The sequence below is a fragment of the Camelus bactrianus genome, chromosome 35 (assembly GCF_048773025.1).
Source record: "Camelus bactrianus isolate YW-2024 breed Bactrian camel chromosome 35, ASM4877302v1, whole genome shotgun sequence".
Lineage (NCBI taxonomy): Eukaryota > Metazoa > Chordata > Mammalia > Artiodactyla > Camelidae > Camelus > Camelus bactrianus.
The window spans coordinates 17,347,713-17,892,404 of record NC_133573.1 but is presented as its reverse complement, the minus strand read 5'-3'; the positions used below and the strand labels follow the sequence as shown (position 1 = coordinate 17,892,404).

At 38.0% G+C, this 544,692-nt stretch overlaps 4 protein-coding genes, 1 long non-coding RNA gene and 7 pseudogenes across 13 annotated transcripts; 5 read left to right on the top strand and 7 right to left on the bottom strand.

Moving 5' to 3' along the window:
* Window positions 1–62,290: 62,290 nt before the first annotated feature.
* Window positions 62,291–62,951, top strand: LOC105076803 (oxaloacetate tautomerase FAHD1, mitochondrial-like; annotated as a pseudogene).
* Window positions 62,952–129,076: 66,125 nt separating this feature from the next.
* LOC105076814 (RNA-binding protein EWS pseudogene) lies at window positions 129,077–131,159 on the bottom strand (annotated as a pseudogene).
* A 27,281-nt stretch (window positions 131,160–158,440) lies between these two features.
* On the bottom strand, window positions 158,441–462,631 carry GPR158 (G protein-coupled receptor 158). The gene is made up of 11 exons (XM_010965075.3): window positions 460,845–462,631; window positions 433,274–433,379; window positions 320,195–320,297; window positions 299,204–299,427; window positions 263,019–263,087; window positions 212,674–212,783; window positions 186,986–187,224; window positions 173,637–173,775; window positions 167,251–167,356; window positions 163,683–163,829; window positions 158,441–162,875 (listed from the first exon to the last, which is right to left on the bottom strand). Exons 1-11 carry the CDS (start codon window positions 461,801–461,803, stop codon window positions 161,406–161,408), a joined length of 3,672 nt encoding a protein of 1,223 aa, XP_010963377.2. The 5' UTR covers window positions 461,804–462,631; the 3' UTR covers window positions 158,441–161,405.
* LOC123619846 (small nuclear ribonucleoprotein Sm D3-like) lies at window positions 230,612–232,428 on the top strand (annotated as a pseudogene).
* Window positions 249,179–249,970, top strand: LOC105076825 (PSME3-interacting protein pseudogene; annotated as a pseudogene).
* On the bottom strand, window positions 268,612–269,432 carry LOC105076846 (calponin-2 pseudogene; annotated as a pseudogene).
* Window positions 290,709–296,356, top strand: LOC141575969 (GAS2-like protein 1 pseudogene; annotated as a pseudogene).
* On the top strand, window positions 330,740–332,354 carry LOC105076855 (coiled-coil domain-containing protein 91-like; annotated as a pseudogene).
* A 24,883-nt stretch (window positions 462,632–487,514) lies between the features above and the next one.
* On the bottom strand, window positions 487,515–514,942 carry LOC105062093 (ankyrin repeat domain-containing protein 26-like). The gene is given in 15 exon segments (XM_074358001.1): window positions 487,515–488,435; window positions 489,581–489,626; window positions 493,752–493,950; window positions 495,528–495,619; window positions 496,297–496,662; window positions 503,054–503,206; window positions 504,670–505,173; window positions 505,819–505,921; window positions 507,073–507,188; window positions 507,191–507,288; window positions 509,442–509,583; window positions 509,860–509,928; window positions 511,596–511,641; window positions 512,958–513,112; window positions 514,922–514,942. Coding segments are annotated over 13 exon segments (2,004 nt in total). The 3' UTR covers window positions 487,515–488,435; window positions 489,581–489,626; window positions 493,752–493,811.
* LOC141576022 (putative coiled-coil domain-containing protein 144B) lies at window positions 512,976–528,339 on the bottom strand. 9 transcript variants are annotated; one of them, XM_074358176.1, is made up of 10 exons: window positions 528,247–528,339; window positions 526,816–526,945; window positions 526,348–526,409; window positions 523,741–523,834; window positions 522,557–522,638; window positions 521,897–521,925; window positions 521,635–521,707; window positions 517,094–517,167; window positions 514,922–515,947; window positions 512,976–513,112 (listed from the first exon to the last, which is right to left on the bottom strand). In XM_074358176.1, the coding sequence occupies exons 5-9, from the start codon at window positions 522,576–522,578 to the stop codon at window positions 514,958–514,960; spliced, it is 1,188 nt and encodes a 395-aa protein (XP_074214277.1). In that variant the 5' UTR covers window positions 522,579–522,638; window positions 523,741–523,834; window positions 526,348–526,409; window positions 526,816–526,945; window positions 528,247–528,339; the 3' UTR covers window positions 512,976–513,112; window positions 514,922–514,957. The 9 variants fall into 9 exon arrangements, with proteins under 9 accessions (XP_074214277.1, XP_074214278.1, XP_074214276.1 ...); XM_074358177.1 differs by having other exon boundaries at window positions 522,532–522,638; window positions 526,819–526,945; XM_074358175.1 differs by having other exon boundaries at window positions 526,819–526,945.
* A 176-nt stretch (window positions 528,340–528,515) lies between these two features.
* Window positions 528,516–532,465, bottom strand: LOC141576024 (uncharacterized). The gene is made up of 3 exons (XR_012504203.1): window positions 532,335–532,465; window positions 531,224–531,293; window positions 528,516–528,581 (listed from the first exon to the last, which is right to left on the bottom strand). It is a non-coding gene; the product is annotated as an uncharacterized LOC141576024 (long non-coding RNA).
* Window positions 532,466–534,572: 2,107 nt separating this feature from the next.
* On the bottom strand, window positions 534,573–542,373 carry LOC141576023 (ankyrin repeat domain-containing protein 7-like). Its single transcript, XM_074358185.1, has 5 exons — window positions 542,060–542,373; window positions 541,269–541,383; window positions 540,933–541,106; window positions 537,549–537,655; window positions 534,573–536,245 (listed from the first exon to the last, which is right to left on the bottom strand). Exons 1-3 carry the CDS (start codon window positions 542,248–542,250, stop codon window positions 541,080–541,082), a joined length of 333 nt encoding a protein of 110 aa, XP_074214286.1. The 5' UTR covers window positions 542,251–542,373; the 3' UTR covers window positions 534,573–536,245; window positions 537,549–537,655; window positions 540,933–541,079.
* Between the last annotated feature and the right edge of the window lie 2,319 nt (window positions 542,374–544,692).

Here is a 544,692-nt window from a genome sequence, read left to right as displayed (position 1 = left end):
GTTTGTCTCAGAATATCATATATCTCGTTTAAAAGTGAAATCTCAGAATATTGAGAATGTAGTATCAATACTAACATATAAACAGATTCAAAAATTCAGGTCCTTTCTTTAAAAACTAAATCATGTCAAACATATAATTTAACGTAAGAATTAATAAAGAGAAACCTAATGGCCGCATACAAAATAAAACAGGCCAACAATGACCAGTTAAAATACAATGGAAAAAAAATACATTGCGAAAAAGGAATTCCATTCACAATAGAAATAAAGAACATAAAATAACTAGGAATGATTTTTAAAAAGATAAAATATGGGAGATCTGGAAAAGAAAAAGGAAGGGCTAGTAAGAAATTATAAAGTATTCTATTTATTGGAGAGACATAGAATACCCTTAAGTGAGAAGACAAAATTTTAAATACATAATTACTACCTCCCAAATTAAGAGACAAAAATATTCTAAAATTCATCCAAGAAAGTACGCAAGCGAGAACAATTAAGACCCATGACTTCTGTCTACAGTCTGGAGGCATCTGGGGTCCCAGAAACATTTTCAGTGGGTTCACAGGAATGAAATTGCTTCTGTAGCAATGCTAATACTTTTTTTCTCTCCTATTCTTTCACAAGTAGACAGTGCAGCTTTCTGGTGGCTGCAGGATATGTGACATCACAACAGAATGAATGCAGAAGCAGATGTCTTCTGTTATGCCAAACATTAAAGGAATTTGCATGAATGTAAAAGAATATCAATTCTCCTACTAAATTTCCTTTGTTTGGGAAAATATAATGATTTTTTCATAAAAAAATGTTGTTTAACATGTAATGAGTTTCCTAGTGTTTTAAAATTAATTTAGAAATAATTGTACTTTTTATTTTCTTAGTTTCAATTTCTGATACGGTATATATCAATGGATATAATACAAACAAAAGCTCTTTGGAATCCTCAGTGATTTTTAGTAGTGTAAAAAAGGGTCTGAAAACCCCCAAATTTGGGGAACCTTTTGACAGCAGTGAAAAAATCCCATATTATTTAACAATAATAATTAAGAGTATGGCACTAACATAAGAATAGAACAGTGTGTCCAATCCAATCAGCAGCCTACGACCATCAAGGATGGAGCCTGCAGTCCCGCGATCAGGTTCATTGACTCTGTAAGAGTGGGCACTGACCACCAGAGAAACCATGAGGCCAAGTTTTGATAGGCTCAGAGCAGAGCAGGGCTGGGAGTAAAGGGATCAACCTGAGGTCTGGACTGCAGAATGAGCCCAGGGTCCCTTTTCCTTGGATAAATGGAGAATGTCAAATTCATAAACACCTTATCTGAAGCCCTGCACCTGAGTTGTAAGTCAAGGCTACTTCTCTGTGTCAAAGTGAGTTAGAACCTCCATGCAAGAATACAATGCTTCATTCATACTAATATAGTTTCAAAAATTTTTGATACTCTGTTTCTTTAGAGAACAAGATTTTCCAATGTTTCTTGAGTTCCACAGATCAAAGTTTCTTTTAATGTTCATTTTCACCAGTTTTCATTCATATACACAATGTTAGTGGTGGAGAGATGTCAAACAGAGGGTGACTTCTCTGATAGCTGACTGGAATGACTCCTAACAGGCTGAAAATTTTAAGAAGTCATTTGGGAATTAGCCCCATAGCTGAAGTTTTTTTCTTTCCAGGGGTAGTTGATTGGGAAGGAAAATAAAACACCAACCAGCCACTGGGTTCTGCTCTGATACAAAAATAACTCTGTGAAAAAAATGTAAACAAACAAACAAACACACATATTTATGTATATGTTTGGTTCTTTTTTCCTTTTTTCCTGCTTACTGAGATATAATTGACATATAACATTGTGCAAGATTAAGATGTATTGATATGATACATTTATACATTACAAAATGATTACTACCCAAGTATTAGCTAGCACCTCCAACACGGCACACAGTTAACATTTCTTTTTTGTGGTAAGAACATTTAAAATCTACTCTCTTAGCAACATTCAAGTATATAATACAACACTATTAGTTATCATCACCATGCTGTACATCAGATACTCAGAATTTGTTAATCTTACAACTGGAATTTGTACTCTTTGACTAATATCTCCACAGTTCCTCCACTACCACCATCCCTCGCCTTCAACCACCATCTATTTTCTGTTCCTATGAGTCTGACATTTTTAGATTCCACATAGAAGTGAGATCATACAGTATTTGTCTTTCTCTATCTGGCTTATTTCCCTTAGCATAATGCCCCCAAGTTTCATCCAAGTTGTCAGAAATGCAAATAGCATGATTGCCTTCTTTCTCATGGTTGAATAGTCATATCTATGTATGGTCACTTCTTCTTTATCCATTCATCACTTGGTGGACATCGAGGTTGAATGGTCTTAGTTTAGCAGCATAATGCAGACTGTCACCACTCAGGAAATCTAATGGTAAATCCAGTCAAGTGGTGATTCAGATGCTCCTGGGTAGATGTACACACAATGTGATAGAGATGGAGGAAGGATGGAAGTAGAATCAATTCTGAAAGAAAATGACTTAGAAACATAAAGTTTTTGTTTTCTACTCGGTTACCAGAAATTTTGTGAACCTCATGCCCGACTTTTCTAATTATGGAGCAAAGCATTCACTCACTTTGTATAATCAGATGTTGGGAATTTTCAGGCCAAAATGCACCTGGATTAGTATCGCCTATTGACAGGATGCTATCATAGGTAACTTTGAGAAGATCGTGAACATTCTCAGGCAAAAGCAGGCAGCCAAACAGCCAGGATGTTTCAAGTGTGGGAAATCCTCAGGAATAGGTGTGTCAGGAAGTCTGGGAAAGAGAGTGATACAGAATGAAAATATCCCAGAGTTTGAGTTTGTGTAAAAGTACTGCAAGTTTATGAGGGGGCTTCCCAACTACCCTCTAGTGTCTCACGGCCAACATCTTTTAGTTACCTAGTCCTTTCTGAATTATTATATTTCAGTGGTATGGCTTTTACTTTGGCTTATGTTTCTCCTGTGAAACTCAACTCTTAGACTGGCAATAAAAAGAAAAATAGGATTCACCATACACATTTAACTTAGTATATTGTCAGTTGCTCTCTTGGCTCCACTACTTCCTAACCATATACAATGTACGATATGTATTTATTATGAGTACATTATTCAGTGTTTCTATGCCTCAAGGCACTCATTGAGAAAATGGTGAATGATAAGAACATTATCCACATCACAGAATTATTATAAGGAGTAAATGAAAGTATTATCATAAGGGGGTCAGCACGTTAGATGGCATATAACACATAATTAACATACATTAGCTATAATTATTACTGTTGTTGTCATTATTATAATTATCATTTTCTCACAGAAGGATTTCCAGGCTTTTTTTTTTTTTTTTTTTTTACAAATTTCTTTCACTCATATTCCAATACACCAACTATTTGAATAGAAAACCTTGGGTAGCCTCATGGAAAGAGAAAGGCTCTTATTCTCAATGAGATTCATTCTATTACTAGCTGTATGAATTTTGTAAAATTCTTTTAATTTCTCTGAACTTTGATTTTTTTCATATTTGTGTAACAAGATATATCATTGGTGCCTTTACGGAGATGCATATACTCAAGTTCAGAGATGTCAAGGACTAAGAAATATAGTATGTCAGGGCTGGTACTTTGTTGACTCAATAAAGGCTAACTACTACTTTAGCTATTATTCCCTTTTATAAAGAGCCTAATACTAAAATTGATGAGTTTCTAAAGAGGCAGCCAAAGTCAAGACTGATAGAGGGTTTTACCCACAGAAATACCACTTAAAAACCAAATGTTTGTTACACATGAAAGTTAAGAGAGTAAATCCTAAGAGTTCTCATCACAAGAAGAAATGTTTTTCTTTTCTTTTGTTTTGTGTCTATGTGACATGAGGGATGTTCCTGAAACTTACTGGGGGAACCGTTTCATGATGTCTGTAAGTCAAATCATTATGCTGTATATTTTAAACTTATACAGTGCTGTTTGTCAATTACATCTCAATAAAACTGGCAGGAAGGAGGGGAGGAAAGAAATAAAGAAAGGAAGAAAAGGTCAAACACAGACCCCTTCACCTGTATAAATCTGGAAGAATATATCAAGAATATTGACTTTTGTAATACAGAAATCTAGAATGGTTTTAAAAAAATCTGTATCTCTAGATAACTTGTACATATGAATTTTAAAATTCACAAATACACTTAGAAACCTGAGACTTTCAAAAAAAAAAAAAAAAGAAAAAAGGAATGTTTCCTGGTTTAATTGTCTGTTATTAAATATTCTATAGAAATCTAAATACTGTGTCTGTGGCTCCAGAGAACTGACTGCTTTATGCTAATGACATTCCTTCATTGAATGAGGGTCCCAAATTTTGTAATGAGTCCTAGCTTCCTCACGTAGATGATCAAATGTTCCAAAATAAAAAGATCAACACAACCATTGCCCGGCTCTTTTTCAGCACAAGCACACCCAGGGGTCTGGTTTTGTCACTGAAGGGAGAGTCTCGGACTCAAGTTCTTGTGGTGCAGGACAGAGGGCTGCCACTCAGCTGCATCACATGCCCTATGCCTGAGCTCATAGACACAGAAAGGCTGCTGGAGCTCGAGATTTCAAACCTGATCCACCTGTTCTAATGAGGAGGCCTATGGGCAGTGACAGGTGCATCATAGAACAAATGAAAGCAATCATTGTTATGAAGCAGTTGCACTTTTTCCTTGTTTCCTGGATTATTGCCAAAACTGCCTTCTTTGACATAGATTTTCATAAAGACTGCCCTTTGGAGCAGTAGGGACAAGTAGGGGAAGAGAAGGAAAGAAAGGGATGAAAGAAATCTACAAAAAAATAATAATTTTTGTAAAAAAAATTTTTTTTTGCATCTCTGCTCCAAAGCAACCCTCCTTGGGGAAAGGGCATATCTCAGAGGTAGAGTGTGTGTTTAGCATCCATGAGGTCTTGGGTTCCATCCCCAGTACACCCATTAAAAAATAAATAAATACATAATACCTCTCTCAAAAAAACCAAACAGACAAAAAACAAAGCAAATCTCCTTCAACCCAAAGGAAGGGCATAGGAGGATTACGTAAGTGTCATTTAACAACCATGAAATAGAGTTTTTAGGCAAACATGGTTCAGGGTGAACTTTCCCTCATTTTTGATACTTCCCCTTCCCTATGATTGCAATGGTTAATCAGTGGCCCAAGAGTTCAGAGCATGCACATCTATGGAAGAATTTTGTCCCCTTTGACTTAAGCAACCTCAATAAAAATCCCAATGTGCAGTCTTTTTTGAGACTTCCTGAAGCTGAAATGTAGACACCTCCTTGTCTCCTGTGTTACAAACTAATTTCTCATTTCACAACATGGCAAAATTCTTTGCCATGTAATTAACTCGAAGCTGAGAAGCATCAAATGGTGAGGTGAAGCTGGTTGTCTTGGTGGTGTTAAATTGCACATTTGGCTAAAGCTGAGGTAAAGTAATCCCACAGAGTTTGCTGAAATATTTACACTGGCAATTAGTGTAATGGGGGCAGGAGATTCTGGACAAGATAGCTTTAAAAAGCAGGAAAACCAGTGAAGTTAATGTCAAACAAACAAACAATAACAACAAAATCCAAAGAACCAAATCCACTTTTGGAAGTAAGTTTAAAAATGTGTTCTGATCCGTCAACATGTTTTTTCTCTTCAAGTCCACCAAACATGATTTTTCACCTCCTTTCATATATCTGCCTTTCTGATCTTTTAAAATTGTGACCCTCAGGGTGTAATGAATTCTCATTTCACTGAGTTCAGCTGTAAGAGGAAACAAACATACTATGCACTGTCCAGGCCATCTGCCTACCAGGCCCTTTCCATTCACCACTGGATTGAATCCTCACAAGAACCCGACAGGAAAGAAATTAGCATTTCCATCTAACAAAAGAGTAAACAAAGACAAAGAGAGGTTAAATAACTAACTCAAGGTTGAACTGTTTGTAAGTGGTGGACGCAGGTAGTGAGAAGCAATCTTATATGTAGTTGACATTGTATAGAGTGTGGGATGTGCAGCTGACTTGCCTTTTTTTAAAGGTTGCCTAAAATAGTCATTTCTTTGTTTTTAGACACTATGTTTATAGACTAGTGTTCAGATAAGAAATGAGGGACTTTGATGTGCTAGATTGGTTGATTGTCTTCTTTTAAAAAAATTGTAGTGAAATACATATAATGTAAAAATTCCCACCTTAACTCTTTTTAAGTGCACTGCTCAGTGGCATTAAGCACATTCACATTATTATGCTACCATCACCACCATCCATTCATAGAACTGGTTTCATCTTGTAAAATTGAAACTCTGTGTTCATTAGACAGTGACTACCATTCCTCTTCCCCCAGCCCCTAGCAACCGACCGTCCTACTTTCTGTCTCCATGAATTGACTACTCTAGGTACCTCAGCTAAGTGGAATCACATGGCATTTATCCTTTTGTGACTGGCTTATTTTACTTCGCATCATGTCCTCAAGGTTCATCCATTGACACAACATTGTAAAATGATTATAAATCAATAAAAAATGTTAAAAAAAAAAGGTTCATCCATGTTGTAGCATGTGTCAGAATTTCCTTCCTTTTTAAAGACTGAATGATCTCCCATTGTACGTGTGTACCACATTTTGTTTATTAATTCATCCATTGATGGACACATGGGTTGCTTCCACCTTTTGGCTATTGTGAATAATGTTGCTATGAGCATGGATGTATAAGCACCTCAAGTCTCTGCTTTCAGTTCTTTTGAGTATATATCCAAGAGAGGAATTGCTGGATCAAATGGTAATTTTATTACTTTTTTTTTTTTAGGAACAACCATACTGTTTTCCACAGAGGCTGTACCATTTTACATTCCCACCAACAGTGCATAAGGGTTCCAGTTTCTTCACATCCTTTCCAACATTGGTTAAGTTCTGTTTTTTTTAAGTAGCCATCCTCATGGATGGGAGATGAGGTTGATTGCCTTTTAATGCATAGGTTTGCTTTTGTGTAGAAAAGTAGGAAGCTCCAAGGACACCCCCAAATATCTCACCACTGACTTACAAGTGAATCAGAAATTCTTTGCAATGTGAGTCATTCAAGGCTCTCAATAGAATGCATATTAGTTTTTAATAATGAATAGCAGTTATCTAATTCTTTTCACATATCCTTACAACCTTTCTGTGAGGTCAGTGTTATTATCCCCATGTTACACATGAAGAAACTGAGATATGGATGATTCAAGAGCCAGAAGATTCAAACTCAGATCCTCCGGCTCCAAATCCTGGGTAGGCCCACACTGCTGGAGGCTGGAGGCTGTTGGGAAGGGTGTTAAAGAGAAAGTTATTATCACTGATTAAAAATTATTGGCTAGTAGCCAAGACACGGAAACAACCTAAATATCGATTAATGATGCACAGATAAAGAAGATGTGATATATATATTACTCAGCCATAAAAAAGAATGAAATAATGCCATTTGCAGCAACATGGATGAGCCTAGAGATAATCATTTATTGCTTATATGTGGAATCTAAAAAAAAGATACAAATGAACTTATTTACAAAAAAGAAACAGACTTACAGACATAGAGAGCAAACTTATGGTTACCAAAGGGGAAAGGGGGTAGAGGAGGGATAAATTAGAAGTTAGGGATTAGCGGACACAAACTGCTACATATAAAATAGATAAACAACAAGGTCCTACAGTACAGCACAGGGAACTATATTCAATATTCTGAAAAAAACCATAATGGAAAAGAATATGAAGAAGAATCTATATACACATATGTACATATATGTGTAACTGAATCACTTTGCTGTATACCAGAAACTAATACAACATTGTAAATCAACTATATTTCAATTAAAAAAAATACTGGATTGATTATCAGGGAACAGAACATGAAAAGGTGTGGAACAAGGCACTGCTTAGATGGTGGGGTCTGGGAGTCAAAAAGGTTTTAAAAAATGTGGATACTTGCAGTAAAACTAAACTCAAATGAAGGATCCTAGGATCTAGTAGTGGGGGAGCTTTCAAAAGAGAAGAAAGTTCAAGTAGAAATTGAGGAAAATTAAATACAATCATAACGTGTTTCACTCTTTTGCGGAGGATAGGACTTGCTGACACACATATATACACTGGGCAAGCCTGTCTCTCCTCAATTTTCCACCTGAAAACTGGAGATCACTATCTTCCTTACAGGAAAACCCAAAATATTTGACTCTGTAACATCTTCTAAGCTTCTCAGAGAAAAGCGTCTACTGTGTTTTATTTACTTGATTTAACTTTGAAAATGACAAAGATAATCAAACATTCTTTCTCTATTCAACACAGAACTTGTATATTTAAAACCATACACTGTATAGGAAAGTGTTAAATTCACTTTCAGAATTTGTTCTGTAATGGCTCTAGAATGACTATGGACCCCATTCACTTAAAAAATAAATGTGTAATAATGTTTGACATTCTGATAATGCAATCTGAAAAATGGCTTCAAGACCAGTGTTTTGAGATAAGTGAGAGTAAAAAATGAAAAGATCCGACAGTACGACCCTGTCCATTTGTTCACGATCTGATCAATTGACACTAAGAGCTTTAAAATGTGGACAACCCTTTAGTAATCCACCAAGTTTTTTCATTAAATAATTTGGAAGAATGCAACAGTAGTATGTTGAATTCAGAAATGAGACAAAATTATAAATATGAATTAAACAGAAAAAAAATGTAGAAAAGCCATGGAAATGAGATGGAGAATGGTCTAATACAACCAGGTGTCCCGAATAAAAAATCATGCCCTCATAGTGCTTTACCCATTTCAAAGTATTTCTTGGTTTACATCGAAGTGTGCCAGTGGTGACTGTAATTCACGCATTCAACACAACTGCCAAGTGTAAGTTTAAAGCTACTAGAGTCATGCTCTACCTGCAGGGATAGCATATCATCAATGAGATTATACACATTTGTTCTAAAAAAGAGTGAGAAGGAGGCAATATAAAATACCAAGAATGGAGCCCAACTTAAATGTCTTTAAATTAAAAAAAAAAAAAAAAAGAGATGGCATATCTTTTGGGGAGTGTGATATGAAAGATTATTTCCATGGTTTGTTGTAACTCACCCAGACAAGTGCCACAGCAAATATTACTTGACTCTCCCACTCCTGGGGAGAGATCCAATTCTAGACCAGTCCTGGAAATTAAGATACAAACTTTGATCATGTCCAAAGGACTGACTCTGGTTAATGGCAACCCTGGAGAGTTTGACATCTCTGAAAGTTATCCCTGATCAAGAAGGTCCCAAAAGAACATGGTTTGAATGAGTACTTTACTTTTGCAAAGCAGATCAGGAAGGGCCCCAGGAATGCTTTACCACTGTCCTCACCAAATATCTCTAAAATTACATGCACATACACACAAGTAGAGGTAGTGCAGAAAGATTCTGTTTATAAATGAATTGCACTGTGTGTGTGCCTAGGTACACATGCACACATATACACATATGCTGGGATGATTCCTATTTCACTCACGGTCACAGGTATTTTTAGAATAAATGGATAGTAAAGAAGAAAAATGAGTCAGTGGAGGTTCTTTTAAGAAGTCAGATAATAAAGGGAAAGAAAGAGGGGCAGCAGTGTAAGAAAGGCTTTTTTTTAGGCTGGTGGAGATTAAAGCAAGAGAAAGAAGCCAACAGAAGAGGAACAACTGAAGGTCACATGCCAATCTATCTTGGAAAAAAATACATGTATAGCAGATACTAAGCACATATGTCATGCCCTGTGCAACTGGCTATCCGTAAGTTTTCTCAAAACAACCCTGAAGCGTGAGACTTATTTCTCCCACAGTACCTTTAAAACAGCTCTGAGCCCATTGCATTAGAAGCTTTGTTTCTATATCTCCTTAAAGGCAAAAATCACTTATTGATTTTTGGGTCCTTAATGCCTTAGCACAGGGTGGGGGTTCTGTTCAGCAATTGACTAAATGGCTGAATGAAATGACAGGGAGAAGAGGAAGAAGAAATGGAGTGAATCCAGAAGGCAAATGAACACACAGGCACCCCGAGCCCTGGAAAGTTAATGTCAGTCTTCAGAAATGTCGGAAAAGGGGACCTAGAGAGGAAATATATAGTAAGACTTTGAAATGGAGAGATGGACATACCGTGGAAGTGGGCAGAGCATTGCAGTGCTGCTCAGTACAGTGAGGGTGTGTGTGTGCCCCCGTGTGTGGTGGAGGCTGGGTCTCCCAGAGAAGAGAGGGATTTCTAGCCCATAGCTGGAAGCTACAAGGGAAGGGTCAAGTCACTGCTGGGTACCCATGAGGAAGTGTGATGGGGGAGTCACTGAAATCAACTCAATCACTGGAATTAAAATCTTTTCTCCCACAATATTTGGAAATTCAAGAATGGGAATTGGCAAAGTGAAAGATGCAGAAAGTCAAGGAGGGAAGCAATTGTAAAGTGGTGACCAGCGTACTGGGGGACATGAGGCTGGGGAGTCCAGTCTAGGGAGATGGGAGGCAAGAAAATCTACCAAAATGGCCTCAGATTTCCTGCCACCATGTCAGATTGGTTCATTTTTTTACTGATAAGCCAACTCTAGAAATGCCCAGTTGTGCCCTTTTCTAGAAGCAGCGAGAGCCTCCTTAAATACTAGGCTGATTGATTTTCGGAGGGATTTCAACCTAAGGAGTCAGTTTGGGTGCAGAGAATGCTATTCTTAGCCCAAAGCACAGGTGCCTCAGAGGCAGAACAAATCTAGCATCAAGGGAGGCTAGCTCACAGAAGGTGTGTGGCCATGCATCAGATTGTTGTCCCCTCACTCTCAGGATTGAGCTGGGATCCCCTGGTCTCCTGTGTGAATTAAGAGAATCCTGCTGTGAGGACATTTCTGGTTTTCCCTTTGGGCAAATTACACAGAAAAACACAGCAAACAAAGTTCACATAAGACTGCTCAGCTAAATCTGTTATTGTTCCCATGAGGGAATGTCAATCACCCATTGACCTCATCGATAAACAAAAGAGGTCACTGTAGGTCATGATAGCCCAAAATGGTCCCTCACATATTTTAACATTAATAGGTTATAATGCTTATCCCAGTGACATTGTTTCTGCCTCTGTGATTATGAGCCATCTTCCTGATTCTTAAACACACTGAGCATTTAGTATCTGATCATCTGAGTCTTTCTGAAAGTAAATATAAGAAACAACTATACTGGACACTTTGACCCAGGTTACTACACCCCACTTTTTTCAGAGTCATTTTTAAGCCAGCAGCTTCCCAGATCCAAGATGACTGATATCATTACTAGTAGTGACCAAGTATCTGAGAAAGGCAGACTAAGTCTGACCAGAGGTCATTTTCCATCAGCAGTCCACCCTGGACAACCCTCAATGTCACATTTGTTTTCTCCTCTTCTTGGCTAATTTGTATCCATTTTTCTTTAAAATGTTTTGTCATCATATTAATACTGTGGTTGTTCTCAATGAGGAATTATTTATTTATCCCCTATTAATATGACGCATAGGGGTTTAACACTGTGTTAGGTTCCCTGATAAACAGAAAAGAAGGAAATGAAATGGCTCCTATCTTCAAGTGGTTAATTTGTTTATTTATTGATGTTGATGTACAACATTATGCAGATTTCAGGTGTACAACATAGTGATTCACAGTCTTTAAAAGTTGTACTCCATTTATAATTACTGTAGACTGTTGGCCATATTCCCTGTGCTGTACAATATATTCCTATAGCTTATTTATTTTATACACAGTGGTTTGTACCTCTTAATCCCTTATCTCTGTCTTGCCCCTCCTCCCTTCCCTTTCCCCACTGGTAACTACTAGTTTGTCCTCCATATCTGTGAGTCCATTTCTTTTTTGCTATGCTCACTAGTTTGTATATTTTAGATTCCACATATAAGTGATATCATACAGTATTTGTCTTTCTCTGACTTTTAACTAAGCATAATACCTCCAAGACCATCAAGTTTTTGCAAATGGCAAAACTTAATTCTTTTTCATGGCTGAGTAATATTCCATTCAACATCTCTCTATCTGTTTGTTGATGGACACTTGGGTCATTTCCATATCTTGGCTATTATAAATAATGCTACTATGAATATTGGGGCACATATATCATTTCTAGTTAGTGGGTTTTTTTCCTGGATATATACTCAGGAGTAGAATTGCTGGGTCATATGTTCTTTCTACTTGTAGTTTTTAAAGAAACCTCCAAATTGTTTTCCACAGTGGCTGCACCAATTTACCTTTCCACGACAGTGTATGAGGGTTCCCTTTCCTCCACAACCTCCCTGACATTTGCTATCTGTGGTCTTTTTGATGATAGCAATTTTGACAGGTGTGCCATGATATCTCATTGTGGTTTTGATTTGCATTTCTCTGATGATTAATGATGTTGAGCATCTTTTCATGCGCCTGTTGGCCAACTATACGTCTTCTTTGGAAAAATGTCTATTTAGGTCTTCTGCCAATTTTTTAATCAGGTTGATTGCTTTTTTTCCTGTTGAGTTGTATGAGCTGTTTATATATCTTGGATACTAACCCCTTATTGCTCATATCACTTGCAAATATTTTCTCCCATTCAGTAGGTTGCTTTTTCATTTTGTTTATGGTTTCCTTTGCTGTGCAAAAGCTTTAAAGTTTAATTAGTTCTCATATATTTAGTTATGCTTTTATTTCCTTTGCTTTAGGAGACAGATCCAAAAGATATTGGGAGTGTGCTTGGGATCAGCACCTACAGAGAAGTAAAGAAAGCGGGATCGGACAGATTATTCTCCCTCCAGTCCAAAGTGTAACATCATCTTGTGCATCATATTCTGATTCAGTTGTTTCCACATCAAATCAGACACGAGGTTTTTAGACTAAAACATTCCAGAATTCACTTTTCATCTGGGCTCTGAACAGGAGGAAACTGTCACTGAAAAAGCTTTCAAAATCCTTGCATGATCAAGGTGCACTGAGGGAATTCAGGGCCAACCAGAACAGAACAGCACTAATTCTTCAAGGAAGACTCAGTGGCCCGGAAATGCAGAAGCACAGGGCACTTAAGTAGCAGAACTAGGAGGTGTCATGGCCCTTCTTGGTACACAAGTAGAAACAATGGAATCATCTGTGATGATAATAACACCCCAGGTGGACATCTTCACCCAAACCAGGCAACAGAGACAAAAGCAACAGAGTATCCAGAGGCAGAAACAGCCAATGTTTGGCTCTCCCTAAAGCAGCAGCTGTATTTTCTTTATTTTGTTTGTTTTTGTCTGAGGTTCACTCTCTAAAAACAATATGTGAGGGAGTCTATGGCTAGAGAGGAGTTGCCTTATTTCTGGAGACAAGAAGCCCTTGGGTGTCCTAAAGCTGGCATCCAGCTCCCTTAGGCATGCTTATCAGAAGTCAGTTTGCACCAGGGACGGAGGAGCGAACTAGGAGACAGATTCCCCAAAGGCAGAAAGGAGTCGTGATGAGGCTGACCCAGAAACAGAAACGGAGCACAAACTGTCACTCAGCTACATCCCTGGACCTTGACTGAGTCCAAGGGCAAGGATGGAAGCTGTAAGTGAGGCAAGTAAATAGCTGTTACACCTGAAGCTGAGAGTGTCTGGGCAGGCAGCGTGTATGTGGTGCTTTTTCAGCATCATTTGTGTGAGGAGCCTGAGGTGTCCGTTGTGCCATAGACCACCAGGGTCCAGGCCCCTTGGGGACTCCGAAGCATCTGTGGTGGTTCAGGTGTGGGATGACAGAAGCAGGATGGTACCGGGAGGGAGGCCGTCATCTGAGATGATGTGATCATCCGAGTGCCTGGGGAAGACTGGATGGAGGCTCTAAACTGTCACATATAAGCCCCCCTGGGACAATGGGAATTGTCACTTATAACTATGTTCTCTTCTGAAATATACATTTGTTAATTTTTTCCTTCCCTTAATGAAATACTTTTGAATACATTATAGTCTTGTTTATCATACAAGGAATCCAAGCCTACAGAGTTTGTCACTTGCTTAAAAGTCCCATTATGTACCTGTCTGGCTCTTATCTACCTATCGGGATTTGAACCCAAGAAGCCAGACTGCAAACCTGACACAATTTTTCTACATCCTGAATTTCAGCCTTTTGAGATGCTGCTTTTTGGACAGTTTTTATGACATATTCAAAGATTTCTCTGCTAAGAAACTTATTTCCTTCATACTGTTGTGCGCCAGTTTCAGCTAATATTTTCTCACCATCTGTCATATATGATCAGTTTTGCATCAGAAGATCCAAGTCTGCAAATATTTTGTATCAACAGAAGCCTCCCAGCTGATTTCAAATTTGCTGAAAGTGAGCCTTAGAATGAAGAGTGTGATGAATTGTCAAATCCATAATGTGTGATGTTTCTCTAGAGGATTTCTGTAGAGAGTTCCTAGTAATGTTAAAAGCAGTTAAATGCATTCATTTTCTCTGATGGTGACCAAGTCCTTTTGATTTGAGAATAGGAATGATTCAGTGTCTGCCAAGAGACTGAACATTTGGATTTTTGGGTTACTAACACTGTCTACTGCCCCTTCCTTATTGTAGGCTAAGCCTTCTGGTCCTTGGAGTGGGTAGGAAAGGCAGTCTCTTGTGTGCATGCATGCGAGTGGTTGGTGACAAGCTTCCAGCAGAGCTGCTCTGAGGGCCTGGGGCTGCCCAGGTCTCCCTGCACCGACAGAGGAGTGTCCCCAGCACAGCATGGGTCAGGAAGTCCTGTGACCAGGTGACAGCCACCGTGCTTTACAGACAGTGTCCCTGACCTCCTTACCAAACAATCAAGAAAGAAATCCAGGCCAACAACCAGTATCTGCCCTGACAGCCTTCATCATTCTTCTGCCACTCACAATTTAGGGCACTCACAAATTAAAGCTGTATTTTAGCAATGCCACAGAGATAGATACTAGTCTCACAACTGAGGTCTCCTCTTCGAGCAAAATGATTAATCTCTGGTTTTTCCTTGATTCTTTCTTCACCACAATAGCTACTATAATATGTCCAGCAGGGTTTCATGCCCACAGATATTTCCTTCTTTATCAAACTGCTTTTTATGTTCCTTCACATCACCTTACATTAATTACTATTATACTTTCAATATTTATTATTAAGAATGAATGGTCATTACATGAAATTGAGACACTATACCAAAATAAAAATAAGCACAAATCACCTGTATTTACGCTACCCAGGTATAACCATGGTTGAAATGTTATAATTCCTTCAAGTCATAAATGTATATGCAGAATCAGATTAATTTTGAATGTACTACTTTAATCTTATTTTAAAACAACAGGATGAGAACTTTCCCATGTATTTTGACCTGTTAAAAAAAAAACATTTAAAAATATTTCTAATGTTCTAGGATATATATATATATATATATATATATATATATATATATATATATATATGTATATATTAGCTATATCCTAATAATTCTCCTAGTGTTTTAGCATTTAAATTCATAGAAGAGAAGATGCTGTAACTGTTACATCAAAAATACATAATGATACTAACATAATGTTTAGATGTATCCAGTTGGCAAAAGGCAAAAAATAATTTGAAAGAGGTATGCTTGCTTTTTTGTTAATGTTGTTATTTCAATCTCAAACTTACAAAAAAGTTGTAAGAATGTTTTTATATTCATGAACCATTTGAGACTACGTTGCTTACATGATAACTCATCATCCCTGAATGTTTTGGTGTACTTCCTACAAGCAGTAATATTTTGCTACCTAATTATCATATCATTACCATCAAATTCAGGGGATTTGCATTGGGACATGACTACCAACTCATCTTCAGGCCCCATTCCAGTTTCAACAATAGTGTTCTTTATGTGAAAGGATCTAATCCAGAATCACATCGCTTTTAGTTGCCAGGCCACTTTCGTCTCCTTAAATGTAGAATGGTGCCTAAGTATTTCCTTAATTTTCAAAACCTTTGTAGTTTTGAAGATTATAGCTCAGCTGTTTTGTAGACTCTCCCTCCTGAGTTTGTCTGTTGGTTTTTAAAAAAAATTTTTTTTCAGTTTTATTGAGATATAATTGACATGTAGCACTGTCATAAGTGTAAGGTGTACAGCAGAATGGTTTGACTTACAGACATGAAATGATGACCACAATAAGTTCAGTGAAGATCCCTCATCTCATATAGATACAAAATTAAAGAAAGAAAGGAAGAAGGAAAGAAAGAAAGAATGATTTTTTTTCCCTTGTCAGAGAATGCTTTGGAATTACTCTCTTAACTTTCACATGTAACGCACAGCAGTTTTCATTATGTTTATCGTGTTGTACACCTCATGAGTTTGCTGAGTTTCCTTGTGATTAGATTCAGGTCATACAGCTTTGTCAGGCATATCACAGAGGAGATGCTGTGTTCTTATTACATCCTGTCAGGTGGAACTCTGCTTGGACTTGTCATAATATTGGTCATGTTCACTTTAAACACTTGATTAATTCTGCCAGAATTCTTCACTGTGAAGTTCCTCCTTCCCACTTTTGTCATTAATAACTAATTTTGAGGGGAAGAATTCTTTACCTCAAATTTTCAATTGATTCATTATTAATTTAAGTCAATATAGACTCATGGATTCCTATATTATACACTGGGTTATAATCTATTACTATCATTTATTTTGATGCTCCAGTCACCCCAGATTTGGCCAGTTGAAGTGTCCATGTCCTTTTGATTTACCCCCTATATTCCTTGGGCATTTCTCACTTTCTGGCATGCTAAGATGTCCTAGGCCCATTTTGTACTTTTTTCCAGTCTTGGAATCAGCCATTTCTTCAAAGAGTTCTAGTTTCTTTTAACAGAGGTTGGAATTTAGAAACCGAGTCTGTTTACTCAGTGTGCTCATTGCTTTTGTGGTATCATTGCTCCCAGGACCTCTCAGTAAACAAAACCACAGGAAGGAAATTATACATACATACATATTCATATCAATATTTATTTCTATACCAATTAATATTGAAGACACCAGAGTTTTATATATTTATGTAGTCTATCATCATTTAAAAATGTATAGTGTTAGCACAGGGAACCATATTCAATATCTTGTGGTAACCTATGGTGAAGAAGAATATGAGAATGAATGTATGTATGTTCCTACATGACTGAAGCATTGTGCTGTACACCAGAAACTGACACAACATTGTAAACTGACTGTACTTCAATAAAAATATATTTAAAAAATAAAATAAAATGTACAGTGTCTTCTATTATTTTTATGTCATAAAGTCCTTGCCCATCAAGCTATTATTAATTGAATCTTCGAGCTTTCTAATGGATTTCTTTTTTGGGTTAGTTACTCAACCAGAATTTATTTGGTGTATGTTATAAGCTGAAACTCTTGCTGGTTTATTGTTTTGATTAATTAGTCAATCTCCAACATACTTTATGGAATAATACATCTCTTCCTCATTTATAATATTCTGTTCTCAAATATGAATTTTCATATATTATATATTGAGGTCTCAGAGAATCTCCATTCTGTTCTGTTGGGATTTTTTGCCCCTGCCATTTTCACTATTGTTTTCACTATTGTACCATTAAATTATATTTTAACGTCTATTACGGTAATTTCTCTATACCAGAAATCTTACAAGCCAATGGACTAGTATTTTGTGGCTTCCAGAACACTTGGAAGCATGGTGAATTGACTGAGGGAACTATCTGGAGTTTGAGGACCTTGTGTCATTTCCCAGATTTTGTTAGCTGTGCAGCTATTTCTTTTGATTGCCGTAGATTCTGGAGAGGAGAGCATCCATGCCATTTGTGACATACTGGCAAGATACAGGCATGCTGGTAGCTCCTTCCTAATGAGACAATTCACCAGAGCATCTGCAGGAATGTGAATAACTAACAGGGAAGGTGGATTTTGACTCTTCTGTACAAAGAGAAAAATGAAGCTCCCTCAGTTGTAGTATTATTCATCAATTTTCTACCTCCCTCTTTTGTTTCCTATTTAATAGGTATCATTTGCAGAGGACCATTTTCACATCAAAGCAAACCTAGGGAACAACCATGGGTAGCATGGAAATTAAAGTCTAAGTTAGTGTAAGAATTAAAACAAAAATGTGAAAACAAAGCGTGGACAACAGGGCTTCATCTTTGTATTATAAAATCCAGGAAGTTTATTTCATCATCTCTGAATCTGACTATTACTGTGTCTCTTTTATTCCTCCTGGTGATTAGGTAATCATGCTTTTTTTGTTTGTTTTTTGGAGGAGGAGTGTTTTAGCTGGCTAAAGCCTCGGCAGCAAGCACCAAGGCAGCTCCATGATCCTGTACCTTTATTGTTATTGGTATTCCACAGGCAGGGCTACCAGTGTGTCCTTCATTTCTTGCTCCACTGATTTACAAATGGTAACTGTATAGCTGGGAATCAACACAGTGATAGACTAAGAGAAAAAAAAAAAAAAACAAAAAAAAACCTGCCCCTAATCTCTTAAATGGCTATCAGGCAAGTGTCCAGAAAGCATTGTTATCTGAAACAGCAGAGTGGCAGTGGAAACATTGATGGCAGAAGATAACACATCACAAAGCTAGATGAGAATAGTAGGTCATTGGTGCTTAAATGTTTCATATTGTTTCAAAGGTGCAACTTTTATTATTCAGTTCTGAAAAGGTGCAACTTTTATTATTCAGTTGCACGGAAAATACTTAGTGGCTTTTAGCTAAAGTTATGGTAAGCATGGCAAATAAGAAGAGGCTTAAAGCGAAACAATGCAGAGAGACGAATTGTCTCTTTTCCATATTTCAGTTCAAAATGGATCTTCGGAGGTGTCTACATAGTCACAATCCACTACTGAGTCCATTTCCTTTCTTCTGCATCTAAAGAGAGTCACAATTATAAAGTGCTTGGGCTTATAAAATAATTTCATATATCTTGCCTCATTTTTACTTTAAAGGCAAACATTTATTGAGGCCTTGTTCAGCATCATACACTGTGCAAAGGGCATATAAAAGTTATCTTATGAAATCCTCTCAAGAGCAACACAGAATACTTTCAAATGAGCTCTATTAAATAGATGAGGGAACAGAGGTTAAAGAGGTCGGGGATTTTCCCATGGTTATGGTGCATTTTTAGCAAGTGCTAAGGAAAAGACACAATTCCTCTTTCTGTGTTTGGTTACCCTGGCTCAACTTTTCACAGACTTCAGATGCCACTTTGGAAGTTTCTTGATAAGCCAATGTTTCCAGTATTAGATATCCTCTGATGCCTCCTTTGGTATCCTCGCCACTTTCCTCCCATCTTCAAAGCTTTTATGGGCACAGCTACAAAGAGGAGGCTAGGATGAACTCATGGGTGGAGCACCTGTTATCTCGATCAGTTGAAAAGATCAGGTATGACAAAATGAGACAAAATTCAGAGAATTCAGAAAATGAGATAAAAGTCAGGGTCTGATGAAATAGATTTAAAATACTTAGGACTCAGGAGATGTAGACACATAGCAGTTCCCCTCGAATGGCACTGGGGTATAAAATCATACATTTTGTCTTTGAAAGAGGAAACAAGCAACTTCACTCCCTTCTCTTTACACCAGGACCTGAAGGAAGAAAAAGCTCTTTTGCTCCTTCTCCCTGGGGATCTGTCATTGTGGCTAAAAGCCCAGCTTGAGTCTGAATCTAGGATACAGCCTTCAGAGCGATGGGGCTCAGGGAAATCAGTTACCCTCCCTGGGCCTCAATTTTCTTGGTGTTTACAGGGGTTTAATTATAATAGTGCCTTCTTCCTGCTGCTGGTAGGAAAACTAAACTAGACAGCAACCAGGCACAGAATAAGCAACAGGTACTGTGAGTTATTATTATTTAAAAGAAGGACTGTGGTATTTTAAAGAGATCCTTACAAAGTTAAGATGCCTGCTGCTACCAGCTTTGTTTGTTACCCCTCTTGCCCTCTCCCTCCCCTTCCCACCCACAAGTGCAGGTCTAGACATGGATGTGGAGTGAAGATCACACTCCAGGGAGCCCTGTGCACCTTCCTTCATTGTGTCCAGCTTGGCTGTGTACCAAGTGTTTCTCTGGGGCTCATGACAGGGTCTCTTTCCCTTGCTTCTGGCACCTGACCCTATCTCCAGTTGTTCAGTGCACAATTCCTGGATGTCTCAAACTCACCCTACACTTGTCATGTTGTAAACCCATCTCAGCATCTTCTCTCAGACTAAACTGCTCTTCTTTCTGGACTTTGCTGTCTCTGTTCCCTCTCACTCTCAGCATCATTTTTCATTCTCTTCTTTTGTTTAAACACGAATTACGAAAGCAGGAGAGTCAGTTTTGTAAATGACAGCCACCACCCAGTACCTTTATTTTCAACCCTTTATAAAATTGATGCTTATTTACAGTTATTTATCACTATTGGTTGAATGTCTTTTCCCTGCTGGGCTGTCGTGTCTAGTTTCTTATGACAGTATCCCTAGATCCTAGCATCATCTCTGATCATGGCTGGCATGCAACAAACAAAGGATGATTACTCATCTGTTCTGCTTTTTTCTTTTTTTGCCCCACCCCACCCCCCAAATGTGTCCTTTTTGCATGAGTATTAATTTAGGTTGATTATTTTTAACAAACAGAAGACTCAAGAAGTCTTTCTTTTTACCTCCCCCTTAGCTGCATAAAGAATTTAAAGACCAGGCAGGGAGCTACACCATAGATAACTACAATGTGAACTAGGTGTGCAGACAGGGAGGGACCTAACAAAGTCTGTTAAAATTTCTCTGTGTGCCCCATTGTCTCTGCACCCCCAGCAAATGTTTATTCACCAACTTTTGCTTCTCCAAATCCATGTCATTTGCCTTCCTCCCCTTTGAAGAACCAAGCCACTACACCTAACATCCTTTTTTGTCTTTAGCTGAAGATGGTAATTAAAGTGAGGGTTTCAGCCATTGTGACAAGTTACTCAGTTTTTCTGGGTCTCTCTTGTGTATACACGTTATGAAAGTTTTACTTGATATTCTCTTGTTAATCTGTCTCATGTTAAATTAATTCTTAGACCAGCTAGAAGAACTTAAAGGGTTAAGAAAAATTTCTTCCTTCTCGATACCTAATTCCCGCCTTCCCTAGTGAAACTATCAAAGCCTCTCACCTGAACTCTTGAAAGACCCTCTTGTAGAATATTTGGTTCACCAGACATAGATGAGTTTAAATTCCAGTTTTGCAATTTACTAGCTATGGGATTGTGGGAGAAAGTCTGAAATGACGGGCATAAAAGATAAATTTCCCACTAATTTGCAATATGTGTAAGATTACCTGCTCTGAAATTCTATTTCCTTCAAATACCCTTTAAATCTAATGTCTGAATTTCATTCCCTCAGGATCTTACTCTCTCTCTTTAAAACTAACAGCTAATCTGAGAAACTAATCTATTCTATTGACTAGTCTCTTAGGGGTTTAAAGTGTTACTTTTCTGGTAGTATTTTTTATTCTAACAGAGCCTCTAAAAGATGTCCATGCAAAAAAAAACAAAACAAAACAAAACAAAACAAAACAAAAAACTGTTTCTAAGGATGAGACATTTAAGCACATGGCAGGCAGGTTGGTGGTTTCTGGTCCTGCCAGTGTCCCCACCCCATGTCTGCTCCCCACAGCTCTGCCTCTTGACTCCCTCCATTGGGCTCAGCTTCATGTAAAAGGTGCAAAGATACCCATACACAAGACCTAATGGTTTGGAGCACTCTTGCCTGAAACTCTGAGACTCTGAGTGTGTCCTTTTGTGGCCAGTCCAACTTAGACCTTAGTTTTCTGCCTTGTCCCTGTCCTACCACCATTGTGCTAGAAATAAGGCCTCCATTCCTATTTCTAGTCTTGCTCCAAGAAACTAGCTTGCCCAAAATCCTCAGCACTCTGCCGGGGTCCCTTTATGCTCTGATAGATGACTCTCCTTGCTAATTCTCTCTGCTTGCCTGATTCCCAGGGCCCTCTGTTTTGGAATTATCCATGTTTCTTTTCTCCTTGCTTGTGTAGAATCTCCCTCCTGGATGCCACATCAACTGCACAGAATGCCTGTTCCCAAAGGCTCTGGGTGGTGAACTCTCTACTTGACTGAGCTCCCTTCTTCTTCTAGAATCTTCCTCTAGAACCTGTTTCTATAGGGCTTGACCAATCTAAGAAATCATGTCTAGAAACAGCATCTTCCAGTCTGCCCTCACCCAGTGGAGTTACATGGATCTTTCTTGGCTTTCTTGGTCATTCCAGGATAAGAGCAGTAAAGGAGAGATGTATACACCAGCCTTTTTGCTATCTCTCAAGTCATTTTACACAGTTATTTCTTCTACATGAGAGCTAACATCTTCAATTCCTTGAGTTAGGCATAACCAGAGAGCTGTTTAAAAGCACTTTGAGTGGTAAACAAGACAAAACACAAATAAAAACAAAAACACAACACAAGGTCCACATTTATTATAATTTACCCCAAATCCCCATAATTATATGTGTTATTGTATTAATACATCAAATCTTTGATATAATTATAAACAGTTCTGCAGTTTATCTGGCATGAAATAGTTTTACTTAAGACAGGATTTGTGAATCCAATCAGATGGCTTCCATCTTACAGGCTACAGTAAAATTATCTGTAAAGCTCTCAAAAATGGTCACCTAAACTTTCCTTAATGTCAGAAACAAATTTGCAAGAGTGCATTTATCATGAGCCATGACAGATTTATGTAATCATAACTTTCAAGTAATAATTATAATTTCTAAGGGACATGGAATGACTGGGGTCTGCTTTTAGAAGCATGGCCTCTGTTATACCAGAGGGCTAATGGCATACAGATCATCTATCACATTTGGGAGCTATTTGGAGTCTTTCAGGTGTTTCCCTACCAACTCACTATTATAAACTGCAATTGGGAGGAGGGTATAGCTCGGTGGTAGAGTGCATGCCTAGCATGCATGAGGTCCTGGGTTCAATCCCCAGCACCTCCACTAAGATTAGAAAAAAAAAAAGAAACCTAATTACATCCCCCTCAAACAAATAAACAAAAACAATAAATAAATATAAACTGCAATTAAAATCTTGGGTCTTAGAACCCACATCTTTGGTAAATTTGAAAATATTTAATGACCTTTCTGTGAGAAATGTATTTTATCTTCCCAGCAACTGATTAAAAAAGGAAGAGGCACATATGAGTCACAGGAGGGAAACTGCCTTTTTTAGTGTCAGAGCATGACCTGCACAAAGGGAAGGACCCTCGGAAGGGACTTTGACCTCCTCCATGATGGAGTAACGAGCCCTCCACTTGCCCTCCCACTGGAACCAACTGGAAAACTGGACCAACTGCTTCTAGACATTGGTTGACAGACAGCAGAGGGCTGTGACAAGTGACAAGGGGAAGAAGTTCTACGAGCCCTCAATGGCCGCAGATTTCTGTCAGGAAGGTCTTCAGAACTGTGATGTAGGGGGGGGGGGGGTCCCCTCAGCTGGGTTGTCAGAGATGGAGTTCACGGAGGCCGAGGGAGCTAAACTTATCCAGAAAGAGCAGAGAGAGGAGGGAGCAACACAGGAAAAAAAGTCTCTTCGGAGTGAAACTCCATGAAGTGGAGAACTGTAAATGGAGCATTTCTGAACAGTTGAGTACCAATAGCCAGCATGAGAAAGCTCACTGAACACCCAAGGCAGAAAGAACAAGGATGTACTGAGCCTTAGTCGTAGGGCTAAACCATCCCTGGAGCAAAGCCTATTCTAGACCTGCCTCAGCAACACCTCTTTACTGTTACAGCCCCAGTTTTGATCGAGGGTGGTGGGGGTGTGCCCAGTCAAAATTTTTTTTTTAGATCAGTTTACCTTGCAGCTGGCTTTGGTCATGTGATAGGTCTAGGTAATTGTAATGTAGTGAAAATGACTGTGAGAGGTTTCTGGAAAAAAGGCCAACTCGTCTGGTTTTGTCTTTTTCTCTCTTGCTCATACCCTTACTCGCTCACTGAGTTCCAAAAGCGATGTGGGATGTGGAGCAGGCCTATTGGAACCACGAAGGACGAGCCTGAGGATGAAGGCATCCCTGGGGCACAGGCTCTATGGGAAGCCTGCTTCCCCTCGAAGGCATTGTGGATCCACCGCGCTAGTCGTCAACTGCCTACCTCTAAGTTTCTCGTTAAAGAAAATTGTTGAGAAAAATAAAACCCATCATTTTTCAAATTACTCTTATAAACTAGTTTTCTGGGTTTTTAAATACTTAAATATCTGTTAAGTTGTTATTTTTCTTTTTGGAGACTTTTTAATAGCTATCTTGCGGTGCTTATTCCTTCAGATGAAATCCACATTTAAAAAAAATTCTGGAGAGATAAACTTATTTAGATTTTAATTGGAATCCCCAAAATTTAGAGAGCTGGGGGCAGTCTAACTTGTGGGACCAGACCACCTGGATTTGCATCCTGATTTATGCCACTTGGTAGCTGTAAACCTTGGGCAAGTTATTACTCTACCTGGGTATTTGTTTCTCATGGGTAAAACAGGGGATGGCATAGCATCAGCTTCTTAGGGTTGGTGTGAAGATGAAATACACTAATACGTCTAAACCACCTCGATCAGAATCAGGCATGTAGGAAGTGCTTGTTAGTAGTAGCAAGGGTTGGCTATTATTACTTTAAATAGATCTACTTGGGAAGTATTGATTCTGCGATATTGAGCCTTATTATCCAGAAACAGCCATGCTCTTTATTATTTCCAAATTTCCATTTACAAGACTCTAAGGATTTTAAACATTTCATTAAAGACTTAGGCTTTTCTTTTTTAGACAATCTCCAATTTAGATGCAAATGATTGTGTTTCAATGAAAACACATCAGATCTTTCCATCCTCAAATCCAATACCTTCTATATATGAAAAGACAACAATAGGCTGACAACTTGAATAATTCTGTTATTCCATTTCAATAAAGATTCAAGATGTATTTGTATTTTGAAGAAGAAGAGATTACAAAATAATCAATAATCAGTTTTTCAGTTTTGTTAGTTTGAGGTTTTTTTTTTTTTTTTTTTTTTTTTTTTTTTTAGCAATCTCAGTGATTTGCATTTTACAATGATTTTCTTACATGGCACTCTTAAGGCACAAAGAATTGTCTTCTGGGAAGAAATGTCATGAAGAAACAAAAGTGAATCTCATTAAAATTGGTTACATTGGCTGCTTTCTTTTCCAATAAACAAACATAATTCCAAATTAAAACATAGAATTACACCAAGGGAAAACCCTATTAATGAAGAGTGTATCCAAATGTCAAAAATATGCAGAATTTGTAGTTTTGGAAACACATTCCAAAATCCAAATGTCATAAACACTCAAGAGACCTTTGCATTCCAAACAGAGACCAAATGACCAAATCTGGCTTAGGTTACCATGGAGACACACTTTGATGGAAGGACCTCTGATGAGGTTGAGCAGCATGAATGATTAGGGGAAGTGTTGTGATAAATGATTATACATGTCAGTGTGGTACCATCTGCAAGAGATTAAGAGTGTATGGGCTGAGCAGATAGCATTGTTTAAGAAAATATCATATCAGCTATGTCTTCAAGTGATGAGCAAATCAAAAATATTTTTAATATTCTCTTTGGGGGTCTTAATATAAAAATGTGTGGTGTGAGAAAAATAGACATTCAATTTTGAGGACAAAAGTTAATCACAAGCATAATTTGTATTATTGTGCCTCTCAAAAAATTTTTGACATTCTAAGAAACTTAATAAAATCAAGTAATAATTTAAAAAAACAGTTATTAAAACTGTCAGCCCAAGCACAGTACAAAGATGAATTCTCTCTTACTGGTGGGAACTGGCCAGAGATTCAAATTAATTCAATTCCCATCACAGATATTTGTCCCTACTAAGGTGGAAGGCACTGTTTGTGTAATGGGAAAACAAAGATGAGAAAGACAGTATGTCTGGTTGTGAAGGAGTGGTACATTCACAGATAATATATTCTGCTTTATGTTATAACTTAGTCATAACAGTGATTCATATTCAAGACCGTAACGATGCACTGGAGGAGCATATTAAATTTGGACACAAGGATCAGGGAAGTGTTCAAGGAACAGAAAGTTATCAAGAAGAGGAGAGAAATGTTTAGCAAGAGACTCACTAAAACAGGCAAGGTTTGAAGGAAGAAAAGCAAAAGAAATGTAGGATTATTAGATGAATATGGCTGGTCCACAGAGCATAAAAGGGAACACAGAAAAGATAGTGTGTCAAAATGGCAGACTGAGAACCTGCGCCATCCCTCCACCCCAACCATCATCCTATGAAATTGTATCTTAGACAAAGTTCCACAGCAGCATAGGAAAACAAGAAGAGTGTATTCAATGCTTGAGAAAATTTGAAGAATTTGATATAAAGCAGTCAGGATCAGGTCTATGGAGAAATGTAACTGGAGGAAATCTTAGCTCATCAAAAATGCAGTCCAGGTACATTAGGCCCAGAGGAGCTCCAACCCTGGCGGCAGAAAGTCACACAACAGTGGAGGGCCTTAGGGTAGTCTTTAGGGTAATTATTGGAGAACTGCACCTTAGGCTGTCAGACACAGAAGCGTTCTTTCCTTCTACAAAACCACAGGCAGCAGAGTGATTGGTCCACAACCTAGAGCATCAGGGTGGGTGCTAAACCCCCCGTTCAGGTAGGACCTCAGAAGGATACTGACACACGTGAGTGATGGGGGATTTCACTCTCAGAGAGCAAGCTACGCTTCCAGAGGCAGGTAAAAGTGTGCCAATGTTCTGGCTTTGCAGAGTACCCCAGATAAGAAGGAAAAATACCCCATATCATCACTTATATGTGGAAACTAAAAAAAAAAAAAAAAAAAAAAAAAAAATCAAATTTATTTACAAAATAGAAACGGACTCACAGACATAGGAAACAAACTTATGGTTACCAGGGGTGGGGGAAGAGTGAGAAGTGATAAATTGGGAGTTTGAGATTTGCAGATACTGACTGATGTATATAAAATAGATAAACAAGTTTATACTGTATAGCGCAGGGAAATATATTCAGTATCTTGCAGTAACTTATGGGGAAAAAGAATATGAAAATGAATATATGTATGTTCCTTTATGACTGAAGTATTTTGCTGCACACCGGAAACGGACACAACATTTTAAACTGACTATACTTCAGTAAAAAAAAAAAAAAGAGAAAGTTGTTATTTCAAAAAAAAAACAAAACAAAAAATAAAAAAAGAGAATATTCTACATTTAGATCTGAGACACACACCCCCTCCCCATCCACCTACAATTCTAGCAGAAGTTCGGTCCAGACCCAGCGCGATTTGGAGCTTTGCGTGTGTTCCAGCGAGGTGCTGAATCAGGGCAGGTTTGCAGATGGATTAACCTACTCACGAAGTTTAAAGTGAAGAACTGGAAAATGGGCTTTCATGACGGAATTAATTCAGCATAAAGCTATACTTAATACTGAAAAGATAACGTGTAAAACCACTCGGTGCACCCTCTTCTCTGTCCGTAGGAACTTCTTCGCGGCAGAATCAGCGGCGTTCTTACTGCAGAGGAGCGGATTGAGATGATGCGGAGTTGGGAGCTGGGCACATGTTTGTGCAGCCTCCTCACAGGAGCTGCTTTGATGTTAACTGTGAATTAGAAAGAGTAAAGGGATTCTCTTCCCCCCAAATTAAATGAATGAAATTCATACTCTGTGAAATAGAGATTATTATAAAAAATAAGTTGTATGCAACCAACTAGAATAGAATCTCCTACCCCAGGTGACCAGATATTTTGCCATTTGAAGAGAGAGAGAGAGAAAAAAAAAAAAAAGAAGCAGAAACTCCTACAGAAGCAGCAAGACCATCCAGGCAGTGATGTTTTACTTGGTATTACTTAACCCTGCAAGTTTTGGCTTCTTTTTTAGAGTCTTCCTTAACTCTGTTCTTGGTTTGCAGTGTATCAACATCAACCAGTACGGTTAAATGTCCACTTGTAAGAAAACAATTTAAAAATCAGTGATTTTAGATACTTAAGTAAAAGAAATTTTTAATTATTTCCTTGACCATGATTTACTGAACTCTCTATTGAATGCTATGAATGATTTAAAAGAATACTCTCCACATGCCTCAGAACTGTACATACATCAAGAGATGTGAGCTGTATTCTTGCATATTAATTCACTGATTCACTTCCTCATGCACATAGCAAGTCATTCAGCAAACACTTAATTGGAAAAATTCTCCTCAGCGTTGAAGAGCTAATGGTCAAAACAATTCAGCTCCCATCCTTGAAGAGTTGACAGTTTAGGGCAGGATGCAAACATCTACACAATTATGTGACAGAGAGTCATGCCCAACGTGTTAATAACAAGCCAAAGCAATAACAAGTGTGATCTTTCTATTTTAACAACATGCGATCTTACTATTCCCAAACAGAAGGGCTTTTGGGGAGCAGAGAGATCCTGTAGACCAAGAATATTCTGAGAAATTGCTGATCAGAATCTCAGCACTTTCAGCTGGATGATCTTGAATTAGACACTTGACTCACTATATCCCAGCTTCCTCGTCTATAATTTGAGGATGATAATTCCTCCCTCACTGGTCTGTTATGAAGATTAAATGAGATAAGACATCTGTGGCCCAGATGTCCCAGGCGTATGACTACAGAATAAGTTCACGTTCATATTAATGTTTCTATCACATGACTCTGATCTACAAAAGGCCTCCCTGAACAGCAAGTCTCATCTCAGGTTAGGTCCTGAGAGACATTTACTGGGTACACTTTATTCAGGAATGCCCAGGAATTCTAGGGTGGCTTCTCAGCCACAAGGATTAGCCCTGGAACTCCCACCTCTACAGTGAGTCAGAAGAAAGTCTGTGGGCAAGGCAGAGACTTGGGGGTTCCTCCACAACGTCTTAGAAAGCAAGCCAGAGCTGGTGCCTCTTCTTTTTCATTCTTGTTAATAGGAAGACAGGTCCAAGCCAGTTGGGTTACATGCTCAAGATCATATACCTAGATTTTGGGGCTTTGGGACTTAAAATCCCAAGCTCAGGATGCTTCCCATCATAATGAAATAAGGCAAAAATGGGTAACAGAAAAGGAAGAGGAGATTTTGAGGGTTTGGGGTAGGTGATGGTAGTGAGTATTTTTGTCTTCCTAAATCAATATGCACTAGAAAAATTTAATGTTCTCTCTAATTCAGTGATATAAAATAAGAATAGACTATGAATTGGCTGAAGCTGTATATTCAAACTCTCACTCAATGCTGCCGTTGCTGGTGGAAAATGAAAAATAAAAATAGCAAATATGCATTCTCTAGAAGTATATATCATTATACCAATATCATATTTAATTTCTTTTTGATATGATTTTGGTAAATATTTATATAGTAGCTTGTTTCTCTATGAACTAAATTATATGGTACCAATATATATTATGTAGGAATGAAACAATTAAAAAAAAACCTGCAACCATTTCATTCAGTCCTAATTTTAACCCCATTTGTCTTTCTTGAAAATATGTCAGTGGTTTTTTTCCTTCTCTCTTTTAAACCTATACTGTCAATCTAGCCCCTGGGGTCTCTCAGCCTAGTTAAATTGCTGGATAGGGAGAGATTTTTTTTTTCTGTCTCCATGGTAATGTGCCATAGGGCAAGTATAAACTAAAGGTATGCTATTTACATTAAAATTTAAAATATTTTTAGATTTTAATTGATGGACAATATTAATAATTATAAGTAATCATTAGTCTGCTCAAGCCCCCTCTTCCCTCTCGCCTTATCTCCCTTATTCCTATAGGTGACCTTGCTTTCTGCTTTATGGGGAAAAAAATATCGATGCCATCAATGGGGATTTTCTTCCCCCCCTGCCCTCTCTGCAAGTTCCTCCTCCCCTTTACTTTAGTGTTTTCGCTTTTGAGGGTCTATGTGCCCATCATTCTAGCCAATCCTCACGTCACATCAATTAGCATATGACACTCAACACTCTCCTTTCTCTCCTTCCACGGATCTCTCCCTCAAAGGCAGAGTAGTAAATGCCTCATTCAGAAAGCCCTGACCCACCTACTAAAATACATCCAAATGAGCTTTGAGAAGACTAAATGGGAGGCAAGATATATCCCTGTCAACCTTACCAGCTTGAGGGATTCCAAGTATTTCAGAATCAATCTCATGAGCACTGCTGATTTTATCCTTGTCTTTCATGACAACAAAAGCAGCTGGTACCCCGAGAATGCCGACCTGGGCAGCAGCTCTTTTGTTTAGTTCATCCCCAATCCTAACCACCCTGGTCCTGTTCTAGATCTGTGCCTGGTGACCGTCTTCAGTCCTAACTGAAGTTTGCTTTTCTTCTATTGCTCCAGTGCACTTACTTCCACTTGGTGATGAGCTGGCCCTGTTTCTGGTCTACACTGCTCTTCTGTCCTCTTTCCCATCTTTACAACATCATCCCCTTTCACCAAGGTTCTCCTGCTTGTTCTTTGTACGGTACAGCTTCTCTATTTCCTTTGCTCAAAATAACTAAGGTTTTCATGCAATTTCTACTAATCTTCTAGGTTAAAAGGACAAAGGCAAAATATTCAGGAGGTGTGGGGGAGATGGGAGAGGGAGGGGAAAGAGAATGCAGTGACAGCTCAGAACAAGGTCTGAGAAGTTTGTTGTTAGAGCAGAGGTAATTCATTCAGTCTTCTGGTTCCCCAGCGAAATTGAAAAAGAATGGCAAACTAGAAAAATAGAATGGATTCCCCTTTGAAGTAGCTTTCTTAAATCTTATTTAATAATATGTGCATGATTCAAAATAATACAAGTTACCAAAAAAAAAAAAAAAAGCTCAGAAAATTTAGCTATAAAAACTACATTTGAAATGCACAAAATTGTATTTTACAGTGAAACCCAAAGGAGTGCACATTAATTGTATTTTAATCAGGTTTGACCACTATGCCTGGTTCAAACAGGATGTTGTAACAGGATGGTCATGGAAATTAACACTTTGACCAGAGTTGCTTGTTCCTCTAAAGAAAGGGTGATGAAACGGATTCTTCTTCCCTCAGAATGATTTTGAGACACAAGACAGAAACTACGGAGAGAATATGTCACCCAAACCAATCAATACAGGCTCCAGAAATCAATGAAAACATGAAAGATCTGTAGCAAAGAGTGTCAAGGACAAAGCCATGATGCAATAGGAATTAGGTGGAGATAATCAGGGGTTTCATGGAATTTTATATTTCCCTTTGTATTCACTCTGCAGATAAGAGTGGCCTAGATTATTTTTAGAACTGCTGACCTTCAGTAATCATTTTCTAGAATAATAATTTCTTCTACAAGGTACATCCTATCACAGGCACTTGTAATAGAAACTTTTCTTCCTATATATTGCCTGTTAATTGATTCTGGAAATATATTCTAATTGATTAAAAAATAACATCTTACACTTAATTAGTTATTTTGAAAATGACAGCTTATAATAATTGAATATCATCAGGTATGTAGGACCAGGATGCCAGGACCTCACATGGTGGACAGATGTCACAAGTGTTGATTATTTGCTAAAACCAGACCCAGGTCTGCTCCACCAGCCTTGAGCATTTCACTGTCAGTACCCTCCATCAGCTGCTTCACTTCACCAATATTAACTGGAAATGCCCTTACAACTCTATATATTAGAAATGCAACTTAAATAGTTTAATTTTGTTCAGGATCCTTACATCTGACAAAAAAATTGATGAAAAAGATAAAGTTAACATTTTCTTAAGATATTTGAGATACTTTTCATATGACATAAAGCTTCCCCCAAATCCTTGAATATCCCCATTTTACGGTTTAGGAATAGAAAACTCAGGGTGATGTGGTAGCCTGAGTCTAAATCTAGATTTATTTGACTCCAAAATCTGTGTTCTCTCATTTATCCTAAACTTTTCCCAAAAGAAAGAAGGTTGAAGTTGTTGACTGAAGAATGAAGATTATCAAATGCATGTCAACCCTTTATCCAATTCCTGCCACTATTACCAAAGATTTAAACAACCACAAAAATAGCATGTAACATGTCAAAACTCCAGGTGCATTATCTTCAAACTGGGGATCTGAATAACAAAAGTCTTCTATAAAATATTTAGTGATATTCAACTTGCTCTATGAGTAGTAATTCCACTGAGAGCAGAACTCTTATCTTAGGTGATGGATGAATTGCTCTAAGCTAAGGCTCATAGATACATATGGGAAGTTGGGTATGGTACTCAAGTTTGGCAGGCCCTCTACCCTAAAGCAACTCCCACACTGACTTCTGTAGACCCCTTTTCTTAAAAAAAATTTGGTGGGGGGAGGTAATTAGATTCATTTATTTATTTATTGCTTTTGATGGAAGTACTGGGGATTGAACCTGGGACCTTGTGCATGCTAGGTAGGCAAGCACTCTACCACTGAGTTATACCTGCCCCAGTAGACCCCTTTTGATTTTAGAATTAGAGCCAGTTAAAACCATAATTCTATCCAGAAAGGTAGGTGGTTAGTAATAAGGTATTGTCAGCCATCAACATTCTATCTCAAATTAAATTGCCAGATTAACAAACCCTCTACTTTCTAGGCCTCTCCCAAGAAATGGGAGATTTGTTGGTTTTGAGGGAAGAGATGAAAAAAAACTGAATAACACTGAGCATGTTCAATGCTGCATTGAAGGAAAATCCCTGTGTCAACAGAGACTCCATAAAACCCCAAGAAAGATGCTCTTCAAGTCTGAATTTTATAGCAAAATAATGTTACAGACTGGCAAGCTTCAGTTTGTTTTATCATTTTGCCTAGAACAGACTCTGCATAAAAGGAAGGTCAATTAATATGGATTTCTGAAATTTAAAAGTGGAAAAATAGACAAATTCTCCCACCCAAATCCTTGGACAACATCCCTTAGGGCACTCATACTGGGCAATGGTGTCATACTGTACTCTAAACTCCACACGCCCTCTAGCGTATCCCTCTGGAAATACAGTTGCTAGTCCCATGCTTATGTAAGTGTTTTCTCTTAGAAGGTGAGAATTTCCAGAGCAGCCTGAGCTTAAATTCTCAGTGCGTCCTGTAAAGCCAACTCCTACTGATGTGTTCCTCATACAAATCCATTATTTTGCTGTATTTTTAAAATTCCCCACCTATTCTCAAAACGGCTTAAAAGGATGCTCAAACTATGATGAGATTGGATACATCAGACTGTGTTGAGTGATAAAAGAGAAACAACGTTTGAGGCAAAACTATCAATAAATTAGACTAAAATTCATAAAACAGCAACCTTCCACCTGTTCATTGAATGGGGTGTCTAGATAACTGTACATATTTATATTAATAAGGATAGACTGGGTTATGCTATGGTAAAAATAATTCTAAAATCTCAGGAGCTTGTAAACACTATTCTCTAATTCCTCTTTCAGGTTATAGGCCACTGCAGGGGACCCCGAGGCCTGCTGCCCACTCTCCTAATTTTTATGCCAGTTGAGCAGCCACTGTCTCTTATGCTGCTGGTCATGGAGCAAAGGGGAAAAGAGCTTTGAAGGATCTTGCACTAGCAATTAAATGCTTTGGGCACATTGCTTCAGGTCACTCTCAGTGGCCAGAACTAGTCTGGTGACTCCACCCATGAGAGAGCTGGAGAGTTTAGTCTTCCCCGTGGGAGGAGAAAAGTTGCATATCGGTGGGCAGCCAAAAACAGGGTGAAAAAAGGAAATCAGGGGAGATCTGATTCATTGTGTCCATGAGATGAAACCAAATACAACAGCTCAGGAAAATTACAACTATTTTTGAGTCTAGGATCAGAGGGGAATTCCTCCAGGATTCCTCTTAAAAAGGACACTGTAGAAGATATTACATCAACTTTACAGTGCATTCCAGGCCTTTTCTTATCAGGGCTTGTGACATTGTGACAATCCATAGTTTGTTTTAAAAAAAAATTCCAGAGAATGTAAACACAGCTGAACATGCTGCGGGCCACGTGTGCCCTGACTGCCACTCGTGGGTCACTGGGACTGCGGGGGACCAGCTATGGTGCCCCAGGGCAGCCATGTTCAGAGATGCCTGTCTTGTACTTTGCTCCAGCCTGCTGACCAAGTCTCGTGATGCTGGCAAAGTAATTATTTTTCTCCCAAATTTATGCATGAGGAAGTAAGAAACTTGTCCAAGGTGACATGGAATCAGAAGAGGCCCAGAATCTTGTCAGTCCAAGAAACTTCATATCATTTATGGCTTTCTCGATTGGAGGGGGTGGGGGTTCCCCCCTTTCTGCAGTCACCTCAAAACACCGTGCTGTTCTGATGTAAAGCTTAGAGAGCGAACAGCATGATGGTAAGAAATAGAAGGTCTTCCAGCAAGCGTTTGTGACCCCAATCGAAGCAAAACTGGTGGCCTCCATGAGTGAATTTGATAGTCAAAATAAACTGAAAAGCAGTCTTGGAGTATTGATGCCCAGCACTGGGCTAACTAGTAAATTACTTGTAAACGAGACAGGGTAATTAGAAACGTTCTTTGGACAATGCTCTTGACTGTGAAGTTGACAGAGTGCAACCTCAGTAAAGGGAAAATTAGAAACAACCTCAAGACTGCTTTGTGTGGAAACAGATAAGTTGAGTTCTGCCATATTACAAGTGTCTGGTCACTGGTCAAGGAGGACTAAAAAGAATATGCATTTACATTTCAGAAGGACCAAGGTTCTGATCCTGGTCTGCTGCAAGTTATTAAATCCCTCTAAGAATGGATTTTGTCTACAAAATATAAAACAAGACACTCTTTTCAAGGGTTGTTTTATAGATTAAATTTTACCAGTTTTTTTTTAAATTGAAGTATAGTTAATTTACAATGTTGTGTTAGTTTCTGGTGTACAGCATAGTGATTCAGTTTATACATTTTTTAAAAATTCTTTTCCATTATAGTTTATTATAAGATATTGAATATAGTTCCCTGTATTATACAGTAGGACCTTGTTGTTTATTTTATATATAGTAATGGGTATCTGTTAGTCCCAAACTCATAATTTATCCCTCCTTCCCTTTCCCCTAAGGTAACCATAAATCTGTTTTCTGTGTGTGAATCAATTTCTGTTTTGTAAAAAAAAAAAAAAAAAAGAAAAAATAATTCCAGAGGGGTCAAATTATTGTGGCTTAGGTAATCTCTGCTAAGCCCTTGATTCAGGGATGTATTTAAGCATTCCACAGTGAAGACTGTATTTAATCAACTGAGGGGCAGTGAGCACTAGATTGGGTTCTCTAGGAAGCTTCTGGAAAAAAGCTACTCTTTGCTGACGGGGGAGAACCAACCAAGATTTCTTAACAACTGTTAACCACAGGTTGGTTAACGTCCAAATAGGGAAACCAAGGAGCCTACGAGGCTCTTCCCAGACTTGAAGTCCAGGCTGCTGTTCTGAGGTGAGCTGAGGGAGAACCTGATATTTGAGTCAACATCCTCCTCAAACAGTTCTGAATTTTCCCCATGGTGCAGACGGATTGTTCGTTAATAAATCTCTGAAAGTTCTATTTCATAGTCAGGGGCAAAATAGTTTGAGCCCAAAATTTGTAAGGCAAATGTAACCAGACCCTCACCTCAGCCCCATTATAACAAACCACCCTCAGAATACCCCAGTTTGAGCAATTCTACTGCTAGAAGAATTCTAATTCTGGAAGGCTCTTTTAAGATAAACCAAAATGAATAAGACATCCTTCAATCCTGAAATTCTATAATAAAATAATGTTATAGACAGGGACACTTGAAATTTTTTAAAAATAATATTGCCTAGGAATTATATTTATAAACAGTTTAAAAGCTAGAAAAGTGTCTTCTAAAATAATAAATAATATTAACTTTAATAAATGCTCGCTATAGGCCAAGCAGTGTCGTAAGTAAGCACTTTCAATGTGTTATCCTATTTAGTTTTCACAATAATCCTATAAGACAAAATCTTTTAATACTCCCTACCTACAGATGAAATACAATGAGGTCAAAGAACGTCCAAGGTGCCAACTAGGAGGTTAGACCAGACCATCTGAATCTTGAACATATCCCCTTAGCAACTATACTTTCACTTTCTATGAATAATATCTTTGTTTTTAGAAAAATATAACTATGGCCTCTGTGTATACAAGTAATTTACTAGCAGGATCAGTAACCTGTTGGGTTTTAGATTCTAAAAGCATAAACTGTACATGTAGGGAAATTCATCTCTCTGTTCCTGGTGCATTAATCATCTCCAAAACTGGCAGGTGACTGATCAGTAGAAAATAAATTTGAAATAAGGAGGGGGGTTCAGCACAACCATGTATCCCTTTGTAGGGAAATTTTAACTTTCAATGGCTGTTGGAAGGCCATTTCCACTTGTCTTTTGTTGAGTTAATATTAACATTGTTTATTTCTCCATGAGCATCAAAACCCAGGAACCGACTTCCATCATGGCATTAAAGGCTAACCAAAAGCCAGTTGATCACAGAGCTAGAACAAATAATCTGAAAATTTATATGGAATCACAAAAGACTCAGAATTGTGAAAGCAATATTGAAGAAAAACAATGAAGCTGGAGGAATAACCCTCCAAGACTTCAGACAATACTACAGAGCTACAGGAATCAAAACAGCATGGTATTGGCATAAAAACAGACATACAGATCAATAGACCAGAATAGAGAGCTCAGAAATAAACCTACAGACCTATGGTCAATTAATCTTCAACAAAGGATACAAGAATATACAATGGAGACAAGGTAGTCTCTTCAGCAAGTGGTGTCGGGAAAACTGGACAGCAGCATGTAAATCAATGAAGTTAGAACACTCCCTCACTCTGTACACAAAAATAAACTCAAAATTGCTTAAAGATTTAAACATAAGACAAGACTTGATAGACTTCCTAGAAGAAATCATAGGCAAAACATTCTCTGACATAAATCTTAGCAATGTTCTCCTAGGGCACTCTACCCAGGGAATAGCAAAATTAATAAATGGGACCTAATTAAACTTAGAAGCTTTTGCACAGCAAAGAAAACCATAAGCAAAACAAAATGACAACATACAGAATGGAAGAAAATATTTGTAAATGATGTGATTGACAAAGGTTTAATTTCCAGAATATATAAACAGCTCATACAACTTAATTACAAAACAAACAACCTAATCAAATAAACAAGCAATTCCCCAAGGAAGACTTACAAATGACCAACAGGTACATGAAAAGTGCTCAATATCATTAATTATCATAGAAATGCAAATCAAAACTACAATGAGGTATCACCTCGCACCAGTCAGAATGGCCATCATCAAAAGTCCACAAACAATAAATGCTGGAGAGGCTGTGGAGAAAAGGGAACCCTTCTACACTGCTGGTGGGAACATAGTTTGGTGCAGCCATTATGAAAAACAGAATGGAGTTTCCTCAAAAAATTAAAAATAGACTTACCATATGATCCAGCAATCCTACTTCTGGGCATATATCCAGAGGGAACTCTAATTCAAAAAGACACATGCACCCCAATGTTCCTAGCAGCACTACATACAATAGCCAAGACATGGAAACAACCTAAATGTCCATCGACAGATGACTGGATAAAGAATTTGAGGTATATTTATACAATGGAATACTACTCAGCCATAAAAAATAATAAAATAATGCCATGTACAGCAACATGGATGTCCCTGGAGAATGTTATTCTAAGTGAAGTAAGCTAGAAAGAGAGAAAAATACCATATGATATCACTCATGTGGACTCCAAAAAAGAAAAAAAAAGAGCACACAAATGAACTCATCTACAAAGCAGAAACAGACTTGCAGACATAATAAACAATCTTATGGCTATGGGGGAAAGGGAATGGAAACAGATAAATTTGGGATTTTGAGATTTGCAAATGTTAGCCATTATATATGAAAATAGATTAAAAAACCCCAAATTTCTTCAGTATAGCACAGGGAACGATACTCAATATCTTATAATAACCTGTAATGAAAAAGAATATGAAAATGAATATATACATGTCTGGGACATTGTACTGTGCACTAGAAATTGGCACATTGTAATGGACTGTACTTCAATTAAAAAAAAAACTTTAAAAAAGAAGTCAATTGAGTGTTATGGACTTTTTGACCCAGAACCTGATTGTTTAAACAGCTTTGCACTTTGTTGAGGCAGATAGCTTAAAGTAGCTCACTTACAAGAAAGTGTTAAATCCTGAGTAAAGAGCACAAGGTCAGGTGTCAGGGCTGCTGGGTTACCATCTTCATCGTCATCATAGGCTGCTCCAAATTCCCTTTGTCTGCAATACTCTGGTCTCTTTAAAGAGGTCGTTTATAATGTTGTGGAGTATAAGCCTTCTTTTGAAAGAGAACACATTTCTGATAATCTTCCTTGTCAGCTGCATTTTGAAAACCATCGATTGAGAAAATATCTAATGACAAAAAATCTACTGCAAATTCAGTCCCAGTTTTAAATGCACTTATATTACTCTTAATCACAGCTGTACCTCTAAGAATTTGATGTATACTGGTACCTACATGTGCAGCTTGCTTTCTTCAATCTATAAACAAAGTGTGGCCTGTATATGACTTCACAGATCCCTTCTAAGACATCTGGAAGTTTACCACAAATGACTGTAATGTAACTATTCTCTACTCCCTTAAACTCTCCAAGGCCATATGCCTTCCTCCTCACACCCCCAATCTCCCCTTAACCCACTGAAACCCTATAAGATTTTCATAACTGGGGCCTAAACAAAATCTGAAGTAGGTAGAATCCATTTTTAAAGCTACATGTACATGCTGAAATGCTTAAGAGTGAAATGTGCTGATATCTGCTCCGAAAAATGAAATGGATAGAAAAACGGAGAGATGAAAATGCAACAAAGCAAGTAAAGCAGCATGTTAACAACTGCAGAGTCTAGGTGGTAGATGTGTGTGTGTTTACAATTGTTTCCATTTTTCTATTTGAACATTCATGTAATAAAATGTTGAGGAAAAACACATGCATGATTCTTACAATTATTTTATAAATATACTATGTATTTTTAAAGTATTTTTGTATATGAATGTTAAATAATATTTGGACAACACTGTTACATAAATTCACAAAATAAAGTTCTGGCTAATTTTTAACACCAAAAGCCATCTTCTTTCAGTCTAGAATATTCTTCTCATGGACCTTGATCTCTTTCCCTCCCCAACCCCTGATCTCTACTGGGAAACAAGCTGCAGAACTTCGGTCACAGGCTAGGACCTCAAGGATGGGAAGGGGGACAGGAGTTGCCAAAAGTGATTCTCTGAGAATTGCTATAGAGCTGGCCCCAAGGAGGTAGCCAGAAATCCAACTTGTAGGGTTCTTTTTTTTTTTTTTGGAAGTATAGTTAATTTACAATGTTAGTTTCATGTGTTCAGCAAAGTGATTCACTTATACATATACATACATATACATTTTTTCCCCAGATTCTTTTCCACTACATGTTATCAAATTGTAGTATTAAAAGGTGAGTGCCATCCAGGTCTGACCCAGGCTATGGCTGACATCGGTACAGACACTGGGCTTCAGACTGTGAAAGCAAGTCCAGATCTCGTAAATTTGAGAGACTGGTTCTTCCAATGTCCTGTGAAATTTGCTTTCCATTGGCTTAAAGCCTGGGAGGGCTGGCCCTGTGCTGAAGGCCCTTAGTCTCTGGAGCTGAGCAGGGATGATGTGGTGAGGGAGTGAGTATTCTGACACCACCTGAGGCCAGAAAGGGAGTTGCTGTGGACATGACCCCTTGGTCCACCACCCTTTCTTAGAATAACCTCTTGGAACTTGTCTTATTTTTTTTTTATTAGAAATGCAGTTAGATTTTTCTTTAAACCTTTTCTTGAACATGTACGAGGCCTTGGGACCTGAAGTTGAGAACAATTTGTTACCTTATGTACCACTTGCTAGGGAAGATTAGCACTTAAATAATTTCATAGCAATGTGCTGATGACAGGGCACTGCACCTTACTGTTCAAGAGTGTCATCTTAGATAATAAAAATGTATCTTCTGTGGAGTGTTGTGTGAAGTAAGATAAAGACCCAAGAATTTCATCACCTTTCTACAAAAGAGTTGGGAGCCGTCAATAAGGACAGATCTGAATAAAAGACACATCTCTTTACATGAGTCACGTGTGTTGAGTCATTTTATTCTCACAACAGTCTTATGATGTGGGTACCATTGTTATTCCCACTTTATAGATGAAGTAATTGAGGCAGATGAAGTAACTGCTAGGAATTGACAGAGAAAGCTTTTAACCCAGGCAGTCTGGCTTCAGATCCTCATTCTTAACTACCTCCTTGTGCATTTCTGGAGAGACAAGGACTCGAATTGTCATCAATTTTACTTTTTAGTCAGGCTGTTCCTGTACATTGACATAGCACAGGGACTCAAGCACACAGGGAGTATCTGAGTTACAAAAGGACAAGGTGATGAGGTTATGAAAACAGAAGGAAATGGACAGAATCCAGAGAGACTTTGCAAAACAATCATATAGGACTAAATAAAATCAGGAGAATGAGTCAATGATGACTCAAAAAATTAAGCCTTAGTGATTGATGCAGGAAATGATGGTGCCACTGACAGAGAGTGGGAAATGAACAAGTGGGTGGGTGGGTGGGAGGAAGTTGGTGGTGAGCTCAGCTTTGATAACCCAAGGAGAAAGTTTCAGTAAGCACTTAGCAACACTGCAACTATCGAGAGGAGAAGAGAAATGGAAAAGAAGATTTCTGAAGCAGTAGCCTAGATGACGTAGAATACCACTGATATTTTACCTCTTTTTTTATCTTTAGTATGTGATGCATTGATTGAATGCTTTATACCTTGTTTCATTCCATGGAGGATTTGAGGCAGTTTACACTAAAATGAACAAGAGATTACTGTTGATATATTAACCTGGAATATAAATCCATTTATTTTTAACTTCACCTTTTCCTTTTCTAAATAAAATTATTTCATTTTTTTCCCCTCGGCCCTTATCCTAGGTCCAAATTTTTATTGATCCAATGATACTCAGTTTTTAAGAAGTTTTTGGTAATCCTCTGAATTGGAGTGGTAACACTTTTTATCAGTTGTGATACTTTACATGTATTATTTTGTCCTGTCTCATTTTGCTTTGTTATGTATCATATAAAATGTTGAAGTCTAAATGGTAAGGATCATGGCAACAACATTTGAAAATCATGATTGAAATTATATGTGTATATGTGTATTTTTTTCCCATAACATGTTTATACCTTTGCTCTGCCTTTGCTCTCCTATTTTCTCAACAATGGCTAATTTTTGCAGATTTTTAATAGAAAGTTTTGAAACTAGTCTCCCTCTTCCAGGATCTAAGAAGCTAAGTACTTAAATGGAGCTTTGACTTACATAATAATAATTATGATAATAGATGTGCCAGGTAAGAGAATTAGTGGGTGGAATTAAGCAGGAATTTTGTGTTCTTTCCAGTTGAAATGTTCATTTTAGCAAAAGTTCATGTTGAAATGGGAATCTTTAGTTTGTTGTTTAGTAAAATGAGTGTTGAGGGGTAATCAGTGCTTACTGGGTTTTGTCCATTTTCATGTGTAATACTGGGGAGAGGCAGAATTTTAGCCATGGCATTCATAAAGGGGTCTAAGGAATTCATGAGGGGCCACTATCTTGGTAAAGGTGGAATCAGAGATGGATGGAAATTGTGATAATGGGGCAGTGAAAAGAGAAATTCTAGGCAGGAACTGGTGAATGAATATATATGATTGGAGTCCTGGAAGGACAAGAACTATCCTAAGAAAAAATGGCCCAACATTTCCCAAAGTTGATAAAAAAATAAATAAAATAAAATAAAATACCAACCCACAGAGTAAAGAAGTTTAGAAAAGCTGAGATAGGATACATTTACAAGTGAAAGAAAATCATAGCTAAATAACATGGTCAAATTGTCAAAAGCGAAAGAAAAGAGAAAATCTTAACAGAATCCAGAAAAAGAAAGTCACATGACTATAATAGTGACGTGCAGGATAAATTAGGGACATAGAGGTTGAAGGCAGTTGACATAATCCAGCTGCGAGAGGACAAGGACGCAGCTCCTTCTCTCACCGTGGGATAAAATGACCTTCTTGACCTCTGAAAGAGTCAGCCAGGTGGGAGTCAGCAATCGGGCTGGGATGGGGCTGGAATAGGGGTGTTGATGGGTGGCACTAAGAGTAAGAGACTCCCTCTAGCATGAGTTTCCTGTCAATACCTATTCCCTGCCTGGGGACAGTGTTAGGGCCAAGACTTGTCCTTGGACAGTCCTCTTTCAGAGACAGAAAAGAGCTGATGGATTTAAATATAAGGGGGACGGGGTGAACACACAGAAAGAAATCACCCATATCATTGCTGTTTGAGCTAGGGGGCAATAAAGGGCAAACCTTCACTACTGCTGTTGTGTTTACTTTTGTCTGTTTTTGGTGTCTGTATTAGGAGACACCATACAAAATGGTTTGTTCTATAGATCTTAGCTGCATAAGTTACCCGTTCATTGTGTCCCCCAGGAATCACAAGCATCAAGGTCAGACTCTCTTGCTTGCTTTTGTTCCGTTATTCAGTGAACACAGGAAATTCAAGCAAACTTGGATGTTTACAGCTGCTCTTCTTGGAGGTATTGGTTCTGTGTTAGACAAGGTCACCTGGACGATGAAGCCTTCTCCCCAAAGATGAAGCCTTCCCAACTGAGCCCTGTGTCCCTACCATCAAAATCCCCCCGCCTCTCTGTAACCTGTGCATCTCTCCCATGGGCTATGTTTCCATTTTCCTTCAGAATTTCCTGCTCCCTGAATAATTTCCTCCTGGCCGAGGCACAGAAGAAAGCAGTGAGGGGTACAAAGATGCTGATTACCCAGTTATGCTGAGTCCTAAATGGTGTCCATCACAGAAAAATATGAGATCATGTCAGTGTAACCATTAATACAAGCTCTCTTATACTTAAGATGTCTGATGTTTCAGAAATAGGTTTTTGTTTGTTTGGTTCATTAATTGGTTGGTTGGTTTTGTTTTTTTTTCAGTTTTTAGACTTCCTGGGCAAGGCTGTCCCTAGGCAAATTCATGAATAGACAATCATTTTCCTCTTCAGTGCCTTGTTCACTAATTTCTACATTAGTTATTTTCTCTGTCCCTTCTGGCCACTAGATTGAATCTTCTGCTATGGAAAGGTCTAGTCTACAGAAAAGATCTTACCTCAGTCAGTTCTAACACATGGAACTATAAGTCACTTCCTTCCAACTTCTCCTTTTCAAAATGGGAGAAATCCTATGCCTGTCTGACCACTGTGTTTTGGAAGTAAATACATGATCTGATTTCACAGGTTCACAGCTGGAGAAGAACTTTGCTTCAGGGTAAATTCTACCTGAAGGCTCACCTCATATCTTGTTTAAAGTATGTTTGGATGAGACTTTAAACTTTAGACTTAAGAGTTGATGTTGGAGCAAGTTAAGACCTGAGCCTGTTGGCTTGGAATGAATGTGTTTTGCCTGTGAGAAGGACATGCATTGGCTGGGGCTGGGGAGGCAGGGGAAGAATGTTATGTGCTGAGTGTTTGTGTTCCCCCAAAACTCAAATGTGGAAGCTCTAATCTCCAGTGTAGTGATATTTGGAGTGAGGCTTTTGGGAGGTTTAGAGGAGGCCCCCATGACAAGAACTGTGTCCTTATAAGAAGAGGAAGAAAGATCAGAGCTCTTTCTGCCAAGTGAGGACACAGTGAGGAGGTGGCTGTAAGCCAGGAAAAGGGCCTTAACCTAGGGGATCAGATGAGCTAGATCCTTTATCTTGGACTCTCCAACCTCCAGAATTGTGAGAAATAAATTCCTGTAGTTTAAGCTCCCCAGTCTATGGCATTTTGTTACGGCAGTCTGAGTTGCCTAAGACAATTTTCCAGTATATACACCACTTACATTATTTTCCTTCTCTATTGCAAAAGCTGGAACCTCTAAGTCAAGGCTGAATAATTCTCGATGACTTTGTCTTTTTTTTTTTTTTTTTTGTATTTTATAATTTTAATAGAATGTTTGAAGTTGGCTTCTAATACATACTTATTGTAATGTCTAGGAACGACTGCTATGCCTTCGATTTCTATTTTTCTTCAGTTATTTCATTAGGATAACTAAATATTACAGAATGACTTTTAGCATATTGATAAAAATCAGTGCTTTTCTATTAATGAAATACAATATATTGATAAGTTTTCTGATACTGAATCATTCTGATATTCCTGGAACAGACCCTACTAGGCATCATGTTTTATTTTGTTTTTTTAAATGCACTGCTATGTTTAATTTGCTTATATTTTGTTTGGCAATTTTGAGTCTACATTTATGGGTAAGCTTGGTCTACATTTTTTCCCCCTGTGCTTTATCTATCAGTGTGAAATATTTGCAAAATAAGTTAACAATCTTTTCATATTTTATATGCTTTAATCTGAATAATATAGAAATTACTATTTTTTGAAAACTCTAAAACTCTCCCCTAAAACTATTTGGATCTGGTGACCTTTTTATTGGTAAATATTAAATGACATTTTAAATATGGATAATGTGTGTTAAAACCATGAAAATGCCAAAAGACTCATGTAAGCTCATTGGAACTATTAGCTTATTAAATCCTCTGCGTCCTCATTTGTAAAATGGGCATAATAGTAGTACTGATTTCATAGGGCTTTTGTGAGGATTACATAAGATGATTCGTGTAAAGTTTAATACAGAATCTGACACACGATAAATATTCAGTAAACGTTGGCTATTGTTAATGGTATTATTATTGTTACCGATTTAAAACCTACCACAGTGGATTGAAGGATGGTCCCCAAAAGATACGCCCATGTTCTAACCCCAGAGCCTGTGAATGTGACCTTATTTGGAAAAAGGGTCTTTGCCAAAGTAGTCAAGGATCTCAAAATGAGATCATCCTGGATAATCTGGACGAGTCCTTAATCCAGTGACAAGTGTCCTTTTAAGCAAAAAAGGACACAGACAAAGAGAAGGTCATGAAGACAAAGGCAAAGTAATGGAGCAGCAAGAAATGCCTGGAACCACCAGAAACTAGGAAGAGACAAGGAAGAATTCTTTCCTAGAGCCTTCAGAGGGAGCTTGCCCCTGCTGACACCTTGATCTTCAGATTTTCTTCAATCCAAGATCTAATCAAAGATCTGGAGTTACATTTAGTTGTCATTTTTCTTTAGTCTCCTTTGATCTAGAACAGTTATACTGGTTTTATATTTCAAATTCAGATACCAGTGCAGCTATAGATAGGATTATGTTTTAGGTTTACCTAAAACTTATATTTTTCTAATATGTAAGAGTAATAAAATGATTTATGTTTGAATCTGCTCTGTTCCAACAAAAAATTAATTATCCCTTTGTAAATCTGCAAAGCATCTCTTAATGGCTAACACTATGTCTTATTTATTCTATTAACATAAGTTGAACAAATTACACTCATTATAAACATTTATAGCTTACAAATTGTTGTTCAAATTAGAAACACTGTAATGCATAAGGCTCATTTCACCCATCACTAAGATGCATAAATATAATGTCTTTTAATCACCAGCCATTCCCTCCTTCTGTCCATATTTGACATTCATTTTATTACTTCTTCTCATTTCCCTCTGATGATACCACCTCTCTCCTTATCCTTTTCAGTTACTGTCCCCTCTTTTTTCTCTATTCTTTATTTCCCCTTCTCATACTATTTTCCATAGCAATCCCTGTTAAGAGTATTTTTGTTGTATAAACATCCAAACACTGGGTTAAAATAACTGGGATTAGTTCTAGTAAACTTTGGGTGATTTTTTAAGGTTAATCTCATTTAGCTTCAGTGTAAAAAAATTACATAATGGGATAAAAGCAATCTAAGAAAGTGAACACCATCTGAAACACAGAGGAGTCAAGTATCTTGCCTAAGGTAACACAGCTGATAAGGGGTGAAACTAGGATGTAAAGCCAAGAGGCTGACTCCAGAGCCCCTGATCTGATGCACTGTACTCTACTGCCTCTCTAAGGCCAGAGACCAAAGGACATTTTTTGGGGGGATTCTCTATCTTTGTCTCTCAGGATGACCACTGAGGCCATTTCTTTCTCATTTGGTGGAGAGTTTCCCAACAGCTTTCCTTGGACCCTCTTTCTGATGCCTTTTTGGTTCCTTGAACTTCCTGGCTGCCTCCTAGGACTTGCCTCCCCTTATCCCCTGTAACATAGGTTGTCCATTTAGTTCCATTCAATCCAGCTTCTATTCGGGACCAGGGGAAGGGAGACTTCCCTCAGATTGAAGATGGCAGAGGAAATCAGTCCTCTGTGCAGAAACACCCATCTGCCTTGCTATGATGAACTTGTGGGTTTATTTTCCTTTAACAGCTTATGCAGTATCTTAAATTATGCTATAGTCACACATACACTTGTAATTCAGTTTAAATGATTAGAGGTGGCAAGACTTGAAGTACGAGTAACCAGTGGTTCCAGCAATTTCTGCTGTTACCTAGTGGGGTGCCTCACTTCAACTTGCCAAGACCTTAAGTCCACGGTGAAGTCAATGCATGTGGAATGGTATGTCACACTTTTTTTTCTAGCTATTCACAATTACACGGTGGATGGATTGCAAACATCGGTCCTTTTGCTCATAGACCTAAAATGTAAACCAATTTTGGCAATTTTTTTATATGGCCATGACTAGGAAGACATTGTCATGTTGGTTTTGTTATTACTTTTTCACATCAGTAGTTCTTTTTTTTAATGAGTGTACAATTGACATATAACATTATGTTAGTTTCAGGTGTACAACACAATGATTTAATATATGTATATATTGCAAAAAGGTCACCACAGTAAGTCTAGTTAACATTCATCACCATGAATAGTCACAAATTTTTTTCTGCCTGTGATGAGAACTTTTAATATTGATCCTCTTTGCAACTTTCAAATATACAATACAGTCTAACTAAATAATATACAGCATGTAATACATACACTATACATAATACATTACTATATAAATGTTATGTAAATATATAATACAGATGAACTATAGTCTGTTTCTCTGCTTTGGATTCCATTACCAAAAGGCCTCCTCAGTTATTTCTGACTCAGTGCCTGTGACCCCCCAAAAGGGATAAGGGTGGGATAGAAAGCAGTATGATACCTGGAATTTACTGTAATTGGGTGAGTTTCTTTATTGCTCAAGGCCTGCGACAACATGCCCCTAAAGTAAGGCTACTAACACTTTCCTTACAGGACTCTCATGAGTATTGGATAGAAAAAATCATGTCAAACACTGAGGAGAGAAAGTAGTGAAAAATAAGCACTCAGAAAATTGTAGTTATTCTTATTTTTCCTGACAAAGCATTTTATGTGAATTGAAGCAATTTTCTCTGAGAGTCTGATGGTATTTCAGTGTCGTTATTAGTGTTCCTGGTCTCCTAAAATATGTTTATCTCTCTGAGACCTGATATGTGTCCAAGAACATTAAAAAAAAATCCTGAATATATGCATATCATCCCTTTGATGTGTTTTGCTGTGTTGTGTTATGCTGCTTTGCAGAGGGAGTGGTATGCAACTATATGGTACATTATCATGATTTTACTTAAGCATAATCATATAGTTTCTCATAAAATTACATGAGAATTTAATTCTCCTGACTCAGGGGAGTGAATATACTCTTCATAGTTTGGTCTTGGGAGTCATTACAGATGTGAGTAACTTGCACAATTTGAAAAACAAAAAGAATGGACCTTAACACCAAGGTCAATTATGGTTTGTCAGTACTATTGTCATTTGGGGCCAGATAATTCTTTGTTGGGAGGACAGTCCTATGGTTTGTGAGATGTTTAGACGCATTGTGGCCTCTACCCCCAGATACTAGTAGCATCTTCTTGATTGTGGCAACCAACCTTGTCCCCAGACATTGCCAGATGTCCCCTGGGGGTGTGGTGGTGGTGGTAGTGGTGGCATAAAACCACCCTGGTTGGGAATCATAGTCTAAACTCACACTGTATTTAATTTACCTGAAGCAGGTCATTAAAGAATTGAGAAAATAGTTCCCAGTAGGAAAAAAGGTAAAGAGAAGAAAGAGGCTTGGAAGGATCCGTTTTGTATTTAGAACATTCACAATTTTCTCCTCACATCTTCAGCTGTTGTTCTCATCTCGGTATCACAGAGCAGCATCTACCCCTCACCACTTCACAGAGACCATCTTCTTCCAGACACTATAAAGTTAAGGACTCAGGATTACACAATTAAATGGTCCATTTTAAGACTTTGCAAAGCTCCACTGATTCATTTAAATAGTGACTCATCACATTATCCTTTTCAGAAGCAAAACCCACTTTCCATTCCCCCATTTATTGCTTTCCCATATAGTGTGCGTGAAGTTCAAAATCTTTGGAGCCTGATTAAAAAAAAACAACTCAACACATTTTTTAACTAGGTTAGCATGAAGTTCAGGGGGCCATGAAGATAGCAGAACGTACATCAGATCTTAGGTCTTTGATGGCGAACGTATTGACTTACTTTGTTTTCCAAAGAAATCTTGCATTTCCTCTTTTCATTCTCCCCCAAAAGCAACCCTTAGCCCTGTGCACTGAATTGCCACCCCTGTCTGGAGTAAGTCTCTGTTAATCTAGTGAGTGGCTAAAACAAAATTTTTCATGTTTTAAGGACCCAAGAGGCTTGATCTCACAAGATACTGGTTGGGATATTGGGATGAATTGGTCTGCCACTCTTCTGTGCTTCCTCCCATCCCAGCCTTTGATATCTGCTCTCAAATATTTTAATGTCTATTCTGTACCTGGTACTTCTTCAGGCACCAGGACTCAGCAGTGGAAGTTGTATTCTTCATTAATCTGACATCCTACTGTAAACCTCAGACTTACCTTGAAGTTCTTAGAAGTGATTTGACCACCTTCCTGACGAGTGGGGAGCAGAGCCAGTCATCATAATCCCTTGGAGTGTCCAGTGCACTGGGTTCCTTCCAACAGTGCACTCGTACCTTCTGCTCAGCCAGTAACCATTGTTCCTCATGAAGTCTGGGGATGGGGGACAAGGGAACCACTTCTCACAGATGCTAGAGCCACCTAGAATGGCTTGCTTTGCTTTACAAAGCAATTTCTTGCATTTCTTCTTTTCATTATTCCAATAGCCCTTAGAATTATGTGTCAAATTGCCACCCTTATTTAGATAAAGCACCTGCCAATCTGCTGAGTGACTAAAACACAGAATTTTCAGGTCATAAGGAAACAATAGACTTGACCTCACAAGATACTGGCCAATTTGTCATCTGATATTCACCTTTACTGGTACTGTGAAAAACATTTCCTTTAAGAAAAGATGTCTGGAAAAGTTCATTATATCCAATATATAAGTGAGGGCTTGTAGGCCCCTGCAGGATGAGTGACATTAAGGTTTTCCAAAAAAGTATTTCCTAATATAAATTTCCCATCTCTCATTAGAAATGTAAATCATTGTAGATGTCACGTCTCATATTGGGGCTTTGCACCAGGAGTGAAATTATTTCTATTTTTGCGAGTTGCAGAAACAATAGACATTTGAAAACTGGCATCTTGGAAACTTGTGGAAGAGAAACTTGGCAAAATAAAGGCAGAATGATTACATGTCATGAGAAAAAATGAAAATGAGTTCTGAAAAGGCACATCTGATTTTCTGTTTGAGGATCAGTTCTCCCCAATAAGAGGGTATTTTTTTGTGTGATATTCAGAAACGTATTTCAACAGGACACATTTTCTCTTCCTGGTGACAGCATGTGCTTTGTAATGATGTGCTATAAGGCTCTGCTGAAGGAATTGGTTTTCTGTGCCCCATTTGAACTTAATTTTATCAGACATCTGTAAGGAATCACGATTATAAATTGAAGTGCTAAACACAGTCACATCACTCATAAAAAAAAAGATTTTTTCATGCTATTGTCCCTCCTTCCTTTCTGAAGAAATTATTTACTTTCTGTTTGTGTATATTTCTTTTTGTTTTAGGTCCCAGAAGAGCATTTCTAAGGTCACCACACTGGGAGAAACTCACACCAATGAACCAAATGAAATCACTTTTCAAACCTGCTGATTTAGTTGTGCTGTCACGTCAGCGTGTTTAACCCTTCAGTTTCCACCAACTTCATCTATTGGATGGTGGGGACAACCCGGGCCCCAGGCATCCCTTCCCTCAGTGTCAGTCTGCTCCCTGGTGAGAAGAGACATCTGGCCACATCCCCAACTGGGGAGACTAAATTAGATGTTTTATATCATTGGAGTCAAGATGACAAGAACTTCTTCCTAATTTAAATAATTGATATGGTGGCTTTTGTCCCCATTTCCAGGTAAATGAAGTCAGAAACATCTCTTAGGCTGGAGTATTTACAAGTGAGAGACAGCCCTTCCAGATAAAGCCATGCCTAGCAGTCCAGGTCACTCCAAATTCTGAAAGGCACATTGCTAATTCTTCTTTCCTCTTATGCCAGAAGTTCTTTGTAGATTATTGTCTCATTTTCTCCTCTAGACAAGCTCATGGCCCTGAGCGGTAGGGCTCTATGTGTGTGTTTTGGGGTTTCAGTGTGTGTATGTGAGCTGTACCCCTGTGTGAAATCAAATGACACGTTCCTTTGGGGAGCCAGCCTTTAATCATCCAGTCTTTTCTACAACAAGAAGACCTCACAGGTGTGGAGCTTTAAGCCTCTGATGGCTGAGAGAGCAGCAGGCAGGCAGCATGGCACTGGGGAACAGGGAACAGGAAGGATGTCAGAGCCAGACAGCCCTGGGTTCAACCTCTGTCCAGCCCTCATCGTCATCACCCAGCGGCTCCATGTCCTCAGTCAAATCATTTAATTTCTTCAACCCATTTTCCTCAAGTGCCAAAAAGGTGCAATACTTTTGGGGTGATGGTGGAGACCAGGGAAGTAATCGGTCACATTCCTGTTGTTTTGCACCTCAGCTCATGATGGTCTATCGACACAGTAACACAGCCTCCTCCAGCTTGAACAGAGTCTTCGTACCTGCTGTTCCATCCTCCTGGAACACCCTTCCTTTCCATCTTTAGAGCATTGGCGGTTTCTTATTCTTCAGATTTCCCCAGTGAGATCTTCCCTGGCCATCCTACCTGTGCCCTTTCAACTTGTTCCCCCACCCACCTAGGTTCGTCTCCCTCTCTCAGAGCATCCTGTTCATTTTGTTTGTAGCATTTACCATGTATGCAATGATGTTACTGTTGTTTTCTTGTTTATTTTTGTTATTACTATACTAGATGGCCAGCTGCCAATCAGGTCTGTTTTGTTTACCTGTGACTACTCTGCATGACGCACCATGTTTAGTACACATAGGTGCTTAATGAGTATTACCGAGTGAGTGAAGGAGTAAATGTTTCTTATGACCACCTCACAAATGAAAATAAATAGGCACATTTATTCTCACTTTAAGGGGAAGAGACAAAGGCTTAGATAGCTGAAAGGACTTGGCCAATTTTACTGTTACACAAAAGGGATCTAGGGCTTGAGCCCAGGTCTGCCTGCCTCCAGGCTTCCTGCACTTTCCTTTCCACCAGCCATTCCTAGTGGGGCAGAAAGATGGCACCCAAACCACAGGGGCCACATTACTCAGTGTGGTTTGAAAAAGCATAGTGGAATATGAAAACAAATATACGTATGTATGTGCATGACACTGTGCTGTACACCAGAAAGTGACACATTGTAACTGACTTACTTCAACTAAAAAAAAAAAGAAAAAGCACAGTGGTGCAATTTTATATCTGGAAAATGGAAGAATATTGTTTTCATGATGTGCAGTGCAGAGTATAAAGCACTACCTTGCCTCGGCTTGTGGGCATTGGGGAACACTATCGTTTACAGAAACCACAATGCACTACTGTTAAGCGTGTCTCAGCCATGCACCCAAGGCTGACAGAAGAACTGGGAAGCTCACCCTTGACTCCTTCCTGTCCTCTGTCAATTACCAGGCCCTGTCCATTTACTTCCTCAATAGGTCTCCATGCCCACTGTCATCATTATCCCACTGTAGGTAACCACCGTCCTTCGCTAAATTTTTCCTTCTCGCCTATTCATGTCCTGCCTGAACTATCCTTACCGGACAGTCAGAACCATCTCCAGCCCCCTAAACAAGCCAGGTTCTCTGTTGATGCCACACTTCCACAACCCACTATGTGAATACATGTAGCCATGTGTCCAAGGTATAGGAGAGGGCAGGCTGGACACTTGCCAACACGCAGTGTTATCATTCTGTATCAAATCAGCCAATTCGATGGCCAAACTGGGGCACTGCCTATGGCCCTTCAGTATTGTGTTTCTCAAACCAGCTGAAGGATCGTTAAAAGAACAAAACTCCCATCCATTGCAAGTTAATAATTTACCAACTAGAGTAAATCATGAATTTTTAGGAAAGGATTTTAAAAATCAAAGGCAGATAAAAGATCAAACAATTGTTTTTGATTATTAGATTCAATAGAGCTAAAATTGCTTTAAGGCTTCTAAATGCTTGCATTCAATTTCTGATCTTGCCTCATGGGGCTCTATACACAGTGTGGCACCATGTCAGCAAGCACCTTACTAGAGGCATGGTCAGATCAACACACATCAATGAGAGGGGGAATGTAGCTCAGCCCTGTTCAATGGGAAGAAACACTACTCATGGAACAGGCTTTGTAGGGCCTGCACTTAGGTAGCGGATAGGGAAGAAAGGTTAACTGTGGAACAGTTCAGGAGCCTAGAAATTGACCACTGAACTGTTGCTTTGTGTCTTTATATTCATATTTTAATTTATTTACTTATTTATACTTTCTTTTAGCACACTAGAATGGATCTGAAATCAAACCATTAGGCTGGTCTGCTGGAGGGATCCCCTGGGTTCCTGGCTAGGAGCCAGAACTGGTAAATTGCATCACTCCTGAAATATCACTCAAGCTCTCATGCCACTAGCACCTCTGACACTACATGTTCCAAAGGTAAAAATACATCCATGCAATAGGCCTTAGTTGTGTGCTACAAACAGCAGGTATTCTCTGACCAAAGCAAATTTTTTTGGTCACACGTTTTATTAGGTCCTGACTACATTCCCAGGAAAGCCAAGCTGAGCAACAGTTGCTAAGCTGAGGTTTGGCCAGTAAAACCATAAGCCGGAACAGGGGTGAAGTGGGGTAAGGATTATTTGTTAGAAAGAGAGCAGAAAGCACATTTAGTGGTAAGCACAAATTCAGCTGGGAAGATGAAGAAGATTTATAGATGGCTGGGAGATGAGTGGCCAATAATTCTTCCTTGAATAAGCCCGTATTACTCAAGGCTATGTGCATTATAAAATACGGGAAGCCAAAAAATAAGAAAAGCCAAAGTCAAGCTGATGTGGATCATTTGTCACTGATGAAGAAAAAAAGATAAGACTTCTCTGAAGGTCCAGAGTAATGACTCTGAGGATTTTTATCACAAAGTCCTGGGTAGATTGTAAATATGAGGCAGAATAAGAGCCTGAGAGTCCCCAGGACCTGTATGAGAAGTTCTGAACACTGTTCCTACTCCTGCTTCTAGGGAGCACAGCAAAGGAAGGGAACATCAAGAGAACATCAAGAGAAACATGGTCTGTGCTTACGCCAAGTTCAGAATGACTTGAATTGATTCAGAAGATCAGACTTCTGAGGTTTAAACCTTAATTATGGGTGCTTAGACTTCAGACTTTTCCAGTGACTTTTTCCTATAGTGGGACAATAGCCTTAATACAGCATAACCTGCAGTAAAACAAACAAACAAATAAACAAAAAAACTGAAATAGCTTGGTGAGTGAAAAGGGCTTGGTTCCAGGAGACCCAGCTGTAGATCCGAGAACTTCAGTAACTGATACCTGCTCTCCAGCAAGTTGCCCAACCTCTTCTTGTCTCAATCTCATTATCTCAAATATGGGAACCAGAGTAACCCCTGCAGTGTGACTCACCAAGTTGCTGCAAGGATGAAATAGGATCATATACAAGAAGAGAGAGAGGATGAAATGACTAAGAAGCAAAATGTGAGAAAAGCAATGATACCCTTAACTATAGCTTAACTTGGTCTTGATTCATTTGAGATGAAGGAGTAAATAAATTTAAAGAATTTGTTTATTTATATCTTTCACTGACTCCAGATAATTTCTGGGGTAACTGCATGGGCTCTATTTATTCAGTTCATGTTAATGACTTATGGGCTAGAATTTTCTTCCTTGTATGGTAAAACTGAAGAACTAAAAACTAAAATATGGTATATTTTCATTTTTATTGTTGTTTCTGCTGTTGAGGCTGTTTTATTATCCTTAGCGTCCTCCTCCTCATCAAATATTTCTTAATGGAAGTGGATTAGAATCAAGCAACCCATCTGGATGTTAATTCTTTCCCTATCATTTACTGCATTATGTTCTCAAATCAGTCCCTTGTGGCTCAGGACAGAAAACCAACCCAGTCCCAGGGTGTCTCTACTGCTTTGGTTGTACCTGGAAGTTTTGATGGGGAAGAAGAGGGCTGGCCTCAGACTATAGGGTCTGAAACTCCAGTTTTATTCCTTGCTGAGTTGTTCCAACTCAGGCTGATCCAGTGGGCTGCAAGAATAAGTCTAGATACTTGGGGTCCATGCCTCTGGATCCAGTTTGCTGGCTACCAGCCAGTCTCATTTCTCCAAGGCCTGCCTGATATGTGAATATCCACAGCCAGCCACACAGGAGCAGCTGCTAACCTCCAAGTGCCTTAATTATTGGAGCCCCATTTCCATTGACATGCTTCCCTTTGTCCCTATGCCTCCATTAACCACATACAAATTAGCACAATTTATTATGTGGCAAATCCTGTATGGTGTCTAGTTCATTTCAGCACCGAGGATCTCCCATGATACTGCTGTCCACTTTCTAGGAAAAAACCCTAGGGAGGGTTTCTCATTTCCCAAAGAAGCATTTAATCAGATTTAAAATGAATTTTTATTGCTTTTCAATAGTTAAAAGGAAGAAGGGGGGGGGGGTCAAATTTAATTATCTGAATTCCAAGCAGCTTCTGGTGAAAAGGTTAAATTCTAAACTTTGATATTAATCTCTGTAAGATTATTGTAGGAGATCAGCTTAATTGATACTTAAAGGTATCAGTTGAGATCAATTTCTGGATTCTGAAGATACCCTGCCAAGGAGGGCTAAAGCCCTTTGGCATTCCATTCTTGAAGCCTATCAGCTTGAAGTGCTGGAGGAGAGGTGTGAGGGTCCTTAAGACATGAAAGGGAATGGAAACTAAATATACTGCACAAAGGGGTTTTCTATTCGTTTCGGTGGTTCTTATGCTTACAGGAGGCATGAATGTCTAGCCATCCATTTAAAGCTTTGAAAAAGCAGGGGTAATACCTATGGCTCATTCTTTTGTTTTTATTATTTGGGTCAGTATTTCCATCATTTGATTGCTTTTCCGGTGAGATATGAGACCCCATACAAGACTAAATGCTTAGCTGGACAGTATATAATAACAGATCATTTTAGAAATATGACCGTTGGAAGAGATTTGCATATAGTACATAAACATTAAAGTTAGTAATTTGATGAGAAGTACCGAAGAGACACAGGCTATCATGGTTAAAGATAAACTGGGTTGTAACATTAATAGTCAGGAGAATATAGAAAACAAACTTTCAAAAATAATTAAGTACCACAATGTTCTTGACAACATTAAGAAACAGCATGACACTTGTCTGCTTCTAAACTATGGGACCCTGTGTAGTGTATGTTACTTAAGCTCTTTGTGCCTCAGGAAAATGGTGGTAATAATGGTACCTACACCACAGGGTTGCTGTGAGGATCCAGGGAGGTAATATATTAATTGTTTTCAACAGCACCTGCCCAGAGTAAGCACTCAGTTTATGCTATTACTAATAATCTCTTTACTAGTTTTCATTTATTTTCCCCCTCCTCAAAATTATACATATAATCCAAACTCCTAGGTCTCCATCCTAAGAAATGTTATTGAGAATCTCTGAAGATAAAAATTCCCATTATAGACCCATGGATTTAGTTGTGGACTGTTCATAAAAACTGTGAAATTTGGAGGCACTTCTGATACTCTTCACACCTCCTGGGCAGTAGATTTTGAAGAAGCACTTAAAATGAAGGGTTAACAGAGGATGTTTTTCATAGAACTAGAACAAATAATCCTAAAATTTATATGGAGTGACAAAAGACCCAAAACTGCCAAAGCAATACTGAAGAAAAAGAATGAAGCTGGAGGAATAACCCTCCAAGACTTCAGACAATACTGCAGAGCTACAGGAATCAAAACAGCATGGTATTGTCATAAAAACAGACATAGAGATCAATGAAACAGAATAGGGAGCTCAGAAATAAACCTACAGACATACAGTCAGTTAATCTTCAACAAAGGAGGCAAGAACATACAATGGAGAAGACAGTCTCTTCAGCAAGTGGTGTTGGGAAAACTGGACAGCAGCATGTAAATCAATGAAGTTAGAATACTCCCTTACACCATACACAAAAATAGACTCAAAATGTCTTAAAGACTTAAATATAAGGCAGGACATGATAAACCTCCTAGAAGAAAACATAGGTAAAACATTCTCAGACATGAATTTTACCAATGTTCCCCTATGGCAGTCTACCCAGGCAATAGAAATAAAAGCAAAAATTAACAAATAGGACCTAATAAAACTTATAAGCTTTTGCACAGCAAAGGAAATCATAAGTACAAAAAAAAAATACAACCTACAGAATAAAAGAAAATATTTGCAAATGATGTGATTGACAAAGGTTTAATTTCCAGAATATAAAATCAGTTCATACAACTTAATAACAAAAAAAAAACAAACAAACAAACAACTTAATCCAAAAATGGGCAGAAGACCTAAACAAGCAATTCTCTAATGAAGCCATACAAATGGCCAATAGGCACATGAAAAAATGCTCAGTATCACTAATTTTCAGAGAAATGCAACTCAAAACTATAACGAGGTATCTATCACCACACACCAGACAGAATGGCCATCATTCAAAAGTACACAAACAATAAATATTGGAGAGGGTGTGGAGAAAAGGGAGCCCTCCTACACTGCTGGTGGGAATGTAGTTTGGTGCAGCCATTATAGAAAACAGTATGGAGATTCCTCAGAAAACCCAAAACAGACTAATGATATGATCCAGCCATCCCAATCCTGGGCATATATCCAGAAGAAACTCTAATTTGAAAAGATACATGCACCCCAATGTTCATAGCAGCACTATATACAATAGCCAAGACCTGGAAGCAACCTAAATGTCCATTGACAGATGACTGGGTAAAGAAGTCGAGGTATATTTATACAACGGAATACTACTCAGCCATAAAAAAGACTAAAATAATGCCATTTGCAGCAACATAGATGGACCTAGAGATTGTCATTCTAAGTGAAGTAAGCCAGAAAGAGAAAGAAAAATACCATATGATATCACTCATATGTGGAGTCTAAAAAAAAAAAAAGAAAAAGAAAATGAAAAAGAAAAAAGAGGACACTAATGAACTCATCTACAAAACAGAAACAGACTTGCAGACATAGTAAACAATTTTATGGTTATCAGGGGAAAGGGGGTGGGAAGGGATAAATTTGAGATTTTGAGATTTACAAAGTTAGCCACTATATATAAAAACAGATAAAAAAACAAATGTCTTCTGCATAGCACAGGGAACGATACTCAATATTTTATAATAACCTTTAATGAAAAAGAATATGAAAACAAATATGTTTATATATATGCTTGACTGGGACATTACGCTGTATACCAGAAATTGATACTTTAAAACTGACTATACTTCAAAAATAAATAAATAAAATTAAGGGGTAACAAAATTCTACCCTCAGTTGGAGTGAGTGGGAGAAATACACAATGGCCAAAAAAAAAAATAAATGGTGGGCAAAACCCACATGATTGTTAATGGACCTCAGGTGTTGCCCCAGCTGATCATAGCAGGAAGAGCTACAAATCAAAATAGCTTTTCCTGCAAAGACAGAATAACGTCTGCCTTTATGATCATGTGATTCCTTGCATTGTGTATAACAAATCAGTAGGATCTGATCATTTGAATCACTTCTTTATTGACTTGCAATCTCACCTTCACCCATTCCCATATTTGCTATATATTCAGTTAAAATAGCTGTTTTCCAAGATGATGCTCAGAAAAAGATGACGATAAGTACAGACCTTCAACCTCAAATTTGCTGGTCAAATATTTAGTGTGATGCACAGTAATGTAATCAGAGACCATATAAATTCATGTTCAAAATTCAGTCCACATGGCTCTCTTCTTGGAGTTAGGTGAATGGGTGCCTCCCCGACTCCTTCACTGTCTGCTCTGGGTGGAGAGGGCTGACGTGTGGGGGAAGCAGCTTCTTTCTTTTTCTCATCTGTTGGGCAATCAAAGAGTTAAAGAATTGCCTTCCTCCCAATCTTTGCTATAATCAGCCATTGTCTAGAAGTCCTCCTTCCCCACCCCCCAATTTTAGATATTTTATTTGAGGTGGGAGGAATTAAACTATTTAAGAGTCAAAGCATGAATATCATGCTTTCTATTGAACTTGGTCCTACTTGGTCCTTGTCCTGTTGATGCTCTATCCCCAGTCACCTGTCACATAATCTATTTATTACACTTCGTTCTTCTGCACTCAGTGAGTCCCTGAGTCCTTCAGACTTGGTCTATAGGATATTACTTGTCTGTTGCCTTCTCCCCATTCCTGCTGGTTTAACCCTAATGCAAGCCTGCACTGCATAGATATTTTCCTTTTCTGGATTGACTGGAATTTGGAAGCACAGCTAATATTTTGTGCCTTTTTATAACTCTTCACATGCATAATAGTATCCACTTGTAGAAGACTTGCAAAATATTTGTTAGAGGGTTTTATATTTTGCATCATCAAACTGCTGCACAAAAATGGCTTGACTCTCCCTCAGATTCAAATGTCCTTATATGTCTTTAAACTATCCACTTAAAAACTCCTGAATTTTTTTTTTTGGCTTGCTAGAAGATAGATATGTGCATATTACAAATAGCTGCTTTATGAATTATTTGGTTATAAATTCATTGGCAACTGATACTGAGATGCAGGTCCTCAAACATGAAGACGATGACATTTTAGAAAAATAGGAGCAGTTATTTTAAGCCAGTGAAAAACAGAGTGGCCCATTTTGGTCTTGGTTAATAATGTCCCCAAATTTATTCCTCAGCTGTTCATATGCCACAAGCTAGCACCAGTCAAGCATAACAGTGCCAGAGGTATGTACTTTTCAATCTGAAATGAGGGCATAAATGAGTCGTGTAAGCCCCGTGGCTGGTTGACATGGCATATCTGTGGGGAAGCTGGCATCCCAGATTCGTGCATGCAAGCTCCTTTTGTGCCTATCTGGGGAAGTCACAGCTGACCAGCTACCACGAAGGACCGCTCTTTCTTTCAGGGTATTCCTATTGTTTCATATAATCTTTGAAACTGCTTCTTGAGAGCATCTGTTTGACTATTTCACTCACTTACCCTGCTTACATACATCAAATCACAGTCTGCCCTGGGATGGACATCTTGGATGTTTATCAGCCAAGAAGAGGTTTGCCAGAAACAGGAAAATAGATTGCATATTATAGAAACGGCTACAATTGAAAATTAGGGGAAATAAAATAAAACCAGGTGATCTTTAATCTCTCTTCTTCTATGAGTCTTGACATTAGTTTACAGACGCTAATGAGATTCATTTTCATATATGTATAAGGTTTTCATTTAAGACAGACATCACACACACACACACACACAGACACACACAGATGCTCCACAAGCCTTCAGGGCCAGCTTTTAATGAGATAACCAGAATCTCTTGAAAGAGGTCCAAAGTTAAATAGCCGTGTAATGATCTCTGCTACATGGTGAATGGTAATACACAGGGGACAGGAGAAAGACTATCGGTAAAGTTCACAAACATGGTAATATCTAAATGTTTTCTAAGGCACTGGCTGATTTTAAGTGTTCAGTATAAAGTAAATCAGGAGAAGAAAATCCCTCTCCCATTTTATTACTCATTTCTCTTCTAGGAAAGAGTAGCTTCAGTTTTCAGTTAACCAAACCTATTATGAAATATTTCCTAATAAAAGTAAAAGCGTTTTATTCACATTAGTTATGAAATTTGGTTTGTAATTCTACTTAGCCATTGATTTCAGCTCATGTTTTATATAAATCTGCTGTTGAACTTTTTTTTTAAATCATTCCAGTACCTTTATCTTTAAAACCGGTGATTCTTGCCTCTGTGGGTGGCTGTGGCTATAATCCGATAACCAGCAATTCAGTAAAAACCCTTTCTGGGTTGTTTATTTCCCCTGTTTTGTAGGCCATCACTTTTCTTGAGGTCATAAGCATGTAGAAACTCCCAGGGCATTTGTGAATGTGTATTTGTTAGGAGAATTATATCCAATAAATGAGATTTTAATACCTTTGGGATCTACCACACTATGAGACGGTCCTGATAAAATTGAAGGGATCAGTTCTAAGAGTGCTGTTTTAGCAGTGGCATGTGATATTTGTGGTTCTTCAAGACTGGAGAATATCAGTTTGAAGCTTAATGCCAGAAGGGTACAGAAAAGTCAAGCTAACTTGCATGGTGTGATTTAATATTCTGTTGTTAACCCGATTATTTGTTTGATGAAAATTTGTTAAGCTATCATGACATGGATCTTACTGAATTTCTCAGAGTAGCCATAATTGTATAGAGCCTGCTGAAGGACTTAAATCTACTGACGTCATGGAATATGTTTCCCTTAATTAAAAAAATAAACCCATGTGACACCTGAAGCACGGGCTGTTTCACCTGGTCCCTCCACCATAGTAACTATAAGATTAGTTAGTTTCCTTCTTAACTTCCTTGAGGAGTGTTCCCCACCCCCCTCCTCCTGCTAATTCATGTCCTTTCTGATGGCCCTGTAGTACCCTAGATGGGTTTTGCGAATTGCATTGGCAGTGGCCCTTACTCTTGTTCCTCTGTGTGGTCACTTAGTTATCATAAGTGAAGTTATGGATCATTAGGTCTAGATATAATATCGCTAATTGTGTTAATCAGTATAGGTCAGCTATGCTGCCGTAACGTATAATTCTTAAATCTCAGTAGCTTAAAGCTGAACTTTATTTCTCACTCATAGTATGTACTAACAGTACAGGCTGGGAACTCAGCTCCATGCTAGGGATGTGGGGAATGCAGAGTCCACCCTCTGCTGCAACTGTGGTGTGTTTCAGAGCAAAGGAATCATGGTGAATCAGCCCTGCTCCGTAGAGGCTTTTGTCTTGACATGATACTCTTTGCTTCGGCTCAGATTTCATTAGCCAGAGAAAGTCCCAGATCTACACCTATCCTCAAAGGGGAGGGAAAATGTAGTTCTACCATGTGTCAGAAAGAGGAAAATTAAAACATCATCAAACAGCACTAATGACTACCATATTTACATTAACTTATTAAACAATTCTAGGTGTATGTATGGCATGTCCGTTTGGCCATTCTATGTGTGGGTTTGGAGCTCAGAAGAAATGTGGAAGTCTACAGTAACAGATGAAATCACCTAGAAAGGAAGGGGTTACAGGACTGCAATGTCCATTACAGTTGCTGTGAGCCCCATGTGGCTATCGGGTACTCGCAGAGGACTGGTCTAAAATGAGAGGTGCTGTCAGTGTAAAATATATACTGGAGTTAAGACTTAGCATGAAAAAAGTATGTAAAATGTCTTGATAATTTTCACGTTGATTAAACGTTGAAATGATAACATTTTCAATATATGGATTCCAAAATATATTATTAAAATTAATTTCACTTGATTCTTTCTGCTTCTTCCTAACATGACTACTAGGAAATTTACAATATCTAGCTTGCAATGTAGTTTTACTGCCCAGTACTGTTAAGAATGATTAGAGAGGAGGTCTAAGATGAGGCATAGGAACAAAAGAGCAAGCTTTCAGGAACAACTGAAGAGCTCAAAGAAAATAAAAGTGCCTTAATACTGAAGGCAGAGAAGTGATGCCTCAGAGAAAAGTGATCAGTATTGCAAACTGCGAGTGTAGTGGTTTTGATATTATTATTTCCTGTCAGAGCTGCAGGAACTGTCTCACTGTGGTATCACCTAAAACTACTCTAGAGTGTCAGGAGTATTCCCCTGGCAACATTTTTCATGCACAGAAAGTAGAGAAATGCTATGAGTTATTAAAAGATTGAAAAATTGCTTTATTTTACTTCCTATGGATTGTAATACTGATTATTCCTTGTCATTAACATGTTGGTGTGGAAACCAAATTAAATTTAAACAAATCAAGAAACACTTGGACAACGGGCAGGAGCCATGGGACAGCGGGCAGGAGCCATGGTTGCCACCAGGCCGCTGTCCCGGTTCTGGGAGTGGGGGAAGAACATCGTGTGGGTGGGCAGGAACTATGCGGATCGAGTCAGGGAGATGCAGAGCGCGGTGCCTAACGAGCAGTTGCTCTTCCTGAAGCCGTCCCGGCTTACGCCCCCGAGGGCTCGCCGGTCCTGATGCCCGCCTGCAGCTGCAACCTGCACCATGAGCTCGAGCTGGGCGTACTGATGAGCAGGCGCGGCCGCGCCGTCCTGGAGGCCACGGCCATGGCCTACGTGGCCGGCTATGCCCTGTGCCTGGACATGACCGCCAGGGATGTGCAGGACGAGTGCAAGAAGAAGGGGCTGCCTTGGACTCTGGCCAAGAGCTTCACGGCCTCCTGCCCCGTCAGCGCACTGGTGCCCAAAGAGAAGTTCCCTGACCCTCACAACCTGAAGCTCTGGCTCAAGGTCAATGACGAACTCAGGCAGGACGGTGAGGCATCCTCCATGATTTTTTCCATCCCCTACCTCATCAGCTACGTTTCTAAGATAATGACCTTGGAAGAAGGAGATATTAGCTTGACCGGTACGCGAAAGGGAGTGGGATCTGTTAAAACGATGAGATCCAGGCTGGCATACACGGGGTCATCGGTATGAAATTTAAGGTGGAAAGGCCAGAATATTGAGTCTATACAAAGCACCCTAGCTTATTAACACAAGTTTCAGGGCAGAAGGGAGCAAGACAAAAGCAAGCAAGCAAAGGTTATTTAATTAAATATGACAATTTTTAATAAGAAGCCAATTTTTTTAAATGATTAGATTAACTGAATCACAGTGCTGTACACCAGAAGTTAATACAACATTGTAAATCAACTATACTTAAATTAAAAAGGGGATGTAAATTAATAAGTGTTTGTATTGCTATACCTCAACCCAAGGAAGATGGACCCTCCAAGAAAAACCTGATCTAGAAGAGTTGGACTAGAAACAGAAATGAGAAACAGTGCTTTCTAGGAAACAACAAATCACACGTTCAGAAGACTTCCTTTCCTGAAACTCGACTGGATAAGACTTTTTTCATTGGGTCATTTCTGGGATCAGGTGTTCAAGACTTAAAATCTGCAAAGGAAGCAGAAAAGCACGTTCCCCAAATTTTCTTGATTGTGAAAATCATCTGGAGGTATTTGTAAAAATAAAAATTCCCAAATTATTGCCCCCCCAAAAAAAACTTTAAGTAGCCTTCATCTTTGTGATGGTACTCATGATACTGAGACATAAGAGGATAATGTGGTTTTTATGGACATTAGAATTAGTACTATTTTCTATGACCTTCAACAACTCTTAGTGAAGTACGTTAGCCAACTTTTAATGACTTTTTTCATTTGCATTAATTAATTAATCCATGTATTTATGGATTTGCAATTGTTATGGCTGTAAATATTTTATATGAACTAATTAGCAATATTTTATTCAAATCATGATAAAACACTGGGTTTTCTGCAGGCAGGGCTCTGTTACATGGACTAAAGATAGTCTGTTCTCCTCAAGCCGTGTCCCCTGCTGAAGAACTGGTGGAGATGGAAGAAATTGTTCTTAGTGGTCCAGTAGCACGCGTGCTCTTACTGGGGAATATGATAGTCCTGGTGTTCCAAGTCCCTAAGGTTCTTGACAAAAGTCTCAGATGAAATGCATTCATTACCTTTTCTTTTCAGATTTTCCCCACTGTTCTTCCCAGCTGGAGAAAAGGTGAAGAAGCCACACTCACTTCTTCTTGTTCTTTTCTAGGAGGAGGTTGAACATTATCCTTCCCTACCCTCTAGTAATCAAAGGTGACAGAGGATGCTTCTTTCTGATAAAACAGCCAAATGGAAGGGCAGTGTGGCAGACTGATGCACAGGATGCCTGAGAGAATTCACAGAGGTGAAGGAATCAGCCAGAGATAACAATCAGAAAACCAGGAATGGCTTCCGTTAGCACCCCCGATGCACATGAAGATGGCAGGTGCCATTCTGCCCTGGAGAGAGCAGTATTACCGGGCACAGCAGCACAACCCAGGTCTGTCACAGATAATCACAGACCTGAAATCCTGAGGGGTACTTTTTGCTTGAGGAAATGAAGCTCTTAATGCCTTCTGCCAAAAGAATGAACTGTTCTGATGTGAGGAAATGGGGAGAGTCAACAGGAGCCATGCTTGGAAAGACTGAAAAATGCCAAAGTGGGGATTCTGGCATCCAAAGGCCACAGGAGGTGCAAGGCGGTGACAAAGTGGAGGAAAGTACAAAGAAGGCCTGACACAGCCTGTGTCCCTGCAGATTCTGATGTAGCCAGACTAGCCTCCTGGTGTCCTTGAACCCTCCAGGCATGCATCTGCATTAGGGCCTCCACACTTCTTTCTTCTGGTGCAAGATCTATAAGGCCACCTTCAATGCCACAATGCCATTCTGAGGCTAACCATTCAAAGTTAGTGCACGGTCCACAGGTTTAAAGGTGCAGTCCCCAACAAGACTGCCCTCCCTTTAGATGCCAGCTGCAAGTTCAGGGGTCTACAGGCTACCCACACTCTGAGCAACTGAGTATAAATTTAGGAAGGTTTCTGTGACCTGTTCTGGTCTGATAATTTGCTAGAATGACTCACAGCAATCACAAAAGTGCTATACTCATAATTACAGTTTTATTATGAAGGATACAAATCAGGACCAGCCAAATAAAGAGACGAGGCAAGGATGAAGAAGGTCCCAAACACAGAGCTTTCCTAAATTCTCTCTGAGGGATCAGGCTGCATCACTCTCCTGGCACACTGATGTGTTCATCAACTAGACAGCTTACCTGAGCCTCAGTGTCTTGAGTTTTTCTTGGGGTTTCATTACGTAGTCATAACTGAATCATCTGGCTGCATGACTGAGTTCAGTTTCCAGCCCCCATCCTTCCTAGAGGTCAAGAGGTTGTGTGGACATCACGTATCAACCCTTTAATCACATGATTGTTTTCTTCAGCATGGCCAAGTCCATCAGAGCCATCTCATTAGCATAAACTCAGATAGGCTAAGATGTTCACATAGAGCAAGGATACTCCTATAACTCAGGAGATGTCAAAGATATAGATGTTACCTCCTAGGAACCAAGGACAAAGACTGGACAAATGATTATACAACAGATTATCCCCTCGTTTTTGTCCATGGCTCCCTTAAATGATCATATTTGTCTGAACTTCTACATTTGGTGTAGCCTTTATATAACAAGAATATTAATATGAATATGCCTAACATTTGGAGGAGCTGGGATTGGGTGGGGATTTTCCCTGTTAAAATAGAAGTCAAAAGATCCTAGCTCATTACTGGAACCCCATCTGGTCATTAATAATTAATCCCATCCATCATTATATTGTATGACCCAAATGTCTCCCAGGATAGGTCCTCTCAGGTGTGCAGGCTTCTATTCAACCTTGTCACCTTCCAAAAGTAGGAGTGGTCTCAGTAATACATGGCTTCACCCTTTCAGGTATCTGGTATAATTGAATGAAAAGACAATATCCTCTCTGAGCCTTTTTTGAAGCATTAATATAGTAACGGGTTTTTCCTAACTACCCAATCCATTTATTCATTTCTTTATGCTCAGTTACTATTCCTTCTTTTCTCCATTTAGACCCAAAGTTTTCCACCATTGGAAGGGAGTTTATGTTCAGCCACTGTGCTGGTTTAGATTGTAGACTACAATACTAGATGAGCAAGTGTCTCTCCCTTGGTCCACTGTTACTCATGGAAGGCAGGGTTACATAGGTGCACATACTCAGTCCATCACATCAACCCATCTCTGCATTGCTCCAGCCCTTCAGTGTCCACTCACTTCGTGGAACCAGGTGGCCACCTAAAGTGAGCACCCTGGGATACCCACTGACCAGCTCAAATTACTTACACTCCTGGTAGGGGGTTTTTCTGATGGTCATTGATTGACATGTCTTACTTTAATGCACCCTTCAAATTTCCATGGTGATTTCTACAGGATTCTCCCCAACCCAAGCATCCTTTAATAGGCCAGTTGTCCATTGCCTGTCTGCTAACCTCATAGACAGGCCATTGGCCACTGCCCACAAGTTGGTAAAAATCCAAACACAGGAGAAAACATCATGCCTTTCTGTTAGTCTCTGGGCTGACTTATTTTGACTTTCATTGATCAGAGTGTCAGCCTTCCAAACAGGATGCTGTCTGATCACTTTGGAACTGCCATCCATAAAACAAGTAGCTCTTCGTTTAGTCAGTCAAGGGCTGTTTATGGGGAACTGTCCAAGTGGTAATAAAATCCAGCAGAGTCAGTCCCAGGGGAAAAGATTCAACCTACTTGTAGTGTCAAATAAGAATAGTATTCTCCCGCACAAATCATTTCTCTTGTATTTACAGCATTGTTCTTGGCACTGCCCTCACCACAAGAGCATTCTCTGGTATCATCCAAAGCATGAGTATTTCATGTTTTCAGATTATTTTATGTCTTAGGGTCAGAGAGTTGCCTCCAAATACTGAATGATAACAACCTAGTAATCACCATCTTCCTCCACACACACACTTCCTATCGGTTCTCTTTGCTTTAGTGTTTTACTTCACAGCTCTCATGACTGTCTAATATGACACATATTTTACTTAGTCATTCTGTATTCATTAATCTCCTCCCAACCTGTGCTGGAATGTAAATTTCATAAGGGGAGGGATGAGTGTGTGTGTATTACTGTTTTATCCTCATTGCCTAAAATGATGCCTGGCACATCACAGGCCCTCAGAAACATCTGTTACGTGAATGAATTTACAAGGGGACAGATCAACACAACATAACATAATACTTAGCCTAGATAGAAATCTCAGGATATAAATATAACAGGATATGATAAAGATGGTATAAATCAGTGAAGAGAGGAATAGTCAAAAAATGTTGTTGAGACAATTAATAAGTCAATAAGTTAGATAAGATACTCTCTTTTAATCTTATAGTTAAAAAGTCCAGATGCATGCAGGAGAAAACTATAAAATGAAATAATAGGACTGAAACTCTGTTAGATATTAGTGTGTGAAAGAACTTTCTAAGCATAAAAGCGATTAGAGGAGTCACAAAGTCTTAATTATTTATTTATTTATTTATTTTATTAAAGTATAGTTGATTTACATTTCAGGTGTACAGCAAAGTGATTCATATATATATATCTATATATCTCGACTCTTTTTCAGATTCTTTTCCATTATAGGTTATTATGAGATGCTGATGGACAAAATTTTTAAAACAAATGATTTAAAATGTATAATTATCAATAGTCTTAAAACTAAAAGGCTAATGTCAAATAAGAATAAGTAGTTGTAACACCTATGACAGACTAAAGATTATCCTTATAGTTCACTGTGTGTGTGTGTATGTGTATATATATATATATATATATATATAAATAGTCATATATATAGTTCATTGTATTTGTGTGTATATTTGGATATATGTATGTGTGTGACTGCATAAAATTTTAAAGAAAATGTACCATATATTAACAGTAGTAATAAGTGTATGGTGTGATTGTAGGTAACTTTTAATGCTCATTTTAAAATTTTTCTATATTTTCTAAATATTTTGTAACAACTAGGTATTGTTTTTATAAGCAGACAAGAAAGTAGGTCTCAATGAGAATAGTCTCCAAGATATTGCAGAAGTGTCCCAAGCAGAAGTGTGAATGATATTTAAAAAAAAAGCATGTAGTTTCCAAGGTCTATGGTGCATGCTGTGGTTCTCACCAAAAGTGCTAAAAAGCATGCAGACCACAATGTGAACAGATCACATGTTCTATAAAAGAACTCTGCACACTTGCAGGGAATCTCAATAGGCAGAGGTACGTGACTATAGTGCTCAGAGGAAGTCAGCCATTGTGGACAGAAACTCATTTCTGTAAATCCTGATGGGTTCTCAGCCTGCCTGATGAGCCAAGAGGGGGAAAACCCCATTTCCTCATAAAAATCAGGGAAACAAAGCATAGTGCCAACCCCAAAAATAACAGTGATGGAGGCTTATGGATGTGACAGTAACAACTAAAGCCAAGGGCGGCCTCTAATCTTCACAGATTAATGGACTTCCCTGAAGTAATAAAATTTCCCACTATCTGTATTGTATTTTTATTTTCCAATAAGAGAAACTAAGGGAAAAGTAATATTCACACTACATCAACACTGTCTTTGAAACTCTGAAGTCCATTGTTTCTCTTGTGTATCTGATGGTGCATGTGAAGGCTCTGAATTTCTTTTCACATCATTAAGGAACACAGCCCTTTTGTAGAGAGCTGTGTCTGTCTAAAAATAGGCCTGTTTTCAAATATGAACTAAAACTCCTACAGCTTGAATTAAACATATCCTTTCAAATCAGAATGGTTGGGAGTGGTGTGATTTGTTTACATGAGACCACAGAATTCTGGCTTTGACTGCTTGTTACAAAATCTAAATAGGAAATTGGCTGAACTTTACATTTACAATGAGAAAATTTTTCTAAATTGTTCATAGACTTGTATTTTCTATATGCAAATGCAAAGTTTCTCAAAACATGAGTCTTGCCTTCTTCTTGGTAAATCCCACCACCCATCCTCCTTGACGATGTGACCCAGAAGTCTCGAACTACTTCCGAGAAGACCTCTGTTCCCTGTGACTTTCACACGCTGTCTCCACTGTCTGGGGTGAATGGACTCTGTATGAAGATGGCCAGAGTTTGTATCTTGTTGGTCCTCTTGCTAACATCTGCCCCCAAATTCAAATTTAGTAAACACACCGGCATTGAATGTCTGTGACACACTTAGATTATACCCAATCCACTCTTAGGACTAGAAAGGAAAAGTTGGTGCCAGTTCTTGAATATTCAGCTTTCTGAATAATCTCCTAAGCCTCTTTTGTGGTTTTACTTGTGATGATTCTATTTCTCTGCTTCTTTTAATAGGATTCTTTCCCATATTTTATTTGTGTTTGACATTATATGAAGTAGTGGCTTTTTCTTTTAATAATATCCTGTAAACAAACTGTAAAAACCCAAAGCATGATTGACTTCAGGTAAAACAATAAGCCCAAACCATGGCTTCTCAGCACCCACACACCTTGCAGAGGTAGTAAGAAAATCTCAAGATTCTTCATGGGTATGGATTATTTCCTCCTCACATCCTCCTAGATGAACATCCTAACAAAAAACTATTCTAGGAAGATCATTTGGGAGAATAGCTTTTCTGGTGCTTCTCAAAAGTCCAGGCTGAATTTTCCCCCAGCTTTCCTTTCCTGCTCTTCATTTAGAATAAGAACATGTCTTTCTTTTGTAGCAAAACAAATAAACAGAAAACAACAGCAAACTGTCAGCAATGACATTGTGCAACAGACTCCAGGCTTTTTCTTTTTCCTTATGTTCTCTGAAGAGAAAATGATTACACTGTGGCTTGCCATTGATTGACTAAAATCATCCAACTCTAGAGAGAAAGTGCAGCACAGAAACCATAGCAACCTCCATGAAAATGATTCCCATAATGACACGCTTTCAGAGTATCCAGGCTTCCAGGTGGCAATTGCTCACCATTTTTGCCTGCGTGGCTGGGTCATCCACCGTGAAATCGGTTGGGATTCACTTGTGAAGGCCATTCTGATTATGAAAGGGGAGCTCATATTGGCTGCTTAGATGTGGCAACAGAAAGATTCATTTTTGATGTACTGAACTTGATGTATTGATCAAGGAGGAATCATCTACACTCACATTACTACATTAGGAATCCATATGCATCTTGTCTTTGCCTGGGCTACTATAACAAAAAAAAATCCCAGAATGGGTGACTCAAGTAATGGATATTTACTATTTATTTCTCACAGTTCTGGAAGCTGGGAAGTCCAAGACCAAGGAACTGAAAGATTTGGTGCCTGGTGAGGACTACTTGCTGTGTCCTCATGTGGCAGAAAGGGTGAGGGAGCTCTTTGAAGGTCTCTTTTTATAAAGGCACTAATCCCATTCATGAGGACTCCACCCTCATGACTTAACCACCTCTCAAAGTTACCACCTCCAAATACCATCACACTGGGGGTTAAGTTTCAACATATGAATCTGGGAGTAAATAAACATTCAATGAACAGCATATTTGCAACCATTAATTGAGCTTTAATTTCACTTAATCAACTAGATGTTAGTCTCATTTCAGACTCTGAAGAGTTGCCTGCATTCTGTGGACCACAGATAGCTCTCTCATTGGGGATGGTTCTTCAAGCAGAATAATCGAGAGCAGGAATATTGAAATTTGCCAGTGGCATTCCAACAGTTTATTTTATGAAGACATCTATTTCACTGCCAACCATAAACTCAAAAGATGAAAGACTGCAACTCTAAAATGAAAACTTCAATAGCAGTGAAATCACCTTTCCCCACAAGGGAAAAGCTTAGAAATAATAATCTTTCTTTACTTAAATCAGGGGATTTTTTTTTCACCATTTGGAATAATCTTTCTTACCACATTTGCAAAAAAACAAAACAAAACAAAACAAAACCCATATTTAATACATACAGAGCCAAAAGAATACACAGTCTTTCAACATTGTCTCCCTGGTATTTAAGAATTTGTTGATGTATGATGCAGCCAACTATTAGAGGCAAACGTTGGAAATACCTTACAGATTGTTTTAAATGCAGGCTTTTGTTTACTGAGAAGAATCAAAAGGTATCTTATCCAAACTTTACTGTGCTACTTAACTTTGCATTTTAACATTGTTCTAAAGAAGACATTTATTCATTCTTTCTTTTTCTTTAATCCAGCAAATAATATTGAATGTCTAGCATGTGGCAAATACTTTGGTGGGCTTGGGGACAATCAAGATAAAAATTACCTTTCTTCAGGAAGCCTACAATCTAGAAACCTTCAAGTTACTGCCAGTAAAGAAATCAATGGATATCTAAAGGTTTTTAGGATATTTGAAGAAGGAAGATGGCTTCCAGACACCTTACTTGTTTTCTCTGAAGCTTTTCTTTTTTTATAGGCTGCTTAAGTTTTATGCACTAATCTTTTGTTAAAGCTACTCTTGAACAAAGGGATAGTAATAACCTCCTGTTTGATAATGAAAAGCGTGCCTCAGTCTAAGATTTCTGTAGGCTGTGGTTAGATTGGAAAGAGCTAGGCTTTGGACCATGATTAAATGAGGATACAGAGGCAAGAAAGTAACAGAGATTGTAAACGCATATCACAACATTTGGAAACTGAATTTTGAGTCATTTCCATATAATTTTTATTTATCTATGACTGTTTCCATGTCTCTAAGTCTTCTGCCTCAGCAAGACTTTACCTTCTGGGTGGACAAACTACATCTTAAACCACTTTTCTAAATCCATAGTACATAATGGAGCTTAATACATACTTATGACATGACTCCCATCATATAAACTATGATTTAAATGAATGGAACAATCAGAAACATATTGAGTCCAATGTATGACTTCAGAAGATTGTCACAACTTATTATTTTGAGAGTTTGTATCAGTTTCAAACTTGAAGTTGGGTGTTAGTCATCATTTACATCCACTTTGGGGTTATGTAAGGCTATTTCTTGAAACCAGATATAATGGTGAATACGTAAGTTTGCATTTCACATTCTCCTTTTAAAGAACTAATTTAGCTTATCTCTCAGAAACAGGTTTGATTAATTTAAAACATGCCCTTGGACAGCGACTTTTCAGAATGAAAGCCTGCTGTGGCTTGTAAGCTGTGAGCCAATGAGGCAAAATCAAAAACAAGCCATGGAGTCAGCAGAATCCCTGCCACTTTCCAAGGGCTTGACCTCTCATGTTGTCTAGTTAATGTCTAATTCTTTATCATCATTAATTATTGGTTTTTAACATGATTGGTAAAATGTGCGGGATTGTGAAAAAGGGATATACTTTTAAGTTTTTATGTGAAGGGTTTTTCAGAAAACCAAGTATATCGCTAGGCAAGAATTCATGTAGGGAGCCTCACCGCTCATCTCTCCCTCTGAGGTGAGCAGTATATGTGGGGGATGGAGGAATGAATTGTTTAGTTAATGCTCACTGGCTGGCAGATTATTACAGCTGAAGTCATAATAGAGATGGTTTTGCTTATATAAGAAAGGTTATATTATCTGTACTATTGAAGACAAAAAGGCATGGAAAATGAAAAAATTACTGTCAACTTACATTGAAATGCAACTAGATAGAATTTTGATGAGTCAGAATTTTTTAAAAGGCCTTGTGTGTGCATCCATCATGATGATGATGAAAAAAATTATTTTTGTACCTACCCTGTCTGTAATGTGCAAAGAACTGATTTGGTAGTTGCTCTTTCTTGGACCCTGTGGGTGTTACAGAAGTCTGAATAGCAATTCCACATTATTTAGTTCCTGTACCTACCACTTATGTTTACATGACTAGATATTTACTGGACGCTGCTCTCCGGAGGGCAAGCACTGGAGTCTGAATCCATCCAAATCCATTTAAAACATGGATGAGAGTCAAGCCAATCTGGTTTTTAATCCTGGCTCTGCCACCTACTTGCTTTGTGTCACTGTACAAGTTACCTACCTTCTGCAAAGACAAGAATAAGCACCTAGGAAATGGTAGTCATTGTACGATTTTGTTAACATGGTGGAATGGTTTTAGGATGGTGTGGGGGCGTTGAGAAATGGAGTCATGGAGGTGGGGAAAGGACAGCATTTAATCTGCTCTAGGTGAGGTATTATGATTTTGTGTAATGGTTTTAACTACCAGTCCCTGGTTCCACTACATCAAAGACACTTGGAGATTATTTTTAGTGTAGACTTCTAATCCTATGCCTTGACCCTCTCTGCAGAACTATTTTCTTTACTCACCAGCTCATAAATGAAATTGAACAAACAAACTAGAAAACAACAACAGCAACAACAACAAAACCAAATTACCCCAGTAGTTTGGGGTTAACTTTATGTCACTTCTCAGTAATAGTTTTCACTATAATTTAACCACTTGGGATAAAACCAAACAAAACGCTTGCTTACAGCACAGGTACATAATCACTAAAGTCAGAGGATAAAAAAGATGTCTGGTAGCACTACCACTACTTGAGATTGCTCTATAAATATTAGCATTGGCTAGTAAAGAATGAGAATAGTGTATAAGCTGGAATTCAGACACCAAATTTTCATTATTTGAAGTTGATATGATTATCTAGAAAGCTCAAGAAAATAAAGGGGGAAATATGCTAGAATTAAGAAAAGAATTAAGAGAAGAGAATTCTATATTTAAAATATAAATATATAACATTGATTAAACTTCCCTATATGTGGACAACAGCCAGTTAAAATATACAAGGGGGAAAGTCCTAATTCCTTATAATGAAAAAACAAATGAAAAAAATCAATTTAACAATAAAGATAGAAGAGTCAATATAAGAAAATTTAAAACACACTGAGATAATTCATAAAATACTTTGAGCAGCTGGAAAGTACACCAATTTCCTGGAATACAATGAAGATATTAAATATCATTAAAGTAATTTTAAGCCTAAAAAAATTCTACTAATACCCAATAGGTATTTGCTATTATTTTATTTAAACTGCTTGCTCTGATATGTATAAGTGAAACTGGTTTGTAGTTTCTCTTTTTGAACCATCGGGAAAGATAATGAGGGCAAATGACCACAACAATTTAGAACAAATAAGGTGGTAGCAAAGAAAAAATTATACAAATTATTAAAAACTTGTTTTAAAAATATAAACAATATGCTACTGGATCAAAAATAGACTTCCAAGTAAACATAACAGGATGGAACATCTTGGAATAGATCCTGATACTTAGAATCTGGCAAAGCCCATTATTTCGAATAGGTCAGAAAATAAACTAGTATTTAATAAATTATGCTGGAATAAATGGTCATTTTATTTGGGAAAAACAGTTTGACCCCTGCCTCAGCCCTTGTATACCTGGAAAAACAGTGACAAAAATACAAGCTGACTTGCTGTGTGCTGGGCCCAATTCTAAGCACTTTGTGTATAGTAACTAATTTAACCCACACAACAACCCATGAGGTAGTTACTATAATTATCCCCATTCCTCCAATAAGAAGATGGAGACACAGAAAGGTTGAGTAACTTGCCCGAGATCCTACAGCTATTAAACAGGCAGAGGAGCCTTCACACTCAGATAATCTGGCTCAAGTCAGAACTCAGCCTCTACACCGAACTCTCTGTCCTACTGTGCCATTCTTTTAGTTTACCACCAGAGTCTACTACGTACTATTGTATTTAACTTTGCCCATTGGTATTTATTCAGAGGCGAACATTGTTTTTAGTTTTCCTTTTTGCACTGCTTTTGTCTGATTTTGATATGACTGCTATTTTGGCTTCATGAAAAAGAACTCGGAAGCTTTCCATCATTCTGTTCTAGAGCACTTTCAATGTCAGAGAAGCATCTTTTAGTTGAATAAATGGGAAGTCTCACAGAGTCATTCCTTGTGTTAAGATCTTAAGAGGTGTTTCCATGAACATGATTCATGCCCAAGGGGAAGGGCGGGGCACTGGGATGGTCACATGGCCTCCCCTTTCTGGTGGTTGTGCTGTTGGAACATGAAACTGAACGGACCCTCTGACAGGAGGGCAGAGGACTGAAAATCAGAGAACTGTGTTCACTGTGCTGTCCCCTGAGTCTGGGTGCAGCCTCATGATCAACGGCAACACTCCCTGGTGCACATCTCCTGCTGAAGTCACTCCTCTGGAGTTAAGGGGAGGGGATCCTGCCAGGGCGCAGGCACGATCAGACCCATATTTAGAAGGAGGTGCGGCTGAGTCAACCGGCCTTCATGACTCCTGCGGTCTGCTAATCAGAGGTCTATTATGAGGGATTGTGGCTGAGCCATCACTCTGGCAACTCTGAACTATGTGCAAAACAATGCCCATCCCAGAAAGGTTCTTCCTGAGAAATAATCAGTGGATTGTGCAAAAAAACTTCTCCAGTGGACTAAAGCGTTGCCCCCAAAACTGGTTCTTTGGACACATTTCTCACTGATCAATGGCAAAATGCATAGAAGGGTACAACCAATCATATCATTTTAACCCCAGAGAACTTATTCCTCATCCATCCATTTTACAGATGAGGAAACTGAGGTCCAGAAAGTTGAAATAACTTTCTTAAGGTTTCTCAGTTTTCAGTGACTAAATGAAGTTTCAAAACTAGATTTCCTGGCTTTGAGCCTTCCCTCTTCACTACTCTGTCTCTTATTCCACCAGTGAATGGAATTGAATATTCTAGACAAGAACCCTTGTGTTCGGCTGTACAATTCCAGGGGGTGGCATTCACTAAGATACAGAGGATGGGTACCACTGCCTCGTACTCATGGCCCTTGACTTGGACCAGGTCAGTGACAGCCCTGGTGAAGGTGGGGTGATATCTGTCTTCTAATTTTTGCTCTTATGGGAGTTCTTTTGAGAATACAGTTCCCTCCCTACAGTAACTCAAGATGAACTAAGCTGAAAAAGCTTCACTGGCTGCCGGAAAAATCATCCTTTTCCTTAGAATATAATACATTCTTTTAAGAAAATTATTATTGAAGAATAGTGGATTTATGATATTATATTAGCTGCAGGCATACAGCATAGTAATTTAGTTATTTTTTTTCTGATTATATTCTATTATAGGTCATTACAAGACATTGAAGAGAATTCCCTGTGCTGAGCAGCAAATAGAACATAATTCATTCTTACCAGTGCTATCATGGGGCCTAATTCAGGCCTCCTGAGGGTGAATTATTTTGCAAAATCCTTGGTTCTTTGTGCAAAGAAATTTTTGGCTGTTTCATACTACAGGCCATCAGACAGTCGGGTACGTCTGCATCTCTGCAGTGACAGGCTCAAGCTGACAGCACCCTCAGTATAATAATTAAGTTGATTCTCTACAAGGATAGTACCCAGTAAAAGAGGGTTCTTATGAGTCAGTGTGGAAAAAATAGAACAAAGTGTTCAGGGAATCTGACTTCTTATCTGACTCCAGGACATACCAGCTGGGTGGTTGGGAAAGTTATTTCATCTCTCCAGACCTCATTTTCTCAACTCTAGATCAATAAAATCAGACCCACTATGCATTGATTCCTTCCTACAGTAAATATATGACTTACGTGGCACTTTTCCTGTGGTATCTCATTCTCCAGAGACATCCACGTCAGCCAGGGGTGTGAGCACCTAGACATCTAATTTCCTATCACTCCGAATGAACAATTTTCTCAATGGTTGTATCAGCTCTTGTCCTCTGAATTTGTGGAGGGTCAGCCCCCAGGATCCATGTGATCAGACCAGATAAGTCACAGGTACAGCTTGGAAGGATGATGAGAACACACCTGGAGGTCTGTTTATGCCTCCAGGTATAGGACATGGGAATGATGGCCACCTGCAGGGACCAGAGTGGCACTGTAAAACCTCTTCACCTGGAACGTGCCTCACTCTACCCTGTAGTGATACCAGGAGGGATGGGACCTTGAGCACGGATTCAGTCATCGAGAATGCCCTGAGGTGGGTGGGGTGAGGTGGCATGTGAAACCTTGAGGACCAGTACCAAGGCCATCAGGGTCCCACCCTGGCACAAGCAGAGCAGTCACTGAAGGGACTGGGGGTTCCTGAAGTGAGAAAGCTCCAAAAATCCACATTTCAGAATCCCCCCGGAACTGGGAAGAATTTCAGATGCCCCTGACTGAACAGGCAGAACTGGCCCCAATTACCTCCTCTCATAGAAAAAGCTTCCCTGCCATCTGCACATATTAATTTACAAATTTCAGGTTGACTGGGCAATCTGAATAGTGGTTTCCCTCCTCCCCTTCACACACCCGAGGTAACAGCTGAAGGCACTTCCTGCTCAACTGTGTGCCAGAGTTTGAGAGATGCAAGTGGTGTGACTTCTGTTTCTGTATGATTTCTGCCCGCTCGGCTGCCCTGAGCTCATCAGGAACCAGAACCTTCCAGGGGTATTGAACAGATAATGCCAACTCATCCTCATTTTTCAGTTTCCATTTTCATTGATTCAAGACTAAGAGTTTCTTCCTCTTCACCTCCATGCCTTGAGTGGCTACTCTCAACAAATTAGGTGAAGGATAAAAGGTAAGATACAGGCAAACACAGCTATATGAAAGGAGGGGGAAAAAATCCATGGACTAAAAAGTAAATACGGCTTCACATAATTTTCTTCTCTCATCAGCCATCCACAAAGAAGTAAGAGAAGGCAATACGAAAGCTTTATGATTTAACTGAAAGGTTACTCTGTAATGTGTCAAACCTGGGAGAGCAAACAGCATATGTGTACTCAAAAGCCATTTCCCTTTGACTGCAGTTTCCCCCTCTATTACTCGTATTGCTAAAGATGAGTTTTTATGACAGCTTTTCTCTCCTAAACCACATACTGCAATTGGAAAACCCTGGTAAGATCCAATTAAGAGTTTCCGACAATGTTGTATTCCCTTAGGATGAGCCCACATGTGAATGACGGAAAAAGGATAAAATAAATGCAACAAACCTTTCAACTCAGACTTTGTTTCTGTGTTCCTAGGGGGACAGAGTGTGTTGCTTTGAACCAAGGGTTTCTGTGGAGTAAATTCTTGAGTTGCACGTGAGCGAGAAGCAGGAGGTAAGGTAGTAGCTATTAATTCAAAGTGATGGGAAATGAGGGCTCATGCTGACAGTTAGCTATCTCCATGACATTTTCACTAGTGTTAAAATCAGGCTAAGTTATGAATCTCTTGATGGGAATTTTACCCACTGAATAATGCTGAATTAAGAGCTGTAAAGGGTACGCACAGGCAAAACTCAGTCATTAGTTCTGCTCCCCCTACTAAGAGTTAAAAGATTTCTGCTTGAGGAAAGTTTCTCTCTCCTTCATAGAGCAAGATCCGAGATATAAAACAGACTATAATCAAGGCACTGGGATATCAAGGAATATCTTCAAAAATTACAGAATGAATATTTTTCTTCTTCTGGGATAGCTGGATTTAGCTTTCTTTACCTCCCCACTGGCGGTGGACTACTGGGAACAGGATTAGAGTGGCTGTGGGCTGGGATCTGTCCTACGTCACTTTGGTAGTAGCAGGTACTGGGCTGGAAGGCACAAGTCTGGAGCCCTGAAATATTACAGGGCTGGCCACGGGTCCTTTCCAGGGAACTGGAGAGGTGTTTCATTCATTTGAAAAATGATGTACTGAGGGGTTGCTATGTATCAGGCACCTTTCCAGACGGCTGGGATACATCAGTGGACTAAGCATCACTGTCTTTGTGGAGCATACGTTCTAGTGGGAGGAGGGGTTTGGGATCTCCAAAAATACACTTCTCTTTGATGGTGAGAGCTAGGGACCAAATTGTATCCCCCACTAAATTCATATGTAGAAGCCCCAACCCCCATTGTGACGGTATTTGGAGATATATGGGGTCTTTAGGAGGTAATTAAGGTTGAATGAGGTCCTAAAGGTTGGCCCTAATCCAATCAGACTGATGATCCTGTAGGAAGAGGAAGAGAGAGAGGTCTTTCCACACCTGTGCACCAAGGAAAGGCCGTGTGAGGACCTCGTGAGAAGGTGGTCATCTACCCACCAGGAGGGGAGCTCTCACCAGAAACTGAATTAGCTAGAACCATGGACTTCTAGTCTCCAGAACTGTAAGCAAATAAATTTCTGTTGTTTACCCACTCCAGTCTGTGGTGTTTTGTGATGGCGGCCCTAGCAGACTAACCCAGGGATCGAGCCTGCAGAGGGGTCTGCCCCTCATCCCCTCCCCTCAGCAGCAGGCCCACTGCCCAGTCTTCAGGAGTGAGGCAGCCACTCATCTTAGCAAGCATTTCAATTAATTAGCCACATTAAAATAAAAACAAAACACCCATGTGCCAGGACAAAGCCAAACATAAAAGAGGCGATAAAGAGCATGGGAGCTAATCAGTGGAAGTTCTGTGCAGCTCTTTGCCTCCCTGTCTATTAGGACAGGAAAGCAGCAGGGGGCCTGCCTGTTATCCCCCAAACACAGCATCACAGTAAGTAAAAGCACCTTTGGTTATTCCAAGGTGGGTTTGGCATTTTAAAAACCATCAGCAGCATCATCATCATTATCATCATAGCTATATATTCATTATCTTGTTTTCATAAAAGTCCTAAAAATGAGATGTGAGGGGGGAGGGTGTAGCTCAGTGATAGAGCATGTGCTTAGTATGCACGAGGTCCTGGGTTCCATCCCCAGTACCTCCATTAAAATAAATCAACAAAGCTAATTACCTCACCCACCCCCACCAAAAATAAATGAATAAGGCAACAGACACACTACATTAGGCAGTGAAAAGATTATAAGAAAAAAAATGAGATGCTGTTTTCACCCCTTTTTACGTACAAGGAAAACAAATTTTAGAAAATCTGAGAAGCCTGCCCATTGGCACAGCTAGTGCCTGGCAGTATGTGACTCTGAGCCCCACAGTCAGCTTCCCCATCCTGTTCCACTTCACCCCACTACAAATAAAAGCTGGATCCCACACGCATTACAGTTCCTGTAAATGCTTAACAAATAGAACAAATGCTGTGGCCATTTTTGCTCAGCATTTTCGTAAGGTAAAATAGTCTCAGAATTCACACGTCTGTTACTCACTTTGAAAAGACTAGGCACTCCTGTTTTCCTCTCAGCCCTGAATGACCTGGATGCCACCAGAGACTGCCCTGTGACATCAAAGAAAAAATGAAATATTTTGCCAACAACACCAGGTAAATTTCATCTTCTCCCTTCGGCCTACTCATTTTGCATTGATTTGATCAGTGCCCTCAAAACACAGCAGCCAAAATCCTACAGTGTTTGGGTGGGGAAAAGTCCATTCTGGAGAAGCCGGATTACCCAGATGGAGCAGAGAAATCTGTTACCGGCCTGCAAATATCAACAGCGCATAATTAGCAGCTGCTAAAATAATAGAAGTCAATTGAACAAAAATATGGTATGCTCAGCACTGATTTATTAAATACCTTATGTTTCCAAACATAGCTTTCCACGGGGGCTGAAAAGCCTTTGCAGGGCATTACAGCATGTAACCCTGGGTACAAGACACAGAGAATGGACAGAGGTGGGGTCTTTTTGGTTTGTTTTTGGGGTTTTTTGGGGACAAATTTCTAAAAGGAACTATTACTATGTCCCACAGACAGGCCCAGACATGACTGTATTGCATCTGCCTGATGAAAAAATACATTTGTTAAAAGCAACCTTAAAGTGGGCTGCCACTCTCAAAGGTGTCAGTCACCGTCTCCCTGGGAGACAGCAAAACCCTGCATTTATCTAAATTATCTCAGTAATATGACAGAGTGATTGCTCACTAATGGTCAGTAACAGTTTTCTTTGTCATTTTCCTAGCTATTACCTCCTCCGAATGAACTCCAGAATAAACGGCTCGCCGTCGTGACTAGAATGCTAATTTCCCCCTTATATTTGTGGCTGGTTCTGTAAAACATCTGTGCTTCGTTCTGACATTTCTGACATTTCCATTTTGGGAAAAAGAATACCTGCCCTTGAAAGCCTGATGAACGCAGAGGTACTTCACCTGCAAAGAAAACAATTCCATTTGCGTGTTCCCCGGGTTTTGAATTCTGTAGTTCATCTGATAAAGCATCTAGGGGCTGCTGGAGGTATTTGCAGGGGTGGGTTTCACCTCCCACAGTTTTATACAGCTATGGCTCGGATTTCCAGATTTCAGGTCATCCTCCTTTGGAGAGACCTGTGATGCAGTAAAACCTATTTTTTTTTTTTTTTTTTTTTTTTTTTTTTTTTTGCCATTTTGTTTGTTTTATTGACGCCCAGATGCTCAGGTCTTGACCGCGTACCTCGGCAGTGGGTACAGCCTTTCCTTTCGCTGCTGCTTCTTGGTCTTCAGTTTCTCTTCGTGCTTGTTGAGCCGGCGGCGCAGATACAGGGGTTTGTACTTCTTGCCCTTATAGAATTTCCTGATTTAGCGACGCACAGCTGGGAAAGCTCCACCTTCGGGTCCTCCAGTTGTTACAGCAGCCCCTCCTTCTTCTTGCCCCAAAGGTCTCGAGCCTTCATCTTGGCCTGTGCGCAATAAAGGGTCTGGGTCCAACAGCTGGCGAGGCCACCTCCCCCTCCGCCGCTCACCAAGGCCTCCACCGGTGTCACGAGCACGCTGGAGGCCCAGCCCTGAAGTGCCCGTGACGGGACAACCCAGGCCACGCAGGCGCGCCCTCGCACAGGCCTGCTGCGAGCGAGGCCGCCAGCCCCATTCAGCAGACGGGAAAACGAAAGCCCTGGCAGCGCGCGAGCACCTCTCCCAGCCCAGCCCGGCGAGGGGAGAAGGCGGGAGGGCGGCTGGGATGGCCGCACGGCGTCCCATAGGCCGGGATGGCAGATGGGACCTCAGGGCTCGCCCCTCGCCGCCCACCCCAGCCCCGGAGGCCCACAGAGCGCGGATGGGGCCCGATTCCCCGGCCCTCACCATCAAAACCTAATGCTCTTGAGAGTAGATTCAGTGGATATTCTGCTGCAGCCCTGTCCTGTCTGAGTTGTAGGGGTGACTACTGTTTGTTGTATAGGTTTTTCTATCCAATAAAAGCTAGATCAGACTTCAAAAAATTAAAAATCCAAGCCAAAGGGAGAATGGTAAGAAAGCAGAACTTTTTTCTTCCAGTAAATAGCACGGAGGGCTTTTTTTTTTTTTTCTTCTAATAAAGATTTTTAAAGGTCAAAGAACTGACCGTACTAGGGAAAGTAGGTCATTGTGGTTCAAATGGCCACATCACTGGACAATTCAGTAATAGCAACCAAAGCAGCCTGGACTCAGAAGGGTGCAGCAGCCTCTACAGGCAGGACAAGATGGGTCTGCTGTCCCCCACTTCTGTGCAGAACTGTCAGCTCATGAAAGATGCAGTGAAGTGAAGGAAGACACTGTGGAAATAAATATCTGGGGATTTTACCACCCATGCATTTAGATGCAAAGAAAGTGATTCAGCAGAATCCTTTGCAACCCAGCCCCATGGCTTCCCTGGTTGTTTTGACCACCTGTTTACTCACTTAAAAAGCAACCTTGTAACCAATATTTTCTGGGACAGTCTTGACTTGGAAAGATTTGTCCCATAATCCTTGGACATATGCTTGAGAAACTATGGTTACTACACGTGCACTAGCCTAGTATGTGTTCAAACCCAGACTCACTCCCTGTCCTACCTGGTCCAGGTGGCCAGTCACCCTCACTCCCCCGAGGACACAGATTTCCAGCCACCCATTAAAACTGGCAGGCTCCATGCCCCATGGGCATCCCAAGGATATTTTATCCAGAATGACAAACTCAGCTTGTGTTATGGCCTATTAAGTCTCACAAATCAGCAAACTAGTGTTCTTAACTATATGCACCTTTAGGTTAATCTGAGCACACTGTCTTATCTTCTCAGAACAATATGAATCCAACTCTAAGATCATTAATGGATAATGTAGACCTTTAATGAAGTCACAGGAAGGGGCTCACACTGTGATTTACACAGCAATACTTCCTACACTGACCCCTCTTGATTACCTCTCTTCTTTCCTCAAGTTTCCCCATAATGGCAGCTGCTGCCACATCTCCCCGACTCCCTCTCCGTTCCTACCATCCTGCAGCTGCCCTCCAGCCAGATTAGCTCTCAGTCTCCTGCCCTACTCCTACCTCCCACCCCCTCAATTGCCTCTTCGCATTCCAATGTTAACTCCTTAAAACTCTTCAATGGCTAGAGACCAAACTCCATTGTATGGCCTGCTAGGCCATGCAAGCTCCAGACCTGGCTCCTTCGTCCTCCTTTTTCCTCCTTGAACTCTTTGCCCCTGCCACTCTGTAGGGTGGTAGGGACTGCCCCTGGTCAGCCACACTCTCTTCCATCTGGGCAATGGCTCGCACTGTCCTTTTCATCTGAAAAGCCCTCCCCTTCTTCCCTGTGGTTAATTCCTGCTGGTTCCTCAGGGTGCAGCCTAAACATCTCCTCCTGGAAGCCTTCCTTATAAGCGCCAAGACCACATTAGGTGGCCTCATGGTAGTTTGTCCTTATCACAACTGCCCTCTAAGTGGGTGTGTGAAGAGCAACTTGAATATACAGCTTGAGGACGGAGTTGTATCACTGCGTGCATATACACAGGGCCTAAATTGTAGCATGCACTTGGTGATGCTGAATTACTGCAAGAGTGAAAGCTCAAAAGGGCACCCTATGTCCCTGCCTAGCATCTGCCACCTTGGTGGAGAATGGAGCCCATGGGCTTTGGTAGCAGCAGTTGCCATAGAATCCATTCTCTCCTTCCCTTCCAGTCCAAACCCAGCCAATTCTACTTTACTCCCTGGAATGCATCCTCATCTCGGCAGACCTGACACCACTGCAAATCAGGCCTCTACATCCCCTGTGTCAGCTATTCCAACAAGCTCCTAACTGGTCTCTCCATTTCCAATTTCTTCAATTCCTGACCATTTTCAACCCTGCTTTCAGTTTTCCAAAAAGTTAAAACATCAACAATTACTTTGTCATTCTAATTTGGAATACATAAAACCCTCTCCCCAGACTCTCCAAATGACCTACCATCGTATTTGAGTTAAGCCAACTCAGTCTCTGCCATTCAGTCTCTAAACGTCACTCCAAAACCCTTATGTCCCCATCACATTTGTGGTGTGGCTGTCACTTGTTTTGCTTCTGTTGTTGCTTTTGTGAAAACTGCCCTTCTCTCTGCCTCCAATTTTGTGCATCTTTTAAAAATAACCGTAAATCCCACCTTCCTTGTTTAAATTCCATCCCACCCCTTAAGTAAGTTAACCTTACTTAACACTTACTCCATTTGATTTTTTCTCTTCTCCATGCTTTCCTAGCTCAATTTCCATGACAGTTTAGAGCACTTAACATACTGGGTTGTAGTTGCTCCTGTCCATGCAAAACCAACTGAGGTCTTTATCATATCAATACACTAGTTCAAAGCAACATACCTGAAAGTCACTTTTAGGTTAAATGGTTTTGAAGATTTTTCACCCTTGTGAAAGATAAATGGGAGACACCGACCATCACATATGTGCAAAAACAAACTCTGAAAAAACCCACAGAACATTTATACTAATTGCACAGGTCAGCTTTCAATTTTGCCTTATTATAAATATGGACTTTGTTTAGTTCTTTACATGCCTCTTGGACTGGGTAGTAAGTTATTTGACTTACTGTGTGTAACTCATCTGGTGTCTTGGGCAGCACCTGAAGGAAATGACTAATGCTATTAACATTCTCGGCCTTCATAGGGATTAGGGACCACTAGCAGGAGACGCTAGCCTGACCATCACATACAGTTCCAACGTTTAAGAACAAGAAGGTCTACCTTTATCTGGAACACCCAGTGCCACAAATAGATGAGTCCTTGATGCTTCATGAAAGACAGGAGGATGAAGTGAACTACTGTTAACACCTGACCAAATACCTGCAGAGTCTAAGCTTGTAAGAGAATATTCATAACTGATAGCCACTTTTGGTACCAATATAAATTTTACTCTAAGCCTCTAAATATCTTGAAATAATATCAGCTAAAGATGTTTTCCTTCTCACCCTAAGGTATATCCAGAGGGGAGTGACTGTCGTGAAGGCACGCAACCAAGCTCTAGAGTAATGTTCATTTAGCTAGAAGAAAGTAAATCCCAGTGCCATGGTATCTGAAGAAATATCATGCAGAAGAAAGAGAGAGAAAAAATGTTCCTCTTTGTTATTTAAGAAGGGGAAAGTAGAATCAATATGTGAACAACATTACACAGTAGCAGAGAAATCCATGTGAGACAGAGTGTGTGTGTGTGCGCAAGCAAGTGAGAGATCTGGTGGGGGGAGATGGGGAAAAAGAGACAAAGAAAGAAATTGAGGAGATAGGAAAATAGAAAGAGATGAGAAAAATAGTCCTATTTTCAGACTTTCTGCACAGGAATTTAAAAAAGTGATTCCTCCAGTTAGTAAGAGATCACACTAGATGACATTTAATGACCTTTCCAACCCCCAGTTCCATGATTCCATGTCTAGATGCTCATTCTATTCAGAAGGAAATGAAATGATCGGCAGAAATAATGACTCAGCTCTAAATGTAATCTTAACAGCTATTTTTTGTCATAGCTATTCAACCTCTAGCTTCTCAAAAAAATACCAAAAACAAAACACATACACAAAAAAACCCAATGGAAGCACCCAGACAATAAGTCTCCTTGAGTGTCCTTCCATCAAACAGCAGCAATGTTCTGTGCTGCACCACAGACCCGAGTCTGAGATTTTTCTTCAGCAGTCACTGCAGAATACGTCGGCCGACTGCTCTACACACTTAAACTCATTTAAACACACGTGTCACAATCTGAGTCCCGCAAACAGGCCGGATTCGCATCATCTTCTGTGTTGCCTGCCTATATTTTCAGATCCCATTGCACCGCTGTCTGCATCTGGTATTAGGCAAACAGCTTGATTTAAGTATCTGTTTATGGTGCAGAGAAACATTCTCTAGAATGTGAATTGAGGGTGACTTCACCAGCCTGGAGAAGGAGAGTTTCAGTGCAGTACAAGTGATGGATTACTCCTGGAAAATAAATCATGGCGTGGAGATTAGTAACCTAATCGGTTTGGCATGAGCTGGGAGTTTCCTTGTGGGATAATCCTACAACCCCAGGAGCATCCACAGAAAATGACAACGCATTTCCATACGGAGGCACTGGGCATGTCATGGGACTGTATCTGAATATCATATGGTAGATCCATAGTCCTCCCACAACCTTCTTGTTCCTAGCCCATTGGCTTCTATGAAATATTGACATTATTTTCCTCTTTGTTAAAAAGTGTGGAGGTCAGAAACCATTAGCTCATAAAATAAACCCCATGAATCTAGATCTATCTATCTATTTACTGCTATTTAGAGCAGAAGAACAGGCGGTTTGTAAGAAGACAGTAATTCTGATATTATAGGTCTATGTTTGACGTGGGGCATAGGAATCCACAACATGTTAGCATCCCAGATCTATCAGAGCCAACAGGCCTGACTGCCATTCCCCAGTGAGCCAAGGCTTAATCTTTCTAAAGTAGGCCTGAGTCACTACTTTCATCTTCCATCAGCCACACTGGATTGTCTCCCAGGGTCATTTTTCTGTAGCAGTAAATGTACTAATGGGTGAGGCAAGACTCTTCCTGAGCTGAGGGCCCATTGGACCACCAGGTGCATGTAACAGACACGGACTGTGCATGAGTACAGTTAGGGAACAAGAGCTGGATGCTTTTATCACACAGCCAGGACTGTTTGATCCATATAACTCATGTCAGCGTGTAACAGTGATACTTTCCTTATGAACGGTTCCTCTGGATTACTGTTCAACTTTGAATGAAGTTCTTCCTGAATGAAGTTCTTCTTGAATGAGTTCTTCCTGAACAAGGTCCTTCCTGGAGAAGGGTCAAGGCCATTTTCTAGGCAGAGATTCTCTCTGATTTACAGTGCAGTTTTTTTTTTTTCTTTATAATATAGAGTTGTGCATACAAGTGGGTGTTTCAGCCTTCCCTTCTCCCAGGTTAACCAAAATCAGCCCTTCTTTCTCTCAGGTTAACCAAAATGGCTGTCCAGAGTCTCTTTTCTCCCAGTTGCTTCATTAAATATAATCACAGCAGACACTTACACAGCACTTACTTTGTGCTAGGCATTGTTCTAGGCATTCCACCCACATGCATTCATTTAATATTCATGAGTCCCTATGGAGCAGGTACTATGTTAATCCTCATTTTACAGATAATGAAATAGAGAGACTGAGATTTAGTGATTTGCCCCCAAAAGCAGACAGCTGGTGAGTGGCAGAGCCAGGCATCAAACTAGAAAAGCAGGCTCTAGAATCTACTTCCTTTGTGACTGTACCACATTCTCCACCACCGATTTATTGGTGACAAAGATTCTCTCCTTGATCAAATCCTGTCCAGGCTCCTCTGAGCTCTCTCCTCAATGAGGCCTCAGCTTTGGCCTATGAAAATGAACAACATTAACCTCTGATGCAGTTTCCAACAGCTGAAGGCTGCCCCCCTAGGATGACCTAGTGCCCTGAAAGTGCCCACCTGAGAAAACTTCTCAATAAGTTGACTGTTCCAGAAACTTCTGAGGACAAGGCCCCATCTCCCAGTCTCTGGGATGGCACGACCCTACCTTCAGTGGCACCAGGGAGCAAACCCAGAAGGCTTTTCTTTGGACCAGCCCCACTCCCTTCTGCTTTCTGTGATTTTTCACTTCTCTGACTCTCCTGAGCCCCTGCTCCCCCAGCTGCCTACTCCCTCATTCTCCCCAAATGATGTCCAGTCCCCTCTGTACAAGTCAAGGTTGAGTTCAGTTCATGGTAGGCTCTTGCCCTTTTTACAATTATTATTGCTCATCAAAATCTGTCCTATGACTTTAACTAGTGTCCAGCTTTCTGTATCTTTGACAGTGGTCTGTGTGAGTCTTCATTCAATTTCAATTCCCTTGCTTCTCCTTGGGGGCCAAACCCAATCCAGTTAAGCCCCCAGCACCTGAACCCTGTCCCCGTTGTTTTAAACACTAGGCTGGGGTCTTATCTCGCCAGATGGGTGGTATGTCTGAACTCTTGCTCCCCTGGCCTGAGACACACAGACGCAGGTGTTTTCTTTCTGTTTCCCCAGACTGAAATTTGGCTTCATCTCATAAACACCATCTTTCTTTATACTTTATGGTTTGGGGTCCCAACTGCCTCCTAGATGAAATTTACATTTTATATTCAATCTCTGTGATTTTTAGAATGATTTAGAAGAGGGAAAAGAGGCAACACCATTTTTCGTCTGCCATTTTTAAAGTGAAAATAAGAATTAACTTTAAAGATAAATTCACTAATGATATAGATCAAATCTGAAAACTCAGTAGCCTTGGGTTTATTGAAATCACAATGTTGGCCAGTAATACCAAATCTTATATGCATCAAACAGGACTTAATCATCTTCCTCAGTGACCACATGCAGATCAAGTGGTACAATGTATAAGAGCCTGAATATTTAAAATGTGTTCCATGGACAATATCATTAATGTTTGCAACGAGAGAATCTTTTTCAGCTGGAACTGCTTGCAGGCCATCACTCTTCCCACAGTGAGGGGTTTAAAATGACCCATCACAGAAAATGGACTGAACTGGAGAAAAAGCAGCTATCAGCTCCACACAACTCTCCTCAGTATCAACTCTTAAAGGAAGGAAGACAAAAGTTTTCAAAACATCCTGGAGTTAAAGAAAGCTACTTTACTAATTAATTCTCTGGGATTTGTCCGGGGGTAAGACCTGTGATCCCAATTAAATATACTGTATTATAAAGACTGCATGGTATAAACAACAAGGTGCCACTGTACAGCACAGGGAACTATATTCAATATCTTGTAATAGCCTATAATGGAAAAGAATCTGAAAAGGAATATATATATATATACACACACACATACACACACATAGACACACACACACATATAAAACACTGAATCACTATGCTGTACTTGAGAAAATAACACAACATTGCAAACCAACTATACTTCAATTAAAAAACAAGGCTGTACGGGGCACATAGATAAGTATTGAGACTAAGAAAAACCAAGTAGAATCAAAATTTTGGTTCTCTAAGCACCAGAAACATAGGGGAAAAAACTTATTAATTTAGTGACAAGAAAGCAAGCTGCTGCTCTGAGTGTGCCAGATTTCACATGTGGAATTTTTATACTTATAAACTTACCAGTTCATTTTTTCACCCATTCACTCATGTATTCATCAGATAGGTTTTTTTGTGCTAAGCCTAGTAGGTTACTATCAATGAATAGAGCAGAGGAAAATTTTCACCCAAATCAACTTCTAACAGAATATGGACTTCTAGACTTAAAATCAACCTTAATTCTCCAAACTAGTCTCTGAAGAATAAGACAATATGCCTATGTTTTAGTAAAACATTTTATAAAATCAGTAATCAATTTGTTTTTTAGATGTAACATTAAGAGGAGGGATGGTGTCCTGTGTCCTTTTCCCCCAACTGTCACCTAGTATCATCATGTACACAGTAGACCCTAATGAATATTTGTTAAAAGAAAAAAGGATGTGTGTATGTATATACACATATCTTATATGGAATATCCCATAGGAAAACAATAGTTTATCACACTGCATATCAATTATATTCATTTGAAGGAGGAATTTCTATGTAGGAGATATTGCTATGATAAATCATAGCTGTATTAGCAAAAAAGCAAATAGTTTATCTAGAAGGCTGGGGAGGTAATTCATCTATATAGGTGTCAGGGTGACAAAAATCCATTTTTTAGCAAATTGGTTATTTGTCATTTTCAAGGAAACCAAATATTTTCTTATTTTCCCAGAGACTGGACACTAAACTTCCTTCCATAAATGCTTTGGATCTATGAAAGTACTCATTAGTTCAAAGGGCCAGAATTCTCTGAAAATTAGTTCAAAGAGTCTTGCCTTTGGGAAAGGTGGCAGAACACAGTTACTTGCTCAAATGCCCTTCGTATCACGTGTCGGCTAGCAACAGCACTGCGTGAGCTTCGTCTTGCTTTAGCTGGGGGAGTTGTTGTAGCTTGTTACGGTGACCTGTAATTTCTAACGATAGCTTCTGGTCTCTGAGTTCAAATTTTTCTTAATCAGAGATAATCAGTTGGTCACTGGCCATCCAAACAAATGACTCAGCTTTTTTGAGGTCAGTCACTCATCCATGTCCTGACTGGTTAAAACATATTATAAAATATTGACCCTTTGCCTGGGCTGGGGCTTTGGCTGGGGTGTGGGGACAGACAAGTTGGCATGAGGTGGTGTCTTTCAGCTTTGCTGACCACACCAGCAATGACTGGAACTCTTAGAAGTCAAACTCCCTTTGCTACAAGTCCATGTGTCTCAAAAAGTAAAACCTGAGTATTGAATCCATACTGGAAATGAGGCCCCTCCTGCTCCTGTAATTTGCCATTTTAATAGTCAACAGTTACTGCTTCACAGAGGAGGGAGGAACTGGGTTGCATAACTTGGCATCCCTCTGGACCAAACGATTTTGTTTGACTAAAACAGACCTGCAGATATTCTCCGGGAAGAGCTCAGAAATCAGTGCAGCCAAAGGAGGTAATGCCTCTTTAAGAAGACCAGCCTGATGGAGAGGGTGTAGAACCTGGCCCAGTCAGGTCATTCAAGGCCACAAAGTTGGTCCTCCCCTAACAGTGCACCACGGACAGTCTCCTTTCACTGAGGAAAAACCCTGTTGTCTCAGGACCTGGTCTTGCTCTCTGCAAGCACCGAGAAGCAGCAGAAACCATGAGAGGGGTCAGGATCCACTGCCACCCATTCCCTAGCAGAGACCCAAGGAGGAAAGGAACCAGGCTGGTCTTTAAAAAAAAATGAAAAAAGGCGTTTCTTGACCTGCCAACCACATGTGAATTCATGTGATTCAGATTTACAGGATTTTAGAATTTAATCCACAGACTGGAGAATAAAGTTCATTCACAATGGCTCACTGACAATGAGCATAAGAACTGGGAAGAAGAATTCGTGCTCTGCTGTGGGTCACATGCGGCCACCTCCAGAGGCTGGAATGGCAGGCACCTTGGGAACTCCACTGGCCACGAAAGTGGCACAGAGTCCTAGGCCAATTGTAAGCACAAGGACCACATTTTAAATGTTCCAATTTGGAGCTCTGAGTAGGCGCTTACTGAATACTTGCAAATGTGACTGGTGTAGCCACTGGTGATGAGACAGCACTCCCTTCCCAACCAGGCAGCGGCTGTCTGTTTTTCATGGACTGGTTGTCAGGATCTGTTCTGTGATAGACACAGCCTCACAATATCTGGTGCTAAGACTTGATTTGAAACCAAATGGGAAAGAACCGAACAGGTGGGAAACATCCAGGTGTTTCTGGAGTTACACTGGTATTGCCTTTGTGGTCATTAGCGAGAAGGAAATTTGAGATTAAACAGTAAGTTGTTCACAAAAAGGTCAGACACTGCAAACAGAAACAGGAGGAGCAGCTTGCTAAAATTAATCCAACCCAAGGAATATAAATAGACTTTACAAATCACACACAGGAGCTCTACAGAGTGTGTGGGGATATAGTAGTGTAACTTTTATGGGTAGTTTAAATTGTTTAATTAGTATAAATCTTCCTTTAAGATGAAATGCATCAAAGGATAAACAGATGGCTGTCAAGTAAGCATGTTCAATAAACTGGCTTACTACTCTTTAATGTTAGCCATGAAGCAGAATGCCTGCTTGATTAATTAACCCAGTTGTTTTTATCCATTGTGTAATAAATGACAGTGATTCTGAAAACATCCAGTTCATGCACTGCAGCTGGCCTTTCATGGCATTGGTGTTCATTGTTAATCTACAGTCTCTTACAGGCAAATGTAATCATCCTTTATTACACAGACATTAAGTGTACAGACCCACCAGATCAGAAATGGCTTCCTTCAAAATGCAATATTAGGAATACACACACATAAGCTCAAGTTGAAAATTAAAAACAACAATTCTTTCATGAGACAAAGCATCTACATGGGCAATTAACTGAAATAAAACTGCAAAAACATAAGCTCTGAAGTCTCTGGCTCCTCCTTCATCAGGCCAGTCACCTGATCTCCAGTTCATGCCTCCCTTTCCTGCCTAAGAGTCACCAATGAAGGCAGCAGGTCTTGGGAGCATAAGAAAGAAGGAAGCACACTGAGAGAGCAGAGGGAGCGGGTGACCTGAACAGAGAATGGGATGCCCAAGATAGGAAAGGAAGAGACTTCTCATCACAATAATAGTCAAGATGGACCACGGAACTTGGAAATAATGTCATACAGCACAGCAAAAAATATATGGGTTACAGAGTAGGAAGATATTTTCTGATGAAGTTAGTTTTCCAGAATATAAATTACTCCTTTAAGGAAAATTAGGGAAGACGAGATCCAGAGTTAGAGGGTATTCCAATCTTATAAGGAAGGGCACAGACCAGTGGCTAAAGATATTCTTCCTCATTTTGATTGTAGCATGGTCTAAATAAGTAATAAAAAATTAAGACATATGGGGAAGGGTATAGCTCAGAGATAGAGCGCATGCCTAGCATGCACAAGGTCCTGGGTTCAATCCCCAGAACCTCCATTAAATGAATAAAACCTAACTAAACCCCCCAAATTAAGGCATAAAAGTGAATGAAATAAAACATCTTGATAAGCATAATAAATAATTAAAAAGAAAGAAAGTAGAACATGATTTAGTAGAAATGGCAACACTAATTTCATATAAATGGGAATTACGTTTAGGGGGATTAACAATGTTTAGGTAGGTGATTCTCTTCAGGGGTAACAGAGAAATGACCCAGGAGCACCTTCACCCGAGCTCACAGAATATAGTTCTCTACATTATGTGAGCGAGAACAGCCAATACTTTGGCAACTTGTGTTGTATTGGTTGATAAACTTGCTTTTGGGGTCCTTGAAACTTTATCAAATGCCAGTGCCATTTAGAGATGTAAATAAATAAAAAAAACACTGGATGGATGAATGTTTATCTAGGAATGATAATGCTCCATCATGTCCGAGAAACTGAAGCCTGTGGCACCAGCAAACTAGCATCCTCTCTTCTGTATGATCTACTTGGTGCAGAATCAGGAAATGGGCTTTAAAATAATCCATTTGAACTACAAAATGCAAAAAAAAAAAAAAAGTTCACTCATCTTATACTTGTTTATTCTAATTCATCAGACCTTGAATTCACGAAGCTGTCCATAGACGGTACCACAAAGCATTTCCCCCTTACATCAGCTATGCCAACTACAGAAAGGAGAGAGAAATAAACCACAAGCATATCATCAAATAATCAAAGAGCGAGTTGTCCTGCTTTCCCAATTTCATTAAATCTAGAGATCTCTAAGGCTGATGATGCTGAACAGGTATAAACTATAGACTTATAGGACTAGAAAGACTTTACAAACTGTGTTACAAAATGATCACCTTTCACAGATAAAGACACAGATTCCCCCCAAAGGTGAAGGGCCTTGTACAACATCACACAATAATTTAACAGCAATCAACACAAGATTTCTAGTCTTCTGACTGCCAGGTCACCCTATTACCACTACAAAACATCGTTTTTTCAGTGAGAAATGTCTAATTTAATGTTTCCTTTATGTATCTGGTCACAGAATGTCCCCACTGACCATAGCAAAGGAATCTGGTGGCGGTTAAAATAAATAGCACATTCTCTAAAGATGTTATCTTTCTGTGCAATGCATTTTTATCTAATCTGACAGGTCATTTTTCACCTTGTGCATAAAACATATCTTAGGATTAATTCTTAAAAAAACCTTGAAAGTCATCATTTTCCAGCATGACCTGTGCCACCAAAATCCTGATATGTATATTTTAAGTAATATTTTACAGAATGGTAGTGACTTTTTCCAGCTAAAAGCCACAGGCTTTTCACAGATAACAATGTTGGTTAAATGGGACTTTTATAGTCTGGCATAAGAGACTCCGACACATCCAGGTTGTAACAGCTAAAACACAGCCAGGTAGTAAATCAAACCACATCTCAAAAAAATCTAGATACATTTTTTAAGACAGAAGTATATATAAGAATAGCTAATGTTTATTAAGCTTACATCCTGCACAAAATGAATCATAGACCTAAATGTAAAATGCAAGATACACAATTCATAAAAGATAACATAGGAGAAAACCTAGATGACCTTGGGTATGACAATGACCTTTTAGATATAACACCAAAGGTACAACCTATGAAAGAAATAATTGACAAGCTGGGCTTTATTAACATTAAAATCTTCTGTTACAAAAGGTAATGCCAAGAGAATGAGAAGACAAGCCACAGACTGAGAAAAAATATTTGCAAAAGATACATTTGATAAAGTACTGTTATTCAAAATATACAAAGAACCTATAAAGCTCAACAATAAGAAAACAAACAACCCAATTTAAAAAATTTTTAGAATGGCCAAAATCCAAAACACTGACAACACCAAATGCTGGTGAGGATGTGGAGCAACAGGAACTCTGGTTCATTGCTGGTGGGAATGCAAAATGGTATAGATACTCTGGAAGACAGTTTTGTGTTTTCTTACAAAAGTAAACATTCTCTTATAGAATACAGACATAGTGGTTTTTGGTGTTTACCCACAGGAGTTGAAAACTTATGACCATACAAAACCCTGCAAATGGATGTTTATAGCAATCTTACTCTTAATTGCCAAAACTTGGAAGCAATCAAGATGCCCTTCAGTAGGTGAATGGATAAAAAAACTATAGACAATAGAATATGATTCAGTACTAAAAAGAAATGGGCTATCAAGCCATGAAAAGACATGGAGGAATCCTATGTACATTTTACTAAATGAAAAAAGCCAATCTGAAAAAGCTACATACTGCATGATTCCAACACTATGACATTCTGGAAAAGGCAAAACTATGAAAACAGTAAAAATATCAGTGATTTCAGGGGTGACATGGGGGTGATGGATGAATAGGTGGAGAACAGAGGGTTTTAGGGCAATGAAAATACTCTGTATGACACCATAATGATGGATACATGCTATTATACATTCATCCAAAGTCACAGGAAAATACACCACTAAGAGTGAACCTTATATAAACTGGAGACTTTGAATAATTATGATAAGTCAGTGTAGGTTCATCAATTGTAACAAATGTACCGCTCTGGCAGTGAATGTTGATAATGGGGATTATGCATGTGGCGGGGCAGATGGTAAACAGGAAATCTCTATCTTCTCTTAATTTTTCTGTGAACGTAAAATTTCTCTAAAAAATTGTCTTTTTAGAAAAACAGATAATGATGATACTTTGCAGTGTTTTGAGGATTAGATGTAGTAGATGTAGGTCAAGTGCTGAAATGCATTCAGTAAGTGCTCAATAAGTGGTGGCCATTATTTTACCATTATTTTTATTTATGCAGCTGTTTTTATTCCAACTGGTACAATTTAAGTTCCTTGAGGAAAAGCACTATATTTTATTTCCAGGATGTGCTGGAAGTTGACATGTGATAAACGATAAAAGTTTGCTGTAATAATTCATTCTTAATCAAACTAAATTGCCCCTAAATGTCTATTTGCAGAAAAAAACGGGTTATTTCAACTCAGATGTAGAATGTACACTGCTTTGCTGTGCCAAGATCAAAGATACATTTGTTTTAAAACTAAGATAAAGCCTAACATATAAAGACTGTATTTAATTCTCTAATTAAGTAAAGGTAGCCCTAATCTCTTCTGCATCATAATTACTGAGACTGTTGATGCTTCCTTGCTGTGACCCTGGTAATAATGATCTGTTATTTCATTGGAGAAATTTCCAAAGGAAGAGGTTGTGCTGGGTAACGTAGCGTGTAACTCTCTTATGGCTTCCTTTTTTCCCATGACCCTTATTTCCTTATTCCAGATATTCTGTCTAAGTCATTTCTAAATATTGTAGGGAACGGATTTACAGAGTCATACAGTTTAAGAGCTGCATGGGATCTGAGCAATCACACTTCATTTTGCAGGTAACTGAGATAAAAAACAATGAAGGACTGAAGGTCACACAGTGAGGAACCATTTCTGCAATGGAATCAAAACTAATATTTTGGTTGTTAAAACCAAGACAACAGGATCCAAATGAAGTCACTGGTGCTAAGCCCCATGTCACCAAACTGAGACTTAATACCTAACTTAGTTTCAGTCTCTCTCAGGATGGAATCTTAAACCTAGAATGCCTTGGTAAGAGAATATGTCTGAAAGATCCCTACTGTCCCCTAATAGGAAAGATGATCTGGACACAAACAAAGTGCTCTTTGCTGTATAATTCCTTGTCCCCTGGTCCCCCGCCCTTTCTGCCTATAAAAGTCTTCCATTTTGTCCAGCACCTTGGACTGTCTTTTTATCCGCTAGCTAGATGGGATGCTGCCAAATTCATGAATGAAACCTTTGGATAAAGCCAATAAGATCTTTAAAATTTTCTCAGTTGAATTTTAACATCATTTGTTTAAAAAAAAACAAACACACAACTCTTTAGGGAAATAAAGAAATATGAGTTATAAAGATAGTCCCATAAAACCATCACAGGGAAAAAAAAAACACCCAAAACCTCTCTCTGCTGATCTGGAAATCGTAGTGGCAGCAAAATATGAAACAATGAAAAATAAGGACAATGAATCAGCCCACAGATTAAATGTAAATTTCCACTAATATAAAAATACAAGAAAAAAGGATTTTTGCCCCCCCCCACCCCCCGCCTCAGAAAGCATGTGAATGTCCCAATGTGAAGCAGTGGGCATTCTGCTGTCTTTTAAGTGGCCTTTCTTCTTCCCACACATTTCCGTTCTAATCCTGCATCTTTCTTCTATTTGAAAACCAAAGCTAACTCAGAACAAGCCACACACTTGGATGTGCTGACGTCAATCAGGATCCCTCGCAGAGCCTGGCATCCTCTTTGCCTTGCTTACCCTTTTCTTTCTTAATCCTTTCCAATCTGAGTCCACTGATTTTTTTTTTTTTTCTAAGCAGTTAATTTCTTGGCCAGGGCGCGGGGTCCACAGGTTGGATGACTGGCAGCGAGCGGATTGGCTCCACCTGTCGGTGGCTGATAACGGCCTCCCTGGGGCCCCGGGTGCTGTCCCCATGCACAGAAAAGCCGGCAGCCTCATCCATCTGCAGGCAGGCCGGCAAAAAAGGCCTGGCAGCTCACGTTGTTATTCAACAGGAACAACGGGCTACAGACAGCACATTCAGAGGCACAGCAGGGAAGCTTTGGGAGGGGTGCAGTGGTCCCACAGTGAGTGACGGTTCCTCCAAAGCCCATGGTATTTTTTCCCTCTTTGGGAAAAAGTAAGAAAAAAAAAAAAAAAAAAAAAAAAAAAGAAATGACTGGATGGGGAAACGGGAATTTTGTGACAGTTCTAGGGAGAGGACTGGTAATTCCTGACTGTCCTTGGCTTCACACTTTAGAAAAGAAAGATGAGGGAAGGGGGCAGTTATAATAATTATAATTTAGTTGCAATGTAAATAAATAAACACAGAAATGGCAGGGCTGATGTCAGAGCCTCTGGAAAGATGTGGTTGAACTCGTGGGTTTTTCTTGGAAAGTAAATAACAGCATTTGTTGTTCTATTAAGGGCACCAAAATGCCGATGACACTTCAACAGAAGGGGGAGCTAGACATGCGTTTGGGGTAGGTGGGGCGGAGATAAAGTGAAAATCACTTTAACTATAAAACAGACATTCCACAGGCTATGGACAGTCAGGACAAAGATTTTCAAATCAGAAAGATTTTTTTAATGTTTTATTAAATTACTTATAATTAGCAAATATTTCAGATTTAAGTAAATGGTTGAAGCATAATATTTGGAGGGAGTATCCGAAGCCTTAAAAAGCAAAAGTTTTGTGACTTTCTTGTCTCATTATTTTGTTCCCTCAGACACCATTTAGGGACAAGTTAGCCTCATCCGAACGTACCATCCCACCCTTGCCAAAAGCAGTATCTTCTACTTTGATGCATGAAGTTGATGCTTTTAGGAAGAAGCAGACTTCAATGTATTAAGTTAGATTCCCCCACTTTCCTCCTTATATATCTTTTTTCTTTCTGTCCCCCACTCCTCTCCCCTCTCCCCAGAACTCAGCAAATATAAGTCCTCTTCTAAGAGACAAGCACATCCCAGGCCTTTTTGAATCCAAGCTTCTGGTAACAGCCTGTCCTCAATGATGCCCCAGACCCTCTAGCATTGCTGGGACCATTGACATGTATCCAAATTCCTCCCTTGATATTTTTATCTACTTCAGAAGACCATCTATATGGAGATTTGAGAATCCCTAATGGGCAAGGAATTTAAATGCATATTTGCTAATAATCATATAAAATGACTTCTTCATCCCTTTCACAGCTGATGGTTAGAAGATGACTGTATTTCAATAGCCTTTCTTTTCTACTTATGCTTAGGACTAACACCATCTACTGGAAAGAGTCTGAGGTGAAACAATCAGAACGGACAATTAAATTTGTCTAAACAGCACCAACATTTCTGGACTTTAAGTGTAAAAACAGACTGAAGATGCAATCAGTCACATTCATACTATGGCGTAGGGTGGTGAGGGACAGGTATTTTGGGCGATACAGCAATAAATAACTAATTGACATATACAATGGATTATTTGCATAGTAGACATACCTTTTCACAGTCACAGTAATTGACAAGACTCGGGTGTCTGTAAATACAGCTTTATTTTTAAAATCTGTGATTCAATTTGATTTTTCCTTCTCAGTGTCCAATTCTGTTCTTGACAGAAAATATAATCTGGTCACTTCCAAGTTGTTCTTCTACCCAATTTCTCTGTCAGTCCATCTCTACACCTTATTTTGTTTTTGATTTTTGCATTCCAATCTAAGGTCTGATTTCCACAATTCTCAAACAGTCAGGCGAAAGTTCTGCCCTTTCCCCACCTTTTCCTGGAGGGCGGAGAGAGGGAGGCATCAGGGTTCGGGGAAATGAATGTATCAGTGCACAGGGGTAGCCCATAGGCACAAGTCTTTCACTGTAGATGGTAATCGCTTTGGCTGAGATTCTGCCCTCACCTGCAGCGCTGTAGGAAAGATCAGGCCTGATGTGGTCCCCAAGTAGATGACACTGTAAAACAACAACAACAACAAACAAACAAACAAACAAACAAATTCCCCAAAGCAGGTAGGAGCATGGGAGGAGTCAGGAAAGAAAATAAATGAAGTTTGTTTTTTCTGGTCACGAATAAACAGGTTAAGACCAAGCTTGATGTCTGAGAACTTCTGGGGCCTGTGGCTTCCCAGCTGATTCAGGCTGGACTGATGGTGGCAATAAAGTTGTCACTAAAGGATTTCTGCAAAGAAAAGGCAGCAGCTGCTTCTCCTGGGCAGAAATTAGGCTGTGGACCTATGGAGAAACTAGGCTCCTAGCTTACTGCACTTCTCCACTTAGTGTTCATGGAGTCCTTACTGATATAAAAAAATGTATGCTGTTGCCTCAGATTCTGGGTCTTCAGATTCTGGGGGAAGTTATTTTTCTGTGAGCTTTCTTTGTACCTTTTTTCCAAATCTTAAAAAAAAAAAAAATTCTGAAATGCCTGTTTACTTTGCTTTTTCCAAACAATCAGCACATTAGTTTTGACCTTGTAATACCCAGGCAAATGTTCTGAGAATGAATAGAGCATCTAAGCCGAACAGAGCTGCGGGAGATGGGCAGAATCAGCACGGGCGTAGAGTATCTTAGCGAGTTCCTTGGCCAAACAAACCTCTGCTATTAACTTGACCACAGCCCTTATCTGTCTTCTCTTTAGCATGGCAGGGCCGAGATCTGGCTAATAGAGCATTTTATTTCAGTGTTTCACTGAGCTGATTTAATTGATTCTAATTACAAAGGTCATATTCAATCATAGCAGTCACTGTGCCTTTTCACATCATAAATGGATGCAGAATTTGTCTTCCTTTGTGACACGGCTTGCACATATGCTCCATTTTGCTGGGTGAGTAAACAGTTAAATGTCTTGCAGTTTGCTTTGCCACCCAGGGTTAGAAAGAAAACAGGTCATTTATCCTCAAAAGCTCCCAGGAGACTTGAAGGAGGGTGTGCTGCTTTTAAACAGAATTCTGTAGCAAAGCACACAGTCATTTTAAAGCTTGTGACGTATTTTTAAGATTATTCATTTCCTATCTGTCAGTCCCTACCTTCTGACTTTATCTTTTTCTGGTTTCCAACAGCGAAGTCCAGGTTGACTCAACACTGCCCCCAAGTGTCATTTCAGAACATAGGCCCAGAGAGAAAGTGGGAAGACAAAGAGCCGCTCAGCAGAAAAAAAGAAACACATTATCAAAGTTCATCTATTTCTTGAATTGTTCCCCCTGTTGCTATTTAAAGAGAATATCTCATGTAATAAAATAAACTGGACAAATACTGTTGGAGAGGCTTCTTTCTGCAAAGTCCTGTGCTATGGGTAGTGGCTACAAAGAAAAGACCATACAAGCCTTTCAAGGCTTTTTTTTTTTTTTTTTAATAAATTTTTATTTATTTATGTATTTATTTTACAATATCATATTTTTAATTGAAGTATAGTTGATGTACAATATTGTATATTACAGGCATACAATACAGCAATTCACAATTTTTAAAGGTTATACTCCATTTATAGTTATTATAAAATATTGGTATATTCCCCATGTTGTGCAAAACATCCTTGTAGATTATTTTATACCGATAGTTTGTACCTCTTAATCCTCCACCTCCATCTTGCCTCTCTCCTTCCCCTCTCCCCACTGGTAGCTACTAGCTCCTTCTCTACACCTGTGAGTCTGTTTCTTTTCTGTTATATCCGCTAGTTTGTTGCATATTTTTAGACTCCACATGTAAGTGATCTCTTACAGTATCTGTCTCTTTCTGTATGACTTATTTCACTTAGCATTATGCCTTCCAAGTCCATCCATGCTGTACATCAGAAACTAATAAAACATTTTAAATCAACTGTACTTCAATTAAAAAGCAAACAGCAACCAACCAACCCATTTAAAATATGGGCAGAAAAACTGAATAGACATTTTTTCCAAAAGAGGAAATGCAGATGGCCAGGAACAGGAAAAGGTGCTCAACATCACTAATAACAGGGAAATGCAAATCAAAACCACAGTGAGATACCATCTCACATCTGTCAGAATGGCCATCATCAATAAGAACAAGGCTTTAAAAAAAAATTAGAGAAACAAGAATAGATTAAAGGTTAAATGAAAATGACTAACAGATGTCACCAGAATGTACTGATGAACTGTTTAAATAATGGCAAAACAATCTAATCAGTGTAGCTGATTTTTTTAATGCAATATACTATAAACTGTACCACCCCCAATGATGTGCTAAATTTCCCTGAGCACTTCCCTCTGACACCTGAAAAGAGCATCTCCTTATCCTGGCCTCCTCTTTTTTCCTTCTCCAGATTCAGGTTCAAGAATGACAGAGGTGGGTTCTTGTGATTTGAGTCATTCTGTCATCTCTAATCACAAAATGCCAGCTCAGAAAGTGGCAGGAATGTGGAAGAACTGACCTGCTTGGGCTCTGTCAATTAGTAAAGAGAAAAATCCACACAAAAGCAGGAGAAACAATGATACGTAAAGGAGTTCCCTTTGGAGAGACATATTTGGAGAACCCAACCTTACCCATGAAATGTGTGCCCTGAGTCACATATAAATTGATTGCTTGGAATCCAAACAATTTTCTGCCCCCAAAGTACTGTTATTTATGGTCCCAGGTGAGGAAACAACCATTTATTTCATCCATAACAATATTGGTGGAGTTGATGTCAAAGAACAAAGATAAAAAAAGAGGAGGGGGAGGGAGAAGTTCATATTGCCTTGAGTACAAGACCAGCCTTAAAAAAAAAAAATACTTGGCCCTTGGCGTTGGTTTTCCCTACCTCCTCCTTGAACCTTTCTCCATGCTGTCCTGAGCACCTCCCTGTTGCTCTTACCCTTTCTTCCAAAGGGACTCAGACTCCAAAATTATTTCCTACACTCCTCCTAATCAAAATAATCATTCCCTGGGCACATTTGGTCTCCGTTAGGCATTAGGATCTGTGGAAATTGCTTCAACTAATTAACTTTACAGTGATAGTTCTTCAGCATCCCAGAAATAGCCCCATTTTTTCCCCCCTAAATGCATTTCTAAATGGGTGGAACATTTGAAACATCAGAGTTTCTCAAAGCAAAATGAGAAAGGAAGCTTTGTAGATCTGTCTTGCCTGTGCTACTTCTGCCTGTTTTGGTCACATTCTTGGTCCTTTACTTCTGAAACATGTAAAAATGTGGGCCATCTTCATGACTAGGCAGCAGTAGTAGGTGGTGAAGTGGTGGCCCTGAAGACACAACTTGGCCTTGGTCACTGGCCTTGAAAACACACACTAGACCTGGGTCATTGGCAGAGATGGCAACACTGGGCCTGTGTCACTGGACCTGAAAACACACACTTGGCATTGGTCACTGGCCCTGAAGACACACACTTGGCCTGTGTCACCTGGGGTGGGGGTGCCATGGCAGCATCTTCTCTGAAGGAATGAGTTGCTTCTTAGTTAGATGCTGCTTCAATCTCCTAGACTCCAAAAGCCTCACTGGATTGATACAACTTTTCAACCTGAAATGCTAAATATTTAGGTTTCTCTTCAAATCCTTTCTATAGCTTCATTGGATGACTACCATCAGAATGAGTGAAGGGAACACACGGAAAAGCAAGCTTCCTTAGTGATTCATTGGGACCAGTCTGTATTTAATCACAGCTCTTAGCTCAGACTATATAATTTAAACTTCACTAATCGTCTTTGTGATTTGTCAGCCACATCTACAGGCTGTCTTTGAACTAAGAACCTCGCTTATCTTTGGAATTAAGCAGGCAGCCTTAGCCTCAGGCCTTCAATTTGGTGTGAGTCATTTAATGGCTAAATCAAACCATGTGTCAGGGAGCAAACTGGCTTCCCTGGACCTCAGTCTCTGATAATAATGATAATCCAGACAATTCTGCTCTAACTTCTTTGGGCTATTTCCCCAGTACCTTGACATGTTAATTTCCATAAACATATTTGAGGTCTAATGTACACAAATCACTTTTGGTAGTGGTGTAGAAGAATATGTTTTGACAGTTAATACACTTTTTGGAAAGAAATATGTAATCAAAAGGTAATAGTTGGCCTTCCTCAAATCACATATTTTGGGTGATTCTGCTAATGACTGTTCACTAGAAGAACACATCATACTCATTCATGGTCTTCAGCAGAGTTAGAATGGTGATTTTATATGAAAATTACAATTTCCCCAACTACATTTTCATCTTGAAGATCTGCCTTCAACTCTGACTGTGAATAGGGTTACTCAACTAAAAAGAAGTTGTATTTGCTTAAATATTAATAGGAAGGCAAGTCATCAAATTCTGATGGATTTCTTAGGGAAATATAAATAACATTTACATACTCAGATGGCTCAAATCAAGTTTAGATGGAAAGAATGTACTTGTAGTTCTGAAAGAAGGTTTTAGCACCATAATTTATCTTTTTGGAAAAACCTAATGCTAATGCTAATAAAATATAAGTCCAATTTGATCTGAAGCAGCAGGAATGATTTGAAATTAAGTCACTTCTCATAATTCAATATCATGTTCATCCATATAAATGAGAATTTTTGAATTTTCATTACTTCTTTGTCAATCTGACTTAACATCATCTCAATTCTGTGTCAGAGTTAACTGAAAAGCTGAAAAACTCTAGGCTGAATGCTATTCTATAAAATACTAAAATATCAATTCACTGTGCATGTGTGGTGGGAGAGGAAGAAAATTAGACATTTGTGCCTCATATGATACTTTGCATAATGGATAAACTTTGGATAATTATTTATCATGATGATGAAAATAATTAAATCAACCATCACATAATTTTCAGCCATGTGGAAGTTATTAAACTTTCAAAAGAAGACTTAAGGTTGTCCTTAAGGAGAAATGTTGGGAAGAAAGGATCACCTGGGATTTGACTTGGAAATTAAACACTGGCAAATAACTTATGTGACATTTGTGGAATTCACAAGACACTCAAACGAAACAAACCAGTGACTTTGTGTAGACATAGTTGCTCAACAAGTCTCACTTTTGAAAATTTTCCTCTTGCTTTTGATGTTCTCCTAGTGGAACAATGAAATGCCTACTGTGTGTACTTACAAGCTATACTGAATAGCAAAGTTTTCACTCTAGAAATTTATGGAAATCACTGTAGAGGCAAGTAGACAGAACACTGCTTATGATTTTATTTTTGCAGATTTGGTCTTCCTGAAAATGAGGTTCATGTTCCATCACCAATTGTCCAAGTATTTTTCTAGAGTGAAACTTTTGGGATGATTCCCTCTCATCATTCTGAAACCTGCAATTTTTATATGTTACATTCATTTTCACCTTGTGATAACAATTGCATCTCAATTGCTGTGAAGAGTTAGCAACGTATTGTATATCTGCCTTTTGTGAATTCTGCAAAGCCAGGAAATCATCAGTGGCGTTTCCCCACAATTTCATGTTTCAGTCAAATCAATTGTGTGGGAAATCAACCAGTCTGGCAACATTGCTAAAGGGTATAGTCCAAACTCCATATGCTTTAAAAAATAAATAAATAAACTTATTATTTTAGAATCATTTTAGATTTATAAAAAAACTTTGGAGATGGTACAGAGTTCCCATGTGCCCCACACTCAGTCTCCCTTATTATTAACATCTTATATTACTACAGTATGTTTGTCAGAGTTAATGAACCAATACTGAAACATTATTATTATTATGTAAATTCCATATTTAGATTTCCATAGTGCGTACCTAATGTCCTTCTCTGCTATACGGTCCTGTCCAGGATAGCACGTTATATTTAGTTCTCTTGTTTCCCTAGACTCTTCTGAACTGGGACAGTCTTTTTTAGACTTTCCCAATTTTTGATGACTTTGACAGTTTTGAGGAATACTTCATGGCTGGGTGTTTGTAGACTGTCCTTCAATCTGAGTTTTTCTGCAGTTACTCTTGTGATGAAATGTGTTATGGGTTTTTGGGAGGAAGGCATCAGCGATACAGGGCCATTCTATCAACATGACTTATCCTTGCTCTTCACCATGATCAGGTGCCTAATGTAGAATTTGTCAGGTTTCTCCACTAAAAAGATGCTCTGTTCCCCTTTGACCATTTATAAGGAAGTCGCTGTGTGCAGCCCACACATAGAGGATAGAAAGCTATCCTCCACCTCCCTGAGAATGGACTTTCTACATAAATTAGTTGTACTTCTGCATGGGAAATTTGTGTATTCTCCCCCATCTATTTATTTATTCAGTCATTTATTTATATCAGTACAGGTATTTACTTTCTACTTTGGGTTCTAACTCAATACTATGCTATGTATTTTGTTCAGATTCTCCAGGCTTTGTCCATTGGGGGGCTCCTTCAGTTGACTCCTGTGTGCCTTCAACACAACCCCATCAATGTGTTTTATTTTTTCTTTTCTTGTATTAGTGTTGTGTTTACTTTCTCATATTTACGGATTTTCCAAAGTCCCTTCTGTCATTGATTTCTATTTATATTCCATTTTGTTCTGAGATATACTTTGCATAATTTCATTTCATTTAAAGGTGCAGAGGTTTGTTTTATGGTCTAACATACGGTCTTTCCTGGAGAATGTTCCACACACACTTTAGGAAGAATTTGTATTCTGCTGTCCTGTCCAGTGGTCTATAGATGCCTTTTGGTCTAGATGATTTGTAGTGTCATCCGGTCTTCTGTTTCCTTGCTGATCTTCCATCCATTATTGAAAAGTCCTCAACTCTTCTTCTTATTCTTATTTTACACACAAAATATATATGTTTATTGAGATACAGTTGATGCAAAATATTATATAAGTTACAGGTGTACGACACAGTGATTCACGATGGTTAATTGTTTGTGGATTGCTCTTTTGGTCGTGTTTCTAAAAATTCATTACCAAACCCAAGTCACCTAGCTTCTTCTCCTATGTCCTCTTCTAGAAGTTTCATAGTTTTCTATTTTACATATAGAGCTGTGATCCACTTTTTGTTCATTTTTTTGTAAGTTCTGTGTCTAGGTTATTTTTTTTTTTTGCACACAGGTATCCATTGCAAAAAAAAAAATCATTCTCTTGTGGAAAAGACTATTATTTTTCCTTAAATTACATATGGAAGTGTAATTCTTCTAGGATCATATTTTGAAAATACTGTCTCTTTTTGCATTGAATTGCCTTTGCATCATTGTCAAAACTCAGTTGACTGTTTTTTCGTAATTGCTACTTGGAAAACTGAATATGCACATGCAAAAGAATGAAATTGGATCTTTATCTTTATCATATACAAAAATGAATTCAAAAGGGATCAAAGACCTAAACGTAGGCATTGAAACTATAAAACTCTTAGAAAAAAAAATGAGAGAAAATCTTCATGACATTAAATTCAGCAGTGAGTTCTTAAAGATGACATCAAAAGCATAGGCAACAATGGAAAAGAAGATAAATTGGATGTCATCAAAATTAAAAATTTTGTGCATCAAAGGACACTATTAAGAGAGTGAAAAGACAACTGGTAGAATGCGAGAGGATATTTGCAAATCATATATTTGATAAGGGATTAATATTCACTGTATATGAAGAAGTCTAACAAGTCAACAACAACAACAACCAAACAGCCAATTCAAAATAGGCAAAGGACTTGAATAGACATGCCTTCAAAAAAAAATACACACCTGTCCAATATGCATAAAAAAAATGCTCAGTGTCACTAATCATTAGGAAAATACAAGCGCAAATTGAAACCACAGTGATATGTCGCTTCACTATTAGCATGCATATTATATATAATCACAGGAGAAACTGGAGCCCTTGTGTATTGCTGGTGGGAGTGTAAAATGGCGTCGCCACCATGGAAACCAATTAGTTCCTCAAAAAGTCAAATGCATAATTAATGTACAATCAAGCAATTTTACTCCTCGGTAAATGACCAAAATAATTAAAGCTGGACTCAAACAGATACTGTACACTAGTGTTCATAGCAGCACACTTTACAAAAGCCCAATGGCAGAAATGCCCCAAATATCCACCAACTGGTGAATGGATAAACAAAATGTGGTATATCCATACAATGGAATATTATTCAATCTCAAAAGGGAATGAAATTCTGGTACAGGCTACAACAGATGAGCCTTGAAAACATTGTTTCAAGTGAAATAAGCCAGACACAAAATGACATATATTGTATAAGTCCACTTGTGTGAGGTACCTAGAAAAGGCAAATTCACAGAGACAGAACATAGCATAGAGGGTACCAAGGCCTGGGAAGAGGGGAATTATTGTTTAATGGATATAGACTTTCTGCTTGGGATGCTGAAAAAATTCTGGAAATGGACAGAGGTGATTTTTGGAACAACAAAGTGAATGTAGTTAATGTCACTGAATTTGATGCTTAAACACAATGAAAATGGTAAAATTTCTACTCTGTATATTTTGCCACAATAAAAAATAATCTGTGGACTATGTGTGGGTTTATTTTTGGAATCTCTATGCTGTTCCACTGATCTTTCTGTCTATTCTTTCATAAATATCACACTGTCTTGATTACTGGAGCTTAAAAGTAAGGCTTGCAGGGGGGAGGGTATAGCTTTGTGGTAGAGCACATGCTTAGCATGCATGAGGTCCTGGGTTCAATCCCCAGTGCCTCCATAAAAATAAGTAAATAAACATACAGGAACCACACCACAATAAAGGTGTTAAAAATAAATAAGCAAAAACCTAATTACCTCCCCCCCAAAGAGAATAAAATTAAAAAAAAAAGTCATGCAATCAGGATACATGAATGCTGCAGTGCTGCTCTTTTTCAATATTGTGCCCCAAGTTCTTTTCAGTCACTAATTTCATTTTGCTTTGATTAGATGGTAGGAACAGGGCATTCTCTTCCCTGCAGGCCACCAACTACCCGGAGAATGAAAAGCACATACTCTATGATTCTGTTTGCATAAAGTTCTACAATACCAATGTAGAAAAAGATCAGAGCAGCAATGGGGCGGTGGGGTGAGGATTGACTGGAGGTTGTGGGGTGTAAGTGAACAGTCCATAATGGAATCCTTCCTCACCCCAAATTCTACAATTGGACTGAGACAGGGAAGTCACACGGAAAACAGAAGGAGTACCAGACAAGTAGCATGAGAACTAGGAGAATGTGGCTTCATAAAAGTCAAAACAGGAAATTGTTTTGAAAGGAAGGTGGCCCATCATATCAAAAGCTTCAGACACGTTTTGTGAGGTCAGGACTGAGTGCTGGCCACGAGGTTTAACAATAGGAGGGTTGCTGCAAACTTCGTGAACCCAGTTAAAGCCCTCAGGGTTCAGGAACAAAGCAGGGTGCCTTATGCAAATGTAAACCTGTGATTTCTGAAAATCTGACCGGAAAGCCTGAAGCAACAAAAGCAATTATCAGAAATAATACAGTGTGACTGCCTAGAATATTAGTTTTGATTTCTGAACATGGTTTTGTATGTTGAAAACAACCCACACTCGTCCCCTGTTCTATGCGGTGGCAAGAGAATAAAGAAACAAAGTAGGAAGTGCTGGAAGGAAGGAAGGAAGAAAAAGAAAGAAAGAGAGAGAGAGAGAAAAGAAAGATATAGAAGAAGAGGGAGAGAGACAGGGAGAAAGAGAGATGGACAGAAATACAGACAGAGAGACAGAATAAAGTAGGAGAGAAGGAAGGAAGGATGCACCTTTCACTGAACTCAAGGCTGGTAAGTACTACACGTTTCCAGCCAGATCCACTGGAATATTCCTGTTGTAACAAATGTCCCCTTTGTTTAAAATAATAAATGTTCTTTTCAAGTATTTAGGTACACAGGATTACTACTTTTACTCTTCCTAAACCCGTAAGAGGAAAACTCAACACATGTATGTTGTAAGGGAGAGACCAGGTCAAATACTAAAAGGTGCAAAGCTAGTGTTTTAAGTGGAGAGCCCCCTTGTGGCCAAGAATAGCTGCACTTCTATATTAAAAGCAATCACCTAGGAATGAAGAGTAAAAACTGGCCAGACCAGAAGCAGAGAACAGAAGCGCCTTGGCAATTTCCATTTCATTTCCCCCTTGGCCCATTTCCTGGGATGTATTTTGACAACCGTAGGAGAGCAATTTATCATTCAAAATGCAAAAATATTTTTTTCAAAAGTGCCAAATTTAGAAACTATTATTAAAGGCAATTCAATGACATTCTCTTCTGTCTCAGGTCGTGTATATAACAGTAAAGGCAGTAACAAATAATTTTTTTAAAATATATTGACTCTCACAGATGGTGGAACTGGGAAAGGAATCATCAGTCACTCAGAGATTTCCACCAATTTCTGCAACATGGCAAACAAATGAAGATAGGGCGACTCCCCCTTCCATGGCACATGCCCACACAAAGCCCACTGCCTTTTTTTGTTGTTGTTTTAATTTGTTTTCTTTTATTCCCATTTCCCACTCCCTGTCTTCTTTCCCCACATGAGCATAAGAGCATCACTCTCAAAACAATCAGATAACCAATCACATCTGAGGGAATCATTCAACCCTGTGGCCAAGACTGTTCCTTGCATCTTAATACTATATATATGTTCTTGCAAAATATGTTTTGTTGTTTTGAGTGCATGTGTTTTGTTCTTTTTTTCTTCATTGTAAATTGAAGTAAATTTTACGTATAGTAAATGCAGATTGTAAATGTAATTTTTACAAATTTCTTGTAAGCAGCATATATGTTTGTTGCTTAAATTATTTTAGCAGCTCTGTATTCCCTGCATAAAGCATAATTACTAAAACCATTCACTATATTTGAGTCAAAATAGCTCATTAAAAAAAAAAAAATCCTTAATAAAATTGGCCACAAGATGTCCCCACTGCTTTTGAAGATATATTCTACATGTCCCTTGACTGACTTTTTTCATTTCAATTGATTTACTTTGAGGATGTTAGCCAGGCACTGTTTAATGAGATTTTTGTTCTAAATCTGGTTTCAAAATGTTATGCCCTTAAGCAATCAGGTACCAAATGTTCAGAATGGTAGACATTTTCAAAGCAGGGTTAAAGGAATATTCCCAAATGGAAATCGTGCATTTATCTTTAAAAGGTCCATATTAAAGGATGATTTTTCTTAAATTGTGGGAGCCTTTTGTGGCCACTTTGAATTAGTAAGTTATCAGAAAATGTTACTACTTTAATATGGAATTTACAGCAATAATTACTCTCTGCAAAAGCTAATTAGAAGTGAAGAATTAAAACATGTTCTAATTCTATAATGAAAAAAAATATGAAAAGGAATATATATATATGTATGTAACTGAATCACGATGCTGTACACTAGAAATTAACACAATACTGTAAACCGACTATACATCAATTGAGAGAGAGAAAAAAAGAAAAAAAAGAAAGAAAGAAAGAAAGAAAAAGAAAGAAAGAAAGAAAGAAAAAAAGAAAGAAAGAAAGAAAGGAAGAAAGAAAGAAAGGAAAGAGTCCTATTAATGTCTCCTTGCAAGATACGAGAGCGATACAAATGTTGCATTTGTTTTATTTATAAACACCTGCTCCATGGAATGCTGAGTGAGTCGAGACTGGAATTAGGGAGACTGCACTTAGTTTTACCAATCAAGTCTAAATTGTGGCTGCTCCAGGCTACCTGCGAGAATCCATTCTCTTCCTTACCGGTGTCTTACAAACACCTGAATCATGACAGGTGGCCTAAAAGAAATACTTTGTTGCTTCGAGGATTCTTTAAGTGGAGTGTTCTGAATATAACTTCGAAACCTACTGCATATAGGAGTTGGAAGAGAAAAACAAAACACTAGACTGACCGGGAAAATTCTAAAGGCAAATAGATTTTATGCACTCCTGAAGCAGGATCCAGTTTATAATCAAGACTCATTTGTTGTTGTTGTTGTTGACCTAGAAGTTTTCTTTTCATTGCTTTTGAGTTAATTACTGATTAAAAGTGTCATTACAGAAACATAGTTACATGTTAAGCCTGAGTCTCACTTTTGCAATGGAAGAGATTGCAGAGAAAAATGTCTGTCTTTTAATCCATTCATGAGCAGTGTTATGTGTTAAATTGTTCCCCCTAAAATTCATATGTTGAAGACCTAACCCCTGGTACCCCAGACGGCGACCTTATTTGGAAATAGGCTGGTTACAGATGTAATTAGTTAAGATGAGGTTGTGTTGGAGTAAGGTGGGTTCTTACTCCAGCGTGACTGGCGTTCTTATAAAAAGGGGGACACGTGGACACAGATTGGCACACACGGAGATTGCCAGGTGGAGACTGGAGGGATCCTGCCACCAGCCAAGGAACTATCAGAAGTTGGAGAAAGACCTGGAACAGATTCTTTCCTGGTGTCCTCAGAAGGAACCAGTCCTGCTGACACCTTTATCTCAGGCTTCTGAACTCCAGAACTGTGAAATAATCTGTTCCTGCTCGTTAAACTGCCCAGTTGGTATTACTCTGTTATGGCCACCCTGGCAAACTAATACAGACAGTAATTGCCTTGAGGAAGTGATTAATGTTAATAAAAACATACACAGAACACCAATGGATTATTTTGCTAATTGTTTTTCTTTTTATTGATACTAATCTTCACTTAGTATTTAGCTATTATGTAGTCATGATTTGAATTTATTATTTCCTTGGGAAACATACATTAGATAGTTTTCTCAAGAGTCATGAGTAGATGTGAGTCCAGCTCCACTAAATAATAAAATTTTAGACACATCACATCTCTTCTTACAGATGAAGAAATTAAGGTAGAGAGGTTTACAGAGTAAGTTAAAAAATGGCAAACTTTTCTGTCCCCAAAGAGGTAAAGTGGGGGAACTTGCATATCTCTTCCATTTTGACTCATTGTGTCATAAGAAAAGTTTCAAGATAGAGTTTCCCAGTCACGGAGGGAAACAGACGTATTCTGGGCACTCCTGAAATGTGGGTGTAGGGTAAATGCTGTGACAAGCAGACTATAGATCAAAGAAGACCTGAAAACCCTGAAAGCAAACTTTTCGTAGTGAATCATCCAGCGGCATCTGGGAGCTCCTTACTGCCTTGTCTCCCTACACCTGCTGTCTTTCCCTCCAGTTAAGGGCAAGTTAAACTCTCTCTTGCCCAAGTTACAGTTCCTCTCTTGAGGCTTCCCTTCCATCCTCCTCCACCTCCATTGCTCCCTCTGCTTTACTTTGTTAACTCCTACCTTTCTGTTATGAGCTGAATTGTGGCTCTCCAAAATTTCCAAGTGGAAGTCCCAACCCCCAGTACCTCAGAATGTGACTGGATTTGGAGACAAGGTCTTCAAAGGAGTTAATTAAATGAGGTCATTGGGTGTCCCTGATGGTCATGTGGTCCATTAAGGACGCCCCAACATGGCTGGTGTCCTTGTAAGAAGAAGAGATTCAGATACAGATATACTCAGGGGATGCCACAGGGAGAAGATGGCATCTATGAGCCAAGGAGAGAGACCTCAGAAGATGCCTTGATCTCAGACGTCCAGCCTCCAGAACCAGGAGGAAATGCACTTCTGTTGTGTCAGCCGCCCAACCTGTGGCCCTGGGTTATGGAGGCCCAGGCAAGCTAACACAACTTCCTTGAAGACCCAGTCAAGTTTTAATGACCACGTCATCCCCTACTCACTTCGGACGCGGCATATACTAAACTGGTTTTATTCTTCCCTTGATAGACGCTCTCCCCAATTCCAAGCTTAAGGCCTCCTAAGTGTCCCATTGTTAGCAGAGGTAACTCATGAGAGAAATATAAGATTACACATAAGCACAGCTCAGTTTGTTATTGGACACTGTCTCCAGCTAACATATTTTATGCAGACGTAATTGATGTCAGTTTAATTTTTTTTCTTTTGCCTATTCTGGAGTATGGAGCTGAGCCTAGAGTCCCAAGTTCTGACTATTATTAGCTGAATTCCTTCCAATGTGTGTTAATTATAGCACCTCTTAATCATAGGGAATTTGATAAACCAATCCATCATCTTTGATGACAGGTGATGGACGTTATAAAACCATGCTATTTATCCTCCCACATTCTGTATTTCTATGGCAGCAGGAGTTTTCTGGAAGCCAAGCCTTAATGCAGAGAGATTACTCTCATTTTAAGAGCTTTAGTTACTGTGGCAGAGTCAGGGTTGTATGGCTTTATCCCATAAGGCCTTTCAGTGTCCCTAATCATGGAGGTGTCTGTAAGGGACCAGATGTGCCATCCTGACTTCCAAAAATCTGGCAGTGGCCTTAGTTGTTGTGGGAGGCACAGTAATGGTACTGCAAGGATCTTAATCCTGGAACCTATGAATATATCCCCAAACATGGCAAAAGGGATGTGGCAGTGGTGGTTAAGGATCTTGAGGTGGAGAGATTACTCTGGATGATCCAGGTGGGCCCAATGTAACCACAAGGGTCCTTATAAGTGAAAGAGGAAGGCAGCAGGGTCATGTGACTGATGACATCAGAGTGATGAGGTCAGGAGCCAAAGAGAACAGGTGGCTCTGGGGAGCTGGAAATGCCAGGACAGATTCTCCCTCCAGCCTCCAGGAGCTCAGTCCTGCCTACTCCTTGAGTTCATCCCCATGAGATCTATTTTGGACTCTGACCTAGAGAATTGCATGATCATAAATTTGTGTTCTTTTAAAGCTCTTAGAGTTGTGATAATCTGTTACAGAAGCATACAGCTGTCCAGTAACCTGGTTACTGAGCCTGGTGCCTGAAATTGCAGGGTTTCTACAAGCTGAGCTGGGACAGCACCCGGGACTCCCAGAAGTCCCTCCCCACCAGCCCAATCCCCACCCCCCACACTCTGTGGGAAGGCTCTGGGGCCCTGGGAAGACCTTGCAGTTTCTGTCTGTGACTCCTTCTAAAAAGCACTTGAGTAATCTGATCTAATCATCTGATATCTCCACTCACCTAATTTAATCAGGTCAAGTCAAACTGGCTTGTTATCTCCTTGATCTGATTATTCAGCACAGTTGATTGATTAATTTAGTAAATTAATTCATACAGACACATTAATGTCTGTCAATGCCCAAATGAATTACTTTATTTAGAATTTTTTTCAGGTTTTTTTTTCCCCCCAAAAACTTTAGGTTAAAAGGTTAGGCACCAGACCCATAGTGGACTTTGTAGTTGTCTGATTCTTGGTTGTCTGGGAGGATGAGGGTCTGAGGAGAGCCATTTTTAACTCACACCAGCCTCTGCTGGAAACAGCATCAAAATGGGGGGGAGGTTAAGGGGAGACCAGGCCCCCAACTCATTATAAAGTCAGAATAGAAGAGCCAGTTCGTGAGACCAAGGGTGGTGAGCCCTAAGATCCTGGATTTCCTCTACTTCAGTGAAGTTGTAAAACTTCTGCTTGGAGTCCATTCTTGGTCAGAGATGCATCTAAACTAAATGTATATGGTAGATGTACCGGAGATATTAACTGAGCCCTCTATCCTGGCCCACCCCACATAGGAGAGGAAGTGCGTGCCTACATGTGTGCGTGTGCGTGTGCGTGTGTGTGTGATGAAGAGGAGAGGAAGGCTAGCTTTAACTACCAGTGGTACCTGATACCAGCAGGACAGGCAGTGAGTTTTGGGGTGTGTGCCTATCAGTGCCTGTGGGGCCTGGCAGGTCTGAGCTAGGAGGGGACAACTGTGAGCCCATCACTGCCTGCCCTGGGGAGCATATCCAGCCCTCAGCCTCCAGTCTGTGACCTCTGAGCATGTGTTTAGAGATGACGCATGCAAATCTCATAATGCGGTGCCAGGCACAGAGGAGGCCTTCAGTAGATCTCTGCCTGATAGTCACATGTCCTCCTGGCCATCTAGTTTCTCCAGACATAGGCAGTGATGCTTGGATCTTCTAAATGAGGCTTTAGAATTCAAGAATTTCAGAGATACGTGGATCACAACACCTTTGCAAGCCACGTAGTTGTACCTGCAGTTTTCGTAATAGATACACAATGCTCTAAAAGTGCTAGTTTTCAAAAATTACATTTTGGGGGAAATTAGCACTGAAGACAAATTATAGATAAAAATTTAGAAAAAAATTAGTTCTATAGAAATGCAAATAATGATAATAGTTTATTAAGCAATTCCATGAGCTGGGTATGTTCAAAGTGCTTTACAGGTATCAAGCCATTTTACAGCTAAGGAAACTGAGGTTCAGAGAGGTCAGGTAACCTGCCCAAGCTGATCTACCTGTAAGTGGTGAAGCTTGGGATAAAATTCTAAAAGCATATACAACTGACCCTTGAACAACACAGGTTTTGAACTGCGCAGGTCCACTTATATGTGAATTTTTTCACTAAAGACATACTATAGTACCACACGTGAATACAGAGGAATGACTGCAAAGTTGTATGCTGATTTTTGACAGCTTGGAGGCTCAGCACCCCTAAACCCCAAATTGTTCAAGGATCAACTGTATCATAATCACAGTCGCAACCATGAAAGCAAGAGAGCAAACAAATGGCTGTATTTGTTATCAATTGCGGTGTAACAACCCCCCACCCCCCAAACTCAGCTGCCAGAAACAACAGACATCATCTCACAGTTTCTGTGGGGCAAGGGTCTGGATGGCTTTGCTGGGTCCTCTCCCTGGGATCTCTCACAAGGTTGCAGTGAGGCTGTCAGTCTGTCTGCAGTCACCCCAAGGCTCCATCTTGTCCATCCACTTCCAGGACCTCAGCTCCTTGCCACGTGGCATCTCCATACATTGCCTGTGTGTCCTGATAATGTGAGAGTTAATGACTGCCCCACCCATCCCAAGAGAGCACCCAAGGCAGAACCCACAGTCTTTTTATGTTCATTTCAGAAGTGACAGACCTTCATTTCTACTGCATTCCCATCATTAGAAACAAACCAATAAGTCTTGCCACAATGAAGGGAAGGCGTGACTGGAGGACCAGGAGATCGGGTTCGCCAGGAACATCTTTGAGGCTGCCTGCCCCAAGAGCCTCTGGAGATTGGACAGATCACTATGAGCAGAACAGGTGAACTTGAATCTAAATGGCCAGGGATGTTGTCCCCAAATTTCCCATCATGTTTCCACTACATGGGAATACAGTTGTTTTATCTTTTGTTTTCCTCTTTTAAGGAAGTCAGATCATTTTAAGTTTATATATTTCTTAAAATATGGAAAAATAATTCTATGTTTCTGCCTTTTCTGAAATATCACCACCATTTGGGAGATTTGTCTGCCTAATTTTCATGTTGAGCCCTGTCTCGTTGGACGATGAGGAAATAACACAGGATGAGATCTTTGCCTCCGTGGCCTCACGCACCTTCCTGGTACCAACTATCTTTTCCTCCTCAGTAATCCCTCTCGTCCCTGCCATTTCATTGTGTAGCATTAAAACTAGGTCAACCTGCTCTTTCATTATATGTTCCCCAAATATAGCACTGTCAATTCCAGAATGGTTTTTCCTGGCCTGGTCAGTCAATGAGAAAGCCCGAGGAGCCTTGGGGGTTGCCATGGCAACCGCCAGAGAAGAAGGGAGATGAGGACACACAGGTTAAATTAGCTGTCTCCTGTCACCCGGGCTGCCTGGGGTGGGGAGTCGGGGAGGGCCTGTTTCTGGAGCCGGGAGCCAGACTGGGATGCTCAATGCATGCAGAGCAGCAGGAAAGGACCAGCAAGGCAGCCGCAGATGGAAGCAGGTCAGAGGAGGACAAGGCAGAGCTTGGCCCTTCCTGGGGCTGAGACTCAGGGGCAAGCTTCCGTGCTTGTCAGAAGCCCCCAATTTGCACTTGCTGTTAATTTAACTTCTCCTGTAAACAACTTCTCCTGAACAATGAGGAAGAAGCGTGGGCTAGAAAGAGATGCAGGGGCTGAGGAAACCAGGAACATGGACCCTGGCCCCACACAGGTCCGATCACACGTGTGTTTCCACGTCCTACAAAATAGACGGTATTTTGTAGCCGTCTGCTTCTCCACATGTCCTCCTTTCTTTCTCTCTCTTCTCTTTATTTTTAACTCAACCTAAATATTTTTTTTCCCTCACAAGATGTTCATTGCCATCTGCTGACCAGGCTCAGTCACTGCAAATAAAACTGCAAACCGGCTAGCCAGGCAAGAGGGTCACTGTGCCCTAATGCTTCTGAATTAATTAAACTAAGACTGATGTCCTTGTTTCAATACGATCATGGTGGTTTTATGACCAGGAAGCAAGAATGTTCCAGGATGTCTTGTAGGAGACTGGAAAAATAGGAAAGAAGAACACAGATGTCAAATCACTGGATTCATGGCAAAAGGACATCACTATTCTGCCTCTTCAGATATGTAGACAAAGGGCAAGTATCACAAACCTCAATATTTCTTTATAAAACGTTAGTTGAGACTATCACCATTTAATGCCTGAAGGAGGAAATGTTATATGTAGACATGATCTGAAATAAAGGGAAAATGAATAAACATGAGTGTCATTAGGACTGACCCTAGTGGGGGCCACGCTGGAGGGTCAGTGACTGAGGACAGAGGCTCGGATGAAGCCAGGTGGCCCGCAAGGGTACAGATGGGGGTTCACGTGTGCCCAATATTTAAAATGATAAACCCAGCTATCAACTTGTATAAAATTCATGCTATCCTCTCCCCTTGACAAGTATGGCTCCATAATGATGTGGGATGTCAGGCGGGAATTCAGCCCTCAGATCCCTTAATGTGAAGTGGCAGGTGCCAGCCTGCAAAGACACCGAACCTCTGTGTCCCAGCTTTGGCCTCAGCCCCTTCTCTCCTAAGCCCTGGCTCCCTCCTGTCAGGCGAGGTGGCTGCCATGTGTGTCTATCCCAGCTGCACAACCACGTCTCTCCAAGTCCCGGTTCTCAGGCCTCGGGGTACACACTGGAAGCCCACTTGGTCCTCTAGAGGATGGACAGTGCTGACGAGACCAGAGGTAAGAGGCAGGGAGTCATGGCTGGGAGCTGGGATTGGGGGTCTCCACCACAGCTCCCTATACACCCCCATAAAGATCCTTTTCCTGACCCTCCTCGAATTACACCGTTACTGAAAATTATTCATGCCTAAACTCCTTTACAGTCTCCCAATATAACTTCATCCAACGTCTCTACCTGGCTTTCCAGATCTGTGTCATTTGCCCTTTGTTCACCTTTCTGAAGAGGCATTAGGGTGGATGTCATTTAAGATGAACACGATTTGGTCATTTTGAAATGTGTAGAAACATCAAAATCGCTGTGTTGTATGCCAGGAGCTAACAGAGTGTTGCAGGTCAATTTTACTTCAACAAACAAATACGCAAACAAAACTCATAGAAAAAGAGATCAGATTTGTGGTTACCAGAGGCAGAGGTCAGGGAAATGGGTAATTGAATGAAAGGTACAAACTTCCAGTTATAAGATAAATAAGCCCCAGGGATGTAATGCAGAACACGATTACTGTAACACTGCTGTTATATATGAAAGTTGCTAAGAGAGTAAATCCTAAGAGTTCTCTTCAGAAGGAAAAAAGTATTTTGTCTTTACCTTTGATTTTGGACCTATATGAGGGGATGGATGTTCACTAAACTTATTGTGGTCATCATTTTAGGATATAATATATGTAAGTCAAATCATTATGCTGCACACACTATTACACTGAATCAAGAGTGACAAAAGTAATGGCAACTGCTCTTCCTTCTGAGAAGAATTTAATCTCTTTAGGTCTCTCCTATTTAAATTCATCTGGGGTTTTATCTAACAGGCATGTGAAACTTCGGAGGTCATTACACAAACCTAGCAAGACACAATCCAGGTTCTCTAGGTGACCCCAGTGATGGCAGAATAATTCTTAGAAGAGCCTGGGGACATAGGACTAACTGGGTCACCCATGTCACCCATGACTCTGGGTAATGAATAATTTTTTTTTCCTATTTATTCATTACAAAATATTTATTGAGACTTTATCAGGCTATTAGGGTAACAATAAATATTATCATCATAGTTGCTAACTTTTGAGGCCATTTATTGTGCATCTAGTTCTGTTCAAGGACCACATACATTATTAACTCATTTAATCATCATGGCAACCCACGAGGCGGGTACTTCTATTATTTTTTCCCAACCCGTAGATGAAGAAAACAAAAGCACAGAAAGGTATTCACAGATGCTGAGGCAATAAATAAAATTAAGTCAAGGCACTTACATCCGAGAAAGTAACAAGTTCTATAGAAGAGCATTTTAAGCTTTTACAGGTCCAAGGATAAAAAGGTCTGTAGCTGGGGATTAGGATAAGGATGAGCATTTGCCGTAGATATTAAATATCTTAAAGGTAGACTCAGAGATGGCGTGCGGAGGAGAACGGGTGGAGGAGGAGGAGGAAGTCATTCCAAGCCGAAAAAGCTCCAGAATTTTTGTCATGCAAAAACTGGCGTCTGGGTCCCTGTGGAAGCGCCCATGGCCAGTGTCAGAGATCAGGGTTTCTAGGGATGTCACATTTTGCTAGACTTGCTGCTTCACCTTGAACTCTGAATTGGTCTCTTCACCGGTCAGCTCAACTGGCTGACTGCAGTTCCCAAATTGCCAGGGCACTGACCACAAAGTATGGGAATGAGATGGTAGCAAATTTTTTTTTTTTTTTTTTTAGCTTATGGCAAATTCTGGAAACCACACACTAGTTTGAGCCCGACCCTAACTTACAAACCTTGACTATGGAGCACTGTCACTGTCTGATCCTGGGTATCACCAGGGAAAGCTCTAACATCTTCTCTGGTGCCTTTCCTTGGGCCCAAGGCCGTGGTAATAAGGTCCATGGGTAGGGAAGCCCCTCCCACATTTGTGCAATGTTTGCTCACAGGCACCTGCCTCCTGCTGCCTAACCCAGGAGTGGGGTCCCTGCGTCTGCTCCAGGCTCCTAGCACAGGACTTGGAGCTGATGCTGTGGGCAAGGCCTCTGAGTTCTCTTTCACTCGGAAACCTCGCTGCAGCTCAGCAGTGCTGCATCTGGAAATGCAGTCCTTTTCTGGCGCTGTTTCCATCTGCCCTGCTCAAGACTAAGAACTTTCTCTTGCTTAGGGCACTGGTTCTTTTCTCTTTTCATTTCATCTTTGATCTGAAGCAAAGCACCTCAGATTTTATGATAAGCATCTCAGGTTGCTGCTCTGTCCTCTGTGTCCAGGAAGCTGGATAAAAATTCACCAAGGGCTGATTTAAATAATCTTCCACATTAGACTCGCATGGAATAGTATTAGAAATATCTGGGTTGAGAAAGATTTTTGTCCTTTTAACATAAAGAACAGCTTGTTCACTTTAAAATTGCCAGGAAAAAAAATTTCCCTTGTACTAGAATAGTAACAGAATTCGATACCAAAAAAGGGGTAGGGAGTGAGGCAGAGATGGAGTGGGGGTTGGTTTATGGGGTGGAAAATCTGTGCATTAGGAAAGGAAAAAAATGGATAAGATGTTATATAGAGAGCTGTGCTCCTGAGGCTGAGGGCAGAAGAACTTGACAAGTCTGAGTCAGTTTGTGTAGGGTTCCAAGACCTTGGTCAGACAGGCAAAGGGTCTTTGTGCAGTGTTTTCTACTGGTTAACCCTTTTCGTGCGTGGCCATTCTCCTGGGGACAATTTCCCCTCGCAGTATATCCACGTCAAAGATGAACTAGAGTCTGTAGCTGTGTTTTTAGAGAAAGATTGGATACAGCAAACATTTAAGCTGCTTTATTTAAATGATTCTCACCCCCTCATCCCATAATTCCGGTCCCCCATTAGGGGGGCAAAGTTGACATATCATGGTGTATGTAGTTCTCAACCCTCTTGTTTCCCTCTATGAAGTGTGGGTTGGGTGTACCGGGAGTGATTATAAGGTTTTTCTCTGAGAACAGAAGAAGAGTGTGTGGATGTGCAAATATTAAGTTCAACCATTTATAGAAGGAGTCACCCTTTCACAGGTAAATGTAGGTTATGAACACCCAAGTTCAGAGACCAGTATAGAGCTAAGGAAGGGACTGGCCTCTGGGGGCGCGCAAACACAAAGGCTGGTGGAGAGTAAGCCTGTGATGTAACCCAGAACAGCCCTGGGGTGGATGTGCGGATCTTCCAGAGATGCAGCCCCCTGGATCCCTTTCCGCTTCTGCACACTTGGTCTTCTGTGTGCTCTCGCTTCCAACAGCCGGCACCTGCATCTCGTCGCCTAAGTGCTGACCCCAAGCCAGAACTGACCGTGGATTTAGGTTGCCAAAGCCTGATTGATCTGCACACATGGGAGGCTCTCACCCAATGACTCTGGCTGCAGAAGTGTAAGTACTCCAGGAACCTCAGCCCTGTTTGGGACAGTTTGACGTGGAGACTGGCCCATCTCTAGAGCTCTCCTGTGGGATTGCACCAAACTTGCCTGATAACTCACCCTTGCTTCCCTGCTGCTCATTCCTGACCCACTTCCCCACTCACCTACCAGTCTTTCCTGGAAACACATCCTAAAAAATCATTTTTGCGTAAATTCTTGTCTCAGAGCCTCTCACTTCTGGGGAGATCAACCTCCTAGGGTTTTAGCAGGGGCTCCCATCATGGCGGGGATCCAGGCTATCACAGATCCACAATCTTAGCCATTCAGACCATTCCATCTCCTCCTCTCTCTCCACTCCCCACCCCACACTTTGATTCCATGACACCAAAGCACCTTCCAGTTATAATTCATCTTCCCATGTGGCTTTTCTCTAAGCAGAGAAGATGTTTTTCATCTAGCAAGAACATTGCAAATTCATTTTTGTAGTTTTGTTTCTCACCGTCCATTTGGAGTTCTGGTGTCATTAATGCAGCTCTGTCCCCCAGACGCAGACCTTCCCTGGGAAACTGACAACACTGTATTTCAAAACTTGCAACTCAGCCATCTTGGAACCACATCCAGTGACACCTTGAGAGGCCTTGTTTTGGAAGCCACTGGCACCTTCTCTAACCAGCTACTCTTTAACCAGCTTCAATGCTTTGGTCTCCCTACCCGGCAGAACTGAGCACATGGATTGTAAATGAATGTTTCGTCATCTCCTTGAGAGTGATCCCTTGTTTTATTCCTCTGAGAGGCAGGCAAATTCTTTGGTTAAAATCTTTAGAGAAAGATCCAGATTTGGGGTCAAATCCCATGACATGTGCAGTTTGTAAAATCTTTTACTTACATTCTGTGGGGTCTATCATCTGGATATTAAGGGGGGGAAATAAAACTTTATTCTTGTGGATGCATCAAAGGTGTGGAGTAAAAATACAAACCTAGGTCATTTAGCTGATTTTTATCTTGATCTCTGCTGCAACAGGCAGAATCACAATCTACTCTTTTGCTTCCATGATTTCATATTTATTTGTATGTAGGAAGATTTTTTTTCCCAAAAAGCAGAAAGCTTGAACTTTGATTAATGAGTTTAGGGTCTTTAGAATGATTGATTATATTAATAAGTGTTTGTAGGTAGAGTCACACACAGTGAGCACAAAAGAATCACATTCATATATTTTTCCAAATAAACTTTATTTCATTAGACTCTTATTTGAGTGGAGAGCAATTTTCATTTAGTTTTTCTATTTCTGAGCAGAAGTTCCAAGTTCATGTGCAGCATTTAATCCCCTCACCTTCCTGTAATGCATCTGGTACCAAGCCCGGGTGGGGCCCTTCCCACTGGGTTATAAACAGTAAAAAGTGGGTCGAGAGAGAAGCACAGAGGGAAGAAGCTCCCCTGATGAGAGATATCTTAACATTTTTGATGCAGGTTTGAAATGTGGCCTTGGGGACCTCTGTTTCCGAGTCTCAGTTCATTGCAGGCAGCCCCCTCTGCCGCAGTTCTGAGAGTCACCACTAAGAGGTGCTGCTGCATCAAGTTCTAGTGCAGAGAAACCAAAGTGAAAGTTGAGGGGGGGTGCGAAATCAATGACGATGAGATCATTTCCTCCGTGTGTCTTTCCACTTCGGGGAAGGTTTTTCAATTAAAACGCCAGACACAGACAATCATCATTCACAGCCTGCCTCCTTCAAGAGCTCGGTTGGAGGCCAGGGCCACCAGGAGCAAGGCCCTTTCAGGAGCTGTCTGTGCTATGGAAAGAGAAGCCAGAAATAGACGGGGGAAAAATAAGAGAATGGGGACTTAGCAGATGTTCAGAGCCGTTTTTCTTTATAAATATATCTGTCCACTTCCCACTCTCTTCCGTGTCACTGCAGGCCATTAGCACTCTATTTTCATCCTGGAGGAGGCTCAGGCCAGGCCCACCCTGCTGCCCCTCCCCGCAGATGATCTGTGAGGGTGGCACTCCTGGGCTGAGGGTCTGACATCATGAGTTAATTTTATCCCAGTAAATTGCAATATCCTAACAGCATGTATCTTGTGCCAAAAAATGGCCCTGAAGCTGACAAAGAGGAGAAATTATCTCAAAGGTAAACTCCCAGATCTCAAAATGCTTCTTCAGGTATGCTATTTAAAGCCATTGCCGAACGAGTGACAAAAATATACACATCTTGAGTGTGGCCTAGAAAACAACGTAATAGCTTCTCCAGTTTCATAATCACCCAAAGAAGGCCTGTCAAACATCTAGAGGAGGCAGGTGGCCTCCTGGTTGTGACTACAATTGAGGTCCAAGAAAGGGGTTCCTGCCACCCTGGATGTATCCAAAGGTACCCTCTCTGTCCTCTTACTCTAATTAAAATTCTCTCCTGTGAACCCCTTTGGGTTAAATTATGATCTGGGGTTGGAAGTTGAATAATGCCTGAAGCTGTAGTGGCACCTAAGTGTGACCCTTCAGTGGGGAAGGGTCAGTTTGGATGCAGGGAAAGGAAACAGAGCTCAAGGGCAACCCAAAATAGAGCATCCTGCCGGAGGGCACTCAGCTCTCTGGGCACATGGAGATGGTTGGCGCAGGAGAGAGATGCCTGGAGTCTTGACTGGGCACTGAAAACACCCCTTGGGCAGCAGAACTGAGTGTGATGTTGGACCATGTGAGATAGCTTTTTTTTTTTTTTTTTTGCCAGAATCAATTGGCTCTGGAGCCAGGCAATCCTGATTACCAACGGGGTCTGCTGACGCTGATGAGCAGCTCTGCTCCGATCCAGGGCTGCCAGCTCCTGAACTCTTAGAATATTGTGCCTCTGTTGATCACCCCTCCTAGGCACCCTTGCATTACTGCACCTCCTCTGAACTCAATGGGTTTTGGTGTCAATCACCCAAAACCTTTCTTCTTCTTTAGCACATCCTGCAGATAGCATCTACCTGGAAGACACCCTCGTCAGTCAGTGTGGCCACAGTGCTGCCTGTTGCACAGTTAAACAAGGCACTAGTTTGGCACATTTCCTGTCTTACTGACTCACTCTTATTCTGTCTTTCTTGTTTCCAATAATCCAATGAACCTGTGGTGTTGAGAGGGGCCATTTCAGAATGGCTGGTCTATCAAATCAGGAATGCAAGAGAATCTACAGGAAAGAGGCTTTCTTGGTAGCATTCATCAATCAGCCTCTCTACTGAGGATCAATAAAAAACTGCCACTTAAAGTCTAATTGGATTGGGCTCCATTTGGAGTCTCTAGAATATGGAATCATGATATTGTCATTTGCACAGAGTTGGGCTGATATAAGTGATTGTGGATAAGGAACATGCCCCCCAAAAGCTAGTTCCTGCTGTCCCTCCTGGGTCAAATACTGGCTGTGTAGGAAGCACCCCACGTGGAGTGACAACAAGAGCTGCTGTGGATGGGAGAGACTGCCAGCTGGCTGACACGTGGGCAGGACTGAGAGTTGCATCTTCCAAAAGGAAGGAAAATAAAGAAGGGTCCACCTTCTAGTTCTCAACTCCATCTCCTATTCACCAGAAAGCCAGGTGGAGGGTGCAGATACACCACGTTGTAGGTCCTGTGGAAGGGCACCTCTCAGCACCCCCAGGCAGGACAAAACCACAAACCCAGAGGGCTCCGTAGGTCTGCTGTGACAGATTCAAGGGCACTTTTACCCTTCCAGGTTCAAATGTTAGAGAATTTCTGTGCACTCAGAGAGAAAAATTTAAGTTTATCAGAAAATAGTACAAAATAGACACTAAGTACCAAAATCCAATCACATTCATACTGCTTTTTTTTCATGCTTATCTTCTTTCCATGAACTAGGGAATATCAGCAACCATGATTGTCTTAAGGGGGAGGTGCCAAGATGGCAGAGTAGAAGGATGCACAGCTCTTCCCTTCCCATGAACATGCCGAGAATTATATCTACAGGCCCACCAATTTGCATAGAACTAGTACTGACTGTTGGGGGTCTGTTCTGTACAGAACAGAATAGCCTGGGGTCCCCATAAGAAGGCAACACTGCTGGTGCACATGGTGGGGTGCACATGGTGAGGAGGGGAGCAATGCAGCTGGGCCATAGCCACTGTCTCCGCTAGCCCAGAGGGCTTTCCCAGACCATTGTTGGTGCATTCTCTTGAGAAGAGAAGTGGGGCTCGGCCACAGCCATCACAATCACTGGTGCATGGTTTCCGAGGCGGAGACAGGGCTGAAACCTGAATCCACCCAGGGGCCCTGTGGCTTCACAGCTGGGACTGAGAATTGACTTTTGCTACGTGGGTGCCTTTGTGGACTTGTGCCTCTAAGAAGAACAAGCACCAAGCTGAGTTCTGGCTCAGGGCAGGGGATGGATCAGCATTTACAATGGGCCCGTGTACCCTATGTGCACATGGGGCTGGGGTCCACGCTGGCCCTGCAGTGCACCGGGGATCTGAGTGTGTGACCGCACACTCACTACCGTGGGTTCTGGTGCCTGGTGTCAAATCTGCCCTGCTGGCTCTGTAGATGCAGAACCTGGGGGACACCAGGGCAGGTTGCTGATATTCTTGAGGCTAAGGCAGGGACAAGGACAGTGTCAACAAAGAGTACTTTGCAAGCCCACATAACGAGTGACAGGCAACACCACAGCGGGCACTTCCTGGTGAACATCTCCTGTGGAGGGACACTCAGTGGCTCCTCTTCCCAGCTGAAGCACCCCAACACTGTGACCACACACTGTAGCTCAGAAGTGGGTCTGGAAGCCTCTATTCCAATAGCAGGGGAGCCGACTTGGACCCTGTCAAGGATGTGACAACCACAGAGCAAAAAAGGAGGCCAAACTCAACAACCACCAGGGCAGGCTCTGATCATAACACCAACCACACCCCCAGTCAAATGCATAGCAGCTAACACATGGAAGAAAGAGGTGGTAACCATCCACCCTGAGAACAGCTCTCATGACAACATTATGAGATGTGCACAGTCCACACAGGAACACTCCCACTTCAAAAAACAAAACAAAACAAAACAAAACAACCCTTCAAGACCACTGTAGTTAACTGTGACTCCTAAATTCATAGAGTCAGGGAAAAATAAGTAAAATGAAGAAGCAGAGGAACCTCTCCCAGTTAGAACAAGAGAAGTCCCCTGAAAAAGCAAACAATGAAATAGACCTCAACAGCCTGCCAGATCGTGATTTCAAAAAGGGGGTAATAAAAGCACTGAAGGAAATAAGAGAGACTATGAATAGAAATGCAGGATACAATAAAAAGGAAATAGAAACTGTAAAGTGGAGCCAATTAAAAATAGGAAACTCAATGGCGGGGATAAGAGCTGAGCTAAAGGCAGTCAAAAGCAGACTAGATGATGCAGAGGAACAAATAATTGACTTAGAAGACATGATAACAGAAGTCACGCAATCAGAACCACAAAGAAAAAAGCAAGTAAAAACCAATGAAAGCAATATAAGGGACCTATGGGATAATATAAAGCGTGCCAATCTATGCATAACAGGGGTCCTGGAAGGAGAAGAAAGAGAAAAGGGGACTGAAAAGGTATTTGAAGAAATCATGACTGAAAACTTCCCAAACCTAAAGAAGGAAATACATATCCCAGTACAGGAAGCACAGAGGGTCCCAAACAGGAAGAACCCAAACAGACCTACACCAAGGCATATCATAATTAAGATGGCCAAAGTTAAAGATAAAGAAATGATTCTAAAGGCAGCAAGAGAAAAACAAAGAGTTAGTTACAAGGGAACCCCCATAAGGCTCTCAGCTGATTTCTCTACACAACACTGATGGCCAGAAGGGAGTGGCAAGATATAGTCAAAGTCCTGAATGAGATGCAACCTAGGAGACTCTATCTGGCAAGACTATCCTTTAGAGTAGAAGGAGAGATAAAGAATTTCACAGTCAAGCAAAAACTGAAAGAATTCAGCAATACCAAATCTATCCTAAAAGAAATATTGAAAGGTCTACTCTAAATGGAAAAGAAGCAGGAAGCTATAGAAATGAGAAAACCATCATTGGAAATGTGATGACTACAATAAGTTGCAAGAGAATAAACATGAAGATGTAAAAGAGGACATCAAATCATAAAAGGTGGGAGAGGGGAACAAGAAAATGTAGAGTTTTTTTCCCTTTTTTTCATTCTTTTTAGGATGCCTTTGAACCTATTAGACTACCAGTATAAAGCAAACAGATTTAGTAATGGGTTAACATACTTGAAAAACAAGGTAAGCATAAATCAAAACCATACAATACAGTCTCACACACCCACACACAAACAAACAAACAAAAAATCCCAAAACAAACAAACAAACAAACAAAACCCAAACCCCAAGCTAATACAAAAGAAAATTATCAAACAACAATGGTCATCCTGCTAAACTAATCTGTAGACACTCCCGGGACTCAGCCCCAAGTTGGTTAGTTCCAGAAAGCCTTCCTTTAAACTATAATGTGTGGTCACACCTCTTGGTGTGTTCACCACTATTAAAATATTCTGAGCCTTTGATAGATACAGCACCAGCCTCTCACTCAAGCACCTCCGCGGATTTATGAGGCGTGAATGCCAGATGATGGGGATGCTGTTTATAAACTCTTTCTCACTAATACCAACAGTGGGACCAGCTCTATTTTAAACAATAACCTCATTTTGGGAATGAGGATATAAGCCCCCACAGAGACGATCTTAAAGAAAAAGTACATTTGTTTGATTACACTGTGTGCTCTGTGCTTTGGTATGTTGATCTCACTTCTCTAAATTCACAAATTTCCGGACTATGGTAGGCATAGGTCACTTTTGGAAAGTGGATACATTCCATTGGAAAGATGTCAAAAGTTAGCATTCAGCCTCTCTTTACAGAGGTTTCTCAATTAACTGAGTTCATCCCGTGAGATTTTCAGCCCAGGGTTTTAGAAATATGACATTTATAAGGGCAATAAATGCAGAAATAACATTCAAGAATTTAGAGGCTGGCTGTGGAGCCAGGCAACTCTGGGCTGGAGCGGGGCCACTCACCAGCATTGGCAGGTCCCATCTGAATTCAGGATTCCTTGGCCCTGGAGCCAATTTTTGACCATTTCTGGTTTCCAAAAATGGCAATTTCACTCAATTGAATTCAATTTTAAGCTCTGCTGCCTGAGGCTTGTGCCTGTAATTATAACCACAAACCAATATTTAATTTCCATGAGCGGGTTACTGTAGTTACTGTAATACTATAGGATACAAGATACATAACCATTTCTAAGTTCAGGAGTACAGCACAAGCGTTTGAGTTCTAAGTAAATGTCATAAAATACAAATACCAAAGCTTGGATCTCAAGTAGCACATGTGCCCCTGGGGGAGGGTGGGGTCCCAGCATTGTGAGTACGGGATACTGTCTCTACCGTAAAAAGCCTGAGAAGTTACTCTCTCTGACTCCTCCACCAACACAGTGTTAGACTGAGGCTGTTGTCGATTTGACAGTGAGCTTCTACTAGGTACAAAGCAAAAGGTTGACTCTCTGATATAATTACAGAGAGTTACCCACAGCACAGTAAATGTCTTTTAAAACCATTTGGTCTGCAAACATTCTATTCGACCTGCAGTGAGGCGTCACTCACACCCAATACTTATCTGTTGTCTATTTAACTCTTCTGTACCTGACACAGTTTCCTCTGCTGTGTTATCTCCCAAAGCTAAAAAGAAACTAACTTCTGCCCCCCCCAAATATATTCAGATCTTTTATTAAGTAGCATTATTTAAAAAGCATCATAAAGATAAACCAGAGGTTGTCACTGGACTCAGGTAAAAAAATACCACAACCATGAACATTGTTACAGTTAGAGGCCCTCTTGGTTCTCCGCAATGATACTGAGCATGCTCACAAGGGGTTCCCATTGTTTAGTCTTAAACAACCATCTTTAAAAGAAGAAAAAAAAACCCAACTCAGCACACTATCATTAACTTGTTTTAATGTTTCTTCACAAATAATAAAGTACAGACAAGGAATAATCATAATGTTGTGGCCAACATTATAAATATGGAATTATAAATTTAAAAAATTTTCTGGTTTAAAAAGTAAATCTGGTATTAATGCAGCTCTGTGGGGTCTGCGTCTAGTAGGGCCGATCTCTGTGCTCCTGGCGGTGCTCGCCTTTGTCCATTTTTCCAGGTCCTCCACGCCTGCCTCTTCTTCCTCCCATTTGTTCCATCAAAGGTCCAGTGGGTCCCCCAGGGCCACCTCGTCTTCCTCCACCGAAGCCACCAAGGTCCATGCCCCGGCCACCATGGAAGCCACCTCTGTCTCCACCACAGCCACCTCTGAACATTCCACCAGGGCCACCACGGTCCATGAGGCCACCTCTTCCTCCCTGCATGCCACTAGGGCCACCTCTGCCACGGTCACCACCCAGAGGTGGGAAAGGTGGTGGAAGGAAGCCTTCAGGCTTTGGAGCCTCACACTGGTTGCACTCTGTTCTCCAGGCGAAGTTCTGGTTTCCACACCCCTTACGGGGGCACTTTCAGTCTCCAGCTCGGTGCCAGATGTTTCCTCCTCCAGATGGGTTCCCTCGAGAACCACGGGGCCCTCTTGGTGGGAAGCCTCCTCTGTCTCCTCCACGGCCTCCCATGCGACCCATGGGTCCCCCAGGACCTCCTGGGCCCCCTGGACCTCCCCGGAGCAGCGGTGGTGTCATCCCTCTGCCCTCCCGCGGTGGCGTTCCACCTCGTGTGCTGTTCATTGGAGGCTTCTTACGAGCAAGAGAAACTAAGTTTGCTCCCTTGAAAATCTTTCCCGTCAAACCACTCCACGGCAGCCTTGGCGGTAGGTGGGTCTTCACAGGACACCGTAGCATCACCTTTGGACTTTCCTGTTTCCTTGTCCAAGTAGATGTGGATCATGGGTTGTCCAGTCCTCTTGTTCATCTTCACAACTCCACATTGCTTAAAGAAGTCTGCCAAGTCATCTAGAGTCACATTGTCATTTAATCCTTGCACATAAATTGCACTGTTGTCACAGTCTTCATCTGGATCTACAGGTGGGCCTAAATTAAGATCTGGTCCTTCATCCATGGGTCCACCAGGCTTATTGAAGCCACCTCGCTCTCCAGTGCTGCCCATTCCACCATGTCCTCCTCCCTGCCCACCTCTGCTCATGCCTCCACAATCAAATGCCCCTCTTCCCCTGCCCTGGTTATCAGGGCCACTCATGCTCCGGTTCTCTCCTGGTCTGGAAAGTCCTCCAGACTTCTGCCCGTAAGCACTCATGCTACTGGGGTGGTCCTGTCAGAATGAACTTTGCTGCCCGTAGCTGCTGCTCTGTTGGCTATATTGACTTGGTGCCTGGCTGTAGGATCCAGTCTGGGGTGGGGGGAACTAGTGGGCGGCTGCTGCCCATAGCTGCTTTGTTGACCATAGCTACTCTGCTGTCCATAGCTGCTCGGCTGCCCATAGGTGTTCTGCTGGGAGCAACTGCTCTGATCATAACTAGTCGGCTGTGTAGAGGAATAGCTGGTAGGAGGATAGGATGGCAGTGGGCTGACTGGCTGCATGGGGTAGCTCCCAGGCACATGGGGGTAGCTGTAGTTATTCTGCCCATATCCCAGGCTGGGCTGGTTGTAACCCCCTGTGCTAGACTGAGGTTGATCAGTCTCAGCAGGTTTGTTACCATCCTGCGGTCTTGTAGGTGTGGTGGCTGCCGGCTGCTGCCCGTAGGCTGGGTAAGCAGGCGGAGTGCCTTGCACAGACTGAGCTGCATAGGAGGCCTGGGTAGTAGTGACCGTAGCAGTGGTGGTATCGTAAGCACCAGTGCTGTGCCCCTGGACAGGCTGACTGTACGTCTGGGGGGCAGTTGGAGTAGAATAACCAGTAGGAGGCAGTCCATAAGAAGTTGCATAGGCGGACTGCCCATGGGTCGCAGTGGCCTGAGCCTGGCTATAGCTAACATCAGTGGGCTGTCCATAGGTTCCATAACTTTGCTGCCCATATGCCTGGGTGGTCTGTGCATATCCTTGAGGGGCTGGGTGGTGTAAGCACTGTAGCCCTGCTGGGCTGCAGCCTGGCTGTAGGTACTATAATCCATGGACGCCATTTTCTCTCCTTCCTTCTCATTCTCTCAACGTCTGTCTCCCTCTCGCTTTCCCTCTATGTTTATTTTTTTAAACAGCTTTGTTGAGGTATAACTTGTATACAGAGAATTACGTGTATTTAATGTGTACCATTTGATGAGTTTGGACATAGTTAAACATGTGGCCACAATCAAGGTAACAGATATATCCTACACCCCCCAGACTTTCTTTGTGTTTGTTTTTTTGTTTCTTTGTAGCTTATGTTTTTTAGAACACTTAACATGAGATCTACTTTCAATAAATTTTGAAGTGCTCAATGATGTATCGTTAACTATGGGTTAACAATATCCTAGATCTCTAGAACTTACTCATCTAGCAAAACTGAAACTTCATACTCTCCCCCAGCCTCTGGCAACCACCTTTCATTCTCTGCTGTATGAGTAGGACTGTTTCAGACACCTCATATAAGAGGAATCACGGGGTACTGTCCTTCTGGGACTGGCTTATTTCACATAGCATACTGCCCTCCACATTTAATCACGTTCTCACAAATGGCAGGGTTTCCTTCTTTTTTAAGGCTGAATAATATGCCATTCTGTGTGTATACCACATTTTCTCTATCTATTCATCTGTTAATGGACAGTTCTTTTTAATTTTTTAAATTAAAAATTTTAATGTTTTACTATTTGAAGCACTTCTTCTTTTTTATTGAAGTGTAGTTGATGTACAATATGATGCAAGTTATAGGTGCACATTATAGTGATTCATAATTTTTAAAATTTAAATTTATGAATTTCCATTTCTAGTTACTATAAAATATTGGCTCTATTTCCTGTGTTGTACGATATATCCTTGTAGCTTACTTTATACGTAGTAGTTTGTTCTAAATCCCCTACCCCTATATTGCCCCTTCTCCCCCTCTCCCCACTGGTAACCACTAGTTTGTTCTCTATATCTGTGAGTCTGTTTCTTTTTTTATTATATTCACTAGTTTGTTGGTTTTTTTTAGATTCTACATGTAAGTGATATCATACATTATTTGTCTTTCTCTATTCTGTTTATTTTCACTTAGCATAATGCCCTCCAAGTCCGTCCATGTTGCTGCAAGTGGCATTATGTCATTCTTTTTTATGGCCAAATAATATTCCAATGTGTATATATACCACACCTTAATCCATTCATCTGTTGATGGACACTTAGGTTGCTTCCCTACCTTGGTAATTATAAATAATGCTGCTATGAATATTGGAGTGCATGAACCTTTTTGAATTAGTTTTTTTTTTTTTTATATACCTAGGTGTGGAATTGCTGGGTCATAGGGTAGTTCTAGTTTCAGTTTTTTGAGAAACCTCCTTGCAGTGGCTGCACCAATTTACATTCCCACCAACAGTGTTGAAGTGTCCCTTTTTCTCCATGTCTTGGCCAGCATTTGTTATTTGTGGGTTTTTTTGATGATAGCCATTCTGACAGGTGTGAGGTAATATCTCATTGTGGGTTTGATTTGCATTTCCCTGATGCTCCATTCATCTATCTATGGACACTTTCTAAAACGTCCCCTGAGCAACCATGTAATAGAATAAATGTTAGTGATATTAATCACGTCTCATTTTTGCCATGGAAGCTGGGGGGCTCTGAGTCAAATGCACAGCTCAGTTTCTTAGGATGTTACAATGCATTGTGGGGGCCATCCTTATCCTCGCAGCAACTTAATTTTTCCCATGGTTTTCTCTTTATCCTGATTCATTCATTTCTTTTTAAAATTTAATTCTGTCATATTATAACAAGCTTCCACCACTCCTTATTCTAACAAGGTTGGGTGTGAAAAAAGGCATCACAAACTTTCTGTCGATGTGAGAAATGTGAATCTTTTTAAGTGTTGTTTTCAAGGGCTTGAAGGCAACACCCAGATAACAAGATAACATGAAAGCTGTAGAGATAAATTGTGAATCTATGTGAGCCTCAGGGTGGCTTTTACTTACAAATCTCATTTAGTTCTCAGAGGGCTGGATGGACATAAGCTGGGGATTCAGAGACAAAGAGCTCTGGGGTCAAAGCTTCCCTCTCCCTGACAATGGGAAAATGGTGTATTTGCAGCAGAACATCCTATGAAGAGTCTTAGGGGATGAGGATACACTCAGGAGGGTAGTGGAAGGGAGGGAAGTCTATTTTGAGGAAATTATTACAAGATTACCTTCACTTTCAAGGTATAGCAATAGGTCATTATTATTAACTTGTGAACTTGGCAGGGAGAAAAAATCAGTTCTATGGAATCATGTATTATGTCCACAAAGGGCTGATTACTGGCATTTTTCATCTGGTCATAAAGGCATTCTAGGCACACAGTCTTGGTTTTCTTGGTTTCTATTTCTACGGATTTCCCCACGGTTGTAAAACAGAGGGATGGACACTGTAGTAGGTACCAGCCTTGACAGACGCTGCCTAGCGTTGGCTGTCCTCACAGTGTGTCACCCCAGGACCACGCCTGTACAAGTGAGCCCACAACCCAGATGGAGTCTGCAAGAACACACAAAGCAGCCTCTTGCGAAGGGTCAAATTTCCTTTCTGCTTTATAACCTGCACAGAAGGCTCAGAAGGTAGAGGTTGGAGAGTGTCTTCTATATTCCATTCAGTTGATCTCCAAATTCCTGGATGGATGGGAAGAGTTTCCTTTCTAGAGCCTCAAAGTTGCTCCACTCCCAATTTTAGATGTGAGTTTTCTCGTTTTCTCCCCTATGACCCCTAAATCTCTTGGATTCCCTTAGTCCTCCTAGGTTTACCCCAGTCCTGCACCTTTGGACTCTGGAGTGGGTCGTCAGTTGGTCAGTCATTTGGTCCCATGGGTCTTGTTGCCAGATAGGTCAGGGTTGGGTATTTACAAAACAATCAGTGCCTTGACTGATCTGCTTGTATCAATTACAACTCTTTAGTGTGAGGGACAGAAAGCTCATTCCAGGGGATGTGGGTACAGCTTGTCCTCAGGTGTTTGTTTATCCTTTAGGGTTCTGGTTTGTCCTAGCTCTCGTGTGTGCAGTGTTTTCCCACAGTTGCTGGCATGGCTATTGAAAAACTGCATGGACTCCACCAGCCGCCATAATCCCATAAAATCTAACCCCTGCAATAAATCCTGCATTCCATCACTCCTAGTGTTTCTGCTTCCCTTATTGAATCCTGACTGATAAATGTCTTTAAGTAAGACACCAGCATTTTGGAGAAGCTAAAGTCTATGCAGACATTATCTATCTGATGCTGTCCCTTTGATTAAAAATGCTAAATCCTATCTAAAGTTGGCCTTACCAACACACGCATTTCCTTTTTATGTTTTACTGAAGTCAAATAATTATAAAGCTTGATTCATAAGCATTATTTAGTATCATAAGTATTATTCATACTTTTATGTAGTCTTTATAACCCTAGTTTAAAAAAGATTTTATAATAGATTGAATGGATTCTCTATGATTTAATTATTTCCCTATTGTATATATATAGGTTTCTTCCAATTTTTCAAAACTACTATGATCTGAAAAACTTCTTTATGTCTGATTTTTTCCCTCATATTTTAGAATATTTTATTCAGCTATAATTTCATAAGTTGAGGATAAAGATACATGAAAGGCATTAAGTTTTTTATTGCTTTGGAATCATATTGCTTAATTGCTTTCAAAAAGAACTAGAACAATGACTAATGCTGTTAGCAGTTGATAATATCCTTACTAACTTTGAGTAATATCATTTTAAGTAGTCTTTCTCTATTTAACAGAAAAAAGTACCAGTGCAATTTCAAAGGAACTCCACATTGCCCACTTTATATAAGCATCTATTTCCTGCTTTGCAATATCTAGAAAGCAAATAGTAATCCCAAGTGGGTCAAAAGTATTCCGAAGACACTTTCCCTGAAACACAGCTGTTAATTTCTGACTTCTGCATGCAGCCTGCCCAAAAATATAAGGATTTGACCTTGTACTTTCCAATTAAATGGAGATTCTTTTTTTTTTTTTTAAAACTGATTTAAGAGACTCATCAGTGGAGATAGTTTGGAGACAATGGAATCACTGTGCAATTAACATCCTTATCTTTTTAATTTTAGGTAATAGCACTTTTGTTCTTCAGAATAACATCTTCAAGGAAAGCATATTGAATTCAATCTGTTGTGTGAATATTTTCAGTTAGAGGAGGTACAGTATGTATGTATAAATGAATGTACAGACTGCTGATGGTTTATTTTGGTTCTATAGCAGCTTTGGAAATAGAAGCGAACTTTCTTTATATAGTGTCTTCCAGAATCAGGGTAGCCCTAAGCTCCTTATGGAGCAGTGATTTTGGCTGTGTCTAAATGAGGCTCCTCCTTATAGTCAAAGGCAAAAAAATTCAGATAATAAAGTGTTTCACTTTTCTATACAGTGTCATGTAAATGGTTTGATCTGGGGCTTCCAAAATTGCTTGGCCATTTTGGCTTTATGGTCGCATCTTTTGCAACTCCCAGCAACCTGTAAAAGTAGGAAGGCTGTCAGGGATGTCCTAGGTCATGCCTTGGGTAGGGGCGGGAAGGCTCCTCTTGGAAACTAGTCATGGAATCAGCATGGTACTGACAATTTTGAGATGTTGCCCAGATACACAAGGACAGTGCTGTCTCAGGACCCTCTCTTGTTTGTCCATGGAGGGTAGGGGAGTTATAGTGGGAAAGAATTGGAACAGTAACTATTGTTGATGATTTTTTGGCCTGTCTACTGAATCACCTGGTGGGTAGATGTATATATGTGACTCTTTCCTCCTTCTCTTCAGGAATAAACTCAGCATGCATGTTCACCACACATTTTGGTCTGTGTTGTTATAGTGATTGCAATGCCTTGCATTTGTACTGATATTCAGACTTTTAAAAACCCACTTATACTTCACTGGATTATCCATACAGTAGCATCTGAGCTTCTAGCTCCAAGTCTTGTCAGTTCCACCTCTTAACTGTATCTCAGTTTCCCACTTTCCCCTACACCCTCTCCAGCTGAAACTTTATCATCCTTGCTCACACGACTTTAGCTGCCACCAAGCTGGTCTTCCTACTTATTGCACTCTTTAGGCTACTGCAACCTCTCCTCCATTGAACAGCTTGAGTGAGCTTCAAACATCATAACTCAAGACATGTCTCTGCCCTGCTTAAATGCCTTTCTTGTTTTCCAGAGTGCTGATAAAACAAGTAAACAAACAAACAAAAAACCTAAATGATTTCCTAGGGCACAAAGGCCCTGCATAATCTGGCACCTTCTAACCTCTCCAACCCACACCTCTCTGCCCCTCTCCTGGCCCCTCCATCCCCTTCTAAGTTCCTCAAGCACAACCCCAAGCTGCCTTCCCAGAGGACATTGGCACCTGCTGATGCGGCTGCTTGAAAACCTTTTTGCATGGCTGAATTCTCACCTTTTGGGCTTCAGCTCAAATATCCCATCTCTAAGAATTCTTCCCCCCAAAACTGGGATTCAGGGAGAACATGAGACTCAGAGGAGGATCCAAAGCTATGGAGTCTGGAAACCAGGAGGAGCCTCGTTCTTCTGACTCCTTGTCCACTGCTCCTGCCAAGACTTCTGCCAACCTGTGACTTATACCCATTTCCCTCCCACTAACTAGGGAGATCCTAAATTACAGGGATACTATCTCCTGTTTTTGTTTGGTTTGCATTATTGTGACTGCAATGTTTAGGAGAATGGGGAAGATATTGCTGATGTTAAATAATTCCCAAGTGGTTGAGATTGATTCTAGGCAGGAGGGACCTTGACTATTTGTGAACTGACAAAGATACATGCTTACCAGCCCCCATGGGGCCAGGGCCCCCTGGGATCCCTTTAAAAAGGGACAGAGTTCCCTTTTATAGGGAGAGAGTTCCTCCTGCTACATAGCTGTTTGAAACCACCCTGGAGATTTCCATTTGAAAAATGATCAGAAAACATCTCATCATGAGTTCTTTGATTTAAAACAGAACCATTTTAGGACCAGTTTCTACCCTTAAGTAATATTTCCTCTAAACTAGGGTATCATGGAATACACAGATCACTTTTCCTCTAGGATATTTTTTCTCATCCAAACACTGTCTCATAAATACAATTTTTACATCCACTTGTGACTCACTCTCATCTTTTTAATCTAGAGACTCCCCAGTGTCAGCTGGCCTCCTCTGACTTATTCATCCAGATCTTGAGCATATTGAACACATACGGCGTGTGTCACCTTGGGCAGGAAAAACCAAGAAGGGTCACAAAAAAAGAAACAAACATTACTTTTCTCTAACCATTAATAAGTGATATGCATTTGCATTTCAGACAGTTTCATGGACCTTCATTTTAGAATAAATGAGTCACAAAATAGAATTTTTAGAGACGATTCAGCCTCCCAGGTGCACTAAATTCCCTTGGCTGTGTCTCCCTTAAGCTTCATCCAGTCTCTATTTTACAGCCTCCAGTAGTGGGAACTGACTGTCTCCTGGGGCTGCATCAACTTTGCATCGAATTAATTGGTAGAAAGTTCAGTTGAGCCTAAATTTTTGACTACTAACTTGATCAACAAGGAATATATGCTTTCATCCAGGTCATCAATTAAACACTAAAGAACTAAGAACAGACCAGTGGTAGAACCGTTAATCAGCATGGGCTGGGTCCTAAAATCTGGTCACCATGTTTCATGAAGAGACCATGGACGTCTTGGGCAATCAAGGAACACTATATATTCTATTAACATTCCTGGGTTAACCCTAGGTTAATTTCTACCCTCCTGAGGCAACTTTGGTGACCTCATGTTGCCTTTTGACATCCTAGTGGTGGGCAATGTTAGTAAGTAAGCTCAGCCCAAGGCAGGAATTTGACAAAGATTTATATAGATTAAAACCACTTCTCCCCTCACAAATTTTTCAAAATCCTCTCAAGGTGTCATCTGTATCTAATCTCCATAATAATACATACCATGCTAATCTGTGAGGAAGGCAGATAATTTGATTTCATTACAAATTGAGAGATGTTCATCTCCGCATGTATCACCTGGTAATGCTATCTTCCTTCCTTTCCTTGGGCTCTTGGCATTTACAGATGCATGGAACTTGCCCCATAGCACTAGAAAAACCACCGAGTGAATTGAAGTTCCCAATGTCTTCCTCCACTAAGGATATTCTATTTATGTGCTTCTTCTCAGTAGTTAGTATTTACAAGCAAAGCAAATTCTGCATGTATATACATCCTGTATCTTTGATTTGGAAAAGGTTAAATCTCCCTAGCTATACAAATTTTCTAAAAGAAAGAATGTAGTTTCTCACTGCTAGGCTACAGTCTTAGGTGGGAAAGTGGAGGATGAAAAAGTTCTGAAAACAGCATGCTTCAAGGAAACAAGGAGGGGAGAAATGTAGATCGAGACAGGTTGGCTATGACCTTAAACCTGGTAAACATAGCTCACCTCACTGCTGTTGGCATTTTCCCCCATTTTCACATCCTACAATAATGTGTACGTTTGCTTGTAACCATATCAAAAAAGGAAATGAGGTTAGGCTGGCATGACTTACTTGTTCTAACTGAACCCATGCTGGCTGCTAATGATTGCTTTCTTTTTTAAATGCTCCCAAGCCATCTGTTTAATAATCTATTCTAGAATTTTGCCCGAGAAGAATTTCAATGCTAGTGAAGTGGAAAGATCCCCAGGCAAAGATCCGGAGACCCAAGGTCTAGTCTGGGCTGTGTCATTAACTACCTGGCTGCTGCTGGGCCAGCACCTTGCTCTGTCTCATTCTGTTTCATATCAAAAATGAGTGGGTCAGAGTAGGTAATCTCTGCAGCTGCTTCCAGTCATGCATCTACAAACCCTCCTTTCCCTTAGTCTTTGAAATCTACTCTGTCCCCTGCTGACAATCAGGACCTTAGCCATTATCATCTTTGAGTATTTCTACTCTGTGTGTTCTAGACCTTGCTCTGTTGCTGGCTTATGAATTGACTGGGGCAAGTTCTTATAATTCTATGGGTCTCACCTACTTCACTTTAAAACTGAAGGGATTTAAATCAGATGGTTTCTACGTTTCTGAGCACAAGTCCATAATACCTAGACAATACTAGGTCATTGTTTTTGTGTTCACATACTGTTCATTCTTGAAGTAGCCCAGTACCTGTGTTTTTGGCCCTGGAAAGTGACAACAGATTTATCAGTTCAGGTTGGGCAGAAAGCTTAGACATTATCAGTCAAACTATTTATTGCTTAATAATTAGAATGGCTGGTTATTTTCCCCTTGCCTTGGATTTAAATAATCTTTCATTTCTAATTCACACTGAATTTTTTAAAGTTCCTCCTTCTCTTTCCCCATTAACAGTGAGGTTGGCTGCTTGGTTCATTTGCACTGACTAAAGGTCACATGCTCTTCTCGGAGAATGTTCCAGAAATCTCAGGGTATCTCAAAAGCTGCTCCTGTTTACTTTCTTCAGGTAATGACTGTTTTGGGTCATAGAGCTATTTTATTCTGGCTTGATGGTGTTGCATGAGTCAGTGTAAATGATTCTCACAGGAAGGTCTGATTTTTATTCTTTGACTAAAAACTAAAAATAGAGCCTTCGGCTCATCCTGGACTCTCAGCTGTCACATGCCATAGAAACCTGGGCACTTGGCATGGTTACTTGTGGTTTTGAAAGCATCACTACATTCTTTGGTTTAAAATAAGGAACAAACAAACATATGTGTATGAATCTGGAAGGTTGTTTCACTTCCTCTTGTCTTTATTCTGGGTACATTTTGCAGCTTGAAGGTGGTTTTTCTTTCAAATTTATTTAAATGCAGTTCTTTTCAAAGGTGCCTATAAGTAGGCATGGCCAAGAAAAGAGATTCTGACTCATCAAGTAGTCTTGTTAAGTATACCTTCCAAAAAATAATAAATGCTGATGGAACTGGACTGTTTACAGAGTCTCATTGTGGGTGGACAAATCATCTGTTATCATTCTCAATTCAGGAATAAGTAGGTTGAGGCTCAATGGGTACTTTGCCTCAAGTCAGAACTGAGTAGATGAACCAGAACCAGAACCCAGGTTACATATCATTATCCCACTTCCCCACTCCACCACCAAATAAAAACACCAATATGTTAGGCTAAGTCCGTGCTGTCTTTTTCATAAATCCTGCCCGGGGGCAGGCACACATATCGGTCACCTGTGTCTCTGAATATCTCTTTTCATTAGTGTTTGTGACAAATAGTTGCATTCTTTGTAGACTTCTCATAGTTACATGTCCTGGCTAGACTGTTTCTTCTATAAACACCTCCCTCAACACTGGGCGCAGAACCGGGTCTACTGCAGGTTAATTAGTTTAGTTCAGGAAAAATAAGCTTCCAGGCCAGAAAAGAAGACTCTTCCAGACCTGGAGTTAACAAATGGCACCTCTCCAGTGCTTCAGCCCACTTTAAGGCTTGCTCTGGTCTTGGGGTGGATTGCCATGTGCAAGTCCAATTATTCATAGACTTGCCACACTTCAGCAGCAGAAAGAGAAAAAAGGAGTTAATATACCTGAATTAAGTCCTTGGAGACTGTGCTTGATAAAATTCTCTTAAACATTTTGCTGGGAGAGATTTCCCAGGTCTCTCAATGAATCTGTTACAGGATTGTATGGTTAGGAAGTTCAACAAAATTGCGGCAGGAACTACTTTGACTCTGAGTTGGTGAACTCAGTCATACAATTTGTAGTAATGCTTAATTAAATTTTAAAATATTCAAATTGGGTTTATATGCTCCTGTAGCTGATGTTCACTCCAAATCTCCCTTTGTTTATTTCCAGCTTCTGCTCCGGGAAGTTACTGGTCATGACACAAAGCCCTAACACAGAGCGTGCTGTAGACATCTCGTTAGGACTTAGTCCAAGCTGCCAAGACAGATAGGGAGCTGATGTATTTCATTTCTTTTTAGAACTGGCTGGGGGAGGGGTGCCTTGGAGTTATGTGCTTAGGAGCAGATTAATTCAAAAGCCATTCTGTCCACAATATTCTGCTAGTTAGTCTTAATACTCCCTTATCAGAGGTCATGAGCGTGACATTGAAATGACTTGGTGGACTCAGGACCTTTCTTCAAACCTTGTGGGTTCACTTTACCTACTTTGAATCTATGCTGGTTGTCAGTGTCTCAGCTCCAGGTATCCCCCCTCCTCTGCCCTGCTTGGTGCTACTGGAGATGGACCCTGGAACACTTCTCCTCTGTCAGCTGGTGCAGGGTTAGTCCTTGACATTGGAGAACGTGAAAGAGACATTGCAAGTGGAAGAGGCTTCTCTTTGTCTTTCTGGTGCTGGATTTTTATTGCTTTTTATGGCGTGGCAGGTGGCTTTCTTGCAAGGGGGCCTGGGAGAGCTGGGTGTACACCTTCCAGTGATTTTCATCACCATCCCAGCGGGAAGCTTCCTGGTGAGTTCCACAGGCAATTTCCTGTCAGCCGTTCCTGCCCTGTGGCATCTCAGCATCCAGTGGACTTCAGATGCACAGACACATCCTCTCCAACCAGGGGGCCATCAGCCACAGAGCGGGGCCTGTTCCTTCCTTGGGCTTTCTCGCTCAGCCCTAGAGGTAGTGGTTTCACTCTGCACCTGCTACTTCTGTAGCATGGAGTTCTCTTTACCCCTCTTGAAAGTCAATCTCTTGTTACTAGTTAGTAATTTTATGTTACATTTTCCCAGTCCAAATAACCAGTGTGGTTTCTGTTTTATGACTGAAAGCTGACTAATACAGAACCCCTTCAGGAACAGATCATCCCTTAGCCTCTGATCCATTTGGCTTCAACTGTGGAATCCCTCTTGCTGTTTATGATTCAGCTTTGAACTTGCTTCTTGGTACTGACACAGGGACCTCATAACACGCCGTGCCTTAAAATCCCTCCAGGTGCCATGGATTGAGTTACACAGTTGTCCTAGTCACCTGCAGTACTGCAGCAGCCACCTGCCCCATCCCCCACCTCTACCTGTCGAGGGAGAGTGATGAGTCATGTTCAAAAAGCCCAAATAATATGATCTGCCTACAAGGTTGTGTGACCTGCAGAGGCAGAAAGTATTGATTGATTTTTCACTGCTGTCTGAAGAGAAGAAATTGAAACAGTTCTCGGAACCATCCTGTTGCTGCATTGGTGAGTAAAGGCTAAACGTAGCCAAAGACATCCTAGAAGATGTGTACGAGATAATATAACAGTAGTCGCCGCCACTGCTGTCATCATTTATTGAAGGCTTACTGTGTGCCAGAAACATATTAAGTTATTAATATATATTTTTTTACTTAATTCTTATAGCAAGCCAGTAACATAAGAGCTATTAGTTCCTCATGTGCATCATTCAGGGCTCTCTAGAGAAACAGAACCAATAACATATATACATATGCATGTATTGAGAGAGAGATTTATTTTAAGGAATTGGCTCATGTAATTGTGGATGCTGGCAAGTCTGAAATCTAGCCAGGCCAGCATGCTGGAAACTCAGGCAAGATCTATGCTACAGTCTTGAGAATGGGAAACCTTAGTTTTTGCAACTGACTGGAGAAATCCAATCCATATTAATGAGAATAATATCTTTTCCTTGAAGTCAACTGACTATAAGCGTTAATCACCTCTATAAAACACCTTCACAGCAACACCTAGATAGTGTCTGACCAAATAACTGGTCACCAGAGCCTATCTAAGTTGAAACACAGAATTTAATTATCACTGTCCACCCCTCTTCAACTTGGCAACCATATACATCTACCCAAACCATACTTAACCTCCAGATAAAGACAATGACCAAGTCTTACTTCTTCCTAACACAATACAACCATCCTACATACAATCAAACACGTACTAACCATTTCCTTAGAGCAGGACGCAGAGTGCTTGAGTGATCTGTCTTTTTGATATCCTGTAACTTAAATACTATGATGTAAAGTTAATATTACTTAAATACTGTGATACATTTTATGTTATATATTATAAAGGGCTAAGAGAGGGAAGAAAACAAAGATATTTGCTTTATGCACAGATACAAATATATTCATAACAAAATAAGGAATAAATACTCATAACGATGAAGTCCTCATTTCTGCAATTGGTCACGAGATTGTAGCCAGTATTTATAACTCCTTTCTTCCACTACTGAGTCCCTACACCCTTTGCTTCAGCTGGTCCTGGTTCTTTGCCTGATGAAATGAACCAAACCTTCATTCCTGAGGTGTCTGGACCATTAGCAGTCCTGCCTGAATTGAGTTATTGAAGTTTTGACATTGACTTTAATCACAGAGCATGGCTGTACTGACGGGTATCCAAAGGGACTGCCTGTATCCAGATACACTCTTCCTTACCTCACTGCGTAGTAGCCGTCCAATTCCGCTGGTACCCAGGGTTAATCACCTTGGCCAGGACCGCCACTCCCTTTTGCCTATTAATACAGAGACATGAGGAGCTCAAACTTGCCCAGTGGTAATCTTCCTTTCCAGTTATTATGTCTCCTGGTGGAAGAATTCCTCCCTTTGAAAGTAAGACTGCTTGATCAGCAGAGCATCAGTCTGTGAGTACAGAAAATAACATTTTTGTTACTGGGTCACTATGGGTAATAGTGAGTAGTTCACTCCCATTTCTACCCCTTGATTTCTGCGCCCATGAACCTGGCTCTTGGGGGTAACAGCACCATATATGGGATGCTGATATGGCACATATACAGCTTCCCGGAGAACCTTGCCCCAGCCCTGCAAGGTACTGCCACGTACCTGGTGCTGGAACTGAGTCTTTAAAAGGCCACTCCACTGTTCTACAAAGCCAGCTGCTTTAGGATGATGGGGAACATGGTAAGACCGGTGAATTCCATGAGAATGGGTTCATTGCTGATCTTCATTCGCTATGAGTCCCTTGATCAGAAGCAGTGCTGTATTGAGTACCATGATGGTGGATGAGTTATTATAAGTCCACGTAAGATAGTTTTGGCGCAGATTTGTATTCAAGGAAGGCAAATCTGTATCCAGAGTAAGAGTCTACTTCAGTAAGAGCAAAACACTGCCGCTTCCATAATGGAAGTGATCCAGGCTGGTCAACCTGCTACCAGGTAGCTGACTGATCACTCTGGGGAATGACGGCATACTGAAGACTCAGTGTTGGCCTCTGCTTGGGCACACAGCAGTGGTTGTAGCCACACTGGCCTTGGTGAGTAAAAGTCCATGTTGTTGAGCCCAGGCCTGACCTCCATCCCTGCCACCATCACCACTTTGTTCATAAGCCCATTGGGCAAAAACAAGGGTGGCTGGGAAAGAGACTGACTGGTATCCAGAGCAGATCATTTTATTGATTGTTAAAATCCTTCCTGCTGAGGTCACCCTTTGTAAGCATTCATGTGGGACACAAACACTTTCACTTTTCTTTGCCCATTCAGGGAAGTGTCTCCACACACTTCTTCCCCCGAATTTGTTGCCACCAATATCCCAACCATGTTACTTTCCTGTCCTTGACCATCTAGCTAAATAACACCCAGTTCATGATGGGCTGCTTAGGTCATCTGGTAGCTTGGTGGACCATGGTTGAGTGTCCAGTCTCTACAAAGTCCCAGTAGCAAGCCAAAAGCTGTTTCTCAAAAGGAGAGTAGCTATCTGCAGATAATGGCAGGGTTTTGCTCCAAAATTCCAAGGGTCTGAACTATGATTCACCTATTAGGTGAATCACCTAGTCTGCTCCAAACAGTCTCTCTATCTGACACTGACAATTCAAGAACCACTGGATCTGCGGGACCTAATGGTCCAAGGGACAGAGCCTTTTGTTCTGGGCTTCACTCAAAACTAGCAGCTTTTCTAGTCTCCTGCTACGTGGACTGGAGGAGTGTGCGCCAATGAGTAACACATTGCTTCCCAAATCCAGAGACCCACTAGGCACTGTGCTTGATTTTTGGGTTTAGTAGGGACCAGATGTAATAACTTGTCCTTTGCCTTAGAAGGGATATCTCAATGTGTCCCACACCACTGGACCCCCCAGAAGTTTCCCAGAGGTGGAAGGTCCCTGGATTTTTGTCACATTTATTTCCCACCCAGTGACATGTAAATCTGTTGCCAATAGTCTAGAGTAGTTGCTGCTTCTAGTCCAGTGGTTCCAATCAGCGTATCATCGATGTGAAGGACCGGTGTGATGTTTTGTGGAAAAGAGGTCTTGGGCAATCAAGGTCCTTGCAGACTAAATGCTGACACAGGGCTGGAGAATTGATATACCCCTGAAGTAGTCAGTGATGGTGTATTTCTAGCCATGCCAGGTAAAAGCAAACTGCTTCTGGTGGTCTTTATTAACAGGTATGGAGAAAAATGCTTTTTCCTGATCAATAGCTCAGCTACACACCAGGTACCAGGGGACATGTTAATTTACTCAAGCAAGAAAAACCACATTTGGAACAGCAGATGTGATTAGAGTCACCACCTGGTTAAGTTTATGATAATCCATTGTCATTCTCCAAGAACTATCTGTTTTTTTCACAAGCCAAATACATGAGTGGAATGGGGATGTGGTGGAAACCATCACCCCTGCATCTTTCAAGTCCTTGATGATGCCACTAATCTCTTTGGTACTTCCAGGAATGCATAATGATTTTGGTTTACTATATTCTTGTGTAGAGGCAGATCTAGTGGCTTCCACCTGGCTTTTCCTATGATGCAACACAGATCAGAGAAACAATATGGAGATTTGCTGATTGCTGAGTACTTCTAATTATGCACTTTGGAATTGGGGAAATAACTGCACATGATGGGTTTGGAGGCCCATTGTGAGACAAACTTGGGCTAAGATGCTGCTAATCACCTGACCTTCATAAGCCCCTACTCTGTCAAACCACAGGGACATTTGGTGGTTTTCTGGAATTAGCATCAGTTCAGAACTAGTGTCCAATCATCTCTGAAAAGTCTAATTATTTCCTTTTCCCCAATGCACATCACCATTGCAAAAGGCAGTAGGTCTCTTTGGAGAAGGCTGGGAGAAAGATTAATAGTGTACATTTTTGGCAGTGTGGTCAGGTCCTTCTCCAGAGGACCTGATCTTTTCAGTTGGGGGATTCTGGGTCTGTCAGCTGGCTCAAGACTGGGAACTGACTCAAGGACCATGACTCTCTGTTTTGGTGAGTCAAGTTAGACTTCTGCCATTTGACTTAGAACTTTTCCACACATGCAAATCAAGTCAGAATTTAATTTGCATTATAATTCAGCCACTCACTGCAAAGGCTCTGTGTCTGGTTTTTATAAAGTTCAGCTCTGTGGCTACAGGAGGTAAGGATTTTTTCAAGGCAGACGGAATCTGTCAGGTGATTTATGCAGTATGAGAAATGGGAAGTTGAATCCCTGAATTCATCCTTTCCTTTTCCTCACCTTGTCCAGAGAGGTTAGGAACAAGAAGCCAAACTCCTTATGGTCGTTAGTTTGACAAAATATTCTAAGGTATCAAATGTATGGTCATCCGGAACCTTGCCCCCCGTACATATTTGATTAGGAATATTCAATGGTGATATTTTGTACATTTCTATGGCCACATCACACCGTGGGCTACCAGTACTCTCTTTACCATGGGCAAGAGTCATTAGTGCATTTAAATCTACTCAAATTAGAGAACCAATTCCAGGACCCTCAGAACAAGTTCAGAAAACTCACTGTTAAGATTCTGTTCCTCTAGAGCCAATCTCAGTACCAAAGTCAGCATCAGTCAGAATTCTCCAGAGAAACAGAATGAATGAGATGGATAGAGAAAGAGAGAGATTTATTTTGAGGAATTGGCTCACACAGTTGTGGAGGCTGGCAAGTCTGAGATCTGTAGGGCTGGCTGGAAGGCTGGATTTTTCTGTTACAGTCTTGAAGCAGAATTCTTTCTTCTTCAGGAAACCTCAATTTTTGTTCTTAAGACCTTAAAGTGATTGAATGAGGCCCATTCACATTATCGAGGGTAATCTCCATTATTTAAAGTCAACTGATTGTAGGTAGTGATGGCATCTACAAATACCTTCACAGCAACATGTAGACTAGTATTTGACAAAACCACTGGAAACCATAGCCTAGCTAAGTTGACACATGAAATTTAATCATTACACCATTTAACATATAAAATAACTGAAACTCAAAGAGATCAAACAGTATGCTCAAACTCATCCAATTAGTAAGAGGTGGAGACATTTTTTTCTCAGGTCCATTTCCAGAGCCCAGGGTTTTAACCCCTTGACTCAAATCTCTTCCTTGCCTGACAGACAATGATGCTACTCACTGAGGAACAGATCTTAGCTGTAGGAGAGGCTTGCTTTTAGAGACCACCAGTAAACACCCAGGTGAATCCCACATGTCCTTTTCAAAAGAGTAAGACTCTTATTGCATAATAAACCCTATACCAAGGTTGATGCAGACACAAGCTACAAAATCAAAACAAACGTCTCATCATTTTCCATTAGCCATTGGATCAGGCAAGAGCTGCTTCAAAGTCTTGGTGAAAATCAGGCTAAGAATCTTTGGTGGAAAACCATGCTCTGGATGAGTTCATCAAAGATCAGTGGATTTTGGGCTTCTGATTCCTTTTAGGACAGAAGAACAAAATTTAGCTGCATGCTTAGCTTTCATGAGTTACACATAAGACAATCAAGAAAAGGATCAGGGTAATAGAGAATATATAAAAGCTATGGGTGTTGTGAATCTGGGAAAAAATAATTCAAATAAAGGACATTCCAGAGAAGAACAGGTGAAAACAGTTTTATTCAACAAACATGTTTCTAGAAAATCAGTTATTAACTGCATTTAAAAAATATTTTAAAAATGCTTTAGAGTAGTTTCCTATTATCAAGAATCACAGTCTGAATTCTGAATAAGCAATTGTTGAAGTATATTACATAAATCTAGATTTTTTTTATCCATCAGGTTTGCTTAAAGAGAGATCCCCTCTATGATACTATAACTTGTACTATATAGATCCTAAAGACAAACTCTTCCTTCCAACCTCCGTGCTATCAGCAGTCTTCATGACTTCTTTCTAATTTGGATTCTCTAAAATTCTCTCCTTTTCAATTTATGATTGGGTTGGCATTTATATAAAATGTTAACCTGGTATTTCAGATTGGAGAAGGTAGCATTTTCTTCCAACTCTCTCTTACATGGAGGTTAATTCCTGCAATGACTGGAAACTAAGAGTTGGGTTGGAGGAAAAGGAAAGAAATGAAACATACTGAAAAACTATAGAATGAGCATTTAATTATGGCTGACTTACTATTATTCTTAATAGCATGTTCCCTCCGGACAACATTGTTCTTCGCTTTGAAGTTTAATTTTAACTTCCACCCCTCTCTAGGTGACTTCAAATTACCCCAGTGACTATTTTGTTTTTTTCTTATCTCTTTTTCCAGAAGAAATAGGGAAAGGTCCTGTGGGCAAGTCAGCGTAGTGAAATGCACAATGTGAAACTGCTAACAGGTAAATAAACTCCAGGAAGTGAGAATTGTTTCTTTTAACTGTCTGAGTGCAAGTTGACTTGCACCTGCTTCAGCACTCTTTGAAATATCTCAGTTACTCTTTTTCTCCTTGCAGGGTGTGCATAAGGTGTAATTTGGAATCAGCTGAGTTCCATTCTTGCTTGGGGTTTCTGGGGTGGTAAAAAAAAAGAGAAGGGAGCTAAAGTTTCTTGAGCTAGACAAGTTATCCACATTAGCTCATTGCATCTTTCATTGACTCTACAATGTAAACAAAGCTTGTAAGCAAAGAAATATAGACATAAATGCATTTTTTGGGGGGGGAGGATGCCAACCGGCTTGTTGCTCACTTTGCTGCAGTTTAAATCAAAATTAAAATAAAAAATTAGGGCTGGGGTTAGGATTCAGTTTAAGGCCAGGGACCAGGGTTAGAACTACCTCCATTTTCCAATGAGAAAACTGAACTTCAGAGAGATTAAGAAATGTTTCCCATGTCACACAGTATATTTGCTTTCTATGCCTGCTGTGACAAGTGATTAAAAAAAAGCTTGGTGGCTTAAAACAACACAGAATTATTCTCTTGCAGTAAGTTCTGTAGGTTAGAAGTTCAATATGGGTCTCAATTTTTTAAAAAAGTGAACATTTATAAACAGAAAGAAAGGTGCTTAAATTAGAAGACACTGAAATAGTAATAATGGGCAAGTCAAAGTTGTCCCTGTCTCCCAGAGGGGTGGAGGCCTGGGAAGAAAACCAGAGCACTGATGGAGCAGGGGGAACCACATTTTCTCTGTGTATCTAAGCATGGGATACCTCTGCTTTAGTTTGTACAGATGCTCGTTCTTTATTCGATGTTGGTCTGGAAGGCCCTTTTGGCAAACCAAACCTCTAAACGAGAAGGAACATTTTTAAGTTGATGTTAGGGATAGTAACTGGATTTCCCCTTGTGAAGGTCATTTTCTAGAAATCTGCTTTAATTATTCCTTTAGAACTGCTGGGCATGGGATTTGATTCACACACAAAAATTAAAATGCCTCACGTACATTTTTTAATGAACTATGTATCTCTGTTGGGTTTGTTTCACATTTTCTGGGTTGTAGAGCCCTGAAGGCATGGGAATGAATTTTCTTTGGGTGAGCACGACACATTTTATAGTGGCCTCACGTGACTCCAGGGACAAAGCCCCTTTGGCTCCCCAGGGATGCTAGGGCTGTATGTTTTACAGATGAGAAGTGGTGTTGAGTGTTGATTACGTGCGTAATTACTGTGCTATGGCTTCATGATGCTCACAGAGCTTGTTCAAGTTTCTTATCTTTTTTATCTCTACACTTCAGCGCTCCAGGCTGCCCTGTTTGTTGAGGACACTTGGTGCTACAATCAGCTGTTTTGCGTTTTCCTGACCCCGTAACTACTCATCTCTGCTATTATCTGAGCCAGTCACAGTTTCAGCTGTCCCTGTTAACTGTTTCATTTCTTCCTGGCTGCCTCTTATTTCCCCTCCCCTTTTTTTCTTGCTCCTTTTCTGATACTTCTCAGTTTGATGCTACTGGCACTGGGGTTCCAACAACCTCTTCTAGGTTCATCAGGCCTCTTCTTTCTCACTGGGCCTCTGGTACTTTTTGTGTTTTCAGAATTTCTTGGTCATTTTGGCTACAGGTCACTGCCAGGCACTGATTCACTTGCAGGTTTGGGGCTGTTCCTGAGCTCTGAGGCTGTTAGATCTCCCATACATGGAAAACATGGGTATCCTATTGTGAAAAAAAAAAAAAAAAAAAAACAACAAAAACCAAGATGATTAAACCAAAACATCAGAGGAAACTTAAAAGGAGAATTTTAAAAATTTAAAAAAAAAAAAATGTGGCTGCTAAATAGTATTAAATACTGGATAATTTACTTCTATTTAATTTATGTTTGGGATACAAATGAAGCAACTGGATTACTAGAATCGTGTTATGCTCAGTGAATCTGGAAACAAGCATATATGTAGTCTCTTAATGAACTAAAAAATGGGAATAAAGAAGATTAGATTTTAGAATGGGATGTGCTTTTAGAGGACACACTGATGAGTAAGATGCCAGTCAGAATTCCCATAACAATGAGCCCTTTGAGCTGAGGAGAGAGGACCTATGTAAATGCCAGGTTATTTTTACATCCTTGATACTTAAGATCCTCCAGAAAGGTCAAGCATTAGCCAAAGAGAACAGAATGTTTTCAGCTTTTAATGGACCAGACTCATTCATTTAGAGGAAGCTTACCAGGAGTCTCCCAGACAAAGTGGATAAACAAGGTTGCAAATTTCTACCAAAATTATTAATACCTTGAGTTGGTTTTAACACTTACAAATTGATCTCAAGAGGATTTGAATCAATCCACAAATAACTTCGTGTTCATGTGGCAGATCTGTGGGCTGAACAGATTTGGAAAGAATATTAGGCATCTTAAAGATAGGGACCATGGTCTTCGAAATTCAGTTCTCCATTTATAGAAGGTGGCCAATGAAAACCCATTGAACTCAGCAGGTTGGAAAGAAATGTTAGCCCAGAGTGGAAAACTGGATTATGAGTTACAAAGAAGTAGACTGTCATTTCACCCTCTTCTTGCTTGACTTTAACATTGGAAATAATCTCTTGAATTGTCTAATTCGAATATTAATGTTAAATCATCTCTAAGAAAAAGTAGCAGCTTACCCTCATGATGAGCTCATGCTCAGTGTTCCTCTAGATTTTGTCTTAGACTCTTGATTGTAAAACTTATAAAGGGAGTATTCTTGAGAAACTTTTGACTTTTTACAAATTGCTCTCTTGGAACTTAGATTACCTCTTGGGACCACCCACTGCCCATGCCACAAGCTACCAACAAGGCAGGAAAAATGATGCTTTATTATCTTTTTTCAGCTGTTCAGGGCCAAGTGTACATTCTGAATATCAACCAAGTAAGTTATATTCGTTTTGGTTGTGTCATAAGAAAGCCTAAAATGCCGTGATCATCTTGGATCAAGGGGATTAAAATATATAGAAACACAGACTTCAAAATGAATTACTTGATGTTATTTCTCAGCACATCACTTTCTGCAATGTCAGTTTTAAGAGGGGGTGGCCACTCAGGTAGGTGGATTAAAGGTAGTCAGAAAATTGAACTCTGTCCTTCAATGTGTACACTCCACGGGGGTGTTACAGCAGCATAATCTTTATCACAAGAGGCAGATCACTTCACTGTGTACATTCTTTCTTCCTGAAGTGCCCTTATACAAGTCAAACTTTCTGGGGACACAAAGCCCACCACCATTAGGAGGTTTACTCAAAATGAGGTTCAGACCTCTAGAATCACTGTCATAGTTCCTGATAAAGCTGGCACATTCCAAGAGTAGACTCATAATCTATATTTAAAATGAGCCTTCCACTCATTGGTTGCTCTTAAGAAGCAGGTACCATGGAGTTATGGTATGACAGAGAATAGATACCTCATAGACAGAATGGTATCCTATTCTAACAAAGGACAGTTGTCTCCTCAATAATAATTTTATCTGTGGTATTTCCTGCCCCTCACATACCTCCATGGCTGACAGGTCCAAAGCAAGGACTAAAATGATGGAGTTTAGGATACAGTTTGGTCAACCAGTTGGACCTTCAATCAGCTTTCAGGGTTAAGCTGTGGTAACAAACAACCCTAAATTCTCCATGGCTCCCAAAGTTTTATATTTTGTTCACATTATGTTGGCTGTGGAACAGGTGTGATTTTGCCAGGTTCTGTTTGGCTCTGCTCCACATGTCTTTTTTATTCTGAGATCCAGGCCAAAGGAGAAGTGTCAATTTAGGCCATGGAGTTCTTGAGGCAGAGAGAAAACAACTAAGCCAGGACCACAGGAAGACCCTTAAAGCTCTGCTTGAAAGTGGCCAAGCCTGCCATCGACAAGGGAAGGGAGTACCCTCCTCCTCGGGTGGGGCTTGCAAGTCTTGTGCCAGTGAGGAAGGATGTGTGTTTATTACCCTTGCAGGGTAATATTCGCTGAAATTGGCTTCCTAGTCCAGGGTACTTTATGGCTTTTGGCTCTACCCTCTGGGAGGGCCTTCTTTGTCCATGATTCTCCCTGGCCACGTATGAATATGACTTTGGAGAATACACGTACCTCGGAAGTATCACAGGTGTCTTCCTACGTATCAAAGGCTCGGGGCCCAAAGGTCATTCTGTATCTGAAACTGCCATACTCTCTTCTTTCCCAGTTAACCAGAAGTCCTAGTTTACAGCTCTTGCCTCCATGTAATTAATAATGCCTCTTTCTTTCTTAAAGTGCTCCAGTTTGGTTGATAAATGATACAATGCCTTCGCTTTTATCCTGCAAAAATTTTCACAAAAACCCATCCAGCTATTTATTCATTTCATGTCTAGCATCACCATGTGCCAATAACCACATTGGCAATTCTTTTTGAATTTCTCCCTAGATTCATTTAGGGGTACCTTGAGCTTACCAGCCTTCCATGAAAGAGCTACACCCATATTTACTTTTTCATGAAGCATTTTATTCATGTGAGGTGATTTACTGGGGGACAACTCAATTTAGATCTTTGCACCAAGGCTGAGGTGTAATTGGCCCTTGACTCAAAACTTTCAACTTTTACCAGTTGGACTTGAGAAATAGTTCCTCTTCCCAGCCCTGTGAGTCCCAGAACTTCTGGATTATCTATACTCCTTTCAATTTTGCTTACAGTACAGCCAATTCCTTTCTGGGCTCTTCTCTTTTTTGTGGTATCTTGTCCAAGTGTAGTCAATGGCTACCAACACTCCGTTTTCCCAGTCTCTGTCTAAAGTTACACATCTATTAGGGACATTATCTGCTTCCAAGTTTAGTATAAGCAACAGTTTTACCAAATATTTGGCCACTAAAAACGCCAAACTCTAATTACAGGTTCCTTGACACCCACTCTCTGGCCTTAAAATCAATATCACATATTTTATGGGTTTTGTTGTTACAGCAGCAGTCTAGTTCTTGGTACTGATTTCTGTATCAGTTAAAGCTTTTTTTTTTTTTTAGGTTATGGTGTGATACAAACAACTCATGTGTCTCAGTGGCTTACAGTCAAAAAGGCTGATCTCAGTACAAACTGTCTGCAACATGCCAGCAAGTCTGCTTAGCTCTGTCCCATGTGTCTTCTTGACTGGGGTTCAGGTGAGAAAGAGTGATGGGCAGGAGCAGTGCTCCCTGCCAAGGTGCTCAAGTGAGGTCATAGGCACTACAATTAAAAATCCTTGATCATTTACAATTCAGAGGCTTTTGGTTTGATTTTCCATTTTCTGATATGGTTTTCTGTGTGGATGGCGGCTACTGTTTGAGGCTGAAATCTGTGTCACCAGAATTGGCCCAGCTGCCTGCAATATGGACTTGGAATGCCAGGCTGCTCCCTCTGTCAGGAAGAAACACAGCTTATGTTACATTTGGTAACACCCAAGGAAGTTCTGAGACACACTAAATACTCACTGGCCTCTTAGACCTGGGTAGATAGCAGTGCCTAGTTTGAAGCTGGGTCCATTCACATTTTTGTCCGCACCAACTTTTTGCCTAGTGTTAGCTGTGCCCCGCCTCTTGGTCTTGCCATTGGCTGTACTGCTCTGGATCCATATCTCTGATTTCCATTTTCTTTAAGAAAGAAGGGGTGAGCTACCTGGACATAAATCCTGCCTTTTCACAGCTGCGTACTGGAACCCTCCATCAGGACCAACCTCAGATTGCTCAGACTTTCTTTAAAATTCATGCCAATGTTGCGGCTGCTGGTTTATGTGCTCTGGTCCCAGGCCAAATGATCCAGAAGCTTGAGTTTCACTAATTTCAAGTGGAAATTAGGAAAGAACTTCAAGGGAAAAAATCTTTATTCTAAATATAACCTCCTAATATCAGCTGCCTGCTACACATATTCTCATTCTTTATAGAGAACCCACTCCCCACTTACACAACGCAGGAGTTCAGTGGAGCCATCTTCGCTCTTCCTGCATGTTACCTGGGTGTTCCTGAACAGCTACCCTTATGGTTTTCTCATGCGCCAGAAAGTAATTCCCCTACAGGCCACCCTTGACTCTGGTTCAATACCTACTTATTATTATTTTTTTAAATGCATAAAGTTCGAAGCTTCTTTTATTTTTTAACTTTTTTAGTTAAAACTTGGAGTTATCCACTTTCACAGATCAAAAATTTGAAATAGGTTATGCAGTGAAATATCTTCCACCCTTAATCGCTGTCTACTCAGGCTTAATCCCCTCTCTCCTCTCCCCAAAGCAGATAACCACTGTTAACACTTTCTTCTTTTATATTTTCAGGGATATTCTAAGCAATAAAATAAATATTAAAAATGAATATTTTATGTCTTTTGTTTTGTATAAATGGTGGCACTCTACATTTTTTCAGTAAACATTTGCCAGAGAGCATATATATCATGTACAGTCTCCTCATTCTTATATGTCTGAGTCGTACTTCCAATGTATAGATGCAATATAATTTAATAGGTTAAACAGTATAAAATTGTTGATAATTGATAGTTTTAGAACTATGAATATAACAATTTCACATACCTGATCATATATTTAATTTCCTAGTAAAGGATGTTTTACATTTCATAAACAAAATTTTATTAGAAGTCAGCCGCAACCATTCACAAAACTTAACTGATTTACATTATTCTGACACTGAATTTGACCTGAAGGATCATGACAATAAATCCAAGTTTCTCAGCTTACTGTATGTGAGGAGTATTGTAAGCAGCAGAGGGACAAATTCATCAGCTAAATATTCACCATTTGTGTTCAGACCTACCAGTCCATAAGATGTAAGAGAAAGAACAATATTTTTCATGACCTTTTGATATTTGCACCATTTGGCCAATTTAGATGGCTTTTTATAATTTTACAAGCTACAAACAAGTTGTATGCATATATGTTTGTTCATGTAACTTTTATATTTCTGTTCATATATGGAAACTTAATAGTTACATGCATGCATATCATGACCATGTCTACATAACATGAAATATATGGATAAGAAATTCTAAAGTCAGTCAAACAGCCAAATAGTTTGTTCAAACTAATTTCTCAGAAACATCTGAAAGCTTAGCACCAGGATCTATTTTCATGTGGATATTTTATATAGACCAGGCTTTATTTTCCAGAAAGAGTTCAAATAACTAAAAGCAAGTTCCTACAACCAAGTTAAATATTTCTTACTTTTTATAACATATGGAAACTTTTTTTATAGCTCTAACAAACTGGGCCATGTCCCAAACCCTAGGCTTCTCCCTCCTTATGGTTTAACAAACCAATTCTTTCCTTGTCATGCTGGAGAGCTAACTGTGGTTCAGGCATAATCTGAATTTTCCAGGCACGGCCAAGATGTGGATGGAAGACCAGTTAGTTGTCAATATTTTAGAAATTCTGCAGCAAGTCTTCATCCAATTCCTGAATTTCTCTCTCTCTTCAAGTGTATTTTAGACAGTGATTAGTAATCAAACATTTCAATCTGGCAAATGTCTTTTGAACTCAGAGCAAGGCACACTGCTAGAAACTGGGGCTACCTAGGTGAATAAAAAAATTCCTTGCCCTCAAGGGGGCTCTTATTTTAGCAGGTGATTCAGAGGAGTAGGTAACTGACTAAATTGTGAATCAGTGCAGTAACAGACTTAAGCCAATTCCTGCAAGCACAGAGGAAGGGGAAATTCACTCTGATCTGTGGCATTAAGAAATGCTTCACAGCGGGAATAAACAAGCAGACATCCCGGGTCCCTTGGGATAGTCCCAGTTTATGCTGTTTTCCAGGCATGATTATTAGTTATTAGCACTACACTTTCACTCTCAAAGGGTTCTTTGGACAATAAATTATATGATCGCACTAGTAACCGAACGCACGTAAGATGTTGACACAGAGCAGAAGGAGGGTTAGAAGTTCAGATGGACCAAACAGCAGGACAAAAGGCATGGAGGAATAAATCCTATGGGATGTTAAGGCAAAAACTGTGCTGAAAAATCTTTCTCTTGAAGAGGGCGCCCCTACCCCCTTTTCTATCGCTGTTTGAATGGAAATGGGAGTTTAAGAATTGTCATGAACCTGCTATTTGCATATTTAACTTATTCTTCTTTCTAGGACTGTCTGTTCTGCAACACAGATTTTTCCTATCTTTATCCCTCACATTTTTCCACTTTCATTTGATTAGATAATTTTCTTTCTGGCAAAGTATTCCATTCACATCACAGAGGAAGAAAGCGAAATTAAAAACCAATTCATACATTCCATTATCTGCCTTCTGACCAGTTAACACTGAATGAGAGCAAACACTGTGCTCCAAGTTTGCCCTTGCACTTTCCAAGAAACAAATGTTCAAAGAGAAAACATCCAAAATTAAAAAGACATTATTTCTGTCCTCATAACTATTCAAGGGGGAAAGGATGGAACATGATACAATAATAAAGAAAATCTTAACTAACTTGCATTGCTTTAGAACAATAGATTTACATGATTACTTTATGAGTGATAAAATCAACCTCTGATTGGAATATTTCCCCTAGGTACTTTTTTTTAACAGAAAGGTTCTAAATCTAGAACAAAGCAATAAGACTATCACTCTGTATAAATATATGAAAAATGATACAGCCAGCAACTGAGCAAGTCCAACCGACACTGAGAAGGCTCTTGCCACATATGTAGACTTGACCTCCATGACTTGCTAATCCCCAAATGCTTTTGTCTTAGCTGGTTAGGATCCTTCAAAGACCTGAAACCACAGATTCTACGTATAAGTGTACATATACTGAGAGTGTTTAGCATATGCAGTCCACAGTGGGGTGAAGAGATGGGGAAGGGCCAGGAACCATCGAAGGAAAGATGATGCAGGCACAGGGTGGATCCAGCTCTCTCCTCTGCCCTCTTGCCACACCTGCTTCTTTCTGGAGCTGCTTCAGAGCTGCTCCTTCCAGACAGGAATACAAGTCCCTCTCTAGGCAAGCTCTTTGCTCCTTTCTCAGTCCATTTAAGTAGCAAGGTTTCCCATAGCTTGAACCTAGCATTCAACACTTCTTCATGAGCAGATGATATTGAGATCTACTGACCTTCAGAGAGGGCTTTTAAAACTTGACATTACCCAAAATGTCAGCAAACTTAGACGGAACATTTATATTAGACACAGTTATCTAGTTACTCTGGTTTTACTGGCTTCCTAAGAATATAATATAACAATAAACCCATTTGATGAAATAACCAATTTTTTCCCCCTCTCCTCCCGGGGCCCTCACTTTCCCTGATCTCAACTCTAATGCTAATCTTCTAACTGATCTAGCTGCCTCTAGTCTCTTCCCACTTCAGCCCATTTCTGGGTTGTTCCCCAAATGATCTTTCTAATATGGGACTTGACAATGCCCCTATTTAAAGCATTTCTGATAGCTCTCAGAACTAAAGGATAAAACTGTAGTTAACCTGCATGCAAGGCTGTGCACAGTTACCTTTCTCACCTTACCTCTTCCCTTTCATACCTGACGGCTCTGCAGAATTTCAGCCTGGTGAACGTGCCTGACTCTGAGACCCTGAGACCGAGTCACACCCTCCTGTATAATACCATAGAAGTGACTGGATGCTCCTAGGGGCCCGAGTATTACTGGAGCTCTTGTTCATCTGAAGATCATCATCACTGCTTAGCAGACTGCCTGGTATGTTGCCTGAGTAAATTTAAAAAGGTGGCTGAATTAGTTCCCATTTGACTAGCGCGTTCTTAAATCAAAACCACTAGTCCTAACAGGTTTTATTGGCTCCAAATGATTACCTGCATGTTTGAGGCCACTTTTGGCTAATCACACATTCCTAGCGATAGGCAACATGAGGATGTGTGTGCATAAGTGTGTGCATAAGTGTATCAAAGCCAAAGATACATGGGATTGTGCCTAAAGTTGGTTATGTGAAATAAATCCAACTTTTGATAGATGAACACACAAATCACTTTCATATAAATATATTTTATTGCAGAGAAGTTATAAGTATTTACATGCTGCAACACGTCACAACATAAATTTACCAAATATTTTATGGTGGGATGCTGTAGGTTTCAGATAATAGTTTCAGAAGAACCACAGATTGCGTGAGGAGACTGATAGCTTTATTGACTCTACAACTCTCGGTCGCTAAGTGCTAGAAGTCAAAAGGCAGTGTTTGTTCAGTCCTACCTGTCATCACTCGCATGCAGAAACCTAGGAAGCAAACACAAGAGAACTGCCGAGTTTCAAGTCCATGTTGCCACCAAAGTTTACAATGGGTTGGGTTATAATTCATGTCGTAAAGCATTTAATTCTTGCATAAAATATACAGTTCTATTAAGATTGGTATAAATCTACTTATTTATAAACCCTGGGTTAAAAACGAGGACAGGATACAGCCGCACATGCAGTGAGAAGGACAACCTAGCAAATGTTTGTGAACTAACATGTTTCTTCACTTTCTTATGGTTATCAATCTGGGAAAATAACCTCAAGGACTGTAGATTTACACTTGTCTTGGTGATAAGTAATGGCAATGAACTCCAGGAAAGACCCTAGGTGCTTTCACTGATTTATGCTGGTGGAGGAAACTCTAGGGACTGGACTTAGGCATAATCTGACAAGCCTTCTTTAGGCCTCGTCTCAAACAGGGTCATCCTAAAGTGCAATACAAAACTCATCGATGCCTGACTGCTTATTTCTCAAAAAGTCAATAAAGTGCTAACAGATCTTGGACAGAAATGAAACAAGTAGGTGGGTCTGGACACTCCAAACCAAATTCACAACTCCATGCCTGAAAGTTGTGTTCCAAGGTCACCAAGTAGATAGGCTTTGATTGAAAAGGAAGGGGAGAGGAAGTAAGTGAAGAAAACACAAACAAATAGGGGGTCTGTATCTCTCCAAACCTGCCCCACCATCCTGAGTAACGCACGAAGCAAGCAAACGGGTGAGGAAGATTTATGCACAGCTTTGCAAAATGGTGCAATGCGTGTTTACTCCTGATTCCAAATCATTGAGAAAATTCTGATGACGATTAAGGAGAATTTCTGGTTTTCATCTTCCACTGAGAGTAATATTCCCTAAGAACAGCCCTGTATCCACCTTCTGATCCCTCTTCTCATTTTTTTCTCCTCCCAGCACGTTCTCCTTGCTGCTCAAGAAACGAAAAACAGTGCCTTAGGCTGTGGATGCCCTGGCCAAACAAGCTGTTGATACTTCAGTGTTTAGCATGAGAGAAAGGGAAGTCTGCGTTCTATTTTTAAGAGATTCATCTTAAAATAAAATGAGACTCAGCTTTGGAATGGAATCTCTTTGCATGCTCCCATCAGTAGGAGTGAATCAGCAGCTTAGGATTCCCATGCCAGGTGATCAGTGTGGAATACAATATATTTTTTAAAATACATTTTGGGGGGCTGTTTCATTTTGCAAATAAACCATACATTTGAAATTGTGAGCTAGGTGGCTCACAAAGGCCATCTGCAGGACTTGTAAGTTTTCTGGTGTTGGAAAAATGGACCATGTTATAGGCTTTGAGTAAATCAGGTTATAAACCTCTTTGGGATTTGAGCCCAGCAAGTTCTACCCCTGCCTGAAGCAAAGAATAAGAGTTTATGAGAATAAGTAGTTTAAGGTAATTTAAAATAGTATATATTCAGTATGCATAATAAAAATACATCCATACAGTGATCTTGATGCTATAATAATAATTTTTCTCTTTAAAAATATAATCCCCTTGAAAGTGCTAACAGGAGCTTCCTTTCTGTTTTTGTTTCAAAGGCAAACTACCTGGCTCTGCAGTACTGTAATTCTCGTGTTATTCCTGGAGTCTTCCCTTTCCAAAGGTAATAATAATGCACAGTATATTTTTCTCACTCTTTCAGCTTCTTCCTTTCTTATGAAATGCTGCTAAGTATGAAATACTGAAAGAATTAAAAGGGACAATTAATTGGAATGAAGGCGTTATCGACGTCTGACTCTGAACAAACAATAGATAAGTTGTCCTTAACTTATTGAGATATATGACTAAGTAGGACCACTTGATCTCCAGTCCTAATAAAGCCTCTGAGTCCTAACAGGAAGTGCAAAACAGGAAACTCAATTTGTATAAAAAAACCTTGATTGAGACAGTGTAACAAACCATGATGGGAAATAATAGAGTCAAATTTAAAGTCACAATATATCAACCACAGCCCAAACTGAAAGGTTTTTATCATAACAGTGATGGCTTCCTGAGCCAGAGAAAGCTTACTGTACTTCAAGGATCAACTACAGTCGACAGACAGCAGGTATTCTGTAAGTTGCAATAACAATTGAGTAGCTGCAGATTGCATAAATGTGTTGTGTCACATAATATCAAAGTTATTTGCAAAAATTATACAATCTGGAATGCTTGAATATGAGACACAACAAGGTACTGAAACATACATTTATAAGAAAATGAGAGCAATCATTAATATAAAAGATATTTTTGGATGCATTAAGTTAGCAGTGATATCAGGGTTAAATAGGTAAATAAGTTCTTTTTAGTCGACTACTTAGAATTTCGGTCATATACGTTGATATCTTCTTCTTTGCAAAATCTTAGACCTCTTCTGTGTCTTCTGGTTTGCCTTGCTTGGGATCTTCAAAGTCCCAAGAGTAAGTATCGATCAGGGGCAGACATTGAGGGGTACTTTCCCAAAACATGCTCAAGGGTAAAGATTTTCCTAGGATGGCCTGGGGAAAGGCTTCCTTGGCCAGTCGCACTTCTCCATTCTGACAGCGCTCTGGCCTGAGGTCTCCCTCCACCCCTGCCTTTCCATTTCCCTCAACTGATCAATACTCCTTGGGAACTTCTGATCCTCATATCTTCTGTCTTAACACTGAATCCAACACTTCTTCCTTCTCCTTTTCTTTCTGGGCATGCTACACTTTAAAAGTATCCCAGATCTCTTATTTCCGGGGCCCCACTATCTTATTTGCACTTAAAGCAGAAGAGGCCGGGAAAGCTACACTTCTTTCAGCATTTGGTTGATCTGGGGTCTCAAACTCCCAAGGGCACACCTCAGCTCGTGACGTTAAAGGTTGCTGGAAGTTGTTACTTGGGTTATAGGAGTCAGGCACGTTTCGCTCAGAGGGAGATGTCTTTTTCTCCTGGTCTCCTATTTGGCTGAGACTTTCATTCTTCACTTTAGATGCTACAACTTTGGGAGGAAGCTCTTCAGACCACCCAGCACACACACTGGCTGCGTGACGCTGGCCCCTGTTCTCATCTTTCGCTCTTCCCGGGGGAACCTGAGTCTTGGGAATCAAATACTTCTCATCTTCAAAAAGGTACTGACCTTGGCTCTCCCAAGGGCACACCTCAGCCTTGTCTAGGCTCTTCTGATTGGATGGCTGACACAGTTCAGCTGCCTTAGGCTTGGGATGAGATTTCTCCTTTAAGGAAAAAGTTGGGTTTTTCTCCATTTCAGAAGCTGCAATAGATACGTGCTTTTGAACTTTTGAATCTGAAGGCACAGGACCAGGGGTCAGGTCGTAAATCTCCCAAGGGCACACCTCCCCTATGTCAAAGTCGTCCTTCCTCTGGGTGGTGCCTGGGCTCAGCTCAGAATTGGCAGCGGAGGGGTTGGCCCTTTGTTGCTTCATAATCCCAGATTTCTGAGGTTTTCTCGGCTCTTCTGAATGACTGGAGTTGGTGGGGGCAGGATCTTTAGTCTCTGCATTATCTGAATTTGAGTATTTTCTGTTTGTCTCTTTCTCTCTTGGCTTCTGGGACTTAGCCCGTTCCTCCACGCCTGATGTTTGGGTTTTCCCAGCTAATCCGAGAGTCTTCTCCTTGGCACTTGCTATGACGCTGAGGGACTTCTGTAGCATGGATGTTCGTGGGTGCCCCGGCTTCTTCTCTGAGCTGAGGTTGTGGGCACTTGCCGACTTACACACCAAAGGCACAGACTCTGTGGACACAGCCTCGCTGTTTTCTCTCAGTGTCTGTGTTGGTTTTTTCCCCGGCAGAGACTCCAGCGTGGAGTTTTCTGTCGCCTCCTCTTCTTGGCTCTCGGTTGGCAAGCTCGTGGACACCTCCGGCTGCTCCCGCACGTGGTCATATGTGCTGTGGGATTTCTTTAAGGAGAAGACTCGGTTTTTCAGGGACTCCTCCTTGGGCTTCCCAGTGTTACCCGAAGACTCCTGTGGGTTCTTCCTGACCAGGGCTGTGCTCTTGGCTGTGCTGTGGTCCACAGCATCCTTGTCCTCTTTGGAACACTGCCTGCTGACCGTCTCCGGGATCTCAGTGATGCGCCTCATGATTGAACGGCCTAAGCCCTTCTTGGAGCACCGCTTTTTCTGGAGGTGGGGGTTATTTGTGATCATCTTCTTCCTTTTATAGATTTCCAACTGCGCATAGAGTTTCTTCAGCTCGTCCTGCCGGAAACAAGAGTAAATTCAGAGAGGTATGGAATTTAGCATTTCAGCTGGATTATATCACTGAATGTCATGTGAAGTCAATACACTGAGTTCTTTAGGGAACTGCCCTCTACAGCTCTTCCTGACATCTCTGCCCATCAACTTCTCCCTCACTCTGATGTTCTGATTCCCCTGTATCTTGTTTCATACATAGTTTGAACTTTAAGTCACGAACCCATACATTCTACACTTGCTCCATGGAACAAGCACTTAGAACTTGTGAGTTGTGTGGACCAGGCTGAGGCTGGGCCATAACAAGGCACAGCCTGCTGTCTCCTGATGGACCAGACCCCTGGACAATATCGGAAGCATCATGTAGCCATTGACAGAATTACACCTAATGTTAGATTAGGTTTAGGGTATGACAGATCATCAAATTCTAAAAGCATCTGCTCCCTCCAAATGCTGACAGAGCGTCACAGATTATTTTAAAGAATCCCCACTCTCTTCTCACAGATCTATCTTACCGTCCCATCAGCAAGATGCCATAAACTGTATTATGGGGCTTGTCCCACCATTATGGCTGCCAGTAAGTCAGCTGAGACTATCAAGACTGCTTTGTGCATTCTAACCTATACTCTGATTGTATGTTTTAGAATTGGCTTAACTCTGCATTTGATGCCTTCAATTCTGACACCAACCCACATTCTCTGTCTCTCACACAAAGAAGCACACACATGGGCACTCATAGACACCAATCCACACATGCGTGCCTGTGTGATTGGGCCTAACCTGAAATGGAGAAGAAAAAAATACTGCTATTACCCGAATGTCCTCTGGATCCAGGCTGTGCTCACTCCAGGCTGAATTGATACTGCTGTTCAGGTAGGACCCAGACCGGCCCATGTCCAGCTCATCCTCATACGCTTCTGTAGCAATGTCATCACGCGGGTTATTGCTTGAATGTGAAAACTGCAACAGATATGCAATATGAGCCGTGGATATTAGCCCACTGTAAGACATGGCATAATAATTTTCTAAAGATTCTAATGTTACATCATGTCTATAGCTTGGACAAATTCATTCACTGAACCCTTTACAAAAGAGTTGCTGCTCTATTTGTGATCTTCTTTCCATGTCACATGCTAGAGCGCTTAGTGAGGCAGTATTAGCACTTGGTTCCCTCTTTTAAAATTTTTTTTAAACTTTTTTTTTTGGAGGGGGAGGTCATTGGTTTTACTTATTTATTTTTAGAGAAGCTACTGGGGATTGAACCCAGGACCATGTGTACACTAAGCATGCACTCTACCACTTGAGCTACACCCTCCCCCACTTGGTTCCCTCTTTGACTCCTTTTTTCATCCTCATCTTTCTTCCCAGGCTCCCTGTGTCCACTTATATCACTCCTCTTTAATGATATTTTGCAATTCCGAAAATGAAAAAAAGCAGAAGAATCCAAAGAAATGTGCTTGAGAGTGCTCTTAGTAAACTGGACTCTAAGAGCAGCAATTTAGACCCCTTGGCAGCTGAATGGGAATGTGTTTTTGAACAGTGGGGTCTACCTGGTATTTCTCATTTCACGTCACACAAAGGAGGCTGTATTTCATCTATGGGCACAACTGGCCCTGATCACAGGAATGTGACTTCCAGTCTACCACACAGAGCTTCTTCAAAAATACTACTTTCAAAACTCAGTGGACAGGAGATTTTAATTCCAGTCTCAACTATGGTCAATGAGATGTTAACCAGGTCATAGAACCTCTCTGGAGCACAGTTACCTCTCTATTTGAAGAGCTTGGGCTGGGTGGTATTCAAGTCTAAAATTCAAAGAGTCACTGAAATTACAGATCTTTTCCCCCTAATTATTCTCAAGCTCCTCCTGCATCATATTTTGATATATTTTAATTATCTTCATGCCATCTTTTGATATTTTTTCAGGGTCTCTCACTATCTCTTCTTCCAGGGAGAAGGGAGGGATGTGAATTGGCTAAGTGGTAGGAAGCAGGGAAAATCAAAAGCATCCTTTACATGACATAGAAACCACGTGACTGTCCTGTGAAAATGGAGAGAACGGCTTAGAGAACATGGATTCTCTTCTCCTAGCTTGTCACCAAGGTGAAATATTCCTTAAAAAGAAAAAAAAAAAAAAAAAAAAGAACAGATTGCCCTTTGATACAGAGACACAGAAATATTTTAATGTCAACTGTTGTTAAAATGTCCAGCTAGGCAGGTGAACATAAACAGGAGAGAACATGTGAAGTGGCAGTTCTCTACTTAAGTAAAAAAAAAAAAAGTTTGTAGTTGGGACTGGCTGAGAAACCACAGACCCTGATGAACTTGCCCCTCATTCTTCTACTTACGTCTCGGGGAGCCACATGTGCAGTAAAGTTGAGGCCATTGAGACGGATGAAAAAGAGTCTTCGGCCTCCAAAATCTCCTGTGCTACTAGTTAAACTGGCTGTGGTTATCTATAAAATGGAATTCTTTTTCTTGAGCAAAGTCTTAGCGATGACCATGAGTTTAAGAAACAAGTTATTTGTCAAATATTGTCTATTTCCTGCTTTATTATTTTTCCTTAATGCTTATCTCTATCTAAAATACTACTTTAAATATTTGTTTTGTTAATCTTTCCTGCTTCCTCTTCTTTTCTTCCAGAATATAAGTACCACGAGAGCACGGATTTACGTCTGTTTATTACTCTTATTCCAGGATATGGAACAGTGGTTAGCAAAGCTCCTAAATGTTTTCAATTATTTATTTACTGAGAGATAATTCACATACCATAAAATCCCCAGATTTAAACCATACAAATCAGTGTTAGTACACTCACAAGCCTGCAGAGTCATCACCACTATCTAATTCCAGAATATTTTTGTCATTCCAGAGAGAAAGCCTGAACCTGTAGAACTGTCATTCCCCTTCCCCCTCCCCCTTCCCCAGCCCACGGCACCCACTGACCCACTTTCTGTCTCCTTACAGCTGTCTATTCAGGACATTTCATATAAATAAAATATAATATGTAGCCTTTCTTATCTGGCTTCCTTCACTTGGCTAATGTTCCCAAGGTCTGTACGAGGTGCAGCATGTATCAGTGCTTCACCCCTTTTACTGATGACTAACAGTTCATTTTGTGAGTCTATCCCACTGCATTTATCAGTTGATGGACATTTGGGTTGTTTCCACTATTTGGCTGTTATAGATAATGCTGCTGTGAACATTCATGTACAACTTTCTGTATGTTTTCAGTTCCCTTTGGAGCTCAATAGCAATGTATTGAATGAATAAACAGTCTGAGTGTACACCCAACTAATGAAAGTGTAATCATATTATGCAAAATATAAAAATGATTGCGATAAATTGCAGGAACAGACTAATCCATGGAAATTATGGCTATTTGGTGTAATTCAAGTAAGGAAGAAATAAGAATTTTGCTTTTTACAATTGTTTGGCCATTTCAATCAGGCTGAATTTCAATGTTTTGGTTAATTGTGAGAGTTGAAGTAAAGAAAGCAAAGCCTAGAGGGAAAGAAAGAAATCGCAATTCTGGTTTCATCCGTGCTCATGTTATAGTGCACGGCACTGATGAAGATATATGATGCTCTAATGTTTTGTTTTCCTACATGTAAAACAGGAAAACAATGATAGTTTGTATAGTATGTTTTTTCCCAAAACTCTGATTTTTTAATTTTATTTCAAGCAGCCTCACTGTTACCATGTCATAGATGAGGAAACTGAAACCCAGAAAGATGGAAAGTCTTGGCTGATGTTATACTATACAGCTATATATTATATATGTGTGTGTGTGTGTGTATCATACAGTTAATTTGGGATGGAGTATGAGTTCAGAATCCTTGTATTCTGGGTCCTGCCCCATTTCTCTCCACTTCATAATGCTGCCTAGATAAGCCTTTGTCAGAATCTATCATTGTTAAGAAAGACTCTCTTTACACAATATTAAAATTATTTCTGTTTATATAAAATTTTTCTGAATATTTAAAACACAATACTTCCCTGAATATGAATCCAGAGAAGAGGTTTCTTAGAATAGGATAATTCTCTTTAAAAATGATCTTGATGTTATAGCTACGATAAAAGCCACTGTGAACCTCTAATAATTAAAACATAAATAGATATCAAAACATTTGGAAAAAGAGTAAGACAGATGATGGATTTTGTACAAATTAAGGCAATTAAAATTATGTGAGATGTTTAATAAATTCCCAAAAGAAAAGAGATGCCTAGTTTCCTGAGGAGGAAGTTTTAAAAACACTGTCAAGCAAATCTCTCCACCTTCCCTTGCCTATATTGCCAGATATTTTTAAAAGAAGAAACAGTTCCATGCTCATTTAAAAGACAACTGCCTTGCAAGAGAAAAGTAATGCTGGAGGAATACCTTTGGAATCAAAAGCAACCCAATGGTGACTGTCACAGTCAAATGAGTATGTGCAAAATACAGCATCAACATCCAATCAGACTGAAGTCTTGAGGCAAGAACAAATCTGAAATGAGAATTCACCGCATTAGAACCCAACAAGATCTCCACTTAAAACACGAGGCTACTTGGAAACGCTTCTCCTCAATGTGTTAGAAAAAAGCAAGCAAGCAAGCAAGAACTCAGACTGCTGTTTCTACGACATATATTTTCATCACAGAAGAATAAGGGTCTAAGTAACCCTAATTAGATGCATAAGAATATGAACTCTTTATTGTTTATTTCTTTAAATTATCAAAAGTAAGAAAGATAACATATATATAAATAATGTGCTAAACATTTCCTCGGATTATTATTTTGTAGGCAAGTTGAATGTGCAAAGCAAAAGCAGTAGACCACACATCAATTCCAAAGAAGAGTAGGTTAAAAACTGGTTGTTTCAGGCAAATTTGGGTTATAAGACACGTCCACATCATTCTTGATCATAATATTCTTCATTTAAAAATATTAATTAGAATTAAGGGAAAAAATGGGTAAATACCTGTCTTAGTGAATGACCCCAGAGGTTTAAATGATAAACAGTGTAATGGATAAAATGAATATACTAATAATCAGTTTATAAACTGCCCCCTTTATTTTTTTTTATTAGTTTTAAAATATAGTTGATGTACAAAGTACATCTCTTAAAATAAAAATTTTTCTTTTTATAAAGTGTCAAATTATTTTAAAATCATTTAAAATGTAATTTTTAAAATCTCATCTTACTGAGGAATTTATGGAGTTGTATTCCAGGACAGCCCTGCAGGAAACATGACTAGGAAGAAAATCCATGATTGTTCTCTGTTCTGGTCATTTTGGAGTATTTTCACAAATCATCAAGTGCATGTGCAAACTAAAACTCATGTTTTAAGGACTCATCCTTATGCAGAAACCAGGTGTGGCTTTTATTAAGGTCATTTTGCAATCATACCCTTCTTTTAATGTTTTCTCATCCACTGTTTATCCATGAAAGCTGAATATGAGACTTTAGAGCTTTTGGAATTAGAGAATTGGCATTTTGTTTCAATGGTAAACATCATCAAATTTGAAAACCTAACATCCTAAGAAAAGCTTATGATATAATCATGAAAGAAACAGGTATGAATCTAAAAATAGAGGAGACAAATTTTATTTCTGCTTTATACCATATTCATGACAAATTTATGAAGTAAATTAATACTATTCACATTTAAAACAAAATTTCCATCAAATGTATTTCTTCCTCATTTTTACCTCCATCCTCTCCCCACCCCCCAAAAAAGCAAGCTGAAATGGAAGCTCATGAGTTATCAACATGGAGAGAGTTCTCCTGTGTCATAAACAACTTAGACTTATACGCAGAAGTGTAGAATGGTCATAACAGTTCACGGACAACTAAAAGGGATTTTCTGGATTAACATCTTTTCCAGCTCCTTTGTGAGAAAAGTAGCTTCACTGAATATGATTGAATCTTCACTTTGTTCAGGGATGGGATACTTTTGACATCGCCTGTGCTGGGTAAGGTAAGATTTTTTTTAAGCACTGCACTAGAAGCATCTTACTTAGTAACAAGTTACAGTCTCTGAGGCACAGTACTGAAGCACAGAAGCAATACAAAATGTGCCCTGGAAAATAATACAGTCCTAATCTGCCGAGGCCACTGCCAGTACTGGAGGAGACAGTTTCATCAAAGGAGATGGATTTACAGTCTAAAAGCATCCTCATGCGCTGGGAATTCCTATCTCAAATGCCAAGAGAAGTAAACTTGACACTAGCTTGACAATATCTCAAAAAAAAGAATAGTTACATATTTGAATTAACATAGGAAATCTAAAAAATTTTGAAGTATACAGACATCAGTTGTTCTTAATCAGCTTTAATTATTGCCAGGTTTTTTTAGGCTACAGTTCTGATTAGAAAAACCTTAAGAAAAATTGAGTTTTGTAGTAGTATTAAAGCTTCAATTTTTTAAAAGAGTATTTCAACTTAAAGAATAGATCTAAAAGTCAGGAGCATAGAAATATTTGAAAATTGAGGTTAAGAATAAAGGCAAATTTTTTAAAAGTCTTGCACTCTTCCAGAAGTTTGCTTTATGCTTAGCACTAAAAATAAGTAAAGGATTAGATCAGACTGAGTAAAATGCCTTCTCATTATTTAACCTTCTAGACTTAATCCTTTTAGGTTATTTCTGTTCAGTCTGACAATTTGGTAAAAAAGAAAGAAAGTCTGTACATAATATGTAGTCATAGTTTTAAATTTATATATATGTATGTATAAATACATATACATACATATATGTACACATTTTATATTTTAAGCAGACAAGAACATATATACCTATTTATACAGAATATCTTTGCTGATGTTGGATGCCTTATTTAATATTATTTCATTCTAGGAAAAAGTTATCAAGATGAATCCAGTTGATTTAAATTATTAGGTTATTGCTAATTATCTTTGAACTTTATTAATAATGGAACCACAGCATATATGAATTTAGTCCACGTGTAAAGAAGAAATTGTGCTTCCTTAATTTCTTTAATTATCACTGTTTATTACTTGCTCCTGGCTCATGCCCCTAAAATCAGTGTTTTGTAGATTTATTTTGTTAAACTGTAATTCCATTGTTGGTCCCTTATGGCCATAAAAATTAAATTTCCAAGAGATAGGAGCTATGATTCTTTGAAGCCAATATGATACCATCTAATCAATTCTGGTCTATGTAGAAAAGTCAGCTTTGGAACTTGAAATGTATAGCTTCCCATTCAGGTTTGTGGAGGCTTGCCTAAGAGAATAGCAGAAGCTGCCAAGCCTGGTCACTGTGCTGCCATTGGAAGTCCTCCTTGTTCAAAACTGAAAGGGGTCCACAGAGTTGTCTGGAAGAAAATTGATCTTGTGAGATCAAATTGATCATGCATTGTCTACTCAACACCAAACCTACTAGGTTCAAGATCAACAATTCAATCAGAGCTTTTGTCTACACAAACCCAGCTCACAGTTTATACGATTTTTCTGGCTGGATGGGTGGGTGGTTTGGGATTTTGTAGGAAAAATCTAAGCAGAGTAAGAAAGCTCATTTTTTTTTTTTTTGCTCACATTTAATTCTTATTTTGTTTTTTTAATGCTGCACAACACAATGTTTATTTCATTTGTTTCATTTATTTATTTCTTTATTTCTGTTTGCTGCTGTTATTTTATTTACTTAAAGAGAGAGGGAACGTTTGTGGCCTTTTCTGCTTTTTCTTTTTCTGTAGGCCGCCTTAAGCTTTCTAAAATTCGAATATTTAAGCAAGCTGAAGGGCACAGGGGGTTCCGCAAGATCACTGTGGGGAAAGGCAAGGTGGCTTTGTTAGTCATGCCCTACGGTGGGTGATCAACTGCGTGTACAATTACGTTTTACTTTTAATTGTGCTTAAGGCCTTAATTGAATTTGGAGGTTCCCTTCTTAGAGCAGCTCGTACTGACGGAGGTGCACGCGCTGGATGACGTCACGGCAGTCGCTGAACACCCGCAGCAGCCGGCGGTGCGTGGCCCGGCAGGCCTGCTTGTCCTCCTGCAGCTGCTTCTCCAGCTTTCTGCTGGCCTCGCGCTGCGCCTTCTCCTCCCTGCGCTGGTCCTCGGTCTTACTGTTTCCGAGGCGGCCCAGGGAGGCGGCGGCGGCGGCGGCGGGGCCGAGCGCAGGCGGCCTCGCGAGGGCCTCGAGTGCCGAGAGGGCCGGGGCAGCGGCGGGCGGGCCGGAGGCGGGCTCGGCTCCTCGGGGAGGAGCGCGCGGTGCGGACTACGGGCCGCGCGGGGAGGGTGGTGTCGCTCTGACCGAGGGGAGCCCGCGGCTCCCGGCCCCTCGAGCCGACGCTGAGGGGTCTGACGGCCGCCGCCGGTCGAGGCGGACCGGAGCAGGAGCTGCGGGAACTGCTGCCGCCGCTGCTAGCCGCCGCCCGCCGCCGCCGCTCTTATTGCCTCGGCCCCGGCCCCGCCGCCGCCCCGACCCAAAACCTTCGCTGCGGGCGCGGGGAGGCGGCTGCGGGGGGGGGGGGGGGGAGGAGGGGAGGGGGGGAGGAGGAGGGGAGGGGGAGGAGGAGGAGGAGCCGCGGCCGGGGGGGAGGTGCCGCCCCCCGCCCCCCACCCGGCTACCCGGGAAGGTGAAAGCTCTTTTCAACTAGTATGTAACAGACTTCCTATCACTTTGGCTCAATGTTAGAACAGTATTTTCTGAAGTGTGGCCACTGTTACTACTTGTCAGTTGAGGGTTGGGGGGAGTCCATGGTCAATAAAATTTGGAAAATGCTGATTAAACAAAGTTAAAAAGGTAACCTTACAGCAGAACTTCTTGGTGTGCTCGTTTGCACTGTGACATTCCTAGGAGGAGCTACCAAATGCAGTGCGTCATAAATACACATGTGTATAAAAACCTCTAAAAGTGATTTACTAATATGTTCACAGCACATTGGGTAGTTGGATTAGGAAGTTTATTTTTTCTTTATCATTTTATGATTTTCCTGAAATAACCATCTATTGCTTTATTATTACAATTTTTTTTTTAGTTCATTAAAAAAAAATCATTTACCTTGCCTACTTCTAAAAGGACCTGGGCCAGTTGAGAGTTGAAAATCCATTGAAAAAAAGCATATCAAATGATGGAAACAGAACAGAGTAAATCTTAAGGTTGAAAAGATATAGATCAATCATGGCAACTGCTTTGAACAGATTTAATTTCTCAGGCAATTAATCTGGTTCTAAGAAACACAGCAGTTAATTATAGGGCAAAAGTCAGAAACTCTGCATTCTGACAGTAGAAGACATTTAAACTCATCTGTGATAAGCCTTTCTGCATGCTTATAACTTTTTAGTTGCTTTGTTAATGTAACATTTAACTTATATATGGTTCTAGATAAGCATGTTTGTTAGATCTTGAAACATGTGTTTGATATTCTGAAAACAAACAACAAAAATGCAGCTTGTCTTGGGAGATGGGTTGGGAGAAATGTAAAGGCTGTCGAGCTCTGGCACCAGGACCAAGTGCCCCCTGGTGCTGACTGCGCTTTCCACCCAGGACACCCCTTCCCAGGTCCTTGAACTCCAGTCTGAGTGGAGCCATGAAGCATTCTTCTCTTTGCTTATGTATAACTTTGTATTTTGCATCTCATCTTTACTCCCGCCCCTACTCTTTGTCTCTCTTCTCTCTGTCTGTCTCTTTCTTGGACAAGAGGAAGGAAGGAGGCAAATTCCCTTGATTCCGGGCCCTCTCTGATGGAATTTCTAGGGTTGTCAGATCATAAATACCTCTTTCTCTTATTTAAGAGCTTTAAAAATGTAGATTATGCCTAAGGCCCAAGTTCTCTGGCATCATCTATTCCTAAGAAGTGTAAGATATCATTTTATTATTGACTAAAGTGAGAGATGAGAAACATCCTGCAAAACCTCCACAGATCCACAGCTTTTCGCCCTATTATTTATCTCCATCTTTCCACGGAGGGCCAAGACAAATATTCAGAATTTTTAATTTAACACATTCTTAAGTGTGTCCTAACTTTTAATATATATCGAACAATTACATGCCCTCCTTCTGTTGCCTTTCAAACTATAAGATTCCTTTTTTTTTTTTTTTGTTCTCACTGAGGTTTTTATTTCATTTTCAAATATCAATCAGGTGAAAATTCTCAGAAGATAAGTCATAAGGATTTCATTTTGTTCACTTACCATAAGCTACCTTCTTCCTCCTTTGTACTCACTGACTATGAAGAGGGCCAGGCCATGCATTCTCACCACAGAAAGTCACTGCTACAGTGTAAGGATGACAAAACCCACTGCACACAAAAATCTAGTCACCAACTTGGAGCGGTTTTGTTGGTCTTTTGGTTTTGCATTCAAAAGAATCCACACACATAAGTTATCTGAGTGTTAAGATTTTGAAAGTACAAACCAGCATAATAAACATGAGTGAAAACATAGACAATTTATCTGTATCTATTTTATCATGTATGCATGTGTTGCCTTGTATCTTCAGAACAAAAAGTACTGTGAATTATAACACCCAATAACATGCCCCTAAGGGGCTGAACGTAACACAGTAACGCTTAGTTAACCTTCAAAATAAATGAAGGCAATAAACAACTCATCAGAAGGATCTAAGAAGAGCAGAGTTTTTCTTTTTCTTTTTCAAAGCGATATTCATTTGCCATTTTTGTAACAAAGAAATGAGTCAATTTATAAAATACTATCCTTCCTATATTTTTTCATGAGGCATCTTATCCAATTTTGCTATTTAAATTAAACTGCAGCACACCTGAAAAAATCAAAACAGTTATTTACTGGTTCTGTAGATCACTTGCCTAATTGTATGGAATATAGCGGAGATAATGAGCTCATTGTGGACTGCAACGGCCATGTAGCGTGGCTCGTGAAATGCTGATGGGACGGTCCGCACTGCATAGCAGAGATAAACGCCCCACAGGAGGAATAAAAATTCAGCTGTGAGAAGAACAACAACAACAAAAAAAAACCAAACAATTTTCCATTAGTTTTCCAGGTGAAGGAGAAAGCAAAGTTTAAATTCTGTAGCAGGCATTTTGTGCTTATGATAGAAACACATGGCGAGAAATGCATACAAAATGTCACTCACGTATGACTACATATGCCATATATTTAACTTTTTATTCAGTGCATAGAGGATTTTTCACAGGTATATTTTGGCTTTTTACATTAAAAATTTTTTTAAAATAGTGTTTGGTATCTCAGGGTTTTTTTGTTTTTTGGGGTTTTTTTTTTTGCTAATACCTGGCTTTTTCCTAAAACAATTGTAAAATAATTAACCACATCCCTAACCCAAGTTTAAGATGTTCATAGAGCATTTGGGTCACAATAAAGTCATCAAGGCAACAAAAGGCTGATAATGTGTTTACATGCAGCTTCTAGAAATTTAAGTCCTTACTTCACTGAGCCTGGTTCAATGCATAAAGACATTTGTTGTCAGAAATGTGAGAAAATAGGTTGCTAAACATTCAGTGGCATATTTTATCAATGAATTTTATCAATGTCTTCACATAGCAGACATCATGTGTTTTGTGGGTGAATGCTAAGGGCTTAGTAAAATTCCCAGTCACCTTGTTTGCTTGCTCAGGCCAGAAGAGACAAGCAGAGAATAGCAAAGACAGGGCTTCGGAGTCACACTAGCCCTGTTTGGGAATTCTGGCTGGATTCCTAATTAACTTTGCATAATCTGAGGCACTTTAACCTTTCTGGTCACAGTTTCCTCATCTGGAAAATGAGAATAATAAAAGTATATATTTCATGGGATTATTTGCTAATGAAATCAAGTAATGGATATAAAGCACTTAACAGTTTCTGACATAGTAGATGTTAGAAAAATAAATAGAGATGTTAAAAATTAGTTCTTATTGTTAAACATCTCCTTTGACTTTCTTTTTCCCCAAACTGAACATTGTTATTTTAACTCATTCTGACCAGTAACTGTTATCATCCATTTTATCTGTCTTAGTGACATAACCTCATTGGAGATATCTAACTGACAAAAAGAAAGCTCTAATTTGGAGAACATATTACATCAAATGCATTACCTGTTTATAAACTGAAACACTGATTTCCAGTCCCATATGCCCAGGTGTTTCACCTGCCAAAGTTTCAGCCTATTTCTATCAGTATTTAAACAATAAGTAGTGCCCCAATCATTGAAAATCCCTCAAGTAAACACATCTGTCAAGAGTTATTCTAAAACCCTGCTGTGTTCAGAAGCCAAGGGAAAAATGCACCTCACTCAAAGTTCTCCATGAGATCAGAGGGGAGGTCCTGATTTCTGTCCACGGTGTTACTACTGCCTCCTCACTCAGGTTTGAAATCTCAGAGCCACCTTTCATTGACACATTTCTACTTTTGAGTTAGTTTCCCTAAGCATCATTTCTCTCAATGCTCACAATTACAATCCTGGCCTAAGCCCCTACCTGTTTACTCCTTATCTATTACAGTTATTTTTCAACTGCCCCAGGTAAACCAGGCTTCACCCTGCATTAATTCATTCATAAGTGACAAGTTCATTTTTCTGAAACTCCACTTTGATCTTATCAGGATTTGTCCAAGTCTCTGCTACTCCCTTGGGGTTAGCTGATTCATGTTTCCACTGGAAGATCCACTCATGTCCCCTTAGGACCCTCGAATAATTCCTGCTCCCAAAGGAAGCCTACAGGGGTTCCTGCCAGGGCAGGCGTGTTTCAAGTTTCAAGACTTAGATGACTGTCTTGCAAGAAAGTTTCAAGACTTTCTTGCCACCTAGAGTTCCCATTAGCTGCCCCACTGCTTGGCCTTAATCTTTTGTGCTTGTGTATTTCTTAGACCCTGACTTCTTGTCTAGTCTCTGACCCTCAGGTTAGTGTTTCGTGAAGTACTGCGTGCGTCTTCATTCAGAAATCTTCAGCAGTTCACTGTAGTCTTACAAATGCTTGGCCTGGCATTCCTAGCCCTCTATGACTTCATGTTACATATTCAATATGATCTCCTAACATTCCCTGACATGAACTCTGCACTGACTCAGGAAGACTCATTGTCCTCTGAACACCCCAAAGATTCTTCTTGTGTCTGAGTCTTTGTTCATGCTATTTCTCACACAAGAAATCTCTTATCCACAATTCCAAGTCTTAACCAATTTTCAATGTCCAATTCAGGTTTTCACCTCCTTTGTTGGGCTATCTGAGATGTTTCTAATCTACAGTGAAGTTTCCTTCCTCTAATTTCTTATAGTTTTTGGCTACCTATACTACACAATGCAGAGAATAATGCCACACAATATATAATTGGGAGAAAACTGTTCATGGGGTCTTGTTAGTCACTCCTCTCCTTAGCCCCAACTAGACATGACCTCCTTCAGAGCAAGAACTGAGTCAAAATTCTACCTCTGCCCACACAGATGACAGCAACAGTACTGAGCACACATAGATAAGATTTAATAAATATTTGTTGAACTGAATGAATATAAATTGTACCAGTTTCATGTTATGAGAGATGTAGACTTTCAGTTCCTTTACTGCTCCATCTAACATCTACATACACGATCCATCTATAGACATGATCTAAAGGTCATATTGGCATTATCATTAATGGTGGTCACTGCTACTTACTGATGGACCATTGAGTGTGTCATACTGTGCTCGGCACTCAAGCATGGTCTATGAAAAATATTATTAAACAAACACTAACACAAAAAATATACTATAATTGAAGGGTTCACATGTAGATGAGTTATAAAAACACAATCTTCTCCCGCTTACTGCAGTGTTTTTATACAATGTTATAACTGAAGATTTTTTTAAAAAGGAAAGTTATCAGGTTAAATAGTGTGCTACAATGGAGAATTATATTTAAAAACATAAGACAAAATAAGATTCCTCCTAATAGCTAAGCTGTACATTAAAATCATTTCATTAGCGATATCAAACAATATGCTTTAGCTGAAAAACAATTTATTATTCAAAGTACCAATTAAACTAACTGTGATATATAAAAGTTGTGCTTAGGGAAAAAAATCAGTTTCATATAATTAACTACAGACTAACACGGCAATTAGTAAAGAAAATATGCAGATGTTACCAAATTTTGCAGTGTTATTACGTGGGAGTCAAAATATATGTTGTGCTTCTGCTTTAGAAAATAATTTCTGGTGTTAAATGATTTTTGATGGGAGGCATGGGTATAGTTAAAAAGGGAATTGCATTTATATTTAACAATTCAAAAAGGGCTTTCAGAAAACTGAGGTATTCTATTTTTAATCTATTAGAAATAACAGTGTAAAAGTTAACTGCCATAGCCTTTAAAAAATTAATATGCCGTAATGAAAGTAATTTCAAGTTATCCTTCCAAAGGGCTGGGTCAAGCAAAGAAGTGAAAGTTGCTATCAGCTCTTTGACACTAAAGATGCCCCAGCTCTGAGAACACCTACAAGGTCTGAGAGAGGCAAAACTTCAAAGCACATATGTCTCTCAAGCTGTGGGATCTACCCTGCTGTGCCGTGTTGCAAGGCTATTTTGTATTAATAACATTTTGTGCTTCGTAGCCGGTTAAAAAATTATTTCTACATGACAAAAAATAAATTTCATTTTCCAAATGTTTCTTTTAATGTCCTCCTCTATTTTTTCTCTAAATCTTATCCACTTAGAAAATTTGTGGTCAAAGTAAACCTATTCTGTTTTCCTTTTAATAATGTGGGCATCACAGAAATTCTCGCTAAGTATTAAGTCAAGTAGTTCCAGTAGTGCCTGCGAATACTTCAAACTCCAGCATGCCAGGGCTTGGCTGGCAGACAGAAGCCTTCATACTCTGGAGGTTTATTTGTCTTTGCTTTTGTTAAAATAAAGACAGTTATGAGACTTACAAAAATAAGGACAATGAGAATGATACTTCTGATAGAATTTCAAAGCTAGAACTGACTTCAGGTGAGCACTTCAGGGTACATTTTTGAGTGTGTGTGTGGCTGTGTATGGGGTTGGTTGGTGAGTTATTCTGCTTGTCATGAAGTCAGTTTATTCACCTGCAAAGCTTGGAGGAGAAGGGAGATTTCACAGCCAGGACAATGGGGCCACAACTCTGTTCTCAGCTCCCGGGAGCAGCGAGCCACAGGGATATGCCTGTGGAGAAGCTGGCTCTCCCCACGCTGACTCACTATGTTGGCAGCAGAACGGGGGCTGGATCCAGGCCTCCTGGTTCCTGACCAGTGTTCCCTAAATTACATCTTTTGGCTGAGGTTTTCTTTTGCTCTGTTATTAACAGAGGCCTAGACAAAATCCTTGGACATATTTTTATACTACTGAAGAAAATAAACATTTTCCCAAGCAACAGTTGTTTGTATTTTAAGCAACTAATATGCCAATTAGAATTAGCCAGTGGTGGTTAAAAGAGTTCTACTCAAAAGTGCTTTCTGCCCCTCAGTTCGTCTGACTTGGGAGCTAACATCCTTCAAATATGCGAGGCAGTGAGCTGAATGCATTTTGTACATTAGCTACAGTTATGAAGGTTTTATTGGAGAATTTGTGACTCCTTTAAAAAGGCTGGGGCAGAATTCTGAGTGCTGAAATGTCGTTTGGGGCAGAGCCACTGTGTGGAATGCTAAGGATTGCTGCTCTGAATCACGCAGAGTATTCAGGCCACGCAGGCCACATGGCGGCCTGTTTTCTCCCCATCTCTGGGGGAGCTCCCTCAGGCAGAAAGGCTGTGGATACCTTTGCATGTTGGTGTTCCTTTACTGCTTCCTTTCACACGTCCCTAGAACTGAGATCAAGTTTTTCACCAACTCCACTGCCTCTTAACTGGGGAAGTTAGAGGAAGTATATTTTTCTTTCCCTCTCATATACACATTTATGCTTTTTAAAGTTTGATATGGGGTGATGGAAATGTAGTAACCCCAGATTCGTCCAAGCTGATAAATGAACATTAAAGGTCATAAATGTAAGAAGAGACGGAAGAGAAGGACAGAATAAGATTAGGGACCATGCAGGGTGGAGGTCAGGGCAGCAGGCTTTGTCTTCAGTAACGTTCCTTCTATTCCTTTCTCTATTTACATGTGTGTTGTTTGGGGTAGGAGTTGGAATTGGGGTTATTTGTTACCACTTTAAAAACATATTTTAAAATTTCAATCCTTTATCAAAGACTGACAGCACTGACATTGCCTTTGCTTGGGCGACAACACATGTACATTTTGAAGGACTAGCTTGAGTGGTTTTAGAATGACTGGTAGTGGGAGGGTTATATTTTTATTTATTTATATTCTACCTCTGTGGAAAAATATCTTACTTCTTTGAGTGCAATGATTTGTATGATGCTAAAGGACAAAGAAAGAATAAATTTATTTTATTCCTTAATTTTATACGTACAGTGCCATTTTCTCTCTTAGAAGTTAAAGAAACTTTAACTTCCATGTTCAATTTACAGCTTATAACATCTATGAGACAATTCTGCTGAGTGATGCTTGGCCCAGGACATTGGTGACCACTGAGTGAAGGATTTGTGCGATCATTACCAAACTTCTGTTATTCTGTTGGCCAAATTGTCTCCCCCTTATATCCACAGTTTTGACTACTTTGGGGAATGGGGCCCAGCGAGCTGAACCAGGAAACCTCACAAACCTTTCCACTCCTATAATCAGTTCCAGGCTCTGCTCTCCACAATTACTGCAGAAATCAGGATGGGATAGGGGTGTAAGAACGTGCTGGAACTTGCAGTCCATATGGATTCACAGCTTGTTTTAAAACTATGATAGTCCTTTTAATACCAGAGAAAGAGCTGCCAAAATCTTTTGACAACTGGCCAAATACAGGAAACCCTACATCATGTAAACAACAGGGGTCCTTGAGCAGAGAAAGAAAAGCAGGGACATCTAGGATGATAAGTGGTCACACATTTTGGGGTGACAAGTGCACACATTTTGAGGTGGACAAAGAAAGGTGGGAAAAGGCAGGACTCTCCAGTGTCTGAATGAAACCTTTTGCTTATTATGCCCTCATTTCAATAAAATTAGCCTTGCAGATTAGAAGTACCCATCATGCACTGACTCCATGACACTTCTGATCCAGTTTAAGGACAAAAGTCCCTTCTCCCCTAGGGAAGGTGGAGTTGGGGTGAAAATAGAGGATACAACTCCAAACCCTTCCCTACACAAGGAATATTCTGCCCATTCATTTTTACACTCTGTGTAACCAGCTTGCTGAAGAAACACAGGGCAGATGCCCACCTGACCCTGTCTACTCTCCCCCTGAGAGAGGACTATCCATCCTTCAATAAATTCTCACTTTACTTTCTTAACGTCCCTCTCTCATTTCTGAATCTTTTCTGTGGCAAGACGAGAACCTAGTCACTGGCAACAGAAGGCTAATCTATTTTCCCCAATACTCATTAAAGGGGGCTTTTTATCACATTTCACCTGTCACAATATAGCCTAATTTTGGGGGGGGGGTGGTTAAGAATTTAAATCCTTAGAAACAATGGCTATTTTAGAATTTCTTTAAGTAAGACTGATTGTATTCTTCTCAGTTCCTTCTAAACACTGGCATATGGCTAATTAAGTCACTGAACACACTATCTGCTTTTTTGTGTTTAAAATATGACACCAGGAAAGAGGTGAACATAGAAGGACATGTCAATGAGGAAGAGAAAAGATTATATTTTCTGTAGTGAAAACAGCCCATGTGAAATTCATGGAAATGAATGAGTGCTTTTGAACTATGAGGTAATCAATGTTGGAATCCTCTGAAAGCAACCAAATATTAGGATTTTTTTTTTTAATTTGGGAATTTTAAATTTTAAATTCCCAAATGGTATGTGAACCCAAGCTTATCATACCTGTTCAATCACTGCTTAGATTTTTCTCTGTCTTTTTCTGAAACAAAGGATTTCAAGCTCTAAGGGGTTTCCAGAACCATGAGATACTTCATATATTGGTGGACTTTTCACAACCGTGAAGAGATGGGGAAGATCTTAATTTATATAGCAGTCTTTGTCAGGGAACAGTTATTAGATCATATAAATACAGTTGAGAAGAGTTAGGTCATATCAGCAATACAGAAAGATAACAGACAATAATAGAAGATAAACAGAGCCTGAATAGAGCTTTTAGTATATATTTTTGTGCTAGGTTAAGGAAGGCAGCGAAATAGCTTTATTCTCAATCATGTCCATTTTTAACCACATTAGATTATCACCACCTAACTTCTGGAAGAAACCAAGGACACATTTCAGTGCTTGCCTAGTTTTGAACTAAAGTTTGACACAGAGATTTAGTCCTGCAGTGGAAGTTCTACACGTCCTTGCCATTACCATCTATTGGTCACATTTTTGCAGCCTTGTTGCTGTTTCTTGTAGGCAAGGCAAGAATCTGCCCTCTTCTTCTAACTTACCCTGGTCACTGGTACTGCTTTAGTATCTTCAGTCTACATTCTGAATATGTAGTCAGAAACTAACTGCTAACCAATTAAATATACTAAAGAGTGACCTCCATTGCATCATCACTTCTGCTATTGAATTTATGTATTCCAAACTTGGAAGCTGTATATTGGAGGACCTTGCCAGCAAGCTCTAAATCTAGGTATAAAGATGTGGTCTTCCCGACTGACATTATAAAAATAATTCAGACATGAGAAGTCAGTTCCACTCATTTGTCAGTTTTTACCAATCAGGAAATTCATAGGGTAATGAAGTTTTAAATTTTAACCATGATAAATTTTATTGCTATTGTGAAAAATCCTGAACACGAAAAACTGACCACCAATTTACCAATTAGGGTACAGAGATTAAGAAAAAAAATCTGATAATCTTACTACTAACATTTTTCAGAATGAGTATGACTTGGGATATTTATTTGCTTTCACCATCAATTTAGCAGAATGGTTCCCAATCCCAACTCCTTTATTCTTTACATAGCCCCAGTAGGACGGTGACATTAAAAAAAAAAAAAGTTTTTATCAAAAGCAAATCAATTTTATTCAATATTTGTAAATGTACTATGCAATATTTTAAAAATTATAATTCTGATGTGCCATGCCAAATTTGTACCAAGGTCTTATTTTGACTGTTGGATGAGTCAGAGGTAGAATTTCCTAAAAGGGCTGGGTACTGCCATTTTAGTTTATATAATTTTCTCAAAAACATTTCCCCAAATTTGAACATACACTTTTACCATTCAAATTAATTTGGGGACAATTGTGTAACTGCTGGATTTTTAGCTTTAGCGTGTTTCCTCACACTGGTCTAACGCTGACCATACAGAACAGTACAAGGTAAAGGCAGCTGGGCTCATTCTTTCTTCTTTCAGCAAATGCTTATCAGGAGCCCACACCTGACAAATACATTGCTAGGTGCCAGGGATGTGGTGTGAACCATCCAGGCAGTGTTGCTGAGGAGCACGTAGCTTCTAGGTTAGGAGAGGAAAGGCAGTGAGCAGAAGGAAGAATCCTTTCTTTTGCCTTCACTGAGCTACAGATGCTACACTGAAACATACTCAGAAAAGTGCCAAGTCATATACAGAGGAATGGGACAAGTGCAGCAGGATTATGTTTTATATGGATATAGATGATTTCCAAAGACGTATGGCAGCTGAAGTCTTTATAGGAATTCAAGTCTGATCCAGAAATACTCTGGAACATCCAAAATTTGAAATTCTCTTTCTACCAGATAAAATTACTTTCTGAAAAACAGACTATTGGGGGCCTATACAGTATTCCTCACCTTGTCCAATGTTCATCTGTCTTTCACAGTTGCAATATTTATATCCTTATTTGCTTTCTATTAAAGTTTACTTCACAATTTTTTATACAGGACAAACAATGATTACTGAAAATTATAAGCAGACAATGGGATTCTGAAAGTCATTTTTTCTTCTATTTCTATGTTTTGAAATATTTCTTATATTTTCAAATATTTCTTAAAAGAAGAAACTGAGGCTCATAGGGGTTGAGAGATATCCCCAAGTAGTTTTCTATACCCAGTTCCTCCTTCTGAAACACTTGTGGTAGGAAAATCACCTACCTGGGTGGTTCTGAAGCAGACCTGGTCAGTAAGCAAAAATAGAAAGGCCCCATCCTTGAAAATTATCACCAATGTTTCTAACTAGGGATCTACTTTAGTGAGAAAACTCCTATCACACTCCTTTAAATTGTTCTGTATTTTGTATTTTTTAAAAAAAATAGGTTGTTTTCGATGGGTCAGGCCGATCCAGAATGCATGTTTATCATTATATTAACCATCACTTTTCTTTTTTTTCTAAATTGGCTCCTGACACTAATGTAAGTAAAAAACAGCTTCTTGATAAAGATTTCTTACAGCAACTTCAAGGTAAAAACCTCCCTCCAGCCTCTCCATATCCTCTCCCCTGCATAGAAACATTTCTGTTTAGGAAATAGGGAATAATTTAGCTTTCAGTATAATTTTCTTTTTGGCTGACTGAAGATATATGAATTTATTATTGAATAACAACCTGGATGTAAAAAATCTAATGGTAAGCATGCTACTTTTAGAAATATACAAAGAGAACTGAAAAGAGGCATACACTACACATTAGAAAACATTAAACTCGGAGAGGTTCAATACAGAATCTCTAATGCCCAATCCTGAAAGTGAAATGAATGAGATTGCTGTAGGGTAGTGTGAAAAAAAAATTACAGCAACCATATGCCTCTGATTTTTCAAAACAGTCCTAATTTCAAATATTTGTTCCTATTGTTAAATCACATGACGGCTTTTCTTTAGAGAACTGTGTCACTGAAAGAAAGTGTAATTTTGAAACTAAGGTGTTCCAGTGGTTTATAGCACATAATGTCTGGACAATAACAAAACCACCACCAAACATCTACCTTCCTCTGACCCCTTGATCTCTGCACCCTGTTATTAGTCTTGTACTTTCCAGGAGACACTAATGGTATCATTTCACACTGTTGGGGATATTAGTTTAACTAACTCCTGCCTCTCAAGTCTTGCTAATTCTATCTCACTTCAAAAGCATGACCTAGAGCTGACCACCATAACCAGTCTCTTCTCTTCACTTCTCTCCACCTTAACGGAGATCTGGTTACATTGCTTGAAGTACTGCATTCCCTGCAGCCCCTTAAGCCATGGCTCTTCCTCCTCTCCTCACCACCACCTCAGGGTCCTCGGGAACGAGAGCTCAGGGGTCCTCCTGGCTCTTCATTTTCCTTCCCCGGTATTATCCACACTTAATGTATTAAAAAATGCCCACTTTTTTTTCCACAGTTTCTTCCTTGCTAGTGGAAAAACTTGCCTCCTGGTATGCATTCCTCTCTGGAGAAGAATTTCCTGGAGAATCTCCTGGCAGTCAAGTACAGTGAAGTCTGCCCATGATACTAGAGAGCGATTGTGGAGGGCGCGGTTAAACCAATAAGCGAGGAGAAAAAGTGTGGTCAGAATGGAATTCTTCAATGAGTGATTTGAGAGGGTGGGGGATTTGAGATGGCAAAAATGTCATATAAAGTGAGAGAGGTCACTGGAGATGAGGGGGCTCAGTGGAGATGAGTGTGGCCTAGCTTAGATAGTACGAGGGAGAAAAAATACGAGTGGGTAGGAATAGAAGTGTAGGCAAGAACTGAAAGACACTCCTCTCTGATGGCACCTATTTATTTTTTCAAGAAGTTCTTTAAAAGAGAAGTGGATAGTTTAGAAGTATGAAGAGAGGATACATGTCAAGACTTGAAATAACATTGTGAAGAATGTTCTAGTGGTTGGTCAGCAACGCAGGAAGGGCATTGCAGAATGCCCAGAGCCTAACTGCCGTAAGTGGTCCCTCTCTTCTAGGAAGTTCATCTGATTACCTCCTCTGAGTCAGTCACTCTATACTTTAGGGTAACATCAGAATGACCTGGAGGGCTTGATACACAGATAGCTGGGGCCCACTATCCTAGAACGTCTCGTCTGGTTGAGGACTTCAGGAAGTGACCCCAAGAATTTGCATTTCTAACAGGCTCCTGGGCGAAGCTGCGGCTGCTGGCTGTGAGACGGCACTTTGAGAAGCACTGCTCTCAATCCTTCTCCATTCTAATGGCTCCAACTCCAAAATCCCTGAATTTGGTCCATTTCATATTGTATGTATATATACACAAACCTCTTAAAGGCAATCTAGATTGAACTTACTGATTTATTGCATCACTTTTTGGTTCACCAAGTTCCTTCAACAGATTTTCAAGACTCACGATAAACTTAACCATCTGGCATTATTTACAATGTATTTCATCATAACCCTCTTTTCTAGCTAGGCATTTCCTTCATGTTTCATATAATTCCCACCCACCCCCACCACTATTCCTATCTTCATACTTCTTCACAATAATCTAAATATGACCCATGGCTCAGAAAATTTCTCTTTTATAAAGATACCTGGGTTCTGGTCTAAACTGCTGCCTTCCTTTACCATTGATTTTTGCTTTTTAATAATTTTTAACAATTCTCACTTATCTGTATAAACCAACAGTAAACTACCTGATGAGAGGAGTAAGGCCTTCATATCTCCCATAAAGTGTTCAACATAGTACTAGAGACATTATGGGTGTTCAGTGGATCTTATTGTATAAAATTCTTATATATAAAGAAAGTTTATATAAAATGAATGGCAGGTTACTGTCAGTTATATATTCCTATTTATTTCTACATAGAGATCACATATGTGACCTTCTTTAGGGTGAAAAATACACTTTAAAAAGGCCTTTGAATACATCTCAAAACCAATGTGTGAAAAATGCAAAAAAATGCTAGGTGAATAAATAGGACATGCTTTCTGCTTGTTTGTTGCTTATCCAATGATGCCTCTTTATGTATTCTGAGTATTATATTCTTTGTAAAACATAAAAGAACCATAATGGGCTTTTCATAGTAATACAGGGAAATGATTTTCCCCAGTTTGGTTAACTTGAATTGAAGAATGTAAAATAATAATAAAAGAGGTTTCTATTAAGCAGAAAATTTATACCTAGACAATTTATTTAATTTCCCTACCCAGACTAAAGTCACAATCAGAATTGCTTCCTACCTTAGTCCTTGGCTTTATCTTCTGATAGTGAGATTGATATGCACTGAGGTGGAACTACTGATATCTTCTTTGATATTGATCAAAACAATGATTGACTTTGTATATTACCATAATGACCATTCCCTTTATGTACCTACACTGCTTATTATTACCGATATCAGGCCTATAAGATTCCTAAAGTATCTTGTCTAGTAAAATATTATACATATTTTATTAGCTTCTAGCAAAATATTGATTGTGAACATTCAACAAACAATTACCAAATATAGGGGAGACAGAAAATAGAAATTAAATCCATGTGTTTATTTTTGACATCTGCCAAATAAAATTAAGATTTGTCCCTGGATGACTGAGGGGAATAACAACAAAATAATAAAGGGTTTTTATATCTTTGGAAGTTTATCTTAAAACAGCCAAATATTAACAACAAAACATTTTCTATGGAATTTTCTCTTTTTCATTTTTTCAATTTTTTTCAAACTGAGGTGCCAGAAAAATAGTCTGTATTTTTGGCCCAATTCATCATGTGATTCTTCCAAGTTTTCCAGTTTCTCAGTCATATAACTCTTATTGCCCCCAAGTAGTCCAGATCTATGTTTGTGTAATACTGGACCTCCAGGGAATTTATCTTTACAGGGAAGATAAATTAGAAATTTTGCATAGAGTGCCCTGGATACCAAGTCTAATACATCATAGGACCAGAACTATATAAAAATTACCAATATGTTTCCTTTTTACCTCCCAACTAAAGAAATAATTCAAGAGAATGGCTACTGTTAGTCAAATGGGGACACACTCATAGGATAGAAAGCAAAAAGGCTCTTTGGACAGAGAAGTTGCCTTTACTTACTGAATGTCTTCCTGATTGCATTTTCTTTCTTTCTTTTTTTTTTTAAACATTTTTTATTGATTTATAATCCCTGATTACATTTTCTGAACAAGGCTACACATTTTTGAGAAAGAATGGGAACTCTCAGAAGAGGTTCGTATTCCATATGTCATCACTGTCCTTTTCATAATACTGTTCCACCAAAACCATATTTAGTGAAATTCCTTTAGGGTTTGTGACAGGGCTTGGCAAGGCTTCACATGAGGTCCATTTTAATGCTACTGGGCAAAGGACGATACAATCACACAAAACAAGTGACCACATACCAACTGCTGTCATGTAATCCCAGCGCTCAACGAGGCACATATTGAAGATGAGGTGATCTGATGTTTGCCCTTGGCCAATGAGTGAAATCTGCCTCTCCAAATTCTGGCAAACGGATGAAGTCCAGCCAACAAGAAACCAAAATACTACCAGGAGTATTACTGCCAACATCCTCATGACCCGTCCCCCAGTCATGTATGGAATCCGTTGCGCTGTTCGTGAAAGAAACACCTTCAAAACCCTGGAAAAGTAAGACATCAAAATGTGAAGGCAAACCTAACACTCAGAAAGCAAAACTCTAAAATCTTATTTTTCTAGGTGAAATTTAAACCCACCCAAACCTACTTATGTAGAGTTTTAACATTAAAAAAAAAAAAAAAACCAGAAACTATTGCTTTGATTTTTACTTAATTTCATCCAGTTTACTTCCAATAGCAGAACAAATATCCTGCATTAGAGGCCAGTGAGTCAATAGATTTGTATAGGATGGAATTCTTTTGAGTACATCTTAATATTTCAAGGAAAATTCTCAGGACCTTAGAAAGATCTATAGGGCAACATTGCACAAACAGGGTTTCTGAGGGATCAAAAAATAGTCCTGAAAGTGAGTAGTTGGGTTTTACAGCATTATACGAAGACAAAAACTTCCTTAAACCAGTTATTTTTTACAGTAGAATGCTATGAAAGGTATTTTCTGATAATCATTTTATACAGCTTCCCTTTATAGTCATTTTATCACATTACCAAAAATAGTAAGTATGAAACAGTAAGAGGGGTAGTTAAATACCCCCGAGTAAGATTACTGCATTGAGGAGGAGGACTGGGATATGACCTATAAGAAATGTAGTGATTTTTAAAATTTACATTTTCTTCTTCCACATATAGGACTCACACGAATAGCCAGGGTTGAGAACTACCAGATTAGGTGAGATCTAAGAACCATTCCACCTCTAGACATGGGGTGAAGACAAAATCCAACCTTACTATAGGGATCTTTCCAGACACACTTTCTTTAATTTCATCTGCAAAATATTCTTAGCTGATTTTAACTCCCCACTCATATTCTGGTATTTTAGGTCACAAAATTATGAGTTTATATGAACTACCATGATGGTTTATGATACCATAATCAATTTCCAAAAGGCAAAAATAAATTTCTCTTCCCAACTCTATTTCCTCCTCCATTTCACTCTTTTAACATTTTAAATTAAATATTCATATGAATTAATCATAAAATCATTATAAATCTGGAAATGAAATAAATACACCTGAGACAGTCTAGATGTATTACACTATTTTTCCTTCCTATGTAGACCCTTAGTAGCTCTCCCTGAGTTCACACAACACATCTAGCAAAGAAAGTTATTTTCTAGCAGATTCTTTTTTATTCCCCCCCATCCCTGCTATATCCTTAACCTCATTGTCCTTCAACTAACTCATAGGATGAAGGTATTTAATTCTGAATAAAATACTTATCCTCAATTTTTATGAGGAACAATGTCAGAAAGGTATTAATATACAATAAGAGTAGAAAGGAGGGCATGTTAACTACTCACCATTTAACTACAGATGGTCCCCAACTTAAGATGGTTTGACTTATGGTTTTTTGACTTTATGATGGCACAAAGGGATATGCTTTCAGTAGAAACTGTACTTCAAATTCTGAATGTTGATCTTTTCACAGGCTAGTGATATGTGGTAGATACTTTCTCATGATGCTGGGCAGTAGCAGAGAGCTGCAGCTCCCGGTTAGCTGTGTGATCACGACAGTGAACAATGGATACACTTACAACTGTCTGTACCCATTCAGCCATTATTTTTCCCTGCTTCCAGTACAGTATTCAATAAATTACATGAGATATTCAACATTTTATTATAAAATAGGCCTCATGGTAGATGATTTTGCACAACTATAGGCTAATGTAAGTGTTCTGAGCATGGGTAAGGTAGGCTAGGCTAAGCTATAATGGTCCTTAGTTAGGTGTATTAATGCATTTTTGACATGATATTCTCAATTTACAATCAGTTTATCTGGGCATAACTCCATTGAAAGTCAAGGAAGAGCTGCAATTCACCAGATTAACAGTTGTTCTCCATTCCTGCTGTAAAACACTGAGTACAGCCCATGCCGTACTGAATGCTAGTGCTGGCAGCTAATGTGGTACCCCTGTCTCATGCTTCAAATGTTTCTGCTCCAAGTAGCTGAATTGCTACTTGTTAAGAATCAATTTTACTTGTCCCCAGATTATGCCCAATGTTATCATCTTTTTAAAACTTAAAGACTAGTTGACTTATAATATTATATTAGTTTTAGGCTACAACATAGTGCTTCAATATTTTTATAGATTATACTCCATTTAAAGTTATTATAAAATAATGGCTACATTTCCCTGTGCTGTACAATATATCTTTGTTACTTATCTATTTTATACATAGTAGTTTGTGTTTCTTAATCTCATACCCCTTTCTTATCCCCTCTCCTTCCCTTTCCCTACTGGTAACCACTAGTTTGTTCTCCAGATCTGTGAGTATGTTTCTGTTTTGTTATATACATTTGTTTATTTTTTAGATTCCACATATAAGTGATAACAGAGTATTTGTTCTCATTTTACATGATTGAACTAAATTGAGTGTGAAAGCAAAGGAGGCTTATTTGTATGAAATCTATTTTGAATACCTTGGAAAGACTCCATAAAGTCAAATCACTAAAAGAAGCTGCTAATTCAGGGGAAAGTGAGATAATTTTAATATACTGGGGTGGTCAATAAGCATAAAAAATCTAGAAGGAGTCTACACTTAGATTACCTCAAAAAAAATCCACAACTCTTTAGATTCTTACTCCTATTTAAAGAACCAACACTGAAAAACAGATAATACACTGCAGGGATGTATGCTAGAGAGAGAACAATGCATTCAAAATGTTAGATCCATAGTCAAAGAAAAGGCCTTATTTCAAAAATATTGGTAAAGGATTACTTGTGTTTTAGATTACAGTGTATATGCACCTTTTTAATCCCTTTCCAGTTTAAACAACTTTATCAATTAATTGACCGATTACTAATCCATTAAGAAAGCTTCTATTATAATCAGCTGATCAATATTCAAAGAACTCTCTGTCTTAGAAATGAGAGCAATTTCTTAGAAAATTAGTATTTTTGCTAGTGCCAATCTTACTTTCTGTATGAGAAATCTACACCCACTATGTACACATAATGTTTCTCATTGCACCTGGGTGAATTCTAAATTTTGAATGACTAAGATCTCAAAAGAGAGAATCTGACCCATTTTTCTGCTCCTCTATATTTTGGATATGCCCAAAAGAAAAAGAAGAGAATTGTTTCAAATTCTGTCTTTACTGCATTTGAATATCTGAAATGTAATTATAATGAACAAACATTTATGTAGTGACAATCGTATGTGAGTTATCATGCTAGGCAACATGGAAGTCTTAGGATATGACCCTCATCTTCTAGAAACTTGCAATCTAACTAGAAATAAGTATGTAAATAGCTACCATATAGAACAGCATATATTATATACTGTTATAGGTAGTAGCTAGTAAGTCCAGTAACCCCACAGAATAGGTGATATTTGGACTGGGTGTTGATGGATATCAATAGGTAGAAACAGAGGGAAGTGGGGAAGAAATAAGGAGATATTCCAGGTGAAGGGAATCATGTAACAAAGTACAAAGCAGGGAAATGTAAGTTGTGTTTGAAGCCCAGTGGGTGGAAATGTTTGGCAAGAGGGGAAGTTTTTTTGCTTTTGTTTTTTCTCAACCCACAGGAACTCCTAGGGATTTTTCTAGTTACTGTGAGGAGTTTTCACTGGGTTGAGAATCACCGCTCCAGGGGAAAATAGTTATGATTTATATTTTGTTTCCATGGCCAAGATGTGGGAAATCATTTATTTTTCTGATACTTGAAGATTTTCACAATCCACATAGAAACTCTATACCTCAAAGTGAGTGAACAGTGGATTTTTAAAATAACCATCTTTAAAGTGCTTCTTAACAAGATGAGTTTGTCATTTGCAGAGGAAATCTATATGATCCCAGTTTGGTAATCTTTTCATCAAGAAATCCCACTTCTAAATTATCAGAAATATTCATGATTTCCAGATGACTGTGTGGGTGTTTATTATATAGCCTAGGAGTTCAAGATTGTCACAGATCCCATAATCTCATTTCCAGAGAGGAAAACCCAGAGCAAAGCCCCCCTGAGTCTCCTGTTATTGATTTTACTGGCTTTCAAACATTAGAAAACACAATAACACAACTCTGCCCTACAATCTAAGCGTTTCAGGATATTGGTTTTTGTAAAATGAAATAAGATACATTTTTCTAGGATTGCCTTAAAATAAAATGAGAAAATTCTGCTATATCTTTAAAAAAAAATGAGCTCTTGTTAGTCTACATAGGTTCACTGCCTAGAAACCAAGTTCTAAAAATGAAATCCTTAGACACGCAATTATTTGAAATACAGCTGTATGGGAAAAATGCAATCATTAAACTTCTTATATAGATTAATTTTTCCACTATTTTTTTCATAGATAAATCTTTAAGCTACCATCTGTTCAGAAGGTTTTTACTATTTCTGAAGGAAAGCAGTAACATATACAAGAAGGCTGCAAAAAATTTCCAGAACTTAATATAAATAGGTATATTTAAAGTATCTTTTCAATTCTCATTATTAATATAGTTTATAAATTCATAGAAATGTTGAAATGAAAAAAAAGGGGCAGCCCAGGAATTGGCTGTCATGATATTGTCTGCCTCTACTTTTTCCCTTTCCATACGTTTTTGGTTTGAGCCCATAAAATTCTTCTGTAAGGACTTGTACTTAGGTTATTGGTTATCTTCTTCAAATATCTAACTGATATTCTTTCTCTTATTTAAACTGACCTCTCTCCAGCTTTTGGCATGGTGGAAGCACGTGGCTTCCAGTAGGTCACAGTCTCTTGAGTTTCTTCCTACTCTTCAGTGAGAAACTTTTTAGTCTCTATCACAGAGTCCTCTGCCTCAGGCTTCCCTTTAAGTAACTGGGTTCCTCAAGGATCCCCTAGACACAGTCAGCTATATTTTTTTTTCCTATGGTGGTCCTGGGGATTGAACCCAGGACCTCGCACATGCCAAGCATATGCTCTGCGACTGAGCTACACACCTACCCCCATCTTCCATTCTTGCTTTACACATTACACTTAGGCAATTCCATCCATGACGCTGTTTCAGTTATTTATATGCTGGTGAGTCCTGAATCTGTGTCTTCAGTTTAGATCACTCTCTTGAGCTCAGTGACCTACTGGACATCAACAGGCCCCAAGACAAAGACATCACTGTCTCCACTCCTCTCTCCTCTAACCCTCTGCTCTTGAGTTACCTGTCTCAATGACTAGTCTCACTTAATTGCTCAAAGTAGAAGCCTGGGGATGAACTTTGATATTTCTCCCTCATCAGCATTCCAGACCCCAAGTGTAATGCTAAGAAATTTAATTTCTACCTCTTAAATATCTTTCAAATCCTTCTATTTTTCTCCACCTTTCTGCCACTATACAGCTCCTGGTCATCAGTCTGTTCCTACAGTAGCTTTCTAAGCTGTCTCCTTACTGGTCGGGCCCACCTTCAGTCCACGCTCTACACTAAAGCCACAGTGATCTTTCTACACTGCACTTCTGATCACGTTGCCCCCTGTTTACCGTCCTTCTGTGGCTCTCCACCCAAACCCTAGCTCCTTAGTATGGTAAAGGGGTTTTAAACATTGGTTCCTTCTTGCTTCAGGCTCATCTCTCCCCATTCTCCTTTTCCTAGGGTCCTGCACGTCCCTGTGGACCACATGCAGGTGTCTTCTAGCTGAACCTTTGCCCTCAGCTTTCTGTACTGCCTCTGCCCACATAAGTATGGACCCCCTAATTTAGCTAATTCCACATAGCTTCATAGCTCAGCTGAGATGTCACTTGCTCTAGGCCAGCAGTTCCCAAGCCAGTAGCATCAACACTATCTTAAAACTTGTTAGAAGTGCAAATTCCTGGGTCCCATTCAGAACTACTAAGTCAGAAACTCTGGGGGTTAGGGACAGAAATATGTATTTTAACAAAGCCTATAGGTAAATTCTGATAAAGGCTACAGTTTGAGAGCTCCTGCTCTAAACAATTTTTCCTGAAAGCCTTAAGATTGGTGCAGGTGCCTTTCCCACGGGCAAACTGCTCTAATCTATCAGATAACTTTTTGAGTTTACATTATGCTGACACCAAACTTTAAAGCCTCTAGGGACAGAAAGTTTTCCATTTTCAGAATATTTGCATTTGTTTGTGATTTAGCAGCATCTCCTTTGTTTACTAGAAGGGAATGAAGATAATACATCCTTAAGCCATCCAGTCTTCTGTTCTATTAATTTAATTTGGATAATCCTAAAGTCTTGAAGTTCTCCATTAGAGTTGAATTTCTATTAATTTTATTGCTTTCTTAGAAATTCCAGAGAATAATTGCTTGTGATGAAAGGTAGGAGGTGGTTATTATCTTTTATAAATATGAAGCCAAACAATTCTTGACAAAAAGAGCCTTGAGAGTGAACCACACAAAAAGGGCTGAAGTCACTGCCTGTCAGTTTGCTTTCAATGGTCACAAGTGCTCATCAATTTCTCAAAATTTCATTTTCAGAAATACACTAAAGCTACTTCTTGGCTGCTGGGTGGATTTTAGGTATATTAAGAAGGACTAGCATCACCTAGACAGAAACAGGTTTTAACATTTATCAGACATGAAGTTCAGTAAGATTATTATGAATATATTAAGTTATTGCTATTATAAGAAGGAAAACTCACAACTCAGTCTTCCAACTTTAGGCATTTAAAAAAATCAATTTCAGGTACTGCTTCAGCTCTCATGTCTCATCCTAATCTTCCTTTCTTCCAAGCCAATTATAAGTAGATAGAATAAGAAGGAAGAATGATGAGAAAAGAAAGAAGGAAGGGTTATAAGATTGTTGCAAGTCAAATTTTTGATAGAGCTTGGAGGAACTTGCAGATGATCTCTCTTGATCCCATTAATGTACAGAAAAGAAATGAGTCCCAGTGAGGGGAGTCACTTGTCCAAAGTCACAAAGTCCATGAGCAGCAGAACACTACAAAACTCCTATCATTTTCTCTTATCTTAGTGCTTTTTTCTATTATATCTTCCCCAGAACAGAACTGTCTATTAGTTAGTTCAGAGTTACATCAATTTTAAAAAGCACAACAGGAATCTGCCTCTCTAAACATGCCATATCTCCTCTACTCTCCTGTATTTTTCTAATTCAGATGCCCAGAGCACCATCCCTTTTATCTAAACTGATTCAAACGCACATACCTTTGTAGATTCAGTTCGAGAACCTCATACTACTTAGATCTTTGTCTGATGACCCTAGTCCACAAAATTTTCCCCAATGATCACCATTACTCAATTGGTATCTCTCATACACTTACAATCTTTTTGAAGTCAGGGGATGCCTGCTTGTTTCCTAAACCCCTAGAAGATCCAGCACATGAAGGCAAGAACATTTAGTTGACTAATTATTTACAAATGTCCTCCTGATAGCTAGCAAAGGAAGTTTTATTGTTATCATTCACTGTGTTGCCTGTGTTTTAAAGAAAACAAACCAGAGGAGGAAGAAGCTGGGTAAATCAGGGAATTTGAAAGAATTCTGGTAAAGATACAGGAATGAGAGTAAATATTATCTCCTGTTATGTGCCAACACTTCAGTAAATCCTAGAAATTTAGTAAAGAAAATGGCAATTATCTACCTGCTTTCAGGTTTATTATAAATTTAGAAAACATAAATAAATAGGCAATTAAAATATGATGGTTCTTGGGGAGTGGTATCAACAAAAATGGTGAAACAAAGAACTCCAAAAGTCGACCCATTCATAAAAGCAATTAATAAATTGGTAAAAACTGTTGGAATCAACTTTTGGGAACACTAGAAACTAATCAAAAGCTTATAGCAACCAGGGGATACTTAACTAATAAAAAAAATAGCTGAATTTGAGTAACGGAGCTTTGTGGCATTTTAACCTACATTGGTCCTATCTTCCACTCACTAGCTCAGTGGTGGCCTTGAAGACAATATCCTATACTCTCTGTATAGGTACCTAGTACTAGATGAACACAGTGGATCTTGTTCTCAAAGAATTGTGGTTTTTCACTTTGACCTCTCTGGTGGCTCCCTGGAGAACTAGTTCAAGGCCTTCCTTATTTTACTCAGCTGGCTGAGGCAATGATATGGGGGTCATTTGTTTGAAACATTTAAAGGACAATGGATTATCTGATGCCACCTGCAGCAAGGGATAATGGTTGGGACAAATAACAAACTAAACAAAAAGTTAGGAGGAAAGGCTGAAGAATAAGATGTGTTGGAGAATCAGGGCTTTGACAAGCTTCCATATTTTCCTGGGTATCTAGATGGCTGGAAGATGCTCAGAAAAGATCTAAGAAGGCCCTAAGCTCTCATCCCCTGCTGACTGGAGGCTTGCACAAGCATAGAATGAAGTCTAAGGTAAAGTTGTAAAGTCCTTGGCCAAGCAGTGAAGGCATGTCTCAACACACACACACACACACACACAGTTCATATGCAAAGAATGAGAAAATTTCAAAAGTTTTTATTGTTGTTGTTTTTTGCAGACTTTAGGGAGCTCTCTGCTGAACCACTAGCTGACCACTAAGCAAACAACAGAGACTTCAGTGGCCACACATAACAAAGAATATATATATATAAAATTAGTTCAGAAAAGCCACATAACAAACAACAGCAACTACACTAGGGAACAACAATAAATCCTGGGTAGGATAAAGAATCTGATTCTAGATTTACTACATTATAACACTTGTCATTATAACATTATAAAATGTCCAGTTTTCAAGAAAAAGTATGAGACATGTAAAGAAAAGCATATATGGCCCATACACATGAAAAAGAAATAGAAACTGTCCCTAAGAAAGCCCAGATGTTGCACTTACTAGACAAAGACTTTAGATCAACTGTCTTAAATATACTCAAAGAGCTAAAGAAAACTATGCACAAAGAACTAAAGGAAACCAAGAAAGTGATATTCCACCAAATAGAGGATATCAATACATAGAAATTACAAAAAGGAACCAAATAGAAATTCTGTACTTGAAAAGAATAGTAACTAAAATGAAAAATTCACTAAAAAGGACTCAATAGCAGGCAAAAGAATCAGTGACTAGGTCAGAGAGATTATCCAGTATGAGGAGTAGCAAATAAAATAAAATAAAATAATGAAACATGAATGGAGCCTAACAGACTGTGGAATACTGTCCAAATAGGTATAATGGGAATTCCAGAAAGAAAGGAGAGAAAAGAAAGTCAGAAAGAATATTTGAAGAAATAATGCCTGAAGCTTCCCCAGAAAACAGACATGAATCTGTACATCCAAGAAGCTCAAGTACCTCAAAGTAGGTTAAACTCAAAGAGATTTACATTGAGACACATTGTAAATCAAGAGCAGCTGACACATTCTTCTCAAGTGCACATAGAACATTCTCCAAACTAGACATCTATGAAGCCACAAAACAAGTCTCAATATATTTAAAAAGACTGAAATCATACGAACTATCTTCCCCAACCACAGTGGATTCAAATTAGAACTTAATAACAGAAGGAACTCTGGAAAGTTTACAAATACGTGGAAATTAAATGACATACTCTTAAACAACCAATCAGTTAAAGAAGAAATAATAAGAGAAGTTAGAGAATAATTTGAAATAAATGAAAATGAAAGAACAACATATCAAAACTTAAGTCTTTCAGCAAATATTTCAGAGAGAAATTTACAATGTGCAAATACAAATATTAACAAAAAGAAGAAATCTATCAAATCAATAACTGAACTTTCAATACTGTAAGGAACTAGAAAACGAAGAGCAAACTAAACCCAAAGCAAGCAGATGGAGGGAAATAATAAATACTAGAGTGGAATTAAATGAAATTGATAATAGAGAAACAATAGAGACAATAAACAAAACCAAAGTTTTTCTGTGAAAAAATAAACAAAATTGACAAACCTTTATCTACTCTGACAAGGAAAAAAAGAGAGAGAAGACTCCTACTACTAGAATTAAGAAAGAGGATGGAGACATTATTACAACTTTATAGGAATAAACAGGATTATAATGGAATACTATAAATAACTGTATGCTAAAAAATTAGTTAACCTAAATGAATGGACAAATTTCTAGAAACACACAAATTACTAAAAGGTAGAATATCTTAAAAGACATATAATAAGTAAAGAGATTGAACCAGTAATCAAAAACTTGCCAATAAAGAAAAGTCCAGGACCAGATAACTTCACTGGTGAATTTTACCAAATATTTGAAGAAGAATTAACATCAGTTCTTCTCAAATTTTTCTAAAGAGTAGAAGAGGAAGGAACACTTCCTAAATTATTCTATGAGGCCAGCATTACTTTGATTCCAAAACCAGATAAAGACATCACAAGAAAAGAAAATTATAGGCCAATATCACTTATGAATATATGTGCAAAATTCCCAAGCAAAATTCTAGCAAACAAAATACAAAAGCATATTAAAAAGATTATACTCCATTGTCACTCATGCAGCCCAGGCCCCGGGTGCAGAAACTGTTTTTAACCATACAGGCTAGTTGTGTTTTATCAGCAGGATGTCACAAAGACCCAGGACAAAACCAGATTGAGTTGGCTCTGACTTGATCACAGGAACGCACCTGCACAGATGAAACCTGGAGGTGTCTGAAAGTTACCTTTGCTTCATTACCATGTTAAGATGGTCCCCCAAAGGGGGATTTGTACTCTGCTAGGCACAATTTGTGCCACGTGCAAGGGAGCCTGAGGGACCATGCATGCTGTGCCGGCTGTTTCCGGAAGTCTGCCCTATCCCCAGCTTCTGATGAAGCATTTGCCTCTTTCGCCTTAATGTTCCCTCACTTTCCTTGCTTTGGGGAGAAGGTGCCTTTAGAGCATGAGCTCCCCTCCTCCATTCTCTGGCCACTGAATAAAAGCCTGTCTTGCTTCCACCAAACTGTTTCATTACAGGCAGTGAGAACTGGAAGTGGGAGAGAACTCCCTGACCGAGCCAGAGGGGCTTCAGTTTGGCCAGGGCCCTGAGAGCGGGGCCTCATATCTAATGTGGTAACATCATGACCAAGTGGGATTTATACCAGGAATGCAAGGCAGTTCCACATACAAAAATCAATTAATATAATATACCATATTAACAGAATGAAGGAAAAAAACCCATATGATTATAATTTATGCAGAAAAATATTTGACAAAATGCAATACTCTTTCATAATAATAAACATCAACAACTAGCTATAGAAGGTATCTTCTTCAACCTGACCCTTACCAGGCTTCTATGAAACAACCAAGGTTAACACCATACTCAGTGGTGGAAGACTGAAATCTTTCCCCTGGTATCAGTAACAAAGCAAGAAGCAAGAATGTCTGTTCTCACCACTTCTATTCATCATTGTACCAAAAGTTCTAGTCAGAGCAATTTGTCAAGAAAAAGAAATAAAATGCACCCATATGGGAATGGGAGAAGTAAAGCTATCTCCATTAGTAGATGACATGGTCTTATATATAGAAAACCCTAAGGAACACACACACAAACACACACACACACACACACACACACACACACACACACACAAAATTTGAGCTAAAAACCAAATTCAGCAAATTTGTAAGATACAAGTTAATATTAAAAAATCAGTTTTATTTTTATGTACTAGTGATGAGCAATCTGAAAGTGAAGTTGAATTCCACTTACTGTAGTATCCAAAAAAAATAATTAGGGGTAAATTTAATCAAGGAGTTTAAAAAAATGTATATGCTGAAATCTACACACTAGTGAAAGAAATTTTTAAAAGACCTAAAGAAATGGAAAGACATTTTGTGTTCATGGGTTGGAAGACTTAATATTACTAAAATGGCAATATTCCCTAAACTGATCTACAGATTCAGGTCAATCTAACAAAACAGTGTGGCACTATCATAATGACAGACATGTAGAACAGTGGAATAAAACAGATCATCCAGAAATAAACCTGTACATCTCTAGTCAATTGATTTTTGACAATAGTGCCAAGACCAGCCAATAAAGAAAGAATAATCTTTTCAACAAATGGTCCTAAGGACAAGTGTATATCCAAATGCAAAAGAATGAATTTAGACCTCTGTCTCACCTAGTACACAAAAAATTAATTCCAAATGAATCAAAGACCCAAATGTAAGAGCTAAAACTATAAAACACTTAGAAGAAAACAGAGGTATAAATCCCCCTGAACTGAGATCAGGCAATGCTGTCTTAAGTTTCATGACAAAAGCGTATGTAATGAAAGAATACATAGATAAGTTAAACCTAATAAAAATGAAGAATTTATGTATCAAAGTACACTATCAGAAATTGACAAAGAAAACCCACAGAACTAGAGAAAATATTTTCAAATAATTTTTCTGATAAGGGTCTCACATCCAGAATGTATAAGAGCTCACACAATGCAATGACAAAAAGACAAACAACCCAATTAAAAATGGTCAGAGAACTTAGACATTTCTCTAAGGAGAAATATAAATGGCTAATAAACACCTAAAAATATTCTCAACATTACTGGTCATTGGGGATATGTATATCAAAACCACAATGAGATAGCACTTCACACACACTAGGACAGCAATAATAAAAATAAATGGAAAATAAGCATTGATGAAGATGTGAAGAGATCAAAAGCCTCATACATTGCTGGTAGAAAAGTGAAATGGTACAGCCTCTCTGGAAAACAATTTGGTGGCTCCTCAAAAATGTTAAACACAGATTTACCGTATGATCTAACACTTCCACTTCTACTTATTATTTATCTATGAGAATTAAACATAAGGTTCACACAGGAAACCTGTATATGAGTGTCCATAGTAACATTATTCAAAGAAGGGAGACAATTCAAAAGCCCATCAAATGATGAGTGGACAAACACAACGTAGTATATGCAAACAGCAGGATATTATATCTATGAATAAAAAGGGTTAATTCTGATATATACTACAATAAGGATGAACCTTGAAAATGTGAAAGAAAGAAAGTGGAAGAAACCAAACATAAAAGGCCACAAATTCTATGATTGCATTTATCTGAAATGTTTGGAATAAGTAAATCCATAGAGACAGAAAGCAGATTTGTGTGCAGGATTTGGGAGAGGAGAAGTGAGGGTGATCTGCTTAATGGGCTTGAAATTTATTCTTGGGGTGATGAAAATAATCTGGAATTAGATAATGGTAATGGTTGCACAACACTATGTATTAAAAGCCAGAACTGCACCCTTTAAAATGATTAAAATGGTAAATTTTATATAATATGAATTCTACCTCAAAAATAAAACAAAAACAAAAACCCCAAAATGATTCTTATTGCAGAAAAGGAGAAAATTCTTCTTTGCCTTTCTGAACACTGCAGCCCTGTCTACTGTAGCCCCAGGCTATCCTCAACCATCTGGTTGTTCTTTCCCTCTCCTGGCTGCTGAGGTGAGTTCACCAGGCTTAACACTAGTTTATTTGCAGTGTGACTATTTTAAACTTGCGTACATCATTCCTCTCTTGTAAGAGTTCATTCCGTGATCTTAACACTGTAAGGAAAAATGTAAGAAATTTGAAAATCAATAAAGCATGGTTGATTCCCTAAAATAGAGGTCAAAATACTAACTGATCTAAAATCAGACCTTCTTTGTTTTAACTTGGCATAAACACCTGTTTCCTAAACCACATTCCTTTGGAGCTGTTTCAATTGTAACAATAATGCAAATAAAGGACATTTTACAGCAATTGAGTTTTTGTGCTCTAGAGATGTTTAGTTTTGAAAAGTTTGGAATAAAAGCTTTCAGAGCAATAAATTCAAATATAGATACTATTGTTCCCTCCCCACTGCTCTTCCAGCCCCATCTCACAACAGAAAGATATTTTAAACAATAAGCAGATGGTGAATCAGTCTGAAGATGAAGGAAAATAAATCAGATTATCAACAGTTTAAGAATTATGTGCTTGTTCCTTTCCTTACATCCAGAGTGAATACAAATTCTATGACCATCGTCTTCCAAATGGCTATGAGAACAGATTCTGTCCTTGTATTTCAATTATTTAGCACTGATTAATCAACAGAAATAATTTTAAATTAAATTTTCATTCTAGGATTAGGTGTTTCTAAAATTTAGTGTTTTACTATTTAATATAACATTTTGGTATTCAAGCACATGATTTCAGACAAATTACAAAAACAAAGTTATTTCAGATTGTTGCCTAATAGCATCATTACTTAAACGAGCAATTATATTACAATCTCAAAAAGGAAGCATTACTATTTGCATGATTTTGTAGTTAGAAAATTTCTAAAATGACACCATATTAAATGACATTATTTAAAGTTTGATCTGTTCTTACTTCTAATTCAAGATTTAGTTTTGCTGTCTGAAAAACAACAACAACAACAACGACAATAACAAAAAACACTATTCCTCTGAAATAGGTTAATAACAGGTAAGTATTTCCCAGGGATGTCCTAAGACAAAGTTGTTTGAACATGTTTTCTCTTCAACTATGATTGTCCAAATTGGAATGCAGTGGACATGACTAACAGAAAAACTTATTTCTCTTTCTAAGGAAAGTTTCAATCTAATTAAATGAGACCTAATACTCTCTTTTTTCAGTCCCTTTAATACATTTATAGATAAAGAACAGTAGCAGACCATGGGGATCACAAAAAGATGACAAAATTCTTTGTGAATATAAAGGTACACTTTAATATGTGATTAGTTATAAAAACAAACAAAAAAACCCCCTACTAAATTCTCAAAGAATAGTTGCACATTAGTATAGTTAACCTCTTTAAGGTGTTAGTCCCATATAAAAGAAATGTTAAAAAGTAATGTTTTTAAAAATTCTAAACTTACTCTTGCATGCACCATCACATTAATCCACAGTTATACACAAAATACATTAGCTAGCAAATAGAGGATCCAACTGCAGAAGTAATTGAGGAGATCTGCTGTGTGAGTCTGTAGCAATTGTTCAGTCTGTCTAACTCTAATATTTTTAACTGTTTAGATAGTATTATTAATCTTGAAGTGGAAGAACTTTCAGTTACTGTCATTGAAACTTTTGGAAATTAGTTTGAAAGTGCTCTTTGGTCATTGTGCTATTCAACTATTTACACTTTGTCTCATTACTAGATTTAAAACCCTTTGACTTAAATTTCTTGGCAGGTCCCAAGGTTCCCGCTACATTGTCTTCAGTGATTATAGATCAGAAGTGTTATATGATGTAACAAACACTCAACTACTTTTGCAGGTGAATTGATTTCTCCATTAAAACTATAATACATGATCAAAGTAAAAAACCAGAAAAATATAAGCAAATAAAAAGAAAAAGTGAAAACCATGTAAAACAGCACTACTTGTACACAGATCCTGTCAGCACTGTGGTGAACTTTATTCTCCAGTATTTTTTTCTATACATATATAAAATATTTTTATAACATTGATTATAACATATAATTTATATTATACTTATTTCATATAATCAGGTGTTCTGAGTATTTTCATATAACCTATATTTGTAAATAACATGATAGCACATAACCATTTAGGCAAGTCATTATTTCTTTATTATAAGCCACTCTCTAATGAACATTCTTTTTTTCCCCTCATTCCTCAAAGCTAGCAAAAGTCCAAGAATGGAAGACAGACATCTATTGCATTAAATTCTATGCATATAAGCTGTTATGATCTAAACTGGGGAATGTTTCATCTCTTTTATCAGGTTTAGAATGGATTGAAAGTTAATTGAGAAAGTAATTTGGAAGAAAGGTGGTAGTACAAGGTTGTACAGGTTTTAAATATATAAAATTTCATAATTTCATATTGGAACAGATGCCCAACTCAGGAAAAATTTCCTAGTGCCTAAGGACATAGGGAAATTTTTATCTAGGTAAAATCTGGCTACAATGTGGGAAAAAAATAAACCTTCTGTCGATGCACTTTATTTAGCAAGTTAAGAAGTATTTGTGATTATAGCCTTCAAGGTCCCCTTTTACATGAGCTGGATCTACTTTTTAAGTGCTTTCCATCACATTCTTTGCTTATGGACTAGGGGATGCTCTATTCCGGCTTGTGTTTTTCTCTCCACAGTGTTCTAAAATCCTCCACATTCACTGACATCATCCCAAAACCTTCCTCTTCAGGCTACCTTCCCAGGCTGCCCGCCTGGATATTACATCTCGCTCACCCTCAGGGCATAATGACATGTATTATGATCACGCATATGTTTGTTCTACCTATTGATCGATATTTTAAGCATGAACATTCTTGCAGATAAATCTTTGTGCACATCCTTAATTTTTTCTTTACATGAAAAAAAACAAGATGACTCAGTTTTATAAAAGTTCTTGATACATATTACCACTTATTTCTGGCAGATTGTACCAATTTACACTTTCTTCAGCCAAGTATGCCAGTGTCTTACTCCACTGGGTACTTAATATTATAGACAATCATAATTTTAAAAAAAACCTTTCCCTATTCCAATTCATGAACCACAGTGTCTCATTTTGCTCTGCTTTAATTACTAGTTTCATTGAACATTTTTTTTAAATGTGGTTTTGCCAACTGACTTTCTTTTCCTTTGAATTGTCTGCCCCCAGCTTTAGCCTTTTTTATTTATATTAACTTTATAACTAACTGCACTATCTCATACCATAGCTGTTAGATATAATGGCCATTGAGCACCTGTCTGATATGAGATGTGTTTAAGTGCCAAATGGACACTGGATTTTGAAGACTTAGTCCAAGCCAAGAATCGAAAATATCTTATTAATAATTTTGTATATAAATTACCTGTTGGAATGGCAATAATTCAAATATGTTGGATTAAATAAAATATATCATTAAGTTTAATTTTACCTGCTTCTTTTTATTTTACTATAAAACCTAACATTACATATGGGCTCACATTTGTGGCTTCAGTTATACTTCCATTGGACAGCACTCAGCTATAAAATATACCACAACCATATTTCCTTGTTCATTATTTGCCTTTTAATTTATGGGGTTTTTCTCCCCATGCAGAAGTTTAAAATTTATGAAATCCAATCAATTGAATTTTCTTGATCTCTTCCATTGCCCAACCTGAAATAAATGAAATATTAATCTATAATTTCTCACTGTTATTCTTTTTGGATTTAGTTTTAGAATTTATTGATATTCTTATAAATTGAGAAAAAACTCAAAGGTAAATTTTTCTAGGTATATAGTTAATTTCCTAATCCTTATTTGTTGAACTGGCCCTTGTTCCCTCACTCCACTGTTTTGGAAAGCTTTCTTTACCAAATAGATCTTCTGGTAGAAAAGTCTGCCTGGGGCTCTCTACTTTGTCCTCTTGACCTACTGACTTACTCTTCTGAATATTGCTTATGGATAATACATTGTAATATCTATAATCTTGCCTTCTTGTTCTTATTTTTATGCAAATATTCCTAGCTCTTCTTTACTTTTAAAGAGGAATATTAGGATTATTTTGCAAGGTTCTCTCCTTTGGCTTATCCATTCAACAAATGTTTACTCAGCACTTTAAGGTGCACAAGGTACTGTGCTCTGCGTGGCTTTCAGGATACAGATGAGCCCTACCTCACAAGCTTATACAACTGCGAGTCTTCATACCTCAAACCTTCCCATTCAGTGATAAGATGTGTCTCCTCATTTGTTTAAATTTAATGGGATTATTCAAGGTACGAATACACACAAAGTAGGTACTCTGACCACATGGAATTAAATTATAAATCAAAACCAGAAAGACTTATGGAAAATCGTTCAAATATTTGGAAACTAAGTAACACTTCTAAATAACAAGTAGGTCAAAGAATAAATCAAATTGGAAATGATTTTGAACCAAAGGAAAATGAAAAAACAAGTCAGGCATTTTGGACTGGACACATGAATTCTGGGTGGGGGGCAGCAGACTAACCAGAGGCCAGGTGAGCTGATGGTGCATCAGAAGGGACACAAGTGTATCCCTACAATAACACAAGTGGAACCCCTGCCTCTGTGCCCGGACAAGAGCAGCAGGCTGGCAATGGCAGCAAACGGCTGGCAGAAGCCAACTGCGTCACCTTGGCTTTTAAAGAAATCTGACTGCCCCTCTTTCCGCTGCATGAATAAATTAATCTCATTTCCCATGTATTCTCTTACATCTACTCCAGATAAGGGAAATAAATATTTCCTCTTGAGGGCAGACAAGATTTGTTAGTTGCTAACAGTGAACATTAGGATAAAGTATTCATTAACTGCAGCCTGAGATGTACTAATTCTGAATTACTAGGTAGGTTTCCATTCATAATTTTAAAATTGATTAACATGCATGCAAGGGCACACACACACACCCAAGTTGAAACCACAACCATCAAGGCAATAAAAATCTCCATAGTTAAATGTGGCACAGAGCTCCAAAACTATACATTCTCAGGCAAACCACTTACCAGAAACCTAGACATAAAATACTGATGCTGTATTTAGAAACTAGAGCATGTATAGACATAAAACACAAAACAAAAACAGAAGCTTAATACTGAAGAGCTTTGAACGTAGATGTTATAAAATAAAGTGTATTTCAAAGATACGTTATAAAACAAATCAAGTAGGACATTCAAAGCCAGACAAAATAAGGAAAGTTTTTAAGTCTCTTTAGTTTTCTATGAGATATATTCCTGTTTTGTTCATGCCTAATGTTTAATATGTTCTGAAAGGACAAACTATAAAGAACAAAATTTGCTTTTATTTCTAATTTTCTTGTAAAGGTACCTCTACTTACTAAAAGACACCTCTTATCAACATGCTTAGTGCATTTTCCAGATCTTTGACTTCATATGAGTAGAGTAAATGGAACATATCAATTTATACATTGGTCTATTTAAGGCAGAAACCCCTAATTAGCTTCTGAAAGTGACATGAATATACCAACATAATTAACAGTATTTAGGGCCATTCAGCTGGGTTCCTTCAAGAAGCTAGCAGGGCAACGTGATAAGAGGTCATTAGAAAGAGCAGGTGGGGAGGAATGAGCAGCGGGAGCTGTCTTTTCCTCAGCTAGTCAGAGATTGTACAATATAAGAGCAACTCCCTGGAGCTCAGGAATGTCTGTTTTTCATGGTTATGGGGGAGCCATTCGTAATGGGAGATTGTATGCAAAGTCCCAGAGGACTTGGCCTCAGGCAGTTCCCAGACAGGTTACAAGGAGCCTGGGAAGGGAAGGTGAGGGCGGGAAGGGGAAGGGAGGGGGCACAAACTGCTCATCTCTCAGGGATTCAAGGGCCTCTCTTCTAGGCCCTTCCAACACACGAGCGATGAGAACGACAAAAATGTAGGGTCTGCAAAGTTAAGGCATGTAACACCACCATTTCTGAAAGTTACTTAGCTCGAGACTTTGTGGCGCCTTCCACACCAAGGCTTCCTGAATTAATGAAACGATGAAGGAAATTTACATTGTTAGGAGCCAAGTGACTTTGATCTTTCCTGTTTCATTAAAAACAACTTAAAATGGTAAGAGTATCTCCAGGGAGAGTGTTCAAATCTTAGTCTCACAAAGCCCATGTTGGCACTTAATGAGTTAAAAAACAGGAAAAGAGTAAGTCAAATTGCTTTTAAATCTAATTTTTTTAAATGTCTTAAAATACCAGCATTAGAGGTAGTTCTGAAAAATCAATTCAAAGCCTTTCTAGTCTAAGATTTCACCTTAAGCATGACATTCTTCTGTAGGGCACCTTGTTACTTTCTACTATATGCAAAGCATGGGCATATGAGATAAGGCTTGGCTATTTTCTAATTTATGTCTGAACCTAAGTAATTTTCTTTGGCTTGGGAACTTAGCTTCCTATTGACAAAGATTCTCTCCTTGTCTAAACTTCAGTCAGGCTCCTCTGAGCCCTGCCCTTCACTGAGCCTAACTAACCTTTGGGCACACGCACGTGTCTGTGTTTTTGCCTTGCTCCATTTTAGCCAGAATCCTGCTAGGCCTGTTTAGTGAGACTCTCCCATCCTTGATATCTGGGATCACACCGGCTTGCCTTCAGCAAGAATCCTGCCAAGTTGGCTTATCCAGAAATTCTCTGTTACCCCTGAGGTTGCCCGCTTGTAATTTTCTATCCGGTGAATCCCCCCCTGCTCCTTGGCAATCAGTCCCCACTTTTTCTTGTTGTGTTCACAGTTGAGCCCAATCTCTTTCCCTTACTGTAAAAAAAAAAACAAAAACAAAAACCATTTTAGTTGGCCCTCTTAATAAAATCTGTCTTACCATTCTTTAACAAGTGTCCGAATAATTTTTTTTTCCTTTAACACTGTTCAAACAGTACACTTGCTGACCAGGAAAGAGACCTGCCTCAGAAACTTAAGAATGAGTCCCTTTTCTCTGGGAAAATGTGGTTCTTAGCAAACATCACTATTTCTATATCCAGAGCAGGCAGCCAGTGAAGATGAGAAATCACAGTGAGCTCAGCAGAAAGGGCCTGAAATAATTATCTTTTCCAGGATCCACATGGCAAACTCTCCCCATTTCCTGTCAGAATGCAATGCCCACAGCTACATGTTCAAAGGATACCCTACTGATAGGTTATTTTGGCTGAGGTGGGGAACTGGTTAAAACTGTTGTGAAATTGGTTCACATTGAAACTCTGGGTCATGATCAGGGATCTTAAACACCCTTCATCTGTGTGCTGGGGTGATTGCAAGAAGACTTTTAGAAGAATCTCATTTAGGCATTTGCTCAGCCACCTAAGAACAGAACAAAGGTTGTTATTTTGGGGGTTTCATAAATGAGGGCTAACCAACACCTTGCTCAGGGCTCTGCTGAGGCAGATGGGTCTGCACTTAACAGATCAAGCCTACTAACTTCAGGCGTTTGCCTAAGTCCCTTTCTCAAATTCCCTGCCACCCCGTGGTTATCACAAGTTAAGCTAAAGGAGACAGCCTTCACTGTTACGAGCTCTCATTTTTTCTATATAGTTGCACACTTGATTTTCTTTCTTTTGCTCTTCTAAAAATTTAAAATATCTTACAGTATTTTATGTATCCTTATAAGAATATGTAAAATAAATAAATATGTCTTTTCCAATGACTTTTCAAAATTTACTAGGAAACAATACTATCTATCTATCTACTTATCTATCTATCCCTTCCCACAAAGTGTAAATATTTGGGGCTAATGAGAGAAAACTGCTATGTATTGCATTGTAGCCAGAGCAAGTAGTACTGAATAATGTATGAAATGAAAATCTCTAGTCCAGAGCCAGAAGAAGGCTTTCTTGCTGCCTGCTTAAATATTTATTTTAAATATAGTACAAAAAAAATTTTTGTTTTCTTGATTAGCCTTAGAAAAGGGAAAAGTCAATTTGTTTTCAGAAACCATATTACAGGGAGTAAGAAAATGTCCTAGCATTAACTTTCTTAGTCTCTCTCCAACCACTTTCATTTAAAACAGTTCCTCATTTTACCTCCTGAAAACATACTCAGCTTTTCTGAGCCCAGAGATACTGCCTTCCCAGGTATTCTTCAAACCAACAAACCAACAAACCTAGTTTAGCAAGTATTCTGTGAACCCACACATCCACGAAGGTGCTAGATGTTCTTTCAGATCTGTCCTACGTCGTTCATGTACCAAGTCAAACATATCTATGGTTACTGAAGGAAACTCCTTTTTATAAATGCACCTTCTTTATTTTTGTCTACTTTATTTCCTTATGATCCATGCTAAGCCAGCTAAAACCTGTCCCATTCTTCCTTTTTTTTCTTTCACCAAAGAGAGACAAACAGTTTCACGTTCAAATAAGTTGCATTGCATGAATGGTCTGCCACTGAGGTGGGGCGGTGGGACTGCTCTGCCCAGGGTACAGGTAACAATGTCTCTAGAGAATTTAAGACAATCATGATGACAACTAAAAGTTGTTCTGCTTTTTATCACCACCACGTGCTGGTCATTCTAAACAATGTCAGGGATAAAACCTTCCTCCCTGAAGGAGTGGACCACTTTGCCCTCTCCCCTAACTTGTTACACCCCCGTATTGCACTGCTAATAAACAAAAGACTTTTTCCCTTTGGATTAGTATCCCTTTGGATTGGCGGTATGACTCTCAAGTGTGGGGAAAGACCACTGAAGAAAAAGATGGGAGATTTGGTAAAAGTGAATGAAACCCTTAAGTTCCCATTGCAGACAAACAATATCATTTCTAGTGACAGAGTGAGATCCTATCCTTTTTCCTATTTTCTTCAAGTTCTCAGAGCTACTGGAATTCTGTAAGCACTGCAGTCGATCAGTGAGAGACCAGGAGATAGAAAAAGAAATATTCAGCAATTGTGCTAAGCCTGAGGGAAATTGCTGAAATAAAACAAAAATGCAAGTCTTTCCTCCCTATCCTATTCTTAAGGGACTAGAGCAGTCATTTTATTTATCAGTACTGATAATTGCCTTAGAATTTCTGCCTAAAGGGGTAAGATTTACTTTTTTTGGTAAATTTTGAAATAAAAAATGAAGTTCTTTGAAAATGAGACTATGGCATCCAGGAGTCTTCATACCTTAGCCCAGGCTACCTTCATCCCTTCAGCTCCTTTGGGTCAGGTCCTCCAAAGCCTGGTTTTTAGCTTCAACTCTGTGACTTTCCATATATCCTTCCAACGAATTCCCTTTTGGCTTAATTTAGTCATAGTCAGTGTCTGTCATTTGCAACCAAAGCCCCCTCCTTGATATATTTACACATATTCCAGTCGTGTTGGAATGATTTACAACAACTCCACAGGTGAGGTGAGAAGTATTTCTCAGATGTTAAAGTAATTTATTCTTGGTTGTATAAATAATTAATGGCAGAACTGAAATTCAAATTTGGATTTGTAAAGAGTTATGTCTTTTCTCCCTATCCTGTTACCACGAAATCTTAGAAATCCTTTCTTGAGGATCACATGTTGCTTGATGATCAGAGATACTAACCAAAGACACCCCTTGAAGCTACATTCACTATAAATATCCACCATACAGTCACTTCACAAGTATCTGAACACATATAATATGGGCAAGATGCAGCACTGAGACTGGGCAACACAAAACTTGCTCAGCTAGTCACTTCCATCGGGCAGCTCACATCCCTGTAGGATGGTGGTTCTTCAGTTTATAGACTTAAACAATACTGGAATCAGCTGAATTTAAACAGTATGGGAAAAACCAATACAATATAAAGCCATATGAATAATTCAGCTCATTAAATGAGAAATAGTTTCCACTCAATTTAAGCCACCAGTAGGTAATTCTTCACTGCAATGACTTCTAGAGACACAAAGTCAGAGAGAAAATAGTTTTAATTACAGTCTTTAAAATAAACAAAAGAGTGATGAAGTAATCCAGTTTCCCAAATTCCAATCATTTGTATACCACCCTGAAGATTTTGGCCTTTGTATGTGTACCAGCTAATATTTCTTTAAATCAATTTATATTTCTTGCTTTAAAATATTTTAAAGAAAACTTTATATTGCTACTTTCAATGAAAAACTGGTAGATAATCCAGTCATAGAAATTAACTATGGAAAAAAACCAGGGAAATAAAGGTAATAAATTTTATCCAGACAGTGATACAGTGGGAAGCTCTGAGCGTGAAGTTTGATCCTCTTTTTGCTATAAAGGAAAGCTAGCAACTGCTTGGCAGGTGTTAATGACCTACTATTTCCAAACTAATATTTCTCCTGGAAATATACAGAAGGCTGGAAAGAGTAACTGAATGGAAGTAATTTTTGTATTATATGATTCAGTGTTATTTACCACTGTGTTTTCGTCCCACCAAACAGCCTCTTGGAGATCACAGCATCATGTGTTTCAGACTCTCGAGGGCACACAGTGAGTCAGGGGAATGTGAGTGTGTAATGTGTGGAGAGAACTGTGGGGAGCAGTTCCAAGTCTGCATCTGCCATTTTCATTCATTCACTCATCAACTACCACGTATTAAGCACACGCTACATGTCAGTCACTGTGCTAAGGGTCGGGATTCAATGGTAAGACCGTCGCTTCAAGGAGAAGGTAAATTAGGTAAAAATGAAAAACATAATTACATCAGCAAACTGTACTATATAATAGAGGACCTAACAGATGCTCACTGCTAGACTTCTAGGGAGAGAGGCCATTTTCAAGTCTCAAGGGGCCACCCTTTTTTTTTTTATTTCCAGGAAATCCAGATGTCTTGTTGTCCATTATAGGCTGTCAATGATTTCTCACTTCTCTTGGTGAGCAGCAGTTGAAAACTAGCTATTACACAAGGAATGGAAACCAGAAGGTACTTGAAGAATAGGGCACAAGAGCAAAGTGTGCTGGGACGTGGAAGGACTAAAGTGAGCCTCAGAAAGAACATTAGAGATTGGCCTAATCCTTTCTTTTCTAGGAAACAGGGGACTATGATTTCCTAGAATTAGAGCCTCAACTGAGATTAAAACTGGACCTCTTGAGATCCAGTCCAATAAACTTTGCACTAGATGACATCTGTAAGAGAGGAATCTTGAGATATTAAGGATATTTACATTTGTTCCAAAAATCTGGAGCACTCCCAGTAAATAAGTATCAAAAAATAAATTAAAGAAAGAAATGGAGATCCTCATGTAGTTGAGAGTACAATGATCACATTTCAAGAAACGTTGAAGGGGGGTGGCATTTAAAGATGAATACAACACATATTACAGCATCTAAGATATACTACTATATGAGCCATGTCAAAATACTTCTATTGAGAAATACTCATGGTCAAATTAGCAAGAAAATATGAATGGCTTACTGCAGTTATCAAAACAACGTTAAAGCTGATCAGTGTAGTGTTTCCTCTCTAGAACTGTAATGTTGCCCTGCAGGAGCAATCTGTATTTTCTCTCCTGTGCTCTTTGGTACCACTGCATTAAGAAAACTTGGAAAGAGGAGGCAAAGGAAAGGCCTGGAATGATTTCCAGCTCTCCCCAGCCTTTGTGGGGAGGTAATTTATTTTGTTGCCTCTGTCTTTCTAATAACTTGTCATGTACATTTTTAAAAGTAGGTGACTTTGAAACTAAAGGATAAGGGAATTTACACCATTTTCCAATTTATAAGGTTGATAATCCTGAGCACGCTGATTAAGAGGAAAGCCAAGAATACTGTTTTTTGGAAATTCACCCATAGCATATTAGCAGGATTACCTGGGGTGTGGAACTTGGGAATGGAGGCCAATAGTTTCTGTCAAATAAGCATATTGCCGAATTCCTCTATATAGCATTCTTTGGTAGCTCTGGACTTTGATTATTATTTCAATTGTGTTGTCTTTGCATCTCTTTCTGTTCTTAGCTATTAAATACTGTTTCACATTCATTTAATACTTATTTTTTATTCAGAATTAACCTTTCCATAAAGAATGGCATATTCTATTAAAGCATGTTGCTCCAATTCAGTTGTATTAAAAGATTTTCCCAGAGAATCCTAAAGGTATTACTTTGAAAATGAAAACTATGTATCATCTTGCTATCTAAGTTCTTGAAATTTAACCATTTAAGTGGCTGAACCAGCTTGCAATGACATGCTAAGCCAAACACTTTGATCCTCCCATGGGAATGAAAGGCAATAAAATATAATATACCTGTGAAGCTTGAGGGTGACAGTTCCATAAACAGTAGCAAAACCAAGAAGACGGACCCATCTTAGGAGAACACAGCGAAACGTGCTTGGCTCAAAGTACAAAATAACAACCTGTTGGGTGAGAAGAGAAAGAAAGAAACCTTCAGGATCAGATGATGACCCACAGACTAAAATCAGGGTTTCATAATCTGATGTTTCGTATATTTGAATTTTGACATAAGCACATATTCATTTGAATAAAATTTTCAAATATTATTTTGCTCACTCACTGTCCAAATCAAAAGACTATAGTCTCCTTATTTCTTTCAAATCAGAGCTAAAGTCTTTAATTCTAACTTTCAGGAGTTTCTATCAATTGTCTCTACATTTTAGGTGTGTCCAAGCTTAACTCTCTTTACTTCCCTAGATGGTGAGTAACTACAGGTGAGTTCCCACGCCTTTCTCAACTAGAGCCCTGCTTATTTCCACCTCCACACTTCCAGCAATACCTTTTCCCTGTCTGAAATATTCCTGAGAGGATTATTCTGTACTGTACCCCATCCCCAGTCAATCTACCACTCTGTGTTTTATAAGTTTATTACTTCACTCAGTATTTGGCTCAATTACTTCACTAACTCCTTGCTTCTCGCTCCAGAGTTTTCATTCAACAAATATTAATTAAGCATTGACCATGAGCCAGGCACTCTGCTAGATACTGTGGATACAAAGGCCAATGAGAAAGGGAAGAGAGCCATATCGACAAGAAATTGCATCAAGGCGGTATGGATGCTGTGACAAATATCTGTGCAGGTTTGATGGGACACAAAGGAACAAGGGGCCATTTGCAGGGGGGATGATCACAAGTCATGTGAAAGCACTGTATGCACCACCCTGCACCTGCCACTGTGGGTTTGGAGGAAGCCCTGAGAGAATGGGAAGTGGTTTGGCCCTGCTAAGGGATTCATGCCATTCAGAAGTACAGACCCACACTCTTCTGCTGCAGCAGCTGGCCTGAACCGATTCTGCTGAACGTAAGGTCATTATAACAGAAAAATATGCCTGCTCCCCAAATCCTGAATATTTTTTTTTTGTCCCAAAGATGTGAATATTGGAAAAGCATAAAGCACAGCTAGGGCACAGTGTTGGGGGGGTTGGCGCTGACATTTTTTGCAGATATCTTACCAATGGAGCCCCACTCTCCAGCAGTACCAACAATTCTCAAATAATTCCACTGTACAGGTATGACACCAAGGACTGACAAGACCATTAGGATTAAATTCTCAAGGAGTGTGAAAAAGACTGGCTAAAGTGTCAGGAAGAAATGAAATGAAGATAAAAATAGGCATGGACAGGAGATAATGTTCCTTTTTGTATACGTAGTACTTGTCCTTAATTTTCTAATTCACTAAATCTATGCTGAAGATACAGATAATGATTTGATTTCAGAATTTACTCTACTAGAAAATTGTTTGAATTCATCCAAAAATCGATATAAAAAACCTTCTTTTATTTTCACAAAACAAGTTCAAATTCTGTAAATTTGTATTTTAAGTTTTAGCGCATATACTTTAGACATAGTTGCTATGCACAAGGGTCCAATGGTAATTATGAGTTCTGCAAAGTAAGCTGTACTGTTTACTAAGGAGTTGAAGCTTAAGGAAGAAGGGAAAACATATGGGGGAAAAAAAAGCAGAGAAAACTTGATAAAAGATTAAGGGATTAGGGAAGCATATGTGTTCCTTCTCACAGCAGAGAGAAATGATAGCTTAGAAACTAGAGAGATAGGCAGTTAAATTAAAGTCTAGAATATATAAAATCTCAAATATTTCCGCTAGAGATGACTTCTGAGATTATTCTAATTATGGCGGATTCCTGGGGGCTGCAAAGTCCTGTGACTTATTGCAGAGTTTTCCATTTCACAGCAAGCAATGACCAAGAGAATGAATAAGCAAAGGTGAACAACTATGGCAAAGAAGTCTGCATAATTTTTTGTTTTTTTTGAAAGAAAGAATTGCTCTTGAACTGTTAGGGAACTACTGATAGAGCTTCAAACTTCTATTTCACAGATGAAAAATCTGAAGACTTGATACTGTAAGTGAAAGATTGAGTTGGTTAGAAATAAATGAAGGAGTAATAATTTTTTTTAAGCATCCCTGGATGAGGTATAAGTTTAAAATGTAATAGAAAATGAAATTCCAGTACACTAAATAAAATGTATTATTAGAAACAGTTCGGCAGATAGTGAAGTTGAACTCTCAAGTTTGCAGTATCGTGATGAAGAACACAAGCTCTGAATCCAGTCTCCCTGGGTTTAGTCCTGGCTCTGTTCTTTATTAGTTCTGTGAATTTCACAGTGCCTTGCTATGCCTCAGTCTTCCCACGTGTAAAATGAACACAACAATAATAATTGCAGATGGGACTATTTTGAAGTTTACAGTGAGTATTCAGTGAGTATACAGTGACTATTCTGGCTAATATTATTGTGAGAGTTGATTTATGAATGCTTTGTTCTAAAAGCTACCATTCCATGCATTGCTGTATACCTGAAACCAACATTGTAAATCAACTACACTTCAATTAAAAGTGAACTTGAAAAATAAATATAAAGTTAAAATATAAATTTAAAAAAATTTAAATAAGTTACTTTTCCAATGCAGTATAATTACATTTCATCAACTCAATGAATTCTTTACTGATGGTTCCAGCCACTCCTGAATTCCTATAATCACTTTTTGACTGTATGCTTCTTTACCTTATATTATAGTTATCTGTGGGTGTCTCTCTGAATCAAATGTAAAATCAGAGGAGGCAGGCTTCTCCATATAACCTGTGCGCTTTGCATTTAAATGTGAAGTATTTGCTTAATGATCTCTTAGCTAATTCAATAACTAAAGTGTTACCTTCACAATAAACTATTTGAAAAGTCTAACTAGGGTTCACTAGTCTTTGTGATTCTAATTTACACATTCACTATTATTTACTCTGTGTGAGGCAGTAAGGGATTTAGAAGCCATAAAAATAAATCAGATACAGATTAGGTCCTCAAGTTTAGAACAGTGGATGTTACATGTAAATGATGAAAATATTGGTATGGTCATACCACATTTTTACACAGCACTATCTCTAGATGCTAACTTATGCATTAACTTACTTACTTAATCTTTACAATACCTTTTAAAATAGGGACTTTTATTTTACAGAAGAGAAATGAGGCACAGAGAATTTAAGTGATCTGCTCAGGGACAGACAGCTAGGAAGTGTCTGAGCTAGAATCCAAATCCAGCAGTCTGGTTCCAGCATTTGTACTCATATGAATTCCCCTGGCTTGTCTCTCCAAAGAGTTCTACCACAAAAGGGAGGGGACAAATGCCAGGATACCACAGACTCCATCAGACTGAGGGTTCAGAGAAAAGGGCAATTAATCTCAGTGGAAACAAATGAAGCTATCCTGGGAGGGCGGGCATCTGCGAGGACATGAAGGAGGAGTGGGTTTAAGTAGGTAAGCAGAGGAAAGGGGAGGGAGCCCAAGACAGAGGCATGGCTGTGGGAGGACTTCAGTGTGTGGCGTATGTGGCTACAGCAGGAAGACATCAGGGCAGGGCTGAATATCAAGCTTTAAAGCAGAGATGGGGCCAGTTCACTGTCAGCTTTGCATAACAGGGTGAGGAGCTGAGATTTTATTCTGTAAGCAGACATGCCATTAAACTTCTCAGAGTTGAGATCGAAAGTGTGTTCCTGAAAGCTACTCTGGTTGCAGCATGCCAGAGGACTGGTTCCCATGGAAGGGGAAGATACTGCAAGTGAGAGGACCATTTGGAAAAAAGAAGAGCAACCCCAATCCATCATCTTTCCCATCAACCTTTCCCCTCTTCTTATATCTTACTCCAGCATCCCCCATTCCTCCAGTTCCCAAACGGTAGCCCGGAGGATGCTTCTGATGCCTCATTCTCCTGCCTAGTGCCTCTCAGTGGCTCCTAGTGCTCTCATGAAAATGTCTAAATAATTCAAGGTGGTTGACAGCAGCTTACCTTTATTATATCATTACTTTCCATCCACTCTAGCCCTCCAATCCTGGTGTATGCTGTCCCCTCTGCCTGGACGTTCCTGATACAACCCCACAGTCTCATGTGGTCCTGGCTTACTCCCGTTTACCCGCAGGCCTCAGCCTGAATATCTCTTCCTCCAGGAAGAGGAAGCCTTCCCCGTGGCTTAGGACACTGTCCCTGCTTTACTGCAGCACAGGACCCATGACACTATGCTGGCGTGTGGGCTCTGTGACAGTCATGTTTATCGTATTCACTCCTTTAACTCTGGCACTAGTAGAGTCCTGACACATGGAAAATGCTCCTAAATATTTGTTGAATGAAAGAAACAAATAAAGCTGTAGGAAAAAAGGTAAAGACAGATGTACCCAATATAGTGAGAATGGGAGTTCAGTCACTCATGGGAACGGAGGAAAAGAAGACACTGAATCAAGAAAATGGGGAAACTGGTTTTTTTTTAAGGCAAAAGAGAATAAAATGTCAAAGATAATATAGAGATTTAAAACCTGGGTGATTGGGAGGATGATTGTGTTTGAAAAGAAACAAATAAGAGAAAAAGATGCATTAAGTCTGGGGGAATTATGTTACCTCTGCTTAAAAACCTCCACAGCCCCACCTCATCCTTCACATCTCACGTCAGGGTTGGCATCCCCAGTGCTCCCCAGCTCCCCCAGGCTAAGTCAGGCTTCCATCTCGGTTGCACATTATTTACATGTACTGAATTCTGAGCTTTCCTTCATCTCACTCATCAACTCTATTTTGATATAATTATTTCTGTAATTCATCTATTGAATGTGTCTTACCAGCAGGTAAGATGTGAGGGCAGGGACTGTAACTACCTTATCCACGACTGCATGCCCATTCCCTAGTATTGCACTTTGCCATAGGAGGCAACCAATAAATGGATGAGGAAGGAATGAGATTTTAAAAAAGGAAGGGACGATCACTACGCTGTACACCAGAAACTAACACTGTAAATCAACTATATTTCCATTAAAAAGAAAAGAAAAAAGGAAGGGAGGGAGAGAAGGAGAGAGGAAGTGAGGAAGGAGAGACAATAATAAGCTCATTTTTGGATGCACTGAGTGTAAGTTTTCTATGCGGTGTCCTGTCCAGATCTAGCTTTGTTGTAGTTAAAATCTGTAATAAGAAGCAAACAAAAAGAAGGCTAGGACATCTCAATGTTTTTCAAATCCCAATATTTAACCTTTTCTTGATAAATACAGTGTATGTAAATATACATTTAACAAATTATTGTAAAATAAATACCCCTTCCCAAATCCCAAGTTAATAATGCATTTCATAAGAAACCTTGGTTGGAGAAGAAATGAAGAAAAACTAGGCCACTGAGCTGAAGATTTTTGAATGACGATGACAATACTGAGCTGTCATTTTTATGTACCAGTAATGACAGCTGGTACATGCCCACACGCACTGATCACTATGCTAGACACGTTACTTACATCTACGGTCCAAGATATACTTTATTATCCCCATTTTAATGGTAGAGACTTACCGTTAATGGGGTTCACTAGTTTGCCTATAGTTGCCAAAATAGTAAAGTCATAAATTATTCCTTTACTGAAAGGTACATTTTCAAAGTACATATTTAAGGGGAAAAATTTCCCCATTTTCATTCCAATATGAGAGGCTAATGATAGACATGAAGACATTTTATTTAATGTGTGAGAAGCAGCGTGTGAACCACTCTGGCCAGTGAGTAACTAAGGACAGAAGAACATACCCAACTGCTGGCCGAGTGCGCACAGGGTATAAACTGGTCGCAGGTTTAGGAGGGTGGGGAGAGAGGAAAAAAAAGAGATGCATTCAGAGCCAGCGGGAGAAAATGTGTCACACCAAAGCCACCAATTTCCTTTTACCTTTAACATCGCCTCTTGGGAACTCACTATGCTTTGCCTACAGGTTGGTTTCCCCCAAGCTTGTTGAGAAGAAGCCTTTGTGAAAGTCTACAGAGGATGCACCCTCCATTTTTAAGGACTTGGCTCTTCACCATGGGAAGTTTTTTCAGATGCTACGAAATTCAGTCAGCTGACCAGTAGTGAGACACTCTAGGCATTATGATTTTTTAAATTATTGTGGTTTTGGAAATAGCCTTCTGAGCATTCCCCTCATTACAAACACACAGGCACAAATTATCCACCCATTTCATCAAATGTGACTTTTTAAGCTAGTTTTGAAGTCAGCTTGATTGCCTATACTTTTTGGATACTGAACATAGTGAATGAGGAAGAAAAAGGAACTACAGAGAAAAGAATACTAGGCTTTTCAAATACATATGAAATAGAAGAACACTTTAGCTTTCTTTTATAAATAAAGACACAATACCAGAGGGAGAAAATTAACCTCTGCTACGTCAGCAGATACAAGGTCCAGTGCTTCCGGAAGAGGAAAGCTTAGAAGGTAATGTGGTCAGAAGTCAGTCCAGTCCGGCGCTTGTCCCAAAGCTCTGACGGTGAAAGCTGTGAAGCTCCCGGTTTAGGCCTGATGTTTTCAGGAACTGAGCAACAGGTTCCTAGCAGTGTCGCACACAGAGGTTCCACTTTCCTGACTGACCCATCAAGCGTTATTTGCTTCAGTTCAGTGAAACTGGCTGTGAATTAAACCACTTTCACAGGTGAAGGTGGCGTTACCATGCTTTGGGGTTTCTGTCAGTAGGTATGTGTGAACAGTTTTATTTATAAGAGAAGATGACTGGGTCATGGGATCACCATGACAGATGCCAGTGGTGAGACTTTTGTCAACGAAGTTGCCTTTTAATAAGGATTTGAAGGATTTCTGGGCCTTTAAGAATTGCCTCCTGCTTTGTACAAGGAAAAGTCTTGCTAGTCAAATATTTTCCAGGGCCACTCATCCCCCTCCAGGTCACTGTGCTCCCAACAATCCTGACCGAACAAGTGAAGGATGCAGCTGATACCCTGATGGAGGACAGACCACAAGGGTAATACTTGGAACTAGTCGATGTTAAAACCTGGCACTTAAACTATCCAGGTTTGCTGTCCTTTGAAGTAGGAGGCTGGAAACCAATCATTTAGGCAGGACTATGTATATTCAAGCACTTTTATACATGATTTGCTTTAAAAATAAGTAGCTACAAAGTCCTTGAGTGTGTTCTAAATTATTCTTCCTGTATTTGGCAAGATATATGGTTCCATATACAGGAAATATTTAGGGTGAAAATACATGTCCTGTAAGTGTTTAACTAATTATCTAAAGTTGGAGTCAAACTGCAAAAAATAAAAAAATACTTAATACAAATTACTACACACATGAAGGGATGGTGGTGATTATGTCCTCATACCACCATGGGCTAAAACTTATTACTTTGCACTTGGCTTCTTTTGTTCTAAAGCAACAAAACAGGGGTAAATTAAATAGATAAATTAAATTAAAAGTATAAAGTATACACCTAACTTTAAAATTGTATAATATATACAATAACATTTTTGAGTTATCATGACAGCTGATGAGATATGACACAGCCCCTCTAAAATTCCCAATGTAATGCTCCTGAAAAAATAAAAAGAAATTAAAGGGTCACAGATCTAAAAGCTAAAGGCAGAGATGACAAGATTCACAGTATCTGAAGTGATTCTACCCACTGCTTGGTAGATGGTGCAGAACTAACAAGCACTTCTTAAATAAAACCCCTCGCACCTTATTCCCTGAACCAGAGTAAGATATGAAAGCCCAAAGATAACAGAGAAAAAGATCTGCATTCACCCTCCTTGCCAGGGTCTAACTCTGAGACCCATAGGCTCTCGCCAAACAAAACAAACAGATTTAAACATTTTTGGTTGCGTCCTGTGAAGGAGCCTTTCTCCATCAGTCAGTCCCGGGGCCTCCTAGTCCTTTACCATCCTCCCCTATCAGCTCCTCTCTTCTCCATCCATTCACAGACTACAGCTCCCAGGATGCAGCATTCAGAAACGTGATGCTCAGCTCCATATGGAAAAGCACAGCGAGGTGGAGACAAGCGCACAGAGAGGACAATGCTGGAAAGTACAGGGAGCCTCCCTGGTCTGTCTTCCCATTGCTCCACAAGAAGAGGCGCTTAGTGGAAATATTCCATCCTAACAAACATAGTAAGTGTAGGAACAAATGACTATTTTTTAAACTTTTATGACCTCGGTTTATGTGTTCAAAAGAAATAATGTTTTGTTGAAGAATAAATTATGGTGCGTGACTTACGATAGAAGACTATACCATCCTTTATGATCACACTCTCAAAAATATCAGCAAATATGGGAAAGCTCTCAGGATTTATATTAAGTGAAAAAAACAAGAAGCACAAAAAAGATATAAACAGTATACAAAGTGATATTGGTCATGCTTAAAATGTATTTGTATATATGAATACATATGTACACATATACACACACATAAATGAAAGTAGACTTATCACTTATTATTCTTAATTTAATCCTTAATTTATTCCAGAAAACAGGCCATAAATGGGCTACACATAAAAACCAATGGGAAAAATGTATTGCTCTGTATGTTTCTATGAAGAAATCCAACTAGAAGTTATACTTTCTATAGTTAACAAAAAGAGCAAAACAAAAACAAAGAAACACAGAATCTGAAGCTACAGTTCTGCCTCCTATTTTCTCTCTTGATGCTCTTATGAGCAAACTGCATGCTCCTCTGAGAGAACACTCATTAGTGAGCAGTGGTGAGATTATGACAAGATCCTTACAGTTAACTTTTGTTTTTAGTTTTATTTTGCTACAATGAAAAAATTTTTATTTCTAAAATGTGCATAAATTCTTGTTAGATTCAGTTCAAAACCTTACTATAACCGTATATTAAGCAAGGGGTGATTCTGAATAAATATAAATGTATAGATGTGTGTGTATGTATACACACACACGCGTGTATACGTATACACATGTGTGTATATATATCTATGTACACACACACATATATATCTCACAAAGTTAACGGTCTTGACAGTGATTCTCTGATGTTAGTATTAGGTATGCATGTACTCCTTAGCATTTAAAATTTTTTCTAAAATTAGAAAAAAGGCTAATTTAAACAAGAAACTACTCTAATATCTGTTACAGGAGCTCAGCAAATAGTAAGATAGCATAACTGAATCTTTTTGTTTAATCCATGCAGATAGTGGGAACATAAAATTAAACTTTCTAAATGTGACTACCTAAAATGTGACAAGAAAGATGCCATTTATCTATGAGCTAATAAGTTGGCAGAGAGGTAAAAAATATATCTCTTAAGAAATAGACAAGTTTAGAAACAAATGAGCTCTGAATACGATCAATGATTTAATAATTCAGTTTTTTTATATAATGGACAAAAATAGTACAAGAGTTGGTAAATAGAACAATAATGACTGGCCATTAGAAACGGGGAGACTTTATTTCAGAATAAAAATATTTGTAACATGTATCTTAGAAATTTTTGCTGTGATTTCTGGCAGAATGATAACCTGCTTCAAGATTTAGTAAGACAAAAAAATTTAAAAAGACATTGAAAAATTTCATTTGCAAAAATAATGCAAATATTTGAGTTGCCTACAAGTCAGGTGCAGGGAGACTGCAGCCTGGTGCAATGGATGAAATGAGAGATTTGGAATTAGCTGCCCTAAATGCCAATCTGGGCTCCACCACTAGACATATGTCCTGGGACAAATCCCTTAAGTTCTGGGGGCCTCCCTTTCCTCAACAGTTTAATGAAAATAATGCAAAATCCTATAGTATTTATGGAAGTACTTTATAAACCATAGATAAATGGAGAAATGCCAGTTTTATTTTTAACATACGTTAATTACTTTTGATATTTGCCACATTTGAATGAACAATCTGTTTAGTCCTCTTGTACAATTACCTTCAAATGAAAAGAAGCTTCTGAATACTGTGCAGTCAGAATGGACTATGTAGGGAAATGGAAAGAAATAGACAAGGCAAACTGAGTGTCCTTAATGCGGTAACAGAGCTATTAGTATGATGGTAAAGGCAGGGGGAGCCAGGTGTATTAATGCTCTACTGCTACATCACAAATTGCTACAAACTTAATGGCTTAAAACAATACACATCTATTATCTCATGGTATCTATGGGTTAGCAATCTAGCCTTTGCCAGTCTTTGGGTCTCTCCTGAGACAGCAACGAAAGTATTATTCAGAGTTGGGGGTTCTCATCTGAAGGCTCAACTGGGAAAGGATACACTTCCAAGCTCATGTGATTGTTGAGAGGCTTTGGTTCCTTGAAGGTCCAGGAAATGAGGTCCTTAATCCCTGCTGGCTGTTGGCTGAAGGCCATGTTCAGTTCCTTGCGTTGGAGATCTCTCCAACATAGCAACTTTCTTCATCAAAGCCAGCAAGAGAGTCTGCTAGCAAGATGGCATTCATAATCTTTTGTAACCTCATTGTGGAAGTGACAATCTCTCAATATTGATGTGTTTTATTAATTAGAAATGGATTGGTCAAAGGGAGGGGAGTACACAGGCTGTGAATACCAGGAGGCAGGGATCACTGGGGCCATCTTAGAAGCTACCTACCACAAAAGGAGACCCTACTTTGAAATAATTAGAAATGCTATTATCTACCTGTGTTCAAAGCAAATGATGTAAGAAGAATATAGAACAAAAAGCCATTAAATACTTAGGGCATGCATTTAAAGAAAGAATAATGTAAAAAATAACTTTAAGGAAGATTTTTTCCCTATTATGGTTTATTACAGGATAGTGAATATAGTTCCCAGTGCTCTACAGTAGAAGCTTGTTGTTTTATCTATTTTATCTATAGTAGTTTGTATCTGCTAATCCAAGACTCCTAATTTATCCCTCCCCCATCTCCTTTTCCCTTTGGTGACCGTAAGTTCATTTTCTATGTCTGTGAGTTTGTTTTAGAGTCACACAATAAGTGATAGCATATGATATATATTTTTTCTCTTTCTGGCTTACTTCACTTAGTATGATAATCTCTAGGTCCATCCATGTTGCTGCAAATGGCATTATTTATTCCTTTTTATGGCTGAGTAGTATTCCATTGTGTATATACCACATCTTCTTTATCCAGTCAGCTATAGATGGACATTTGGGTTATTTCCATGTCTTGGCTATTGTAAATAGTGCTGCTGTGGAGATTGGGGTGCATGTACCTTTTTGAATTAGAGTTTCCTCTGGATATATGCCTGGGAGTGGGATTGCTGGATAATACGGTATCTCTATTTTTAGTTTTTTAAGGAACCTCCATAGTGTTTTCCATAGTGGCCGCACTGATTTACATTCCCACCAACAGTGTAGGAGGATTCCCTTTTTTAAATAAGATATTTTTTAAAGATGAAAAGAAATCTACCAAGGATGTTTTCTCCAGTGGAGTCTAATTCATTATCAAGTTCATAATTCTGAGATTGTTGCACATGGCTCATGACTAGGAGCTGTTGAGAAATGACGTTTTTGGTTGTAATATTTTTAAACAAAGAGAAAACCATGATCATGGTGTGTTGGGAGAAATAATTTGGATCTTTTCAAGCATTTATATCTATGTTTAAATTGTAGCTAAGAAAGAGTGGAGACTTTTAAGTTAAACCTGGCAGACTGAACGTGTTTATGTCTGCTGCTTCTGGAAACTCTAGTTAAATAACCATAAAACACTTAAGGCCAAAGAGAGTATGAGTAGAAATGACAACAAATGATAGACATCAGCAGAATTCTGGTAGATGGAAAGCAGATGGCAGTGTGGGACCCAATGGAGAAGCCAAAGAAAGAGGAACTCTGCACCCGAAGAGAAGGAGGGCCCTCAGAGGTCTGTCCATCATCTTTTTTGGAGGGATTTGTATAATAATAATAATAATAATAATAATAATAATAATAATAATAATAATAATAATAATAATAATAATAATAATAATAATAATTAATAATAATGACATCTAATGAGGTGTGGCTACATTCCAATTACTTTTAAAGGGACTTAACATGGAACAACTTATTGTTCCTTACAACAATCCTTTGAGAGGCATTATTATCTCCATTTTACCTACAGGAAACCTGAGGCACAGAAAAGTTAAGGAATTTTTACAAGGTCACACAGCCAATGAGTGGTAGAGCTGGGGTTTAAACTCAGCTTGAGTCTAACTGGAGCTGGAAATGGTTATTGCTATGCCTTACTGTCCGCCCTTACACAGGAAGGGTAGTCTTAAGGTAAAGGCAGTGGCTGGTCTCTGAAGGGGGCTGGATGTTGTCCACTGCCTGGTGCCCTAGAACTCTGGCTTATTCAGGGTATTAAACAAGGAGGGGCTAAACTGAATAATGCTATTTATAGGGTAAAAATAATCTTCAAGTAAAAAGAAATGAAAGCTATAACTAAAGATAAAAGAATGCACTTAACAAATGGGGAAATGAATGCTAAAAAACAAAACTGGAATTGTTCCTGAAGAGAAACTGTGAAATCCGCTCAGAGATAGAACAACTCAGTCAGAGAGAAGATAGAGCCGTAATCATGGGAGGCCAGGAACCAATTCCATGGTCTTCAACTCCGACCAACATCAGCATTGCCTGTGGTGGTGTTATGAAAGCCCAGATTTCCCTTGTGAAAGCTTGGATTCAGTAGTTACGGGGCACAGCCTGAATAACCTGCTTTTTGAAAATGGTCTACAGATGGCTTTAACTTAGCACAGGTTAAGAGCTCCTGAGACTAGTGTATAGCCCAGAAGCCAGCCACACATGGAGCTGGGCTAGCCACAGCTCAGACCAAGACCAGCGAAGAGTGAGGAAAGTGCCCAAGACCTAGTAAAATGCAGTAGGAATTCTATTTCTAGAAAAACGCTCTACATATACACGCATACAAAATATGCAAAGATGCATGTCCAGGGATATTCACTCAAGCATCGTGTGTAACAGAGAAACAATGGAAACATTCTCCACCCGGATGGACAGCTCAGATCTGTAATTCATGTTACATCCATACAGAATGCAAAACCATAAACTTTAGAATAATAAATCGATCTGATTATTTTGCTGTAAAAAAAATTCTTTAAGAGAAATTATAAATGAAAAGAAAGTTGCATAACAGTATGAAAATATGATTGTTTGTATATATATGAAAAAGGAATGTCTTGCTGCACACTCAATGGGCTATTAAGACTATTTACCTCTGGGGTAGGTGGCTTGGGGATTGAGGAGGTAGGGAGAGAGGGGGGGATTTTTACTTTTGTTTGTTTGTTTCAAGGGGAGGTAACTGGGTGGGTGGGTTTATTTATTTATTTATTTATTTATTTATTTATTTATTTATTTATTTATTTATTTATTTATTAAATTGAGGTTCTGGGGATCGAATCCAGGACCTGGTGCATGCTAAGCACGCAATCCACCACTGAGCTACACCCTCCCCTCCCCGAATTTTAACTTTTTAACGTATCTTTTGGTGCTAATTAACTTTTTTTATAATGAGAATATATTAAGTTTTGTAGTAAGGGAATTAAAAAATGCATGAAAAGATTTCTAACTAATTCACCGTAATCACTATAAATGCCTGGCTGTTGTGGGGTCTGGAGGGGTTGTTTCTAAGTACTGGGGATCTGAGAGCCAAATGGAGAAGGCACCATACATGGTATCTATGAACTGACATTACATGGAAGTGGCAAGACGTAGAAAAATGACCTCAGAGAAACTGGAGGATCTTAGGAACCCCAGACAGAACTCGATAAAGAAAGAAAGATGCAACACAGTTCACAGAAAAAGAGTTGAGGTACAGCATTTTGAGAAGAAATGAGAAAAATGATGAAGAGACACAATACACAATAAGATAATTATTTTTAAAGCCAAGAAGAGAATACACAAAGTGCTTGATCACTGTTCCATTTCCTGGTCCTTAGGCAGCACTCGGCCCTTGGCCATGGTCCATCTGTTTACCTTAGCTTTGTGGGTCATCCTTTCTTCCACAAAGCTAAGAGAGAAGAGCGTCCCAATTTGCCGAAGACATTGTGCAGAACATATAAAACAACAGGTTCTATAAACCACAACTTAAAGTCTAAAAAAGTAATTATTCAAGCCACAGCCATGAGCCAGGCTCAGAATTGGACTTTCAATCACATCCCCCGTGGTGGAGAAGTCACCATGGCGGGTACCAACTCTCAATGCCCTGGGCAGAAGCAAGCATGTCTTTCTTGAGAAGCAGAGGAATACAGTGGAAAGATGTTACTATCTGGAGACATAGGGACTGCACTGCCACTTACTAACTGCATGATCTTGAGCAGATCATTCTGACCACCTCCTTCTTCATCTGGAAAGCTGAGTGAATAACCCCCTTCCTCTCTCCCTCTTAAGTGAAAGCACTGTATCACCTGGAGTGGTACGATGATTTCTCCTGTATTTATTCCTTAAGGATGGATGCAAAACTCTTTTTATTTCTGTTTAAATTGAGCAGTAGGTGATTTTACCTGATCCTTATAAATTCTCTCTCAATCACAAATGAACATAAACATCAAGTTCCTATGATGAGGGAACTGCTCAGCCAGCCCAATTCAGTCTGAGTCATTCACTGCCTCGCTCCTTTTGGAGAGGACACATTCTTATTATTCAGTTCCAAATAAAGGGCTGAAAATAAAAATCTAAGTTTAACTGTAGGTTTCCATAAAAGCTCTTCAAGAATTAGTAAGTGGTGACAAATGGATTTTTCTCAATATATTTTTAGTCCTCCACCTATTCAGTTTCTTGTTCTGCAGAGCTGTTTAACACATAATCATGTAATCATTACCAATAACAAAAATCTATCTGTACATGGAATTGTTCCTGTTTATTACACACACAATTATGTTTTCCTGAGCAGAGATACTTTGAAGGTTTAGTGACTTGCCTGTGATGACAGAGTTTAAACATGTCAAAGGTGGGATTACTCTAAATTGTCAACATTTTCAAAGAATGTTCCCTCTTCTTTTTAATAAAAAAAATGGTTCAGTATCCAAAAATTGCGTTTCCTTATTGGTAAATGTCAAGTTACTAATTGCACCACAACCTAAGTATTTCAAAGTCAGTGTTCTTTAGATAATTACTCTTCTATATTTAGACACAGGCCTTTCCTTTTGAAATTCTTGCAATATACTGTCCCACCCCCCTTGTCTCTAAGGGAACTGAACTCTCAGGCAATTCCCATGCACAGAACCTTCCATCAATTCCTGCCATTCATTACCCTCTGCACTTCCATGTACCCTAACTCCACAATTCCTCCACCTCTTCTACTCCACTGTCTTCCTTGGCCTAGAGGAGATCTACATGGCCATGTCCTGGATCACGTGGAAAGCTAGTATCACCCAGAGAAGTTGTCTTCTGAACCATATGCCACAGGTTCAAGACTACAGAAATAAAGGTGTTTTGATGAACACTACTTGCTTGTTACCTTGAGAACATCTTTATATTGGTGAATAGAAGTTGTACTCCATATTTTTCTAGAGGTTTTCTATCTAAAACACAAATCTGATAATATCTCACCCATATCTAGAAATCACTTTTGGCTTCCTTCTTTTCTTTAAATAAAATTTACATTGCTTACAATGGCCTACAAATTCCCCTTCCTTTATGTCCCCACCATCCTTTGTTAGTCCTCTCTTCCAATACCATCTCCATCTATCCATATTGTAGCCACGTGGATTTCACAGGCTTTCATAACTCCATGCCTGTATTTGTGCCATTAATCCTAAAATATTCTTTACCCCCACTTTTTTTTGCCCAGCAACCTCCCTAATCGTTATTCCAGAAAGCAAATATTTTCTTCTTCCTGTAGCCTTTCCTGTATTCCACAGGTAGTAGCCCTTTCTCTGTGCTCACAGTGCCTTTTGTTCCTCTGTTATGGAACATATTATGTTGCATTATGATACCATTTTAATACTATATCTCTCTCCTCGACTGGGCAGTATGTTCAATTTATGCTAACTGAATGAACGAATGAAAGTGTTTTTCATTTAGGAATCATCAGCTCCAAATTCAGCTGCCTTCTTAGGTTTAACAAACTTAATGCACTGTGATAAACTCAGAAACATGATAACATGTCCAAGTCACAAAGAAAAGGGGCAGCTCTTGGAATAACCTTTGGTAAGAGTCACTGAGTAAGATGTCCCACAATGTTCTCATAAGGCAAGTGCAACTAGGATGTGTCGTGAATAGTTTAATTTTAGAGGCACTAACCAAAAGATAAATTATTTAAAAATATTTTTCTTACTGGTTGTCACAGTGCCTAAAATATCTACCATCAGAATGACTTTTTATATCTTCAAAAAAATCCCTAATGAAATTTACCTGAAAGGATTAGAGTGACAACAGCTAAATGAAAGTCACTTAGGATAATATATATAAGTTCTTGAAAGCACAGGTGCAGGATAGGGAAGTTTTGGTGGAAACAGAAGGAAAGAAACCATTCAGGATGTGGTCTGCTGCTCAGACTGGGAGAGCCCAGTGAGGCTGGCTCCAGGATGCCAGGGAGAGCTGGTACCTAGGTTGGAAAGGGTTTGGTACTGACGCAAGAAGAGGTGCTGAAAGGAGAGGTAGAGAGAGACCAAGAAGGGAAGGAGCAGATCCTGAGCCTGTTTTCTGTTGCTCCTTGGAAAGACGTTGCCTCTCCAGGCATGTGGTCACATCAAAATTCCTAATTTATGCAAGACCTTAAAAAGAACTTTAGCATGCATTTATTTTCTCTGCATATGTGTTTATTTATCTGGATAACTGAGGAGTAGTGTTTATTTGGTAGACTTTTAACCTTTCCTCTTGCTGTTGACTCACTAGCAGCAGGCTGGCTGTGGGGAGTGGGAAGCACACTTAGCGGCAGCCGCTTCCAAGGGCTGTCAGATAGGCCGCCTACCTTTCCACTGAGTCTAGACAGGTTCTAAGCTCTGTGGATTCTAATTTGCAACATTTCATGACCATAGGCCAGTTTGGGCTGTTCTTGAACATGACAGAAATGGAATCATTGAGTGTATATTCTTTTTTGAGACTGAATGACTATTACATTCTTGGCGCAGTAACCAGCTTCACACTGGCATTACAGTGCCTTTATAAAGCCTCTGACTTAATTTGTGAAATAAATAAATAAATAAAGGAAAGGCCCTTTTTCTTGTGTGTGTTAGGATCGAGGAGGCGAAAGACACTGATCCTGTGTGAGTGGGATGAAACTAGAATTCTTTTGTGGTGTCACACTGAAGCAGTTAGGTAAGAAGGGCCAGTGGGGGATTTTGTTTGTTTTAACTCAAACTGATGGGAAAGTAAGACCGAAAAAAAAAAAAAAAAAGGTATGCAAACTACTGTTGCTCTCTTGCCAGTTATTAGAAAGACAGGAACAAGGCAAAAAAACAAAACAAACAACAACAACAACAAAAAAAACCCCAAAAAACAAACAAACAAAACAAAAACAAAAAACAGGCAGAACAGGGCAGGCCTGGGAGGTAGGACCGAGGTCTCTTACGAAAACGAAAAGGGAAGCCCTGAAAAGGAAGAGATCAGGCCCCGCCTCCATTGGTCAGGAATGAAGGGTGTTTTGACAGTTGTTGCAGGGTCTTCTCTGTTACAGCAGTCACCAGGCCAACCGATAATGAAATTCCTGTGTTCCCTTTAATCCCATTTCAACCCTCCCAGTACAGCTACTGTGGTGTCAAAGTGTTTCACCACAGTTTTTTGGTTATCGTTTTTGTATCAGTAACCCTCCCTTTCCGCTTTTACTTCCTACTTGTGTGAGCTAGCATAGTAACAAATTATAAGCGAAGGCAATGCCTGTGTAGCCATGGTAACCTCCAGTGCAGCCAGCACCCTCCCCTCCCTGTAACCGAAGGCTTCCCAAAGGTGCCTTTCGATGAGCAAAAGTTTTTAACTTTCATGAATTCCAAATTATCCACTTTTTCTTTCATGTTCAGTGATTTGTGTGTCCTCTCAGAGAAATCATTGCCTACCTCTTCCTCTCCCAACTCCCGCAACAGATTTCTCCAGTTGTTTAAATGCGATTTGTTGAAAAGACTTAGTTTCGATTCTGGGAGCGCGGGCCCGCCATTCGCACGCCTCACGCCTTCGTGGTCGCCAGAGTCTCCGCAGCACCAGAGAGGAAGAGGAGACGGGAGCCGGACTCTTCCGGCCAAGATGTCTATTGGTGTGCCGATTAAAGTCCTGCATGAGGCGGAGGGTCACATCGTGACTTGTAAGACAAACACCCGCTGAGGTGTATCAAGGGAAGCTCATCGAAGCCGAGGACAACATGAACTGCCAGACGTCCAACATCACAGTCACCTACAGAGACGACCGCGTAGCACAGCTGGAGCAGGTGTACATCCGCGGCAGCAAGATCCGCTTTCTGATTTTGCCTGACATGCTGAAAAATGCACCCATTGTTAAAGAGCATGAAAAACAAAAACCAAGGCTCAGAGGCCGGTGGGGGAAAGCTGCTATTCTGAAGGCCCAAGTGGCCGCAAGAGGGCGAGGACGTGGAATGGGACGTGAAAACATCTTCCAGAAGCGAAGATAAACTTATCTGTTGGACAGAATTTTGCCCTTATTTTTAATTTAAGGTTATCTGGGTTTGGGGGGTGCGCGCCTGTGTATATGTCCTAGGTTATGTTTTGACATCATTTTCTTTACATCAGGGGAAATGTTAAACTAAATAAATATGGTGATGGTTTTTTTTTTTTTTTTTCTTTTTGAGAACAAAAGGACTGTGTTCATTTTGGAGTTTTTGATTGTGTTTGCTTTGGCAGCAGGTTAAACTCTGATACCCAGGGTGATGTCCTGGGAACATGCCAGTACTTTGAAGTAGCACAGGTTTTGATAAGAGCATTTGCTGCTGCTCCAGGCCCATTGCTGGTTAAGCCCTCGGAACAACTCCGAGGATGCACAGATTGTCTCGTTCGTCTTCAGACACGGGCCCTCACACAGCGCTTTGTTCAGGTAACCGTAGAGGAAATGCCATCAGCTCAACTTGCACAACCCAACATGGATGATCCTGACACAAAAAATCCAGTGCTTTGCCCTTGTAGCCTGGAAACCCTCTTGGCTCAGCATTTGGCAAAAGTAATCTGATATTAAAAGGTGATTCAGAGAAAAAAAAAAAAAAGACTTATTTTCAATCTTGAATTACCTTGAAGCCTTTGTTAAAAAAAAAATCAATTGAACTTCTATGTGTGGATCTGTTTCTGGCTACTGTATTTTGTCTAATTGATCTATTTATCTACCCTTACTTAGCCCAATTCACACTGTATTGTGTCCTGTAGGATGCTTTAGGGTTAACTCTTGAAATTTGATAGTATTAGCCCTCCAGCTTTGTTCTTTCTACATAGTGACTTGGCTTGTGTAGATCCTTTGCTTATCCATATAAATTATAGAATCAACTTGTTAATCTCTACAAGAAAAGCCTGTTAGAGTTTTGATTACAACTGCAATGGTTCTACAGACCACGTGGAAGAAAACTGGCAACTATTTAATTCATGAACATCGTACATTCCTCCATTGGTTGGGTTTTCTTTATTTTCTTTTAGTAATATTTTGTAGTTTTCAGTGTAGATGTCACACATTTTTTGACATGTTTATAAGTGATTAGTGCTTTTAGATGTTACAGTAAATATAATTTAAAATTTTCATTTTTCAATTGCTTCCTGTCTATAAAAATAATTGATTTTTGTATATTGACTTTGTATTCTACAACCTTGCCAAGTTCATTACATCTGTTACGGTTTTGTACATTTCTTCATATTGTCTGTTGCAAATGAGTATGTTGCCTATGAATAAAAACCATATTACTACTTCCTTTCTATTTTGTCTCTTTTTCTTTCTTTCTCTGGCCATGTAACAATGGGCCAGGACTTCCAGTATGATGTTGAGTGGTATTAGCTTGAACAGATATCCATACTTTGTTCTGATCTTAAGGAAAACTGTGTATTTCACTATTAAGTATGGTTTTAGATAGATGCCCTTTATCATACTGAGAAAGAACTCCTCTATTTTCTTCTGAGAACTTTTATTGTATGTAGGTGCTGAATTTTGTCAGATGCTTTTTCTGTCATTGGGATGATCATATGAATTTCTTCCTTTATCCTGTTAATGTGATGAATTATATTATTTGATATTTTAAAAACATATTAACCTAACCTTGAGTTTCTGAGATAAACACCACATGGCCACAATGTATTATCACTTTTATTTATTTATAGATCTAATTTGCTATTATTTTGTTAGGGAATTCTGAATATACCTTCACGAAGGCAGCTGTTTATGTACTCTATTACCTTGGATTTTATCGGGTTCGGGTATCAGGGTATGCTAGCTTCATAATGTGAGTTACATGCACAACTGTGATGTATTACAGTCTCAAGGAATTTATAGGCAAGAGCTCTGGCCTTCCGGCCAGCCACGCTCTGACTCATACATGCATCCTTAGCACAGGTACCTCCATCCTGAGGTCTCCTAACTGGAAGACCTTGAAGTCATTTTTCTCCACTCTGACTCAGTACTGAGTACTTTTCCATTCCTAGCTCTTCCCCTGGCCTCTGGGTCCACAAAACTGCCAGGGCCTTTTGTCTGGGGCTCCTTCTGCAGTGAGACAATTCCCCACACCTGTGCTGACCCATCTGCCCCTTTCCTGATGCCATTTCCATGGGAGACAATGGAACAGTGGGGGCACCAGCACTTGGTCTGGGTCAGCCTCTTGCTGATGCTATTGCCGTGAGTGCTGAAAGGCTCGACTGCTACTTTTATTTTGCCTTGTGGCCTTGATCAGCTATTTTGACACTTGGCAGCTCAGCTCCCTTCAGCTCAGCTTAGATCTTGACAGGACTCTTTCAATACAACTTTATCTTTTTATTTTCTGAACAGTCTTTTAAAAATACAGAAATTAACTGAGAGAAATTGAATTAATAGAACCTTGATATCTGCACACCACACAAATTAATAATAAACATGTATAGTTTTGTGATTCTTTGCTTTTGGCTTTTAGATAACCAAGTAGAAGCTTCTTAATTCCCCTCCATAGTTCCACCGTCTCCTACCTTCTCCAGAGGCAAGCACTAAAATGAATTTGATGTATATGCATTCAGGACATGTTTTTCTACTTCTGTTCCATTTATATGTATCCATAAATAATACATAACCTTATTTTGTGAGTTTTAAAATTTGTATATAAGTGGTTAATTGTATATTAGCCTTTTGAAATTTATAGTGAATTGAATTAAACTGTTCCAGTTTCCATTAAGGCCAAGTTAAATCCAGATCTCTTTTCTAATCTTTCATTTTTCCCCAACTCCTATATCTCATTACTAAAGCCAAGGAGAATTAGATGAAAATTGGCATTATCCTCAACAGGGTTATGGGAATAAGGAAGCTGTATCTCTGTTGGGAGATCTCTCTTTATAAAAAAGTAAGCATATAATTTCCTTGAAAACAGGATCCAAATAAATTTTCAGAGCTCTTTGAAAACAGGGGATCTGTTACTGTCTCAACCCTGCCATGCTCTGGTCTCTCTCTTGAGGAGTAAAGGGATTAACAGAAACTAGTTGAAAATGCAGAACTCAGTAGGAATGCCCTAGATGGCCACAGAGTTGAGGTCTGCTGTTGTTGGTCTTGACTCTGAAGGTGGTAAGGAGTTAGAGGCATCTCCCAGATGAGGGACTGTATAAGGTGGTGTTCTCCATGTGAAAGCTGGCCCAGGGTTAGAAAGTAAGAAACCAGGCAAGGCTGAGACCGGGGTCTCTTCTTGGGGCACAGAACTAAAGCAGTATATTTCCTGGATCTAATGAAGATAAAAGAAAGTCAAGTTGGGGGCTCAGTATATTTAGGAAAAGGCAGAGAGACTTGGTTGACCACTCTGTCACACTTGTTCATTTACTCAGCCCTTCATTCACTCATTTATTCAACAAATATTTGAGTTTATGTGATAGGTACTGTGCCAAGAAAAGAACAATATACTAGTAAATAAAAATATGCAGTCCCTGAACTCGTGGATTTGAAACCAAATGAAGAAGAGATCCATAAATAAGTCAATAAAATAGTACTAATGATAAATTATTTTAAATGTTACTGATGAGGCAGACAGCATGCAAAGGTAGGAGACAACAGTGAGGGAGGGTCCTCTGGGTAAAGGAGGCCAGAAGGCAGGACAGAGAACTGAACTTCAGCCACATGACAAGCAGTGGACAGTAATTCCAGGCAGAGATCATGGCCCGTCTATTTGTGCAGAGTTTCACGTGTCATGAGGAAGTTGACAGTAATAGAATTACCCAGATAGTGCTCTCCTGACACTAACAGAGTAGGGGTTTTGCTTTAGGAAGTGAGTTAAACTCCTCTGCCTGTGGCGAATGCCTGGGACTGACTCTTATTTGGAGTTTTCTCTGCTCAACAGTATAGAATCTGTTACAAAGAGCCACAAGTCTGTAGATACTCAGATACCTATAATAAAGGTTGGGATTTTTGCTTAATGTTAAAATAAGATTGAATTAAACTCTGATATTATATGGTCTAGATTTTTTCCACAACTATGAAGTTACACTCATGATTTCAGACCATGTGTTTTAAAATTACTGGCCCTGAAATATTTTATCAAAGAAGAAAAGCTTTGCCTTTTTGATAACACTATCCACAGCTGAAAATTTTTTTTTAAAGATGCCTTGGGAATTTTTTTCTAGAATTTTTTGGTAATTCTATGGGAAAGGTACCAGTCAACATACTACCTGTTTATAATTTTGGCCATATCGATGGAAGGAACGTGATAAATGTCACAGCCCTTTACATGTGAAAGGCACAAGGAGGTAAAAGTATCTTAAAAAAATGTAAATATAACTCAAGGCCTTTCCTTGCTTGAGATGAACTCATAATCCACTTCCTTGGCAGCAGAGGTGGCCCCATCTGTAGACCATGTGCTTGGAAGTTAGCACCTCTCAGCCACCTGGTTTGCATGTTGTACTTTTTGCAGGCTAGTCCCTCAACACTAGAAGCCTGTCAACTATGGCATCATTGCTCAGTGGGGACAGGAAAAACAAGCCAGCTTATTTTGAGCATTTGGAGAACTACCAGACTGCAAAGTGGTCCCACCTTAACCCTCGATCACAACAGGGCAGCTTTATAAATGTGGTTCTTAATTAGAGCATCACTCAGAGATGTGGCTGGATCCCACACTTACCTTGGTTCACCTTATGTGGGATAATCTACATAAAGTGTCTCACACACGGTAGGTGCTTGGTACATGGTAGAATTATCCTCCCTTCCAAGGGTCCTGGGGGGGGTAGTTCATTGTGGAAGCACGTTGGCTACACCTACTTTAACCTGCTCTGAAGTAAGCTTTGAAAATCATGACTGTTCTGAGGTTATATAAGCTTATCTCTGTCTTAGGGGAAGCTTAAAATAGTCTTAGACTCAGGCATTCCTTCTTTGGGACTATTCCTAGGCTCGACTGTCTCGCTGCAAGAAGCAGTCATCAGAAATGGAAATCTTCCAGGGCAAAGGGTGTGTGATACAGCGGCTCCTGTGGTATTCAGGGGAGCCATCAGGTTGGCTTTGGAGGCTGAAGCTTTACAGAACTCAGGGACAAGTCTCCGGTACTTGGTGCAGGGAAAGAAGAGTTCGCAGCTGCTGGGACACCCGGTATATGGAGCACAGTGTCAGGAGATGACGTGGAAGGGAACACAGGGCCTGGTCTTGGGCTTCAGATCCTGGCTCTGCTGGCATCTGCCCTGTGAGTTGGAGAGCTTCTTTCACAGTGGGTCCTGCTCTCACCACACTGGGAGGGGAGCTATGATTTCCTTAGTCTGTGTCACAGGACATCAGGGGGATGGATGAGGTGGTGTCGGGCACCCTCACCCACCTGATCTTCTGCAAGTTGATGTTTGCTCTCCTCCGGCTGAGTGTGGAACATCTCTCTGTGTGCACCCTAACCAGAGCCGCACCCCCAAGACTAACGTACGTGGGCTAGAATCCCATCCACAGCTGATATTGGATTATTTTCCTCCAGGCTCTGTATATCCATTCAACAACATTTCTTACCTGCCTAACTGTCTGCCAGGCAGAGTTAGTGCCGAATGCAGAATGCACGGCTGGGAAAACCCTGGCAAAGAAAACAGGATGCTGCCCTGTCTTGCAAACTGTGGTTAATTTAGTAAGGAAGAGAGATAATATCTACATAAACACATAGATAAAGAAATAATTTCAAATTGTCATCAAGGAAAACAAAACTAGGTTCAGTGATAGAAAATCATGGAAGGAGAGGTTTTGGTAAGATGATCAGGAAAGGTCCCTGGGAAGAGTGACATCTGAGCAGAGACTTGGAGGATGAGCAAGATGGATGCCGTGCTCCGTCACGGGGTTGCCTGGTGCGGCACCGCTGTGAAGAGCCCCCGACTTCCTGGTGCTAATCTCCCCTCTCTTCCTTATCAATTCTTTCCCCAGAGCAGCCCTGACTTTTTCATTCTGTGCTGTGAGTGGGGCACGTCTCCAGCCCAGTTTGCCCCACGCAGGTCCGCACCATCGCTCTTCCTCAGGCCCTTTCTGGCTTCCACTTCCTACCAGAAATGATTTCTGTAAAACATCCATTTATTTATGCGCACGACAGACTGAAACCATTGCGTGCTGGGTAACTTCAAGTCTTAAAGCACGTTTTCCTTCACTGTGAATGTGGCCTGATGCCAGACACAGACGGAGATCCCCAAGCAAACTGTTTTCAGGGGAATAAAATGTCCAAATGATTCCCAAATTAATTTGATCTCACACAGCAACCTCATTTTTTCTTCCATTCTTCCACCTTGCAGCAGTTTAATTTATATGCCAATAAGCTGCCATGTGCATTAACTTTGCAGTTGTAAGCCCTGTTCATTTATCAGTCACTTCACACTGTGTATGCCTCTCCAAGATTTAAATGCACACATCTGCTTCAGTGTAAGACCAACCAGTTCTGTGTGTCAACAAAGGAAACATCCAGAAAAAAATCCGCCAGCTTTTATGCTTTAATACCAAACAAATAAATAAAAACTCGATCGTTTAGTTAAGATTGATCATCTCAAATAAACCACTATGTAAAGGTTATATGTGTTACATTCTACAGTAACTTAATAAGGGTCCTGTCTGATTCTTTTTCAGGATTTAAAAGTGATAGGCATCCAGCCCATGCTTTCATTTCTTCCTTTTTTTTTTTTCCTGCCAAAAGGCATGGAATGATCCCCAGGTATTTTGAAAAAGTCAAAGTAGACTGTCAAATGAAAAGCAAATATCATTCTAAAAGCCAATGAAGGTCTCACACCAGCGCTTCTTTCTATATTTATCTGCAGTACATAGAGAATGTAATTTTATAAAATATAGGTTTTCAAAGAAATCTCAAGCTCTCAGCAAACCAAATTCAATTAAAGTAATGATTACCACAGACCACTAGCTCCACTGCCACCAAGGTGAAGGGCAAGAATCCAGCCACAGGTCTCTCTCATATCTTCCTTTGAGACAATGGCATTAGTACTCCTGAGGTGAACATGGAGGTGGAAAGAAAAGCCACAAATGTCTGATCTGAGAAAAAAAATGGATTCATTCCACTTTATTAAAAAAAATCCATTCATTGTACGTTCAATTCAAATCAAGTGAATCCAACCATCCTTTGCTGGATTCAAATGCTTCCCACTGAATTTAGGATACAATCCTAACTCCTTGACTTAGCCTGTCTACCTCCCGAGCTCCTCCCCATCCTCACTGCGCTCCAGCCACTCCCATCTTCTTTTTGATCCTCAAACATGTCAAAGCCTATGCCTTCCTCAAGGTTTTTTCACTCACTTTTTTTTTTTTTTTTTTTTTTTTTTGCCTAGAATGCTGTGGCTGTAGGTGTTCACTGAAACGGCTCCTTCTCTTCATCTAAGTCTCATCTCACATGCCTCTTCCTAGAGAGGTCTCTGAAATCCTTATCTGTTTATTAGCCAACATTATTTTCTGTCTCTTCTACTAGACTATAAGATCCTTGAGAGAAGGGATCTTGTCTCTCATGAACTTCTCTATCCTCAAAAAGCAAATAGATAGCTAGTTCAGACACAGGAAATACACAAAGGGAAGAAACAAACAACACATGATCTTCAGAGAATGGGCAGGAACAGCCCAGGCTCTTCTATGGCTGGGGGTCAACATTATCACCATGGTGTAAAGACATCCCAGGGTGATAAGGAACAGCACCAGCTCTTCTAAAGTTGGGGGTGGGTAGGATGGGGTGAGAAGCATTCCTAAGGAGACTTGCAAAATGGATTGGAGCCTCTGGGTTTGGAACTGAAGGTCCCACTGTATTTCAGGGAAGGTAAATTGTCCTTTCAGTGAATCATAAAGACCCTCTTCCAGGATTTGAAATTTGCAAGTTATCATTTGTAAAATAAAATTCTTTCAAAATTTTACTAACCTCAAAAAGCTTTTGGGAAAAAATGAAGAAAAAGACATGAAACATATTCAGTTTTATCAGCTTGCTGCTGAGTCAATTTTCAGGCTAAAATGAAAATACTTTCATAGAATTCAGATGCTTCGGCACTTCCCACTTACCCGAATTCCTGAGAACTCAACTCTGTGTTCCTCCAAGTCTGAAATATCTTAGTCCCCCTGAGGGCTACCTTAGGCTCTGAGAAGAAAACCACCCCCAGCTCCCAGGGCCATCACCAGGCCCCACAGGCTTCCAGGGGTCCCTAAAGCTCTCAAGCAAATGAGTCACTGCTCTCCAGTCTCAGTGCCAGGATGTAATGCCTTTTGACACAAATCTGACAGTTCTGCAATCTGGTGCTTGTGACATTCCAACATCTTATAAGCAGAGGCTGTTCTAAAGCAAGGCAAACCGATTTACCTCCCACGCAGTCCCAAATTCAAAAACGGTTTGCTGCCCAGGTGACAGATCGTGGGAGGGTTGTTAGTCACATGTAATATCTACTTCTTCTGCTGCCCCACAACCTAAACTCTAGACACAGAGAGCCCAGGTTTACAAATATTAGTCAGTTAGGCTTAAAGCTAGTGCCAGTATTATGTAAACATCTATGGTTTTACTTTCAACACGTTGACAGTAGTGATGCTCAATGTTCAGTGCATGTTAGAATCACCCGGAGAGCTTTTCAACTGCTGTTGCCCAGGCCTTACCTTATGCCAAATACATTAAGTACCTCTTTGGGTGGGATTCAGATGTGAGTAATCTTCAAAGCTCCTAGTTGTTTCCAACGTGTGTGTGACCAAGTTTAAGAATCACTGAACTACAGAAAGCTCTGGATATAGAACCCAATATGCCTTCTTGGCTTCCTTCAAAATTCTCTATGTAACGAATGCCTATATTTATATATGACACACACAGAGGCAAACTGAATGAATCCATGGCTGAAAGAAGCTGGGATGGTGATTACACTAGCGGGCAGGGAAGGCTGTAACAGAAGGAAACTAAGGGATGTTTTGCGGGAGCTGATCACATTTTGTTGTTTTCAGTTTGTGAAGATTAATCAAGCTGCACCTTTATGATATGTGTACTTTTCTGCATATATAATATGCTAAACAAAAGTAAAAAAACCCCAAAACTTCTCTTGACTGGGACATTGTGCTGTCTACCAGAAACTGACACATTGTAACAGGCCATACATGCATTAAAAACAAACAAACAAAAAACTACTTCTCTCTCTCCTTATACTTTCTTTCCTCTTTCAAATGGGTATTTTGAAATGTTATTTCCAAAATGTTAAGCTGGTCCAAGATTAAATAAAGCTATACTTCAACACTGAAACCAGCAAAGTTAAATTTAACAAGATTGAGTGATACTGCTAATATTAAAATAGATACTTCATGACATATTTAAGATGAAATTAAAAGATCTCTTTAAGCATTGGCATTCAACAGAATAGTAGAAGAGTACTCTCTTTCTTTCTGTTTTTTTAACAGTGCTCATAAAAAAATTAAATCTATGTTTGTCTTCTTCCTTTGGAATCTAAACTCCATGATGGCAGGGACCATGTATCCCTTCTTTACCATGTAATTTACCTTGCTTACCACACAGCATAGAGTATTTGCTTAATAAATGTTTTTGGAGGGATGAAAGAATGAAAAAATAAATTAACAAGTTCCTAGAACAGAAGCTCTCTCCTTATGGGCCCAATCTTTCTTTTTTTTTAATTGAAGTATAATCAGTTACAGTGTATCAATTTCTGGTGTACAGCATAATGTCCCAGACATGCATACATATACAAATAATCACTTTCATATTCTTTTCTATTAAAGGTTATTACAAGATATTGAATACAGTTCCCTGTGCTATACAGATGAAATTTGGGTTTTTTTTTAAATCTGCTTTTAAATATAGTGGCTAACATTTGCAAATCTCAAACTCCCAAATTTATCCCTTCCCACCCCCTTTCCCCTGGTAACCATAAGATTGTTTACTATGTCTGCAAGTCCGTTTCTATTTTGTAGATGAGTTCATTAGTGTCCTGTTTTCTTCTTTTTTTAGATTCCCAATGTGAGTGATATCATATGTTATTTTTCTTTCTCTTTCTGGCTTACTTCACTTAGAATGACGATCTCTATGTCCATCCATGTTGCTGCAGATGGGCCCTATCTTTTGAATACTTTATGTGTGGTTGACTCTTCAACAACACAGGTCTGAACTGCATGGATCTGCTTATACCTGGATTTTTTTCAGCAGTAAATATTACAGTGCTACAGGATCCACGATTAGTTCAATCAGTGGATGAGGAACCACAAATGAGGAGGACCTTGGTACAGAGGGGGTTGATTATATGCAGATTTTTCAACTGCGCTGACAGTCAGTGCCCCTAAACTGTGGCGCTGTTCAAGGGCCAACCATACATTTTTTTTCAATCTGTCTACAAGCTGATACTGACTAAAATATTTCTCTGATAATATCACCTCTTGTTTCAAAAACAGTTAAACCTTCCCTTTCATCAAATTGCAAGTTCTCTCTAAGTTGTTCCACTGATTGTTAATAGTTTGCTATGCTTATGTTAATAAAAGGTCTGGTTTTATTCCTCATAATCCTCTCCCCATATCCACCTTGTGATCAAAACTGCAATTGCAAATGTTGACTTAAGCCTTTAAAAACCAGCATGCAACACTTTGAAAGTTTATTTAACCATATAACACTTTATTCAAAGGACATTCCCTGGGATTATTGTTTCACAGAACCCAGTCTGGGAAACCTTAGGTTCCAATATCTAATCAAAATTCTTTACCCTGATGTTCAAGGATCTCAAGGATCTGGCTTTATGCTCTCCTGGCTTTATTTCTCAATTCCACACACCAGATATACTTTGAGCTCTCTTATCTCAGCCTTCACACATGCCATCTTCCTTAACTGGGATCCTTTTCCTTACCTCCTTTGCCTATCTTCACGCCAAGCTCAGAGCCTACTTTTTCCAACCCCACTTTTCTGACCTCTCCAGTCTACAGAATTCTGTCTCCTAAACTCCTGTTGCGACTGTCTGTACAACTCATTTGGCAATCAATGAAATACTGTCAATTGATGAAATAACTGTTTCTCACTGATAGTCATGTTACCCAACTGTAAAAATGTTTACGTACAGTTCTCCCAAGATTGTACACTCCGTGAGGACCACTCTGCTCTCTTCTTACTGTTTCTCCCCCAAATAGTCTGGTACAGTGTCTTTAGCACAATGACTGCTGAACACAGATTAATAATTGCTTCTCCGGTATACTCACCAGCCTCCTTTGGACAGTAATCCCCATCTAACCCAAAGTGATAATGAGGATAGCTATTTCAACTATTACGGTTCTTCTCTTCCACTCAAACGCCTACTAATTGTGCCAAGCATTCTTTCCCAGTGAATTGGGAAAGCACCGATAACTCCCACTAACTTGAAAATTCCCCAGAGTCCTTTACTTTTAACCTTGTTAAACACCTGCTTATATGTAGAAGTAAAATTAAGTCTGCTTAATATGTTTTGAATAAGAGCTAGCAGAGTCACAAGTAGTTAAATGCCTGCTATAAAGTTATAAGGAGAACTGTGGTCATACTGAGACAGGGAGGAAGGGAGCTGGGCAAAGCCATTCAAGGAATGACACAGCAGTTAGCACCAAGGTGGCAGAAAATTCAACTCCCAACAGACCGTGTGGCCCAAGATGGCGGGAGACTTGACTTCCAGATTATATGCTCATTGTAATATATTAATATGGTAAGTGGCACTCCCACAGGTGCCATGACAGTTCCTAGGCTGACCATGAAATGTCAAAAAGTGGGCAGTGGCCCAATGCCTGGGAATCCCAGCCCCTTGCCCAAAAGTAGTTGGGATAATCCTCTCACTTGTTAGCATATATGAAGCTACTGAGCCCATAAAAACTCTCACTCCCTCGCCTTCTGAGATGGCCCACACTCTGTCTATGGAGTGTGTATCTCTCTGACTGCATCTACCTTTACTCAACTGTGGCTCACTCTTGAATTCTTTCCTGTGTGAAGCCAAGGACCCACACTTGGCAGGATACACCCCAGGGACTCAACCGAGTCCTGGGACATGGTCATCTTCTCGTCTCACATTTTCCTGTGTCAATATCTGCAAAGTGTCTCTCCACTTTTCACGATCCTGGACAGTGGCATTCCAAAGGGTGCCTTAGCTTAGTTGGTGTTCATAAGTAACTTGGGTGCATATGGACATATGACAGCCAAGGCCTGTCAAAGTCTGCCTCACTAATCTGAAATCACAGCAGGACAGAAATACCGGAGCCTAATAATCAAAAGAACACTCACATGATTGAAGGAGAGACAAGTGTAATAAAGGAAATACTGATAATACAATAAAGTGCTGGATTATCCTTAAGTCAGTGGTTTTCAACCAGGAGTGATTTTGCTCCCTCAAAGGATGTTTGGCAATATGTGGAGGCATTTTTGGTTGTCACAACCGGGGCTGGGGTGTTACTGGTATCTAGTTAGGCCAGGGATGCTGCCAAACATTCCAAAATGCACAGGGCAGGCCCCCTACAGCATGTCAGCAGGGTCAGGGATGAGAGGCCCTGCTCTAAGATCATTAATGGGACCTAATGAAGTGGGGAAAATTCCTCAGCTGAAGGAAGGAAAAAGAGGTTAGTGTTTCATTTAAATGCATATTAATAATTTTATAAGCAGGTTGCCAATCATTTTAGGCAATCTCCACTGTTTTTTTTGTTTTTTTGTTTTTTGGTAATATGCAGTGGAGATCAAAGCTGCAAAATCAATTAACAGGAAAAAGACTTAGTTAATATACAATTCATGATCATTTGGCAATTTCTCCTTACTGTCGAATGACACAGCAACGCACGATATTAAAACATTTTTTTTTAACATTGGAAAAGAATGACAGCTTAAAATCATCTTAAGAATAGCAAAAGCAGTAGTGTTACTCATGAGATCTTGCCTGCTTAGTCAATAAATAAACCTCATTAAATAGAATTTGGTCCTCATGTACTTATGTTATCTAAAAAGGTATGCTATACAAATCCCTAAATGGTGAGATAATTCCTTCTCTTTGCTTGTCTATACTTCCTAAATTTTCTGTAGTTAGTCAATTCTCACCTGTCACCTTTGGTTCCAAGCAACCACTGCTTTCCATTACTGTGAAGTAGATTTGTACTTCCTGACATTTCATGTAAGTGGAATTGTACACTATATACTTTTGAGCGTCAATATGCTCATGTTGGTGAACATTAAGGTTGTTTTCGGTTTTTGGCCATTATGAATAAATAGAAAATAAATAACTTATTCTTTAAATAAATAAATAAATAGAAATTATTTTAAAATAGTAAATTCATTTAAAAATATTTACATTTTTAAACACGAAAGAGTTTGTAGTCTTTAATCCATGCATAGAGCGACATACTGTATAGAAACAATTAGATTCAAATAGTCACATATAAAATACTTCACTATGGAGTGGTTTAAATAAACTGAAACATTAAAAAAAAGAGAAACTAAAAGTCTAGGAGTAGCTAAATAAATTTTGCTACTATAGCACATACATATAGTCAAACTTCTATGGAACTGTTATAAAGTATAATGCTGGTGAGTACTTAATGACATAGGTAAATGAAAAAACAAAAAAGATAACACTATTTATAGTAAGATCTAATTTTCCCACTTAGACAAAACATATTGACCAAAATGTATGATTATGCTACAATAGTTATCTCTGAGTGATAGAATATGAGTGATCTTAATTTGTTTCATACAGCTTTACATTTAATAAATTTCTAAATGCAGCATAAAAATTTATGATCAGAAAAAAAATCAATCCACTTAGATGTTAGTGAACAAGTATTTGAATTAAAATTAGTTCATAATAGAGATCAGTGAGTTATCTTTGTATGTTGATTTACACTATGTGAACAAATACTATTTAGCAATACAATTACATATACCAGGGACTCCACCCGCTACCATATGGTATCTCGGTAGATTTTATTCTTGGCTTCTCTCTCCCTCCCCTTTCCCTCAGGTTAGCGTAGGGGCTACTGAGGACCCCAGGTGTAGAAGTCAGCCTGCTTCTCTGGTATGCAACACTTTTGCGACTTTATAATGGATGAATTTGTTTTAACTGAATCATGTATAGCAGTTAAATGACATTTGCTCCTATGCTACATTTTTAAATGATTTAAATTTTAAATGCAGTCATTTAGAACTTATTTAAACACCATAGGCAGCTATTCATGAAGTTCTGAAGAAAATATTAAGCACAATAAACAGGTAACTACAAAATCATCCCATAAACCCTTTTGTAAATAAAGAAAGCCCTCAAAGGTCATCTACATTATCAACTCTGACAAAACAATCTGAAGCTGCCCAAACTGTCACAAAAATAATTTTCACAGCCTTGAGATTCAGATTATTAGTTATATTATAGGTGTTTAATTCACTAGTCTACATGGTTGATGTTGCTTGAATAATTTCCCAATACAGTTGCTGACAACCTGCAACAGATGTGGTCCCCAAACCTGGCTGCCTGCATCAGACACTGCAGACCTGTATCTATCAGACCTGTTTCACTCCATGCTTATCCACTGAACAAGTCCAGTGAGTTTCCTGAGTCAATGATGGGCTACCTGCTCTGTCTCCAGGTGTTCTCCTGAGAGGTTAAAAAAAAAAAATAGCCCCCAACTCAAACTATCCTTCAGAGTACATTCAGTCAGTGAACTCTTTAAAAACCAATTCTTTCAGAAAGCACCCTAAAACAATCTTCTTAAAGGAGTGACATTTACAGAGAGCAGCCTGGGGCTTATCTGAGTGGTGCAGAGATAAGCTTGGCTTGAACAGAATGGCACTGGGTTATGTAAAAGGAAGAGAGATTGAGTGAGTAATGCTGAAGTCAGACCAGAGGGGACAAGAGCACAGGGCTTCCCTGCAATTGTATTTAAGTAGGCCCTATACTAGGGGACCTCTCCAAGTCCAGCTCTTCAGTGAGGCCCGAACAAAGGCATCTATGATTCAACAATGAACACACACCAAATTTCTCTTTTTGTAAAAGGGCATATGTCAATAATTTCTTAAAAAATATACTAGGAAATATGGCTTTCTCTTAAGTTGCAGTTCTGCACGTGAAGGTCTTTGGAGTCACTGTGATTTCATTCTTTGTAAATGCTAAATTTTACTCAAATATGATAAATTATTTTCCAATATTAAAAAAATAGAAAGGAAAATTTAGGAAAACAAGCCTTCTAAACACAAATTTACCATATTGGATAATGAATATTGTTAGTATCAAAGTAGAAAAAACTCATTTTTCGTTGATTAAATAGGTTGAATTATTTATCATTTGTTACAAGGCCAATAAAATCAGCCCACTATGATAAATTTCATTTTCACCCTTCAGGTGAAATGTCTCCATTTATTGCTCTAGTCTCTTTTTCCACTAAATGTTCAAAGACCCTTGGCCATATGCTGATAAAGTCTAGTCAAAAAGTCTGTGATGTTTTGGATTTGAGCATAAGGAAAGAGCTTACAGTCCAAATAGGAAACTACTTTTCTTTTCAAGATAGTATTTAATCTAAGAACAAAGGATGAAAAAGGCGTGGACTAGAAGGAATAACTCTTTCATTATTTACAACATACTCACAATAGATGATGAACAATGCATTTTAACAGTCATATGTCCTAAACCACATGTGACAGAATTAAAAAACGGTGCCACTGAAGAAGCCAGAAGTGGTGGAGGAAAGTGTCAGCAAAGAATTGTGTTTAATAGAAGAAATTCACCATCCTCTCTTCTGTTTGAACAGTGTTTTTGATTCAAGGATGGTCTTCATAGCACAACTTGTAATGATAATTACAGGAAACCACATAAATGTCTAACATGTGGTGACTTGTAAATGCATTTTGGTCCATTCACATAATGGTAAGGTAAACAGTTATTAAATAGAATGTTTTTCAGTGATATGAAGAACAAATACATATTTAGGTAGGCAAGATAATGATGAAATTGTCAACAAGTTATCCTTGTCATAGAATTATGGGTAATTTTTATTATCTTTATATTTATCTTCAATTCTTAACTTTGATAATAATAAACATTAAAATCACATTTAAAATTTAGAGAATAAATCTGAGTACTTTTAGGGATGCAGGGAGAATCTAGGTGGGTTACAGTGAGTGATAAATGATAATTTATCTCAACAATTTTGAGAAATGTATATTTATTTGGAGATAGTTATTAGTCAACATTCAACGAGGCTAAGCTCCAGAAACAAACTCAGAAAGCCCAGTAACTTAAACAAAGGCTACATCTCACTCATGCAAAGTCCATTTATCTCAGGCAGCCCTTCATCCTGCAGCCACCTCATGTAGGAAATATGTCCTCCAAAACTGCCTCAGCAGAGAAAGAGAAAGGTAAAGGGGACACACTGGCTCAATCCATTTTACAAATCAATGTGCACATTTCATTGTCCCATCTGCTCATATGGCTCTCAAACTTACCTCAAGGGAGAATGGGAAATGTAAAACAACACACAAATATTTGGTGAATGATATTTGGTCCCTGCTATAAGAGTTTATAGAAAAGCTAATTTAAAATAATTGAATCATGATCATTTTTCACACACACACACACACACACACACACACACACACACAGCATATATCATACACATCCATAGTGAAAAATCTACCTTGAACTTCACAACGCTCAATTCTTCATGCTTTTCTTTGGTTTTCAAAGTTTCTAAAATGAACATATATTTATTTTCTTTTCCAAGTTGGTGAACATTTAAGGCATCCTCCACAAATTTTCACTGTGAACATTCTTAAACATGTCCACTTTTAAGCAAGTGTGAGTCTTTCTCTAAAGTATATATTTAGAAATAGTATTTTGGGGCTGTACATCATATATAATTTTACATCTACACATGCAAAAATGTACATATATTTTAAATTTGTATAAACGCTGACAATTTGCATTCTAAAGTGGCTGTGCATACAAATACAACAAGTGAGAATTTTGATTTCAGTTTCCACATATCCATACAGCGGATGAATGTGAAGTGGTATCTCTATTTCCATTTGCATTTCCTTAATTGCACTTGAGGTTGGGCATCTATACATATATATTGCCCACTTGCATTTCTTCTTATATAAATTTTCTTTTGATTTACTTTACCTTGTCTCTATGTATTTCTTCACACAGAAGTTCTCAATTTTGATGATAAAAATCTGCCTTTATGGTTTTCGGTTTTTGTGTACTAGTCAAGAAATCTTTTCAAGGTCACAAAGATAGTCTTCTATATTTTTTCCTGAAAGGCTAATTTAAAATTTTTTCAAATTTATATCTCCAATTTATCTGGATGTTCTCTGAGTGTATGTGTGTGTGGTGTGAGGTAAGGATCTAATTTTATTTCCTCCACGTATAAGTCCTTGTCTCAGTAGCATTCACTGAAGACTCTTTCCTCTCTCTACTATTTTTAAATGGTGCCTTGTTTGCATATAGGAGTGAAGTGGGGATGGGTGAAGAAAGAAAAAGTGACTGAAGGGAGCAGTTTAAGGAAGTCTCACCCTGGGAACCTGAAATTTAAGTTGTGACCTGAAGGATAATGACAAGTTAAACAGGGAACTTTGTTGTGGAGGTGAGGAACAGGAAGCCCTGAAGGGTCAGAAGAAATATAAAAGCAAAGACTATTTTCTATCTCTCTTCTTTTTCTTTTTCCTTCTTTCTTTCTTTTTCCCAAAGAGTGAGCAGCCTTTGTGGTGGCAGTTTGGGGTGGGCACCGCCGAGGTGAGGGGGCCTCGCCTCCTGCATGCTGGTAGATGCCTAGACAGCCAGGTTACTTCAGACTGCTCTTTACAAATAACATTCTCCAGGAGCATCCATGTTGCTGTAAATGGCGTTGTGTTGTCGGTTTTTGTGGCTGGGTAGTGTTCCATTGTATGGATGTGCCAAGTCTTCTTTGCCCAGTCATCTGCTGATGGATGTTTGGGCTGTTTCCATGTCTTGGCTATTATGGGTGGTGCTGCTGTGAATGTTGGGGTGCGGGTGTCATCCTGGAGTGGGGTTCCTTCTGGATGTGTGCCCAGGAGTGGGATTCCTGTGTCATATGATTGATTGATCCATTATGGATGGAGGGGATGATGGTAACCTTGTCATCAAAAAGAGGTTTGTGTCTCAGGCAGAGCTAGATGAACGGTGCAAAAGGAGGCAAGAAGAATGGGAGAAAGTTTGGAAACCTGAAGATCCCGAAGAATGCCCAGGGGAGATTTATGACCTTCGGTCTCTGTATGAAAAGCTACAGGAACAGAAAGACAGGAAGCAGCAGGAGTATGAGGAACAGTTCAAATTCAAAAACACGGTAAGAGGCTTAGATGAAGATGAGATCAACTTCCTTGATGAGGTTTCTTGGCAGCAGGAACTAACAGAAAAGCAGCGAAGAGAGGAAGAACTGAAAGAACTGAAGGAATACAGAAGTAATCTCAACAAGGTTGGAATTTCTCCAGAAAACAAGAAAGAAGTGGAGAAGAAAGTGACTGTGAAACCCATAGAAACCAAGAACAAGTTCTCCCAGGCAAAGCTGTTGGCAGGAGCTGTGAAGCATAAGAGCTCAGAGAGTGGCAACAGTGTGAAAAGAGTGAAATCGGACCCTGACCCAGGTGACAAGAATCAAGAAGCCCCATCCTGCGTCTCTCTTGGAAGCACATCCCTAATTGGTCCCTCCATCCACTGCCCCTCCGCCGCCATCTGCATCGGCATCCTCCCAGGCTTGGGCGCCTACTCTGGGAGCAGCGACTCTGAGTCCAGCTCAGACAGTGAGGGTACCATCAACACCACTGGCAAGAACCGTCTCCTCCATCTTCCGAACCAACACCTTCCTCGAGGCCCCCTAGCTCCTCTGTCCTTACCTCAAGGAGCCCCGCCCCAAAAGTAGACCGGACAGTTTATTTATTCTGCCTCCAGGCACTACTGCCCTCAGAAAACTCCTTTTCCTGCTCCCTGTGCACACCGTGATGTTTTTAACCTCATCTAAAAATGTGCAAGAATCTACTTGTGGCCGAAATTGTTTGGTTTCTCTTTCCAACCTGTACAGAGGCCCAGACCTGTCCCATGGCCTCTGTCCTCACTGATGAAATAGGGCGAGCAGAAATTCCCCTAAAAATGCTGTGGGAAGATAGGCACTAGCTGGCTTAGAAAGGGTTTGGGTTTGGTTGCTTTCTTTTTTTGTTTGTTTGTTTGTTTGGTTTTTTCTTTCCCAACATCAGAAAGAAGAAAGGGCAGTTATTGGACAGATATTATTTAAACTTTCTATTCTAGATGAATGCGCCGTTTGGTTATACTGCGTTGTAGAGCATGTGGCGGGAGAGAATGACCCAAGGGATGGAATGGCGCGTTGCCCTGGAACTAACTGATTCTTGATGTTGCGTGACTAAGTAAAGATTCTAAACCACAAAAAAACCCCACAGAACAAAACAAAAACGAAAACAAAAACAAAAACAAAAACAAAAACAAAGAAAACAACAACAACAAAAAAGAAAAGTTAAACAGGTGAAGAGGATAGGTGCAGGTAGAGGTGAGGAGGAGGGAGCAACCATGATTCAAAAGTAACCATGACTCAAACAGGCACTCTAGTGTGAAACCCTTGAACTCTTTGAAAATGCCGTACCTCATTCAGTGCTCCATAATACCTATGAATTCAATTTGTAAATGGCTTCTCAAAATATGTCCTCTCAATCGTTTTAAAATTCCTATCAGCACTCTATACATTATGAAACCTTATCACTGCCATCTACTTAGTGACTGAAGAAAATTTCGATGTGTGGAATGTAAACAAAAATAGAAGCAAAGGCTAAATATATACAATGACAACCACCAGTTGCCAAAAGTTGTTCCCAACCCTAATCCAGATAAAATTTCCTGAGCTTTGAGAAGCTACCTTAAACAAACTTCTTTAGCAACTCTTCTCATTTGAGATACTGCTAATTTCTAGATAGGCAGAGATTTCAATAGATAATTACCTTGTTTTATTTTAGAAAAGCCACTTGGAAGAAAAATTTTATTTTGTTTCATTATTTTTCTTTATAACTAGGATGTCAGGCCAACAAAAGTTCCTGTCTTCTTTTCTCCTCTGAATTTAAAGAAATTTTACACATTTTGTTATGCATCAAAATCAATTTGTGGCAATATTGCCTTTCTTTAAAGAAAAAACAAAAAACCAAAAAAAACCTCATAGCCAAGGAAATGAAGCTTAGAGTAAAACTACAGTTTCCTCCCCCCCCCCAGATTTAATATACTTAGTGTGCCTACACTATAGCTTAAAGTAACTTCCAAAGAGTTTTGAGCCATTGAAATTAGCACACCCTAAAAGGAATCGAGCTGTCAACAGAAAACCCATAGGAGAAAATCCATCTTAGGTGAGTCCCTCTTTTGTAGTTATCTAATAGCCCCATAAATTAAATAAGGACATTCTTTCCTGTCTGAATCACATGTATTACATAATTACTTTCTTTCCAAGCAAGTGAAAGAAGCAAGAAGGAAGAGCTATATAAAGATTACAATTAATAATGACAGGCAGTTTTCCACCAGATGAAGTCTGTACTGTGAGTTGCATAATCAGTACCTCAGCAAATTTCATTCTCTCTCCAAAAGTCATGGCTAGGCAGAGTCAGAGACAGGACTTCTTTTCGTTTATTTTCTTTTGCTAAAGATTACATATATACATATGCATTAAAGAAATGCAGAAAATATAAATCAGCAATTAGATGAAAATAAAAACCACATGCATGACAGAGAAGAGACCTCACCATGGACATCGCTTCCTTCACCCAGGTTTTCAGTTGAGCACATGGCTACCCAGATAAAAGACTGTTTCCTGGACTTCTCTGAAGCTATGAGTGGACATGTAATTAAATTCTGACTTATTAGGTTAAGTATTCCCTCCCTCTTCCCCATTTCTTCTTGCCTGCTTCCTTGGAAAAGACATGATAGTTGGAAGGGACAGAAGGAATAAATCACCCAGGATTCCTGTAACTGTGAAATGGAATTTAGTTTTGAACTAGTCACTTCCATACTTCTCTTTATGGGAGAAAGAAAGCTTAGCTTTTTAAAGCTTCTGTTCTTATATTCCTTGGTACCTGCAGCTAATCCTGATTCTGACACCTATCTAATCCTAATAGCACCTTACTTTTTGTTACCTACCTTTTGAGTTTTAAAATAGTCACAATTATGCACTACCTCTTTAAATTTTTTGTTCAGCTTGTTTATTTTACTTTGGGAACATGGAGCATATGGGAGGCTTCCTTATTTTCATTAATTTAAATAGTTTTATTCTTTTACTGGAATTTTAAGTAGGTGTCAGAAGAAGGATATTTTTCCTTGTTATTGTCAAAACTTTCAGCAAAATCAAACATTGTACTGAAAGCCAGGCAGTAACTTTGCATGAATAAAATGGCTGGGGTGAGACTGTGAGAAAACCCAGAAAACACAGGCACGTTCCTAGTCGGGATCCACTGTGCAAGTCCAGCAGATGGCTGGCATTGAGGGAATGAGGGCCCAGGATTTAATAGGAACTCTGCTAATTTTCTTTTTCACTTTTCAGTTTTATTAGGTAGAATTTGTTACAGTTTGACTGTATATATACACTATATTGCATGTAAATACACATATACAATATACTGCACTTTTTTTTGTTAGCATATATGTACTGATTATTGTTTCTAAGAACAGTTAAGAGCTTTAGCTTTTTAAACTTACGTAGTTATCAAAGGAATAAAGCCAAATATAAAATAAGAATTAACAGAATGTGGTAATCCAATCATAAATGACAGTCAAATATGCTTACACATATTCAAGAAATCAATCATATAAGTTATAAATAATAAGTAGTTCATTTGCTAAGTTTTAAATGATTTTGGCAAGGAATTATGATGAAGTAAATTAATCCCTACACAGAGCACACCTGCCTGAAGGGCAAATTCATAGTAGAGGCAATAAAAAACAGAATTTTTTGTTCATTTCAGAGGCTGATTACATTTAAAACCAGGCTTTGAAAAATAAATAAATAAAATCAGGTTTTGGATATCAGAGTGCCTCAAAGACTTGTAGTAGCTTAGTTGGATCAGGGTTGGAATCTGAACTTTTGATGACTGTTGTGCTGGGCAGAATAAAAGCACCCAAAAATATCTATATCTTAATCCCAGGAGTTTGTGAATACATTATGTCTTGCTCTCCATTTGGAAGAGGGTAATAGAAGGTATTGCTGAAATAGCAGAAGGGACAAGCCTAACGTGAAACATAAATGTACACATTCACTTGATTTCCTGTATGAATTTTCTCCCATTTTGAAGGTATGAACAAAAAATTTGCATTTCTCTGAAAATAAAATCAACTGGAAACTGAAAGAATATCTTTTTTCATTTTACTTTCCTAGTAATTCATATTTATTGTATTTTACCACAGAATTTGTCCATGACAGATTAGAATAAACAAAACAAGCAAGTGAAAAATAACCATTCTTTCACCACACCTAGTTTGAAAAGCACTACTGTTGGCCAAAGGTTTTCAAAGTGTGGCTCAGGGACCAAGAACCAGTAGCATGGGAGCCCCTTTGGAACTTATTTACAATGCAATTCTCTGACCCTACGCCAGATTTAGTGAATCCGAAACTCAGGGGAGGGGTCCAGTAATCCGGGATTTAACAAGCCCTACGTGATTCTGATGCTTGTAAAGTTGGAGAACCACTGCTTCAGGATATGCCACTCTGTTAACTAACACTTACATACTCGTGATGTGTGTCAGGCACTATTCTAAGCATCCTGCATGCATAAAATCATCCAAAGATACCTTTATTATTCCCATTTTACTGATGACATAATGGAGGTCTGGAGAGGTTAAAGGGCTAACTTAAGGCCACACAGTTACAGTAGCTACACAGTCCATGTTCTTAACTGTTACACTGTGAAGACTGACTGACCACATAGGTGAATACTAAGAGATAAGGCATTCACTAGCTAGTGCATTAAGCTTTTCAGGAAACAACTGCTATAACACAATTTAATCACGTGCCTCTAGAAAGTTGAGAAACAGTTCTAATTTTATTAGCATGCCAACTACGGGGACATATTTGCTAATATGGTTCTGTCAGAGCCTTTTATATCATATTATGGGGCAGCCATCTTTTTGCCATGTTGAAGCTCTGCATTGTTGGCATGTTTAATGCCTTGTTTACAAGTAACTGGAAAAACATTTATTGGATTCTTACCATATGCCAGCACTATGCTACACACTAGGGGATGCAAAATACATCAGACATAAGATAACACACAGAAAGCACTTAGGATATATAATGTGGTACAGAGGATGGAAAATCACGCAATAAATGTCAGCTCTCATGATCATTAAGCTGATCCCTTCTGCTGTTGCTTATAATAGTGAAACACAGGAACGCAACTACAAACCCAGACAGAACACAGTAATACTGCAGCATAATGCTTAGTTGTTCTGTAATACTAATACTTTCATGCCAGTTTTATTAACAGTATTAATATGAGTGAGAATCTCCTCTCCCCACCTTTCCTCTTATTTTTCCTCCCCCCACCTTTCCTCTTATTTTTCCTCATCCCTGAGGTTGAGCACCCTGAATGCACGACTCCATTTCTGAATGTTTTCAGGATGTCATCGTAAAGCTTTTTCTGGAACTGAATCATGGATTCACTTTTTTCAAATACAAAGGGACAGAAATAAAAAAGATTTTCCTAAGGAAGAACTGAGAAGATGCCCAGTGGTAGATGAGCCACTTCCTAGAAGCCAAGATTCCCAAAGTGAAAAAAAAAAGCCATTTAAACACTGTCTAAAAATTGTACACTTTGCAAATGTTCAGCATTCAACTTTTGCCTTCAACATTCTATTTATGTAAAGTAAGACAGAAGAAGGTGAAATAAAATGGCAAAACGGTTAACTGAACGAAGGGAAACACTTCCAGCACTAGTCAATGTTGTAAAGATCTGCCCAAGAGCCTGGGTTATTAAGGGTTTCATCCATTTTTGTGGCTTAAATTTTTTAATTAAAATTCTATCTGAGTTCATGTGACAGATAATTCGGTTCTAGCCCTGAAGACCTCTACTATCTGTCTGTATGGATTAGAATAACTAGGCAATCATCAAATTTTTAATTTACTGTATGATGGCAGAAATAGCCTAAGTAACTGAATGGCTGATACAGTGACAGCCCTGAAAATTACATGGATCCAAACACATCAGAATCTGAACTGAACAGGGCTTGACAGGCAGTGCTATCATCCGGAGTCACCATTCTATCAGTCATTTTGCCACAGAATGTACAACTGTTTGGAGGGGACACATGAAGCCAGATCACTGTGTAGTATGAAACAGTTACCACAGAGTCTGAGAAGTCACTGCCAGTTATCAGAATGTTGTAGTTAACTTATCAGGGCTCCCAACCTCAGCTGCACTGAGATCCTGCCTGACTCCCCTGTGAGGTCCTGAACAACAGGAAAGTGATAGAAATAGCCCCAAACTACACATTCTTGGAGATGTCTCACATTCTCATTTTTGCCTCACCCCCGGTTTCCATCTGATTTTTATGGAAGAGAAGTCCTGGTACCTCCTTCTTTCTTATAATGAATGAAATGGATGTGCTCTACGTTCAGCCCCTCGACTTACTCACTGGATCCCATGTCCTTTTGTCTATTTAAGGGCTTCCCTAATGACAATATTCACTTCTCTCCTGCCCCACCATTTTCCATCCACAGCCCTGAAAACATATTGTACTTTTCCTCATTAAAAATAGTCTCACCTGATCTACAACTTCCTCTAACACCCAAATTCTCTACTTCCCTACACTGCAAAACTTGCAGAAAGAATGCTTTCTACCTGCTGTCTCTATTTCATCTCATCCACTTCCTCTTTAGAATCACAGTTAGCCTTTCATCATCCACTGCACCAAAACGGTCTTGTCAATACCACCTAAACAGTGTCGAATGCAGCAGGCAATTCTCTCACAAGACCAATCAGTAGTTTCTGAAGGAACTGACCACGCTCTTCTTTTTCTTGAAGGGCAATATGTACATTCAATTTATCCTTCTATTTCCCTGCTAGATCATTCCCAGTCTCCTTTGCTGAATCCTCTTCATCTTCCAGACTGATAACAAACAGAGCAACTCAAGATATATATATACATCTTGGAACTGATATATATATTCATATGCCATAATATGGAACCATATTAACATAATGTGGAACTGAGAGTAATGTTTGGATTAGAATGGCATCTGGACATATCTATACTTGAGTTAACCATATTATCTCCAAAGCCTAGAGATGGCGTTCGAAATAAATCTCAATTAGGAATACCTGAGGATAGACAAATCATGGAGACCACAGACATCCAATCATAAATAACATCTCTCTTAGATTACTTATATTAAATATTTATAAAGGTCCATCAATAGTGATTAAGTTTTCACAAAATATGGTCTATTTTCCTCATATTATAGAAATTATAACACGAAGAGATATTTATATACCATAATCACAGCTTTTAGATGAAGGTATAACTAAAATAAACATATAAATTTACATACTTCTCTGATATATTCTAGGCAAGCAATCTGTTCTTTCTCCTAAAATCTCATGTTGACCCCTCTAATTTAAACGATAGGTTCAAATTTTTCCTTCAGTCACACCGATACCAGGATCTGGATGTGCTGAGGTCAGTTGGGTTTTTGTTACTATCATTCCACGTTAGTGTTATTTCTTTATATTTTTCCTCTTTTGCTATTTTATTTAAGTAATATATCTGTTTTACTGAATTGTGACTCTCTAGTGTCATTGTGTAGTCCCTGACATTCAAAGTGTGATTTGCTTTGTCAAAAATGTCATCTTCTTGTCATTTTTAAAGAATACTTGCTACCATTTTAAATAGTGCTTTTTAAATAATAGTGTTTTTAAGTGTTCTACAATTTTTTCCCATTAACTTTGAAGAGGAAACTATTTTCCAGAACACATTACTAATTCTGAAAACTTTTCTTCTGTTTGTAGCCATTTTATTAATTATCTCTCAAACATGTCTAAGCATCTTCAGACCTTCTTATGTCAATTGTTCATGAATAAGACCAGAGATAAACTTGGACATCACAGTAGCTGTGGTCTGCTAATATAAACGTCTGACAACTCTGAGACAGTTTCCTACAGACTAAAGTTCTCTAAAACTACGTGTTCACTTCTAATACCTAAAACCCGAAGTATAACTTTGTTAGGCTTTTTATTAACTGAAAATAATTTACCAAACTTCAGAAATAGCTAATTACTTCTGTGTCTTGAGCCTGCACGGGAAAATTCAAGATGCATTTTTTTTGTAAGCACAGAAGAAACAGCAACCATTGAAAAAGAGACAAAAAGAGTTTCTGCCATGTTTTTCCCATGGGTAAAGACGTTAATCCACAAACCCTGGCAGGGGAGTTAGAAATGAACTGATACTTCACCCTTTTCAAACTTTTTTACTAGATGGCTAAAACATGCTAGCTATGACGTTGCTGCAGAAGTATAATTTCTTATCTTTCAACTCAAACCATCTGACTGTCAAATTCTCTATCACTGCCAGAGCCAGTCTCCCCCCATTTGCTCCTATGAAGGCATTCTCGGTATCATTTATTATGTTCCTAGTCTACTGCCAAACTGTGACATATCAACACTGAGTCTGTCTCCATTTGGTCCTACTAGAAATTCTCTGCAATTGTGGTGGTTTAGTCTCAATTTACTGTCATTTCTTTTTATTTAACCTCTTCCTTTTTATTCTAACATAATGAGTTCCTTAACTTCTTTTCACTGAAGAGTTGAGATTTGAGCATAGATTTAAAGAAGATAAGGGAGTTCACCGTGGAGATATGTGGGTTAAGTTGCTCCAGGAAGAGGAAACAGCCGATGCCAAGGCTGTGGGTGGGGTTTGGGGGAAACAACCTGAAAATAAATAGCACTGATGTCCTTTATAGAAGGGCACATCAACCAGTCAAATAGGTAACCAGGATTTGAGGGGAAAATTTACTTTATTAGCTGAAACCGGTGGTTTAGTCAAGCCAAAGACAAACTTCTAGACTCCATATTACTTGATATGTTTTACTAATCCCTAAAATGTTATTTTTATGTGATTTAATAAGAAAAATATACTTTAGCTGAATTTTTTTAAAAGCTCTTTTTTTCTTTCTTTTATAAATTGTACGAAAGTTTTTAAGGTGATTATGAAGACTAATCATTTGTTCACAAATGTACGGACTTCAAATCATGAGTCTCTTTTGAGAATTTGTAAGAAAGTGTTTTAAATGCTTCAGTTCTCTGCTACCCAATTATAACAATGCTAAATTTAGTCAGATTTTGGTTTGTCCTTATCTGCACAATGATGATAATCTCTAATTTGGACTTTCCAATATAAGCATTGTTATGAAATCGTCTGTAGTCTAAGATTGCTTAGAAAAGGCAAAAATAACTTTAATTCTTGCAAATCTGTACAACAATATGCAGCATAAAAAGGAGAAAAGGCTCATTGCATAACAACTCAGTAGAACAGTGAATATCCTCAAAGCATCCTTCCAGGGAGTCACCCAGCCTGAAAAACAATTTTACTTTATTCAAGAACACTTAAAAAAAACTGTAACCCCCAGTAAAAATTTCATGAGCCATTCTGGTAGAGGCCATACAAGGAACAGAGAAAGTAGTAAGATATTTAACAAATAAGTATAGGTCAAATTTATACCATCACCTTCTTAGATTCTTTGGCTATATTAGGTTTACTTAATCACCTTTATCACTTAATACAGAGATCCTCCTGAAAGCAAAAAAATCTAGCCAAAAGTTATAAACTTCATTCCTGCAAAACCCAGGAAAGCCAGTGAGCTCTGGCCTAATGACCAGGTTATTCCTCTTGCCAGGAATGCTCTGTGCATGCACACCATGCACATAGACATACCCTATGTAGACAAAGACTTTATTATCAATTTCTGAGACATCATCTTCCATTCTCTCACCTAAAATAAAATTACTTTTCTTTCCAGACTCAATCAATTATATATTTTAATGTCCTTTCTTCCTCTGTATCTTACATTACATCCAAATCTTCATTAAGTAATTTGTCATCATGACCTTTCCATCATCGGAGCACGGACACTAACTTATTCAAAACCAAGGTATATAGCATGAGTTTGGGAGCTACACACTCATTTTCCAAGCAGTTGCAAAAAGAATTTACATTATGAAAGATGAACTAGACGGCTAGTTAAGCATGAAGTCAACATGATGACGTATCCTAATGTTTCTGTTGGGGAGAATTTGTTTGGTAAATCTTTTCTGTTTTTTTCCTTTTTTTCTCCCAGGCATAATAGAATTGTCAACCAGAAGTATTTCTTTTATTCCTTTTAAAATTCCATTTCTCCTTTTTTTTTTTTCTGTACTTGATATATCATAGATATAGGTCCACCACATGTCTTTCAAAATTGGATCCCAGTCAGTAAAAAAGGAGCAGTTATTAACTGCTTTGAACATTTAGCAGCCTAACATATACTATTGTTTCAAATGTCTTTCTTTTCTAGAATGCAACTGTTTAACAGGCTTTAAAATTCTTCTATAGATTTTAGGCCCATGCTCTTTATTAGGACCACTTGATTTGAATAAGTATGAATCCTACAAATAAAAAATATATGAAAATTTGCTAACATCTAAAAATAACATTAAGAAATGTTTAATGACTAACTGTAGGCATTACATAAAGTAGTATAAATAAGGACTACCATTTCTGGTCTCCCACAATCAAGCAGATTCTCTGGAGGCTATTTCAATAGGATGACAGCAACTAGTTTAGGGTACAGCTCTAAATTCATCCATGTATATCCTCATTCATTCATTCACTGCATAATTACTATGCTTTGACTGTGGCGACTGGCACTGAGCTAAGGGCTACACATATAATAGTGAGTAACACGGAAACAGGCCATTGCTCTCACAGAACTAGAGTTTGTACAGGAGAGTGACAGTAATTGAATAATTGCACTTTGAAATGTACTCTTACAAACTGAGATAGGAGTTGTTAAGAAAGAGACCAGGATTCCATGAGAAGTGTTTGGAAGGAATTTGACTCAGACTGGGGTCAAGGAAAGCTTTCCTGAAAAAGCAATCTTTTAGGAGAAATCTAAAGATGATTAGTTAAAAAAATAAAGATGATGGTTATAATTAGGCAAAAGACTTGGTGAGATGGGAGTGAAGCAAAGAGAGGAAGAGTCTTCAAACCTGAAGGAAAAGCATGTGAAAAGCTCTTATGATAAGATGCGTAATTAGTTTCTTATTGCTGCTGTAATCAGCACAAATTCAGTGGCTTAAAACACAGATCTATTATCTTACAGGTCTGGAAGTAAGAAGTCCAAAATGGATCAACTATGGAACTAAAATCAAGGTGTTCCTTCTAGAGTCCTTGGGGGAGAGTCTGCTCCCTTCCCTTTTCCAGCTCCCAGAGGCTGCCTGTATCCCTTGGCTTGTGGCCTCTTCCTTTATCTTCAAAGCCAGCAACAAACAGTCTGATATTTTTCGTGGCTTCATCTCCATCTCTTTGACTCTCTTCTGCTTCTCTTTCTCACTTGGGATCCTTGGACCATTCAGATAATCCAGAATAATCTCCTAAATGTGAAGTCTTTAATTTAATCAATCTGCCAAATTCTTTTTCCCACGTAAGGTAACATAGTCACAGGTTTCAGGAATTAGGACTGTGGACATCTTTGGGGAGCCATTATTATGCCTACCATGAGATCATGTTTCATTTAAAAACTGAAAGAAAGTCAGGGTAGCTAGGTACAGAAAGTGAGGAAAAAGTGGTACCGGATGAGGCTGGCTGCTGGGGGTGGGCCAGGACCATGCTATGCACAACGTTATAAACCATGTCAAGAGTTTCGGTCTTTATTCTAAGAACACTGAGAAGCTATAGAGACAGTGAGAGGTTAGATTTGATATTTTAAAATACCTCTCTGGCTACTGGGTAGAAAATATATTTTAAAATAGCAGAGGTTCAGGGAAAAGATGATCAGAGCAGCAACAACACATATTCATATGATTAAGGTTATTATTCAGATTATTGAAGTCATTTCAGGTCTTTTACTTCATAATTGGGCAATTCCATGACTTTGGTTAAATATCTGTCTGGTAGTTTAATGGGGGGAATGTCAAACGTTACAATATACAACATACCATTTATACAGAAATAGTACCAGGCATGATAAACAGTCTTTGTATTCTTATATTGCTTCTATTATTAATTACTGTGTATAACTCTAGTTGTATGCTAATAAATTAGGAAACTTAAATAATATGGATATTTTTATGGAAAAATAAAAATTACACCTAAATATATTTCTATCTTAAGCAGAAATATAACATGTAATTCAAGAAGTAGAAAACCTGGATAGATTAAGAATGCTTGTGAACAGTGAGTCAGGGAAGATAATTAAAAAATGGGGTAACAGAGAGGGCAGGACCAAAATCATGTTGGGCCTTGAAGGCCATCCTAAGGATTCTGGCTCTTACTGTAAGCAAAATGGGAAACCTTTTCTGAATTTTGAGAAGAGGAATGCCGTGGTCTAACTCCGGCATTAAAACTGGCTGATATTTTGAAAATATACAGCTGGCAGAGGGTAAGCACAGAGGAAGAGAGGCCAGGAAGAGACTGGCAATAATTCAGAAAAGAGTGATCGTGGTTTAGGCTATGTTGGTAGCAGTGAACACTGTGGGGAGTAGCTGGATCCTTGTTATGTTTTGAATGGTTTTCCGATGGATGTGAGAGAAAGAGCTGTCAAGGGTGACTCCCAGGGTTTGGCCTGAGCAGCTAGAAGGGTGGAGTTGCCATCAATAGAGACAGAGAGACTGACTGACTTGGGGGCTGAGGGAGATCAGTACCCCATTTAAGAGCACGACAGGGAATTCTACTGGACCTTCCAATGGTTAAGCTGCTGAAAGTGAGTTTGGAGCTCAAGGGAAAGGTCTAGGCTGGAAATACAAACTTGGGGGTCACTGGTAATTCAACAGTATTTAAAACTTTTGAGGCTAGATGAGATCACCAGGGGAGAAGAGTGATTGAGAAAAGATGCAAGGACTGAGTCCTGAGACCCTCCAGTATTAAAAAGTGGGAAAGAAGAAAAAGAATCAGCAAAGGCTGGAATGGAGCTGCTAGCGAGGTAAGAGGAAAACCAAAAAGAATTTGGTGGCCTGGAAGCTCTGCCTCTTCCTCATCTAACATCTCATCTTTCAGATCTCAGTCATATATTTGATTCCCCAGACTTGGTTAGGTGTCTCTCCTAAGTGCCTCTGCAGCATCCTGCCCTTACCACACTTCTCAGCATTTGTCACATCACATTATAACTGCCTGTACGGACTATCACCTCTTCTAAACTGTAAGCTTCTTGACATGAGAAAGTAAGTTTCTCTCACATACAGAGTGTTCCCAGATTAGCATAGTGCTTGATACAGAACTGCTGAATACAAGTTGGTTGACTTGAATTAGTAAAATCAGTACTTACCTTCTGGTTCCAGACATGTTACAAGTATGATGGGAAGAGTCTACCATGATTATCTATGCCACTAGTACCGCACACACATTTATTTTGTTTATTTTTCTATGTAACCACTTGGCATTTTTCAGTGGCATTAACTACTTGGTGTGTCTCATGGTTCTGATTCAGGTAGAGGGGGAAGAAAAAGGAAGGCAGTGTGTATATGTATATACAAAGCATGCTTTTCACATGTGAGTTCAGTTAAGCATTTAACCCTTCTCACAAATTTGGGAAGAAAAGTATAATTAGCTCCATTTTACCTTGGTTTCCTTGTATGCTTTTGTATGCTTAAGCAACATAAAATGGCAATTTAAAAAATGCAATTATACAATAAAGTTACTTACCGGAAAGTATAGAAGCAGAGACCCAAAAAGGATTGTTTCCAACAGAATAAGGCCCGATGCCCTGATGCTCTAAAAACAACAACAAAAAAATGAAAATGTCATTGTTAATGGACATTTCTAGGCATAGGAGAATTTATGCTATTGTGATAATGCCTCAAATGGAACAGCATTCTTTGAGGGTGGGGGAGTAATAACTAGAAATTGGCTAGTATTTCAAACAGGTGGACTTAACTGAAACATGCAATAAGACTGACTATAAAGGTGGTGGTAGACTTAATGATATTGCCAGCGGCTTCAAGGAATTCTGTTCTCTAAAATTTGAATGACTGAACAGTCTGAGCAGCTTAGAACACTATTTAGAAGATCCTTTCAACCTAAGAAATTCACAGACACAGAAGATCTCACCTGTATTTCTAAAACATTGGCCACAAGTGCATTTCCACTTGCTACCCCTAAACCATCTCACAAATACCTGAGTGATGGTTTCAGGGGATAGAACAAACATATGTACAAGGTTTTGACATCCCAATGGTATATCTCCCACCATGTCAGAACATAGTCCCCAAAACTCAGTAACAGAGCTTCACACTATAAACAATATAAATCACATTTTAAAACAGAAAATAATTAAATTATTTTATAATTTAACTATTATTTTATATGTAATTTATATATAATTATTATTATATATAAAAATTATATATATAATTTAATTATTTTAATATCTAATTTAATTATTTTATAATTATAAATCATGAAATAAATTATTTTAACTCAAAATTCAAATGAAGTAGTTGATTTTCAGGACAAACTTCCTGATTACTTAAAGTTTGTTAAGCATGTAGTCAATGATCTTAAGCTATTTTGTTAGACTCAAAATAGCATTATCTTCCCAAAGCAAAATGCTTAGAGTTGTGACAAGAAATAAAAGACCAAACAATCTTATTTTCTAATAATAAATTTTGCTTTGATGAGTTCAAATATCAATATAGTGCAAATGTATTGATTAAGAATACAAACACAAAAACAGGTCATTCTAGATCACCTGTATTTTCACTCAATGCAATGTAAAATGTATACACAAGTTACACCTGTTGTGAATATGATGTCTTAATAGGAAATGTAGTTTAATTAATTTTGCAACAACAAAAAGAAGCTGAAATGCTAAACCACAAATACATTACATTAAAAAAAAAAAGTATCATCCAACTGGACAGCCAGAGAAAGAAAATTCTAGTTCCTCTTCAAAACGCTGGTAGGAGATTGCTAGACACAGAATACTGTGTGTAATCCCTCAAAGGAACTCGGGGTTTTCATTAATCTAAGAATTTAGTCAGTGAACAGATTTGATTATTCGAGTGGCTTCTCACTCTTGGTCATCATTTTAGCTGGCAGATGCTCTTAGTGAAAAGAAAATTTCTATCATCAAGACTTTAAATGGGTTTGGCTGGTAGAATTTCCAGCATGGCAAATTACATTCATATCTAATGATGAATACTCCACAGTTTATTTTTCAAACTTTCTCCAAAATGACACTGATGTAGAGAGAGAGTCCAAAATATAATGCAAGACTGCTTGTAAAATGTCTCTGCACTATCCTTTGAAAAAAAGGGATATAAAAAGATGCTGCAAGGCTTAATGGAAAAGACAGGCATTGCAGTTAATGTCATCTCAATTTGAATTAGGAAACAACCACTTTAGTCAGGTGACCTTGAATTTCGGTGGCCTCACCTGACAAATGGGTATCCTAATCGCTGCCTTATTAAATCTGGCTGCTTTAATAAAATACGAAGTAAACAAAAATGACTAGCATCATGCCCGGCACACAGTAAGCAGGAACGGATTCTTCAAGGAAGGAAGCAACAGCGGGACCATGAATTTGAAAACCACAGAGATTTAAGTAGTGGTGAAAATTTTTTTAAAGCTTGGGATCCAAAATGTCCCCAGAGGAGCCAAATGCCTGGCGGTAGAGAACACAGCAGTTTTTTTTTTAGGGCCATTAGTTTCTTAGCTGTGTTACAGCCATCACTACCATGTGACAACAGCTGTAGGGGTGCATGGTCTCCCATATTCTCAGAGCAAATTATCTGTCTCCTTTTCATCTGGACATGTTGAACAGTCTTAATACTCCATTGCCTTGCTCCAGGTTGAGCAGATGAGCCCATAATTTCAAATTATAAATTGGAACTCCAACAAGTGGTTCCATAATCAGATGTAAGGCCTGTTCAAAAATGTGTGCTTTTTCTTTAAGAATAGTCTTGGGCAGAGTTGGCTTCACGGCCTCACAGAATGAGCAGGTACCTAGTAGGTGGGACTTCAGGGGCAAAGAAGAAAGTTCATGCTCCCTAAAACATTTCCCCATTGTCTTGTTAGTATTGGAAGTTCTTTTAACTGGACTAAAACATTTTGTTTTGTACTTGGTGCTAACAATTAATACACAAGTATTATTGTAAGCAATACACTGACTTAAGTTCAAAGTGAAGGACAGGAATCTTTTCCTTAGAGTCCAAGAGACAGGATGAGGAAGGAGAGGAGGGACTGAAAACCAAAGATGGATGAAAAAAGATAATGAGCAAAATAACAGAGGCCAAGAAAAAAATTTCATCTCCTTCACAGTTTTGCCTGAGGTAGAAATGGTGGTATGGAAGTCTTTTTAACAAGAGTTGCTAACTGGAAAACTTTCTTGAAAGCTGACCAACAATATACAATATGATACTATTTATATAAAACACATACATACAAATCAACACCATGTGTTTGTTTTTTGGTTTTTTTTTTTTGTTTGTTTTTTCCTCTCTCTCTATATATAAATACATCAAATTCAGGTTTGGGATGCATACCAAACTGAAAACAATGTTTTTTTGTTTTTCCTGGAGAAGTACATTTGAGGGTAGACAACTTATCTGGAAATATTTTACTTTCTTTGGAGACAGTCAAACATTGCTGTCTTACATACATTTTAATACTTAAATAAACAAAATTAAAGTCATGTAAAATATGTCAACTCAACTATTAGAAAACTAGGTATCACAATATGCAAAGGCATCTTAATAAAGCCCTTCCTACCCAACATCTACTTAGCGAATTTTATGCAGTACCAACAACATGCATAAAATTATAAAACAGTATTTGTATGATACTTACAGGTAAGTATAAAACTGGGGGTGGGGTAATTGAGCCTAAGTCTCTGGCTTAGAATTCACAAAGCCTAACACATATGACTCCAGAGTTGACAATAGAGGCGAGCAGATTCCACCTCACTCCACTCCATCCCACTTTCCCCATGTCTTAAACTTTCAGAACTAACTTATGAAGGTTAACAACAGTCAGATATCAAACTTGCAGACAGAATAGAAAGGCTCATCTTATTATATTAATTTTATAAAATTATGTCAAAGTCAAATTCTAAATTCCATAATCTCTAGCTGCAAAGTACAGAGGCATAAGACGAAGCACAGTTGATATTCTCACAAGATTTGCCTGCGATATAAACACCCAAAGGAAGCTAAGTCACCGGAAGTAACAAGATGATAAGAATGCTTAAGTCTGAACTTGTAAAAATAATTAAAATAGTTTGTCATTATTTCCTTGATCATATAGGGACTAACTACTTCACTTACATTTTTTAAACATATTTAACCGCTGGGAAAATTAATGTATATTTTCCTAAAACTGCAGCTATTTTTGATCACAGCTGATTTCTTCAGCCTTGCAGCAATTAAAGTTTATTTCTATTACAAAATGAACCTCTGAGCATAAAGACATTTTTATACAGCTGCACCTCAAGCATGTGTGATGAAAATACAAGAAAGCAAGAGAATTAAGATTCTGGAAAGAATAAACTAGCATAGGCTTAATTGATAAACCAAGACCCTATAAATCTGTATCATTTACAGAAAGAATTAGCCATCGTGGCAGGAGAACATTGTCACGAGCTGCACTTTTTCTTTTCATTCTTCTGTTTCTATAGAGAAACCCATGGACAGGGAGATTACAAATGAAACCTGACAAACACCTGATGAAATAATTACACAACAATCAATTGGAAGCAAGATGTGAAAGGTGATCCTGAAAAGTCCCTGACACTTGGAGGCACAAGGACACTGTTTTTCAATAATTTTATTTTATAATTCTTTAAATGGATGAGAATAGACTCATCCAGTTTGACAGACTGGATGCAAGCAGTTTGTTGTAAGAAGACCTGTGATGAAACATTGAAAAGCCAATCAGATTTAGAAAAGTGTGTCAAGGAACAATTGCCCAAAATGTGGTTAGTTAAAATCAACAGCAGTTTTTCAGAAGAACGCTAAGGAGTAAAAAAGTTATAAAAAAAGCAGAAGAATATGGTCAGGATAGAGATTCCCAAAGTGAAATAAGAGTAATTCAGAGAATTATAAATTCATAGAATAAAATACACAGGCTTTATACCCAGATGGACCAGAACCTCAGCATTGGCGGCTTATAAGCAGTGTGCTGTGGGCAAGTCACTTAACCTACTGGGCTTCACTTTCTTCATTTATGAAATGGGTGGAATGATGTCCACCTTGAAGTACTGTTGTAAAGATTAGCGATACTGCTGCCCAGCACGGAGCAGGCTCTCAGTCAGTGGCAGCTCATCCCCAGTCTCTCATGGACAGGTAGATGAGGTGAGGCGAACATATCTAAGCTCACTCAGCCGACTGAGTGATGGGACAAGGTCCTGTCGTCCCCAGCTGCTGATTCTCATGTCAGGGTGATTTCCTCTGTACATCCAACCTGACCCTCCGTCACCTTTATACCCAAAGGAACAGAACTGTATATAATACTATAATAACAAAAATACGGAGCATGACTAGAGTATTTAAAAAATAAACTACAATTAAGGGGTTTGGTCCAGATATTATCTAAAAAGTTACTAAACAATTTAACATTCCTCAGTTTTTTTTTTTCCCCTAAAAAGAGGTTTTATTTCCTTTTGTTCACAATCAGTATTTCACGTTATTTCTTGGTCCCAGGGCTCCTGGGCAGGGGCTGGTCCCTAGGAGTGCCTCCGGGTGGAGGTACCTGCGCAGTACTTGGTAGGGGAGTAAGGACGAGTTGGGGCGGCGCCTGGCTTTGCCTCAACCTTTCAGAGCTCACTGTCCTGTCTGGGCCTCGGTGTCCCCACAGGCCCCTGGGAGGGGCCAGCGTTGCTGGCCTGAGGGTCCTAGGGAAATCCAGTACTTCATGAGGCTTCACGTATCTGGGGACTGTGGCCTGGCTTTCTCCTAGGGAACCCTCTTCCTTCAGTACCCTCCCACCCCCCACACTGCTTCCCTGAAAAAAAAAAAGTACTTTCAAAACCGCCTGAAACTTTTGGGGGTACGGAAACCACAAACTGATCAGCAGAGAAAAAAAAAGAGGGGAAGAAGCAACCGGAAACCATTTGGGGCCTGAACCCCTCGGAGCCGGGGTCGTCGTCCCCCCCCCCCCCCCCCCGGCAGCTGCTTGTCCCAAAGCCTGCTGGAAAAATGCTGCCCGGAGCACTCAGACATGTAGGCAAACAAGACAAAAACACAGAAAACCCGAAAACTCAGGTGGGGCAAGATGTGGGGAGACAGCCCGCCTGCGCACCTCAGTAGCCTGCCTCCTCCTGGCAGTAGGAGGGGTACTCCGGGGCCTCCCCGGGCCGGGGCAGTCACTGGCAGCCGCTGCAGTCACCGGCAGCCGCTGCAGCGCCATCGGCTGGGCCTTGCGGGCAGTGCTTGGGGTCGTATATCTGCCGGCCCAGGCCGACCACCTGGCCGCTCTGGTTGGCGCCCTGCGTGTAGCCCATCTGCAGGGACATGGAGGAATTGTCACATTTGTCTGTCCCCAGCTTGGTGTCATAGATGTGCCGCCGGGTCCCTGGAGCCGTCACGCCCACCTGGCTGGCACACTTGTTCGTGCCCATCTGCAGCCCAATGACGCACTGGCCCGCCTTCATGGTGGCGTCGTCGAAGTTCCGCTCCTGTTTCTCTGAGTATTTGACAACAATGTCCACACCACTCTGCAGCCCCTTCGTCTTGGCCTTCCCAGCCAGGGCGAGAAGAGACACCTGCACCTGTGTCAGGTTCCAACTCTCAAACAGGTCGTTGGCCTCGAACAGACCAACGGGGTTCATGCCGTAGCCGACCATGGCCTTGATGAAGTTGGAGAGGTTTTCTAGCTGGTGCCAGTTCTGCATGGAGCGGTTGATCTTGGGGACTGGGCTTGGTTGCAGCTTATGAGTGTGCATAAGATAAGCCCGTCCTTCAAACCCGTTTGGAAGTCGGGGCTTATGGAGAGGCCGGTGAGTTCCTCAATCCAGCTGCGGAGTTCCGCCTCCTTCTGAGGGTCATGTTTGGACACGAGCCGGTTCTTGACCTCGGCCGAGAGCCCGCACGAGGGTCCCTTATTGAGCTGCGTGGAGCTCATGGCTGGTGGGGGCGGTGGGGGCGGTGGGGGCGGCGGGACGGGACGGGACGGGGTGGGGGAGGAGGGTGTAAAATTCCTGACTGTTTTATGTAAAACATTAAAACAATTTGTCCCATTGCCTTAGTTAGGAATTCTTTTTAATTTCTAAGACTTCACAAGAAAGCCCATTTTTGTATAAGGTAATTTGCAGTAGTGCTGTTTAAGACTTTTTAGAAAAATGTTTATCCAAAAATAAAATCCAGAGTAATGTATACAGTTTCATACTCTTTAAAACGGTACAGCACACTAAGTAAAGAGCAAAGTCTGGGATATTTTATATATGTGAAATAAGAAATAACCAGCCATTCATTATTAGTTATAGTTCAACATTTATTGTTGGGCAGAAACATCTCTTTTGTTTTTGCAGGATTTACATGAGACGCATGCCTGTTCCCTTTGCTTTGTTTCAGCACTTAGAAGTGTCCCCCCCAGTGTCTCATCTTTTGGAAGTTCAGTGCCTGATTTTATGACTCAAAGTTGCTGACTCTCACTGCCATTGCAAAGATGCAGAATAACCTAGATGCACGGGAAGGGACATTCTGGATCATTTTCACTCAGCCAAGTCATCCCTCATGCTTATGTCCAAAACAACTTAACGCCAGATCATTTTCTATCAGCCTTCATCCCCCAACTCAGCCCCTCCCCTCTGCTAAGATGCTACTGGAATGCATTCCTAAAATGCAGATAACCATGTCCTGCTTTGTCCTCATTTTCCCCATAGCTTCTTTGCAAAAATAGCTGCTATTCTCTGTAATCTATCCACAATCTCCAATTTCCTTTTTCTTTCAGTACTAATAAGTAGAGTAACTCACATTTCACATGATGGAGATGAATTCCCTAAGTGTCAAAAAAGCATGCAGAAGTGAATAGCACAGACTAAAATATTACAAAAACATCTTGCTTTGAGAAGGATTACTTAAATAAGTGTCATGAAATTACTGAAACAAAATATGTCATTTGTGTAGTCTTCTATTATTGATTAAAAGCTATTGAGAATAACTGATATATTTTCAAATAAAAAGTAGACCACTGAAAGAACAACAGATACCCCCTCATGAAAATGGAGTGGAATGACAATTTAATAACAAGTGTTTTAAAATTTGACATTAATGAGAAAAAACACTTGGCTTACTTTTTCAATATCAAGCTTTGTTTCACAGAGGTAAACTCAAATATCATCTAGTCTGACATCAATCATCTTTTAAACATAAGTGTATTTTATACTTGGAGAAATTCAAGACCTCACAAATTATTGCTCAGTGTCACCTGATTGCTAGATAGGTGCTAATGGATCTAGGCAATCTTTCTTATCATCTGAACACTGTTTAATCTCAGAATTTTTTTTTTCTTTTTTAATTTGGTATGTTCAAAACTGGGATCTGCAAGGTAGGTGCTTTAAAATCCCACTGCTCACACGTCGGCAAGAGAACCTATCGGATGTTAGCTAGACAACGTCAGCTCTCCTCAAACTTCTTAAACAGGAAAATAAAATGTGAGAACAGGAACAGAACTGCTTAGAACTGTGAAGCTTGTCTTTAACACATTGTCTACCTTCTATAGCATGTCTGGAAGTACAGGGAATGACTAGACAAAGTGTAAAATGAAGAGACATTTCATACTTCATCTGAGATTTGGAGACAGTCTAAATATTCCTGGACTTTTTTATGCTCCTTATTTTATACTCCACAGTAACACAAAATGTTTCAATGCTGACAAGACATTTACAAATGTACAAATATGAAGAGCATTTCAGTGAATAAACCAATAGATGACTTAATGAGGTGAAAGAGATGCTCCCTTTTTCCAAGAAGAGTAGCAGTTCAGAATTTTAAAACAGCAGGATTATGTCTAACAGGCAAAAACAAAGGTAGATTATAAAGGGTTGTGGGAAAACAGCTGCTAATTAGATGCAAAAAGGATGGAGACAGGAATTCAAAACTCAAAATAGTATAAATATTTATATATATATATAAATATCTCTAAAATAGTATAAATATTTCTAGATTAGATGAAGTAAATTGGATTCTGATTTTCCCACACTTGGGAGCATTAACAGGAACTGTTTTTGAAAATCAATCCACATGGAGTGCCTCATTCTTAAACTTGTTTAGCAAGACAAAGTGAAAAAAATGGGAATCATATAGTTAACTAATATCTTGTTTCCATTTTGATTGTTAATTCTAACCATTTGTTTCATGAAATTCTGCTGTTTCAGTTAGGCTTAATGTTTATTAGCAAATCATAACATGTCTGCAATTAAATAATTACTTTGATATTTTTAGTTTCATATTTCATATTATTAACATGGTTCAGGAAAGATTTTCAAATAATAAATTCATAAGTTTTAATTAGAAATAAATGCTAACCCTTCAATATAGAATTCAGAAAGTTCACACTAACTGAGGGCTGTTTTAATTACTCTTCTTTCTTTTCTGTGTTGGACCCTGCTTAGTTATTCTTTGCTCTAAAATATACAAATGCATTAGGATTAGACTGTTAACTCAAAAATATACAAGAGAAATAATTAAGTACAAGCAGAAACTGGACAGTGGAGAATTACTGAAAAGCTAAAACAATGTTACAAAACCAAAAATTAGAAAAAAAGGTTTTACAGTGTAAAGGATTTTTTTAAAAAGCAATTGTGTTTAAGCTCACGGAAAGTTGAACTACTACTGACGCAGTTTTCTAGAAGTAATCAGTATTTGAAGCTTTTTAAAGGAATGACTCCAAACCTGTACCTGAACCTAAACCTCTTTTTGGAGCTTTAGACCTGTATTTCACAGTTCTACCTGAATGATTTACAGGCACCTAAAACTCAAGGTTTCTAAACTAAATTTCTCCATTTTCCAATCTGCTTTTCTCTTTACATTTCCCATCCTGGTTGGTGGTAATCAGTTACCTATTCTGTAGTTAAACTATCTAAAATATTTATCTACAAGCTAGAAATAAAAGTGGGTTTTATGAAATATTCATGGGTTTACTTTCAAGAACCCCCTTCAAATTTGGTGGGCCGACTGTCTCACTAAGTAAATGGAAGAGTGAGTAACCAAAGACGCGGTTAAACTGAGAAGCAGCATGAACGCTGAGCTGCATCCACGTGGAAAGGAAATTCTTCACTTGGAATCCATGGGCTCCTCTACAACCCAGAGAATAAGTTAAACAGTCAAAATCTTAATAAGATTCTGGGAGAAGAAAAGGAAGAGCAGGAAGAGAGGGGGGAAGTAGAAGAAACCACCTGCTTCTCTTTGATTTAAGGCACTGCTAATTCTGGTTTCATGGGGTAACATGGTTTGCAGATGGCGTGGGTGGAGGCGGAGCGGGACTCAAGCACAGAGGAGGTCACCATCCTCTCAGCTTCCTTACAGACGTCTTCCCTGTATTTACTGCCCTCTCTTGCCTTCATCCCTATTACTTCAGACAACCAATACCTCCTTGTTACCCTCTCTGTCATCTCATCCAGTAAGGCATGTATTTCAAAGGAATTCCCTTATTCCTCCCAACTCTTAATTTCTTCCATTCCTTAATCTTACCTACCTTTTATAAATAAAAGGAATATAAAAAATTCAAAGTAGGGTGTTCATGATTAATTATAGTTTAATTGTTGCTCCTCCAGGTAGGGCTAGGAAAACAGAATAGATAGCAAGCACTTAAAATTCACAGGCAAAAATCTTGAACTCTGAAAGTTAAGAGGGTGAGGTTGTTAGCACAGTGGACCTCCTGGTGCCCCCCAACATCACTGTCTGTGACTGTTTCCTCTGAGACTATTCCTGTATGGAAGTAAACCAAGGAATGTACATTCAATCAGAAACTGTAATGCAAAGCTCCCTCTTAGGAATAAAAGGTACCCCATCATCATCTTCTGTTGGAGATTTTTTTTTTAAGAAGCAATTCATATTTGAAAAAAAATCTTTTCTTCTCAATTGTGCATTTAAAGTCCATCAAGAATAAGTCTATCTAGCTATAACTGCCACACATCTGTGCCTCAGAAAACCCCCTAAGCCTTTGTGGAGGGCAAGCTAAGTAAGTAGGTTTGCTTCCCTTTATTCTTTCTTTCTTTGCAGGAGAAGTCTGTGTAATAAGGAAGGTGCCTCTGAAATCCAGCTTCCATTATGTGGTAGTTTCATGACACGCTGGGAAGGTGTGACTTTAAGGTCCAGAACACCAGCTCCCTTCTGTTCCCCATGAATATACTCTGTTTACTATGGTTTTCTTTTTGTTTCTTCTTTGACCACATTTTTAAGACCATGAAAGAGATATAAATGCATACACTCTGGGAATGAAAAAGCCAGCTCAGGGGAAAGGGCAGTAAATCCATGTATTGGGTAAAACAGGGGCCTGGAAGTGTACCTAGCATTGCTAATTTGCTCATTCAGTGGCATTTTCCCCAAAGACACCTCTGCCTTTAACAAAACATTGATAATAAGTGTAGTAGTTAGGTAACAACAATGACAGAGACAATAATGATGACAGTTGAATTTCTATGCCGGCCATCATCCTAAGCGCTTCATGTTAATTAACCCCCACAAACACATTTAACCCTCATGACAAATAGTAGGTACTATTACTCTCCCTATTTTATAAATAAGGAGGCTGAGGTTGAGAGAGGCTAAAAAACTTGCCCAAAGAGATTGACAGGACTGACATTACATAATGGTATCACTCAGCCTTGCCCCTGTCGCTTTCAAAATCCAACTCTTAAAGCTGTCATTTAAAATAATATCTGGATAGCAGCTCCTGAAGCAACCTTTACTAACCTCCCACTGAAATATAAAGACACATGTGGAATAGAAAACCACAACCCTGCTGTGAACAGGAAATTCAAAGCAGAAATACAAATAGAAATAAAAATGAAAAAAAGTCCTCATTCTTACAAATAATGGGGGAAATGGAAATTGTAAATGTATTATATCATTTTTAATCCATTAGAGTGAAGAAGTTAAAAAGATTGATAACAACAACTACTATTTAGAATGCTAGAAAATGGGCACTTCCATGCTGCTAGGAATACCAATTTATGAAGCCTTTGATTAAGCAGTTTTGAAGCATCTATCAAAATCTTAAGTGTCTGTTAAAATTTAAAGTGTCTGTAGTTGATCATACCAGCCACTTCACACCCAGGGGGTTTATTCTTCAGGATTACTTGCATGTTTGCACAAAAATATATGCACAAGAATGTTTACCAAAGCACCATTGATATAATACCTAGTGGAAAACTTTAAACAATTGGCATAGCCACCAATATCAGAGAACATATAAACTGTGGTTCATCCATATGATATGATACTATGCACCTATTTTTAAAAAGAGAAAGATACATATGCACAGGCAGAGAAACAGCTCTAAGGACTTTTTAGAAGTAATTTTAAATAAAAAGCCTTTATCAGTGAAAGGCATGGTATGAGCGTACATGCGTGTACCAAACCCTTGATGGTACCTATTTTCTGGGAAGAGAAGTAGAAGGGGGAGGAAGCAGAGGGGCCTTTCACAGACTGCTGTTATACTTTTCTTTATGTGTTAATTTTGTTCAACAACAATGTATTCATTTCTTATTCAAGTAATAATCAGCTAAAAATTAATGCCAAAAAAGGAAGGAAAGAAGAAAGAAGAGAAAGGATGAACCATGGGAGAGATAGGCAGATACTCAGAATAATTAAAAAATGATGAAACACAACCAAATTAGCATCTACATATAAGAGACTTAACCACAAGTTTCAAGAGAAGAGGTATTCAAAGTTCACCTCAAGGGTCTGGCATGTAGTAAGCATTTATATTTATGGGGGAAGGAAGAAAGACGGTGAAGATAAAAAGGAAAGGAAGATGGAAGAAATAAAGTCCAGAGAAAAAGGGAATAAACAAAAATTTAGCATGTAAAAAAAAACCCCACAATGCCAATATGTGGCAGAATGAAATTCAAGGTAAAAAAGCATAAAAAATGGGGAAAAGGACATTTAATATCAATCACAGTTATCATTTTCTTGTAAGCTCTACCAATCAAAAGCCTGAATGTAGTGAGAGTCCTGGACCTCATGGCCCCTGCTCCCTCCTCAGCCCCGTCCAGCACCCTCTCGCATTCGCTCACCATGTTTCAGCAGACCTGGCCACTTTTTGGTTCTACAAATGCACTTGCTCTCCACCTTAGGGCTGCCAGAGCTCATCCTGTTCCCTCACCTGTGCCTGTTTCCACCTCCCTCCCTAGCGCTCACCTGGCTCACTTCAACTCATTCCTCAGGTCTTGGCTTCGTTAACTTTTCACACAATAAAGGATTCTTTTAAGTGATTTCCCTGCAACACGCAAGGTGGTAGCCACAGGAGTTTCAGAGAATTGCCCAAACTGGGTTGTTTCCATGTTATGCTCACCACACAGAGTACTTCCATGAGTGGCACACTTATCACAACTGAAATTAATGTTGAAAGCAATGTTCATAAGCATCACTTCCTAACAGGAGGAACATCGACGGTAAATAAACTGCCAAGTCTTAGTGGTGAGCCAGGAATCCTTCTTAAGCAGGCACACGATAAGGACAGCTGATAGTAACAGTGGGGTTTTACAGTATTCTGGAATTTCTGTTAAATACAATGAGATAACAAAATGAAATAACAGATATAAAGAATGGAAATGAGACCACACTGCGATCTGGAAGGAAGCCCTCCCAAGGAAGTAATCTGAATCATACACAAGACTTACTTATAAGACTGTTCCATGCAGTATTATTCATACCAGGAGAAAATTAGGGACAACCCACAACCCCCAGGGTAGACAAATGGTAAAATGAATTATAATATACTCTACAGTGTAATAATATTATGTCATAAAATTCAAGGTTTCAGAGCTCAGTTAATGACAAAAGAGTATAAGATTATCATTTATACATGTGAAAATAATTTTATATTAAATATTTTAAAACAAAATTAAAAAAATTTGGACTTATAGGTAATTTTTATATTACTTAAAATTTTCAGTATTTTCCAAATTCTGTAAAATATACTTGTATTGCTTTTATAACATAGAACAGTTTAAAACTCTAATCTCACAAAAAGATTGAAAAGATTAAAGTTATAAAAAGATACCTTCTAAAACTGTTAAAATTAAAGAGACTGACAATTACAAATGTGGAGCAGGTTTAGGGCAAGGGGGATTTCTATACACTGCTAATGGGAATTCAAAACTGTACAACAACTTTGGAACATGGTTTTGCAGCATCTTATAAAAGTTAAAATACATCTGCCCTATGACCAAGCAGTTCTACTCATAGGTAAAAAAAGCATTTGATCACAAAAAGGCTTGTACAAGAATGTTCACAGCAACTTTATTTCTAATAATCAAAATGGGAACAACACAACTATCCATCCAACAGGAAAATAAATAAATTATAACAATATTCTTACAATGAAATACTAGTCAGAAATAGAACAGGAAAAGTGTTGAGCCACATGGCCAAGATGAATCTCAAAAACTATATATATTAAAGAAGCCAGACACAAAAGAGAACACATTGCATGATTCCATTTATATGGAGTTCCAGAACAGGCAAAACTAATCTACTGTGACAGAAATCTGAACTGTAGTCATCTCTGGTTTAAGGATGGAGAGAGGTGTGGGGATTGACTGGGAAAGGACAACAGAGAACTTGCTGGTGGAAATGTCTGCATCTTGATAAAGGCATGGATTACACAGGTGTATGCATGTGTCAAACTCACTGCACTGTACACTTAAGATTAATGCATTTCATTCTCTGTAAATTATACCTTCATAAAAAAATAAATAACAAAGGATTTGAAACTCACACTAAGGTGATTAAAGATAAAAATCAATAGACCTTTTATTACCCCTTAAATTTCATGAAATTGGTACAAACTGTAATTTGTAAGCCTTACCTCACAAGGGGTAATCTAGCAAAGAAACCAACAGTTCATACTTTTCTCGTATTTCTACCATTTGTACCTTCAATCTGTATATTCTGTTAAATTACATTTAGACCAATGACATTTCCATACTTCATTTACTTCTATCTGATCACTTGACAAAGATGGAAGAGAGCCCTACAAGAAAGGGAACAAGAAATTGACAACAAGAAGCTCAGCATTCTCTACCCATACTCCAAGAAAGATGAGGAACATCACACAAAGGGTGGTAATTAAATGTGTAAGCTCTGCAGTGTTTATCATCTGAGTTTTACATACTGGCTCTGTGACTTACTGTTTTTGGGTAAACTTTATTAATATTAATTTTAGTTTATTCTCAAATCTACCAAAAATTCAAGTTGAATTCAATTCTTTAAGAATACACTATTTATAGGAAAATGCACCATAACTACATAAAACATATATACCTGCTTTTTTCTCTGTGCACACAAAAAATTATTTTGAAAATAGTGTCTAGAAATCTATTGCTAAATTCTGATTCTGTTCTTGTTAGGTATAAACAGTTTTGCCATTCAATGAGTTTGTGAGTTCAATTCTGATATGAGTGAATTTTTGCTAATATATTTCAATTACGTTTAAATTTGAAATAACATTTTTATGGCCTTTCAGTTGGTAAATCACTCTTTTTTTCTGCCCTCAGAAAATGTGTTTTTCCAAAAGGGCACCATAAAAACAAAACAACAAATACTCCCATTTGCTATTATTAAAACTGACAGAAGACTGTTGTATTATCTTCCATATCTTATGTACCAATTTAAAATACAAATACAAAAAATTGCTATTTGTCTTATGGAAAAAATGTATCTATTTGCTGGTGAACATTCAGATCAATGCATATGAGAATCTGTCCTTTTTACCTAGTTGTTTACAAATGGTTTTGACAGATACATTTTTATAGTAACCCAATATAATAAGAAAATAGGCTAGAATGTAGATAACAACATTCTATTTACAATCATCAAACTTGTTAAGGGACTAGAACTTAATTAGTCTAACCACTAAAAAAGATAATTAATGTGATAGAGGTGCTAATTATCACTACAATGGCAATCATATTACAATATACAAATGTATCAAAGTAACATGTACACTTTGAATTTATACAATGTTACATGTCAAATATATTTCAATTAAAAATAGGCTAGAACTTGATTTGAGCTTGTCATTTATGAAATAATTACATGCAATGATTTTGGTTTATATCATTCAAATGACCATATTCAGATGTCCAGTCATTAACATGAATGGGCCATATGCCAAATAAAATATAAGAAGTTCTGAAATAGATATATATGGAAATACATGGACAAAATATGTGCTCAAGAGAATAAAAAACAGTCATTAAAACAGAATCAACCCATTAATGCTAAATTAGTTCAAAAATGGTCTAAACTACATTCAGATGCTCCTATTTTTCAATCCCTACTTTTGGAAGGCAAGAACTCTCTCACCATATGCCCGTGGTCTGAAAGCACACATCGTGAAGGCTGTTCTCAAAGACTTGCAAAATTTACAAAGATTTTGTGACTTCCTGACTCACAGAGAGCTGTAAATAGATATAGCTTATTTTAAGGCATTTCAACATTCGTTCTCCTGATACCAGCAGAATAAATAAATCAGAGCAAATGGACTTGAAAATAATTTGATTACTTTCCCTTCCTGAATCTTAAAATATAAATCCTTCAGGTGATTCGAGTTTTGGATAAAGACTTAGACCAAGGCTTTTCTTATCTAAACTTTTCCTTGGTGATATACAACAGAAGTCTGTCTTTCTTCTTCACACCCTTTCTCTGGGTACCTATTTCATTCTCATAGCATCAGTTATCACCCCATCCTAGCACCTCAAATCTGTCTCTAGTTCTGACCTCTCTTCAGAGCACCAGTCCTGGCTACTCCAACCCGAGTTCATGGATGATTTAATCTCAGCATGTCCAAAACCAAAACCCATCTTTGCCCATTTAAACAGCCTCCTTCCATATCCCCTCCTTTTATTAATGGCTTCACAATGCATGCAGAAAATTACATTAGCATTTTAAGAGTCATCCTGGACTTTTCTTTTTGTCACTACTGCCAATACCATGTCATTTCTACTTCCTACTCATCTTTGGAAATCATTCCCATTCTTCCACCCCTAGTATCACTGTATAAGTTATACTTGTCTTCGTTCCTCCTGGAAACGAGTATAACTGATCCCTAATCGGTCTTGAAACTTGCAGTCTCACACATTCTAGGTTATCCTCCACATTCAGCAAGGGAGATATCTGTAAAATACAAATGCAACCATATAATTTCCTTTTTTAAATACTTAGGGTGGTTTGCTATAAATAAATCCAAATTCCTTATCTCAGCCCTTAGCTCTTCACGTTATAACCTCTTCCAACCTTCCCAGCTCCATCTCAAACACCCCATAGACCACAGGCTGTGTGTTCCACTGTGCTCTTTTTAATCCCAAGAACTCTGCAGAAGTTGTTCTTTTACCTAGAAAATTCTTACTCATCTTTCAAAGCAGTTCAAATATTGCCTTTTCTGGAAAGACATTCCTGATGTTTCCATTTAGAACTCCCTTTGTATACCCACTCCTACCTACTTTTTCACTCATTGTTAGTGTGTTTATGTCTACCTTTTTCATCAGCTACTTGGAGCTGCTAGGAAACCTCACAGAAGGCATAGACTACATTCCTGTTACATCTAAGAAAGGCTTTGTACTCCATTTCAAGCCTAAATATTAGCTATGTTGTCAGTGTAGTTTCCCCCCAAATAGTTAATAATATCAAGTTGTCACATAGCTACATGAAGAATGCATATGATTTTTAGGATGCGTGTTTAGATATAGAGAAGTTGAGCTTCTTCCTCAAGAAGCTTAGTGATCTGGAGATTGCCAGTCATGGAAGCATATACCCCATGACTAATGGTCTCTAGTGAATTCTACTTCAAGATTATGCTGATTTGAAATTCAATAATATTATGGATAGAATTCTCAAATTTCCTTCTGGACAAAAAAGAATGAACTTTGGAGACTAGAATCAAATAGTAACATTATTCCCCTCTGGTTTTTGTTTTGTTTTGTTTTGTTTTTTACATCTTTCATTCAAAACACACACACACACACACACACACACACACACACTACACAGTTCCTGCTCTCATGAAGTATTCAATTTTTTAGGGAAGACATACATCACAGTCTGAAGTAGAAGTAGATGCTCTAAACCTTTGGTTTCCAAAGGGGGTAACTTTGTCCCACAGAGGGTATTTGACAATGTCTGGAGACATTTTTTAATTGTTACAACTTGCATCCAGTGGGTGGAAGTCAGGAGGGCTACTTACAAGGCACAGGACAGCTCCCCACAATGGAGGACTATCTAGAGCAGGATATGAATAGTGCCCAGGCTGGGAAGAACTGTGCTATAGGAAGACTACTTGGAACTGCAATAGCATATAGAAAAGGAATCTGACGAAGAGTGAGAACTTGGGAGAGGCTTTCTTGAGAGTGATGGATGACTGAGGTCTGAAAGATGGGAAGAAGGAAACGGAGCTGTGTAAGTGGGTGGCGATGGAGAGAGAAAAGTAATAGTGTTCCAAGTAGAGGAACCACAGGTACCTAGTCCCTGGGGACCACGTCTCCTCGAGTGACCGAAAGGTATGGCTGAAGTACCAAAAGAATGGGAGAGAAGTCAGTGTTAAAGTTGTAAAGATAGTCAACGTCAATCATGCTGGTACTTAAAAGGATGGTTTAGGATTTTGTTCTCTACCCTATAGCAGTGAAAGGCCATCAGAGGGTTTCTGAGGAAAACGACTGATTTTAGAAGAATGTTTAAACTGCATTTAGAAAAGATCTCTCTGGCTGCCAGGTAGAGATGTTGATGGAGTACTTGGATGAATGCAGGAGGACAGTTTCACAATCTGGGGAAGAGATGACGGTATCTTGGACCAGGATGGTGGCAGAAGAGATGGAGAAAAGTGAATCCATTTTAGGCACGACCTGACAGGAATTTGTGATGGGCTGGCTACGGGGGACGAGGGAAAAGAAAGTGTCAAAGATGACGCTGTGATTCTAACATACTCTTTGCCTCTGATGGATGGTGGTGTCAGGAAGGAGTGGGAGAGGTTTAGGTTTGGCAGAGGAAGATCCAGAGTTGGTTTTAAGTGTAGTGATGTATTGAGACATAAGCAGAAATATCGATTAGGCAGTTGGGACTATGGGTCCGGAGTGCAGAGGAAATGCCCGAGGTCCTTTAGGCAGAGGTAACAGGAAAAGAGAGGGTCTAGGGTTCAGCTGAACTCCAGCTGCCTCTGTTGTTTATATGTGATTCTCATCTGCTGTCTCTTTGTGTTCCATCCGTCTCATGCAGTCACGTCTTTCAGCTTATTTCCCGTATTTACCTCACTGGTGAGCCACCACTGTTTGCTTTCTGCATTGTGGGTTCATTTGTTGTTGTGCCTAACTGCTCATTCACTTTCAGGCCAGCATTTCTCTGTTTGCTTATCTGTGTCAAAGAAAAAAAAAAAATCCTAAACCTCCATTCTAGTTTGGGTAGCTTTTACTGTCTCAGCCACTTCACGCTGCTGACAGCCAGAGCAGATGAATCAAGGGCTTCCCTCCATATTTGATTTCTTCTAGAAATCAAACTTCATGTTTGTGCCCTCTCTACATTCTCAGACATTTAAAAATAAATTTTCCTTCAGCTGTTTCGTGGCCTGGGGTAAACAGCTCAGGAATTTCATTTCACCTAGTGAATCTAGAACAGTTCAAATGGCCCCCTCTCCCTCCACAGTGCTCCATTGTCCCTGAAAGTCACTGCCTCCAGGAATACACCTCCCTGTGGTTTTATTTCTCCCTGACCCACGCAAGCCAAGAATGCAGATTAACTATGATTTCCAAAATTCTTTGTGTCTATGTGATTGTTGAAAGCACAAGACTAATAAAGAAAAGTCTCACTTCCGCTTCCCCAGATGAGAAAAATTGTTTTTAGGTTTTACACCGGCCATAGAAGAGGACATGATGAATAATTTTCAAGGTTGTAAGCCAACAGTTTCCAACCCTAGAGGTATGCTAGAAACACCTGTGACAATTTAAAAAATTGTATGTGCATGAAGACCCCATTCCAAGAAGCTTATTCCTAAGATCTGAGAAGGGGTATGTTTATCCAAATTTTAAAAGGCTGCACGGGGGATTCAGAAATCGATTGCCTAATAGATTTAAGTGACCCCCATCCAACCCAAGCACATGAGACTTTATTGGAAATAATAGTCACCCACCCGCGGTAAGCATCTAATAACAGTATCTGAACAGGCCAGCCGGGGCCTAGCAGTCAGGAGGAGAATTGTGCAATGGATTCCAAAGCAGAAAGGGCAAACTCCAAGTCACAGGAGCCAAAAGCAGAAAAACTGGTTATCGTGGCATCGCCGGCCCAGGCTTTGCTAGTGACCAACTGAATCAGGTGTGGAGATGGAAGCAGGTGGCCAGGCCAGAGCAGCAGAACCACAGCTTCAGTGAAGCATTCGTGTGTGCTGAGCTGAGGGGTTAAAGTTGAGGAAGAAGAACAAATTCTAGAGACAAATGAGTGCAGGAGCTCAAAGATAAAAAGGGAGTAAACAGTCAATATGGAAGCTAAGAGCTCCCAAAATAGTTACTACATTTCTCCTGCTCTTGGCCAATAGAGGTCAAGGCCTTTGTTATTTGTTTTAAGCTTCTCTGCTATGATTATTCACTTTGCTTCCTGATCCTTCCTATTTTTCATAAGGAAAATGAGGCCAAATGTTTTAGAAATTAGACTATGAATCTTACTTCTAATCTATTTTAAATTTGGGTCCTAGAGCTAAAAATTGCCTGCATTACTGAAATGTCAAAAATGATCCTATCTGAGTGTTTTATTCTGAAACAGAAAATAACATATACCCTTTTGGGCCCTCAGCAGTATTATAAAGCAGTATTATACTTAAATTCAGTAATTTTTATGGAGAAATAATAAAGTAAACTGGGAAGTCATTAGAATGGGCAAACAAGCTTTAGAGACATTTTAATTTCTCAAAAGTTCTACACGTTTCTGGGATCTGTAATAAATAAGAAACTTTGCTAATTAGCATTATAAAGATAATTTAAGCCTCAAAGACTTTGCAAAGCAAAAGAAGGAAGAGAAAAGCGATCAATGAGAATCCTACTTCTCTTGAACTTCTACTTTTTCTCATGTCAACTCGGCTTTCTTCCAAATGAAATGAATGTCTCCCTGTCAGATGTATTTCTTAGGCGCTGTTGGTAGGGTGCAATTATGGATAATTAAAAGGGAAAATGGAAACCCATGCTTTTCTTCTGCAAACATCAACTAGCAAGTCAGTCAATGAAGGTGTAGATTGAGAGGCCCTGTCTTCTATCTTACTGGCTATTGCAAAGGAACCCCGCTCAAGGCGCAGTCAAGAGTGTCTTTTCTTAAGACAGCCTAACCCCACCCCTCAAGGTTACACAGAGTTGGGCCCAGCCTGAAGATGGTGGCTGAGGCTGACATGCTCAGGGAGCATTCAGTCCATTTCCCTTCCCCGATCTGTGTGGAAAGCCAAGAGGGGAAATCTGGAGGAAGAGTTCAGATCCAATATTGCAGTGAAGCCCAAAAGAAATTCATCATTTTGAAATATTGCAGACAGGAAAACCTACCAAGAACAGGTTCACCTTCTGCCCCTAGAAAGCCAGGTGACATATGTATAGGTGTATGAAGAAGAACATGACTTTTATAGACATGGAAGAGTCTTGGCTCCATGATAGCTCATCCCTAACCATCTCCAACAGAAAGAAAAAATGTCTAATTCCCTGCCATGGTTTCCTGTCCTGTCCCTGAGAGCCCTGTGAGTCTACCTGGGTGAACAGGGAAAGCCAAATGGAAGGAAGTACTGTAGGCATATGTACAAGGAAGGTGGGACAAATGAGCCCTGAGGCCCCTCAAAGGATGGCTCCTGACCTCTGGTTTGAGGAGCGCTGATCCAGGCAGGCATGGGAGACATGCACTGCCCTCCAGCTGAGCAAGACCTACCTTCCAAGGTACTGACAAAGCTAAACTGAATACCAATTAGTAGTGGGCCAAGTGCTCATGGCCCAAATGAAATTTTGTTTCAGTAAAGCAAAATTTTAAATAAAATTGAACATTATGATCCAAGGCAGCCAAGCCATGCTTCTCCAGGCTCCCAGAACTTAGAACCAGGCAATGGACTTGGGTTCTAAGCAGCTATGTTTGAAATGCAGATTGAGGCCTGATTGCCCTGTCTCCTTGCTCAACCCTGCCTGGGAAGACTGTTTTGAAGTTTTAAGTTTGGGATCTGAAGGACCTGTATGTCACCAAGAGAACAACAGGTCAAGAAACTGGCAGATGCTCCAAATTAGAATCACCTTTGTAGCTGACAGAACAGAAGTGACTGCATAGTGGAATTAAAGGATGCCAGGGTAACCTTTCAGTCTAAATGTATCCAGGCATCCTGACCTGCATGTGAAATTCCAGCACTGTCCATTCACCCATTTGGGTCTTGGCTTTTTAGTGTTTAAAAGTTCCTTATGAATCCTAATGTATAGCACAGGGAACATATTCAATATATTATAATAACCTGTAATGAAAAAGAATATATATATGTGTGTAACTGAATTACCAAGCTATACGGCAGAAACTGATACAACACTGTGAATCAACTACCCTTCAATAAAAGAAAAAAGTGTTCCTTATGAAAGGACAAACAGCCCTGGAGTATGCAGCACCAGTGAGCAAGGTGCTGAGAGATGGTGACATGGAGATGGCAACTGGACCAGGCAGGTGCTATATTTTAAGTGACAGCCAACTTCTTCAGTAAAGGGCCAGAAAGTGAATATTTCAGCCTTCCCAAACCGTACCATCTCCATCAGAGCTACTCAGTTCTGCCACCATAGTGTGAAATCAGCCAGAGACAACATGTAGATACGTGAGTGTGGCTGTATTCCAATAAAACTTTGTTTATGGAGATTGAAATGTGAATTCAACTTAACTTCCATGTGACATGAAATAATTTTCTTCTTCTGATTTTTTTCCATAACATTCAGCAGGTCATAGTTTGCTGATCCCCACTGCATTAAGAAATAAAACTCACAAAATAAATCTTCCTGACTTCATTTTTAACTGGGATAGGCCTGACTATAACTAGATACTGAGCTCCTAAGAGAAAGATGGCCCCAGACACCACACAAATATAATGCTCCCACTAACGTCTCATAAAACACACTCTTTTCATTGAATTTGGAAGATGTTGTTCACTTAATTGTGAGTAAAGAGTGGTTTGCATTATGACCTCAGGAGAATCTTTAGGCATTTTTTCTCCATTTGTAACTGAAGATGCTAATTCCTGTTATTTCTCTCCCTCCTGGGGATTTCTCTAAAATTAATGAATGGTCACAAATATTAGTGCTGTAAATGTACTAAAAAACTTGGAGAGTGAGAATTTTGCAACTCTACTTTAGAAAAAACAAATGAACATAAAGCAAGATGCCACTTGCTAAATATGTGTAGTTCCTTGAATGGTAACCATGCAGTTAACATAACAACTACGCCAATGCCTTGTAGCTTGTCAGCTTTCTTCCTTTCAGAGAACTTCAGAGAAACATCTGTGCTTTCCACTTTGATCTGGGCTCTCAGCAGTCCTTTAATGTGCACTTGGACTTGTCCTTCCCTTCCCCTGTGATGGCTATGCCAAACTTGCCACAGTCCTCTCAACTCTCTACCCTACTCTACTCGAGAATACTCAGTAAATGACTTTATTCCAAATCTCAAACAGAATATTTAAGCTAAAATTTTTCAGCTGCATTGCCTGAACCCCAAATTACTGACATCTTCCTCATCAGCATCACCATTTCTCTAGCCTTAGATGCAATTGAGACCTTCTGCTCAAATGAGTATCTCCACCACCGGTACTCAGGATCCTATTCCCTTCTGTTCTCACGGGACCATGTTCCACGATTCCCTGTATTTTCCACCTGCTCTTCTCTCCTTTCTCTAGTAGTTTATAAATATGTTCCCATTTTCCAAGACAAAACTCCCTTAACCCTGAGTCTCCCCTTTGGCCATTTAGTCATAGCCTCTTTCTATCTTACCTGAGAACCAAGCTTCTTGAAAGAATGCTGTATATTTATTTTCTCTACTTTTCTATTACCAACCCATCTCTGAGTCCACCATAATCTGACTTCTCCGAAACTGCTCGGGTAAAAATTTTCAGAAACTTCATAATCATAAAATCCACAGAGTTATTTTCATCTGGGATTTATTGCAAATGGTGTTAGTGACCTAATACTGTATTTTTCTATATAACTAGACAATTGTTCTTATACTAACTATTAAATGCAATCTCAGTCAAAATCTCAATAGGATTTTGCATTGAGTTTGACAAGCTTTCCCTCGATGTTAAATATGGAAGAGCTGAGACTAAAAATATCCAAAAGATTTTAAAGATTAAGACTACGAGCTACCAAACACTTAAGTCCCAGTAAAAGTATAAGAATTAAAATAGTGTGACATGGGTATAGCAATGAACTATTCTAGGCTTCGTTTTCCTTCATTGCTCTGTATTATCTGCTACCATCTTTTGAGTCCCTCTCTGCTTCTATAAAACTTCTCTACTGGGAATGGCTCAGATCTCTCACTCCTCTGTCCACTTTCCTCCTTCTGTTTCTTGTATCTATTCCCAAGATGTTGTTTCCAATGTCTTCTTTTCTTACCGTAAACACTCCCCTAGAAAAATCAGAATTCGTCTTGGCTTTAGCTCTCACTGTCTAACCAACACTATTTCTCTGTTCCCTTCCCAAATAAAATTCTTAGAAGTTGTGGATATACACGCTTTCTCTGCCTCCTCCATCATCACTTAAAGGCGCACTGCGGAGGTTGTCAGTGACCTCCGTGTTGCCAAATCCACCGCATACTTCCCCTCCTCATTGTTAGTCTATCACTTTGCAGTTTTCCCCATGGCTGGCCACTCTCCTTTTAAATACCATCCATCCTCTTTTGGATTCTGTAATATGACTGTGATTTGGCATCTCCCTATTTCCTTTGGCTACTCTTCAAGTATTCAAAAAGGGTTCTTGCATTTTTACTTTTCCTCAAAGTGCTGAAGAGGTTCAATCCTGAGCATTCTCTTCTTTTTCTTCTTTGTACATTTCCTAAGTGGGTAATCTCATTTTCACAGCTTTAAGTTTCTGTGTCTCACTGTTTATAACTCTTAGTTTATAGACGGAGACTAAACTCCTGCAGTCAGCTGCCAGCTCACACATCTAACTGCCCATCTGACATCTCCACGTTGACTTCTCACAGGTGGGTTAACCACCAGGGCTGCCAGATAAATAATGCGTATAAACACAAAATAATGTTTTAGTATCAGCATGCAATACTTGTCACAGACTTCATCTCAAATTCAAATTTACTTGGGCATCCTGTTTTTTATGTGTTAAACTGGCAACCATCGTTGAACTCATGTCCAAAGTGGAACTCCTGATTTTCCTTTCCTCTGCCCTTCAACCCACTCTCTCTCCAGTGTTTCAAACTACATTTTCTTAATTTTAGTAGGTGGCACCCACTTTTCACCCAGTTCCTCAAGCTACAACCCTGAAGGGATCAAATCTGATTTTTCTTTTTTCTTCACCTCTAACAACAAATTCATCAGCACGTCCTGTCAGTTCCACCTCCTCATGTTTCCCAAATTCAGCCACTCTCCATGCCTCTGCCACCACTGTCCCTCCCCTAGACTAATTCAGCAGACCTCTTACCATTTCCCTCACTTTTACATTGTCCCTTACTAAGCTATTCTCTGCAGAGCAGCTAGAGAAATTAGTTTCATACCTACATGAGATCATTTATCCCTCTGCTTCAAATACTTCTATGGCTTCTGTCTGCACTTCAAATAAAAGAAAACTTTTCACTCTGGCTGCTAGAACTCCAAAGGACTGGCTCTCTCTGAACTCAGCTCGCACCACTTTGCTACCATTCGCCATCCATGCTGGTCCTGAAGTTCCCAGACACTCCATGACTTCTCACACTTCGGCACCTCTTCCTGGAATACTCTTCTGTCCCTGTTCCCCACCTCCTGGTTATCCTTGACACCTCAGATGAAACGACACTACCTCAGAGAAGTCCTCCTAAACAGCTCATCTGGTAGAGTCTCCCCATCCCATTATTCTCTCTGGTCTATTATCCTTCCTCATGTTACTGTTACTTTCCTTCATGGCACTTAACACACTGGAATTTATTACTTTACTTACTCACTTATCTTTACGCCGCCAAGATTATGAACTCTGATCAGAGAGTCACAGATGATACCTGTTTTGTTCACTATCCATAAACAATGCCTGGGAACTTAGTACAGCCTCAAAAAATACTGAATGAATGAATGCATGCCTTACAAATTTACTTCTCTGGTGCCAGACCCATATGTCTAACAACTTCTGCCAGCTCAACAATTTATCTCAAGTGCCCATAGGATAAAGTCCAAAATGCTTAGCTGGGCTTTTCAGGATTCATACTGAAATATTTCAGTTTCCCTGAATGTGTCACCGGCTCTCTGACATCTTCATGTTTATGTCTGTCTCTCTGCCTCGCCTGTCCCTCTGACCTCCTGACAGTCTGACCAGTGAAATTTCATCTTTCAAGATTCTTCTCACACGTCACTTCTTCTTTGAAGTCTTCCCATAGCACTGTTAACCACTCATATTTTATGCTATCATATTCTGTACAAATCCCTATTCATAGCCAGCATTTATTGTATACTTTCCACAGGCCATTGATTGTAATAAATTTATTAGCATTCCACATATTTTAATCTTTACTACAACCCTGTAAGCTTTTTTGTTATGAGTTTCATTATTATTAGAGTTATTATTATTATTATATCCATATGACAGAAAAGGAAACTGAGACAAAGAGAGGCTGGTAACTTAACTTAAGGTTTAAGAGCTCTTTTGTATGAGGCCAGGAGAGGCACCCACATAAACGGACTTCAGAGTCTGTGACCTTAATCACTATTCCTACTGCCTTGCCAAGCAGTCAACATACTGCAGAACACGTTTCTATCTACTTTCTATTTCCTTATATTCATTTCCCCATTAGATTGGGAGTCTCTCGTGGGCAAGCCAGTATCAAAATCACCACTGTGAATCTAGCTAAATGTTCATGAATAAATAGTTAATAGAGGCATTAATTTCTAATTGTGCAAAGTACTTTGCTTACATGATATTTGAATGGGGTTTAAAAATGAAGATATAAGGAGTTTAGAAAAGACAGATTGGTCTTTTGTAATATTTTTCAACTAGCAAGCAATTCAGTATACTAGTACAGTAATTTTTAGCATACTTTAATATGTAACTGGCTTTACCCTTCACATAAGCATAAATAAATGTCAGTGCCTCAGAAGAGGAACGGAGCTTAGGTGATCGGTAAGCATTTTATGGCTTTGAAGGCATCACAATCGCTCTCATTGTTCATAATTCATAATGAGCACTGCTGCCCAGATGGAGCAGGAACTTATTTAAATGATGTTTCTTAAGAAGCACAGAAAGAAGGAAATCTCTCCAGCTGTAATGTTTTTCTCCACCTTCCTGCTTCTCCCCATATTTACTTTACACTACCCTGACGTTCATACATCCCCCCCCCCAACCATTGCACGTTGAGATGCTCCTTGGGATAAGTCATTTAGGGATGCCATTAAAATGCAAAACTGTGTAGTAGCACAAATGAACAGAGACAAGGAAAGGATAACGCATTTAAATGGTACCATGCATGTATTCAGTTAACTAGTAGGCAGCTAACAAGAATGAAGCACAGGACATGTAAAGTTTTGATGAGGTATAACGGTATGAAAAGAAAAGAAGAAAGTATGCTGGCCTAGAACCTGGATTACTGCAATGGGGCCAGGGTTGGCGAGGTCCACTTTTTAGAATTTAAGATAAAATTGCATTGTAACCATATGACAGAGAGCACAGCACAGTGGTTAACAGCGATAATGAGTTACTAAAGCAAACAGACCCGAACCGTTAATCCTACATCCCCCAGGTAACAATGGATGCGTTTCTTAAACTCTCTATGCTTTGGTTTATTCAAAAATAAAATGACGATAATAGTAACTTACATGGTGGCCATAAGACTTTAACTCCTGAGTCACAGCCAATCATTTTTTTACTATTTAATTTTGATCACAGCACTTACTAGCCACCTGATACATTACCATTTTTTTTTTTTTTTACTACCTATCTCTACCAGCCCCACAGTGGAATATCAACTTCTTCAGGGCACAGACCTCCTTTGTCCTGTTCAACACTGCGTTCCCAGCATGAGTGATACTTCCAAGCACTTGGTAGATGCTCAGCAGATGGATGATGAATGGAAAGAAGGAATGGAAGGCAGAGAGGGATGGAATGAGAAGAAAAGGTGAAAGGGAAAGATTAAAAAACAGAGTGCTAGAACTTCAGTAAATGTGGGAAATATTCTGGTGAAGGTTAATTAGATAACTATATTAAAACCATTTTCTCCCATCATTTAGTATGCTACAAGATCACTTTTATGGGCTATGTATTTAAATGCACGGATGACTTAACCCAATTTGGAATATTTAATTGTTCCTAGTTTGTTTGTACCATAAATAGTGCTATGATAAACATACACACACACATAATGAATATATTTCTAAGTCCTTGTGCACGTCTATGACTTCCTTAGTACAGACATCTAGAATTGAAACTACTTTGCACTCTTAAGTTTATTGCACATAATGCCAAACCTCATCCAAAAGTTTCTACCAATTTATACAACCATCAGCAATGTATGGGAGAACCTAATTCCCAAAATCTTCACCAACACAGAGAATTATTATTGTTATGAAAGTATATGTCATTGTTTTAATTTGCATTTTGTAATTACTCACAGGTATAGAAAATGTATTTTTATGTCGTTGTTTTATAAATTGCTGGTGAATATTATTTGCTTATTTTTCTATTGGATATTTTTCTATTATTGATTCATAAGAGAATTTTGTCTGTTTTTAGAGTAAGAATGTTAGTTCTTTACCATTATATCACATCAAAACACATTTTTCCAACTTGCCTTATAATTTTGCTTTGTTTAAATGTTAGCCTTAGTCCTAAAGCTCACCTTTTACAATTTAAAAGCTTATTGACCAGAAAACTAGACATTCTTTGTTGCTAGTAGAAGCAGCTTTAAGGAAAGGTGATCTACAAATGAGTTAAATTAACTTCCACAGTAACAAGAGGAAGAAAAGATCTGAAAATCTAAACTTGAGCTGGGAGGCAAAGCTCTACTCAGAGCTCATAACATATTTTCTTGTTAACAAAATACATTGGGGGATGTATGTTGTACGCTGGGATAAAGGCCATAATTTTTTAAGATCAGATTTCTTCTGGCACTTTTATCAATATATACCACACGTATTTGTTAGAAGAAAAGTAAAAATGAATAAGAGTTGAAAGCATTACAGTTTATTTGAAATACACTTGCCTGTAAATATTTAGGGGAAAGCACCTGTCAAAATACACTTCAGACTGTGTCAAGTTCAAACTACTTGAGAACTGGCTAGTAAATTATGCAACGGAATAACTCCTAGTAAATCCATTATATCTTGGATAGATAGAGCAGTTCATCGCCTGTGGAAATGCTGAATTTTGATATAACTTTTTAGGAAGTAGGCTATCCGTAAACCAAACAGTTTCATGGCCACACTTATCACAGACACCCTCCAACATCCTGCATAAGTAGCTTTTCTTTCTTCATTTGTCCCCGAGCCTGAAATTCCCAGCCAAGGAGTGGCAAATATGTGGTACATATGTCATTAGTCTTCCTGTTAATTGGACGTACGGCTACTGAGTTAGCCAATACCAATCACTTTTCAGAAGAAATGCTTGCTGCCTTGGGACCCTTTTTAACACAGTGCTCTGATAAACATCTTGTTCATGAAATAAATGTATAAAATAATCCAACATAATTTACGAAGCCAATCCAAAAGTTTCTAAGTTGTCAGTTATGTAATTGAAATATACCCCAACCCATTTATCTTGTAGTAAGAAAGGCACAGACCAATGTAACAGAATACAGAGCCCAGAACTAAACCCTCATGTATACTGTCAGATGATCTCTGATAAGGGTGACAAGACCACACAGTGGAAAGACATATTCTCTTCAACAAATAGTGCTGGGAAAACTAGGTATCCACATGCAAAAGAACGAACTTGGGCCCAAATTAACTCAAAACAGATCAAAGTCTAATGTAAGGCCTAAAACTATAAAACTCCTAGAAGAAAACATAACAGGAAAGCTTCAGGACATTGGCTTTGGGAATGATTTCTCGGATATGATAACAAAAGTACAGCCAACAAAAGAAAACGTAGGTAAACTGGACTTTTTCAAAATTAAAAACTTTGGGGCATCAAAGGACACTGTCAAAAGAGTGAAAAAAACCCATAGGATGGGAAAAAATGGGATAAGTGACTCATACTCAGAATATATAAAGAACTCCTATGGCTCAGCAATGAACAAACAACCAACTCAAAAGTGAGCAAAAGACTTGAATAGACATTTCTGCAAAGAAGATTATCAATAAGTACATGAAAAGATGCTCAACTGCCACCAATCTTTAGGAAAATGCAAATCAAGACCACAATGTAACACCACTTCACATTCATTAGGATGACTATGATAAAAAACAAAAGCAGAAAATCACAAGTGTTGGTGAGGATGTGAAGGAATTGGAACCCTCATGAATTTGTTGGTGAAAATATCAAATGGTTTGGCTTCTGTGGAAAACAGTTGGGTTGTTCCTCAAAAAGTTAAACACAGAATGACTGTGTGATTCAGCAATTATACTCCTAGGTTATATCCAAATAACTGAAATTGGGATCTCAACCAAATGCTCATACACCAATGTTCACAATAGCATTGTTTACAATAATCGAAAGGTGGAAACAAACCTAAAGTCCTTCAATAAACAAAATGAGGTAACCACGCACAATGGAATATTATCCATCAATTAAAAGAAATAAAGTTATGACGCATGCTACACAATAGATAAACCTTTAAAACACTATGCTAGGTGAAATAAACCAAACACAAAAGAACAAATGGTGGGACCGAATCGGCAGTGGCTCGGTAGGCGCCTCCCTCTGGCAGCCCGCCAGGCTCCAGCCCGGCCGCGGGCATCGGAGGCTCGGCGGCCAAGAGTGTGCGGCTGTTCCGCTCGAGTGAGGCCTACGTGGAGGCCATGAAGGAGGACCTGGCCAAGTGGCTCAACGCCTTGTACGGCCTGGGTCTGCCCAATGGTGGCGACGGCTTCCTGACGGGGCTGGCCACAGGCACCACCCTGTGCCAGCATGCCAACGCTGTCACCGAGGCCGCCCGCGATGGCCGCTGCCCGCCCGCCCCTCGGTGTGGCCTTCCAGGCACACAGCGTGGTTCCCGGCTCCTTCATGGCCCGAGACAACGTGGCCACCTTCATCGGCTGGTGCCGAGCGGAGCTGGGTGTGCCCGAAGTGCTCATGTTCGAGACGGAGGACCCAGTGATAGGAACGAGAAAAGCGTGGTGCTGCGTCTGCTGGAGGCGGCGCGGCGTGGAGCCCGCCTCGGCCTGCTGGCCCCTCGGCTCGTGCAGTTCAAGCAGGAGACTCCGCGGGAGCTCCGCGCCGCGCCCCCGGCCCCTAACCCCCCAACTACTGGGGAGGACACCGCAGAGACCTCCGCCACCCCTGGGGCTCCTGCACGGGGCCCCGCATGACACCCAGCGACCTGAGCAACTTCGACGAGTTGGCGAGGGAGCTCATGGGCCGCTGCACCTGCCCAGACCAGTTTCCCACGATCAAAGCCTCGGAGGGAAGTACCGCGTGGGGGGCTCCAGCCTGCTCATCTTTGTGCGGGTGCTGAGGAGCCACGTGATAGTGCGTGTGGGCGGCGGCTGGGACACGCTGGAGCACTACCTGGACAAGCATGACTCCTGCCGCTGCTCCTCCACGGCCCACCGCCCGCCCCAGCTGAAGGCCGGCACCTTCTCCCCGCAGCGGGTGTCGCCTACCCCCAGTCCCCGAGCTGGTAGCCCAGCTCCAGCGGCTGAGCACCGGGGCTCCCGCCCCGAGGTGACACCTATTAGCTTACGCAGCTCAAAGGAGGGGCCCGAGACCCCACTCAGGACCCGGGACCAGCTGCCCGCCCTCCCCAATCCCCGCTCCAGCCGCTACTCCGGGGACAGCGATTCTACAGCCTCATCAGCCCAGAGTGGCGGCCTCCTTTGCCCCCGCAGTGAAGACTCAGGCACTGGCCCCCAGCGGGAGCGGCCCAGTGAGCGGGTGACCACAGGCACCCCTGCTTCGATGAGACGGCCACCTTCCCCGCACAGCCAATCCCGAGGCCGGCTGGATCGGGGGCGGCCTCATGGGGCCCCAGGAGGCAGGGGAGGCCAGCTGTTGGCCCCCGGCCCTGCCTGGCGGGCCCGGAGCCACAGCCCCGAGGAGCAGGCTGTGCTGCTGGTGCGTTGGGACCGAGACGGGCAGCGCTCGTGGGTGCCACAGGGCAGGGGCAGTGGGGGCTCGGGCAGGAGCAGCCCCCAGACTCCCTGTGCCCACAGCCCTGCAGCCCTCCGGCCTCCCCGGGCCCCCAGCCCCAGTCCAGAGTTGAGCACCACCCCAGCCAGTGTCTTCCACACCCCGCTGCAGCTTGACCCAAAGCAGGAGCAGCCACTCTTCCGGCGCCTGGAAGAGGAGTTCCTGGCCAACGCCCGAGCCCTTGACGCTGCTGCTGGCGGGACCCCCACTGGACCAGCCCCTGACCCGGTTCGGGCCCCAGACCCTCAAGCTCCTGACTCAGCCTACTGTTCTTCCAGCGTCTCCTCTTCGTCCCTCAGCATCCTGGGTAGCAAGTGTGGCCAACTGGGGTACTCTGGCAGGATGGCCAACGGGCTGCCCAGGCCCTGAGGCCCAGCCCTGTCCAGTTCTTCTGATGAAGGCAGCCCCTGCCCTGGTGCAGGGGGCCCACCAGATGCACCTGGTGGACCCCTGGCCGGCCCAGAGGCCCCAAGGACCTGGGCACGAGGCCGGACGGACACACAGCCAGACCAAAAACCCTCACACATGCCCACACCGAGGGGCCCCCACCGCCCATCTGAACTCACGGAGTCTGGGTCCTGGCATGCCCTGCACTCAGTCAACTTAAGGTAGAGCCAGATTTCTGGATATGAGGGACCAGCCCAGCTGACCCCAGCCCTCCATTCCTTCTCCTTTTCCTTTGTGGCCTGAACCCCTCTGCATCAGGGAGCCCACTCCCCTGCCTCTTGGGGACCAGACCTCATGGGACCAGACCCCGTGGGACCACAAGGCATAATGGGACCTCTGTTGTACATTCCGGTTGGGGGATGAGCATTGATATTTAATTACTAATATTATTGAATAACTTAGAGGAGGCTGGGCCAGTCCAGTGAGGACCTCTCTTGAGGTCCTGTGGCCCTGCAGAGCCTGACAGTAAAGTTTTGTTTCAGCAAAAAAAAAAAAAAAAAAAAAAAAAAAAGGTGTGTAATTCCACTAATTTGAGGTACTCTGAAAAGACAAATTTGTAGAGACAGAAAGTAGAATAAAGGTTACCAGGGCTTAGGGGACTAGGGAGCTATTTAATGGTTACAGAGTTTGGTTTGGGATGATGAAAAAGTTCTGCAAATGAACAGTGGTCATGGTTGCACAATGATGGGAAGGTACTTAATGCCACTTAATTACACGCTAAAGATGGTAAAAACGGTAAATTTTGTGTTATGCATATTTTATACAATAAAAAAGTAATATACCTCCCCCTTTTGACCAAAATAGGCATTAGACATCATAATTAGCCTAGTAGAATTTCATTTTAAAAAACAGCTACACTCTACATTAAAACACCTGATTTTCCAAACCAAAAATGGGCAGTTATAAAATCACTTGTCAATTAATTTCTATTTTAAAAAAAGAACTATTACAGGACTGAGAGGGAAAATACAAACTTCAGTTTGTTCACTTTAAAAAATGATTATCACTATTTTTTCCAAACCACTAAGCTCAAACAGAACATGTTAAAATTTTCTAAGAACAAATCAAGCAAAAGATTATTTTCAGAAGTGGAATAAACTGCTGTTTTTTCCAGTATATTGTCTCTCTGAAATTTTCACTCCAAAGTAAATTGTACCAACAGTTGATATTATTAAGGTGTAAGAAACCATTCTCTCTCTTCAGAATAGCTAATAGAAAAAGATGTGACTTGTCATAATGTTTGGTAAAAACACAGAAATAATTTTCCAAATATTTTAATATTCAGAATCTTTAAAATACCGTTTTAAAAATTGCTGCTGTTTTAGAAGAACTTTCTGGGCTCAAAACCACTCATAGTTTAATGACAGATTTAATCTTTAACCCAGAGCACAAGACAAATATATATAATTATTTCTCTAAATGTTTATGAGGGGTAAAATTTAATTTACTCTTTGTGGTGCTTTATCACAAGCATTATCCCAAAATATAATGGAATCTAGTTTGTGTTGTTTAAAATGATAAAATGTTAAACTAACCTTCGACCAATGATTGTTGGTACTCAACAACTACAGAGTTGGTGTTTTAGGCATGGGTAAACCTTGTTTAACTTAATGTACTTGTAATTAGACTGAACAGTCTGGCCCCAGATTCTGCACACTTATCCATGATGTTGTTTCCTATATTGCAACTAAGCTTTTTTCTTTTGTCAAAATAGGTGTACGCTGATAGATTATGTGGGCTTTCTTCTTTTAATTATCAGCGGGAAGGGAACATAATAGGAAACTCATGAGGAAAACATAAACATTGCTCCAAGAGGGATCATCAGTTTCTGCTTCATTCAAAGAAGAGTTGCAAAGACACATAAAAACTTTAAAAAGCAAAGCCAAAGTCTACATGCTTTCAACATGCATCTCTATACTAGAAATAGTTTATTGCTTTTTACAATTAATCCATTGCTTTTGGTAACTGAAATCAGAAGATAAAGTTTCACCAGACATTTCCTTTCCTCAATAAATCAGATCTATCTTCACTTACTTTATTAACTTATTTCCTAAAAAATCTCCCCCTTATATTATGTCACATTCTGTGAAAACTAACTGATTCTTCAAAAAGTGACCATCTTAAAAGTAGATAATGTCTAATTTATGTATTCCAACTAGTTTGCATCTATAGAAATCTCACCAAATGACATGTAAAGATATCTATTCTCATGATAGCCCTATAAAGCAGCATTTCATATGATGGTCCAGAGAAATTCTGAAGGTTAATAACTTTGGAAATGTTCAGTGACATTGACCATAGATTAAGACATTGGTCTAGCAAGAAATAGCTCAGCTTTTTAATATCCAATGTAATATTCTACCCATGATATATTACTAGCTCCATTTAACACAGGAAACATTAATGTTTAAAATCAATTAAAATTCATAAAGAACTATATGTTTCCCATTGTGTAAATGAATTACATTATATAGAGGTTATTTCAGAGCAGTTTATTTAATTGACCTTTCAATTCTACCAGCTCTGCCAGTGACAGGCTTTTTAAAAAGCAATTAATTTTATCTAGGTAACAGGGGTTAAATATTTCCCCACTCCACTTGTCTAATACTTTATTAAATATATGATTTAACATATAACATATATTTTGTTGCAAAAGAATGACAAGTATTGGTTAAACGAAGAGCAATTTTCCCTGTCTGCCCTTTCTTGCTGAATTAAAGCTTGATTCTAGTTCATTGTATGGTTCTGTTAATAAAACTGTCTATTTAAAACAACTGTTAAAGTCTACAACACTAACATAATGGATGCATTATCCTAGAATCTCAACAGAGGTGTTTTCTTATGTTAATCTGAGTCTTTATAATACATGCCATTCACAGAGAGTTGTTTTCTTAATAGAAACAATTTATACTTTCAGTGAGCTCTAAAATCTAACCCAACCTCCACAACTTTCCTAACGTGACATGAAGGGGTCATATTAATTCAGAAAAGGGGGAAACTTGAGGCTTTGTTTTTCTTTTCAACAGCACAAATAAGTTTCTGAAAGCAATAGAACCACAAATTCTAACACAACACTAGCTACATATAATTAACTGGGTGACCAACTGAAGACAGCTCCTCAGAAAGCTTTGCCCAGAACATTTTGGCAGTTCATCCAATTTATAAGCTTCTGACTGAGAAGCTTATAAACCCCTATACTATTCTTTGATTTCTCAGAACAGAACCCAGGGATAGCCTCTCTCAAAAGCCATGTGAGCTCTTCACAGGCTCACAATGATCCTGGGATACTGACGTTAAGACCAAATACACGGTCATGAATAAATTCACTCTTCAAAGTATAATGTGCTTAGAAAGAGTTGAGTCTATTTACTGTCTTCAAATATGGCTAAGAGAAATAAAAATTAAATATAATAACTATCATAAATCTTTCTAGATATGAAAAAATTAACAATATATTGGGTACTGGCAGAAGAAATTCTTCTAGAGGCCAAAGAGATGCTGTGAAAGAGTCCTTTAAGGCAATGAGATATTCAAGCTTCAGGCTAAACAGGGAAAAACATTCTGTAGAAGAACATGTTATAATAAACTTTCATATTTTCAAACCCTATTTCTGCTAGGAAGCTGAAGAATATAACTTTCATATTCTAGTCCCATCATATTACAGAAGGATTGTTGCTCAAGAGAGAAGCAACTGGGCTTCGGAAAAATTCTATTAGCTTAAGAAAAGAAGAGGTCACTTCATAATAAAAAGGAAGATCATAACCAGGGTACCTGGGTTTACCTTTGCTTTGCGAAAATGGTAGACCGCCAGCATGCTAACGAAGTCGAGCAGCATACACAGGGCTTGGAAGGAGATGATAGCAAGTCGCAAATATTTATCCTCCTGGACAAAGCAGGGGCTGTCATCAGCACAGTAGGGACAGCCCTCCCTGCAGGGTAGGCAGACATGGGCTTCTTCTGACACATCCTTTGCACTTCCTGCAAAATGGTGATCCGGACCCCTTCCTGAAAGTTCCAAATAAAACCACATTGTCATTGCACTTCTCAGGGAGATGAGACTAAGTACAGAGTCAAAACACATCCTCATCTCTTCATTCTTTTTCCCTCTTATTAAAGACCTTTCATCAACCTTTTTGCTAGGGGAGAGAGTTGCTTCACCTCTGGAGTCAAACAAAATTCTTTTATGCTTTTGATTTGAAAGAAATTGCATTCAGAGTAATTGAAGAAAATTAGCAAAAATTGAGCCAAAACTCATTAAAGGCAGGGCACAGTTTTCTAAGTCTTTTATATCATTATCTACCACTCACCAATGGAAACTCCCTATGGCACAAATCATATTCCATAAATATTTGTTAAAGAATTAACTAGAATGAAGGTTAAGAAAGTTGTGTCATTCCTGTAGCAAGTAAACATACACAACACTTTTGGAACTTCTTGACCTAGATGGCACAGAATCCAAAATGAGGCTTTGATTGCAGCTTAATCCAGCAGGGATCTCATCTACCAAGTTCATTAGGTCTAAATTGGATAAAATGGTACTTAATCGACAGTTGTTCAGTGTGCACTTGCCTAATGATGGTGCATCCTTTGCCCAGAGTACAATCCATACTTACAGGCTATCATGTAATTTCCTACTCTGCACACCCATAGGATGTTTCCACACTATTAACTAACTGCTGCTATTGATCGTCCCTTTAATTTTGTCTTAGTTATCAAACTTAGATCTGAAGTCCAAAAGGTAAGAATTCTCTTTAAGTGTTGAGTTGAGTTTAGCATTTACAAATACCCAATAAACAACACATACTTAAAAAAAAAACAAAACCTGTTTCCAACATGAAAGACATTCATTAGTGAATGTCTTCCCAATTTAGTATATAACACAAGCACACAGTTCAGTATATAACACAACTTTGAGGAATTTGGGAAAGGAGTTGTTCTGGTTAACAGTATTTTAATAACACAAAGTTTCACAGAAAGTCTTTATTACTTTTAACTCTTGTTGAAGGTTCACAATCTTTCTCAAATGTATTTTTGTCTTCATTCCTTACTTAATAAACATGATAGCAAACATAATTGAATATTTCTTTGTTGATCCAGGATATACTGCTGTTTAAGAGTCTTCATTTCTGTTACACAGTGAAAAGCAGATGAATTTTAGCATCCAGCTAATACAGCTCCCATTTGAGACCTTAGGCAACTCACTTGACCACTTTGGGTCTTAGTTGATTTATATATGAAATGTGAATTGCTGTGGGGTTTAAATGAGATAATGTATATAAATCACAGTGTCTGGCTTTCTCTTCTTCAAATATGGGAGATGCAAAGAGGAATTAGGAATCCACTGATACCTTAAGGAAAGGCACTACTGTCCAAAAATAAAGAATTTTACAAGAAAGAGGTGAGATATGGAGGGAGTCAGTGGCAATGATAAGCCTGATTGAGATAAGTTAAATTTGAGGTTCAACTCATTTTTCAGGACAAATGTGCAATAAGTGAGAAATAATATGAGGTTGGGGTGTGAGAGAAGAATCAGTGTCAGAGAAAAAGAACCCACATGGAGCTCTGGGAGTAATTAAGGTAATGACTAGGAATTGCAATGAGGAAGAAGCTAAACAAGTAGAAGTTTTCACAATGTCATAGACAAAAACTGGGATTTACAGGAACATGCTGGAATGTGATCAGAGAGCCTGAATGAGGAGACTATGAGGTTTGATGATTACTTCATCCTTCATTGACCTTTAAGACAGTAGTTTCCAGATAGTGGCAGAGATTGAAATTAGGTTGTCAGGGCTTAAGGAGTAAATATGTGATAAAAAAGAATATTGTTTCAATAAATGCTACACTGAATTAAAAAAGCAAGAAAAGCTCATGGTTAATAGGAATAGTAATGGGGTCAAAAAAAAAAAGGATTTTGGTTTTGTGTTTTGTTTTCTTGTATTACAGGTGAGATCTTAACATAGCTGCTGTCAGCAAAATGAGGTAATGAAAATTAAAGAAAAATTGAGAAGATTAGTAAAGACTTGAGAAGTCAGGATTGGAGGTAATCAAGAGCATAGTTGGAGAAATTAACTCTAATAACTGATGTCTCTTCTAACACTAGAAAGTAGAGGTATAGTTAAGATTTTTAAAGTATTTTTTAGAGAGAGGAGAAATCAATTGAAAATCATTTTGAAGTAGTGAAGAAAGGAAATATGGAAGTCAATCTTATAAAGTCTTACACTTTTCAACAGCTCAGGTAAGAATATGTGTTGAGGATGAAGGTGGCCAGTTTTGAGGCTGAAGACGTGAAAGATTAAGGCAGCAATCAAATACAAGACATCTGGTTGGATCACTTGGCAGAAAAGGAATCCAGTCAGAGTAAGATGCTATGATTTACTAGATTCAGTCAAGATAGTTTTTTTTTTTTTAAATTTTCTACAAGTATCAGTAGCATAGAAACAAATGAGGAGAATAGAGCATTTGAGGGGAGAAAATAAAGAAAAAGGATTGTAACGATGTTGTTGCAGGGAAGGAGGAAAACCCAACACAAGGCTGTGTAATGGAGCTGCAGCCTGTACTCACTCGGAGGAGCAGATGCTCGATCTTCCAGGGACCCCCCGAGTATGAGTCAATCTAAGGGACTAAAGAGGAAAACACTGCCCCATCTTCAACCTTACTCATTGCTCAAAGGTAGCCTCCAGAGTCATTAATTTCCACACATTTCTGGGCTTTGCACTTATGAGTCCAGAGCAGATTCCTACACCCTGAAAATTAACTTCAGTCGTGCCCCACAGCAGGATAGAAAGTCAAAAGTGGGGTCTCAGGCAAAGCAAAGTACAGCTGTACTTATGCAAAGCTGTTCAAAGCTTTCAGGAAATCGTCACAGCAATGGCTAGGGTAAGAGGTAGGGCCAAGAGGCATGTGGAAGGATGAAAAACAGGTGTGTAATACAGACACAAACTTGAGGAATAATAGGACACACAAGCCAAAAGCTATGAAGTTTGAAAGCCTAGGTTACTAAGAAAATAATGAGTTAACAAACTCTTGAGTGAAAACTGGACAGTCATGTAAGTGAAGCCAGAAAGATCACTGTATTTAGTAAGACTGAAAAAGCTGTCAAGGATTCAGATGGTCTGATGAGGTTGACAAAAATGTCAAGAGTGCTAAGAACAGATTTGGGAGACAGAAGTTGACATTTCCTCTTCTGGCCAAGATGGAAGAATTGGGATTGAATTTACTCTTTCATCAGAAACAACGAAAAAATGAACAAAATATTAAAAAGTAATTGTTTTACAGACACTGGACATTTGTAACAAAGGACAGTGATTCCTAAAAAGTACAAACACTCTTCAAATAAACCAACCGTCATAAACAGAACCAAAACAAAATTTAAAATAGTAAAAATAAAGTATCTATAGAAGATCTTTGTTTTGTGAAATAGTCCTTCTTAACTCCATCTTGTCTTTTTTGCTTCAGCTAAATAGCCAGATATTTTTCATAGGTTTAAAAAGCACTTGGCTGCTTGTAAGCCAAGCAGTATATATAATTTACTCTCAATACGAATTAAACTTGAAACCTCATCCCCATCTGCAAAGGGATTCTCCTGATAGTATCAGGAGAGGCTACTTAGCACACTGAATCACTTGAACCTGAAAAATACTGCAGCATGTTAACCTCTCTGTGTATTTGAGCTTGTTAGCTTTTGTACCATATGGCCATGGCAAGCAATGACAGTCACATTTTAGATATAGCTGATAAGTCCTTCAGCTTTGTAAAAATTTCAGTCATTTTTAACCCATCAAAATTTGAGAGTTCCTTTCTGCTTAGAGCCAAATCTGTGATCCATTCCAGTCAATGTAAAAAACCTAACCCTACCCCTGACTTTTCTCATGACCATTATTTTACTTTTGCTCGATTTCCTCATCTTTAGCTGTGACCCTGCTGCATAGTATGCATTTCTGTAAGGTGCTCTGCATCACTCTGGAATGAGCTATGAGACAGAAGGAACTGGGAGAATGGTACCTCAAGTTGTATAGCATTTGACAGATACACATTATTATTCAATTCAACAACTATTTTCTGAGTGTCAAATTATGTGTCACACACTGTTTTAGTGGGATAAAGTAGTGAACAAAACAGACAAAGGTATCTGTGTCTGTGGAACTTATGTTCCAGTGAGGCAAACAGACACAACCAAACAACATAGCAAGTAAATTGTACCATATGTTAAAACTTACAAGTGTCAATATAGCGAATATTTATAATCACTATAAATGGAGTATAACCTTTAAAAATTGTGAATCACTATATTGTACACCTGTAACCTACATGATATTATATAGCAACTATACTTCAATTAAAAAATAATAAAGAAAGTTTGAATAATATTCCTCCAAAACAACTGAGAAGTGCCAAGAGGAGAAAAAAGTGAAGTTGGGGGCATCAGATGTGCTGGCGTGGGAACTGCAATTTTAAATAAATTGGTTAGGGTAGCTTTCATTCTAAAGGTGCTATCTGAGCAAAGATTTGAAAGAGGTAAGGGGGTTAACCATTCTGACTTGTGAGGGAAGGGAATTCCAGGCAGAGGACACAGCCAGTGCAAAGGTCCTGAGGTGGGAGCATGACTGGCATATCCAAGGAAGTGCAAAGAGGCTGATGTGGCTGGAGCATACTAAGTGTGGGGCAGTACAGTAAAAGGTGAAGTCAGGGAGGTAACAGGGTCAGATCATAGAAGGCACTGTGGGCAACTGTAAAGACTTGGATTCTTCCCTCAGTAAAACAGAGAGAGCCACCATGGGAGTACTGAGTAGGGGAGTGACGTGATATGCCTCATGTTGTTAAAGGATGACTCTGGTTGTATAGAGAATATAATACAGCAAGTAAGGGAGAAGCCAGGAGTCTTGTGAAAAGCTATTGCAGTAAATCCAGGTGAGACTTGATGGTGTCTGGGACCACAGGGTAACAGTGAAAAATGGCTGGATTCAGCTATAGTTTGAAGGTGGAGTCGACAGAATTTTCTGATGAGTTAGCTATGGATGAAAGAGAAGAAGGTCAGGGATGATTCCAGGTGTTTGGCATGAACAAGTGGATGGATGAAGTCACTGTCAACCAAGATGGGGAACAATGTAGGTGGGAAAGTTTTTGGAGAAGATCATAAGTTCAAACTTGGCATTTCAGCGTAAGGATATCTACCAGAGACCCAAGGGATAATGTCAAGTAGGCATCTTGATATATTAAGTCTGGAATTTGGAAGAAAGGTCTGCAGGGAAAATAAGATATAAAGGTCATGGGAATTCAGATCACATTTAGAGCCAGGAGACTGGATCAGATCTCCAAGAGAATCAGTGTAGGTAGAGAAGACTCCTTGGGACCTCTGATATTAATGCCACACAAAATCCTTAATCACACAAAACTTTTCCTGGCCATGACTCATGTTTTTAAAGAGTACTGAATTACTTCTTTCATAACTGCAAATACAAAAAGGTTTAACAGAAAAGCAACCAACCAACAAAGAAATATTTTCTCTGGATTTAAATGACTTGATCAAAGAGCTAAAGCTGCTATCTTGGTTTGGGTCCACCAAAAGCAGAGCCTGAGATAACAATCTGGGTACAGATAACTGATTTGGAAGGTGATTTCCTAAAAGGGTGAGGTAGAGTGAGACAAGGAAGAAAAAAAAGGTAATAAAAGGTACATTATTGAGTTGGATGTCACTGTGGGTAATGTGGGCTCAATCTTTCTGGGAGCTCTCTACACACTGCATACAATACCCTGCAGAATTGTCTCTCCAAAGGGATGGGAGCATTTATACAGCAACTACCAATCCCACTGGTTGATAGTTGTTCCCAGGGGACTTCAATTCCTCCAGCACTCCTGGACAAGGGCTTGAGCAAGCTTAGAGGGCTTCAGAGGAAGCCCTGAGGCAGAAAAGGAAATTCTGGGGACACTTGAGGGGAGACACTGGTAGCATGCCCTGTAACTATCATAGTGGGTAAAATCTGAGATATATCAAGAGTATGTGATGCAGGGCACAAAAAAGAGATAGCTTCTAAGTTCCAAAGTCATATAAAACATGATTTGAACAATACACTGACCATAGACTTAGAGAGGTGAGCAACCCTAGAACTGGTCAGTCTCACAGACACTTGAATTACGTGGTTAAACACTTTCCTCCATGTTCACAAAGCAAATTACTTTGTAGAAGTAGTTTATTCTTGCCTGTGGTCCTTTTCTTTCCTTTATAAGTACTACATCTCAATCCATTTGTTAAAGATAGCAGAGAATGCAGTGAATTGCTCCCAGTCTAAACTATCATGTTTAAAGAGCAGAACCCTGGCCACTTCCCTTTTTATCATATAGATTGTAACCGTATTGCAGTATGGTGAGATATGCTAATAAGGTGGGTTGATCAAACTACCCAAATCGGACTCTCAGTGAGCTTACATCATCACCAAAGGAAAAACTTTAATTTCACATTAGGAAAAAAAAAAGAAGGCAAACAGTTTCTTTTCTCAGATTTCTCCAAATTCAACAACTGATATTTGTATTGTCAAACACCCATAAGACATCCTGCCACATTCTAAACATTTGGGTTTAAGATCAGTTACTTGTTTTCTCTTTGTAAGACTTTTCCAAGGATTAAAAAGGAAAAAGAAAAAGAAAAAGAAAAAATTTTCTTCTGTGATTATAAATGGAGTACATTCTCTGTGAAATTTATTCTGTGTATATTAAGTGCATATAATTAAATCCTGTTTATATATATTTAAAATTAGCCTTTCTTCTTTCCTTATTAGAAAATTTTATTCCTAAATCAGACTTACATACCATTTCTGCATAATTGAGAAAGATACACATTTCTTTCACTAACCCAATTCTGTTGCACATTTGTCTTTCTTAATTATGACCTCCTCTACATTGATATAATTTGTCATTCACATAAATCAAAGTTCTTTCATAGTGATTGCCATGTCCCCCAATTCTAATTTCCTGGAAAGACTGTTGCTTGTTTAGATTCAACCTACTGAAGCAGAGAATGGGAGGTAGAACTCAGGAACACAAGAACCTCAGGTAGTCCTGTTGCATAGTCCATCCCTATGGACTATAGTTGATCCCATAGTCCAAATGCAACTATCCAGCACCATTGTTCTCTTTACCAACATTACCCGAGATCCATACCAACACAGAGAACTCTTCATGACTGATCCACTCTGTCTCTGTTCACTTCTCTTCCCAATGCTCCAAGCTCTTATGACTATTGTTAACTGCCTGTGTTCTACTGTGCTTACTGCTAGAATTCCATAGATCTATATGCTGATCCCCAATAAACTGTAAACTCCCTAAAATAGGACTATGGTTTTATATTTTTATTTTCCAACCTAAAGTTATAAAAGACCCAATATAAATTACGGGGCTATAAAATATGATCATGAGTACAGGACATACCACAGAGAAGCCCACAGACTCCATTATTTTCCTCAAGTAGGACTGAAATAACAGTGAACAGGTATTATGTCTACTGAACTAGTAGCAGCTAGATATAAGGTTGGAAATGGACATAACTCCAAACAATTCTATGTTTCCTGATACAGGTAATACTAAGTTATCTTGGCTAAGTGAGTTTTTCAATATTCATGGATAAAAAGCAATTTGTTAGAAAGTAAATAATGATCACATTTTATCCTCTGTACTCAAAATAATCACAAGACCAACTCACAAATGTCAAATAGTGAAGTGTTATCATGAGAAACTTTCTCTTTAATAATTGTCTTCACTTATTTTACTACAAAAAAATTGTAACCAAACATGACCCTATGGGGCCTTCCTGGGACAGACCCTTCCCCCATACCCTCTACTATAGCTCCTCTCCACAAGTACCTCAATACTATTATCTCATGCATGTTTCTTGAGTTTTTCCAGATGCTAAAAACCACCACCAAAAGGAAGAAATTAACTACTTGATGATCATGAGCATCTAGCCCCCAGACCTTCTAGTGCCTAAGGGTTGATCGTCATCAGCCAATTGGAAAATTGTGCACATACTTTGGGATGCCTCTCCCTCAGCTAGACTTTAAAAAGGCTTAGCTGAAACCCTTTGGGGAGTTCAGGGTTTTGAGGGGCAGGAGCCACTTGTTCTCCTTGCTTGGCACTGCAGAAAACCTTCTTCTGCTCCAAACTCTGACATTGCAGTATTGTTTGGCCTCACTGTGTGTCATGCACATGAACTTGTGTTCGGTAACAAAATTATGAGGTTCTAAAAGGGACACAAAGTGTTAAAATGGAGAGAAAGAAATTGAAGAGAAAGCATAATTGAAGAAAAAGCAAAACTGAAAGTCAGAGATGACTTCTAAAGCTCAAGAAAGTTAAAATTAAGGATAGAGCCTTTACATTTAGTGTTTCCTATAGGATACAAAGCATGATCAAATAATTTTCTGGTTCCAAAAATATTTTATTAGTTTATGCTGAAGTTCTCTATCTAGGACAAGAAAATATACACAGCTAGTAGAAATCATACTACTATTAGGTAATAATAATGGGCTTTTGGTTAACCTACTGAATGGTATATTATGTTTATAATGGTTCAAAATTTTAAGTTCCCAGAGACCAGGGACTGTGATCCATACACCTTTTTATACACTCAGCACCAAAGACAGTAATTTATACATGCTGCTGGGAGTTCAAAATTTGTAGATACTGACAGGCATATGCAGAATAGATAAACAAGATTATACTGTATAGCACAGGGAAATATATACAAGATCTTGTGGTAGCTCACAGTGAAAAAGAATGTGACAATGAATATATGTATGTTCATGTATAACTGAAAAACTGTGCTCTACACTGGAATTTGACACAACATTGTAAAAATAACTATAACTCAATAAAAAAGTGTTAAGAGAAAAATAAAAAAACAAATAAGCAAATATAAAAAAAATTTATACATGCTGGATACTCAGCAAATAATTGGTGATAATGAGAGTGCTCTCTCAAAAGAATAAAATTAATTGGTCTATAATACAAAAATATAGTTTAAAAAATTCAATTCAAATCTTTCTTCATGCTCTCAAACCACTTATGCATCAAAATTTATTCAAAATTATAGATGTTAGACACAAACATGCTAGACATAAATTAGAAAGATACACTAAAAATGTAAGTTATGACAGGTGTCTTTTGAAGCTATAGGAAAATCTGTTTGGAAATCACTTTGGATGATAATTTAGCAATTTAAAATATCCTCCATACACAGAATCCCAATCTGCTTTGCTGAAGCTGGAAAACAAAGGTGAGACTTGGAACTTTCAGATAAATACTTTCCAAAGACAAATGGCAAATATGGAGAGCTATTAGCTTTGGCAATAGCAAATTTTCAGTTCATTATATGGGTGATCAATTATGCTGCCCTGAACAAAAATACAGAGGACTTTGGGAGAAGGTTATAGTAGCATCTCAGGATGTCTGGTGAATCTAAAACAATCACCTGTAAACATGAGCCCATCAAGATAAATCGTGGCAATTTGTAAACAATATGTTAACCTATTTGCTTAGCGTAATTTTTCACATTGACATCAGAAAGACACAAACTTTCTGGACATTTTTTATACATTTTACATTTACATAAACTAGTAAAAATATAAACTTTAGAATGGCTAAGTAAACCACATTACATTTACTCAGTGGAATTCTATGTAACAAACTATGTTCTAGAAAATTATATTTCAAATGAATAGAATGCCAAATTTTTAGGCAGATCATATATACAGACATTTATATAAAAACTATAAACTGCTTCTTTATCCAGTCATCTGTTGATGGACATTTAGGCTGTTTCCATGTCATGGCTATTGTAAATAGTGCTGCTATGAACATTGGGGTGCAGGTGTCATCCTGAAGTAGGGTTCCTTCTGGGTATATGCCCAGGAGCAGGATTCCTGGGTCACATGGTAAGTCTATTCCTAGTCTTTTGAGGAAGCCCCATACTGTTTTCCACAGTGGCTGCACCAAACTGCATTCCCACCAGCAGTGTAGGAGGGTTCCCTTTTCTCCACAGCCCCTCCAGCATTTGTCATTTGTGGACTTTTGAATGATGGCCATTCTGACTGGTGTGAGGTGATACCTCATTGTAGTTTTGATTTGCATTTCTCTGATAATTAGTGATATTGAGCATTTTTTTCATGTGCCTATTGATCATTTGTATGTCTTCCTTGGAGAATTGCTTGTTTAGGTCTTCTGCCCATTTTTGGATCAGGTGGTTGTTTTTTTTTTCTTATTAAGTCGTATGAGCTGCTTATATATTCTGGAGATCAAGCCTTTGTTGGTTTCATTTGCAAAAATTTTCTCCCATTCCATAAGTTGTCTTTTTGTTTTACTTATAGTTTCCTTTACTGTGCAGAAGCTTGTAAGTTTAATTAGGTCCCATTTATTTATTCTTGCTTTTATTTCTATTGCTTGGGTAGACTGTCCTAGGAGAACATTTTTGAGATGTATGTCAGATAATGTTTTGCCTATATGGTTATACAATGGAATACTATTCAGCCATAAATACTGACAACATAACGCCATTTGCAGCAACATGGATGCTCCTGGAGAATGTCATTCTAAGTGAAGTAAGCCAGAAAGAGAAAGAAAAATACCATATGAAATCACTCATATGTGGAATCTAAAAAACAAAACAAAACAAAACAAAACATAAATACAAAACAGAAACAGACTCATAGACATAGGATAGAAACCTGTGGTTTTGCCAAGGGGGTGGGGGGTGAGAAGGGGCAGACTGGGATTTCAAAATGTAGAACAGATAAACAAGATTATACTGTTTGGCACAGGGAAATATTTACAAGATCTTATGGTAGCTCACAGCAGAAAAAAATGTGACAATGAACATATGTATGTTCATGTATAACTGAAAAATTGTGCTCTATATTGGAATTTGACACAACATTGTAAAATGACTATAACTCAATAGAAATGTTAAAAAATAAAAAATAGACAAAAAGAAAAAAATAAATAAAAATGAATTTATTGAACAAAAACTATAAACTTAAAGAATTAAATGAACAATAGACTTTCAAATGACTTTTTAAACTCTACTTTTTATACATTCCAAGTTTCTTTAATGTGTACATTGTCTTTATAATAAAAACATAATAAAAACAAATATTTTAAAACCAGGACCCTCTGGATAGCGATCAGCAAAGAAGGAATTTTTGCTCCAAATCCCAAAGACCTCATTAACCCACCAATGCTACAATTACTGAAAACATTTAGACCTCTGAAATCCTAAAAATTCTATTTTTGTAGATTTTAATTTTGATATAATTTGAAATGCACTGAAAAGCTGCAAGGAACCCCATGTAGATGGATTAAAAATATACAGCATATTATATACATATATAATGGAATGTTATACAGCCATGAGAAAATAGGATATCCTACCATTTGTGACAACAGGGATGAAACTTGAGTACATTATGTGAAACAAGATAAGTTAGATAGAGAAAGATAAGTACGATATGGTAACACCAATATGGAATCTTATGTGGAATCTAAAAGTCAAACCTATAAAACACAGAATAAAATGGTGGTTACCAGCAATAGGATGTGGGGGGATAGGACTGATGGTATTTAAAGCTACAAACTTGTAAGAAGTAGTAAATAAGTCATAGAGATCTGATGCACAATAAAGGAATATACACAAAAATATTGTACTATAATGATGTAATGTGATTCAGTATTGGCTCAATGACATATTACAATGTACAAGTGCATCAAAGTAACACTATGCACTTTAAATTTACCAAATGTAATATTCCTTACTAATTCACTAATTATTTGCATTCTTCAGCATTTACTTTATCACTCATATTTCCTCAATGTATAAAAAAAATGTTTATAAATTTATCTCTATACTATTTTTTCTGGAGCATTTGAGATAGTGTGTCTCTTTACCCATAAACACTTCAGCTTGTATGTCCTGTGAAAAGAGGATTCTCATACAAAACCACATTACAGTTATCAAAATTGGGAACTTTAATATTGACACCACGTGTTTTCATGAGTAGTCCGTATCAAAATTTCACTAGTTCTCACAGTGATGTCCTTTGCAGCTACTGTTACACATCCAGGATGAAATCCAGGATCATGTCTTGCATTTAGGTGCCATGTCTCTAGTCCCTGATGAAACATGATTAACAAAGTATTTTTCCTAGTCCCCCAAAACAGTCTTCTGATCAGTCTGTAGTTTTGCTGTGTTTTATAAGGTTTTTGCTTTACAGACTATAAATCAGCAAGTTTTTATGACTGTAACACACAGCAAGTATACAGCTGTTGAAAAATAGTGTATATCAAACTCATATAATAAATACTTAGTTGTGTATCTGTATGTTACTGTTGGTCACATTATTTTACATGGAAATACTTTGTTATCATTAAACCAGGAAATGGAGATGATTTCTTAGTGAGTCCTTCATCTTTATGCTGCTCTTTTTAAACTGGGTACTGCTTACTGATATTCTTACAAGATTAGGACAGTTAATACTATTAACAATGCCGTTCTACATATTTCACCCCATTTGGGGATTTTTAAAAATCTTCTACTGAAATAAATTAGACAATTCAAAATAACCCCATAAAATGCAGAGATAGAGTTCTAAATGACTTGCTTAGACATCCTATCACTTTATTAAAAATGAATTTCAGTTAATAGTGTTGTCATTCCTAGGTAGCCATAACTATTTCCACAAAAAAGTTCAGCAAAGAATAAACTGCATTACTCATTGATTAAAAGTTGTCCATAATATTAAGTACAAAAGTTGTACATAATATTAAGTAGTGATATCTTAAACTTTTTCCTTCAACAAGATAATACCATATTTTCTTTTGAAGGGAATTGCAAATAGAATTAGAATGTAACATTAGAAAACTTACATTTCTAATGCCTGCTGCCAAAAACAATTACATTGGATATACATTGAGAAATTTCACTTAAGATAAAAACCCAAGTGGTAATTTCAGTTATTGCTGATAAAACACTAAAGATTTCCAGTTTTTAAAAAAATACCAGTTCCTTTAAAATTTTCTAAAGATTTAACTAATGAACAAATTAAAGGGGCACTTTTTTCCTGCTCTTCCTATTCTATTTTTTTGATTAAAAAAATACATTCTTTCTTAATCACTTAGATTGAATTTCCTGGGAATAAATTATAGAAGTATCAAACTGCTACATCAAAATATATCTACATTTTTATATCTTATGTACATATTTCAAAATGTACTCCAGAAAATTTTCTTCCTCTGTTTTATGGAAGAAAAGTTTCTGTTTTAAAAAAGAATGAGGAATGAGTTTGAGGAGGGAGGATGAACTGAAGCAGAAGTTACACATTTCAGGTCTTCATAGTTTAAACATTATGTAGAAATATCAGTATAATACTAAGGACTTTGCACATTAAGATTCTTAAGTGCCAGTTTCACAAGAGCAAAAACACAACATTTGGACAACTGAGTATCTGGACAGAAATCATGCCTACCCTTTAAGGCCAGTTAAACCTTAAAGCTCTTACATTTGACCTACTTTACTAACCTTGGGCAGTGAGTTGTATTTTACTGAAGATTGCCCTCATTTGTTGTTTGTGGGTATTGCAAGTTGTTTTGGGAAGATGTGGGTTTGTCCTGGAAGCTTAGAAGCCTCACTTTTTTTTACCCACTTCCTTTTCTCCAGTTCTAAACATTGTCTGGCACATAGCACCCTGTAATATTTTTTGACAGATGGATTTTCAGATATATAAATCAATCAAAAAACCAGTTGATCCGAGGAGCCTTCTTGGAAGTATTGTGGCCCTCAGTGCTAGGAACTGGTTCTGGCAGAAGAAGAATAAACTTGGACTTTTGCAAGACCAGCCCCATGTGCTTTCATGTCACAACCTCCTCTTCTTTCCATTCCACAGGCATGAAAGAAAAAGATGAGTCACAGACAATGAACATAACTCAGCTGGAAGTAACAAAGAATCAGGCCAGACATTGAGAATTCAGCATCAACTCTGCATAAAAATAATGCTCATCTGAAATCATTATTAGGGTAAACATCTTCTTCCTTCCCATACACATATTTGATTTTTCATTAGAACTGGAGGGAACATATTCATCAATCAATGTTTGGAGTTAAAATGCTGCAGTGAGCTACCCATGGGAAGATATATACGCTGTTCGTTATTTCATCTGTTTAGAATGATGAAGCAATCTGCCACCAGTCTCCGGCTTGATGAAATCACATCCAGAAATTAAGTGGAAATAGTTACATGCACATGAGTAGCTCCAACACATTCAGGAGATTTCTGTGCATATTTGGCTCAATATTTGTAACAGTCACAGGGAGAGTACAGTTAGCAGATTGTGGTTATATTTACACTGCTATCCAAACAGATTCTTACTGTTTGGATATGAATATATATTTGCATATCCTAAAATTGGGATTAGCTAATATACTTTCATGTACTTAGATCATGGATGGCTAGCTGTAACAATAAACTCAAAATAAAGCCCAGTACAAAAATTTTTTAATTTATATTTCCTCACTATGAAATAGTCAATCTTTCCCTGTATTTCTATATGCTTACACATATATCTTATATTTATTTTTCTGCTATCTTCTAGTTTTTTTATTTCTTATAAGTGACTTTAGTGGTATTTTTCTTTGGACAAAAATACTACCTCAGATCTTGGAACAATTTTGATCTGAACTATAAAATTATTAAACGTGAATGGATTTTTTTTTTGCCTATAGACAACTTATTCAATCCCCACAACACTCAATACATAAGTACTATAAATAAATAAGGACTACATTCTCCATATTCACTCATATAATAATCACTATAATTTGAGGGATATCATATGTGACCTCAATTCCTCCTCATAACTCCCAAGGGCAGAGATTTCACTCAGACTATATGAGAAACTTCCGCAGTCTCCTGCTAGTAAGTGGGGATAAGACTTCAACCCATCTGATTCCAAGGCCACTCGAAACCAGAAAGCCCACTAGGTTATGAACTGTCTAAGTCAGCAATCACTTGGAATTGTGACTAATTTCCTCTAGAAAAAAAAACACTAGGCCTACAGTGAATACTGGAATGTGCAAGAGTGAAAACAAACTTACTGAGTGTCCTAGTTTTCTACTACTGCTGTAACAAATTATCACAAACTTGGTGTCTTACCCAAATCTATATTGCTTCTTATGTGAAATACAATATACAGTTGACCCTTGAACAACACAGGTTTGAACTGCGCAGGTTCACTTACATGTGGATGTTCTTCACTAAACACGTACCACAGCACTATGCGATCCGTGGTTGGCTGAATCCACTCATGTGGAACCACAGATAAGGAAGGCCGACTATAAAGTTATACATGGGTTTCCAGCTTCGCAGGGGTCAGTGCCCCTAAGGCTGTGTAGTCTAAGAGTCAGCTAAAGTTAAATTCATTCTTATATTTCTGTAGCTCAGACATCTGACATGGGTCTCACTGGCCTGTAATCAAGCTGTGAGCAAGGCTGCATTTTTTTCCCTCCTGGAGGGTGCCGGAGAGACTCCATTTCCTCGCCTTTTCCAGCTGCTGCTGCTTTTTTTTTTTATTATTATTATTGAAGTATAATCAGTTTACAATGTTGTGTCAATTTCTAGTGAGTGTACAGTTTTTCCAGCTTCTTGAGGCAACCTACATTCCTTGGCTGTTGGACCCTTTTTTCCATCTTCAAAGCCAGCAATGCAGCATTTCTCTGACCCTTCCTCGGTCCTTGCATGTCTCTGACCACAGCTGGGAATGGCTCTCTACTTTTCAGGACTTAGATGATTAGACTGGACCCACCTGGATAATCCAGGATAAACTCGCCACTTCTGTGTTTGTAATTTTATCACATCTGAAAATTCCCCCTTTCCCATGGGAAGTGACATTTTTGCAGGTTGTGAAAATTGGAACATGCACATCTTTTAGGGTTTGGAGGGCACTACCCCACCTATACAGTGAGCTAATGTAGGAATGACTGACAGTCAAATTTCCCTGCCAAAGGTTTTTTATTTGGGGGAAGCTGAATGTTGATGTAAGTGAATCTCTAATTAGAAGCCTAATAATGTAAAATAATGTAAATAAATAAAAGTCATAAATAAAGAAAAAATCAAAGAAATTAAAATTTCAGCTAGTAAGGGAGAAAGGAAGATTTTTGAAGGACTGGGTGTTATATTTTGGGATTGGACTAGAGACTGATGCTGGTCTTCATCTGCAAAAAACCAAGTACCTCCAGCTCTCCAGCCATGAAATAGAAGAGGGGTAACCAGTGTGAGGCCCATGAGCAACAAAAAAGATGCCCATCCCAGAGATAGGTTAGCCTTGCTTAGCAGTTTGGTTGGAGCTCTGCATCCCTATATTGTACCTGCTTTCAAAGAGCTGCCCATTTTTTTTCCTCCAAGACTACACATTTTAAAAGTGTCTGAGTTTTTCTGGCATTTTTCTCCTCTTGCCATCAACAGCACCAGAAGTGGCAAAGCAGGGACTGTCACTTTTAGATGCAGGTCATTTGTAAGTTGGGTTTATCTGGGAATGTACATGAGCTGAAGTGGATCCAAAAGGCAAGAGAGGTAAGACTGAGAGGCTGGTGATGTGTCCCACATAAAAGAGAAAAGAGATTTTACTCTGGCTAGAGTTTGTACTGAGGCAGATGGATTTGAGGAAGATGAGCCTGTCATAAGCTTGTATTTCATCAACCTGGAAGTGAACAGCCTGGATTTGAGGAGACAGTTACACATCAGGACTTGGTTATTCTAAAATCCTGCTGCTATCCAGATGTCAGATCCTATTAGCTCTCATATGACCACCAATTTAAAGAGAGACGCTAGGAACACAGTCTCTGGGCTGTCGGCACAATTTTAAATCAAGTCGTCTGAACATATCTATGTTGATCTTTACAAGCCCTTTGTTTACTGTGGGCCTAGGTCTAAATAAAGATTTTTAAATCACTTCATATTTTAACAGGATGTGTAACACTCTCTTTGACATTTTCTCTAAGAGCACCACATCTTAGCTCCTGTCTCCAAATGGGATAAAAGACTATTATAGGTTTGGGAATGTCAGGCCTTTTTCTAGATTTACAGCTATAAATTAAATAAGTTTTATCTTTGAGGTACATCCTTTTCTGTTTTCTGTGTCCCATTTTCGCTATCAAGCAACTGATTTCTTCCTGTTGCCTCTAACTCCCAAGACTTCTTCCTACTGCCCTTCTCAGTGCAGCACTGGTTGTTACAGACTTGCTGTCCCATCTTCCTGCAGACCCATGTAGAATTCATACTCCAAGAGCTCTACTTTTAAAAACTGGTTATCCTAATATAATAAAATATGTGAGGCAAGTGCTAAATACCAGTGGTACTTAAGGATTATCTCTTTATACGTATCACTGATGTATGTGTGTTTGTTTCCTTATTCAGTTATTTAACTACATATTATGAACACTTATTATATATCGTCTACTATGCTAGCTGTTTTACATGTGTTATCTCATTTTTTGGGTCTTCAATACTTTCTTTACCTTTGGCCCAAGGGATAAATGTGGTCATTCCTTACTTCATGGAAACCGCCTCAAGAACATACGAAAACAACTGCGCATATAAATTGCCTAGATACTATGATTAAAAACTGTTATAATATATTAAAACACATAGATATGTGGTATAAGTCTAACAATAAACAAAAATATTTTTAAATGTTTGGAGAGTCCTTGGTAGATGACCCTGGTGAGTTATACTTTGTGTTCTTTAGGACAAGGAATGAACAATGTTAGATTTTCATGCAACCTGGCACTGGCCATCAGGAATGTTATTTTTGGTCAAAGAGCACTTCACTGACCTCGAATTATAACATGCAGTTAGCTTCCTGCTCTGTCATTGAGGCAGGCTGGTTCTAGTTAAGTATGTGCTGAGGTCAAAGCTGAATCGCAGCTATGTCCAAATATAGATTATCTTTCTGAAAACTGTGGCCTCTTTTCTAGGGCTGCCGTGTGTACAGCATGGGGGTTGGACTTCCGCAGAGAAGCAGCCTCTTCTTAGAGAGAGTAGGTCCAGTGAAAAACACTGACTTTTAAAATAAGGAAGAAAGTAGGAGTGTGCAAATTAAATAAAGATAAGTTGTTAAAGGTTAACTAGTTTCTCCCGGTTGTGTTATAAGCAAATGGCATAGTCATTCTCTGGTTCTACAATATTTAGATGTTTTATTTCAGTCACATAGTGGGAGCTGAGAACAAATGTGGGTAAACCAGACACAAAATACCTTCACAGAACATAAGCTAAAACCTATTCCCTTAATCCTTCAGTGTTGAATCATATGTTATGTCTGGACCATAAATGTGAGGAATGCCAAAGTAGCTGGGCTATCGCCATGGTTTGGTAAACACACACATGCCCGCACACACACATACACATGAGAAAAAGCATATCCATGCTGAAAATATGTTATCCTTGCTATTGTATCAGTTTTCTATTGCTGTGTAATAACTTACTGAAGACCTATGGCTTAAAACACCTATTATTTCCCAGGTTCTGTTGATCAGAAGTGTGGCCCAGTGAAGCTGGGGTCTCTGCTCAGGGTCTCACTAGATGGAAACCAAGGTTGTGACCAGGCTATATTCTCATCTGGGTCCTCTTTCAAATGTATTCAGGCTATTGGAAGAATTTATAGATCTTGCATTTATAGGACTGAGGTCCCTGTACTCTTGCTGGCTGCCTTTAGCTCTTAAGGGTCACTCAGGTCCTAGCGACATGGCCCTCTTACAACAAGCTAATTTACTTCTTCACAGCTGGTACTAGACTCTCTCTCCAGTCTGCTACGATGGGAAGGAGTCTTATTTAATGCAATGTAATCACTTGAGTGACTGTAACATCACCTTTGATTTTAGGCCATAACATAGCCTAGCAAGGGAGTGAGTACCTCATTTTATACTCACAGGCCCCACCCACATGCAAGGTGAGGGATTGTAAGCACACATGGGAACAGAATCTTGGAGTCCGTCTTGAAATTACGCCTACAACACCTACTACTCAGAACAAGGCCTGGACTGTGGGAATTACATGACTGAGGAGAGAGCAAAATGTTACTCACCTCCAGAACCTAGAAGTTAAGTATAAACAGTCTCAAGGTGAAGAACACTGCTCTCCAAGAGAAAACCAGGAATAAAAATCTGTAATTGTCTACCAAGTTTCCCAGAGAAAGACACTCAGGTCTGAATCTCAATGTATCCTTTGAACTATGCCTAGGAGAGATGCAAATTCCTACACAGGCCAACAGTCCCGCGGGCAAGGATTTATGGCTGACTATCTAAATGACACCTGTGCCTCAGTCTTAGCAACCCCCAACCCTAACTTCCCAGAAGACTCCTCCTCTCACCACTACATTCCTTCTTAATTATTATATCCAACAGTTGGCTACAAGCCAATATAGCAACATTGAATTCTCTAGAGATAGAGTAAAAAGTCAATATTCAAATTGTAACAGTGACATCTTCTGGAGTAAGATAAAAATAATCAAGTGAGCAAGTTTTGATTCTGGAGTACCTGCACACCACAGAGATATTGTGGGTTTGGTTCCAGACCACTGCAATAAAGTGAAACCACAATAAAACAAGTCACACAAATGTTTTGATTTCCTAGTGCATATAAAAGTTATGCATACAGCATATAGTCGATTAAGTGCCCAAGAGCATTATGTTTAAAGAAAATAATGTACGTACCTCAATTAAAAAATATTTTATTGTGAAAAAGTGCTAATTATCATCTGATAACACAGGGTTGCCACAAACCTTTAATTTGTTAAAAAAAAGAAAAGAAAAGAAAAGAAAAGTACAATATCTTTGCTGTGCACTAAAGAAAAGTACAATAAAATGAGATAGCCTGTATCTGCCCTGTATAATCACCTCTCCTTGAGTGTGGGTGGACCTGTAAATATAACGGGGTAGCCTTTCCTTCGATTAGGTTACATTACATGGCAAAGTGATAGGATAGTCACTCCCACGATTACATTACAGGAGACTCCATCTTGAACAAACTGGGAAAATTTTCTTGGTAGCCTTGAAAAGTAAGGTGCAAAGCTGAGAGGGTCACATGACTAGGCTTTGAGGAGACTTCTAGGTGCTGAATGTAAGCCCAGGTTGGCATCTAGGGGACCTCACACATATACAGTTGCAAGGAACCAAATTCTGCCAATGACCAGAATGAACCTGGAAGAAGACCCTGAGCCTCGGATCTGATCACATCGCAGGCGACACCCTGATTTTGGCCCAGTAAGAGCCTGTGCAGAGGAACCAGCTAACCTCTGACTGAAAAGCTAACCAGTTAAAACTGTGATAATAAGACTCTGTTGCTTTAAGATATTAACTTTGTGGAAATTCTTCATGTAGTGTAGAGACCTAACATATAAACAGATTGATAAATAAATAAGCAAACTAGCAATATTAGTTTTAGGAATTTTATGCAACAGTTCTCAATAAGTGAATCCCAATTGGTCTTATTTGAGTAGCTACAATATTTTCAGGCATTTAAAATGTATTGAAAATGAAAATATGCCTAAAGCAAACACATTTTCTGGTGGTAATCCAGAGGACTGGAGATGACAAACTGAAGCAAAACACTCCTTAAGTGATGAAACAATGCCAAACCAGTGGGAATGTAATCATCTTGCTCCACAAGGTTAATAGAAAGTCTGAGTAATTAATTATGGTAGATATTAGATGTATTCACATATATGCACAGAAGCAAAGGGCACTTACTCTGAAAGTTGTTCACTGAGAAGACTTGAGGATGATAGAATCCCGCTTTGCAAATGCACTGATAGGCTCCAAGCACGAATCCTAGGCCTTTAATTGGCATACACTATGAAACAGAAAAGACAGCAATACAGTTGATCACAGTCTATTTCACAGTATAAAGATGCACAGCTATCTGTCATTGCAACTGGTAACAGAACTATCGTACTTTCCAGAAATAAAATGTCCCACTTTTGAACTTTTATTTTAGGTTTGTTGGCCAACAGACTTTTTTTTAGAAGTAGCAAACTGAGTTTCCTTTCTAAATATATGCCGTTACAGCTGCATTTGCCATACGTCTTTATCTCAGTCAATTGCCATAGGAAGTAATTATAGACATAGGTTTTTTCAATGTCTCAAATATCATCTTACTGCTTTAAGAGACATTTCCTAAGCCTATAAGAATATTTTAAGTGATTCCGTGCTAAATATTTCCACCAGAGCAAAGGTCGGTAAGTAGCTAGATGGACAGACAGATATATAGAAGTTAATATGTGGAAACTGCCCATGAATTAAGTATTTATCAAATTTCACCCTCCAAATAAAAAATACAAATTGATGGAATAACAAAGCAAGTAAACTTTAAATTGTAAATTTAGAAAAGAAAAAAAAGTTGAACTAATAATCCAAAGTGCTTTTTACCTAAAATCTGTTTCATAGATAAATGTTATACATGCACATAAAAAGAAGAAAAACAATGATTGGCTTTCCAAACATGTTACACAGATACACATAATGGACAGCTCCCTAAAGCTTAATATTGGCTTCTTTCAATTATATCACTGAACCCTAGCAAAATTCAGTGTAACATACTTGATTTCTGTTACATTCAATTACATAAGCATGGAATAACTTCTATTAAAATACAGTTTATCAGTAAAGCAGAGTGTTTCAAGAATTTAATCAACACTGAAACTTCTTTTCTGATATCTCTTTAACAAGATCTCAACCTTTTTGCCTTTTTGCCATTATAATCTATTAGAGGAGCTAGGAATTTAGTGAATTTAAAAGTTATAAAGTGTCCCTCTGATACAAAGGCCCTTGAGAGAAAATTCTAAATTATCTAAATAATGCTCCTACAATCTAAGTTTTAATGACTGGTAACAAGATTGATTACTGCATATCATTGAAAACTCCAGCAAATAGTAAAGCATTTATATGTAAGGTAGCAAGAGCTAATACATGCTCTAAATTCACATATTATACCAAGAAAACCTTTGAAAAAAGAGCTTTCTAAAATACCTTCTTGAATATTTTATATAATTAATACCCCCCTTTTTTACCCCACCCAACACCCACATACCCAATTATATCTTTCAATTGAAAACACAGTTCTTCACCCAGAGCAAAATACAAGAGCAGATGAGCACCAGGCAGTTCAACTGAGTTGGCAAGTGTCTATGAAATAACTATTGTGTGCCTAGAGAATTCCTAAAGGACCTGAATGAATTAACATATACTATTTATAAAGGCCCCGTCATATAGTGGATCAGATCATATTTCTGAATTGTATAAACAAAAGGGCAATTATAACAATTACTTTGGAGAAGCACTAGTATGGTGAAGAGATCATATTATTTGTGGTCAGTCAGAAAATACATATTTGAATTCTGACTTTAATCACTTACTATGTGGATTTGGGCTGTTCTCCTAAATTCTCTAAAGCCTTATTATTATTTTTTAGTTTGTAAGAACAATCACTCAGTCAGATGCAGGTCCAGTTTGAAGAAGGCAGAACTACCAAGATGTCCTAACCGGTGCAATATGGGGTATAAGAGGAAGAGAAGAATAAAGGATGACTCCAGTGATCTTGGTCTGAGCAACCTTAAGAATGGAGATGCCATCATTGAGCTGGGAAAGGCTGCAGGTGAAGTCGATTTGGAGAAAAGAGCAGAAATTCAGTTTTACAAATGTTAATGAAGTGTCTATTTGAAATTTAATTCTCAATATCAAATAGGCAGTCTGATAAAGTAGTATGGAATTTAGGAGAGATGTCTGGGCTGTATAATTTGGGATTCATTTGCTTACAGATGACAGATAAAGCCATGAGAGAAGACTAGACCATTAAGGGAGTGCCTGTAGGCAGTGAAGTAAATAAGTGGTGAGACTTGGGACCCTCCTTAGGAGGCTAAGAGGTGAGGCAGAAAGGACGAAGCAAAGGATACTGAGAAGAGCAATTCAATGAGGTGTCATTATTTAATTAACTAGACAGCGATACTAAGTGCATAACATGGAATTTCTTGTGAGTTACACCAACTAAACATTCATCTGGCCAAGATACGTCCAGGTAAAACAAGTCTTGGACACTAAGAATATAGCAGTGTACTTTAAATATTCTGCTTCACTGGAGGTTAACGCTATTCATTCAATCAGCACTAAATCCCTGGTAATGTCACTTGGCAATGCAACACTGACTCAGATGAGAATTTTAAATGTCTAAGGCAGATCTGAAAGTTTATTGGAACAAGAATACCTCTTTAATATAAGTTAACTATAGAGCTGAAAGAAAAATCAAGTTTCTAAAAAATCTACTTGATTAGATAAATATCACCAAATATAAAGTCCCCTGAACTTAAAAAAATGCTTCCTAATTATGGGAAATACTGCAATATGAATTATTAGTTACCTCAAACTGTTTTAGTCTTAAATTATCTTATATTCTCAAAGAAAAATTTTTAAATGTTCAACCAGTTAAATTCAATAAAAGAATATCACTCTGAAGCATACACTCCAAGATTGTGGAGCCTGTGTGGACCTAAATGTGCTGCTGCTTACATACACTTGTCTTGGAGTGTTACAAGTGATCTTGGCTTATTTTTCTCTTAATGATTGTAATTTTTCACTCAACTTGCCATACTTTCATGCTCCATCCACCACCACCATTCTATAGCTACTCCAATTTGGCCACCTCCAACCAAACTTTTACCTTTTTAAAAATGAGGCAATTGGTTTATTAGTCAAGCTAGTTTGGTTTTTTTTTAATCTCCATAAGTGTAGTGACTACTCAACCTTTATTTATTGTATTTGGACTGAATATCTGCCTTTTGTAATGTTTTCTCCTTAGGAATTTAGAATATAAGCAAAAATCTTCATTAAATATAGGAGAAACTTCAGACTTTAACTCTAACATTCATTTAAGATAATCATTTTAGATATTAAAGATATTTATTTTATATATTCAAATCTAAATTTTTCTACTTTAACTTTATAGAAGTCCAAGAGGGTAGAAATTGAAAAAACAGCCCTTCTTGTTCCATAAGGGTAGCTCTTCCATGATGGCCTTTGATAAACATTAAGTTTCTTATATTAAGAGTTATAGCCCCCTTGTGAGTGAGGTAGGTGCTCACAAGATTGCATGCCTTCTTTGATGAACCTTACCAAGCCATCAGCAGAGATTTCCTAAAGAGAGCTCTAGAGAACACATAATCATAGTTAGGTTCCTAAGAGTAATCCACATCCAGATGGGAAGAGATGGTGGTTAAGAATATAGAGCAAAATGGATAGATTGCTAGGAAGTATACAACCTACCAAATCTGAGTCATGAAGAAATGAAAAACCTAAGCAAACTTTATACTAGTAAGGAGACTGAATCAGTAATCAAAAACTTCCTAATAGAGAAAAGCCCAGGCCTCATTGGACAAGATAGCCTCATAGGACAAGACTACCAAACATTTAAAGATGAATTAACATCAATATTTCTCAAACTGTTCCAAAAATTGAAGAGAGAACACTTCCTAACTCATTTTATGAGGTCAGCATTACTCTGATATCAAAGCCAGCCAAAGATAATACAAGAAAAGAAAATTGCAAACCAATAATCCTGATTAGTATTGTTGTGAAAAATTTTAACAAAATGCTAGCAAACCATATTCAACATCACATTAAAAGGATATATACCATGACAAAGTAGGATTTATTCTTGGGATACGAGAAGGTTCATCTTACAAAAATCAATCAATGTAATACACCGCATTCACAGAATGAAGGACAAAAACTACATGATCATTTCAATTAAAGCAGAAAAAGCATTTGATAAAATTCAACACATTTTCATGATAAAAATGTCAACAAACTAGGAATAGAAGGAAACTATCTCAACATAATAATAGTCATATATGAAAAGCCTGTAACTAACATCACATTCAATGAATGTGAAAAGCTGAAACAAGGAAAGGATGCCCACTGTTACCTCTTCTGTTCAGCACAGTATTAGAAGTCCTAGCAAGAGCAATTAGGCAAGAAAAATAAATAAAAGGCAGCCAAAAAGAAAATGAATAAGTTCAATTACCTCTGTTTGCAGATGACATGATCTCATATGTAGAAAACCCTAAAGATCCCCATCCCCTGCCAAAAATAAGCTTTTGTAACTAATAAACATATTTAGCTAAGTTCCAGGATATGAAATCAAAATATAAAGTTGGTTGACTGTTAAATGTTAACAATGAACAATCCAGAAGGAGTTTTTAAAAATCTCATTTATAATAGCTTCGAATAGAATGAAATACTTTGAAACAAATTTAAACCAAGGATGTGAAAGACTTATAAACTAAAAACCAGGAAACATTGCTGAAAGATATTAGAGAAGACAAACAAAAGTAATGACATCGGGGGGGGGGGGGTGGTCCAAAATGGCAACCTAGGAAGACCCTGATCTCACTTTCTCCCACAGATACACCAAATCTACAGCTACAGATGAATCATTTCTTTGTGAAGATCTGAAAATGAGATGACCTGTTTCTCCACAACAAAGAATAAAAGGACCACACTGAGATGGGTAGGAAAGGGAGAGACACAATCTTAACAAAAGCCCCACTCTTGGAGTGATGACACAAAATAGGGAGGAATCTCACCAGTCTGGCACTTCTTCTGGAGGAGCAAGGGGTTAGTGCCCGACATCAAGCACCCCAACCCCTGGGATCTGCAACAGGAAGATGAGCCCAAAAAACATGTGGCTTAGAAAACTAAAGTGCTACCGGAAACTCAGATTCCCCTTTTAAAGGGCGCATGTGTACTCTCACTCACCCTGAGACCCAGAGAGAAAATAGCAGTTTGGAATTTATGTTGTTATCAATTTAAAGTAGGCCATTATAGACTCCTAAAAGAAAACTCCTAAGCTCTTTGACATCTATGATATTTTTGTGGATCCGACTCCAAAGGCAAGGGAAACAAAAGCGAAAATAAACAAATGAGACTACATGAAACTAAAAAGCTTTTGAAGAGAAAATGAAACCATCATCAAAATGAAAAGGCAACCTACTTAATGGGAGAAGATATTTGCAAATCATATATCCAATAAGGGGCTGATATATAGAACTTAACAGCCAAAAAAAAAAAAAAAAAATTGCCATGTGATCCAATAATCCCACTTCTGGGTATATATCCAAAAGAACTGAAAGCAGGGTCTTGAAAAGATATTTACACACCCATGTTCACTGCAGCATTATTCATAATAGCCAAGAGGGGGAAGAAACTCAAATGTTCACCAATGGATTAAGTAAAGAATATGTGGATATGCATATGCAATGGAATTATTACTCAGCCTTAAAAAAGATGGCAATCCTGTCACATACAACAACATGGATGGACCCTGAGCACTTTATTCTCAATGAAATAAGCCAGTTACAAACATCACAAACACTGCATTATTCCACCTATCTATGGTATCTAAAGTAATTAAACTCATGGAAAAATAAAGTGGAATGGTGGTTGCAAGGGACATGGGGCAGTGGGAAATGAGAAGTTGTCTAATGGGCACAGAGTTTCAATTTGTAAGATGAAAAAGTTCTAGAGATCTGTTCCACAACAATGTGAAAGTAATGTATACTACTGAACAGTACATTTAAAAATGATTAATATGGTAAATTTTGTGTTACATATTTTTTAACACGATTAAAAATAAAAAAGGAGTTTAGAGCAAAATAGTCTTTCTTCCTCAACAATAGTTATGTAAAGACTACAGGTTATATTGCAATACGTAATTGGCATGACATACGATCCTTCTTAACTCCTGGTAAACAGAAATGCAGGGCAAAACCTGGCTAGCCTGAACTATGAAGATTTTGTATGGAGATACTATAGAGCAATGAAATGGCTAAAATGAAGGCCAAAATCAAATATGTACAGGGGAAGTCTTGTTTGGCATTTAATGCAAACAATGCTTGTGCCTACGGATCACATTTACATGTCATTCTGAAGAAAAACTAATTTAGACTGAAAGAGGGCAAAAATGCAAATACAATAAAATTCACAATTCAAAATCCTCTACAAACCTTTTAAACACCTTTCTTTCTTTTTTTTTTTTAACTTTGTTTTAGAATCCTCCTAAAATGTGAAATGTTTTCTGGCTTCTCTGGACTGAACACCATGAACAAAATTTAACATTTTTTTCATGAGTCAGAATCATTACTGAACTGTGCTTAAATACACTAATGCCCTCTGGAGCTATTGATAGTTTATAGCTATTTTCTCATTCACCAAATAGCCCAGACTGCTGGACTTTTTGAGTCCTTTTGCTTAGTTTTTATATGTTTTCTTCTTTCTTTTTAATTTTGTTGTCATACTTTAATTGTAAAATACAGATTTATTTCTAGAAGTGTCTTTTCCCTGCTATATTACAGTTATAATTGCCTGTATACAAGGAAACTAGATCAGCAAACATACAAAGCTAGAGTACATGAGATAATATATAACAAAGTAAGAGTAAATAACATAATAGTAAATGGTTCACATTTACTCAGTGTTTGGTATATGTCAGGTCCTGTTCTAAGCAGTGCATAAGCATTAACACATTTAACCCTACATCAATTCTATTATTATCTCCATCTTAAAGATGAGAAAATTAAGGCACAGACTGCTAAGGTAACTTGCCCAAAGCTTTAAGCAGCAGAGCCAGGATTCAACCCCAGGAGAATAATTAGTTTCCATGAAATATAAGTGCATAGTAACATCCCATAAACAGGAGCAGATGCTACCGTCTACTCACTTGGGAATCTATTTTGATTGTTCCAAGAACTTTATTTTTTTCATTCTTCTTGGTTTCAAGCAATATTCCAAATGGATTAGTTTGCTGGATCATTAAGCTTCATGTATGTGAAAGTTATTAATTTTAAAATGCATATATGATACGTATTTTAAGAAATGCAGTTAATTCCCATGCCTGTTACAAATTTAAAAAATAAGCCCCTCCCTTCCCAAAGCAGAGTCCTCAGCTCAGAGTTTAGAAAATGAATCTTCATTTCACAGCATATCAATAGAGTATCTCTTCCCTACCTGAATTTCTGAAAACAGAAGCCCTTCAGGTCCAGGGAGAATCCTGAGGCCAGTTCACAGGTGCTTATCCCTAAACTACACTCAGCAAGCATAGCAGTGGAAACTAGGGAGTCCACAACAGTCTGAATTGTCATTTCTTTCTCTTTGGTGGCAAAAGCACAGTTCTATTCTTCTTTGACAGAAGACTTATTTAATTCTGGAAAGGGTTTCCTGCTATAAAGAATTTGCTGAGCCTTATTCAAGCCTTGTTCTGATGGCAACACCACAGAGGCATAAGGACAGACGAAAGGCTTGACCTGGCAAAATGAAGTAGTAACTGGGTCTTACAGGTTATTTTAAAAAGCCAGCAGCTTTTATTTTTATTTTACTCCTTTAATGTAACTTGTGAAGAAATGCTGTAAAATGCTGAATCTAGTCATTTGGGAGTGGGTTTGGGGGAAGCTGGTATTAAAACAGGTTAATTATAATAACATCTGGTGATACTTCTCCACGACTATCAGCAAAGTTTATTAAAACAAAAGGAAACACTCAAAGAGGGGAAATCTAAAAGGCCTCCAGGCAATGATAGGGTACACATCACCCACATATTTCATCAAACCATCTTCCAGGAAAACAAGAACTCATGAATAACAAATAATGCAGCATTTCACCAGGGAGGAAAAGAACTACATTTGTCTCTATTATTCATTAGCTGCCAGAGAACCTGGTTTAAAAAGCTTGATGGACTTGGGGGTAGGGGGTGTGTATGTGAAGGGATGTTTCTTTTCTGACATAGTTAAAATGAAAAAAGAAATTATTTTCTATTATTAATTTTTGAAGTGTTTTTGTTATATGCACTGACCAAATCTCACAATACAGGGCTAACGAATGGCAATGCAGCATCTGGTGCAGACGCATTACAAGTCTAACTTCACACTGACACACAGCAAGATGCTTTGTGGGGGTTGAAACTGACTCAGGAAAATGTTACGATTGTATCTCATTGAGAGAGCGAGCCAATTTTCTAAACCTTCTTACAGAAAAAAAGCCCCAAAGGCTTGATAAAGATAAGTTCTTAATAGCTCAACACTTTTAAAAATAGAACAATGCCCTCCACTAAAACACAAACTCACTATGACACATCTCTGCTCTACCTTTGACTCCCTGTGCTTCCTGTGATCACAGATCATAAGCAGTGGGGACTTCTGTCTTATTTTTGACTTAATTTAGCTCTTGTTTCCTGAGCTCCATTGTATGCTCTTTGCTGCAGCAACAAAGTGAAACAAAGTCATGGTCTAATTCTCAAAGAGCTTACAACCCATAAGCACAAAAGCAAAATCAAAGTTGCTACCTTGTTCATAGCTAAAGAGCCTCATGTATGTTTCTGAGTAGTCAACTGTTTGCAAAATACAAATTGCCATACTAAGAAAGAAATCAATGAAAGAATATATAATTTCAATTTTATAAAATTCAAAAACTTGTAAAATTTTAATAAAGTATTGTTTAAGCACATATACATAAGTGAAATGATAAAGAATAGAAGTGATAACATAAACTTCAGGATAATGGTTACCTTTTGGTGGGGCAGATGGGTATAGAATGACAGAGGAGCATACAGGGGGCTTCTGAGGTACTGGTAACAATCTATTTTTTAACCTGGACATTGGGTACAATCTTCTTCACAGCAATAGCCCCAATTCCTAGCACAGTGCCTGGAATATAGTAGGTACTCAATAAATATTACTGAAATGAAAGAAGGAAGGAACTGACTATAATTTCTGGCTGTGATACATTATTTTATAGTGGGATGACATTCCCACCAAAACCAATTAGAACATCCAGATAAAATAGAAGGAAGGAATGAAGGGACAAACAAATGAATGAATTAACCTACCTACCTATGTGGAGGCATCAGAAAGCTGACAATGGAGCCCAAATCAAGAGGCCAAGATCACAGAAATAAGGAAAATCTACAGATATTCTATATTCCTTATTTACACATCAAACTGAGTATTTTATGATATGAGGCATTGGGGGAAGACTCAGAATCCAGACAGGTAGATGGTAAGAAGTAGAGAAGCCAGCAAAGTTTTAGTAATCTTACAGTCCTCAGGAAAAAAATTAATCAATTTGAGGGCTGCAAGTATACTCAAGCCTTAAGGACAAAATCCTAGAGGGAATGAAAAGCAAAGAAATAAGACTGAGACTCAAACATTTCTCTTGAATTTTTCAGCTGTCTAGAGTGAAAATCAAAGAAACAAAGCAGATGCTGAAGAGAAACAGAGTTAAGTTTTTGGCAGAATCACAACGTTAAATTCCTAATTGGAATTTAGGATCTTTCAAGGATGAAGGGCCCTTGTAAATATCTCAGTGAGCCCCCTAGAATGTTATACATGTAGAAGTAAATAAGGAGTAGTTTGAGTGTTTCACTGAATTCTGTCTATCTTTGGGAAAGATCAAGTACTGGTTAGATTAAGGTGATCTGTCTCTATCTAGTTACTTATCAGAGACAGGGTAAAGCCTCTCTGGAAGAAGGTAATGTGCTATAACAACACAATGTCTGGCAATCACTCTTAAATGACCAAATACCAAGAAATAAACAGACAATAGAAACAGATCCACGAATGACCAGGTGCTCAAACTACTGACAGCAATTTTTAAATAGCGATAATCAACATGTCCAAGAAAGTAGAGGACTATTTTTAGAAAAACTGGAACCTAATTTTTAGAAAAAAAATAAAATAGATATTCTGAAACTAACAAAACCAAGATTGGATACCAGAGAAGAAAGGAGAAGCCAACTAGAAGACAGGTTAGCAGAAAATACCCAGTCTGAAGCTGGAAAACTAAATTGAATAAAATTATTCAAAAGAACATAAAGTACATACAAATATAGAAAAGGGATCTAATATACATGTATTTGGAGTCACATAAAGGGAGAAGATAGAAGCAACGTTAGACTAAATATATCTAGCTACCAATTCAAGACGTGCTATATACCCCAAAGTGGATAAAGATCATAGTCTAACTGGAAAACCAAACACACACACACAAATCTTAAAGTAGCCAGAGGAAAAAAGATCATACTTAACAAATGAGTAGCAACAAGTTTGAGAACTGTTTTCAAAACAGAAATAATAGAAACAAGAGGTGCGAGGGCTGCCCCGGCTCGGGTGACTGGGGCGGCGGTTCCCCCGGGTCCTGGGGTCGCGCCCTGGGCGCTCGTGTGCGGGGCCGAGTGCTGGGGCGGCTCACCTGGCCGCGCGGGCGGGCGGCGGCGGCGGCAGCGAGCGCGGGGCGCAGGTGCCCTTGAAGAATGGATGATGATGATTTTGGTGGTTTGGAGGCAGCAGAGATTTTTGGTGGGAATGGTGAAACCCAAACTACATCTCCAGCTATTCCTTGGGCTGCTTTTCCTACAGGGAAAAATGGAATTTCCATTGTAAACTGCCTTCCAGAATTTATGGTAGAGCTTCACTGACGTTGCCACTGATGCCAAAGTGGAATAAAGTAGCTGGAGTCCATCTTGCCCCAGCTTCTCCTGAAATTGTACTGGACCATGACCACACTTCTCCTTCTGTTGGCTCCTCTCTTCTGAGCCCATCATTTCCTCGCCAGAGAATACACATACAGACAACAGCATTGTCAGTCAGACGGTTCCTAAAGCACAGATTCAGCAATCAACGCACACTCATCTGGATATCTCATTTTTTCCATTGGGTTTAACTGATGAGAAAAGTAATGGAACAATTGCTCCTGTGGGTGATTCTGAGGATCCTGGAGCCAATGTATCAAACATACAGCTTCAGCAGAAAATTGCAAGTCTGGAGATGAAACTCAAAGTTTCTGAAGAAGGAAAACAGAGAATTAAAGAGGATGTGGAATCATTGATGGAAAAACATAGTGTCTTAGAAAAAGATTCCCTTAAAGAAAAAGAGCAAGAGGGCATTTATTTTCAAGATAGATACAAAGAACTTCAGGAAAAACATAAACAAGAATTAGAAGACATAAGGGAAGCTGGTCATGAGCCCTCAGCATCATTGTGGATTAATATAAGGCACTACTGCAGTCTTCAGTTAAGCAACAAGTAGAAGCAATTGAAAAACAGTACATTTCTGCAACTGAGAAATAAGCACTCAAGTGTGAGAAGTTGTTAAATATTCAGCATCAGCGGCTGCTTGAAATGCTAGATACAGAGAAGGAACTGTTAAAAGAAAAAATAAGGGAAGCTTTGATTCAGCAACCTCAAGAACAGAAGGAAATATTGGAAAAAGGTTTGAAGGAAGAAAGACAAAGAAATAAAGAAGCATTAGTATCTGCTGCAAAGCTTGAGAAAGAAGAAATGAAAGAAGCAGTTTTAAAAGCCATAGAAGAGGAAAGAAAACACTTGGGAAAAGCTCACACTGAAGAAACGGAGTTATGGAAGACTGAGCACACAAAAGATCAAGAGAAAGTATCTTAGGAGATTCAAAAAGCTATACAAGAGCAAAGAAAAATTAGTCAGGAAACTGTTAAGGCAGCAATAATACAAGAGCAGAAACATAGTGAAAAGGCTGTGGAAGAGGCCATGAAGAGAACAAGAGAGGAATTGATAGAGTATGTAAAGGAGCAGAAAAGGCTTGATCAAGTCATCCACCAAAGAAGTCTGTCCAGCTTGGGACTCTTCCTCTCCTGTGCTCGGAAACAGTTAAGTGCCCTGATAGCCACAGAACCAGCTGACATGGAGAAAGGGGAGCACGACAAGCTAGCCGCACTGGCAACGGTAAATCACGAGACCCCTGAAATACACGCTGTGAATTTTAAAGATGCTTTTGTTTTCTTTCCAAACCTTGGAAAATTGATTTCCAGTCGAACGATAAACCAAAACAATATTTAGAAAAACTACAAGAGATTTAATTTATTTTCTTTTGTTTTTCTCCTTCTCTTTACCTTTACTATCATTTTATTAGTAGTAGTAATAGCAGCAACAGAAAGTAAGAAGGGACCCTGAAACCACTGAAAATTGCCACATTACCAAAAGTTAAAAGTACATGCTATGGCCTCTGGTGGCCTGTTACATTGTATTTGGCAAAAGTAGTAAGTATCTTTACATACTGTTTCACAGTGACTCTTGATAAGACTCTAGAATGTAATCATACATTTATTTGATTTTGAGGATAGAAACAGCATGGTTTTCAACATCACCTATTTATCTATGTAACTTAAATATAAAACACTGATATAAGAGCAAAGCATTCTCATATTACAAGACCTCTCTTCTGCAGTGGGATCTATGTATTTTCATTGATAATAATTAAAAACACTAAAGATTAATTAATTCAACTTTGATCTGATATATCACTGAAAGTCATAGATGTGTGTTCTATGCTTACTTCCTATTTCTATTCTTCAAGTCACTATGAACCAATAATACCATTTTTCTTATGAATCATACCATGAACTTAATCTCTAAAAAGAGAGTGTAATATACCTGTTTGTAGGAATTCAAGTTCAAATATGAGAGATGGGAAATCCTCCAGTATTTCAGAATGTACTTAATTCATGAGCAGTATGCTTCAATGTAAACTTATGAGGGGTTTTTTTGAAGATCAAAACTAAAATACTGTCATTAAAAATGTATGCAAATGTCTTGTTTTCTGAAATGCTCCTAGTTTCATGGGCTTTGTACTTTTCTGGGATTTCTCATGTAATAAAAAGCTTCAAAAGTGAAAAAAAAAAGAAATAATAGAAACAAGAAAATAATAGAATGACATCATTAAAGTGCTAAAAGAAGGGAAAACCCTAGAATTATTTCCCAAGAGAAAATATCCCTTCAGATTTGAAATAAAGGTATTTCAAGTCAAACTAAACCTGAAAAAATTCCTTATTACCAGACCTATGACAAAATAAATGTTAAAGAAATTTTCAAGCAGAAGAAAAAGTATGCCAGACAGAAGCACAAAAATACAGGATATAATGAATAGTAATGGAAAGTAAATATATGGGTGAGTCTAAATTAAAATGGTACAAGGTAGTAATAGTAAATAATAATTCTCCTGCGCTTTAAGATATATACTGACTTAAAATTCAAGGCAAAAGGGAAGGGAAAGGGTAAGATGCTGTAAAAGATGCTGACACCCTATTTTGTCTGGGAAAGGTAAAAGGAATAACTTACATTGTTTGTACTAAGGTAAAGATGTATGTTATAATCCATAGAGTAACTACTAAAAGTATAGAAAAACAGCATATAACTAACAGCCACAGAAAAGAGTGGAATACTAATAAGAAGAAATAATAGATTAATGCCAACTAAAGCAAGAAAAGAGATAGAAAGGAATATAATGGGACAGATAGAAAAATATTAGTATAATATATATGAATAAAATGCACAAGAAGGGAAGAAGGAAAATAGAAAAACAAGCAGGCTGTCCGATTTCTAACAGTGATTTTTTTTTTAATTTGCAAACATTGTGTGGTTTGTCTAGTGATGAGTAGAAAACATTGCATTTGTACAGTAGGGCTATTAGATTACTATGCTGTATGTTTACATTTTAATAAAATGAATAACAGGAAAAATTAATGTTTTTTTTAATCAAGATAGTCATTACTTTTTAAGTGGGGTGGGATTAGAAGAGAGTGAAAATGGTCTTTTTGCTGGTAATATTTTCTTTTCCTGAGTGCTTTTTAAACAAGTACGGTCATTTTGTTCACTATTTTGTAGTATGCATTTTGCACATCAATAAAATTTTTGAAAAATAACCAAGTAGCACCAAGAGAAACCACACTGACTAGGGCAACTAAAATTAAAAAGGTAAACAATAACAAGTGTTGGTGAGGATGAAGAGAAACTGGAGCCCTCATACACTGCTGGAGGGACTGTAAATAGTACAGTCACCCTGGAAAACAGTTTATCAGTTCCTTTAAATGTAAAACATGGTTCTCATATGACCCAGCAATTCCACTGCTAGGTTTATACCCAAGAGAATTATCCATACAAATCTGTGCAGAGAAATGTTCACAGCAGCCCCCAAATGGACACAACTCAAATTTCCATTAGTGGATTTTGATAAATAGAATGTAGCTTATCCATATAACAGAATATTATTCAGCAATAAAAAGGAATGAAGTACTGATATATGCTACAATATGAATAAGTTTGAGGTAAAGTATGCAAAATTAAAGAAGCTAGTCACAAGAGAGCATATATGGTATGATTCATTTATATAAAATGTTCAAAATAGGCAAATCTATTGAGATAGAAAGTAGAAGAGTGGGTGCCAAGTGCTGGGGTGAGAAAGAATGGGTACAGGGTTTCTTTTGCAGGTGACATAGATACTCTAAGGTTAGGCAACTGTTATTGCACAACTCTGAATATAATAAAAAACACTGAAATGTATACTTTAAGAGAGTGAATTTTATAGTGGGTGAATTATATTTCAATAAGCTGTTATAAAAAGAATAACTAAGTATACAAAAGGTCAGAAGTTTCCTTCAGAACTGAGAAAATGCAGGCAATAAAAATAAAAATAAATGTAAAGTAGGTAAGTGAGCTATAAAACTCAAACACGTTTTGGTAATGCTTTGTCTTAGTCATCCTGGGCAGCTTTAACAAAATATCATAAACCGCATGACTTAAATACAGATACTGCTCACAGTCTGGAAGCTGTGGAGCCCAAGATTAAGGTGCTGGTATATTCAGTTCCAAGGGAAAGTCCTCTTCCTGGCTTGCATGTGGCCACCTTCTCGCTGAGTCCTCATATGGTGGGGAGGGAGGGAGAGTTCTGGTCTTTCTTCTTCTTCTTATAAAGGCACTAATCCTACTAATGGGCACTACCCTGGTGACTTCATCTAAACCTAATTACTTCCTAAAGGCTCACTCTACAAATATCACATAGGTTAGGACTTCAACATATGAACGCTGGGGGGCGCACATTCAGTCAGTAACATGCTTAGTATGTACAAGAATATAAAAGACAAGATTGATAATATTGGCAGAGATTGGCAAATAATAAAAAGAATCAGATTGATTTCAATAAATGAAACATAGTAAGTTTAAGAATTGTCAATAGATTAAATATCCATCATATAAAGATGAAGAATGAACTATTAAACAAGAAAGCTAGATCATTAAAAAAAAATGTCTAGAATTAAACACAGACAAAATAATGGACAATATAGAAAATAACACAAGAAAAATAGGGAGTATAGAGAAAGTACCTAACATACACGTCATTAGAGACCCCAGAGGGGAGATGAGGGAGACACTGAAGCAAAAGTACCATTTTAAAAGATAATGGCTGGTTCATGTATAACTGAAAAATTGTGCTCTACACTGAAATTTGACACAACATTGTAAAATGACTATAACTCAATAAAAAAAAATGTTAAAAAACAAAAAGATAATGGCTGGAAATTTTCCAAAAAATATTGGTAAGTTCACATTTAAGATGCACTGCAAACCCTAAACTGGATTAATATAAGGAAAATAACACCTAAACATATCAAATGCAAAGATAATATTTAAAGCTGGTTTCATATCTAGCTAAAATATATATTATATATAATTTGAATATACTCAATACTGTATATGTTATTATATATTTATTATTATTATTAAAATTAAGTGATTGGTTAATATAAGTGCAAAAAAAAAAATGACTGGTAATCTAGAATTTATACCCAAGAAAAATACTCTTCAAAAATAAAAAGTGAATTAAATATATGTTCAGAAAACCAAAATCTGAAATCATTTTTCATCCGCAAACCAATACTACATAAAATACTAAGGAGTGTTTATTAGACAGAAAGAAAATTATCTCAAATGAAACCTTGAAGGTGCAGAAAGGAGTCAGCAGTCATGGAAACCAGGGTAAAATTTGGGTTAATTGAAATTAATATATACTGTTTAAATCACTGATATAACTATGTAGGTATCATTAGGAACATCCCTAAAAGAAGACTAAGAGAATTTAAGACACGAAGTTGATTGTAGTGAGGAGAATTGACAGAAAGAACCAAAGAGGAAAGACAACTAGAAATAATAAAATAGAATTCAAATCCTGAATATAAAAGACCTCTTATACATCAATAAGAAAAAAATAAACATTCCAGTTTAAAACTGAGCAAAAGTTTGAATAGAATGTCACAATGGTTAATAAACATATAAAAAGTTTCCAACTTCATTAGTGATCAGAGAAAAGCAAATTTAAGATAACCAATACATACCTATCAAAGTGGTTGAAACTCCAACAACTGACAATTTAAGGGTCAGTGAGGATGTGGAATAAATAGAACCCTCATATAGTACGAACAGTCATATAAATTAAATTAACACAATCTCTTTGTAAATGAGTTTGGCATTACCTACTAAATTTGAACATAACATACCCTATTATTCAGCTATTTCAATCCTAGGTATATACTAACTAAAAGATATGGAAATATGCTCTGGTAGACAAGCAAAAATAGATGTACTGTTTGCAGTAATCCCAAACTGTTAAGAAGGCAAATGTGCATCTGAAGTAGAATGGAGAAGTAAATTATATTTATCTAATATTATTCTATATATATATATATATAGAATACTATACAATGAAAATAAACTAAGTGATATACAACAACTTGTATGAATTTCTTAATCCCTCAAACAATGTTGAACAAAATAAGTCATATATGCTGCATTATTCTATTTATATAATGTTTAAAACAGGAAAATGCAATATTTAGTGTTAGAAATCAGGATATTTGTTAGTTTGTGGAAATAGTTGGGAGGAGATAGTGGATGGAGAACTAGAAGGCCTTCTGGAGTATTGGTGATGATTTTTCTCTTGACCTGAGTGGTACTTATAGAGGTGTGTTCCCTTTGTGACAATACATTATTCTGTATACTTAGGATTCTGTTCTTTCATACAATGTTTTGTGACAATTCATTATGTTGTATACTTGTGATTCTGTACTTTTATGCAATGTTTTTTATTTCAATAAAAATTATAGAATTAATACTATGCTACACACTTCTGCCTCCCACCCTTAATCTTTAATTTCTCTTATTTCACCTATTATATAAATTCTATTTTTTAAATTATTTTGATTTATTTGAAAGAATAAATTTTGTCCATTCCATTTTTGCTGAAGGAGAAGGGATCTATATACTGATATTGAAGGAGGAAGCCTCTGAAAATTTAAAGTAATTATATAAAAAAATTATGTAAAACTCAGAATGTGTTTGCATGCACTCAGTTCTTGGCTGCTTCTCAAGTATTTAGAATCTGAATGTACATTTGCATTTTCCCAGTGAAATTTTAGAGGGTTTTTCAATAGTAATTAGCAAATCAGCTAAAGAATAAAGGGCACAGGGCTAAACCAAAAGCCAGGAACTACACAGCCTATTAAATGCTAAATCAAAACTAAATGTTATATTCTCAAATGACACTGAGCTTTTCTTTTATTATGGGGAAAACAAAATATTGTTTATCACTCAAGAAGAAAATCACTTTAATTGGTATAATTGCTACCATTCTCAGCTGAAAAACATGCAAGATGTTTTAAAACAATTTATCTAATTCTAGAAAAAAATTCAAGATGCATAAATGTCCTTAGTTCATCATTGAATCACAAAAAAGTTTTTTTTTTGTTAATAGGACAAAGCTTAAGTAAATATTTAATATAAAAAATGTTTCCAAGTACTTTAGGAATATACATTTTTATATAAAGGGTAAAAATACTGGTTATAAACTTTCTCTATCATCAAAACAGGCCCCTTTAAATAATCTCTAAGGCATGACATTCAGAGTCTTGCACATACTTTCAAGTCACAGAACTTTAGTGTGCTTTGCCTTACCTGAGACTCTAAACCTAATCTGACCAACAAAAAAAAGTGAATAGAAATCTAAAGCAGCTCTGGAATCTTAGCATTCCTGATGTCTATGAGTGGGAATGTAGGCTAAAACTGACATGTACCCTCGACTTTAGGAAAACAGACTTTTTAAAACAGAAGGAGAAATTATCCAGTAAAACAAAGTTCAGAAAAGAAACATCCCTTTAAGAAAAACACAAGGAGTAATAAGCATTAGGATTAAGTTTAAAATGTTTAAAGGACCCTCATTTCCTTTTTGAGGATGTCTGTGGTGGCCAATAAGGGATGCATACATAAAAGGCATACATAAAGACTTCACCAAAGCATTTCCCATGATTTTATTTAAAATTTTTAAAATTCACAGAGAAATGGAAGAAAGACTTGAAGATATTACTAAATAGTCATTAAATGGGGTTCTGATTAATAGAGGGAAATTCGTGGTAGTGAATGGCAAGGCCTCTGCTTTTGGCACTCTTCTTTAATGTATTTAACAACAGTTTGAATGAAGCATTGAGAAGATAACATTAAAGAATAAGTGAGTCAACTACATATAAAACAGATAAACAACAAGGTCCTATTGTATAGTACAAGGAACTAAATTTAATATCTCACAATGGCCTATAAAAAGGGAAACAAAATGAAGGAAATACTCAGCTATTTACATGAAAACATATACCTAGAGTTTCCTAGACAGAGCCTAGGTCACCATGGGATTTGAAGCAATTTATTACTGAATTAAAATTTGTTATGTTGTAGACCTGAAAAGATTTACTCGACATTGGTAAATCACCACTTTAACACTTTTGAGCCTTCCTGCAGGAGAAAATTCTGTGATTCAGTAGTGAAGGGAAGATCCTCTTCCAATCCCACAACATGATACAGCAAGCATAAATGTGCCCAAGGAGGCAGACATTCAAAGCTCTGAATTTTATGTTTCATTTTTAGGCTATAGTCCCAACTTTTATTATAAAAAATTTGTAATGGAAACATTTAGTGATTTAAAACAGAAAACCTGGCCTTAGTTTTGCACTGGATTCAACAGTTCTAATTAGGCTAAATCCACCTTATAAAAGTGAGGTGCAGGAAGTAATTAATCATTGTAAGACACTTTTTAAATACCAGGTGCTACAAAGATGTTAAATAATAAGCTTAAGTACTATAAAAATTAACTATTAAATAAAATATTGGATTTTCTTGAAGAACAAAGTAATCAACAGCAGAAATTCATTTCCCCTAAACTGTAGATGGTTGTGGTCATTACAGCTCTAGCAGAATTTTAACAAGGTTATTTAATTGAAGGTGTAATAGGTACTATCATGGCAATATTGCAATACTGAGGATGGACAGAAACACAAGCAAAGCTGCGGAGTGTTAGTTTAGAAACAACTACCCAGATCTCTTTGTAGCACTGTATATGTCATCTGGTTTATATTTTTATCTGTTTCTTTGAGCACATATTTAATTCTCTTATATTCTTACAATGGCCATGTTCAATACCAAGAAACTTCACAAAGAATCAGGAAAGTAATACACAGAGGAGCCGTTCAATGCATGTTCTGCTTCCTTAAACACCTAAAACATGAGTCAAACACACCAAATAACAATAAACAAAATTCAGTGGCTTGTGATGCACTGTGAGCTTAAGTCATTTTAGACACAAGTTTTAGACATGGGAGAAATCTCTAGAACCTGTGCCTTTAATCTGGGATAAGCATCTCTAATGGCGGGTAGTATTATAAGGATGTATAATTTGAACTTTTGATATTCAGGGAGGCTCTGATGATTGGTTGGGAAGGCAGAAGTAATCAATCAGCAAAGCCATATTTGCCTTTTATTCTTAATATTATACACTTATTAAAATTATATTAACATAAACATATAAAGAAGCTTAGACTCTATAAAAGTTTCTAGAAATTGAGAAACCATTTTAAAGCAAAACTGAAGGCCAACTAATATCCTAGAATTTTGCATGAATTTCTTTGTCTAATTTTAACTGCTACCTCAAAAATTTGCTTTTTTATCAGAATAAATTCAAGGACTGCCCCACATAGTTGTAGGACACTGCTGAGCTCTCTGTGAAGCTAGCAGGGTTCACTTTTCATTAATTAAACTGATGACTTAACTTTATCATTATGGGCTTCACTATACTGATGTTTAAAATATGTAATGACAGTATGACATAGATATCAATCAGGACAAATGCTGGCCACAGTCCCAGAGCATGGTCCTGGAGGTCCCTGCAGGCCCAGAGGTCTTCTTTTAGTTGGGGATGTCCAGGGGTTTCAGACTAAGAGTCTGGGACTGGAAGTGGGTGAAGTAGGTATATTTGAGTAGTGGCTATCTAACTACTATTAAAAAAAAAAAAAAAAAAAAAAGCAACAACAACAAACTATTGGTATGGCAGCTTTGCTTTATCAGGCCAAGGTGTTGGCCTAAATGGAAGCAGGTCCCCACCGGAGTCAAACGAAAAATGGAAATTCAAATACAAGGAGAGAGTAGCTACCTTTACTCCTTTGCCCATTCCCCATTTATTATCTGACATCATTTGGCCCATTTCTGGAAGTCTGAACCCACCAGCCACCCCCAACTCCACCTCCCTCACCCCACAACACACTCATACTCCTGAGTTGTCTGACTTTGAGGTTTTACCATTTGTCCCAGGACAGCCCCTGCCACCTCCACTCCAGCTCCCCAGGACAGTTTAATACAAAAAGCAACTTGTTTACTCGCTACCTCTGGCACCCACTGCCTTCTGCTGAAGCTGCCACACAGATTGGATTAACCCTCCTTCCCTCCGCCTGCCTTAGTTGGAGACTTCATAAAGGGTCATATTTTAATTTCAAATGTTAGCAACCCGGCTTGAAACAAAGAAAACAAAGTTTTAAACAGAATACCAAGGATACCTTCTCTTTACAGGTATATGCTGTGCTTATGAGAGGTTCAGCGTGAGAGCACAGGCAGCAGGCCAGCCTGGCTCTGAAAGCAAACACCTGTTCAGGCTCAGAGTCTCTTCTGTGAAAGGTTCTCCATCTCACCTGGAGACAACTGTTTTCTTTTAGCATTTTGATAGTAATTCTACTATAAGTCTTACAATGCTAGTTTTAAATCATTTACCTGTAATCTTCTGGACTGGGAGTAACTGCCAACCAATTATTTATTGAATGAATTAGTGAATGAATGAACAAATGATTGAATGAAAGAAACCGAAGTCCAGGAAACAAAAATACTATGATGAGCACATGCATATAAAAACATATATTCTTGCCTAGTACAGGAGGACAAGGAAAGAAAGGCAGATGAATCCTGGCACAGGTGAAGGAAAGGATACCTACTGACATCACTCTCGGCATTCAGGTCTGATCCTGAGACAGCTGTCCTCTCTCCAGGGCAACCAATTCTCAGAAAATGTTCAGGAAATGAGAAAGTTTGACTTCTCTGTCAATACCTGTCCCTGGAGTATGAACATGGGAAAACTTCCATTCCCCACCTTCCCCACCATCCTCACTTGTGATCCTGGCCCTAACCCAGGGTCATCTTTGCAACAAGAATTAAACTACAAGACAGATTTACATGCTATTATGCTACTATTCCACCATGCAAATTTTCTAGATGAAGTTAGCAAGAAAAGTGTTCCCTTAGCCTCACCAGAAAATATCACTGGACAATGGAGTAGCTGTACCTTCCATGAGCTAATAGTGCCTATCCCCAAAGACATCCACATCCTGTCTCCTGAAACCTGAGAGTATGTTAGTTCATACAGCAAAAGGGATTTTGCAGATGTGATTAAGGATCTTAAGATGGGGAATTTAGTCTAGATTATGAATGTGGGCCCAATATAATAACAAAGGTCCTTATAAGAGGGATACAGAAGGGTCAAAGTCAGAGAAGAAAATATGACAACAGAAGTAATGGTCAGAATGATGCCAGGAAGGGTCCACAAGTCAAGGAATGAAGGTAACTGCTAGAAGCTGGAAAATGAAAGGGAACAGAATCTTTCCAAGGGCCTTCAGAAAAAAGCTAGTTGTGCTGACATCTTGACTTTAGTCCAGAGAAACTGATTTCAGAATTCTCACCTCCAGAATGGTAAGATAGATAAATTTATACATCACTGTCTTTGTGTATAACTTGTTACAGCAACAGGAAATTAATATGCCTATTCACAGACAATTAAAACTGAGTTTTCAACAGTGAAATAATGAAAAATACCAGAATTCAGGTTGATTGGTTTTTTAAGCTCCAAACTAGAATTTAACATTTTGTAAATTAAACAGCTGCCTGATTAGAATGAATCTTCAAAGCAAGTATCAAGTGATCTGAAGAGGCCTGTACATTAAAACTTCTTCTTTTACATAATACATCCTAGTCTTCCAGTTCTACAACTTGAAATATGGGCCCTACCTGTCAACAGGGGAACATGCATATAGGATTAAAGAAGATGGAGGATATTACAGACTCATTATCTGTGCATCCTAGTAACAATCTGCTTTTGGCTTCACCAAGGATGGTAAGCCCTCATTTTCTACTTCCCTGGCAATATAGAATGCTTAGTAGGGCCAATAGCTTTACTTCCCATTAACTATTTGTAGCTTCTTAGCCATAATGTTATAATCTGTTTATGCAAAATGTTACCTTACTGATGAGAATATGAACTTGTATTTTATCCAATATTTGAGTAATACGAGATGTGGCCTTCCTTCCTTCTTCCTTCCTAAAATATCATTTTTGAGCAATTATCTGTAGTAACAACATGACTAACCTTTAATGGTTTCTCTTGTGAGCATACATTTGTGTCTTAGACATAAAAGAATATTCAGAAAGCCAGCGGGTCTACCTATGAAGGTCTTCTCCCCAAGATTTTCAAGAGCAAGCTTGAAACCTCTGTCTACTCACTTGAAAGACAAAAATTATATAACCTACCCATCATATATCACAATTTCAAAGAATAAAGCAGTCAGAGAATAGGAAAATTCAGGGGGGACAATTGAAAGAAAATAGAATAATCCAGGGAATATAGTCATGCAGTTAGCTCCATTAACTCCCTGGCAGCTTTCAGGGGAGCATGGATGCAGAGCACTAAATGACAGCCAAGAAGCATGGAGGAGAGAGGTGTGCACATATGATGTCAGGCACCAAGGGCCTTCAGTGGACATTTGCACCAAAGACTGAGCCCAGCAGGGCCCACAAAAAGGCTGGGTGTGGACAGTGCTGATGGTGGGGGCAACACAGCAGAGGGGAATGAGGACTTCTCACCCTTGCACTGCCTCTAACAAGCTGTATGACTGCAGTCAGGGGACTCAGCTTGCCTGTTATTCAGCTCTTCCATCTGTAAAGTCAGAATTGGACCATATGATCACCAACATCATTTTTTAACTTCAGAATGCCATAACTCTTCAGAAGAGTTCAAAATAGTAGGTAAAAAGACATTGAAATATTGAGAAAATAGGACACATGAATGAATTACTAAAATATGTTGCCTAAGCCGTTATCTGTATCCCATGAAGAGTACTTCCAATTTTCTAGACAGCCCTTTATTAAAAAAATATAAACCAAATATTTTTGAGCTCCTAACAAATGACATATACACAATGGTAATGATGGAAATGATGGCTTTTACAATGATGATGATAAGATTACTAATGCACTAGGCCCCGGGGTAGACCCTCAGCAAAAAATACCCATATCCTAATCCTCAGAACCTGTGAATATGCTGCCCTACATGGAAAAGGGACTTGGCAGGAGTGATTAATTAAGGACTGTGAGATGGGGAGATTATCCTGGATTATCAGAGTGGATCCAATCTAATCACAAGGTCCTTAAAAGTAGAGAACCTTTACTGGTTGTGATCAAAGAGGGATAGTAACTACAAAAGAAATGTCAGCGAGATCCTACAATGCTGGCTTTAAGATGAAGGAAGCAGACCATGAACCAAGAAATGTGGGAGGCTTCTAGAAGCTAGAAAAGACAAGGAAACATCCTCTCCTAAATCTCCCAAAAAAGAATGCATCTAGTCCAGTGAGACCCATATTATACTTCTAATTTACAGAACCATAAGATTATAAATGTGTGTTTTTTTTAAGCAACTAAATTGGTAGTAATTTGTTATAATACCAACAGAGAACTAAGACAAGCATTATGGCTGGTACCTTACAAATATTTCAGTTAATTCTCAACACAATCCTATGAAGCAGGAATTATTGTTCACTTAAAGATGAGACCAGTGGGACTCAGGCAGGTTGGGTAAATTTTCCAAGTTTATACAGCTTGTGAAAATCAAGCCAAGATTTGAACTTGGGTATATCTGATTCCATCTCTCTGTTCTTAACCTGATGCTCCAGGGATTCTCCTCCTGTGTCAGTTACTTCAGAGGATACCAGAAAGCAGAATCTAGGTCCTTCATTAACTGTTGGAAAGACAAGGTTCAAGTTCTGTACCTCAAACTCTGAAAAATTTTCTTCATTTTTGCAGAAATTTTCCCCAACACAAAGTCTTCATAGGAAACAACATAAGGATGAATTCAACCTTGCCTTTAGAAATAATACTTTACATATTTATAATAAACAGCTTTTTGATTTCTTCTCTTACTTAGATGGCCCATAGGAAGAATGGAATACCTTAGATAGACCCCCCCAAATCTATAAGGAACATACATGCCTGGAAAGAGCTGGGCAAGATAAACCCAGTGCACCTAAAGATGTTCACAAAATGAAATGTGCTGTGTTCTCTGTTTGATTCCACCTTTGTTAAAAATTACTTTTAAAATTATGAATTCTTTCAGACATACAAAAGAGAAAAGTTTGTTTATAAAGGACATTTGTAATTTTGAGGTGCTGGAAATATTTCCTGTATCTGTGTTAAAGTGTTTTTCCTTTTTTGGGGAGTGAAGGCTGGTGACTCATTCTGACCTAATGAGCATTAAAACTAAAACTGCATTCAATAGTATCCAGTTGTTTTGTCTTCCAGCGCAATATTTCCTTGCTCAAAATAAAGTGATTGTGAGAGCACCCAGAAACATGAGAGCTTTGTAAGTACTTAATGTATGGCTATTTGAAACTCTTTTCTTAGGGGTAATTTGGTGAAAATGGAACTCCTATTATATATGGTCTATATAAGCATAGTCTTGCTAAATCCATTTGGGAGTGGCTTGGGTCAGGAGCTCAGCTTCAGGCCTGAGACTTAGATATGCTATATTTAAATGCCAGTTTCCTCATTATCTTGGGTGCTTTCTGCTCACTATGCTCTAGATACAGCACAATGTATTCATAGGGACTCTAATCCAACACTTCTCCAGGAACCATATCACTTGCCTCCCCCAACACATACCTCCATACAAATATCTTGCTGGCCAATGCCCTAGCATTGCTAAAATGAATTCTAACTTGCTACCTCATCTGAGGACTTTCTCGGATACAATTAGTTATTTGGGCTATTTCTGCTTTGGTTTTCCTATCTGTAAAATAAGAAAAGCCCCTATTAAGATATCTTATGAAGCTGAAATACAAACTATGGTGAAAATCAACATGAGCCAGCAAATTTCAATTTTCACAAGAGAAACTTAGCTAATATAAATAACTTCAAAAAAAGAAATAAATAAAAAACCAAGCAGACTTATCATTAGTATATTTGCATTATTAATGGCTATAAATTATAAAGATTATGAAAATGGAGCTGATACCTCTCCATGCTTAATCAACAAATCTTTTACTTCCTTCCTCTGCAATATTTTAATCTGGTTTATGTTTAAATTTTTTATTTATAAAACCACAAATGGCTACATTCAGGATTACTAGAAATATGGGTACTTTCCAGACAAATCATATGGGGTATTCCTGTAGTCTGATTTCACAAGAGATCAAAGTACTACAAAGATGTTTTTAACTTTTGTTCCATGATAGAAGTCAGGCATCTTGTCAAGAGCCTTGCCACACAGTAAGATGGGCAAGAGAAAGACCTTCATCAAAGAGAAGCTTAGTGGAACACCCACTGGTCAGCCAGCAGGAGGCTCCTTTTTGTCTCTGTAGAATATTGCTTGATGAGACCACTGAGGGATAGGTTAGATACTCTGCTGTGGCAATACATGAAAGATGGAGTCTATCCTTAGTTACCTGTCAAATGGACAACAGCTTCCATCTCACAACAAGGTCAAGTATAGCAAACAGCATTCATTTCAGAGAAAGCAGTTGCATTACTTGAATATAATAACTATGCATAAAGCTAGCACGTCTATGCTTATTGATGGTGTAAATGCTTCATGTTCAGACATTTAATTTTTTTAATATAAAGTATTTGGAATGTGTTATCCATGAATGAATCAAACCAGAAATCAGGTGAAGTCTAAGATTCTGCAACCTTTTAAAAAAAAATCAAGGTAATTAATTCTTAATTTGATCTCCAGCCCCAAACAAAATAACAAAAAATACCACCAGTGAATTCTACACATCTGTATATTTTGAGATATATTTTGAATTTAATGCTGCACAATATGAAGAATGTTTCCAACCGACTGAACCTTTAAAGCAGTGAATCTTGATGACTGTCTCTTCTGAGAAGAATGCCAAGCACAAAGCAGTAATAGAAACTCAGACACTAATGAAAACAAAGGTGAACCAGTAGCTTCAGATTAGTGTAAGAGGTCTGAGTTATATAGACTCTAGCCTCTATTACTAATTTTCTTTGATATGCATAATGATCTTAAGTAAAATGCCTAATTTAATAGCTCTTTCCTCTTTGTTAAATGATGAAAATTTTTTTCTATTTCTTGGAAATGTACTGACAATTTTCAATGATTCAAAGTCCATAGTGCATGTGTGTCTTCTAGCAAGGTAAATAATCACCTATTAGGAGTTATATAAGTTACACAAAAAATGCTTTTCAAAAAATGGTCCATGGGACACCTGCCTCAGAATTGTCAGAGGTGCTTCTTAAGCTTTCTCAGACCCATTTAGATCTATTAATTCAAAATATTTTGTGAACAAGTACAGGAATGTGAACTTTTCAAAAGCACCTTAGATGATCTTTATACATTCTAAAGTTTAGAAACTACTGAATAAGATTTTGATAAATCAAGGATGATTTATAAAAATCCCAACTCAAGGATTTTTTGACCAAACTGGAAATAGAGCCATACAGTGAATAAGTCATGTGATATGAAATCAGTAATATTATCTCTGCAAGTAGACTAACTGAATTATGCTAGTAGATTCAGGCAATTTAAGATCTTCATGAGAACACATAGAGAGTAACAGATTAAAGTCAAATAGGTCTTTTATATACAACCTTAAGTGGGTTGAACAAAATTAAATGAATCAGGAACCTCATCAGATTTTAGTCATCTGCTTACTCTCTTCCTTCTCCAATTAAGTCAAAATTTAGAAACAAGAGTCATGATTTCCTTTACCTCTTAAAATGTCTGAACATCAAATTTAAGAAATTCTGGATATTTATTGATTGCTTAAGGAGGCAAACAATGCTCATTTCTAATACCTGGGCAGATTAAAAGGGGTTAGCAAGGTATCCTAAACTTACCTCCATACCAAGATCTAAATCTCACTCTCCTAGAAAATAGGAAGTCTGTTAGTCATCTGAATGAAGTCTCATTTGGCTCAGAGACTTTCACTGATGCTCTACTTGACTTGATGAGTATTTTATCTACCTAGCAGAAGACCTAAGAAGATGCATCTCCTTCCTTATGTGAAGAAAGCTGGAGACCCACTTACCCCATGGGCTATATATTTGTATCATCAAAGATGCTAGAAGAGGAAGCAATTCAAGAGCAACTAAGTACCAGGAACTTCATCAATTAAATCATAACTGATTATGAAGAGAAATGTGGAAGCATCTAAGGGGACAGGGGATCAGAAAGTGAGTCCTTCATATGCTTCAATTTTCCTTTGTTCATGATTTCTTCAGAACACATACTAAGGTGGGCTGAACTTTAGATAAGTGCTACAAAAGATTGGCACAGATCTTTAAGATGGTGTCAGGCTAAAATCCAAAATAAGTCCTGGTACATAGAAAACAAACTTATGGTTACCAGGAGGGGGAAGGGGTGGGAAGGAATAAATTAGGAGTTCAAGATTTGCAGATATTAATTAATATATATAAAATAGGTAAACAATAAGTTCATACTGTATAGCACAGAGAACTATATTCAATATCTTGTAGTAACTGATGGTGAAAAAGAACATGAAAATGAATATATGTATGTTCATGTATGACTGAAGCATTATGCTGCACACCAGAAACTGACACAACATTATAAACTGACTATACTTCAATAAAAATATACATATACAAAAAAATAATAAAATAAGTCTTGGTAGAAAAATATTAAAAATAATGGTTTATGAAGGAGAGGGGAAATTACTGGTTTGCTTACGCCAAAAAAAAAAAAAAAAAAAGAATAGAGGAATTTCCACTGCTGGTAATAGGGTGGCCCAGATATTCTGATGGACACTGTCACGACAGTACAAGTAAATCCTCAACAAAATACATCTCTAGTCTTTCTTCTTTCTTTGATTCCCCTTATTTTGGATTCATCATTTTTTACTATTTTATTTTTCCTATATATTAGATTCATAGTTACTCATCCCTTTACTACCACTTTAGATGTTTCCATAGAGGTTATAATATCCATCTTTGGCTTAGCAAAATCTAATATGAATTATCTTCTCAGGCAATGCATGGACATTAAAATATACAATTAACTTCTCTACCAATTTATATTCTAGCATATTTTGACATAACATTATTATTACTGTTTCATACATTCAATATTCATTTATATTTACCCATGTTTAATTTTTTCTACTCTGCTTCATTTTCTCTTGTGAGATCCAGACTTCCATTTGGAATTGTTTTCCTTCTTCCTGAAGAATATTTATTAATATTTTCTGTAGTGCTGCTCTGATGAATTTTTTTGTCTTTGCTGGCCTGAAAATGTGTTTATTTCAACTTCATTTATGAAAAATATAACCTTCTAAGTCATCACTAATTTCTTTTGGCATTTTGAAGATGTCATTACATTGTCTTCTGGCTTCAGTCATTTGAGAGAAAAAGCCAACTGTCCATCTTCCTGTAGCTCCCTTGATAATATTTTTTTCTCTGGCTCACATGAGTTTTATCTTCACATTCGGTTTTCACCCATTATACTATTATAGGTATAGTTGTGGTTTTCTTTATTTTTATTTTAGGGTTGATAGTATTTATAAAATATGTGGTTTAGTGTTTCTCACCAGTATTCTCAGCCATTATTTCTTCTTTAAATGCTGTGCTTGGTCCATTCTTACTCTCCTCTTCCTTTGGGACTTCACTTGCACCTATGTTGTACATTCTCATTGTAGGCTCTATTCTTAAGCTGTTTTCTACATAGTTCACCTTTTGTCTCTCTACACTCCACACTGAGTAACTTCTGATCTTTCAATTCACTAACTTTTTTCTTTAGTTGTCTACTCTACTCTTACATATAAATATGGGACTCTCAATAGTTAATTTGTTACTGTACCTTTCTGTTCTAGACTATTTGATTCTTCTAGTTTCCAGTTCTCTGATGAAATTTTTAATCTCATTATTTAATTCCTTAATGTAACAGAGACAGTTATTTAGTCTTTCTCTAACTGTAATTTCCCTGCTTAACATATACACTTAACAAAGTCCAAACATAGTATTTTTTTTAAGAATCCTCCTGAATTATATAAATCTGCTTATGAGCCTTTTAAAACATTGTGAAAATCCCACTTCTAAGCCATTAAATTATAACTTGCTTTTATTGCTGAGGCTAGCTCTAAGACCTTTATGAAAGAAAACAAAGAAACAAAAACTTAATTGTTTGAAGGCTTTGGAGAGTAACCAAAACAACCAGGACTTGAGAGGCCAAGATCCTGATACAGGAAACTTCACTGAGGTGAATGCTCTAATCACCACATTTTTTTTTTCCCTTTCAAGACATTTGCAAGTCTGTATCAGGTAGACAGATTTCAAGCAACCTAGAGCCTACATTGGTTTACTGACCTAGGGTGACAAAAACTGGAGTTTAGCGCTACTAAGGCAGGCAGAACTTGAGGGACTAAGACCCAAGAATAGAAGAAGTGAAGAAAAGTAAGCTGACTTTCTATAGATACTTTCCCCCAAAGGCACTTCTGGTTTCTAAGCTGCACGTGTGTGAAATAAAATGAATCTAGCAATATATAAAATGATGATTTATTAGAAAACATTGGGCTTATTCCAAAAACATAAGATCAGTTTAATATTAAAAGCCTTTCAATGTAATTCACCATGTTAACATAATATAATATAAAACTTATATATGATAATTCCAGTAGTGCACCAAAAGCAGAAAAGTATTTGAAAAATTTCAACTGCTTCATGAAAAAAGCTTAGCAAATGAAGAGAAGAAAACTTTCTTAATATGATAAATTTATCTACAAAAAACCTTCAGCAAATGTCACATTTAATGATGAAATATTGAAGGCTTTCCCACTGAAATGGGAACAAGAATGTCTGCTATCTCTGTATGACTACTTTTATTCAATACTGTACTTGAATTTCTAACCAGTGCAGTGAGGAAGAAAAACAAATTGAAGGGATGAGAATCAGAAAGGAAGAAATAAACACTATTCAGAGATGACAAAACTGTTTACATAAGAACTCTAAAAGAATTAAAGTAACTCTAAAAGATTGAGGCACTCAACTTCTTCAGTTATCAGGAAAATGGTAACTAAAATGAAAATTAAAATGAGACAGCACTATACAACATCAGGTAGGCCAAAATTAAAATTTACAATGTAATATGTTGGCAAGCATGTGGAGCAAATTTTACATTCATATATGGCTCATCGAAGTATGTATTGATACAAATCACTTTAGAAAACTCTTTGACAAGATCTAGTAAAGAGGGACATTTGCCTACCCTATGACCCAGCAATCCACCCCTAATTATACACCCAATAGAAATGTACAGCTATATATACAATGAAAAACATGTATGGGAAAGTTCATAGTTTTACCATTCATAGTGGCCAAAAATCCATAGTGGTCATAATAAAATGGATAGACTGTGGTATATTCACACAATAGAATACTAAGTAGAAAAAGTGAACTGCTACTGCTACGCCTAATGTAAATAAATATCATTCCAAATTGTTAAGAAAAAAAGTCAGGGTTCATATTATATGTCTGAAATATACAGTATTCAAAGATAAGACAATTTTTCTATGGTATTAGAAAAGTGGTTACCCTTGGGATGAGGGGACCATGTTGACTTGGTGGGGCACAAGGAAGACTTCTTAGAAGCTAGTAATGTTTTATATCTTGATCTGGGTGGTAGTTTACATGGGTGTATTCACTTTATAAAAGCTGATAAAAACTTTATAAAAATTTAGGGTCAACTAAGATTTATGTGGTTTTTTGTACATATAGCATATATATAGTAAAATAGCTTTTAAAGTTAAAAAATGAATTTTCAAAGTTAAAAAATGTTAACAAACTTTTAAGTTAAAAAATATTGTCAAGTATTGCTATGATAACACTGTAGAAAGTGGTTTTACTTCTATTTGAGAAAGAGACGTCAAGTGCTGCTATATTTTCAGAAAATAATCTGCGTAAGAATTTAAGCATCTACAGAATCCTACGTGGTTATAAATTAGTTATATTTTTCATTTACATATTTTTAACATGACATTATAAGAAAACAAAAATATACATTGAGTAATATTATTTAGGATGCTTTTATTATTTAGGATGCTTTTAGCTGTATCAGAAAACCCTGACTCAACTAAATGACACCAAGAGAGAATTTATTATCTTACAAAAGAACTTAAGAGGTTGGCAATTCCAATGCTGGTTAATTCAATACTTTAACATCATCTTCAAGGACCCAAGTTTAGCTTCATCTTACTGCTATTCCATATTCATATATCAATTTTATCTTGAAGCTTATGACCTCATGATCACAAGATGGCTACAACAGTTCCAAGCATCACAGTGCCCAGAAGCAGAACAGGAGAGCTTTTCCATTTGAGAGCAAAGAAAACATTTCTCAGAATCCCTTCAGCTATAACCTCATATTTCATTAGTCACAGCTTTATAACATGCTCTTGCTTAAACCAATTACTGACAAGGGGAATAGGAGGGTGCACCAAATTGGATAAGATCTATCAGGATCTAACTCTGAGTCACTGAGAGAAAAGCAGATACCTAAATAGAATCAGAGTTCTGTTCACAAAAAAAAGGAAGAGAGGGAGGGGGATGGTTGCTGGAGAGGCAACCAAAATCATCTACTATAATAGCAGACTGAATCACAATTAAGGAAGCACTACATAAACAGTTCTTTGGTATCATTCAAAATGCTTGTAATGCTATTAATTTTAAAATGTTCTCTCTTGTTCTATTATCTATGTGGGGTTTTTTGTCTTGTAAAAATTATACAGAATTCAAGTATAAAAATTCAAGTAGAGATTGGCTTATCCACATTTTATAGCTTATTTTTATGATAGGTAGACAAGATAAATACAATGATTCATTTAAAAAATACTTGCCCATTTAAATATTTGAGTAAATACACACATAGCTCAAACATCCATATCTTTTGCAATAACCGTACTAAGGCAATAATCAATCTTCACATTCAGTAATAATAACAACAACAGCTAATTTTTATCAGGTGCTTGTCATGTGCAGGCACTATGTTCAGCACTTAAATGTAAGGAACTCTTACTAAATCTTCATAGCAAATCTTTTAGGTACTACCGTCATTTCTCTTTTTCCCAACAATGGAACAGAATCACAGAAATGTTCTTTAAATTTCTCAATGTCACACAACTAGTAAATGGTGGAGCCATTTAGCTATATTTGTGATTGGAAATTTTTTTAATATTAAGAAGGTACCCAATATAGTAAATTAATTCCTGGTGCAAATGAAGATTTTTCTTTTTTTTTACAATACAATGACTTAGTCTCAGACAAACAAACTTGACACAATCAAGGTATTGGGTTATCAATAGACTGTAAACAAGATGATAATATTGTTCTAGAAGTTTCAAGAAAAGAGCAGAAGAGCTTATTAGAATAGCTTTCCTTCAGACTCTGCAATTTCCTGGATAGGGAGAAGAAGTAATTATATAGAGAGAAGGTCTAAGTTACTGGACAAAATGCCACAACAAGGTTGAACTCCTGTGTTTAGAAAAGTTCCACAGGACCATAAGGCAGTATTGGTGAAACATTTTATATAATCTGTAGACCAGGAAATATTCCAGATACCATGTTGAGATATTTTATGTCAGATTCATGAATAAAATTTAAAAGTCAACAAGTTATTTTTAAAAACAATATTCTGTCATTTACAACATCAACAAAAGGAACTGTTATTACAGCACCTCATAACACTAGAAATTTCTATTCCTATGCAAAAAGCTATTAGTGAGTAATGAAATATTAATAGCAAGAATGTAGTTGCTTCTTTGGCATCTAACCAAGTTTAAGCTATTAGTAAATCATGTATTTATGCCAGAAAAATCCAAGTACAGCACTCATTTGCTCTCTTTGTTCAGTACTAACTCGGAAGTTTGTTGGATTATTCTAGAAACAAAATATTGAAAAAAATATGTAGACTGCACTTATATACTGAATAAGTAAATTATTTGTAGTACCTGAACAAGTCTCCCATATCCTAGGGATTTGTGCAATATTCTCTCTAAAAGTAACATGAAGAAAAATTATTTTAGAAATGAAAGATTTGCATGGACCTTTTCAATTTAGCAAGATCTTCACCATGAGACAGATCCTTCTGTCTTGGCCTTTCCTTAACCTCACATTGATTCCTGCCCATTCCCTGACTTGCACATCTGTAATGAAGATACATATGACAGGATTTTAACTTTTCAAATTTTTGAAAAAAAAAAAGTTCAGAGTGGAAGAGTCAAACACATAAAGGCAGTGAGTCAAAAATGTTAGTACATATTCCTCTTGCACTTCCCTTTTCACATCTAGTATCACATTTTATTCTCACAAGAACCTTATGCAGTAGTAAAGCAGGTAATCATATTTATACCATCTTTAAGGAGAACTGGGTCACATAGAAGCTGAATGCCTGAGGTGACCCAGCTCTTTAGAAACAATCATAACTGGATCCCAGGCCTGACTCAAGGCTCAATCTCTTCCCACTCGGACCTTGTTTCCTTCAGATACTGTACTTTTTGGCTCTGGTTGCATAGTCTAAAGGCAATTGCATTGCTTATCTAAAGCTGAAACTGACCTGTCATGACAGTTCTAGACTTCATGCTGCCAATTCTATTGTCAAAGTCATTGACGCTTCACAATGACAGGAGACAGAGCAAAGCAGGAGAAGACATGTTTCCAGTAGGAGAAAACTGATCATTATAGATTTAGAGTAAATGGCAATAATAGAATAAGCTGACGATGAATTCCACTTAGGTTCTTATTTTAATACTTCTTCCAAATTCTACTCATAATATACTCCCTATTTAAATTCATAAAAATGTTTTCCTAGCCACAAAGTGACTAGTTTAATACCCAAACTTTGGGGGTATTATTATTATTATTATTATTATTATTATTAATGCAAAAACTTGAAATAAATTTACTGTTACTTCTAGTTGTCATTTTATACAAGTTCCCCTTTGTCCATTCAATAATTTCCATTTTAGCTTTTATAGATAAAATACTCCCTTCGATTTCTAGTAGGAAACCATGCTCTTTAAATGTATTTATAAATGAAACTAGTGCATTTTCTCCATGAGAACCATATTATATTTGAACTACAATGTATAAGTTTAAAAAAAGCAACACCTGAGCAATACTGTCAAGAGTACAGGGAGGAGGGTGTCCGTGAGCTCTCTATACTTGGTCCAGGACACATGACACTAAGCCTAAATGATGTCACATAAGAAGCTCTGCCCAGCCATTTTCTTTCTGTCAACATTCCAGGAAATTGCCCTACAATTAGATGGTTGGTACTACTTTCTTTTAGCAAAAGCAAACAATCACCATGTCCTTTGAGAATAAAATATTTTGGTATGTAACTTCTGCTTATATGCTTAGTTCATAAGTCCTTGGCCAGTTTTCATTTTGGAGGGAATTTAGAAACTAGTAAATAATTATTCTTCTGGAAAGAATATCCATTTTCAGTTACCTATCCCCCCTTCTCCATTGTATCATGTCCAATCACTCAATCACAGTGAGATACGTATTTCACTATAGCACTCACATCTTACACTGATGATCTAAAGTCACCCAGAGTTTATATAATTAAGAAAATCCCTTAAATCTGCCTTAAAATACAGTTTATAGATAAGTATATACAACTCTGTCTGGTAATTTTTACATATTAAACTTGAGAACCACTGAGATACCTAAAAAAAAAAAAAAAACAAACTTAGAGAAAGAGTGTCTGCAGAAGTGTGGGCATTCAAACCATTCAGCATTTAAGATGACTGCTAAATCCCTAGCTAACAGGCTATGGGCAGAAATTCTAATGTGTCCCTGCTTGCCTACACTGTTTAGTCTTTAAAAAACAAAATCAACTGAATGGCACAATTTTTTATCTATAAAATGAAAAGACTGGACAAGAGATGTCCAACTAAAATTTCAGCTGTAATGCTCTATGTATTCTCACTAGATCTCATTCCAAGGAAACCAATATCAGAGGCTGCAAATTGTAGAAACGTGCCATAGTTCTACCTTAAGAAACACTGTCAATTTCATGACTTTTACCATTTTCTATTTTTTTATATCTTCACCAAAATCTGTCTTTGCCAAATAGTTTCATGACACAATCCAGCCAGTTAACAATGGCAGTGGTTCCCCAAACTGTCAATACATCAGAATCATTGGAAAGCTGTTTCCATCCCCAGATCTAGTGAATCAGAATCTTCAGAGATGAGACCCCAGAAATTTATTTGCCAAAGGCTCCCTCTGGTGATTCTGATAAACACATTCTATGACTCTCTAAGTTTAAAACCACAGAACTATAAGTATATACTCTTTCTCATCAGATGCCGTATGTTAACAAAGGACTTTTTCCTTTTTTTTTTTTTTTTGTAATTTTTTAGATTCAAATTTTGTTCTTTTATTATTTTGTTTTACCTTTTATTAGAGAATATTTCAAACATACACAAAGCAGAGCAAAGAGCAAACCCCTATGTAACTTTTAACAACTATCAATTCATTGCCAGTCTTATTCTTTCTGTACTGGCACTCCCACATACTATTTTGAATCAAATCTCAGAAAGAACAAAGGATCTTTTTTGAATGTTGATAAAATGGGTTCTTCTCAAAATAATGTCATATCCTAACAATGTGGAGAACACGGTCTGCATGACCCACATCTCTAACCTGGAATGCGGAGCCTGGGATGAAACCAGCCAGAAATACTAAGAAATCCAGAGACAGTGGTAGCAACTTCTTTTCAGAGTCACTGCTTTCTGCCTTTCTTAAGGTTCATTTTATTCCCTACACATTTTAATGTGCTATCACACCTCTCAGAGTACGTTTAAATCAGTCTGTTTTTCTGCTATGAGTTCAGATAGAATTTTCTTGTTCCTCTTCACCTCTAATTATGATAAAGCTAAGATAGATTCAAACCAGTAGATCACACCAAAACAACACTAGTTAGTAAAAAAGTGTGATATCTGTCCAATGAACTTGAATATGACAATTAAGTTAGCAAAGAAAAAAATTACTGGAAATACAGCGATGTGTCATACTACATCCTAAGAAAAGAAGGCCTTCCTTTCTTTCTCCTTTCTGTGGCAGATTTGAAAGCAGTGTTTACCCAGCAGAGAGAAGGTATTGTTTTAAAAATAAAAATAGACATTGATTATTATATTGCTACTTATCATATTTTGGGCATTCAGTATAGGACCAAACATGGTATGCGATAGTCGTGGTATCCTTCCAATGTGGTGTAGGTTGCTGCATTCCACTCTACTCTGCTTGACTATCTTTGGTGATTAAAAGAATCATGTTTTTCCAACAGCTAAGGCCTCAACTATTTAGATGTCAGTTATTCAAACTGAAACAACTTACTACTGAGTCAACTTGGTTTCATCTATGAAGGAAAGAGGGCTATCATAAAATAAAATTCAACCCCAACAGCACAGACTCTTAACTGTTTCCTAAACATTCCCAGGATCTAATTTCTAAACATCATCATATCAAAGATACAGTAAAATCAATCACAGAAGACTAAGAATCCTATATAGAATCTCTGGGGAGGGGGAATGGTGTCCTTTGATTTTAATCTGTCTCTGTTATACAGCTACTTATTAAACTGTCCAAGGAGCAGAAAGAAACATTGAGATGCCTCCCCAAACTTGAGTTCCCTTATGCTGAATTTCAGTATATGTGACTTAGCTCCTGGCTTTTTCAGCAATCACAACAATTCTAGTTTTAATAAATGTGAGTCATCACTGTAGCGGAAAACTATAAAAAGAGGGGAGGTGCTTGGAATAAAAAAGAGAAGTAAAAGAATACTCATCTTCAAGAGAAAGGTTTTAAAAAGTTAAAGGGAATGAACAGAGATGTTAGACAATCCTACATCTGTCAGAAGGGAGGGAGCTGGATGATACACGTGAGAGGTAAAAGCCTGTACCTTGAGGGTGTACCCTGGGAGACACAGGGGGATCCAAGAGCTGGATTAACAAGTCTAAATCATAAAACCTGAAAACCACTGAATATTTGTACAGCAGGCTGAGTAATAAAAATCAAATGCATCTTAGTATCCACATTGTTTGCAACAAAGCAAAACAAATTTATAAGCATTTCAATCAAACTACCAGGCAGAATGATCCTAACATGTCCAGTGAGGTACAGATGGTAAATGGAAAGTAATCATATATGGAATTATTAGTAAATTAAGATGTATGAAATGTCATTCACATTTTTTCTTTAGTATGCCACATTAATTGTTTCATTTCTGAAAAAAGAAATAATTATAATAGCTTTTATTGGTTTAGACATACTGGCTTTTAAATCATTAAAGATTATAGAATGCTATCAATGTGTTCTTCAGGGTTTCCAGAGACTAAAGAACTGTTCCACCAAAACAAACATTAGGTAGCAAATATTTACATAGTAGAATATATATTTAATAAGGTGCTATTACTGATATTTCCCAACAATTTCCTACTAAAGTTTATCAACAGGACTTAGTCTCCCTGAATCTCTCTGAGACCTCTACTTCAATTACAGTTCCAGATGTTGCCACAGGTGGGATCTAGAATAAAAAATTGTGAGGATTCCTTGGTATCTAATACCAAATCCTGTCTGAATATATGTCATGTCCTATCAAGACAAGAACCAGTGCCTTCTCATTCAGGAACATTTCAAGTGAATTAACTCTCAGACCCAATGCACTAACCATATTACAGGGACAAATTATATACACTTAGCACTATCTATAGGATACACTATTAACACTGTCATTTTTAAAATTTTTCTCTTTGGTTCAGAAAATTCTGAAAAGTCATTCTGACCTTCAATCTCTCTTTTTTTTTTTTCCCATCCTTTTCTTTCATTCTCTTCTAACTTTTTGTAATTGTGTCAACTTTTCAGTTTCCAGTGAAGCCCAATAGTTAAGAGTGAAGTACACAGGCAATTAACTCCCCAGTCAATATAACAGTTATAAAAGCCAGAGTGGCAATTTACACTTGGTTAGTGCTTCACTGTTCCTGCCTTCCACGTCAAAGAGTCATAAATCCCCAAACCCCTTCAGAAGGCAAGTTGAGCTCAGATGGAAGGAGTTTTATCTCACTTGGGAACTGAGAAGGTGAAGTCATTCCAAAGTGGGAGAGAACACAGCCAGGCCAGTGTGCACCATTTAATTCAATGGTTCCCTTGTGAGGTACCTCACTTGCTGGTGCACTGCTGACAGCAGAGATACTGCTTAGCACAGCAATACATGAGCCGTTTGTGAGGCACTGTGCTAGCAAACACTTAAGGCCATGGAAAAACTGAAGAAGTCAAGAAATCAGGTCATCTGGGTGACTCTGAATCAAGGCTGTGGGATCCTGGTTCAAAAGACTAGGTGCAGGTACATAAAATAGAATGACACTGCGGGTACCTCAGTCAAGGTTTTCATGTTTTACACCCTAATTCTATTCCCTTTTCCTCCATTTCTTCCTTTTTTTTTTTTTTTTTTTTTTTTTTGCCTTTTCCTCTGTTGTGTAGACTTATCTATGGCAATTGTAGAGAACAATGGAAGAAAAGTATATAAAAGGTACATAAATATTAACCCTATCCTGGTAAAGGAAAGAAGAATGACTTGAAGGGCAGAGCCATTAATGCAGAGGCCTGAGCCAATGGTGGCCCAAAAGAATAAGACCACCACCCTGATGGGCCCAAAGAGCAAGGCTGCCATCCCAGCAGTCCCAGAGGACAGAGTGTCCAGCCACAGATAATTATTCTATGGCCCTGAAATCCAGGTTGCCCTACTGTGTTGTCATCTTGCTTGGGACCCATTATGCCTTTATTCCTTCTAATTTCCCCACTTTGGAATGGAAATGTCTGTCTCACCATTGTATTTTGGAAGCAGAAAACTTGTTTTCCACAAAGAGGAATTCATACCCTGAGTCTCACTCATAACTGATTTAGATGATTTAGCTGATAATATTTGATAGCTTTTGTGTTGATGGTATTTAGATGAGATTTTAAACTTCGAGTTAATGCTACAATGAGCTATGACTTTTGAGGATAGTGCAATTAGGTGAAAGTATTATGCACACCAAAAGTATATGAATTTAGGGAGACCATAAAATAGACTGTTGTGGGTTGAATTGTGTCCCTGAGAAAGATATGATGAAATCCTCATCCCCACTTCTTACGAATATGACCTTATTTGTAAATAGCATCTTTATGATGTTATCAAGTTAAGATGAGGTCATACAGAATTAAGGTAGACCTTATCCAATACGACTGGTATCTTTATAAGAGGAAGAGACAGAAACACAAGAGAGGAGAATTATATGTGACAGCAGCAGTAGAGATTGAAGTATGGTAGTAACAAACCAAGGAACACTCAGGATTGCTGGCAAATCATCAGAAACTAGGAAGAGGCAAGGAAGGATTCACCCCTATAGGTTTCAGAGGGAACACGGCCCTTCCATCATCTTAATTTTGGACTTTAAGCTTCCAGAACAGTAACAGAGTAAATTTATGCTGCTTTAAGCCACTCAGTTTGTGATACTTTGTTACAGTAGCCCTAAGAAATAAATACAAATGCTTAGTACAAAGTAGAAGAAAAATAAAAATTTGCTAAATAAATGAAGAAATTACTGAAAGATGGAAAGAATGTTTTCATGTAACAGTAGTATCATACACCTGGAAAATAAATACGTTATTGTAATAAGCAATGAATAAATATTTGTTTATTAAAAGAAGAATGAGGGAGAGGCAGTTCAAGATGGCAGGTAGGAAGATCCTGATTTTGTCCCCTCCCAAGGACAAAACAAATATATAACTACATGTAGACCAATTCCCCCTGGAAAGAACTGAGAACTAGCTAAAGAGCCATTCCACAACAAAGGATAGAAGAAGAAAAGCCATGTCAAGATGGATTGGAAAGACAGAGATATGGTATCACCAAAGACCCTACCCTAGGTGTGGTGACACACAATCAGGAAGAATCTACTCAGTATGGAATTTCTCCTTGAAGTCTGGAGGGATCAATTAGGAAAAAGTCTTCCATATCATGTTATAGAATTTAGACTTTTACCTTTAGCCAAGGATTGTAAGTTGTGTAAAAATTTAGAACTTTTATATTTGAATCCTATATTCCACAGGAATGACATTCTTTATTATACTAAATAGAGCCATTTTTTAACATGGCTATAGTGCCCGATTAAAGCTTAAGGCAACTGATAAATTTTACAGCAGAAATGAAACATGTCAAGTTTTCATTTTTCAACAAAATGCTTACTGAGTACAGCTAAAATAACAATGATAATATGAATAAAATGTTGCAAAACATCTTCCAAAACCCACAGAGATCAACAATAAGAATAAATGATGCCTAAAAAACACATACTTGTAGTAGAACTAGAAGACAGAGAACACTACAAAAATCAAATTAGCTCTGTGTAGAAAAAAATGAACATAACTTTCCAGTAAAGCTATTTCTTAGTATTCTGTTCTAAACCTTTAAGGCAACAAAGTCAGGTGGGGAAGGGGAGTACATAAGAGAGAAGAATGGAATGGAGAGTCTTATGATTAAACTCAATCACCCTCGGAAAGAGAAATTCTACCCTAGGTGTGAAAATACTGAAGAAAAAGAAGTCCTACTAGGTAAGAGACTTAAAAGTGCACATGAGGTTATTAAAGCAGTCTTAAAAAGGCAATGCTTATGAAGAAAGAAATGGGGAGGTAGATGCATCCATTGCAAATTGCACCAAAAGGGAAAGAAAAGCCAGAAGGGTGAATTCAGGATGCTACAAACAGATGCATTTTAAAAAATGAGGGACTCTCCCCTCCCCTCAATATTTTCCAAAGAAGCTACCGATTAAGTAAACTATAGGTTACTTCATTTAATAAAAGTGGGTGGTTCTTGAACTAGACATCTTACATTTCATATCAAAACTGCCAGCCCTATTCAAGAAAGTGGAGGCACAACCAAAGCTACTACTATAAGAAGAAAATTCAAATTGAAAATCCAAACATAGCTGATGAAAATCTAGACAGAAAACAAAAGAAGGCACAACTTTCCAAACTGTATTAGATATCCTCAAACAAGTATTTTGGGGATCTGAAAACAAATATTAAGCCAGAAATGTAAAAACTAAGAAGAAAAATGATCAAAAATGAGGAAGAATGATGAAATGCAGAATTTTTTGAATTCATAAAAGAAGCAGAAGTCAAAAATTAAATCAGAAATAAAGATTAAATTACAAATGCCCAAGGAAGAATAGATATGAATAAAAACTTAACAAAGCTATCAAAGAAAAGAGGAAGAAAATCAAGAGGATAAAAATGAGCTTTAAAAGATGTGGGAAAAGTCATAAAGAAAGTAGTTACAATAGCCAAAAAGTGTATAACAAATGTAAATATAGAATAAAACAATGGAAAAGAACTAATATTTAAAACTGTACAACAAAATAACTTTCCAGAAGTAAAATAAAACCTTTATCCAATCTTCCTCAAACTGTGTTGAGGCATATCAGTATGCTGAGTGAACTCACAGGCATGACATGGGATACTTTAAATTTTTGAGGAAAATACAGCAATATTTGAAATCTGTGGAAAATCGTACAAAACAGTTCACAGATTTAACATCAGATGGTATTACATTTCTTTTCATAGCACCAAACTCTGTGAAGTTCAGTTGTCAATAGTTGTGATTAAAAGCAAGTGCAATGTGAGAGTCAATGTGGAACAGGCAGTATCCAATGTGATTCTAAGGTTTGGGAAGTTGTGCAGTGCTTAACAGGCTCACACATCCCAAATAGTACATTTGATTTAGGAACAAAATAAAAACATGTTTTTTTTTTCTTTCAGTTGTTTTCAAATGATCAAGAAACTGTTAGGACACAAATACTTACTAAGTTGTTTAGATCAGTATACTTAATAAACAGAACAGTCATATATTTATTTTGGTCTAGGGATTCCATGAAAATTTTTCTGAGGTACTATGAACTGAGAAAGTTTTGGAAACTCTGCTTTAATCTGTACATAGAATGAGCCTACAAGGCACCTAGGAAAACTGATATTTAATGATCGACTCTGAGACATAGCCTATTAAAACTATTAGATTATAAAAATAAAAAAGGGTCTCAAGGAAGAAAAGTCAAATAACTTATAATAGCAAGATAATCAAATGGACTCAAAAGCAACATACAAAGCAAGGCAACAATGAAACATCATTTTCAAGAATTAAGCAAAGAAAATATAAAATGTGGTTTTTATATCCAGCTAAGTTGTCTTTCAAGCAACACGGCTATAGAAAAACAATTTTAAACATGAAATAACTCATGGAATACAGTGCACATGAGCCCTTCTTGAGCATTCTACAAGCAAATAAGTATCTAATCATTTCTGGAGAAACTTCAGTTGTACATAGAAGACAAAAAACAGATGAACACAAAGATATACAAAAAAGTATGTTCTGAAAAACAATAAATAGTCCAAATAAGATACTGCACACAAGACGAGAGATAAAAATAAAGTAGAATAATCTCACTGACTGTTTTATGGGCAATGGGTCAAAGAATACAATTAAAAACTGAAAAATTAGATAGCAAAAGGTGAAATTTAAAAATAGGGTCTAAAAGCATTACAAAATGTATTTTAAGTACAAAAGTAATAACTAGGAAAAAAAAAACCACAAACCTTAATAAATACAAAAGAAATGTATAGTTTCCAAAGAAAACACAGTTTAAAGTTTGTACCCAATTAGTGGTAGAATGCTTAAAAAGACAAATTTATAATGCATAAATACAAAAACATTTCAGGAAAATTCCCAACTAAATAGCTCCAGGCCTTGATGGTTTCGTTGGAGAATTCTACCAAATCTTAAAAGACCATATCATCCTCATGCTATATAAATTATTCCAAAGCACAGAAAATAAAATAAGTTTTACAAATTCTGTGTATAAAAGAAGTATAACTAAAATCTAAACCTGTAAATACAGTACAAAAAATTACAGATCAATATCACTTATCAATATCATTACAAAAATAAAATATTAACAAACTAAAATGAACAATCTAGTGTTACATTAAGATATGTATACATCATGACCAAGTGAGATTTATTCCAAGAAATATATTAATAGATTAGGGAGCCCATTAACATAATACAACATAATAAAATATCTAAGGAGAAAAATTATATGATTATTGCTCTAGATTACAAAAAATAAAAATAAAATACCTTTGGCAAAATTTAACATCTGGTTCTAACTAAAAAAATCACTCAAGAAAACTGGAATTGATATATACTTTTTAATGTAATAAAATATACAAACCTTATTCTTACAACCAGTATTTTACTTAATATGGAATCACAAAAGATATTTCTGTTAAGATTAGGTGCAAGATACAGATATCCAATTTCTCCACTATTTAATATACAGTATTTAATATTGTACTAGAGGCAACAGTAAATGCAATTAGAAAAGAAAAATCTATTAGATCAGTGGTTCTTACAAACTGGTCTATAAACCCCAGGTGATTCCCAGGCCTCTTTCAAGGGGTTTGCAATGTCAAAGCTTTCCTCCCAATAATACTAAGATATTACTTGCTTTTTCTACTGTATTCTTGGTGCAAAAGCACAGATGTTAAAATTCCTGGCATCTTAGCATGAATCAAGGCAATGGCATCAAACTCTACTAGTGGCCATTGTATTCTTTACTGTCAGGTACTAGAAGAAAAAAACTATAAATTCACTTAAGAATGCCCTTAATCAAGCAGTAAAAAATTTATTAATATTATTAAATATTAATCATTGAATACATTTCTTTTCAATACTCATTTTGATGAAAGAAAAGTATGCATAAAGTATTTATGCTGCACACCAAATTATAATGTTTGTCTCAAGTAAAATCACATGTACAATTGTTTCAGTTGTGAGCTGAATTAGCACTTACTTCATGGAACACCATTTCCCTTGAAAGAAAAATTGACAGATAAATTATAGTTATTCAGATTGGGTATCTGGCAGACATTTTCTAGAAAACACACAAAGTGGACTTCACGGAAAACAACTGGCAAGATTTGCTGCCGATGACAAAATTCAAGTTTTAGAAATCTTATATTTACCACCATGAGTTTGACAGCTTCCCAAAAATTAAAGCCTTCTCTGATAAGATCAGTACTACTTTTAACAAATATGATTCTTTAATATTTTCTAATGAAGTGTGTTAACATTTGGAATATTTGTATAAATCAGTGAAACAATATCTCCAATACATACATAACAAATTTATGCATGGGTAAAAGACCCATTCAAACTGCAAGATACACTAATGGGTTTTAATGTAACATAGCATAAAAAGTACATTGAAATGGTTTCAGATTCCACATTACAAATAACATTAAGAAGTTACCACATGTCATGTTTTGGAGTATAAAGGGGAATATCTATAATTCTCTGAAAATGTTACTAAAATATTCCTTTGCTTTCCAACTACATGTCTGTATGAAGCCAAATATTCTTCATATAGTTCAACCAGAAAAAAATACTGCAACAAACTGAATGCAGAAAGAGATATAAATATTCACCTGTCTTCTATTAAGCCAGATGTCAAAGAGATTTATAAAAATACAGAACAATATCAATCTTGTTACTAACTTAATAAAAGTAACTCATTAACAAAAAAAGCTGTGCTAACATACAACGGACTTACCATTGTTATTTTAAAATGGATTTTCTGATCCTTAATTCTAATATGGTAAATATTGATAGATATAACTCATACAACCAAAAAGTCTTGGGCATACTCAGAAATATCTAAGAGCATAAAGGGGTACAGACCAAAAAGTTTGAGAACTGCTGAGTTATAACATTAAAATATCTCTATTTGCAGAGGTTCTGAAAAACCACAGAGCATCAGTTATAAAACTACTTTTAGTAATAAAAGAATTCAATAAAGAATCAGAGTACAGAATTAGAATACAGAAATCAATACTCTTTATATACACAGGAAATAACCTGGTAGACGGGATACAATTGTAAAAAATAAATGCACTTACAATAGCGAAACAGAAAATAAAATACTTTGAATAAACAAATAAAAATGCAATGCTGATGTAAGAAAAACTTTAAAGTACCTCTGAAAGACACAAAAATGGTTTTGAACGAATGAGATGTCTTTGTTCTTGGATAGAATGGCTCAACATCATAAAGATGTCATGTCTCCTCAAATTAATTTATAAATTGAAAAGCATTCCAATAAAGATACCAAAAAAGGTGCTTTGTTTTTTGGTTTTTTAATGGAGCTGTACACGTTCATGTGAAAAAAATAAGCATATAAGGAAACTTAAGAAAAACTGAAAAAAAAATTACAAGTGGGAAGCTAGCCTAACTAAATATTTAAATTTTAATTTCTCTGTAATTCAAGCACTGTAGTACTAATGTATAAATAGACACAGGGTCCTAGAATACAAGGAAACATAACGTGGAATGTTAGTAAATACAGGTAACATCTCAGATTACTGAAGCTAAAAGAAGAGCTGTATTAACAGATGGTGCTGGGAAAACTGGATAGACATTTGGGAAAAGATAAAATCAGATCCATATCTCATAGCATACAGAATTCCATGTATATCAGAGATTCAACATAAAAAAATAAAACCAGACAAGTTCTAAAATTTTTTTTAAAAAATAAATACTTGGCTGAGATATTTCTTATCTGTCATATTAGCCAAGGGAAGTAAAATAAAAACCATGCATTCATACTTATATAAATAAATTAATTTATTAATGGGGAGAAGCAAAAATTCTTCATTATAGTAGAATTCCAACAGGATACACATCTGTATAATCTTAAAGTATCTCCCTATAAGTAACAGGGGTAAAAGCAGTAACTCTACAGCCAAGAAAACCAGCATATACCAGGTTTAATGAGGGCTACAAAACTGACATGAGTAATAGTGGGACAAACAGGTACTTTACATCTATTATGACACACTGAAAAAGCAGCAATTCTGTGATATTCCTGACAAAAATCTAATCATGAAGAAACAGATAGACCCAAAGTGAGGAACATTCTACAAATCAGTCGGCCTATATGCTTCAAAAACATCAGTCATGAAAGACAAAACAGACTGAGAAACTGTTCCAAACAAGAACCTGAAGAGAGACATGGCACTTCAATGCAAGGTGTGAGTTAATTTTGGCCCACAATTTTTTTTTAAGTTATAAAAGACACTATTGGAACATCTGGTGAAATATAAAGTATTGAAATTAGATAATAGCATTGTATTAATTTTAATTTCCTGATTTTGATGATTGTAACACAACATATGGTCTTTATTCTTAGGAAATACACACTGAAGTGTTTAGGGTCAAGGATGCAAGACAGCTGCAATTTAGTCTTATATGATTCAGAAAAAAATGCATATACATATTTTACATATATATGTATACAGTCAATCCTCATCATTCACAGATTCCATACTGGTGAATTCACTTACTTGCTAAAATTTATTTGTAACAACAAAATCAACTGTAGCACTTTCACAGCAATTTGTGGACATGCATAGAGTGGTGAAAATTTTGAGTCACCCAACGCACAAATTCCAAGCTGAGGTCAAACAAGGAGACACTCTTAACTTCTTGTTTCAGCTCTTAGAGTATACACAAGTGTTCTTTTTTGTGGTCTATTTAGTGGCATGTTTTTCACATTTTTGAGCTTTTTGTTGCTGATTTACTGTTTAAAATGGTCCCCAAGTATAGTGTTGAAGTGCTTTCTAGTGTTCCTAAGCACAAGAAGGTTGCGATGTGCCTTATGGAGAAAATATGTGTGTCAGATAAGCTTCATTCAGGCATGAGATACAGTGCTGTTGGCCATGAGTTCAGTGTTAGTGAATCAACCATACATACATTAAATAAGGTGTCTTTAAACAGAAACACACATAAAACAAGATTATATACGGATTGCTTAATGAAAATTTTGACCAGAGGTATGAAAAAGGATGAGGATCCAAGGAAATAAAGATTAAAAAGAGAGGTTTATGTTTAACTGGATCTGAAGGATGAAGAAGAAAAAGTCAAGGATGACTCTCAGCATTCTGGCATGAGTGGCATGTTACCAGATGATAAAGGAAATCCAGAAGCTCCAGTGTTAACATGTGAGCAGAAAATAATGAGTTAAATTTTAACCATAGAGAGTTTGAGACATTCAGCATCTACTGTTAAACAGAACAGGCAGAGGAAGAATGAGGAGTCTATAAGTATTAGATTTTCAAAGAAGAGCAACAATACCAGATACCTTAAATGTAAGTCCCGGACCACATCTACTGGAATTGGCAATTATTCTTCAATCTTGGTCGTTATTGAGTAAATGAGAAAGGATGACAGGGGAAAAGAGAGCAAACTACTCTTTCAAGTCATCTGGATGAGGGGAAAAGGAGATAGGAAGATAAAAAAGAATTTGTGGGTGGCAATGATGTTTGGTTGGTTTTAGGATTGGGCATAGTTCTAAATTAAGAAGAAGTAGCAGTGGAAAAGAACAAGTTAAAGAGAGGTGATATGTGACAGAGCAAGGGCTAGTCAGAGGTGGGGGATTTATCCTTTAGCAGGTAAAATATCTGATCCTTTGCAATTCCTCGTAGAAAGAGGACAAGCATTTATATCTATGTAAATGGCCTCAGTTTGAGAGGACATGATGGAAGGTAGAATAATCCTCTGAGACTATCCAATTAATGGTTGGGTTAATGGTTTGAGAAGAGAGGATAAAGTCTGGAACGGATGTTGAGAGAAATCAGAGAAGTTAATGAAAGGTAGTGAGGATACTACTGAGATTAGAATTCATAAATCTACATTTCTATTATTAGACTATTTTCTCTCGCAGCATGAAACCTCCAAAGTGTGCAGGCTGAGAAGTTTACTTATGCAACTGGTATCAGGGAGCTCAGTGGGTTCACAGAAAGGTCAGTGGGGCCAACAAAGATGACGGTGCTCATGAAAACACAGTCCATATAATCCATTCTATAGATCAGTCTGTGTAGGGGAGAAAGATCATAGAGAAGTTAATAATACTGGGAGAAAATAAAAGGATCCAGAAATTGGATCCTGGAACTAAAGCCTGGGGACTAATAGATGACCCAGATAAAACGTGGTGACGTAGGATGGCATGAGCCTGAGAGAGAGAGAAAGAGAGAGAGAGAGACTGAAAGGGGGAGGGAGGGAGAGAAGAGGTTTACATGAGAGTTTGCTTTACAGCATATATGTTGGACATGGACTAGTTGTTAGTTTCCTTTGGAAGAAGAACGGCTAACCACCATCTCAAATGCCCTGGGTTTCATCCTAGAGGCCACCTTTAAGAAAATACTGTTTCAACTTTCTAATGTTTCCTCCTGACATCAACCATCCTGTATTAGATACACATTCTTCACGTTATTTTTTTTTCAAATACCGTCAACTTTTCCAAATGACAAAATACTTTCCTATGGCTTCAAAGTGAAATTGTGAAAAAGAATATAAATCCTTTTTGTTCAACTTCAACTGGCACCATTCCAAAATACATAATTGAAACCTCTCCCAAGTAGACAGTGATAAAAATTTTATAGAATGTGCCTGCATGTTTCATCAATAAAAGATGGTACAAAGCACTTCTAACTTGCCCATCGTTATCAGAGCTGGTTGTGTTAGCTGAGCACTGCTATTTGTGATTCAGTTTAAAATCTTAAATTTTAGCCTTTTGGAAAGTAAGTTGAAGTCCCTCTTGAACAGTTTTTCAAAATCGTGTTTTGTAGACCAATGCAGTACCTTGAGCTCAACATGAGCTTAACCAAGGATGCACAAGTTAGTACAGTTCCAAAAGACTTACAACATATTTACAGATAAAGAGAAGGAAAAAAAGAATTCCAGGTAACAGATTCAGCATATAGTAAATATACAAAGATACAAAAACAGAAGAATGTGTGGGTACCTGTGTGTGCACCTGTGTGTGCATATGTGCACGTGTGCAAACATACTGTAAAAAAGTAGGCAAAGACTAATTTATGTCTTTGTACTTTTTCTTAATTATTCTGTTAATACTTGTATTCTTTTCCTGACTCTTTGCATGATGACAACAATCATCAATGTCTCTTTTGCTCTCAGTTTTAGCCACATTACCTCAACAACTATGTATGGAGTAATGAATGATAATATAATCATAATCAAAATCATAATCATAACCAGTCTGACTACAGCTGAAACTCAATGAGAGATATGTAGTACTAAGTGAAAATTAACATTGGAGGAGCCTAGCAAAGCCAAATTATGGAGGGTCTTAAAGGCCATCTAAGAAACCAAATGAAACTAATACATGGAGTGGACAATAAGGATTCATTGTACACCCTTGATCAGGGAAATGACCTTGTGAAAATGGCATTTTAGGGAAATGGTAGGGATATAACAGAATAACAAGGAGAAAAATGACAGCAAGAAAATAAGTTGGGAGGCAATAACTAGTCCAAGTGTCAAATGGTGAGTCTAATTTAGTATTATAATATTAGGCATAGGGAGGAAGCAGAAACCCACAGGGGCATTTCAAATGAAGACTGAAAATATGTTCAATATTAATGCCATTTTAAAAATCATTTACAATAACTTAGGTTCCCTTTTTGGAGACTGAACCATAAACTTAAACCATGAGTAATGACTTAACTCCTAAAATACCACTTCTCTCCTATGATTAATTTGCTTCCACTTCTACCTTTAGGACATTAACAATAACAATGTAAGAAGACTTGAGCCACCCAAAGCCATATTTCTGACTAGATTTCATGATGTCTTAGGGCGCCTTATAAATTATTGCTGGTTTGTCTGTCCTTTAACCCTGCTCAGTGCAAAATCACCCAGCCGAAGTAAAAGTTAAAGACCATGGTCAAGAGAGGCTCCCAGAGGTGTACACAGTCTCCTAGTGTCTGGAGTACTCTCTCTTCTCCTTTATTACCTCCAACTCATTCTTAACACAACACAGGCATCTCCTTCACTAAGACACATTTTCTGATCCAACCAAACTGAGATGAAACTGTTGTTTCTGTCCCCATACGCTTCTGAGGTCAGTTATCACCACACTATAATTATTATACTTATCTAGTGGCATATGTATACCCCTATCTATACTCTGAATTCCCTGAAAATTGTGATTTAATCTTACTCTTGTCAGTATCCCTAGCACTCAGCACAGTCCCTGGCACATAGTAAAAGCTTATTAAATAGTTGATGAATGAACTATTAAATGTCCCTGACATAAACATGCAATGCTAAATATCTGGGAAGGCACTCTTTAGTGAAAGAGATTACACAGCCTACTAAACTGGGACAGATTTGCTGTCACACTACTTCTGAATTATAGCAAACTGATTTTTATCAGCCAGTTCTCTCCACCTTATTGACCTTATCAAATTCTACAGGGAAATAGAGTCAAGGAGGAAATCAAGTATAGGACAATCATTGTGCTTAATTAATTATTGTATTTAGGTGTCACCACCAAGAGTGTATGAGGATCTAAACAGGTAGAAGTTCTTAGAAAAAGTTCCTAAGCATCAAGGACTACAAAAGGGTTGAATGTGTCTGCTCCAAAGATGTGAACTCTTCAGACACAGGCTAGCTATCTATTTGTTGAATTGCTACTGAATATATCCAGGAATCTGAGAGTAGCTGGATTACATTACCAGCATCATGCCTCATAAGCTCGAGGCTCATAAGACAACCAACAGTCCTTTCATTCCCCTGTATTTGAGAGGCAAGGTCAAAAAAGGGTGGGTGACTCTAAAATTCACTTTACTACTTATCAGCCTATTAACCAGTGTGACTTTGGGCAAACACCTTAAGTTCCTTGGTCTTCATTTGCAGAGGTGTTTTGAATATTTTTAGAAATATACTGAGAAAAAACCACATAGCTGGAGACACACACACACTCACACACATACATTCAATAAATTGTAGCAAGCGTTATCAAGCTATTATTTATTCTTCTCAACTGAATGTGCACTTAGTTTCTCTATAAAAGAGTTGTCTTGAGGCAAAAGTAAACTGACAGGGATGAGTGATAAATGGTATTGCTTCCTATGCATTATTATCCTGAAACAGAAAAAAATGTGATATTATAAAAATCACACTTGAAACGTCTAATTTCTCACCTCAATCTAAAGTCTTTTGGAAAATTTCAAATGGCTCTGTGATTTCAAAACTTTTTCTTATTTTCTTATTTTTTCTTATTTTCAGCCTTAGGTAAATAAAGTTTTTCTGAATATGTATAGTTTCATCCTTGCATCCCCTACTTATTATTTATTTATTTTAGACATTACTACAAGCTTCCCAACTAAAGACTGGACACATTTTTTTTCTCCCCAGATAATGAAGATAGTAGCTTTAGCTATATGGCCAACACACAGGAAAAATACATTAAGTCAACAAATTCTGTTTAAAAAAAAAAAAATATATATATATATATACACATATTTCTAGCTTTGTAGAAAAGGTATATATTTCTGGTTGAAAGAAATTGATATAGAAGGGATATCAATAATTGCAGCAAACAAGAGTGAGTGCAGGCCTCTGCTCAACTACTGAACCAGGCCTCCTCCAAGTGTTGCACATGAGCTAACTGCTATGGTACCCCTCAGAGCAACCCTGTAAGGTAAGTTCTATTATCATCCTTCTTTCACAAATGTAAATACTGGGACACAGAGAGGTTAATAGCATGCTCAAGGCCATAGGAATGATGAAAGTGGTGGATGAACTTGGCCCTCTTCTGGAGCCAGCAATATGAAGTACTCTGTTTGCAAGAGGTAAACTTCTTACCCATCTTCAACTTTCCCATCTGCCTATCCCAGTTTTGCATAAGAAGAAACATTTACATCTCACTTATCCCTTTTGGTAACTTGAGCATCGTTATCCATGAGGCTAACACCACAAGACAGCATCCAAGACTAGTACAGCTGAGGAAACTGAGACCTACAGGGCAAGGGCACTTGTTCAGGTAAATAACATTAGGAAATTGTGAATTTAAGATTTCAACTTAGATATTTCCAAACTCAGGCTCTGTCTGTCACACATGACTTTTCAAAATAATTTTTGGCATACCCTTCTTTTAATGAAAGAATCCTGAAAAAGTCAACTATAAAGAATAAACAGGAAGCTTCTTAGAAAGCTCAAACACAGCCTTCAGAACTGAATTAAATAACACACTATCATGTCTTCATGAGTAGGCAGACACAAACATGGGTGTAGCCTCCATCACGGTAGCTTCTTGCCAGGGAAGGGGAGAGGAGGTTATCACATTACCAACTGCACTCAGCCCATAATTGGCTAAAATCCCCAAACCCTTTACACACATGCTCCTTCTAGACCAGATCTCACTCATTCTTGTATTTTAAAAATTCTAGAGAAACCCAAAAGGCAGGGTTTTCCCTTTATCTTTGTTCAGTTTTACCATGTTAGATCTAATCCATCTCTCTATGTTAATAAATAAAACATATGGTAATCCAGGGTCTCTTAGAGCCTTTAATATGCTTTCTGACTCACAAGAAAAGGGTTAATTACCAAAAGTGGGGGGGAGGGGGACAAGAAAGATATTTTTCACATAATACATTAACTAATTAACATTATTATTCCAAAGATGCTGTCAAGATCTTTCAGGAAGCTGATAGTCATTTTAACACATTTGTTTTCCTTCCCAGATTTATCTATAAATCTGTAAACTGGATAATCACATTCTCTTTTATCTGTGTAATCTTTATCTAAAATATGGTTAAAATATTGGACAATGTAAGGTTAAGGACAGAGCTTTTTTTTTCATGTCCCTAGAAACCTCTCTCTGGCAGCACTGTCCAATGAAACTTTCTGTGATAATGGAAATGTTCTAAATATTTGCTGTCCAATATGGCAGCCATCAACCATGTAGAGTTACTGAGCATTTGAAATGTGGCTGGTGCAGCTGAGGAACAGAAATTTTCACTTAATTTTAATTAATTTACATTTATATTTTATAGCTGTATGTGGCCAGTGTTGCTTACTGGACAGCACAGCAACTAACTAACACACCATGACCTGTCATCCACAGTACCAAAGCTTTGGCCTGATTGCTACAATCAATTTTCAATTAAGAATCCTTAATTGTCCCTAAATCTAATTTCTCCATGTTGACATGAGGCTATCATGAAAAAATCAGTCAGTATTGTGATTACTGCATTTCATTCATCTACCAGATTAGGAACTGACTCAAAGAAATAACTTATTGTAGCCTATATAATTTTTTGAGAACTCATTTTGGTATCATCTGATTTCTGTTTCAAGTTGTTCACAAATAGCTCCTAAAAGCCATCCTAGATTTCTGTGCTCAGTAAACACAGGTGGCTAGTGGCTACCACAATAGACCTCTTAAATACAGGTATCACCCCAGAAAACTATACTGAGCAGCACTGACTGAGAGCTGGGACTGGTGAACTACAGCCTGTGGGCCACATCCTACCTGCACAGCCTGTTTTTGTATGAATTACAAGCTAAGAATTGTGTTTACATATTTAAAACTTTGGTTAAAAAATAAGAATATGTGACAGAAGCTATAAGTGACTTACAAATCCCAAAATATTTACTGCCTAGACATGTAAGGAAAATGTTTGCCAACCCCTATCCACAAGTAAAATGTACTCTAGAAGCCACCTAGAAAAACCTAAATGTAAGCCCCCAATAAGATCCATGGAGAAGACAGTTTTGAGATTGAGTTCTGCCAAATTAGAATGTTAACAGGAAATATTCAGGCTTTTCAATGGAATTCTACTCAGCAATAAAAAGGAACAATTACTGATAGATGCAATAAACAGATCAATCTCACAGACATTACCCTGAACTACAACAACAAAAAACAGACACAAAAAAGTGCATACTATATGATTACATTTATATGAAATTCTAGAACAAGAAAACCTATAGTAATAAAATCAGATCAGTGGTTGCCTGGCACAGGGAGTGGAGAGTGACTGATCACAAAGAAACACTAGAAAACTTTCTTGAAAGATGAAAATCCCATACATCCTGATTTGGGTGGTGGTTACACAGGAAGTAGTTGACCTTAAAATGTATTTTATCATACATAAATTATACCTCAATAAAGCTGATTTTTAAAATCTATTCTAGAATCTCAGTTTTTAAAAATCAAAGTCAGAGGTATCAATTTGTGATACATAATGTTCAATTACTTTCCCTTTTTGGAAATCAGGACATTTCCCCCTCCAAACTTTCAACATTTTTACAATTCTTCAGAAATCCCTCAAAACCTCAACACTTAATGTAGGATAGGAAGTAATTCAAAACAAGTGTTCACTTATAAGCTCTTTATTCATTCTGGGTATTTTTTCCTTATTAATACTCAGTTTAACTTTTATCTTGAAGATCTAAAATTTTGGAAAAGAATGCTGAATAGAAATAGAATTTGAAGAATTTGAGCAATTAAATCCGTATCTCTGAAGGTGAGGCCCAGACACTGACATTTTCTATTTCTTTTCTAATGAATAGCGACAGTTGACACCTGGCTTAGAAGACTAGACTTTTAAAACTAGAAGTGAGGATGTTAAAGGTCCTCTAGTCAGACCATTTTATTGTAGAGATGGAGAGACTAAGGTTATGTGGTATAATTTTTATTAATTGAAAATTTCATCGAGGAACACTATTTCTGAACAGCTCCTCCTCTTGCCAGTGCTCCAATTCATAGACACATACATCTTTTTCTAAATTCTCACAATGCATTTTGAAGGGATTAAGAATGGCAGGTAAAACCTGTACAAGTAGGTATCCTACAAAACTTATAATGATAGCACACAAATGGATGAAACATGGAGAGAGCAGCTGAATGAGATGCTACACCACCACATTAGCCTCTGCCTCCACATGAACAATGCCCATCAATGGAGTAGTGATGTACTCTGAGCTATCTGATGAAGCCTGACTAGTACACACCCAAATGGATTCACTGGTTTGACTTCTGCTGCTCTTAATCCACTCTTGTCTAATAAGGTCTCTCTCTCACTTTGTCACCCTCTCACTCTTTCTGTCTCTGCCCCTCCCCCCCTTAAAATTTCTTTTACTTCCATGTTTCTCTTTCTTTGTAGCAGAAGAGGGTACTGGGGTATTAAACCAATTTAAGTGAATAAACTGGTATTTTTTACCCTCAATCAAGCCAAAAGGGTACATTTGCATATAAACATTATTGGACTAAGTAAAATCATTCTTATGTATTTAGCAAAGAAATTTATGTGAGAACCTCTATCAGCAAATTCTTCTTAGCTTAATTACACTCAAATGGAACAAAGAAAACTCAATTTAAGAATGTATGTAGGCAGAATAATGCCCCCACCACCACAGAAAGGGCCATGTCCTAATCCCTAGGGCCTCTGAACATTAACTCAGCAAAGGAGAATTAGGTTGCAGGTAGAATTAAGGTTGCTATTCAGCTAAGGTTGTTTATCTCAAAATAGATTATCTTGATTTTTGGGGTTGGGGGCAACATATAATCACAAATGTCCTTGAATGTGAAAGAGAGAGGCAGAAGAAGAGAGTCAAAAGCAAATGAAGCTATGTGAGAGTGATCAGAGAGATGCAATTTCTGGAGCTGGAAGGAGGCCACAAGCCAAGCAATGCAGGTGGACAATAAAGCTGGACAAGGTGAGTGAACAGGTCCTCCTTACAGCTTCCAAAAAGGGGTGTGGCCCTGCTGACACCCTGATTTTAGCCCAGTGAGACCTGGGTCAGACTTCTAATCTACAAAAGTGTAAAATAATATACTTGTGTTGTTTTACACCACTAAATGTGAGCAATTTGTTACAGAAATAATAGAAAACTGATATCAAATTCTTCTAAAATGTAATATAAATTAAACTCTTCGTTCAAAATTTATACTGAAAACATGTTCAAATTATTCCAAGTGAAAGATATAACTCTTCTACAAAATAAATTCAAAAGAAAGATTTTCAGTTATGGTAACTACAACCTCAAATCATTGCTGACAAAACAGTTTAGAAAATAAATGAGTACTGTATGTACATCAAGTAACATTTAGCTCCAGCTAAAGAAGTTAAGTAGAAGAATGAAACTTAAAGGTAAAGTGAAAAGCACCTTCTTCTGACTGGAGTAAATAAACAGATTTTATCTTCTTGGAAACCCTACTAACCCCTCTAATGGCAGAGAAATGGAAACAAACTCGAGCATTTCTTTTAATTAGCTCAAATACCTAGTCAGGGAAAAACAGTAGACCTGTAACTGAGAGAGAAGAAAGAAAATTTTTAAGAAAAAGAAACAAAAACAAGCAGAACTTTAGGGGGGCGTGACCCTTTTGCCTGCCTCACCCGAGCAGCATCTGACTGCAGGATCGGGAGGGGGAGTGACCCGCCCACCCACGCAAAAGAGAGCAGCACCTGACTGCTGTGCTGGGAGGGGGCGTGAGCGCTTGTAGTCAGGCACTGGGAGCAGCACAGAGGAGGTCGCCAAGGGAGGGCCTCTGGAATTAGCAAGCTGAGTTCACAAAACAAGGCAAAGACAGAAAGACTTCTTGATAAAATCATTAAGAGCACAGAGTCTCCACAAGAACACCCCCTCTTTTTTAAATCTTTTTTTATCGGTTCTATTTTCTATTACCTTTTTAATTTTTACTTTTTAACAATTATATATGCTTCCAGCTTTAATCCCCTTTTAAATTTTTCTTTTAAAATATATTTATTATTATTTTTTTTTAAAAATCCACCTCATTTCGTTTTTATTTCTCTTGGTTTTAATCTTTTATTGATTATACACAGGTTTCAACTTTTTTTCCTCTTTTCTCCTTTTTTAAAGGTTATTAAAAGAGGTCTCAAACCAATTGCTATCCTGCTTCAACTTGCTCTTCTATTATTGATTATACACTATTTTCAAACCTTTTTTCTCCCTTCTTTTAAAATTCTCTTTTTACTTTCTTTTTTTAATCTGTTCTATTTTCTATTACCTTTTTAATTTTTACTTTCTAAACAATTGTATATGCTTCCAGTTTTAACCCCTTTTAAATTTTTCTTTTAAAATATTATTATTTCTAAAAATCCACCTGATTTCATTTTCATTTCTCTTGGTTTTGATCTCCTGTTACTGATTACACACAGGTTTCATGTATTGTTTTTTGCTATTTTTTCCTTTTTTTAAGGTTTTTAAAAAGACTTCTCAACTCGATTGCTAGTCTGATTCAAATTGCTCTTCTATTATGATTATACCTGTTTTCAAACCTTTTTATTTCTCCCTTCTTTTAAAATTCTCTTTCTCTCTCTCTTTTTTTTTAAGTTTTATTCCTGCATAGGTATTAGATAGATAATAAATATACTCCTTAAGGACCACAATAGATAACTGATACTCCATAAACCACAGTGCCAGAGAGGTATGAGCAACATGAAGAAGCAGAGGAAACACTTCCAATGGAAAGAGCAAGAGAAATCCCCTGAAAGCACGATCAATGAAATAGACACTGACGGCCTATTAGATCAAGATTTCAAAAAAGAATTGATCAAAGTACTGAAGGAACTAAAAGAGATAGTGTTTAGAGATATAAAATATGTCATAAATGAAATTGAATCTGTAAAGAAGAGCCAAGTAGAACTGGTAAACTCATTTGTTGAGGTGAGATCTGACCTAAAGGCTGTACAAAGCAGACTAGATAATGCAAAGGGACAAATAAGTGACCTAGAAGGCAGGGCAATAGAAAGCGCCCAATCAGAACAGCTGAGAGAAAAACAAATAAAAAACAATGAAAACAATATAAGGGACCTATGGGATAATATAAAGCATGCCAAAACTGTTTTTATCTGGCAAAAAAAAAAAAAAAAACAAAAAACCTTTTTGTCTGGCAAAAACTTAAGTCACTTTATAAATAAAGAAACTGAGGATAGAGAGAGGGACAAAGTTGTCCTGGTCTGCACAGATAGCAATATCAGACCTAGAAGTAGGATCAAGTTCTTTAAACTCCTGGCAAAGTGCTTATAATATGGAGCACATCAGAAAAAAACAGTGACTATGTCACAAAGAGCTAAACACAGGCCATAAGCAATGGGTAGCCTGAGTAGAGTACCAGCCTTCTGCTACCTAAGCCTGTGCTGCAGGACACAGGCACAGAAAGACACTGAAGGGTGAATTTTACTGAACTCCCATTTCATTATAGGGCTGAAACAAGGTGGCAGAAAGGTAGAAACTACCTAGAAAATGCTTGATGAACTGAACTCAATTGACTTATTCCTTCAATTCTCAACAAACTGTTCATTGAAAGTCAGCAGACAGCCTGGAGCTGAATCCTAGACCCACCACTTCCTAAATATGTAACTGTGAGCAAGTTACTTTGACCCTCTGTCTCACATTCCTCCCTGTAAAATGAGGGTAATAATAGTGTCTTCCTTATAAAATTGTTATGATAATTAAGTGAATTAAAACCTGGAATGTTTAAGCACTTAAAAGTTAGCTATGGTTATTTTTATTGGATACTTTTAATGTACTGGGTATTTATTTGGGCACAAGAAATACAGCGACACTGGAATTTGACACATTGTAAAATGATTATAAATCAATAAAAAATGTTAAAAAAAAAAAAAAAAAGAAATACAGCGATAAGCAAGACAAAGTCCCTGTCCTCATGAAGCTTTCATTTTATCTTAAAAAATCTTTAAAAAAGGAAGACAGATGGCAGGCACACACATGTTAGATAATATAATTCTCACACACAAGTAACACAAGTAAGAATAAATGTAATGAAAAGTCAAGCAGTTTTTCACCATTGAGTACTATGCTGGCTGTAGGTTTGTCATATATAGCTTTTATTATGTTGAGATATGTCCCCTCTATATCCACTTTGGTAAGAGTTTTTATCATAATGGGTGTTGAATTTTATCAAATGCTTTTTCTGCATCTATTGAGACGATCATGTGGTTTTTGTCCTTTCTCTTGTTGATGTGATGTATTACATCGATTTATTTGCATATGTTGAACTACCCTTGTGTCCCTGGGATGAACCCCACTTGGTCATGATGTGTTTTTATGTGCTGTTGGATTCTATTTGCTGATATTTTGGTGAGGATTTTGGTGCCTATATTCATCAGTGATATTGGCCTATAATTCTCTTTTTTGGTAGTGTCATTGCCTGGTTTTGGTATTAGGGTGATGGTGGCTTCATAGAATGAGTTTGGGAGTATTCCCTCTTTTCAGTCATCTGGAAGAGTTTGAGAAGGACTGGTATGAGTTCTTCTTTGTATGTTATCCCACTCCTGGGCTTACATCCAGAAGGAACCCTACTTCAGGATGACACCTGCACCCCAATATTCATAGCAGCATTATTTACAATAGCCAAGACATGGAAACAGCCTAAGTGTCCATCAACAGATGACTGGATAAAGAAGATGTGGTATATTTATAGAATGGAATACTACTCAGCCATAAAAACTGACAACATAATGCCATTTGCAGCAACATAGATGCTCCTGGAGAATGTCATTCTAAGTGAAGAAAGCCAGAAAGAGAAAGAAAAATACCATATGAGATTGCTCATATGTGGAATTAAATAAATAAATAAATAAATAAATAAATAAATAAATAAATAAATAAATAAAACAAAGCATAAACACAGAACAGAAATAGACTCATAGACACAGAATACAGACTAGTGGTTGCTAAGGGGGTGGGGGCTGGGAAGAGATAGACTGGGATTTCAAAATTGTAGAATAGATAAACAAGATTATACTGTATAGCACAGGGAAATATATACAAGATCTTATGGTAGCTCACAGAGAAAGGAATGTGACAATGAATATATATGTTTATGTATAATTGAAAAATTGTGCTCTACACTGGAATTTGACAAAACATTGTAAAATGATTATAAATCAATAAAAAATGTTAAAAAAAAAAAAAAAAGAGAAGTCAAGCAGGGTACATAACTGGGGAGGCTACTTGGAAGGGATGCTGCTGGTGACTCACCCAGATCCCCTTTCACAAAATGATATATACACCCTCAGCTTCAGTCAGTGATGGCTGCTAAAGGTTCACAGCTACCTCCTTTCCTAGAGAACTGCCTTCCACTGAATGGGAGGTCCCTTATCTGGGAGGCTGCATCCCATTACTGCCATCCCAGGAGCAGCAATGACTGACTGACATGGCGGACAAATGGTCTGTCTCTTTGCCTCCAGGTAGGACAAAGGCTTTGATAAGATTTATGCTCCAGTACTCCAGATGCAACCAGACTAAAGCAAATCCCCAGCTGAGCCCATGTCTTCATCTAGCTTTTCCCCTGCCCTATAATATTTCTCCCATTCCCCCTCAATAAATGATTTTCACAAGAATACTTATTGCAGGTTCTGCTTCTAACATCACTGACCCAACATGTTATTTTTTTAAAGGAGGCCAGAGAAGCCTTTTTTGATATCTGAGCAGAGACCAGAAGAAGAGAGCTTTGTAAAGAGTATCTTACAAAGAAGAAGAGTATGTTAGGTAAAGCAAACCCCTCAGTCTGGAGGGACTTTGTCAGGTTCAGGTTCCTGGCTCCAGTAGACCATGAAAAGTGTTTTCAGGTTTTGTTTGAAGGATAAAGGGAAGGGAAGCAAAGCCACTGGGAGATTTTAAGTGACTGAGAGACATGATCTGATTTGTTTTTTAAACTGATTAGCCTGGCTGCTGGGTGAACAGACTAGAAAGGGCAAGCATGTAAGTAGGGCTGCCAGTTAAGAAACCACTAGAGAAGGCCACATTATATATCATGAGGTTTGGACTATGGATTTAACAGTGAAGACAATGAGAAGTGCATGGATCTAGGATGTATTTTTAAGAAAGAGACAGAAGTCGATAAAAGAGTTGATGAAGCTAATCAGAACAACAGTTAAGTATGATTCTTAGGATTCTGACTACAGGTGGGTGACATGGGGAGGTGCTGACATGGGGAAGACTGGGGAAAAGAGTGGGCTGAGAAAGAGATAGGTAAATAAATCTCCAAATGAAATACTGAGAAAGCAGTCAAGTCCTATGCCCTCTTCTTTTTAAAGTATTAAATCAATAGAGGTGAGATATTATCAGATGTTAATAATACTACTAATTTTTACGTTCAGCTTCTGTGCATTTTACAAATCCAGATGCTGACCTGACAAGCTAGACATCCTAAGAACTTGACATCATAGAACTCACAGATAGGACCAATATCTTGCCTCTGTATAAACTTTGTTTTAAAAATGCAAAGAATGTTATTGCCTACGGAAAATTTTGCTTCCATGTTCTTAGTTAAGAGGCCAAGAAGAAAATTCTTGGCAATATTAGACCACTTGCTGGATTAGTATCTCTTTTAATACACAAATCACTGGCCCTTTACCTGATGGATGAGATTCTACCCAAATCATAGGGGCTGGCTTTTCCTTCCATATTCCTCTTGCTATCTATTCTGTCACCTGGGATGGTGCACTTTCTCAACTCACTGCAAACCAAAGATAAAGCAATGATAGTCAGGTAGTCTCATTCCCAGAAAATATGAAATGACTCACCGTCATCAAAGCTAGCCCAATGAGTCACAAGCACGACTCAGAAAATTCAGCAAGAACATGCCTTTATGAACTGAAATTATCTTGCTGAGCAAACTAAGTTGATTTAAAGAGGGATTTCCACCTCTGTTTTTAATTAGAAGAGAGTATTAAGACATGATTTTTAATATTGATTAAAAATTTTTGTTAAGTGATAATAACTCACAAAGTTTCTCCTGGGGCCTTCCCAATAAAGGTGTTCTGTTTGCTTACTTTTAGTCAGCAGTCCTTCCCTTGGTTCAAATAACAAGATTTTCATTCATCTTTCACTAGTTGATTGATTACACAACAGTAATATAAATGGGGTTGATATAACGATGACAAGATAAAAGAAAATTAATTTGTTTATTAGTAAACCTACATCATTTAAAATATGAGAATTTACAAATTTAAAGAAAACATTTAAATCCTCAAACAAGGGTTAAGGAGACAGGATGGTCCCCAGAAGCAAGACTATCACCTGCTGTGATGGAATAATGTCTAATATGCTACCTCTAATCCTAAACACTTATCTAGAAAAGCATGGTGCCTACAAGGACCTCTGCAAGAAATTTGGTCACAATTCTTGCCAATTTGCATCAAAAAATATCACCAGCAATAACAATATGGCTACTACTTTTTGAGAGACTAATATTTACTAGTTATTGTGTATCTTCTAAACAAGGACTAAACTTACGTGAAGATTATCCCCATTTTTTAAGACTTACTCATCCTAGGAAGACTAGACCCACTACATAAGTGGGACAATCAGGTACCAGGCTGTTTCATGGTCAGATATCTTCCCTGATTCCATACAGCAAAATGTTATAATTTAGATTTTTTTAATCATAAAAATTTTAAAAAGTAGAGAATGAATAACTGTACAAATCCCTATGTTTTCTATTAGAAAATGAACACTCATCAAGCAGTAGTGTATGAAGGAAGTATCTTTTACAGTTGACCCACAAAGGAAAAACTGCAAAATCTCAAAGGGTCATTTAGAAATCAATGAGCTTATAACTTTGGCTAGGAATGGTAGAAAACATAATTTTTTACTATTAGCAAAAGATAACTTTTGCATACTGTCTTTGTAATTGATCAAATCTCTAAACCACTTTCATTATGGGAAAAATCACATCCTACTCAATGTGACTGATTTCTCCTTATAACCCTTGTTGTTTTTATTATCATCCATCATTGTTTACTTCCTTAATGAACTACATAATTCTGGTCAGAGAAGTGTCTTTTATAGCAAATGACATAGTAATTCTTGGAGAAAATAAGTCAACTTAACCAAGAAAATATTGAATTTTGTCCAGGAAATAAATTTCTTTCTCTTTTCATACATGTGTGTGTGTGTGTGTGTGTGTTTGTGCACATGTGCACATGTGTAGAGAGAGATAAAAGCAACTCTGTGTATAAAGTTCATTTCAAATTTGTATAATTTAGGTGAACATATTTAAAATCTATTATTTTATTTACTGGCTTCATTTTGTGCTCTTTTCACAAGTCATTATACTAAACTTAGCTTTATTTCTGGTTGCCAAACCCTTTGCTCCCTCATTCAATGACTTGGTTATATACAGCTAATAAACTAGCGATGAAAAGGGAGTTAGGGAAGCTTGCACTGAAAAGCATAGATAGATCTAAGGCCAGTGAAATGCTTTAAACTGTCTACTCATCATGGGAAAATTTATCCAAAAGAAAGGAAAGAAATGTCCATTCAAAGTAACCTTGAAAGACTTTTTTTAAGACAAAAGGAACAATCAGCTTATTCCAAATAGACATTCTAAATTCTAAAGCAAATGGAATTATTGATTTAAATGCTTCCTTAAAATGCATTATTGTATGTTAACTTTGGTTCTATACTCTTTGCTAACATCAAAAATATAAAAATGTATGTTATAAAAAGTAGCCCCATGAATTTATGAGTTGCACATTTGATACCAGAGTGATGTTGAAGCCACTGTATCCTCTACAATGACAAACAAAAGAAATTTCTACATGACCTCAGGATTAAGAACACTTGTCCCTTCTCCTAAACAACTGGCCTTTTTAAATCTGTAGTTTACTGTAAGTCAGGAATAGATCCCATTTCCCTCTTTGTGTGGCTGCTCAAAAATAAATCTATAGCCTACATTTAGAATCTAATGGCATATGTTTTGTATATTACCTCATACATTTCTTATTTTCCTACTCTTCTCTTTCTCTTGAATTTTCTTTGATTTTTTTGTTTTTTGTTTGTTATCTTGTCCTATTGTGCATCTCTTCATAAGCTGACAAATTTTTTATAAGATGAAGAGAGATGGCAATTCATAATACAAAAATTATAATACGATACACATTATGACTGCAATTATGTTAAAGATATGGCTGCATGCAGAAGGCAATGTGCAATTATTAAGTGCATCATGGCATTAGTATAATAAACATTTTAATTTTTTCTAATTATGACATTCTCTTCATTAAATTTTTACATATTTTGGTTAAATTTTTTTTTACAGTAGAATTTTATTTTTAACATGCAGTACTTTGGGGCCCCTATACGACCAAAGAAATATATTTGGTTCAGTTAAGATGGGGTTTTAATTCAACACTTCAAAAGGAAATTTTATTTGCATAATATACAGTTATCTAGAAGAACTAAATAAAATTATCCTACTTGGGTTCAAAGTGAGAGAATATATAGTAAGACAAACAAATAGAAGAAAATACTCCATGAAATACCTTGCCTTATACATAGGAACACCTCCCTGCTACAAAGTCATCACCATCTGACTATCTAGTATACCTCTATTGCTAATGACAAAAAAACTACATTGTTGACTATTATTTTATCTGACTATTCATCTATTTCTCCCTTGGATGCTTTCTACTGCCCTTCCCTTTCCTTTTGAAATCATGTTTTCTTTTTCCTTGAACTGATATATTATTTTAAGGTTTCACCATCATATGAATTTTCCTCTTTTGCTTTTAAGCTTTACCAATGGATTTTGTAGATGTTAGTACAACTTTAAACACTGGATTACATACATTATTAACTATCTACCCTTGTAATTTTCTTCTTAAATTCTAACCTCTGAGGACAAAATTTGCCCAGAGTATCCCAAATGATACACTTCAAGAAGACAGCAGTAATAGGAATTCAATTCTGTTAGAAAATCAGAGAGGTAATATATGGAATTATTTTCTAAAAGTCAGTGTTATGAAATGCCTTTGAGATGCTGGATAAAAAGAGCCATACTAAATCTGAGTAAGTTTTCCTATCTTTTGCTTTTTCTATGTTGTGTGGGTTTTGACTATAATGCCAGCCAATCCTATATTCAGTTATTTAACCTTGACATTCTAAGCAATGTTACCTTGTGTTTGTTATGATTTTATGACTTCATAGGGTCACTAATTGTGTGATTATTTTATTGTCAAGGTAATTAATGAAATGTTAATTAACATGGCTCATAATGAAGACTTAGAGGATCCAATTTCTTATAATTAATTGCAGTCTTGATTTGTCATTCTATCTCCATATCTTATTCATGAATTTAAAACAAGCATTTCTCTAAGGTTATTATCAACAATCACAAGAAGGTGGTTTTCAAAATTCAAATTACATTTTTCATAATCCTTTGATATATAGTTTCTTTAAAATAATGACATTTGTGGATCTGTACCAGCTCTTGATGTGCACTTATAAAATATTTGAGTGTTACTCCCTTTGCCTGGAATGCTTTCTCCTCACCTGCTTAGTGGATTTTTATTCCTATTTTAAATATGGGCCCTGTGAATCTTCTGACTCTCTCCTGTAAGATTCTCCTACACTACATTCATACATTTGGTTGCATGTCACAATTATTTACACATCAAGCCCAATACTAGAACATGTACTCACTGGGAAGCAGCAATGTCCTATTCAACTTTGTGTCCCCAGTGCCCATCCTTGTGTCTTGCATATAAAAGAAGTTCAATAAATGTTTATGGGTAAATAAACTGTCTAGTTTGATCCACATGTACCATGAAGTGAAGGTGAAAAAACAGAGGCTCAAAAATATTAAAACATTTGCTAGAGGCCAAGTTGCTAGTAAGTCACAAAACATGACTAAGTTTTCTGACTCCTATCCCACTATACTCTCCTATATATATGTCAGCATCACAGAAAAGTGGAAAAGAAAGAGAAAGGAAGAATATAAGATGGGAATTCTGCCCTTAAATGGTATGTGAATTTCCTTAAGCACTGTATCAAGCAGAAGGGAAGAGTTAGGAATAGGACTATGATCATGAATGAACTATATATTTAAGATTCATTCATTCCGAGGACTGATAAGGGTTAGTTATTCTGGAAAAAGCCCGAGTGGAACAAATGGCTTATATAATTACATATATTAGTTAACAAACAACTACAGGGAAAGAACTTTTGACAGTTCCAATCTATGTGTATTTACTTGTTTTTCTGTCTGAACAAGGATAGCTGTTTTAATTTTGCATGAGTTTTGTTCTTGGCCTATAGAAGTAGATGTGACATAATTAAAAGGCAATCTGAAAGTTACTCTCACCTTCATCACTTGAGCTGAAACTAAATAAATTCTAGTCTAAATAAGGGGAATAACTGAAAAATGAACCTCAAAGTCTAGAAAACCTAGAAGGATTAAGTTTCTATATTTGAATACATTTTCTCCCAGCAACATAAAGTGAAAAGAAAATCAAGCGATCATATTTTCCCCCAAAAAATAAATTGAATGAAAATCAAATAGGTGAATTTAAATAAGTTCCAGGAGTACTGGAACTGTACTACCATTTGTAATTAAATGTTATTATTAAGTAAAAATTGAGAAATGGAAGATCTTGGTTCTGTATTAAGTCAGCCACAAACTGTGTGTTTAGCCCTTGACAATGCCTTTAACTCATCTGTTTAAGGCTTCATTTATTAAAAAAAAAAAAGAGCAGAACTAAATAAATGCTCCTCAGAACTCTCAGTTACCCTGATTTGTGATCCTTTTATACTTTTTTCTTGAGAAGCAATAAAGCTTAGTGATATGAAAACATGGGTTCAAATTCTAAATTTACTCCTCAAAAAGTGGGTGATTGATGCTTGAATAGTATCTTTTTCTATGTCCTTATTTTTTTTACACCTTAAACTTGCACAATGTTATATGTCAAGTATATTTCAGTAATTTTTTTTTAAACAAAAACCACTGCAAACAGAGAGAGAGAGAGAGAGAGAAAGACAGAGGAAAGAAGGGAGGGAGTCAGACTCCTGATCCAGATCTTTTACTGGTAAATTCTATCAGACATTTAAGGAAGAAATAATGCCAACTCTACACAAACTCTCCCAGAAAATGTAAGAGAATTAAATACTTCCCAAATCATTTTAAGGAGCCAGTATTACTCTGATGCTAAAACCAGACAAACATTACAACAAAACTAGAGACTGACATGTCTTGTTATCACGGGTGCAAAAATTCTCAACAAAATATTAGAAAATAAAATGAGCAAACTATAATAAGGCTAGTAAATCACAAACAAGGATGTTCAGAATATATAAAGAACTGTGATAATTCAAATTAAGAAAATAAACAATCCAATTAGAAAGTGAGCAACAGCAACAAAAATTAAACAGAAACTTCACCAAGAAGACATATAGATAAGCACATGAAAGTATGTTCAATGTCCTTAATCATTAGGGCAATGCAAATTAAATCACAAATTAAAACCACAAGTACACACCATCATATACCTATTAGACTGGCTAACATGTTTTTAAAAATTGAAAGTTGCAAGTGCTGGTGAGGACGCAAAACAGACGCAATTCTCTGATACTGCTAGTGGGAATGCAAAATGATATAGCTACTTTGGGAAACAGTATGTCTGGTGGTTTTGTTTTGTTTTGTTTTTTTAAGGCTTGAAATGCATTTACATTTGCCAATCCCACTCCTAGTACTTACCAAGAGAAATTAAACTTATGTTCACACAGAAACCTGTACATGAATATTTATGCATACTTGTTAAAAACTGGAAACATCTCAGATGTTCTTCAAGGGGTGAATGGATACACAAAACTGTGGTATACCCATACAAGGGAATGCTACTTAACAACAAAAAGAAACAAACTATTGACACGTATAATATGAACATTTATCAAATGTATTATATTAAATGAAAGAATCTAGATACAAAGGGCTAAATACTGTATGGCTTCATTTACATGACTTTGTGGAAAAGGCAAAATTTCAGGGCCAGAGAACAGAATCAATGGTTGCCACAAGTTTCAAGGAGTGGGGACTAACTAACCGAAAAGTGACAACACAAAGAAATTTGGGAGAATGATTGATCTGTGACTTGATTATGACAGATACTCAACTCTATGTATCAAAACTCATAGATACTAAAAACAGTTCATTTTCATCCATGTAAATTTTAAAATGAAGCTTAAATTTGTAGAAGAAAAAAATTAATTAAAGTTGTTCTTATTTGGATATTTCTATACCTACACTGGTATCCTTGTGATGGGTCTCTTTACATTTTATACTCAGGTGAGAAACATCACCAGAAATTTGTCAATTGTATTCATTTAACTTTAGGTTTTATTGGCCCTCTATATTGTCTTCAATTTCATTAATTTTGCTCTTCACTGTTTTCTTCCTTCTTTCTTTGAGTTTATTAGTTTATTCTACTTTTTCCTAACTTCCTATGTTAGACACTTAACTCATTTATTTTCAGCCCTTTTTTTTTTTCTTTTTCTTTTCTATTATAAGCATTTAAGGCTACAGAGTCATTTCCAAGTGCCACCTTTACTATTTCCCCAAACTTTGATTTATATTATTTTAATTATTGTTTAATTCTAGGTATTTTTAAAATTTCCATTTTGCTTTCTTATTTTACCCATGAGTTATTTAGAAGTAATTTAGATAAAAAGACAGAGAGAGGATTAGTTCTTTCTTCCTTCCTTTCTTTCTTTCTTTTTTTGCAGGGGGGGAGGTAATTAGGTTTACTTATTTATTTGATTTTTCAGTGGCAGTACTGGGGATTGAACCCAGGACCTCAGACATTCTAGGCATGTGCCCTACCACTTGAGCTACACCCTCCCCCCTAGTTCTTTCTTTTTATTTTTTAACTGATGACTATTTTAACTGCATGGGCAGTGCATGTGGTGTGATCTGTATAAAACTGCTCTTTAAACCTGACTGGAGGTGATTCATGGCTTCATGGTCAATTTTTCTAAATGTTTCCTCTTTTGTAAATGACTAAGAAAAATAATATAGTCCATAATTTCAAGATGAAGAGTTTGGTTTATGTGCATTGTGTCAAAGTTCTCAACTGTGGGGTTAATCTTCTATTTCCTTATTAACTGCTAAGTTCCCAAACTTGCTTACCTCTCTGTTTCAACTCTGTAATTAATTGAGGTTTGAATTTTGTTTTAGATTTGTTTCTAAAATTTTGTTTTTTGGAATTTGAATATTTCACTGACCTTTTTACAAAGTCAGCTATTCAATTAAAATTATGTTTATTTTATTTTATCCAGCTTTTCAGAGTATCATATGAATCATTCTGCCAGCAATAGAAGGCTTTTATTGCCTTTTTTCTCTGCAGGAGCTGATAGTACTATCCTACTCATTATAGCTCTGCTCAAAAACTCCTGTTACTTTTTAGTTTTCTTTGAAAAGTTTCAATTAAGATCAAATTAATAGATGGATACTTTTAATACTCTGGGTATGTGTGTGTATGGCAGGGGATGGGGGGGCGGAGGTCCTAGAACATATGTTTCACTGCTCTTACTGCTTCTGTGACACATCTGTTCCCAAATCATTCTACTTGCCTTCACTTTTCTTGATTCAAAATCTGAAGTTAATTCAGGTGAGTTTCTTGCTTAGGTTTGTAATGGAGAAAGCATTGTTCTTCATTCAAAATGCTCTCAGCAGATTCTGCTCTTCAGGACTACTATTTTTCATGCACAAAATGTGACACTTCTCTCACTCAAGTTAAAGTATTCCTCTTGCCATCTCTTTACAGACAAGATTCAATTACAGGTATTTCTACTGATCCATTTGGACTAATGTTCTGTGTTTCTTAGTTCTCTGTCTAGATTTTTAGAGAAGAATGATTTTATTACAACAGTATGTTATCAAAATGGCCTATATCCAAATTCAAATAACTACCCACTTGAGCTGTCACATGATCAGGAAGGACAAAGACCTCGTTACTCTGCCCCAGGCACTATTTTGAATGTATTCAACAACCATCAATTAAATTTCCCAAAGGAAGAAACAAAAAGCAGTTTTATTTTATTTGGGGTTTTGTGTGTGTGTGTGTGTGTGTGTTTGCAAAATCAAAACTGAGTGAAAGAAGAGTCCAGTAAATATAACAGGAAGCAGGTGAATTCTGCCCCAAGTACAGTAATAGAAATATCCAGATTTTAATCAACAGAATTCACACTGATCAGTGTTATTACAGTGCATGCTAATTAAATATACCATGCCTTGACACCTAAAATAAAGTGTTACCAAATTCAACCTCAAGCAAAAGGGATCTAATTCCTTTGAAAGCTACAGTTTGCACCAAAATTCACTCAATAAGAAATGTGTTGTTAGAGTGCTGTTTTCCCACAACATACTATAAATAGAAACAGGTCTAGGAAAGCAGTGAGACTACTAAGAACACTAAATAATGATGTTCTAGCCACAAAACAATTTTCTCTTAAAGTAAGTAATTGTAATATACAATATTTTTATAATAACTTGCCCTAAAAAGATCAATAGTCTGGAAGTCAGGATACCTGGGTCCCTATTTAAGCTCTGACAACAATTAGGAGTATGACCTTGTCACATAACCTCTCTAGGCATCATTTTCTCTACATGTAAAATGACAGAACTGAGCAAAATGATCTAGTTTTCCTTCTGGGTGCAAGTTATATAAATTTTTTTATTGTGTATTTTCTTTCTCAATAGAAGGGGGCTATAGAAATGAAAGTCACTATCATGTCCATTCTTTGGTGCCATATCTGGGTTGGGGCAATGAAAGATGGTAAGGAGGCCTGGCAGCATTCAAGTATCAAACATCCATCTCTCCATTTTCCCTTTGAAAATGTCTCCGATTTCTCTTTCCGGCAACATATGAAGGGAAGGTGTTGAAAAGACTGCTATTGGTATGAAAGTCATTTATCTCTTCTGCTCCTATAGTTGTTAATGAGGAGCTAAGGTAGAGAACAAGAGACTGTTTCAAGAATTCAGTGGGAGGAGGTCTATAAAAGGAAAAGGATTACTACTTAATAAAGCAATGGTTCTCAATGTTTAGTGTATATTGGAATACCATGAGATTCCTATTAAGTCAGGAATTGGGTCAGTTTGAGAAGAACCTCAAAAATCTGTGTTTTTGACAAACAACTCTGAAGATTTTGATGGAGGCAGTCCTGGACTATATTTTGAAAACACACTTCTCAACAAAACCCAAATTATAAAATTTGTTATGAAACTGTGGAACAGGGCCTATAGAACTTAACTTTATGGAAACTTTTTAAAGATGATTTAAACAAAATCCAAGCACATAATGCTTTAATATTAAGAGGCAATAAGCAGGATTCTAGAACTAAAAATGTTATTAAATTAGCATAATTTAATATAATTTTTCCTAAACAAATGGTCCCTAACCACTGTTTTGAACAAGAATAACTTTTCTATAATTCTAGCAACATTGTTTTCCCAATAATTTAATTCCTTTTTCTTTGTCACCATAACTCATCTTTTATATAGCTTCAATTCCCAGCACACACAAAAGTCAGAATTTAGGAAATGGAAGATGAAGTATCTATATTTACAATCAGGGATTTACTTAATTGATTATACTACATCAAAAACAAAATAAAGGTTTAGTTCATTTCCATAACGCTGGGTAGAATTATAATACTTCATAATATCTCTTCAATGTCCATCTAAATAGCTACATGGCCTTGATGGTTTGGTAGCAGGAAGCAAAATTAAGTTTTTTAAAACACCTGCATTAATGGGCTTTTAGATATATTAAAAGAGTGGGTCACTTTGTGACCTTAGAAACACATACTCATCTACCTTGGAGTTTGATAATTTGCTTCTCCGCTGTCACCAGTTTCCTTATGCTGGTCTATATGTAGTGAACGCTGAGGAGTAAGTTGTTTTACACATCAGACACAATTCCTATGCTGTTAACTAATGCGTATCTATTGGAGATGCATATAAGTTAATCTTCACATAAAATTATCTCCTCGGTAAAGCTCTTCTATGCTCCCTTTATAGCATTACTATTTCTTCAAATAGTAATAAATAGCTTATTTTAGAAGCAAGCCTATTTTATCATCCACATGTTATATAGGATGTGGTGTGACCACATGAAGTGTGTGCATGTATATGTTTTCTGAAGACATGAGGAAAGTAAATACTAAAGAAAAAAATGGTTTAGGAAGAGTTCAGCAATGCAATCAAAACAATCATAGACATCTGTGTTTTATAAATAACTTTAATAAAAAACGTTGACTTCAAAGGCAGAAGAATAAATGGGCTAAGTGGAGACAAAAGCATCCCAACCATAAAAGGTCAATCACAGAGGAAGTGGTGCACTACCAACTTGCCTCTTTTTCTAAACCACATATACCAGAGAAACATCATGTTGAGTAAAAACCATTTTCTTCAATGCATAAAGAAGGTACAGAAGAAGTGAACTGGGAAGCACTTCTCTTTAATTAGCTACAGTCCATAATAGGCCTGCCTGGCTAGACTTCCTGAAGTACTTTAGTCATAGTAGGTAGGAATTAACTCATCTTTTTATCCCCAAAATATGCTTACAGTAAAGGGAGTGCTATTTTCTACACATGATGGAAATCTTTACATTGGTACAAAAGAGTTAAGATATTAATTCCCTTAAGAAAGTCCTTGCATATTCTCAGGACAGATTTTCAACTGCAGATAAAATAAACTGCTTCTCTCTGTGTGCAAGTGAGAAGAATCTAGGTAAGACTGCATAATCTACTAAGTCATTCCCCTTTAGGTTAAGTGGTATTGCTAGTGACAATAAGGGTGCCAGAACTGGAAGTGTGACTGAAACAGTGCCTGATGCGCACATCCCACAAAGCAAACTAGAGAGGATAGGGAAGAACATAGGTGATAAAGCGGGGTGCATCTCCAGGAACTGGAAAACAATACAGTGCTTATAAGCAGTGAAATTTAAAATAACCTTGGAATCAGAATATCTGAATTCTAGTCCCAGCTATGACATGTTGTGTGACTTTGGATAAGACATGCCCTTCTTGTCTTACAGAGTCCTTCAGCTCTTAGGTTCTAGAATACCATGAAATTATGATGTTGACATCTGCATGGATATACCTATAATTCTAGGAGCTCAGCCTTGGTTCAAGTCAGTCCTGGATAAAATTTTAAGTCTAGTACATCCCCAGATAACCTTCCCGTTGTGTTGTAATTTGAAGGAATATTTGCTGTTCTATTTCTTTGCCTCACAAGCAGCCAGCATTTTTCCTCCAACTAAGGCTTCCCCTCCCCATCTAATCCCTGATCACTGTGTTTATCCTAGTGTATTTTGACTGTTTATATTTCCATTCCATTTTGTACAGGAGGACCAACTTCTGTCTTGATGAATGAATCTCCTGAAAGAAGTAATCCATTTTTATAAACATTCTAGAAAGGTAATTTCCACTCAAAATAGAAAGCTGACATTTGTACACATTCCTGTCTACATTTATAAATTGACTTGAGCAGGAGAGCACGTAAATAAGAGATGGGATCTTGAGATAGGATAAAGAAAAAAGGGCTAGAGAGAGGAGAGCAAAGGAGGAAAGGAAAGCAAAGGAGAGGAAATAGAAAATAGGAGTAATAACAAAATAAATCATCTGTCAGAGCAGTGAGACATTATGCCATCTGAATATTATCTGAATAAGCACCAAATCAAAATTTTTCCTGGTTAAGAAAATGTGACAAGAGAATAAAAAAAAAAAAAACAAATAAGCAAACAACATATTACTAAATATAACACTTCAGAAGTTTTGCAAGAATTCAGAAAACTCAAGCCTAAATAATTTTAACTGTCAATACCAGTAAATTACATTACGACTGGGCTAAGAGACTACATTATTCTGTAGTTCAGAAATGTTTCTCTGCCCTCTGAGTATCTGATGCCTTCATTCATCACTGTTCATCTGGATTTCAGACAGCTACCCTCTGAGTTCTTTGATGACTAGAAGTATGTGAGCTGGTTTGAGATGACCTAGGAGGCATTCATTATCCCCAAAAAACAACTGGGGGCACTAGTGGGCATTTTCAGTCACAGTGAAACTTACTTCGATAGTGTAATATCATGTCTCTCACTTACCTATTTTTTGGAATAGAACTTTGTAGAGAAAGCATTCAAGAGTCCTTGGTTTCTGCAGCCACACTGTAAAGCCTTACCTTCACCTGCCACCTAACAAATGTGTGATCAGGGTGGATGAACCAGAGTATGCTTACCGTCACTTCAAGGTACACTGCTTAAAACAGACAATTCTCTGAAAATGGGGCTGTATGTAAATAAGATGTCTTCCTATAATATCATTTCTTTCATTCCTTCAATGTTTAAGTCACTGTTAAGCTAAGCATTGTGCTAAGAATTAAAGATAAAATTAGGAGCAGAACAGACACATGGAGCTTAGAGTTTAATGAAAGAAACAGACACAAGTAAAATCATCACGTAAATAAATATACAATTTAAAATTATTAGAAAACTATGAAGAAAGATTTGCCATGACAGCAAATAACAGAAAAAGACAAATCTAGCCTGAAGTCAGAAGCTTCTCTAAGGAGATGCTGTTTCAGCAGACTACTGAAGGAGAGAATTAACTAAATAGATAAACTAGATACAAATGGGAGAAAGATATCCAAGCAGAGTAAAGTATCCTGAGGTATGAGACAACATGGAACTTCGGAGTCGCTAAAAGAAAGCCCAGCCATTCTCAATGGGCCAAGAGTAAGAGCAATGAGATGAAAATAAAGAAGTGGTCAGGGCTGAAGCATGCAGGAAATTGTAGGCCATGATAAGGATTTTGGACTTCATCCTAAAAGCAGTGACAGCATCAGAACTAAGCAGGGGAATGGCCTATCAGTTTCTTCATTCTCTTAACTATAGTGAAGAGAGGACAACAATGGATTGAAGAGATCTATTAGAAAGCTAGAGTTCTGGGTAATTTTGAATTACATCATTGCTGGGTAGTTGTTAAGTATACAAAAATATTTATGAAGTAAAATCAACAGGAGTTGGATAAGTTGATGAGGAAGAGGGAAATGTAAAGGAAGGCTTGTAGATTTCTGGCTTGTGCAAGTTGGTAGATGGTGGTGTCATTCATTACATAGGGAGAATGGAAGAGGACCAGATTGGAGCATTTATCTTAGAACTGGATGTTTGTACCTTTGGACCAACCATCTTCCTCAATTCACCTTCCCCTTCTCTAGCCTCTGGTAACCACAATGTGATCTCTTTTTCTATGAGTTTGGATTTTGTCTTTTTTTTTTTTTTTTTTTTCAGATTCCATATACAAGTCAGATCATATGGTATTTGTCTTTGTCTGACTTGTTTCATTTAGCATAATGTACTCAAGGTCCACCTATGTTATCTCAAATGGTGGGATATCCCCATTTTTATGGCTGAGTAATATTCCATTGTGTGTATATATGTATATACATGTATGTGTATGTGCACAAACACACACACACCACATTTTCTTTATCCAGTCATCTGTCAATGAACACTTAGGTTGTTTCCTTGTAAATTCCATTGCAATGAACATGGAGGGGGATGTAGATATCTCTTTGACACAGTGTTTTCCTTTCCTTTGACTATATTACCAGAAGCGGAATTGCTGGATCATATGGTAGTTTTATATTTTTTTTCTATCTATATATTTTTTTATTGAAGTATAGTCAGTTTACAATGTAGTGTCAATTTCTGGTGTACAGCACAGTGCTTCAGTCATACATGAACATACATATATTCATTTTCATATCTATTTTTAATTTTTTAAGGCTCTTCCATACTCTTTTTTCATTGTGGCTTTACCACTTTAGAATCCCACCAACAGAACACAGTGATTCCCTTTTTTCCACATCCTCACCAGCATTTATCTCTTGTCTTTCTGATGATGGTCATTCTGACAGGTAATGAGGTAATATCTCATTGGATTTTGATTTGCATTTCCCTAACAATCAATGATGTTGAGCATCTTTTCATGTACCTGTTGGCCATTCATATTCATATATCTTCATTGAAAAAATGTCTTTTTGTGTCCTTTGGCCATTTTTAACTTGAATTATTTTTTTCTTTGCTATTGAGTTGTATGAGTTCTTTATATATCTGGGATATTAACCCCTTATCAGATGCAAATATTTTTTCCCATTCCATAGGTTGTCTTTTCACTTTCTTGATTGTTCATATGGTTTTAAACAGCAATTTTCCCCTTTTACCCTAAGTGTGTAACAATGAGCTAATTAATTAACCTTTATAAAGCTATGGTGGAGTATACCTAAAGTATCTTATTTTACACCTTGATAAATATGTTTAAAATCTAAAATGATCAGAATCTAACTTTATGTTCCCCCATTTTCCTGCATGAACCATCTGCTCTATTCAAACTAAAATTAATCCCTCAATAAATTAACTAATATTATTAAATATCAGAAATTCATTGATTCATTCAAAAAATAAGCTGTCAATGTACTAGGTCTTAGGTCAGGGTATTGAAATGTTAAAGTATATACAGAAAGTAATATGATCTTCATTTTATAGGTGAAGAAAATGAGATAAGAACTTTTCATTAAAGTCACAAGAATTTGCTTAAACAAGTTACTGGCAAAAAGCCAAACCCAGGTTTCTTGGCTCCCATCTACAAATCATCAAAACTAAATAACAAAAGGACATATGCATCACCTTAAATTACTTAGAAAGTTCCTAACATAACTCACAGATTTTTCTAAAGTATAAGTTTATTTGAAAATAATTTACTGAATATCAATGATATTTTATGGAACTTATTTGAGCCTCATTGTCAAGGCAAAGACTGATAACACTGTAATACCTCATGACTAACCTATTCCTCTATATCCTACCCTAGTTTTGCCTCCATTTCCATGTGAACTAAATCTGCACACAAAAATAGAAGCTATTTTGGTGACATTCTAGAAGGAAGGGCAAACTGGAAGAAAAAGGTTCCACCTAGAAGAAACCTTTAGGTGTCTTGCTGTCTGCATTTTATTTTTTAAATGCCTTTCATTGGGAATACTAATTCACAGCTTTTTGAGGCAGGGTCAACTTACTTGAGATATAATTCACATATAAAAATTCACCAATTTTAAGTATATAATTCAATGAGTCTTAACAAATATAAATTTGTAAGTTCTTAGGGTCACAGATTTCATTTATGAATCTGATCTAATGTATGAAGACTCTCCCTTGAAAAATGCACATAAACCTAATATGTTATATAAAATTGCAAAGACTTCACAGGCATCCTAAAGCTTATCCATGCATCCTCATAGATAGACCCTAGGTTAAGAAACATTGATCAAGAAATAGTAAAGTACCTAAAAGGAATTATAGTCAAGTAAACATTCTTTTCAGGTTGAACACTTTCTTCTTTATCCTATTCATAACATAAAGAGTATTCTCTTATCTCACTTGATCTCTAACATATATTCAGAAAATTGTTGTGTGTAATACTGAAATGTAGATCACATTACATATAAAAGATATACTCCACTTAAAGATACTGCTTGCAAAAAACATACTTATGCTTTGGTTTTTGTCTCACAAATACAAACAAACAAAAAACCACTGCATTTAAGTATAATTTATTTCAACAAGATACACTGAGAGGTTGATAAATACCAAACCAAAGCAAAAGAAAAGCATCCTTATCTTGAGTAAATGCACCATTTTGGTTACGCTTCTTGAAATATTAAAAATTGGTCACAGAGCCAGTTCTATTTTCAAGCAAGCATGAAACCCATAGATAGCACTGGAAACTGGGAAAGGTACTCTTTAGATATCATTGTGACAAGTTTTAAGAACATCATCTTGGCATATGAAGGATCTGCCTAATACTATCAGCAAATGTAACCCAAATGAAGAAACTGTATGACACCAGCATAGCAAACAGTGTCAAAGTCTTCAGTGCCCTTTGTTTGGTTTTTTCTGCTGTGTAACAAACCACCCCAAAGCTTAGGGGCTTAAAACAAGAGAGCTGTGTTCTCTCTCACAGTTGTGTGTATGGATTCAGGTCAGCTGGACATCTCATGCTTAAGTTATGCACTTGCAATCAGATGACAGCTGAGCCTGGAGTCATATGAAGGCTGGTCTGGACACCTAAGATGGTTCTACACTCATGTGTCTGGTGCTTCAGGTGGGATGGATGCAATAGCCATGAACTAGCCAAATGAATACATATATAATATACATAACTATAAACATGTGAACATATATAGATATCTTTCCACGTGACCTCTTCAAATGCCTCATCTGAGTAACCTTGCAGCATGGAAATCTCAAGGTTAATTGGACTTCTTACATAGCAGGTGGCTTACCCCAGAATAAGCTTTCCAAGAAATCAGGGCAAAAGTTGCAGGGCTTTTTATGACCTGTCTTCAGAATATGTGCTGCATCAGTCTGGTTACAAATAGCCAGCTCAGATTCAATGTGTAGAAGACAGAGAAGGGCATAAATACCAAGAGGTGTGATTCACTGGAAAGGCTGGATCTTTGGAACCTAGTTGCCACATAACTAGTTTGCAAAATAAGAGCCATAGATCAAAAATACCTGAGATGTGACAATTAGGAATGGCTTTCTTAAAAACAAACCTGTGATATATCCAACAAGGTGAAAATTCAGGTCTCCAAATACCAAAAGATAGCATTAACCAACAGGCCACATTTTATAAAATTTATTGTGCCATGTATTGGACCTTATAGCCACTTCTAGGCACATACGATCATCGCAGCAGCAGAATTTTTGAAAAATAGTAATAAGCAGCATCTTTAAACAGGAAATGAAATTATAGTGGCTTTTTTTTTTAAAGAAACTAAACCTATTAACAAAATAAAATGTCAGAAAATTTATTTCACAATCTGGAAATAAAAGCTTTCCTTTCAGGTTTCCTTTATCCATGCTTATTTTATCCTGATACTCAAATGCAAAATACTTAAAAGTTACTCCAAATGTCTCAGATTCCAAAGTGCATTGCAATCATTAATTAGTTATTCCACACAATGTTCCCTGGAGGAAAATAATGATAATTATCCATTATTATGGAAAGCAGTAGCAGGCTTCTAAAGACCAGCTCGCCTAAGCGCATACCCAAAGGATGTGGCTTTTCTCTAAAGCTTTCCAGACCTCACCTCTCACCATTAAATCCTAAGAAGTCTGCCTTTCTTGGTTGGGAAGATATCTTTTACCTTGAAGACACTAAAATTAATGTGTTAAACTAATCATTTGCTAATATTGTAACTAGATCACTATTTACTTAGTCCCAAGCCCTAATAGATATATAAGAAAGCTCCAACTTGTTTGACTTGCAGGAAATGTCATCATTATTTCTCCAGAAGAAATAATTATAAATTTATAATTGTGTCACATTTTTGGATGTGCTAGTATTACATTAAAGACAGCCATGAAACACACCATTCTAATAACATGCTATGATCAATTAACATACTCTGACCTAGAACAAAGTATGGTGACCGCCCTACCTCTCTGTTTTGCTACCACTGGCCTCACTGCTCCTGTCATTTACCATCTCCTTTTTTATTATTAGCTCCAAAGGAGAAAGGGCTGTGGCAGTCATAATGGTTAAAAGCCCAGATCATCTTACAAACAAAACAGAATGCTTTTCTGAGCAAATCTGTATTATTCAAAAAGATAACTGACTCTGCCATGTTAATTGACTCTAATTTATTCCATGGAAATTACTTCATTTTCTGTGCTAAGCTATTCATAATCCAAGCATATCACATACTGATTTGCTGAGACTATGAAACTAGTCTATCAGAATTAATTAGCAAATTAAGAGACTGCACTAAAAATTTCTCAGCAGAGGAAAACAAAATTGCATAGTGTGAAAGATGTAAAAAGAGAATATAGAATGTTGCAAAGAAAAGTAAAACAAGTTGAACGTTTTCCTATTCAGTTGACCACAGATAGAGTAGATTTAGTTACACAGAAAGCATATCAGTTTGAAGAAGGGGGTCAGGAGGATTAGAAAGTTAGTGTTTTATGTACATGTGGTCACCTGGCCTCTGAAAGAAACTATTTGGCTGAGGAAAGTGAAAAGACAGGTGAACAGGAATAGACATGAATCAAAATGGGCAGCTAGAGTCTAAGGAGTTGTTCTGAACCTTGGTTGCATGATGGAATCCTGTGGGACCTTTAAAAATTACTGATGTCTCAGAGATTTTAATTTATCTGGAGTGTGGCCTGATCATCAGGATTTTTAAAAGCTTCTCAGGTGGTTTCAATGTGCAGCAAACTTTGAGAAGGACTGATGTAAATGTTAATCATGGTCAGGTGGGACAGAGTTCAGGACAGGAGGCTGTCATTATGGGTAAAGTCTAAGGGGGAAATACTGGTTTTGGCAACACAGCAGAAGAGGTTTTCACCCCCATGTGGTATAGCACAACTAAAATGCTAGATAAAATATTTTAAAACTTTTTTTCTGATGCATTTTCCAGCTGACAAGAAATTAAGATAACTTCTCAAAGGTCAAAATGAAAAGAAAGCACAAATCCTCAGAAGTCAGTAGCCTGGGAAGTGGCAGTGGCTTTGAAGTCTATGGCAATTCTTGCTAACCTGGACCCTGAATTTTAATCAGCTACATGTGGAGAACAGACGACCAAGCCAAAGTCCCTTTAGAGTAAAAGGGCAGATTAGAGATGCTCCCTTAAACCTGATGCCTTTGAAGGGTGACATCCTCAGAATGTGAAAGGCAGGATGGGTGGACAAAAACAAAGACAAAAAACAACAACAAAAAAACTGTCCTACTGAAAGAATAATACAAGTCATTCTTAGCCTTAACTCTGGATTCTTTGGAAGAAAGGGAAGAAGTCTGTCCTTTGTAGGAATTCATATCAACTGTGTGGCCTATAAATTCTCTGGCCAAAAATTTAGTTGAAGTTGTTCTAAGACAGTGGTGACCATACTAGCAGAAGCAGGCACAATTCCTCTCTGAAAGAACATGTTTTGATCCAGACCTAGAAGAATGTGCAGATGATGCTTTGAGAAATAGGGCCTCATAGTATGTGGGAAAAATAGGCCTCTCTTAGAGTCACAAGGAAAAAAAAGGAAAAGAATAAAAAAAAAAACTGTAATTATCCAGTATTGAGGGGAAAACAAAGTAAATTCCTTGACCTAATAAAATATATCTTCCAAACAAACAAAATTCTATCATGAATATCATACACAGTTAAATCATTTTTTAAAATGGAAGGATTCCTATTCTCATAACTTCTATTCAACATTGTACTGGAGACTGGAGTCAATGGAATAAAATAAGATAGATAAAAAGCATGAGGATTGGAAAAGAAGAAAGGAAACTGTCATTGTACATAGACAATAAACCTCAAAGAAAAATATTATAGTTATTAAGAGAGTTTAGCCAGGTAGACGGAAATAAGGTCAGCATATAAATTTTTCCTGAAATTTTACACAATTTTTAGAGAGATACAATTTACCATTGTAACACAAAAATAAGGTAGCTAGGGATAAATCTAAAAAGTGATGTGCAAGGACTTAGAGAATATTATAAACGTTAGTTTAATATGTGACCCAAATTAAAAGAGAGATATACTGTGCTCAAAAACAGGAATACAATATTCTAATCTCAGTTCTCCCAAAATGGATATAATACAGTTCAATCAAATTCTAAGTGGAGTTTTTGTAGAACTTGACAAGTTGATTTTTAAGATTTATGCAGAGGGAAAGCCAAGAAAGGCCAAAGCACATCTAAAGGAGAATCAGAAGGGAAGAATCAGGGCTTTCCTTGTCAGATGTCAAACCTTATAATAAGGCTACAGGAATTGGGAAGTTGGATGTAAGCACAGGGACAGAAAACCAAAACAATTTTTTAAAAAACACAGAGCCTAGAAACAGACTCACACATACATGGAAACATTATATAACAGAGTAGGCACTGGACATCAGTGGAAAAAGAAAGACAAAAATTTTTCTGAGACAGTTAGTTAGCCATATCAAGGGTTGGCAACTATAGTCCACAGGCCAAATCCAACAAGCCTCTTGCTTTTATAAATAAAGTTTTATGGGGACACAACCATGCTCATTCATTTACAGCTTGTCTTTTGTGGTACAATGGCAAAATTAAGTATATTACAACAGGGACCATACAACCTGAGAAGCCTAAAATAGTCACTATCCTATCCTTTACAGGAAGTTTTCTGACCCTTGATTGATATTTTAAAAAAATTAGAATGAATTCCTACCTTCTACCATAACATAAATCAAGTCCAAATACATAGAGAATATAAATAGGAATGGCAAAAACTTTAAGACCTATGGAAGAAATTACAGAAAAATATTTCTATGATTATGGGGCAAGGAAGGATTTGTTTTAAAAAATGCAAAAAGCAAAAATCATAAAGAATGTTTTTTAAAATAATAAATTAAAATTCAGTTCCTCAAAAACACTATAAACACAACCCACAACTTGAGGTAAGATATTTAATCACAGTAAGCCACAAAAGGATTAACATACACAACATCTAATCAAATCCTACAAATCAGTAATATGAGCAACCTAAAAGACAAATAGAAAAAGGAAAACAAGACAGTCATCATACCATGAGGTAGAAACAGGAATGACCAATTAACATAAGAATAAAAAGTTTATCTCATTAGTAGGCAGAGAAATGAAAATTGAAACCACAATGAAATGCCATTTTACATTCTATATATAAACCAAAATTAAAGAATTAGACAATATCAAGGGCCATGGATGTGGCAGAACACTGGAACTCACTAGCAGTGCTGATGGGAATACAAACTGGTACATCCACTTGGAGAAACAATCCGCACTACAGATGAAGTGAAGCATGCATATAGTCTATGGCTCAGCAATTCCATTCCTTAGGGGAATTCTTGCGCACATACACCAGAGATATGGCTATTGAAACCATGCTTATTGAAATGCATGCTTATTGAAACACTGTTCTGATAGAAAAAGAAAGAAAAAACTGGAAACAACATAAATGTTCACTGACCACAGAACTGATAAATAAATTATGGTATATTCACACAGTAGCACAGTACACAAAACTGAAATTGAATAAATGAATAGAGCTGCATACGTCCAATTAGAATGAATATCAAAACTTTACATGATGCAAAGTAAATATAAATTTCATTTATAAAGTATTTTTCAAAAATAAAAACTAAAAATGTCATTGTTTAGAGATACATATGTATATAGTAAAACTAATGAAACAGCAAAGAAAGGATATGTAAAAGATTTTTTAAACTCTCTAAAAAGAATTCTTTCATTGGTAGGTAGTAGCAGGAAGATGCATTTTGGGAGATAACCAAAGGATGCATCAAACATTTAGAAACGGAATGGCATTTACATGGGTCTTGTTATTATTACTATTACTAGTATTATTAACCCCATTGATATACTATATACAGTCACTTATATGCAGGACATATTTCATAATAAAAAAGGAAGAAAGGTAGGAAGGGAGCGAGGAAGGGAAGGAGGCCAGGAGGAGGTCAGCTAGTCCAGCAGCCATATTTAAAGGCTAAAAGTTTCAATGGACACTGATTATACTGAAGTATTCTTATTTTTAAGAAAGAAAACTTAAGATACAGGAATTACTACAGTGCTTATAATATAATTAAGTTCTATATTAACTTTTGAATGCATCAATAAAAGAATACATTGAATGAGCAAATGCATGCACGCACGATTTACATAGAGGTGATTTAATACCCTGAATGAGCAGTGTCTTACACCTAGTGTAAAAACCTACTTGAATTCTTTTATCTTAAATGTCTTAGACCTCTCTAGGTGGTCTAGGCACCAGGTGAAACTCTCTTGTAGTTAAAAGTATCTCATAGAAATCATTTCCAAGAGAATACATTATTTTTATTTCTTAATAGTATGTAGCCTTGGAATCAACTGGTGAAACCACATTTTATTCCTGTTTTGTAGAAGAAAGGCATTCACATGCCAAAGAGTCAGAAGGGGTATAGGATGAGCAACAGAGAGGAGAATTTTTCATCCTCTTCATTTTCCCTAACCCTCTTGGACAGGCGATGATGCTTGGTTCAAGGACAAGAAACCAGTATAAGAAGCCTCATTGTGTAAGTAGAAACATTCATTATGTAAGTAGACATGAAAATGGACTTATATAACTTGCAAGCTTAGCTAAAAATTAAAGGTCTTTCAAAATAACTAGGTACAAATTAATGACATAATAAGAATACAAAGTGATTTCTAATAAGCAGAATAAACAAAATAAGAATATATAAAGAGGTATCAAAAATGTTTTCAAACGTTGAGAAATTATTTTGGAAAAACTAGAAAAGGGAAAAAAGACAGCAGATGTAGTTTACTTACTCTGTTGATAAAAAGATAGAGCAGAATTATTTCCTCCCTTATTTCTAAATTGAAAATCAGCCTTTTCTGGCAGCCACATACTACCATTGGCTCACGTAGAACTCAACATTAACCAAAGTTTCTAAGACTTTCTCACACTTAGTAAGAGGTATACTAAGCCATCTATTCACCAACCTGTACCTGAGACACTGTTTTTCTTGTTTAGGGAAAAGAGTAATGCAGGGTTTTATATTTATCCCCATCAAAAACTATCTTGCTAATTTCAGCTGATTGTTTTTATTGTCAGAATATTTTTGGATCTCAATTCTGTAACTGCAATACATTTACTAATGCTATTAGCTTTGTCTCATCTGCAGATTTGCTGAGCATATCTCTATGTTTAACTAGGGCATGAAATAGGACAACCAAGGATGACTACTTTTAAAGATCAGATTCTTCATGTGGAATGCATAAAGTATACTGAACTCCAACAGATTCTTGGATGTCACCTCTAAATAAAAACACATCTTCTTTTTCTAAATATCTTCATAATATTTTCAGGTTATGATAGTAATTAAAGAAAGTGTTTAATATTTATTTTGCTGCTAAAAATAGGGTTAAAAAAACTAAAGTATTCATTAATCATTTGGTAAAGGCCACTGAGTAATGAATGCAAATGGTAACCACAGGCTTACTGTGGCTATGGAAGGCCATTAGTCACAGCACTATCTAATAATGTACCTACAAGCACATTTTGATCTTGGACAATGCTGAAAATAGAAACTCATTCTGAAAAGACAAGGCATATGCAGTAGTCAGGATGCTAAGGTGGCCCCTAAGATTCCCATTCCCTTTTGCACACATTCTTTATAATCCCCTGCCTCTTGAGTATCAACAGGTCTCTGAATATGTCAGATTTTATTCCCATGATTAAGTTACTTTACAGGACTAAGATAAAGGACTTTTGTGTATGTTGATTTTGAGTGAGTCAAAAGGGAGATTATCCTGGATGGGTCTGAATCAATCAGTCAAGAGTTATTCAAAATAGACTGAGATTTGAAGTAAAAGGGATTCTCTTGCTGGCTTTGGAGAAGTAAGCCTTTATGCTGTGAGAGAGCTATGTGACTGGGACTTGAGACAATTCCTCCAAGAGCTGAGAGTGACCTCTGACTGACAGCCAGCATGAAAACAGCAACACTTACTGAGGTGGGAAGCCCCATAAAAAGACCGGCAGGACCCCCAAGCAGGGCCACTAATCTCCTGCCAGCACCATTGGGTTCCCTGGCCCAGAGGGTCTATCTCACTTTTTGCATCTGAAACAGCTTACTTACACCTAAAATTCTATTGGTTCCCTGAGCTCACTCCTGATTGGTTATTTCTCTCCCTCCTGATTGGCCCATTTCTACAAAGCTTGTTCTTAATTAGTCAACTTTCCTTATACATATGATGTTGCAAAGTGTAAACTGGCAGCCTATAAAAGCTGGTGTAAACCTACAGATGGGGTCCAGAGCTTGGAGTGTTAACTCCTCTGGGCCCACTGGTGTAATAAACCTGAGTTCTCCAATTCTCTGAGTGCTGCTTCGTCTCTTGTCCGGATCCAGGTTGCTGTCACAACTGAGCTATAACACCAAGTATAACACTGAGCTGTAACACATTTTTTGCAACACTACAACCACAGGGGAGTAAATTCTATTAATGGTTTGAATGAGCTTGGAAGACCTTACGTTCCTGATAAGAACACAGCCCCAGCTAACACCTTAACACCTGCTGAGACCCTGGGCAGAGGGCCCACTTAGGCTGTTTCTAGACTTTTAACCAACACAATCTGTGAGGTAGCAAATTTTTGTTCTTATGAACTCAACTTTGTGGCAATGTGTTATGCAGCAATACAAAATTAATACAGCATATAGGAAACAAGGCAGTCATTCTGGTCCTGTCATCCAACAAAGTCATCTGATGCACAAAGCCGAACTGAGACATATTGAAAGCTGTAAGGGATCCTGAGAGAAAAACAAAACTCAACTATCATTACTAAAATTACATACTGGGAGCAGTATTGTGTTAGTTTTGCTCTCAGTAAAAGAGCTATCTGCAGAGAGAGACAGAAAGACAGACAAGGAGAGAAGACAGAGAAAGCCTGGGGGGTGGGGAGAATGAATATGAATAATTTACATAACTGGAGAGGCTGATGAAAACAGTGTCCAGGAATAGCAGGGAGTCCAGACCCATAAAAAATTTGACGTCATTATAACCTACAGCAAGAATTTCCAGGAAGTAACAGACTCAGCAGGACTATATCTAAGACTTTCTATATTGATTTCAATGACTGAGTATTAAAGTTGTTGAACATCCAAATTAGCTCTCTGGAAAAAGTAGATTTAGAATTTATCTTGTAGTTGGATATTTTTAAAAAAGGAGAAAGTTAATTTGCAAACAGCTTTAGAAATAATCAGTAATCAAACACATTACACCAATATGCTTTCAAATGCATTTTTACTCTCCAAATAATCACACACTCAACTTTTCTGTAACAAAAATACCAAGGTATTCTGAAACTGGATCTTCAAAATCTGTTTCCCTTCCCATTACCCTTCTTGACATTCTTTGTTTTCTTCTACATAATGTAACACGATGATATTAGTGCAGTCAGAGTAGTGGAAGTAGAAGAATTTATTTTTTCACTTCTGAATTATTTATTATTTTATATTTTAGTGACCTCCTATAAACTCATTCCTTTATGAGCCTTTCAGAACTTTCTGATTCCATGACTATGCTAAAATATTTAAAGAAAACTTTAACCAACCATTTTTAAAAGTAAGCAAATAAGAATTCTTCAATAATAATACAATTTTAAACTAAAGCAGTTTTTTTTTTGTCTTGTGATAAGAGGCTTTGCTCTTCAGGATTTGCTACATCATACAGTGTTTTTATAAATACATTTTTAGATTTCATATAGGCTCATATGGTTTTGTAAATCAATTTGCTGTGTTTTACCATGCAGAAGAACACTTTTATCAAGGCGTCTTTGTGAGAAATGAAATAATTAACAAGTATAAGCAGTCTTGGTTTTCTTAAATAGTATTTTACAAATACTACAAAGATCCAAAAAAAAGCCCAAAGTACAAGTGGTAGCATAAACCTTAAAAAACAACAACAACAACAAAACCATGTTCCTTAGTTCTTAGCCACAGTATTTTTTAATGATCTAAAAGTGAATGGCACATAATAGTCAAAGCTCTTGAATTCACATATATATTATCCTTCCATTGTAAAAACAAGCTAAATGCTAATTAGTTAGACGAGACAACTCTTTGGAATTATCAAGAATAGAACCTTTTTTATGGTTTCTACAATTTTATCACTCTGATATATTGGTTTTATATTTACTACATTGACCAAGAGCAGTGGACAATATCTAGTTCACTGATTTTAAGTTTTCTTCCAAAAGGAAAACTTTTTGTAGGTAGTTATCCCATAAACAAATGAGAATCACTTTACACATCATTAACTGCAGAACAGGCCAGAAACTATCAATATATACACAAATACACACATATAATGGTTTCATCATGGCTTATATGCTTACAGAGCATCATTCATCGGAAAAACTTGTCAAATATTATCAATATCTTCTCTACAGTAGGCTTGTGAAAATTAACATACTTTCTATAATTATATTCTTCCTTTGTCAAAGAAGATTCTGAGTGGCATTACCCATAATTATCAAATTTCTTCCAATCCCCTTAAAGTTGAAGGTAGAATTGCAGATTTAGGATTTCCTTTATAAAAGTTTTCTGTGAATATAAGGATGATTTTTCATAGCTCTTTTAAGATCTTAGGGGTATCTCCAATAAGTAGTCAGCTCAAAGACAGACCCTCTTCCCCATTATTCTAATGAAGAAATTAAATTTTAAAGTCATTATAGTTTGTTGAAGAAATTATTTTGTACAAGACTAAGTTCAAGGTTCAAAGGTATTAAGGTAATAACTTGATAATATAGTTGATGCAACAACCATTTTTAAATCAATAAATAGTATGTTGTCATATGAATGGAAAGTCACAGTCCAAATGACCTTTCCAGGAAGAAAAGAATGGCTCCAGTTAGTGCTAGAATGGTGGAAAAATCAAATCAGATCTTCTGCCATCATCTTTGTTATATATTCCCCTAAATTTTCAAGTTGGCTAAAAGGCACCACTGACCATCACCAAAGCATCTCAGGCTTATGAAGAAATGATTTCAGAACAATCAAGTTAATTTGAAGACCATTCTTCAATACCTACTAACAAACATATAAGTTTCCTCATTAATTGACCAGAATGCCTATTCTGAACATATCAGCACATATTGAAAGCACTATGGAAAGTATACAGTTTGCTAAACTACCACAGCCAAAATTTCTCATTTATCAATCAGCTGCATAAAGCAGTAATAATTTAACTTATAAAAATAATCTTATTTTTTTGAAGAAGTCACTATTAATTACTTTATATGCCAGGTCACGTAGTATTCAGAAGTTTCTTTAATGATCATTAATTGCTTATGTGTTATTTGCTCCAAATCTGCTCCCTATCCCCACTTCCAGTGAAACTTCAAGCTCCTTAAAGGCAGGTATCATGCTTTTACCATTCTATCCCATAATGCTCAGTTCATGGTCTTTCACTGTTGAATTGAACAGCGAATATTAAAGCTTTAGCGTTTAATTTTTCAATTTTTCAACAGTCAGAAGTTCTGAGTGAAGAATTGAAAAATCATTTCTGAAATTAAAACTGAGTTAAATTTTTAGAAAAATCCATTGTAGCCATTTTTTAAATCACTGTAAATGATATTTTCCCAAGGACAGAGTAGGGTAAAGGTTTTAAATGGAGCTAAAAGTACTCATTCACCATCGTTATTAAAAGACTAATCCTAAAAAAAAAAGTATCAATTTAGAGTAGATTTGTCATCAGAGGAAACAGAGCTGTGTAGTAACGTGAACCCTGCCTGCTTCTAATGGGCAAAATTGAAGCAAAACCACAACAAACTTCTATTTTAAAATAAAAGTTCATATTAGCTTTGGTGTATTTTTCAATAATAATAATGCCTAATTTAATGTCTATATAACTACTGTAAATATTTCACAATATTCATCCATATCTGATATAGTTCTTTGATGTTTTCAAGATTTAGAATTTATTTCACAATCAACATCATATCTCACTCTTCTCAGTATTCTTTAAAAATTATAAAAGTTAGGCATGCTATTTATATTTCAAATGTAATATCCAAAATCTCAGGAGAAAAGGTAGACTAGGTTCAAAATGATTAAACTACACCTCTGCCTACTCTCTAAAAAGTTCCATGACAGGGACTTAGTAAGTAAATGTTTTTTAATTTATAGGCTTTTTATCAAAAGAATTTTGCCACAGTCTTGGAGATTGTCAAAGCTGTCACAAACCAAGGTTGAGAATCACAGTCTTACACCCACCCACCCCACACACACATTTGCATACACAATGGAACTAGAAGTCAGTTTCAGTTGAAGAACTGTTTCTAAGCTACCATTTATGGTTTTTAAAAATCTTTTCTGCCTCTTCTCTGAACACTCTACCTTATGCACTAATATAAAGGAATCATCAAATCCCATGATCCTGTGACTCATTCACAGGATTCACTGACAGGAGCCATGGCCTGAGTCAGTTCCACCCTTGAAGACTTTACCTAGGATGGGCCTCTTCAGTGTGTCCCTGGGACAGGTTTTCTGGCCAACAACTACACTAATTCCCCTCTTGGACTCCTCCTTTACTTGCCCTTCAGTTGAACTGGCATTGCTTTTGAGTATCTTGGTGGACAAAGATGCTTTTAAAGACATTTCCATGTTTATATACCGAAGCAATTGCAAAATTGGTAGTTGAAGGAAAGTCCAGTTCAGGAATGAGAATTCTAAAGCAATGACTGAGATAGGTAGTGTCCAAGGAGCCAATTAAATGTGCAATGTTATTTCAAAGTTTATCGAGAATTAAAGCATTAATGAATCCAAGTGACCAGAGCAGGCTCAGTAGCATTTGTGCCTGCCAAAAGAAACATACATCTCTGGTTAAGTAAACCAAAAACCCAAGAGAAATAAGGTTAAGTACAGAAGTATTGGCTTCAAGAATAAAAAAAGATCTAGGGTGCAAAGAGGTAAGGATCCGAAGATGATGACTATCTTCATTGTGAGGATTATCAAATCTTTTCACTGGTAATTGTTATCTATGACTCTCCAACATTTACCCAGGATGGTGTTGGCGTCAAGGGCACCCCTCCTTCTCAAGCCTCTCACTAGATCAGGACTGATGACTGGGCTGTCTAGCACGCCTGAAGCTGAGCTTGAGATGTGGAATGAGAATTCAGACCTGCTTTTAGGTTTACCCTTTGGCCTCTATGAAGACAGGCTGACAGAAAACAAGGAAGCAAGCAATAGTGTGTACTTCAGATTCCTCTGGGTTTCTACCTACATTCCCTGATCTTGTTGGATGTCACCTTCTGCATTTTAAGATATGAATTATACCCACATAGGTATCACTTACAGAATTTAACTTCTAGCATATTTATTGTACTCCTATCTTAAGAGCTGATAGGCAGAAAAAAATCATATAAAGAAAAAGCAGCTTCTGCCCTAGGGTATCTCTGTTTTTACTTGAAGAATGGGGCACAGAGTCCCAAGAAATGACTGAAGAACATATAAAGATATTCAGTGGTTACTATCTCCAAAGGCTGAGAGTAGTGATAATGACAAAGTGGAGTAATCCATTGGAGCCTTTTTATTATGTGCTTAGTGGGGTTGGGGTGGGGTTGTTTATTTATTTTCTCAAGCCTGAATAATTAAAGAATGAAATTTCTGTGAATATGTGGATAGGGAGGATGACTCTTACTCTAAATGGATGGGGCAAGGTTCAAATTGTTGAGATCCAGAACAAGAGAATTAGGCCTCCAAAAGCCTGGAAGCATTTACTATGCATCAAGTCTTCTCCAATGGTATTTAGCATTTCTTGTCTCTTTTCTTCCTACTTTACCTGCTAGAGTTGCATAGAAACAAAGGAATAAATAATTATTATGTCTCCTATATATAAGCATCTATGCTAAACATAAAGGAAACTCTTAAATAACTTAATCTTACTGGAGATGGAGGAGTCACAGTTTCAAACACCTGTTAAACAAACAATTTATTGATTACTCACTTTGTGTCAAGTAACATATCCCTGGCTGGTACTGGGGACACATTAATGAACAAAAAATATAGACCAACTAGAAGAGCATGATATAAAAGAGGGATTATAGACACAATTAAATAAAATCTTACGTGATATGAAAATATTTTCAGTGTTAGGAGAACTTATATTAAAGGATCTTGCTTTCAGATCAAATAATGTCTTCCAGAGCAAGTGATGTTTAACCTAATTTGAAGAATGAATAGACATCAGGTAGACAATGACACAGGATCATATGCACTAAGTTTAATTAACTCTTTACTAGAGAACATCACATGAGGGGTAGGCAATTTGGGAAAGGCCTGCCAAAAAAGATCCATTTAAAATGGGCTTGAAAACATATGCAGTAATTTACAAGCAGAATGCATAATTAGTTAACTTAAGTGACATAATATAGAAAGCTTCCATTTTAGAGCAAAGTATAGCTTGCTTCTGTTGATGATCAATGAGACAATAGGTCTTGAATTGGGATTTGAATAACGAGTAAATTTAACAAGGGTGAAATAATATTGTAGGTTGAGCGAGCACAGTAAAAGCTAGAAAAATATTTTTTCCTCTTCCCTATGGAGAATGCATCAAAAGGATCTGAGGTAGGCTGATCAATCCTCCAGTCATAGGGATGGACATATGACCAGATCTGGCCAATCAGAGAGGTCCTGCCTCCCCATCTGCTGTGATTGATTCAGAGATAAGCATGTGACCCAGGCTGTGCCAATGAGTGACATCCCTGGTACTTACTGATGGAGCTATGGGAAGATGCCCCTTCTGCCATGGTTGATAAGCTGGGAAAATGTTATCCTGGAAATCTAGTGGCAGTGCCAGCTATGTAATCGTAGGCCTAGTACAAAATGGAAATACAGGGCCTCCTGCTCAAAAAGCAAGAAAAAGTGCCATTAATGGTACCTAGAACACTTTTCCTTTCTTCCACAGGATCTCCACTTGTCATGGCTTTTTTTTTTTTTTTTTTTGGCTATTTAATGCCATTCTGGGAAATGAAAAATAAAAATTTTAAATGATTAACAAAAAATTTTTTTGACATGTGAAAGACAGTACAGCTTGAGAAGTTACTGGATGGAAGGCTAGTTAGCTAAGTTAGGTAAAATCAGTGTAGATGGCCTTGAGGGCCATGAAGACATGATTGCACTTGATTTAACAGCAGTAAGAACTCATTGTCTGATGCTGTTTGTCTTTTGTCTCAATTTCAGTTTTGTAAACTATGCCTTGGACCTGTCACATGACCAAGGCTATGAATTCCAGATCTGGTATGTGAATTGATATGGCCATGAATTGAGAATCCAATGGAATAATAAGTTAGAATCTAGGCTAAATTCTGGGAGGTGCAATGGGGAACAATGTGCAAACCCACTATACATATTTCTGTTTGGATGAGTCTTAAAACTGCCCACATAATATATATTTTTTGAGATTCCCTGCATATGACAGTAACTTTCTGCTAATTCATATTTCATTGATAAAAACTGTGGGGAAAGAAAGACAGAAAAGAGGAAAAAAAGAAAGAAAGGAAAAGAGACAGAAAGAGGACATATAAGAGTTATTGACAAAACAATTGAAGTAATTTTTCTTCTGTGAACTGTTATAGTATTAATCTTAAGGAAAATCTAGTCTACCTCTAAAACACTTCAAATCAAATGAAGGGAAACATTATCTGAGTAGAGAGAAGTGAGTGAGAGCTTATGTAATTGTCAATCCCAAAATTTCTGTTAACACTGCGTTCTAATGTTTTTTGCCCTTGCATTAACTATCCCCATATACCCCATTCTCTTATCTGTCAGCAGAGAAAAAGGAGATTAAGAATTATATGGAGAAATTTCATTCTCAATCCAGCTCTCGCCAAGGAATTCACTCAGAAAATACTGAGGTTTCTATTTGTTGGTATAATTTAATTTTTGTTTTTAGATTTTTTTTAAAGGCTATGATTTTAATTCATGGTTATGTATTTCCATGAAATTAATAGTCACCTTTTGTCCGTGCCAGATTTCAAAATTTTATTTTGTTCCATCTGATGTCTCCTATCAAGCTTCTGATACTGTTTAATGAAATGAAGATTCACCAGGTCTACTGCCAGTATTTGTCTACATCTGTAAATTAGTTACACTAAGTGTGACCTATGTTGTTTTATGCTATCCACAGCTGCTGCCTCTTCTTTGGTTTTCCTTGCAAATTCCACAAACTCACATAGCAACTAAGAGGTTCTTTGAATTGGTAATTTTCTTGGAAAATTGCCAGGTTTAGTTTATATAAACATTTCATTCATTCAAGCCATTCATTTATTCATTCAGCCAATATTTGTTAGATATATACTGGGGATTGGCACTCAACAATTTATTTAGTGCAAAACAGTTTAAAATTCTTCCAGTGAGATGCCTCGTTTAAGGGGCCTAGGTACAGAAAAATGTTTTTGAATTGGCTAGCAACCATCTGAGTGCCATAAAAATTCAACTGCACGAAATTCAAAAATTCTAAGTTTACTGATGTGCAACAGACCATGTAACAAAATAAAGCAGCAGAGGAGAGTTGTTATCTGACTCAATATTAAAATAGTAAAAATCCATCACTGAATGGTAACTGAGTTAAAAGTTACATAGAGAAACAAAAACTCCAGAAATGTCCTTAGCACCAAAAGTAGCTATAATCCAAATATTATTTTAAGAATTCATCACTTTTCCCTACCCTCTTATTGAAAGTAAGAGGAATCCATTTAAAGGAACTTCACTTAACCTCTTAACAACCAATGATAGGTTAAAAAAATGTTGAGAATGGTGGTCAAAATCAGTAATTAGTTAGGTATATTTTTTTTTTGAGAACATTTAAGATCTTTTCTCAGCATCTTTCAAGTATACAATGACATATTACTAACTATAGTCACCATGCTGAATATTAAATCATTGGAGCTTATTCTTCTTATAACTGAAATTTTGTATATTTTGTCCCATATATCCCCATTTCTCCCTCCCCCCAGGTCCTGGCAACCACCACTCTATTCTCTGTTTCTATGAAACAGAGAGAATTATTTTTTTAAAGATTCCACGTATAAGTGATACCATACAGTATTTGTCTTTTTTTCTCTGGCTTATTTCACTTAACATAAAGCCTCCAGATTCATCCATGTTGTTTCAAATGGGAGGATTTCTTTCTTTGTTATGGCTGAATAATATTCCATCATATCCATTTATCCACCAAAGAATTTTAGGTTGTTTCCATATCTTGTCTATTTTGAATAATGCTGCAAAGAATATGGGGGTGTAGATATCTATCTGAGATACTGATTTCATTTTCTATGCATATATATCCAGATGTGAGACTGCTGGACCATGCGGTAGTTCTAATTTTGAGGAACTACTATAATGTTTTCCATAATGGCTATACCAATTTACATTCTCATCAACAGTGCATAAGAACTCCCTTTTCTATACATTCTCACCAACATTTGTTACCTCTTGTGTTTTTTGATAATAGCCATCCTTATAGGCATGAGGTGAAATATCTCATGGTTTTGATTTGTATTTCTCTAATCATTAGTGATGCTGAGCACCTTTTAATTTATCTTTTGGCCATCTGGATGTCTTCTTTGAAAAAATGTCTATTGATGTTCTGTGCCCACTTTTTAATTAGATGATTTGATTTTTTGCTATTGAGTAGTATGAGTTCCATGTATATTTTGGATATTAAGCCCTTATCAAATATACAGTTTGCAAATATTTTCTCCCATTCCATAAGCTGCATTTTAAATTAGTTTCCTTTGCTGTGCACCAGTTCTTCAGTTTGATGTAGTTCCACTTGTTTGCTTTAGTTTTCATTGTCGGTGCTTTTGATGTCTTCTCCAAGAAATCATTGCTGAAAGCAATGCCAAGGAGATTTCCCGCTAAGTTCTGTTCCAGGAGTTTTAGGGTTTCAGGTCTTAAAATTAAGTCCTTAATCCATTTTTAGTTAATTTTTATGAGTGGTATAAGATGGGGATTCAGTTTCATTCTTTTGTCTGTAGTTGTCCAACTTTCTCAATACTATTTATTAGAGACTCACCTCCTCCACTTTGTGTCCTTGACAACATTGTCAGAAATTAGTTGACCATATAGGAGTGGGTTTATTTCTAGGCTTCCTGCTCCATTCCACTGGTCTATGTACGTGTACCTGTTTTTAATGACAGTACCATGCTGTTTTGTTTACTATACCTTTGTAACATAGTTTTAAATTAGGAAGCGTGACACCTCCAGCTTTGTTTTCTTTCTCAAAATTGCTTTGGCTATTCAGGGTCATTTGTGGTTCCATACAACTTTTAAAATAGTTTTTTCTATTTCTGTGAAGTGTGCCACTGAAATTTTGGTAGGAATTGCACTGAACCTGTACATTGCTTTAGGTAGTATGGATATTTTTCACAATATTAATTCTTCCAATTCAAGAAAACAGGATATTTTTCCAATTATTTGTGTTTTCTTCAATTTCATTCATCATCATCTTATAGTTTTTGGTGTACAGGACTTTAACCTCTTTGGTTAAGTTTATTCCTAAGTATTTTACAGTTTTTGATGCTATTGTTAATGAGATTGCTTTCTTTATCTCATTTACATTAATCTTAAACTCAACTGACTTATGTATGTTGATTTTATATCCTGAAACTTTACTGAATTTATCTATTAATTCTAACAAATATTTGGTGGAATCTTCAGGGTTTTCTATATATAAGATCATGGCATCGGCAAAGAGAGACAATTTTACTCTTCCTGATTTGGATGCCCTTTATTCCTTTTTCTTGCCTAATATCATTGCTAAGACTTCCAGTACTATGTTGAATAAAAGTAGCAAGAGTGAGCATTCTTGTCTTATTCCTGATCTTAGAGGAAAGACTTTTAACTTCCATCATTGATGCTATTGATAGATGTTACAGTGATACTATTATATAATATTAATTGTGGAGTTTTCATATATGACCTTTATTATGTTGAGGTACAATCCTTCTATACCTAAATTTGTTGAGTGTTTTTAATCATGCAAGGATGCTGAATTCTATCAATGCTTTTTCTGTATTTATTAAATAATCATATAATTTTTATCACTCTGTTAATGTGGTATATCACATTTATTGATTTGTATATGTTGAATCATCCTAGCTTCCCAGGGATAAATTCCACTTGATGATGGTGCATGATCCTATGCTCCTGAAACTAAATTCAAGAGAACAGGATTTTTTTGTTGTTGTTGAGGATTTTTGCATGTATGTTTATCAGGAATATTGACCTGTCATTTTCTTTTCTTGTAGTATCCTTTCTCTGGCTTTGGTTTTAGGATAGTGCTGGCCTCATAAAATGAGTTTGAAAATACTTCTTCTTCAATTTGTTGGAAGAGTTTGAGATGATTTAGTGTTAATTCTTTAAATGTTTGGCAGGATTCACCTGTGAAGGCATCCAGTCCTGAAGTTTTATTTGTTGGAAGGTTTTTGATTATTGATTAAATCCTTACTAGTAATTGATCTGTTCAGATTTTCTGTTTCTTCATGATTCAGACTTGGTAGGTTGGTAAGTTATATGTGCCTAGGAATTTACCCATTTCTTCTAGGGTGTCCAATTTGTTGTCATATAGTTAATTGTTTACAGTAGTCCCTTATGATCATATGTATTTCTGTGGTATCAGTTGTAACATATCCTCTTTGATTTCTGATTTTATTTATTTGGGTCCTTGCTATTTTCCTCTTGGTAAATTTAGCTAAAGATTTGTCAATTTTGTTTATTTTTTCAAAGAATCAGCTCTCAGCTTCATTAACCTTTTCTATTGCTTTTTAGTCTCTAGTTCATTTATTTCTATTCTAATCTTGATTATGTTTTTTTCCTTCTGCCAAATTTCAGTTCAGTTTATTTTTCCTTTTCTAGTTCCTTAGGATATAAAATTAGGTTGTTTGCTATCTTTCTTTTTTCTTAATGCAGGTATAAACTGTCTATCTGTACATCTGTATAAACTTTCCTCTTACAACTGATTTTGTTGCATTCCATAAGTTTTGATATGTTGAATTTTCACTTATCTAAGATATTTTCTGATTTCCCTTTTGATTTCTTCTTTGACCTATTATTGGTTATTCAGAAGGTGTTATTTACTTTCCACATATTCATGAATTTTTTAGCTCTTCCATTGTTACTGATTTCTAGTTTAATACCATTGTTGTGAGAAAAGATACTTGATATGATTTCAATCTTCTTAAATTTGTTGATTAGTTTTATAATCTAATATATGATCTACCCTGGAGAATGTTCCATGTGTGCTTGAGAGAATGTGTACTCTGCTTCTGCTGGATGGAATGTTCTATATATGTCTGTTAGGCCCATTTGGTCTAAGGTGTAATTCAAGTCTAGTGTTTCCTTATTGATTTCCTGTCTTGATTATCTAACCATTGTTTAAAGTGTTATAAAGTCCCCTATTATTATTGCATTGCTGTCTAGTCTTGCCTTCATATCTATTAATAATTGTTTAAAATATTTAGGTACTCCAATATTGGGTATATATATATACATACATATATTTACAGTTGTTATGTCTTCTTGATGAATTGACCCCTTTATATATATTGTGACCTTTATACATAGCAGCTTTCTTTCTCTCTTGTTACAGTTTTTGACATAAAGTCTATTTTATCTGATATAAGTATAGCTATTGCTGCTTTTTAAGTTTCCATTTGCATGGTATCTTTTTCCTTCCCTTCTCTTCAGCCTATGAGTATCCTTAAAGCATAAGCAAATCTCTTATAGGCAGCATATAGTTGGGTCTTTTTTTTTTTTTAATCCATTAAGCCACTCTGTCTTTTAATTGCAGATTTTAAACCTCCTACATTAAGAGCAATTAATGTTAGATAAAGACTGACTATCACCATTTTGTTAACTGCTTTCTGATTATTTTGTAACTCCTTTGTTCCATTTTCCTCTCCTGAGGTCTTGTGAACAGATGATTTTTTTGTAGTGGTATGCTTTGACTCTTTTTTCTTTATCATTTATTTATCTGTTTTAGGCCTTTGCCTTGTGATTACCATTAGGCTTTCAAAATACATCTTATAGTTATAACAGTCTGTTTTAAGCTTATTAACATGTTAACCTCAATTGCATAAAAAAAAGTATGCAATCAACTGTGGTAACACCCTACTGATAGACTGATTTTCAAATTGCATTTGCTTATTTGGATGCTGACATTGGAATATTAATACAAAAATAGCTGGAAGAGGAAGACCGACTCAAACATTCTTTCCAAATTAGAAATAAATTTAATTGTAACTGACCATAACATGCCCAAAATTTAAAACTCTGGAAAGATGTTTTAAATTTTACTGTCAGAAACATTTCAAATAAAGATGCTTAAAAGTTTACTGGCATAAACATTTTAACAAGGTTATCTTTACAAATTATTTATTTATACCTTCTCTAGAAGAGAAAATATAGGGTATTATGTGCCAACCAAACTAGGAGATAACAGTATTTCTTGGATCATAACTGCTCTATTTGAGGTTGATTGCTGCTGCTGGTCCTTTCACCTCTGTCTCTCACTCCAAACCTCCTTGAATTTGATAAAAGGAAAAGAAAGTAGCTCACCTCATCTTTTCTCTCCCACCTAGAGAAAAATCCAGATTAGCTCTTTATTAGTAAGAGTTAAAGAAAGTTAAAATGAGTTCACTTCAGAGGCAGGCTTTCCCTTCCAACTTCCCTTCCAGTTTCTTCACTCCATAACCACTCCATGCCCTCCCTCCACCACTGACTCTCACCTCCACAACATGCAGAAGAATGTGCACTCTCAGAGGATAATCTTCCCAGTTATGAATTATAATATGTGATTGGCATGTATTATTAGACCTCATAATATTTTCCTAGGGCTCTTTTTTAATTGTAAAACTCAAGAAGGATCAAATTTCCTTGATCTTCATGCTCACAACACCTGTAAAATATGTGAAGCTAAATGTGTGAAGGAATTCAATAAAATACATTCTAATTGTGGAGTCCTGAACAAGAGACCTAAATGGGATCATGTTCTGAAGGACCAACTGAAGGAAGACTTTCTGCTATGTTGATATTTCACATGGCACACATGGAACCAAATCATATTTTCTAATACATTCTATTCTTGGTTTGGTTTAAGTCCTACATGCCTTTTTAAAAGCAGAACGAGATGAGTCAGAAAGTAAGTTCCAAAATTATCTGAAAGTAGGATATAACCTGCAGCTCATAAACCTCTGGAATCATGGAGTCACCTCAAGAAACCACAACAAGCAATCATTCTAGTTTAAATTAAAAACATATACTGACTGTTTATATCTTATTTTTCAAATGTATAGAAGGCAACAGTAATAAAATGATTTGTTTATTATGTTTTCTCAACTAGCAGATATTAAAAGCATAACCATACTTTAAAAGATAGGCAATCACTACTCTGGGAATGCTTGGGACTCCTAGAACCTTGGCCCAAGTTGTGCCATTTCTTAGCCCAACATTTATTGGAAGTTAAAACTTCCACATTTCATTTTCCTTTCTGGGAATTAATGGAGATTTTTTAAAGGAGGGGAAAGAAAGACAAGAACAAGAAAGGGGGAATGAAAGAGATCAGAGGAAAAGGAAAAGGAAAAAAACAAAAATAAAGAAATAAGGAAAGAAGGACAAATGTAGAAAAAGAAGGATGGTAGGGGTGGTTGGAAGGGAAGGCCAAAAATTGACAAAGTTTTTTTTTTTTAATTATACATTTATACACACTGAAAAACTTTCTATCAAGAAAATAATCCAATGTTTAACTTGGTGTTTTGATTTTGAGGGAGGGTTTATATGGATTTAGCTGAATAGTATTTGTAAAGCTCTCTATTTTTATGTCAAAAAGAGAGAGAGATGCAGTTTTTAAAAGCATCATGTGTTCAATCATTCTTTCAAATCTAGATAAGTGACAAAAATACTTGACAATGGTGAATTGAGAATAATCACTCATCAATTTGTAGAACCACCTACTCTGAATTCTTTACACCCTTTTTCCAAAATGCATCTATCACAAATGAAAAACAATAGAAACTAAAGCACATAACTAAGTCATTATGGCATGTACAGAGTTTTTATTTGATTCTAAAAATAATAGTAGTTGATTATAGTATTTGTGATAATAGAAGTTCCCTAAATAAGAATTAAAATCATCAATTTTAATTGAACTCCTATTCATTTTTAATTAGAACTGCTTACAATGAGTAAATGAAATAAATGAAGTAAAATATAAAAAAATTAAAGTTTAATCTAATTATCCAAGAAAGTTTTCCGATACTAGGAAGAGCATCACGAGTAACTAGGCAGTGCCTGAATCTTCCATTCCCAAAGGAACATGGAGTACCTGGCAAACAATGGTAGAATGAATCTAGATCTTTCTTTTGGGCATGATACGATGATAAAAACTGTCACTGTAAGAGATACTCTATAACACAAATATGATATTATGCATGAACTTAAACTACAAAGAGCAGCCATACCAATAAGATGTGAGTAGCCACAGCCCTTGCCTCAGGGTACTCTTGCATCAGCAACTGATCAGTCCAAATTCCTAATTAAGATATAACCTATATATATATATTTTTAAATAGCTGATCTCATTTCCTCATCCATAAAATTGGAAAAATAATAAGTATTTTCCAGGACTGTTTTGAGAATTAAATTCACTTATATATATATATGTTTATACACATATGTATGTATACACACACATACGTAGAGGACATAATAGGGCAGGCATCTGATAAAAGTAGCTATTGAGTTAATATTAATCATTTTAATATAGTATTATAGGTATTAAAATTAAAATATGTACAATACACTATAGTGGCACATAGAAGAGAACCAGCTCTGCCTGAAGTGGGGAATAGGCTGCCAGGGGGTCACAAAGGAGCAAAATCTAGGACTCAAAGGATAAGCAGGTGGCCAAAATGGGAAATAGTATGTTATTCTGAAGGAAGAGCATGTGCAAATAAATGCACGCACAGAGAAATGAAACACCACAGTAGAATCATGGATGGCAAGTTAGCTGGGTATTGTAGAATGAAAAGAAATTTAGATTTGGAAAGTCATGTATATAAGGTGGGTTTCATCTCAGAGATTAAGGAGAGTCACTGAAAAATATGAAATAGTCAACCACAAATCTTTGTGAATGCCTTTATTGGACACATTGTTATGGCATTTGAGATACTATGTGAACATAACTGATGTGGTTTCTGCCCTCATGGAGCTTACAGTTTAGCACAGAAGATAGACATAAATAAATATAAATAATAATTTCAAGCATACAAAGTGCTGTGGAAAATAGCTAATATTTATAGAGACTATATATGCAAAGCAGTTTGCAATCATCATGGAATAATTCCCATTTAAAGAAGTTGGAGGCACAGAAAAGTTAAGAAACTCAGACATTCTGAATCCAAAGCCAGCACTTTTAACTACTATGCAATACTGTCTCAAGAAAAAAATACAGAACAATATAATCATCATATCAATTTTTTAAAAATCACATTGGCAGCAGTGCAGACAATGAGTTGAAGAAGAATGAAACTGAAGACAGGAAGAGAGTACTGCAAAAGTCCATGCAAGAAATAACTTGGATTAGAACTAAGTCAGCTGTGGCAGTTGCAGTATGAATGAGAGAAGAAAAAAATTGATGAGACACTGAGGTAGAATTGACAAGAACTCACGTGTGACTGGATGTGGGCGTGAGGAAGAGGGAAAGCTTGACACATCGCCACCAGAGAGACCTGGCTACAAAGCACTTTTGTAACTCAAGATCTAATCAACCCTGATGGAGGAAAAGAGGTGCAGGATTTCACTTCCAGTCATCCTCACCTACTATCCACCCCCGTCTCCCATTAGATGCAACACAGGCATCATTGTTGCAGAGGTAACAAAATGTTGTACAACTGCCAATCCAATATTGAACCTGTTTAAAGAAAGCTCTGTGAAGTCTTTCACTTAAAAAAAAAAATATTCTGGGATCTCTGGCTATTTCAACAAAGGAATAAAATACTAAATTAACTTTTCATTTTACATGTACATGCTATTCATTTGGTCCTAAGAATATCTTGATTGAACACACACAAAAAATATGTTTCCTGAATTCACAGTTCATTAAATAAAAACAAAAATTAAATAGTTGCTGACCAGCTTACCAAATGATAAAGGAGTAAACTTTCAGACCAATCATAAGAAGAAAATTTTCAGGCATTACCTGAATATGCCATTTATTAATAAACAGCACTAGCTAAGCAGACACATTAGTCTTCATATATACTTAACAGCAACAGAATTCTATATAGTTCTCCATGCTTTAGTGTGTAAATGACCTTTAATTTACACTTAAAATTCCAATATGAAATCTGAACAGTAGAATACGGTATATTCTTTGATACTTTGGTCAAAGCTATTAAAAAATAAAAATAAAAATCCTAAAAATGTCTTTCTTATTCAAACTAATAAGTGAAATCGTACATGAAGATTTTAACCTGTAATGCAGTCACTATAGTTAGAAATACATATTTAACTCAGTATGCGAAATTTTACTTTAGACAGATCGCCATTTTAACTAATGTGAATCTGAGGATGAAATTGTCAGGAGGGAAGATGGAGGGGAGAAGTAGGGGGCAGAGCTCTGTCAGTAGGATCATCAGAGCAAGGAAGAGAGAGAAAGAACAGAAACCAGGAAGTGGAGTCAACATCAGAATCATGCAGGAGCTGACGAACGCACCAGATTGGACCTCTCAGAGGTTTTGGTCTTGGGACCTCTTTACACACTTGAAAATTACTGAGAATACCAAAGAGCTTTTATTTGTGTTGGTTGTATCCACTGATATTTACTATTTTAAATATTAAATGGAGAAATTTCCAAAATATTTAATAATTCATTAAAAATACCAATAAGTTCATAACATATTAATATAAAAGTGTTTATGAAAAATAACTGTGTTTTCCAAAAATAAAAGACTCAGCAAGGAGAATATCATTGTTTTACTTTCTGCAAAACTCCTTTAAGCCTGGCTTATTAGAAGACAAGTAGATTCTCATATTTCTTTCTGCATTCAATCTGTTTCTATATTATATTTTACAAAGCCTCTGTACACCCATAAGAGGGTAGAGTTCAAAAGGCAAATATTGTCTCTGAATTATTAAGAAAATAGTTTTAACTTCACAGACGCCTTTAATAGGGTCTTGAAAACCCCTAGGGTTTCCAGGACCACACTTTTTAAAAGGTGGCAAATGAAAGTGATTTGCAGACCAGCATAAAATTAAAGCCCATAAACAAAGGGGCTTAGCTTCTAAGTCTAAGAATTCTGGGTTTCAACAGAATTAGAATTATAATGGAACCAGCTTGTAGAGACAATTATCCACTATCCTATTTCCAAATGTAAATATAGAATCAACTCTATAGACTTTCCTTCAGGTAGTCATGGAATTTTAAAGCAGGAAAAATTGCTTTTGCATGTATAAAAGATTGTACTGACAAGCCAATAGTAAAGTTTACTGAATAATTACATAATTAAGATTAGATCATAGCTTTACTTCATTACAATAATTATGGTAAGATGTTAGAAAGCATTACTGAGGGACAGCTCTCTTTTCTGAAGAGCTATTAAAAAAATGAATATCCACATATTTAGAACAGTATAAAAAAAATTCCTTTCTGGAGACAGAACATGAACCAAAAGCCTTTTAGAATCTCCTTCAGACTTAAGTGTCTCTGAGTATTTTTATCCCATTGAAATGAGCTCTGACACATCTGATATTTCTGCCTTTACATACTTTTCTATTTCACATACAATAATTGCTGTAAACTTCTCCACTTACAATTCTTCTTTGTTTTTCCTCTTAATTCTTCTCTTTTCAGTGTTTTGGCTCCAATTCCAGCCGCGACTCTCACCTAGTTTCATTCACTGTTCCCTATACTTTTCCATACACCTATTAAGTCAGTTTACATTTTGAAATACAAAAATATAATTAAATGTTATACATTCTTCTGCATTATAAAGACAACAGCAACTCAAACTATGAATAAGTTGAAAGAGAGGTGAAAAACATGACTTCAAATGACAAAAAATTTTGAAATAGATGCTTGCACATTACTTTGTATGCAAAAGCATTTAAGTTATTTCAATACTTTATGTTCTGCTTGTATCATCAACCACCCACTTGTTCTTTCTCAATCTATAAACCCCAGGGAGGGAAAAACAATGATAAATCAAAACTTGTCCTGGGTGAATACACATAAATGACCTGGTAAAGATACCCCAAAAATAAGAAGGTGGCAAATAAGGCTTTTTTTCTTAGGAAAAAAAAATCAAGGAATAGAGTTTAACTCTTGTATAATACAGTCAGTTAAAGCTTTCTAAATCAGCCAAAGGCTGTAGCTAAGCAACATGATTCTTCACTGTGCTCAAAAAGGGGGCTGCCAAGCATCAGTAGCCTCATTTCTCACTGAAAGCTTTGACAAGTTTCCACCATATTTTATATAACTGTAGCAGAGGGAGTGCCAGATTAGATCTGATTTGCTGTCATAATGGGATTTTTTTTCCCTCATAAGTTAATGATGCACAGCTATATTTAACCCCTAAAAAGTCACCCCCGGGCACTCACTGTATATTCTGATTGCCTCTCATATCTAGAATTGGACAAGTAGCAATTTTTCTGCTACTGAATATGACAAAAGCAAAGGTTTAATAGGTAGATTTTTTTTCCTGATTGACTCCATTATAAATTTAGCTACATACTCCAAATCTGTTCACTAACTTCATATTTCATCAGATGCTCTCTCATCAAATTGAAAAGATCAAGAAATCTAGGACTTTGAGTTCACATCCACTGTTGTATGTTAAGTCAGTCTTCCTGCCCCAGCCCACTCTAGCCTAGCTGTGTGTGCTGATCTCCCACCTTTAAGCTCGGCCACATTCTAATCCCAGGTCACAGAGAAGTTTGGGAGTATTTTAGGTATTCTGTCTTCAGCAATAGTTAGAATCTAAAATGTATTTATATATTATCATAAACACAGTAGATCACCCTGGCATCCCTGTTCCCAGTGAGTTCCAATCTTCCATAGCCACCTTTGTTGTTTTATTCCTACATTCTGATTTGTATTCTAATTCCCTGCTAGGAATGGGTCCCTTTCCTTAACACTTGCCATCTTAACTGATGCCCAGACAATGTGTACAGCCGTCGCCAACCTCTACCTACAGAGATGGATCTTATCCCTTGGGTCCAGTTTCCCACTGGACATTCCTACCATTCCCAGTCACTGCCAGGCATTGAAACAAGAGTACGTACACTGGCAAGAAACTTCTGCTGCTGCCACTCACATACCTACAAGATGAAAGCCTGCTATATTGATCCTAATCCAAATTTCTTTGTGAGCTTGCCATACCCACTTGGAAATTTGTTTTGGCCACCTAGAGTTAGATCAGTTCTTCTTGATTGGTATATTCCTAACCAATTAGTCAAGTATAAGATTCCAGCATGCCTCTTGGCTGAACTCCTATGGGTAAAATCACAGGACTAACAGTATCAGCCCATAGGCTGTTACCAGTCAGTGATTCTCTTTCCAAACTACCATATGTTACTCATAGTACCTTTTTATAGTTTAAACTTCTGAAATACCACTTCTACTTTCACGACCTTAATCAAGTTACTTAAACCACTCTTAAGTCTTAGTTTTCTCATCTAGAAAAGAGGAATAACAATAATATATAATTAAGTATGAGATGGATATGTCTTATTTTTTATTATTAAATAACTATTTTCTTACACAGAGATTGAAGAACAAACTTGTATCAAAGGGATACTTTACTTCTGGTGTCTCATGGACTTTTCAGACTTGGGCTAAAGAAAACTCAATTATTAGCAAATATTATCAAAAGTGCCTTTACCTACACCACTCATGAGAGATCTTATAAATAAGATCTTGTAAGAGCTTTTTTAAAAAACATTTTATGTAATCCATGAAGTTGACAAAGTAGAAAGCTATAAATCAAGATTTAATGATTCAAAGTACTGCCAATGCAAGGATAATCAGAGCATTCCTTTTGGATGGAAGTAACTTTCAACTGTTCCCTTTAATATATGTCAAAAGTATAAAATCTCAGGGTTGGAAAGAAACTTAAGAGGCACCTAGTCCAACTGTACAGCCAATTTTGCATGAAGTTTTTATGAATCCTGCAAAATTCTGTCAAGTTGTATCTTTCATGTTGAAAATACTAAAGCTGGTAGCATCCTCACCAAGTGGTCATTTAGGCTAGATGTGATGGCACAACTCTAATATATAACTTTACAATTTCCTTTTTAAAAATATATGTATTATTCAATTTTTGAACAATTCTGATTTCTATGAAGTTCCACTTGCACTGAGTTAAACAGAGCCTTTTGCAATCCCTGTTGGTTTACTTGTAAGTCACAGCTTAGCCCCTGGGTCCTTTCAGTAAAAGTATAAATATCCATATACTAGCTATTTTCATATTTGAAGACAGTTGTTAGATCAACCACAGGTCTTCTCTTCCCTGGAAAAACATCCTAATTTCTTTGATTCTTCAAAATACAAGGTGTCAAAGTCCTTAATAATACTAATTTTTCTCTTCTGAATGGGCCTCAATTTCTATGTTGAACTGCAATTCAATATATTGAATGTTTTATATATGTTCTATAAATTTCTATATTCCTTGTCACACTATTTCAGGTGTTTTCTGCTGAGTTGAGAATACAGTGAGATGTTAACCTCCCAAAATCCAGAGAACAACTTAAGACTAAGTTGGCTTTTGCTACTGTAGTTTTGCAGTCACACCACACTATTTTTCACATGTGCTACAACTCAGCCATACCATTCTTCCTATGCTCAAAAGTTAGGTTATTTGATTCATTCAGGATCTTCCTTTTGTTCCTATTAAGTTTCATCCTGATAGATATGTCAATTTATCCAACTCAGCAGTATCTTTTTAGTCTGATTTTTAACTTCAGATGAATTTATTATTCTTAATTACCTGTTTCTCATATCATTATTCAAAGAACTGATGAACATTCTGGCCAGCACAAGGCCACAAATAAAACCCTATAATAAACTACTTTTTTAGTTTCAAGACAGAAATATTGACAGTGTTTAATTGGTTCCTACATTTGCTTTCAAATTTCAGTGTATTACCTTTTACATTTGACCATCTATTTGGATTTACAGAGTATATTATTTTAAATTGTAAAACATTTACCAATTCTTCATAGTAAGATGGTCTGTGACCTAGAAAATCTTCCCCACACAAAGATTTTCTGATTATCTCAAAGCAAACTACTCATTTCTGAACTTGAAGATTGGTTATGCATCACTCTTTACAAAAAAGGCAAATGTTCCAAATATGCTGACCTACTCTATGATGACAAGTGCTTGTCAGTGGTGTCAATGAAGCAGGTATTTTTTTTTTAAATATATCAGCTATTCCTTCAAAGTAAATGTGACATTTTAATAATCCATGAGGAAGCCTTTTGAAGTGAGCATTTTGAAAGCGGATATTTGGAAATGTTTTCAGTGTTATGTGGTTTCTGTAGCCAAAAACTATAAATACTCACATAGCCATACAATTTAAACTTGGAAATAAAATTTCCTAATCTGTTTAAAAATATTCTCTGTGAAAGTTTGAGTGGACTTTTAACCTATTCTTTTAAAATATTAAAATGCCTAGCTTTCCAATTAGTTTTCAGGGACCAACTGACATCAGGTAAGATGAAAAACTGCCAGCTGTATTTCTGAAAAAAGACAAAACAAATGGGAAAAAAAAAAAAACCTTTGCAAAATTAGTACTTGAGACTGAAAAATGAGCATTATAATTTAGCAAATACAGTCAACAATTTATTTCTTAAATTTGGACTAACATATACTTGTGAGGCATATTTTCAACTATGACAGACATTAAAACTAAGTATAAAAATAAACTGAACTTAGAGACCTCTGAGTCACTGCATTACTAAGTATTAAACTAAAAATTTTTTAAATGATGAAGCAGAATCATAACACTGACCCTGAAAATTTTTCAAAAATTGTAACTCAGTCAACTACATTGCTCTCATTAAAGATATGTTTATTTTTACAAGATATAATCTACATTAAAATATCATTTCATCTTTATCTCAACCCAATTAAGTTTCATGATTTATAATATACAGAATATATAACAAAAGATGCATATACTTTGTAGACTAAAAATATACAAATACTCTGGGTGGATGCTTAAACCTTCTAATGGAAACAAAGCAAAAGAAAACCTTTCAAACAAAAATGAGTATCAATTTATTTGAGTCTTTTTAATAAACTATTCTGTAGGAAAGGATTTTGTGTACTCACAGCAAACAATGATATGGAAATAGGTCAAGAATTATTCAAATGGATACTGAAAATATAGGCAGGTCCAGGTAGCAGTGACCTGGATCAGTTATGAAAACAGCCAGAATAATCCTGCAATCCAGCTCAGGGTGTCGACTCAGATCTTATTTTACTATGCCCTTCAAAAAATACTTAGTGGCCTCCTAGACCCTATAACAACCCAAACTTGCTGAGAGATTATTTTCCTGACCAACTTTCCCATGCCTTTCTAAAGTGCTCCTGAGGTTTTGGTCATTGGTTTCATACCACTTAGCTGTTTCTGACATCAGACTTGCTGTACTAGTTTAAGATAACTTGGAGGCTGAAAAGTCAATACACTGGGGGAAAAATTTTTAAATGAAAAGTTTGCCTTAATTATAATTTTGAAATTGGTAATTGCCTCAATTATTTATAAGAAAATAATGTTAAACACTGGTAAGATAAAATCACAGTAAACATGATGAGTGCCCTTGTTTCTTGTAATGTGGATATTCATCAAGACAGGTCCTTACACCCAATGATCCTGGGGTCTGTAATGGAAGATTTGTGACAAGGAACAAAGGAGATGAAAAATGCCCTGGACAAAAGCTTTTCTTTCTGTTTTCTCAAGCAGTAAAAAAGTCAATAAAAGCCAGTGCCTAGTCTCCAATTCACATCACTACAGGGAACGACTGAACTAGTCACAAGTCTGAGGATGTGCCCTGAGTGACCAGCACCAACTACAGAAGCTTAGAGAAGCCCAACAGAAAAGTATGAAGAGTTCCAGGCCAGTCCCATGCAAATCACACTATCCACCAAGGACCTCATGGGTCCAGCCTAGGACACCAAGATCTCCTCCTCCCAATCCCAGGACTGGGCAAGGAAAGGGGTGGAGGGATACAGGGTTCAAGTCAAAACATGCATTTTGTAGACTCAGTGTTTGTTGATGTTATTTTTTGATCACTGAACCTCTTTCTACAACACATTCAAATGAGATTCATTGAACGGTCGGTTGTCTTACAGGATATGTTTTTCCAGTTTCTCTTATAGGAATTGAATAAATACAATGCTCCCATATAAAAGTTAAATATTTCACCCTAATCTTTGTTAACCAGAATAGAGGGTAATAGTTTATCTTGAAATAAATTAGTTTATTTGAAAGCTTTAAAGAGATGGAATACATAGAAAATTAATAATCCTGATGCAATGAAAATAAATCAATATTCCAAAAGGAGAAAGAAGTTCTTCCAATAAGACCATCTAGTCAGATAAATAAGGAAGAAAAAACTACACTGAGATTATTAGAGGCAAGCAGCAACTGTAATAGACTGATAAGTTAATATCTCCTTGTTTCTAGACAGACTGCTTATTGAACCACCCAGGAGCACCACTGAAACAAGTCTATACAGAAATGAGCACATACAGATCAATATCCACAATATGACACCCATGCAGAAAAAAATTCCACCCTGGCTGAAAGACAAAGCTACATGGCTATATACCATTGGCATGGAGATAGGTAATCAGGCTAAAGATATTTACCAAATCAGTGAATGAAATTCATATCTTTAGAAATGTCAGAATCACCCAAAGGGAAGTAGAAACCCAGGAAAGTTCAAAACCATGAGAACAGATAAGAAAGGGAGGTGAAAAGATCATGACTTCTGTGACTTGACAAGACAGAAACATTCTCTCTACATAATTGGGTCCGAATTTGGGGTGGGAGTGAAGGAAGTGAGGGCTGTGTGGAAGGCTGGCTACATGGAGGTTTATGGAGATGTGAGAGTGGGTGTGGGGGTCATGGGAACATGGTTGGGGTGTGTGATGGGTTTAGAGGATGTGGGTGATTGTGGAGATTTCTAGAGGGATTAGCGAGTGGGAAGGTTGAGGGATATTGTGGTGGGAAGTGTAGAGGGCAGGCGCAGGTATGTGTGGAATGTAGGGGGGTGTGGGGAGCTGTGGGAAATTATTTGGATGGTGGTGGCCTATAGGAACATGTGGCTTAAGTGTGGCAGGATAGTGGGGCGTGCACATGGGAAACACGCAATGAGCATATGTACATGTGTGCACATCTGTCTACACATCTTTTTGCATGTAATGGCACAGATAAGTGCTTCCTGTTAAATTTCCTTTTGATTTAAAATTCCTAACCTTACAATTGCACTATGTACAACCATCTTTCACACGGGCAAAAATTCAAATGGAAGATGTAGATTATGGGAATAGCCCCTATTTTAAAAGGCAAAAGATTTATACAATCTGAAGAGAAACCAGAGTATTAGACCCTATTTTAAATAAATCAAGCTGACTTTTCTCATAAATTCATGGACTCAAAGTTGAGATAGCCCAAGTACTCAAGGTCAGGAACTTTACTGTACATTTGTTTCAGAGAATTTGGGGACCTCACAGATAGATCACTGAAAATGAAATGAGGATGGAATCACAACTCCTCTCTGAAGTGACAAAAGACAAGTGAAACTAATTTAAAAAGACATATGCACCCCAATGTTCATAGCAGCATTATTTACAATTGCTAAGGTATGGAAGCAACCTAAGTGTCCACCAACAGAACAATGGATAAAGAAGATGTGGTATATATATATATATATACAATGGAATACTACTCAGCCATAAAAAGAATGAAATTTTGCCATTTGCAGCAACATGGATGGACTTGGAAGGCACTATGTTAAGTGAAATAAGTCAGAGAAAGAAAAATGCTATATGATATCACTTATATGTGAAATCTAAAAAATACAACAAACTAGGGAATATAACAACAAAAAAGCAGACTCACAGATATAGAGAACAAACTAGTTATTACCAGTGGGGAGAGGGAAGCGGGGAGGGGCAACATAGGGTTAGAGAGACAAAAAGGGTTATTATGGGATTACATGAAATTATTTGTATGAAACTTGGAAACTATAAAACACTATAGAACTTAAAGAATATTTCATTCCATAGAAAAATTAATTACTAAAAAAAAAAAATGACAGTCTTATTTCTAGAAGTATGATCTCTATGCCTGTTTCTCACCAACCAGAGTCGCATGAAATCAAGTATGGATAGGAACTGAAAATTGGAAAAAAACACATCAAATATACACATTTCCATTCCAGGTTACAATGTACAGTTTTCTCCTTATTTTCAAAATCACCCTGCCATACTTTATTGTTTCTCTAGCAGATGGCAAGGTGTCTGAATGAATACCATCAATGTTTCAACAAGCATCATACTCCACAAAAATGTGCAGAATCTGGTTGATCCCTCCTGGGACTGGTTTCTCATTTCATGGCTATTTTAATTTCCAGCCCATTTTGAAGAATAGGGTCAGCCTTCTACTAAAGCCAAACTTCAGAGATAATTTTAGTTTCAGCCTTCTCTCAGTCCCCAAATGACAGTTATTCTGCACAAATTTCATTTTCTAATCTTCTTTCAGTTCATTTGGCAACATTCATAGCTGCATAGGAGATTCCACACACACCCCCCCCCCGCCCCGAGATGCCTCTTGTTTACTTTTCCAGACAAATACAATATATTCAAAGGTAATATATTTCTGAGCTTCCGACTTCAGAGAACTTTATCTCCATGTTCTTACCTCTGAATTGTTAAGATGACACTTGTGAGTTCCTGAAAACCAGCCATCACTTGAACACTGGTCAATGTCCACTTTCTGAAGATTTATGTCAACTTTCATGACACCCCTTAAAAACAGAGAAAGACAGAAAGAACAAATTAATCTGGGCTTTTGCAATTTGTAACTCTTTATTCTACCCTAGAAGTCAGACAAATCAGCATAAAGAATGCACTAAAATTTTTCAAATTTCCCACTCATATTCATTTAACAGGTACCAACTGAAGATAGAGACACAACAGAACAAAATCAGCAAGTATTATTTTTATGTAAGTCCCAAAGGCAGGGGTTCTGTACTGTTAACTGTCTTCATCTCCCTGTATAATGATTGGTGCCCAGTAGGTGTTCAATAAATATTTGTTGATTGACCAAACTCAGGACAGTATTGCTCCAGACATGGTAGCAAAGTTGACTCTGATTTAATATCTGTTCCCAGTACCCATTCTATTAAAGTAAAAAAATTTAAAGCCCTTATCTCATTTCTTTCTATTTCTAGTTCCCAATGCAAGGCCAGGGATGGGAAAGTTGGGACAAGGTGGCAAGGGTGCTTAATTAGGAGAAAGACAGTGTCAGAAAATAAGCATCTCTTTCCTCTGATCTTCTATCACAGTCATTTTAATCAGTTCTTCAGGTCTTCCAGTGTTCCACACCAGAGATTTGCACCATCCACAGAAGTACTGATTAGTGTTTATTCTTTTAAGTCTAGAAACAAGAACACTGCATTTCACTTACCCATTTGAGAAAAGTCATTAAGAAAGAGAACTCACAAATTCAGAGCCAAAAGCAAAATTGCAAAGGAAGTTCCAACTTTAAAATTCCTCCATTTTTGCCAACAAATCTCCCTACATTTTCCTAAGATCCCCCTCTTCTATTTTTCACCACCACCAGCATCCCTAGCAGCAGAAGCAACAGACATACATGTCTTACACTGAACTACTGCACCTGGAATTAATTGAAATAATTTTTCTGTGGACTGGGCTGTGAAGTCCACAGCTCTGTAATGTCTTTTTTCACAAACTTAAATAAAGCAGAAACACTCCAATAAAACTCACTAAACATAAAAACACATGTTCAAGGTCCCATGTCCCCAACTTAAACTATTTTCATTATGATATTATTAAATGTGTACAAACATAAAGGTAGGCTCAAATTCCTTATATTATAGCTCTTCCAGCTACAGCATACACATATACACAAAATAACAAAACAAATGCAAATGAAACTGTCAAGCCAATAAATTTGAAATTTAAAATATTAATTTAAAAACACCAATGATTACATTTTTTCCACCTCTCAGAAAGGGGATATGATACCAACTGCTAGTTCAGTAAGCCTATTTTACCATGTTATGACTCATTTTTCTCATCTATTTTCTCCTTTCAAGCTACTGTGAAATCTTCTGACAGAGTGGCTTCATGTCACTGGGGCTTCATCTAGAGTGAATAAATCATTTACTTCTTAAGGCTGCCTCTGTTCTTATTAACCTGTGACAAAGTATGTACTACACCACATAGTGCTAACAAGCAGGCACACCAAAACCTCCTGTTAGTACTTGGATGTCCAGGCAACCCAGAATATGTGTAAGTTCACTTCTCAGGGGATCACTGAAAGGAAAACCCAAATGTTTACCATAAAAAACTTACAAATCCTTCTGAGAAATAGCCGCAGTTTGCAAAACATTACTATTGTGGACCATAATTCCATAAAACAAATGCTATTCATGTGATAAATAACTGAACTCCCAAGTAATAGAATGCCTTGACCCAGTTCACTCCTTCACTCTTTCAACAAATACTTATCACCTGGAATGTGCATATCAACATGAGAAGCCATGAAGGTGAACCATACAGGTCCTGCCCAAGCAATCCCAAAAGGTTTAGGGTGTCTTAAAAAGTATCAGAATGTTTCATGGAGAATGGACGCTAAATCCTGGGGGATGTGGAAAGTTACCATTTGGGATAGAGCAGGTATTCCATAAATATTGGCTGACTTGTTGACCTCCTTCACCCACCAAGATTTCCCACAGAACTATGTTCTAACCGGTCCTGCCAATCACGCAAGCCCACTCTCGGCTCTACTCATGCTCTTTGGAAAATAACATTCTTTTTCTAATTCATTCAATAAATCACCTACTGAGCACCTACTATGGGCCAAAATTGTTCTTGGTCTTTGAAACACATTAGTAAGTCAGAGGGGAAAAAAAATTTCCTGCCTTCATGGAGCTCATTTCCAGTGTGGGACAAATAATAAATCATGGCTATAATACATAAGTAAACTATGCTACACATTACAAACTAAAAAGAGCAATGGAGAAAAAAAAACTCAAGCAGGTAAGGAGGATGGGTGGGAATAGAAGGTAAGTTATAAAAAAATTTTTTTAAAGGATGTCAGGATAAGCCTCACTGAGGTGAGATTTCTAACCCAGTGGTTCAAGGTATAATCATAGCAAGTTTATACTCACACATTTTCTCAAGGACACAAAATTTCCCACTGGACTAAGCACAAGATGGGATTCATCCCCCAATGAGATTTGTGATTTCCCTAATGTTCTCTCTCCATCAGTGGGCTTCCATCCATCCAAGTCCATAACCTGTTCATTCTGAAACTCACTCCCTGAATGAAAACAGTTGCCAAGTTCCTTAGATTCTACTCCTTGTCTGCTTCCTGCATCTCGACCCATACCCACCATTTCTGCTGTTTCTGCTTGGTTCAGGCCTTCATCTCAGGGAGCTAAAAAAAATGTTTGTAATAGTTTAGTAATTTAGACCTGTCTGACTTTGCTCCAGATGAGGATCTCAGTTTGTAGGTCCTGACATTTATACAGTTTAGGGTCCTTCTTTAAGAAACAAATACAAAATCATGAATATAAATTTATATCACAGTATGACCTTTGGCCCTACATCTTTGTGTTATAACTGCTGGATGGGTTGTAAGATCATTACCAGAAGGTATTTCTATACTAAGATGGCTGGCGGTAACTTAGCTATAGACAGATGTGACTATAAGCTATTTTAATATATATTACTAAATAATCCAGAACTGATCCTTAACCAATTTCCAAAAATGTCCACAGCCTAGGGAAAATGTAGTGGAGGGAGTTTATAGTAGAAAGAGACCATTCAGTTAAATCTTCCTTTTGCAAATTTTACAAAAAACAGTTGACCACAAAACTCGTTAGTGCCCATTCCAGGACTTTAGAAAGTTCCCATGCAAGCCAGCAGCCCTAAAGCTTAAGCATCAAACACTGCTGTCTGTTTAATCTTTGAAACCTGTAAATATGATCCTCACAATTCCCTGCTTAAAATCAGTATTTTCCACTCTTGTAAAGAATAAAACCCAGGCTCTTTGGTGTAACATTATACCCAGGCCCCTTCTACTTCCAACTCTCCACTCACTCTCTTGCATACATTTACTGTTCCATACAATTCAGAACTACACGTGAGGCCCTAAATAATTCATGCTATCTCAGAAAATCATTCTTTTATACATACCTTCATACCTAAAGCCCCTTTGCCTAAGCTGTGCTTTACCTATCATAGCTCCTACCTGGCTCCTTTCTAAAGTCTTCCATGAACTCCAAGTCTCATTTATAAACTAACTCTATTCTCCCCATTAAACACTGTGCTTACCTTCTTTATACCATTAGCGCTCTTTACTATAATATTTGATTTTAAATGATCTGTTTTTCTCACCATACTAAAATATCTATAGCCCATGTCTTTGTAATATTTTCCCTCAGATCCTAAATCCACCCATCCCCAAAATTAACCCTGAAAAAACTGCAGATACTAGGGAGATGCAAATGGTAGCTAAAATAACAACGACCAAAAAAAGAAGAGAGAGAGAAAGAGAAACTAAAAACTATCATGAACTTATATGGGTGAATGAATAGAAAGAAAAACTAGATAGGTTGAAGGAAAGTTTTGAAATTCTGCTTTTGTTTCTTCACCATGTTACCTTGGACAATAATTTTCCTTCTCCATCACTCCAAAAAATTGACAGTAACAGCCCATGTACTCCTTTGTTAAGACCTCAGAAAGATCTAAGGCAGTGTTTCATAGAGGCTTTCAGCGAGACTAAAGGACTTCCGATGGTCATATGGGTATGCCTCAAAGACCTTCTCTGTTAAACAGAGATTCTAAGATTCTCAAGGCTTTACTGCATAGCAACCACAGGGCCTAAGATAGAAAACTTATCTTAAAAGAGATTTGTAAGTGTGGCTTTCATCTAGTAGAATGAACTCCAGTAAGATTCATGGAAAACCCACATTTTTCAATGAACAGCATAGACAGGAGAACTATCATCTTGAATTAAAAGGAAATGAGTACAACATTGTAAAAGACATCTCATCCACCGCCACCCCCACCCTTCTACGGGCATGTAGCAAGCTGAGAAGGCCACCCAGCAGCAGAGTCAGTTTCTTAAGGAAAAGGAAGGCTAGCTCAGAGGAGACACTCAAGGGCCCAGAGGGTAAAGTCAGGACCTTCAGAGAATTTTCCCAGGGAGCAGGACTGGTCCTAATCAAGAGATTGGTGGCATGTGTTGAAGTGGATTTCAGAACTGCCATAGACTAGTAACTGCTATGTGCATCCTGCTTCTTTAACTGAAGTGTTATTGTAGTTGTTCAATCTCTTAACCACATTTGGATGTTGAGGGGATACTGGGGAGAGGGGGCAGATTTAATACTTCTTTATAGGTCTTCAAACTGAGAGGTACTATATTTGAGGAACCGTACACATAGATACTCATGCTCATCTGGATCTCATTCAGATGGCTAAATCCAGACTTTTAAGACAATATCACAATGAAATGAGACTTTGCGGGTGGGGGACTTGAGAGGGGTAGGTGTATAGGAAGCTCAGCTACCCTGAGATTATCCTGCAGTGAGTAATACAAGATGCCAGGTGGAGTAAATGTGGAAGGAGAGTTTACTGAGCAGTTCCCATACATCCCCCAGCTATTCCAAACATCCCAGTCCAGTTGCCAGATATACGAGTAAAGAAGCCATCTTAGAAGTGGATCTTCCAGCCTCAGCCACCCTAGCTGATACTACATACATTAGAAGCAAACTGCTTAGCCAAGCCCTTCCCAGATTTGTGATACACAGAACTGTGAGGACAATGAGGGGAGGGTATAGATCATTGGTAGAGAGTGTGTTTAGCATGCAGGAGGTCCTGGGTTCAATCCCCAGTACCTCCATTAAAAAAAAATTAAATAAATAAACCTAATTACCTACCACCACCCCCCCCAAAAAAAACTTCAGAGAACTGTGAGAATAAAATGCTTGTTTTATGCCCCTAGGTTTTCTCAGTAATTTATTATGCAGAAATAGGTGACTGAAACATCTAACCAATATAGATACTGTGTATTGGGAAGGAAACAGTAGATTAAGAGAATATAGCCACCAAGAACATAAACGCACCTAAGTGCATGCACGTGTGTTTGTGTCTGTGGGTGTATTGTCAACAATTGACATAACAAGAGAAATAAACAATTGTATTTGGAAATTCTGACATACCTCTCTGAGAAACTGATAAGTCAAAGAAGCAATTAGCAAATATCTCAACATTGTAATTAGTAGACTTAAACTATTTAGGCATATATAATGTACATGTTCTTCACATGACAATTCACTTTCTATTTTAACATGCACAGAATATTAAGTAAATATTTACCAAAAATAAACCAGAGACATTTCAGAGAGAACCTCAGATTCCAAAGAATCAGTGTCATACACACTATGTCCTTTAGTCATAAGAATTAAATTATAAATTAAGTTTCCTAAAAGGATAGCTTAAATACATCCTGCATGTTTGGAAAATAAAAACAAATTCCTAAATAACCCTTAGGTTGAAAAAGAAATTAATGAATACTTGGATATGAATGGCAGTGAATACACTACAAGTAAAACAAAATTCTGGAACAGGGTTAGAAAAATGAATGAACCTAAGCCTGGGGCAGGGAATATGCAAAATATGACTAAAGCATCATTTTCAGAAAATAAGAACAAAGGCATGTCAAAAGGACACAAGCCAACTTAAGAGCGTTACCAGTTGTGAAAGTTGGAGCAATCTGAACAACAAAATAAATTATAATATTGGATTCAACACCTAAAATAAATATCCCTAAGTCCATACTCATATAAATAAATGATTAAGTAACTACATGAGGAAGAAGGAACAACTCTTCGTTACAAAAGAATTCCATCTCGTAAATTTAGAAGGAATGAGAGAAATAGGAAATCATCACTAGTAAGTGTTGCAGGCAAGACCTGCTGATAAACCCTAAAATTAGTGGGGAAAACATTAAGAAGAAACAGGATATTTGAATAAGCTCAAAGCATCTCATCTTCTCCAAAACATTCATTCATTACTGTAGTGGTTTTAACATGTATCCAAAATTCGTTGATCCTCCTCCCTCCAGGCAGAAGTTAATTCACTTTCCCTTGGGTATAAGCTTAACTTAGTGTTTCACTTAGAGTAAAGAATGGAAAGGGGAAAATAGTAACTTTAGAGTGGAGAAACGTGGCAGGCATCACACCAACCAAGTGATTAAGGTCTCCATCACCAATAATAAGATATATAATACTGTGTACTCTCTGGTATGGTGCAATGAGAAGGGCATTTACCCTCGGTTGTATTCTTCTGAGAAGTCCAAAACCTAAGTCTAATCATAAGAAACCATCAGAAAAATCCAAATTGAGGGATATTCAACAAAATATCTTCTCAGCACACTTCAGAAGTGTCAGCTGATAGTTGATAACATAAGAGAATATTGGTTATAAAGACAAGGAAAGACTGAGAAACTATCACAGACTGCAGGAGACTAAGGAAATATGAAAAACAAATGATATATTAGTTTGCTAAGGCTGCCATAACAAAGTCCCCAGACTGAGTGATTTAAACAACAGAAATATATTTTCTCATAATTCTGGAGGCTAAAAGTCCAAGATCAAGGTGTCAGCAGATTTGGTTTCTTCTGAGGCCTCTCTCCTTGGCTTGTAGATGTCTGTCTTCTCACTGTGTCTTCACATGGTCTTCACTTTGTGTGTTCCTGTGCCCTAGTTTCCTCTTAAGAGGACAAGTCATGTTGGATTAGGGCCCATTCTCATTTTAACTTAATTATCTCTTTAAAGATCCTGTCTCAAAATATAGTCACATTCTGAGGTACTGTGGGCTAAGACATTTGCATGTGAATTTGGGGGAAAATTCAGCCTATAAGATATGATATCCTATTTTGGATCCTGGAAGAGAAACAACATTAGTGGAAAAACAGGAAATCTGAATAAAATCTGTAGTTGAGTTAATAGGGTTGTACTAATATTAGTTTCTTTCTTTCTTCCTTTTTCTTTCTTTCTTTTATTTTCAGTCTAATCAAAAACATGCCTTTATATTAGTTTCTTACTTTTGATAATTTTACATAAGATGTTAATGTTACAGGAAGCTGGGGGAAGGGTATGTGGGAACTTTCTGTATTATCTTTGCTAATCTTCTGAAGGTCCAAAAGTATTTCAAAATAGTTCAAATAAATTAGTTATAAAGAAATCAAATTTCTTTGAAAACATAAATAAGGGAGACTCAAATTAAAGAGAAAATATGCATATAAACAGAAAATAGGCAAACAATACAGAAAAACAGATACAAAGGAATGTTTGTAAAACTGGTATTATGACTGATTATTCTGTAACAAACATAAAGAACTAGAGGAAATCGATAAATTGATACAAAATGTAAAATGCCAAATTTGCCCCGAGGGAATGTGAAATTTGAATATAACCATAAGCATAAAAAAATTTTAAATCATTCATTTCCCAGAAAAACTTCAGGCCTTCATACATGATTTTGTATAAGAATTCTAGCAAATTTTTAAGGAATAGTTCTCTTATTTTTAAAAGTTCCTAAAGCCAAAAAAGAACTAAAACCATCCAATTTATTTTACATGGTTTTGCTTCCAAACCACATAAGAACAATACTAAAAAAAAAAAGTAGTCGCATTTTAACTATGCATATAAATCTAAGAATCCTAATCAAAATATCAGCTAAGCAAATATTAAAATATATTAAAATAATTACACATCATGATCCACTGGAGTATATCCCAAGAATAAAAGTATGTTTCAATATTAGAAATATATCAGTGAAATTCACAGCTTAGTAGGAAAAATGAGAAAAAATTATATGATTGTTTTAACCAATATAAAAATGCACTTTACAAAGTTCCAACACCTAATTTTTTTTTTCATGGTAAACTAGAAATAGAAGGAAATTCTTAACTTAATAAAACCTGCCTCTAACAACCCTATACTTAAAGGAAAAACTTAAAAGATGTTCCCTTTAAATCAAAAATGTTTACTGTCACAGATGCCATTTAACACTTACTAAAAGTCACAACTAATTCTATAAGGAAAAAAGTGAGATGTAAAGATCAGAAGAGAAGCAATTAAACTGTCATTATTTGTAGATGACATGATCATTTATCTAGCAGTAAAATCAACACATAAATATGAGAACAATAAGAAAATTCAGCAAAGTTGTTAGATACCAGATAGCGTTTCTCTACACCAACAATCTCCAACAAAAAGTCAGTACTAAAAATATGCCATTTAAAATAGTAACAGAACTTATAAATTCTCTAGTAATTAAGAGTACACATGATGGGGGAGGGTATAGCTCAGTGGTAGAGTGCATGTTTAGCATGCCTGAGGTCCTTCGTTCAATCCCCAGTACTTCCATTAAAATAAATAGATAAATAAACAAACAAACAAACAAACAAACCTGCTTACCTCACCCCAAAACAAAAGCAGAACAACAAAAAATGAATAAATAAAATAAAATATTTGTTTAAATACACATAGAATACACAAGGTACTGGGGGTTGAACCCAGTATCTCCATTTAAAAAGATGTAATTTAAATAAATAAAATAAATAAATCAAGAATACATGAAACTTACAGAGAAATTTTGTAACTCTAATGAAGGACAAAATAGATCTGAATAAATGGAGAGTCATTTTATGTTCTGAAAGGGAATAATTTTACTGTTTTAAAAATGTCAGTTCTCATCAAATGGAGCTATAAATGTAATGCAGAATCAATCAAAATTCTGTAGATTTTTTAGAAATTTGATAGCATACTTTAAGTAGAAAAATAAGAGTCAGCTGTGAAAAGGGGAAAGAGGTAGGCTTTCCCCAAGCAAATATTGAGACATACTACCCAACCACAGCAATAAAAATTATAGTGTTGACAGGAGAACAGACACAGGAAGCAGTGGAACAAAATAGAGAGCTCTGAGACATACATGTGCATGTAAGGCACATGTATGTAAAATAAAGGAGGATAGTGTTGGGAACCTGGCTCACTAAATATAACTGGATCCCTACTCAATACCATGTATAAAAGTGAACTCCCAATACACAGCCTATGAAAGGTACAACTTTAAAGATAGTAGTTGATGATTTAAGAGATTGTTTTTGTGGGAAGGCATTGAGAGTTCCTACACGAAACCCAAAAGCATAAACTGTAAGTCCAAATTTTGATTAAGTAAATAACATCAGAAAGTTTTAAAAATTCTGCTTAAGGGAAAATATTATGGGCAAAGTTACCTGAAAGGTGACAGATTGGGTGATACTGCAGTTCTAAAATTGCCAAGGAAACAGTACCTAGAATACAACAGGATCTCTTCCAGTACAACAGAAATACAGGAATCATAATAGGAAATGGGCAAAAGCTATAAACAAGCAGTTTACAAAAAAAGTAAACCCAACAGGCTTAAAAGCACATGAAGAGATGCTTAATAAGCTCATTAGTAGCCAGAGAAATGCAAATTAAAGCAATAGTGAGATACCACATTACAGTCATTAAACTGGCAAAAATTAGAAAGCTATGTAGTGCCAAGTGTTGGCAGGGATGTGAGGCCATAGGAGCCCATACGCCGTGCTGGTGTGTGTATGTAGACTGATGCAGCCTGTCTTGAGAACAATCTTGCAATATTTTGTAAAATCATATTTAGCCCTCCCTGTGACCCAGAAATCCTGCATTTTGGTTTATCTTTCAAGGAAATTCTCATGCAGGCCCATAAAGGGGCATTTAAGCTAACCACAGTGTTATTGCAATGGCAGGGTAGTGAAGACAATTTGGGTATTTATCCCTAGAACTGGACATTTTCCACACACTATGCAGCATTAGAATATTATGTAGTAGTAGAGAAATGGACTGGTTGTATGAGTAGCAGCAGAAAGATTTTTAAAACAGATTTCTATAAATAAAAAGCAGAATCATGAGATATATAGCAATTATTTCATTAAAATGATTTGCACACAAATAGCACATGAACAGAAGAGCATACTTCATAGTTGCTAATGGGGTGGGATCAAGAAGAGCCTTTGTACAGGGGACAAAGATCAATTTCCTTTTTGTTACCATCTAACTGTAAAATACTCTAGAACCATGTTTCAGTCATCTTTGGGTAACTTCCTCACTTGGGTCCTCTCGTCCTCAGAAAACACTGCTCAGAAAAACATTTCTCATTTAGCTCAAACCCATAACTACAAAAAGTACAGGAGAACCAAGAACACAGTCTGATTCCCCTCTAGAAAATCTAGAAGAATTTGACAACAGTCAGTCTTAGGGCAAGAAAATGTTCTCGTCCCCCACACTACTTTGCAACTGACATGTCGAGAGAAGCTTGCCAAAAACTTTACATAGTGACAAATATCTTCCATCTGTCTGGCTTCTTGTTCTTGGAAGGCTTTTTGGCAATCAAGTCACACCTTCCTTGGGAAGGTCTATATACTTTGTGTGGAGAAAATAACTCGTTTGATTTTAAAAAAAGAGAAACAATAAATATAAAATAAAGTAAGGTCAATCAGGAGGGACATCTGTTCTCCATCCACGAGTATACAGTCTTTCTATTTTGGGGCTCCTGAAGGTGATACTTTCAAAGTCAAGTGCAACACATCTCTAAAAGTGCACAGGTTTAGAGTTCAATAACAAATGATTATACCCCTAAAAAATATATTTTGAGCTTGCTGCTTTTGCAGAAGTCACTGACTAATGTCTCCTTAGTTTTCCTTCACTGGAATAATTTTGAGCTACATTCTCTTTCAATTTTAAATGACAAGATGACAGTTTATTTTATCAAACACATCCACAGTCTTCCTCATATCACCTCTTTGAATATGACCATTTCTAAATGGAGTGACACAACCCTTGTCAGGGAACCCAATACAAAGAAGTCACCTATTTTGACTCATTTTATTCAAGCAACAATTCTATAAAGGAGGAAGTACTTTTCTTATTTCCCAAATAAAGAAAATAAAGTTCAGAAAACTTATATAATATGTTCAAAGCCATACCTTAATTGCTAGGAAATAAAAAATAAGAACAAAATATATCCTGTCAGAGAAAATTAATGTCTACTGTGAACACTAATCTGTCTTACAATATATAATAATGATTTTATACCTTGAGTTTCCTGGTGATTTCATTAAACAAGTCATTTATATTAGTGTTTGGCTACAATATCTAAGTGAAAAATACTCTTTTGTTAGTAATTTTTTAAATCATTAAATTTCTCTTTTTTTCTGTTGGTCCTTATACATATAGCTCTTCAAATCAAATTACCATCTGATAATCAGCACAGTTTTTTATTTTAAATGACTTTTTCCTCGATCCTAATATTCTATACAGAAGGTACAAGTCAGACATTCCTTGTAACTTTTCAAAGATACATAGCTTGTGTCAGGGAATTCTTCTGATTTAGAAATAATAAAAGCAGATAAGGCTATAAAGTAAATTTAAAATGTTCCCATTGGAATTTAAAATAAAGAGCTTTGTTAGATACCCAAGATATGAACTAAATTTAGGCTTTTCTTGTATGCTTTACACCCTGTGTTCTACATTTTCATTTAGCAGGTGCTCATTAAGTGTCTGACATTATACAATACACCCTTAAAATATCCTCACTGAAACTGTTATGTGACTGGTATTAATCTCCCTAATTTATATCACAACTATATATGGCCAATATCATTCTCCCTAAATAATAGTTGAGAAATTTGGGACACAAAAAGGTGAAATGGCATACCTAAGGACACACAGCTAATACGTTGATCACCACATCACCCAAATCTGGGAGACAGTTGTGTTTCCTCAGGGGCACCCTATCCACAATGGGCAATCAGCATGGTAATAACTAAAAAAAATGAATATGATGTCCATATCTTAGGTGTAATGGTAAGAAGACTGGGCAGAAGACCTAAGTTTGAGTTCTTGTTCAAGTTGGTGAGTTGAGTGTATGTTTCTCTACCTTGTCCCTCCACATCCAACCATAATGGTAGTGAATAAATACAAGAAGGAATGAGAAGTAGTTGACCAGAGATTTGACATAATTATCTATGATCATACTGACGGTAAGCCAGAGTGGTGGAGCTAAGCCCAGGACATGCTCAGGAGAAGGCTGGAACAGAAGTGAACATTGCTTTCTAAGCAAAGTTTCTAGAAGGATTTTAGGCTCAAAGTCAGTATGTATCAAGAGTGGAAGTAGAAGATGAGGCAGACATTAAGGTGATGAATTGAAGGATATTTTTCCCTTCTAAGCAGTTATACAAGTTGGCACATCCTCTGCATTCAATGATGACACTTATTCCCAAGCTAAAAACCAAGACCTATTCTGTAAAGAGACTGAAATAAATGCCTGGAAAGAACTAAAACTTTTAAATGGTTATTAGTTCTCCCAGAGTAAAGGTCTAGAGTGAGCCAGAGATTGCCAACTGCCTTCTCAGGCATCCTAGAGTGAATGAAGCCTGACAGTCGGGGGGGGCACTGAGGAACTAGGCCTTTACATCTGCCACAAGAATCCACTCCCTGTAGCTGTATACAGTAACCTAGCCCTTCTGACATAAAACTGATGACTAACAAGGGTCGGATTTGGGATGAACTGGCAGCATAAAGGAGAACTGCTATGAACAAGGGAAATAACTGAACCTGAAACAAGGAGCAATAATTCAGGGAACAGAAGACAATTTCATAGATATTTTAACTAATATCCTCAAAGAGATTTGAGAAAATGAACATATAATTATGAAAAAGAAACAATCAGAGCAAGAAAGAATTCATGGAAAGTAAAAGAGATTTCCAAATGAAAACTAATTTAATTTTTCAAAAAGGTAGGAAAAATAAAAATAAAGATAAAAAAAAAAAAGAGATGGAAAATGAGAGAAAAGTTAAGATATACAGACATCAATCCAGAAAGTCACATATCTAACTGTAGGAGTTCCAGAAAGAGAAAATGGATAGGCCAAAACAGTTTTAAGCCATCATATAAGGAAATTACTGAGTGGAAAAGTCTAAAAGAGCCAATTAATTGATGAGGTTGATAAATTTTTAAAAATCACATATAAGCACATCATCATGAATATTCAAAACCCCAAGGAAAAAGAAAAGATCTTAAAAGTTTCCATGAGGAAAAAAGATTAGCTACAAAGGTATAATAAATCAGGTTAACATTAAATTATTCAGCAGCAACAGTGAGTGCTAAAAACAATATAACAATATCTTTATATAATTCTGAGGGCAGAATGACTTTGAACCTATAATTCTGTATTCAGACAAATAATCAATCATGCATGAAGACAAAGACTTTTTCAGCTATGGGGAGATGTAGCAATTTTACCTTACGCAGAATCTTTCTAAAAAAATATTTGAAATTGTTATCGGGGGTGGGAAAAAAAAGAATTCTAGAAATAAAGAGGACCAGCATCCAACACACAGTTGGATCCAAAATTTCAATAATTTGAAAATATTTCTACAATAGTTATGCTGCTGAAGGCCTAAAGCAATTTGTACAAATTTTGAGATTCCAAGAATATCTTAAAAAAAAAAAAAAAAAAGTACATTTTCTTTAGCAAACGATTAAGAAGTTGGATGACCTTAGAAATAAGAAAACATGGTTTCTTTTTGTTTCTTTCATATGAAAAAGAAATTAGCAACTGCATGAGGGGGAAATATGTGAAAGGTCTTGATGCAGACATGCACAAACTAAAGGTAACATTGTTCTGAGCAATGGATCTAAAAAAGAGGAAAGATAATCCATTGGTCCCTGAAACCTGGACTATTCTGAAAATGGCATAGATTCAGATATTCAGATTTTAATTCTTAGAAGCAACTTATGGACAAAGGACAGAAGTGAGTTTTGTTTTTGTTTTTGTTTTTAATGTACTGACAGACTGTAAATGTTACCATCTTTAATTACCTAAAAATATTGGAATAGGGGTAACAGGGTAAAGAAAGAAAAGTAAAGGACAGAAGATACCATTTAAAATGTATGGGTATAAAAATCCAGGTAACCAATAGAAAATTTTTACATATTATTAATAATACAGTAGCTAGAGTAGAGAAAGGAAACATGAAATATAAAGAAGCTAAATTCCACATCTGTCATATCAGAGAAGCCAATGATGATTTTATTTCCTAAAACTTATAATCCCAAGTTTCCACTGATGATGCTCTTCATTGGAGATGCACCCCTGCCTATACTTTCTTTCCTATGGTGCAAAGTCTGCCTCCTCCAAATTCATGTTCAAACGTTTGCAGTGTCTCCTCTGGCTCTTCCAATCTCACTTCTGTATCCTGTGCCCCTAACTGGCAGTTTCTGAGCAGCCCCTGACCTGACATCTGAGCCCTCACCATAAGAGGCAACAAAGTGTGTCAGGAAATGCCAGATGCCAAGACCTGCCAGCCACCAGCTTGAGAGAGGTCTGACCTTCAGAATGTCATCCCAGGCACACCAGTGAGGAAAGCAGTGCTTTGCCTGTGAGTTTGCCTGCGGTGCCTCTGCCCTTAGTCTCCTGCTGTCTGTGCCTGGAAAGGTTTTCCCTGTACAGATCTCAGCTGGGGAGCAGAAAAAGCACCCAACTGATTTATGCAAGAAATTCTAGATTTTCAGTCTCCACTTCCCTCACCTCTCAACTGTTCCACTTTATTCATTCACATTCAAGAATGGGGCAACTATAATTAGCTTATTCTTTGAGTAAAATCTCATTAGAGAATTTGGAAAACCCAAACTCCCAGAGCTAAAGGAGGCAATGGGCAGGAAGGAGAAAAGAAAAATGGAAAATAAAGAAAATAAGAATACATCCACAATCTACATATTACTACAGGCTAGGAATTTTTAAAGCACTTAATGTGTTTCTGTATTTTAAGCATTTATTGAACACTTTCTGTATACTTTACTTATCTTCTTTGTCAGCCTCCCTCTGGCTACATTATAGTAACATTGACTTCCTTTCTGCTCTTAGAGCATTTGAAGCTCATTCCTATCTCAAGGGCTTTGCTCTTGCTGCTCTCTTTCTCAAGGATGATTGCCTAAGCTTGTTTCTTTCTTGTCTGTCTCCTTCTCCTCCTTCATTTAACTCAGTCAGCATTTTAAGGAAGTCTTCCCTAACTGCCATATTTACTGCAGCCCACCTTACCTCTCAGCCATTCTTTACCATATTATCTTATTTATTTCCTTACAGCATTCATTTCTACCAAGAATTACTATATTTTGCTTGTCATCTATGTCCCCCACTCAAAAAATCCATGAGGACAGGGATTTTTGTCTGTCTTTTTTACTGTTATATTCTCAATACCTATACCCCTGGCCTGGCACATGTTACATACCCCATTTTTTAAAAAAGAATAACACATTCCAGACATTATGCCAAAGTCTTTACATATATAAGATCATTTACTCTTTACATTGTGCTCTATGCCCTTTACAAATAAAGAAATTCAGCCACAGAGGGAAGTAAATAATGTGCCTAGTATTACACAGGAAGTAAAGTGGAAGCTCATAGATTTAAATCTAGGTTTATAGTCCCCAAACCCTTCTTCTTAGGAACTATTCTATACTTCCTGAAATATGCAGGCAATTTCTAGAGGCAGTGAATATGAGAGGTCATGAAATGTGGTCCTTGCCCCTGAAGGACATGTATAACTAGTTGAGGAAACAGGATTTTTACATAAAGAAACAAATTGTAACAAGAGGCAGCTGCTCTCATGATAGTCCCTGTTTTAAAGGTGAGAAATCAAAATATAATCCAAAATAAAATGAGGGAGAAACAGCATGCAGCTCAGTGGCTCACCACTCCAGTGCTCTTGCCTGTGATGTCCTTGCCTTCATAACCTGCTAGTCATTCTGCCTCTGCCAAGGGTCATACACAACACTGGAATGCTTCAGGACTCAGAATGGCCTGCAGCCAAATGTTTTGGATGACTAAAACTGAAGTTGCAAAGCATTTACAACTTTTAATTTTTACTCTTAGAATCTGGTAAAAGGAATTAATTATATGTATTTCAACCTTATCAAATACTGTTTACTTTTTCCCAAGTTTGCTTCTAGATTATAAAGAGTTTTGTTTTTGATGTAGACTTCTGAAACTATCCTTACATCATCTCATTCCCAGGGTCTGGAGAGGACCTAGGAACTTACCAGCAGGCTTTTTACATGATCCTGATACCCAGTCAAGTTTGGGGTCAATGAATAATGAATGTAACTTAAACTTTTACTTGATGACCCAGGGTCTCTCCGTACCTGTTATTTAACTACACATTCACTACAGCCATAGCTAGTGCAGGTGATGGTCACCACTCCCCTGGGTCTCAACTTCCTCACCTATAAAAGTAAAAATAAATTGGATTACATGATCTCTAAAATCGTTTTTACTGCTAAAATTCTAATTCTTCAAAAAGGAGCTTCCCCACGACATTTACTAGAATATTGTTTATTTAAAGAATGCCCCAATTGTTATTTGCCTCTTTCTCAAAAAAAAAGTGGAAAGACAAATACATTTCTAAATAACTGTCAGAGGGCCAATTATGAGGGCTTTCCCTCAAAACTAATTATTAAGTCAATACCTAAAGCAGCTTGCTCAAAAGTTTGCCTTATCCAGAAAAATAATAATCTTCATCCTTCTTTTCATGGGCCTTGGACTCATCCTTCAACATTCCCAGCATTGTCTCTCATTTCCCTGTGGTCAGCACAGTGTACAGCAGCCCGCTCCTCATTCCTTGCCCCAGCGGCTCACGTATATTACATGTTTATGGGAAGAAGTAGTCATGTATCAGTTTGTGCTAAGGTAATTTGCACTGTGAAGCCTAAACATTCTTTTCCATCATGTGGTCATTATTATTTTTAAAGATTTTTTCTGCCTTAGGATTCTAGAAATTACTAATGTTAAAAACTGTCTTTAAACATGTTAAAGCCTTAAGTAATATTTATGTAACATGTCATTTTAATTATTTTTTTCCTAGGAAACTCCATTTATAATACATTCAAACTCTGAACAACTTCTAGTCAAATCAATAAGGTCAAAGTGGCAAACAGAGCATCTTAAAAATATGTATTATAATGTACTAATATTCCTTTAATAGGTTAAGCTCTGCATCAGCCTGATTGTACAGCTTTGACTTCCCGAAATAAAGCTCTGAAATGCATGCACAGTCAACCTGTTTTTATGATGATTAAACCTTTAGGAGCTTGATTCCTCACTACTTACTGAAAAGAATAATTCAGTTTCATCAGAACTATGAGAGTACTCTGTGGGAAACAGAGCTTCATGAAAAAGTAAAACACTATTCCACAGCATCATAGATTGCTAATTGTTTTTCATCAGTTCATTCATCTCCATTTTCCCATCCCCACTCTTAATTTTTCCCTCTCTCCTCTCTTTGCCCTCCAGAGATTCATGCATACACATACACACATTTTCTTTTCAGAATGCATCCTTTAATGGGAAATCTTAAATATAATACATTTAGCTATACAAGCAGTAAAACCATGCTTAGCAATAAATTCTGCAAGTAATTTGGCCAGATGTTCTTTTTGAGCCCTAATGATATGTAAATGTGAATTAATATTCCTTTGATCTATCAAAATTTCCCACTTCTCGCCCTTGTCTGATTTCATGTATGCAGTGATCTTATGTTCCAGACAAATAGAAATGTGATCTGGCAAACTCATACACACATAGAAATACATATAGAACCCTTGAAATAAGGATAGCCATAGAATAGCATTTTATATATGTTCCCTCTACACCAGCAACCTTCAACCAGAGGAATTTTTATCCCCTAGGTGATACTTGGCAATGTTTGTAGACATTTTTGATTGTCACACTGGATGGGGAGGTTGCTACTGGCATCTAGTGGGTGAAAGTCAGGGGTGCTGATAAATGTCTTACAATAAACAAGACATCCCCTACAACAGGGGATTATTTGGCCCCAAATTTCAGTAGTTCTGAGGTGAAGAACCCCTACTCTACACAGTGGTCTGAGGCATCAAATAAGGGAAAAACCAAACTCTGCATTCCATTCCAGGCAGCTGTAAGAAAAGAAAAGAAAAGAAAAGGAAAGAAAAGAAAAAAGAAAAGAAAAGAACAGAACAGAACAAGACCACACTTCCACAATTCCATTTAAATCTCTTTAACCAAAACTACTTACATGGCTATACCACACAGCTTTTACTTCCACCCTGAAACCTCTAAGCACTTTAGAATGGAAAGACAGATCTGTTTCCTCTATTTTTAGTTTATAAGTGGTCTTTTATTCTCACTGTCCTGGACTTTTCCCCACAGCATGAGTGAAATGCTTTGCCAGATGGTGTGGGAAAGATTTTGATAATCATTACCTCACCTATTCTGAAAATAAAAGTTTCTGCAGCTTCTGGCCCAGTGTTTTGTATATTTCACATGTATTAAAAAGAAAGTGTGGTTATAGGTTCTAGCATAGCTTGTCTTTTTTAACAAAATTATTCATGAAGACCAATAGCAATCTAATTTATATACAGCAGTAAGGTGTAAGTCTAGATTTTTTTTTGCTGTTTCTATATATGCATATTTTGCTGCATCTTGAAAACTTATAGATGATAATAGAACTTTATAGCTCCAGAGACAATGGAATATGATTTCCCATTTTCTAATATCATAGGTCATCAAATAGAAGATGCCATTAATTTTAAGATGCACTATTATTACATTGCGTACCACTAAAAGAAAATGTATGCCAATTGGAAATGATGTACCCTCAGTCATAAGACATATCTCAATTTGAGAGATATCAAAATGTGAAAAAGGTCTATCTTAGAATTGATAAAATACATTATTCTGTATTACCTTTTCCTATTTCTCAGAGAAAAGCCATGTGTCATGTTATTCTATAAAAATCCTTCCACAATAATGTAATAAGGTATGCACAAGGGACAAAACACATAGTGAGAAAAGTAGGTTAAGGAAGTAAGCCAAAATTGTATGTAATTCTAAGTTTCCTTTAGGTTATAGGTGCACTGGTGGACAAGATTTTTTAATCCTATGTTGTCTTTTTTTTTTTTTTTAACCTTTTTCTAATTGATGTACAGTCACTTTACAATGTTGTGTCAATTTCTGGTGTACAGCACAATGCTTCAGTCATACATGAATTGTGGGGAAAAGTTACAACAGATAGTGTAATGAATGAAAATTAACTGGATTTCAATTAATTATGAGTATTTGTTAATGGTAAAAGGGAAAGAGACCGCCGTCTTTGACAAAAAGGTAGGAAATCAACTTTTTGTTTGGGGAAAATAATCTTAGGGTCAGATCACATTTAAGCTAATCTGTGTTTTCTATAAATTCTACCTATAATAAATTCTTTCTATAATTCTACCTATATAATAAAACTAGATGAATCCTATGATTGCTTAGATGCACTATAATATCCTTTGGTATAAAAAAGAAAGTCATTGTCCTTATACTAAATTTGCTGTTTTAGAAAATGGGGGTGGGCAGGATGAGAAAGACTTTTAGCTAAGAAGATTAATTTTTTCTTGAACTGAAAAAGTATTTCATAGAACAGCTTATTCACTGAAGTTTTTTCATAGGTCCAGTTTTAGAAAGAAAGACTTATTAGATAAGTGAAATGCCTAGTCAAAGTAGAAATTACACCTAGAAAAGGTTTTTTGTTAAAAGCTGAAAAGTGAATAAGACCAAAGGATCAGGAAAACAAGGCAGTGCATATGCCATAGCTGTGTTGGGCAAGAGCCTAATAATGCTTTTGGCTGCAAAACCTCCCAAGCATAGTTCCAGGGCTGGTGAACTCCCTATTTGCACGTAGTGGCCACCAGGCTGCTGAAGTTATCAAAATTCCAATGTACCATTTTAGTAATTCTGTTTAACCCTGTGAACATCAATGCAGAACTGAAGAGAGAAAACACACAAGGCGCTAATGCTTCCTTATCAACCAAATGCAAAATAACACCAACATACTTCTCAGCATCCCGGTATATTACAAATTCAATAAAACACAGTGCTTGTTGGAAAAGGGTAGCCTTAAAATCCTCAACAGTGAACAACAAACTGCTGCTTTTCTGAAGTTGAAAGTAAAATTTGACTTATCCGGGAGCTGAGTCTGTAAAATCACTCTAGTGAGGGCATTAGTTCCCTCCCCGGAGGGTAGGCCTAAACTCTTGTCATTTACTTAGCAGTCTTGGAAATCCCATTTCTGCTTCCGAATGCATGTTCTAGAAAGTGGCAAGAAAGTGCTGTAGCACTGTTTCATCACACTAAATAGCCTTCTTTGAAGATGTAAAGCCAACTAGAGAGGTAAGTTAAAGACAGGTTGTTCTTTTAAGAGTAAGGAAAGAAGAGGGGAGGCTGTAGCTCAGTGGTAGAGTGCATGCATAGTATGCATGGGGTCCTGGGTTCAACCCCCAGTACCTCCATTAAAATAAATAAGTAAACCTAATCCCTCCCTAAAAAATTAAAAAAAATAAAATAAAAAGAGTAAGGAGCTTTAGGATGCCTAAAGATTGGTACCTTGAGGGAAATTACACAAGTATATTGAGGCCCTTGATTCAGAAACCTGTGAAACAGGTTGTTGAATTTTAAGTAAATTTATTCTTATTTTGAAACGGAGTTCTCATCTCCATTAGTGTATATACTTAATTCAGTGTACATGGAGAGGGCTTTCTCTAAATATCCTGTGAATAAATGACCATGATAAAGTCAAACACTGAATATATATGAACATGATCCCCATTTAAATGAGCATACATTAACTGATTTCAGCATTATAATCAGAACTTCACAAGTTAAAGTGACACATTTAATTATGTATATAGTCACAGCATTTAAATTGAAAGGAACCAACAAGTAACCTAGTCCAACCCCTTTTAATTTACAGATGAGGAAACCAGTTTAGAAAGGCTGCCCATGGTAACACCATAGTCAAGGGTGTGGTCCAGGCTAGGACCAACATCTTCTGTCTTCGAGGCCAGTATTTCTTCCATGATCCACTATCATTACAGGCCATCAAAATAATTAGGAATGAAACTAAACCATTATATACATTATGAATTACTATAAATCATATGACTTTAATACAGCTAAACTAAGAAAGCGTATGTTTGGATAGGGACAGTATTTAGGAAGATAGAAGCTATGATACAAAATATATACTGAGCTTTCCATGTGATGACAGTTCTTCACTTAGTCTTTTTCGAATCCCAAAGGAGATACACTTTACTATTCACAGTTTACAGATGAAATAATTGAGACTGAAAAGTCTCAATAGCAAAAGTCCATCTAAAAACTCTTTGATCCATTACCCAGGTAGACAACTCTGTGCTGTACCTGCAGGTTACCTCTTCAACCACTACCAGTACCCACGAGAGACATAAGACATGGTTGGCCTAGAGCAAGATGGTAATTTCTCTAATGCTGTGTGAATCATCCTCTTTTGTTGAAAGCAGAGATCTGTACCAGAATCTCTGATGGAGGTGTGTGGGCATATGTTTGTGAAGGAGAGAAAGTGAAGTGACCCCTCAGGAGTCAATGACTCAGTGACACCAATGTTCATTACATTGGTTTCTAAAAAGGGGTTTCCACACTATTGTGATCTTTCCTTCATTACCCGATTGCCTTTTTTTTTTTTTAACCAAACTTCTGGTCTGACATTCACTTGGTTTCTTCTTCTGCATGTTACACTCCTATCAGTATCATTTCCACAAGATACTGCATTTATGTGTATCAGCACTGTTTCCAGAGCCGCCTGTGGCCCATTTGGGTAGGCCACTTAAGAACTCATAGAACAAGGAGTTATAAAGGTATCTGGATATCATCAAGTCTATTTCCACATTTTAATTGTGCAGAAACTGTCAGGTAACACAGCCAGTCAGAGACAAAACTGGGACTTGTGGCAAAGTTGTAACTGAAGTCTAATACTCTTCTCTCTATATAACATACTTGATTACATGATTGGTCAAAAAGAACAAGTGTCTACCACTTATTTGGCCAAATATGTTCATTATTTCAAGCCAATACCATGTTACATTCTTTAATAACAGAATAAAAACAAAATTGGTGATCAAGAGATAGTGGCATAAGGTAGTAGAAAGTACAGCCTCATGACTAGGTAGATCTAAATTTGATTCAGGCTCCCTAATTCACTAGCTATGTTCCCTTAAGCAAGTTGCTCAGCTTTTTGAAGTTCTAACTACCTGAGAATACTAAAAATTAAATGCAGTGGGATTTATATCTAAAGTATCTGACATGTAGTAGATGCTTAATATGTATCAGTTCCCATTAATTCTAACCCACCCCAAAGAGCCTAACACCACCCTAGCAAATTCCTTTAGCCCTTTGGGTCTGTTTCTCCACTGTGCAATGAGAAGAGGAAAGACATCAAATGAATTCCAAAATCCCTTACTGCTCATCAAGTAAGAATTAAGTCTCAAAGTTTCCTTTACCATAATTTAAATTCAACAAACACTTGTATTCATCCTAGGCACTGAACAGTTCCAGCCACCACCAGGAAGGTATCTATGGTTTAGCAAAATGAGATCCAATTCCATAGTACTTTAAGTTCCACACAGAAAAATTAATATGCAAAACTAAAAGACTTAACTTTAAAGAAAACTCTATGAAGACATCACAAACCTAATGTGATAAATAAAAGTAATTTAGGGTATACCTTAAATTATTAGTCTCACTTTTTTTTTTTTTTTTTTTTTTTTTTTTTTTTGCTGGAATGGAAGATGAGACCTAAAATATTTACACTGTTAAGCCTATAACAAAAGGCTCACAAGCCATTTAGGTAAAGCAACTAATGCCACTTTTGGGGGGGAAGAAAAAGAAATGAGCAGTAAATTTCTCTTCCCATAGGAGTTTTATGCCAGGCCTTAGAATTTAAGAAACTTGTATCATTCTGAAACAGAGGGGAATAAAATTTATTCTGAGAGGTATTTTACAGTGATAAGCATTAATATAAGACAATAATTGAGCATGTTCTACACATTACTTTTGAATTTCATGTATCGGATTTATACTCTCTAAAAATAAAATGTAATTTAAATGCTTGAATCTTGTATGCTAGACCTGAGGAAACTGTAGCTGAAATATTAACTGAAATTAAATGAAAGTCTTAACTACAAAGTTTCTTCTCTTCTTCCATGAGGAAATCATTACCAATAGATTTTTTGATACTGATTTTTAAAAGCCTTATTTTTGCAAATAACATTCTGTAGATTCAAAACGTATTTAAAATCATGATTAAGAGCTCCCATGGCTTCCCAAAAATTCATTTGTGGTTTACCCTGTTACCATACCTGTCATATACTATTCACTTACATTATAAAATTTTAGAATACACATCTTAGATGATAAAACATCAACAATATAAAAGACCTTTGCCTTTTATGAGTTTGAAGAGACAGAAAAGACACATTGAAATATTTTTTCTTAAATGTTTGAAGTAAACAATATAATATTTTTTAAAAAATCAGCTGCTGTATAAACAGCTCATACAACTTAATAAAAAAACTAACCATCCAATCCAAAAATGGGCAGAAGACCTAAGCAAGCAGTTCTCCAAGGAAGGCATACAAATGGCTAGTAGGCACATGAAAAAATATTCAATATCACTAATTATCAGAGAAATGCAAATCAGAACTACAATGAGAGATCACTTCACATCAGTCAGAATGGCCATCATTCAAAAGTCCACTAATGATAAATGCTAGAGGAGGTGTGGAGAAAAGGGAACCCTTCTACACTATTGATAGGAATGTAGTTTGGTGCAGTTGTTATGGAAAACAGTATAGAGATTCCTTAAAAAAACTGAAAATAGATTTTCCATATGATCCAGCAATCCCACTCCTGGGCATTATCCAGAAGGAAATTTAATTCAAAAAAATACCTGCACCCCAATGTTCATAGCAGCACTATTTACAATAGCCAAGATGGAAACAACCTAAATGTCCATTGTCAGATGACTGGATAAAGAAGTTGTGGTATATTTATACAATGGAACACAATTCAGTCATAAAAAATAATAAAATAATGCCATTTGCAACAACATGGATGAACCTAAGATTGTCATTGTAAGTGAAATAAGCCAGAAAGAGAAAGAAAATACCATACGATATCACGTATGTGGAATCTGAAAAAAAAAAAAAAAAAAGACAAACTCATTTACAAAACAGAAACAGACTCACAGACATAGAAAACAAACTTATGGTTACCAGTTGGGGAAGAAATTAGGAAGGGGTAAATTGAGAGTGTGAGATTCGCAGATACAACTACTATATATAAAGTAGATAAACAAGTTTCAACTGTACAGCACAGGGAACTATATTTAGTATCTTGTAGTAACCTATAATGAAAAAAATATGAAAATGAATATACGTATGTATATGTATGACTGAATTATTATGTTGTACACCAGAAATTGACACAACATTGTAAACTGACTATATTTCAATTAAAAAAAAAAATCAACAGCTGTTTTATATGGGTTTTTTTTTTTTTTTTTTTGGTCCTAAAAGATGATAGAGAGTAAACTATGCCCCCAACATAAGTTGTGTGCAGAGGTCCAGAGAGCCACAGAAATGTGCTTTAAGCATATATTTATGGCAAGCATAGTGTGAACCAGAGGCAGATGGCCTGGATCCTATTTCTGTTGTTAAAAACTTGATATGCAATTTTTGGGCAAGTCACTCCACCTTTCTGATCTGCTCCTTTATCTGTGAAACAGGAGGAACCATCTGACCTAGGATTTCTTCCAGTTCCTATAATTAACATCTGTGTGAATCCTCAATACTGCACCTGAGGGGCACGGGACATGGGCAGAAGCACTCACAGGAGAGCGCTTACTCTGCTGGTCATGCATGCTGCCAGGAGGGGCCAGAATCTGTAGAGAGCCAGACACTAAATGGCCTGGCTTCATGCCTTGGCCAAAGAACACCATCAATGACTATGACGGCACTTAATGAGACTCAGCCAGAAGAAACAAACTATTTTCTGAACATAGTCCAAGAACTAGGTAGGGGGTATGTAAGCCTCCACAACCTCAGACCCCCTGTGTTTCCAGTCTTTTATCTTGGATAGCAGAAAGCCTGAGTTCATTTAGGTGACCTGTACTTTCTAAGCCTTAAGAAAAATACTTCTGAAAATAAATGGTTCTTCTCCCCAGCCCCTTGTCTGACCCTTGAAAATACATATATTTTTACACAGCAGCTATAATACATGCAGCACTCTTAGGGCACCTTCATTAAACAGGTTAGCATAGTGGTTAAAAGTATGAAATGAGCACAAATCCTGGCTCTACTACTTAGCTGCTTTGTGATCTTGGGAAAGAAATTACTCTCTCTGTTCTTCAGGTTCCTTTTTGGTAAAATAGGGAAATTAATAAAACCTAATTTCATAGAATGTTGTGAGGATTGATCAAGATAATGCATGCAAAGCAGTTAGCATGGAGCGTAACATAAAATATATGTTAGTAAGAGATAGATAGATAGATAGATAGATAGATAGATAGATAGATAGGATCCATCTTTCAATCCTGGGACCTGGGACTCCCTGAAAAGGCTTATGTGAAGGCCAAAAGCAATTTTCTGGAAGTAAATGGCATCTGCTTATCTTTCCTCTTCTGAGCAAACAATATGGCAAAGACTCAAAGCTTGGCTCAGCTCTTACTAATAGGATCCTGCAGGAATCAGGAGGAAATGAGATTATCCTTAAAGTAGGAAAGAGTTATGCTGGTTTAAGACAAGATCCTTGTGAAAGAGATAGAAGGACACACAGAAAAAAAAAAAAACATTTAATATGGTCCTACAGAATCAAAGGAAAGGGATTGCTTTTCATTTATGCCTTTTCAAGCATTGCCAGTATAAAGCTGCAGAATTTTATAACTGGATGGCTCCTTCGAGACCATCTAGTTTAACTCCCTTACTTGATAAGTAGCTGAGGCCCAGAAAGATAAAGCAACTTATTTGAGGTCATTCAGCAGTAAATGACAGTGCCAAGACAAACAAGCTGACTCCTCCCATTTGCCCACCCAGTGCTCCTGCTGGTATCTTCCACCAAGTCATCATCCTGTCTTTGTGCCAAAAGGGCATTAAAACTCGCACACACACACACAGTTTCTCACTTTTGCCCAGTTTCCCAAGAGGTAAAGAAGCAGCTCAACCCCTAAAACCTTCTTCCCACTGGGATTTGAGGAGGATTCCAATCTGTACCCTCTCCCAGGCCCTCTTTGGAGTTTCTGCTCTCCTTTGTGTTCACGTTCACTCTTAAGGGCTCTTAGGAGTTCCTCACCCCAAAGATCATGTACATCTCAGAGCATAAGTTACCACCTGCTAATTTGCAACTTTGCACCTTCCCACAAATGCTATACCTTGAGGCAGGAAAATACAGAACTATTATTGTTTCCTCCAAGCTCCCTAATTGAATTCAGTGAGAACTGATCCCTACCTCCCTAGGATAACTCAACCAGGTTTGTTTATATAGTGTCTGTATGTGAAGGGCAGGAGAAACCTTAGGTATGCCTAACTCTGAAAGCAGGAGAAGGAGGGCACCAAGGAATAGGAGATGGATTGGGGGAAGGAGGGAGATGAGTAGAAGGAACACTGTGACCAAATTGCAAAGTCTGGATCCTGGGGACAGCTATACTGTGAGACTGACTCACTGCTGAGGAGACAGAACTGCCGAGGGGATTGCACTGTTTTCATTATGTGCTCTGGTAACTGACTAACAACAAACTGGCGCCCCCAAACTACACACGTAGGAGGAAGCGGGCAAAGGCTATCCCGAAGTAGCAGAAACAATGAACTCTTTTTCCTCCCTCTCCCTTTTCCACTCTCATGAGATGCTTGTCACTCTGCACCTTGCTGCGTACCCTGAGCTCACCAGATTTCGGTGCATCATCCCTGTCAGAGAACTCTCTCTGATCTCTGGAGGGTTAGAAAGAAACAGGGCATATCTCAGCTCTACCAAGAGCTGCCCGTCCTTTGCCCCTTGCCGGGGAACTGATCTGAGAGAACAGCTTTCGCAGAGTGTTTGAAACTGACAAACGCGGGGCGCTTCTTGTCCCTAAGCACATAAGCCTGCCTGGGGTGTCCCTCAGCCTGGGTCTCTGCTTTGAGAGTGGGAGGCTTTAAGTGTCACAGCCATGCATTCCTTCCCCACACGCTCAACTAACCATGAAACCGGAAGGAAGGCGTTGCTTTTATCTTTTTTCCCTCCCTACCTGAATTCCGGGACCAGGTTAGGCTGCAACCCGTAGAAAGCAGCGGAGAGAGTGACCAGCCACCCAGGCTTGTAACTCCCATTCTCGCACTCCAGATAAGGCGGGGACCACTTGACATGGCTCTTGTCCCCGCTAAGCCCGTCCCTGCGCCGCCAGCTATGGCCCAGGCCCCGGGGCCCCTGATTGGAGCCGCGGCGGTGTAAGTGGGTCCTCCACTTGCGCCGGAGGCCGTGGAACCACTCGGTCTCCAGCGTCGCGTTGGCCAGGTGGTGTGCCGAGGAGGACAGGTCCTGGAGCAGTATGCGACTCTCCTCGCGTGTGGCCTGGAGGAAGACCTGCGGGGCCGGTGCGGACAGCGACTCCGTGCTGAAGGTGATGGCCGCTCGGGAGATGCTGGGCTCACCCTCCAGGAGGCTCCGCACTAGTGCCTGGTACCACTCCAGGTCATCCTGCAAGTTCTGCTCCCGCGACTTATTGCTCTGCAGCATCATGTTGAGGAAGTTGGTGGCGTGTGTCAGCGTGTCCAGCGCCCCGTGCAAGGAGGGATGGGAGCTGTCTAGGGCAGGCGACTTTCCCGGCAGGCCCGCCAACTCGTAGCGACTGGAGCAGTTGGCTCGCTTCAGCTGGTGGGAGTCCCCGGTGTAGAGGTAAGAGGCCACGTCCATGGGCACCTCCTCGGCGAGTTTCTGCGCCAAGATGGTGCCGTCGGTGGAGCGGCTCCAGGGAGCTGAGGGGTCTGAGGCAGAGGCTCGAGCCGACTGTTGGGAGTGCTGCTTCGCCCTCAGGGTCCTCTCGCGAGGGGAATCCGGCCGACCTGGAGGGTCGCGGCTAGCGCCAACAACTCCCAATCCCAGATGAACGAGCAGGAAGCAGAAGAGTAAGGGGTAAGCCATGGCTCCCATCTCCCTTGCAGAGCGGAGAGGGGTAACAGGAGGAGTCACTTTTAAAATTTTGGTCATCAGTCTATCAACAGTACGACTTGTACTAGGGGTCTTGCCCCTGCTCCAGATGGCACCTAGTCCAAAAGGACTTTAAAGTAAAAATGTTACGAAATACGCCTGGCTGACTAAGCTACCGTCACAGGAAATCAAATCACCTGTGGCAACGCTGGCATTGGGTCCGCTCGGGGTTACGCACCTCGCAGCCTTGAGCCGAAAAGGTTACATCCCCTCTCGCTGCCGCCAGCTATAGTTAGCCTGCTTACGTCTTTCTGCTCAGCAGCTTCCACCGCCGCTTTCATTGAGGTGTGTTCGAGAGCTGCTGCTGCTGCTGCTGCTGCTGCTGCCGCCGCCGCAGCCGCCGAAGACGCTGCTCCATCATCTCACCCGTGGCAGGTCGTTCCCGCCTCCCGGCAGTGGCTCCTCCTCATTCGCTTTGCTCCAAGGCGCGAGACGCGCGCACACGGACCCGCACCGCGAGCGCAGCAGCGAGTCCCAGAGAGCAAGGGTTTCTGTTAAGCCGTTTGTCTCTCTTGAGCCGAGGGGGCCAGTCAGCTGGCTAATTGGAGCCTTCAGGTTCGGCCGCAAACCGCACTTCTGCCTCTCCGTGCTCTCGGGAGGAAAGCCGGTTTAAAGAGGCAGCTTGGCCGCAACCAAACCCTTGTAGGGCGGCTTCGAGTAGTCTTGCTCCCTGTTTGGCCGGCTGCGCTGTCAATCAGCCGCCTGCCATTTGTTGGGCTGGGCGGGAGTCCAGTGCCGAACCCTCGGCGGCTCGGAGGAGGCGCAGGAGGAGGCGGTGGCACGGAGTGTAGCCGCGCTGAGTCCTTTCAACCCACTCGCGTTCCCTGATGACTCGAGAACCCGAGTGGCGGGGGGAAGGGTGGGCGGGAGTGAGGGGATAAGCAAAGCTTGGCTGGCTCAGAGCGAAGGAAACTTGCGCGTACTGAGGAGGAGGGTGTTGGCGTCTTGCATGCTTAGTTAAAGCATCCTTTTTTGCCTGGAAAAGAGGGAGAAAGTAGTTTCATTGGAGACTTAAATCGGAGGGGAGGGATGTAGGATGGAGATGTGTCCTCCCGAGCATCTGCTCATTTTAGGCAAATTTTCAAATCTTCCTCCTTGTTGTCGGTTAAAGAAATGATTAAACCCTGTTTGCTGAGGTCTTAGCTATAAGGGAGTAATGGAGACACCTACAGGCTGAACTTTAAGAAAAAGTGCCATATTTAAGGAACCTCTGAAAGGGATGAAGGGGAACCTGTGAGAGTGTATGCACGTGAGGGAGACAACATGGGCAGGGTCAGGACTCTGACTGTGAGAGAATGAAAGAGAGTGAGTCTGTGTTGAGTGAGAAGGGAAGGCGTTCTGACTGGGAGTTCCTAGTATTAGTGGATGTAAGAACTAAAACATCTGGTTGGGGTATCCCAGCTGGAGAAAGAAAAGCTGAATAAGTATGCCAAGCCCCCCCAAAAATGATTGGAAAATCCCTTAACATAGCCTCATTGTTTTATTTGAAGCTTTCAGAGTATCTTCTGACATTTTCATTCTGGAAATACTAATTAGTGCTGGATAGGTAGTGTTTTATGACCTTGCACCTTCCATATGCGCTTCCATTTTCAAATTCCCCAAGAAAAGCATATATAAAAATCTCAAATTCACTTCAATTCCCAACTAAAAAAAAAAAAGTCACCTGTGGCATTTTAAGGTAGCTCTGCTTAGATTTACTTTGCCATCTTATTTTGTTCTCCTTGTTGAGAAAACACCTAAGCATGGAAATGTAGGCTCTAAAGAGCAAAGATTTGTCTGCATTGGTCACCATAGTATCTTGGGCACCTAGAACACACAGATGCCTGGCATACAGTAGATTCCAAATAAATGTTTGCCAAATTAATTAATGAACCAGAAGATTATGATGATGCTAATTATTTAAAAATCCATCTCCTTACCTAAGAAGAGAAGTCTGATATGTCAGTGGTGAGGGCTTTTGAAATAAGACATAGCAATCAGTTTTCCAAACTGCAATGTGTGGTCTCCAAGGGAGTTTTTACAGCTATGCAAATAATCATTATTAGATTTGTGTTTATTTACAAGTAGGTTTCATGTTCATATTTGATTTCTTTAAATTTTGCTTTGCAGCATATACTCCTTTACTAAATAAAGGTCATCTCATTTTAATCACCTACTATAGTACATGTGGCAATAATAACAGGAATCTCTGTTTCTTTAATTTATCAATGTATACAATATGATTTTCTCTCTATTTAATCATCTGAAGACTGAAGTGTAATTTCCTTATTAATTGATTTTTTAGAAAGCCTGCATAACTTATTAAAAATTCTTTAAATTTTTCTAGTATCACATTTTAAAAGGGAAGATGTAATTTTATTAGTAGGTGCTTCTATAAGTAATTCAATGACTCAGTATTATTGAAAGACCTGGGTTCTGGTCCCAGCATTATTTTAAGCAACCACTGGCAAGACATTTAAAAGTTTCTGTGTCTTGGGACACAAACTGTATGTGGGCCTCATGATTTGACATTGAGGGAGTCCTGAAATGGCACCTGAGCCACTCTCCAGAAGTGCCAGCCCTTCCCCTAGCACACATCTACCAAGAGTGAAGCAGGCTATGAAAGGCTCTTGCAATTTTGGCATTCCCTTCAGTGGATCACCTTCAGTCTACATCGCCAAACAATAGAGGTGAACTAGTTAGGTCTAGAACATCACTGCACAATAGAAATATAATGTGAGCCACAAATTTGATCAATACATATAACCTTAAGTGTTCCAGTAGTACATTTAAAAAGTAAAAAGAAAATAATGAAATTAAATGTAATAATATATTTTATTTAGCCTAATGTGTCATTTCAATAATTAAACAATATAACAATTATTAATGAGATATTCTATCTTGTTTGTACTAAATCTTCAAAATCCAATGTGTATTTTATACTCACAGCATATGGCACTTCACACTAGTCACATTTCACCTGCTCAATAACCACCTGTGGCCAGTGGCTACCATAGAACTCAAGCTCTGGAAAATAGTGCATCATGGTCTAGGATGCTCTAGACAACATAGATCCACTTAAAATAAGGTACTATGGCCCAAATGCACTTGGGGGCTTGGTCTGCTTAATAGATCAGGAGTCAAGCTAACTGAGTAGGTAGACAACCCTATGTCTATGTTAGTGCCCATCCCTGAAGGAGATAATTCAAAAGAACTTTTTATAAGGGACCAAGATATAACACATACTCATACCCCTCTAAGCAGACTGTAAAGTTCCACACCAACTCACAGACATATTATTCACTCAACAAATGTTGATTGAACTACATATCAGGCATTGTGCTTAGTACAGGGACAAACATCTGCCTGATAGACACATGGACCTTATATGTGTCTTAAGTGGATAGAGAGATAATAAAAAAGCAAACAAATAACTTTTACAATTACATATGGTGATAAGTGCCATGAAGAAATGAACATTGTAAAGTTACAAAGAGTGCATGGTATGGGGGCAGGGAGATTCTTACATAAAAAGATAAAAAAAAGAAAGAATTCAATGAGAAGTTAACACTTGAAGTGAGACCTAAAGATTGAGAAGTAGCTAACTAGGTAATAAGTAGTAGCAAACTAGCTAAAGGTAAGATGAAAAGAAACTAATCTTGGGTAGAGGGAGTCGTGTACGAGTGCACTAAGACTGCCAATATTCCACTCTTAGAAGGAAAGAGGAATGGAGAAAGATGACTGCATTAAGATAAAGTTCATTTATCATATAAAAGGTGCAAATAATTGAGACAAAAAGAAAATCATCTTATAAGATAATCAAGTGATCCTGGCATGATTAGCACCTCCTGACCACCACCGATTACATGGACGTGATTTGTAGAGCAGATAAATACCCTTGTGTGGCCTCAAATTAAGAACTGTTATCTAAATGCATATTAACATTATGTGGGAGCTTGACTGTGATAGAACAATATATACAAGACCTGTAGGCACTGTGTGAAAAGGCCCAAAGCATTTCCATCACAGCCCCAAAAGTCAATCTAATTGCTTTAGAACAGTCAGATCCTCGCTGTTGAAAAAGCAATATGCAATGGAGCTTTGAGTTATTAGTTGTTGGTATATTATTGATTTACCACTATTATAAAAAAAAAGATGTGATGTTAGCATATCTTTAAGTAAAAGAAATTAAAGGAGGTGAAAAAAACTGCTTAGAGCAGATTTTACGTGAGCAGTATAGGTAAAATTATTTTAAAATTTTAAGTGCTGCTTTAAATCGTGAAATCAGCAAGGTTTAGGACAGTGGGATATGGTGAAAGGACACTGGATTGGCAGTTGGGAGACCAAGCTCTACTCTTCTGCTCTGCCGATATCTAGCCATGTGACTTTTGACAGTTTTTTCAACTTGTCTGAGCCCTTTTGCTTCATCTGTAACACAAGAGAGATGTATTAGATATAGCCACAACTGAACCAATTTTAGCTGAGTGATGGATAATGGTCCAGGTGTATTTTCCAGGAACTCATCATTCTTGATAGTTCTAGATTTATAAGGTAAATGTTATTTTTAGATTAAATAGTGCTACGTCTCAGTAAACAAAGTGGCACAACCCAAATCAAACTCTCGATACATCAAATAAAGCCACAAAGAAGCTGCGTAATCTGTTGCTATAACACAAAATCAGAAATCCAGTTCTTATTCCTGGTCTCACTGAGATTCTGGATTTCCCTAAGCATATGCTACCCCTGTGCCTCATATGCCTGTTTGCAAAATGAAGATTACAGTCTTTGTTATCCAAGGCATTGGTTTTGAAATTTCTGGATGCAGAGTTATCACTAGAGAATTCTGATCATCACTCTGGGTCTGGGGGGAAGTTAAGAATCTGCATTTTAACAAGCACCACAGGTGATTTTGATGCAAATGGTCCAAGGAGCACATGCTGAGAAAAACTGCCTTGAGCCATGGAAAAAGAACTCTAAGATATTAGGAAAGAAGGTCTCCTGGGAAACACAAAGCCTTGCTATAAACTGTAAAATGAAGCCTGTGAAGGAAAAAAAAATGAAAATAGCACCTATCATCATCATCATCACCAATTAATCAATCATCATCCTCCTCTAAACATTTCTACAGCCCTTGCGGTGGGCAAGCATTCTTCTAAGGATTTTACACACTTTGCTTATTTAGTCTCCATCGCTGCACTGTGAGCTTTGGACTGGTACCATTTTGCAGATGAGAAACAAACAAACAAATGAATTGCCCTAAGTAAAATGGCCATCTGGCTCCAGATACCATACCCTTCATCACTACACTGGTGGTCCTCAAATGTTGGTACACACTAGATTTACCTGGAGAGCTTTTGTCAAAAGCACAAATTAGTGGCCTTAGCCCCCAAACTGCTGACTCAGTAGGTCTGGAATAGGGCCTGAGAATCTGTATTCCTAACACATTCCCACGTGATTTTGATACTGCTGGTCCAGAGGTCATACTTTGAGAACCTCTGCTCTGAGCTGTGCTTTTCACCATTATAATCTGTCACTCTTTGGTAACACTTTTCCATCCATTTTTATATGAAAAAAGGAGAAAGTCAACAGTAAGCGATGAAAAGATGCCTGAAATCTATTAAGGAAAAAACTCTCTGGTTTTCTATTTCCAACTTAGAAAGCTTACTCAAGATGTTTATGTTTTTTCACTTAGCAGTTTATTCTCATCTGCCTCCAGTTTACCCTTAAAACTCTTCCTCCCTGTCAGCATCACTTCTAACAGCACTCCTCTTTCCAGTCATCTATGCTTTTCACTGTGAAGTCGTGACATGCGCTATTCTTGCCCCCACAATGAAGTGCATTTTTAGGTACCACTAAACACAGTGTCATCTAGGACTTTGACCCAAATTGCTAATTTCCCCGAATCCCCCTGCTCCCATGCACACAATACAGTTCTGTAAACTAAAGACTCCTGAAGAACTTTCTGACCACGAGGGAAGAAAACACCAGGAAAGGCATTTATGTGGGAAAATCCTGAGTGTGCTAAGGCCACGTATGTCCCCAAACAACTTCCCATGACACTGACTGACATTCACCAGTGGAGGAAAGGGCCGATTTGGCACTCATGGAAAAATCACACCAAATTATTTAAAGCTCGACTCCATTCAATGCAAGGATTGGCTCTTTTTCATATTAAGTAATAAGAACAGCAAAACAATCTGAAACAAAATTTACTGAAAAATAGACTTTGTGGCTAGCAAAAGATGGGAGATGGATGGATTTGTCTTTGCTCAATATTGTCTGCCATCATTGCTGCAGGGAAGCACCTCACTCCCATGTATATCTATATTTTGTTATAGTTCATGCTGTTGTTTTCATCAGCATATTGCCTTAGGCATAATGGGGCTTACTTCATGATCAGTTTAGGAATTGGCTCTTCATCTGAACACAGAAGCTTTTGAAAGTTGGGCTCGTTAAGTGCCCAGGACCAGGTACTCATAGGAGACACTATATAATGACAGTTCCTCATTGATGAATAGCAGGAATTTGTAAATCCAAACAAACTTAAAAAGAACAAGTTTAGATAGCAAGTTCCTTATAAAATTTTTGCTGCTATTTTAAAAAACTTGAGAGACATTAATCCAGTAATGTTGATATCATTGAAATTTCAGACATCATTTTAATGTCAGGATTGTATGGAAATGGAAAACAAAGAAACATAACACAGAAATATATGCCAACAAAATGTAGTGAAAGAAGATAATCACTGCATGTGTTCCAGAAACACCTTCAGGCTAAGAAAATGATAAACCTAAGTATGAGTCCAGGTACAAAATAGTTTCAGAAATCTGTAATTTTATTTTGACAGTAATATTATGTGTGCCTAGTTTTTAAAAATGCTTCCTCCAGACCTCTGCTAGCCCTAAAAAAAAAGAAACAAAAACAAAAACATGGAGGCAAAGAAACTTAAGATTTCCTATCTAACCTCTGGTCAGTTGGTTTCTCCTCCTCTTCTTCTTTCTCTTTCTCTTACAGACATCAAGCGCTCAGTGACAAATTAGCTGTAAGTCTGAATTGTCCCCAAGGAAAGGGAAGAGAGAACGTCCATACCTATGAAGTAGTTGAAGTTTACTTAGAAGTGTCTTCTTTTGATTGCTTTTGATACTAGCATTTAAGTAGGTCTGAGGCGGAAGCCCTAATCCTGTAGCATATATACATCATTTCTACTTGTCCTTTTGATGTACCCTTTAGAAACAATAGTTTTGGGGAAATTTCTGCCTAGTCTTTACCAACAGCCCCCTATTCAGACAAAAGACAATTTTAGAGAAGTTGAGGCACACGAAGCTTTCAGCTCATTTTGTTCAACTGTGTCAGTGAATGGTCTTCAGTGATGGGGCTGACCTCCAGTAATCATTTATCACAGCGTCTGGGGAGGAATGGGCTCTTCATGAGCAAGTTCTTATATATGGCATAGAAAAAGCAGACTAGGGAACAGAAGGCTAAAAAGAGAAACAATTTTCCAGAATCTGTAGTATCATGAGTACCAAATGTGATGAAAAGTAACTGTTTCAACTATTTGTTTTTATATCTCAAATCAGACCTTTTAGAGTAAAAAAATTAAAATGTAATTAAAATTCAAGAAGGAAATAAGAAAGTAATAAGCTTTTCTGAATGTCAAGGTTGTTTTTAATTGAAATAGATTAACAAGGAGCAGAAGAGAATAAACTTCATTGAAGAATAATTTGTGATCTTCAGTAGAAACTATATCTATGTATCAGAAATGAGTTCTATTTAATTCTGCCTGGATAGACAGATGAACCAAATGGAATTGGAATCTATTCTTTTCCTACAGCTCTATAATAGACTGAGGAATATATCCTGTTATGTCCCTACAAACAAGAAAACTAGTACATACATATTTAGCCCAAATACTTCTTTTAGGCATCAAAATGTAGTCTCTTTTTACTACCATTCCTCTTCTGCTGCATTTCTCAACCTGGCATTCAAGACCACTTACCAAATTTTTTTGCCCATCCCACTAGTCCTCCACCACCTTTTGGAGACCCTCCATTCTAAAAAAGCTGTGCTGTTTACACTATTCCTTTATAAGGAATTTGTACACTCCAGTCCTATGTCTGCCTTTGTAGAATTTAATTCTGTCTATTGAGAAAACTTCCACAAATATGTTTTCTCTCCTTTAAAACATTTAAAAACTACCAACAACTTGAATAGACATTTCTCCAAAGAGGATATCTATGCATGGCTAATAAGTTCATAGAAAGATGCTCAACATCATTAGTCTTTAGGGAAATGAAAATTAAAACCACAAGAAACCATTACACACCCACTAGAAGGACTATAATAAATAAGACAGATGTTAACAAATGTTGGTGAGGATGTGGAAAAACAGGAGCCTTCGTGCATTTCTGGTAGGAGTGGCACAGGCACTTTGGAAAGTAAATTAACAGTTTCTCAGAAGAGTTCAATATAAACTGTTCTAAGACCCCGCAATTCTACTCCGAGGTATTTGCCCAAGAGAAATGAAAACATTGTGTCCACACAAAGACATGCACATGAATGTTCACAGCAGAATTATTCATAATAGCCAAAGTCTAGAAACTGAAACTACTGAAAGGTCTATCCACTGGTGGATGGATAGACACAGTGTGGTACAGCCACATGGTAGAATACTGTTCAGCCATAACAGTGAACAAATTGCCAACATATGCTATGTCATGGATAAAGCTCAAAAACACGAGGTTAAGTGAAAGACGCTGGATGCAAGAGATCACATATTGTGTCTAGATGAAATGTCCAGAAAAGACAGATGTGTAGAGACAAAAAGATAGGTTAGTGGTTGCCTGGGAATAAGAACCAACTGTAAATGAGCATGAGGGATCTTACTGATAAGGATGAAAATGTTCTAAAACTGATGATAGTAGCTGTACTGCTCAGTAAAGTTATTTAAAATCATTGAATCTTACACTGGAAATAGGTGATATGTAAAATGTACTTCAATAAATTTTTTTTTTAAAAAAAGGAACTACCAACTCTAGGTATTCTCCATAATTCACTTGATTTTCTAGAATCAACCTCTGATTCTATTTAGAATCATCTTAGTTCTTAGAACCCACGATATGATTTACATGTGCTGACTTAATGCTGCCTGTGAACATCTAGGTGGACAAGTGAAGAAGGTCTGGGGAGCATTCTCATCTATATTAATTATTATTTTATTTTATTTAACAAATAAGTGCCTGTTGGTGTTCCACTATGTGCCAGACACTGTTCCAGATAAAAATGATACAGCACTAAACAAGTCAAGTTTCTGCCATTGTGGTGCTTACTTTCAGCTGGAATAAGTACTATGAGGAAAACTAAAGTGAGATAAGAAGGTGTATAGAGATTGGAGGTCAGGGAAATCACCTCTGATTAAGTTGCCTTGAGTAGAAAGGTGGATGACATGAAAAAGTGAAACATGGGACGACCCCAGGAGAACAATTTCCCCAGCAGCAAATAATGATCATAAAACCCCTGAAACAGTATCAAGCCTGCTCTGTCCCAGGAACAGCAAAAATTTCTGTCTTGGGAGAGGTCAAGGAAAGATGAGGGGAAAGAGAAGGCAGCCAGCAAATCACATAGAGCTTTTAGTGCTGTGGCAATGAGTATTGGTTTTATTACAAGGGCAATTGCAAGTCATGGGAGGGTTTTGACAGTAGCAAAATCATAGGGGTTGCTATACAGACTGACAGAGGAAAGCAAGAGCAGAGGAACTAGTTAGGAAGCTGTTGCATTAGTCAGAATAAGAGATGATGATGGTTTGGACTAGAAGTGGGTGGGAAAAGCAGGATGATAATGGTTGAGTTGGTTGAAAATTATTGAATTCAGGATTATAATTTTTTTAAGGTTAGGAACACGGTTGCCCATTAATATCCTCTGAATTTCAGATGCAAAGAAGATTTTCCTAGAGTAAGAATAACAATATATAAAATTATGTGTGCCAACTCCATTTGGGAATAGAATCCTAAATTTAGAATAGATTCTTTTTTTTTAGAAAAATGACTCTTCCTACGTATCAGTTTAAAGTACTCATATCCCAAATGAAAAATGAGCAGAAGCCACGAACAGACATTTCAAAATAGAAGAAACATATATGGCCAGTAAACACAAAGAAAATGTTCAACCTCATGAAAATGCAAATCAAAACATGAGACACACAAATTGAATCTATATGATTGGCAAAAATTGAAGTCCAGTAATGCCAAGTTATTGTCACTGGATGTGGAAGGGATGGAGGAGATGTGGATCCACAAAATCTTTTATGCTTTACTGGTAGAAATGTAAATTAGTATGATCATTTTAGAAAATAATTGACGATTATCTAGTAATGTCAAACATTCACATACTCTATGGTCTAGCACTTCCACGCTTGATATGAACACAGAAGAAACCCTGTGATATTTACCAAAATGTTAATAGCATCACTGTTTAAACAGAAAAACCCTAGAAAAACCTAGCTGCTCATCCACAGGAGAACAGGTGAATGAATTGTGTTATTCTCAGATGAAAATAAATGCAAGGAAATTATGAACACAGGATTCAGGGAGATCGCTGACCTCCATGGGTGGAGTGAGGCATGAAAATGAGGTGGGCACTAGATTCATGAGTGCTTACTTAAAATAATTAAATAAATAAGTCAGATCATGCACTGACTAATGATGAAAGCATATTGAACAAAGGATGATGGTAAAGCCAAAGTCCTGAGGTCAATTAAAGGAGCTTAAGAAAGAAAAGGTGAGGGAACAGAAGGGAAGGAAAGAAATCACTGTCAGTTTTCATTGCTTCTATAGCCTTGTCCCCAAATAAATTATCCCCACAGGCTATCTGCCCCACCCCGACCCTTTGCAATTCCCTGGACTGATGAATCTGGCAAAGCAATGGTACAAATATTCTGGTAGTTGTCAACTTATTACTCTTCCTGAGTAACACAGTCAGCTTTTCTGGCTGACTTAGCCCAACAGCCAACCATCTACTTGTGGAAAGTTTCAGTGCTCAGACAGGCCTCTGGGGGAGGTATTTGAGATCAAGAAAGATTGGCAGTGCCTGCCTTCAACTAGATCTCTGTGTGAATGACAATTGTTCATCTCTGATGCAATCCACTTCAGGCTGAAATTTGATTTCACTTTCTAAGAGTCCAGCTCTTTCTTCTCTTCCCTATCAGTCTGTGTCCAGAGCACTATTTCCAGGCCCCCAGTGTCTCTCCTCAAAGACTGGCTGACCCACTTTCCAGATGGAGCCAACATCATCCTCTATCTGATCCACAAATCATGAACAGAAGGCTGAGGAAATGAGAAGTGTATACCCACTGGGAAGGGAGCGAAGCTTCCAGCACGGGGTACACAGCAAGATCACAGAGGCACAATGTAATTCTCCAGAAAGCCAGTTCAGATCAATGACAGGACAGCCTGGCTCCAGATGAAACTCTCCTGGATTTTAAAACACAAATAAATAGTAACATTGAAATGAGATAAGATTTACCACAAATTTAATCTGACATATTTAATGATATATTTATGATAATTATGGCACCTGAAGACCAGATGTAAAGAGGAAGCCACTGACATATTTGAGAATATTAGCTATTTCTGGGATTCCCTCAGACAAAAGATGGGAAAGAGAAAAGATAAAGTGTATGAGCTTCTCTCCTGCCAGGAGGGCACAGGATACTGCTCCAGTCCTTCTTCCTTAAGAAGGATTTAAGGTGTCCCACAGTACCTGGAAGCAGAAACCAGCTTGATGCCCCAGAGAGATTTCAGTGTTCATTTAGAAGTCAAAGGTATCAGGTCAGATCTCTCTGATAACAGCAGAGAGAAGCCCTGCCTGGGGAGGGGGGTGGGGAGGGTGGGCCTTCGTTCAAACATCAAAAAACTGTCGGAACAAGCTGCTGGTTAGTGAGAGATGGTGGGAGGACAGCTAGATATATCAGCAAGCTGGAAAAATAGCCATATTTTCAGTACAACATAATAATAATCTTTACTCCAAGTATTTTCTTAAAGTGAAGTTTTTTACTACTTAACTCATTCCAAGTAAATTAGGAATTGAAATGAGAAAGTCCAGATCCCAGGGTACCTCTTAAATACAGGCAGAGGATTTTAGACTTCATATACCAGTTCCTTGATCATCAGTAAACTCATCTCTAAAATTTGACCTAGAGGTCATTGGAAGAGTAGTTCTTAGGTTAAAAAAAAAAAAAAAAAAAAAAAAAGCCCAGAAATAGGTCCCTGTGCTGCCAAATGAGTTCTGAATTGGTGAATTCCTAAAAAACAGGATACAGCTTCCTGCAAATTATTAGGAAGTGGTTTTCACCTCCAATTTACTGGCTTTGTATTACATCTATCCCATTGAGGATGCTGGGTTTCCCCCACCCTCACACTCACTTCCTCCTTGGATGGGGGCAGATTTGGGACAAGGACCAGGAGAAAACTGAGCTGTAGTGCTAATGAGCAGATATGTGAAGAGTGAAGAGGATATATATTTTTTAAAATCTTGTCTCTGCATAATGTACCTACCTGAATTCCTCTCTTGGATTCTTTATCCTTATTTAAACTTATCATTTGAGCAGCTGAAGTAAAAATATGGGCCCAGGACCTCCTTCTTAGTGAGAAAAGCACCTCTTCTCCCCAACACCCTCACATGGAGAAATCAATTAAAACAGCCTCCAATCAAAGGTCAAGAAGAAATCAGAGGGGAGCTGGGGAAAGTAGCAGTGAGCAGGCAGGTGAGCCTGGCCATGCTAGGTCTTTCCAAGATCTCTAAGTTATCTTTCATGAACGATCTTTCCCTGGTTGGGTTTGACTTTTGTGGGTTTTGGTTTAATTTTGCTTGATTTTCTTACTGTCGATAAGTAAGGCATTGTGGTACTGTAGGATTGGTAAGGCATTAAAGTTTAGGAAGTGAGCCAGGAAGGAAAATGGCCAAGGAAACAGCCTGGCTGCCTTCAGACTAGGCTTTTAAGTCTTGGGGACAAAAGGGATCCTTGCAAAAGCTCATGGTCCAGCTGAACTCACCAGGGTCAGAAGAGTCGTGTGCAAATTGGAGTCAAAATGCTGTCATAATGAACAATACGTACTCCTTGGGAATGGTTTTCACCTACACACAGGGCTCCCTGGGGAACCGCACTCATTTGGGTTTTTTGTTTTTTTTTTAATTTGCATTGGGTTTTTTGAGTTTGTGTTGAGTTTGCATTTGAGTTTGCAGATTCTGATCATGGCCACTTTCTTTGTGACCAACACTTACTAGCATCTCCCACTCCTGTCATGCAGCTCTGAGGTGGCTGCAGGAGTGCTGCCCATGAGTGGGCAGGATAAGCTGGGTGCACGCCCTGCAGGTCCCAGCTGGGCAGATCTCTGCATCATACCCTGTCCTCTGCAACTCAGAGGAACCTCGGGGAAAACAGGGGAACCACATGAGGACATCTTCAGAAGCAGAAATAGGTAGTTGTCACCATGCCATCACCCTGAATCCTTAGTTCCACTCCTGACTGGTACAAACAAAGCCTTTTCTAGAGCTCTGACCACTGCAGAAAAAAAAAGTTAAGACACGAATCACCTAGATTTTGAAACTCCAGACTTTTCTGTTTTGGTTTTGTATCATCACAAGGTAAGAAACGCAGTTTACTAACTCAGTTGTGAATGGAATATGGCTTTAAAATATTCTAGGAAACAATACAATTTTTATGTGACTATTTCATCTCAACAAGCAAATCAGAAATTCAGCCTCAGACATTTTGGAAAAATCTACCTGTCTCACACCAGATTGGACCCTGGTTCCAAGGCTTCACACAGTGACCAAGTGGAGGGTCCTAGTCCTCAGTCATCTGTTTATCTCCACTTAGTACCAAGATATCTGCTGTCCCTGTTTGTGCAGACCCACACCTGGTGGCTCTCTGACGCATGCCACACTACACATGGGCCTCAGGAATCTCTGTCTAATGCAAAGCTGAGCTCTAAATTGCCTGTGATCTAGGGTTGCCAAGTTAAGCAAAAATAATAATAATAATAATAATAATAATAACAACAAAAAAAGACACTCAATTAAATTTGAATTTAGATAAACAGCAAATCAATATTTTAAGTATGCTCCATGCAATATTTGGAACATACTTATACAAAAAAAGATTGTCTATGTGAATTTCATACTTAACTGGATGTCCTGTATTTTATCTAAGAATCCTATTGTAATCTCTCTGCCAATATTCCTCTATGAGATCTTGCTGCTTCCCTGAGGCATCTTCTGTAAACAGGACCTGGGTTGCTACATCTCTGAAATTATGAACCTCTTCTAACACTAGATGAGGGGAACTTTTTTCTGGGGAATTATTGTTCTCAGTGGGATTAAACTGTTTGAAACAAAGCCAGGAACATTCTACAGATGGTTCTGCTTTCCACCTGTTATACTGGCCAAGAGGCAATGAATTAGTCTATTACCTTGAAATTGGAGGCAGTGGGCAAGGCAGGAATTAAGGTCTCAAATTGTTTATCCATACTCCCCTCACTTTTGTTCTTTCTCTCACTCTGTCCCTCCCACCCCTTTCTCTCTACTTTCTTTTTGCAGTATCAAAAGAAAATGTTTGGAAAATGCATTTTTCTTTAGGTCAAGAGATCAGGCAGTTTTTACACTATGAAAGAGATTTATAAAAATACAGTAAGATCATATGAATCCTAGGAAGTCAGAGTACCTTAAATCACAAATTCAAAGGAGAATATAAACTCACATCACACAAAAATTCTGTTTCTAAGTGTACATTTCAAGATCCTACACTTTTTTCCATAACAATGTGATCCCATTGTAAATCAAAACAGAAGTTACTAACAAAATGCATGGTTGTCTGGTAACCACATATACATGTTAAAAAAATATTTTAAACATATTTTATGTGCATTTGATTTAATTGTTGATTGGACTATTCCAAAAAAATCCAGGAGTACATTCTAATGAATGAATGAGGCAACTGCACAAAAGCATGTGTGAAAAGATACTCATTGCAGCATTATTTATGAGAAAGAGAAGACCAATTTAACTGTCCTTCAATCAAATATTAATTAAATTGTGCTATAATTACCTACTATGGCTCTTAAACATGATATTTTATTTTCATTCAATCAGAGTTCCTAAAGTAAGGAAGAGAAATTAAAAGACTTAAGTAGTGGAAAAGAAGATAGAAAACTGTCATTTTTCAATGACAACATAATTATGCATGTATGAAATTCAGAATAATCTACAGATTAATTATTTGAACTAGTAAATAAGTTTAACAAAGTTGCCAGATATAATGGCAATATACAAAAAATCAGTTGTAATTTTATACCAGTGTAAATAGTTTGAATGTGAATTTTTTTTTTAATTTACAGCAGCATCAGAAAAAAGCAAGGGAAAAGATTTTCAAGGACTCTACACAGAAAACTATAAAATATTATTTAGTGAAATTAAAGACAAAAACAGGAGGAGGGATAGATCAAGTCTGTGAATTACAAGGCTCAATGTTTCTAAAATGTCTATTCTCCTCTAATTGAAGCTATAGATTCAGTGTAAACCCAGTCAAAAACCAAGCAGACATTTTGTATGTGTGATCATTGACGGACTAGTTTTAGGACTACAGTAGCATTGCAAAGGGCCAAGAATAGCCAAAACAATCTTGAAAGAAAATATGTCCCAGACATCAAAACTTACGATAAAGCTGCAGTAATTACGACACTGTGGTATTGCATCAAGGATTGGCAGAGACCAATGGAGCAGAATAGAGTTCAAAAATTAGACCCACACATGTGGTCACTTGATCTATGACAAAGGTGGCACTGCAGAACAGTGGGACTAGGACAGTCTTCTCAATAAATGGTACTGAGTCAACTGGATTACTCAGATGCCCTTTCAGGCCTGAGGTACTCATTGTTCTGGTGGCTGGGAGAGTTAGATGGCTGCTCACTGCTCACAGCTGCCTCTCCTCCCATGAATTTCCTGTATCCAAAGAAAGCTGCTTCTTCCAAGATGATCCTCTCTCCCTGAGGATACTCCTACATCAGTGACTGGTCAACGCAAGTATGGAAAGTCCTGGCCCTTCCTGGGTTGGCCTCTCAAGAACCATTCTAGTTTAAGAGTTCCCCTTGGGAACAGCTTAGGTCATGAAAGCAACTGCATCCTCAAAACTTAAGTCTCCCTCCAGCCCATCCAACTCCCTCTACTCCCTCTCAGAAGTTTACCCCAGTAAAACTCCTGCACACAAATCTTAGTGTCCCAGATTCTGCTTCCTAGGGAACTCAACCTGGAACACATTGGAAAAAATTAACCTTGACACTACCTCATACCTTACATACAATTAATTCCAAGTGATAGTTTACCTAATGTGAGTCATAAAAGATAAAATTTCTATGAGTTTCTAACATAACAAAGCCCCCACTACTTTGGAGTTGAAGAAAGATTTCTTAAACAAGACACAAAAGCACTAACCATACAGAAAAAGACTGATAAATTGGACCAAATTAAAATTAAGATGTTCTGTTTATCAAAGGATACAATTTAGAGTAAAAAGTCAAGCCATAAAGTCAGAGAAGATAAACACAATGCCTGTAAGCTACAAAGGATTTGTATACAAAATACATAAAGAAAGACCAAAAAATCAATAAGAAGATAGAAAAATCCAATAGAAAAAAAAAAGGGTAAGAGATTTGAATGGGTACTTCCCACTCCCCAAAAGATATCAAAATAGCCAGCAAACAAATGAAAGGGAATTCAAACTTATTAATATTCAGAGAGTGCAAATTAAAACCACAATTAAATATTCACCTCAAACCCACTGGAATGGCATGATTAACACTACCAAGTGTTGGTGGAAGATGTAGAGCACCCACCTAGAATTCTCAGACAGAGCCTGAAGAAACCTGTATTACATAGTCTCATAAAATTGCATACTTGTATGTATGTCACTTTTAGGAATAGCCCAAACAGAAATGAGCAGACGTATACATCAAAACACTTACATATAAATGTTCATAGTAATATTATTCATAATAACAAAAAATTAGAATAGTCCAACTGCCTGTTAATTTTTATAGACAATAAAGAAATAAACAAGGCAAGGAAAATAGAGTCAAAACAGAGGAAACATAATCAGGAAATGCCTGAAAAGCAATCAAATTATGTTGAGGTAGAGGATCTAGAAATTAGGACAGTCTTGAGTAAAAGAATGGTAAAGGGGGATATAAATTTAACATTTTTGATATGGTATCTCAAACAATTAAAGAATTATTAATATTTTATTTATTTATGGAAATTTATATAATTCATTCCTTCCTCTAACTAGAGTATTATGCACGCCCAGCTTATAAATTGAAATGAGCCAAACACCAAGAAAGTAGTGTATCCCTTTATTGGGATCTCTGCTCCTCTGAGTTGTTCAGCACAGTAGCAGTGTACCAGACACTGGCACCACTACCACCAGCCTGCTAGCAGGCAGCTTTCCTGAATGTAGGCCCGTGATAGTTAATTTTATATATCAACTTGCCTGGGCTATGGTGTCCAGATATTTGGTCAAACATTTTTCTTGATGTTTCTTGTGAGGGTGTTTTTTGAATAAGATTAATATTTAATTGATGGACTTAGAGCAAAGCAGATTGCCCTCCATAATATAGGTGGGCCTCATCTAATCAGTCAAAGGGCTCAATAGAACAAAGACCCCACCCCCACCCTACATCTCCCTACCCCAGCAAGAAGGAATTCTGCCAGCAGACTGTCTTTGGAGTTGAACTGCAACTCTTCCTGGTGTCTCCAGCCTGCCAACCTATTCCATCAGATTTTGGAGTCACAAAGCCTCTTACAATCATGGGAACCAATTCCTTAAAATCAACAGATCAAACTCTCAGTCTCTCTCTTTCTCTCTCTCCCTCCCTCTCTCCCCCTACACACACACACACACACCCTCTTGTTTTCCAGAAAAGCCTAACACAAGGCCTAATATCTGGGAACAGTCAGCTCCCCCACCTGGATGAGCCTGGCATGAATATTACTGCTTTCCTAGTCCTAAGTGCAGCCTGCCTCTTCTGTCCTTCTATGCTCTCTGAAACTCACAGTCTTAAACACATCCTTTCCTCCCAGTCTTTCAAACTCTACCATTACCTCTGTGTCTTTACAGGGACCAAACTGAAGACTCTCTGTGTCTGGGGACAGAGTCATGTCTCTCTGCCAGGCTCTGGTTCCCCACTGAGCTTCCATGTCTGCTCTGACATCTGCTTCTCCTCTGAGCTGGCTTGTCCTATCCTGAGTGTCCCCTGACACCTCAGTCTCTTCAGGATCCTTTCCGTTGAGTTTCTATGGAACAGGTTGAAACTGTCTATAAAAGAAACCCTTCTCTTTAGTGTCAAAAGCATCTCAGATTTCAATTTTTTTCTTTAATAAAAGCACATTCCCCAGGGTCAGTCAGTCTTGCTCAGCGCTGCTACTCAACAAGACTAATATTCTAAGGTTACAGTTTCTTCCCTCTGGCTAGCTCCAAGAAATCCTTTCTGGCCCTAAGGTTGATTCACTACCTGATCATTCTTCAGCTTAGAATCACTCAAGGGCTTATAAAGACATGGTCTCAGGCCCCCATTCCCAGAGGTTTTGACTCAGTATATCTGGGTGGGGCCTGGGAGTTTGAGTTTCTAACATGTTCCCAGGTCAGGCTGAGGCTGTGGATCCAGGGACCACACTTTGAGAACCACTGTTCTGGCTCTAGTTCTTTAAGTGCTACCTCCTGTGCCTGTTCCTCCATTGACTCCCTGTAGTCCCTAAATCTTTTATAGATATCTCTCCTGGTCCAGGATGAAACTCAGAGGGGTAAAGGGAATGGGAGCTCTCACAGGCTTCCACTGCGGAGATAGGCCAAAATAAGTGGGAATTCAATTCAACATTGCAACCACTTTTTTTTTTTTTTTTTTTTTGAGTGGCTGGTGTGTTATAAAGCACTGGCAGGGAGGGGTTAAAGAGATAAATGAGTTTCCATTCTCAAGAAACTTAACATGTAACAAAGGGAAAGCCCAGCATAGCACTAACAATATGACAAGGAAAAATGTGTTATATTACAGTAAATTCCAAAGGCCTATAGGACTACAGCCAACACTGTTGGTCTGCCAAGCATATTCCCTAGGCCTACCCCAGAGGTCAAGGCCGGACTTGTTCTAAGGATCATGAAAGTTCAGGGTCAGCAAGTCCACAATCCTGAGGGAGCATCTCCTTAAATTTCACATCCTCAGGGTCTCACTATCCTCCTACCAGTGTTGGCCCTGCCAGAGGTCACAAAAGAGTTCCAGGGTTCCTGATGGATTCCAGCCTTTCTCTTCATACAGGTATTTTCTAGCAGAGGAGCCATCCAGGCGGGTCTGAACCACACATACAGTTGGTGATGGAGCCAAGAGCTCATGAAGTGACAATGCAAAGTGCATAGAGCAAGAAAGAGCAGCGGGCCTAAGGCTGATATGTGAGGAATGTCAGCCTTCTAGGGATGGGATTTAGAAAGCTAAGTGGAAAGAAAAGCGGGACAGTTGGAGATCAGCTTTGATGCCTGATTGAAGTGTGTTAGATGTGGACTTACCTTCGGGAAGCTTCCAGGCTAGTAGGGAAAGCAAGATAACTATTCTGGCACCAAGCACTAAATCAGCGTTAAGGAGAGAGTGTAACAAAGAGGGATAAGCTAAGGTTTGCCTTAACTTGAGCAATATGAGGCTCAGTTCTTCCATTTAAAATCAGTGACAGTGATGTTGATTGCAGAGTGTTTTTATGAAAAGCACATAAAATAAACTCCTAAGCACAGTCGCTGGCTCACAGTAATCATTCCTTAAGTTGTTTTTATTGTAATTTCTGTTGTGATTATGTTGCTGGTAATGATGAGTCAAGTTTACAAGAAAGAGAGGGAGTTATGGGCTGCACTGGGGGTGATGGGTGATGGACATTGAGGAGTTGGAAGGGTCGGAACATAGAGCAGGACTCACCTACCTCCCAGGACAAGACACCTGAACAAGGAGCAAGGTCGGTGATTGTCAAAGTGTAGGAATGAGTCGGAGGGTCCGTTGGTTCAGAGTGCGTACTGCGTGGGGGGGAGGCATTAAGAGTATGTGTGTTTTTCGTAAATAAGTATGGTGGAAGATGGCAACCAGCCTTACATGGTGATCGTTTCATAATGTATACAAATATTGAATTATTATGTTGTACATCTAAAATTAATGTGTTTTATGTCAATTATATCTAATTTTTTATAAAAGGAGTAGATAGGGGCCACACTATGAATCTTGGGACAGGAAGCTTGGGCTTTGTCCTAGAGTTAATCAAGAACCTCTGAAGATTGATGACAAAAATTAACACATTATTGAAAACAACCTTTTAGTGAGATTAATTTATAAATTGTGAGTAGTAGTAGGGGAAAGTGATGCCAGGTAACTCAGTATCTCAAATATGAGATGATGCAATGTTAGTAGTGGAAATGGGAAGAGAATATTCAAGATATATGCAAAAGAAAAAATCAATTTAAAAGAGAAGACAAAGGCTTTAGGGTTAGATATGAAGGTGTGGGCGGAAGAAGAGGCATCCCTTTTCTTCATACCTCGGCTTCCCACCTGGCCAGGTCTCTTAGAGAACATTTGTATTAACCTGCTTGGGCTTCTGTAATGGAGTGCCAGACTGCATGGCTTAAACAAGACATTTATTTTCTCACAATTCTGAAATCCAGAAATTCAAGATCAAGGTGCCATCACAGATGGTTTCTGGTGAGACCTTTGTTCCTGGCTTACAGGCGGCTCCCTTCTCACTGAGTCTTGCCCCTGTGCCCTTGCTGTGAGACAGGGGTCCCTTCTCTTATTACAAGGACGCCAGCCCTATTGGATTAGGGTCCCATGCTATGATCTCATTTAACTGTAATTCTCTCTCTAAAGGCTCTATTTTCAAATACAGTCACATTGTGGTGGGGGGATTAGAGCTTCATCATATGAACCTGGGCCGGGGGTGGTAGGGGACCCAACTCAGTCCATAGCAGTGGTGTCATATGCTACATGAGACAAAGGAAGTATGAAGTCTGAGCTAATGGAGGGGAAGATAGTTTTGGCTTTAAACACAATGGTTGGTTCATCTATAGAGCCATCCAGAAAAACATTCTGTAATGAGAAAAATGTTCTGTGTCAGCATTGTTTGTTATGGTAGCCACTAGTCACAATATGACAACTGAGCATTTAAATGTGGCTAGTGAGTCTGAGGAAGAGAGTTTTTAACTGTATAGAATTTAAGTTTAAACTGTATTGAACAGCACAAATTAGAACTACAGGAACCTGAGGCAGCGTAAGGAGGTTTTATCAATAATTAGGTATTTAAGGCTTCTCCTAGGCTGTAAGGTCTTGTACTCTAGATACTCATCTTCAAACCACCTCTTGTCAGCCAAGAAAAATCTGAAGCTCTGAAAAGATATATGACTGTTCCAGGTTGACACAGCTGGTTACTAGACCCTAGATAATCAGTTAGGGATTAAATATTTTTATGGCAGCAGTCATGCAATTAGAAATGCTTAACAGGCAGCTGGAGATAAATAGCTGTTTGTCAAGGACTGAGATCAGTGCTGGGGAGTCATTCCATGGGTGTGAAGGTGCAGCCATGGAAGTGGATACAACATACAAAGAAAAGAACATGGGACTCCATGTCAAGCCTTGATAAATACTGACACGTAAATAGAAGGAAAATAAAAACAAATCATAAAAGGAAATAGATTTTCATCTGCCAAATTTATACCAACAACTAGATAGCCCCAGATCGCCACCTCCTCAACATGCTCACAAGTCATCTCAGAGAGGTGGGCACAGTTAAACAGTGAGAGCTCTTGCTGCCTGCCTCCCCACCATGAGAGAGCTGGCTGCCCACAGCAAGGCACTTAACCTCTGTGTGGTTCCATCTCCTCCTTTGTAAAATGGGGTTGATGACAAGACTTCCGTCAGAAGGCTGTTGAGATTAAGTGAGATGCATGTACAGTACCAGCAAAGCCCTGGTGCATAATACAGATTCTTTAAATTTTAGATTGAAAAAAACTTATCTTGTCCCCAATCTTATTCCTCTTCCTGTGTCCTGATCTAGGCTAATAGCCTTACCCTTCAGCTAGTTGGTCTTTCTGGAAATCTGAGTCATCTTTGATTCCTTCTTCTTCCTCAATCACCACATCCAGTAATTCACCAATTGTTATTGATTCTAGCTGCTCCGTCTCTCAGATACAGCCACCTCTCTGTATGCCCTCCACTACAGCTCTCAAACACGTCTTCTGCACTTTCTGAAAAAGCATCTCTGTTTCCAATGCGTTTGCTATACCCATCCATTCTCTACACCAGGATGGGATTTCTACACCATGGGATATCCAGGGTGGGATTTTTAAACCCTGGGGTGTCCAGGGGAAGATTTTAAACACCAAGTCATTTTGCAGCCTTCCCCAGCAGTTTCTTTTTGCAGACAGGATTAAGTTGACATTCCTCAGCACGGCACTCAAGACCCTTCACAGCCCGCCTGCAACCTACCTCTGTTTTCATATTTCACCTTTTACTTTGAAACAAGAATACATAAATAGGAACCCATGCATTTTAAAAATTCAAGTGAGTAATTGTCTTGTGACTCAGTGTGGACCTGGGTGGAAGAAGCAGGGTTTGTTTTTGCTTTTCAGTTTGACTTCTAGGGGAAAATGCAAAATTCCCTGTCAAACCTTGCAGAGAGATTCCTTACCAGCACCTCCTGTAATTAGGTACTATTCCAGCCCAGCCTTGTGATTTTCTTCTCTCATTTTTCATGGTAGGGAGGTTCCTTTTTCAGTGCCTACAGCTTCAACCCTGCCTCCTGGAACACACGCTGTGTGTAATGTGGATCATTCCTCGTCTATGTGAGCATGAAGTTAAGAGTCCCTTAAAATAAAGGATTCCATTGAATTGGTTGCAGATGGTTTGGTGTCTTTTTTCCTAATCCTCCACTTACATGGTCTTCATTTGGAACTCAGGTCTCCTGTTATTAGGACGCGTGGATCCTTTCTCCAGGGGTTCCCGTGGTAACACTCCATCCACGTAGCCCAGTCCCATGCGCACTCGAGTTGGCTTTTCTCTCTCTCTCTTTCATCTTCTCCAACTTTATTCCCTTTACAGGTTTTTCTACAATATTTTATCTTTACATTTTTTGAAGTATTTTTCTTCAGTTCCACTCCTGTTTAATTTTTCTCAGAAGCACAAGTTCACACACACACACACACACACACACACACACACACACACACACACACACACGAGTTCCCCACACCTGTGTTTAGGTGCCATTTTACTGGGCTGTCTCTGTGTTTGACTTAACATTTTCATTATTCCACAATATCACCACATTCCCGGAAAGACAACCATTTTCCTGTGAACTCCTCATTTTGATCCACATGTCTCAGTAAAATGGAGAAAAAGAGTTGCAGACAGATGACATGAGTGCTTTGTTTAAGATGCTGGCCATACATAAATACAGTGCACCTGTTCCCAAAGATGAGCCTGTGCATCTGAGTTATGACTGGTCATTTGGTGCCATCTGCTGGACAAAAAGACTCACAAGCTGGGAAAAGCAGATCAGACTTCATGATTATCAGGTGCCCAAAGCTGACCTAGAACTGTGCTGAGCAAATTACTTCCTGCTGGGACAAAGCTTTATCTCCCTTTAGAACAAATCTCTCCAACTCCTGATAAATATCTCTTGGTTAGATTATGATGCCCAGTTGTTTGGTCAAACACCAGTTTAGATGTTTCTGTGAATGTATATTTCAGGTGTGATTAGCATTTAAATCAGTACCTTTGAATAAAGCTGATTACCCTCCATAATGTTGATGGGCCTCATCCAATCAGTTGAAGGCCTTCAGAGGAAAGACTGAGGCTCCCCAAAGTGGAGGGAATTCTTTTCATGACTGAAGTGTGGAAACCCAGTCTAAGTCTCCAGACTATTGTCCCTTGGAATTCAGTCTCAAGACTGCAACATTAACTCTTACCTGAATTTCCAGGCTGCAGGCCAACCCTACAGATTTCAGACATGATAGAAAGCTAGACAGACAGACAGAGAGTTGGATAATCTCCTATTATTTTCATTTCCCCCTTGGATAACCCTGACTAATCATTTTACTATATCCCAGTGACAGGGGTATAGTTATGTTAATAGTTATAGTAAAGTACATTGTGGTCATCATCTAATGATATGTGTAAATGAAGTCATTATGCTGTATGCCTGAAACTTATAATGCAGTGCTGCATGTCAATTGTATCTCAATAAAACTGGAAGAAATAAATTGCAACTTGGGAGACACAGGTTTGGGTAAAACTGAGTGTTTCAAGGACGGGAGTCAGGGGCTTATAAAGACAAAAAGCCAAGAGGCTGTCAAAAGTTGCCTGATGAGAATTGTGACTGACACTGATGTGAGCCAGTCAGGAAGCCTTTGTCCTTAAGGAAGCACAGGTTATTTTAGGGTAGGGGCTTAGTGAGTATCTTAAGTTTCTGGCAGGTGTTCCAGATGACTTCATTAGGGCAATAAAAGCTCACAGGTTCAGATTCTATGTGGGCTGAGATGTGCATAGGTCACACCTCCTTAGTGAGCCCTCTCAAGCAATGCAGACTACATTTTTATTTTTCTTTCACAAAGGCAGTCTTCTGCTGCTGGGAGCAGTGACCCCACCTCAGCCTGGAAGACATTCAGGTGAGCTTCAGCTCACTGGCTAGTGCTGTAGGAATAGCAGGGTTTGCCATCGATCTTTTCCCTGCAGGCGAGGCAGCGCCCACACCAGCTGTAAATGAGCACAGGCTCATGCTGGGGTGGGGCGGGGAGTGGTCCTCTACCCTTCTAGGTTCATCAGGCTGGTCTAAGAGTTAAATTGACATGAGGCAGGTTAACAGAGAAAAATAAAAATTGAATAACACGTATACTTCCTGTTTATACCCATGGGAGACAGCCAGGAAAAACTGAGTGAACTCATCAAGAAGGCTGAAGCCCTCACCTTCAACATCATCTTCAGCTAAAGAGTGAAGAGGTTGCTGCAGGCAGCGGTCAGTTACAGATGTCAGTTACATGGAATGCCCGGAGGCATGAGAAGTTCAGTTATACAAGGGCTGGAAAGGTGTCACTTTGATTTAGACATGGGAGTCATCAGTGACTCGTTGCGTGGGGATGGAGGAAGGGGAAGACACACCAGAGTGGGTGGGGACAGACTGCTGAAGGGGAAGCAGGCAAATCTTTCAGGAAGTTTGTCATCAGAAGTAAGACTGTCTGGTTCAAGTGAGAGGGAAGAAACAGGGAGATGTTTACAGAGAGGGAAATTTGAAATCATCACTGAGAAGGAAGAAGATGCAAATTAACTAAATAAAAGTAGTAGGATCGCTGGGCAGGGTGTGGTTTTCAGCAGCACTTAGATGCCTGGGGGAACTTAAGGGGGAAGAATGATAATCAGTCAGTTGTGTCGTTGGGAGTTTTGCCAAGTAAGTACACTGAAAGGACAGAAAAGGGAATAAAGGATGTAAGTAGGAGTTATTAAAATTTTAGCTCTTGGAAATTGTAGAGAAGGAGAATATTTCCTTTACTCCCTTAGGTTCAGTGATTGGAAGACTGCAAATTAAATTGACTAAAGCCAATTACTGTGAGAAAAAAATTACATATGAATACATGCAAGAGTTCACAAAGAAATGTGATTCGAAGGGGTGGCTAGAATTGGTGGCTTATATACAATTTAATAAGTGACAGGAAAAGGAGAAAGGCATTTTTTGAAAAACAAATGACTTCTTGGTGAGAGGGGAGAGAAAAGGCACTTATGGTAGAACAGGTAACACTTAGGAAAGATAAATAGTGCCTTAGGAGAATGAATGGGAGGTGTGACAGTTTTGTGACAATGTCCGTTTGAGTCTGGTGCTCAGAACTTTTCTCTAATTTTAAGACTGTTTCCAAAAAGTAAGTAAATAAATAGAGAAGATGAAAAGACTGAGGCAGATTTCATTTCTCCATGAGGAAATAGCTGTGAATCAGTGTTTAAGGTAACATATAGAAAGTTTGATGGCACTGTAACGATTGTTGTGATCCATCAGACACTGACAACAGCCACACCAGATCCGAATGCTGTCCGTTTAAATCTTCAGGTCTATATACAGTGATTAACACTGGAAAATTCAAAAAAGCTATCAATCAACACTGCTCAATATCAATGACAAGTTTGGTGGGTGGTTGGGTGTTGTTTAAACAGCTGGCATCTGGCTCAGTTTGAGTATGTAATACTCCAAAGTGCTGGGTTTTATTCCCAAAATTGGCTTACAAGTTAATGAGATGCAGAGAAATGTGGTTTAAAATACCACAATATATGTGCATAAGTTTTAATCATGCACATATAATACAAAAATATTTTCCTTTAATAAACATTGTCTATATCTTACTTAACGGGAAATAACTAAAATGTTACACAAACAGCCCAGGAGGTAAATGTTTACTGTTCATCTGTTATATCATATAACAGATACTTTTTCTTCAAAACCTCCTCATATTCTTTACATGCTTTCAAAAGCATATCTTCAATTAATCTTGACTCTTTTGAAGATCCTCCAAGAGAAGTTCTGTAGGACTCAGACTGAAGTTTAGGAGTAGCTGGAAAGAAAATGAAAGAATTAGACTCCTTATTTAAAATACTTCATAGGTAACAAAATGTCAGTTTTTTTTTTAAGCTGAGACTTTTCTAAGTTTTAAGAAGGATGAAAAATACCTACATATGATTACAACACAAAACCCAAGATTACTACTCTACACTTTGCCCAGGGTTGCACATTGAATTAACTGCTCTGTGGTTAAGGATCAGAACTCCTAGTTTTCTCATTATTCATTCATTTACTCAGCAACCATGTGCTAAGGCACTGTGACAAACACTGGAATCACAAGATGAAGACGACACAGTCCACCCTGAAAAATCATGTACTGTAAACTGGAAAAATAGATGAACAAGCAATTTCGGTACAGAGACATAAATGCCGTGACAGGTATAAAAGAGGGCACAGTTGGAAGACTCAGAAGGGATGTCCAGCTTTGTGTCAATACTGTCCGCTCTTTGGTGGCTGTGATATGTAAGCAGAAACCTGAAGGAGGAGAGAAAGTGTGGGAGGGAGAGGCAAGAAGCAGACACACAGAGCAGAGGCAGGAAGGGCACCCACAGAGCTGGACGCAGTCTGACCAGATGCTGGAGCAGAGGGCGGAGCAGGGGAGGAAAGAGACGCGGCTGAACACTTTGGCAGGAGCCAAACTGATGTGGGTGTTTTTCTTCCAAGCTAAGGAATTTGGAGTTTTTCCTGAGGGCAAAGTGTTAACCAGTGACAAAGTGAATGACAGGAAATTTAATTGTCATCCACCAGGTGACAGCTACATGAACTGTGATTGCTTGAGTCTGGGGCTTTTGGCCTCGGTCACTATCAGAAACTCGAGAAGCTGATGACCTCCATGCTTTCTGAGAACAGTATCCATGTGCAGGTGACAGACCCACGGGGACAGCAGGAGAGGAAGGGTACAGCCAGAAACAGAGAACACAGACTTCTTTTTTAAAGCTATGGATCATGATGAAGAAGTGAGGAATAAGTATATTTATCATTATGAATGAAATTGTGCTTTCACAGTTTTCATTAGATACGTGTAAGAAAAAAATTTAACATAGTATCTGTCATTCAAACAATAGAAAGAGGTGCCATTTACTGTTTACAGTGCATTTCAGAAATCAATGTCTAAATTCAGAAATGTTGGCAACATACCTTCTTTTACTTCTCTAGATGCATTATTTTCCAACTTCTTGTGCATCTGAAATAAGTCAAATATTATTTTTAATATTTAAGTTAAACAAGAAACACTGTCATAGGAATGACAGCTAGCTTATGAAATGTGGCCTTTAAATAATACTTTTAGAGACTTGACCTAACTTGGAGATTGCTTAAATGGAAAAGTGGTCACATGAATAAAATAAAATAAATTCCTACTTACTTTGATTTTAGATAATAGAAAACATATATATGTAAGGCTTAGATTCCCCTGATGGAAAGCACAGTAAACCCTGCCTTGTCGGAGACACATAATCTCAGAGGGTGATGTCCGATCTTATTAGCACAAAGAGTTTGAACAATTCAAGTCATGTTCTACACTGAATGCATTACTTTGCAGTTCTCAGAAATACTACCCTTTATAAAAGTTTAGTTTTTTTTTTTTTAACTTTAATGGACTTTTCCTTAAAATGAGCTTTCCATTCCTGCACTTTTATAAAACTAAAATTTTAAGGTCTGTTCTATGTTAAAAATGTTTTTAACAGAATCGTAGATGCGTAAGATGAAGAAAGGGGTTCTGTTCTAATGTCAAGTGAAAATTCTACTGGCAAACAAATTAAACAAATGCATGTTGCTCTCTGTATATGACTAAGATATTTATGTCAGAAAACCTGCTTGAAAAAAGGAAAAGGAGAGGCTAGCACCAGTTTTCAAACTTGGTTTCTGATTCACAACTTCCTAGAATTAGAAACAAGGAAAACAATACATAATTCTTTAACTGTAACTTTGTTTCCATTCTAGAAATTAGGGCCAACTTTTTGAAACTTGACTTAATTAGTTATGTATTTAATTATGAAATGTGTGGGGACACTTCAAACTACAAGTGTCCCCATCTAGAGTGTTCTTTTAAAAATCTTTCTTATAAAAGTCACCCACTCACTAAACAGGGTCTAAAATAGTACACCAGACATAATAAACACTGTGGTGATAACAGTAACATGAGAGCCGAGGCCTTTGTAAATGTTAGGTGCAAAGACAAAATTTTGGGCTACCATTTGCCAATATTTTCAGAGACTGTTTCCCATAACACTGTCTGTCAAGAGCATTCTAGAGAGGCCTTATGCAATCAGCAATGTGACAACAGTGCCAGGCAGGTCCTGCAAAGTGAGTAACGCTGAACAGATGAAGGGAGAAGCCTTTACTGAAATAATTTCATATAACACTATGCAAAATGTAGATCACACTTTTACATGAATTTAATGTAAGAATACTATCTTTTCCTCTGCAAAGCTATATTGTCAGTTTGTAACTATTAAATACATGTATTTTGCTGCAGAGAAAAGAAATGAGAAAGAATTTGTTGATCAAGGAGCTAAAAAATTAAGTATAGAGAAAAGAGTGAATGAAAGAAAAAGAACTGGAGGAAGTTAAGTGATTGTCTTACCAAAGAACACACTTCCTCATTTGTCCATTCACACAAAATGAAATGAGGGCAGGAGGGATTCCACAGAGCAGAGAACTGATACCACAAACAAGGTCACTAAACTCTGCCTCTGCCTTATGAGAAATGAGCTTAACTACTGTGATAGTTTGATTAGAATTAAGATTCAGAGTGGATGTCCCCTGCCTTGGAAGGCTTCTTTTAAAAGAAATGTGACCAGATTCTGCTGAGACACAGTGCTGTGTCATGTAAAAACTTACAGGCTTAGGAATATTAATTGTTTTAGCTCTGGTGCACTGGTATAATCCCATTTAGAAAAAGGGCTGCTAAACTGAATGGATATTTGAGAAATTTAAAAATTACTTAAATAAATCATTAGAAAATGTTTGAAAGTGTCAGTAATACACCAAAAGCCCAAAATCAATCAATGTAAAATTTAGTCTTCCTATTTAAAATAGATTTGAAGGACATTTATTAACTATCGTGGCCATGCTTAATGTTAGGCACACCAATACTTAAAAACTCTTGAACATAAAAAAATCTTTAAAACAGAGAAATTCTGTCTGTTATAATATTGTCTGGAATTAAGTTTTCAGTTCTTAGAAAAAAATTCCATGTGCAAGAAAATCTAACAGTGATGTATCTGCTCAGGCTAATTGTAACTTTTTGTATTCTATAATAATATAATAAATAACACAATTGAGTAAAACTGTAAAATTGCTTGTGACACGTAGGACAAAACATCCCAGAAATAAACTAGAATGTGAAATCTGAGGGTAAAAATTAGCAAAACAGATATGGGGTCCATCTGCTACCACTACAACGATGTCAAGTGACAAGGCTATACTTCATGTAGCAGTAAGAGAGGCAATAAATCCAAGCATTATGAACTGGAGAAAACTTGCTTCAACAACCAGCATGACTGAAATCACAGACTTAGAGCAATACTTCCGTCGAGTTAGAAAAAAAGGCTGAGTAAGCTAGAACTTCACAGTAGGAACAGTCCAAAGTGTTAAAACCTTGCAAATAAAGGAGAATGTTAAATTCAATCCCAATGCCATTTTTAACATTTTGCTTTCTAGAATCATAGCTGAAAAGCTGTGGAAGTCTGTTGTTTTGTTAAGCCCCATCCAAAACCCCCTCCCTTCCTGTCATTTTAAACACTATGTTCACACCTCTCATAGCATTACTTTATGTTTTCCCAGCAGAAATAGTTACATCCCTAGCAATTCCAGAAGGCACCTTCTTTCTGTACATCTAAGAAATCTGTAAACAGTAACTGTATAATAACTCCTGTAAGGTGCTCCGTAGTGACGATGAAGACGTGTCTTTGCATCTGGACAGAGCAGTGCTTTTTCATCTCCCTTGCTAAATCTAGCATGATTTGGCCCCATGGCCCCACAGAAGAACTACATGTACCTTGGAACTACAACACTGAGTTAAAAATAAACTATTTTCCAACTTATCTAGAAGTACTAACAAATAGACACCTCTTTCCTCCAAAAACATTAAAGGAGAAAACTGTCCTCAGGAGCTTCCTCCTGCGCTGCTTTTGCACTCACACTCTTTCACCATCATCCTGCAAAGTGACACACTGTCAATTTTTTGGTGACAACTAATGGGAACATTTCAAGTTTGCATCATGCTTAGCCACTGATAGAAGTGTTAGCCATGCATTTTTTTTTAACACCACGCAGTCCGGTTTCATGACTCTGAAGCACTTAGACTCAATTTACCCACAACACTGTCTATGAAACCTGAGCTTCTTTCTTCTTCGATTTATTATGACATGAAGCCAAGTGAGGAAAAACAGGTTGAGACCTCACTTAACAAGGGCCCATGCTACCTTTCTCTGCATCAAGAAGATCATGAAAACACCATCAAACCATAAGCCAACATGCACTGCTTTAAATGGCTCTTTTAACAACAATGATATACAATGGAAACTAGTTGTAATTTAAAGGCTCCCTATCATTGCCACGTCGGTATTTCTACAGGTGAGGGCAGGACAGAGACATAAGTGAACTTCATTCTAAAAATTTAAATATTTGCTTTACTTGACTGCATATTCAGAAATGTTCTACAATTGCTCAGTAAGACATTTTATAACAATTAAAATAAAAATGCTATAAGTAAATTAGCAATTAAGGATGTACTCTTACAGAAGAAAGTGATAAAAATTTTAAACTTAAAAACAGAACTTAATGTTTTTAGTGTTACAAGTTTATTGAATTCATAAAAAGAATTTATCTTGGATTCCTTTAAATAAAAAACATCCATATGTGGTTTAGTAGCTCAATGCCATTTAGTTATGCTTAGGGGTAGAAAAACTGGGGTGCAGCAAAACTTGAAAATTACTATGAACCAATGCCAAACCAAAATCAATCAGAAACTAAGCCAAACATTGGGAAGTATATCTCTAGTTATTAGGCAATAATACTTAATTTCTAAAATAGAATTTAAAATGGAGCTTTTTAAGAAATTTAAAATTTGTCAGTTTAGTTGCATTTATTGAATAAAGTTAATGACAGGTATCTCTTGAAAATGAGAAGTCCAGGGACTTAAAAAAATTATAAAGTTTCTGTCTCCTTTCTTTATTAGCACAATTAATTATGGCTTTTACTTAGTGTGCGTAAGTCAAATAAGTAACTCAGAATTTCATCAAATTAAAAACAAGAATTATATCAGGAATCTGAAACCCAAGGGAAAAAAGATAATATAACTAACCCTGAACAAGCAATCACTCGTGCTAGTTGAAGGTTCTGAAAAAATCCTGAAGTTTGTACTTCAAGTAAGAGTCCATTTGTGCTCTAAGCTATTATTAAATTTTTCAGCAGGCCTTGTAGGAACAGTTTTGAGGACAGAACTCTTGTACTCTTCCGCCATCTGAAGTTTAGTATTCATCACAACCAGCCTCTCGTTAATCCTGTGAGGATTGCAAAACACAGATTTCATTCGTTTCATTTTTTTCCTAAGTGATGTGTATTTTTAAAGTCGCTATAATAGCAAACAGATTATCCCATTAAACTGTGTTTTGACAATGAAAATACATCAGCGCAGACCTACTGTAAACAATTACAGTTTAAATATGTCCTAAAGAAGGACGTATATGCCTGGGGGGCCCTTAACTAACAAGTACTTCAAAGTGGGGAGAGTCAGAGATGGAGATGCCTCCACAGAGGACCCCCTCTGCCTTCTGCACCGGCTGCATCTAGACATACTTACCCTTAAGAAACTAGTTTAGAAATAAAAAATAAACCATCCCTCAAAGCCATTATCAAGTGTTTGCTTTCACCACCCTTATATACACATTTCACTCATTACCTGGGAGAAATTAAGCATGCGGCACTGAGGAACAGTTTAGAGCAACCACCTCTGGGGGGCACCAGATGGCAGAGTCGGTGATGGGAATAAACTATGACAGTGCCAGGGGCAATTTCAAGTGTCCCCCAATTTCCCAAAGCTCACTTTGTTACTTTGCATTTATCAGCACCTGTTTTCCATAACAAAAAAAAATCTCAAGCGGATTTTCACTTTTATGAAAAAAAAGCAAAAAGCCAGAATAGCACTGGGTGTTTGTTTTAGCCCGAGCCATCAGAAGGGCAACACGCACCCGGAGCAGCAAGAGGGGCCCCACCGAGCTCCTTCCCCAGAACCACACTCAGTATCCCGGCATCATGCCGCCATGGCTTTGGACTGTGTCTGTGAGAGCCTGTGCTTCATGCATGTTTATTTTATGCATCCACCAGCAAGATGTGTCCTAAGGTAACTGCCTCTTTGCTTTACACCGACAACTTTCACAGAACACTCTACTTTTGGATACCGGGGACACCTGTAGCTTACAACATTGTTACTCAGGCACTGGAGGAGGGACCTGCCCTTTCTGTCTTCCACACACCCCCTCGGGCAGGCCACCGTATTCTTTTTAGCCACTTTGTGAACTGCTATACTGACCTTCACCCCTATGTTAGTTTCCCCCTATTTCCCAAGCATGCCTTTACGTAGCGGAGACAAACTTAGGATACAGTACTTCGTCTCAGGGTGCCTACTAGTGGTGATACCAAATATCACAATCAAGAAAGTAAATTCACCAGACACCAGAATGGGACCCCTTTGGGTTTAAGTTGTACTCTTCCAAAACACAGTTAACTTTAAACTCATTAACATTTCTATTTATGGGAATTCCAGCTAGAAATTTTGTGATAATATGGCTGTCTAAATTACAAAGTTTGCAAAACCCCCAGCTTAAAGTCTAGATCAGGTTAAAGATATGCAAATATAAAACACAAAGTCATGTAAAAGCAACAAAAGGCAGGGAGATGCAAACTGCCCTGGACTGACCTTTTAAAGGAGAGTTCATTTACTAACATCATTTTCCAAAATTATACTATCCAGTCAGCTTTCACTTGCTACTCACCTCAGGAACCTGGCTCAATAAAACTTATGCCTTAGAAGCAAATGAATGGCCTAAATTACTCTCTATAGTTCTATGTTTTGACTTACGAGTGTACTTGACTTGCCCATGACATTCTATTTTCTGGCTCTTCGAGGTACAGTTGTCTGTGTTTTTCCAATTCTTTTTTGACAGAATCTAACTGAAAAGTAAAACAGATTCCAGATATTTAATTTTGTGTTTCATTTGACTTATTGAAACATTTTTATATGCTCTTAACAAGTTTTCTTCATATGCTGCTTGTGTCTAAAGCAAATTAAAAGGATACAATTTTAAAAATAATTATAACCTGAGTAATTACAGTGTATTTGTTCTCTTTAGTTTTGAGTCAATGATTCAGACAGCAAATTTAAATGTAAAAAAGCTGAACTTTAAAATACTTATCATCAATGTCAAGTCAATTAAATCTGAATTATGAAATTAAAGTTGAATCACTCATATCAGTACTCATGTAATGTGATACTTCAAAGAATAATAGGATCAACTTAAAATTTTAAAAATTGAACAATAAAACCTAAGAGTAATCCAAGAGTGTGGTATAATATTTAAATCACAATATTTCCTTTTCCTCCTAGTAGTCTTGATTTACACCAGTTGGCCTTAAAAATGATTCTATAGCGAGAGTAGTTCTGAAAGATCAATTTAGTGATAGTAATGATGGAAATTGAATTATTTAAAGGGAGTAACAAATGCGGCCTTCCTTCCAGAAATCTACAAAACAAACTGCTATATGGGAAGTAGAGGAAACATAAAAGGTATACATCCAAACTGTAATTCACAGCAAAGTGAATTAGAGCACATTACAGATCAGTGCTTCACCTGTAAAAACTGGCTGAGTTCTTTCAATATTCCTGCTACATCCTGTTTTGCTCGCTCTTCAGTCTCCCGTTTGCACTGCACGACTTGACTGAGTTCTGTCAATTTTTCTGCTACATCCCGTCTTGCTCGCTCGTCAATCTCCTGTTTGTACTGCTCCACTTGACTGCGTTCCACTGTGTTCACTTCTAGGTGATGTTTGAGGTTTACTACTTCTTCTTCCAACTTCTTTTTCTCCTCCTCTAATGTTTCACATTTCTTTTGTATCCCTTTCATACATAATAACTCTTTCAGAAGAAGTTGAGTTTCTGCACTCAGATGGAGAAGTGCTGAAGTTGTCGAAACCAGTTTTGCTATAAGATCAGCATTCTGCATGAAGAAGATAAAATTGTTTGGTAATGAGGTTGGCAGACTGAGAACATCCTAACTCTAACCCAGCATCAAATGTTGAAATAAATTCAGTTACAATAAAATGGTATCTACCTTGTGGAATAGAGAAACTCAAATTATTCAGAAAATCAAGAAAAAATTTCAAACCACCAAGAGTCACAAAAATATGTTGTTTACTGTCATCATCTTTGTTATACATTTGTACTTGATTTTACACTCATTTTTCTGTAATTGTTTCATGTGTTTCCTACGTAAAATGACTATAAGGCAACTCTTAGTAGAAAGTCTCTTACCCCTTCCTCCCCCAAGTCTTAACTCTCCATGATTTTTAAAGCTTTAGGGAGATCATATTGAGTTACTCAGGGCTGAATTAATAAATGCCTCCCAAAACAAGACTTTGAAAACAAGACTGCAATTAATACATCTTACAAATATGGATTCTAATGCCATAAGCCTTTCTCTGAACTAAAAATATTTTATGCTAGTTTGAATTGCATTCCAAGGAGCAATGAATGACTTGCAGAGTTAAGGAGAAATCCATCTCCTAGTGTAGTGGTTTAGTAAGATGACCCATACATTTTTCTAAACAAACAAACAAACAAACAAAAGAGCCTTAATTCTTGGAATCCTTTGTTACTCTCCACAAAACAAGAGAACATACTCAACAAAAACAAAAAACCTTGCTGGAATTTCAGTGACACTGACTTGGGAAGCACTACTTTCCTTCAGATAGGAGGGTTATTTGGTAAGACAAGGCAGGCGGAGGTGGTGGTTGTAAAACATCTCTACAAATTCCTTGACACTTCCCCTGTGAAATTCCCTCCCCTGAAGTATGTACTGACCTTGGCTTCTTGTTTCTAGGGGACAGAATGTGGGGGCACTGCTGTGTGATTTCTAAGGCTAAATAGCTTCTGACTTTCACTCTGTAGGGACGCTCACCCTTAGAACCCAGCCACCATGCTGTGAAGCCCAGGCCACCTAGTGAGTCTTTGTACACGCAGCTGTCCCAGCTTATGGCCCCAGCGAACGTCCTTAACCAAAGCCAGCTCCAACTTCCAGACATGTGCATGAACAAGCCTTTAGATTATTCTAGTGCCCACTTGATTCCAAATGGAGAAGAAATGAGCTGGCTCCACTGAGCCTTGTCTAAATGCAGGTTTGTGAACCAACCAAATGCTGTTTTGAGTCACTGGGACTTGAGGTGGTTTATTATATAACTTATTAGCAATAAATAACTGGCACAGATATTGATATTAAAAATGGGGTGCAGTCATTAAAAAAGAACTAAAAATGTGGGGATGCCTTTGAACCTGGAGGTAGGTGGAACCTGAACAGATGTAGAGAAGAGTAAGAATGAAAACCCAAAGTGCCCATGAGACTGTTAGTGGAAGCCTGGGGGCCTTTGAAGGGCTGAGAACAAAGGCTTCTAGGCCAGGGAAGAAAATGACACTGAAACCAGAGGAAACGGGACTCTTGCTACCAAAGAGTTGAAAGTAAAATTGATGAGAGAGATAAGCTAAAACAAACAAAAAGATTATTAAATACAAAGGAACCAGGACTCACTGGGTTCAAATATCTGTATCCCATTTAAAGCACTGCCATATTCCCAATTGTCACATAATGGGTAAACAGAGAAATGGCTTCTAGGCTAAGATCAAATCTAGGGTGCTGCCAGGAAAACACAGTCTAAAGATGAAGCCAAGACTTTGCTAAGACCTTGTAAAAATTTAAGGTGCTGCCTCAAATTCCTTTCAGGATCTTAAAAGCATGAGTTTTAAAGGTATCATCCCACAACAGATTCACAGGAAGCCCAAGGTGAAGAGCTAATCTCAAAAAGACTTGTGAGGGTAGCTTTTCCAATGGCATGAACCCCAGTAAAATTCACAGGAAACTCAAAGTTTTAAAAGAGAACTGTGGTAGCAAAAACACTGCCTGCTAGCTTGGACTGAAAGAGACCAAGACAGTGCAAAATGAGACGAGGCCTTTGGGTTTTTCTTAGAAGGTCTACAAGGAGGAAGCTGGCTTGAGAGAACTACTCAGCTGTAAACACACAGGTCATTGCTCATGAAAGGGACAGAAGCAAGAGCTCAGAGAAGGCAGCAAAGGAGAATCCCTCCCAGGGTTAGGACTAAGTCCTAATCAAAGAGCCAGCAGAATCAGGCTGCATTTCAGAACTGCTACGGACCAGTGTGCCTCCCATCTTCCAACTGTGAGTGAGGGAGTTGGTTGTGCGGCAGTAAATATCCAGTCTCCTTATCCTCAAGCCTCAGCACTGAGAGGAGTGTACCCAAGGGGCTGTACTCTAGAAACCACGCCCAGGAACCTCAGCCCCACCTGGACCTGATGAAGAAGGTAAAGTAAGACCCTGGACTGGAGCCTGAGCCTAACACCACAGTGACCGAGACCTGCTGGGGGAACTGAGTAGGGATAAGGGTGTTTCTCATATGGAAGCAGTAAGAAAACACTGTGGCTAGTGAGTAGATTATGCTGGTTTTTGAATGTCTCCATAAATTTTCAAAATTAATTCTATAAAAAAGGTAGAATATGGCCAACCTTAAGTGCCCTGCTCCTAATGAACAGAATACAGTGAAAGTGGCACCGAGTGAACTGCAGGGCAGGTTTGAAATGGTATTTGAGCTTCTGCCTCACTCTTAACCCTGGAACCCAGTCTTATGTTGTGGGCAAGCTCAGGCCACAGAGACAGCTTAGGTGTTCCAGGGGAGGCGGCCCAACTGCCTGCCCCATCAGAGCTGCAGCCAACTGCCAACATCAACTGTCAGACATCAGTGGATGAACCTTCAAGTGATTCCAGCCCCCTGCCTTCGAGCTGCCCCACCTGAAGCTGAGAGGAAGAGAGGCCAGCTGTCTTGGCCACGCTTTTCCTAAGTGCAGATTGTGAACAAAATAAATGCTTGTTTAAGCCACTGAACTTTGGGGAGTTTGTTAGGCAAAAACAGACAAACAGAAAAATGGATGAAAAAAGATAATAAGAAATGTAACTTGTATATAGTAGAAATTGGTCTCCTATAAACTGTAATGTAATAAACGTTGAGATTAACTTAATGACAAAATGTTGATAAGAAGAAGCAGATAACTTAAAGAAAGACCTAAGAACTAGTGAGAATGAAGATTTTTTAGAGTTCCCTTCAATTACAATTTCTTATAAAATAGGCATGCATGCCTCTTTACAATTTCCCCTCAACTTTGAGGATAAGGAAGACTGGTAGGCAAGGAGACATATGATATGAAGACTAATAATTGAAAAACAACTAGAAATAATCAGTTTACCGAAATCAGCCTTTTTACCTCATTTCAATTAACTGAAATTCTAAGAGACAGGCAAATTTGAGAACTTACTAATCTAGCACTCACTCTTCATTTTCCGTTCCTCAGAGAGAAAATAAAATATTATGGAACCATTTTCAATCTTCTCAGTAGTAAAACAAATGTAGTGTCCTTTGGCAGTATTTAAATTAAATACAATTTTTCCTTTACCTTACTTAAAGCTTGTTTGTAAGGGAAGGTAAGACTGTCTCACCTTTATGTTGTAGCACAATGCTTCTCCATATCACACAGATTGGCTTTGAACTTTTGAAATTCAAATTACTAATCTGTTATCTGTTTCTGATAAACTGATTGAATATTATCTGATTTTTAACAGTTGTACTCTTGAAAATTTTTCCTTGGATGGGATCAAATATTTATTTCATTAATTATGCATTAAGCTATAGAATACAGCTAGACATCTCTCATTTTAAGTAAAAGGAGGTAGACACAGGGAGCTGAGAATGCAGGATCTACATCAAGTACAGGATCGGCACCAGCATTACACACAAGAACGAAGCCAAAAGAGGATTTCATTGTGAACCACAAGATGATGGATTAGAGAGGCTTCCAAAGAGGAAGGTTGAATTCATCTTTTCCAGGCTTAACCTTTTGCTTCTAGGTAGTGAAATCTATGGATAAGTCTATGAATTATAATGAGTGCAACATAATGAAGTATATTGCAGACTAAGTCAGCAGATCCTGTGACGATAATTTGATGGAAACTGGACTGAAGTGGGAGGTACTGGGTGAGAAACTAAAGGTCTGAATGGTGTGGGGGGGGAAGGAATGGACTTTATCTTTGCAAGCCTACTTTCTGTCATGTCACAGAGTCAGCAAGGCATAAGCTGGGCACAGACTCCTTCAGGAAGCAGCAAATCTCCACAGAAGTAGAGTTACAGACATTCCTCTACACCAACTTTCTATTTGTATGTAAAACAACTGGTAATATGCAAGATGACTTGGAAAGAGTTCTCATAACATCTGACTTGGTACTGGCATAGGACAGACATAGATCAATGCATCACCACTGAGAATCTAAAAGAAACCCTCACATTTACGGTCAATTGATTTTCGATATGAGTGCCAAGTAACTGAATGAGACAATAATAGTCTTTTTAACAAATGGTACGGGACAACTGGATATCCACATGCAAAAGAACAAAATTCGACCTCTACCTCATACTATATATAAGAACTCAAAATGAAAGAGCTAAAACTACAAAATTCTTAGAAGAAAACACAGGTGTGTGTCTTCATGCCTGGATCTGGCACTTGTTTCTTAGATAGGACAGTAAAAGACAGAAATAGGTTAACTGAACTTCATCAATATTAAAAACTTCTACACTTCAAAAGACACTGTCAAAAGGTGAAAAGGCAAGCTCCTGAATAGGAGAAAGCACTTGAAAATCCTGCATCTGATAAAAGATTTGCACCCAGGATACAAAAAGAACTCTTACAATTCAATCATAAAAAGACAATCCAATTTTAAAATGGGCAAAAACCTGAACAGACAGGTCTTCAAAGAAGATACACAAATGGATAAGCACATGAAAAGATCCCCAACATTCTTAGTCATCAGAAAAATGCAAATCAAAACCATAAGTAGATGCCAACTCACACCAACCAGGAGAGCTAATGACCAGTGTTGACAGGAATGCATAGAAATTGGGAGAATTATATACTTTGGATAAAAATGTTAAATGGTGCAGCCACTCTGGAAAACACTATGGCAGTTCCTCAAAAGGTTAAACAGAGTTACCATATGCCCCATACGACAGCATTTCCATTCTTAAGTCTATTCCCCAAAGAAATGGAAACATGTTTACACCAAAACTTGGACAGAAATGTTCACAGCAGCATTATTAACAAGAGCCAAAAGCAGAGGCAACCCAAAGGTCCATCAACTGGTGGACAGATAAATGGCTTAGCCCCACAACCGAGTATACTGTTCAACAATAAACAGAAATGGAAATACTGACAAGCGCTATAGAGTGGATGAACCTTGAATACGTTATGTCAAATGAAAAAAGCTAATGATGAAGGACCACATAGCATGTGATTCCATTCATGTGAAACACCCAGAACAGGCACATCTATAGAGACAGAAATCAGACTGGTGGTTGCTGGGAGCTGAGGGAGATGGGCAGCTGAGGGTGATGGCCAAGGGATGCAGGCTTTCTTTTTGGGGTGATAGGAAGTTCTAAAATTGATTGTGGTGACAGTTGCACATCTCTGAGTACACTAAGAGACACTAACTATGCATCCTAAAAGGGTGAATGATATGATACGTGAATTTTTTTTTTTTTTTTTTTTTTTGGTGGGGGAAGTACTTAGGTTTTACTTACTTATTCTGAGAAGAGGCACAGGGGATTGAACGCAGGACCTTGTGTGTGCTAAGCATGCACTCTGCCACTTGAGTTATTCAATCCCCCCTATAATATGTGAATTATATCTCCATAAAGTTAAAAAAAATCCAAAGGCAGGATCTAGACAATGTTCTTAATTCTCTATTTTGGGTGTACATATACGATCTGAACTTCTCCATGCTTTTACAACACGCCTAAAATGAAAAGAAAATGAAGCCAATGCCTAACTCCAACTGGTTTGTATAATGACCTTTCTGTACAAGTTATCCTGAAATCCATGAAATCAATACACACAGATTCTATATCCATTCATAAAAGTGCGGATGAGACATGACAATTTTCTGAACCATGCCATGAAACATTATCCTCTGATTTTATCTAGCTTGCCTTACTGTGATGCAAGATCACTAAAAAAATACTGTTTAATAGGAGAAAAAAGTTAACTTCTGTGAGGAAATATGTATAATTTTCAACTTCTCTAAGGGTAAATATTGTAAGAAAAAAATATGTAAAGACATGGCAGAATGAAAGTCAAAGTTTAAGAAACAAGTGCATCATAAAGATAATAAAGCTGTAATTATAATGAAGCTACAAAAGAAAGCTATCCCTGAACAGCTAGTGTCCTACAGCACTCTGTGCTGTACATTCACGGCCGACGTGCTCAATTTCATACATACTTGATCTGCAATTTGATGTAATTTCCTCTCTAAATGCTGTGTCTTATTTTCTGCATTAGTCTGATGATGTGCTGTCACCTCCAGGGACGCTTCCAACATGGACACTTTCTTTCGGGTGTCAGTCAGTTCTTGTTGAAGCCGTCTCACACAGGTCTAAAAAGATAACTCTGTTACTGATTTTTAAGTCACCTGATCATTAAGTTACATTAATAATATATAACTCCAACATACGGACTTTGAGAACTATCCCCACAGACATCAATTCACCTTCTTTTCCCCGTAGGCACACATTCCTGTTTACTGGCTTTTGTTAAAGACACAGAAGGCATGACCCTCCTGCCTTACCGACAGTAAGTTAACTTAGGCAATGGATGCAGCCCCACCAGCCATTCCCTGACCCTCCCAGGAAGTGGCCAAGCTTTAACCCCACTGAAGTCTCAAACAGAAAGGGGTGTGCAGGTAGGATGAGTGGTGGTAAGTTCCACACTGTGGAGCATTCTCCCTTTCTCACTAGAGGCTTAAGTTCAGAGTTCTTCACATATTCAATTTGGTGCTTAAATCCTTCCAGTAGACTCCTATCTCACAATAAAAATGAGGTTATTCCAATGGCCTTTGGGGACCCTAGACAACCTGGCCTCCCCTGCCTCCTGGAATGCAGCTCCTACAGCTCCCCCCACCCCTCCCACTCACTCCCTTCCTGCCACTCAGGACTCTGGCCACTTCTCCTCAGTCTGAAAATGGGACCCCAATGCCAAACTCGTACAGCAGAGAGCATTCCATTTCCTCTATACTGGACAAACTTAGATCCAAATGACAGTAACTGAGCCTTGGAATGAGAATTGTGAGCAAATTATTTGAAAAAATGTTCAAAGTAAATTATAAATAGACGGGGGAAGACTAAGGCAAACACAGTTTTCCTAAAATTCACATTTGTCCCAAATTATGACTGAATGAAAAGTAAATGCCTTTAAGGAGTGGAGCAGTCACAACAATACATGATTTGAGATGGAAATATTTCTAAATTTAATTCCAATTGACATGAATAAAAATAAAATTATATCAACTAAAAATGTATAAAAAGCTACTGAAGGAAAAGTACTACAAGATGCAGCGTTTACACATCGGTTCATCTGGGAAATCTGGACTTGACTGTCAAAGTAATCCACACAACTGAATCTTCTCTCTCTCTCTCTCTCTCTTTTCTTTTACTTTTTTTGTTCACACAACTGAATCTGAATTTCAAAATATTCATTTTAGGTATGAGCATTTCATTTATCTGCTTCATCACAATACTAAAATATGGTGACAGAAAGATTAAAATGATTTGGGTAGTATAAGACCAAATTACTAATACCTACCTATATCTATCAACAACTTACAGCTTAATCTCTTAAAATTTCATGTGACAAGGCATATTTACTCAAAGTAAAGCACCTCTCAGGTCTAATTTTTGTTTGCTGGATACAAGATATGCTTTTAGGCTGCTTTACAGTGTATATATTTATAGCCCACACATTTTTAACATTCAACTAGTTTCAACATTTAGCTTTCATCAGATACTACTTTGAATTTTCTTTGAGGAAGTCTGAAAATTAGTTCTGTTTCTGGGTACTTACTTGCATTTCTGCTCTGTCAGTTTCATACTGATACATTCTGTCTTTTACACATTTGCATTCATTGATTGATTGCTTGTTTCCTTCCTCCAGCATCAGAAGTTGTTTATGCATGGCTTTACTCATCTGATCTGGAAACAGCTCTGGGATATTAATTGTCTTTTTACTTTTGGCTTCATTTTGAGCAACATGAAGTTGCTGTTGAAGCAACATGTTTTCACTTTGTAGTTCACGCAATCTCTCCTCCAAGGATGCCTGCTTTCCAGCGTATTTATTGACTTTCCCTTGTTCATGCTGATACAAGGGTTCAATTTCCTTGTTTGAACACTGGGCTTGGTTTTGGTCTCTATGCACACATTCTAATACCAACATCATTGGTCTAAGAGCATCTCTCCTGGGGTATAGCTCAATCTCTGGGCCACGGAATTGACTTTCAGCTTCAGAAAGTTGCCGAGGAAGCACCTTGCCATTATCTTTTGGGTCAGACACCTCAAAATTCATTGTGTCCTGTAAGTGAAACCACTCATCTTTTACTGTTTGAACTGTACACAATAAACTGACATATCACAATTTCCTTTGAAGTGAAAGACTAATCTCTAAGTTTATACAACAAAAAGTTTGCAATAACTGGATGTCCAACTGGAAAAACTTAAGATGGATACAAATCTCAAACTTTAAACAAGCAGAAATCCCCAAAAGTTCAAAAATTTAATTAAAGACAGTGAATCCATGAAAGTAAGAAAGAAATCACAAAAGAATGTTTAAGAAGCTCAGAACTGGAAAAGCTTTTCTTTCTCTGAAATACAACAAATCCAGAAGGCTTAAAATAAAAAATGAATAAATCTGATTACACTTAAAAATTATATCTGATGTCTAATCTTTAGAGCTACCCCCTCATTAAGAGCCTTAGCTCTGATTATATAACAATTTACCTTCCATTCCTTCATTCAGAAAAGACACAGAGCATCTACTAGATGCCAAGAACACCAAGAAATTAGTAAGTTAAGCTCTAAATGTCATAGTTCATATTTAGGATGAGATAAATTTTTAAATTTGTTTTAAATGAAAATATAGATTAATTCAAAGGAATATTATAAATAATATTGATGAAACAGTGTTAGAGATATGAATTTTCACCTAAGGCTAATTTACCTGACTCAGTTTATTCCTTATGCTCTTCAGTTCAAATTCTAGTGGTTGGACAGTGCTTTCAAGTTGCTGTTTCAGGAAAACTTTTTCATTGTATTGTTTCTCCCTTAAAATTAATTTTGTTAGAAAATAAAAAGTTCATTTTATGATCTGGTTCTTCACATGCCAGTTTATTACCCTAATGGAATTTCTATGTTCTCATTTTTTTTTTCATTTCTAAGTCTCACATTTTAAATTCCTCACTTCAATCTCTTCATAAAGATATATATATTTGAAAAGTAGCAATGAAAAGACATAATGCTACTGAGTTTCAGTCAAGAGTAACTCTGGTGAATAGTGTAGGAAAGAAATTTTGCAATTATTCAGTAAGGTATGAGTTGAGAATTACCCTTTTTTTCCCACATAGTCATAAATTACTCCTTTATTAGAACAGAGAATTTAGTTACTAATTAAGAGAAGTTGTTTAGAAACAAGTTTATAAGTTCATGAGAAATAAAATTTCAACTTCATGAAATATTACAGGTACTCCTAAATGATCTACAGTGGGAGGTAACAGCCACAGATGTCTTTTCCAGAACACAGATCCGCTAATTAGCATAATCCAAGGCGAGGCTGGGGAGTCTACTACCTGATGCCCTACACTTTATGTTTCTTCTTTTGCAACACTTTGAACTTACCTTGTTGACTATTATTTATTTAGTAAATCATTTTTAAATCCCTTTTGAAACAAGGCAGGATCCATAATAAGTAATTAAACAATAAATAGTAATCTGTGCTTTCAGCATAGACCTTTGAACTGATCTTATCTCTGCATGAGAGAGATGCTGAAGAAACTAACCAGCAATCACTTTCCACCTTACTTTTTATTCCATCTATTCATATGTCAAGAATAAAACTGCATAAATTTTTTTAAGTTTCTGCCTTGAGAGAATTGTTCATTTCATAATTCTGCAAGTGGGAATGTAAAGTAATATGAACTTTCTGGAGGACAATTGAGAGATAAGGATCAAAGGTCTTTTTTTAAAGAAATATAGAATGAGGATATATATATATATATATATTATTATATATATATATATAATATATATATATATTGCTGTGTTATTTCCAAGAGTCTCATATTCCACAATATTAAAGAAATTTTCTCCCCTGTAAAATCCCAAAAGGTCAGTTAGCAATGATAAGACTTCTCCTACATATCTACAGTATTAAATATAAAGAGTTCAAATATTTCTTTAAAACCAAGGAATTCAGTACCTCAGACTGCAGAGCTCTCGTTCCCACACCACATTTTGACGTTCTAACTGTGAATTCATTTCTCTTGCTTCCAAAAGCTCTTTTTGTAGCTTGTTGACCTTATTTTCCGTTTTTTTTTAACTTTTCCTCTAAGTAGTTTACAGTCAGATTCTTTACATTCTACTAATCTTCTGAATGAATGAACTGCATTCTGAATTTTCAATAAGGTAACATAATCTGCATTAGGAAGAAAACACAAATAGAAATATAATGTATGAGTAATTTTTGTGTATAAAGGACTGTGCATTTTGCATTCACTCATCCATACATTGAACAGATGGCACTGAGCATCTATTCTGTGGAAGACATTCTTCTAAGCTCTGCAGATATTAAAAGAATGACAAAGTAATATTGGGAACATTATGTAAATAAATTTGACAATTCAGATGAAGTGGGTAAATTCCTCGAAAGAGAGAAATTACAAAAGCTCAATTAAGAAAGAACACATAAGCTAAAAAGCCCTATATCTTAAAAACCAAAATGAAAGTCCTATTTAAAGACCTTACCACAAAGAAAATTCCAGTCCCAGTGGTTATACTGGTGAATTCTACCCAATATTTTAGGAAAATTTAATACCAATTCTACACAAATTCTCCTCAAAAAATGAAGAGGAAGAAATATGTCCTCATTCTACAAAGCTAGCATTATCCTGAATCCAAAACCAGACAAAGATATTACAAGAAAGAAAACTAATGTCATGAAAATGGAGGTAAAAATTCTAAACAAAACATTAGCAAATTAAATCCAACAATACAGGATAATTCATCATGGCCAAGTGAGGTGTATCCCAACAATGCAGGGCTGTATTAACAAGTAAAAATCAATTAATGTTATTCATCATATTAACAAACTAAAAAAGAAACACCATATGATCATGTCAGTGGATAAAAAGAGGCACTTCCCAAACCTCAACATCTATTCCTAGTAAAAACTTCCAGCAAACTAGGGACTAAGGGAACGTCTTCACTATGACAAAGATCTGTCCTAACCCTACAGCTGACACCATACGCAACGGTGAAAAACGGAATGCTTTTCCCAGAAGGTGAGGAGCCAGACAGGAATGGCTTCTCTTACTCCTCCTATTCAGCACTATACTGGAGCCAGTGCAATCAGGCAAAATAAAGAACCAAAAAGCATCTGGATGGGAAATGAAGAGGTAAAACTGTCTGCTAGTCAGCGAGGAATATGATTACATGGTGCGAGTCAGCTAACTCCAACCTGTGGGCTGGGTTGCTTGCTTTGGTAAATAAAGTTTTACTGAAATACAGCCACATCCATTAACTTCTGTATTGTCTATGGCTACTCTTGTCGCAACAGTGACAGAGCTGATTAGCTGTGACAGAGAATGTATTTATTGGCTGCAAGTCTTAAATGTGAACTATCTTTAGTAAGAGAGTAGTTTAAAGAAGAAAAATCTTGACCACATTTGGTTACATAGAAAATCTGAGAGAATCCATAAAAAGGCTACTAGAACTAATCAATGGGCTCAGCCAGGTTGGAGGGCACAGAGTCAGCATACAGAAATCAACTGTATTTCTATCATCAGAAACTAAAATTTAAATTATATTATTTTAAAACAAACAAACAAATAAAAATATACTACTTACAACTACACTGAAAAATAAGAAATACAGGTAAACTCATGAAAGATGGAAAGACCCAGACACTAAAAACTCTAAAATATTACTGAGAAAATCAAGGAACACCTATATAAGTGGAGAAATAAACTTTGGGGTTAAAAATTCCATATTGTTAAGAAGTCAATTCTCCCCAAATTAATCTACAGATTTAACATAATCTACATCTAATGTCCAGGACACTAGCAGATTTTTTTTTCACATTGACAAGCTGATTCTAAAATTCATGTGGAAAGAAGGGTAATAAAATGAAACAAGATGAAGCCAGAGGACTGTGGCCTTTAACCACGGAGCTGTGAGAAGCAGGAGCTGGATTTTAAGCAAGGGAGTAACAAAGATCTGAATTTTAAAAACTATCTAGTAATCATGGTTGCAGTGTAGACCAAGGTTCCAGGAGGTGGAACGGCAGAGAAGAAAGTCTTGAGGTGATTTCAGTGTTCTAGGAGGGAAGTAGTGATAACCTGACCTTGGGTGAAGGCGTAGGAGCAGCAGAGCCAACAGAAAGCACACGGAGTGGGAGCGGTCACAGCCCCTGGCTGGCAGCGCGCAACACGTCTGATTCTGCTTTAACACAAAGCAGGTTTCTGAGACACAGCGGACTATAACATATCCGTGCTCCCTGGGGCAGTACTAGGTGTGCACACGTTACCACGAGATACTTAAAAAGGCTTTGTAGTCATACGGGGGTCCTACCTTTACACTCCAGGCCAAGTCGTTCGATTAGCCTCAGGGTGTTCTTATAATTAGGGTAAAGCGACTCGCAGTCCTCGGAAGCTGTTTCCGGTGACAGAGTTAAGTCATCGAGGTCATCCACAGAATTCATCTGCTCTTTGACCTACAAATAAATAATACTATTTCACAGCGTCTCCAACAGTTATAAAATATACTCAGTGTACTGAGGTGATAAATATCCATCTTTTTATGAGAGCAAAAACAGACACTTCTTGAAAGAACTGATTTTTGTCAAAAGGCTAACTTTATCAATAGTGTTTCTAAATTATTTTTAAGTAAATGTCTCTACAACAGAGGAGGATTTTCTGTTTTTCCACTCTATCTTTTATAAATTTTTTTACTACAGGATAATATTTTTATAATTAATATTTTACTATACCTTGTCCTTTTTAGCAGATGTTTTCTTTGAAGACCAAAAAAAAAAAAAGCAATTCATTTCAGCCAAATACTAAATATTGAAAATAAAAGAAATATGTAAACCTATTATTTTTTATATAAAATCTTTGCATTGATAATTAATTTTCAATAAAAGGGATTAAACAAAAAATGGAAACCGTAACATTAAAGGACAAAGAAAGTATATCAATTATATTATTAACAAAGTGTTAAATTTAGATCAAGTGGAAAAACAAAGGAAAAGGAAAAACATAAGGTTATTTGCATTATTTGATAGGAAAAAATATACCAGGATTTTTTTGTTGTTGTCATTTTCAATAAAAACTGGCATTTAAGGCACTAAAACCTATTTGGAAAGTGTTACTTAAGTCCTTATATGAAAGAAACCCTTTTCTAATAATCATGAAATTAGCTTTTTTGAGGACTTAATATGCAACCACTATGCATTATTATCAGCACTTCACATGCCTTAAAGACATTTTAATCCTCTCAACAATCCTCGGAGGTAGGTAATACATTAGCTACTTTACCCAGGAAGAAAATGAGGCACAGAAAGGCTAAGTCACTTGCCGAAGCCCCTATGTCTGCCCAGAATTCCAACCCAGGCAATCTGGCTTCAATACTTGCATTTCACAATATGCTAAGAAAGTAATATTTATTTTTAAGTATTTTTAACTAACATAGTAAATGAATCTCTATTATTATTCTATGTCTAGGTATAGTTATAAATAATAATTTCTGTGGCATATATCCAGAAGGAACCCTACTTCAAAATGACACCTGCACCCCAATGTTCATAGCAGCACTATTTATAATAGCCAAGACATGGAAACAGCCTAAATGTCCAACAGATGACTGAATAAAGAAGATGTGGCATATTTATACAATGGAATACTATTCAGTCATAAAAACCGACAACATAACACCATATGCAGCAACATAGATATTCCTGGAGAATGTCATTCTAAGTGAAGTAAGCCAGAAAGGGAAAGAAAAATACCATATGAGATCACTCATATGTGGAATCTAAAAACAAAAACAAAACAAAACATAAATACAAAACAGAAACAGACTTATAGACATAGAATATAAACTTGTGGTTGCCAAGGGGGCAGGGGGTGGGAAGGGACAGACTGGAATTTCAAAATGTAGAACAGATAAACAAGATTATACTGTACAGCACAGAGAAATATATATAAGATCTTATGGTAGCTCACAGCAAAAAAAAAAAATGTTACAATGAATATATGTATGTTCATGTATAACTGAAAAATTGTGCTCTACACTGGAATTAGACACAACATTGTAAAATGACTATGACTCAATTGAAAAAGTTAAAATAATAGTAGTAAGAATTTCTGAATCTTAACACTTATTTTTTAAAAATAAAAAGACTTTAGACCTAGGCAATACTGGAAATCAACTTTCAATAAAGATTTGTTTTTGCTAAAGAAATTAATCAGTGGGCATTCATTATCCATTCAGCTGTTTGTTCATGCATTTGACATGTCCTTATGGAGCAAACAAAACATGTTAATGACAATTTTGGTACAGGAATGATGGCTTTTGTAATTTAGAACTTAATAATCCAAAAGTAATCATCTGTGACAGATTGTTAATAGTTTATTATTCTATTGTATACAAACAAAATCTTCCCCTTCTTCCTAGAATCTAAACAAATATTAAGTTAATATAATCTGATATTTTACAATAGCATACAAAACCATAGCCACCGATGATGATACTGTCAAAGACACTATAATATCTAGAATCATCAAGGAATGATTAAACCCTATTCAGTATGGCCTAAGTGTGTGTATAGTTATTATGAGTATACAATTTTTAAAAATCTATGTACAATAGTGTAACTTTAAAGTCATTATCTGCATATTCAATTGTGTAAAAATATTACACTTCAGAACCAATGAATAAGCACTTACAACAACTATACGTGAATAGAAGTTTACTACAATATTTTAAAGATAATGTAATACAATCAGTACACTTTCTAATATCGGAAATGCAAACAAGGTTAAACTGAAAAACGTGTCTTCTACGGAATCAATTCCAACAGCTTAGAGACATGCTCTACAAACTACCATCTTATCATTAAAAAAAAAGGGAACCCCCACGAGCCCCACGTCCCCCTTCAGTTGTCACCCAGTCCTCTCCTGCCTTCCCAGTGAATGTTCTCTAAGGGGCTGTTTAGACCGATTCACTGCAGCCTGGCTTCCATGGGGACGTATTATTGAAACTACTTCTGGTCAAAGCACTTGTCCTCAACTTAACCTTTTGGCAGTGTTCCTCTGATAGTTGAGAAATCTCTTGCCTTAGCCTTTGCACTATATGATGCTGTTCTATTTCCAGAGAAGGTAATCACTGCCAATATGCCTTCACCTAGAAATAAAGAATTTGTAGATTTTCCCTGCCATGACCTAGATCGCCTTCACTTAAACTGCTGTTGTCATTCATGTGTAGGAGACCACCAGCCAGTGAGGCAGTCTTCTCAAATACATGTGAAGTCACAGATGCTTCTAATATCCGTTTTCCACTTTCATTCTTCTTTACTTCCTTCATAGGCAAGCCAGGAGAGCTACTTTAAAACAATCCATAAAAAAGCCAATTTTTAAAAAATAATTCTACTAATAAATTTTTAAAAAACAATTTTTGTAAAATTCCAACTCTTACCCATCTTCAGTCATTTATTAATTCACAAAATGGTTATCAAGTGCCAACCATAGGCAAGGAAATACAAATTCTTGCTTCAAAGACAGATATACAATTATGATACAATGTGATATGCAAAAGCTGATATGGAAAGTAATAAGTGAGCATAAGGAAGGCTTTACAGAAGAGGGGAAATAAACAGGTCATGAGCAAAAGAGACAGGAGGAAATTATTCTACCTAAGAGATTAGAATGTGAGCACAAAGATTAGGCATTTGGCTTCTAGGAGTGTCCTCGGAACCTGGAAGGAAGAGTGCAAAATACATGGAAGCAAGTACAGAGATGAGTGTGGGAAGAAATTCTGAATACTAGGGAAATAATAATTATCTACTGTTGAATACTGATATAGGCTTACCTATCAGAATTTCCTTTCTGCAGAGCAGGAAACTGCTGGTCATCAGTTTTTCTCCTCTTCCTCTGCTGAGTTAGTCCTTTATAACAGTTGCCATCACACATGGTTTCTGATCCTTTCAGTTCACCACTTTTGTTCCTGTTCTCTTCTCCTTTAACCTTTAGTGAAAGTTTGATACAAAAGGTAATTATTACTTTATTCATGATAAACACTTTGTTTTCATTCATTTTATCATTTGACTCAGAGTTTGCCCTGATTTCAATTGATTAAAATATTTTTGTGCTTATTTTAATTTTATCATTTCAAGACATTGAAACGTTTGTAAATTCTGCTTCTTTCTGTTTGAGGAAAAGAAACAGAATTTCCAAAATTTTAAAAGGGCTTTCTTAATGTTGTGCTGTTACATCCACTCTTCTGCATGTGAATGGCAGAGACAGAGAAATAAAAAGACAAAGGCATAAAATTTGTCCTCTTCTGTCTTTGCCACCTAGATTTTGTATTAAACAGCCAGATTTAGAAGATGTCACACCTTGGTGCTTCAGTAACAGAAAGGAAACAATCTCCTTTCTGTGCTAAAGCTATCCTTTCCCCACTACTTTTTATAATTCTTGTTTCATTTGAATCCTGGGGTATCAAAAAAGTGGTGTTTAATAAAATATATAGACCCAAGTTTACCGAAAGGAGCAGAGTGAAACTGATGAATTGCCAGTTAGTGTGGAATTCTGGAATAGGAATAATGCTCCCCAATTTCGCATTCAATAACCATGACCATTTTGTAGCTAGAGGGCATAGGAGTAATGAGTGATCTACTTTAGCCCCACTGTCTACTGATAATGGGAACACAACCAAGAAAGTTTAAGTGATTTGTCCAAGGCCCCTAAAGCAGCAATCTTCAGCATTTCACGGTGTCAAAAGAGATGATACAATTCTATAACACTGAATCTAATAAGCTACCAAATAAATTCATCAAACTGATCAGATAAGTTAAAAGTGTGACTTTGGCAGAGCTGGTGGCAGGGCTCATCTCCTTTTTCTATTAAAGGAGAACACCTTCCGATTTCTGTCTATCTTTCACACTCTTTGCACTCACACAAAATAACACACACACACATTTTAAAAATCTATTACTAGAAGTAAAGAAAACCATTCAGTGCATCTCAAAACTCAAGTTTTCTCCTTTGGAGATAAATACTGATTTTTTTTTTTTTTTTTTTTTTTTTTTTTTTGCTGAGGGTTCATACTACCTATATGATAAAATAATTCATGTCAAAACTTACTACATTTTGTTAAATAATACAATGTAAGGGTCTGACTCAACAGAAACACCCAAGAGTGGTGATTCAAGAATATGTGGGAGCACTTATTCTTAAGAACATCTCAAAGTGGCCATGATGGAATTCTAAGTGTCCAGTGATCAGTGAGACAGGTAAGCCCGCACTCACTAACGCACAATGAATGGATCAGTTTAGTGAGAGTGTGTGCTTATATCCCTTCTCTCAGTCACTGCTTCCTTCCCATTCTATGGAAATGCAACTTATATTTAAGCCAATAGATTAAAAACAAACAAACAAACCTTGAGCTTATTATATTTCCTAAGCCATTTCACTTGCATTTATTCTGGCTCAGAAGGTCACGTGGCACACAGCTGAACTACTTTCCCACTTCATATGAAAGACTGACACAGAGACTTATGTTGATTAAGGAACCAAACCCAGGAAAATACTTCCCTGAATTCCTGTTATTTAGATGGCAGAAATAGTCTGTTTCTACACAATTACATATTTAGATCACCCCCATTTTATACATAAGCTATTTTCCTAAGTGGAAAATCAGATCAGATATGGATCAGAACGGAAGAGATGATTGATAAAGAGAAAAAACACAGTAGCAGCATAGGAACCTCTACCTCTTTTTGAAGCTGAATTTTCTTTTTCCAAAGCCAGGAATTCTACTTGTAACATGCTTACCTCATTCTTAAACCTTTGCATATCTTGGTGTAACTCTTAGATATACTTTGTTCTGTTACCACTTGATGGAGAAGAACTCACATTTCCTAATTTGGGGTCCATGATTTTAGAGTTATTAGCACCGCAGTTATCTGCAAGCAATGGCTTCTGGAGCTGGTCTTGTATTGGTTTGGTTTTCTTGTAAGTATTTGAAACAGCAGACATAGCGTGACTTTTTATCTGAATCATGTGTTTCATCTCACCAGGGCGGGAAAGCCACAGGCCAAAAAGGCTTTCTGGGTCACTGACCTGAGGTGCGTGTCCAGTGTCTGATTTCCAGGGAGCACTCTGGCTCCTTTTCTGTTTTCTTTTCGTATCAAACTCTTGGTCTTCTTCCACCAGAAGTCGGACTCGGTTCCTTACTTCATTTGCTCTATCATTATAAAAACCCTCCTCATTTTTATTAAAAACATGTTCAGTGTATGGTTCACCATTTTCAGTTAACTTATTTTCATTTAAATAAAGTTTTGAAGATGACTGGCAGCCATACTTTGCTGAACCAGACTTGGAGTAAGATGGAAAAACATTTTCAAGACTGGGCTCTTCGTGTGGAGGGAACGCCTGGAATTCAGAGACGGAGGCTCCAGGTGCATCTTTTTCCTCAGAATCACATATATTATTTGTCACATTGGAACATAGTTCCTTTAAGTCACCATGTAGTTCAGAGTTGTCATGTAGTGACTCTGCCTTACGATGAACAGTAATTTTGCATTTTTCACGGATTTTACTGACTTTCTGATTTAACTCCTTTGTGATAAATTTTGTATTATTTTTCCAGTCTAATTTGCCTTTTTTGACCCACATGTCCTCATGCTTCTCCACACAAGAATGTTTTGAAGATACAGGTACGTCCTTTCTGTCCTGTTCCTTATTCATTCCTGGTTCTCCAGGCATTTTTTGCAGATGCACAGGTGAAAGATTAATCTGCCTGATTTGACCTTCAGATTTCTTTTCTTTCACAGTACATGCTTGTAAAACACATTTATCCTTAAGTAGTCAAGTACGGATAAAGAAAAATTAGAAAATAATTAAAATTTAACAAACTTCTTAATCTATGTTTGGCTACTCACAAACAAAGAAGTGAAAAATAACTTGCCTTAGCCTTGAAATAGGAGAAAAATAGGAACTCAGAAACCTAACTTTGTCACTGTTTGTTTCAACTAAACAATTCATACATGTTAAATCTACCAAGAATTAGAGATTAGGTTTTTAACATTACAAAGGCTTCCTCACTAAAAAATATTTCACCTCTCATACCTTAAATAGTGAGCCCCTCCAGTGCATGTAAAGATTTTTTAAAAAGGACTAATAACTGGAGAAAAGGCAAACTGTAAATTATTAGGAGCCAAAATCAATTAACATCAATCAGAAAGAGGAAAAAATTCCTAAATTTTAATGCAAACTATATACTATGATAGTGATCTATCTCAATATGTATTCTCTGCATCCATCCAGGTGTATTATACTCTAATATTCACTAGTGAGAGTGAATAAAAGAATTTTTAATAATATTTACTGATTTCCAACCCTGAAATGAAATAAATTAGAAAGGTTTTCTTTGTTCCGTAAGAGCAAAGGTCCAATCCTGGAAGGTTTGATTCTCTTAATAGGCAGTTGGGTTGACTCTATGACCCCTATTCTCTCCTTGATTGTAGATTCTGAAATCAAATACATAGAGATCACAAGACAGAAGAAATCTTTCATCTTGGCATCAATGACTTGCAATTTGAAATTGCAAATTTTGGACCACTGGGAATGACTGTTCCTTACATGAAACTAACTTAGTGGCCATCACTGCTATATTGTTTACAATTTCAACTACTTAATCACATGATTTAATATTTGATATCACCTTCTTTATCATGTGAAGAAGTTATAAAAATGGAAGAAGTAAACAATATTCAGGAAGGTTTTTTGCCTCAATTCCAAGGATAAAGTTTAACTATAAATTATTATAGACCCTAATGATACTTTAAGCTTTGTAACTAGATAAAATGCTATTAAAAACTAAATATTAAATAATTATTTATTGACTCTAAAAGTCTAGTTTGAAAGGCAATTTCTTTTGAACTGTGTTATTAAAGCACAGAAAACAATATTAAACCAGAAATTTAAATTTACATTTTTACATACCTGTGACTGGTTGTTTTCACTTCCATCAAGTCCTTCTTGCTCTTCCTTAGATGTCATTTCTAAGTCTAGGTCTGCTGAAAAATGAATATGCTTAATTAAAATTAACTACTTAGAACAGCTAGATGAAAGGCATCATCTTCATAAAAACAGATAAAAAAACATTTCATCAATTGACAGTTTAAATTAAGCTTAATCTTTAGCTGAACATTTACTTCTTTAAGAAATACTTCTAATTATCTAAAACTTCAACAAAGTATTTGGGAAATACTAGATATTACCAGATTAAAGGCACATAAACATTTCAAAGTTTCATTTGCAAATTCATCCACCAGACATGAATAAAGCAAAGAGAAAGAGAAAAAAATTTAAAAATACACTAGAAATATACAAAGTCACAATAGACTCTATTCTGTACCTCCTAACTACCTTTTTAACAACATACCAAGCTTCAAGAGCAATGCTATTCATGGTCCCCAAAATTACTGTTACTTTTTATGCTTTTATCTTTCCTTAATCTGAAATGTTTCCCTCTATTGTTCTGACAAATTCGTTTTCCTCTTTTAAGACTCAGCCTGCTTTGTGAAGTCCTCCTTGATTACAGCTATCTTTCTACAGAGACACAGGGATCTCTTCCCTTGGAGCTACCTTGGTACTTCACAGATTTTTCTAGTGTATCTTCATCAGCTGAGCTGTAAACTATTTCTTTACATGTCTATCCTCTTTGCTCCTATGCTGTAGAGGACAAACTCTTAAAAGTACCTTTGTATAAACAGTCTTTATTTATTTCACTCAATAATTACTTATTGAGTTCCTGCTTTAGCAGTAGGCACTGGAGTTTACAGAAGAATGTGGATAAAAGGTGTCAGGGATGGCTTTTCTAGAGAGAATGCCTGAGCTAAGACTTCAACAGTGAGGTCAGCCAGCTTCCCAGGAACGCGGGTCAGGAAAGGAAGAGAGCATGCAAGGCTGGGCAGCAAGGGAGAGATGCACACGAGAGGGTCAATATTTGTGTGAAATACAGGGCAGGTGAGGAGGGCACCACCAGCAGCTCAGAACACCAGAGCAAAGGACAGACAGAGGGCGCTAGAGATGGAGAGCCAGGCAGAAGTCAGACCATGAAAGCCTTACCTGTCCCTGTAAGGTGCCTGGACATTAATATGCTTTAAAGAGTGTTTCATGGTCATGTGTGCATTTGAGATAGATCACTCTACGTGCTGCAGGAGGGATGAATTTAAAGGGCATAAAAATAAATGGAGGGAGACAAATTTGAAGGAATTGATAATGTAAAAAAAAAAAATAATAAGATGCAGGCTTGAACTGAGGGAATGTTTCCAGAAATATTTAGGATTTAAGATTATCAGGGCCCAGCACAGAATCTTTATTAAATAAATAAATGCATGACTACTGGGTCCCTGGAGAACTAGACTCTGTTTATTACTTTATAAAAGATATCAACTGAGAAGAGACATGATCTGCATGAACTATTTTCAGTTGCTTCTATTTCTGTTGTAGTTTTTCTGTTTCACATTTTCCCGTGTTGAGGGAGCTCATGTAGGTGTCTTAAGTCCTGCTTTCTGGATCTCCCAAGCTCATGAAGAAACAAGAGCAAACAAGTCACTTGTTTGGTTTAAAAAAACTTTGAGTTTATAGCTTGTAGTCACTACTATAGAAGATAATTGAGAATCTTTTGTAAATATGACATTAATTCTACAGATAAGGAAAGAAAAGAAGATAAAACTATAGGAGTAGAAAAAATATTGTACGATTTATTACTACAGCTCTGATCATATCACTGATTAAGGTACTAAATTAATTGGTATATAAAGTAGAACACATATTAGATGTGGTTAACCAACAGACTGGGTATCCTAGAAGAACTAGAATTGATAGTCCATATATTCTTTTTAAGTGATAAAGCACTCCTTAAAAACCAATATCCTTTTTGACCTATCAATCCATCAAAAATAATAAAACAAGCTGATATACTATGTGGACAGTTAAGAAGGAGGTTCTGTGTAGCAAATTCCCAATGACTGCCGCTACCACTGGGAAAGCCACTTCTAAAATACAGAAAGTCATAGAATATACTAGAAATATTTTGATATTTATTTGCAGAGATTCTTTTTCAGTTACACTGAATATAGCTACAACTAATACTTATAAATTCAGAGCAAGATAAAAATAAAGCTAAGAAACCATACTTTGAGAAGGGAATCTTTGGATGTCCACCTAGGTTTCCCAACTAGTCACAAAGCTCTAGACATCATCCTCCTACCCACTCTCAGGAGTGTGCTAAATACTAGTCTGAACGAACTTACTTTCTCCTAACCCTCTTTGCTATTTAATATGCTGCTTTGGTCAGAGGATAAATGTAAATGTCATGCCAAAAGGTATTGTCTGGTTGTAGGTTGCATAAAAGGAGTAAACACAAAGGAGATCCTGCCACAAAGTGATTTCTGCAAAGTCAGAGTGTGGTGAAGCCACACACAGGTGGACAATATCTAGCTCTCTGTGCTGCTTTATTACCTTCCTTGCTGCTGCTGTTCTCAGACAGCTGTGATTCACGCAGGCCACAGAGCACTGCATTTTCTGACAGAGACACGGCTCCAATATTCATCTGGTCTTTATCTACTAGGGCCATCTGCCTCAGTTCTGTGGGTGCTGACTGGTCTGTGGTCACTGATTGTGATACCAACGGACATTTATTGACTTTCAAGTGCTGGGCTCTTTGACCAGCCGCATTGTTGGGTCTCAAACTAGTAGAATCCCCGTCTGAAGAGTCCGAAAACAAAGTTTCCACTTATTAGAATGTGAATAACAATACCAGCTTGACTAACTTGTACAAATTCTCTTTCCAGAGCAGCAGCCCCACATCCACAGCCCCACATCCTCCTCTCCCCCCAAACACACTGCTCCTTCCCAGCTGGTTGTGCTTTACATGTCACTGCTGTTCACATAGGGAACCACTGTCTCTCTTTTTTCTACTTTTAATTCTCTAGTATTTCTTATTTGGATTCACTCACACTCTCTATTAAACAGTCTATATTCCATAAGAGCTTTATGAATAATTAGGATTCTTCAACATATGAATTTTTTCATTAACAAAATGTATGTCTAACCAGCCATTTACTGGACGTTTAAATATGCATGGCAGTATTGTGTCCTAGAGACATGGGCTTTAAGAAAACTTACTGAATGGTACTACTTTAATTACAATGAGCCAGTCTTTCCTCAATGTATCAATATCTTCAGAATTCTTTCCTTAAGGCTTGGATAAACATCATAAATTTATTTAAGAAAGGATAGCCTTGAGTGACTAATTTTTTCCATATAAAAATAGGATAAGTCTAGGTACAAACTAGATCCAAACAGTACAGAGTGCCATGAGACAGGAAATATGTAAAAAATGTTTTCCTTTTTTTTAAAGAATTAAGTTGTCAGATTTACACTTTTTAAGACAAGTTAAAGAAAAAAAGGTAAGAAATGTAGAAGTGAAATTTAAAGCCCATTTCATCACAAGGGCCCCTTTATCATTTCACATCCATGAACCCTGTTTAAAACAGCAGTTCTCAAATGTCATCTGAGAAGCCCTGGAGCCCCAAGTTCCCTCCATCTAGGGAGTCCACGAGGTCAAAACTATTTTCACAATAATACTGAATGCTATTTTCATTCTCATTCTCTGTTAAGTGTGCAGTGGAGGAGTTTTCCAGATACATGACATGTGATAACATCATAGCTCTAATGGCTAATGGAATGTTTGTGTGTGCTTGTATTTTAAATCTTTCAGTTTTATTTTATAATATACTAAACATCAATAGATACAATCCCACTTAAAAATTCTTCAGAATTCTCAATTTTTAATAGTATAAAAAGAATCCTAAACCCCAAAACTTTCAGGATTATTGTTTTAAAATATCGTGTCTACCAAATATTAAGGTAGGACTAATTACTTCCATCATTTTTAATAATCAAAGACACCACCCCCTCCCCCCCACACACACTGCTAATCAAAACATCCAGTTGGCTTAAGATCTTTGGGGTAGGGAAATAGCTCAGTGGTAGAGCACATGCTTAGCATGCACAAGGTCCTGGGTTCAATCCCTAGGACCTCCATTAATAAATAAATACAGAAATAAATAAATATCATCAATGTGACAGCACTAAAATAATTAAAGTGAAATATGACTGACATGTTAGCAAGTGAAGCTTTACCCTATGTAAAGGTCAGAATTCAGTTAAGCATTTTAAATCTCTGGAAAAACCTTAGAACTTAATAATCAATCTCTCAGAATCCCTAAGAAATATAGGGATTCCAAATTGAGCACTTCAGTGTCTCCCAAAATCAATAGAAACATCTGAGTCAAAGCTGACATTTTAAAAAATCTTTTTCTTATGCTTATATATTTTTTTCAATCATGGATGCCAATAATAACATCTGCCTTATTTATGTCATCTTTCAATTAAATTTGAAAAAAAATGAAAGGAATTAGGAATAAGAAGACTGTACTTCATTTGAGTTAAATTTGTATTGCAAAATTTACCTGATTTGAATGTTTGTAAATTCTTCATTCCTCCTGTTTTATTAGGAACAGAATTTTTCACTCCAACTGCAGGCTGAATGGTTTTTGAAACAAACCAATTAATAATGTACATTTGATACAATCTGTAGCAATAATTCAAGGGGTGGAGGGTCTAGCTCAGTGGAAGAGTGCCTGCTTAGCAGTGCATGAGGTCCTAGGCTAAATTCCCAGTACCCTCATTAAAAAAAAAAAAAAATCAAGATAAGAGTATAAAAGTTTTTACCTTCAAGTGAGGATGCATTTCAGTAGAATCTAAAAGCCAAAAGGGACACATAATCAATTACATGTAAATATGAAAGCCAACTATCAATTTATGCGGAGTTAGTACTGAGCGCAATCTTCATGCTTGCTTTGGAAATGAATACATTAGGTTTCGGTGTTTTGTTTTTGAGGGGCAGTTAGGACAGCAACAAGACCGAAATATGAATCCATTATAGATACTGAATAAAGAACAGGAATATAGGTTTAACAAAACATGCAGTTAAGATTTCAAAAGTACGATTATGTTTCAAATGACTTTATAACATAGAAACGTGCACATATACCAATGTGAACGTGCTGCCTGAGGAGAAGAAAAGCGAGCTTTAATTAGAAGAACAAATCATGGCTCCAAGAAGACAAATGTGAAAGCTGATGGTAAAATGCAACAGCACAGCTTTAATGCGACTGACACCATTAGACTACAAGTATTTATCATGCTCTTCAATTTGTCCTATAATTTAGGAAGTCCACAGTTGTGATGGCAGTTCATTTGAATGTGCAATTCACTTATCATCAGAGAAAGTGTGATGAATTGATCAGATTGGATACACACTTGTAGAATAATAGCTCATAAAAATATTCATTTTTTTTCCATACCCACATGGGCTATTGGTATGCCTACATTTCTTGGATCCTCTAGCCATCGAAGTTTCTTGATCCACTCATGCAAGAAAGAACGTATACTGAGTTTTCAATATTGAAATCTGATGATCAAAAATAAAATTTAATTGCCACAGAATTATTAGATATTAAAAGTCTTTTATATTTCAAAACCTGTGTAGTATTCACTGAAAATAACAACTTTAACATTTATGGAATGAACCTTATTAATTTCTTGTTTCCTCTAAACACAAGTCTACCCTCTGAGCATGGTCTGAAGACCGGCAAAAAGGGCATCTCCTAAGCTTGTTAGAAATGCAGACCCACTGCTCAGAATGTGCACTTTTCACTGGGTGACTGAGTAAAATTTGAGAAACTCCGGTCTATACTGAGTCTGCTTCTACAGCACTTGGACTTAACTGATCCTTCTGAAATCCATCCTCACGCGCCTCACTGTAACACTTCCCCAAAAGCTGCATCAGAAGTTGCAGACTTTCCAACAGACCCTTTACCAGGCTCCAGCTTTCCTGACCTCCCCGGAATGCACCCTGCTCTCTTCCTCTTTCCCACTCTTCTGTTGGCCTGTGAGACACCATCCTATAAGGCAGCAACATGCTGCATGACACGAAGTTCCGGACATTTAAAGCTGACCACACATGCCTGTGCTCACCCACGGCAGGCACACCCAGCTCTGCGTGATCAGGTACTGCAGTCCTCACCGCCTTCCTAATGATCAGGGGGGCGGGGAAGTGGAATATTCTGCTGTGCTTCCCGGACAAGCTTTGGTGCTGGAAGAAGCTAAGCTCACTTCATACCCATCTCATTTCAAACACTCCTCTTCCTTCTTCTAAAGAACTATTCTATATTACCACCTCCTGCCAGGGACCCCCCTCCTTTTCCTTCATTTACTCCCCTCCTCCCTGCCTCTCTCATTCTTCACTCCCTCCTTCCTTTCTCCTGGTTTCCTGACTGTCCTCAGGTCAAAGAGCATCTTGAAAGAAAACTAACAACTGAGCTCCTCAAACAGCATTCTAGTTTAATCTGTTGCTGACATCTGATAAGATATACAATCTACCTCCTTTTCTCCTCTTTTTTTCCTCACTATACGTTCAACAGGTGATTTTCTTTGGCTGAGAGAATATATCCAAATTCATGTTTTAAATCAACATTCTGTCAAATGACTTTTTTATAAAATACAGTGCTTACTTTCTATTTGTCCATTTAATGTATTTTTTTCTCCTTGACCTGCAGCTCCAGATAAATGATCAACATGGTTCGGTAGTTGAATCTTGGAGGTACTCTGTTAAAATTAATATTAATAATGAGTTGCATAAAGATTTCCTAATCCCTTTCTAAGAAAATGCTTGTGTTTCCTACCTTATTATTATTATTTTTTAATTTCCTACTTTAAAAGCAATTAGATTTAAAAACAAGATAAGCATATCCTAGAAACCCAAACATTTAAATAGAAAATTTCATAATACACTCTCGAGATCAAGTCTATCTTTTATCTTCAGTTGGCTTTTGACTCTGTAAACTGAGCATGGAAAGCCAGAGCAAATATTTTCACAGACAATATACTGACTTATGTGCAGACTTCAACAAAGAATTAACTTCAAAACACCTAACTCCATTTTGCATTCCTTGACAAAAGAAGAGGACTTTTTTTTAAAATACGTATTTTTATATGTATAACTGAATTGCTTTGCTGTACACTTGAAACTAACATTATAAACTGACTACACTTCAATAAAAAATAAAATTAAAAATATACATATTTAACTATATTCTTTAATAAGTATACATGCTATAAATTTAAAATGTTTCTTAGGGCAGATATTGTCTTTAGTATTAAAATAACATACTTGGCATGAAAAGAAGCCTTGGAGTCTGTCATTTTGAGTATTAACAGAACACTGTGGAAACTGCTACACTTCAGTAAACAAAGGCTTAGCAGAATCTAACTATTATTTGATAAAACTTTTATTGATAGGGAAAATAGTTGAATAAGGTAGCAAATTAGAAAGAAAAACATTTATGTTTAAATTAACACCAGACAAATTTTAAATGTAGTTATGCAGCTCTTCAAAAAAGTACCATAAGATTTACTTTAATATGGGAAGAATAAGAACACTGTTTAGTGACCATCTGCATGTGCCAGGCCCTTATGATGCACATTCTCTTTTCTACACACAACGATAATAAAAGTGATTCTAAGGACGGACCCACTTGCTGCTTCCTGGCCACTCCAACATGCTGGAGCACCGTGATGAGCAGACGGGACCCGCTGTTCTCTCTGCCCGGAACATCCCTGCCCTGGACCTTCTTGTGACTGGCTCCTTCCTGTCCATCACCTGGCAGCTTTGGTCACACTCAGCTCTTTTCTGACTACCTAAATTCCACCCTTACTCCACCCCAGTCCTAACTGCAATCTCCCCCACTGTTGTCTAACCTAAAGCTCTCCACGTTCCTTATATGAAGGACTTACTGTCCCTGAAAAACGGTTCCTGTTTACTTGTTCTTCTGTTCCTGCCACTACAGCCTAACCCCTCAACTGCTACATTCAGTGTCTAACTGCCTGATGCATAGCTGGTGTTCAAGAACAGGAATTTATTTAAGCTCAAAACATCTAAAATCCCCAGAGGGCGTCAAGTACCAAAGCACTACATACCTATCGGAGATGTCCGATAACAGCCCACCGACACTCAGCATACCCCAAATGAGAAATCCCGTGCCCACTCTAACTTTCCCATTTTATCATCCTTCAGATTTAAAAAAGTGTCCTCAACATTTTAGTAGGTCACTGGTGGCCACTGCCATCATTCTGTCTTACATTTCTATAGCACCCTTTACAACTGACAATGTGTTTTCACATTTGTTACCACATTTTTGTTCATGACACATAACCTGAGGGGTAGGTGTCAGTACCATGTTTTTGAATGAGGTCACTGACATTCAAACAAGTCAGACCAGTTTTTCCAAGATCCCACAGTGGATCAGAACCAGGATGCTACCACGTCTGCTGACTTCAAGTACAGTGCTGTGCCACTAGGCAGGAGCTGCCAAGATCCAAGGGCTCAGGCTCTTCTGACCTCTTTCCATGGCTGTCACCTTGGAATAGGTCATCACTACCCTGCACTTAGCTTCCTTCAAGTCCGGTCACCATAAAGGTACTCAGTGTACGCTATTTTCCCTGCCCAAAATGGGCTGTCCTCAGTAAAACATCACTCAACCAAACTGCTGGTATTTTAACCCCACATATTTATTACTATTCCCCATGCTTTTGCTTCTCCTGAAATGTTCGTTGCAGATCTACCTGACAATCCAAACATAATAATACTTTCAAGTCACAGGCACTGTCTTTTCAAGGTCAAAGTGGTTAAACAAACAAACAAAAACACTTTTTTTTTTTTTAATGCAACTTGTTTCTCTCTGAATCTCACTAAGAGTTTTACACATCCATTTATAACAAAGAAACAAACATCTGGTCACAGGCTGACCAAGAATAATTCATTAGTTTTCAGAAAATGTAACTTCAGAGCCCAAACCTATTCCCTGTGACTTCTAAGCCTTGGTTTTTGCACTACATATACCCGTTTCATTAGGTGAGTCTGGAAAATTAACAGAAGTGCACTCTGCAGTGGTATGACATGTAGCGTGGAATGATTTTACTAAGTGTAGGTTAAAAATATGAGGGAAAAATTTTGCTGGGCAAATGCAAAAGTGAGAAAGTAAAGTCAAAACATCCCTCCATTTATGTTTTAACATCATGCAATGCTTATATTTGAAAATAATAATAATAGAAGACAGTACCTCAGAATCCCAGGATGGTTCCACACCTTCCTTTTCTCCTAATCCTAATGCTGAGGCTGCACCTACAAAATGCAGTCACAGATACATTAATGAGAACACGTACCACTGGGAAGTTTAAATACGTATATAAGTCTATCTCCATTCATGACTATGTCAATAAAATAAAGTGGCAGGAAAGAATTTCAGAGGGTTGAAGCATTTTCTGGAAGAAAACTTGGTCATAGTTGGGATATTTATGAAGAAAGGTGGCAAAAGAAAAACACTTAAAAGAAATGGTTATCATCTTTGGATCTACACACTTCAGATTGTTTACATTAGTTTATTTTTTTTTTAATGGAGGTACTGGGAATTGAACCCAGGACCTCGTGCATGCTAAGCATGTGATCTACCACTGAGTTATACCCTCCTTCCTCCAACCATACTAGCTTTTAAGCATAGAAGAAAATCCACAGATATACACTAGCTTACCACCTTTGTCATTTTTGTGTGCTCCATCAATAGAGATCAATTTGCTATGATCTGCTTGCTCCTTTAGAACACGGTGAATAGTCAGAGTGCCGTTCTCTTTTCCCCCAGTTTTTGGCTTTGCTGCTTCTTCCTATAAAATATATATATTTTTCTTCCTATAAAATATATATATATATAACAAAAACCCAACTTCAGAAAACATCATATTCCTACACTTGGTCATTCAATCAATCAGTCAGGAAGACAACATATATTTACTGTATCCATCAGATCATAGGCATTATCCTGGGAGAAGCTGGCAATATATATAAAAGACAGATTCTGCTCTATATTCTAGGAGAGGTAGAGACACATGAAAATGAATCAACACAGACAAGTATCATTCAACAGCTCTACAACTGAAGTGAACAGATACAGTAAAGGCACAAAGGAGAGAAGAGACTTGCTGCGTGTCAATAGCTCCGGGAAAGCTGGGAAGGCCAGACTGTGTCTTAAAAGACAGACCGGGTGCAAAGAGCGGATGTGAAGGGGATTCTAAAAAGGGCAGCCTGAGCCGAAGGTCGAGGTGTGAAACAGCATGAGAAGTCACATGGAAAACTAGAACTCAGTTACTGGGGACGGAATGGAGAGACAAAATTTGCTAGATTAAATATAAGCCATCACTTCATCAGTTTAAATGTGAGGATTTCTAAAAAAAGAAATAACTTCAAGTTAAAACTAACTTCCATAGGGAACTATATTCAATATCTCGTAAAAAAAAATTTAATGGAAAAGAAAAAAAGAATTTAGATATATACACATATATGTATAATCAAATCACTTTACTGCACACCTGTAACTCATACAATATTGTACATCAACTACATATCAATTAAAAAAAACTTCTATAGCCAAAAAGAAAAAAGGTGAGGATCAAATTTTCTTTCCATTGTTCAAAAAATCATCTATATGTCCTTCAGAAGAGTCTGAGCATTTTCCATGACCTGACTTTTCCTTCTCTTAATTTGAATTTGAGATTATTTCCATCATAATTTGTACATAGAGCTCCTGCTCTCACGTGATCCCACTATTTCTGCTGTGCTTGTGTAATAATCTCTCTCATTTTGACGCTCATTTATCTTTATATTAATCTTGTCCTTATTAAATGAATCCTTCCCCTTTGTACTCCTGCCCATCTTCATATTCGTCCAGCTGTTCTTTTCAGCTGCTTTCTTATTCTTTCCTTTCTTAATGGCACAGTTGAGAACTGTTTATTGCCACCAACCTTTACAAATCTCAGTTCTGCACATGTGCCTCTCTTGTTATCACAGTTTTCTATTGTGATCTTGAGGACTTCCATTTCTGTGTAGGATCCTTTTCATCCCCATGAGAATCAGGGGGACAGTATGTGAAAAAGCATAGGAAGAAAAAGTTAAAAATAAAACGACTTACCTCTGTAACACCAAGGACTGCTGAAGACGTGAGAGGTTCTGGTGCTGGGAAGGCAGGATGAGAAAAGCCTGGAACTTTGGTTGATGGTTGGGGAAAGGTTGAAACCACATCTTCATTTTTTATTATCAGAATTGTTGTCCTCAAAGGAGGTGCTAGTTCCTGGTTTCAAAACACCATCTTTTGCCTCTGCTGTAGTGAAAACAAGGTATGGTAGATGAAATTATCTATAATTTCTAGTCAGTGAAAACACAAGGACAGTCTTCAAATAACTCACTGTTTATCATGGGTTCTTGCCAGGCCTGAATTGGCTTTGCGAACCTTGGATGCCAGACTTTCTAGAGAAGAAAATAACAGCTTTAAGAACAACAAATACGAAATTGAATAAAATAATTATAACATTCCCCATTCCTATATGATCTAACACAAAGAGCACTGGCTTTGGAGTCATTCAGATATGGATTCAAATCCTGGTTTTGACCTTTACCAACCTACATCTTCTCATGGGGGTGAGGATTATGAGAGATGATCTCAGGAGTCCCAAAATGTTACTTTCCTTACCCCTCATTGATTACTATACAAACACTATGGTATCCATTAGATGACTTTCTTGACCAAAATGATCTAGAACAAAAACTTATCCCTGACAGTTTAGAGTCCTATTGAAAAAACTAACATTAAGAAATTTAAAGTAATTGTTCTATTTTGAAATGTGCTTGCATGATTTATATATGTGTGAATGATCTCTCATGGGGGAAATATGAGAGTTTACTTTTTAGCAGTATCTTATTTGGATGAGTTAGAACAGCAAACAGTATAAGCTACTTCTATTCCATTTGCCAAAAAGCTAAAGACAAATGATTGCTTAAATTTAGCTACTTCTAAGAAAGAGGAATTAAAAACAAAGGTAATTCTGAAGGGCAATGACTCATGAGTGAAAGCCACACACATAGTAAACAGAAAGCTGTAACTAAATATGTTCACAGAGGCAGAGTGAGATGGACTGAAAGAACAGACACTGAAGAAGTGTTTTCTGCAAAGAAATATTAGGTTTGGGGCAAATCATTAAAAAAAAGTGGGGGAGGAGAAAGAAAAGAAAACATGAGACATGACTAGTCAAGTACAAACTTAAGGCAAGAAAAAAAGGAAAATGTAAGTATAACAAGGTATGTGGAGAAATATATATATTTCAGCATTTATATATAATAGATCAGTGATGTATCAGTATTGTTAGGGACATACTATCAATGAAAGCCTCTGTTTTACCTTTTTATTATGTAAAAATATATAAATTATATATGCAATTATATATATTGTTCTTCAGCAAATTTTTAAAGATATCAAAATATATGATATATAAAACATATATATAAAACAAAGGCCTTTGTTCATAGTATATCCCCAATAATGCTGACCTGTATTACTCTACAACTGTTTGCTTGTAAACACTACTATAAGTAAGAGTTAAATTTTGTCACTATAAGTCACTCAGTTGAACATGGTCGTCTCTCACTACCTGAACGCTGTAAATTATTATCAGAGAGAGAGAGAGAAATAGATTTTAAAAAGTTTCTAACACATCAACTTTCCAGAGAAAGAACTGGTAATCAGGATTCTAAGGAGAATATATAGCTTGAAAAGATATATTTAATGGAACATGAGATGGGGCTAAAAAGAAGGTTAAAAAGTTTTCATCTCAAATTCTAAGCTCACAATTGGTGGATATTGAAAAACAGACTGTAACCTTTTCCTAGTTATCATATACTTCTTATCTATTTCCTCGGCATTAATGACATATTTCCTCTCATAACAACTGAACTTTTACAACCTAAGCAAAGGGAATAGAAATTTAAGTCACATTTTTGGAATTCAAATAGATTTCATTATGACATAGTGCGCATATTATATTACCTGTCCCATCAAATAGATTTCATTATGATAGAGTGTACATGTTATATTATCTGCAACATGATACAGAATTCCATGTCTCTTCATGCATTCACATTCAAAAAATACTAAAATGCTTCTTATATTTAAGACCTTATTCTAGGTGCTCCAGGAAATGCACAATTACGTTTCCTACTCTCTAGCGGCGTATACTGATACAGGGGCTATAAAATGAATATGTAAATAACTATACTACAAAATGTCTGAAACTTGAAATTTTAGAATGGGACACAAAGACTGGACATACTTTTTAAAACTATAATACAAAAGAATTCTGAAGTAGGTTTCATCATGTGGTTGTTATTAAGAGTCTACTTTGAAAGCCGGTTGTTATTTTAGGGAAAACATGTATTCTTCAATTAGATGAAGAGTTTTGAATAAACTCTTAATGGGATAATTTAGAAAACACAGAGGAATCTCTTTATAATATGGGTTTTGAGAAACAGAATTTTAATTTCTAAATTTCTATAATTTAAACTATTATTTTAGTCTTAATGCAGAACCAAAGATAGAAATAAAGTAAAAAAAAAAAAAATCTTTCCTAAAAAACTCTATGCTACCAAAATAAAAAGTGTCCAAGGTGGGGGGGAAGACACATGCCACGAAGTTTTGGAACTGAAAGGCCCCAGGAAGAGCCCATGCTTATCACAGTAAGTAGCTGTGTGCACTGAAGGTGTCCCTGAGGCACAAGTATTATACAAGTGCCATCAGTGTGGTTTAAAAGTCAAAGAACCCCTATCCTTGGCCAAGCTTCACACTTCCTCTATCGTGGGAAAACTTTTCACAGCACAGTTTTCCTGTCACTATATATTTTCTGGTCCATTTTGCTTCAGCCTCATCTTCAGTATTTACCAAAGTAAAAACAGAAAAAAAAAATCAACCTGTCGTATTTTTATAAAATGGTTTACTCTGACCAACTTTCCAACACAAACATAGAACAATGATAGGCAGACCACTGCTAAATTTTAAGAGTAAATACTATACAAAACTAAATTCAGAGCAGAAAAATTAATTTCACAAGAGAGCACTTTACCTTGGGAGCAAGATCTGCGTCATCATCTGATGGATGCCATGAATCATCAATACCAGGTATGGATGAAACACTTTGGAGCAAAAATACACATCAAAAATGAGTGAGTTCATTTCTTTAAACAAACAAAAGTCTATGCTGAGGGATAAGAAAGCAGATTTGGGAGCCAGGTTGCCTGATGGTCAAGTCACAGGTCAACTACTTGTTAACCATAGAATCATGGGTCAACTAGTCAACCTCCTTGAACTACAGTTGCCTAATTAACTAGAAGTAAGCTACAGCAGCACAGCTACTCTGCAAAGCTGTTGCGGTGACTATATGAGATAACAAATGTGAAGTGCACAACAGCGTGTCTAACCCAGAGTAGGACACTCAACAAACCTTGTTTCTTTTCTCTGTGTTCCCTTAGTCAACATATAATTTTTAAAAATCCACAAAATCCTACCTGCTTACAGAGAGATCTTCAAACCTTGGTGCAAACTTAACCCTTAAAATCTCTATTAAAGAGAAAAGTAAAATAGATTTTGTATCAGCAATAGAAAAATACAGAATATTAAAAGTATAAGACCAATGTTTTGTTAAAAAGCATTCCTTTGGGACCACACCTGGAGACTACACACTCGAGTGAATATTGAGTATACTCCTGGTGGGTAATTAATGCATAAAACCCACTTCCCCTCCTTTACATTTATAAAAAAAAAAAAAAAAGGTATTTATCAAAATTTAGTATCTTAAAGTGAACTGCTGCTTACAAGGACCAAAATCCCAACCAAACTTTATAAGACTCACAAAAAAATGATAATCACTAGTAGAATCAGTATCATAAACTGACAATGACAAACTTACATAGCATGGTGTTTCTGGACGATACCCATGAGACAAACCAACCCTGCCATTTGGCTTTGTCAGACTCGTGTTATCTGGGCACAGTCATCCCTATTCACTCACATATGGTCTAGGGCTGTTTTCACACTGCAATGGCAGACATGAGTAGATGTGACAGACACCACATGGCCTAAAATATTGACTCTCTGGCCCTTTATAGAAAAAGCTTGTGCATCCCTGCTTTGTGTCATAACCAGGAAACCCTAAGACTCAAATCAAATTTTCTTACTCTTCTCAACACTCTTCAGTGAATCCGTGCAGCTGCCATTGCTGGCTCCCAGCTCGACAACCATGTCTTCTTCGTTGTCCTTGCTGGACAACTGCAACTTTTCTTGGGTATTTTCTGCCCCAGTATGCAAAGAAGGTAAATTCTCAGCTGCAAAAAGAGAAATGATTATTCTGTGGTCGTCACAGTAACTACATCTCCTTCCCCAGTGGCTGGTTTAGGAATGAGCATGTGATGTAACCCAGCCAGTGAGATGCTAGGGGAAGTCTACCGGAAGCTTCTCTGTTTCCTTCCTAGTTAACAGAAAACATGCAGAGAGAAGCAGCCCCCTCGCCTGCGGATACTGTCATGTGAGAAGATGACGCTTGGAGCTGCTGCCAATCAGCAGACCAGGAAAGGCGACATCAAACACCAGCAGCCTCACTGCTGAAGGAGGGACAGCATCTGGGATCCTGATGACATCACCGAACCTTCTAAACAACCCTGGTTCCTGTTGCTGTAGCCACTGTTACTTAGGTCTCCTATTATTATTTGCAGCTAAAAGCATTCTGACAAATTTCCTAAGGTCTACAGCAGACCTGCTCCTTCCTATAGTACTAGAAAGGCTGTCAGAAGCGTGCCTGAGCTAGCTAGTCACCTCATTCCCAACCATTCCTACAGCATCCTTTTTGCACCAACAAAATGAAAGTCATAGATCCTGCAAAGTTCACCGGCACATCTTAGCGTTTGCACTGCTGTCCCTTCTGCCAAATGTAATCTTGAAAGATGCTCTGCCCACCAAACACTGCCCTCCTGCCTCCTTCCCTGGCAAACTTCTACTTGCTCTGCATGCTTACCTGACATCCTACCCACTTTTACAACACTCCCTTCCTCACCATGGGCTTAAAGTATCTGGTACATATTAAATATCAATAAAAAATACATAAAGACAGTTACAAAGTCCTAGTGGGCTCTGGGACACAGTAAGCACAGAATAAAGTCAAGTCAATCATAAAAATGGTGATGACAGAAACAAGCTCCTGGAGGCCAGGAGCTGTGCTTTTGACCTGTTTGCATTCTGTAACGTCAGAGTGGTGCTTAGTACCTAAAACACACTTGACAGTCATCTGTCAAGTGGGTGAATTCACAGATAAGAATGTTTTCTTTGACAATCCTGTTTAAAAAAAAAAATACAGACACTAACCAGGGACAACTCTATTGTGTTATGAGCACCTTGAAGACCAAAACCCTGTCTATTCCATGTTTGTATTTCCTGCAACAGACGTTCTTTGCTTGATCGAGGTGTACTAAGTTTAAGGTGCCCTCACACAGTTCAGACCGAACAGCACGCGAGGGGTCACATCTAGGCAACACAGTCGTTTTTTGGTTTTTGTTTTTTTATGTGAAGCCCTTCTGTGCTTTTATTGCAATTTGTTGAGTCCTGAGTTGTGCTATTTGAGTATTTATTATGACAACCCTTTAACTAATGGCAACAAAGAATCTTGTCCTCACAAAATTATAGTTTCAAGACAAGTATCCCCCCAAAAAGGAAGAAAACATCTCACTCTCATGAAGTCAACATATTGCATTCTGTCTGCACTTATGAGGAATGAAATTGGTAACCGAGTGAGACCTTGTTGGTATAATGATGCAAAAAGTAACCAGCGCTTCTCAACAAGGCACTGCTTTTCTGACTTATGCGCTATCACTAGGTATCTTTAAAAAACAACCTCTTATTAGTATGCTGCACACTGGCCCAGTTGTGCAGTTCTAATTGTTGGCCATTTGTTTATAGCATCAGGAAGGCACTGCCGAGTTCCATTTTAAAGACAGTAACTTTTTTAGTGAGATTAATCACTATGCAATAACTAGCATTCATTTACCCAATGTAATCCATTCGCTATAAAAACTAAAGATCCAGTTCTATAACAAGGCCAACTTGTTATAATGTTAGAGGAAATGTACAACAAAGTTAAAAAAAGTTTTTCTTATTTACACAAAGATATAATATGGGATTTCAGGAGCTATGATTAAATAAATTAATTTCTTTTCAGACAGTATTGTCTCAGATTTTAAATTACCTACAATTAACTTCTTAGGTAATTCTGAATATTAGACCATTAAGAAAAACTTAATTAAAAAATAAAAACATACATGAAATTTACACACTGGCTTTTTTCACTGCTCTTTCATTATCAAAAGTTCCTCACTCTTACTTCCTTATCTATGGTAGGACCAACAAGAGTAACTTATTACCAGAACTCTGTCCCAGATCGCTATTTTGAGAGGGAGTATTTGGTATCTTTCCTTCTCTGTAGTCGACAATCAGCTGGTAAATGCTATATATGAAATAATGTGATAAATAAATATTACTACTTGAATACTAATATGAAAAACAATTACCAAATATATTAAATTCTTAGATTATTTCAGATAATATCAGAGATATCAAAACTTCAATTGTCCCATATACTTCAAATTTGTACAATCTACAAACATTTAAATTTAGCATGTATAATTAAAGAAGAAAAAAAAGTAAAGTGAAGTGTCATGAACTGAGGGCAGTACAGCTCAGCAAGTTATCTAGAGTGAGCCTGACATATGGAAAGTGTCTCGAACTCAGAAGTCCCAGCTCTATAACCAACAGCTATTTGTTCCTAGAAAAGTTGCTTCTCTTCAGCTCAGAGTCTTCCTTTATAAAACTGGGATCTTACTGTCTTCTTAGGCAGTTAGTTATTAATACTCATAAGAGTATTACAAAGTTTTAATGAGATAATGTATCCCCCAGATGCTCAGAGAAAGTGTGGAAGAATGGAATAATTTGTTCTTGAACTTTAATGCAGGAACTACTTGAGAATCCCAAATAAAACCCAATGTGTGTTTCTTTCACAGGTGTAATATTTAAATGTGGCAGTTTTCAGGAAAATGTTACAAATTATGGTGATTAGCTGTTCTTCATGGTTTATAATTCAGGGCACCTCAGCTACTATATAATTTGTAGCTAAATTTATTTATAAATATGTGACCTCATACAAGCATATGTATGAGAACTAAACAAGCTGTCACACTGAAGTTTACGTGTCGATCACCATGAAGACCACGGAAACTGGATCAGCACAGGCATCCCGGGAGCAGAGGTCAATCGTGACCCGACTGCAGGACCAGTTTCTTTTTCCTTTTCTTCTTTTAAAATTTTATTAAAGGTCTTTAGAGAGCAACGTCCAGACCCCAGACTCAGCTGCCAAGGAGATCCTGTTAAAACCAGTTTTAGTACCAACACTGCAGCAACAGAATCAAGGGAAACAAGAGAATGATTAGAATGCCCTCACCCTGCCCCAATGCCTTGTGGGAGAGGATTGTCACTGTGATCTCAGGGAATCCCTTAGGCTCTTGGAAAATTCAAAAGGAAGATTATAGAAGAAAGTCCCCAAAGGAAAATACAGGATTTTCTGCTCAACTAAACATTTCAAGACCCAAAGAATTAGTTAGAAAAATCAGATATGTGACATTATTTGTGCCCCCAATGCACAGGAGTTACACTGGAATGCAATGGAGAACAGTAGGATCCCTAAGGATAAAGGTCTTACAAACCCTGAGATAAAGAACCCTGTGCCCACTGCTCCATCTCACTAGTCTGGCCTTTTGCTGGTTTCCAGCTGATGATGTGGAGAGTCTCACTGCCATCCCCAAAGTGCCTGCTCCCAACTAGGAACTCTCACCTGTCACATAACAAGTAACAGTTAGGTCATTTCCAACCTCAGTTAAGAGATAATTGGCATTTCAATGTAAACACTTACTGTTCAAACCCATTAGAATAAGCATATTGTTCAGCAGACATTCCGTGTGAATCTTGAGAATAGGGACTAACACCTTCCTGAAGAAGTAACTTGACTATGTCCGGTGAGTCATGAAATACAGCAAGTATGAGCGCTGATCTAAAATAAAAAAGAGATAACTTCACCATTAGGAACTGAGTTAGCTTCACTTAAACAGTTAATTTGATCTATTTTACCAAGTTAATATCCTGCCCACCCCTGGAGAACTGACAATTTACATGTTCGAGTGCTCATCTTTGCGAATGACCTCCAAGGCCAAAATGGAAGGACAAAAAAGAAGCCTCCTGTCCTAGTTGGGTAGCACACAGTAGAAGTTGCTAATTTAAAGTCCTCTGATGGACAGGAAAGGATGCTGAGGTCACTTGTCTGAAGTAGGTAAAGATTTAAACAAAGGATTCCCCATTTCTTCCCTCATCTGAAATATAATACTTTAAAATCAGCTAGAGGTCAGGTAAGGAGAAGCTGTTTGCAGGCTGAAAACAGTAATATGAATAAAGATGGCAGCAAAACTAGTCACGGCTGCAGTTAACCACGCTGAGAAGCATGTGCCCGGCTCTAACCTGAATAGTCTACGTGTGGTCTTAGGCACAGCCACCCTCGAAGGATGTACTAAGACCCTCCTTTATGTGTCAGGATACATATTTGTTGATAAGTCATGTCCCCCAGGTAACACACCTGGCCAGCAGGAGAGCTGGGAATTCAACCTCGTCTGACTCTAAAGCCCAGCTCTTTCCTCTTTATCACCCACCAATGACTTGTCTTCTTTAAAGGGAATGTTTATTCAATAATTAGAGCTATTTTTCTTCCTTCTACCATTATCAATTAAAAATAAAAACATCAAAATGTACTAGAAATGAAAAAGGATAAAAACTGATGAGCCCACAGTATCTGGTAATAGTTACTCACTTAGTGATACTCACTTAGTGATAACCTAATAACATCAGTATCCTTCAAAGAAAGTAATTTAAAGCAGAGTCATCCAAAAGACAAAACAAACTCCTCTTTGTTTAATATGCATCTTTTAAGACAAAAATATATACCAAGAAGAGGTTTAAAAAAATATAAAAGAGTGAAGAAACTCAACACTGTCTCATAAGGTAAATTAAAATTAAAGTCCATACTAATAAAACTAAAATGAAATCCCTGAACTGTTGTAAGATCACATGACCAAGAAAATCAGGTTGCAAATGACATCAGTCACTATTACAAAGGAAGATGAATCCTGCTGCATACTGTTCTTTGTGACACCAGGCAGAATAATTGCTTTTCTACCTAACTGATGATGTGTTGATTCTAAGTTAATCCTCTTCTTATTAAGTTAATCTTTCTGATTGGCTGTTATTACTCTAGAACAACATTAAGGTTTAAAAAAAACAGAGAGAGAGAGAACAAACTACTGTACCTTTGCACGTTGTCAACTGCATGTACATTTGCCCCATTCTCTATCAAAAATTTGACCATTTCCTTTTTGTTCTCCTTGACAGCGAGTAAAAATGGTGTCAAATTACTCTGTAAAACAGCAAAAACAGTTGATAATTTACAAAATTACATATAAATTTCAAAACTGAATTTAAAAACTTAAGTCTCTGAACTTAAACATATACTATAAAGTAAATAACAAGCAGCCCCTCCCTCTTTGCCCCTCTGTGCTCCTTCCCTTTAAAAGGCTCCTCCTTGACCTCTTCAAAAGTTTACCTCTGAAGTCATTCTCTGAAACTCACTTAAGACATTTGCTGGTTCCAAGAACCTTTCCTTCTATCGCAGTGTCTATCAGGCATTCTGTAGTTACCTTACTGCTCAATGACTACTTCTGACACTCTAAACACTGCTCCAGAGAGAACCATTTAGCTACTGAATCAAGCATTTTTAAGGACCCATGCTGAGGAGAAAGATACCATACTGTCTGCAACATGCATAACCTATCCAATTACAACTATGACTAATCTCATAAAGCTTGCAGACACTCCAATGGGAATATGATCATTCGCATGTAAAGAAAAAGGTTTTCTTAAACCAACTTATAAATTCTAATTTGAAAAATTCCATCCCACTCTTAAGGGATTATTATAAAATATGAAATAGACTATAAATTAATATAGAGTGTCTTTAAAATCTTGAAATATTTATCAAAATATATTATACAACAGGAATTGTAAATTCAAATGCTTACAGAGGCAACGTAGGTGACCTGAGTAAGTGAAGGTCCCAGGTGAGGACAGCAAACTGGAGAACACATGTCCCACTGGGAAGGGGCAACCTCTGCAGGGCAGTCTGCTAGGAGCCTGGGCTCAAGGGGGACCAGATTTGATTCTTCAGGAGAAGTTCTGCAATGCAGATTTCTGCACAAGTCTCCCAAATTTTAAATGTTGACTCAATGTGTGGGGACAAACTGAACATATCCAGGGCCATGTTTAGTCTATAGCCCACTTGTGTTTTTATGTTTGCTGTGTTTCCAAACAGTTCGGTATAAATCAAGTATTTGTATGTAAAACCTTGCCTTTCTTTAGTATCATATGTCTTACACACAAAAACACTGGGCCCCAACATGTAATAAAAATTGTGATTAAGACTCATAATACCCACTTTAAGAATTTTTCCAATGCCTACTAAAACTACAATCTATCTGTGTCAAATTCTCCCTGTTAATCAAATGTATAATTAGGGTTAAGGATTAAGAGGTATAAACAATCAGGCATAAAATAAGCTACAAGGATGTATTGTACATCATGGAGAATAGAGCCAATAGTTTATAATAACTATAAGTGGAGCATAACATTTAAAAATTTGTGAATCACTAAACTGTATAACTGTAACATATAACATAGTACATCGACTATACCTCAATTAAAAAAAAATAAGATATTGTAAAATAAATACATTAGAAAAGGCTTATAATACCCCCTTCAAGAATTTTTCCAATGCCTACTAAAACTACAATCTACCTGTATCTAATTCTGCCTAATTGTTAATCAAATGGATAATTAGTTCATAAGCTGGCCAAAACTAAATTATTAAAACAATTCCAATTTGTTACTAATGTCATGTGTTTTGATGTTTAAAACTGCCATCTTGCATGGTGTACTTAAATATAATTGAATACAACTCATCCATAAAAAAAATGAAATGATGCCATTTGCAGCAACATGGAAGGACCTAGGGATTCTCATACTGAGTGAGGTCAGTCAGAGAATGAAAGGCAAATCCCATAGGGTGTCACTTGACACGTGGGCTCTAACGTATGATGCAAATGAGCTTATTGACAAAACAGAAATGGACTCACAGACATAGAAAACAAACTGACAGTTACCAAAGGGGGCAGGGGGTGGAGGAGGAATAAATTAGAAGTTTTGGACTAGCAGACACAAACTACTATATATAAAATAGATGAACAACAAGGTCCTACTGTATATACTACAGGGAGCTATACTCAATATCCTGTAGTAAACCATAATGGAAAAGAATATTAAAAAAAAACCATATATATATATATGGTTTATATAAAACTGAATCACTTTGCTGTACACCAGAAATTAACACAACACTGTAAATCAACTAGACTTTAATTTAAAAAAAAAAAACCCGTCATCTTGATTATGCTAGGGCTCAGCAAATCTAACAGATATATTGCAAGAATCTGTCACACAGCTTTAACCAAAAGGAGGCTCATGATCTCCTATTATTGCAATCAGAAAAACCCTGTTGACCTAATGACCTGGATGGGAACAAAAGATGCAAAATCTTTAAAGGGTCCGACTATACTTATTAAATCATGCACCACAAGCAAATTTCTAAGACTGTCTGAGTGCCACTGAATGATCAGTGGTTAGAAGGAAAAAGGAGCTATTCTTCAAGCCAATAGATATTGCCAGTAATATTCAAATAAACTCCTCAATCACAGAAGGAGAGAAGGATAAAATCAGGCTAACATGGCTGGAAAGGAGAGCACTGAAAGAAGCAGCATCTATCAAACTCCCGCTCTTCCAGAAATGTCTTAGTTTTGAGATCTGTGAATTTACATGTATTACACCTATCCATTCAATAGTCTTTAACCAAGTGTTGTATCAGAATCTCAGGGAAGTATTTCTAAATACCTGTGTCCAGACTTTAGTAGATTTATTCAATCAAAATCTTCAGGGGAGAGCCAGGAGAAAAAGCAAGAGGACCAGCTTTGCCATCACTTGCTCCCCACCTACAGCCACAGCCCCGCAGGGGAGCTACACCAGGCTGATCACGGAAGACCCCAAGGTGTACATGGAGGGCCATGTGGCCACCAGCACAAGCGAATGCCCCTGCTGGCTGGCAAACATGACCTGACCTCACTTGCCCAAATTCTAGAACCTGGGATCCTGGGGTGCTCAGGCCTGTGGCTTGCTGCCTCCCCTGCCCAGGTGCAGCCACCCAGCTCCCCCTGCTGGGTACTGGGTTCCTTCCTCCTCCCACCCATCCCCAGTAGCACCCCTGCCCCTGCAGGCAGCCAGCCCTTGCCATCACTTCACTCCCCGCAAGCCTTCATCTTCTGTAGGCACTGAGCCTACCACCCACTCCCAGGCACTTCCTAATGGGAAGTTGTTCCTTCTGGGGTAGAAGTGCAGCTGGGAGACAGAGCTCTGCCCTTTCTGTGGGCACTACCTCTGGCCCCTGGCCTTGGCTTTGGAGTTGCTTCCATGGTAACAGGGCCTGATGTATTGCATTCAGTATATATACATATTACTATAAATAAAACACTTGTAGCTGGAAAAGACCCTGTATTTCAAATATCTTGTAAATAAAGTTAGTTGAGCTATACCTTGTCTATCGCCTCGATATTTGCATTATGGCAAAGCAGCTGTGTTGCAATTGACACGCTCTCTTCCAAGATGGCATAATGGAGAGCAGTGTTTTGACTGCCATCCTCAAGATTTGGGTTAGCACCGTGTTCCAGCAGGATACCGGCTCATCTCTTGTTCAGGGATTGTACAGCCTGTTGGTATCATGCCAAGAAACAGACTGTAAGTGCCAGGCATTCCAAGTTAACATTCCCCAAGTTCCATCAGTTTGTTATGTTTAAAACAGATAAGTTAATTTTTATTCTAAGTAATTAAATCGAATCCATCTCACGTGGACACGGTTGGCAGCTACATACCCTGATGAGAGCTGTCGTCCTTTCCTTGTCACGAGCATTCAGATCACAATTGAACTGGATAAGGAGAGCCACCACTGCTGGACAGCCGCTGATGCAGGCTACGTGTAGCGGAGTCCTGCGAACATGAGAGGACTGCTTAGGAAATTAGAGCATACTAGTTCAAAGATACAATTACTCATGTAATTGTAAACATTCAACAGCATGCTATTCCTACCCCTTTAAAACTAACATTTAGTCTTCTTATCTTAGTTCTTTCTATGGAGAAAGAACAATATTTATTAGCTCTTATTACTCACCACTTTAATGGAAGAACAACCTGTTTGAATAGAAAGGGCATGCCGTTGAGATTCGGCTCAACTTGGGTCTGACTTCTCCTTTAACACTGTCCCTTATTAGCTGCCACTTAGCCTGTCTGTGCCTCCGTGTCCTCATCAACAAGATGGGCATGAAGTAGTAGTTACCTTACAGGGCGCCGCTGTGATGCTTAAATGAAAAGCTATGCAGAGTGTCTGGCAGTCGCTTGCACAAAATAACAGCTCAATCATTGTTAGATAATGTTTTAATTGTTACTATTACTATTTTACAAAGACAGCATTTCAATTAAGTAAAATGGTAGTATATCTACTTTGCTGCTGCAAGGATGAGAGACAACACTGTACTTCAATGATTCTAACATGTTCATTTTCTCACACTTCAACATCTCTGACATGGGAAGGCAATTTAAAATTCATGTCTTACAACCATAGTTGGCAGCTCCTCCCAGGTCCGCACACCCGCCCCGCCACTGTTACCTGTCGTTCTTGTCTCTGCTGTCTATAGCATTTTTCTTACGTGACAGCAACTTCCGCAATTTTTCATCATAGCCTAAATATGCAGCTCTGTGGAGCTTTGGTAGCTCACTCTTATCGATGATGTACGGAGGCTCAGGACGCTCAAGATTCCTGAAGCCCACCCAGCTCATGAACTTAATCACTTTCTTCATGATCTGGCCTTTCGCCTTCCGACACCGCTCACTTCCCTCCTGGCCTCTTGCCACCTCCCGATCTCAGCGCTAGCGCTATGGAAAAGCCACAGAGATCTCGCTGCCACACCTCGGCTGCGAAGCTCAGAGGCTTGGAATGTTTCGTCCGGAACACTCGTAGCCTAGCAACAGAACTGACCCTCAACTGTCCCTCAACTGTCGCTCCAGAGCCAGTGTCCCTGCACGTGTGCACAGAGGCCCGGAGGCCCAGTGTGCCCCGTGTGCACGTGGGAGCCTAAGCCATTTCAAATCTCTGCAATGGCTTGTGGGCCAGTTTCGATTCCTTTCAAATGTCGGTGCTAGGTGGCTGAGCGTTTCGGGACATTTCCAGAAGTGAGGCTTGCCCCTGAGAAAGTGATGTTTGTATGTGACTGTGGTTAGAGTGGGGTGGAACTACAGGATGCTGAAGGCCTAGTTCCCCAGAGAGCTCCCCACCAAAAACCTCTCCATCTCCTTATCCCTCAGTGTATTCCTTTCCGCATCCCTCTGGGCCCCAGCCAGTCTCCCTGGAATTTAGCAGGTGCAAACAGCAGGAAGCTGTTTTCATGGTTTCAGAGATTGTGGCAATGTGCATCATTAAGTACAAACTTGAGAAACCAACACACGCTCTCCAGATGAAATGAAAATGTCTTTCTGCTTGTCTGCTGACCCTGCTCTGTGGCTCAGCCTTATGTTACATGCTTTCTTCACTTTTATTTTATTTTTTGCTTTTATTTCCATCAACTAAATCTTTAATCAATCCAAGATTTATTTAGGAGCATGGTATAACATTTGAGAACTTTTTAACCATGTAACTACAAAAGCACCACGTCAGTGACTCAGCGAGGCCATGCTGCGGGCTGACCGCTTGCAGGAGGGGGGGAAGGCAGGGCAGGCCTCTTCTCCCTGCCTGGCTCCATCCTTCCTCCCGCAGCTGGCTAATTATGGCTTCTGGCCCTGCCGGGGTCAAACCTGCAGGGGGCGCACCAGCTCCTCCTAAGCGGCCGACACTCCCAGGAGCTGGTCTTGAGTGGACAGGACCTGGCAAGTGCTTTAAAGCTGACTCTCTCAGGGGCACTTCTGTGCCCACTCCTACAGCGGCGGGCAGGAGGGGATCAGTCAATTATCATGATCAATTATTAACGACTCCATATCATTTTAAATTTCATAATCAGGGTACATAAAGAGACCTTTGGAGGTAATCCAGTACAGCACCCTCTGAAAAGAGTGTTTTTTCTAAATATACTAGTGTGAGGAAATTCACACTTTCCTGAGGAGTCCTGTGATCTCACAGGATATTCACACACACAGACAAAAACACCCATGACACATGGGCTCGGGGAGATGATGCAGGCTTGGGGAGATGTTGTGGCCTTCGGGAGATGTGGGCTTGGATAGATGACGCGGGCTTGGGACATGATGTCGGCTTGGGGAGATGATGTGGGCTTGGGGAGATGTGGTATCAGGTACATGACCAGGCTCCGGGAGATAATGCGGACTCGGGGAGTTGTGGGCTCAGAGAGATGTCTCGGGCCAGGGGACATGATGAGGTCTTAGGGAGATGATGTGAGCTCGCAGACATTTTTCTGGTTTGTGGACATGACTTGGGCTCGCTGACATGACGGGGGCTCTGGGACATGATGCCGACTCGTGGACACAAGGGCTCAGGGAGATGATGTAGGCTTGGGGAAATGATGTGGGCTTGGGCAAATGTGGGCTTGGGGAGAGAATTCAGGCTTGGGGAGATGATTTGGTTTCATGGACATGACGCTGGCTCAGGGAGATGACGGGGCCTGGAGGAGATGATGTGTGCTCGGGAACATGATGTCACCTTGGAGACACGATGTGGGCTTGGGGAGACGTGAGCCAGGGAGATGATGCTGTCTTGGGAAGATGATGTTGGCTTGAGGAGATGTGGGCTTGGGGACATGCTGTGGGCTCGGCGAGATGATGCGGGCTCAGTAGATCGTGTGTGCCTGGGGACACGATGTGGCCTCGGGGACATAATGTGGGCTTGGAGAGATGTGGGATGAGGAGATTATGCTGATTGGGGAGATGATGCGGGCTTGGGGAGATGTGGGCTCCAGGAGATAAAGCAGGCTCAGGGAGTTGTGGGTTTGGAGAGATGTCTCGGGCCAGGGGAGATGACGCGGTCTCAGGGAGATGACGTGGCCTCGCGGACATGATGTGGGCTTGGGGACATGATGTGAGCTTGGGGAGATGTGGGCTTTTGGAGATGATGTGGGCTTGGTGAGATGTGGGCTTGGAAAGATGATGCCGGCTAGGGAAGATGATGGTGACTGGGGGAGATGTGGGCTTGGGGACATGCTGTGGGCTCGGCGAGATGATGCGGGCTCAGTAGATAATGTGTGCCTGGGGACACGATGTGGCCGCGGGGACATAATGTGGCCTTGGAGAGATGTG

Coding starts and splice junctions, on each gene's coding strand:
- LOC141576023 (XM_074358185.1), bottom strand. CDS start 542,250: ATGAAGAAAGTGATTAAGTTCATGAGCTGGGTGGGCTTCAGGAATCTT. Junction 541,384..542,059: donor AGCAGAGACAAGAACGACAG/GTAACAGTGGCG, acceptor TCATGTTCGCAG/GACTCCGCTACACGTAGCCT. Junction 541,107..541,268: donor GGACGACAGCTCTCATCAGG/GTATGTAGCTGC, acceptor TGATACCAACAG/GCTGTACAATCCCTGAACAA.
- GPR158 (XM_010965075.3), bottom strand. CDS start 461,803: ATGACCAAAATTTTAAAAGTGACTCCTCCTGTTACCCCTCTCCGCTCT. Junction 320,298..433,273: donor GTCATCTTAACAATTCAGAG/GTAAGAACATGG, acceptor TCTGTTTCATAG/TGTATGCCAATTAAAGGCCT. Junction 162,876..163,682: donor TGGATCCAGAGGACATTCGG/GTAATAGCAGTA, acceptor TGTTTCCGGCAG/GACGAGCTGAAGAAACTCTA.
- LOC141576022 (XM_074358176.1), bottom strand. CDS start 522,578: ATGGCTAGAGGATCCAAGAAAT. Junction 517,168..521,634: donor TTTACAAACATTCAAATCAG/GTAAATTTTGCA, acceptor TTCATTTTTCAG/CAGACCTAGACTTAGAAATG. Junction 515,948..517,093: donor GTGAAAACAACCAGTCACAG/GTATGTAAAAAT, acceptor TGACTACTTAAG/GATAAATGTGTTTTACAAGC.